This window comes from Rhinolophus ferrumequinum, chromosome 7 (genome assembly GCF_004115265.2).
Source record: "Rhinolophus ferrumequinum isolate MPI-CBG mRhiFer1 chromosome 7, mRhiFer1_v1.p, whole genome shotgun sequence".
Lineage (NCBI taxonomy): Eukaryota > Metazoa > Chordata > Mammalia > Chiroptera > Rhinolophidae > Rhinolophus > Rhinolophus ferrumequinum.
In genome coordinates, this window is record NC_046290.1 from 54,436,029 (window position 1) to 55,012,744 (window position 576,716).

Below are 576,716 nucleotides of genomic sequence, written 5' to 3' on the forward strand. Positions count from 1 at the left end.
AATACCTGCCAGTTATAAAACCACGTTACATGTAAAATCAGTGTGAATAAAGATGATTCTAATCAACTCCTCAAAACAAGGCTATTTCTCACTTCACCGAAAGTAACATTTTCCTCCTACTTCAGTTAACAATGATCTCTCCTCCTATGATTTATTGGTACTCTCCCCAACCTCTCCAAAAGAAAAAAAAGAAAAAAAACTATTTATTTGGCATTGAACACAATATGATAAGATGAATATTGAAGCAAGAAATCCATAACAGAACAGGAGCTCTCTTAGAAACCCTAAAACCAACCTTGCAAATACAGGTGATACCCTCTTAGAAAGTCTCCTCCTTGTAACTGCATAGTCACTGAGCCAGAGTTGACTTCGAGGGGGTGTGACCTGTGCAGTTTACACAGGACTCTGTGCTCAGAAGGACCTCCCACTTGGTTTCATGCTTTTCTGTTGTGTCTTGAAAGTCTTAATTTTTGAACAACGGGTCCTGAATTTTATTTGGCATTGGACCTGTAAATTGTGTTGCCAGTTCTGCATCCAGTGGTTGATCACTTGAGGACATAGACTATATCTTTCCTTTCTTTATAATAATCAGTTGCTTAGATTGTAATTATTGCCAATTAAATATTTTCTGATCGTATGGAAAAATCTCCCTGCCAAAACTTGCTGATCCCATTAAGGAAGATAAAGAGACTATGGGCTGTGTACCACCTCTTTGAATGCAGAACACTTTCACAGTGGTAATGGTTTTCACTATGTAATTAAACGGTCGATGGTGGCCACAGAAAAAGGAGCCTTTTGGGGTAAATGCATATATTACATTATTTTACAAGGTAAGTAAGACAATTTTTTACTATGCTAAAAAATTAATGTTTTAGACTTTGTGCATATTGTTGGTAATAATAATTTACATTAAAAATATAATCACATCAGGAAAAATCCAACTGAGATTTTTTGTCTCATTTTCACTTAAGCCTGAAGGTATTAAAAACACCAGTTGGCAAATGTAAGGTTTGAATAATCAATCAGCAAAGCCTAAATTATTCCTAATGTTTCATGAAAATTGAAAAAAAAAAGAAGAGAAGCTAAAAAGATTTTTACCAGAGACTCAAACTGAGCTTGCATTGCTCAGTGGAAAACCTTAATCAGCTCATTATTGTGTTATGTTATTTTCCTCCATTAGGTAAATGAACAACATTGAAAAATAAAATAATGAGCAAGAACGTGGTTTTAGGTCTGTACCTTAAAAAAATCAACAAAAGATCCACCAGTCTTTTAAAAGCTAGCAAACTCTTATAAAACTGGAGCTTTCAATTAGTATATTTTAATATTTGTACATAGAGGTGGTGAGTATGCATGATGTTCACTGCTGTTTAAGGTACTACCTCAAACAGTGAGGTATGATCTAAGCAGTTTTATTGTGCCATATACATATTGATAAAACACATCTCATTTTTATAATTGAGAGTTGCATAATCAAATGGAAGGAAATACTTAATCATATAGTAATATTGTTGTAATAGTGTATTGACTTCTTAGTGTGGGTAATAATACTCATTTATGTTTACAGAATAAATAAACGTAAATCTTTGATATCTACTGATTACATTTAGCCTGCTTCAGAATCATGTAATTGACGGAAATAGTAACGCATTACATTTTTAATATTGAGGCTACCTATACATAATAGTAAATCCTGTAGGGACAAGTAAGGTGTTACATTAACAATGAAAACGTGCCCTTTCTGATTGAGCAGGTAGTTTCCTATTCAAAATCCAAATTGCCAAATTGTAGGTCAAATTCTCCCTTTGTCACTTCTATCTATTCAAGTTGCATGCTGAGAAATATTACAAGGTAAGTGATCAACAGTAGACAATATAATGATTTCTACCTAGATGTGTACTTTGTCTTAAAAAAAAAAAATCCCACAACATTTATGGCACTGAAAAATGTGAGATTTTCAAGAGTTAGACTGGATGCATTGTTCTTGTTGGTATGTGAATTCAAAGGGGCGGAATTCTGAATTTTTAACAGTATGAGAGTCTTCATATGAAAATGTAAAATGTTTCGAAAAATCGTAGCTTTTGAAATAAGTTAGTAAGCTTCTAAATAAGTAAATTTTAATAAAAGTACAATTATTTTACTCTAAATAAGGAAAGTTTCTAAATAATCTTTAGAAATAAGGTTCCCAAAGAAATACAACATTCTGTTGTAAATAATTATGATTCATAAATACATTAATCTCTTTGGTGGATTATAACTATTGCCTAGTGGGCAGGAGTAATGTCTGTACATTTGTTTGCATATATTTGTTAAATATATATTTGTAAAAGGAATTGTTGCATTGTTATAAATGTGATTAAAACTGTGATAACCGGATGAAATAACTGCACAAATCAGCAAAGGGGGCAATCAAAGCCATTAGCCACATGTGAAAAAGATGCCAACTGAAATTCAGTAAAAATGTTCATTTTGGTCTTCTATGGACATGTTAGTACATGAAATACATTAAATGAAACTTCGTTGCATTTCACTTAGGATTCCCTTCCTTCCTTCCTTCCTTCCTTCCTTCCTTCCTTCCTTCCTTCCTTCCTTCCTTCCTTCCTTCCTTCCTTCCTTCCTTCCTTCCTTCCTTCTTAAAGAATCCTCAGACAAATTCCTCCTACAATATATAGGAACCTGGGAGACTATCTCAGTAAATCTAATCCCCTGAACAACACCTAAGCTATATGTCAAGCATGCTTTCCCATTGTCATACGTCTGCAATTTATATCCTCAGAATATTTTTTTGGAAGTCCATAGGCTGCCTAATTTCAAATTATGTCTGTACTATCTACTGTTAACTTCCAGAAATTGCACAGAAAGTTAGATTCAAAAGAAAGAGGTTGGCTGTATGCCTGCTGTTGTGGAAATCTTGCTATGCTCGAGGAAAGCTGACCCATGCTAAGGCAGAAGTGGAGGCCAGAGCACTAGCCCATGCAAGTCACTGAGGTAGGGCTCTCTTTTTTGCTGGCTCCTGGGCCAGATATTTCACCTTGCAGAGCAAGAAAGGACCAAACCTGAGGGCCTAATTTTTAGAAATGTTATATAAAATTTGAAAACAGCCTTCCCATGAAATGTAACATTTTCTCGTTAAAGTAATGACTGGAGAACAGCTGTTGACTTTAGTTCAGTGAACTTTGAGGTTTTCTCTTATTGCATTTTTCATAATGTACAAGTATTAGTGTAAGGATAAAGTCTTGGGCCTGCACTTAGGTGACCTGAATTTAATTCCCTTTCCAGCATTAACAGGTTCCATGATCTTCATCAAACCTGTCCTCTGTCACACTTCATTACCAATTATGAAATAGAGACAGTGTCTTTTAGAGATTTTGTAATTTTTGTTTTAGCTATTATGTTGAAAAGGAAACAGATCCATTACTTTTATTAGATTATTTCTTGTATTAGATTATTTCTTGTCTTTTTCTTCTAATTCAAGTTCTAATAATTTCTTTTTATCTCAAGATGTACACACACACACACACACACACACACCCCTTTTGTGGCTAAATTGAAAATATTTGTGGCTAACCCTCTAGGCAAAGTTACCTCAGTGTTTATGAACATCTAAGATGTCTTTGTGTAAGTCTCTTCATGCAAGTTTTTTTCAGTCACAGTGAGTTTGTTTGATTTTGTAGTTCATATTCCCTACTCTGTATTTATAGATATATACTGCACACACCCTTTGGTTAAATTTTAGTTGACAGATTATTTTTGCTCACATCAGAGAGTTCATTAGTTTTCTTTGGTTCATAAAAGTCTGCATTTAGTTTGTAGAAAATATTTAAAGAATGTGACCTTTAGAATTAAATTTACTCTGAGCTAAAGGTAGTGTGTCAATAAATCCTTTTCCTGTGGTTACAGGATGATTTTCTTCTATGAAAAAATTGCGTTACTTAATGTAAAGGATTTAATAATTTTAAACTGCATACATTTAATTTCTGTTAATGATAGGAGAGTATGTGAAAGAACCTAGTGTATACGCCATGATTTTTCTTTATTAAACCCAATTTGCATTCAAAATGGTGTGGAGAGTTGGAGAAAAATCTCAGAATCCATATTTTAACAGAAGGCAAATATGGAATGTTTTTAAGCTGCCTTGTTATTGGATTAAAAGTCAAGTCTCCTGACTATATTGTTCTATTTCTATTTAAAAGGGTTCATTGAGATTTCAAGATGGTGTAGTAGATAAATGCTGTGCTCATCTCATCTCAAAACCACATGAATTACAACTACACACAGAACAACGATTGTTGAGAATCGTCCGAAGTCTAGCTGAACCAAAGCCCTACAACTACAGATATACAGAAAAAGCCACCTTGAGACAGGTAGTAGAGGCAGATACACAGAACTGGCTGGTCCCACAAAAACCACACCCTCGTGTGACCATTAAATATTGGGAGGGACCATTAAATATTGGGAGGGGGTCCTGTGGAGGTCCCCCCTGAGGAGTGAGGGGTTGCAGCCCTTCCCCATCCCAAAATTCCAGTGCCATGGAGAGTAGTCCCCATAACTTCTGGCTGTAAATATCAGCAGAGGTTGTGACTGAGTGAGATGGAAGGCGGCTGCACTCCCAGGAAATCCTCTTAAAAGAAACAATGCATAGACATACTTTCTGACAGACTCATTCTCTCTGAGCTCCAGTGCTGGGGCAGCAGTTCAAAGGTGCTAGGACATATGGGGAGGAACTGAGTTGTCTGACCTCAGAGCGAGGGCTGGGGGGACAGCTTTCTCCCAGTGGGAGGAGCTAGTGGAAGCTATTGTTTCTTTATTGAGCTCTCCTGCTCCCTGGGTGCAGATGCCATATCTGAGTCTCCATCAAACTGGCTATCACCTATTGTCTGCCCTGCCCTAGTGATTTCCTGATATCAGGCCCTCCCAAATTTTGGGCACACCCAAACTGCTTCCAGTAGCTTTTCCATTTGAACAGCCTGTCTTGGCTGTTTCTCAAAGGTTCACAAAAACCAAACAAACAGCATCTGGATTTAGTATGTTTCATACCTCTAGCTGAGTAGCCTTAAGCCTGGCACAAGTGACAACTGACCTTGGTTCTATGCTTGGCCTCTCAAGACACCTCCAAGTACAGTGTGGGCAGTGGCCATCTCTAGATTGCTTTGTGGCTTATGCCAGGGGACCCCAGGCAGGGCACAGACTGCACCTAAATTTTGCCTGCAGTGGGTCTCCTCACAGGAGGCCCTAGGGTGGCAGGACCAATGGCAAGCTTCAGACTAGGCTGGAACATCACCTGGCCACCTCCAAGGATGACACACCCAAAGGGAAGACTTGGCAGGCATGAGTGCCCCACTAGAGCAAACCCTATGCAGTAGAGTCAGCCCCTGCACTACAGCTCCTCCACTTGCTGTCACAGCCAGTCCTCACAACCAATCAGCTTGAGGGTCAGTACCTCGCATTGACATGCAAATAGCAACTACAGCTCACACAACCCACACAGGGACATACCTGAAGGGTGCAGCTCAGGTGGCCAGAAAGACTGTGCCATTGAGCCCCACCATACACCTACTATATAAGGCAACTCTACTAAGACTGGGAGACATAGCAGCCCTACATAATGCATAGAAACAAACCTAGTGGGGCAGCCAAAATGGGAAGACAAGATACATTTCCCAAATAAAAGAAGAGAACAAAACACGGACCTACAAAGCTCCAAAAAAAAAAAAAAATTAAATAAAATGGAGACAAGCATCTACCAGATGCAGAGTTCCAAACACTGGTTATAATGATGCTCAATGATCTCAGGAAGAAATTCAACAAAGAGACAGAAAAAATAAAAATGGAGATAGGAAACATGAAAAAAGAACCAGTAATAAAGAATATGATATTGGAAATGAATAATACATTACAAGGCATCAACAATAGATTAGATGAAGCAGAGGCTTGAATCAGCGATTTAGAATATAAGGTAGCAGAAAACACCGAACCAGAACAGCAAAAAGAAAAAAAAAAGGATTAAAAAATTGAGGAGAGTTTAGATAAGGGGCCTCTGGGACAACATCAAGCATACCAACATTTGCATTATAGGGGTACCAGAAGGAGAAGAGAGTGAGCAAGGGATTGAAAACCTATTTGAAGAAATAATGACTGAAACCTTCCCTAATCTGGTGAAGGAAATAGATATAAAATCCCAGGAAGTGCAGAGAGTCCCAAACAAATTAACCAAGAGGCCCACACCATAATTAAAATGCCAAAGGCTAAAGACAGAGAATCCTAAGAGCAGCAAGAGAAAAACAGTTAGTTGCCTACAAGGGAGCTCCCATAAAACCGTCAGATGATTTCTCAACAGAAAATTTGCAGGCCAGAAGGAATTAGCAAGAAATATTCAAAGTGATGAAAAGAAAGGGCCTACAACCAAGATTACTCTACCCAGCAAAGCTATCATTTAGAATTGAACAGATAAAGAGCTTCCCAGACAAGAAAAAGCTAAAGGAGTTCATCATCACCAAATCAGTATTAGAAGGAATCTTAGAGTTTTTAACATAAATAAATAAATAAATAAATAAATAAATAAATAAATAAATAAATTGAATAATCAAATGGCAATGACTACATATCTATCAACAATTACTTTAAATGTAAATGGGTTAAATGCTCCAATCAGAATATAAGGGGCTGAATTGATAAAAAATTTGATATGCTGCCTACAAGAGACTCTCTTCAGATTGAAAGACAACTGCAGACTGAAAGTAAAGGAATGGGAAAAGATGTTTCATGAAAATGGAAGCATAACAAAGGAAAACTGGAGTAGCAATACTTATACCATACAAAATAGACTTTAAAACAAAGACTATAACAAGAGACAAAGAAAGTAATCACACTTATGAGTATTTATCCAAAGAAACCTAAACATTACTTCTAGGAGTCAGACGTGCTCATCCTTATGTTCATTGCAGCATTATTTACAATAGCCAGAATATAAAGGCAACCTAGGTGTCCCTGAATGGATGAATAGACAAAGAAGAGGTGGTATATATATATATAATGGAATATTACTCAGTAGTAAAAAAGAATGAAATCTTGCCATCTGCGACAACATGGAAGGATCTATATTGCATTGTGTTGAGTGTAGTGAGTCAGACATTGAAAGACAAATGTTGTATGATTTCACTTATAAGTGGAACCTAAAGAACAAAATAAACAAACAAATAAACAGAAACAAACTCATAGATACAGATAATATTTTGATGGTTGCCAGATGGGAGGGGGGATGGAGGGGCTGAAAAAGGGGAAGGGATTCAGCAGCAGAAATTGGTTGTTACACAGTAGTTATGGGGATGTAGGGTATAGCATTAGGAACATAGTCAGAATGTATGGTATCAGATGAATGCAAGACCTAGTGGGGGTGATAGATGGGATGGGGGATGGAGGCAGGGTGAAAAGATGAAGGGATTAAGTGATACAAATTCATAGTTATAAAATAGTCATGGGTATGTAAACTAAAGCATAGGGAATATAATCAATAATGTGGTAAAAACTCTGTATAGTGCCAGGTGGGTACTGTTGAATAACTATGAAGTACTCCTGAAACTAACATAATATTGTATGTTAGCTTTATTTTAATAAGAATATTTAAAAAAAAAAAAAAGGAAAATTTAAAAAGGGAGGGAAAGTCAAAGAGGAATAAGAGGTTCAAATTTCCAGGTATAAAACATATAAGGCATGGGGATGTAATGTGCAGAATAGGGAATATAGTCAGTAATATTGTGATAGCATTGTACAGTGTCAGAGGGTTGTTGGACTTACTGTTGTGATCATTTCTTTAGGTATATAAGTGTTGAATAACTATTGTGCACACCTGAAACATATAATATTGTATGTTAGCTATATTTTAATAAAAATATTTAAAAAATAAATAAAATTAAATACTGGATATCCCCTAAAGAAATTAGACTGTTTGGAAGAAAAAGTAAATAAATAAATAAATAAGCAAGAAAAAAAATAAAAGGGCTCAATGGACTCTGTTATTTCAAACTTGGTTTCTTTCTGTAGTAGAATAATCCATTTACTTGGGATTCACAAAGCTTAGTGCAGTGTTGAGACAGTAAGTGCACTCATTTAAGTACATCACTTGCAAGTTAAAAAATAATAAATGTTGGGGCAAAATGTAAACTACTACTACTATTACTACTACTACACACACAAAAGGAATCTATTACCAAAAGCTAGGATGTGGCAATGGGGCAATGCTCATGGAATTCACTGTTTACTATGCGTGTTCCCTGTCGTCCTGAATCAGCTGGTTTGGCAGAATGATGAAATTACCTTTTGAATTGCCAGCCAGGTGGCAATACCTTGCAAAACCGAGGTGAGGTTTTCCAGAAGACTGTATGTGTTCTGAATCAACATCCAATATATAGTTTTATTTCTCCCGTAGCCAGGATTCGTGGGTCCAGAGGTAGAAATGGGAGTGGTACCAATTTTTATTACCTCTAGTGACCCACTAGCAATACTTTCGTTTCTTGTTCCTGTAACTTCATGCTCTTCTGGCCTACAGGTCTTAGTTACAAAGGGAGAAATGCTTCCACCAGGAGACAGAATAATGATTACTTGAACTGGAGTTTAAGACTGCCACCTGGCCACTTTGGGCTTTTTATTTCCTGAATTAACAGGCAAAAAAGGGAGATACTCTGCTGGCTAGGGTAACTGATCCCGACTACCAAGGGGAAATTGGACTACTACTCCAAAACCATCATATTGGTTTTGTTTTTCTGGAGAACTAACACAGATAGGTTTCCAAGACAACTTAAAAACCAATAACAATATGCTGTCATAAGGAATATAATGGGATTCCCCTAGAATTAAGCTCAGTGAAAGCAGAGGTATTTATCTCTTGATCACTGCTCTATCACCTAAAACATTGCCCAGCAAAGAGTAGGCCATCAATAAGTAGTTGTTTAATAAATGAATGAGAAATCTATAGAGTAGTAATCATTTAGTAAATTAAAAAAAGAAAAAAGAAAAAAACTAGTGTAAAGTTTATTAAGAGATTAATCAAACTTGTTAAATACTTAAAGTCTGGATTTGATGATCGTTGATGGTCACTGATAGAGAAATGATCATAGAGGAGTTAGGTATAGAGGCTAGTTTAACAATAATTTAGGACTCAGTTGAGAAATAGAGAAATAGATATGAGTGTAAATAACCTTTTGAAGAGTTTGCCAATAAAATTTCTCTCTTTCACACACATATATACACGTACACACACAGTAACAAGTAGGGCATAACAAATTTTTAAAAGGATTTTAGGAAATTCAGTAGAGAGAGAGAAGACTGTAAGAAAGAACAAGTATTCACGTTTTTGCAAATAATGTTTAAAAGGAAGGACTTTAGAATCCACGTTTAGTCACTAGCTAGTTGTTTGACCTTTGACGAGTTCCTGTACCTTGTTGAGCCTCTGTTTATTCATCCATGGAATAGATATGATGTCTACCTCTAAGAGTTGTAGTTGCAGTTTAAAATGCAGAAGAGTTCTGAGAATATTTTTCAGTAGCTGGTGGATACAGCAGTATTAAAACTTTGACATTCCTTGAGATGTTCTACCCACTTGAATCTGAAGCTATTATAACTGCTTCAAGCAACCGATTTGTCAAAACTGATGATATTTGACTTTTGACACTACGTCAAAAAATGCCATACAGCTTCTACTTTGTGCTGTTGGAACACTGAGCCATCATGTAAGAAGACCAATTACCCTTAAGACACCCACCATGCTTGACAGGCCATGTGTAGGTAGTCCAGCCAACACCCCTACCTAACTAAGCTCAGCCTTCCCACGATCCCGGCCAACGCCCCAGCATGTGAGTGAGGAAGCCATCTTGGAAGGGAATTATCCAGCCCCAGTGTTTCAAAGACGCCCAGCCATTTCCGTCTTCCAAACTATGACCCCCTACGTCATGAAGTAGAGACAGTCCTCACTTGCTGTGCTTTACTCACATTAGCTATCTATCAAATAGGTGATAATAATAAAATGATTGTTGTTTCACAAAACTAGGTTTGGGGTGGTTTGTTATGCAGCAACAGTACCTGGAAAGCAGGTGTCTTGGTAGTTGCTTATATAACCAAAAGCACATGTACTCCAGCTATGGCATGTTATCCTCACAACAAACTTATAATGAATGGGTTCTCATTATTATTCTTATAGAGATATTATTGTTATTATTATTATTATTATTCATATACAGATACAAAGGCACAGATATGTTTAGAATTATCTTTCTGATGTCACAGCATTAATAAATGTAGACTTTGTATTAAAACTCAGTTGTTTTCGCTTTACGATCAACAAGTTTAAGATCTGGAGAATAGAGAAAAGGAGCGATAAAAGGACAGGGAAAAATGTAGGTGGATGTATTGCCTATAGATTTAAAACAAAGTAGCAGAGGCTGCTCTTGGCCAAGTCTAGTACTGCTTTTGAGAATGAAGGGGAGAAAGAATGTAATGATGGGGCTCAGATGGAGCTGGATGGGGATGGCAGGGAGCTGTAATAGCTTGTTTCCTCTGTTCTGAGCGAGGGGTCCTTGCTGGGAGCCATTGATGGGGCTGAGTGACTCAGGGAAGTGACAATGATTTAGATTTAGGCTACCACTGTGGGGCATAAGTGAAGGAGCTGGCCAAGGAGAGGCAAAAAGTTTACGAACAACATTGCTTTAGGAGTCCCTAAGGAATTAGAGATGAAGAATTTGTCATGATAACAATCTGTATTGCATTGTGACTTCTCCCTAGGGTGACATCAATCCAGATACAGGTCTTGAAAAGGTATCTCTGAGGACTGGTTGAAGGTGAAAAATGTGCAGGATCAATGGGCTGTTAGCATGTGGTGAAATGGGGAGAAAGAATCATTTATTCAATCATACAATAAATATTATATCTATCTACTCCTTGCCAGGCACTCAGTAAATATTGTTTGGGGAGTCAAGGATGAAGTAGGGTCTAGATTACTGAAGATGAACTCCCTCAGTTTAGCGAATGAGAATGAAGAGCAATTATATGATAGTAAGGAAGTGTGGATACTCGACAAATGGGAGATTGTGGTGCGAGAGTGGAAACTTGAAGTTTAAAATATCAAAGTATTAATATATCTTGTTGGTGACAAGATCTTAAAATGAAGTAGCTCTCTTTAATGAAGAGAAGAAAATAATAGACATGAGAACTTCAAGGAACTGTGAGGCTACATGTTGTATTTGTCCAATCCTCCTGGATCTTCAATTTGCCTGACATAGGTATGGTGATTGCTAGTCTATACAGAATATTTGTGCCCCCTCAAAATTCGTATGTTGAAACCCTAACTGCTAATGTGGTGGTGGTAGGAGGTGAGGGCTTTGGAAGTACTTAGGTCATGAGAGTGGACGCCTCATGAATGGGATTGTGACCTGATAAGAAGAGACCCAAGGGACCTTGCTTCCTCCCTCTCTGCTCGGTAATGTGAGGATACACGAAGAGATGTCCAGGGTCCTCACCAGACACCAGGTCTGCGAGAGCCTTCACCTTAGACTTCCCGGACTCCACTACTGTGAGAAATCAATGTTGCTAAGACGCCAGTCTATGGTATGTTTATTCAAGCAGCATCAGCTAAGACAGTGATTTTAGCGTTGGCCTATTAGGATGAGTAGGATGCTTCCAGATGAAAAAAGTGAGCATGGAAACGGTTTCAGTAGAGAATCAGAGATATGAAAACCGTTTGAGCCAAACTAGCCCAGCTGTGGCCTTAGAAGTAGTGGCAACAGGAACTATTGGCACAAGGGATAAGAGAGGTTAAGGTCTATCCTTGGTAGAAGATCTCTCTTTCTGAGTGGCAACTTCTCAATATATTTAGTAATATTAGATATTTGAATGAGATCAATCTCTGACCAAATAATTCATTTGATTGTGAATGTAAACACATACGTCATAAAAATATACAATGAGAGTTTGAAAAGTTATGGGCAAGTGTATAATATACCTTTTAATATAATTATGTTCTAAATTCCTATTTTCATGCACACATAGATGGGGAAAGAACTTTTGACTTGTAGCCAAATAATATTAGCAGTGAAACATGAATGCATGTGCTTAATTTAGATCCTGGGAATCATTAGGCAGCTGGACGAAGGTTCTGCTTTTCCCTCTGAACATTGAAGAACATGAACAAACAGCTTTATGAGTTCATAATTCATAGTGCATTGTATCAGCCAGTCTGAAAAATAAAAATGTTGGTAGCAGTTAGCTAGAATCACTCTGTAGAGTGAAATGCCCCCAAAGGCCTTGGCACATAAAAATCCTATTCCTAATTACGACCTCTGTCAAACAGGCTCATCCCGCAAGCCTGAGCCCTATGTGCTGCTCTGGGCTCAGGAGGGCACTGTGCTACTGAGGAAAGGGGGACAGCCACTGGGTTAAGAGCGACCACAGGAGAGCATATGTTAATATCAGATCACGAAGGAGGATTGACTGAAGTGGCTGTTCTCAGGCTGCTGCTCACTGGAGCAATTTAGTAAAATAGGCAGAAGCCATATTTTTGGTGATTTTTGCCTCAATACTGGATACGCCAGGTGCCGAGTCTTTCCGATGTGTGGTCTCCAACATTATTGTTTCTCTTTGTTACTTATATAGTCACTGCTTTAATTCAGCTCATCAGCCCACATCCTGGCTGCTTCATATTGTCCTAACTGATCTCCTCTCTCCCTCCCTCCAGGCACTCTACCCACTTTGTAAAAGAATGTTTCTCAAACACAGGATGATTTCATTCTTTTGCAAGGTGGAGATTGCTGTTTAGCTGAGCACACATTTCGCTCTTTTCCTTTAGCCAGGTGTGGCCACGTGGCTAGATTTTGTCCGAGGAGATATGCTCTGGTTTACGGACTTGAAAAGGAAAGATTATGGCCTCTTCTGCCCCTTTCTCCCTTCCCTGCTGACTGGTATGCAGATATGAGAGGTGGGGTAGGGGTGCGGGGGAGCGCTGGATCAATCATCTGAGGCTACCTGTTAAAGAGAGCAGAGCAACAAGAGGTTTGGGGCTCCAAAAGCGTGATGTTGCCCTACCAGCCCTGGAGTGTTATGCTCAGACCTTTATGTGAGGGAGGAATAAACTTCAATATTGTTGAACACTATTATTCTGGTCTCTTTTGTGGCAGTAAGACCTACATTTCAAGGCCCTCTGTTTAAAAGCCTTCATTGCCTCCCCACTGCTTAAAAATAAGACCATACTAAGGAGGGCATTTAAGGTCCTTCCAAATCTAGGCTCATTCCAGCTTTGCAGCTTAATTCCCTGTCACTTGCCCCATGGATACACTTCTCTAGGCACTTAGTCCTCCCTTTTCACCAAACGTACCCTCATCTGATGCCTTTACATATGCTGTTTCCTCTTCTTATTTAATAAAAAGCTTCACACTCATCCTTCAAGGTCTAAAGTTCCAGCTCTAATGTCACCACCTCTATGCTGCTTTCCTGGACGTCTTACAACAATTTTTCCTGGGTGACTTAATTTTTTTCTTCCTCGGGGGTTCCAGAGTACTCTCTGGTGTGTGTATGGGGGACATTTCCTTATAAGTTTTTGCATTAGAATTTACATGTATCTCTATCTGTAGGGTTTATTCCATTTCATCTTACTTGCCGGAAGTAGGCTACACTCCTGCCCTCCACCCTGTCTTGCCAGAGGCAAAGTGAACAGTGGATAATCAAGGATGAACACAACACTGAGGAATCTTTCTTGAGGAGTGGAACCCTGGATGTAACTAAAGTTCTGTTAGTAAAGAGGAGTGGAATGAAGGTTTTGGAGTTGCTTTAGGTTCTTTTCAACTAAAATTCTTTTGGCAACGACAAGGAGCCCAGAAAACCAAATAGCAGATGCCTTTGGTTACTGATGTTATGCTAGAAAAACAGTCCTTGACAGGCGACAGTCGTTCCTGTGTTTCTAGAACTTTGAAAGATAAAGAGGAAATCTGTAGGCTAGCCCCATAGGGAGGAACTGGGCCAGTGTAATTCCTGAGAACAGGCATGTCTTGTGTCACTGGGTGGATATGGAAATGTCCTCCCGTGTATCTGCCATCAGAGCTGCCCTTTGTCCTGCTGTTCTTGATGACAGGAACAGGGCCACTTGGTTCTGAGTGCAAGAAGTCAAAGCTAGTGCTTTGGTTTAATTTGCTTTATCCCAGTCCCAGCCTTACCAAAAACAAACAAACAAACAAACAAACAAACAAAAAAAACCACACACACAAAAAAACAATAATAATGATTAATCTCCTCAGTCTTCAACATTTGTGAAAGAAGAATCTATTTGTCTTAGCATTTTTAAATTTTCATAGAAAAACACTCCTCTGCTCTAAAGTGCACCCTAACACCTGAGTCCTACGAGAGGGTCTAAGGATCAGACTTTTATCAATTCTAGTTCTATGAAAGCTGGAGATGTCAGGGGAACAATGCACACATCTAAAGATACTACCTGATTTGGAAAATAACCTTTGAAATGAAGACCACCAACACAATTTTTGTCTGAATGAGCTCAGTAGAGAAAGCAGAATGTTTAGGGCTGAATGGGAGATTGTCACATAAGCGCAGTGAGTTCTGACAACGTGAGTTCTGAGGTCAGAGTACATGGGTTGATGGCCGGGTTTCATTCTACAACAGCAGGGTGCTGAAACCTGCTGTGCTTTAAGTTCCTCATATATAACATGAAGATAATATTCCTGCCACCTCACAGACCGTTTTAGGAAGTAAATAAGATAACATATGAGAGCTTCGTTTAGTGCTGGCACACAGTAAGTGTGATAAATATTAAAGCTCTCCATTATTATTTTAAGCTGCATTCATTTGTCAATTAATACTCTTTTTCTTTGACCTCTTACATAGCCTATGACAATGGATTGTTTCAAAAATCCTATCATATTTCCGGGACCGGTGACCTTATAAAAAGAGAATGTCAAGAACTTAATATCTTCTTTTGTGGCATGCTAGGATATGAATTGGGGGACTACAAACCGATGTCTAAGTAATGAGTCCAGATTGTATTTAGGAAAAGAAAAAGGTTCTATCATGTTGGTTCTTGTGAAAATGTGGATTGGACTGGTATATAGTGGAATTTTGTAGGTAGGTTTTTGTAGGTGGTACTGGGTAAAATCATAAATGTGGTGGAGAAGAGGGCCCTTATAATTAAGCCACACAGCATTTTTGGCACATATCTTTATGTTGGCCACCCCTGAGACAGTGAGAGGGTTTGAAGTGGATTTATGCCCAAATTCTTCATGGCATAATTTAAAAGATTTTAAGAAAAATATGCTGCCACAATGAACACACACTCTATGCTTTATGAATGGTCTGTTTAATGCTGTGGTTCGGTACAAGTAGAACAAACTGGTCAAAACCAGTCAAATTCTTGCAGAGTCACAAGGTTGTGCGTTAAATATAACCTTCACTTCTAAATCCACTTTTAACACGTTAATGTGTAGATATTGCAGTGACATACACTGGGTTGTGCACCTTTTGAATGACTCCACCTATGTCACCGTTTGATGTGGAGTGTGAAGGAATCAGTGTGTTCTTCCAGCCTTTGTGGGTCTGACTGCAGGAAATAGCAGCTCAATCTTTGAAGCAAAGGCTTTTCCTCTGCCTCTCAGAGTAAATAGCCTGAGAGAGCTTCCTCACTGCAAGGAAGTCTAGATAAGTGTGTGATAGGAAGGGGGAGGGCTGTCTGCTGTGTCTGTCAGAATGGCACCTGAAGGAAGGCAGCTGGCTCCTGCTGAGTGATAACTCTAAGGTTACTGAGGCAGAGATAAAAAGCTCAGCCGGTCAAAATACATTACAAACGGAAAGATCCCCAACAGGACATTTTAGCATTGCACCACAAGCCTTTCTCTGAACAAAATGACAGTTTTTTTTTTTTTTTTTTTTCCTTTTCTTGAAGAGATGTAAGAAGCATACTTTACTAAGTGGAGCAAGTGTAGAACACACACACACACACACACACACACACACACACACACACACTCCCTAGTAACTGGCTTCACAAGTTGTAGGTGGCTGATTCCTTCCCCAGCAGAACACTTTAAGAGAAGAAATCATTGCAAAGGACCAAAACAGACAGGAAAGAGAATTGCATTGCTTGAAGCAGAATGTTTAACTGCTCCATATGCAGATGTTTGTGGTGGTGGTGCTGGTGGTGCTGTTGAAGTCAGGGAGCTCCAGGAATAAAACACTTAGATGTATAAGGCCCTGGAAAACCTCACTAACTTAATACTGCTGTTGGTGTCTGTCAAACATTTTTAAATTCTTACCTGTTTTTGATAAACATACACTTCTCAGGTACACACTCCCCCTTCTCACCTTGGAGTATTTTCTTTCCCTTCACAGTCCCCGCTCCGCCACCTGGATGGTGTTTCCACACTGAAGATTTTATGGGGCCTTATTTTCTATGGTTTCCCTTACCCCCGAAATTAGCTTCCCTTGCCCACAAAATACAAAATTATATTGTCACTGTGACCAAACCCTTTTTATACAGAACACTCCCTTATACAGCCCTCTTAACCACCGCCCCCATGTGTTCTCCCAACCATTTTTTCAAAGTTTTTAACACTTAGATGTTTCTTGACATAATTTTCCATTGATAAAGCACTGAAATAACTTCTGACATGACTAGCCTTGCCTAAAAGAGTTCTGACAAAATATGTGCTGTAAGAGGGTATCTTAAAGGGAGATACTTATTATTTCCATTTTTAAGGAACAAACAGACCTTGTCTCTCTTGCTAGTTTCTTTCAGATGCCAATCCAACATCTATACATATATATATATATATTTCTTTTCAATCTCCCAGCAATAATCTGTAGTGTAGCAAGAAATCCTGAACAAGAGTTTGTGTTTTGTTTACCTATTGATGATTCAGGTCTGTCTTAATGAGCAAGGCCATCAGGGGGAGCTCTTTGAGTGAGCTTCTGTGGTTTGGAAAAAGACAAGGGCAAGCAGGTAGAGGGCAGCAGATTTGCAGGACTAAGTCCCTGCATGCAGGGGCCACAAAGGCCACCTTCTTGCCAAGCTTGCTGGGTAGGTAAAGAAGTGGCCTACCTAATAGAAGAAAGGAAATGGTCAAAGATTAAAAGGAGGTGAGCCTGGGGCAAGGCTTGACGTGGTTGGGGAGGTGATTTTTGAGTGAGCACTCCTGTTATCTCCGGGCATAGTTTTTAGAATCTAGACCTGGAAACATAGATGAGATGGGTCCCAGCACGAGACTCGCCTCAGGTGTGGGTCAGCACCAGGTGGTGGTCTACTGATGGAGTAAATCATGGAAGTGAGCAAGAAACAAAGGATATTTTTGTTGGCTCCAGTACAGGGTTTGTTGGGCAACAGAGTTGTAGAGCACCTACAATGATACTAATGTAGAAGACTAGATTATTCGTTTCAGAATGATGGAAGAAATATCAGATGCCACAAAATGGAAGAAAAGGAAAAAAGCATATACAAACCCTTCTATAGACCTCTTTGAGCCAGAAAGGAGGGATTTAAAGAGACCAGAGGTTCCAGGGATTTTGCTCATAGTGGGTGAGTAGGATATATTCTGATGTCCTATTAAAATCCTATCACCTAGGATGACTTGGGAAAAGTGTCTTGAATAATCTGCCCACATAAACACCAAACAGTTTTCTATACATCCTGTCACAAAGATATTTGGAGCTTCAAATATGAACATTTCCCATTTCTAATATGTCTACATAATGACTTCTTCCTCACCTAAACCACATTTTCTTTGGTAAAACAAGAGAGAGAAAGAGCAAGAGCAAAATACAAGGTGTAGCTTTTTTTTCTGTCTCAGATTCCTGACCGAGAATTCCACCATAAATGCCACATTTACCTGTAGCTGCACTGTAGTGACACTGTTGACAATCTCCCACAAAGATGGTTTCTAGAGAAGGTTTCTGTGAGACTAAGTGGTAGCCTTCTGTGTGGCGAAGTGACTGGCGGGCAAGTCCATGATGGCTCTGACTGAAAGTTCTGGTTGGCACAGCTCTGGCTCTGTGAATGTTAGAAAGATGCTGCCACAAGGCACACTCCTGCAGCTCCATGAATAGCTCCTTGAAAGCTGCAGCTGTTGCCCCTGGAACAAGCTGAACTAAAGGGATTCTGTGTACAACAGGCTTTTCTAGACTTGTGGGCTGAAGTAAAAGCTGCATGCAACCTTTTTTGTTGTTGTTTTCATATGTTACACTTTACGTTTCTATTTTGACACCCTTGTTGGGTCACATTAATGACTTGTTGCAAAACATGTTTTCTACACAAAAAAGGTAATGAATTTGGAGACTTATGGGTTTAGATGAGTTAGACTTATACAAGTGTTGTTTGATTTTTCAGCCTAAAGAGCTGTTTCTGAATGTTACAAATGAAAAAATTCCCAATCAAAAATGACCCAGGAGAAAGGAGAGGGTGAGAAATGGAGATGTCACAGATGTGGGGAGAGAGAGTGGAGAGGAGAGAGAGAGAGAAATGGACAAACATAGGAAAAGAGACAGAGAGTATAATTAAAGAGAAATTTATGGAAGTACTTTAAAGGTCAAAATGATTTTGTTTTTTTTTTTTTTAGTTTATCTTCGTTTATTTATTAATTCCTACTGCATTAAATATAACTATAAAATTGACAAAAATTTATTTCAGCAAATATAAATAACTTTTTGTATCTTTTCCCTGCAGAATATAATTACTAAGAATTCTCATATATAATTTGAACTGATTAATCTTACATATAGCTACTAAAATAAGAATTAATGCCAATTTCATTTGCAATCTTTAAATAAAAAGGCAAAAATATATATTGTGTCATAATTCATTGTGCTTTAATAAAATTTCCTAAATGCAAGGGCTTTACCTGTCTGTAATTAATTACTCAGGCCCTTCATTTCAATGAGAGGAAAACTGAAACTCAGAGAGGTTTAAGGTACTTTTGTTTATGCATGTGGCTAAATGACACATGGATTATTAACCGATATGTCCCTTCCGCATAGGCCTTCAGACCTCTACTCATAACCTTCTCCTGGTTCTTTAATTTCAAATTAAAGCAGAAAAACCATGGTCTAAGTGTCACACAAAAGTATTTTGGGAAGAGCCCCTCCTGCTTCCTCTACACTTGACACCAAGACCCTCAGAGCTTAGGAGGGGAGCGGTGGAGAGAAGAATGGCTCAGCTCTTGTGCGTTGATCCATGGTGTGCACAGCCCCCATCTTTCCCTTGGTGGTACAGAGGACTGCCATCAAGAGCAGAAGGGATCTGTGATCCACTGTCAGTCCAGAATTCTAGGAGTTGGCAGCCTCACAAATGTGCTTATGTTACACTGTCTTGGGTACGTAGAGTGGAGGTGGCCGAGTCAGGGTGCAGACAGGTCTCAAAAGAACTCCATGTCTTCTCCACTACAGAGAATCTCAGGAGAAGCTGTGTTTGGTCCCATTCATTCATTCAACAAATATCTACAGAGAATAGATGTCTGTAGAGGACTGAGATTCAGCAAGCACAAAAGCCCTTATGGAGCTTATATATTCTAGAGAGTCATCCCAGTCACCCAAAGAAGGGCCCAGTGTCAGCTTGTACAGAGGTCAGCAACTTGAGGGGTCATGGAAAGGGCAGTAGCTTCTGATAGCAAGATGGAGCACCAAATGGCCTGGTGGAGAAAAGGCCTCCATCATGGATGGAAGCAGAGATGACATCAACAGGATAGCATGATTCTATATATCCCACCAGATGCCAGATAAAATGGAGACGTGGGTGTCTCTTATCCCACTTACTCACGTGGTTGCTATAGTCCCTGAAGCTTAGGCTCAAACCCAGGCTGAAAGACTGGCAGGGGAAAATTAGTGAATCTGAGGAGAGATTAGTAATTTCACAAAATAACTTAGAAATCACTGAAGTAACTGAGTTTTCATGGAAATAGAAATGACTAAATTACTTTTTTTTTTTTTGGAGCGGGGCATAAGTGAAATATAAAGAAAGTACTACTTTGTACACTTAATTTTGTGGTCTGTGAAAATTATGCCTGCCACAGGGACAAAAATAAAAATTACAACATCAAAAAACTGAAATGTATTGAGCACCTCTAATATACTTGGGATGCCATATAAATGTATATAAGTAGACACTTTGGTCAATGTTGCTCAAGCAGTAGTTCGCCATAATGAGAAGTGTCTGGACACTGATGGTAACCACTTTGAGCACCTCTTGCAATTGCAGAAGTCAAACGTGACTTGTATTCATCTGTTGTTATCCATATATATTGAGTATTACAATTTTAATACAGTTTTTTCCTTTCTTAAAATGTGTATACATTTCTTTGGCACCCTCTGTACTCATATACAATTGAACCTTGAAAATGCAAGACTTAGGGGTACCAATCCCTGTGCAATCAAAAATCCACATGTAACTTAATTACAGTCCCTCAGTATCCTCAGGGGATTGGTTCCATGACCTCTGTGGATATCAGAATCCATGGATGCTCAAGTTCTTTATATACAATAGTGATGAGCAATGCATACAGTCAGCCTTCTGCACCCCAGGCTCCCAACTGTGGATCTAAAAGACTGTTTTCCATGTGCTGTTGGTTGAATTCATGAATTCAAACTCCTGGATAGAGAGGGCCAACTGTATTTATTGAAAATTGCCTATGATTGGACCCATGCAGTTCAAACCTGTGTTGGTCAAGGGTCAACTGAGTACATATTTCCAGAAGAAAAACTTCCCAGAGGAAAAACTAGCAAGTTGCTCCGAGAGGATGTAGAATTTGAACTCAGGTCTCTCTGATTTCCAAACTTGAGATTTATGTATTGAGAGTTAGCAGGGTGGTGGAGCAGGGGGGGCTCTAGCTTCATTAACTGATGATACTAACGATACTAGTTATTTACCCATATAGGGGCCTTTAATATGTCAATCCAAAGAAGGAATATCTACCAAATGGAAGAATTTGTCACTTGTCAACAGATGCTGCGGATCTCTGCAAGGTGTCTGGTATACCCTAGGGACAGACTGGGAGATTTCGGTTTGCAAATAGAATTTTCAATTTAAAACACCAAACTTAGAATGTGCTAATAATATTCAAGTGTATATATTTCTATTCTTTGAATAATGTCAACGTTTCACCCTGTGAATAACTTAGTCTTTCTTTGGAAACAAGATAGGTAGTAGAGATAAGCCTACAACTCTCAAATGTATTACTATTTTTATTACAATCTAACCCATAATACCGAAACTACTCTGTTGGAATGAATCTAGTCTAATAAATGTTCTCTAAACTAAAGCTGGGCCACAGTTATTGTTTCAGGACTTGATTTTGTGATGAGGCCAATTCATTTTTATTTAGGCAGCATTACAGAAATGCTGAGAACACCAAAGGATATGCCAACAGAAAGAAATAGGACTTGAATAGGGAAACCATTGCTTTTCTTTTTGTGTGATTGTGAGGAGTAAATTTACTCAAACCAGAAGTTAACGTAGGAGACATGTGTTTTTAATATTTTAAGAATCGTTTTAGAATATAAATCAGTGCCTCTCATTAATTTATGGGAGTGTTCTAATAAAAGTTTCTGTAGAATCATTTATCAATTCAAGTTTGCAAAAACACAACACTGCCTTTCGATCCATGTTCTTTTTAGTAATATGCACATAGACCATAAATTATAACACAAGGGCATAAATATCCAGTTTTATTTGAATTATTGAATAAATTTTTGATTTAACTATTCTAATAAACATGGTTTGAAGGAAAAGTAACTTAAATATTTTGTAAATAGAATGAAAAAGTAAATCTTGGCAGATTCGATATTTCAGTAGCTACAAACATTTCCTTCAGGAAGAGTCAGAAATAAGATCCTAGGCACTTATGTGAAGGTGTCAATATAAAAAAAGAACTTTTTCATATGGTGGAAACAATTTGCATCAGCTCTTTATCCTGCTTTTCCTGTCCCAAATTCCACCATTATTAACAAGGCTTCTGAGTTCAGGCAGAAAAGTCGACTTGGTTATGTGGATTCCAAGTTCAAGCCACAGTGAGTAGCCACTTAACAGAAAATTAGTCAATGAAAAACAAAGATTCTAGAATTATTGATTTTCTGGTCAATACACAACTCACATGATACATCTTTACTATACTATTCTAACCATTTTTAAATGCATACATATATAAATAAGAGTAGAGAAAGAAGTCCTCCACACTCATCATCAGGTACAACTTGTGATCCATCGCACCATCAGTGGAGGAGAGATGGAAACAAAAGCTGGAATTTTCATTTTTATGCTTAGGGTATTACTAGGGTGGGACATTTTCAGAATACGATAAATGTATTTCAGAACTCTAAAATACCGATAGTCTCCCATACTGGAAGATTGCCTTTAATAAAAACGATAGACAGGCATTGGACTAGTCAAGCCTTTGTCTCCAGCACATAAGATGCTACTTATAATCAGCAAAAGAGGCCTCTTCTGGGAATCTGATATACACAAAGACACTTCGTGTGGACAGAACTTCATCAGAATTTTAGTTTGTCAAATGAAAAAAAGGCTAGATTTCTGCCTGCACTCATATCCCTTGTCCTGTCTGTTTTGGGCGTGGCACAGATACCCTGGACATAAATTTTATTACTGATATTTTCATGGGTCCTTTTGTTTTGCCTTTAATAGACACTAAATAAATTTCCTAGAGGAGAGAGTGCCTGCAGCACAGGTTTCAAATCATTATTTACTGTGAAAATGCTTAGAGGAAAAAAAAAAGAAATAGAAATACATATGTGACAATGTGCTTAAGACGGAAAAGGATATGGGCCCAAACCAAGAACCAGAATAACTTACTGTGCAGAAATATATTAGAGATAATCAGGTACTCACATTACACTACAGACAGAAAGTCCTTCAAGCTGACAGGTTCTGCTGTAAAATAAGCCTCCTAAAGGATAAACAAAATAAGGATTATAAATGAGTTTTTCACTACATTTAAAGTGCCTTACCAGTTTGATGCCTTGTATTTTCAGAAGATTATTTAAAACATTAAGTAGGTTTAAAAAAAAGAAAAAGAGAGATGAAAGAGCAAGGATTTTCTTTTTTCTTTTTTTCCCCTGGAAAAGACAAGAATAGAATAATTGTAAAAAGACCATAATACTAGTTTTCTGATTTTAGTGAAATACATAGATTCAACTTCAGCAAGAATATAATGCAAACATTAGGGGTAGTTTCATTGGCTATTAGGATTTTTAAAGACTTACTTATGCTATACTATCCTTTCTTGAACATATTTAGATATTGTATGAAGACAACTTGGAGAATTAAACATTTAACCAAATGCATCCCAGAATTGGTGGTCCCTTAATTCCACTTGTCTAAAATTCTTTAAGCTTATTTTGGTTCACTGATGAATAATTGACAGAGAATTGACTATTTAAATCAAGTTATAGAAATTTAATTTACTGATTGCATGAGGTTACACAAGGTTATTTGCCACTGATTAAGCTCCTAATTCTACTCATTAAAAAGTGACTCTGGGTGGTGAACACATAATGCAATTTATAGATGATGTGATACAGAATTGTACACCTGAAATCTATGTAATTTTACTAACAATTGTCACCCCAATAAATTAAAAAAAAAAAAAAAGAAAACAAATATATTGATTATCCAAAAAAAAAAAAAAAGTCACTGGGGAATAAAAAATATAAAGCCATCTATTTATTAAGAATCTGGTTCCTTAAATTGTGTTAGTAGCCATACTTTACTTTCTAAGATATTGTTCACTACTCAGCTTCTCTTCTAGTCAAGAGTATGTTAACTCTTAAGTATTGGAAACTAGACCTCGAGAAGGGATGGTTTTGTGTTTTCTTTGCATTGTTTGGTATTCTTTTTAAAAAGCAGAAATACCTGTGGTTTTCCTTAACTGTAGGGGATCATTCTCAAATTTTTCTTAAATATAGATTTTTTTTTTATTATTATTTCTTTCAAGATCTCATGCTCTTTACACAGAGACAGGCCATTTACTGTGCCTACATATAGCAGATGCTTTGACATTTTGGGCTTGTTACTTACCTTTAAAAAATTAATGCTGTCATACACCTCACAGTAGTCAATTAGTTGTTGAGTAATTTGTGGATCTTTCTTTATATATACATGTGATAAACACCTCACCCATTGGTCACTTACTTTGAATATATGTTATTAGTTAATACTTGTGTATTAAATTAGTTACATTATAAGATATTACAGAATAAACAATGCATTTTTGGTTGGAGACAAATCATCCCTATGATTAATGTACTAGGATGTAACATATTTTCAGCACCATTTGACTTGAAAGAAGTAAAAGCATTGAACTGGGTGGCAGATGTCCTATGATCTAGGCACAATCTAGATATTCTCCCGCAACCTGGGAATATATCTTAGCTTCTTTCACCTTCTCTTCTCTTACAAAGAGGACATATTAATCCATTCTCCCTAGGGTTGCCATAATAGTAAATTGGATGTTTCAGGGGTCATGAATACATGTATTAAATTGGACAGTTTGGGGATCATTTCAGATGTCCCCTCTTTCAGGGCATTTTTCCTGACCTACTTCATTTACCGGTATAAGTGCTTCTGTTCCATGTTCTCTTTGCACTTTGAGCATATTCTTGTTATAGAGTCAAATATAATTGTTTACTTTCTTGTCTAACCCCACTTGTACCCACCAGACTGTGAGTTCCTGAGTCCGTCGTTTCATCTCTGCATTGTAAAAACCTTGAATAGTGCTTAAATTTTGCTCCAAGAATGATTTTTAAAAAGAGGTTGGTTAATCTTAATATTAATGCAGTAGTTTCTACAGTGTTAGTTCTAAAACAATTTAGCTTTTATTTGCATCTCCCATGAAAGTGAAAACACTTTAATATTTTACAGGACCTGAATTACAGCCCAAAGTTATAATTCAGTGTCATAAGTGTTTATATTAGGTTTAATTAAGAAAATCCTCAAGCAAGGAATTAGTGGTGTGAATTTCTGAAAGACAGGCTTAGGTTACAATGAGGGTGTGGGGGGAATCAGATTAAGGGTTTTCGAACCATAAGTGACTGTAGAAAAATCCATTAAAAACAAAAACAGAAACAAAACCAACCAAACAAGCATCAAAGTCTATTCAAACAAAGAAACAAACAAAAAATATGTGGATCTGCATTATGTTTAACATCAAGTGGCAGGTCCCCCACAAGCACCCACTGTTCATGCTGCAAACCCATTTTGAGGCTGTACTCAATAGTTGGGTGCATCTTCCTAGCAGGATGAACAATGAGATGAAATAGAGAAAGACTTATTATTTTATTAGAATATTTTACGGGGAGACGGGCAAAGAGCTTTATTTACCACAGAGAAAAAAAATTTGCACAATTCTCTGTGTAGTATCTTTGCTTTCCTAAAAAGCCTCTCAGGCCCCCAGCACCACACCCTTTCTCTGTCTCTACCACACATGCAAAAGCCACCTATTGACAGGATCCATTCAATCCTGGCGCTAAACTCCGATTGGCCATTAGCATACCATGCAGCTAGCAGACACCACCCCTTTAGAAAGCTGTTCAGTGACCATGTTGCAGCGGTTTCTAAACTTTACTGACTGTGTCTCAAACTAAGAAAAATAATTTATACTGTAATCAAGAATGCATATATACACAGGAATATAATTGAAATAAAAATGTCACATGAAAGAATTTTTACAATGGACTCATTCCTCCCCTCTGCTCCTTTCCACTCCTCTCCTAGTGTATTTAATTTAAAATAAATAAATAAATAAATAAATAAATAAATAAATAAATAAATAAACGTACTTGTCCTAACCCAGCAATTTCTCTTCACTGGAGGTTTGAAAAACATTTTACTATTGTTTAAACATGGCTCTTGTGGACTCAATCCGCAACCCAAGCAGCTTATAAAATTGCTTATACCACTAAAAACAGGTTCTTTTTACGGATGTGACTTAGTCCATTCAGGCTGTTGTAACAAAATACCCCACACTGGGTAACTTATAAACAACAGAAATTAATACATTTCTCACACGTCTGAAAGCTGAGAAGTCCAAGTTCAAGGTACCAGCATGGTCAGGTGACGGCCTGCTTCCTGGTTCATAGCTAGTGCCTTCTCGCTGTTTCTAACTTATTGGAAGGGGCTAGGAGTTTCTCTGGGTCTCTTTCAGAAGAACACTAATCCTATTTGTGAGGGTTCCACCCTATGACCTAAGCACCTCCAAAGGTCCCCACCTGCTATACCATCACCTTTGGGGTTAAGATTTCAATGCATGAATTTGGGGGTGGGGCAGCACAAACACTCAGACCATAGCAGAATACTTCTGTTAAAAAAAAAATATATATATATACACACATATATATATACACATATATATGTATATATGTATATATAAAAAGGAAGATATATATATATATATATATCTTCCTTTGCGATATTCCATTTTTAACCTCTGTTCAATTCCTCTTTCCTGGGCCTAGGTGGAAAATGCCACTGATCTTGAGAAGAGCAGTACTGATTATGTCTGCCAGAGTCTCAGGACTGCTATGGTTCTTTACATTTCTGCTATATTCTAAGAAGTGAAACAATTATAAAATATGTGTAAATCCATATTTAATTTGGCGTTTAAGTCATTTATCACTGAAAACATTCCTCTTTTGTGACATGCATGCAGTCTACTCCTTTGGCCTGATGCTTATCTTATATGTTATCACAAAGCTATTTCCATATTGCCCATGGGGGACATATTGTTTGAATAAACCATCAGTCTCACTGCCACCACTTCTTTTCCATGTGGCAGCAGGTTGAGCTTATGACACAGTTCATCATTATTAACATATTTATGGGTGGGCATATGAATGACACTATGGGAATTTCACATAAATATGAAAGTGTGGTTCGTGCCTTTGAGGATGTTAAAATAAAATCAAATCAGAGGCAGTCACCATATGCAATGCTTAATCTGTAATATGGTGACCATTTGCTGGTGCCACTGTACTATATTTCCACAACATTACTGTTTTCAAATGATTCAATCAACTCCTGCCAAGATATGCAAAACAACTAAATGAGGAGCCTTTTCCAAAAATGTTTTCCTATTTCTGCTACCAAGTTCATCTAATAGAAATAACTCTTGGAGCAAGTGCCACTTGCCTACTGTGGAAAACACTTCATTTGGCATCAGTGTTGAAATATCCAGTATGAATTATAGCCACTAACTGCAACAAAATCAAGGAATCCTGTTTCCCCATTCAAAAATCAATAGAAAACATGCTACTTACACTAGGTGTTCTTTCTGAGTAAAGATAAGTGACAATACATTTTGTTCCAGGGTAGTTCAGATATTTCTCAACTAGCAACATGGTTTAATCCTACATTTACCAGCTCAGGTAAAAGGGTCCTTTGCATCTCAAAAGCTAGAGGCAATATTCTTCAAAAATAAATAACACACTAACACGATTGGTAATATTATTTAAACTAGCCTTTGGGAAGAGAGAGATAGATAGCATTGCCTTTCTGACAGTAAAAATTAATGTTTCTTTATCAAAAATCTTTCCTTAAAATCATATATTCAAACTGAAGTGCTAGATATATTAAAAGTTTAGGTTTATAAATAGAGACTATTTTCCATTCATAAAGTTATCTAAGTAGATATTTTTTAAAACCAATTTCTTCCACATGGTCAGACTTTCCTCCTTGCAATTCCAAATGTTTCTTTTTTTCTTATTTTTACATATTCAATCAGTTATTTTAAAAGCCGCATAGTTGAAAAATTTCTATTTAATAATTATTGTGCTATCACAACGAATTTTTACTATGTATACAAATGTCATGACTCTTTATTTGCCTTATTGAAAATATATATGTATAATTGCTTTTGTTTAGTAAAAGCATATTTGTGTATGTGCAAAAATTAGGTAAGCAATGAAACTCTACTGAACCATTCACATTAAAATACAGATAAGGGGGAACACGCTTGGATATATAGAAAGCCATATAATAAGATGGAATACTGAGAACTGTCAGAGATCCACTGAAGCTCAACTACAGAATCAACATTTAATTATCTTAAATTGTTTTCCTATTTTTTTTTTTTTTTGAATCCTAAGAAAATATCTTAAAAGTGGGAAGTACACAGACAACATTTTACCACAGACTTCCAGAGAGGCAGAAACAGGGTTTATGGAGAAGCCAAGTATTATGATTTGTTTTAAGCAATAGCTTAAGTTACATGGGTAAATACATATTATAGCTTGTGTTATTGCTTCCTACTGACTAGATCTCTTCATTATACACTGAGAATCATGTACTTAAAACACAATAGAAGTAACAGCAACAGCGTCTGATTAACAATGAGCAGTTCCATCCTGGAACACAAGACTTTAAATATGTAGAAGGTAAAGAAATGACTTTGGATTATTAGTATTCAAATAAAATTTCCATAACTAAAAGGAGCAGGAGAAATGCACACATTTTAATGATTTTAGATAGGCTAATTTTGCTGATATCAATGTATATATAGAAGCTATTGTAATTTCTGTCTTTTTCTGTATATGTAACTGTATTCTGTAACTGTCCTATACAAATAAACAAACAAACTAAAACAAATAAACAAAAAAATAAACTAAGCAGGTAGTTAAATAGTGGTGGGCATTCACATTCAGACAATTTGTGTATTCTTACAAATGTGTTTAATTACAACTGCTTCAAAAGTACCCAGATTTTCAAAAGTTTTATTTTAAGTTTGAAGACTAGACAAGGTCATACTGATTTTACAACATCCTACATGATTTGAGTATATATACAAAGAAAAAAAAACAACAACATTGGAATATTACACAGTTTGAAAGTTTGCAAAGGTTATTTGTGTCTTAGTTACTTTTGTACTTACTGACACATCAGACGCCAGCAGTATTATATTTCATAATTTGTTGACTAGCAAAGATACAATCATTAATACCCTAAGTCTTCAAAATTCACACCAATCCTTATGAAGTCATTCAGAAAGAGAAAGTCAACCCTAAAATTGGAATTAGTGACTATGATAAATGCTTTCAATAAGACAGATAAAATGGAGATATTTAAAATTTTAAATATCATAGGTTACAAAATCAGCATCTTATACTTAGTTATTCAATATGGTGAAGATTAGGTGATTCTTTTGTGTATTCTGCTTATGAGGTTTTACTTGTTTTAGTGTGAATTTAAAGAGAAGTTTGCTTCATTTTGATGTCACTGTTAATAGTGACACAAAAGCTACATACTACTCTGCAATAATTATTAACATTTCCATGTGTGGGAATCCCTTTATTGCCATGAATTTGGGGCACCGTAGGACAAATTCATCGTGCCATGTTGGTGAAGAGCATTTAGAGCAGAGAGAAAAATGCACATGCAAGAGAAATCTATTTCAATGTATTTCTAAAAGGTAACAAATATAATTTTCAGAAACTCCTTTTAAAAAATATTTGTTTAAAAAACTATCAATAGAATAACATTTAAATCATCATAAGAAGCCATGAATGATTTTGAAAAGCTAAATCATTACAAAGAATTACTCAAAAATTTAAAAACACTCTGTTAAGAATGAAGAATTGTGCATTAATCTATAAAGGAAAACAACTAGAAATTTGGTGGGATAGTAAGTCTTTAAAGAAGCAAGGGCTACTAGCTAAACAGTAAGTGTGTGTATACTTTTGGCCCTAAGTAATTATTTGAACATCACTTTAAAATTTAGCAAATTAAAAATACTTGAATTCCTAATTTTAAAGTTATCTCAAAAAGACAGTACTGAGGTTACGGCATTTTTTTTTTTTTTTTTGAAAGATGCTGAGAACTACCACCATTTCAGATGCTTTAAATCAACAATTTCATATTAAGGCCTGACATAGGAAGCACGTGGACATAGGACAAATACGTGTCCAGACAGTCCTAATTTTGCTCTTGTTAAAAATACCATTATGATTGACTTTCTCTTTAAATTCTTCACTGCAATTGAAGACCACTCCATATATACATCATTAAGGAATGCTAATAACACATAGACAGACAAGACAGTAACAGTCTAGTGGCTTTTGTTTTGCAGCGCAAATAATAAAAGAAAAAAAAAAAAACTTAGCAGTGTTGCACAGGACCTCAACATTTCGTATACATACCGTATTTTCTTTTCCAGGACGCTTAATTTAAAACTCCAATATTCTGTGTCTAAGCCTTATAAAATAAATAAGTGTAATGCTTATAATTAGATGTTGAGGACTTTTATGGAGGCAGTGTGAGCTTTGACTTGAGGAACATGTCAATGAGATCTCCATTATCAATAACAAATTGTTATGATGATTTCTTATTGTAGCAGGCCCTTTGAAGCAAAAGAATCAATTTTCATCTTGGAAATGGTTTACAAGTTTGTCATTAGTAAATACTTTTCTTCTTACAAATAACTCCACAAGGTGCTTTCCTGGGAAATCACTACCAGTTTCAAATCTTCAGGAAATTTTAGTTTCACAGGAAATGCAGAGATGAACAAAGAAATGGTGAGTATGCTTGGCCAAGCTATGCAGCTATGTGTTAATATCTGTTTGTTAAAAAATTTTAAATAGACAAACAAAGAATTTACTGTTCTATTATGTTATAGCAAAGATAGGCTATTAAATACCATCAAAATGAAGATTGAAATTTCGGTTTAAAGAAGCATAATACAATTTCGTTGTTGTTTATTTAGCAAAATGGTAGTACTGGGTTCTTTATAGAGGAAGTATTTGGAAATTATATAGTTATAGCTTCCTTCAAAAATATAATTGCAGATTTAATCTACTGATATTAATTATGATCAATCTACCGATTTTCAATCATGTTCCATATATATAAACAAACATGATACTTCTTTAAGGCAAATAATAGGGAAAAACTCAACTGGAAAAATATAAACAAATTCAGGCAATATACAATATAAAGAATATAAAATATGACAAAAAGGAAAGAAGATCACATAATCTCTGATTAAAAATAATAAAAGTAAAATGAGAATTATAATATCAATTAGTACCGCATGTTACAGATTCTTCTTCAAAATTCTATTAGAAGCGCGTTAGTGGTAGGCACAAGGAAACAATTAGGATAATGTAGTCACTACAGAAAAAAAAAACACCTTATTGCTAACATTGCAGTATTCCTTTTATGAGAATTGGTTGAGAATTGATTATAAAAGCTCTATCAACTCTTGCTTTATTTGATAACTATGAGATTTTTTTACTCTTGCTATTACAAGAGTGCTACTTTCTTTCCCTAACAAAGTTCAACCAGTGTGAATTATTCACAAAGCCAAGAGAAAAGTAATATACGGTTAATGTGATGCTGCTTAAGAAACTTCAATGATAAAAATAAAATTAAACCATTGGAAAGGCAGGCTTAGACCTCCTTAAAAAGACAGTTAGTGGCCTACCGTAATTTCAGCACTTTTTCATGAAAACCCCATTCAGTTTCCTACAGATCTTGCACAGTTCATTCCATGGCGATAGGGAGAAGGGAAATAGAGAGGGTTGTGGGGTGTGCGGTCTCCTCATTCCTCCTCTGTGCAGCCCAGCAGCTCTGACCGCAGCGTGATCCTCCCATACCAGGACCAAGGAACGATTCTTATGTGCCGTGCATAGATGGGCGGGTCGATGACGTTTTTTCTGTGGGTATCATTGTCAAAATTGCCCTGGAAAACCTAGTAAAGGAGAGCAAAGAATATAAATCATGTAGCTTTCTTCTTCTTGGGAATCATTTTTATTAGTTTCTTTGGAGCATTTTTCCCAAAGGTGAGATTGATCACTAATCATGTTATGTTTTTAAAAATAAATTGCAGCTTCCTTTTATTGATTGTGTTAAAATTGTCAATTAACGTTTCATTTAAAGAGTTAAATAAGATGGACATTTGTTGTCTATGGCAGGAATTCATAGTTCTATTATTTTTAGCTGCCTATTGGGCTTTTTTTGTTTTTAATGCAAGAGATATTTATTTTTGCTTTTGGCACAGACTGATGTTGGTTAGGCAGCTTGTTGAAGGTGCTCTCTTCTAAGAGGTGACTCAGAGATCCAGGATGCTTGCAAATTACAGCCATCTTCTGAAACATGTGGCCTCCACATTCATAAGGGACATAGGGAGAAAGCGTTGCTACATTGTGCGGGATGTTTCAAAGAGCGAGGTATGGAAGCAGCTTACATCATTTCTGGATACACTTCATTGACCTTGACCCCAGCCCAACTGAAAAGGAGGCTGGGAAATGGAGAGGAGCACACGGATATTTGGTGAGCATAACCCTCCCTATCACAGTGTCTTTTTGTTCATTTCTCACATACAGAACAAAATTAATCCATCTTCAAGAGAGACAATCTAATCAATGCTGTTTGTGAACTACATTTTTGTTTCTTTCTTTTTCTTTTTCTTTCTTTTTTTTTTTTTGGCTTCTCTATTAATTTCTGGATCCATACAATACTGCTGTGATCATTGTGGCTTATAATGCCCTGAGATATTGGCATGGCATGACTGTTCTCCGTCATTCTTCTTTTGTTTCAAATCTTTTTTGAGCATTTTTCTCCCAAGAGACCTTTATAATAACTTTGAGAAGTGCCTGCTTCAGAAGGGAAAAATCAAAACATTGAAATCTTGATAGGAATGTCATTAAATTATAAATTACTTTTGGAGAAATTCATGTATTTATAATCTTTAAAGATTTTACCATTTTTTTAACCTATAGATTCTGAACATTTACTATTAAAGTCATTTCTATTTTCAACTTTTTTTACATTTTTTGTTTTAGCTCAACTAGGATAGGAAAATCTCTTCAAGGTTTTCCCTTTTAACTTTGTTAGGCATCTTATAATTGGAAAATAACTGTTTTATTGCTTGAAATCAAAACATGACTAGGTGGCCAAAGGGATACTTGAAAATAAAATTCCCAAGAAGGGAAAAAAAATCCTCCATCATCATCTGACAGAATATTTAACACTTATCTTGGAACTTTCTCATATTAAAGAGAATGTTTTTAAAAATGGCCTTCAAGAATAAGTTGGTTCAGTCCCACAAAAGGTTCCATAGAAAGAAAACAAAATAAAATAAAGATATTCTTCTTTAAAGCATTAGGCAGCATGGCACTGATTAATAGATGCAACAGACAAAATGGGCTAATCTTTTTGCTGGTTTCATGGAAAGATTTTGAGGGCAAAAACAAAGTGCCATTCCCATTTGGTGGGGGAACGATTTTTCAACTTGACACAAAATATATCTCAAAGGCTATTTTTGAATAAATATTTGCTGAAGAAACGAATACTGAACTAGGCCAAGTCTAGAATTCATCATCCTGGCATATCTGAATCCACATTCATTTAATAAGAATTTTATCCTCAGCAATGCTCTTGCTTGATTGGCCAAGAAGGAACAAATTCTGGATTGAAATGTTACTAAATAACAGTGTCTCTGTTAGCAAAAGCTAGCATGAAGAGGACATACCACACAAACACTCACCAAAAGCGTGAGAGAGCTTGTCATTGCAACAGCAGAAAATAGGAGAGTACATTCAATGGTTTCTAACATTCTCTCTGACATGATATTGAATTCAAATGCTTCACTGAGACTGTGGTGTTACAATTTAATATAGAATCTAAAATCCAATTTCATAGCTCTGCTAGAGAACTTAATGTATATCTTTGGAATAATAGAGCTTAAATTCATTAACTTTCATCCCAAGATCTATGACAGTCCAACATATACCACTTGTAGGGAAGGAAATACAGGAAGGAATAATTTTCAAGTCACTGGTCTTCAGCACGTTTCCATAAGGAACTGTCAACCCACAAAGCAGTGGCTGAGTTATTAGTTATCTGTTTATAATGGAGAATACATATAGAGAAACTACATCAGCTTTGAAATTGCATAAAGCTAGGACATTTCTTATTTAATGTGTACAAGTCACAAATATTTGAATACTCATTAAAAAATTAAAAATAGGGTGATTAAAAAAAACAAAATTGTCCATTGAAAAACAGCCAAAATCTACATTCGAATGACCCAAACCACAATCTAAAAGGACTGATAAAAGTATTTTTTTATCTTCAGAGGTCTCTCAGCACAGAACACAAAGCACACATTTGCAAATTCAAGCATGACATCTTGTACTTGCTGTGCAAACATGTGGCACATATGCTGTTTTCTTGTCTCTAGCACTAGGAAGATCCTGCTTAAGAATGCCATTTCAATATTTTACCTGGCAAAGGAATGCAAACTCAGTATTTTTAGTTAACTTTACAATATTTGTAAGAATTCTAGAAGAGTGCTTTCACATACACACTTAAGAGATTTAAGCACCTTGACTGAAATCAAAGTCTGAAAGGGCTGATGGCGAATATTGAATCTCCAGGTAGAAGGGGAAGCATTATATGTGAGAAAGAAACTTTGATTTAGAAGTTTTTAAAAAGAGTATGCATTAATTTCAGTTTCAGGAGACTTAATTAGCTGATGACAGGTTTGCTGATGTACTCAAACATGATAATGCTTAGAGGTCTTTCAGGCTTTGCCCAACATACAGGGCCTTGAGAAAAGGCACTCACGGTACTTTGGTGAGGTTTCCACAATTACAACCTAGGAGAAGATATGAGAAAATGCAGCTGCATCAACATGGCTGAGATCTTGGATTTTGTTTTCTAAAGCCAACTCCTCTGTGATACTAGTTGAAATTAAAATCAGATTCAAGTGATAATTCAAATCTCAAGACAACGAGACTATCAGATAAAACAAAACAATGTTCCTTCATACTTAAAATCTTTTGTAAGATGAGACTTGTCATGGTTCAAGAAAATGGTCTATTCAGACCAGAGTGGATGCCACCGATTGGAGACACCAAGGATCATGGAAAAAGGCAATATTATCCTTCATGACACAGTCGGAGAGTCGGGCAAATCTTAGCTTCTCATGTACTATGACTCTGCCTTTCACAAATATTGAGAAACCTTTTGGGGAATTTTGCATATACTACTTAACTAGCAAGTCATCTGGTTCATGAAGATGTAATTCTTTCTATTTGTCTTACACTTAACTCATTAAAAGTTTTAAAGTGATTCCCATTGTTTTAACCTTTTGGAATTTATGTTCGCGTCATCCAAACAGCGAGTAGTTTTAAGTATGTTTATAGCGTCCCCGAGCTCTGCAAGGCTAATGTAACGAGTCAGTACTTCAGCAAGGTCTCAAGTGAGCCTCTCAGGTCATCCCTATGGTCTTCTGGCCACCGCTTCTAGATTTCATTATTCCTCTTCTAATATGTGGAGACTAGAACCATATGTGGGATTCCAGATATTGTGGAAATAAAAAGGTTGAATAAAGCTTTCTCAGGTTTTTCTCTATCGTCAAACATATTGTTTGCTTTATTGACTACACCTGTACACTAATCTGAAGTCTTTAAGAGATAAAGGACAAAGATAAAAATCCATTTCTCTGGGGCAGCATGTGTGTGTGGGGGGGTGGGGGTGTGGGGGATAAAGAGGTGGAGGGGTGGGGAGTTGGTGACTGCAAAAACTAAGAATTATGTACTTAGCATATATAATTTCAATTATTTATCCTCTCCTCCAGAGTGCTTATAAAGAAATTAGATAAGAACCATTTTTCTAGCTCTGATTCCTGAGAAGGCCTCTTTTTATCTGATTATACACATACACTAGAAGAATCTGAGATTGGAAGTGAAGGCATAGACCTGCTAGCGTCAACTTCCTTTGCTGACATTTCTGACATGGAACTTTCACCCTATCCATGGTAAGCCTCAATATAATAGGGCAGGTATGTATTTAGACACTTTTAAAGTCTGCCTTTTTATTAGGCTGAAATATGTCTCTTTCTTAGTTCCACCTATTTATTCGGCTGTTTTTTTTTCTCTAGCTATCAAAGAAAAAGGCATTTTTTACATATTTAACAATAACTAACACAAAACTTTCAAACACAAATTCAATGCTAGGCTAAACATTCATGGATCCTTAAAAAAATTCCTCAGGTAAGATGATTTTCAAAGTTATGATCTTGATTACGTTCCATTGGCTACCTTCTAGTTTAACTGTGACACGAATCAAGTATTTGTTTGGATATAGTATGTAGTTATTACCTGAATGGCTCAAAAGAGTACACCTTTGCTGTGGATGCAATACTTCTATCAATACAGTCTAAGATTTAAAACTATTATATTACATTTTGGGTCATAATTGGTTAACTTATGGTCAAATAAACTCTGAACTTTTTCATAAAATTTCCCTTAATCCACGCTTTTCCCAATATTTTGCTTATAAAATGGATTTATAGATGTAGAAAATTATATTTATCCCAATTTCATTTCATTTTATTGAATTCATGGCATTTTAAAAATAGCAATTCCTAGTTATGATCTAAAATTACAATCTATTTAAAAACTAGTGGAAATTTAGTGGACATAGGATTTAAGTATCTATTTCATAAAGTAATCATTTATATATTACATGCATATAAAATCTGATTTTTGTGGGTGATCTAAAGGACTTATACTTACTAGTTTATGGTTCGGCATTTTTGTATACTTAGCATCAACGTTACTTGAAGCTTTTTGGACTGTCAAATATTTCAGAGTTATAACTTGAATCAATGCTTTAAGTGATTTAAAGCCTTATGAAAATTGTCACAGAATTAGTATGTACAAATGATGTTAAATGTAATATTTATCTATTTGAATAGGGTTTGTAAGAAATCAGTTATTTCTGATTCTATGACTAGATTATGAATATATTTTAGGCTAATCTGCAATTTAATTTATATCCTATTTTGCTCTATTGTGAAGCTTGTCAAAAATCACAACTTTTCATTAAAAAAGTACAATGAAAATTATTGCCTTACAATGCATAGGAAATTGTCTTTTAAAAAGTTTCAGCTGGTTGTATAAATCTACATACATCACATTTAAAAATTCTTACTGGCAGTTTTGCATGTGCGAAACTTCTGTTAGTGACTGGATATAAAAAACTTGAAACGAAAGTTTGATTCTTTTAGCTGATATAGACTCTAGCTATTATTCAGTGAATTCAATTTTCTAGGAAAATTTACCAGCATCCTGAAACTATTTCATGATTGAATGGCTGGTATATCATTCTTGATGGTTTTCTCTACAATCAATTCCACTAACTGAAAGAAACTCTGTAACAAAATTAGTCTAAATACAAGTACATTCTTTTAGATGTAATAAGGAAAAAAAGAAACCAGTTTCCAGGTAAATTCTAATATTCTAGTAAACTTTCCTTAGAAAATAGTGCATATCGAGAATCACATTCTAAGAGGTACATCCAAAGAAACAAACAAATAAAAAAAAAACAAACGAAAAACCCCAATGCTTTGTTGGAGATAGTAGAGTGTGCTAACAAGAGTCTACATTGATCATCAGTCTGCAAAAATTGGGGTAGGCATCACTATAGGACATCCTAACAATGCTGCAGCAAAAATCCTGAGCGGTAGAGGAACAGGGAGCTGTCACAGTGTCTTCCAACTCCCAGTATCTTGAGCAGAAACATTGCCCTCCAAAAGTGCTGATGAAGTAAGGCCATTGCCAACCAAAACAATTTGTTAGCAGGTGAACATTTCTGCAGGATGTGTCAAATCTAGTCTGCAGATAGTCTGGTGTCTGCAGATACATGTCAATCCAGTGAGCATTGTACAGTTCATACAACCTTATGTAATGTGAGTGTACAGTAAAAGACTCACCTTACCCAAAGGGAAGTCTGACCTTTGCCCTCAGCTCCTGGGAGATATTATCTAATCCCGTGGAAAGCCCTGTATAATAAGAGTGTCTTTGTTCATGTAGGGGGCCTTGGGTCACATCAGATAGTCTAGGCTAACAAGATGATTTATGGTGGAGGCTTTGGGCCAGCTTGACTACTGGAGGGGCTGGAGACTAAGGTCAGCCATGCAGGTGGTCAACCACGTCTACATGACTGAGCTTCAATAAAATCTCTGAGCATCAAGGCTGAGGTGAGTTTCCCAGGTTAACAATATTTCTTGTGCATTGTCTCACATCATTGCTGAGACAGGTAGCACTGTCCAAGACTCCCCTGAGAGAGAACAATAGAAAATTCATGCCTGGAACTCTTCTGGACTCTGCCGCACACCCCTGTTCTCTTGGCTAATTTTTACTTCAATCCTTTCACTGTCATTAACTGCAACTGTGAGTACAACAGTTTTAAATGAGTTCTGCGAATCCTTCTAGTGGGTTATCAAACCTGAGGGGGTCTTAGGAACCTCTGCACTGGTAATTGGTTTCAGAAACGTGTGTGGATTTGGGAACTCCCGAACTTTGTAACAAGCAATTGATGTTGAAGGATTAGAGGTTTCACAGAAGACATTCTGATATTTGTAGCATTGATTAGTCTGAAAAGGGACCTCGACTATCTGAAAGAATCGTGTCCAAAACTTCCTCAATATCAAGTGCCAGGACTGTGACAAAAATTAACTTAATATTTTCTGATTCTTTGAATAAATCCTGACCTGACAACCTATTGAAATTTATTTATTGTAGCCCTAGAGTACACTTTCTAAATCCTCTACTTTTAGTTTCTATTGTTTTACTTGCTCTTATTTTCTGTAAATATTTATTTTCATGGACATAAATTTAATAAATATATCAAACCACTAGTATTACTTGTTCTGTTTCATATTTTAGTAACAAAACAATTCAATGTCTTTATTCTTCTGTATTTCTTTAATATCATTTCTGCAAAGGCTTATACATTCTTTGGGGAATATTACTTTGGCCATCTACTGAGGATTAATTTGAAAGCCCCTGAGAAACTGCAGCAGTCAGGTTTTCTGAAAGCTGTAGAGCATGGTGACATAAATAAATAATGCTGCACCATATTTCATATTGGATGCCAATTTTTCTCTGTGTTTCTTTCAAAGTGTTGTTTTGTTTCATAAGGCCTTTTGAAAATCTGGACTTTGGTTGCTTCAGAAGTTTCTTTCTTCCCAAGCTCCCTCAATGAAATTATATGAGGCTTTCAAATCGCCTATCCAAAGATTTAACTTCAAAGATCCAATTATTGAACATTTTTGTTTGATGGGAACAGACAAAATAAAAACATGGGGACAAGTACCATGTCTTTCTTCCACCAGTGCATGAATCATTTTCAGCCATTAAAATGAATATATGGATTCTCTGAGAAAATGATTTCCACTCCCATTGTTGGTCTCAGGAGATTTCATGTGGCTCTGAAGTTGGCTCTCTTTTGTAATTATGTAAAAAACTCAGTCTTTGGCTTCAGGCAAAGCTACATTTCACTGAACTGATCTGGCTTTGCTTCATGCTCTGAGTGTATATAAATCTCTCATTATATCCCAAAAAATTGTTTACTAAACCGCAAATTTGATGTTCACTTAGAATTCCTGCTGTACTATTTTGTACTCTACGGTTCTTTCTGTTAGACTTTTTTTTCCTCTTCAAAGTGCATCAATGGGAGATTCTAATAATAATTGGCTAAAAGTGCAAATATGTTCTATTTTTTTCTCTGTAACTTGGAGATAAAGGGTCATTTATTACTTTTCGAATAGTCACATGTTCTCTGTCATTTTCCTGTAATTGATGTGCAGGTGGTTGGCTAATACGCAGTTCTTGATTGGGAAAGAAAGTTATGATGTCTTTCTAAAATTCATTCTTTCCTCGGAACTCTGGAGATTGGAATATTGGGAAGGAGGAGGGAATGGCACACCTTTGGGAGTATTTTTGAGAATGTTTAACTTCTGGCTTATCATAGAAGGGCTCAACTGACCCAAAGAGACAGAGATAAAACTCTCCACCGTCATATCAACTTCTCTATCATTGGCTATACTTGTGATTTCCCAGTCCACTGGAAGTAGGACAAGTTGAGCTAAGGTTTTATAAAGATCCAACCCAGCTAGAGGAGAGGGGAAAGGGACTGGGACAGAGTAGTCTCTTCCACTGTGGTTTTCTGGCATAACTTCAGCACCAAGTAGCTGGAGACCTGGCAGCTTATTAGAAAGAGCCAGAAGAGCCTCACTGAGAAATTCACATGACTTTTGTGATTAGGTCTTCACCCTGGAAAACAACCCAGAGAAAAATCAAAGCAAACGACTTTAACTCTGTTGAATGTTATCTTCCATTTCCCGAACTCGCTGGCATTTAGGTGCTCAGTCTAAAAGTCTGTAGGACACACCACCATCTTTAACTTACGATGTAAGTCTCCTTAAGAAACAAGACTATCCTAGGACATATGTCACACAGGGTGACGGCCTATAAAGATCTATGAAACATAAAATAGGCCACTCTAAACGGTGGCTATGTATTAAACTATCTGCTTTCTAGCACTCAGATTTTGACGGTGATAAGAAATATTCCTACAGAAAAAAATAGAACTGGAAGATCATTTGATTTTCAAAGATATCTCCAGGAGGTATTACCAGGAATAGTCAGAGATTATGACCATCTCGTGTTTTCTTTTTAGTCTAACACCAGAAATGCAGAAATGCCTTTCCTGTTTTCTATAAAAGTACAGAGCAGCCTTCCTTTCTATGGATGATCTGAGTGATCATCTCTCAGAATTTCCTAAATCACACCAGGCATTTTATATATCATCAGAGCAATCTACATACAGGCTGATTCTACCCCTTCGTAGTAGATATCTAAATGCTGCGGCAGGAGAGAAATCAGTGTCTGATAATTCCCACCCGACATTAGGAACCTTTGTGTCACTCCATGTCTCTTTGAAGAGTTTCATCTTGTCTTGGTCAGAAATGACTCAGTACAGGGACATATGTATGAGCAAAGCAGTGATTTAAGCGTTCAACCATGTGTCTATGCCAAACTGGTGCTGAGGGGAAAAGAGGGTTAGGAAGTAACAGAAAATAATCCTGGACATGAATGGTGAGGTGGCAAAGAGGAACTCAGCTGAAACAGAGCGTGCGTGTGTGTGTGCGTGTGTACGTGTGTTTATTTGTGTGCCTATGTGTTTGCCTAGGTATAGAAGGAAGGCATTCTCATTTATCCTCTCCCCTTTTGTGTATTCTCAGGAGACCACTTGGTTCAGCTGGAAGATCTGGAAGTTCTTAAATGGAAACAGAGATGTGCGATATAAGATATGGGATATACCTATACAAAAATTTTATTCATTGTTTACCTGAAATTCAAATTTAACAGGGTATCCTGTATTTTATTTGTTAAATCTGGCAACTTTAAGTGAAGAGCATAGGCCCCGAACTGAGCAGGTAAAAACTCTGCTTTAGCCTGAGCTGAATCACAAATTTTGTCTCAATGAGTTGATGGTATATTGACTGTTACAACGTACTTGTTATCAGGAGGGAAACGACAACTTTGTTATTACTTACAGATATTGGTGAACTACTGAAAAGAAGAAATGAAAGTGCAATTTTGCTATGTAAAAGTAACATTATTCTCACTCTTATGAAAAATACCTTCCTTTACTTATTATTAACTATTTAACATTTCATTTATCTGTACAAAATTAATTTTGTTTCTTGCTTTATTGGAAAGCAGGAAATTAATTCCTGTGTTCAGTCTTCTGCAGTTTGGTCATCTGTTCACAGCTGCAGAAATATAGGGAGGAGTGTCCTTTTATGCAGGACATTCAGTGGATTCATCTTTTACTTTATAAATTTATCTTTTAATCGTTTTTTTGTCTCAACTTACACCAGAAGCTTCATCATATTGAGAAATGTGTTGCCTTTTTAATAGGAGCTCCAAGGGACTTAATACAAATGTGTGTCTCAAGAGTGCTCCATACATGTTAATATTAATACATTTTTTCTTTGAGATCCAACAAAGGAAGTACATAAGAATTACTGCCCAATAGATCATTTTAGGGGGTTTGACAGATTCAGAAACCCTGTTATCGTTTCTCACAAACATGGAACTATGACAGGTATCCTTTATTCTTTTACAGACTTAAACTATGAAAAAGTAGAAAAAGACTGAAATATTAATTCATTTTGAAAGTGTTAAAGACTTAATTTCTCAACATCTTGCAGCTGGTGATGTGACGGTGGATAGTAAAACTAGCATGTGTACCATGTAAAACGGATATCCTTGAGGGTTTTTTTACTTTCAAAATATGCTAAACTGTCAAAATATTGGTAGTTTGGTAATGATTTAGAAATAAACTGAGTTCATATGTTTTGCTGTATTCCAGCCAATGGTTAATGCATAGTTTCAACAACCAATACAATGATATGGTTTCTGTCTTAGTCTGATCAAGTACGCATTTTCATAGTAAGAATGATGACTCTCAGATTCACATTAAATAGGACTCTGTAATTTTTCTACTAAAAATGTATATATTTTTAAATTTACGCTGAGCTCTTTGTCAAGTTCATTATTGTCATTTAGTGAATAATAACACACTTAAATTTTAAACAATTTATTAAAGCTTGATAGCTTTGACCATTCTACTGGGGAACGATTACCAATCTATATTTTTTAAGTGTTAAAAGTTTTAATCAGTTCATAGGGTCATAGTTGGGCTAATTTTTGATAGTCCTTCACAGTAGTAATTAATGTAAGTATGCTCCAAACAAAAACTGAGTAATTATTTTCCATTGAGGAATACTGTCATCTTACAATTGTGTCTAATGACAGGTAAGTCAATCATAAAATCATAAATCAATCATAAATTTATTCATTTCGAATGACTGATGGCTGATTAGGAAGACAAACATTAGCCAAAGTTAAGTTTTTCAGCATTTGAGCATTGGGAAATAAGGCTATAAAGTATGTGATAATAAAAAGTATTTTGAAATTTATGAACATTTTACTTTAGTAACACTGTTATGTAACCCATTCCTTGTGTTTTTCACACATATCTTTTTTCATTCATGCAAAATATCTGTTAACTAGTAAAACAATATGTTTTCACATTTTAGATAGTTTATCAAATTTTCTGAAAATAAAAAAGTTGTGGGTTTTTGGAATATAAGATAATTTACACAAAGAATAAACACATATTCATTCCTTATTATTGTATTTCCCTGCATTATTTTCTCTTTTCTCCTTAAACTTATTGAAAATGAAGTTTCTTAGCATCTGTGCTGGGATGTTACTGTCACTAAATATGAGTCACAGCAGCCAGGAGATGTTTTCCCCCCTCCTGTCTCTAATCTAGCCTCAAACTGTTGAGTTTTATGGATTTTGTGCTTGATATTTACTTGTTTTTTCTACTACCATGTTTTCCCAAAACAAGACCTAGCCAGACAATCAACTCTAATGAGTCTTTTGGAGCAAAAATTAATATAAGACCCGGTCTTATATAATGTAATATAAGACCGAGTCTTATTTTACTATAATATAAGACTGGGTCTTATATAATAATATAATATAATATAATAAATACAATATAATATAATATAATATAATATAATATAATATAATATAATATAATATAATATAATAAATATAATAAATATAATAAATATAATATAATATAATATGATATAATACCGGGCCTTATATTATTTTTGCTCCAAAAGATGCATTAGAGTGGATTGTCTAGCTAGGTCTTATTTTCGGGGAAACACAGTACCTGGTGGTATATTCTTAGACAAGCACTCTGATTTTGTTTTCTGATTTAAATAAAGAAGATTTAAAAATCCAAATACCATCTAATATAAAGACTTCATTAGACAAAATTAACCCTATATTTTACATTGCCAATTTTTAATATTACCTAATGTAAAATAACATACAAAGAATGTTCTTTGAAACTTCAAAATCGATCCTTGAAGAAAGACAACTAGCTTTCTATTGCTGTCTACAAAAAAACCCGAATGTCTTCTTAAAATTAATGAGCTCCTTAAGATACAAGGAGCTCTGATTGGCTTCTGATTGTTCCTGTGGCTAGTCTGTCACTCTAGGTTGTCTCTTATTTATAGCATGTAGCTAGCTACCTGATTCTCCAATTATAATTATTTAAAATATTAACCCTCTCCTTGCTCATCTCCATTCTATAAGCTCATTTCCTGCTCTTCTCTTCCTTTCCTGCTCTTCCTTCTTTACCCTAGGTTCCGGAGCAAACATCTTTGGGTAGGCAGGACACTGCTCATATTAGATGTGGACATAGAATACAGTCCTGTTTATTCGCATTTGAACTTGCATGTAGTCTTCTGCCTTGCTTCTGACCCCAATCCCTTACTTCACAACTGATTCTGATAAGAGTCTCCATTATGTTGTTCTTTGTGCATCTTAACAACTGCTATCACACTACTCACTACTCACTGGTGACGATATGCTGCTTTCCAAATCTTTATTTGTTCAATGTAGTTCAACCTTCTTAGTACACTAGGCAGATTTAGAACTGCAGACAACTGTCACTTTGGTGTATCAGTTCTTCACTGGGCTATTTCCTGAGATGTGGCCTTCTTGCTCAGAGGCCTGGGCAAAATTTACAAGGATCTCAATCTTTTTTTGGCAAGAGCAAGAATTATAAACACTAGATAAGGAATTACAGAATTTCCTTGAGTTATTAGTTGGTATACTATATAGATTATAGAAATAACTGAACTTCTTTATTTTTTATATTTTCACTAAATATTTTGTCTCTGCATGTTATTAGAACTCCATTCAGTCTTGATGAACCTATTAGCCCCTAAGACGGCACCATTTTTCAATCCCTAATTCCATGTAGTTTTTATTGCATTAAAAGTAGAATCATGATATTAACTATTATCTCTGTCTACTCCTGAGTAGGGCTCTTTAATATCATTTAAAATTGAAAACGGTGAGCTCATCACTGAACTTTACATTATGCCAAAGTAGAAACATTCTCAGGTGGTATCCTGAGATCGAAAATCCAATCAAACCAACATTTATGTGAATATAGGCAATTTTGTATTCTTTTCACCAACCATATACTAGTCAGTTCCCATACTATTGAATTACAGAAAGAAAGAAAGCAGATAAAATTCTCAATAACAGTGATATCAGATGATGTTTATTTAATTAAACAAGACTATCCTTATTTTTAGACAATTCTGAAACTATATTTTAAGTTTCCAGTTAAATCACTCACCAAATACCTAAGTAAGTACTCTGCTGTAGCTACATATGAATTTCTACCATGTAAGGGCACAACTCACTTGCTATTTTTCATTTTTTTTTGTTTTTCTTGTTTTTAAACCAATTAGTTCTTGGAAATTACTTTCAGAAAAGCATCTTCCTTTCTTTCCCTCCCCGACTTACTTGAAAACAGTAACAACACTCTAAGTGGATGAAACTAACGGTCTCCATGCAAGATGGAGACAATCTGTTCTTGATCCCACTGCTCAGACACATGTGGCTGCTCCACCTTGAAAGACTAATTCACCCCCTTTCATTTTTCATCTGCTACCACCCTCCTCCTACTATCCTCCTCACTGATTGCCACTGAGGAATCCATTTATTTAGCTCCAAAGGGATTCTTCTGATTTTAAATTTCTGACCCTGCTCCAATTTCAAAAGAACAGCATGGCTATTGACTACTGGGCTGACATCTCATTCAGTATGCCTCACTGATGAGCTGGACCTTCTAGGCTTTAAATATTCAAATTTAATTTCAGCTAATGGAGAGTGTCAGCTTCAGTAGGAATGACAGGATGCCCTGTGGGATCTGTAATTACTGTGGAATTTGAATATATCCTCCAATACAGATTATGGAGGCTTTATTAATGAGGATTGTTATGTTGCTTCTCTTTTTCACATCAATGTTGAGAAAAGAAAGGAAGTAGAGAATACCAGGAACTCATTTTTCTATTGGAGAGTCATGGACTTTTATGAAAAGAGCATGAGCTATGTGCTACTTCTTTCCTAGAGTTGTGATCAGATAGTACACTTGGTAGGTTATATTTTGATTCTTCAAAATAAGCTGATGCATAAATTTATTCTGCCTTTCTTGAGCTACTCATTAGATTGGGAGTTCTTGGAGCCACTATGTCATATTGGGATATTCCTCCTATACATCTGGCATAGAGTAGACAATACTGTTTAATGAACACACGATTGAATAAATATAAATGTCATATTCTTCTGGAAAGTTTTCCACCTAATCTGTGTTCTTCACTACTTAAAGCTATTATTTAAATTTAAAATTTGTTTGAAGATAATATGTGTTTATCTTCTGGTGTTCATAAGAGAACTGGCAAGCTTATTAAAATCTAAACTTTCTTTGGAAACATCGATTCATATCGACTTCCATTGACAAATTAGAGGCCAACCAAAGTCCTAAATAATAACAAAATAAATTCCATTCTTACAAAAATACAAAACTACATTTAGTTTCAAAACCTTAATTTTGGTTTTGGTGTCAGTCATCTTTCCCACACTTGTTTATTATTCAAATTAGGGGGGCCTCTGTAAATATTTATGGCTCCAGCTCTCCCCAGAGTCTGAGGCAGAGCCCAGAAATCTATATTTCTTAACAAGCTCCTGCATGAGTGTTACGATCAGACAATTTTGGTAACCACTGAATTACAGAGTTCACCAAGGTGTTGCAGGATACTTCTCGATGAATACGTGTCATTCATCTTTAAAGACAAATTTTCATTTGAAACAGGATTTTGTATTTTCTTTTATAGAAAAGTAAAGTTGCAATTTTTTTGACTTCTGTTTTAAAAAATCTGGATAATTTTTCAGTGAGGGAGACAAAATAGAATATTACCAGCTTCTTCTTTTTTTTCCCAAAGAAGACAGCTCCCATGTTGTGAATTCAGGTTTATTTAAACACCATGACTTTATGACTAATATATTAGATGAAAAGTCCATTTTAATATCTAATTTTTCCATCTAAATGCTCTTCCTGAAATTTATTATTGTTTTACCTTGGGTTATAACCTTAAAAATTAAATACCGAAAGTGTCTGTCAAGTTTTGTAATTTTCCTGTTAACTGCAGTAAAAAACAGCTCCAAAGCTATAAAACAAATGTCACTTTCATGAGAGCAAAGGAACATTTGACTTTCAAATAAAAAATATACCTGAATCCATGTTGTAGAGAAATGTAAAAGTTAGTTAAATGTTAGAAAATATAGACTAGAAAGGGAAAAAATAAGAATGTCTCACTGTAAGGAGACAGTATCATCACATGCTCAATTATGAAAGATTTAATGTGGAATTTTGTCAAAAAACAGAACACTAAAGTAAAAATTCTTATGAAAGCTCTGGGAAGGTAGTGAAAAACTGACATCTCAATGAAGAGAACAAGGTATCTATTTTTCTTCAATTCACTTTCGGTGTGCAAGTACACACACACATATACATATACATATACATTCATGTGTATATATTTAGATTCTCCTATGTTTATATATATATAATTTTTCCTTGGCATTGCTTCCTTAAGGCTTAGTCAATTTTGGCTAATGGAAAACAGAAAGGGTATTCATACATTTTTAGGATTTCATTTACAGCACTTAGAGTAAACCTAAAATATCACTATTATTTTGTTATTGTTTTGCTGAAGTAATCTTGTTTCCAATTTTATATCAGATTCCACACCTACACCCCCAAAATCTATTAGAGCAAGCAGTCAATAAAAACAGAAAGGCACAGCAAAGGAATTAGAAAACCTTGTAAATATTTCCTTTTGAAATGTGCACATATATAAAACATTTCATAAGCACATGTTTTGCCCTGAAATATTCAATTAACTTATTAAATTTATTTGGATGAAAGTTTGTAGTTGATTTTGCACTCGTAAATACTGAAGACATTTTTCCCTTATGGAAAGTAACCATGGAAAAAAAGACACAAATAGTATTAAGAATCAATAGGAGATGTCTTGTTCAACTTTAGAAAAATTAATTGCTAAGTTGTTGAGAGCCTCTCTAAAGAAGAAGAGCACATCTATAAAGGATATATGAAATTATAGGTAAAATGTCTAGTAATAATAGCAATGATAACAACAAAGCACAATAATTATTTGTCCAAAAATATATATATGTACAAATAATTATTGTGCTTTGCTGTTATCATATATATATATGAAACGTATACCAGGGGTGCCCCCAAAATGAATATGCATTTTAAGAAAAAAAAACTGTTAAAATTGTAATATACAATATATACTGATAACAAAAGATGAATACAAGTCACATTTGACTTCTGCAATTACAAAAGATGCTCAAAGTGGTTACCATCAGCGTCCAGACACTTCGGATTATGGAACACACTTGAACAGTGTTGACCATTTCTTAAAATGTGTATACATTTTTTTGGCACCCCCGGTATATAAATGACTATATTCCCAAGCGTTCAAAGAAATTATGCAATATATTTTCTCATTTATTTTATGATATTCCCCTCTCTGTAGGAATGGAGATGTTTGTACACTGCAGTTTCTTCTTCTATATAAAGTATTTCTTTATTATCATAGTAATTGCTGCATTCTTATGTACACTTTATTGGTGTTAGTTATTTCAGTAATATATAGCAAACTTATCTAAGGCTTTTCTTCATTATACCAGATTATATTGTAAAAAGTATATTATAAAAATATCATATTATATTAAAAAAACTGGCTAAATTTGATTTTAAAACTACCACTTATATTCGCTGAGTTTAGCCAAATTGTCATGTTTATAATATTAAAATGGTTTAATTTCTCAGAAATTTTTACATTGGATAGATAGATGACACTCTGATTTATAGTGTAACATGAAATTTCTGGCTTATATCCTTTCCACTGAATGTGTCAAGTTATACTCATAATTTTCCAACTAGCCTAGTGGGAGCATATTTGTTTCTTTACAATAAGACTTATTTTGGGAATGTCAAAATCACAATCATGTGCTATGATAAATGTGGCTCCTAGCACATGGATTTATAGCTATAACCTGTTTTGCTTGTGCTGATGAAGGTAAGCTTCCGGGCTCCACATTAATTTGAAGGTAGACTTGATAAGTTCAAAATGTATGCTACAACTCCAAAGCAATCTTTAAAATAACAACAAAAAGTTATAGCAAATAAATCAACGAAAGAAACAAAATGGAATCATTTAAAATTCAATTAATCCAAAAGAAGGCAAAAATATAGAAAAAAATGGAAGAATAGATATGACAAATAGAAAATAAAGAGCCAGATGATAGATTTAAACCCTAATTACATCAATACTCACATCAAATATAAATACTCCAGTTAAAAAGTAGAGATAGTTGGATTGGAAAAAAGGAAACCCAATTATATGCTGCATAGAAGAAATGCATTTCAAATATAAAGTGAAAGGATGGAAAAGTATATACATCAACGTAGTACTAAAAGAAAGCTCGAGAGCCACTATTAATACAGGGAAAGTAGATTTCAGAGCAAAACATATTACCAGAGATAAAGTCTTTTTCTAATGATAAAGGAGTTATTTGATCAAGAGGACATTACAACCCTAATTGTGCATGCATCTTTTGACAGAGCTTCAAAATACATCAAACAAACACTGATATAACAGCAAGAGAAGTAGAGAAATCCTCAGAATAGTTGAGATTTCTACATTGTTCTCTTCATAATTGATAGTACAAGCAGATTGAAAATCAGTAAAGATACAGAAAACCTGAACAACACTATCAAGTAACTTGGCCAACTTGGCACAAAACTTTTACATACATTTCAGACTAAGATAATGGAATAAAATGCATTAACATGCAAATTTCCATCCTATTAATTCAGGGAAATTTTTCAAATTATTCACATATAATCATTAAATCACATGCTTAATGTAAACTGAGACAAAGGAGTATTTCACCAGTACAATGGTTTAACCATATTTTTCTTTATACCTCTTCTCTAAATCAACCTAAATAAGGATTTCGTTATTATAAATGTGCTTTTCCATGGATATTACACATGGATAAAGGATGAAAATACTTATCTGTTTTAAAATTAACTTCAAGAGATGTATAATTTATGAAGTTTAAAAATCTTCATCTTACAGAACATATTTACATTCTCTATGCAACAGAATGCTTACTGTAAAAGGTGAAAGACAGAAACTGAAATAGTTATTTGCAATAAATGATGGCAGATAATTGTCTACAGCTCAAAAATAAGTTTGAAGACAATTTTACAAAATACTCAATATTCATTAAGTCTAAGATGCCATTGATTATAAAACATGGCATTATGTTATGTTCTTCTAGAAAATAATAAGTGCTCCCAATTAAATTGTGACATTGTAAGATACACCAATTTCTGAGATAGTAAAATGTAAAACGTGTGTATGTTCTGAGATGTTAAATGAATATATTGAGATGCCAAATGGATGTGCTGTAAGATGTTAAAAAGTAAGTAATTGTAGCTTTTATAATTTAACCCTATGACCATGTCTCCTCTAAAACAAATTTTGTGTGAACTGAATTCAGACTGTGTTGACTCATTGAAATAGCCACTGCAGGCTTAGAATTTCTAGGACAGTTTATAAATTTTGCCTTGAACACTTGAAGAAAAAAATATATTCCCAACTCTCTTTTGGTCAATAATACAATAACAGTAAGGGAATAAAAGGGCTACATAAAATGGAAAAAAATCATTAACTCAGAAATATTTAATGTGTATGAAAGTGTTATATTTTTATGCAAATCCTTGAACAAAGAAATTTAGTTTCTATTGAGGTCTACAGAAAGCTAGGATTCTTTGAAAAAAGACTCTAAGCAATGAATTAATTTCAATTTTTTTAGTCCAGCTAAGGCCATATTTTAACATTTGATCCAATTAATTATTGATATTATCCCTGGGCACTTCCATTATCCAGGGTCCCACTGAAATTCAGACCAGTAGATACTGAGAAAAGATGTTTGAAGTGGTAGAAACTTTTAGAAAAACAATTAGTAATTTCATGGAGTAGAACTATATGGTGAATTGATATATATCTATTATTATAATATTAAAACTGATTATATAGGTCAAAAAAATCAAACAAATCTCTAAATTACAACACAATCAAGGAAAAGCAGAGAAACATCCTATATTTAAATTTTGACAAACTGAAAGTCAAAACTTGTCTATTTCTAAATTTCCTAATTGTCAAAATAATCAAGGAGGTACAAAAAGTTTAAAAATCTTTTAGTTAAACTTTGAATTATTTTTCCCCAAAGAACATTTTTTCTAATACCAGTAATGCATTTTAATAATAACAATAATAGTATCAAGTGCTGAAACAATAACTATTTGTATGTACTTTATCATAAATTATCCAAGTTTCCATTAGGTATATAAAACAAGCTCAATCTTATTTAGTTGGATCTTAGGTAATGGATAATATGGAAAATGTTATAATAAAGCAATTTGTTTTTCCATAGGTTGTACCATTACATTCTTTGACTAAAAACTCCTATAGAATGATGCTCTTTAAAGTTTTTTACTTAACAAATTTTTCAACGCATGTACCTGTTATTTTCAATATAAATGTATAAATAGTTCATTGAATCAAACTTGGATCCAATGTAATCCTTTATCTCTGCATGTTATAAACCACCTGGATGACTTACCTTATCTTTTCTTTGTTTTTCGTCCTGGTATACAGTCCAGTGTTCTCCATCATTGCTATAAGCTAGTTTGTAGGAGCCTACGAACTGTACGTGACCAAAATCTTTAGCGCCTTGTGTAATGATGCCAGTCACTTTGGTAGGGACCAGAAGATCTACCTAAAAAAAGGAAAAGACATACTTTAAATGCCACAATAGAGTCCATTATGAATTTGCAAGTCTCTTGAACTCAGGAGATTAAGAATTCTGTATTCTAAAGCCAAAAACTCATTGATTATTTGTATTTTGAAACTAATGACTGAGTCGATTATTCGCTTGTAATTTTATTTTGCCACTGGGTGAACTTAGTGTAACACTTGAACAGCCATTTCGACCATTTTAAAATAAAATGATGGTCATTTCGGTCTATCAGACAATTTTATATTAATGAGATTCACCTAGCTGTGCAGTTTTGTGTAACTGAGATAGTACAGCACTGGTAAGGCTGACCTTCTTGAGACTCATCATTATTTCCCAGAGCTTGTATTATAATTCAATTTGCTGACATTACTGGTCAATTCAATAAGAATAAAGTTATAGCTGTGTCTACATCAAAAACAAAAATGATGTTAGATGTTTCATAATTAAATATTAAATAAAAAGTCAAGCTTGTTTTCATGAATTTTAATCAGTTCAGCAACATATAACAGAGTAATAGTAATCATTATCTAATAAAAATTATCTTTTAGAAAACTACAATCCTAAAACGGTTGAAGAGGAAGTCAAATATTCTTCAAAACTGAAGTATTAAAATATGCGTCCATGACTTGTGATCCATGGGATCTGTGTTCATGATGTGTCCATTCCTGCAAATTATATAGTTAAAGGGCGTAAGACCTATGGTGATTTAGTAAGCATTAAATTCATCAAAATATAATTGAAATACAAAAGATAGGGATTTTTTTTTATCAAAGAAGAATATATAACAGTTACTATTTTAGTATTCTCCCTCTTCGTTCTCTAATTCATGTGTCTGTTCTTATGTCTAATGATGCTCATTTAAAAAAATATATAGAATACTTTGTTTTCCATGTGGACAATTCTTATAAGAACTTTACTTTTTGTTTCATTGGTTTTCCTTGATCTATGGCTTCCTTTCTCCTCTTACAATAGCCACCTACTTCCTCCTACTTCCTACGACTAAGTGCCCTGCTACATCCTTGATCTTATCATCTTTAACTGTCAAGATCCTACGTGTGACCTTGGTGGCTTTCAATCACTATGTCCTTGTGTTTCTATTTCAGGTTCTCCATCCTGTGACATGTACATGGTCACAAACAGACCGTCATAGGTCAGATACAGGCCAGGAATGAGCAGGGAGCTATGAGAATACACCACATAGAGTATCTCTAGTGACATAGATGCTAATCCATAAAGATATGAAAAAAGTTGCCAATGTTTCACAGCCTAGGAATATTTCTTTAAAAACTCACATGGGCTCTTTGCTCACTTTTTGAAATATTCTTTCATCGACGACATTAGGCTCAAATTGGACAACGGATTAAGACAGAAAACTGCTGTTAGTGCTTCATTAAAACATTTTGGAGTTTGACAAAACTATAAAATACTGTACTTTTGTTTTTGCTATTTTCCAGACACGTGTTGTATCTTCTGAAACATCTCCGGTGTCCAGCAGCCATGCAGAATGGCAAATTATAATATCTTGGGAAGGAAACTGTTCCTGCTTCACACTGTGCTAAGTGCTTTCATGTCTGTCCTTACTGAATCCTTTCAACTACCCTACACAATTTTCTCTTCACTTTAGAGATGAGGGGAATAGATGCCTAACATAACTTGATGCATGATCCAAAGATAAACAGTGAGTAAAGGAGGGATCCCAGATTCAAATCCATATCTTTCTGAGTCAAAGTCCCACCATACATATACGTAGATTCTTAGTCAATAATTTCCCCTCCCCCACCTCATTCTCTGTGACTATTTCAGAAAATTTTGAAAAATCTCAAAGTTTTCTTGCCACACTCTTCAAACTTAACAGCAACTCTAATGCCGAGACAAAAATGATCCTGGCTTTACAAGACGAGGCGTGCTAGCAGCCCTGTCTTTTAACATGAATCTCCACTCTGTTCTTCAGCAGTCTGGGCTTAAAAATATAGATTGCTTTTGCTGTCCGAAATCCAAATCTAATTGTGCAGAGACATCTAGCATAGACACCGGTCTTCAAAGTGCTCTTGATGTTGCTGACACTCAATTAATAGGAAAAAAAAAATCACACACAAAAAACAACAAAATAAAAACAACAGTTTTACAGTACTCTGACTCACTGTTTTCCATCAAGGCTGTAAACACATAGGAACTCAAAGTGTCACCAAGAATACGAACACCTCCAGGGCTAGGTTCTTCACCCCGTGAACTTCTATAAGTCCTAGCTGAGATGACGCAATGAGGAGTCTTACAGCATCTATTTTTCAGTGTATTTCTTAGAGTCAGCTGGGTTTCCTGCAGGGTGGAGATGTTTTCTCCTTAAGTTGTGTGTCTTGGCTCTTTCTAACAGATATGTTTTTCTCCCACTCTAACTGCTCCCCTTTCTCCAGTTGTTTTTTTTTTTTTTTTCTTTTTTCTTCCTTTTGATCTAGAAATGTTTTATTTTTTTCCAGTTAAATCAACTTCTTGACTTAAATAGTCAGCAATCTGTTTCAAGCTGGATTTTGTCCTAAAATATGCTACATGAAACTTAGAGTCCCAGGCCTTGCAAACCTTGTTTCAGTAAAAATAATTAGCATCCCACACTTCACATGAGGTTGCTACAATAGGACAGGCACTGATCTCACTCCGAGAGACACTCACGGACATGTCCCCCTCCGTGTGCAGCACGCAGGATGATCCCAGGAAAGTCCATTCCTCTGCACCTATGCCTACCCCTAGCCCAGGACCACACTGCACCCTTGTAGATTTTCTGAGTTAAAGCTGTACTGTAAACATGTTGGACAAGAAGCCTTCTGCTGTCTTAGACCCTCACCTCCCAAGGTTTGGCTCAAGTAGAGTAGGTTATTTAGGGCACTGAGCTGGTGCATGGGTAGATTTTTGGCTTAGTGCACTTCACTTCGTATCTAGATCTGTATCAAATGTGCCTTGCATGTAACAATCCCTCAATAAAGGTTTTACTGGATTGAGCTAGACCTACTTTCTAAGTATATTCTATGAACAAGAATCAACCCATAGCTAAAGATGTCACAATATATCATAGCAGAAATGCTAACTGCCTTTCTCTTGTGTCTATACATAAGATAACATTATTGGTCAAGGAAACACAGTGTCACGGTGGTACCAACCTGCTTTTACTGGGGAAGGCAACTAGTTAAAATTCCTCTCTGACCTGCAGGAATGTGATTGCGAGAGGCAGCATATTCTAGTGGAGCTGGATGGTCTGGGTTCCCAGTCTGGCTCTGCCCTTGCTAGCTATCTGCCCTTGGTCAAAGTTCTTTATCTCTTTACAACTCAACTTCTTCATCTGAAAAATGAGGATAGTAGTTTTCATAGGATTTATGAGGACTAAATGAAATAATATTTAAGTGTGTAAAACGATATAAAGAATATAGTCAGGGCTATACAAGACTTTGAAAACAAACAGTAAATAAATCTGGGGGAAGAATCTAATGTTGGTCTCAGAAGCATAAATATAGAAATAGGAAAATGGGGTGGCCAGATTGTCCTAGAAGCAACCTCTGGATTGTAGTATATTTTGATATATAGAAAGACAGTCATTTCATCTTTACTTAAATAGAGAAAATTTGAGGCAATTGAAATTCCTGTTTATGGGTGAAACGGTTAACTAAAAAGAATATAATTAATTGTGTGGAATGTTGTGCGTTTGAATGTTAAGATCATATTACAATAGGGAAATGGTTCTAAAATAATACTAGAAGAGAAAATTCAATTCCAAATTATAGTGATTTTTCCCCTTTAAGAGTGTAAAAAGAGGGATACATATATAGAGAGGCTTAACATTGCAGAAGGGTTATACAGGAATATAACTTTTTTGTTGTAACACATCCTGTAATGTCTTAGTGAAATATATATATTTTTAGTGTCTAACTTGAAAAAACAGTGTAGAATAACTAAGAGCACTTGCGGAGAAAGGTCAAGATAAAGTATATTTTAGATATACGCATAACACCCTGACAGATGGCTCCCTGGAAGGAGATAGAAAAGAGTATGGAAGTCAGCTGATTTTCATGGACATGTTCTTTAAGGGGTGAGGAAAATGAAACGTGATGCAGATAAATAAGTGTGCCAGGAAAGTAAACAAAGAGACCAAAGGGATTTATCACAGAAAGATGCCACTCAGCTGCGTCTAAAATACTCTAGCTTTTGCTTTTTTGTTGTATTAGTTATTTTGGATTACGTTTTTGAAAACTTCATAGAGATTTGTAATTAAAATTAAAATATTAAACAGAAGTAACTTTGAAGCTAATAACATACTTAGCATTTAAAAATTGAATGATGGGCAAAATATTTGGACATTTTGGTTTTAATAAATCATTTTTACCTCAACATTACATGAAACATTTGTATATAATCTTAGGTACATTTAAGACACATAATTAATTGTACTTGGCATCTGAACAAGATTGTTAGTTATTAGATGTTGGTTACACTGTTAGTCCACATTTGCAGGTAAATTAGTTTCTTCTTTTTAAAAAAAATATTTCACTAGTTATCATTTCACAATAAATGATTTTTTGTCCTAACAAGCTATTTTAAGGATTTACCACAATCATTTATTTACTGTGAAACATTTACTTTTGCCTTTACCCTCAATTTCTATGTTAAAAGTAATACTCTCATGATATCCTCGTCCTTCCCCTTGGCCACCTATCACATCTACGTAGGATAAAATTAAGGTTATTTGGTCAAAGAATATGAAAAAAATAGATTTATTTTACAAACATAAAAGTAATAAACACTCATTGTGAAAATTTCTGATGGTCCAAAGACATAAGAAATCTAGATAAAATAACTTATAATTCTATTATCCAAAGTTAATTCTTGTTGATCTTTTGATATTCACATTTCAGACATTTGCTATTCCCGTATATTGTCATAAAAATAAACTCACGGTATACATGAGGTTTTATAATTTACATTTTGTAACTTACTGTGAAATATTTTTACATATAAATAATAATATTTATGGCTGTGTAACATTCAGGATCATGGATACATAAGTAAATAAGAAAATTACTTATCCGGTACCCCACTGATATTCTTTAAATTTGTTTCCCATTCTTTTCATCAGTAAAAACCTAGAATGAACTTCCATGTATACCTATCTTTGCTCAATGGTGCAACACTGAGCAAAGGAAACCTATAAGCTTCCTTATAGGCATGAAGGACCTACCAATGGAAATGTGATACACATTGTTTCATTTGTCTCCAGAAAGATTATACACTTCCATCTTCAGTATATGATAATTTTTCTCTACATACTCTCCAAATCTATGTTTTATAAAATTTTACATTTTTGACAATTTGAAAAATGGCATTTTTACATTGAATGTGAATAAATGGTGATATTTAAATTTACATGCTTCTGATTTTTCAGTCTTACTAATAATATGTACATATAGTCTCTTTAATGTCCTTTTTCTATTACCTATTGGATTAGAGATTTTCTCGTAGAATTTTAAGAACTATTTGTATAACATTAATATTAATATTGGCTTCTGTTATATGTGTTTCATTTTTTCCTAATTTGCCATCAAATAGTTTTATATTTGACAATGCAAGTTTTTAATTTTCCTATACTCAAATATATTTATCATTCCCTTTGTGATTACACTTTTTTGTATGCCTAAAAAGAACTTCTACTTAATTAGATCAGTTAAAAGTGATTTACATATTCTCCTATAATTTCCTCTGGGTTTTATTTTTAAGTTTCCTTCCTTCCTTCCTTCTTTCCTTCCTTCTTTCTTCCCCCTCTACCTCCTTCCCTCCCTCCCTTCCACATCTAAACCATCTTGGCTTTATGTATTTAGAACATGTGACATAAGGTTCTTTTTTTAAAGAACCTTACTTTTTTTAAAGAAAGTAATTTTCTCAAAACCTTTTGTTGAATAAAATATTTTCCCCCCCTACATGGCTGATAGTTATTAGGTAGGTGGAAAAGTAATTGTGTTTTTTTGCAATTATTTTTAACCTTTTAAACCTCAATTACTTTTGCACCAACTAAATACAATATTTGTTCTTTATTCTTCAAATTATTACTGCTAATCACCATTGTCATCATAAACATATATCAGAATATATATTGGTGAGAGTCTCTTATTCATTTTGGATAGAATCAAGTGTTCCCATTCAAGCTGTAGACTCATTTCTGGGAGACACAGTTATGCTCAAAAGGTTGTCTTGTCGTATATTTTAATACATTGCTTCTGCTTCTTTTGGTGTCTCTCTCTGGAAGGTCAATTCTCCAAAGAATGGATCTTGCGTTCTGATTTTTCCTATTCATATTATTTCTCACTCATTATTTTCATTTTTTATGATTTTTCTTTTGCATTGTCAGAGTTTTGCCATTTTGTCCTTAACATTATGGATTTTATTTTTGATAACGTAATTTCTACTGCTAAATTTTTACATTTCCTTGAAATACATTATTCTTTAAGATAACTCCCTCATCATCTCAGTACTCATCTCATCCTAGTACTCATTAAGAAACTACTTCAATATACATTCTAGTTATCGGTTGTTTCTGTAGACAATTTTCTACTTTCAAGTTTTTCTTCTTGCCTTTAGAATAATGTCTATCCTTTTGTTATTCTGCATATTTAAACGTAAGTTTCATATCACCTTGTTTTATTTTTCTTTACTTGAACAGAGAGAGAACGGTCCTGGTGTTTGCCAGCACACTGGTCATAAGGGTTCCCCATTCGCCCCTCACCATCTATTAGGCAGTTGTGAGAATTTTCATCCTGACCTTGATATCAACACTGCCTCCAGCCTTGTTTACTAATGCCCGGCGGACATTTAAGCAGGACAGCTTGGCTGGTCTGAAGAATGAGCCTCTCCTACTCTTGCTGTTTTTCCTCTGGAAGGATAACTTATTTTCTTAATAATACAAAATCCAAAGCATTCTCTTGTCAAATATAAAATCACAGGGCAGGCAAACTTGGTCTCTGTTGTACATCATGCACCTGACATATACAAGGTGTTTCAATAAATACATATTGAATGTATCAATGAGCGAAGATATAGCCCAAAAGTATCAGATTCCATTTTGCCAGGTTTGTATTATGGGGCAAATGGGTGTGACGGGACATTGGGAGGTAGAGCACTGGCTACTGCATGCAGTTTCTGGTTGCAGTAAAGTGACTACTCTCGTCCGCAGAGCAGGCTCTTGGTCTTGGCATCTGTTCTGCATCAGATGCTGGAATCACCACACTGTAGTTACAGGGGACTCTGCCCAGAGAGCCTGGAAAGTCGTCAGCTGGCATGTATTTGAATGTATAAGTCATGGATGATGGGAAGGGAATCAAAGGCTGCAGCAGTCATGACTCAGAAGTTGAATATAGTAAAAGGATATGATATCCTCATAAGCTCAACATAGAAACACTTAAAATCAAATTTTCTTTCTCAGTTCCAGAGGAACCTTCCAAATGCAGTTTTCAGGGAAACGTTAGAGAAAAGCAACTAGGCTTCATTAAAAGTCCCTGTGTAAAAATAGTTCTAAATGAAAGTCCATCTACAAAGATTTCCTCATTAAATACCAAAGAAGTTTAAAAAACAATACAACCAAAATTATAAATACATTCAGAGTTAATAAAATACTATTAAGAAGACTGAATCTATTGACCTTGTGGTGACTCACTTATCCCATGATATATATAGGGACAATAATGCGACTTTCTGTTCTTTTTTTTTTTTTTTAATGAGCAGATCTTTGTAATATTCTATACAAATTTCATTTTTTTTGCATTGTTTTGAAAACATATTCTCAGTTATAGTTATAAGTAACTAAAGTTGACAGGTAAGCCCTTACCCAATTTTTCCAAATTCTATGTGAGGAAGAAGAAAACATGGTTGAAGAAAAATATAAAACTTAGAAAATTATTTGAAAGGAATCATACTATTCTTGTTAAGTTATTGAAAGTGACTTTCTGCTGAATTCATCAAAAATAAGATCACCCTGGGAGAGTAGAATTAACATAACTCCTTTGTTTATCTTTCAAGCCTGATTTTGATTTGGCTGAGAACTTTGACATATTCCATGAATAAAAATTCAGAGCACTGGTTCATTGAATCACTCTGAAATTGATAGGTCATTATTAATTGGTTAATGGAGATAGTACGTCTTTGATTAGAGCATAATGATATCCATTAAATATTATTCAGATACTTTAATCACAGCAGTGCCAAAGCCCAAATGAAGTAGAAAACAAAGGATATTACTGGTAAATGATTTGCATGTAATTTAGAAAAGAATAGCATAGCTTTTAAGAAGGATTTGAAATAGTTTATTATTTAGCGATTTTTGATAGCACAGTGAGAGGAGAGCCTAGGTGAAAATTGTGTCAGTATCTTTTATAAAGCTCAAGATTCATTGAACTGGCGATCAAAATTGCATGTACTTCAAAATCCAGAATTTGGTTGACTCTTCACTTGTAAAGCTCTTTGAATATATATCTTCAAAGAGAGCTACTTTGCTTAATATAATTTTATCAAAGTCATTCGTATTTTGCATAATCATTACATAGAGACTGACATTTAAAACCACAAAGAATCTATATGCAAATACATGTGTCAATATGTACATTTACATAAATCTTTTTTTTTCTGTGACAAATAAATGAAAATTATGAGAATTCTGAGACTAAAACATCCACAAAGTACACTGCCTTTGTGGCAAATCACATTTCATATCTTAAATATTAAGAGACCCTTGAAAGGTAGGAAAGTGGACAGAATGGAAAACATAATTTTATGCACCATGCTTGCTGGAGGAACTATGCATTTTATATTAATAGAAAACTTTGCCATTCCTACGATTTGCAAATCATCCATTGAGTCTTAGATATCATTTAGTTTCATTAGACCATGGAGCCTGAATTCTAGATTCTTCAGTCTTAACTGGATAGGTGCACATTTTGTGGTGATTGATATTTAGGCTAAAGCAACGAAGAAAAACAACATGCAAAGAAACCTAGATGCAACCTTCCCCCCCCTTGTCCTTACAAAAGGAAGTGGAAAGGGGCCTTTCAGTAACCAGACATGAGGTACATGCTTCAAATTGCTTTGGGAAATTGTACCATCAATGTCAGCAGTTGAAAAATAGCCCAGGTCAGCATGCTGCTCTTAAGTGATTGGAGGGGAAATGGGGGGAGATGGCTCAGCATGAAGAGAAATGTCTGCAGATTACAGGGGTAAGACCCCTTGACACAGAAAGCGGAATGCCCTAAAGGGCGACTTTAAAAAAAAAAAAATCTTTTGTCCAAAGGACAGAGTATACATATAGTATGGATAAAAAGGATACAAATGATTTGCATTCAAATGCATAGTCAGTAACACTGTCAGCATTTTATTTGTATCAGAAGGACAAGTCAGGCTTCCGTGGATCTGGCAGGGCTACCAGATCATCGGTACACCAGTCACCACAAATTATAATTGGCGCCTGAGAGAGCCTCATTAAAAGCCATGGGTATGGACTTCTTCATTGAATATCCATAAGATCAGCATGTTTTATTATTTATATTAATGTTTTTATGGTATAAATATCTTATCTATATTCTTCAGCTGTTATTGATGCTAATTTCCACTTGTTTTGCTCCCAAGTGGAAATAAAGAGCAGCTGTTGTACACTTGAAACTCTAATCAAACTTCTCCATTAGGTCTCAATATTTATTTCCCATTTATTCTCCTTAATATAGTGTCCAAGGTCTTTTGAGCTTATTAAGTGGCAGAATATAAAACTGGGAGCTGGATGCTGATAAAAATCAGGAGACTATCTGATGAAGACATTTTAATTAAGTCCCACAGTACAATATGGCCGGGATATATCTATCTATAATGAAGCCCAAAATAGACATATTCCTAAAAGTTATAATGTTATGGTTTGGATACAGAGTATATAACTTTCAAAAAATAATGTTCTTCTTGGATGCATGTGAACAATAAGATGCTCCTACTTTCCTTCTTTGGAGAAGTGGCACTATATTAAGGGACTCTTGGATATGCTCGTCTCAGAACAAAGGCTCATTTCGTTTGCAATCAGCTCCAAACAATCTCGTATTTTTAAAATCACATTCTTCAACACTAAAACTGTTCATGCACTATATTTTCAATTACTATAAAATAGCTTATAAACCACAGTCCTAAATTAGGTATGGAATTAATAAATCACTTGGAACAAACTCATTATATTAAACTTATTTAATTTCTTTTGCCTATGTATTCAAGATTTTAAAAACTCCCTAAGTTATAGCTCACTTCACTGAAGGGTCATTTGTAGATTTAAATGAATTTCATGTGACACTCCCCTGTGGTTGAACATCTATTCAATAACTGTCTTTGATATTCCATCTGGGACTTTGGGCACAAAGCTGCTGACATTTTAAACATAATTTGCAAAGAAAGAAAAATAAAATAAAAATAAAATAAATAAAATAAGAAGTGAAATAAACAAAAATAGAGATATAATTCTCTTTTATTTGATATTATAAGTATTTAAGGATCCTTATAGCCAAAGATATTTTAATAAAATTCAAATCCTGATTTAAAGAAAATAGGACTCCTGTAGAAATTATTAAAATAACACTAAAAGTATAACTTCAGAAAATTATTTTCAATGGAACCAATCAGCAAGAAAATATAAAAAACAAAAACAGAAATAAACAAATGGTTCATCCTCATAAACAACTCACAAGATCTGTCTCTTGATTATGTGTTTTTTTGGTATGAAAAGAGGTTATTTTGGCATGTCTTTCCCCTCATGGAGAATTCTGGTACATTTGAAAAACTGCTGAAATAATTACTAGTTTAGGAATCAGAATTTGACACATCTGTATGTTAAACAGAATCACTATAGGCTCAACAAATTACTTTTCTAAGTCTCGTTAAGGGGTGGGGGACACTTAGGACAGAGGTCGCACATTTAGTGTACTACTTTTTTAATAACCTGCATTATGAAAAAAAACGTGGTGGCAATGCATAGTCTACTACTCTTTTGTAGAGTAATAGTTTCTCTAAAAAGTAACAGCAACTAACATAAACTGCCACATAGAGATTATATTTTAGGAACAAGAAATGATCACTGTTGCTGGGGACACTTGAAAGCTAAACTGTGAAGAATAATTCTGAAATAACATACTCTTTTTGAAAACTTTCAGGTTACAACAACTAATGTGGTTGTATTTTTAAGATGGAATCAATAATTAAATATATCCAACAACAAAAACCCAGACATTAAAAGAATGTGTCTAACATTTCTTCACTAAGAATTCTTTTACATATAGCATTTTTTTTGTAGATGCATTTATTAAAGACTTTCCCTTCTATATTTATTTGGTACAGAAATTAAAAATGTGAATAGGTGATGAATTTTATGTGCTAATATTGAGATGATCATACCTAATGAACACAATAAACAGCCGTAAAACCAACACTCAACCACCCAGAGAACCGTAAGACTGACAATGCCTACATACTCATCTTCCGTCTTCCTGCTTCTCCCAACCAAGGTTACCCAATACTACAGTTTTCATTATTCCCTTCCATTTTCAAACTCATCTTTATTAGATATGAATGGACCCCTAGATAAAGTATATTTATTTTGACTACTATGTAATATTCCACGTGTGCATATAAAACAATGCATTTACCCATTCCACTGTCACGAGTACTTAATTATTTCCAGCTTTTGCTTTTTAAAATTGGTTCTGAACTTCATGTACTTATATCCTGATATACTTGCTCAATTTCTGTGTGTGTGTGTGTGTGTGTGTGTGTGTGTGTGTGTGATTGTGTAGTTAAGAGTGGAATTTTTTGGTTATTGAGTATATGAATGTGCAATTTTATAAGATACGACCATATAATTTCCAAATGATTTTACCAGTTTACACTCCTACCAGCAAGATGTATACATCCTTCATCTTTAATTTCCTCTCTTGGTGATTAACATTAGCAGATATTTTTAAGTGTTTTTTTTTTTTTTATTTGAACAATGTACACATTCCTGGAATAAATTCTTCTTTATTAGTAAACCTATTTAAGCTTTGATGGATTCCATTTACTAATATTCTGTTGGAGACTCTTATATCTCTGCTCACAAGTGAGTTTTAAATCACTTTTTTTCTTATAATTTTGCCCAGCGTGGGTACCGGGAAACTAAGATTTCATAAAGGAATTTGGAAGCCTTCCTTTCTTTGTTTTCTATGGAATAGTTTGTGTAACATAGGGCGTATATGTTTTCTGAAAGTGGCTAAGTCTTTAATGATGGTAGGTCTTTTCAGGGTTTCTTTTTTTAATCTCTCTTTTGTGTTTGATCCTTCATGACCATACAGGTTGCTATTTTTCTTTAAGAAAATACATTTTGATAATGTATCTTTATCTATATCTATATTTATATCTATCTATATCTATATATATTTAGTAAATATGGCAAAATGTTAACTTTCATTAAATTTGGGTATTACATTGTTTTCTGAACATGACTAAAATATTTTATAATTTAAAAAAGCATACTATATTGTGACCCCCGCCGCACCCCCTAAGAAAGGACTTAAGTAATCTTTGTATTTTTGACTTTGTTTCTTATAAAGTATGTGGTGGTGAGGGAGGGGGTAGCATCTTTTAAAATATCTAATTTTCTCAGTAATACTGATGCTACATAGTTTTGCAGTATCACCTCAAAACACGTTAAATCTTAGAGTGAAAAGTAACATAATTAGGCAACTTCTGAATGTTTTTAAAGAAAGTATGCTTGCCAACAATACTGTAACTCTAGGCCTAACAAAAGTTAGTATACTTAAGTGTTTAGCATTGAAGTTCTCCCTTTTATTTTTTGGCATTTCATATGAATTCTTTTTATTACTGCGGTGATACCACTAACAATGAACATTCATTTTAAAGAATCACTCTGTTCTGTTGGCTGAATTTATTTTGTGTAACATGTTTTCATATTTCTGCATTTTTGCTGCCTTTGGCATAAAATAACTAAGAAAATCATATAAACAAGAAATAATGAAATATGCAATATTTCATAAATTATACTGCAAAAATAAGTTTTTCATAATGACAGATGGCAGGTAAGGAAACTAAATAAAATTACATCATCTCCTACAAATGTTGTCATTTTTCTTATTATAAGATTTACAAAATCTAACCCATGAATCTTAAAGACTTTTGAAAATCATGTATAAGAGTAAGGAAATTTAATAAAAATAATTGAAAAAATATTTATTGCCTTCCCGACATGCGCTGCCATCCTCTTCACCACCTTTTTTTAATACTGTATGATGCTTAGAACAGAACTAGATGGTCAACAAATTTTGTTTTTGTTTTTCATTAGTAAATGGACCAAAATTAATATGTCAATTACTACATCAAAATTAATACATCTATATTTGTATTCATGTGAAATGCAAATGTGAAGGACTCTAAGTGTTTTTTTTCCCAACTATCAATCTCTGCTCTCTTTAGCATCTCTCTTCATTATATGCCACACAATGTATCATACTGTGTTCACAGTACTCAGTTTATGAATATCTGTCTTCTGCTAGATGTTGAGCTCCTTGAATTCTCCAATCATGTTTTATATCTTTGCATCTTCCAAGTTTATTGTAAGGTGTATATATATTAGGTATCCAGGAATATGCTTATTAGATCGGTGGACAGATAAGATGGAAAGAGGTTGGTTAGGAACACAGGTTGGAGTTTGCTTTTAAAATACAGCAGGGACAACTTTCCTTCATAGAAAAGTAGCAAGGAAAAAATGATTTGTAAACATCTAAAAAAAATGAGTGAAGTAAAAGATTTTCCTGAGAGAGAAGTTTAAAGTAAAACATTAAGAATTTCATATTTATACTCCATGGCACTGGGAATTTGGCAGCACTGTGTAGTATGTATAAACTTTGACAGGAAAAGATTAAAATTAGTGAATTACTTTAATGCTTTGTCAGTAATGCAGAATGGGGTAAAGGTCCCTAGATTCAAAGAGTGGTAACGAGAAAAAAAATCCCAGAGACAATCTGACAAGTGAAAGGACAGGGACTTTCCTCTTTTTTTTTTTTTTTGCACTGTACACTCAATTTAATCAGAGGTTAAATCAAGATAAAGAGCGCCAAACTGACAGCCAACGACAGACCTCAGGAATAAGAGTGGGTTACACATCTAGGTCAAGAAGAAGTTAGTAGGATATTGAGTCCAATGTCATTTTGTCAAGTAAGTTTCAGAATGAGGAGGCTAAGGGCAACAGTATGGTTTGAATTTTCTTGTTGGCGCTGGAAATGTAAACTATGCAAATCTGAAGTCAACATTGGCTGCAGAGGTCAGACCAGAGGACAGTAGACATAGGAGCAAGGAAACAAGGCTGTCAGGCCCATTGATCCAAAGTGTCTCAGAAGACAGGATGTTAAGGTTGGCTGATGTCATTTCAGGGACCCAAGAATGACAAAAGACAGCAGAGCTACTGCAGAAAGTTGTAGATTTCAGGGCAGTCTCGCAAGAAGTGCTGTACAGGAAGTAGAGTATGTGTGAAAGAGAAGGTTTCAAAAGCAGACTGCAAGGGGTTTTGGAGATGTCTAGCAGATACCAACAGGTAGAATTCCAAGCATGTAGACCATCTGTATCACAGAACAGAGGCATGGGAATAAGATGATGTCCCCTCAGTGGTTCGATTCTCTTCTCAGGGAATACTGATAAGAAGAGATGGAATATCATACAGGGGATCAACTAGGAGACCAAATAAGAGTGTGGTCTAAAGCTACATATGGAAACAGAGGGGAACAGAGAGCAACAGCAGCAATCTAATGATGCCTGACTCAGAGCTCATATGACAAGGCTTTACACATCTTCTGTCTTAGGATAAGATTTATTCCAAGTTTTGGGACTCTGGGGGATGAACCTGCAAGTACAGACATAGTACCCTCATTATGGGGGGCTGGGAGCATGCAAAAGTAAGAAGCCAGAAAGGTCATTATGTTGATAAATTCCATCCAGATCACTGAAGAGCTGAGGGTCCTGAAAAGTGCTACAGCAGATGTCATCTGCTCCTCTACCTGTTCCTGGCACAAAATGCAACCCCTTCGCACCCAGGCAGCTTCTGTCTAAGAGACTGGATTTGATGATGAAAGGAGAAGGTGAATGAAGTAGGGCTTACCTGCATGCGTAATATATCATAGCACTAAGCAAGGATCACACACACACACACACACACACACACACACACACACACACACCCTAAGCAAGCAAAGTATGGTTTCTACAATTTAAAAATTCCCTTGATTTCCTCCTCAAACATTCCCTTGATTCTAATTTCTTCTACCTCAGACTAGGTAAAAGGATGAATGCAAGAGAATGGAAAAGGCTCTTTCTGCCTTGTGTCTGGAGACATTTTATTGTGCTAATTGTATGCTATATTCCCATGTGTGCTGATTACTCCAGAGAAAAATAATTAGAAATAAATATAATTAAAATATCTAGTGATCAATACAGGCCATTGCATTTGTTCTCTGTTCTGGCATGATTGCTATGGTTTAACAAGTCTTGGTATGACATACCTGTTAGGAAAAATGTAAGTTGTTCTTTTGGCTGGACAAAATATTATTTAAAAACCATCATTTTCTTTCTTCACTCTAGGTTGTAAGAAGTGTGGGTTTTCAGTGATAGGATTTTATTGAATTTAATTGTAGTGTCTGTATGTTGGTGCAATGCCCAGGAAGCTTTGAGGAATGGACTATTTTTGTATACCAAAATAATAAATAAAGGCCATACATGCTCTGCTCTAAAATTTCTTGCTTATTATTGTACCTAAAATAAATTATTGGGTAAAAAAAAAAAAAAAAAAACAACACAAAAACTGTCTTTTACAAATCAGTAAATTGGCCTTGATTTTATGTCTGCTTGAACTCTCTTGCTGATTATTTTAGTATTTTACCTATCTAGTGCTAGGTAAAATTAGTTTTAAATTCATTACCTAAAAATTCGGTGAATTAATTCATGCAATTTTAAATCTGCTTGAATAGGTTTGTATTATTATTTTAAGTACTAAGATTTGATTTGTTTTCAGTCCCCTGTTGTTGGAATTGATGTATTTTTTTAATTGTTAGGGTCAACTAAGGTTTATAGTGAAACATAAAATTTCATATTAAAAAGTATAGGGTTGCAATACAGAAATAAAATAATAATCTAGAAACAAGATTAATGCTTCCTGAGAAACATGAAGGAGAGGCTAAGTGCTCTGATTTAAAAATGAGCATGTAAAATATTTAATACCACTTTCTTTGATCTCAAAAATAAAAATAATTAGCAAACCACTGCATCAATAAAAAAATAAAACAATGGCTTTTATAAAAGAGTGCAGTCATCAAGTGCTCCCCAATACTTGCAAAAATTTTATATTTTGGTAAAATTCCAAATAAGCATGACATGCTTTATATAATAAAGATTCTTCCATCAGATGCTTTATGATATAGAACTAAAACCAGACAATATGGATTTAAATCTTGAATCATTAGCTTCATAACCTTAAATATATTACTTAATCTCCCTTCTAGCCTCTTGTTTAGAAGATTTTCAAGGTTCCTTTCCATTTGAAAATCTCTGTGATTCCCTACATCGCATGTTAATTAATAACAACCACCTCGGTTAAATTTTCTTTTATACTCTGTTCATCCAAACATGAATCCAATATTCATTGAGTATCTACTATGTGCTTGTTCCCCAGGTTACTAAACTCCTCTTGTGGAGCTTTGATGTCAAAGGAGACGCAGACACATGTAAGCATAGATTACAGCACAAAGGTGTGGGCCCCTCGAGGCCCAGCCCAAACAAGGTAACTGCAAGGTGTGGAGAGCCGGCCCAGGTGAGCCTGAATGTTGCAGGATTAGTAGAAGTTAGTGAAGAAAAGAGAGCCAGGAATTCCAATTAGGAGAAATGAACTCGCAAATGTACAGTATCTTGAAAGAGCTTTCTTTCAAGGTTTGGATTAACTTGCGGAGGGCCTTTCTTAGTCACTAGCCATAGTTGGTAAATGAAGAACTTTACAGCTTAAGGAATTTAGACTTTAACTTAAATGTGCTATTTTAAAAGTCAAGGTAGTTAGGTTTTCATCATGTATTCCACTTGAACAAATCCTTCATCCTCTCTGGATTTTAGGTTATTTGTAAAATGCCTACGCCTATCCTTCAGCACTGTTTTTGTTTCTCAATCTTATGTTTATTTCTAAATTTGGGCAGTCCCTAGATATCAATTTTTATATAGACCACCACATTTACAAATGGCTTTATTTCTTCTTGTTGAGTCTCCAATAACATAAAAGTCTATTACCAACACATAATTTGTGAGTCCAGTTGTATTTCAGTAGCATTTTATGCATTTTAAAAAGTAGCATGTAATACTTCATTGTATAAATGTACCACAGTTTCTTTATCCAGTCACACAGCCATAAAGAAGAATTAAATCTTACCATTTGCAACAATATGGATGGACCTAGAGAACATTATACTAAGTGAAATAAGTCAGACAGAGAAAGACAAATACTATATGATCTCACTTATATGCAGAATCTAAAGAATAGAATAAATGAACAAACTAATCAGAAACAGTGTCAGAGACATGGGAAAAACTGAAGGTTGCTAGATGGGGGAGTGGGGATGTGGGAGAAGGTATGAGGATTAGAAAGCACAGTCGGTAACCACAAGATGGCCACGGGGAAAGTCAATTTGGGGAATGTAATCAATAACGTTGTAAAGATTTTGTAGGGTATTTGATGGACACTTGTTTTATTAGGGAGATCACTTCCTGGATGGTGTAGGTACCTGACCACTGCAGTGTACACCTGAAGCTGACGCTGAATAATAATGAATGCCAACTACATAATAATGCCAACTACAATTTAGTATATATATAGTCACAGGTTATGGAATAGTACAGCATACGGAATAGAGTCAGTGGAAATGTAATGGCTGTATGTGATGTCAGAGGAGTAGTGGATTAGGGGAGGGAGGTTATCACTTTGTTAGGGATATAAATGATAAATGCCTAACTATTACAGTGTTTTGTATACATGAAACTAATAAAATTTTTTTTTTTAAAAAGTAGCATGTTTTCATAGAGTCTGATGTAAATTTAAATCTTTTCACTTTGCCAGACTAGCAAGTAGTATTCTGTCTTTAATTTCTGGTAACATTAGTGTGCTGGCTTTTTAATGTTTGCTATTTGTCAAAATATGTAGCCAATTTTTGACCAGGGGAAAAATTTCCTATATCACCTTTTAGGTGTGCTAGAAAAAAGAAACTGCTAAAAATCAATTTTCCATTTCTGGAAAGTGCAGATCCTTTGTGTATCTGTAGCTTATATTTCAAAGTGTTTGTTTCTTACAGCTTAATCTTTTAAATGGTCACTGCAACTTTGCCTCATTATCTATATATATGTCTAGCATATGCAGACTCATCACTTGTGCCAAACCTCCACATTTTTGTTATAGTCTCTGAGGGGGAATAATTACATATTCAACAAAGAGTCTGAAAACAATAATGCAACAAATTCTTTTTTATATTTCTTTGGCTTCAAAAATTTGTTTTACAGATCCTATCAGGGAATATATATCTAGACATCACTATATATCACATATAGTTTATTATATGTAATACAATATTTAACTGGATATCATATATATAGAGAGTTTACTAAATTCTCAAATAACATGTGGTATAATATAACCAATGTCTACTAGAAAGCAAAATGGAAACTGGGCTGAGGTACTAAACTGGAACACAATGAATGTCTCCAGAACTCTCTTAGATACGGTGTGACTACATGAGATACATATGTCTGTAACTTGCTTTTCCCCCCCAGAAATGACTTTTCTTTGTTTAGGTATTACCATTTCAAATTCACACTGAAATTTATCAGAAAACTATCTTTATAGATTCTTTCTCATATTTAAGGAGAAAAATAATGACAGAATGAAGGCAACCAAAATCAACACATTTTTATGTTGACATTTCAAGTGATTTATGTGCTTATCAGACTGCTCGATAAAATAATGCGTAATAACCAAATCCACTGACACATAAAATAACTAGTCATATTTTTCTGACGGTGGCAACTTCCTTTTTAAAGGTAAATGGCATCCACTCAGTTTTATATTTATTAAATTTAAATATATTTTCCTTTGAAATAAAAACCAAACAAAGAACAACAACAACAGAAAAAACAGATCAATTAAAACTATGCTCCCATAAAAGCAAGAGGAAAACAGCCCTTCCTTAACGTCTCCCTCTAGATTTTGTGTCTGCCCCATTTTCACAGAGCTCATCTGTTCTAGCCAGGAAGTACATGGAAGAGCTCTCTGTAGAGTTGGCAGCTGGGATTCAATGGGACATCAGTCATTTCTTGTCTTGTATCCCTAGAAAATTCTGTATCCTTTCTGAGTCTGTTTCCTCTCCTATAAAATGGGTTTCATAGCATTTGTCCTTGACATCCTTATATAGTTGTTCTAAGGGTCAAATGAGGTATGAAAATATTTCTGTAAATATTCTACAAAATGCTATATCAAGATATATTTTTAATAATTTTCCTTTATATTTAGTCTAAAGTATGTTTGTTCCTAAAGAGCAATATCAGCTGAGTTCCTTAGAAATAAAACAACCTCAAATTAAAATCCATCATAAAGATGTAATGAAGAGCAATAGCAGCTATACAATGACCACCAAGGATGACATTTCTTAATCCTAGATCAAGAACAAGTACCACTGTTTGTAGAAGTGGTCAGCTTTTCGGGTTGAGAATCTTTTGAGAGGGAGTCCTTTTAAGTCATGGGAAGATGATGATTTTTAAGGAAAAAAAATCAATTATTAAGGCTGTAATTCACAAATTGCTTTCAGGTTACAAAGTAAACTTCAGATTGCTTACTTTTGCTTCCATTTGGTTTAGGATAATTGACTAAATCCCTAGCACCTGAGGAATATTTCTTCCTTTGGTACTTAAACTCTAGGAACTGAGCTTGTGGTGAAATATAATTCCTTTTACATGTTAACAAATGCTAAGCAAAGAGAAGCAGCAGCTCCTCCCCTACTGCTCTTCCAGATACAAGAAAAGATTAGTGCCACTAGATAAAAATCTGGAACCTCAGTGACTTCCTTATTGCTCTCCCACCAGCCCACCTTCCCACTGCGTGCTTGGATTGCCTCCGTTCCCACTGTCCAAACATGAGGCTTTGCTAACAGCTCTACAAAATGGACATGGCTCCCAGATAGAGGACATATACTGGCCGGAAGAATGTTCAGATTTTGTCCCTTGCTGATGCTGTCTTGAAATATGTTTTGCTCCTTATATTGTGGGAAGGGGAGATGCCATGTCCCTGAAGGGTCTTTTGGGTCTTTACGGAATGTGCTTTAGGATCAGTCCTATGAGTGAAAGGAGACCAAGGACACGGTAGGATACAGAATGATTAAAGAATAAATGGAGCTTGTAAGAGGTATTTGACTAAAATATGGACTTTAGGTGTGACAGGAAGACTTCAGTGTTGTCCCATGATTTCAACCTCTTTGTTCTGCACACTGTTGTATATTCCCCTCTACTGAGTGCAGGCAGGACCTGTGATTTGCTTCTAACCAACAGAATATGGCAAAGATAATGGGGTTTCAGTTCCTTGATCACATTACATATACAAGATTGTCTTAGCAGACTGAAGCTAGAGTTTCTTCTAGCTGCCTTGATAAATTCAGAGACCATGTTGAGAAATCCACATGGCAGGAAACTGTGGGTTGCCTCTAGAAGGAGAACATGACCTCTAACAAGCAAAGGTGTCCTCTAGGACATGAGGGAAACCTCCAGCTGACAGCCAACAAAACAGCTGGGCCCTCATACAGCAGCCAGGAAATGAATTCTGACAACAATCTGAATTGGCTTAGGAACAGATTTTTCCCCAGTCAAGTTTCCAGATATGAATACAGCCCAACAGACACCTCAATCGCTTCTTTCTGAGACTCTGAGCAAAGGGCCCAGCTAAGCTGTAGCTGGACTTCTGACTCACAGAAACTGTGATATAATAGATATGCGTTCTTTAAGTTTGTAGTAATCTGTTACGCAGCAACAGAAAACTAATACGCGTACACCAGATAATAGGAGGAAGTCAGAAAGACGACTTGATGAAATGATTAGAAGTCAAGTAATAGAGAAAATGATGGAGGAAATAAGTTAAGTGAAGGGCACAGGGCAGCATGGGGAATGGATAGCATGAGTGTTCTGCATTCTTTCCAGAGTAAAGATCTATACTTGCGAATGGAATGTGAAGCATTGCTGTATAGCATATCTTTCGAATGCAAAGTCATTTCAACTTATCCTGTATTTTTCAGATTCTGAAGTTTTTCTTTCTATCAAACATTTATGTTGCTTGCTTTTACTGTTATTCCTATATTGCACATTTCATTTTCACAGCTTAGTTTAGAATCTCTATGGCAACTGGCCTACTCCCACTTCCTTTCCTTAACTAGTTGACCTGCAAGGAACTCTATTTTTTTATAACATAAACAGTGAAATTCGACATTGTAAAAGTCTCTTTTATTAAGGGTAAGAGTACAATAATGGAGTTAAATCTTTTCTTAATTAGGAAAAGCAAGATGTGCTTTCTGGTAACCAATCACTCTATCCTACTGTATCTGCCTCATCGATTCACCATCTGCTTCCAAATTTCATCCAACAACATGTTTTTCTTCTTTGATCCCACCTCTTATTTTCTCACTTTTATTTAAGTTCACACGAGCCTTATGAAAGTTCACATGATGATACTCTCCACATTGCGGCCTCCAGGCCATCCATGGCCACTTGCTCTTGGCCATGAGTTCAGCAGTGCAGAGAATATGGTATCTGGACAACTTGATGTTGATGGTACTGGGGAGCACGGGGATGGGATTGTATGTCATCTCACCCACAGTTATAAATCGCATCTCTTAGGTTTTGGCAGGATGTTGACATATTTTGACTATCTGTCACTCTTATCACAGGCAGAATGTGGGTTTTCCTCACTCCGCTCTAGCCCCCTGCTGTCTTGGTGAAAGGCACCTGTCTCTCCAAAGTCTCCCATATCAGAAAGTTTGTGTATTCACATCCCCTGCTTTGGCGAACCTATTTGCCATCCCCATTTAGCAAATTTGTGGGTTCAGGTAATTTCCATTTTATACTCTGCAGTCTATTTGTCTGCCTTTGGAGGTTTCATAAAGCTTGGCAGGTGCAATGCGTAGGGATTCAATAATGCGAGAATTATAGTAGCTAATAAGAGCTATTGTCACAGTGCTACATTTCTAGATGGCAATTCCCAGCATGGACCTATACCAGCTCCTAAAGATAGGCTCTGTGTTACTCCAAGCCAGTACAGAACAGCAAACAAGTGAAAGAATATGATAACTGTGTTCAGAAGTCCACTTTATAAATTCTTTAGATTAAAAAATCTACCATTATTCCACAGACACCAGTAAAGCAAAATATTGTCTTAGCCATTGCCAGGTTGATTTAGACAATATGCGCCATGAGCCTTCATAATTAAGACTAAATGCGCTCTTAATTTTCAAAATTACCTTCATAATATAGTCCTGACAATGATCATTTTAATAAAAGATTCAAAACATTGCCATCTAGACACTGGTTAAAAAAGTGGCAAGAAAGAGATGGAGGCAAGTAAATAAATAGCTGAAAAGGAATTTTTTACAAGCCCCTAAGACTTAAGATATGGTTATACTCAGATTAGTAAATTAATCTCACAGCCAATTCCCATTTTAAGTTACTTGATCAATGAAGACACTGTGATATCTGTACAAATTGCAGATTTTCAAACTAATTATTTAAAACAAAGTACAACCTGGGGAAAATGAAAGATGTTTTACATAAATCTTTTCATTTTTAATGTTACAAAATATTATTCTTGACTAATATATTATATATTACATTCTGAAAGTTATGACCATACAATTATTTTTAAATTAGATCTTTGATTAATTAGTTAATGATTATTTACTTTAGTTCTTTTCTTCTGGATTAGTAAGGTACAAACAAAGTTTTAAAATTTTGGTGCAGACTAAGTATTCACCCAAATCAACCAAGTATCTGTGGAAGCACAAGTTACTATTTTGGAAGATTACATTTACCAAAAAAGGGAAAGCCTTAAATAGTTACTAATGTGAAACATTAGAATGAATAAATCCAGTGAGGAAAGAATAAAAGATGAATTGGTAATGAACTGCACTGTAAACAAAATCTTAATTACTGTAAGGCAATATTTCTTGACTTTGTAAAAGGCATGCCTCCCTTTATTAAACATAAAGATTCACAGCCTTCTGAATGATATTTAAAATTTTTAATAAATTTCATAAGTAAGGCAAAATCAAAGTAATATGACAAAGTGATGTTTTATTTATAAATCACACATACTCTCCTCCAGCCCCCACTAAAATGAGAAACACAAGTGCACACACACACACACACACACACACACACACACAACTGTACTACTTTCTCTTATCTGAATCCTTACTGTTTCATTCTGTAAATTACATCCTACAATTGCATTAAGGGAAGACTGGAGAGCACCTTCAGAGAATAGCTACTGAATCTCTTAGTCTACATACCACAGGACTTTGTTCTTCAATTCTAAAGTAGGGGTATTCAAGAATGTCAAATTCTAAAATAATTCCAATAGGAAACCTGTTTCCTTGAAAAACGAAATGAGGAATGTTTTCTTTGCACATTATTTAGGTTACAGCCTGTTTTAGTAAACATTGTCTTCCATGGAACCTGGAAGGTGATGTGCAAGATGGTGAAAGTCAGACTACTCAGGCTGCCCCAAATTCATTTATTGAGTCTCCCCCTATTTTGCACATATGACCTCTAAGGCAATCCTGAGTTTCTCAGGAACATAATTAGAAAACCACCATCTTAAAATATTTCTGACATATTCTATTACTGCTCATATTGCACCCATTCCTCTTCTGATTCAATTCTTGGCCACTGTTCTCCCTGCAGCTAACCATAATTATGTGCAGTTCCCCTTAAGGGAATGTGATTATAGTGTATTGTAACATGGTTACTTTAAATTAGGACATACTTGGAAATCTTGCAAATTGTATATCTCCACCATTTTTGTATTTTAAGTATTTTATACATCCTTCATGGTACAAACAGTTCTTAGATCACCCCACAAAGCTAGTGGTATTAATTTATAAGATATAAGATTCACACAACCATATTGTTCTTCAATAACTATATCCTTACTTACATCATCAGTAGACCAAATTAAATAGCAGAGATTTTGATTACTTTATCAAGTTACTTTTTTGGAAGAGTATTTGAAACTAATCTTACAGAAATCCACTGGGAACAATTTCACAAGTCTCTTTTCCATCTCAATTATTCTACCATTCCTGGCTATTGTGTACAGGTTTTTATTTAGCAAAAAATAGCTTGTTTTAAAAGTTCAATTTTTCTCTCTATATATATACTCAGGCAACAAATTTAAGTTGCATTAAAAAGAACCTATTTAATAACGTTTCTTCCTTTACTGGCTGACAGAAAGAAAGATCTGAATAAAAGTCTTAAATTTAGAATTTGGTAATTATTATAGATTCTCTTTTTGGCTGGCATTTTATGAGCGAGAAACACTATTTACCAACACCACATTGCTTAGTTTTTTCCAAATTACTTCTTGCCTGAAGAGAAAACCTGGATTTACTAGATGTATTTCCACCTAAATTATGTGCAAAGAAAAACATTTCTCATTTTGTTTTTCAAGGAAATCTGTTTCCCATTGGAATTACTGAAAATTTGGCCAAATTAGACAATATGATTACATGTCAAACTCTTTATTCCACAATTCCTAACTCCTTATTTATCTTCTTTATTTTTTATATCTTATATGTATTTCTCTAAATTGTTGGTAGGTAAAAAATACTGTCTCTTTCATTGCAGGAGCAATTGGGATTACACACAAACACACACACACACAGACACACAGTTTGAGTTGCCTTTTCTCTTTCTTTCAGCAGTAGTTTTACTTATCATACCTGTTTATTGATAAACGACCCATGAAAAAAATAAGCGTTTAAGAATTTAATGACAGTTTTATATGCATTTTTATTTAATTCCTAACAGCAGTGCTTATAGACATTTACGCATTTTTTTATCCTGGAGACAACATTTACCGTGTTTCCCCGAAAATAAGACCTAACCGGAAAATAAACCCTACCATGATTTTTTCAGGATGACATCCCCTGAACATAAGCCTTAATGCATCTTTTGGAGCAAATATTAATATGAGACCCGGTCTTATTTTCAGGGAAACATGGTAGTATTTTAAGAATCTACAATACCCTAGCAAACCCTCCAGCCCTCCTGTCTTCTCCCTGCTCCCTAACACCAGGGGGTTTGAAGAACTCCGGTTGGGAGTCACTACATTTTTATATAAAACCGTTTCAGGGGAGAAAGGTGAGGAGCTAAGGGAAGGATAATATTCCACAATATCTCTTTCTATAGTGTCCTTGTACCGGTATTTGGCATACAAATCATGAACCATTTTTAAAGTTATTTCTACATCAGTCCAAAGAGTAGAATTATCTGGCAATAATCATTAAAATTGCTGAGCTGTTACATGCTAAAAATGAATGTGGATCTAGGAAGTTGAAACTTTAATCCATTTTCATATACTCTTAAAATTTTAATAAAATCCAAACTCTGTAAGACTTATCACATAATCACTTTAGGGATTAAAAATATCATAATCTTGCCTGATGAGTCATTTTAATGGTCAGTGAAATTTGTATGCTATCTGTGATCTTACTTAGAGGGTATGTCTCAATTTCTGCTTTATTACATTCCATTACCATGTTTTATTCATCTGCCTATTTCTCTCCTGCTCAAAATTTCCAACTGAGAACAGAAAATACTTTAACTTTTATGAAGACTCATTCTCCCTCCTAGTCAGTAAGCAAGGCTAGGAGTCTGATTATGTTCTTGACAGATGTATTTTTATCCATAATGAGCTAAGACAATGTGTACCCTAAATTTACCTTGGCTTCTGTAATTGATCAATTAGGAGGCATAAAGTACAGCCACTATGTTCATATTTTCCCCTGACCTGTTTATGAGTAATCTTAAGCTCCTTTCATTTCAGTAGTCAAGTTTAATGATCCTTGGTAAACCTGAAGATATTTTGAGATGAAAAGAGAGCAAGGTGTTTCTAATTAATTTTAGTTGTTCCTACAAGCATGTCAGCCAACATATTATGTAAGTGCCATTGGACAAATGCAAACTTTTCTAGTAATATTGGACACAGAGTGATTGAATTGTAAAATCTCATACTACAGTATTGAACAAGAATTTTCACGATGCCTGTATTTCTGGACAATTTTCCACTTTAGTATTCAAGCAGAAAGAATGTACTCTGACTAAAAGAAAATTCAAGTACCCCTCCTTTCATCTCAATGTGTGGAAGAACACAGAGCAACACGGCTGCCAAACCAGCAGAAAACACCGATGGTGCCAGAAAAGGCACTCGCCATTAGGAAACATGAGTATTTTCCAAATGTGAGCTGGCACTGCAGGTGATATTTGTTCTTTGAGCAAGAAGCAGACATAGTAGCAGTGATGGCAAGGGGCAATATCAGTACGAGACACTGATATTAGCATGGGGCACATTGCAGAGGCTGCGGAGTGTTTCCGGTAGACCGTGATGTATGATGTCATCGGTACATTCGACTGTGGTAACATTACAATAAACGGGCAAGAACAACAAAGGGTCATCAGTGCTATGATGTGGCGGAATGCTCCACATGTTATACGAAAAGCAGCTTTTCAACCTGGGAAGGTCAGGTGAGTCTTCCCAGAATGAGTGATATCTGAAATGAGTTCTGGGCAGAGTGTAATCCACCAGAGAGCACCGCCATCAGTGAGAAGCAAACGTCAGAGATACAGAATCTTGTGCTGCAGCATGGACCCGCTAGAACAGATCTGAATTTTAACCTGGTCTCCAGGTGATTTGTACCCACACTAAAATTTGAGAAGCACTGTTGTAGAAGACAACTTCTGAGTAGTCAAAGTGAACAAGCAGAGAGACAGCCTTCCAGGAAGAGCAAACAAGGCGAAGGGCTGGAGGTAGGAAGAACTTGTCCTGTAGTGGGAACTGGAGGCACATACTCGTTAGTATTGCCAGAAGGCAGAGTTTAACGGGAGATGCCGCTGGAAATGAGCAGGCAAAATGTGCAGGGGTTAGATAATGATAGATAAATAATGCTATACAAAGGAACTGGACTTTCTACAAGACAATGATTGAGAAGATAAGTTTTATATTTTATCAAGATGCCTTTAGCTGCTCTATGGAGAAATTTTGGGCAGATAGCAAGTATTGAAGCAAAGGGATCACTCAGGAGCTTATTGTAATAGTTAAGGGGAAAAAGAATGATGACCTAGACAGTGGCAGTGAAGGTGGAAAGAAGTGCACAAATCTATGGAATATTAATGTGAGAAATTTCAGCAGACTTGGGGATTAACTGAATACAAGAGACTGAGAAAGTATGGGTAAGAGAAAAGAAGAAATCACAGATGCTCTTACATTTCTGGCTTGGGCATTTGGGTAGTTGGTGGACTAATCCCTGAAAATAAAGATTGAATTTGGATAGGAAAGGCTAGTAACTTGTTGAACAGGTTGAGTGAAGTATCTGTAGGATGAGGATATCTAGTAATTGGATAAATTGGCCTACAGCTATACATTCGGGAGTTGTAAACAAAGGGTCTTTCACAAAGGACTAAGAGTGGATTGTACTAACCAGGGAAAGCATGAATTTGAGTGGAAAAGAAGGCAGAAGAAGGAGTATTGGGCAGCAGGAAGAATAGCCCTAAAAACCGACCAGAAAAGATTAGCAAAAGATTCAATGAAAAATAACATATTACTATTTCCACAACTCAAAGGAATTTGTTAACAATGTCAAATGTAAAATCTTTATTGCTGATAGGACCTTGCTGAAAGCAGTTTCAAAGAAGTGATAGGGTCGAAGAGTGAATAGGAGGAGAGAGGAATGTGAAAAAGTGAAGACGATGAATAGTTCGTTGGCTATTAATGGAAAGGTAGAGTGGGGCTATCTTAATGGAGCCCCACATTTGAAAGACGCATCAGGGATACATGCTAAATTTAGATATATGTGAACTCGGTGGGCCCATCTAAGTTGTTTGTTTTGTTTCATTTGCATTTTTTTCTCGAAATAAGAAAAATAGAGACAGCCGCTTTCTTTACAAAATTCTGCTTAATGAGGTTCATTTCTATTTGAGTTCATTCACATTATACAAATATCATAACTGGGCAATTATGGAAATGATAATCATTAACCTGATGACCATTTTGCTATAGGGCCAAGAACAGATGGAGCCAATGAGATCTCCAGACATTCTTTCCAAACTTGGAAGATCCGGACTGCAATATAATGCAATGGCATTTTCACCCCCTGGGACTTACTAAGCTTTTGTTTTGAATAACAAATATATTTAACACACTGAAGTCACCATCTATCTGTGACATGATTGTCTATAGAAATCATCTGAGTGAGCTAACATTATTGTCAGGCAACTAAGGAAAATTCCAGGCATATTCATGTTGTATTTAATGAGGCTAACATTTGAATTAGGGACTTTTGAGAGTAATGACATTGAGAAATGTCAAAAGTAAGAACACTTGTCAAGAATAGATGGCTACACAAACATCAACGTGAGCCTTTATAAAAGTGCAAGTCTTATAAAGGGAAACTTAGATGGCTAGAAACTTGGAAGGTCTCTAGGAATTGATGAAAACTGTGACTGTAACCAAACATATGAAGTATCATAGATGGTGGAAAGGAAGAAATTTCCACTGACCAGGCAGGATGGTCATCAGATACCAGGCGCAGTCCTCTCCTTTCACCACGTTATCCCTGCTCTGGGCCTAAAAGGCAGACCACTGCCTCCAGTTCAGGCACAGGGCCAAATTATTTATTTTCCGGGTAATAATTCATTAAGACAGACATAACTATCCATCCATATTCAACAAAGACAGAAACTGGGCAAGCAACACAGCTAACAGGTGCCCTAGCTGGGACTCAGAGTCCAGTCTGGCAGAGGCCAAGGCTCACACTTAGAACAGCAAGGCTCCTGCCTCCCAGGAACTCATTAAGTACATACTTTTCAGGTTCATCCTTGGGGTTGTGTTGAAATATAATGTTGAACAACCAAACTTCCCATTTCTTCCTCTTGCTTAAAACTAGGGTACATCTTTCTGAGTAACATTCGTATCAGGGTAAAGTTTTCCTACAATTACCTCAGATACAATTCTAAATCAGGAGTCTGGGGACATTATAACAATCACTCTTCTACTCATAAAATCTCATTCTATGTAACATTTTGCTGGTACTTTCCACTCACACGTCAGGTTGCTATTTTTTTTTTTCCAGTTTTGTCTTCTTTGCTTCAATACATTCTCCTCTCCTTCAAAATTATTATTAATTCTTATGGATTACCTTCCAGGACAAATTCTACTTCCTGTAAAAAAATTTTTTTTTGAAGTTTGACACATCTTTTTATATACAAACGACCAATGGTACACATGGAGTTACTTTTTATAAATATTTGCATCCTCCCAATTTTTAATGTTTAGTTGTAGTTGGTTTTACAAACATAAAGTACAATTTCTTTTATATTTTGCCCAGTTTTACAGGTGTTTTTAATGTTAGCAATGGTGTGTACTGTTTTGTGCTTCTCAGTTTACAATGCACCGACATTATCTCAAATAATTATTCTTTTTCATGTATATGCTATCCCTCATTGTATTGCCAATTCTATCATGTTCTTTGTGAGCTGAATAAATCTGGGCTCAGTTAGCACTGTGGGTTTTATAAATGGCTGTCTAACAGGCAGTTCACACTTATGTTCAATCACATTCTCCCATACAGGGGAGAATTTCAGATAGGTGTGAAGCCTAGGGCAGCTGAGGGGTACTTCTGGGAAACAGAGCTGGACTTCATCCAATCAAAAGTAAATCCACCCCAGGAAACAGAGAGCATATAGCAATAGTATCCAGACAGGCTGGGGCATCAGATGTGCGATGGTATACAGCAAGCCCTCATAAAAGTGGCTCCACGGCACATCTCCATATGGAAGGTCTTGTCTACACAATGAGAATTTTGGGGACCTGGAAGAGTCACACCTCTGACTGTAGCATGCCCTGTTACCTACTGCTTTATACACCATGTCCTTTAGGTTCCATATCCTTTGCCATTAATGACATTTCACGTCATCTGTGTCTTTACACTTCTTCAGTCAGCTACATCACCGTCCACTACAAACCCTCAAATCCTAAACCTGCTCTTTCCCTAATCCTCTCTATCTCAGGTCAGCCAAAAACCTAGAAATCATACTTGATTTCCTTTGCCCTCCAGCCCTACATTCATTCTATCAAATCTTGCAAATTCACCTTCAACATTTACACGGACTTTTTCCACTTATCTCCATTGCTATCACCCACGTTCAAAATCTTTTCTTATTTCTCACCTGAATGTTGTACTGTTCTATTAGATGATCCTAAGTGGTCTCACTGCTTCTATTCTTGCCCTTGGATAGACAATTCTCTTCATAGTTGCTAATGTAATCTTTTAAAAACTGACAGCCAGATTACTTCTTCCTTGTTTAAAATCTCCAATGACTTCTCCTCACAAACAGAGTGAAGTGGAGGGACTGGTGGGGCCTGGGCCCCGTCCACCAATCCAGCTCAACCTCAGTGTATCTGACTCGCTCACACTGTTCTACCCACAGTGTTCTTTCTTTTTCTCGAATACATCAAGGTTATGGCTGGCTTAACGCCTTGGCTTTGCCTTTCTCCCCCAAAACGTATTTGCATCCTCTCTTCATTCAAGTATCTATCCTAACCTCAGGTCTTCAGAGAGGTGGCCCCTCTGACTACCCTATTTAAAAGAACAAACCCACTTCCATGCAGACACATGTACACACTCGTACAATTTTTTCTATTTGGCCCTATTTTGGTTTTACTTTATGGCACTTTTCACTACCTGGCATTGTCATTAATTTAAATTCTTTGTTGATTGGCATCTTTTCCACTAGACTATAAGCTCCATGAGGGTGGGGAGCTGGTCTATCTTAGTTTTCCCTCTATTCCCGTTGCTCAGTGTGATGCCTCACACATGGAATGCACTCAGTGAATGTTCGTTAAATAAACTGTAATTATTTATATCCATCTTTTCAGGAAGGATTTGAAAAGGAAGGCCTGACAGGGAGGGTATCTCTAAGAGTCAGCGTGACAGAGAGACGAAAGAGGATATGATTTGGAGTTAGACAGACTTGAACTTGGACTGGCTGAAACAGCTAACTGTGTGATCTTAGGCAAGGTATACTTACCTCTCTAAACTTGTATAGTTGTTTTTTTATTTCTTGTTTTTGACTTGTAATAGCAATGACGACACCTGTACTTCCCAATTTTTGTAAAGATCACAGATAATTGTATGGAATTCCTAGCCTACCGCTGCAATTGGTTAATTCCAACAGGACTGTCACCAGTGGGGCTACAGTCCTGGGGTCAGGACATTGACCTCATTCCAAGTTCCAGTGACAAATATCAATTCACTAAAAACCAACCAAACCCAAAAAATTGTTAGGATTCCAGCAAATGTTCATGTTCACATTAGGTATACAGTCCAATGGGATGGGGAATAATGCCTGCTTAATACTGATTGTACCGAGGCTTTGTTAAACCTTGTATTTAAAAAAATTACATTGATTTTGAGCAGAGTGGAACAACTTCCCATTGGATTGAAAACATTCAATTTGTAACTGTAAACACAGTTTCTCAATTTGCTATTCCCCATGGTCTGAGGCATATTTTTAAATTATAATAACTCTATCCTAAAGTATTAAAAAGCATTATATAATAATCAAAGAAATTCCAAATCTTTACAGATATGATTTAACCTTTTTGTTCCTGACTGAAGAAGCCAAACTTATTAGCCTACAAATAGCTTTCATTTTACATGACTCTAATTGAGTATATACAATCTATTAGGTACATTTCCATTTATATGAAGATTTTACTGTGCACAGATGAAATGTGCACTTCCAGTCTTACTAGAGAGTCCTCCTAATTAAAGAACATATGGCCAGCAGATTTAAAGAATTAAAATGTGTTTTAAATTGCTTCGCAAATATAATTTTTAAATAATAAGAAAATCTTTCTATACTTTCAGGGAAGAAGTTTTAACCTATTATGCTTATTTTATTTCTAGGAACAGAAGCTAAAAAGGTGCATTTTCCATTTTTAGATAATCTCATATACAAGTATAATGTACATTAAGGCAACTTCAAAATTAAATTTCAAACCTTTAATCCTAAAACACAAAGAGATATTATTGATTAAAAAAGTACCTTTCTACTAGGAAATCTGAGTTGAAATAATAAGTGTGGTTTGTGATTTAAAGCAGGGTGATTAAGAGCTGAATGGCTGACAGTTTAGTTTTTAAAAGAATTCTTTAATCATAAAGACTGAAATGATTTAAAATTTATCAAAAGGCTTCAGAAATATTATGCTGCCAAGCATAGAGATTCTTTCTTTGTGGGAGGTGATTGTTAATATGCTATGCTAAATGAAGATATGTTGAGGACTATGACATCATCCTTTATTCATTCATCCTCTCATTCACTTAATACATATATTCCCAAATCCAGTCGTGTGGTAAACATGGTTCTGGGGGCTGGGGTACTGTGGTGAAGAAAGAATGGCGTATGTTAAGTAGATGTTCCTATTCAGGTTTAAAGTAGCTGTTCAACCCAACTTGAATGATGCAAGATATACAAATGTATCTCTCAGAATGCAAAACATTTTGCATATCTAACTTGTTTGGTGAGGAATAACTCTTATGCAGAATTAACAAAATGCTGAAGTACACAGTCAACCAACTAATTTGGCTGAAAAATTAGCCCATCCAATTATATTCCATAATATAGATAGAATTATAGATAAATTGAAAGTTTTTTGTTGTTGTTTGTTTTGTTTTCAATGGGCCATGGTGCACCTTAGAATTACTTATATTGCATTTGGCTTTCCGACCTTCAAAGTCTGGAACCCTAATAATTGGACCAGTTCTATTAATTTACAATGCATGATACTATTTAAATTTTTTCTTTTTAAATCTTGACTTCATTATGCTTAATAGGATTTTCAATGTGCTACTTTCACTCTTCTTCTGGGAGCATGGAACTGCCATATCAGTTGTCTAGAACAGTTACGTCATTTTTAGAAAGCCTTTGATTCATTTGTGACTAAAACTTATAGACTCTCTAATGAAGTGTAGTATGAAATGAAATGCCACTTTAACAAGTAACCCATGGGGGAGGAATAAAAGGAGAACTAACTAACTAACTAACTGACTAACTAACTAAGGGAATTACTTTTCTGTGTCTGTGGGTCAGTTGGCTGTGGGTCCTGGATAACGGAAAAACAGGTAAGTTGCTTTGGATAACCACATAATACCAGGAACGGATGTGACCTGCATTTTGGTCATAATATGATTTGTAGGTAAAGATGGAAGGAGGTTGGACAGAGTGCACAGTGATCTGTGTACCTGAGAGCAGCTTTGTATACTTGTTTCTCCTGGTGATTACAACATAAACTGTTCTTCTTTTATAGATCAATGAAATAGGACACTTCGATGAGCTGAGGAGTGATTTTAGTATGTGGTACACTTGGGACCTAATAGGGTATAGCTACTGGCTGCTTCGTAAGCATGAGTATGTGAGAAGTGGAAAACAATATGAGTGAAGACACATGGACACTGAAGGGCAATATCAGAGCTGAAGAAAAAAGCAGCTGCATCATAATAATATAATGGCACCTTAGAGATGGATAAATGGTACAAGTCATCTGGATCAAAGAGCATTCCCTCTTTGAACAGAGCTCTTTGGCAGAGCTTGAACTGAAATGCTCGAATCTGGTTCTTAGGCTGGTATTTTAGGCTCAGACCCATGCCTGCATTCTAGAATTTATCCATAAGTTTCTTTTCTAGGAATAGCTCTATCATTTTCGAGACTGCACCTAAAAACTTGTACCAATTAAATAAAAGTATTCAATTCCTAAATTGGAAATTAAAAATAAAGACAAGGATATTTTTTATGTAAAAAAATGCATAATTTTCCTAACAAAACTCTTAGTATTGTATGAAGACAATTATTTGGCTAGGATGAAGCAAATAAGAATGTATAATATCAATTTATAGTGAGAAATATCATAAGGGTACGTGGATAGGAACATGGCCGTCTGGTACTGAAATAGTGAGAAAAATAAGGTTTGCGTCAGCATTTAAAACTCATGGAACTTCTATCAAAAAATGAACCAGGCTGGGAAGTAGCTAAGAAAAAAAAGATTTATATGAACAGCAGAAGCACTCTTCAGAAGTAAATATTAAAGTCATGGCAATAGCCCTGAAAATTTTCATTTAGAATTACAGCTTTTCTACAGAACTGCATGTCTTCTATATCGTTGTCATCTCATAAATCTGTTTATAATCATGTGTGTTACAGTTCGTACAGCAAATGTTCTCTAAGTGGTGTGTGATGAGATTTCTAGCCAAAGGAGAATATTTAAGCCAAAGTTCAGTGTAAGTCTAGTTTATCTTCATGTATACCAAAACCCTTGCTAGCTCCAATAATTATAGATAATTTCACTTTTTTCTCTAAAGCCTTATTTTGATCCCAGTGTTGTGAAATGTGTGAAAATTAATGTTCTGAATTTATATCCCACATTGTATTTCATATTTGACGGGTGCTGTAATTCATATAGTTCAAAAAATACCGTGTGTAAAGGCTTTGTATTAAGAGACATAAGAGATCACAGATGATTTAAAAATCATAAGATTATTAGAGCAGAAAAGGTCTCAGATTATTTGTCTAACCTCCTTATTTAAAAAAAACAAAGACACTGAGAACATGCCTAAGATTTTTGTACGTGTTGGTTGGGCTAAGTCTACAACTGAGGTCCCTGAATTCCTATCTACTTTACTTTATAATACACCTCACTAGGCCAGAATCCCTGAACTTCTGAACCTTACTATTTTATAAGGAGGATAAATAAAACTTTTTATGCTTGGCTTAAAGAAAGGTGAAATATAAAGACGCTGTGGACACTCAAAATATTATGCCGGGAACAAAGAAAAAGACAAACACATCAGAAGAGCATTGTGGATTTTACTGCTGGAAAGGTGTGGTACCTGTAATCTTTGCTATATGGACACATGTAATCCATTTGTGGTAAATTATTTGTTTCACTTGGATTGCTGCTCTTCTTGCTGAAGGCTAACCAACTGCTGCTACAGGAGCCAAAGTATGCATCAAAATGAATGGTGCTTGTAGACGGAACCAACAACAGGAGGCTTGATACTATGTTAAACACTTCTCATATAAAAATGAGGAAACGTTACCTCAATGAGATTAATTTGGCTACATAGAATGAACACTTTTGTGAATTCAGACAGATCTTTTTTGTTGAAAAATGGGTTGGGGGAAAGTCTGTGCCCTTCCCACAGTGTTATCTTGTTATTCAAGCCTACTTAAAGTTATTCAAAAACTTTGTTCGCATGGAAACAAGCTGTGTATGAGCCCGAAGAAATTCAGCTTCCGCATAGGTTGGTTATCTGCAGGCAGCTTGGGGAGGGCACTGGATTTGAGCGCTGGGAGAGCCAGGCCTTTTAAATCTTTCTTAGAGGGCTCTATAACCTTGGACCTGGTCCTTAACCATCACGAGTCTCAGTTTCCTCATTTACAAAACAGTGAGGATGATATCTGCCCAACATCTTGTACAGTGTTTTATGAGGCTCAATACACAGAGTGCTCAATAAACCTTCACTCTACTGATGTTCTTACTCTCATATTTGCCCTCACACTCAACCTAGCTCTACTGTCAAGATTAAGAGTATCCTTTTGGTAAATCTAAACTGCTGTACAAATATGAGGTATTATATTATGTGCCATGCTTGTATGTAGGAATTTCAGTATGGTCCATAGAAAGGTTCAGTGAGATTATTATTAGTTTTATGCACTTTAAAGGCAGTTTCACTTTACAAATATGTAAACAACACTCTGTGACTTCACGAGAATCACAATATCCTGAGGTTTTGTTTTTTCTTTTTTTTTTTTTTTTATGAATTTGGAAAGATCTTTCAGAGGCAGCTATATTTCTTCATGTGAAACTGTGTGAGGATCAAAATCTTTTTTCTTTTAAATTCATGGTTTATCTCAACTGTTTAGGAATAGAAACACATTGTGGCATACTAGTGCAAGTTTCAAGTTTTGCTTTTTTTTTTTTACAATTATGCCTTTTAAATGAATATGTAACACGTGTGGGGATTGTATTCATTGCCTATGATATAATGAAGTATGACTTGGAAAAACTGACGACATACACTCGCTGGGAAATATGACATAAATCACAGACAGTACAAAGTGAACTCATTCTGTTGTTTTCTTTTCAGTGGTTACTTATTCTGTCATCTGTTACTACCGCTCATAAATTGTGTCTCTTCCAGAAAAGGTTCTATATAAATCCAGAGGAACAAATAAAACATCCAAAGCAGGCTTGTGTTATTCCGCTTTGAGTCATCATGGATGTCAGTATTGTTTGACCATCAGATGAAAAGTTGTCCATAGGAGGAAAAATATCATTGACTTATTTGTGCATATATTGGCTCTACTCTGCAGATGTTGGCCCTATTGTTCTATTAATATGTCCAATTAAATCCCTCTTCCTCCCTGAAGTCTGGTTACCCAAGTTCATAGTCATCTCTTTTTTTTGAGCCCTGTGGCATGGTTGCCTAAAGTAAGCAGGAGGCGATCAGTATATAGTAGCTTGCATTGTTTTGCATCTTTCTAAGTATAAATTCTGACCCTACATCTAGATGTGAGACTCTTACATCTGATATTTCTATGCAAACTTTGCCTCAATACAGCATCTGCTTTATTAGGCAATCATACAAATCCTTGATGAGATTCATGAAGAGCTGATGGTTAAAAAACCTTCCTGATATTTTAATTCCTGTTTCTTCAAGCAGATTAGTTTCCTTAATGACATGGGGACCGTTTGTTTCTTGGCATCTCGCTGGGTTTAACACGCCGATGATAGGCCAGAGGGGCGTGAAGGACATGTCAATAAATCTCTCTCCAGCTGTCCTGACTTTCACTTTTGCCCTCATACTCAATCTTTGTTCTACTCTCAAGGACCCTAAAGTGCCATCAGCACCTGGCTCCCCTTAATCCTTGTGACATCTTACATCTTCACTTGGAGTAACCATGGAAGCACATACATTTCCCCATTTCAAGAGCCAGTGAGGTCATCTGAGCTAGACTTTCTCTAGTGGTGTTAGAAAGTCATTAACTCTGGAATTACAAAACTTCTAACCCCCAGGGGCACAGGAAAACAATGACCCTGGAGCTGGCTGCAATAATACATTGCAAAGACTCTCACTCCTGTCTTGAAATGTAAGAGGGAAATAACATGGGGGAGCCTAACACAGCTTTCTTGGGTTTGTAAGTAATTTCATTGAAGGATTGGATATGCAAGACCTATTTTCATCCTATTTCCTAGCTACGTGAGTTTGAACAAAAATTCCAAATTGGGCTAACCATGCTCGTTCTAGTTGAACCCTTGGTTCTGTTACTGAGTTGTTAAAAGTTGTGTTTGAATTTAGTTCTAGCTTTCTGGTAAGACTGTTCTGGGAGTCCTGGGGCTGCCCCATAGAGGACTCATTTTGCAAAGTGCTCTGCAACCAAAGGACTCCTTGCCCAAATCAGTGTAAGGAATGCTGCAATTAATGACCCTTCCTGAACATTCATAAGGATTAGTGCATTAAAATGCAAATTTAACTTTGTGCAAAAAAAAAAAAAGCTTTCATTTTATAATCTCTTGTATTTCCTCCAGTATTAGTCTTCCAAAGTTAACGTTTTGTAAAATGCTGTTTTAGTACCTGCAACGTACCTTTTACCGTGATACACATAGAGACGCATTTCTTAGATGCTTAAAACAGATTTTACCCTCTTGTGAGCCTTATATTCAGCTACTAATTTCTTTAATAATTTAGGGGACTTGGATGGATTCAGAATAACTCAAATTTATGTTCACCCAAAGGGAATATGGATTAAGAAGATTGCTTTCTTATGGGCTATTTTTCCAGAGATAGTTGCCTGAATTAAAGAATAAAATGTCAGGTCAAACTCAATTCTTATTACAATCTAGCAATCTAAATGGCAGCTGTTGAGATAAGTCCAGAGGGGGTTACATTTACAAGGGAACAGATTTATTGACCACTTAAAATCAATCCTTCTTTGCATCTCTTCAACTTTTAGAGGAATAATTTTTCCCGGATTAAAGTGGCCATTCTCTTTTAAAGAAATTTTGATCTTCAATACAGTAACTTAGCAATGGAATGTAAGAAGTTGGTTTCACACATACACACACACACACACACACACACACACACACACACACACCCCTTGTAATAATATCTGTCCAATTTCACATATACATGCCAACAGTTTTTACTTTTAGGTTGAATAAAGAAAAAAATATTGCTTGCATTATTAAAAATATTGAAAAGTAAGTCAAGGAAGAAAAAAGTCAAATGAAAAAGAAACGCATTAAAACCAAAGATAAAAAAAATAATAAAATTAGAAAATAACTGAATTTTTAAAATGAACTCAAGAAATGACTGACAAATTACATTTGTATTCCAAGACCTCCTAAATTGTGGAAATTATTTATGTTTTTTTATATCATGTAGCAATGTCTGGGGTAGAATAATAAGTACCCTTTGTAAATATTTCAGTTTATTTCAATCTTACATGAATTTAAGAACTAATAATTATAGGACAGCATGAATTTAATCTAAACCATGGTGATAAATCAAAAAATCTTATCCTTTGGAATAATATAGCTATTATGCAATATTTTGACAAATATTTCTACTAATTCAACAATTTCAAACTGCACAAAATGTTGAACATAGGCTCTTTGCCTGCATATTGCCCCACATACCCTGTAATTACATGCTTACTGTAAATGCAAAAAATGTATTTGACTACTTAAATTGTATTCAAATTTTAAGCTGAAGAGATGTGTTCTTTAGCAAAAAAAACAGTTTGGTGTTAAGGTTCCTATTAACCTGTCTCATTAGGCCTTTCTTCTTTATTGTATACTGTGGACCCGATTACTGACTGACACAGAGCAAAATGACAAATCATCCCATTATCAACCCCATCCTCCAAAACAACCCAACAAATTATTTCAATATTTAAATAACTTGCAAGATTATACTTCAAATGACACAACAGCTCTGCTTAATTTAAACTTACATTTTCTGTAGAGCTGAAATGATTAAATTTGAATAATTAATTGTAATGTTTTCATTTATATGTGGTGCATTAAAATTTTACTTGTTCTGAGCTATTAATGATGGGCTATAACCCAATTTCCAGGATTTAGAGATTATTTCCACACAGATTAGCCTTCATGTTTATACCAGGCAAACGTCCTCAGATGCATGTGAAATCTGTAACTATATTTCACTCCTAATTGGCCTGACTCAGCATGCTATTACTAAGCAGACCCTTCATGGTACAGTATTCACAAAGATATTGCAGTTATTTTCTGGAAAATATCCTCTGTTACTAATTTTCGTTCACTTTTTAAGTAGACTGGAATCCTTTGACAGTACTCCTAATAGACTACTTAAAATCAAACATTACTTAGCATGGCCGAGAAAAATGTTTTAATAAGCTTTCCTTATCAGTGTTTCATTTGCTTTTTCTTTCTGTCCTGTAATACCTGTAATACCTGTAACTCATGCACTTAATAACTTTGTCCTGAGCACTCCCCATATATAAGGCCCTGAGCCAGGCACATTTCAGGTTAGAGATGTGTGAGTTCAGAACCTAGACCCCCTGTAGTATACTCGATTGCAAGGGTGACACGATATAAGGCAGTATGATAAACCTGGAGTAGAACGGAAGTCTGAACAGGGAGTCAGACTCTCTGGTTCCAGTCATGAATCTGCTGCTTTCTAACTATGTGGTGCTTTGAGCTCTAAGTCGCAGAAAAACTCAATCTATAATGGCTTAAATATTTAGTGAATTTTATTATTTCATGTAGCATAAAATCTTAAAATAGGATAGCTCCATGGTTGCGTAATTAAGCAGCTCATCCGTGTCCTCAAAGACACGAGTTCTTCCCATTTTTTTCACTCCATCATCTTCAAAATATTGATTTTATCCCTCCAACTAGCTTCCTTCAATATCCCAAGATGGCTGCTGCATTTACATGTCATGCTACATACGCACACAACAACATTCAACATTTCGTACTCAGCAAATCCACATTTAATTAAAGGAGTTTTTCTTTCCTTTGTAACTATATATAAAAGACTGAGATTTTGCCACCATAAGTTTACTATGTGTCCCTTTGTCACTTCACTCAAACTGGGTTAATCCGATTTTCTCAAAGGAATTGGGACTCAGTAACAGCTTTTTAATTTGGGCTCGATACTTGATGATGTCATAAATTTGGTTCCATGAGAAACCCTACTACCTTGCGACTCAAAGTGTGGTCCCTAGACCAGTAAGGTTGATATCACCTGAGAGCTAGTTAGAAATGCAGAATGTCTGGCCTCACTCTAAGACATACTGACTCAGAATCTGAATTTTAAGAAAATGCCTAGGTATTCATATACACACTAAATTTTGCAAGTCATCACTCTTATAGAATGGAAGATGTCATTCTGACCTCACAAATGTTTTGATTCCAAATATTTCATCAGAATTATGCTAACACTGATGCTTTCAAATGAAAACATTTTCTGAGACAAACTGCTTTGAGCCAATATAATTCTTTAATCAATTTTCTTCTCAGAGAAAATGTTTCCTTCTTTCTTTTTTATTGTCTTTAAATTACTTCATTGGATCAATTCTAAGTAAATTTTACAACAAAGATTCAATTCACTCATCATCTTTTCTTTTTCATATAAATTAGTGTTTAACTTGCTGCCACTAAGTTTTTTTTGTTTGTTTGTTTTTTGTGTTGTTGTTTTTTGGAGGGAAGGCATATTTCTACAAAGTCCAGTTTTCCTGGCTTAAATTTATCTGTTCAAAATTTTGTCAAAAATATTTGATTATTCCATTAATATTTAGTCAAAACAAATTTTCACTATATTCAGTTTTAGTCACAGCCAATTTCATTTTTATTGATTATTTCTAACTGTAATTTCCATTATGAATTAAAAAAAATCCAGCTCCAAATACTTATCTTCAAACCAATTAAATAGCTGCAGCTATCTTGATGTGCTGTCTACTAGGGTCTTAAATTTTTAAAAAGAGTCTTGATATTTAGGTTCAAACAGCTCATGTAAGAATGGCTCATCTGGTTTTAGCTCTGGTCTCCCTTGTGTTCAAACTAGATTACATTAGTTTATGTTTGTACAACATAAAGACATCAGAGAGAACAGTATGTGTTGGTTACTTATAAGAGTATCCACAAATAAAAGATTCTACTGAAATATAATATCCTAAAGGATAAAGTCTATGTCTCATTCATATTTTTTTTTCTGGAACAATCTCTGGTACATCACAAGTGTTCGAAACATTTGTGGAATTAGAGAAATAATGAACATAGTGATCCTCAAACAAGTGCTATAAAAATTCCAAAAAAGAAAACTTGATGCTATCTGGGTTATAAGACACGTTTTCATGTAGTTGGTATTCCTTCTGGAGAGTACAGCTTAACACAGGGAGATGGAAATGCCTAGAGCTTTTTCTGGGACACTGTCAATTATGATTAAGTGTAGAAAGCTTATGAGCTAACAATGCAATGTTAAGTTGGAAAGATAGGAAGGTAGGTAGAAAGGGGAATCACTATTCTGATCAGTGAGATAATTAGTCTGGTAGTCAAGGGCATGTTAAATGAGCATGTAGAGTGGGGGTCAGATGAGGAGAGGGATGTGGTAAAAAACTGGGAATAGTGAAATTAGTGTACAGGATATTGCAGAAGTAATAGGAGCCCAAACCTGCAAAATAGGAACTGGAGTGGAATAAAGGAATAGATGATGAAGACTCTGTAGCAAAGGTGCTACCTACCCTTGACCCTCTTCTCTTTTCATGCTGTACCCTGTCTGAAGTTATTTGCAAATAACTTTTAAATTTTAGTTTGCTGTCTCTCCAACTGCAGACGACATTTTTCTCTCCTCAGACTAACTGCTGGGCATTTCTTCTACCACATTTTACATGAACCTCAGTGTCTGAAGAATAACCCTCCATGTTATTTCCCAAATTAAGATTTCCTTTCTTAGGAACTACATCACGAAATGTAACAATCGCCTTTATATACTACTGGTCATGCAGGACTACCTATTTTATCTTTTAATTCGCTCCTCCATTTTTCTCCCTGTCTATTCCAACTGCTTCTGCTACAATCTGCTATTATCTTCCACCTAGTTGTACAGCATTTTCCTAACTGGTCTTCCCATCCAGTGTCTTCATCCTACAAATCCATCCTTTACACAGCTACCAGAGCAATCATTTTGGTGTGCAAATCTAACCATGCTACTCCTCGATTTAAAATCTATCAATGGTTCCAAAATCTTTCCTTTGAAAATTGTAGTGAGTTATAATGGAAAAGGCAATATAATTTAGAATAAGACACGTGAATTTGAATTTTGATTCTACTATGTATTACTCATGTGGTTTTGACCAAGTTATTTAATTTATCTGGCTCTCAGTTTCGAAAACCTTTCCTTATAAGACTATTCTGAAAATTAAATAGAATTGTGTATCTAAAGTGCTTAGCACAGTATATACCAGGCATTGGATAAACATATATTACATAAGAAAATTACCACTGGAAAAATGACAATAAAATAAAAAAATATATTCTGGGTAAAACTGGCTTTGGCTATTTCTTTAGCCTAATATGGTTAAATACCATCAATTTCCTAATGATGAGCCAATGACGTTAATATTGGGATCCATGTTAATTGTATAGGAAAACACAATACAATTTCACTGTAGAACTATTTGCAGTGAATCTTGGCTCATATCATAATCAAATCATACATAAAGAAACCCTCTTCAGTATACTGGTTATTCGTCTCTGAACAAAGTAAACCCAAGTAACACGTGATGGAAAAATCCTGGTGCCCCATGTAAACACGTTAGGTTGGCTCTACTGCTTTTGGATTAGTGTACAAATAAATACCATTTCTATCAGGGCACGTTACATGATAATTGAGGGTGAAAGAAGTTACAAGATGTTTGGCCACCACAGCGAGAAAAGAGAATTAGGAGTGATGGAGAAGTTAAGGAATTGAATGAAATTAGATTTATCTTTTGATGCTGGGAAGAAAAGAAATACAGGATTATGACTTGAGTTATACTTTCTTCTAGAATTAGGAGAGACCTAGTCTTTTTTTGTAGACAATGAGTAGAAAGAAGTGAGAGATTCAACCTGTAGTATAGAAGTATATAATTGAAGCATCAGAGGAGGTAGTGAGGGTGTAATCAGAGAATTAGATTATATGGCAATACGTGATAAAGGATAACAAAAGAATACTTGATAAAGGTAAGCTTTGATCAAGCTAAGTCTTGATAAAAAGGAAGAGTTCTCTTCTATTGAAATAGGAAAAAAGGAGTAAAGGATTCTTGTAGTTGAAATACACCTGTGACTATTAGTGATATCCAAACTTGTCTGCACATTAGCGTGACCCAGGGGACTTCTATAAAATGGCCACGACAAGCTTCTGATCTAATATATCTGGACAAGAATTGGGCATGGGAATTATTTAAAGCTCTCAGGTGATTTTCATGTGATGCCAGGGCTGAGGTCCATAGAGCTGCTTTAAAGGAGAGGAAACAAAAAGGAAGATAAATGAATTAAGAGAGATCATCTTGATCTCGGTAGCTATGAAGAAAGCACAGTCTTGCAGGATGAGAGAAGTGTTTGTGGAATGGGACAGGGAAACTGTTGAAGGTTGTATAAAAAGGCTTCCACTTATCACACTGCTTCTGTCTACATCAATATGTGGTAAGCAGTAATTAAAGACATTAAGAACACACCCTTCCAGGAAGGGGAGCTTCATGGAGACATGCATCTGCTGTCAAATCCCTAGGGTGATGCTTAGTGATTTAGAAAGGAAAGACGGCACAAGGAATATAATGTTCCTTAGTGGAATATTTTTCTCATGCACCTTACGGGAAAAAACATACAAAAAATAATAACATTAAAAATAACACACAAAAAACAAGAGCATTGTAAAGAATGTATATGTGTGTAGAGTGTATTTTGATATGTATTATGAATTTATAGTTTTATTAAAAAACTTGTAATTAGAGAAACATGACACATAAAATATATAAAATCAATGTGTAATTTACTGGAACTTTTTTTACTACAAAAAATATTTCCAATAATCCTATTCACGTGTGTATATGTATGTGCACATATAGAGTTACACATACACATAAATCAGTCTTTAGATATATATCATATTGCTTACGTATAATTTTAAATTTGAGTAATGTCCATCTGTATTGACCTTCTAAACATGGATTTATATATTTATATTTCTTGAAAAATAACAGAAATCAAAAGCTACTTTATCGCTTTTACCAAGAGGCAGTATTCAACTTTTCCTATGAGTAAGGTGATCTTTATCACACATATTTCCCTGAGAATTGCTTTGGTATCCTGCCGTTAGTTGGAATAGGAAAAAAAAAAAAATCTCAAAATATTATGTTGGGGCATACTAATCACATGCAATAACTTCCTTCATCTCTTTCCTGTAAGAAATATAATATATTCCAACAGTACGATAATCCTGAAAGAACAACAATAAGAAAAATTTCCCCAGTTCTGGGCCACATTAATTAAAGTCTGTGTCTACAAACTCAGAGGCAGGGGCACCCTCCAATGCCACTCTACCCATCTCACTCCCTACTGATTAGAACATTTATGGAGCATTGTGTTCCCTTATGGAGATTACTTTTAAAAGAGCTATTAAACAAACTGCATCAAAAGAAAGACAAATGGGTTTGCTAGATGTACCATACTCTATGAGGTAAAAGTTGGAAACTGGCTAGAAACTCAGGGAGTGTTTTTGGTAAGAAAGGGCAATTTAATAATTTGAATTATTCAGCAATGGATAGTTTCCTGTAACTGGGATTATCTAGGTACAGGCTCAATGAACATACGTCTATAAAGGCTATATTGAAAGGATTGTAAACATCAGGACCGACTCATTGAGTGTAATTTTTGATCTGATGATCTTAAAGTTCTTTTCTAGATCTTTAATGCAATTATTAGGAAAAGCGATGCATGCAGTGGAAAACCAGTTGATGGTATAAAGGTGTTAGTGTTTTTCTTTTTTAAGTATTTAAAAAAATCTTATATGTGACATATTATAATTCCACGCATATTTGCATATCTAAATGTAATAATTACCTTTAAAATACTAATTACATGTCTTACAAAGTTCAAACCATTTATCGTCCTTTTTTTTTTTTTTTTTTACTTTCAATCTTATAACCTCTACCTCATAAGCATTAAAAAAGAGGTTAAATGGCTCTCCTTGGGGAACAGATGCAACAAGAGTTGTTCTAAAAATATCTTATCTACTAAGCAAAGCAATTTTTCCAAGATACAGATGGGATAAGATAAATAACACAAGAGCATGCATATTAGAGTCTCGTTTATTCATATTTTCAGGTCTGTATTTATATATTCATAATATAGAAGGGTTTAAAAGATATTAATTTAAACATATATCTTGAAGCACCTGACAGATTATGTTGCAATTCTGTGGATTTTCAGTTTCTAGGATTTGGTTTTACCATGATCTATGCAGTATTTTTTTGTCTTGTCCAGATTATATCCATAAAGGAACACAAGGATATCGCTTCTCATTTCTGTCACAGCAGACTCAGAGGGGACCTAAGAACTGGCAAGCAGCCAGGTCTATGAGCTGAGGTAGGCTGTACTTCCTGACTCCTGACTGTGCTTTCCTTGAGCTTGTCACACAACCCCAACCATTGCTCTACTTCCCTCAGGTCTTGTCATTTCAATAAACTCCTGTCACAGATTGACTCGAGTCAGTAATCATATTAGTTTTCTAGGGATGCCATCAAAATGTACCATAGACTAGGTGGTATAAACAATAAAAATTTATTTTCCCATAGTCCGGGAGGCTGTAAGTTCAAGATCAAGATGTTAGCAGATGACGACTGAATTTTCCTTGTATCTTCAAATGGGCTTCCCTCTGTGTCTGTCTGTGTCCTAATCTCCTTTTATAAGGACATTGGTCACATTTAATCAGGGCTTACACATATGACCTCATTTCACTTTCATTACCTCTTTTAGAGATTCTACCTCCAAAAACAGTTACATTCTAAAGTACTGGAGATTAGATCTTCAATGTATGAATTTCGGGGGACATAATTCAGCTCATCACAGTAACTTTAAAAAGTAGTAATATACTAAGCTGATTTTTTTATATGAAATACTTGTTTGACACATTTTTTTTTTTAAAGCTTTCATTGGCTGTTTTTACATTAAGGACTTTTGCTAAATTAAAGAAGATAACTTGGATAATAAGTTACACTTTAGCAAACTGCATTTATTTTTCAGGCAGAAGTCTGGAAACTATTTTGGAGTTGTGATTTAGTTGGTAATTCTACCCATACACTACTTATTACCAGACAAGCTCTAAGAGTGACATAAAAGCCTTTCCAAAAACTTAAAATATTACTGAGGAATTTCAATTATAATTTCAGGTTTGCTGGACTTATTAGCATAAGACCTCATTGAATTTTGTCAACATGTCCCCTGAACCATAAAAGGGAGAAGCGCAAAGTAGTATTTGAAAAGCACTCTTGTTCTTGACATATGGAGAAATCAGTGTTTTCTTTTTCTTATGAAAGAACTTCTCATAAAAGAATTCATGTAAGTTTGCTAAATGTCTTTCCTATTTAATTAAAAATAAAGTTTTATCTGAAATGAATTAAATACAAGTACCGTTTAATTAAACGAAAAACCTTTAAGAGGATCACTCCAATAAGATCAATTAACATTCTGTTCCATATTGAGCAAAATTAGAAAGGCAATTCTTGTAATCCACTGGCATAACCTTTAAAATATGCTTGGCCTTTACAACATATCTATATGACATTTCCTTAAAAATCCAAACACTTAAATAAAAAAATTATATATTAAGTTTAATGTTAGTAGTCATTTTAAAATTAAAGCTATTCAAGAAATAGATCTAATGTATCTTGTTTGACAACTGGTACTTCTGATTAACTTGAGAATTCTGCATGAAAAATACATTTCCACAGGCAAGAAAGGAGAATTAAATCTTTTATTAGGGAATTGGAATATTGAGCAAATATAAGAGGAACTTGAGCCTACACATTTCTTTTTAAAAACTGAATAGTTTTCAGCCAAGGTTTTTGAAATATTTGCTTTAAATTTCTGAGTCACACAGCTTGTGTAGGCATAGCAAAATTTGATTAATGCCAATAATAATTTGAAAAGAATGCTGTATTTTCAAGTCCTTATATAAGCCAGCCAGGAAAATGTCAAGGAACTGTTAAAAAAACAACAACATATCGAAGTGACCTTGGCCATTGTTGCTTTGTGATCTAGTGATTATAAATGGGAATTTTAAAGTATGTCCTACACTTTAAGAAATACACTTGATGTTCTTTGCTACCAAATATATGCAGTTGTGTTTTTCCCGTAAAAAAAAATTTTTTTTTGAAATGTGCTCTAAGACAACTAGGTGAATGGTGAGAAGATGTTTGAGTGTCACATTCAACAATGCTCACGTGGGCTATGAGAACCTTCAGAGGGGCCTGGTCTTGGGCATGCTCAATGGGGAAAGCCAAGCTACCAGACAAGGCAGAGCTTCAGAATCCTCAGGTTGGAACAGCATGTTAATTCCTGAGGCCATATTTTCATCTTGTAGGGTATCACCCCAGCAGGTGCATCCAGCAAGGATTGGCGAGGCATTTATCCTCTGGCTCTCTTTACATAATTTGCTTCTCTGATCCACTATTCCAGTGTAGGATGCTTCTCGAGAGAGAGGACCCCTAACTCCTACATTTTCTTTCCTACACTGTTTTTCCATTGCTATTTTGTTGATTCATTTTAACTTATTTCCTGACCAAAACTCAACTTTGCATATGAAAAATCTAATCACTGACCAATAAGAATTAGTAGCTTGTTTTCTTCATCGTTCTTAATTTTTTTTCTTCTGTATTATTTTAAAATTGATCTATAGAAACCTACAAGATATGTATAATTCAAATCTATTAAAATATTAACTAGTTACCATATAATAATGCTTAGGGAAATAAGGTTTAGGGGAATACACAAAGAATCTGGTGTGTCTACAGTTCTGGTACACTCTCCTGGAGCCAGCAGTTACGTCTCGGCCATTGCACTCTGTGGTATCTGGACTCTGACGTGTACTGGGGCTACATTTTAATGTGCTAGCCAGACAAAAGGGTCTGTTCTCTTAACACCACAGCTACCTTTCTGACACAAGAACAAAAGCTCCCTTTCTCCCTGCATGTCCTATCTGGAGGGGAAGCTTTTTAGGGAGAGAAGAGGGACCACTAGCTGGCTCAGAGCCACTCTAATACTTAGCAGAATGCAGGCTGAGATTCCGAACCCACTGGAAAGATTCCAGGCTGTACTGTTAGAAACAAAAGCTGAGTGCAGCTACTGCATGAAATTAGAAGACCAGAACTTTGATAGACAGTTAAAAAGCCTTCAGCATTTAAATTTACTCATTTAAAAAGAGTAATTTGTTATGTATTTTCTAAATAGTTGAATCAATTTTACTAAAATTAGAAGAGCCGCACATCACAGGTGCGTAATTACACTTGCCATTAAACACAAACACAGATGCATGCAACAAAATTAGATGCAATCATTTCATTGAGAAAAGAATGGCACTTGTTTCCCATTTCTCATTTTTGACTGAAAAAAAATTAAACTAAGCTTTGGCTTTTCTCAAAGACCAAAGGATGTGTTGTCCCAGTGTTTTAAATTTTTTCCCCATATTTAGTGGGAGTTAGTGATTGGGTCATTCTAGAAGTAATGGAGAGACATTTTATCAGACCATTGGCTAGGCCTCTTTATTATAGTCATAATAATCATCACCAAGTCTTAATCAACTCCACATGGTACACACTGCAAAGAACAAATGTGCCTTCAACCCATCTGGAATGGCCCTTGCTATATTTTGCCTACTGTATCCACATGAGGAAAAGTCATTGCTTTATATTCCAGGCAGTTATGGTAACAATTTTCATGGATGTCCTCTCATTTCACCTTCACAAAAACCCCCTGGGGTAAGACTGGTGTCATTTTGATGATAGGAAGGCTTAGGATGGTGAATTCATTTGCCCTGCTGATAAAGATAGCAATAAGCAAAGCTAGATTTTGAACCCCAGGCATTGGTACCCTAGGGTTTCATCTCACCAGTCAATTAATCCTCAGTAGACAAGGCCTTCGCTAGCCTCAGTCAGGCTGGCCACGTCACTAACATCAAGTCCCACCTTGTAAGTCCTGGAGGCCTGAGTGAGTGACCCCTTTCACTACCTGAGCTTTTGGAAGACAGATGTTACAATGCTTTATTATTTATTTTTCTGTGATGTTGCTTTGTATGATTGACTGTAAGACCATACTGATGTTTCTTAAATTGTGCTTATGAAATCAGAATACATTATTTAAACCAATATGACCTCAGGAATTATTCAACTGAATTCCATACAAGAATTCTCACTTATATTAGCTACAGTTAAGTATAATTCATTTGAGTATCTGTATAAATAAAGGTTTTTATTCTAGACTTGATGTAACTTTACCAGCAACAGGGAGCCAAGTTCACCCTCGTGTGTTGGTATAATGACTAAATCTCAGCAAAGGTCCTGCTGATTAATTCAGCTTTCTCATGCTAGGATCATAATCTCATTGCCCTTATTTGCAATTGTTATTATAGAAACTTCAGTTTTAATATTAAATATTTTTTCGGCATTTCTTACCTCGAGAATTAAGAAATAAAACCAGTTACAGTTTTTACATGATAATGATTCTTTAGATTATTAATTTAATTAACAATAAATATTTATGAGAATACTTCTTGCAATGGGGTCATCCCTTGGTACAATTATTCCATGAAACATCCTAAATTTAATCTTACTAGTATGCTATCACTTTGTTTAAAATTTTATACAGAGAGTATATGGGGTAATGTACCTAACATTTCATCACATTGTCAGGAACTTCTTTCAGTTTCTCAGATATGCCATTCTTTCTTAATCTCAAGTACTACACATATTGTTCTTTCTGGAACATTTTTTTTTATATACCACCTCCTTCCTCCTACTTGCAGGCACAACTAACTTCTGCTTATATTCTAAGTCTCTGCTCAAATACCTCCTTTTGGTTGAGGTTCAGAGTAGCCTTGCTATAATTATCACCATTATTATTCTATTTATCAGTAACTGTTTAATAAGGGTTTACAACAAACAAGACATTTTGCTGAGTGCTACACCTGTATTATATAATATAAAGCACTGTGGGGACAGAGCCCCAGACAGTTGTTTCCAGGCTCTTGGCCTCACATGGAAAGGTGCTGACTCAGGTAGTAGATGGTCATCAGCTGTGACTAGTTGGCCATCAGGTGTTATTAGTTAGCCATTAGCCACTGATGTAACTGCCGTGGCTAAGCTAGCAAGGGGCGAAGTGTGAATTGTGAATTGCAGAGAGGAGGATTGCAGTTAGCAAGTGAGGTTGGTTGGCAGAGACAAGTGGATGGCGGGTTGCAGATCCTGTGGCTCCTGTTTCCTGTGTCTCCAACCCAGCTGCCAGTGAGATTATAGTGGTATGACTCCCCTATCTATGGCTCTGTTGGTGTTCCTTTTTGTCCTTACTATATCCTGCATTCTTATGTGGGGAGAGAGACTAGAGACCCCGCATGACACCCCACATGACAAGCACAGAATAGCCCTATAAATTAGTGAATGTTATTTTTCTTATGTTGTACATTCTCTACCCTCCGACTCCCAGACACTTAAAGAATTTGATGTTGACTCTTGTTTTGGCTTCACAAGGCTAATGCAGCTGTCAAACGAATCTACATGACAGTGACATATTCCTGTGCCTCATTTTATGATGTAAATCAAGACCTACTATCTGTTTTTATATTTCCCAAATCTCCTACTAAGAAAAGAGAAGCATCACTTTGCTCCCACTCATTGGCCAAGGTAAGTCACGTGGCAAAGCATAAGGTCAGTTGGTGAGCAGGTTTATCCTCTTTCAGAAAAGCGTAGCAGGGAGTAGCAACAGTGAATCTTTTGAACATTAATACAATCTTCCACAGTTCATCTCTTCAATAGGTATAATGCCTCATACAATCTTGGGCTAGATGCAGTACTTGGCCGTCTAACATTTTGTAATTAAATTCATATGTGATAAAACAAACTCTATAATTTAACATGCTGAGATATGTATGTTTTCCATTCTTTACGTATTAATATCGTAATATCACCACAGGTATGGATCTTCTATGATTGAAATTTGAAGGTCATGGATGGAGCTATTTCCTAATTAGCATCAATTGGCCAGTTTAATGCTATTGCTCACGTCCCAATATTCTTTGTGTTTCTTTGCATATTTGGTTAAGGTGCAGAACAAAATAATAAGCTTGACTCATTTGACTTTTACTAGAAAATAATTTATCTGTTGTTTCTAGTTTATTTTGCAGATATTGGACGGTAGGTAAACTTTTCAAAATTATAAAGAAAATACTAAGAAATAAAATAGATTTCTCTAATATGTTTTGCGTTTATTTGATCCATTAAAAAACCCACCTTAGAAATGAATATATTTATGCTCTATATAAACAGATTTTAGTATATTAAAAAATAACTGGAAGAATAGAACTTCTGAAAGAGATTCTATAATTTTTATATTTAAACCTGATTAGCATTTTAATTCATAATATTATTTATAGATAGAATTTTTCAAGTGCTATATTTTTCAGTTGCATCTTTCTCCTAAGACCTGAATAATAGGCAAAATACAGTTTTCTGTTATTGTGTTCCCATAAATAATAGAATTCCTAGAGAGAGCAAAACAACCCCAGAACACTCATTGGATAGACTTTTCTAAAACTTGAGGTCTTTTACGATGGAGTTTTCCTAAATATTTGGCATTCTCTGCCTCTTATTGGTTAGTATAGCCCAGAGGATGGGGAAAAAAAAAAAGTCCATTAATATGAACAGGGAGCTCAAATAACAGCAAAGCATGTTGGGATTCTCTTCCTCACTTTATGATTTCAAAGTAGTTCTTGTCAAGTGGCAGGTTGGGCCATTTTGCACCCAGCCTGTCTTCCAGTTTTACACCTGAGTGGTGGCTCCAAGATGGCTAGGAGGTTTTGGTTTCTCCTTCAGCTCTCTACAAACCTCTCTAAATAATCATTTTGTCATAAATGATGGTGTACTTGCTCTCCAAGTGCAGCTTAAAGGGATGTCTCCTCCCTCTGCCTCCCCCTTCTCCATGACAATTCCAACAAGATGTTCCCCTTTTGCACGGAAGTTCTGGACTGCCCCTGAAGAATTCAGCTGTGGCTAATGAATTCCTATGTTAGCAGCTCCTATTACAAATCAAATATCTGGTTAGACTGCGATAGCTCCCGGAAGGGAGTGATTTTCCAGGAGGAAAGCTGGGCTGATAAAACAATGGATGATATTGCAGGAGGGGTGGGGAAAGGAGGTCTATAGTATTGTTTAGATAGTAAAATAGAACTATGGTGAAAAAAACCCAGGAGTCTAGGCAACTTTTAAAATATATGAAATAATCTGACTCAAAGCCAGGGACACAAAGTAGCCTATGTTTCCCCCTTACTTTTGTCTTTTGATTCAATATAATACAGCCACAAAATGTAGGATCAAAACTGGGTCTAGTACTGCTAATATCTAGAGTTTGTGGTTCAATGCTGAGGAAGAGGCAGGGAAGTGAACTCATGTGGGGCACTTGATGCCCTATTCCAGGTATCTTGAAGAACGTTTTCTATGCATGATCACATTCACTCTTCTAACAGCCGGGTGGAGTGGGCACTGACTACATTTCCCAGAGGAAGAAACTGATGCTTGGTGAGCAGGAGAAATGCCATTCCCAAAGTCAGACAACTAGCTATGGAAGAGGGATCAAGATTTGACAGGTCCTAAAGACTCTGGGTGTCTTTTTATAATATGAATTCACTGAGCCAAAAAACCTTAAGGATCTTAAATGCCACCTAGTGGCAATTTCTATAAACTGTAGACACAATATCCCAAATATCTTTAAGAGTCACTCAGGGGCATTTCTAGCAACTTCATTCCATTCTCATGATGGAAAATATTATACTGAGTTCCTATATATTGAAAGAGACTGACTCCCACAGTTTATCACCTGGCTTTATGTGTGGATCCCAAAGGGTTCATATTATCTCTAGAAATTCACCATGAACAGAAGAGCCAGAATAAAGAACAGCTTCTTCCCTTCCCCCGGGAACAAAATAGTAATTGATAATATTGAAGTGGAGGTCAATTTAAGCATATTTATCTGGGATTTAGTAAACTATTGGCTTTCTAATATCTATTCATCTGGAATACAGGTACAGTGCAAAACAATTACAGATGAGCAATTTATTAAAACCATTATCTATTGACTAAAATCATCACTATGTCAGCAGCATAACTTAGTTCAATTAGAAATTCCAGGGATGTAAAACGAATAAGACGGAGTGAAAATAGGGTTGCTGGATTTAACAAAATAAAATATAGGATTCCTAGTTAAATATTAAATTCAGATAAACAACATTATTTATTTTGTGTGTGTATAGGTATGTCCTCTGCATTATTTGGGGACACCTTATACCAAAACAAACAAAAAAACCCCACAAAAACAACAACAACAAAAATAACCCTCCAAATTCATCATTTATCCAAAATTATTAACTAAGCATTCTGTGTTTTAACAGGAAAACTTAAATGAAAGAAAATGCTGTTTTCAGTTTCACTGATTACTGGCTTATTATGATTAATAAAATAATAGTAACTAATGGTTTTATAGTAATTATTTTGTACGCACATTGCTTATTTTAATTCATTTAGTCCTCAACACAACCTTATAAGGTACTATTATTCCTATTTATAAAATGAGAATATTGGGACACTAATGGACGGGGTCCCTTGTCCAGAGTCACACAACTAGTTAGTGGCAGAGAAGCAGTCTAAACCCAGAGCATTTTGCTGTAGATTCTACCATCCTAACAGATATGAAATACTGTTTCTTATCATGTCAGTTAATTTAAAATTACCTTATATACTACACATATATTGATAATTTTTTAAAATATTATTCAAAGGACTTTTAACATGTACCAAGCACCTACTTTAAACAAGGCCTCTTTATCAAACAAGAACAGTAAACTTAAATTTTCATCTTCACTGAACATATTTTACTCTCTTTAAATTGGAAATGTCTCATGGTGACTGTCAGGAATATAGGTTATTATGCTATACATATTAAAGGACTAATTAACAGAAATCCTTGATACATAATTCCACATACTCGAGCTTTATGCTATATATGTGTATGTAAATATAATATGCTGTAAACACGCGCGCACACACACACACACACACACACACACACACAGTGTATGGTTCCTAACCAGAGACTACTGGAGATACAGAACCCAATACAGATTCTCTTCTTCAAAATTTAGATCTGGTTTTACATGTGTATCTTTGATATACCTTATTTCCTACAGAATTAAGAGAAACTAAAGATTTGTTGTTGGATTCAATATAAGCCTAAAATTTTGAACTCTCTATATATGAAATTCCTTTAAGTTGAAGTATCCTGATACTCTATTCCTGAACTGCAATTGGAGTCATGCTCAAATCATTTTCAAGTCAACATTTGTCTAAGCTAGTTCCACTTAAATGGTTGCCTCTAAATGAGTATGCTTGTCAGTCAAGCTGTAGATTACTAATTCCTTTTCTTTCAAACTTTACTTTGTGCAAGAATCCCAGGATATATATTCAGAAAATGCACATGTCTATGCCCAATCCAGACCTAATAACATTAGAATGCCTGCAGATGGGATTTGGGACTCTGCATTTTCAACCAGCCCATGCCAGCTGACTCTGACGCAGGTCTCCACAATATACTTTAAGAAAGTGACTTTGACACCAACATGCAAAAAGGTACAAGCAGCTGGTGGTGTGCTTTTTTCCCAAGGAGGGCTTTAAAACTGCTTTGCTTCTAGAATTTCCTCTATTTCTCATTACAGAGCTGGAGGCAGCTGTAGAAACATACATATGTATACAGCTAGTGTTATTCTAAGTACACTTAGATCCATTTTCTTGTATATACCGCTCCTCCCACATCATCAGGCATATGCCTAACAGAACAGATGGGTCCTGTGGTACTCATGAAGGGCCATCAAATCCTACAGCTTTGAGGATTAAAACTCTACAGTGCTTCTCATGAGAGAACGTTGGTAGGATGCTGGGAGAGGGGAAAAAGATGACTCAGAGTTTAACTGGAATAATGGTTATCCAATTGCCCTTGTTATTATTTTATTCATTTACCTTATGCTGTCTTAACTACATTTGGTTTTACTAATTATGTGGCATACAAAATGGTAATAATAATCATATACAATTCCATAATGACAATAATACAATTTTGAATGCAATCTATACATTTTTATTTTAAAACTATAGAACAAGTTATAATATAAATAGATACTAATATGACTACAGATAAATATCTCTTGGTTTTTCTCTTATATTGGATAACCATGGATGTAATGCTTTGTATATATTTTTAGCAGCATAAATAAAATAGTGCAAATGGGCACATGAACCAATTCTATTGAATAAGGATGCACACACACAGCCCTGCCTCTTTTAAAGCTTTTTCTATCAAAAGCCACTGAGCATGTACAATAGAAAATGTATGGGACAACAGAAATCATGTTATCAAAGAGACTATAACCTGATTTTCTAAAATGAGGAAAATCTTGAAGGAAGATATCTGTAAAATTATGATATTTTCATAGTTCCAAGTTCCTGTTGCTCAATAGCAGTAAATGCTACAAAATGTCTATTGCTCATGTTTAGGGTCCCATTTTACTGTAAAACAGTAAATATCGTAACAAGAATTCTACATTCAAATTTAATGCATGTCAGTTACAGAAGCCTCTCTTATTGGGATGAAGGGAGAGAACTTTACACCATGAACATAGAGAAGGCAAAGCCAAAGTGTATAAACAGTTGCAGGACAAAGAACTTTACGATTTATATACTTAAAGATAAGTTTTAATGATGATCCTCTGCCATTTTAAGTGAGAGCGAAACAGAGTTTTAAAGAAAATTATCAAGTGTACTTTTCAACAAATGAGAGAAGTTTTTTTTTACCATTTAAATGATGAATAAATATTTGTGTACAGTTGTAAACTTCTCTAGCTAAGCCCTTTAGCTTATAGGAATTGTTTCTTAACAGGCAAAACTGTTTATATGTTACTTTCTTTGCTTAGAGTAGTCAATTTATAGAGCCCATTTTATTCATGGCCTGGGCTGACTATTATTCAGGTGTATCTGGGCTAACTTTAGCTTATGTGCAACATTTTTTTCTGAAGATGAAATGAAAATAATGCTTTGAACTCATTTAGGCAATTTTAAATTCTTGGTTTGTACAGATATAGACACAGAAATGATGAAATTATTTGTGATATTGAGTAGGTCTATCACAAAAATGAAGAATGCAGTGAACTGGAAAAACATATTTCCAAATACACATATTTTGCATATATTTTGCTGTACTGAAAAAATCATGGAAAAAAATCTTAAAAAAAAAAAAAGGATGCTAAGGTTAAAGTCATTCTACTTGATGTCAGAAGCAAAGAGCCATAAAAAATGGCACTCAATAGAAAACAGAGAAACTAGATTTTTGGGTCAAGTTCTGACATTTACAGGATTAAATTATATGACCTCTGTAAATTTTTTTTTCATGTTTTGAGACAGAATGCTTTATACAAATAATTACATGTACCCAGATTATTATAAGGATACAGTGAAAATGATCAGAAAAGCCCTTTGAAAACAAGGTGCTACAGAAGTGCAATATAATTAATACGGAATCTTCTAAAGTGGCTCCTGGGGATGTTAAGGTAGTTATTTTTAGAAAGCACTCGGTGATCAAATATGGTTGAAAATCACCAAACAAAACAAATATCTTCCCTTCAGAATCCTATGTTAATATACATCTGGATCAGTAATAACAGAGAAGAGGATATAGACTTTACTAAACATTTTTCAGCACAATTTTTTTTTCCTTTTTTGAGAATCTAAGGGAAAAAGTGTTTTTCAGAATACATTTTGGGAAATGATGATAAAATTGATCATTTGAGGAGAAAGGGAACTTAATATTTCTTTTAGAGTACTGCCTTTTTAGGATGAAAGAGTTCATAGACTGAGAAAGGGAGGACCTTTTAGAAACAGTCTGTAGGCAGGAGGACTGAATTCTGGTAGTAGAACGATCCAAAGAAAAAAAACATTGGAAAAAATAGAAATTGTGAGTGCCAGGTCCAGGAACCAAGTAAACTAAGATTGAGTTCAGCTATGGCAGCAAGTTGGACCCAGGTGTCCAGAGAAGCTGGTAGTCAAGGTGGGCCTCTGAGAACCAGGGTGGGGCTGAAACTTCCACAAAGATAAAGTGAGCTGATGATAAATAGGCAATTAACCTTTAGAGGGCAGGCTGGAGTTAGAATGCAAGGCCAAAGAGTGGAAAAACCAAACAGCAAAGATGTAGGAAATCTCAGGTGAGAAGAGGGCAGTCAGAAATGCACCAGGACTCACAGGAAGTAGAGGTAGGCCAAATGGAGGGAGCAGCATCAGAGATCTTGACAAACCTGGGCAAGGAGGCTATGCTGAATTAAGAAGTGAAAACTCGGGTTCGCCTTGACACTGAGGCCACAGTCTGTCTTACCCACGAAAATTGATACCTATCTGTCTCTAAAAATACACTAATTCTAGAAATTGATTAATTGAAAGGTATAGGCAGATATGTCCTTAGGCACATCTTAAAAGATTTCAGAGAAGATTCTAACCAAAGGATAATACAGAAATGGTCAGGGTTAAGTGGGCTTGCACTCTCCAGGAGTCATACCATGCCAATAAACTACAACAGCAGTATAAAACAAAGATACTAGAGATTTAAAAGTCACTTCACCGAGGCGTGTTTCCTCCACAGAAATGGTATTCTAATAGTGAAAGAGAAAATGAATGCCGCATATGCTCAAAATAAATTTATTTTATGTTGACATTAGCGAGCAAATAAATACTTCATAAATGAGAGATACCTTAATCATGAATGTTATGAAAATTTAATGACCTACTCATAATAGCATTACTGCCTTTGAAGAAAAATGACAAAGGTCTCTAGGATAAACCGAAGCAGGTGGAGCAGGTGAGCTTGACTATGACCGACAGTGTTGGGTAGAGCAGTGTTCTTTAAAATGTGCTGTGTGCACAAAGGACAAGCCACAGAGGCGTAGAAAGAAAAAAATCATAATTTCCACCCTATTTCCTATTTGTTTTATCTTACCCCCCCAAAAATATAAATTGCACTATCTAAATATTTAATGTGTGTGTTCAATGTTCAGTAACGCTGTAAGGGATATGCAATTTTTATAGTGTGGAACCACAGATTTGGAGGGCAATCTGGAGTCACAGATGTACTACAAGCTCTTCTTCAAGACAGGTATGGCCAGAACTACCGTGTTTCCCGAAAATAAGGCCTATCTGGACAATCAGCAATAATGCGTCTTTTGAAGCAAAAATTAATATAAGACCCGGTCTTATTTTACTATAAGACTGGGAATATAATAATATAATATAATATAATATAATATAATATAATATAATATAATATAATATAATATAATATAATATAATATAATATAATACAATATAATATAATACCAGGTCTTATATAATTATTTTTGCTCCAAAAGATTCATTAGAGATGAATGTCCGGCTAGGTCTTATTTTCGGGGAAACACCGTATGGGTAGGCTGATCAGTACTAAAAGAGCTTCCTAATCTAATAAACATCCCCTGTAAAAAGGCGTCATCTCACTCACTACATGGTCTACAAAATAGTGTGGTAAAAATCGTCATATGAGCTTCCTGGCGTGCGTTCAGTTCCCCTTCCACTGCTGACTAGCCATGCAATCTTTAGCAAACCTCTCAGACTCTGTAGCCTCATGAAACAGACACTTTAGTCATGCAGAAGTCTATTTTGAAGACAATATGAGATCATAGGTTAAAGTTGATTCCCATTTTATCTGAAAGCCTTTACTAATGCTCATCTTATTTGAAACTGTATTCCCGAGTTCTAAATTTTGCCCATTGTCATATTTCAACTCATAATTTTAGAGGAGAATGGTTACCATTCTTATAACTGTATTTCATTAATACAAAGAAAACTAATATGTCACAGATTAAAATTCATTTGCACACAAAGGAATCGGAAGTCATTTAATTCTCATTATCATAAAAACATGAATGGGCCTGCTGTGCACATACTATTGTTGTAAGTCCTGCTGTTTGGTTTTTCAACGGTTTCAAATAGTACTTCTAAGCAGAAGCATCCAACTTCCCACATTCCTGTTTATTGCTTTTGCACTGTTGAATTCATGAGAATTAGGGCATCAATAGTCATATATGCAGACAGACACGTGCCAAATATATCTTTCAGTTCCTTGCATCTGGCATTGTGTTTTGTTATAACAGGTGTCTCAAAAATATTTATTTGAATTTTAAAAATTACAAAACCCTTTAAATAACCTTGGAACAACAAAGCCCCCGTCCAGTTTTTATGTACCATGGAGGCTTACCTTTCCAAAATGGCACTCTGTACTTAATCTAATCTACTGCTTCCGATAGCTGCCACCAGAAACTATTGCTTTGTGTATTTTTCATGATTTGCTATATGTAAATGCTAGTGTATTAGTACATCATAATAGCTTAATATGTCTTATTGCCTTGTCTTAGGGAATTCTTTTTTAAAAAGCTGTTTTTAGAGAGCTATAACTACTAACCCAAAGAAATGACTCAAAATTAGAATGGGTGGAAATGTAGGGCAATATTTTTGATATTAAGTAGATATACTATGCATAATATAAAAGTTAATGTTTTCAAAGGTTAATTATGAGGTTAAATGGCTATATTTGTAACACTAATTATATTATATGATTTCGTTTTTGTTAATTTCACCAGAAATTAGCTGGTGGTCCTGATAATTTTCTGATTACTTTGGACTGGCCCGATCATCATTTAGATATTAGAATCTTAGGGTGGGAGAGTTTTTAAAAGGGGAAGGTTGCCTGGGTAGTTATTATTATTATTATTTTTAGTAATATCCACATTTTAGATGATAAAGAGAAAAACCTGAGTCCCAGAATATTGATGTGATTTGTCAGTCCTCAAAATCAGATTTTTGAACTTCAAATTATGCACTGGCCATATTACACTGATGCTGGCTGCACTTTCCTTTGACCTCTAAGTACTTTCTGTATAAATATCCTACTCAATTTTGCTTTGCTCAATAAGCTTTTATATTTGGATAGTGGAGATTCCCTTCTGTATCATTAAAATTTTAATAAACTTTAGAGATATTTTATAGTCCAAGCCACATATGGACATCCTTTGATTCATTTCATATACTATAAAATACATTAACATTATGAAGGATAGAAGCTGTTTCACAATCATACATAAATTAATATCTATACTTGATCTCTTATAGATCTGCTTTATAACTGTACCCTTCTTTCAGGCTTACTGTTTACTATGTATGAAATTTGGAAGAGTGACTTGGAAATGAGAATATTCCTTCATCTTGACAAACGTTTCCCAGTGGCCTACGGGTCGCTTGATCCTTGAAAATCTTTCCTTTAGCTCTTCTGCTAATAAATTGTTCAGAGGGCAAGAGAAGTTAATGGTTTTAAAGAAGTTATGAATTTTATGGCTAGAATATTCCCTTTTAAAATCAGAAATGGATTAAATTAAATATGGCTTATTTAATTAGAAAACTTAAATTCAATTGCTTTCTTACACATTTCTACAAAATTAGTATTGAAATGAAGCTCTGTAGGGTTAGCTGCAATTTTGACAAAGGTCAACACTAAAATGTGCAGCTTAACAACTCTGTTAATTCTACTAATTTGGAAATACTATGCAGACTACCTTAAATTAGCAAATGTCTCATGAAATAGATCAAAAGGTCATTTCCTAGGTTTCATTCTCCTTCCTGTTAGTCATTTATATTATGCTACCCATTTTAAAATCTGAAAAACTTTTTAGTAGATCATTATGGATGGTAAATTATCCACATTCTATAGTCACCACCAATAAAGCAACGGCACACATAGTATATTCTCTACAAGAGAATTTATGATGTCTTTTATCGTAAGACATTTACAGAGTTTGTTAATCAATCCAAGTTAATTCTTAGAGTGCTCCTTATTTAATAGTATCTACTATACCAAAATATTTCCTCACAATTTATAAGATTATCATCAGTAATGCTCCCATCCTTGATAGAATGTCATTAAACATCCCAATTTCATGTTGAATTTGAATGAGTATGTATAATATGAATACAAATATGAAGGGAATTTACTCAATCTATTGAAAGCCACTGAAAATTGACATAAAAACACACAACCATTCTAATAAGAATATTATTTCAGTAGAAAACATTGCCAAATGACATATGTTCATTTTAAGTTATTAATAACGTTATTATTATCCCAAGGTAAAGAATCTGAAAAATCTAACACTTCCTTGATAAAAAAAAAAAAATGTTTGCCAATGTACATTTATTTAAGTTATCAACAATTCTCATAGTTTGCAACATCTCTAATATCATGTTACTTTACATTTCATAGTTTTATTGGAAACTCTTTATTGGAAGTAGCAAAGAATATGTATGCATATCTTCATTTTTGGTTATAGTTGGTTATAGTTATAGTTGGTAGTTTCAGATTATGCTCTTCTGAGGTTATAAAAACCATCAGATAGAGAAAGAAGGGAGCTACCTTTTACTGGGCACCTACTATGTGCTTCCTTTGTTGTATCATTTGTCTTATTTAATCCACCTTAAAGTCCAACAAAATTTCGGGGTCTTTTGTTTAAATACAGAAGATAATAGTCTGATCATAAAAGATCTCAGTGAATTAAATGTCACCTTATTTAATAACAAGGATTAAAATCTAGCCCTACCATGTGCTAGGAATGTCCAACTGTGAATCCAAAATGACTGGATTATGATCTTTCAACTTAGATGCAGGTTAGATTTTTTGAAAGACAGAACTTGCAATTTAACCAAAAAAAAAAAAAAAAAAAAAAAAAAAATCCCTGTGGTTTGAACAACACATTGTACGGCTTCTAGATCAAAATATTAGAGAACATCAAACACATCAAAGATGTATTTTTTTTTCATAAGTCTAAAAATGCTTCTCATTTAGGGCTGTCTGTTTGACTACACACATTTTTGCCATGTTTATACAGGAATAGCACAATCATTTCACGATTAACAGTAGCTCAAAGAAGCTGCTAGTCAGTTAGGTAAGATCACTTCTAAAAAATAACACAAGAACACTTGCTTGAGAAGCTTCTGAGATTTTGACCTTATTGAAGAGACTGAAAGAAATACTAGAGTGATAATAAGAATAAAATATTGAAGTGATATTTGAATACATAAGAACTTAAAATATATTTTCAGGGTTTCATTTAGAATAATTGTATTTCCACATGTTGTCTATTGAATAGGTTTTGGAAACACCAATTAAAATGAAATAAAATTCTCATTATTAGAGGTATATATGGTTGTATATAAAATAAATCTTTAAAATCATAGCAAGAGATTGATAACAAAGGAAGGGCATTTAAATGACAGACATTGGTTCTCTTCTGAAGAGCTACTTCTCAGAATTGATGTATCTTAGTTTAAAACACAAATAAAATGTATAAATTCAGAAGCCTCAAAATAATGATAAAAATTTACTGAATGTCAACAATTCAAAAACAAAGTCACCTTATAGATTGTCTATAAAAATGTCAATCTTATTTTCAACAAAGACACTAACAACCATAGCCCAGTGTACAGTTGAACAGATGATATCCTGTTGAAGAGAAACCACTGAAAACAGTAATAATTCTGAAGCATTTTCTTGCATGATATTAAAAAACAAAAAATAATTATAAGTAAAGATGTCAATTTATCTTGCCTTACAGATTCTTAATATGTTTTTACACAACAAAAAATAGACATGTACTGGAAGAACTAGTCCTTGAATAGACAGAAAATCTATCACCAACAGAATGAATATATTTCAGCATGCAAGTGATTTTAAGAGAGTTGAAAAGCCATCTTAAAAAAAGTGATGGATGAAGATTTGCATTGAAGAGTACACCCTGATTCATGTAAAAATATTTGTTTATTTTTATCTTTCTAAAGAAATTTGCCATTGGTAATCCCATGTGGATAATTCTAGAGTCTACCAGCCTGTCTGAGTTACTTACAGGGTTTAAAATATTTTGTCATAATCCACATGGCATTGTGATTCACAAATAATATTAGCTAAACTCACTTAATCTGAGATATGACTGGAATATTTCCAATTTAAAAAATATTATATAGCAACAAAGAACAAATTTAATGTTACCATGAAATTCTAACAAATGGAAAGAAGTTTTTCCATGGTTTCTTCAAATTAAGACCTTAAAAACTTCATAAAGTCTATGCATTATCACAGTTTAGTTCCTGTATTATAAAGGCCAGATCTTTAATATGGGATTTTAGATTTCTCTTTCAAATATTATTTTAAAATTTGAGGACTTATCAGTTGTATATGCTGTATTTGCCCATATCCATAAAATGAATTATATTTTGAACTATTCATTAATTCAACAAATATTTATTGAATGCCTACCATGTGTCAGGTGTTGTGACAGGTATTTAATTAGGGACTGCACAAACGTTGAAAAAATCAAAGAGACCTATGTGGTCCCATCTCTGCTGGAGCAAACAATCTAGCACGAAAACACAATTTCTAGTATACTGTGATCATGCTACAGTGAGAGGATTAGAGATGTATACAGTAGTATACAGGAGAGAACTCACGCTGGATTTTGTGTGGGATGGAGCTGGTAGCAAAGCCTACGAGGCCATACAATTTAGTTTGTGAACTCGTTGCAATGATGTTGCTAACCTTTTTTGATATCAGAGGGATTATTCATTATGAATTTGTTCCAACTGGGCAAACAGTTAACCAAGTTTACTATTTGGAAGTGCTGAAAAGGCTGCGTGAAAAAGTTAGAAGACCTGAACTTTTTGTCAACAATTCATGGCTTTTGCATCACAACAATGCACCAGCTCACTGTCTGTGAGAGAGTTTTTAGCCAGTAAACAAACAACTGTATTGGAACACCCTCCCTACTGATCTGATCTGGCCCCCAATGATGTCTTTCTTCACCCGAAGATAAAGAAAATACTTAAAGGAAGACATTTTGATGACATTCAGGACATCAAGTGTAATATGATGACAGCTCTAATGGCCATTCCAGAAAAAGAGTTCCAAAATTGCTTTGAAGGGTGGACTAGGCACTGGTCAGTGCATAGCTTCCCAAAGGGAGTACTTCAAAGGTGACCATAGTGATATTCAGGAATGAGGTATGTAGTACGATTTTAAGAATGAATTCACAAACTTAATTGTCTGACCTCTTAATTAAAATTCTAAGTTCTGGCATACTTGGATGCACCCAGAGGAAAGTGTATCCAAATTCTAGCTAAAGGATTTAACCAAAGGACGGCTGGGGATGCTGTGAGCAGAGGTGCTTTTCCATTCTTTTCCTCTAGGAAGAGGACATTTATGAAGAAATGGGAAGAGAATTATAGTGCTTGGTTGAAGAACGTGAAACAATTTAGAAGAGTCTGGTAAGAGATGAAATGGGACCAAATCATACAAAAATCTTTAGGTTATATTAAAGAATCTGTACTTTATCCTGAAGCTGATAGAAAGCAATTGGATGGTTTTAAAAAGGGCGTAAGAGAATCATATTTGTATTTTGAACAAAAATCACACTGGTTCCAATTTCTGGAAATAGATTTTCAGAGAGTGAGACCAGAAACTGGAAAGTGGGTGAGGAGGCTTTTGCAAAAACTCACGTGAAAGAGGGTGCTAGCATAAATTATGGGAGTGGCAGTGGGGATGATGGTAAGAAGTGAAATGATTTTAGAGTAGCTGAATCCTTTTTTCAGTCATTGAAATAAACAATACTTACTAAAGTATTAGTAATTTAGTGATTGTGTGGAGTTGGTGACAGTGAGGTTGTCAGGAAGATAACAGGAGAGTAAGGGTGGCCTGGAAGACTTTGGGAAGCACCAGCTAGGAGGATGGAAGAAAATAAAGTATGGCATCGTGCAAACCAAATAAAAAGAATGTCTTAAGAGTATGAACTGGGTGTTACTCACTCATGTGTCATCACTATTTATCACGCTATGTAATGCTTCATAGGTGCATCATGAATAAACGTTTCTTAAATGAATGGTTTAATTTAGTAAGCACTGAAAAGACAAAAACATCACACTGGGTGGTTCTGGGAAGAAAACTATATTTCAAAATAAAAAAAAAACTCATAGAATAGTAAAAGAAGAAAGACCTACATAATTATCATTAAAGTATGGTGTCTAATGAAAAAGCTCAATAAAGCTTCAGATCAATAGAGATCTAGATAGGATATTAGGGGAAAGCAAACAAAAAACTGAGTATTTCTCACTGCAAGAATAGGCAAAGTAAGGCCTAGCGAAGAAAAGACTGAGAAGAAACTATTGGAAGAAACTATTCAGGTGATTTGGTGAGAAGTTGCAGATGTGGCAAATCTGGTTTGAAAAGGAGTGACATTTCCTATTTTAATTATTTTCATGATTTCCAGAAATACAATGAATTACCGCAATTTTAAAACTCATGAATAGAGTGCAAATGTCAGTAAGAATAGAACTCATATCTTCCAAATAAAATGACCTCATTTTGAAATTAAGCTGTCTTACTTTTCTTTGTCACAGAGGACATTAACACATTTGTGCATACTAAACTGTACTCCACAAATAAGTGCATTTTAAGAAGATTGTTTTTAAAAAGCACAGCCTGTAACCTTAGTTCATTTGCAAATGATAAACAGTCTCTGCAGTGTCTCTGCTTTCCTTCTATAAGCTAGCTCTCTTATGAGAATGTAATCAAATTGCTCCATTGCTTAGCAACCACAGGGAAAGAGCAATAAGTCATGATTCATGATTCTATGGTAACAATCTGCAGGTCAGTGGCATGATTTCAAGGTGGTTTGGATTCCTGCTGTGACACTTTCAAACCCAATATTGACGCAAGCATTAGAATAGATGAGAGTTAAAATGCAAATGCTCTCATAATCAATCAAATTGACCTATGCATAGTGTGATCTGGTATAGTCTGCTGCATCAATCTGACAGTAGCATCTATAAATCAACATCGGAGTAAAAATAGCGCACAGACATGACTTCATAAGGAATTTCTGTTTTTACCAATTTAGTCGAGCCAAAGAGGGAGGCACATTTAAATTAGTATAAAGGTAGACTCTGATATTCAAGTCACCAATAGGAAATCTTCTAAGGAAGAGGGGCAGTGGGTGGTGAAATAGTTTTTTAAAATGTTACCTGTAACCATTGCGACTGGTCATTGTGGCCGGAGGTCCAGGCATTCACTTTGCCCTGCTTGTCCAGCCGAGCTTTCCTTGGCTCCCAAGTGAACATGTCCATATTGAGAGTTCTGAAGATGCTGGAGGCAGTGATCTGATAGTCTTGTATGTGTCCCGATTTCATCCCCAGAGGCTCAGAACAACCTGAAAGAAAATGAGAAGGGCTCCATGAGAAAAATAATTTATCACTCTGGAAGTTTTTTGTCTTCATTTTGGATAGGCAAGATAAGATGAAGCATAATACTATTGATTCCCCCCAAAGAGACATCATCTATGTTAAAAAAAAAAAAAAAAAAAAAAAAAAGACTATAATCAGAAACAAATCTGGAACAAAATAAAAAAAAAAAAACAAAATAGCCAATTCAGTCTATTTTGTCTGAATATATTTTGGGGAAAAGATGAAAACAAGACAGACAATCGAAAATACTTTTCTGTGATAGATGATTTTGCAAAATAAAACAATACTGAAATGCTCTCTCCTGTCTCATTATGGATAGCCTCATGACTGTTCTTGTTTTCAACAGTTTTATTGTCTCTTTAAAAATGGAACATTCGCTCACAAAGTATATTTGGTTTTCTTTTATTTCTTTCCATAATACTGCAAATGAAAATTCCTTCCTTTTCACAAACTGCTCCAATGGTATGTTCTAAACTGGACGGTTTCATGTTTTCCAAGAAACGCCTGTTAATCTTTATCACTGATTCTTATAGCACCAACATGACTTCTTCTGGAAGGATTCAATGTATACTACTATGTGTCAGCCATTGCAAAGTGTAGGATTTACACTAATAGATAATAGAAGAAAATAAGCTAATTCTAGCAAAAGCCATTACTGGATGAGGATTTTTATACATTCTTATATTTCGATCATACTCAATAACTTCTAATACTAGATATTTTGGGAAGATTCTCAAATCTGCTACTTTCAGATTTGACATGGTGCAAAATTTGAGTTTGTCTGTCCTTGAAAAATCGTGTGTGTGTGTGTGTGTGTGTGTGTGTGTGTGTGTATACACATGATTTCCCAATCTTGAAGAAGTACAAGTATGACAAAATTCCATTCACAAAGCCTGTGATAGGAACATGATTTTGTTCTGATATTTGCCAGTGGTTGAGCCTTCTATATGTAACACTGTTACATTTTGGCCAAGGAACACACACATATGTTTCATCATGGAGAAAGCCAGATAAAAGAGGAAACTTCTCCAATCAATGCCATCTCCTCATACTCTACTGGTCCCCCACTTACTAGCTGTGTGGCCTTGTACCCATTATTTAACCACATTGTGCCTTAGTTTTCTCATCTGTAAAATGGTGATAATAACAGACACTACCTTAAGGAACTGTTTTAAGAAATTAGTTAATAAATATAAAGTATTTAGATATAGTGCCGGCATATAGCTAGCATTCAGTAAATGTTAGCTATTTGTAGTATTTCCATTAAGCTTAATGTTAAGACCCCAAATCGGCAAAGTACTAAAGAATACTTTATGACTGGCTTGCTGCTTCAATAACTAAGCCATTTTAAGTCAAGGCTCTAAGAGAAGTGGTTTAGAACTCTTCATTGATAAATAGTTCTGAACCACAATTAATTGCTTTCTGTCTTCGTCAATCTAGATTTCTTCTTCCTTCTTGAGGCTTCTCCATGTCTGCCTTCACCTCCACCTGCTAGGAAATGCCTATCCTATATAAACATGATAAAAACAGACATGGAGGGTTAGCCAATTTGGTCTTACTACAAGTGTTGCTGGGTTTCAGAGGTAGGAGACATATACTCAAAGTCCCATGATAAAAATAACTCTAAATCCCAAATATAAATTCTAGAGGAGAGAAATTTAATGACAAAGTCACAGATTGTAGAAAGTTCTAAAGTCTTGATAACATGCCATTTATCTTCAGGCAGTGATATGGTAACATACATTGTCTACATTATACGAGTAAATTTCTGACTTTTTCTTCTATTACTACCACCAAACCTGCAAACACACCCTGCCCTGCTACTGGAATCTTTATAAAACTGTTCTTGGCTTGGAGAAGAGATAAAAGGGGAAAAGGAGTAGTTGTTTTTCTCCTTCTATGATATAACAGTATTTTAAATATTGCATAGAAAAGGTATGTCTTTCCTTTGACCATTTCTGCTTAGTCACAGAATTAATTTCATACCCACTCTAATATCAAGTACTTGTCACAGAGGAAGTGCTGAATAATTTATTCAAACAATGAATGAATGATTATTTCTCTAATGACGGTCATGATCCATTTCATTCTAAACATCTTAAGTCATGTCTCTGTCAGAGAATTTAGGGGATTTTCTTTTTGGATTGTGGGAAATAGTTTGGTATATTATGTTACTGTTATTTCTAAGTGTTACAGCTAATCTCTTCCAATTTGCCTCACACCATAAATTTACCTTCTCATCTACATTTCATATGTATAAATTGATAAACTCTTTTACTAAAGTGGATAGCACCTGAACAAAATGAATTATTAACAATAAAATTGATCATTTTTATAGTGATGTGACCCAGGTTTTAAAAGTATCCATAGAGAGGTATTTTGTGTATGCAAGTTCAAAATCTGTTTCTGGGGTTGGGAGATGGATACAACTTCTTTTTGAGAACCTAAAATCTGTTAAGTGTCAGGTGTAACCGCTTGTCAAACTTGAAAGTAAAATATATTCACATCTTAGGGGTATAACAGCACCATGTATTAGAAACTGACCCTCATGAATCAAATGACTGAAAAATTGAAGGAGCTGATGTTAAGCAACTAAAAACCACGGGGCTTGCAGCAAACCTCAACATATTGTGGCTTCTTCTTGATTGCTTTATGATGAATGACTTAGGGATGACACTGGTCTGTGGTGATATAGTGACATGCAATACAAACACTGTACAGCAATAATTCTGCTGAGATTCAATGGTAGTCAATAAGCTGGTTTGAATTACCAAAATAAGGAAAACATCCCTGTTAGGATAACTAATAGTACTAAAACCGTATGTTGGTTGCTTCATAAAAGATACCCATATATAATACAAAATGTGATTCTTAAAATAGATACATTCATCTGGCTAAATGTCTCTAATTCCTTTAACAGTAATGGGTTCCTTTAAATTTTGGTTGTTTTTTAATATTTTTATGTGCTTAAAAATCATTCCTTTTCTCAGCATCACAAACAAACTTAATAAGGGAAACAGATATAAAGCATACATTTTAACCTGTATGCAACCTCTTGAAACAAATAAAAAGCTCTCAGTTCTTTTCTGCAGGGATGTGTCCTCCTATTTTTACCTACATAGTGTTACTGTAAATTTGATAAAAGTTTTTCATATTTAGAGACTATGCTAAAAGGTGGGGCACACATGAATTTTTAGTTTTCTTCAAAACACAGTTGTTTGTGATGAGGGTAAAAGGGATCAAACATATGGTGATGGAAAGAGAAGTGACTCTGGATGGTGAACACACAATGTGATATAGCGATGATGTGTTACAAAATTGTATACCTGAAACTTATGTAACTTTACTAACAATTGTCACCCCAATAAACTTTAATTTAGAAAAAAAAAACACACACAGTTGTTTGAACAAAATAATTTCAGGCCACGGTGGCAAAGATAATTTGTAAATGTTGACTGTAGAATATAATAAAAACCAACAAAAATGTTACAGTGAAAATGCCTACACAAGATTTTCTGTTTAGTTCGGAATCTAGCTATCCTGAAATGGGATCACTGTGAGATCCACACATTAAGCCTTCAACTTTATATCTAATACTGATGATCCCGGAAGACAAGGATTATTTAACTCTGAATCCTTTGATAGATTATCTCTGCATTAGATAACCACTGTTTGTACAATAAGCAGGCTGCTAGAAAATAATGACCCAAGAATGAATTTATAGTAGTAATCTTGGTATTGAAGTATTGTCTCCTTGGGAGGAATAATAAATTAACATGTTTCATAACCCCTGCCCCAAATAAACAAGTTCTTATGGTAGATGGACAAAGATAAAGCTTACTCTTCTATGCCATTTAACATAAATGTAACTGCAATTTATGAAATCAGACAGATTCCAGTTTTTACTGAACTTTTGTCACAAAACCTAAATCAGTTACTATTAAAAACAACGAGATATTTAAATTTGACAAGTTTCCAGTGATAATTTGTTGTATTTTCATTGACCACTGTAGAATGTTTTAGAACTTGGTTATCCAACACACACACACACACACACACACACACACACACACACACACAGTTTCTCACTTAACCATACCCTAAATATTTTGTAGCCGAAATAAATACTATTGGTTGTTGAAAAATTCTTAGTAGGAGAATACATACAAATTTGCTTTTTTAAAAAAAGAAAATAATGGATAAATAATGTGAAACTCACCCGATAGTTCACATCCAAGAAGTTCCATTCTCAAAGTGCAGTGTCTTCGACAAACTTGGGGATAGAGTCTTACATACTGAGCTTTTATGGGGGGTGTGAAGGAGTTAGCATAGGGTGTGTTGTTATCGACATTTCCACGGAAAACCTGTGTAAAAAGATAATACAGAGTTTAAGATTATTAAGACAGCTTCTTCAACTATTTTGAAATGTTAATCCTTTAGCGGACCCAACATATTTCCAAGATTGGATTAAGTAATTTGGGGGTCTGGAGCATTTAGGAAGCACCTTGTGATCAGCAGTGAATATAAAACCTATAGATAAAATGCTAATTAAAGCTATAAAGCACTGTGTCCTGTGGTATAATCTATACTCTGTTATGATGGTCTTGTCAATGTTAAGGCCAGTCCTTCAGAGCCAGGGGGATGCTTCTTTCTTTCTCTCTCTCCCTCTCTCCCTCCCTCCCATCCTTCCTTCTTTTTTTTTTTTTTCTGAGAAATGGTCATGTTAAACCTTTTAACTTAATCTGGGCCTGTCCATTTTGCTACTTAGTATTTATAGGTTCTTTGTTTGTTTGTTTGTTTTGGAACCAGTTTTAACTAGTGCTTCCTGATCACTCAGTCTCTCTAATACTATGATCACACTTTTGATGCTTTAGGGTCTGATTCCTCAGGATTATTTCCTTATTAGTCAGTCCCAGATCATTGGATAAGAGACTAGTAATTCTTTTACCATTATACCTCTAGTGAAAAACGATGGTTCCCTCTGAAAATTAAGTGATCAAATATGTTATTTTTAATTCCTTTAAATCTCATTCTTATTTTACCTTTTATATAACCTGGTAATCAGAAAAGTTTATTTAAATTCATTGAAATCAGTAACTTAAAAAAATCATTCATAAAATTTATTATAGCTTATTCTAATGACTTGCTTTTAAATGGGATGCGCTGCAGTCCTGATATTTCTTTAAATTAAAAATTTTAAGAAAAAATTAATAAAAACTGGGACTATATAAAAAGGCAGGGAACATAAATATTATATCCATTTCCTCTAAAATATTTTATTCTGCCAAATGACAAAATTTTCTTCCAATATCAAAAAATAATAATATTTTTCTTTAAAAATAATAGTTTTGATGCATAGTTATTTGATTAAGGATGGTGCTATTCTGTCAAAACAATAAAATGAAATCGAAAGCTAGCTATTGTTAAAATAAAATTTAATTGTCATACACAGGACTATTCTAACCTTGTGATAAAGTGTTCATAGGATCACCAATTAAAATCTGAGAACGTCTTAAGCTGTAGCCACTGTACATTTACAACTTGGAAAAACTCCTTCCTCCCTTTCCCCCACGAGTCTAACTTTAAGAAATCATAAATTAATTTTCAATCCCAGAAAGCTTCTGTTGAAGACTCAGTAGTTATCTGGTAATCAATCATCATTAATGGGATTTTACTTTTGAATTAAATATGTTAAATATGTTAAGTCAGTCTTACCACATCTTCATTGGTGCCCTTCACTTTATACATTGCCCAGGTCTTTCCATCATTACTATAGGCAATTTTGTAGGATTTAATATACTCTGGGCTTCCAATCCTCTTGGCTCCTTGGGTAATCACACCAGTAACTCTCATTTTTCTTTGTAAATTTATCTGAGGAGAGAAGAGAACGGTAATTCATTGCTTTCAGTATAACAGTATTGACAATATCCATTTTGGGAATGGAACATTTTTATTTATCAGTATAGATTTTAAATACAAAAAGCTAATGATTTTTGTATGTTTTTCAGATGAATATTAAATATGTACCGTTTAGGTTCAAAATCTTTCTCTAATGAAAACATTTTTTAATTAAAGCAATATTTGTGAACAAACTTTCAAAAGGGAAATGTGTCTCAAAAATGTAAGCAAAGAAAACATTGGCTGGTTATGATATGGAGTAAACCAAAAAATGGGAATATCACCTTGTCAAAATGACATTATGATGAAACTTGAATGTCAACGTAATTATTAATGTGCCTCAACTGCTTTAGGCTTCAACAAATTTCCACTTAAGTTAAAACATCAAAATCTCGTTTAGATCTTTGAGTAAAAGAAAAAGTAAAGGCAATTATAATGATAAATAAACAAAACAAGCAGAAATATCTTCAGTTTCTGGACCTTTATACTGTAGTCTCTGCCACTATGGGTTATGGAGAGTTTTTCAACAAGAAGTTGCTTTTCCCTTCATTTCACCATATGGAGACTTTTTAACTGGTATTTTCTCTTCATATTTTCTCCCCATTCCAAATCATCCTACAATAGTTTTCTGCAGGAGTAACAGTCGTTCAATAAAAATTTTAATATTCTTTTCATATTTAAATAGGGAGCTCCTTTTGATACTTAACATATCATAAATAAATGCTCTAATGTAAGAAAAATATTTTATTTATATATTGCAAACAATAAATATTGTTCCATTCAATTTAAAATGGCTTTATGATGTTCACAAAATCTTAAAATTAGCAGAAAGGTACTCTTTCAATGTTCTCGACAAATTGCTATAAAGCTCCCCTCTTCACCAATTACAAATCGGAATATTTAAATATACTATCATATTAATAATTCAGAGATCGTTTTCCAGAGAAAATCAGAAAAATCTTCAGATTCATGTCAGCAATTAGGATTTTTCACTTTCTGATGAGACTCTGAGAGTTAACATTTGAAATGGTAGAGGATGTGCATGAAGAAACTTGCCCCTCAACAATCACTGTTAGAATTAAAAATAATCTCAGATATGGAAATGACTTTCTATTCGTGGCACTAGTTATAAAAATATTATATTAAACTAAAAATTTCTTTATGATAAAAAGCAAAATAAAGTCAAAATACAAATGACAAACTGTGATTGAATTTTTCTAAATTGTATCATAACAAAGAATTGATTAATCGAAGAAATTCGATCTTACATATTAATAGGTGAAACAAAGCAACCCAATAAAAATTAAAAGGGCAAAGGATTTCATTAGTTAACATCAAAGGAAATAGATGTGGATCTTAAACATATGAAAAAAACATTCAATCTTACTCATAATACATATTAAACTAAATCTACCCCAAGATACTATAATTCACCTTTCACATCAGGAAAACGCAAAAATATGTAAATAAATAAATACATACAAAAAAAAAAACAATAATAATTACACAATATTAGCAAAGTGTAAAGAAATAGGCAAGCTTGTACATTCCTGGTGGGAGTATAAATGACAGCTTTTTGAAGGAAAATTTAGTGACATGAAACAAAATGACAAATGTGCATTTTCTTAAACTTAGGAATTTCATTCTAGAAATGCAGCCCACAAGTATAATCATACAGAGACAAATTGATATAGGTACAAAGTTGTTCCCCACTGCGCTATCCATAATAGAACACAATTTCAAAAGATGTAAAATGTCTATCAGTAGGGGTCTAAGTCATTTAATTATGGAAAAGTCCAGAAGATAAAATACTATTCAGTTGTTAAACACAAGAACAAGAATGAGGGAGGGGGCAGGGGGGAGAAGGGAAAGGAAAAGGAAAGGGAGTGAAAGAGAGCTATCTTAGTGTAAGATTTAAAAAATCACTGCTTGTCAAGTTTTGGTTAGGTACCAAAGAACTGGTTCTACAATTATCTGGAAATTATGTGGAAAGGGCACAAAGATTTTAGCAACAGAACTGTGTGTGTTGTATACTTCTGCTTATACTACTGTAAAGGGCAAATAATACACATACATATTTTCTTATATATGATTATAATATCTCTAAAAACAAAAACAAAACAAAAACCTGTTAACAATGGTTTCTTCAACAGGAGGTAAACAGTTGGGGAGAGAAGTGGGAAGAAGAATTTTGAAAAATACTCTTTTGGGTCTTTTGAAATTTGAAATATGTAGATGTCTTACCTGTCCTATATTCAAAATATAAATAAAATTAAAGTAAAAATATTGATAATAAGATGTTATTTAGAATAGGAAAAGCAATGATAAAATATCTAGGAATTAACCTAATGAGCAATTCATATGACCTTATAAGAATATTTTTAATTAAAAGATATAACAGAAGACCAGCATAATTTTAGTAAATAAGAAGCATAATCAATTCGTTGCCTCAATTTTGTTTGCAAATTTTGTTCGGTTTTCATCAAAATCCAGAAGGATACTATTTTATGCCATGATAAATTTATTCTAAGAAACTATAGTTTTTATTTTAAATTATACATTGGAAAAAATAAACTTTCATTAATAAATAGCTAAAGGTATCCTCCTGGAAAAGATGTAAACAATTTGGGGTGTTTTGTCATATACTAAGATGTTACAAGACCATTTTAATGAAAAATAATGTGGAACTAGCATAGAGACCAATAAATATGCATGCGAAATTGAAAGGGAAATCCAGGAAGAGGCCCTGAATATATATTAACACTTGAGACAATATTACAATGCAGTAGGGATAGGGAAAATTATTTAGTAAATGGTATTGGGAAAATTGATTCTCTAGAGAAATGAAGATGGACTGGAATGTACTAAAGACCAAATATGAAAAGTAACAGTACCTAATAGAAGAAAATGTAGAGACATATTTTCATGACCTCAGAGTTAAAGTTCTTTTAAGAAGATCAGAAAAGCACAAATATGAAGGGAAAGCCGAATTAGCTCACCCGGCCACCCGCCAACAAAAAATAAAGCTTTCTGTTTAACCAAGTACATCACAAGTAAATTTAACAGAAAGGTGACAACCTGGGAGAATAGATCTTTTACATGTGCATGGTTTTATAACAGTATGCATTGGTCATTTGGAAAATATAGGCTCACTGAGCTATGCAGACTCTCTAAATGATGACACATTATATAATATCAAAAAGTCATTTTCATTAACATCACCATCAATTTTATCACATAGAAAATCTTTAAGTTTTGGAAGCTGTCAAGTTCACACTGGCAGTTACATTTTTCCCCAAATTCTAATTTTCACTTGAAATTTCAAGTTTTATCACTAGCAATAAATACTGCCAGCTGTTTTCCTTAATGTGGCAGTACTGCTTTATTCCTTTTCAAGAAAATATCTGCCAAGTATCCAGATATGAATAGTCACAGTTTGTCAGTTGTTCTTTGAAGAAAACATTGTGTTCAAAAAGGACTTGTATGAATGGCCACACAATTGTAACTCACACAATCTCCCAAATGCTTTTCCTTGAGGTAATTACCATACTTTAGTACTTTCAAAAGAAGCGCTTTATGTGTAGTTTCCACTTCATCATACAGAATATTAAAGATATAGCAAAGATTGGCATTTAATAAAAGTAATCATTAGTGCTTCATCAAGGATATTCTTAAATGAGCTGGATTTTGTTTTTCTTTCGGTACTACATGTGCATGATGGAGACGAATGTCATGACTGCTAGTGCAGTTTAGTGCTATTGTCTTGCTTTGTGCTGAGCACCATCAGTTTTACTCACTATTGTTTTGAGGCATCAGTGCAAATACTGACAGACTGAAAATGGCCAAGAAAGTCTTCGTACTACTACGGAGTAATGTTGACCTGTGAACCTCCTGAATAAGGATGTGTAAACTGCAGGTTCAGTTGAGAACTGCTGATCTGAAATGTGCAGGTTTGTTTGTTTGTTTGTTTGTTTGTTTGTTTTTACACACACACACATATCTAAAGAGATGAAGAAGCCAATAGAAAACAGAGTGGAAGATAGCAAAAGGCATTTCAGAAAAAAGGAAAGACCAATGCCAAAACTTTCACTATTAATTAAATCAATGCAAATTAAATAAAAAATAGCAATTCACAGCCAATAGAATGGAAAAAAAGAAATATATATATATATATATATATATATATATATATATATATGATAATATCAAGTATTGGTGAAGTATTTCCCTGCTCATGGTGGGAGTATAAACTCACATAATTACTTCAATCTATTAATTGTTCATAAAAGAAGCCATCTATTCCTGAATGTTTTCTCCTGAAAAATATTTGCATAGGTGCTCAATGAGAAATAAACACATACAAATTTATTGTAGAATTTTTTATGCTATTAAAAGAAGAGCACCTTAAGTGAATATCCATATAGGAACAGATATTTAAAATATAAAATGTATATGTGTGTGCATGTATGTCTGTGTGTGCTCTTGCATACATACATATAAGCATACTTTCTAAGAGTCAGAAGTGATGAACTGGATTTATACACGGCTATCTGAAAAAATAGTAATGTGTGAAAAAGAACAGATTGAAGTATATAGAATGCCATTTATGTAAATTTAAAAACACACATGTACAACATAAAATATCATGCATTTTCCAGTCACTTGTCTAAATCAACATGGGGAAAGTAAAATGAAGGTTACACATTAACTCTAGTAGGTTGGATGCCTTTATAAGGAAAGAGAAATGGGAAGGAAGGTAGGAATGAGTAATAATGTCATGAAATAAGGAGGTTCATCCTCAAATCAGTGTTTGAAAATGATATCCTAAGTGAGGGAAGGGGTCATTTGTTCCATTTATTCTTCTGTTCTCCAGGAAAATGACTTAAGTACGGCTATCTAATGTAGTAGTACTGTTACATACAAAAGTACTTTCTGAGATTCATTCCCTAGTATAAAATACAGTGCATAAGCATTTCAAACATACTTATATAATAACACATTTACAATTATTTATGGTTGTAATGTAGGCAAAAGCTAGTACTAAATAAGCAATTAACTTTAAGAGTAGCTCTATGAATAGCTAATTCTTTTTCTCTACCTTAAGCTTATTGCCAGAAGTTGTGATATGCTTAAGTAATGCATTCAAGGATGGATCTGACTGATAGGTGGTATCACTATATTAAAAAAAAAAACAATCCAAACATAAAATGAAAATAAACACAGTTTGCAAAAGGAACTATTTTCTTATTTTACTAAATTGAAAAACAAGCACTCAGTTTTTTAAATTTTGTAATACTTGGAAAGTGGAAGAGGAATAATTTCTTTTTGAAGAAACTCTAGGAAGCATTTGCCAATTGAAAATTGTGAAAATATACACTGAGGCACATTAAAAAATTTAAGAGCTTATTTGAACAAAGATCAATTCAGATGGGACAGTGACAAATTGAGTATTTAGCAGTGCTCTATCCACAGGAGCTAGGGGAGAGACTTTTATAGAGAAGATGTGGAAACAAAGCAAGGGAATTGTTTGATTGGCTATAGCTTAAGTGCTTATATTATATGGGAAAGCCCAGGTGGCTGTTTGTGATTGGTTGTCCTTAGGTGTCAATTTTGTATTCCTGAGGCAGTTACAGGTTTAGGTTGTGGTTTGCTTACGTAGGTTGCAAAGGCATTGAAACCAACTCAGTCTAATGGTATCCTTGTTTAATTAACTTAAGATCAATTAGTAAGAAAAATAAATGTCTGATTCATAAATTATTTTTAGGAAAATCATGTTAAAGAGCAAACACTTAGTGGTTATTTACTTTATGATTATTGAGGAACACCCACAAGCAGTAGTTTGTGAGTTCCTATACAAAAAACACAGATTTGATGATTAGATAGCATATTGCATTACAGTACTATATAAATATGCAGTACTTAAATAGTAATGATAATCCATAGCAATCATGTATACTAATGCTTTCAGAATTTGCATAAAACACGGGCAATTTGTTTTTACTGACTACTAAGTACTAGAGAATAGATTATTGATGTAATATTTTTTTTTAATGATGAGGGCAATGGATTGTTATAAATAATAAAAGTGTCATGTAAAAGATTAGATAATAAGAATCTGCTAAACAATATGAGACTGATACCATTAGAATTGCTAAAAATATAACTTGAAGAATTTGCTATTACTGTGTATTAGATATTCACACATTACTGCTTAAACTAAAAGCACATCTCTTAAGGAAATAATGACCAAAGTACAACCACTTTTCAATTTCAGGAAATGAGTATATCACTTGAACATCAGAGTTGTCCTTCCATTGAATTAAAAACATTATTTTTCATATGACTGTTATACAGAAAATGTGTAATTGGAGAAAAGTAGAGCACCTAAAAATTGTAAGTTGTCATTATTCATGATACTTTCATGAATAACAGAGATTTTATTTTAGGTAATAATATCCTATCTCTGGTGGTGATACTAAAAACATGCATTCAATTAGCTTTTTTTCCTAACACCAAGGGTCTGGAAGTATGAGTATAGACATTTTTTTGAAATTTCCAGATAATTATTTTGCATTAATAGTATTTAAACTTTTAAATTTATAAATGAGATTTTTTTCTATGCACAGTATTGTTCATATTCGACCTTATTTAAGTATGCTTTCACACATGACAGTAAAGACAATCCTCTAGAAGGTAGCTTGCAAAACAAAAAAGCCTCAGGCAAAAAGAATAGGTAACCATCTGTTTTGTGTGATATGAGAAATAACCTGAACCTCTAGGCGGTACTAAATATTTGGATTGTAAAAATGACACTTAAGGGGTTAAGAAAAAGACAGCAATATTATTACCAAAAGCTTCTATTTAAGGACAGTATGCCATCAAATTCAATAACCTAGAAGAAATGGACAAGTTCTTAAATATATATAGCCTTCCTAGACTGAATCGTGAAGAACTAGAAAATCTAAATAGACTGACCAACAGTAAGAAAATAGAAACAATCATTGAAAACTTCCCCAAAAGCAAAAGTCCAGGATCAGATGGCTTCACAAGTGAATTCTACCAAACATTAAAAGATGATTTAATACCTGTCCTTCCCAGAATCTTCCAAAAAATTGAAAAAAAGAGGCAATATTTCCTAACTCATTTTATGAGGCCAAAACCTGGTAAGGATAACAGACACAAAAAAAACTACAGATAAATATTTCTGATGAATACAGATGTAAAAATCCTAAACAAAATACTAGCAAATCAAATACAATAATACATGGAAAAGATTAAACATCATGATCAAGTAGAATTCATTCCAGAGGCACAAGTATAGTTCAACATATGCAAACCGATCAATGTGATACACCACATAAACAAAAGATAAAAATCATCTGATTATATCAATAGATGCAGAAAAAGCATTTGACAAGATACAACATCCATTTATGATTCAAACATTTAACAAAATGGGTTCAGAAGGATAGTACCTCAACATAATAAAGGCCATATTACAAATCCTCAGCTAATATACTTAATGGTGAAAAACTGAAAACTTTTCCTTTGTAATCAGATTATATAAGATCAAGGATACCCCCTGTCACCACTGTTATTCAATACAGTATTGGAAGTCCTAGCCAGAGCAATCAGGCAAGGGAAAGAAATAAAAGGCATTCAAATTGGGAATGAAGAAGTTAAATTGTCACTTTTTGCAGTGACATGATGCTTTATATATAAAACCCTAAAGACGCCACCAAAAAACTATTAGAAACAATAAACAAATACAGTAAAGTTGCAGGATACAAAATCAATGTGCAAAAATCCATTGCATTCCTATATACTAACATGAAATTTCAGAAAAAGAAATTTTTTAAAACAATGCCTTTTGCAATTGCAACAAAAAGAATAAAACGCCCAGGAATAAACTTAACAAAGGATGTGAAGGACCTATACACTTAAAGCTATAAAACATTTTAAAAAGAAACTGAAGTAGACACAAAGAAATGGAAAGATATTCCGTGTTCAGGGATTGGAAGAACCAACATAGTTAAAATGACCATATTACCCAAAGCAGTATACAGATTCATGTAATCCTCATCAAAACACCAATGGCACTTTTTATAGAAATGGAACAAAAAATCATCAGATTTTCTTGGGAGCACAAAAGACCCCAAACAGCCAGTCAAAGCAATCCTGGGGGTGAGGGGGAAGGAATCAATACTGGAAGTATCACACTCCCTGACTTCAATTTATACTAAAAAGCGACAATAATTAAAACAGCATGGTATTGGTAGAAAAACCTACATACAAGCCAATTAAATAGAATTGAGAACCCAGAAATAAACGCCCATATATATGGGTAGATGAATAAACTACTTTTGACAAAGAAGACAGAAATAGGCAATGGAGAAAAAGCCTCTTCAATAAATGGTGTTGGGAAAATTGGGAAGCCACATGCAAAAGAATGAAACTAGACTGTTATCTCTCACAATATACTAGAATTAATTCAAAATGGGTCAAAGACCTTAACATAAGACCAGAAACCATAAATTGCATAGAAGAAAGCATAGGTACTAAACTTAGGGACTTTGGGTTCAGAGCGGATTTTATGAATTTGACCTCAAAGGTCACAGGAGTAAAAGCAAAAATAAATGAGTGGGACTATATCAAACTAAAAAGCTCTGCACAGCAAAAGAAACCAGCAACAAAACAAAGAAGTAACCAACTAAATGGGAGAAGACATTTGCAAACAATGTCTTCAATAAGGGGCTAATATCCAAAATATATAAAAAACTCGTACAACTGAACAACAACAAAAAAAACAAACAATCCAATTAAAAAATGGGCAGAGGACGTGAACAGACACTTCTAAGAAGACATACAAATGGCCAATAGATCAATGAAAAAAATGCTCAACTTCACTAGCTATTAGGGAAATGCAAATCAAAACCACAATGACATAGCATGTCACACCTGTTAGAATGGCAATCAACAAGACAAGTAATAACAAGTGTTGGAGAGGCTGTGAGGAAAAAGGAACCCTCATATACTGCTGATGAGAATGTAAATTGGTATAACCACTATGGAAAACAGTATGGAAGTTCCTCAAAAAATTAAGAATAGAATTACCATATGACCCAGCCATCCCTGTTCTGGGTATCTACCCAAAAAATCTGAAAATATTTATCCGTAAAGATATATGTACTTTGATGTTCATTGCAGCATTATTCAGTGGCCAAGACATGGAAACAAGCTAAGCATCCTTCGATAGATGATTGGATAAAGAAGATGTGGTACATATATACAATGGAATACTATTCGGCCATAAGAAAAGATGAAATACTGCCATTTGCAACAACATGGATGAATCTTGAGATTATCATCTTAAGTGAAATAAGTCAGACAGAAAAAATCACGAACCATAAAACTTCACTCATATGTGGGATGTAAAACTGAAAGCAACAAACGAACAAGACAAAAAAACAAAAATTCATAGACACAGACAACAGTTTAGTGGTTACCAGAGAGAGGATAAGGGAGGTAGAGGGAAGTAGAAGAGGGAAAAGGGGGGTAAATATGTAGTTATGGAAGGAGAACTGACTTTGGGTGGTGAACACGCAATGTGACATATAGATGATGTATTATAGAAATGTACACTTGACATCTATGTAATTTTACTAACCAATGTCAGCCCAATAAATTTAATAAATACAAATTACATGTAATGGAACTCCCCTGTTCTTTCACATTATCTAATTAAAATAAAGTATTTTACGAAACGCATCTTTAACATTTCATGTGAAGACCTGGGTGGTGGAAGCATCATGAATGTGCCTAAGGAGAAAGGCCTTTGAAGTGTTTCAGGATGAAAGGAGTATCTAAGACCAACAGCACATAGCTCGTAGTTTTGATCTGACTGGTCCTAGTTGCTATAATAGAATTTCTCTTAAGCAACCTCCACATCACCAACAACCTAATCAGTGAACACACTTCATTCCCACTCTTAAACACCCGGGCTGATCTACACATCCGGGAACTATGAGCTATTCTCTGTCAGGCCCATTCTCCTTGTTCTCGCCAAGGAAACTGTACACTAACCATGAGTCAGTTGTGTTTGTTCCCTAATCTGTTATTTTCAAGTTGTGTTTGTTATTTTAGTCATGTAATTTAACATTATTGCTGAATGTGACTGGGAAAGGAGAGGGATTTTTTGCTCGTGAAAACATGAAAAAGCTTTAAAAAAATCTTGAAAAGGCAGCTTACTGAAAACAATCAATAACATTAGGGAAGATGATTAATATCTAAGATTCTATGCTTGAATCACTTCATTATGTATAAGCAAAGAAATAAAAACTGAAGTATCAGTGATGTTTTATAGGTGTGGTTCATCCAAGAAATATGAAACAGAATTTAAATGCTTTTTTCCTTTTAAGCAGTTTTTCCTTTTTTTTTTTTTTGTAACTACTTAACTCTGAAGCTCCAGAAAAAGAGGGCTTCTAAACTGTCCTTCACTCTTCTGAATGCTGATCAGGCTTTGACATGTTTCAGTTAACTGTCTTCTTTTTAGAAAGATAGGTGAAGAACACATGTAAATAAACATGTAAAAACTATAATGTCTTTATGACTCTTTGCGCCTGGTAAAATTTCCAAAGTGAAACACCTCATTGACTTACCAGCATGCAACAAAAGGAGTACACCCTCATGGTTGTAATTGTTGGTTGTTCCAAAAGTCCTGGCCTGGCATAACAGATTTCTCTGAATTTCCCCCGTTTCTGAAGGGCTTTCACTATACTGTACTCATCTCCCTTTTATTGTACTTGCAATGGTTAGAGTTTCTTCAGATATTCCAGCATTTACAGTTTCACAATCAGGAATGAATTGAACAGTGGGTATTTTGTACATAAAGTTAGATAGAAAAGTATGTATTAAGGTAGTCTAGAACCCTCAAAAATAGGATGTTGTGGTCTGACGTATAGATTTTAATTCACATACTCTGAATTTTAGATTTCTCTTGTATTTTTCCTGGTTACTGCATATGGCTAGGGAAAGAATTAAAGGAGTCGTTGTTTGTAAAAAGCCTGGCCATGGGAATACATTCAGTAAAAAGATGCAAGAAAGAAAGAAAGGAAGGAGGTAGGGGGTGAAGGAGGAACGGAGGGAGGGAGGGAGAGAGGCAGGACAGAAAAAAGGAAGAAACCATGAACAGATAGAAGTTGGAGAAGAAATAAGAGGGATAAAAAGAGAAAATGAGGTCAGTGTATGAGTAGAAATGTTAACCCCAATAAAAATACATTAGAAATAATGAAAATAAGATCACTTTGCTACTGTATATTTTTCAAAGAAGCCTGAGGTGCTACCAAAAAGAAGACAAAAAAAATCTTGATGTACAAGCACGGGGGTGCTATGAAGGGGAGAGGCTGTGGACTTCCTTATGTTCCTGTGGGTGGCAATGTCGACAGGCCATAGGTCTCAGGTGGAGGTAAAGTGGGCAATAAAAAGGCAAATATCACAAGAATTATTACAAACCTTTTCTACCACAAAAAGAAAAAAAATAGAGAAATATGCACTGTTGAAAAATGTTAAGGAGTTTATCAATTAAAAACATTTTAAAGACAGATATGCATTACTTCTAATACTTGGCCCAGAAACAAGGGGAAGGAATTTTACATTAGGGTCAATACAGTCGCTCTCCTCTTTTCAGTGACCTCACTGAGTAGACTGCAAAGTGAGTGTGACTGAGGACAGTGTTGAGTGCTTCAGAAAAGAAAAAGAAAAGCAGGATATCTAATCACTTTAAGTACAGTCTTAGCTAGAACAGAATTCCCTGATCCTCATATCTCTACCAGCACAGTGAAGGGTCAGCTGGCAGAGGAGGCAGCATCCCCCTGTGCTCTCTAATATTCCTTAATTCACTGTATTATTTGTGTCATGCAAATCAGAACAATATCAAAAGAATAGTTTCCAAGTGTTGCTGTGAAAACACTGTACCTTTCCTCTTATGAGGATATCATTGGTTAGTGGTAGCAAGTGTCCTGAAATTTCAAATGCTGACATGGGATCAATTAAATATCAAGGCAGAAACAAAGGCCACATACTAAAAACTTAAAAGGTACCTTTTGGAAGCAGATCACTGTGATACTCTTCATTTTTATGCACTGAAGAAAAAAGAAGTCTACAAAGCAAACATATGCTCTAGCGCTAAAGGTGGCACATTTTCTAGTATATTATTTTCTAGCATTGTGCAATATGAATGAATTAACCCAAAAGAGAAACAAAAAAGCTTAATTGAAGGAGTTGAACCCTCTGGGACACAGATACAGTGGTTATTACCAAGTAATAACTTAGCTTCCTATATTCTTCTGGCTTTATTTTAATCTAAATAAGTACAATCTTACATCTGTATTCCAAAAATCAAATTAAATACATTTTAGAAACTAAATTGCACTGTCAAATTGGAATATATCAGCATATGCTTCGGAACAATAACAAAACAAACTTACATTTTATGGCTCTTTTTGAGAACTTAACTTCATGATTCACAAATTTTGCATAAATGTATAAACTAAGCAGTGCTTGGTTACTTCTCATTATGAAATTCTTATTCTAGACCGAAAGGCAGCTGCTAGGAATATTATTAATTGGACTAACCAGATTATCTAATTTCAGACATGCTAAAAGTAACTTTTTAATATGACTCCAAAATCAGATATACACTGGGGATATTCCATAGTCTCTTAAAATGCCACCTGATACAAAAGATTCATTGCAGTCTATAGTGAAGTCTCCCTAGAAGAAGCAACTAATATATTTCAATCCTTCCACCTACTTATGTATTTCTATAGTAAGGACTGCTTTGTAATTTGTATTGTATTTCTATGGGAATTATGCATACTACACTTAAATATCTACTTGTTTTTGAATAAAATATGGAAGGTAAGATTCTCTAAGTTGGTTTAACAGTTTGAATCCCTTTAGGGACAAAAAAAAAAAAATCCTAAAAATGGAAGTCAGAATTTTCCACAACAAACTAACATCTGGGACTACACTTGTTGTGTTTGGGACCTTGAAAAACAAAGAGAAGCAAGAGCCAGAAATTGGGAGTCCTGTACTGTGCGTGGTTAGGGTGTGCAGACAGGCCCCACCTTTCTAGGTGCTGACCAGGGATAAGCATCACTAAGACTCCAAAGTGCCTGCTTTCACCAACCGAGAGTAGAAGGAACAACAGAAGTGCTGTTTTCTCAGGCCAGGAGTAGATCGCCGTCCTTAAGAGCAAGATGTTTGTCTTCTGAAAACCCAGGCTGGTCACTTGGTTGTGCCACTATACTTCCTCACATGGCCTTGGGCAAGTTTCTTAACCTTTGTAAGTCAGAATTTCTTCATCCACACGATTGTAATGAGATGCTAGGTAACTCCCAGCATGGTCTGAGTATTAAAGGTGAGGCTGTCCCTTAGGTTCCTAGCATCTTTAAGCATTCAATGACTGTTTGATATCATTACCATTCCTTCCAAGGAAGAGGAAAGTGTAATTGCTCATTTACAAAAGGTCACATGCCTGGATTGAATAGTCACCCAGGGCCAGAGGAGAACAAAATAATCGAGACCATCCAGGAGGAGAGGAATCACTCACTATACTTGGCCATCATGAGGGGTTGGTGAGACTGGACAAAAAAGTAATTCTTCTTTCGCTATGTCTATTCACCTGAAAGTCCTTTTTTATCTACTGCTATAATTTGAAAACATATCTACCCTTGAAGTCTCATTTTTAAATGGCTGTCTTTGCACTTACATGTAACATTTAAAAATTATTATTAGCGCACTAATACATCCTGCCTTAGATCTAAGACTTAACATGATATTTGCAGACTCATATTAGGTATGACATAGTTCAGCTGTAAGTGATAAAAACCCAAATTAACAGTGGCTTAAAGAAAGAACTTAGCTTTTCTTTAGTGTAAATATGTGACTAGGCATAAAGGGCCACTATATCAGGGTCCCCGGCGCTTTCTATCTTGTTGTCACTCTACGTAACGCTAATCTCCCAGTCCAAGATGGCAGCATCTCAGTTCCCGGTGGGAGGATGGAGAAAGGAATGAAATGGGGAGAAGAGCATGTGGGTGCTGTCCCTTAAGGAAGGTTCCCAGAAACCACTATGTGCCACTTTTGCTTATACGCCTTTTGTGAGTCACATGGCTACCCTTAGTGGAATGGGAGTTTAGGAAATATAGCCTAAAAGACTATATTTTTATATAGAAAATATAGAATCTTATACAGAATAAGACTATATCCGAAGTAAAACATGCTTCGGTAATAATCATCTTGCTGTAGAAGCAGGTGAAAAGGATGTTGGGAGACAGTTAAAAGTCTTGGCTACAACTCTCAACGCATATTTCTTGACTGAGTGAGAATGTAAATTTATTAATCACTTGCTATATAGCCAATATGTGACTAAATACCCATAATATAATCCTCACAACAATTCTAAAAGGCCACTCTATTTTTGTTGTCACTTTATATGTAAAGAAGTTGTATTTTAGAGGGTTAAGTGGTTCAAGGTGACGATGTCCAGTTGAATCCAGAAGAACTGATCTTGATAGCCATATTGCTTCAGCACAAAACATAACTGCTTATGCAAATGTGTTTTACTTATATTGGATTTATAGGTACTGTGGCTTATTTACCTTCACATTATTTATTAATTCATTTAATAAATATTTGTTGAGCAAATAAAAACATGTTCTAGGTCCCGAGGATACCAAAATAATTCTGATAGCATACCTGTTCTTATTTACCAAGAGCTTGGGAACAAGAAGCTATCAGAGCCTATATTAGGAGAATCACATCCAGTCTGGGTGTGGCGTGAAGTTAGGGAAGGCTTCCTTGAAAAAGTGGCATCTACAACAGTAGTTGGCACCTGGGAAATGCACAGTGACTATACAGAATGAATGAATGAATTTATTAATTTCAGTGAAGTTGGAGGTCACTTTGGAAGATGTTTTTCTCTAAGCTTGGGGAAGCAGAGAGAGTACACTTCAAAAAGTCCCATGTGACAGGAAGTCACAGTATAAATTCTCCACTTTTCCCCACAGCACACAGTTATGGGTTCAATTGTTCGTTGAATTAAATCTAACAGCTTTGCCCCTCTCAAATGTCCATAGAGTGAAGTAGAAATGTTCCACATAAGATAATTTCAAATATTTTTTTTTTACTTAAGTAAGCTCCACATGGGCACAGAAAACTTGTCTATTGCCCAAATAGCACTCTGCAAAGAGTAGTGGCTCAATAAATACTAGTTCATCTATGGCAGATTTGAAACTAAGGAAAACATTCTAAAAATATTAGATAATGTACTCTTCTTTCAACATTTATGTACATTTTCCAAATGTAGCATAATGCTCCTAAGAAAAGCAAAGTTAAGATCCATTGGCAATATTAAAATGTTTTATTTGTTTTTTTGTTCTGCAAGATAATCATATTTCAGTTTAAGAGCTCTTTGAAAGCTGCTGTTATATAAAAATACTGGCTTAGGTTGGGCTTCTGCTAGGAAAACTGAGACAAAAAAAAATCACATCTACTTCTGAAATTCAGCACTCTATCTCTTAACAGTGCTAATGATAGTAACACTGGAAGGAGGCCTGAGTTTAACAATGTTTTTGTTTAATCTGAGAAATAAAAATATAGCCTATGTATCATGAACTCAGAGGAAAAATACTTCAGAGCTTTTGAAGTATTAAATATATAATAGAAGCAAGAAATTTGGGAGTCCATTTGTGGAAAGAAGGAGACATTTATCATGTTTTAAAGAACCAAAATCACAACAAAATAATCCAATATGTACTAAATACACCAACGATAGGCTGAAATAGCTATTTTAATTAAATATATCAATTCTGGGGAAAGTAGCAGCAGTTGAAGCAATAACATTAAAAACAAATACATAGAGAAAACGTAACCAACGTATGGTACAAAAATAAAATGTCCTGATAAAGGTGTTGATGTAGAGTGGACTTATTAAGACGTTCAATGTGCAGTTCTTTTCTTCCTAAGGGTCCTGCACAATGGTGCTCCCAGGTCAGCTATTTCCTTATACAATGTTTTGATGAAAATGGAAGTTAAAGAAAAAAAAAAAAAAACAATCACCACTATGGGAAGATACTCTATTTTGGAATTCCTATCTGTCCCCTAAATCTCAACTCTACGTGGACACCTCCTCGCCTCACATTCCACTAGGTATGGTCATGTGACTCACAAATGGCCAATGGCATATAAGTTTTAAATGTCACCGGTAGTGGTATACACCTAACCCACTTCCACGCTCTATACAGAGCAGTGAATTCACTCTTCCAATTTTGTGCTGGATACTGTTATTAGGATTTTATCCAACTAAACAAAACATTAATACCCAAAATAAATTCATCTTTTTCCAGGCAGACCAACTCCTTTTCCTGATTTCTATATTTCTGTCGATGGTATCAAAACCATGTTCAAGTTCAAAACCCTGTAATCTAATTTTCTTATTGTTTTCCTCTTCCCCTCTTCTAAAACACAATCCAATCAGTTGTCAATGCTGCACCCTCAAGTTCTCTTACAATTTTATCTTTCTTAAAATTTCAACAGCTGTCAGTCTAATTCAGGTCTTTCTTTGGGCATGTAGCTATAAACGCATGCTAACTGGTGGGCCTTCTCCTGGACTCACTCCTGCATTCAGCACATTTATTCAATGACATTTTACTAAGTACCTTGTAAGCAACCAGGCATTGTGTTGGGTACCCATAATACATACCACTGACATGTCATCTTCATAAGCTGTAGTTCTGACAGTATCAATACTATTCTGAAAACGCCTTAATAACCATAAGTGCCACTTCATCTAACATGATTCATTTCTTATTCTGGTGTCTCCTCACCTTTGCGAATTTTTGTCCTCCTATTCCCTGTGTTATATATACTCAACTTTTCAGTAGAATAAGACCAACCCCTGATACATCTCAAGCTCCCTCCATCTCCCTGTGACTTTTTCCCTTTTATTCCTTCTAGAATAACTTCTTTAATCTCATCTTCAAAAACGGTGAATATGCTAAATTCACCTGTAATAATTGAAATGTATATGGATTTTTGATGATTTTATTATATTCAGGTTGCATAGAAAGTAAGTATTTCTTCCTGAAAGATTCCTAAGACTGGAATGAGGATTTAATAATAAAACATCTAAAGCCTGTCCTTATAGGGATGTGGCTATTTGTGCAATCCTTTTACTATTTAATTATGACAATTCTCGAAGGCCTCATGTTATAGCAAAATTCCTTTGAAAACAATTAAGCATTAATAGATCCAGTTCATGAAGAAATGGGGATTCCACTGAAGGCAGAAATGGGGATTCCACATATTGGCATGTTAATAAAAAAACATCACCGAAGCAGCTTAAGTAGTTAGGTCTTAGATTTGTGAATTCTTGATGCCATCCATTACTTTAAAATGTTTCACACTGATGTCTCATTTTGAATAGCAATGTACTCTTCTCCAACATCTGAACTTATTTAATTAAGTTGCTTCTAATAATGTAAGGGGAACATCCACATTTGAAGTATGTCTCCCTCACTAGACTGCGAGCACTATCAAGCGATTACCACTTTTTCTTAGAATCACCAACATCAAAATTCTCCTGGTGTGATTGCTCATTATGTAGTCCCCTGGGTTCCCAACTCTGCCTACTAATTCTGAAATTCTAAGGATGGGGACCATATTTAAAGAGCTTTCAAAGTAATTTTTATGTAGTGGAACTTTGAGAACCACTACCCCACGGTAGAGATGAACTGCTTGCTCATGGGTAAATGTAAATTTTATAGGATATAGTCGTTACTTTATAAATACTTATGAAAATCTAAGACTCCCCCATACCAACTACCAGTACATACCTCAAACCTCCAGAAAAACACAAAATGTAAAAGGGAACTTCCAACAACTGTTCAAAAAAAGGGTAGTACAGAGGTTATAGATGGTTTAGAGTTGGCCTCTCACACAAGCTACCTGTGTTTAAATCTCAACTGGGCAATTTACTAGTTTAGTGGATTTGGACAATTTATCTTTCTATGCCTGGATTCTCCACCTGAATAATGAGGACCAGAACTATACCAATTACATGGAATTATGGAATAAGTACATGTAAAGCAGTTGAAACAGCACATAGTCCCAGCTGTTAGCTGATCTCAAAGTTAATACATAACAAAATGAGACTCACTTGCAACCTAAATATAGGTGAACACAGTAACTTTTACTAACTACAGAGAGTAGTTAGTAAAGGACAGTAACTTTTATTAAGTACAATCAGTAGTCAGTAAACAACAATAACAAACTCCCCCAAATGGAAATGCTTTCAAATTAATTTCTGTCTCAAGAAAATAAAGCTTTCAGAATCAGGCCTGGTAGCTTGGTACCCACTCACATTTTCAACACAAGGAGGTTTTCAAGGAGGCATTTGGGCAGAACAAATTTGTTCAGTGTCTACAGTGGAAATAAGGGATTCCTTCAGCCCAATCCAAATAGTAATCCCACTAGTTCCCAGAAGAGAAACATGAAGAGACAATCAAACCTTTAGCTCAGATTCAACCCCACCCCCTCCACCTCGCCTGCCTGCATTTCTCACCTCTAGGGACTCAGGACAGGCAGTCAGCAGACCCCTCTGCCCTTTGTAGGAGGTACTGCTGCAGTCCTGTTAGGAGAAATGGTTGTACTGAAAGCAGTAGCTGACTCTAACTCATAAGCAGCCTTCTCCATAGGCAGGTCTCATAAGCAGGTTTAACACCTTTGGTCACAGGAAACTGAGGAGTGCACTTAGCAATACAGGAGAAAAGTTACCATAAGAAACTGAAAAATGATGAGAAATCAGCGTGCTATCTCCTGTAGTCCTAAGTACCAGCAATTGGAATACATAGCGCAGAGGCGACCCAGATGGTCATGTGAAGAGATATGAAGAGGGAACCACATGTGATCAAAGGAGCTTGTAAAACCTGAGATTCTAAACTTTGAATGTTTTGTTTTTTTTCATGACAATAGTGAGTTGCTATTTTCAATCAATTCAGATTATCTCCATTTCACTCCACCAGCACCATAAGCTAAAAATATCACTATGGTTATATTCATGAGACAATGAAAATAAAGCACAGGGCATTTAAAAATCGCAACCTTTGTAAATGCAGAAGTTAAGCTGGCAATGTTTTCCTCATGGCCAAAATAGATAGCAAGTATAATGAAAAAGTCTTTTAGATAGGACGCTTTACTGAATTACCTACTAAGAGTTTAATAGACGTTAAAAATTGTATTAAAGCGATTCCCTGTAACCCTTTATATTTTATATTTTACGAATAATAGTACTAAGGCATAACATTTTCAAATTCTGGTGGTGTGATTATGAAAACAAATTTATAAGAAATGTGCAAGAAGCTATAACAAACATTTCATTTTTAACATTTCAGGAACAAAATGTAAATGGGATAAGAGAAGATGAATATTTTAGTGTTGGTACTCAGAATTTAATTAGCAGACCTCCTGGCAAACACTTTACAAATATTACCCATGCCTGTCTAACGTTGCTTATAAAAGTGTTTTGCAATGATTACGGAGAAAAGTATGGGCCATTCAGATTAGGAGAAAGTTTGATTTTTCTGCTGCCCAGATGGGTGAGGCAGGCCTTACATTGTGGAGAGATGAATCTCATGTGGCACCAATAAGATCGTGCTTAGATGGCACAATCCAAATGTAAGTACCTAATAGCTGAACATAGAGAGTGAACTAAGTTGTTTGGGCATTCTCAGTACCACTTAGCACAGTATGATTACCATGTAAAAATAAGCACGTCTCTCTCCCATCTATTTTATTCAATATTCTCTATTCTTCTGTTAATCAATAATCTATATCTATCTAATATAGTTTTTTTTTCTTATTCAAGGTATGGAAATAGACTTAAATCAGGTGTAATTCCCGTGCTCAAGTTGCTTATAGTATTGGAGGAGAGAGAAAGGTACAAAAGGACTATAAATCTATTTTAGCTGCTAAGATTGAAATATATAGTGGTTAGCGGAGTGAGAAAAAGAGACACTGTAGTCACTTCTATCTTTGGAGATAAAAGCAAGAATTCTAGGAACGACTTTATAGAGAAGGGAATGAAGGAGCGGAATCTGAAGAAGATTGGTAGATGGTCAGTAGATGAACTATGAAGTGTATGTCCTAAGCACAGCAGCAGAAAACAGCCGGATGAATTTGAGGAACAGCAACGAATCCAATGAGGCCTTGGGTGCTGGAAGTCGGAGAAGAAGCAGCTTAAAGGAAAGAAAAGAGATTCCAGATGCTGCTTCATTTAAATTAGGGCACAAATGCTATATGGTTAATCATATATTCCATAGCTCATAGGATCTGAAGTTAAGATCCAAAACACATCCTTTAAAATTAATAAGCAAGCAATATGTACGAAATCAGTATAAATGTGGTAAATGACCAAATAATTAGAGACTAAATATATTATTTCCAGTATAGAGGCGTCAAGTCATTTTTACTTAATGCTAAGTGATTTTTTGTTTTTTAAAATAAAAAGTAACTTTTTTTTAAAAGACACACACTTATGTATGAAAGTTCACTTATGAGAAGGCAATTTAAAGGAAAATAATAATTGTATATCCAGGAATAGTGTTTAAAAAAATTAGAAGAAGCAATATATTAATGTCCAGATGCAATTAGCTTTAGAGAGATATTTAGTACAGATGAGAGTATATCCGGGAATGTAGCTTTTTTCAGGAAAAAACGGGCTAAAATATTTTCTACTTGAATGAATAAGTAGTAAAGCTGGATTAGATTCTATGCATATGTGTATGTATATAGAATACATATAGATATGTAATTCAGGTTCTATAACTGTAAACAACCTGAAAATGAAAAAAGAAACGTACATATTAAATTTGGTGTTTCTAAAAATGGTTTTTGTGTCTCAAGGAGCTCCAGGTATCTATAGGTACCAAAAATGTTTTAACACATATTGTATACAGGCTTTTCAATGAAATGCACAGTGTGATAAAAAAAAAATACAGTGAATGTTTAAATTAAAAAAGAAATTACAGTAAAAGACAGATTGCCATTAATCCCCCTTAAAATACTCCCCCTCGCTTTGAACACACTTATCCCATCGTTCTTGCCACTTTCTGAAGCAGTTCTGGAAGGCCTCTTTCATGAGTGTCTTTAGTTACATGCTGTTGTGGCTGACTCGATGCCCTGAATCGATTCAAAATGTTTACCTTTCATAGTCATTTTGAATTGGGGGAAGATTAAAAAGTCGCACAGTGCCACATCCAGTGAATAAGGTTGATAAAGATACACTGTAATGGTTTTATTTGACAGAAATTGCTGTACCAGAAGCGATGTATGACATGGAGCCTTTCCGTTGTGATCACAAAATATGGTGAATGGTGCTGCTGAGTGCCATTCAATGGAAAGGCAGGGATCTTCAATACAGGAAGCAGTGCACTGAACCTTAATAACAGTGTGTGACAAGTTTCAACTTGTTCAGTGCAGTTAGTCGGGTGTAAGCTACGGTTGAAAGAAAGTGCGTTTTCAACTGTGGCCTAAATCATCCTCCATCATGACAACTCTCTGTGTCACACATAGCTTCTGATACAGCGATTTCTGTCAAATAAAAACATTACGATGTGTCCTCATCCACCTTATTCACTGGATCTGGCACTGTGCGACTTCTGGCTCTTCCTCAAAGTTAAAATGGTTCCGGACATGGAGGCAGCCACAACAGCCCAACTAAAGACACTCACGAAAGAGGACTTCCAGAACTGCTTCAGAAAGTGGCAAGGATGAAAGTGTGTTTGAACTGAGGGGGAGTATTTTAAGGGGAATATTGGCAATGTGTCTTTTACTGTAATGCTTTTTTTTTTATTTGAACATTTATCATATTGTTTGATCACACCTCATAGGTGATTACGCTATTTTTTGCACCATTTTCAAGTCCACTGTTCACAAAGTTTTAAAATGAAACCCCACCATAACTGGAATTTGCATGCTAGAAATGTGAATTTGCAACATAATTTGCACTCACATAATTATTATCTGGGTTCATGTTTTCTACACTTTTATTTTGTTTAAAATGCAAAAGTCTGATGGTCTTGCTTGGGATATTTTAAGTTTTCTAACAATGAAGAATCTAATAGTCACTTAGGAACATTAACTATTGAAAATACTTAAAAATTATGATGAATGAATAATGCTTACTTATATATTGCCGCTAAAACTGGGATGCACTTCTGAGTAAGATATGTAATGTGGTTCTGCCCCACTGTAGTTTAGAGACTTTGTGGGTCACGTATTTCCCACTATCCTTCCTCAGTTTTCTTCACTGTTCTTTCCTCTCCTTCCACCCACGCAGTTATTACTACCTATAGTTTCAACAACAAAGTGCCAAGATCATCAATCAAAAGTTTTTTAAAATTTTATTTATCTATTTTTTAAAATGTCATTCAAACAGTAGAAACTCAGGCTTTATGAGCTAATGAGACATGTTATTACAGTGGAGTCTAAGGACGACCTGAAGTAGGTCTGTGGGACAATCCAGAAGTTTCTATTTTTACCCAGTAACCCATATGATTCCTGGGCACATTACAGTTTGAGAAGTTAGTATTTCTTCCCCTTACAAAGTCTGTGGCATATAGAAAAGGAACACATTAAGATCATATGTACATTTCCTATATGGGTAGAGTAATAGACTATTTAAAACAGAAAGATCAAAACCTGTTTTTCTCAAGTATAAAATACTAGAACTGAAACTACTGGTAAATTCACTTTCAAAGGAAAATTATGGCTTTGCCTAGGTACAGCCATCAAATAGATCATCATGTAATAATACAGCTATGTAATACATAACGTAATGGTGATTTTTCTCCATCCATATTCTATATAGTATGCTAGTTTTTAGTTTAATAAAAGTTAGATTAAAATAGGCTGTCTGTATATAGTAAAATATAATGGTTCAAATAAAATGGTTAGCAAATGATGTAAGACCAGGCCACAAATGTTGTATTATTATGTTTATTCTGTTTACTTTGCTATATCCTAGATTCAGAGTATTTTGAAGGCAAGTGTTGTTGTTTTTCCCAGTGTTTAGTAGAGCACAGGGGAGACTTTTGTTCAGTACATGTTTGTTGAATGGATAAAAAATGATTAGCTGAAAATAAAATCATCACAGAAATTAAAAAAAAAAAAGAAACCCACAATATTTTACTACATGTAGTTACAAAAGAAAAATAAGATAAAATAATTTTCTTTAAAAATAAATAATAAATAGTTACCCTGATTGACCTAAGTCAGTTAGCCAAGCACTCAGAAGGTTTAAATAAGTTTTAACATTTTTAGATGAGATAATCCAAAATATATTTTCATAATTGTGCAAAGTTTCTATTTCTAACACGTCAGTAAGAAAGATAAATTGATATTCCAGCATGCTAATGAACTAATAAGTGTTAAAGGTGGTGGTTATTTATTAGTTAGAAAATATGTGAGGAAATAAAATTCAGAAACACTGGAAAAATAACCTAAGAAGTTTTTGTTTAACAGTATTTGCTGGACTAATTCTTTAAGTCTAGAAACAACTGTGAACATTTTGGTATTGTCAATAATCACATGCTGAGTGTGTAAATTTAAAATGGCAATTTCAATTTTCATTTCATCAAGACAAGAAATAAAATGAAAATGAGTGCTAATTAGTGTATTGTGTCATACACCTGAAAGATTAGGGGAATACTTGCTCATTTTAAGTGAGTTAAAACAAAGTACTCAAAAGTTTCATTTGAAAGGAAGAATGTAAATTAAACAAGTGTCAAAGGAAATTAATAATGCTCAACATGCCTCTTAAAGGAAACTCAAATCTTTTTAGAAAAATAACTTAGAAAGGAAAATGTTATTAAATAATATAACAACATAATATATACTCTGGACACAATCACAAAGCATTTATTGAATAATGATGTGTTTTCAGTTTTCCTCCCATTATATGCAAGATATCTTCATCTAATATAAAACCATTTGTATTTACTTTTACTATTTTTCTCTTAGAGCTCATTATCATCACACTAAAAGCAAAATAAAAATGATAGTTATAATAACACACTGCCCTTAAAAATAAAAGAAGTATTTAATTACTCTACTTAAGTTGATAAAGTTATATTTATCTTCCTATAATCATTGGGATAAAGATAACTTAAAGTTCATCTATACTTTAAAAGGTGTAATGAAGCATAGTATTAAGTAAGTAATAAATGGGGATAAAGTAAAGTGAAATATCAGGGCATGAAACTTTTGTAAGGTGCTTCTCACAGAAAATACTGCAAAAGTATGTTATAGTTTATTGAAACATGAAAGTTACTGAAGCTTACGAACATAATTTGCCAAATAGAAACCTTGATGTGAACTTGTAACATCATCAATTTATTGTTCTGCCATTTCTACTCTGAATCTTAATTTCTAAAGTTTTATCATGACTTCAATCCCACAAACGCACATCGTAGTAGTCAACTAAAGAAATGGTTTCTGGAATGATTTTTAACAAATAAATGCAAGTACTTTTTGTTGTTTTGTGTTTATTTTAAACTTTAATTGGAAATTCATTAGTCTGTGACCAAAATTATTCAGATGTACCATTTCCACTCTCTGAAATTCTTGTTGCACACGTGGCTATAGATTAGAAAAATCATGCGTAATTTAAGAAACAATTCCTGCAAATGCATCCAAATGTAAATTCCTAAAACAAAACATCAGGTAACCACATGGAGCCATATAGATCAAAGAAATATATATAGGATATGTAATAATTTGTGAGATACCTGAACAAAGGACATTTGGCCCTGTTCCTGAAACATGGAATCATGCTATTTGTTGTAAATCCATTTCCCTTCCTATTAACTGCATGTAAAGCTGACCGTATGCATTGCACCTAATAATGTCACATCATAGATTCCCATCTGAAAAATTACCTTGACTCTGAATATGTAGTAAACAGATAAAACAGATCAACCACATTTGTAATCGCTTCCTATTCCAATGGGATACGGCCAAACCTAAGGCACACTAAACTCAAACATGAAATTTGAACACATTCCTCCAGCAACTTATACATAAATCATGATTTTCTTCTTATTGATTTTCTTATATACAAATGATGATGTTCCCCAGATTCTCACCTAGAATCTCTGATCATGCTATTCTCTTGGCTTCTAATCCCTACTGAAAGCCATCTTTCAAGGCCTACCTCAAAAGCTATTTTCCCCATGAAGCTTTCTCATGGTAAGTAATTACTTCTCCCTCTGACCCCATTATATACTGGATTTTCCTTCTCTTTAGCACACATTAATGGCTTGCTAGATGTTATCAATGTGCTCCCCCTACCCCAAGAGATGTATAATCTTTTCACAGAAAACTAGTTTGATCACCCTTTCTGTCCTACTATGTAGTTTACTGTCTCACTTCAACTAAGTGCTCAAAAAGCACTGAATAAAATATAAGGTGCTGGCATTACTACTATCCATCCCATCTTTGGGAAATCACTTAATAACTTAATATTTCGGTATATCGTTGTTTTTCTCCTGTTTTAAAAAATAGCTGACTGATAATAATAAATAAGAGTGTATATATTGAAACACCCTTAGCTATTAAAAGAAGTTGCTGAAGACCCCTGAGATATTACCATAATCCATTCTATATTTTATATTTGTACATGAGGAACCACTTCTGAGACAGAGAAGGAAAAGATAAAATTTTAGTTTTCTAGAATTTTCAAAAGTTGCTGCTAAATGTTCACACGGTACTAATGAACATAACATGTGCAAAAACGTTTTTCTTTCATACACGTCTTGAAATAGTGATAACCCAGGAATTAAAATTTTTTTAACCCTCTTAACACACTTTCCTGTGGAATGTGTATGTTTCCCAAGTTTCAGAGGTTATAGCCAATTTAGACTCTTAACTAAATTATCCTCTCCTCGGTGACCATGAAGAAAAGTCATATTTGGGCTCTCACTGTCTTCTCTCTGAAAGGACTCCAGTCATTCTTTGGCAATAACCTTGTCCCATCCCATCTGTTACCTGAATCCATGGCCATCTGTCATTTTCTGCAGCTGTCCAGGCATTTATAAGCCCCTTCTTATTAAGACGTGCATAGTAGGGATACCATTTCTGGAGTCCAAAAAGAGCTCGGTGAGTAGATGAAGCTGTGATTTGCTGATTTGATATGATTCCACCTTCAATTCCCAGTGGCCCTGAGCATTCTGCAAACAAATCAGAAAAAAAAAAAAAAAGCAACATAAAAAAAAATGTGAATGTATTAGAAATAACCCATATTTGAAATGTAGCTGTTGGATTTAATGAGGGATATTTTTTTAATGGTTTTAATTTGTGCCATCATTCCACATAAGCCCCATGTACTCTACAGATGTTATTGACCACTATGTGAAAGAAAGAATTCTTGTTCCTCATGACACTCTCTTCTTTCTTTCTTTGTGGCACCCAAACACACTTCCCTTCTGCATTACAATTCTGCATTATGTACAGCTATCCTTTGCTGTTGATCACAACAAAAGTAGAATGGCCTGAAAAGACCTATATCATTGTCTATTCTTAGAGATTAGCATGACTCAAAAATCATAAATCCTCAATAAATATCTGTTGATATATTATTTCTTTTCTAGCCTTCCTCTAAGTTTGTATCAACATCATTTTCATACTGACTTAGCATTTCTTACTACTATACATTTTTAACTTAATTTTTTATAACTACTGTCAGTTATGCTTCCACAAGAAGAGCAATGTGTAAATCTGTCAACATTTAAAAATATTATAACTTGAGATATATTCTAAATAATAGAAAATATGTAGACAAATTACAAAGTAAATTTAATTTTTATAAAGTAAGCAGGTAAACTCTCTGACATTATACAAAACAGTATGTATACCACTCAGTAAATCAAGATATTAAAATGTTTATATTTTTAATATTTTAAATTCAAAATTTACAACTCTACATATTGAGATTCTGCACTCACATTTTAACTTTCTTCTTTAAATTTGCAACTTGAAAATTTAAGAGACATTTCCTAATAAAATTTTAAAATACTAAGATTAAAAGCATGAAATACTTTTAAAAAGTTACAAAGATGTTTTCTATTAGTAACCGATTTTTCATTAAGCATTAACATGTTTTTTTTTCTATTTCATGCTCAGTTAATAAGTAGCTCTAAGCACATTACTAACATTTCTCCAATTGCTTTAAAACCTTTAAAAACTTTTTATAAAAAGAATGAAAATATTTGATAAGTAATCATTTTAATCAGTAAACTGACATTAATAAAGTAAAAATTGCCTCCGTGACTGATGATTAACAAATCATTCACTTGATAAGTTAAATTTAGATACTAAGATCTTTTCTAAAACATGTACTTAGAGCTGTTTAGCACTTTATGAACATGTCCTATATCATTTTGAAGTCATTAAATTAAGAAACCATTCGTTTTTAGAATTGCAGTGTTAGGAGTAACAGATAGTAATCTGATTTTCACATTCCATAAAAATCAACATTGACAACTCAAATGCTGCATATTTGGATTCTTGCTTTGCTTTTCATTTTAAACAAGATCTTTCCAGACTTCATAAAAGCACTAAGACACTTTCATGATGACACTTTGATTTTAAACAACTTCAGGAGCCTGACTTTTTAAGAATATTGCCATGCAAGGATTCTCAAGGATCCTTGTCCTTGATTTTTGCAATGTTTGGATGAGAAAATGCAGAGATCGGGGAGGTCATTTATTGGAGGCCAGTCAATGGAATGGCAGAGCTAGAGAGCCAGCTTGGATTAATTAAACTGGATAACATCCGAAGAAAGAACTCTACACCATTTAGTAGTGTACTTCTAAAGACCTTATGCTGAATTGGACATCTTCACAGAATTTGCAACCTTTTTAAAAAGGTGATTAGACCTCAAACCTCATTCTTTAGTACATCTACTTCACCAACCAACTTCCCCTTATGAGCTAACATATCAGCAAACACATTGGCCATGAAATGTTGCATGATCATCTAAGCCAAATACCAATCAGCAATTAAAAAATATATATATTTGCATGTATTTTTTTTCACTCTGCCATGAGGCTCCCAATCTTTGTCATGTCCTCACTAGTCATTTTTTCAAACAAAATACAATTCAAAAATATACATTGACATGCTGTATTTATATAGAGCTTCACAGTCATACAAAGGATTTTCACATCAGCTATCTCACTGCTGTGATGTTCAATTTATGATTCCTGTATTTATTTACTAGGTCCTCAATTCCATTTTTAAAAAATAAACATTTACAACATTCATGGGCATACTGTGTACTACAAACCAATAAAGCCCACCAGAGGAAACATGACTTTGTGGGGATTGTTGAATGAAGCGTGAGTCAGGGAGACATTATCAGCTTACTTCTTTACTGGTTAGTGGTCCTCAAGTTTTCTTATTTTAAAAACTGGGGTTATGATGATACTTAATTCACCAGCTGTGAGGCAATGCAAGGTAAAAAGTGCTCTGCCTTTGTAATTATACATTGTTCAAAAACAATGATCTTGATTCTGTAAGGTCACTAGCATGTTTCTCTTCAGTTTTTAAAAAATTATTATTAGCTTCAGGTGTACAAAACAATGTAATAGTGAGACATTTATAGCCCTCACAAGGTGATAACCCTCCTCCCCCAATCTACTACCCCTCTGACATCACATATAGAGTCAGTGGAACTCTAACAGCTATATATGATGTCTCTTCAGAGTTGAAGCGATGCTAGCCTTTAAAAGCTCCTTAGTGCAGGCTCTGGGTCTTTACTCTGTTTCATCCTGAGATGCTCACGGTGGCTTCTACACAGGAAGAGCACAATAAATATGTGCTGAATATTGGTTTTGGGGTCTTTTTTCCCAAACAGCAAACTCATACGCAAATTCAAGTCTCATACTTTATTTCACAGTAGAAAGTTGTCACGACAGCAGCTTTTCTTCACTAATCATTTGGACCACAATCAAATGGATGTCATCATAATAAAAGGTTCAAAATCCAATTTCCTTTTGCCTGTACTATCCACTTCCCCAATGTCCTATTAAATTCAACAGTTATAAAAACTAATGAAGGAATTGCAATTCAGAATGCAAATAATTATACACCTAAGATTAAGTGACCTTAAGCAGAGAACAATAAGATGGTAAAAGAAAGATAATATGGAGCTATACAATGCTATTATTATCAATAAATGAGGGAAGGATATGAAATAATACTTGATGGAAAACAATATTAGATGAGCATTCTGAAGTTTGAAAAGAGTACCCACACGTATTTCCTCACATAGTCAAAATAAAATTTTAAGGAAAAAAAGGTTATCATGCCTATTTCATAAATGAGGAAACTTGTGAGGAGGGAAATTAAATTTGGAAAAGTGAGTCTGGAATTTAAGCCAAACACTCTGCTGCACAAACAGATAATAATATTAACTGATAAGTTGAAGAATTCAGTAATTCTTCAAAGGTTGACACTGGTTCTTTTTCCTCTGCTGTGATTTTATATGAGAGATGCATAATTACATATAATAGAAAAGGGGATAGGAGATTTAACATGAAGGAAATGCAGAATACCACTAGTGACATTCAGGATATGACAATTTTCACAAACTGAGATATATTAAAAAAGCAGGTGACAGCCTATGGCAATGAATCACAGAAATCAACATTGAGGTATCATGGTATCCCTTTAAAGGTATTTAAAAAATTAACCTGTGATCATTATTGGCTTATATACTGCTTATCTAATATGGCTAGGCTAATTCAGTCCTGAGTAATTTAATGACCTCTTACTACGTACCCATCCAGTCATCCATCCATCCATCCACTCACCCTCCAATTCATTTAACTCAGTTTTGAAAAAATGCGTATTTATTGAAGATTAACTATCTACTAGATACTTTTCTAGGCAGTGGAGATGCAGGGATGAACAAGATAGAAAAAGTCTCAGCTCTCAGAATTCATATTCTAGTAGGGAGACAAACTATAGACAAACAAATAAATAAGAAAATGCCATAAAGAGGTAAGTAAAGAATGAAACATGGGCAAATCGAGTGGTGTGTCAGGTGAACAGAGATGATCTTTCTTTGAGGTGACATTAAATCTGATCTCTGAGTGAAAGGCAGGAGTTGGCTACTCTGCTAGTTTTACTGTACTGGCTTCCTCACAGAGCTTTCACTCCAGTAGAAGAAACACCCAGAGAAACAAAAACATTGTCATATAGTATGTGATGGTGGGTGCACAGGATTCAGTGGGAGACTGGAAGAGAGAATATAACCCAGTCTGGGGTTCAGAGAAGGATTTTCTGGAAAAGAGTGGAAGCTAGGAAAGGGGGACAGACACAGAGACAGGAAACGGCCTGGTATAACTAGGGCAGTAGACGCAGGACCATATTATTAGACCAAGATGGGTTCATGGAGCGACGGTTAAAGATGAGAAGAAGTAGAGAGATGTAGATTATTTTGCTGAAGAGCTTGCTGAGAGAACACAATTTAATCAGTGGAGGGAGTTTTTGAAGGATTCTAACTGTGGTTACATTTTCATTTGATATGGATCATTTCTGCTGTACTGTGGGAGGTAGCTTTAAGAAGGGACAAACTACACCAAATATCACAATTGTCCTGGTGAAAAATGATGCAGGTCTGAAAGAGGAATGGAAGAGTTCAAGGCCTATTTAGAAGGCAAAATGGTTTTGCAGAGCTAGTAATAATTAGACACAGGGTGGAGGAGAGAAATGAAGTGTCTTCAAAGGTGACAGACAGCAAAGATAGAGCTCCCTTTAATTGGCATGGGCTATGTCTCACAAATCGCTCCACTGACTCTAATTTCTCCCTTAAAATCTTATCAAAAATTATCCTTGTTGCTAGAATGAATTTTGGGGGCCTGTTGTTGTCCGACCTGCTAATGCAGAAACTGGCGAACTATAGTCACATCAACCAGGCTTCAGGGACAGGATTGAAAAGTGAAAACCTGCTTCTACACTCAAGCCATACTCAGAACATCCCTGCCCCTCCACTCATCCATGTGTATTATGTGTGTCCAGCTGCCGTACCACGAAACTGCAACCCCTTTGGCTGGGATTACATCCCTCATTAAATCCGGAAGCAAGCCTCAATCTTAGCAGACACTTAATAATTGTAGAGGAAATTAACTTTGAAGTAAATATGAAAAGTAAATAAACAATCAAAATTACAGCTAACATTGTAACATTCTATTTGTGGAATTCATTTCTAAATGAAGAAAATCATTTTACCTATTCCCTCAAGAGTACACTGATACAAAGGCCTTTAGAAATTGTTCAGATGCTGAGTGAAAAGGAAGGGAACTTCTTGAGTAAGAAAAAAAGGAAACTGACAGTCACGTGATTTACTCCTCTTTCAACTAGTTGCCACTCAGAGACCAGGTCTTTCTGGAATTGTCCACAGTTACCCCTAGAGTGGGTCCAGTGGCAAGCTGATCAGTGCCGAATATAGCAGCAGAATATGGCAGTATCATTTCTGATCATTAGATCTGTGTTTGTGCATCTTTGATATTATGCTTGCTTTTGGCAGGTCTAACAATAATCCTATATTAATCAGTCCAATCAACATCGATTACCAGAGGCTTTTCGGCATCATTTATATCGTCAGTTAAAAGAACTGCTTTGTCTGCATTGTCTGAGTGGCCTAGAAATGCCTTCTGACATGAGGCTCCACTCTTCAGAATGAGCAAGAGAGTGATCTCACCAGGAAGGTTGAGCGAGAACAGCTGGGCCAGCTGGGGCCAAGCCTCACGTGCCCTCCCCAGAGCATTCTCCGCTGTCACCAAAGGGAAGTCCTTCTCGCTCTGCAAACATTCTCTGGAGTGTGGTGAAGAGCAGCATCTGTGTTTTATTGATCTCGCAGCTGACAAGCAAGCAGAGCCTCAAGATGTCTCACATTTTGTTGAGTGTGCTGATGAAGGCTTTCAAAATAAGTGAGATGCACGACTGAATCCATAACAGGAAGGTGCTGCTTTCATTTGCTCTATCTCAGTATCCAGAATTGTCAGAATGAAAGGATTTCAAATGAAAGCCATGTTAAAAACAAATTGCCTTTAACCATCTCCAGTCCTCTTTTTCTCTGAGCATCTTGTCTTCTCATGGGGAGCCTGAGTTCTCCCTGGTGCTTAGCCTAGTATGAAAATTGTGCTGAACACAAGCGCTGGCTAGTGGATTACTGATGGTCTCCAATACTGCAGAAATTAATGCTGATTCAAGCATGAACTGTGCCGCTTGGACCACAGCCTTTCATTTATTCCTAATGTTAGTTCTCTTTTAGAGTTGCCTTGAGACCAGGCTCTAAATTGGTGAGGGAGAGAGCAAAGCCACTATTCCTCACAGTGTGGTCCACGGGTCAAAAGGAGCCCTGAAGATGTTTTTCTTGTGAATCTTGTCACCTAAGCCCCCCCACCCCCACATCCCTGTATGTGCTGGTTTCTCTTAGGCTATCATTTTTCTGGTGTTGGGGAGTGGTGTCAGAGGAAAGGGGACAAGGGAGGGAGTGAAGACAGAAGTGTAAGAAAGGCTGATCTCAGGTAGAGGGCTTGGATATCGTGGTTTGGCTGTAAGAGATACTGGATGGCAAAGTTGCTCCCCGGACACAGTGTGAGAATGTGAAGGTGGACACGCACAATGCACCCTTCCGTTCACTCGCTCATTCACACATTTCCATGGAGCACTCCCTGGGGTGTCAGCCTCCTGTCATGGCACTGGGACTGATCACCTTTAAAGGATTTAGAGTGAAAATCCCATTTGGTGATGTGTGTTTCTCTCCACACACAGAGATTGCTGCTTTGCATCAGGGCATAACTTGACATATGGCCAGGATATCCTTGCTTAAGGAAACAGTAATTACAAAATCATCAAAATAGTTTTCAAAATTTAGTTCAGCTTATTTGGATTGCCCATAAAATGCATGTGTACCTCACAGAAAACACTATGTCTTTGCATCAGATGGTCTGCTTAGTCTAGATAAATGTTAATTTTCCTTACAATCTTGAAGTCTGATTCTGTGAATTGTGGCCGCTAAAGAATTTTCCCCATCCTGTTAGAAACTGTATTCTGTTATTTTTCCATATCGGAAAGCTCAGAGGTGTCTAAGATAAATCATGAAAAACAATAATTTGTGCATATTTTTTTCTTTTAGATATTACACTTAAAGGTAGAAACCGGCACCTTTGCATTATGTATGTTTCCAAAGCACTTCACAGAGTGTCTTACAAATCATCAATTCTCAATGTTGTGGGATAAGTACATTAAAAATCATTGCTTAGTTTGGAATTATTTTCCCTTCTTTGCCGAAACTGAATTAATCCTCAGGATGTAGACATGATCACCCTAAGAATTCAACATATTGGGTGGATGTTAAAATCAGAAACACTTTTTGGTATGCTGGAATGCTTGAAATATGTAAGAATTAGCTCTTGGAGGTAGGGCAAATGTGTTTGGGATAAAAATCAGCATTCATAAAATTACAAATTCAATTATCAGCTATCTAGCTATTTACTTGTTAAATGTGGTTATGCATTTCTTCACATTGTGTTATCTCAAGTCAATTATGATATATTACCAGTTTAAATTAATTGTTTTGAATTCAGGGAAAAATGAAACCCATGAATAAGCTAAATTATAATAGGAAATTGTCCATTAATATTTCCCAAAGCGAATTTTTTAGCATATTGATGCAGTGGCGATGTTAGTGTTATTTAAATAGTAGCACCGATGGATCTACTATTCAAAAGCCAAAATTTTGTGAATTGGTAATTCACAAAAGTTAACAAAATCTAATTAGATTACCATCCTATCATAGTAAACGGCATTGCTATAAAACAAAAGAAAGAGTGCATTTTAATTTACTTAAGATGCAGTACTTTAAAAGAGAAAAGTATATAGGCTTTTCAAGTGCTGAATGCACTTTTGCATCCTGGCAAGATTTCAGTAACTTGTATGAGACTTCCACTTAAACTGCCCAATTCATCTTCTACCAACTATAAAGATAACAACATGGTTTGATGAAACATTTGTCTGTAGAGTCAAAAGCTTGCAGTTCAAAAATCTGCCTATGTATTCTTGCCTCCAACAAAAGATCAACCTACACGGCTAAAAGAGGTATAATGCCAAGGTAAATGCTAAAGGTAGGGTTCAGGTGCTTCAAGAAATGTGAGTTGAATACCAAATGCAAATATTCAAACACTGCTGTGCAGAAGACACATTTCCACACTTACAAGTTATTTACATCTTTTAAGTTTTTTTGGTAAATGCGTATCAGCGTAAGTCCTGCAAGGTACTACTTCTGATGCTTTGTTTAAGCAATATCATTGGCATGTCAAACACTCATTTTACTTGAGAAATAAATCATAGTCCTAAATCCAATTATTAGCCATCTAGTCTTTTGTATTTTTTTTTCTTTTTGTTCTGTACAATGCGGTTATACTTTTCTTCTCACAGAAGACTATCTCAGGTCAAGTCTGAAGACTCAGTGTTCCAGAGGTCAAAAGAAATCCAAGAAGTTACAGGAAGTCATTGCAGATAGTAAGGTACGGCATATCGAGCCCTATTTAATGCTAGAACACTTTGGAAAGTCAGTAAAAAAAGGATGAAGGGCAAAATGGAACCTGGAAGTGCATAGTAGATGATTTGTTTATTTGAATTCTAGAGACATCTACATTATGCATTCACTCCTAAAAATATAAGGAAATAAAGAAATATTTGTCATATAGAAGATAAATAGATAATGCTCTCAGAGTCAGAGAAATATTGGAGTTGGGAAAGGGAACTCAAAATTCTTGCAAATAAATTTTTATTCAGCCCTCTAGGTCACAACCTCAGCTCCACTGTTTTTTATCCTTCAAAAGTAATACATATATGTATATATATTTTGCCAACATTTTCAGTACAGAGCTGAGACAGAAGATGAATTCCTAATAATAATACAATTACTAATCAAACATTCCCAGAGAAGAAAGTATCACAAAGGTTTTGCATATAATATTTGCAATGGTGTTGGTAGTTGTGAGAGAGAAAATTCAACATAGATTTTGAAACAACACAAGTGAAAAGCTACTAAAAGAAAGGATGCTGTATAAATTGTACAGAAAGAACATTCTAGAAGAATTTAACAGAGTAACAATTTTATTATAAACCTGTAGAAGCTAAGCCAGCTTTTCATATGTTATCCCTTTTTCATAAGAGATTTATACTAGATGTGTTTTATAACACAATGAAGATAGGTCAGCCTATTAAAATAGGAAATTTAACTTTTGCTTGTTTTAAAATTTATGATATGTAATGATAAATTAGATCCTGTATTATGTGGTTTTCCAGTTAAATGTTCATTTTTGTTGGACAATATTGTTATTCAGGAAGTAAAAGAGGAGAACTTCTACTCCCATTTTCCATGTAAAATATTCTTTAGTAAAAATTAAAACACATACATAAGCAAAATTATTAATCATAAAGAGTTACTGAAAATGGTTCAAAATGTCATGTCACTTGGCATCTCCTTAATAGCATATTCATTATCAGATATTTCTGTCACTAAACCATTCCAATTGTCATAGAAATCTCTGCCTGGGGGAAATATAAACTATACCTTCTTGTAATGAATGAAAAGTAAATGATTCCCCACAGTATGTTGCCAGACTCACTGGAAATAAAAATTACTAATTAAATAATCTCTTTTTAAAATAGGTCTGTGTCTGGCAGGCACTTTCATTGTGGTACAAAATGGGGATCTCTTATGGAAAAGCCTCATATTAACACTTTGATAAACCAGATTACAACTCTGAAAAGCTCCTTTTATAATCAAGTTTTTCTCCCAATTTAATATCCAAGTAATCCTATCTTTAGGTTAAATGAAAATGAAGTTTTAGCTGGCGGCAATTTTCTTGCAATAATCAAAGGAATCTCATTTCCTAAAGTCTATAACTGAGAGTAAAGTAACAAACCATTTCCCCCAAAATTGAATAATACCCAGTTCCCATATCTTCAGCATAACCTTTTCTGTTTCATCATGACTTTTTTTTCCAATCAATGTGAGAAGAATGTTAATATTCATTTTTTTCCCCATATTTCCAAACAAATAAAGGGGATGTACTGGAAAAAAAAAATCATGAAATGCCACTTAGCACCTAGCCGACTTTTCCTGAACTGATTTTGAGGTATAAGAAAACCATGCATAAATACTGGTTTCTTATGAAGCACCATGTAAAAAAATAAAATGAAGAGACAGTTTCAGAAGAAATTTTTTCTCTGCTCCAAAGGCATAGATTCTTCTATTCTTTCACAGACAATCCTGAAGAATAAAAATAAAGTCTGTACATATTTATTGCAGAGAAAAATATGTCAGGCATTTCAGCATCCAAATAACCCCATAAATAAGTTTCACTCCCAATTTTAATTGAGGCAACTGAGACTCAGAGAGCTTAAGTAATTCCCTCAAAGTCACAGAGCCAGGATTTGGCCTCAGGTGTATTTATTACCAAAACGTCATGATAAACACTGTGGTATAGTGTTCTGGGGACATTCTGTTTGCTGCATATGCCTTAGGCAGTGTGAGAAGCGATGAAAAATGACAAGAAAGGCACCATGTTTATAAAGATATAGAGTAGTGACCTCACTGATGTGTTCATCATCACTGTTGTTTCTGTGATGGCTTGTGGACTGTAGATTCAATATTGACTGTTATTCACTCAACATTTAACACATATTTGTTGAACCTCTTCTTTGTGCAAGGCAGAGGCACAACATCTAATCCTTAGTCTTTTAAGATTCAAAGTGATTATACAGCTGGGAGTAGCTTATTAGAAACTAAAGTTCGCATCATTTTATAACTGGAGATCCACGGTAAAGGACTATGGTGGGCTACCTACCTCTAGGATTTCTACATCTTCAATTTTCCTCTCTTGCTGTTTGTTTTTTCTCTGCGATGCAAGAACTGCTTTTATATGTTCACTTATAAAAATGCCAATGAAGGCATCGGGCATTCTTCTCTGTTTAACAAAATGCTTCAGGATAAAAATGTGGAAGCAATTGTTTTCAATGTTAACATCTTCAAACATGAAATTGGCATCGAGGTATCATATTAGCCTAAGTTAGGATACAAAAGTAAAAGTGTATGTATAGTTTCCAAAACTTTTACCATTACTTTATCAAGATATTGGTGTCCTAACCCAGGATTGTTTTGTACTTGTTAATTTTTGTTTCCAACAGTTTTGTATATTAAGTGCACAGTAATCCTTAGAACAAATAAGCAAGCACAATTAAACATTTATGTGCACATAAACTTGGATTTGCTCTTTTCTATCATTTTCACTTTAATGTAGATTCAAGAATCATCATCTGTACTAACAATTAAAGAGTAAACATGAGGAAAATAAGTCAATTGATTATGTTTACTCCACATACCATGCAATCATTTTAAAATTCAGTTTTAACTCCAATTTCTCATAAGCATGACTAATTATTGACATGAATTATTAACTAAAACATGATTTTTGCAAGTTTTAACTTTTTTTAACACTCTCTGGTTAAGGTGGAATACTGAAAAAAAAAAATCATTTCAGCTAGTAATTAAAGCAGTCTTGTAGAAAATTTATTTGGCTGGCCAGCTCCTGGAATTTCAAAACTAAACAGATGTATTATTACTTTCCTGGGAGTAGAAAGGCTGTGACAAGGATGTAAAATAATCACTTTTTAAAAATTATATACTGTTAAAAAGATCAACTTTATAAAATTTTTCTGACATTTTATTTTTAAAAATTCAGTTTAAATTTGAATTAAGTGTATCTAGTGCTTGGTTCATTATGTTTAAATAATTGATAATCTGCTTTCCATTTTTTATGTTAATCAAACTGATGAAGGCAAACACCTCACTTTAAATCTCTCTCTCTGTCTCTCTCAAGAATTCTTACTAAACTCAAAGCAATCTTAGCCACTCAACTGCCTGGGTTTGTCAAATGTCCAAGTTACCCACACTGGGATTATAGGTGTTACAAAGACAAGGAAAAAAATACATTGAAGAAAATATCGATTCTTGAAAAACTTTAAATCTGAAATGGGATTTGGTCAACTAGACATAGGGAAGATGGACTAGAAAGAGTTAAAGAAACAATAAATAAATGGAATAAGCATAGCCATTGGAAACAAAAACTTCTCTGACACAGACAATAGTTTAGTGGTTACCAGAAGGTAAGCGGGGAGGGAAGATGTTAGAAAAGTGTAAAGGGGGTCAAATATATGATAATAGAAGGAGAACTGACTCTGGGTGGTAAACACACAACGTAACATCTAGAAGATGTATTATAGAATTGTACATTTGAACCCTATGTAATTTTATTAAACATTGTCATCCCAATAAATTTAATTTAAAAAATGGTCTCTATTTCAAAAGAAAAAGAAATAAAAACTTTAATTTTGTATTTTCCAAGTGTTCTTTTTTAGATACATATTACTTCTATAATCAAACAAAAAGTGTTTAGGAAAACAAAGGGTCATTCAAAACAAATGATATATCAACAGTTTTTTTTTTTTTTAAATTAAATTTATTGGGGTGACAATGGCTAGTAAATAACATAGGTTTTGAGGGTACAATTCTATAATACATCATCTATATATTGCATTGTGTGCTCACCACCCAGAGTCAGTTCTCCTTCCATCACCATACATTAGACCCCCTATACCCTTTTCTACCACTCTCCCTCCCCCCCTTACTCTCTGGTAACCACTAAACTGTTGTCTGTGTCTATGAGTTTTTGTTTCTTTGCTTGTCTTGTTCCTTTGTTGCTTTCAGTTTTATATCCCACACATAAGTGAAGTCATATGTTTCACATCTTCTTCTCTCTGGTTTATTTTGCTTAGCATGATAATCTCAAAATCCATCCATGTTGTCGCAAATGACAGTATTTCATCTTTTTTATGGTCAAGTAGTATTCCATTGTGTATACATACATCTTCTTTATCCAATCATCTATGGAAGAACACTTTGGTCATTTCAATGTCTTGGCCACCATAAATAATGCTGCAATGAACATCAAAGTGTGTGTGTGTGTGTGTGTGTGTGTATATATATATATATATATATATATATATATATATATCTTTACAGATAAATGTTTTCAGATTTTTTGGGTAGACACCCAGAAGAGGGATAGCTGGGTCATATGGTAATTCTATTCTTAATCTTTTGAGGAACCTCCATACTGTTTTCCATAGCAGCTGTACCAATTTAAATTCCCACCAACAGTGTATGTGGATTCCTTTTTCTCCACAGCCTCTCCAAAACTTGTTATTATTTGTAATGTTGACAATAGCCATTCTAGTTGTGAGATGATGTCTCACTGTAGTTTTGATTTGCATTTCCCTAACAACTAGTGAAGTTGAACATTTTTTCATATATCTGTTGGCTATTTGTATGTCTTCTTGAGAGAAGTGTCTGGTCAGGTCGTCTGCCCATTTTTTAACTGGATCGTTTGTTTTCTTCTGGTTGAGTTGTATGAGTTCTTTATATACGTACACGCATTTTGGATATTAGCCTCTTATCAAGTTTTCTAAGTGGACTATTAGACATGCTATCATCTGTTATAGAGATACTCACTAGAAACTACTTGATAATTATGCCTATTTTCTAATTAAGCGGTGTGTGTGTGTGTGGGTGGGTGGGTGTGTGTATGAAATGCTGTACAATGATCTTACTGGTTTTGAATTATTGTAAACACATCGCCACATTTGGGTAGGGCAAATACATTGTCTTCTACAGATGTGCCTGACATAAATAATGGCAACGTATTCACACTCACCATGGGAAATATAACAGGACAACTTGAATTTATGCATCATTTGTTTTAGTATTAATCCATATTTTCATTCTATGGATTTAAAAATAAGTATGTGGATGGCTTAGCTTAGATGTAAATGCCTACTGGAGGTACATTTCTTTGAATGGCCATGTTGCCTAAATTTCTGTGTTATTTATTGTTAATAGCCTCAGGGAGACAAAGATTCCATTATCATGAACCATTGTGCACATTATCTTATGTATCATTAACACATCAATGACTTTAAGATGTACACAACGTCAGAGATATTGATATGTTTAAATAAAATACATGCATTTTAGAATTGAGGAAATGAGGAAACATATATGACTTATCTTTATTTTTCTCTTAAGGGTGCTTTTCTTCATTTTTTTTTTTCTTCTTAACAATCCCGTTCCCTTATTCCTGGTATTTATTATCAAATGCACTACAATTAGGCAATCCTGCAATAGGTACAATTAAACCAGCACTACAAAATTCCTTCTTACAGGTCATATGAGACACAAAAATTTGAGGCCTTATTATCAGACTGGAAAAATGAAATACTTTTTTTTTTTCTGTGATATTGGCTTGCCCATATCATAAAACAGAATTTCATATATTACTTTGTAATATTTTTCAGACACCACCACCAACACCCTCAGAATATATATTTAAAAATAGTTTTACTTTTTATGACTAGACCAAACACCAGAACAGTTAATAGTTTTGTGGGACTCTTGTAGTGTTCTGTGTAATGAATAAACTTACCTAAACTCCCATGATAAAATACATGTGCATACTCAAAAGGTTAAATGTGTATAAAAAGTTGATATTTTGCTATGCTAGGAAGAAGAGTTAAGAGACACTAAATTAATTAATTGTTTTTCCTTCTCAGGTACAATTATAAGCTGATTACTTTTTCGTATTATAAATAACCTTTTCATTCTATAATCCGCAGTACTACTTATTATTCATTAAATAAGTCACCTCAAGTAAAATATTGTTATAATTGAGAAAGATTAGGAAAATGAAATTCATCGTTCACACAAAGAAGAAAATGAAATTCATCATTCCCTAAAAACACAAGGAACAGTGAAAATTCTATGCGAGACCACATGACCTTAAACAGGAATGAAAAGAGAATGAGAAAAGAAGACAAAAGCCCAAGTAGGACATAGGCCTTCTTTATAGTTGTAGTTCACATATTATTTAGATAATAGCCCTTGTAATGAGGTAAATTAAGTAGGTCTACTTTTCCTGTAATTGAAAAAGCCAGAAAAAAGTACAACAGAGCAATATTTCAAATGTCTTAATATTAATGACAATAGTTGTCTCAGCATCTAGCATAATGCTACCGCCACAGTCATATTGCAAAAAATCTAGGTTGTTAGATGACCAGTCATTTCCATTTTTTATTCCAGTTTGACATCCAGAGATCTGTGCAAACTTATGCTCCCTTAAAGAAAGAAGACAAAGGTAAATGATAGGATTATACCAGTCTGGGAAGTGTATACAGCCAACAATAACCCTAGATACAAGTATATTCTGATTTAAGACCTAAATTCAAAAATCGACTTAATTATGTGTTTAGTGATGATACCTTGATCTTGATGCTCTGAAACTGATGTGGATACCAACTGAAAATATCACTAAGTTAACAGATTGTTTCTGTTTGTTTGTTTTTAGGTAATGAGTAATCAGCATTTACTTTGTATTTGATGCTATGATTCTGGATGATGGACATTTTTTTGGTTAACTTAGACACTAGCTGCATTCTTCTAAAGCGACTGTGTGTATGGTATTGGCAACCCAAATAACTACATGAATTAAAAACCTCTAATAGAAAATAACTGATTTTAAGAAAATCGAAAAGGACCTGGTCCAAGGGAGACTAAATGTGCTCACCTTTAGATAATAGCCCCTGGCCAGGAGGGATGTTCTTCTGTTTATCTCTTCTCCCTTGTCTTTTACATATAGGTTAGTGTCCGTAGGCAACTTAGAATACCTCACCTCACTACAGGGTTACAAACCTCCCAAACCTCTACCGTTGGTGAGAAGCAGCAATGGATTCAGGAAAAACTCAACCCTGCTAATAAAACCTCTGTAAACACAAAGAGAAAAATGTGGCTTAATAGTATCATCTTCTGCTTTTTTATTTACAGTGTTTTTTATACATGGAGCTAGAGAACAATACTCAGCAGAAAGGCCAGGACGCGACATTCAATGAAAATGGCTCATTAGTACCTTTATTTCTAAAAGCCTCATCCATATTATACAGCAGGAAAAGAAAAAAATCTTTTGAAACCAATAAGCCATTAACTCAGGGTTCTGAACCTTTTCTACACTAAAGATCCTTATTATCAATCTGCAAAGCCTAAAGGCCTATCATAACAGCACTTTTACGGAAGCACAATGTAATTATCAAAGAATTTAAAAATGTGTGGTATCGTAATATATGTGCTTATCTATTAACATATTAAATAATAGACATGGTGGCAGGTCCATTATTATTTTGTATTTGTGAAAATATAGATTATATTTTTGGGTATGTGTAATGAGTATAATATGGTATGAAGATACCCGATTTCTATTAATGACAAAATCATTGGTACTGTTAGCACTACTATTTATTGTTGTCTACATTTTTAATTGATGGAAACTATAATTTTCAGGTGGCCATTAGTAAAAATAAACATCTGATTTTTGTTTATTTGTCAAAGGACACAGGCACCTTGAATTCTATCCACCCACCCCTGGAGGGTCTTGTACCCTAGGGAAAAAACTTGGCATTAACTACTTAATTCCTCTTGGAAAGTGTTCATGTTCTATCAAACTGAAAACTATTAACAATGGTAGAATCCAGGAATAATTCTAATGGAAAAGAAAATGGTATTATTTAGTTACTACTCAGTGGATAAGAGGCAATATTTATATACCAAAGAGTCGTTTTATGGATGGTTAAAAAATTGTGAGTCTGCTGGACTATACCGGAGAAAATATAAAGTGAATTTTATTTTGAACAAACCTCCACAAATATTCTTGGATTTCTTGGAGCTAAGAGCTGCAGTTTCAATTTCTTGGTGTTTTGTAGTTAGATAATAGTGCTGAGTATTTATAGGCTTCCTTATATAACTATAGTTCTATCTATTTTTCTTGTCAGAATAGTTTATTTTCTGTCCCTGCTCCTGTTTTCCTTGAATTTTAGTATTGGATTTACTGACTTTGCTCTGGCTCTACTTCTTTTTATAGAACCATATTCCTCAAGTTCAATTTATTTTTAAGTTGATACTTTATGTGTCCATTCCCTTTAGAACTCTAAAAAGAATGTGTATTATTGACCAGATAAAGCTATTAAGGTAACTATTATGAAATTTATTTTTAGGTCCTTGGCCACTTTAATGGCTCTTTGGGGTTTAAGATATGCTCAAAATAGAGTGTACCATAACCTGGGAGGAGGGGTCTGTGGCTATTATTTCTTACTCAGCACCTGCTCAGTCTGGAAGAGTTGCAACCTGGCATTCTCTTCTACACCCACTGCAATTATTTAAGGGCCATTAATGGTTTGAGGCTCCAAATTAAAACGTCTTTCCTTTGGTATCCATTTCCTTGACCAGCTTCTTTTTGAAACATTCTTTTCCTTTCTTTAAATCTTTATTCTCTTTCGATTTCTCTGATTATTCTTTTATTTTATTGTGTACCTTTGCAGATAGAATTTCTTTACCTGCCTTAAATTCTATCTTTAGCAATCTTTTGCTCTTTACTCTTTTTACTCTCTCCCTTGACACTAACATTCAATCTCATCACTTCACCATTCTCATCTGATCTCCAAATCTAAATCTTTATTACCAGTACTCCCCTGAGCTATCATCTGCATTTTAATTACTAGTTATACTACCCAACAGGATGTACCAATTGCACCTACAATTTAATATGCCTATGCAGGAAAGACATCTGTTGTGCCCCCTATCCTTCAGTTGAAGAAGATTGCTTTGAAGATGAAATCCAAAATACGTAAGTGGCTCTCTGCTTATATACTTTATGGGGAGTTTTAAAATATTGGAAGCTATAACTTACAATTCCGTTGATTTGATTAAAAATTGTAGTTAGGGTCATGGCAGTTGGTGTCACCACCCAACTTATCTCCATTGTTGCCAGTACGATAATATTGCAACTATTTGAAACCCCTGGGATTTCAAGATATCATACAAAATTGTGCATATTTAGTAAAAGATCAGGAATCGTCTACATTTTTTCATTCTGCTATTTAAGAAAAGCATTTATCTCTGCTGTTCAGTGGATGTGATAAAAGCAGAAACCACTGTCGTTTGGGCCTACAATTTCCCCATTATAAAATAACCGTTGCAGTCTCACTTCAATATTCAGACACAAAATTTCACTAAAAAAACCAAAAATGTCATGTAAACATGTGTAGAAGATAATTACTGGCCCACGAATTATATTTTAACCATCTTCCAACTATAAAGGCCTAGGATGACTTTGTTCTAGTAGTTTCCTTATAGAAAGGTTTATTGCTATATTATACATACTTTATTTGGGTTCTTACTCCCAACTGCCAACACACCTTTGTTTTATAAGGGTGAGGGATGGGGTGAAGGTTGAAAAGACTAATGTTTTCAGTCTTAAAAAAAACAATATTTTTTTCAATCATATACTACAATTCTAAATTTTATGAGGATGATATTAAATTATCTTGTTCCCAAACTCTCTTGATCTCTGCATACTTCCTCTTTCTTTGTCTTTGAAACAGGAAATAGTAGAGTGAGTTTTAGCCTGGAGATTAATGCAAGACTAAATTTTAATCTCTGGACATACACAGTTTAGCACATAATGGGAATGATATAATTTGAAAATCAAGAAGGTCCTACTGGATGTTTCAGTAATTATTTGCAATCAAATACAAAACTGTCAGGTAATGAGAATCTGATTCAACTTGTCAGAGGTATTTAGGAAGTCCTAAGGGGTCTATTTCAGCGTTTTGCAGATATATTTTTTGTGTGTCTTTTCTTTATGAGGTTATCATTTTAAGGTACAGCAGGTGAACTTTCAAGTGTGATATGCCTGTCCAAAAAACTGTTGGGCAACATTTGGAAAATATACCCAGAGGCATCTGATTGAAGATGGAACTTCTGTGTCAGACACAGAAAATCCAATTTGGTTTTGTCATTGAGTCAATTTTTTGTGTTTATTGTTGCAAAGACTTCACCCTACAGTAATGTTGGAATCATTTCTTCCCTCGAGGGCTATTGAAATAGCTGCACAGTATTGTTTCTGTTTAAAAAATATATTGTCATACCTTAAAAAATAATCTGAGAAATTATAATAATTATCTATACTCAAGTATTCATAGCTATGGTTATTTTCACTTATAATCTGCATATATTTATGGGTAGATTTAAAATATTATGAATCCTGATTTAACATTATACAATTAACCCTGAATATAAAATTTTCATCAATCCAGTTCATTTCTTTATTTTTTTATTATGTTTACAAAAGATGACAGCCAGAGGTTAACTGTCCTTTCCTGTCCTATTGGAATTCTGGATTAATTCCTAATTTATGTATTTAAAGAAAGTAATCTTAAATTCATATTAGGCAATGCTTTCAAAGACAAAAATCATTGCAAAAGCATGCCATTATAAATTTTTAAAACAGAGCAGATTTTTTTTATCTGGAATAAAAATAGGATTAGAGCTAATAATTATTTTCCTCTGTTTCTGTTTGATTTATTGATATATTTACAAAAGTTCAAGTCTATTTTGCTTTAAAAGGACCTGTGGTTGCACAAAAAGATAATTTATGAGATAGATTTTAATATATAAATATTGCTCGGCATCCACTGGTTTTCACCCCACATTGTCAAGGCCTAAAATGAAAATGGTCATCCTAAAAATCTCATCACATGATGACTATTAGCAATTGAACTCATTCACTGAATATTAAGATAAATATAAGATTCTTATGGACAAAGGGTCTGTATGTCCTTTAGCATATCTTCTTTCTCACAAAATTCTTATCACCACACTCCTTTTTAATTTGTATTTATTCATTTTTTTGGGGGGGTGATACTTACTATACATTCTGATCTCAGCTCAAATGTCACTTTCTCAAACCCCCCAAACAGGAGAGACACCCGTCATGGTTCTTTCTTATTTTCATTCATGGCACTGATCATGTTTTATAATTAGATATTATATAATTCTTGTTTTTCTCTCTCACTCATCTGTATACACCATGAGAGTAGGAACTGAATTTATTTTAATTACCATTGTTGCTCCAGCTCTAGAGGGTGGCTACTATTTGATGCGATTTGTTGAATGAATGAATTCATTCATATATGTTCTCAAAACCTCCTACACAGTTATGTAAAGAAAAAAAAATCAATAAATACTTGTGGCTAGTTTATTTGATCATACAACCGAACACATTCATTATGTTATAAAACCAGACTTATCCAATTTTCTTATTAAATATTTATGTGTGCATTAATTCTCCTTATAAATAACTCTTATTTTTAAAACTTTTTATTTTTTATCAGACTCTCTTTATATTTTGTTTTTGAATCTATGTCCTCCTGGATATAGCAGGATAGGAATTCAGTTTTATGTAGTCTAAAACTGCATATAATCTTTGACCATCTATATAGGGTAAGAAAATACTGGAATTATTCATTCCATGGTTAGTTTCTGTTCACCATTCACTAAAATACTAGATCATATAAAGGTGACAGCTTACAATAATTGCAAACATAAAAACATAGATAAAAAATGAAATTAAATATTCGTGGTTCAGAAGTATGTTGTAATTTCATAAACCAAAGAAACTCCTATCTCCTATAATGGTTTTGGTTGGACTAATAATATTTGTTTATAACTTTATATTAATAGCATAGGATTTTCTAAAGTTATGTACTTATAAAACATGATATGCAAGGCATTATAGCTGACTTCTACACAACTTGTCAAGTACATAGTCAGTTACTAAAGATAGGCAGTTGTTTGAGCATATAATAAAAATTTTAAATTTCACACATTTATAAGAAAATAAAAGGTGGGCTACGTTGGCATTTCAAATAACTTAAATGTCCTTGAGTCTGTTTTTCTAATTTATGCAATTATTTATTTACAACATTGACTGATCCAGGTATTTTCCAAGGTACTTTACATATGCTATTAATTTTACTCTGTCCATCAATATAAACCAAACAGTATTATTAATTCCATTTACAGATAAGAATTCTGAGGCTCAGAAAGGGCAACTAATTTGTTCAGGCATACAGTTCCAAAAAAAAAAAAAAGTTTAAACCCTCGTTCTGTTCAAATGCAAAGCCTGTACTCTTTCCTCTTACTCTCTCAAGTGCAAGAGTTCTTCAAGTGTACAGTGTAATAAACAGTGTTTCTTTCATCCTACAAGGGCAGGCTCATCATGTTTCAGAATGCAGGCTCTGCCGCTGCAGTGCCTGAGGTTAAGGCCATTCTCTGCGGTTTACTAGCCATGTGAATCGACGCAAATTATTTCATCACTCAGTAGTTCAGATTTCTCGATAAAACTGAGCCAGAGATAAATAGAACCTACTAAAAGAATGCTAAGAAGATTAAATGAATTAATATTTACAGTCCTTAGGACAGTGCTTGGCATGTGGTAAATTAAAAGTCTTGGACATTAACATCAACATTATCACATGATGATTAGTTGGTGACAAAATATTAAGATATAGGTGAGTGACTGTAGTTATTTAAAAATTTGTCTTTGCAAAAGCAATAACTAAGTGTTCAGCATATAAAAATATATATCACATAATTTATTTATCTATAAAATGCTTTAGCAATTTTCACTCAGCCTGCACTTATACAAGTGTACTTGGCAGCACACACTGATATCAAAAGAAAGAATACATATGTACCTTTACGTATTATCTATTGTATATATTTGTGTATTTACAAATATTAGCTCATTTGTAATGAAGGTTTAAAGAGTTATAGTTGCTTAAAAAGAATGATAAGAAAATGCTTACAGTTTTCAAAATATATTCATGTGTATCATCACCTTTTGTCCTTATTACTTTATAGATACAATGCTTAAAGCAAAGGGTTATAGAATTGTCTAGATTATTTTACTAAATTTTTAAAAACCTGGATAATTTTGATATTTAGAAACATTATCCGCAGTTGAAGATTTTAGTTTTCATTTTTAACACAACCCTCTGAAAGCATCCAAGTCTTCATATTTTTTGGCAGAACAATTTGGAGACATTGCATTATGAGACCTCCCTTGGCTATCTTAATTTCCAGAAATAGTGTCAGAAATGAAAATGAATTTGCGTGCCATTTCTGAAATTTAATCAGGTCACATTTAAACACCCAGGAGGGAACTATATATGGCTATTACGGGACACATAGCCCAATAACTGAAAACAATCCTAGTTATTTTTAGATTAGTTAACTAAAGTGCTATCAATTTTCATTGCACTTACTTCAGTTTAAACATCGTGTTCAGTTAAATGTACATGGTGAAGGATATCTGTTCTTATGAGGATAGGTTTCCACTCCAGTTCATCCTCATTTTCCTTTCAAGCTATTTATGAAAATGGCTGTCTGAACACTTCAGTGTATACTATTTAAAAGTAGCAAGGAAATATAAATTATGACTTTAATTAAAAGAATTGCTGTAATATTATAATAAATACTATGGAAACATTTAAATTATTTTCACATGTCAATGAAAAGAAACTAATTAAAAAAATAATCAAACTTAATCAAATCTCATGTAATCAATAAATGGAAAATAAAACCAAAAAATAACTGAGATCTGCCAAAGTCAATGATAAGTTGTATGAACCTTACCTGAAAATCTAAACTGAAATTCTTTAAATGAGAAGTATTATTGCTTTAAGCTACCTATAAACATAATTACTGTGTTTCCCCGAAAATAAGACCTAGCTGGACAATCAGCTCTAATGATTTTTTTGGAGCAAAAATTAATATAAGACCCAGTTCTTACTATAAGACCGGGTATAATATAATATAATATAATATAATATAATATAATAAACACCAGGTCTTATATTATAGTAAAATAAGGTCCAGTCTTATATTATATTATATTATACTGGGTCTTATATTTATTTTTGCTCCAAAAGATACATTAGAGCCGATTGTCGGGCGAGGTCTTATTTTCAGGGAAACACCGTAGTAAATATAGACATATTTTTTGCCAATTAGTAAGAAACATTTGTTACTAGTGTTTCATATAATTGCATTATTATTGAAAATGTTTAATAAGTGATTTACATAATAACAATTATTACCCCATAATTGGGCATCACGTCATAATAGATAGGGTTGGATATAATGTATCCCTTACAAAGTAAAAGTGCTTAATAGCTATATTAATTAAAGACATACATTATAATAAAAAACTCACATAGATTTTTTATATAATATTTATTAAAGTGGTACCTCAACATAAACATCTTGCATTCATATGTGTCTAGGGATTGATATGGATGAGAAATAAATAAGCGATCTAAGATCAACTATCAAGATGTTTGCTGCAGAAGTGAAAGAAAAACATGATCTTTGCTTACCTCTCTTATTTTAAATCCATTGGTATAACCCCATTGCAAAATAGAATCATAAAAGGTTTTTATCAAGTCAAAGGAAAGTGATTCAACTGGTAATACCATTTACTGTGTACCAATTAATACACCAGATTATAGTTTATTATACTGGCAAATGCAGCCTTAGAATACTGTTTAAAAGTGGAAAATTTGGGCAAAAAATAACTCGATAGTAGTTGAAGACAATGAGAAATCAGATATCTTCCCAATACTTAAAGAACTCAGAGTGCTAAGTTCATTCATTCATTGAAATATTTATTGAGCACTTATTGTTTGCCAGCCCTGTTTTGTTAATTATAATTACAACAGTAAATCTCTCCCGCATGGAGTACATACTCCATTGTATTCGTCAATAAACAATATATAAACGTAAACATATGATGCTAGTGATTACTGCTAAGGAGGAAAACTATAGCAGAGAAGGGATGAGTGAGTGTTTTGGCATGTTGCTTTAGGGAGGTGGAGAGGTCAGGGAAAGCCTCATTGAGGAGATGTCTTTTATGAAAGGACATGAAGGAAGTGCCCGAGTATTCATAACAGATACTACAGAAAAAGGGGAATAGGAAAGGAAATGCTCTAGGGCCAGAATGTACCAGGTGTGTGCCAGGAAAGGCTGGAGCATAAGAAAATGATAATCCCAGGAGATGAAGTGGGAGACGTGAGCGAGTAGGGTAGAAGTACAGCAGGTCCTGCAGGACTCAGGAAACAGGAGGACTGCAGTTCTCACTGCCTGAGATCAGCAGCCAATCGAAGATTCTGAGCTGAGAGGTGATGTATTCTGACTTCGGTTTTCACAGGTTCCCTCTGGCTGTTAGAACAGACTGTGGAAGGAGCATACACAGAAGGAAGGAAGGGCTTCTCTTAAGTAAAACTGTCTAGTGGGAACCTTTGTGTCTTTAAAAAACTCGCTTTTCTCAAGATCCATGCATGTTGTCGCAAATGGCACTATTTCATCTTTTCTTATGGCAGAATAGTATTCCATTGTGTATATATATATATATATATATATATATGCTGAGTGAAATAAGTCAGACAAAGTCGAGAACCATATGATTTCACCAATACATTGGATATAAAACTGAAAACAACCAAAGAACAAGACAAACAAATGAAGAAACAAAAACTCATAGACACAGGCAACAGTTTAGCAATTACCAGAGGGTAACGGGGGAGGCGGGTGGTAGACAAGGGTAAAGGGGATCAAATATATGGTGATGGAAGGAGAACTGACTCTGGGTGGTGAACACACAATGTGATATATAGATGATGTCTTACAGAATTGTACACATGAAATCTATTTAACTTTACTAACAACTGTCACCCTAGTAAACTTTAAAAGAAAACAAAACACTTTTTTCACCTCCTTTGACTTACAATTTTCTCCCTATGACAAATTCCTTCTGTAGTGAGTGTGAGTTTGTGAGTGTAAGTGTGTGTGTGAGTGTGTGTGTCCGTGTACGCACGCGCGTGTGCTTCCTGGGAGCCTCATGGTTAGCATGGAGGCCTGGTATAACTTTCCCTTGTCTCTCCTTTTTATTTTCCATTGTCTTTCTAAAGTTTGCCCGCTAGCATCTGCTCCTCTTTAGCAATTCATCCTTTTCTATTCATCTATATTTCCATTTGTTTCTGCCATTCACCTTCCTGTTTCCCCTTGCAAAATGAGAGGAGGGGAGAAATACAGGTGGGCGAAAGAAGCAGAGAAAGATATATGGTCAGTCAAGTGTTTTCTTCACGTATCTTTAAGTATTAAATGTTCATTGAAATATAATTATTATTTTCAGATTATAAACACACTGTCAGTCTATTTAAAAATCAAAATATGTAGAAGTATGATAATGAAGACACAACTATTATACGATAAATATTGAATTATTTACTTCCTTTGTGGGAAGATTCTATTGATGTTCTTATTTTTTTAAAATATTTTTTCTGTTGTGTTTAATTTTATTGAACTGAGAAACACCAACAATTAAGGATAAGTAATATTTGCCTTCCATGTTTATTATAAATATTTCCCCAGTTTATTGTGTTTTATAGTTTACTATAGTTGTACAGATAATTTATTGTTGTATTCAATTGTATTCCTTTGCAATATCTTCTATTACATATTATTTTGGGGGGCGTTGAGAATGATTTCATCTTAAACTATACCAGTACTTAACTAACTCATCAGTAGAAATAAGAAAGAAGTGGGACAAGGTAGGCAAATCTGAGTGCAGGAGATTAGACTGCAGACAGTGTGGATTTGAACACCAGGATAATAGCAATTCAGTACAGCTGTCCTCTGACCTGCCCAGTGGTTAGTCTCCATCATTCTCCCTCTCTGAAAGATCTTCCAAAACAAAGGCCATCTCAACCATAATTGCAGGCATAGCCGACCTAATGATACCCGTGTGGGACATGATACAAAACCCAGAAGCAAGTTTATCAACCTTACTAAAGAAGCTGGCACATTGGTTATAATCTGTAATGGTATTTCTGAAAGTCCTAACCTCAGTCCGCTTAGAGCAGGCACTGCCTGGAACCTGCAAGTGTTTCTTTGTGTCCTGCCATGAGTGAATGCTCTGAGTTCTCAAAGTGTACACCTAAATCATCACTGTGGCAGAATGCACTTTCTTACTCTGAATTTTAAAAAATTCTAAGAAGCCACAGAAAATAGCAGAACCATATCCCCAGAAACCTAGACAATGCAGAGACTCAGGATCCTTAATTTATTACAACCTTATACAAATCAATCAAATAAAAACAATATCCCATTAGGGACGTATTTTAGAGTGTATTATAAGTGTTCTCTTTTTGGTGGGGCACCAAGATGAACAGAACGTTATGTGGGAGAATGTCAGAGCATATGATGGCTAGGGAGGCACCTAGCTATCACGTGCATGTTCAAAAAGAAGTCTGAATTTAAGTATAAATATTATTTAAATATAAAACCAAGTAAAAAAGAACAAGGAATTTCATTAAATATAAAAAACTGACTGAAAGACATGAGGCTCAAACTGGTGGCAATTAAATTCAAAACCAATTTCAACATATCCTTCCATAATCAATCAGGTTCTTCCTTCTTATGGGTATTTTCAGATGTGGTGATCTCAGCAAATCTCTGAAGGGAGGATGGACAGGCTTGTTACTGTTTTACACGTCTAGTTGACAACCAGATCTTTCATTTTCAGCACGGAGGCAAACAACTGACTGTCCAGTTGCTCCTTGGTCAGTAGGAGGGACAAGGACATGTATGTAACTCTAAGCTCTAGGGCTTCCCTCCTGGGAGATGAAGTTGTCTACAACCTTAGAAACCGGTTCTTAAGCTCACTCAAAGAGCTAGGACTTGACTACCTCACAGAGACACTCATCCTTAGGTAGGATTCTCATGACATGTCCCCTACAGTTCTCCTGAAGCTCTCCTCCTCCTCGTGCTCTCATGGGACCAAGGTGGCCTTGCCAGGCCTAGACATGCTTTATCCAGACATTGTTTTAAACTCTGCAAAAGTTCCAGTACTGCCTTGATTCTGGCACCAGATATCACTTTTTGCTTCATGAAAGTAAAGTAGTCAAAACACTGCCATCAGTGTTTTGTTCTTCATCATGTTAATAAAGTGTTCATTTTCAGACACCTTGGGGGTTGCTTTTTAGCACAACTTGCAGTGCTGACTGGGCAGCCATCTTCAAGACCCATGAATCAAAGTAAAGAAGGATAAAAGAGTTCTGTCTAAGGTAGGAAAAGGATCAGTTGAACCTGAATTTAAGTTAACTTAGTGGATGGTCAGTTAAATGTTTTATAGTAAGCGTTGCTAGATTAGTTGACTGCATGGCTATTGGTCTATTTGGTTGGATGGTCAACCTGCTTACTCAGACTGCCCTTTCCTTCCATCCATCTGTGCCTGCAGCTGCTTCATCAACTCATGCTCAATATCCTTTTCCAATTATTCTTAAGCTTAGAAAATTTTTTCCCAGTCCAAGGTATTTCTTTATATTGAGAATTTCATTATTTTAATAAAAGTTTTTCAGGAATAGGGTAATGAGCATCCCGAAATCTTAATTTTATTTATTTATAACCCAAATAAAATCTTCAAAAATTTTCCATTTTATTTTGTAAATTGCCATTGCCAAAGGGGAAGGAAGAGAAGGAAAGTGAGAAATAAAATTGCTACTATGGCTAAAGAGGAAGGGGGGGGGAGGGAGAGAGGGGGAGAGAGAGAGAGAGAGAGAGAGAGAGAGAGAGAGAGAGAGAGAGAAGGACCTATAGTGTGCTTTCATGTTCATCTTGTTCAACTCTATCTGAAGAGACATCTCTATTTAGAGGAAAGTACTCTGAACTGGGAATCACAAGACCTGATGCTGAATTCCATCTCATCATGCTTGCCACTTACTACTGTGAGAGCTCAGGCACATCACACAGGCTACGTGTCTCAGTTTCTGCATCTGAATTCTCATTTGCATCTGCTTCCTGAATTCCCATAATGTTGTGATGCTCTAACAGTATACTATACATCAAAGCTGCAGCACTATGAAGTGTCTGTAAGTGCTCAACAATTACTACACTCTATCATTATTGTTCTTATTAGCAGGTAAGTATTTGTGCCCAATTCTGGCCACATCTCATGAACATCATCCTGTTACTACCTTTTCCTAGTTTTTTGTTTGTTTTAGGGAAGAAGGGGTGCTTTGTGCTTCTTTGTAAACACTTCAAGTAAATTATTGTCCTATCATTTGATCTATAATCTCAAGACTGTCTTAGGCTTCCAAGAAGACAAATTGTGTGCAAAAGTCTTACTAATGTGTTGGCAACTTAACATGAATCCTGCATTATCTCTCCCTTTTATTTGTGATAGAGGCTATCTAGTTAGGGTACCCTGAATATATTGTCTGAACCAGAGTAACCACTCTGGTGAAAATGTAGGTCATGCACATACTAAAAAGCCAAAAAGGGATTCCTGAGAGAAATGCACTTGGATCTCTGAGGAACTGTTGCCCTCCTTTCAGACCACAGAATGATGAGTCCTGTACCTACCAGGCACTGAGACCTACCCGGAGACAATATATATATATAATAACACATTTCATATTAGTTGTTATATATATATATAACAACTAATATGAAATGTGTTATTTCAATAAATTATGAATTCTGGAAGGAAAGTATATTGATTTCAGACCAGATTCCATAATAAATAGAGAATATACAAATAAAAGTTTTATATATATTTGAAAACTTACTGTATTGACAATTTCTTCCCATGAATTCACCTGGGCACTCACAGGAATAGTTCGCAACAAGGTCTGTACATATTCCACCATTTTTGCAAGGCTCAGCTTCACATTCATTTATGTCTGAGGAAAACAGACAGAACAGAGAAAGAGAATTATTGGTGAAAAACATGATTAGTTACAGAAGATTTTAGACATTCCAAATAAAAGAAAGTCTAAGTAATGCTATTACTTTGTGTGTGTGTGTGTGTGTGTGTGTGTGTGTGTGTATCTTGAGTCCATAATACAGATGCTTCTTAAAATCAACTATTTAGTAACAATTAACAATCAAATTAAATCAAGCACAAACGGAATTGAGAACCCAAATGAAGGACCAACAGAACTAAATCACTCTTCAGTCTGAAAATAAATATGAATAGTATGGGGAAATATTCAGTGTATCCTTAGAATCAAATCAAACAAATTAATCCTGATAGAGGGATGAATTGGTATCACTTACAAGATCTAGAAACCTCCCCTGAAGCAACAACTGCCAATTAACACTGTCTCATTTCATCTTAATTCATTAAAATTCTAACTGACAGAGATGTTTTAGTTTCTAAATAGTTTGCCTTTGATGAATGCGATGAGAAGCAAATTAGACTTAATAGCTAAAGCTCATTACATGCAAAGTGTAATAAATTTAAATGATGATCACTTCCTAATCTCTTTCAAGGGTTTCTAAAGTTAGAATGACTGAAGGGACTTACCTTTGGTATACCATTTTTATACCTGATGCAAAGTCATATGAAATACAAAACATTCAGCAAATTATACTAATTTCCAAGCTGATTGTGGACAACAGAGACACTGGATATGATTTTAAATTAATAAAGTAATAATGACTAATTCAGTCAAATATCAATCATTGATATTTCCAAATCCTTCCCTCTAAGCTTACACAGCACCATGCTGGGTTCTGTGGGAGCTAGTGAAGTAGGCAGGGGAAACACACTGCTCCCCACGGCTTGCTCTTCGTATCATGTACTCCAATGAACTCCTTCTCTGCTTTTATTCCCACAACTCTCTTTTCTCTGAACCTTTTTACAAAACTTAAATGATGTTACTTAGGAATTTTCTACATACATGCCTTTCACACTTTCACCTTGTCAGACTGTGAGCTTTGCAAATGCAGCACCTGCACTGTTCTTTGAACCTCTACAAAAGCCTCACACTATCTGGAAGAGCACTAGTGCCCGATAAATGTTTCCTAATAATTTCTAACAAAAAAATTAGAAAGAGTAGTGCAGCTATAAATATAAATATAAATTATAAATAATTTCAGATGTGTAATGTGCCTTCTGATACACTACCATGTATCAAAAGAAGTCCTGGGTTTTCGTAGTGCTGGAAGCAATATGATCATTAAATTATTCCCTCAAGATCCAACAAGGGCAAAATTATTTTGCCCTTTCTTTTAGTGTCTTTCTTCTAAACATCATCTCCTCCTGGAAACAAAGTTGTCAACCTCAACAAAGTTTACTGAAAAATTTTCACTTAAATTTTCCTAAGCAGGTGATGACTGTCTCTGAAAAAGCCATCCTTTTTGGTTTATGGTTTACTGTCACAGCTTGAGAGTAGAAACAATTCATGACTGTGTTCAGAAAGAATCTAAGTAATTTTGAGTAATTTATAACACCAAATAATAGAATAAAATTAGAATTTCATAGTCTCTAGAAATAGCTGTGTGTTACAAAATACAATAGACTCCCAAATACTTAACAACTAAAACTCTCCATAAATAAAGGGGAAACAAAAGACAGGAAGGAAAGGAAGGAAGGGAGGGAGGAAAGGAGGGATTAAGGAAGGAAGTAATTGATTTTTTTTATCTGAATATTTAGCTCTTTTTAGTCTTAACAAAATTTCACTTGGTCTTTAGATGGTCCTAACATGGAAAATATTTTCATTAATTTAAATTTTGAAAGTGGCACAAGAGTCAATGGCTTTTTTGTTGTTGTTTTTTGTTTTGGAAGCTCAATGTAAGACAATGGCAATGTTTGGCTACTTTGTAACACATCTAATATGTCTTTCCCTTTATCATATCTATTAAAATTTGTTTTAGATAAGAATATGTCAACAGCTGATAAGTTAAATCTTCATTTCTTAGAGAATACGTTGTCGTATTTTGTAAGTTAGACATAAAACGTTATCCTTTTATGTACTGATAAGGGAGAAACTGAGTATTAATGCCTGAAGACCACATAAAGGACACATAATTTGATTTTGGACTTGAAGGAAGTGTTAATTAGGATTAATAAGGACAAGATGGACATGGTGGTGTATTTCCAAGCAGGGAACCAGAATGAGTCACAGCTCTCAAGAGAAATGTTCATGGTATGATGGTGTGTTCAGGTACACGAATAGCACAGTTTGTCTGGTGCAGAGAGAGGGCAGGGGGTGCAGAAGCCCAGGTCTGAGGATGCAAATAGGGAGCAGAATATGAAAAACACTTTGTACCAGCTGAGGGAATTGGTCTTTAACTTTCCACACTGAAGACCAGGAATCGGATGGGAGATTAGTCTCTGTATCCTTGTACTTTAGAAAGGCCTAGAGAAGCCATATGTGGGGTGGCCTTATGAAATGAATAAAGGAAGGCAGGACAGAGACCCACCCACACAAGATCTGATGTTAATAGGTACAACATATATGTTAATTCTCATGGAAGAGGTTCTAAGCATTTCCTCATTTTAAGATTGAAGTAGCTTATGAGTAAAATAAAACCCAGCTCTGCTGCTTTGTAATATTAACAGAAAGGAGTTTTCATAGTCCATGATATGAGAACAATCAAGAGTTAAAATATATATTATTAAGGACAGGCTCTGTTCTTAACTTCCTTCCATCTTCCAAGTCTTTACACAATAAATAGTATTTAACACATGTGAATGTGACTAATCAAGACAAATCAACTTTTAAACTTGTACCTGCTCATCAGGCCAGATCTACAATGGCCAATAAAAGAAATTATAATTAAGAACACAAAATTCTAAAAAACAAAAACAAGTTACACCTTTACCCAGAGTTTAGCAGGAGGTAGAATCAACTGGAATTGCATTGCTGAAGTGAACATGCTTTATAGCCATACTCAATTTGTGATAAAGAATGACCTTCACATTGTCCATTTTTCAATTTTTAACTCAGAGAACTACCTTAAATATAAATTCATAAAATATAAATGTTATATTAAATGAGTTATGGTTTTTAATATAGTAGAAAAAATAATTAAAACATTTCTACATGTGTGTATATGTAATAACACATGGGTGCAGAGAACAGATACAAATTATACAGAAGTGGTTATGTATTAGTATAATGTAGGAATTCTTTCAGCAGTGAAGGCTATTTGCACTGTGATTAAAACTGCAAGCAATCTAAATGGAAACAGACCTCAATTTGAATAAATCATGTTTAATTAAAGTCCAGATATAAATGTTCACAGAACATAATGTAATGAAACGAAAATTAAACATCTTTGTAATAAGTCACATATACTTCTCTTTGTCACTGATCAAGGCATTATCATTTCCAGAAATGTTCACATCTATTCCAAATATACTGGAATATACTAGATTATTTTTATAACTGAAAGAACTTGACATAGTAGTCCCCATGTAAACTAGGAATTTCCAATTTGGTCATATTTATAGGTCATTTATAATAATAATAGCTATCATTTTTTGAGGTCTTTGCTTCTACGATTGCCTCATGAGAACTTTTAAATTAAAGTTTATTGGGTTGACAATGGTTAGTAAAGTTACATAGGTTCCAGGTGTACAATTCTGTAATACATCACCTATATATCACATTGTATGTTCACCACCAAGAGTCAGTTCTCCTTCCATCACCGTATATTGATCCCCCTTACCCTCATCTCCCACCCCTCTCCTCCCTCACCCTCCGGTAACCACTAAACTTGTTTGTGTTTAAGAGTTATTGTTTCTTTGTTTGTCTTGTTCCTTTGTTGTTTTCAGTTTCATATCCCCCATATCAGTGAAATCATATGGTTCTCGACTTTTTCTGTCTGACTTATTTCATTTAGCATAATAATCTCAAGAACTCTTTAAAAACAACAACAACAACAACAAAAAACCAACCCAACAGGCTCATTGAAAATCGGATTTTATAATCAAGATACCCAACTGAGTCCTAATTCCTCATTCTGAACACATACAACTTTGCTTCCCATCTTCTAGTCAGACTAAGACATGGCTTCAAGAACTTAATATGGATTTCCAGATGTAAACTCTTGACACACCTTTTTTTATTGAGGGGAGAGGTGGCAGAGAAGGAAGGAAATGAGGTAAAGACAGACTGGAGAGGAAAAGATGAGAGTAGAGAGATGGTCACAACAGTACGAATTTCTTTGAACCAAAGAGGTACTTCACAAGGATTTCCAGGCCCTTTGCACTGTTATAACAAACTACACAGATTTATTAATTGCACATGCATAACTTAGACTCTTTATCTTTGCCATTACATTAAACTTGGCCCATTTTATGCAGATCTGTAAAGGTGTGTTGGTAGTCTACCCTCTTTGTCTTGGGATTTTGCTCACAGAAATAATTGATTACAAAGTTACCATTTCCTTTTTGTGATGAAGAATATTTAAGATCTACTCTCTTCGTAACATTCAAGTATATGATACAGTATTATTAGCTACAATCACCATACTGGACATTAGATTCCCAAACTTGTTAATTTTATAACTGGAAGTTTGTACCCTTTGACTAATATCTTTTCATTCCCCCTACTCACCCTAACACCTGGTAACCGCCACTCTACTCTACTCTCTGTTTCTCTCAATTTGTCTTTTTTAGATTTCACACGTAAGTGAGATTATACTCACTTTGTCTTCCTTTGTCTGACTTACTTCACTTAGCATAATGTGCTATCATAATACTCTATCCAAGTTGTCAGAAATGGCAGGATTTCCTTCTTTCTCATGGCTGAGCAATATTTCTGTGTGTGTGTGTCTGTGTGTGTGTGTGTGTGTGTGTGTGTGTACTACATCTTCTCTATCCAGTCATTCATTGATGGACACTTCGGTTTTTCCGTATCTTGGCTATTGTAAGCAATGCTATGGAAAACATTACAGTTCTCCAAAAATTAGAAATAGAATTACCTTATGGTCCTTTACATCCATCCCCAAGTACACCCTGGCCCCAGGAGCATCAAAAAGGAACAACCAATTCTTGGGCTGAGGACCCTCATTTTGATATATTAAAAAGATACTATGACAGAACCTTTTTTTTTTTTTCTTTTGCAAAGACATAGTTTCTTGATTCCTTGCTCATTTCCCTCAGGCTGTATTTCTTCCCTGCAATATTGTTATTGACTGTTAATTAGCCAGCAAGAGCTTATTTCAAGAGCCTGCTCTATTTGATCCTTAATAACACATCTTCCCTGGGCTCCCCATTGGTTATTAAATATTCTCCAGACCTCCTGTAGTGATTAACTTTTAAAATTTGACCTTTTATTTTTGTTCTTATCGGAAGCCTATTGCTTTTCAATTTCTCTTCTAAGGATGAACAAATTATGAATTTCTAGGAATTCTGTTCTCCCACTCAGATACTGAATTTGATTAGGTCATAAGCAGAATTATCTAGGGGATTTCCCAGCCTTACAAGGACCAGTTCTACATACTTTTAATCATGTGTGCTTGAAATTCTTTTTTATTTGGCATTCTGCTATATTACTAGTAATTCACTTTAAAGTAGCAAATTAAAATCAGCATTCTTCAATCAGAATGTATCACACACCAACTTTTTATAATATTTAATTGATAAACTTCATTTATGAAGAACCACAGCATTAAGAAACCGAAATCCAAGGGGTATTTATCCATCACCACTTTCTAACAAAGCATACTCTTTGTCCATCTCTATTTTAGCAACATAACATTTATTTTGAGATCTCAATTTAGATGAAAAAACCTTTTGAAATAGAGAATTGAGACAGAACACAATTCTCAAGGGTGTTCCCATATAAAATTATTCCTGTAAGGTTTTATTTGCCTTAATCAGATATTTGGCCAGTAAGACAGCTATTCTAAGATACTTATACAGCAAATCAGGGGAGATACAAGAAGGGTTGGGGGAGGGTTGTTAAACTCAAGTATTTGAGGTCTTGAAAAAAATCATAAATAAAATCTACATGAAAAACATACAGTACAAGCAAAAGAGAGACAATGACTCTGGTGAAAATTTTCACCAAAGAGCAAACCATCTCAAAGGACGTTACCTCAGGGGCACATGGTTGACTAGAGCAGGTGTCCCAGCCTACTTATAAAGGGGTTCTATTAAGGAAAATAGAGTTAAAACAATGTTTCTTTCAAAAGTTAGAACATTTAAAACATATTAATGACAGAAAGGAACAAAAATTGATTCACTTCAGATACTGTATTAGAATAGAGTTCTATGGATAACCTGAACCACCAGAAAGATGAACATTAAGTCTGAAACATTTCTGTAGTTAAAAATGACAAAACTGAAGCTGTCCTATTTACAGGCACCTCATGAGAAGGCAGGGTTCTTTGAAAAAGACAATAATACTGGGGAAAATAGAAGACAGCAGGAAAAGAGGAAGACCAAATATGTGATGGATTGACTCCGTGTAGAAGCCATAGGCATGAGTCTACAGGAGCTGAGCAGGGCTGTTGAGGACAGGACATTTTGGACGTAGAAGCCATAGGCATGAGTCTACAGGAGCTGAGCAGGGCTGTTGAGGACAGGACATTTTGGACATCATTCATAGGGTTGCCAGGAGTTGCAGCTGATTCAACAGCACATAGCAACAATGCAAAGGCCCCACACCAGAGATTCTGATTTAAATGAACTTGGGTGGAATGAAAGAAGTGATATTTTTTATATAGAAGTCCAGGTGATGCTAATTGTAACCAGGGTTGATGGACACTGAGAAGAATCTCTGCATAGGAATCCCCTTCATCCATCCATCCATCCATCCATCCATCCATCCATCCATCCATCCATCCATCCTCCCATCTATCTACCATCCATCCTAGCTCTGTGCAAGGTGCTAAGAATGGAAAGATTAATGTGTGTTGGTCCCTTACAGTACAGTAAATAGGTGCTTACAGTAAAGTAAATAGACAAGGAAATAATCGGAGTGCAAAATGAAAAGAGCTCTAATAGAAAAATAAATGCACAGTTTCTGAAAGGAACGCTATCAATAACTAAATCAGTCTAGCAGCCTATAGAATGCTGAGTTTTAGAGGAGGAGCTAACAGACTGGGGAAACTGCTTCTGAGTTACCTGGAGTTATAAATACCTTACTCTATAAATTATTTTTTGAATTAACATGCATCTCATTATTCTGCAAATCTGAGAGTTACTCATTGTCCCCTAGTTCTTTACTCCAGGTATGTAAGGTCGTGTATTTTCTGGTTTCCTACTTTCACAATGGTATGTTGTTATTTATATATTTTTGCATATTCATAATGTTCTATCTCAAATTAGTCACTCTAGTCTGTCAACTATGTGTTAAATTAGTTCACCTCTCTCTACTTTTAGTGGTCAATATTAATCACCAACTATTTCGGATTTTTCCTGTATTTAGTCATCAGAAGGCAATAACTGGCTAAGTGATATGGGATTATTTCATGAGGGAAACACAGCTAAGTTTCATACGGTTGCCTTCACGCCCTCATTCACTCATTACAATTTTGATGAGCACCTTCTGTGAATCAGGCTCTAAAATATATGATTGACTATGTCAGTGAATAGGGATAGTTCCTGTTCTAAGAGATCTCACCTCCTATAATTCTACTCAGGAGAGAGACAATTATAAAACAATATATAATGAAATATGTTCTATATACCATTATGTACAAAATGTGCTGTGATCACAAAAGACGCACTGGCTTTCCCTAGAGATGTGAGGAAGAGTAATTCTAGGTGATATTACATTGGTACTTAAAGGATTAGCAGAAGTTTTTTTAGATGGGTTACAGTAGGAAGGAACATGAAAGAACTCAATGTTTTCAGAGAGACTTGGGCTCTTTTAAATGTCTTGATGCACACCGGGATTGTGTGTGTGGAACTACTCTAGATGGTGGTTACTAGGTAGTGTGGGACCAGTTTTTTATGGCTTTACAAATCAAGTTGAAGGAGTTTGAACTTTAGTCCTTGGGTACTGGAGAGTTACTAGAGAATTCAAGAAGTGTGAAAGGGAGCATGGAATTGAATAGATCTGCATTTTAGAAGCTCAGTCACACACTCTAGAATTTCATTACCGGTACCATTTTGGAAAAATAATTCAAAAAGTAAAAAGGAAAATGTATGTTGAGTCCTTAACACTTAGACCACATAACATGATGACTATAGCCACGTATTTTTAAACATTCAGCTTGGTTTGTAATGCTACAGACTTCCTAACATGTAGGGTTGCCATATTTAGCCAATAAAACTACATGATGCCATGCAATATGTAGATCAGACTAATACAAATACAGTTTATATGAAATTGAAATGTACCTGGACAGCCTGTATGTTATCTGGGAATTCTATTTGAATTGCCAACTACAATGTGATTTCTCCACATTTTCTTTCTTGTCTTTTATATAAGCACTTTAATTTTCAGCATATGGTCATGTTTTTCATTTTTTTTTATTTTTTATTTTTAGCAGACACCAAGGAAAATTACCTACTGTGAAAATCGTTATTGACAAACGAGTCCTCCTCAGGCTTTTGCTCAAACTAAAATTCATTGCTTGCATTCTGCAAATTGGTTCATAATCTTTAGAGCTTACTTCTACATAGGTTTCAATAATACACGTACGGAAAAATGACACTTCAGGATGATAACTGATGACAACAATTAGCACATTCATCCATTTGTAGATTACCTATTTTGTGCCAAATATTATTCTAAATGTTTTATATATAACATCACACCCTCTGAGCTAGTTACTGTTATCATAACTGTTTTACAGATGAGGGAATCGAGACATTGGAAATGTAAAAAACTTGCCCAGAGTCACACAGGTGGTAAAAACGAGATGAAAGCCCAAATAATTTTTCTCAAGAATCTATGCTATTCACCAGTACACTTTACCACCGCTATGAAATATTAATACTCCCTCTTCCCTTTCACTTCATGCTTGCCTTCAAGGTCCAACTCTATGTGCCGAGGGGAGAAAATATGAGATAATACACGTTCCTTGATCTCAAAATGTTTATAGTGTTCTAGAAATAATAGCACTGCTGCTCTAAGACAGACTCTAGTTCTAAAATCTTAGTTTAGAATACTTTTTTCTTCTATTCCACTCAGTACTTTTTCTTAAAACCTTAAGTGGTTTGGGCTTAATGAGCATCTGTTCTTGTTTTATTCCTGAAATCTACAACTGCTTGTCTATTTAGAAATGGATTTCTTTACCACTTACATTCTTTTATACATGTGTTTTAACTTTACGTTCAGATGAAAGAGATACATTTGTTTTCGTTTCTTTCTTTACAGAGGGCATGGGCATACAACCGAAATTTTTATTTTCCAGCGGTGACAATCCACATTATTTAAAAATCTTTATTCGGAAATAGCATACATACGAAAAGTATGGAAAACAATAAAGTTAAATGAATTATCATTAAAAGTCAAGATGTGCAACCACCACCAACTTCAAACACAGAAGCACTGCCAGGATGTGGAAAGCCTTCACACACCCATTCCACTCAGAACACCCCCTCCAGCTTCACCAAGGTAAGGGATCCGCTCACAGTGGTAACCACAGCCTCCCTCTGCGTACGGCTTATTAGTGTTAATACTTAAGTACGCATTTCTAAACAGTACCATTTATTCTTGCCTATGTTTGGACTTTATAATAATAATTTAAAAAATGATTCAGTATGTGCTCTGTCGATTGTGGCTTCATTCACAATTTTGCTGCAGGGGGCTGCACTGAATTCCTTTTCATTGCTTTATAATATTTCTCAGTAAAATATACTGTCATGCATTTTCCATTTCTATTGTTCTTTTAAATATATGTTAATGTTTTGAGGGTTGTTGCTCTTTTTCTTTATGAGGGGGAACAGTTATATACAGAGAGGGTAGGACAATAATTTTAGGATTATCATCATGTTGCAATATCATTATTGCAAAAATATTTTTTGTTTCTAAATAAAAAACACTTGCTTTTTAAAGACTAATATTTAATCTCTAAAGAATACAAGTTACTCTTTGACTTGTAAACTGCGTGCTAGTTATAATTCATTCTGTTACAGTGCTGGTCAAAGCATTAGATTAGAGATGTGCGATTTGTTCCGTAAGATCAAGTTTCAACCATTAGCTACACATGGTTGAAACTTCTTGTGAATTAAGTTATACTTGGCACATTTAGAGAAATTACCTTAGTAGATACAGCTAAAATAAAACTTTCCTGTGGAAGGCCCAAAACTAAAATCCATAATTTAGTTTTTTCCATCTATTGAACCTTTCTCTAGAAAACTGTACAAACATGCCAAAATATGAAATTTTGCATTCAATTTTAGGGCATTTAGGATCCCCTGAGCCATGCTCGATTCTCTTCCTATTGTTAATGGCAATTTGTGTTGCTCCTGGGAATAAAAGCATCAATGAGCATGGTTGCATATGTCTCGATGCATAAGCATTTTTTCTTTTTTCTGGATATACCTAGGAGTGAAATGGCCGAGCCATTTATATATCTAGTAGATAAGGCCAAAATGGTTTTTAAGGTGGTTTCATCAATTTGCACTCTATCAGCAATTTAAATCATAATATTTTTAAAGATACCAACCACATGAAACGTGTAGCTAACCACTTATTTCACTTCATATACAAGTTGTAAATAGAGGGCTTAACACCAATATGTCTTTTTTAAGATACACTTTACCAAGAGCGGCTTTTAAAGGAATAAATGAAAACTTCAATTCCCCAGGTTGAATTATTTTTCTCTTCAATGACCATGACTTTAAAAAAAATACACAGTAACTTATACTAAAAATGATGCACCATTGAAAGCATGTAAGAAACATCACATTTAAATAACAGGCACTGCTGTAGTTAAATTCTCTATATGCTGAAAATTAATTTCACTTAACTTTAGAATTAATTTCTTAAAAATAACTCTATAAATTAATTCTCACTTACAGACACATGTAGATTCACAAGATAAAATAAAAAAAAACTTCCTATTCCTACATTTCAATATCTTTGAAATTTTATAAGCATAATTAAAAATGATGTCCTAAAATAATGATTTATGTTACACTTCTAAAGCTACTGTGAGGATTAAATGAGGTAATTTATGGAAAAAAAATCTTGTAAACACTAAGGACTGTAAAAAAAATATCTACATTACTGTAATATGGGTTAATCCATATTCATATTGTCTTGTAAAATGTTTCTTGGTTACCCCACTGGATGAAAACATAGGTAAATTTTTAATGAGACTTCTATACACAGAAAGTTCTACTTTGGGGGTTATCACCTGAGTAAATAAATGGGTAGGATTTTCATAAATATTCTACAGATGAGCACCCTTGCCTTGGAGAAGCATGAAAGGCAGTATTTATCCCCATAATTGCAAAACTTGTGGAAATTTTGATCCACTGAATGGGGTAATTCAACAGATACTCTTTAACATATTACATTCTACAATGGTAGTATTTATTTTATTTTTTTTAAATTACAGCATCAAATCTCTATATATTTTGGCTAATAGGTCACTGAGATGTAAAACTGATAGATATAAATTATGGCTAGTAAATATAGAGAACACTCCTTTTTAAAATTCTTAGGTATTTCAGTTCCCATCAAAGTGAAAGAGCTGGGTGGCCAGATTCCTCTCAATTCCAGAGTCTCATCTACATAATTATAGGAGTTTTCCTAGATTCCTGGCAGAGCTGGAGGCAGCAAAACATCTGCCCCACTTAAGGCCACCATGGAAGAATCTGCTTCAAGCATTCAACTCACTACTCAAGTGCCAAAACAGTGCTGCTTACATGCCATTATTTTTCATATTTTATTTTCTCTCCCAAATTTATTGTTAAGTACTCCAAATCGACTATTTCCTTCATTAAAACTGATAACGTTGGGATTCAAGAGAACTTTTGTTCCTGGCCAAGATAGTAACGGGGACCAGAATTGCCCTCCTGCCTAAAATAAGCAAGTAAGTAAAAGAGACAACATAGGTATATGAGACAATAGTTTTCAAACTCCGAACGTTACGAAAGAAAGGACAATAATAATCCAGGCAGGCCCTACAAATGCCCAGGTTTACTACCTTAAGAGGGATTCCAGACCATTGCACAGACAGGAAGAATCCAGGTGGAGCCTGGCAAACTCCCTGCGTTGAAGAGAGCTGAGAGGTTACACAGAGGCAGCCCTGGATCTGCAGCGTCTGCCCAGAACACTGCAGTGCCCACTCAGGTATTTGGCTGAGTATGGATCAGCTCAGGCAAGTGAGGAAAGAACATCTAAATGGCATAAAGGGAGCAATATTTGGAGATCACACCAAGCCAGGAAAACTGCAAGTTAGATTGGAAAATAAACTAATACAGGGGGCATTGGGCAGAGGACACAGAAAGGTCTTGCCTGAATAGCCTGGAATGATTAGTCTTGGACTAAACATCTCATTGGTCCTGCCTGACAATCTTATAAGCAAGATCCAGAAGGACCAAAGTGTTTCCAAGTAACTGAACTGTGTAAGAGAACTAAGCTCAAGAGGATATACAGGACTACAGAGTATCAAGCACGCAATGAGGTAAAATTCATGTCTGGAATACAGTCGCGATTAACAGACATGCAAAAACAAAAAAAAAAAAAAAAAAAGGAGACAAAACATATGTTAGATTTAGCAGACAAGGATATTAAAATGGTTTCTATAACTGTGTTCCATATATTGAGAATGTTAAGTAGAGGCATGGAAAATATAAAAAGAGACTCAAATTGAACTTCCAGAGATGAAAACTATAATGTATGAGATGAAAAATACACTAGAAGGAAATAAAGCCAATTAGACACTACAGAAGAAAAGATCAGTGAATTTTAAAGACATACTAGAAACTATAGAGAATAAAACACACAGACAAAACAATTGGACATTAGTGAGTGATGGCACACAAGTATAAGTAGCCTAACATAGAAGTGACTGGAGTTCCTGAAAAGGAGACGGCAGAAAATATGATGAAAACTATAGCCACAGATCCAGGCAACTCAGCAAATCCCCAGCACCAGAAATATGAAGAAAACTACACAAAGGCATATCATGATTACAAAAAAATATAAAAGTAATTCTGCAGATAAATGTAGTATTTTCAATAAATGATGCTGGAACAAATGAATATCTATATGAGAAAAAAAAAAGAACCTAGATCCATATATAATACTACATACAAACATTAACTCAAAATTGTAGACCTTAAAGTAAAACCTAAAACTATAAAAACAAATAGGAGAAATTATGGGGGAAATTTTTTCTGGGCTCAGTTTAGACAGATTTATTTTTTAGTTACAACCTCAAAAACATGAGTCCGTAAAATTAATAAACTGTACTTTATCTGAATTATAAACTTCTGCCCTTCAAAATCAATTTTAAGAGAATGAAAAGGCAAGTGACAGATTGGGAGGATATATTTATAAATAAAATATCTTGATAAAGCACTTGTATCCAGAATGTATAAAGAATTATTAAAACTCAATGAGAAAAAAAACAAACGACTAAAAAAAATTAGGATAAAGATTTGAACAGACACTTCACAAAAGAATATATATACGTATGTATATACACAGATAAACATATAAAAAGATGTTTGACATCATTTGTCATTAGAGCAATGCAAATTAATACCAAAAAAAGATATCATTACACAACTATTACCATGGCAAAGATTAAAAAGTGACTATACCAAGTGTTGGTGAGGATGGGGGTGAATTAATCTGTCATACACTTTTGGTCAGAATGTAAAATGATACAATCAATTCAGAAAATAGTTTCACAGTTTCTCAAATGCTTAAACATACATCTACCATATGATCCAGTCTTTCAAATCCCAGGTATTTACACAAAAGAAATGAAGCTTATATCCATAAAAGACTTGTGTGAGTATTCATAGCCGCTTTATATGTAATAGCCAAAAATTGGAAACAACCCAAATATCCATCAGTCAGTGAGTGGATAAATAAATTGTGGTATACCCATGCAATTAGTACTACTCAACAATAAAAAAAAAAAAAAAAGAAAAAAAGAATGAACTATTGATACAAGCAACAACATGAAGGGATTTCAGAATAAATATGCTGAGTGAAAGAAACCAGACAAAACAACGTATTTTCTGATTCTATTTAGATAAGTTTCTAGAAATGCAAACAAAGCTGTAGAGACAGAAAGCAGACCGGTGGTCGTCTGAGATGAAGTTGGCAGACAGATTGGAGTGACTACAATGGGGTAGGAAGAAACTTTTGCAGGTGATGGAAATGCTCAGTATTTTGATCAAAATGATGGTTTCATAGGTGCATGCATATGGCAAAATGTATCGCATTGTACATTTTAAAGAAGTGTATTTTATTATATGGCAATTATACCTCAACAAAGACGTTGGAGAAGGTAATAGTGGCAATGTTCTTTTTATAACCCTGTGAATTTATAACGCTACACACACACTCATGTGCGCATATGGCTGTACAATAACAGGTCCACGAAATTCATCAGGAACATCAGCCTTCTCAAACTCACATCAGAAGGTTTATTATTTTTTGAAAATACTTAAACTTCAAAGTGAAAACCATACAGCCCAAATGAAATGAGGCAGGCCTTATTGGAAAGACTGAGTAGTTTAATAAAACATACTAATAGAAGAAGCTGTACTCATAAAAATGACAAAAATACTAATTTTTTTCACGGCAGTTCACCTCCTGCTTTGCAGGTTTTTTTCATCATTCAAGAAAGGCTTTGCAGGAAGCCTTAAATGAAGATGAATGGAAAAAATGTAACATAACTGCAAGATTTTCCATTGCTCACATATTTTTGGTTTCAGATTGGATTTATTTCTGATATGGTTGACTATAAGAAATTTGAAGATTATTAAACTATAACTGGGGTTACTCATACCTTCCCTAATAGCTCTTATTTCCCACAAATTTTTGTGAGGCTCATAAAGTATATTGATATGTATGTTTCCTGCACCTATAGCATCTATTTAAGTGACTATAATTTTCATATAGGAAACACAAAATAATTTTCTCTAGTATAGTACTCTTTACTCTCATATAAGAGGTATGACTATATATATATATGTATATTATATATATATACACATATATATACACACACACATATATATACACATATATATTTATTAAAGGAGAGTTTTATTATTAATTTCTTTTAGTATACTAAGATGGAAATCTCAATTCCATTAATTACTTACCATATAATTTCACATTGTAAAAGTAAGCCTTCAGGGCAACTATTTCCATTATCTCCAATGAACCTGATTAAAATATTTGGCTATTTCCATAACAAGAGCTTTAACAAATGGTCCTGTTCTGTCAGAGAGGAATTGGTATGATTAGAAACTGCATTGCTGTGTTATGCTACTATAAGATTAATGCAGGAAAAAAAAAGTTTAGTTCCTTTTAATAAAATCCAATGCCCTGTGAACTGGACTCAATATCAGTAAATAGTAAGTATAAGTGTAACCCCATCCACTTTGATTGTGTAACTTGGCCCTGAGCATAATGATTTGAGTTTATGCAGCAACTTCTTTCCCTGCACTCATTAAATCTCCTACTGTGTTTCAGAGGTTAAAGGAAGGAATATGTGGTCTCAGTGAAATGAACTACAGTTGTTTCTCCAGAAGTAATATTTTCCCAAAGTAGAATCCATCCACAGGTTCTTAAATATTTACAATATTTTGATAAAGTCATGCAGAGATAGAGAAGGACCAAGATCTATTGATGATCTATTTTACTGAATGTGCAAATACATTTTTGAAATCTGTAAACTTTTCACAGGTAATAACACTAAACTATACTAAATTTACATGTTAAAGAAATATAGAAGTTTTTGTAATGTTGGTAGTTAAATACAATTGATATCATATTTTTTTTCTGACATATATTTTAATTGTGGAGGTATGATAATTTAGTCCATTGCTTTTATTTTACTATTTTTATTATCAATAAAACTCATATTTCTTACCTGAGAAAATGATCTCCAAAAACGACTTCCTCTTAACTCTCTATGCCCTCCTGAATTTTGTTATATAATTATTTTAGTTCTTCTATTAATCTTGAATATTTTTAAACTTGCTTTTTGTTTATCAGCTTTAGACACTAAGGTTGTATATCACCTTCATGTCTCTTTCCTGCCTCTACAACTCTTTTCTTCCCCACTATCAAATGTTATTTATATTTTTACAACATATTCTGTCCTATCGTGGTTAACTATGTCAGTCAATGAAAGATAAAATTAGTGCGTATAACAATCACCAAACTCCCTGGCACATAACACACATATGATATTTATTTCTCCACCATCTGAGTGTCTGTAAGTGGTGCTGGTGTTGGGATATCTCTAGTGGACTCCACCAAACAGCTCTGCTTTGAGCTAACCATCCTTCCAGGCTTAGCTCCTTGCTGACAAGGTTTGGGCTCAAGTCTGCTCCCTGTGTGATTATTCTGAAATCCAAGCTGAGGGAGCAGCTATAATTTGCACCTCTGCGATGGTGAAAACAGAAGGTCAAAGGAGCAAGTGAAACATGCAAGACCTCTTACAGCGCAGGCTCAGAAGTGGCTCACTGTCATTTATCTTCATTCAATTGGCCAACCCAAGTAATAGCTTCAAAACCCAAAGTCGAGGGGTAAGAGAAATATGTTTCTTCTTTACAGGAAAAATTTCAAAGTCATACGACAAAGGGTGAAGATACAGGGAGAAGTAAAGAATTGGGGCGATAATGCCTTCTGTATATTAATTTTTCAATATCTTGTATTTAATTGCAAAAATTGGAAAACAAAGAGCATTTATATACTCTTATTATACAAATAATTATATAATTAGTATTATATAAATAGTATTCACTGTAGAATCAAGTACAAAATGTCATTGTGATTCACCAAAAATGTGTCACACTATGGAGGCTGTTCCAGCATCACAGTCAAATGGATTTCCTTTTGATATAATCTATCAATTGTTCAAAATCATGTTATATTTAGGTGCTTTGTATTTACAAATGTGTTCTCTCTCTCTCTCTCTCTCTCTCTCTCATTTTTCCCACAGACTATCTTGTTGCTTTTCTTGTTGAAATAAGTATAAACTAAGTATAAACTTATTCAGCATATGATCACAGTCTTCCCACGTTTTGATTGAAATGTATCCCGATGCTTCTTGAAGATGTTTTCCTGCCCTCTGATTTCTTATTCTGACTTGGACTGACTTCTTTCCAGGACTGCTGCCAGCTATATCTTAGGATTTCTTTCTCTTTCTCCCCTGGGTTATTCCATTTTTTCTTGGATCCCATGTTTCTTCTTTTTCATATTCTCTTTTCATTTACCATTGAATATCTTCAGGTAATTTTCATGAAAGGCATAAGAAAAACATTATTTTGATATGTTGTCTTAAAAACTGTCCCCATATTTGAATAAAATTTGGCTAGTAATAGAAGTTCAAATGCATGTATTGCAAAGAAATATACAGGCACATTCACTTCTTCATTGACTTCTAATACATGTGGTTGCTGCCTGAGAAGTTTGAAGCCAATATAATTTTTGCTTCTTTAGGGTTACCTTTAGGTTTATGTTTTTTTTTCTTTCTTTCTTCTCTTAGAAGTTTTAGAATTTTGTCTATATCCAGATTTCCTTAAATTTTGTCTGGATATATCTTGCTTTTTATCCATTGAGTTGGAACTCAATGTATTTCATTATGAGACTCATTTGTTATTGACTCCAATTTCTCTATTCTCCCCAAAACTGCAAAATTAGTCCTATGTTGAATTTCTTCAATTTCTTCTCCATGTTTGTTAAACATATATGTCATGATTTTCATTTTATTTTATTTTGATCTAAGTTTAAGTTTTGTAAGATTTCTTTGACTTTATTCTATCACATTAATTTTTTTCCACTCATATTTTTCATATCCATATATTCTTTTGCAAAGTAACATTTTTGTTTTATAAATATCATATTTTATTTGTTTCTAATGAAGATGGTTTAAAAATGTCTCTCTGTTCCATGTATCATACTTGCTTCCTCTTGTATCAGTTATTCTATACGTTCATTTGGAATCTTCTGTTTTATGCTGCTGACTTCAAATGACTAGTGATTCTTGGTTGTCCACTTCCACAAATGAAAAAGTAGACAAATTAACATACTTAACCACTGTGGTCTTTTTATAAGTTTATTTTTACCAAACAGACATCTCTCCTGCATAGACTCTAAGTGTGCAAAGCACAGGTAGGGAGCAAGCGGTGGGTCTACTTCCATCTTGCAGAATAAGGTGGATTTGATTCAGTGATGCCTACTTCCACATTAGGATCCCAAGCTCTCTCCAGGGAAACTTAAAGTTTTTGGATAGCAGTTTTAGCCTTGGAAATCGTGCTTTGTATGTCAGGTCATAGGGAAAGAAGAGAGGTAGGCAACTGGCATCACTATTCTAAAGAGAGTCCTTAAGTAACTAACCCAATTTATGTCCACTCATTTCTCTGTACCAGCTGCCTCCAGCTGACTGCCAGTTGGACTCTTCCAATAGGAGAAGAACAGCCTCTACCTCCATTTCAGACTTGGGATACAGGCTCTTGATCCCTTTCCTATCAACACATTTCTTTCCCATATTTCTTCACCTAGAAAGCTCAAAAATCACTGAGTGCTAACAGTCACTTCTCATTATTTTTATACTGTCAAAAGTTATATTTTTTTTAATTTTATTTACTCTTCACTGTCACTTAAATGAGATTTGAAAATAAAGGTGATAAATATGTTATGTTCAGTTTGCCATCTTGAAAACCTAAATTTAAAATATACATTTATTTCTAATAATATATAATTAGAACCAAGAAGGAGACACTGCATTAGGGCATCTTTTTTTTCCCCAAACAATTTAACAAAAATCTTCACTATGTATTCCAAGGTTGTTAATGAAGAAGCTTTTAAGTCCTGGAAAATCAATCTTCTACCGCAGTCCCTTGACCTAAAAATGGCCCATTGGGGAAGGTGACAGCCCCACACATAAAATCATTTCTTCTGCCAGCTCAGTAAAATTACAGAAGAGCATATTCCCTGAGAGAGCAATAAGCTCAGTCCTAGAAATTGTTTAGGAAAGCTTCAGAAGTTATTCTTTTTTAAAATCTAACATCCACTGGACAAATTTTCCTCCACCATATATTCATTTTGAGACACAAGACCATAGTACTATCAATATAGGTCATAGAGACAGAGAGAGGAAAGGAGAAGTTAAACATGGTCGGGTTTCCTCCTTCCCCAGTGCCATTTGTATCAAAAATTTTATGCCAGCAATTAACCACGATCAGGACTTTTTTCTACATGTTTATGTAGAAGAAGAATACCAGATTCTTAATAAAGCTCTGAGAATATTTACTTCACCATTTTGATTCTATTCAAAGCTGAAGAGCAGTTGACAATAATCTCTAAGTAACCCTTTGGTTCTTTCCTTAAATGAAGTAGATTTACTCATATTATTAATTCTGAAACAGTTTTTCATACATTCCAGATGTGAAATAAGGTGCCCAGTAAATAACATTCTAACTACTATGAAGAACGAAGACGAAAAAAAAGGAGGGCTTATGGGAGGATGAGATGCCCAACTTCAATTAAAATATACAGAGGGTGCCGAAAAAAATGTATACACATTGTAAGATAACATCACTTAAAATGTGTATAAATTCTTTTGGCACCCTCGTTGTGCATATATATATATATGTATACATATATGTATATATATATACACACACACACATATATATACATATACACACCAACACACACACCAACACACACACACACACACAGTTTCTGGTATTATTTACTCAAACTCTGTTTTCTTGAATGTTCACATTCTGCACATATTAAAAACATTACCAAGTCTGATACAGTGTTTTCCCCAAATCAATTTCTTGGGCCTTTCCCATTCTGCCCACATTGAATAATTCAGTGTTTCTGACAGTGACAGAGCTGCCAATCTGTGTGATCTCTGTAATGAAGCCAGTGGAAAGAATAATATAGAGGTGATGAATATTTTTAATTCTGAATTCTTGTTGGCAAATTTGCTTTATTACTGAAATTTCTTCTTATAAAGATGTGTTATAAGTTAAAAATAATAGCATATAGAAAGCTAAATGCATAAGTCACTAAATGCATAAATATGCAGAAGAGGTAATTAAAATAAAAAAAAATACTTCAGTCTTAGAATATTGCATACTTTAGTGACAAATAAAAGTGAATGTTCCAGAAATTTTCTAGACCATGATAGATAGAATTTATTGCTGAACAAAGAAGTGTTGCTATAATGAAGTAGCATGCTGCATATAATTAAAGTATTAAAATAGTATACAGACAAAGCCATTAGGCACAACAAGCTTCATTACATATAACAAAAGATAAAAATAATAATAAAACATTTGTAAAACCAGATGTCCTAGTAAGTAAAAGTAAAAATAAATTGAAATCTGACTGGTTTACAAATCTATCAATTATATTGGACAGAGTTAAGTAACATTTGCCATTTTCATTTCTCTACTTTTACCTAGCATTTCATAAAAATAGGTCACCTTAAGGGTTTTACCAAGTTACTTCTTAACTCTTGAAGTGAATAGTACTCTGATATTTGGAAGAGTAGTACCTGCACTGAAGGAAATTAAAGTGAATATTGGGGAAATAACTTATCCGATTCCCACTAGCAAAACACACAAAAATTCAGCTGCATTGATACATATCTAAACATGTCAGTTTTTTCTCAGAGACATTTCCTGTATTATGCTACAAAATAGAATACTTGGAAGATAAAGAACATTCAGAACATCAACATAAAAATACATTGATTACTGAAACATAATTTTAAAGTTCTTCCAGCATATACAAGTCACATTTACATTGCATAGTTATGTACTGCATAGTATTACCTTATTATAAAGTAAGTTTTGCATGCATTTGCTATTTATCCCTCAATTGCATGGTAAAATTGATAGTTAAAAATAGAAGGAACACATAAATATAAAAATTTTTGGTTTTATGTCCTAAAACCTTTCATCCTAAGATGTGTAGAAAAACTATTACTTTGGGGGAAGTAAAAAAGTATTTGTGATAAATTATCCATTTTCTGTAACAGAGTGTTTATCTTAATGTTTGAAACCTTCAGGTCAAGGGATTTAATTACATTATTCCATGCTTTTGCATTTCAATTTCATACTCAGTATATAGGGTACTGATCTAATAATCATACTCTACTCCCCCAAATATCTACAGTCATGTTTATGTCTCCCAAACTCATTTATTACAAAACATCAAATTATCCCCTGAGAAGCCTACAACAAAGGAACAAACAGGAAAATAAAAAGAAACAATGTACATTTTTATAATATTTTAATGATATTCTCATTGGCTGTACATGCACAACCAAGTGGAAACATTTTAGCCACAGGCATCTCCAGAGATCCACGTTCTGCCATTCTGCAGCACAAATTAGTGGGTAGAAACTTCCATTAACAAAAAAATGTTGAAAGGCAACTAACTATCCATTATAAATGAGGAGAGCATTTGTGAGTTAGTTCATCTTAAATCACTGTATGAAAGCTAAGGCACAGATACTGTCACAAATACTTTTCTTGGGGCTGCATAAATTTCTCTTATTGAGTTTTTATATTGTTTCAATAATCACAAATAGATTACAAATTTGTAGGTTAAAAAAAGGTGCCTTTTGGGTTAGCTAGAAGCAGAGAAAATGGGGTAATATAAATATAATAAAACATTCATTTGTTGGTTGCTCTCACAAATTCAAGCTTACATGAGCCATATGTTGTAAGTATATTTTTTCTTTCAAAACATTTCAATAGTCTCTAATCCTTTCTAACCATAGTCTCCAAAACTCTTCATCATATATCTCTATCAGTAACATTTTAAATGTGGTATGCACTTCCAATATGTGTATACTTAGTGTTTTTAAATTAAATACAAGTATTTCCAAAAAAATACATTATGTACATTATAAAACGTATATTTTATACATTGCAAAGAAAATATATATATATATATATATATATATATATATATATACATTTTTCAAAAAACGAGAAAAAAGTTGCAATAAACATTTTTAAAGCATCTTCCTAATGTGATGGTTTTGTAATACCATTAATATCTTGAAACACGGTATTCACTGTGGGGGAGTTAATAATATTGGTGGATACATAAACATATTGTACATCATGTTGATAATTTCAATTTGGGAAGCCAATATCCTGTTAGATGTGATTAGTTTGACACTGCTTTACCTCATCATGCTTTGTGCTTAGCTTATACTAGGAGAAGGAATGTTAGCTGCCATTTTCTTCTCTTATTACATTATTGGTAATTTCTTTAATCTCACATTTCTTTGCAGATTTATTTTTAAGTCAATTGTGGATTTGGTGCAGATTAACTTAATTATAAATACATGATATTTTGACAAAATCCCACATCCATTTATGATAAACAAACAAACAAACAACAGCAAAAAACAAACAAACAAACAAAAACACCCTCTCAGCAAAGTGGAAATAGAGGGAAGATATCTCAACATACTAAAGGCCATATATGAAAAACTCACAGCTAACATCATAATCAATAGTAAAAAGCTAAAAGTGTTTTCCTTAAGATCAGGAACAAGACAAGGATATCCACTTTCACCATTTTTATTCGTCATAATACTGGCAGTCCTACTTACATGATACTATATATAGAGAACGCTAAAGACTCTACCACAATATCATTAGGACTGATAAATAAATCTAGTAAAGTAGTAGAATATTAATACAAAATTAATATTCAGAAATTGGTTGCATTTTAATATACCAATAATGAACTATGACAGAAATTAAGAAAACAATCCCACTTACAATTGCATCAGAAAAATATAATACCTAGAACACATTTAAGCAAGGAGGTAAAAGACCTATACTTGGAAAACTATAAGACATTTAAGAAAGAAATTGAAGAGATACAAACAAATGGAAGGGTATATTATGAATAGGAAGAATAAACATTGTTAAAATGTACATACTACCCAAAGCAATCCATAGCTTCAGTGGACTCCCTGTTAAAATACCAATGGCATTTTTCACAGAACTAGAATAAAACAACCTTAAAATTTACACAGAACCACAAAAGAACATGAAAAGCCAAACCAATCTTGAGAAAGAAGAACAAAGTTGGAGGTAGGCTACTTGATATAAAACTATACTACAAGGGTATAGTAATCAAAACATCATGGTACTGGCATGAAAACAGATACACAGATCCATGGAACAGAAGAGAGAAGCCAGAAATAAACCCATGCCAAATATGGTAAATTAATCTATGACAAAAGAGGCAAGAATATACAATGAGGTAAAGACAGTCTCTTCAATAAATGGTGTTGGTTTCCCAACACCAAACAGACACATATAAAAGAATTAAACTGGATCACTTTCTTACACCATATACAAGGAGAAACTCAAAATGGATTAAAGACTTAAGTGATGTCTTATAGTTTTCAGTGTATAGGTCCTTCACATTATTTGTTTATTCTTAGGTACTTTATTCTTCTTTCTTTCCATTTCTTTTTCTGAAATTTCATTTTTAGTATATAGGAATGCAATAGATTTTTGTACATTGATTTTGTATCCTGCTACGTTACAGTATTTGTTTATTGTTTCTAATAGTTTTTTGGTGGAGTCTTTAGGGTTTTCTATATAAAGAATCATGTCATCTGCAAAAATGACAATTTGACTTCTTCATTCCCAATTTGGATGCCTTTTATTTATTTCTCTTGCCTGACTGCTCTGGCTAGGACTTCCAATACTATGTTGAATAACAGTGGTGAACAGGGGCATCCCTGTCTTTTTCCTGATCATAGAAGAAAAGTTTTCTGTTTTTCACCATTAAGTATGATATTAGCTGAGGGTTTGTCATACGTGGCCTTTATTATGTTAAGTTACTTTCCTTCTGTACCCATTTTATTAAGCGTTTTAATCATAAAATAATGTATCTTGTCAAATGCTTTTTCTGCATCTATTGATATGATTATACAATTTCAGCCTTTATTTTGTTTATATGGTGTATCACATTGATTGATTTGTGTATGTTTAACAAAAACTGTGAGACATTACTTAAAAATATTTAAGGAGACAAAAAGAAATAGAAAGATATTTTGTGTTCATGGATTGGAAGAATCAACATAGTTAAAATGGCCATATTACCCAAAACAATATACAGATTTAAAGCAATCACCATCAAAATCCCAGTGGCACTTTTAAAAGATATAGAATAAAAAAATCATCAGATTTTTATGGAAACACAAAAGACCCCGTATAGCCAAAGCAATCCTGAGAAAAAAGAACAAGGCCGTAGATATCACACTCCCTGAGTTCAGTTTATACTACAAAGCAACATAATTAACATGGTATAGTATGGGCTGAAAAACAGACACATAGAATTGAAAACCCAGAAATAAATCCACATATATATGGGCAGATAATTTTTGACTAAGGTGCCAAAAACATACAATGGAAAGAAGAAAACCTCTTCAATAAATAGTGCTGGGAAAATTGGAAAGCCACAGGCAAAGGAATGAAACTAGACTGCTATCTGTTATTATACACCAGAATTAATTCAAAATGGATCAAAGACCTAAACATAAGACCTGAAACAATAAATTGCATAGAAGAAAGTGCAGGTACTAAACTTATGGATCCTGGGTTCAGACAGGATTTTACAAATTTGACTCCAAAATCAAGGGAAGTAAAAGCAAAAAATAATATCAAACTAAAAAGCTTCTGCACAGCAAAAGAAGCCATCAACAAAGTGGCAACCAAGCAAATGAGAGAAGATATTTGCAAACAATACCTCCGATAAGGGGCTAATATCCAAAATATATAAAGAACTTGTCCAATTCAAGAACAACAATAAAAACACAAACAATCCAATTAAAAAACAGGCAAAGGACCTGAAAAGACACTTCTCCCAAGAAGGCACACAAATGGCTGACAGATATATGAAAAGATACCCAACTTCACTAGCTATTGGGGAAATGCATATCAAAACCACAATGAGACATCACCTCACACTATTCAGAATGGCTATCATCAATAAATCAACAAACATAGTTGGTAAGGATGTGGAGAAAAGGGAATTCTTCTGCACTGTTGGTGGGAATATAAATTGAAACAGCCACTGTGGAAAACAGTATGGAGTGTCCTCAAAATATTAAGCATAGAATTACCACATGACTAGCAATCTCTTTTATGGATCTACTCAGTTAATCTGAAAACATTTATCTGTAAACATACATGTGCCCCTATGTCCATTGCATCATAATTTATGATAGCCAAGGCATGAAAACAACCTAAGTATCCTTCAATAGATGATTGGATAAAGAAGATATGGTACCATACAGATACACAGTGGAACATTACTCGGCCATAAGAAAAGATGAAAGACTGTCATTTGCAAAAACATGGATGGATCTTGAGATTATTATGCTAAGCGAAATAAGTCAGACAGGACAAGTCAAGAACCATATGATTTCACTCATCTGTGTCATATAAAACTGAAAGCAATAAATGAACAAGACATACAAATAAAAACTCAGACAACAATTTCATGGTTACCAAAGGGTAAGGGGGGAAAAGGGGTGGTAGAGGAGGGTAAAGGTGTTCAAATATATGGTGATGGAAGAAGAACTGACTCTGTGATGAACACAGAATGCAATATACAGATGATGTATTATAGAATTGTACTTGGAACCTATATAATTTTGCTAAACAATGTCACCCCAATAATTCTAATAATTTTTTAAAAGACTTAAATATGAGATTCCAAACCATAAAACTCCTAAAAGAAAACACAGGGAGTAAACATTTTGACATCAATCTTAGTGATATTTTCTTTTGGATATGTCTCCTCAGGCAAGAGTAACAAAAGAAAAAATAAACAAATGGGATTGCCTCAAACTAAGGAGTTTTGTACAGCAAAGAGAACCATCAACAAAACAAAAAGACAACCTACTGAATGGGAGAAGTTATTCGCTAATGACACATCCATTAAGGGGTTAATATCCAAAATATATAAAGAACTCATACAACTTAACAACAACAAAAAACAACAACAACAACAATAACAAAAATTCCAGTTAAAAAATGGGCAGATAATCTGAATAGACATTTCTCCAAAGAGGACATAGAGTTGACCAATAAACATATGAAAAGACGCTTCAACATCAGGGAAATGCAAATTAAAACCATAAAGAGATACTGCCTTGCACTTGTCAGAATGACTTCATCAATAAATCAACAACAAAGAGTTGACAAGGATGTGGAGAAAAGGGAATCCGACTGCACTGTTGGTGGATTTGTTAATTGGTGCAGCCACTATGGAAACCAGTAGAGAGGGTTCCTCAAAAAAAAAAAAAAAAAGAAAGAAAAAAAAGAACAGCCATACAATTCAGCAATTCCACTTCTGGGTATTTATCTGAAGATATCCGAAACACTAATTTGGAAAGACATATGTACCCCTATGTTCACTGCAATATTATTTACAATAGCCAAGATATGAAAGCAACCTAAGTGTCCAATACTAGATGAATGGATAAAGATGTGGTACATATATACAGTGGAATATTACTGGGCCATAAAAAAGATTGAATTGTTGCCATTTGCAATAACATGGATGGACCTAGAGGGTGTTATGCTAAGTGAAATAAGTCAGACAGATAAAGGCAAATACTGTATGATTTTATATATGACATGTAAAATCAAATAAAATAATAATAAATGAACAAATAAAATAGAAATAAACTCATAGATACAGAAAACATTTTGATAGTCGCCAAATGGGATGGGGATTGGGGGCATGGCTTAAAAAGGGAAAAGGATTAAGATGTACAGATTGTCAGTTATAAAATAGTCATGGGAATGTAAAGTGCATCATAGGGAATATTGTCAATAATACTGTAATAACTATGTATAGTGTCAAGTGGGTACTAGAGTTAATGGGGTGATTGCTTAATAAGTTATATAAATGTCTAATCATTATGTTGTACACTGGAAAATAATATAATATTGTATGTCAACTGTAATTGAATAATAAAAAAATGAAAATGAAAAAAAATATATGTAATGACCAAAAAAAGTAGGTAACATAAGCACCCCCAGTGTGCTGAAAGTGTGCTGCTTTGTACAACTCCTATTCTTCACTCAGGGCCTCTGCACGGCTCTCCTGAAAGACAAAGCCTGTACGGTGCCTATCAATCCATGTGGCAAATCGCAATACAATTAATACATGGAAATGTTAACAAGTAAGCATAAAAGCTGTCTGATTTTCTTTTCACCTATCAGAGAACAGTCTTTTGCACTCTTTTAGGGTATATGCATCTCAATATGGAAACAGCAACACTGGAAGTATCTAGAAAAATGAATCTGGGCATGCAACACTTCTTATTCATTTTTGAGCATAAAAACATGCTCTGGACTCCTAGAGAATAACTAACGGTTTAGATTAGTTAGAATTAGATTTTCCTTATTTTAATCCTTTCAAATCTAATAAAGTATTCCCAACTTAAGAAAAGGGGGAAAAAACAACAACAACAACAAAAAACATTTCTTAGACTAGCTTCAGGACAACTGTCCTTTAAAACACTGGGTTTGGTATGACTAATCTGATATATTAGTCAAGCTTATATATTTTAGACAGGTGCTAAGATCACAGGGTGATTGTAAGAGAACGATTCATCCCTACCAAAAAATAAACACTGGGTTCTTCATTAACCAAAGAGTTTCCCAGCATATACGATTTAAACAAAACAGAAAACATTCTTTACCTAATCCTAGATATTTATTTCTACCTATCACTGAATAGAATATTGAAGTTACTTCCATAGTTTTTCTGGTTACTTTTAGGTAATAAAAATATCCTTAGCTTATTTTGAGTTAATAAACAGCCACTTATATTTTACACACTAAAATAAATCCATTTTTATAGCATATAAAAATCCATTATTATATACGACTTGAAAATTTCTTCCCCAGATTATGCCTACCTAAGGCTGGGAAAATTGCAGTGGGAAGGAGCAGGACCTCTCCTAACATTTGCAGGGTCTGGGCAAAATATTTAAAGGTTATAAACAAAGTTAATACACATGTGCCCACATATGAGCATATGCACTAAGTACCTTAGATGACTATAAATTAAGGTATATATATGTGTATGTGTGTGTGAGTATGTGTATACACACACACGTATACACATGCTCCTATGTTTCTAACAGTACGGAAGACCAGTTTGAATTGAGAACTCCCAGGTAACTCAGAGCTCCAGGAAACAAAGTGAGGACCCAGGGAGAAAGGGCTTTCAACCCACCGTTCTCAGTGGATACCCCAGCCTGAACCCCCAGGCTCTGCTGTCCCCACTCGGCAAATAGCTACTCCATGGCTTGTCACTGAGCTGACAGGTATGCACACTAGTGATAACAGTCTATCCATAGCAGGACAGATATGGAGAAGAGGCCTCCAGACGTCCTGAAAGTAACCTAGGTGCCATTTGGACAGAGTATGCTGGGGGTTCTGAGCAGGTTGAACATAGTCTGGGGAGAGGGGGAAAATCTGTCTCCAGGTGGACATGCTCCCTTGTACCCATCAAATTCTTGCCCCTTGGAGAGGGTTGAAGCCAGAGGAAGACCAGAGCAAAGTCTCCAATGTGAGAGACACAAGGGACCCTCTTGGCATTGCCCAAGGCAAGAGCTGGGAAGGAAGTTAGGGTCACAGCAGTTCTCTCATTCCAGGGCATCCTCCACTCTCTAACTCTATTTTGACTTCTCAGTACAGAGTAGATGAGATTCAAGTTTTCAGATGTGCAATTGTGGGCTCATTCTCCCCTGGGGCAATCTTGTCAGTTTTTGAGCACACCACATCACTGGGAATTCCTTTCCTCTAGGGCAGGGGTGTCCAAACTGCGGCCCGTGGGCCAACTGCGGACCGCAATCCATTTTTTATTGGCCTGCAGCAAATTCCAAAAATATATTTAGTTTACTTAAATAAACCAGGTGAGGCAATATGTACTTCACCTCGAGTGAGTGGCCTGGCTGTTTGTGTATTTTTCCGCATATGGCTCTTGGTAAAACGCGTTGAAAAAAGTTTGGACACCCCTGCTCTAGGGGCTCTCTCTGATGGATCACTATGCTCTGTCTCCTGGTTCCCTGTGAACCACCAGTCTGGTGGGACAAGGAGCTTCTCTGGGCTTCCCTCTTAGGCTCCATCCCTCCTAGGACAACACAGCTGCTTGGCTTTGGTTCTCATCTGACTCTTAGGAAATTCATACCCATTCTTTCTCTGCCATATTCTAGAAGCGCAGACCATTCCTCAATTAATTCCTTGCCCTTGCTCTGTATGAGGTGGGGACAGTTTCAGTCATAGCCTCTTGTCTTTGGACCTTCCCAAGCAGGTATTAAATCACCCGTTTATATGTAACTGAACATAACAAACCAATTCAAATAATGGAAGGAAAAATTTAAGTGTTTTATTTATTTCTGATCTCTCAACAATCTCTTTTTTCTTTATCAGTACTGAAAAACTTAATACCAATCATATTTTTTTAAAGGAAATATTTTGGGGAAAAAAGATAGTCTGCTTTTAAAATCCAGCAGGGCTCTTGAGTTTTGTACATGATAACAGCTCAAAAATAAAAGCTGAGCAAAAATTTTGAACCTCAAAGAGTGACTCTACTTTCAAACGACTAAACCAAATCACGTCCAAAGTCCCTGAAAAACAGAACATAACCAGGAGGTTCATTTTAAATATATTCTCTGAACCATTTGAGAATGGCCGGCCATAAACTACCTCAGAAAGATAGCTGGCAATAAATATTTTTCTTCAATTCAATTGCTCTGTAGGGGAAAGAAAAAGACTATGTTATCAGATAAAAATATCTTTACACTCTTTCTGGACTACACTCAAAGAAAAATTGAAATAAGTTATTTTTCTTCTGAGTTTAAAATAGCAATTAAAAATAGAGCCCATTACGAGTTAAACTATCCCCAAGGAAATAAGGCAACTTTAGGTTTGTTTAGTTTTTGATATATAAGATCATCAATGCAAAAATATACTAAATGTCTTAGATGACTTTATAAATTAAAAAAGTGATTGATAGTCTAGGCACTTACCTAAGTAGGCTTAAAAGATATACTGGTAACAATGTATCTAGTGATAACAATCAGCCATCCTGAGTCAATTCAGCTAGTATATAATTCAGGGTAACGTTGGTAGTAATATATGAACGTGGACATTTTCATCTTTTGGAGAAAAATGCACATGGCGAGTTTTAGCAAAACAGCACTTGTGTAGACTTACAGATATACAATGAATTTCTTCCTAAATGAAGACACAGAAAATGATTCTAGAAAATTCTAGCTGTATTGTGACCCAAATAATACCTTATCAATTTCTAAGTGGACTCCATTGCTTTCTCTATTCCAATATGCTGAATCATTTGTACATAGCTCCATAGAAATCTGCAGTAATTACCCTGCCTCTGAAAATGCTGACTTGTACCTCTGGACCAGACCATACGGGATTTATCCTTACTGCTCCACTGTACCGTGTTTTGCTGTTCTCATTACATATGCAGAGCCAATTGGGAAGAATTTGGAATAATTATTTGTTTTACTATATATCCTGCTTATTCCTCAAAGCTGTTGAAACAGCTTGCAGAAAAATCCTTACATATTAAGATGGTTGAAAATAGATATGCAAAACTACATAGTACAGTGGGAGAAATAGGAACCTAGGATAGAATACTTACTGGATTTGAACATTAAGTTTGTCTATGTCAAACAAGCTTTTGCAGTTCTCAGTACCTGATACCTCTGGGGAATCTTTGTACCTCAAAAAAAGAGGAATGCGCTTCCCTGAATTTATATAAAATGTATACATAATACAGTGAGAAGAAATACCCTCACATTCATTCATTCAACAGATATTTATTGTGTACCTACTATGTGACAGCCACATTGCTAGATATCAGGAATACATTGGTATATACAACAGACACATAACTCTGCTAAATAAGGGCAAATAACTTCAACAGGTCTAGTGTATAAGACAAGACAATTGCAGTTATCTCCATGGCTTCTCTCCCCAGGGTTTCTCTAGGTTTATATTTTGGTAGTCAAACACAAGCAAGGGTTTACAGAGCTCTTATCAATCGTTCACTTATTCATTCATTTATCAAATATATTCGAGTATCTACTACATGCAAGGCACCATTTTAGGCTATGATTAAGAATCAAGGATGACTCAGGTAGAAACTGTATGGAATAATGAGAAATACACACGTGTGTGTATGTGTGTGTGTGTGTGTGTGTGTGTGTGTGTGTGTGTGTATGTGAGGCAATGTAGGAAGAAAGAAGAAATAAGTAGCATGCAAGGTAGAAAGTTGGGGCACTCTGTTGCTCCAGGAAGGAGAGCAGTTTTTGCCTCTGGAGGATGCCGGCCTGGCCTTAAAGATCAGAGATACAGGGTGGAAAGCACATTGGCAATGGCAGCATGATGGACAATCAAGGAACGGAAAGGAGGGATGGCAAGTGGCTAACTTGGGCAAAGCATTTGGTGTAGACAGGAAAATAAGGAAATAAAGTAGGGAAGTTCGGGCAGGGCCAGTGCTGGGCAAGAGATGAGGCTAAGCTCATGGAGCTGGTGCCCTTCACTGTACGTGTGCAAAGAACACGTACAGTATCCTAGGCTTTGCAAAGGACACGTACAGCTAGACTTTGCCCTCAGGGATTTTATAATCTAATATGCACAAGGCAAGGCAGATGCAAGATCCTTGCATTTCATTAGTCTCATGTACTTTTCTCTCAGATGATGAATAGAGAGAGCTCTCTAAAGAAAGTGACTACACAACTGGTACACTTCTTGGAAAGGCACATATTCAGAGCCATCTGATTTGTCACAGAACCACCTTCTACTGTGCTTATTATTTAAGCTTTTCAGGACCCAGTTCTCCCACAAGGGCAACTTCTGTGCTGCATTCGTCTCTAAGTGCTGCTGGCTCCTGCTTTACAATATCACTTTTGAAGCATCCACTGCCTAGGCTGCCTGAATGTAGCTCACAAAGGACCTCAGCTCACTCTGAAGAGCTGCAGCACTAAGGCATGCACAACTGGGAAAAGACAGCAGACAGTGGACAGAGCTGGTCAGAAGGTATACGAAGAAAAGCAACTTTTAAGAAAACTCTGCTGGTTTAAACCACACATTCTCCAGATGTACAGAGTATGGCTCCCTGGGGGATAAGCCTGGGAATCTGGAGCTTTTACAAGTTTCCCAGGGGATTCTTACATACATCAGAGCCGAGAACCACTGCTCCAGAGCGGTGGCCGTGGGACTTTTTTTTTTTCTTGCTAAAAGAATTTTGAAAAAACTAGGTATCATTTCACATGTTTTTAAGCTGACATCCACCATTTCTTATTCTAAGTTTAAGTAGTTATAAAAAAAACAATTTCTGGTATATTATAATATTAATATTTCCAAATAAATATTTTATATCACTTTAAAATATATACAATGAATCTTGAAAAACCCATATCCAATAAAATCTAAATACACGAACAAAAAAAAAGAAAACTGTGCTGACTATAAACCACAAATAACGGCACAGAGTCTAGAAGCAAAAGTGGCAAATGGCTCTCTAGATAATCTTGATGGAAAGCATTGCTCATCACTCCTTCATCTCTCAGACAAAGAAGTCACCACTGGCAGGGTGACCAAAAATATAATCACTGCTTCTGGGAGAACTGTAAGTGCTGAATCAGTGCTTGTGAACAAGGTATGTATGAGTAGACGTTCCTCCTTATGTGTATTTGCTTTAACATGTGCATATGTGTAGATGCAAAGGACCCCTGAATTAATCTTCAACCTCACCCCACTCTTGCCTCCTACATATTTATCATTTCTTTGACAATAACTCCCTCACCTCCCCATTTCTCTACCTCACTTGGTTTTCTTCTGTCCTCTGGTCTTTGCCTCAAGATTAAACTCCTCATCTGAGCTTTTGATGTCACCCCCACCCACCTCACTTCCAGGTAGATAATTGAGTTAAACAGTATTAACCAAGTTTTAAAAATTATCTAACAATTATTTATCTATCTTTCTTTATAAACTGCAGGACTCCCCAGAGCCTTCAATAGCTAATGAGAATTGATGATGTCCAAAAGGAGGACAAAATGTATAATGTTCTCAAACTTATTTGGCTATAGTACTCTTGCTATAAGAAGCACTATTTTTCTCCACATTAATTTCATAAGCTATTGAAGGCATATGTCATTTCTTAGAGGTGTTTTTGTTTGCTTGTTTGTGTCATCTACAGAGCCCAATGTCATCGAAGACAAGGGTATTAGTAGATGATATATTGTGGGTTGATGGGTTAACAGGCTAATCATTCAGTTATTCACTTATTTATTTAACAAATATTTATTGAGCACCTACTATGAGCTTTTTAGCCATAGAGAACAGAGCAACATCTAAACAAATTAAGTTCTTGCTCTTATGAGGGTTACTTTCTGGAGGAGAGAAAAACAACAAACAATAAATATGTGTCAGGTAGTGAGGAGCGCTAAACAAAATAAAGGAGAGTAAAAGGGATCTAGAATAAAGAAATGGTGGAGGAAGGTTTTACATAATGCATTTCATTCTAGGTCCCTGGAGAGAGACACAAAAGAATTATCACTTGTGCAGAGATTTAACAAAAAAGAGTGAGCGAGCCTGTGGTTATCTAAGGAGAGAGGCCAGGTAAGGAGCACAAATGCCAATGCCCCAGACGGGAAGCAGGCTTGGAGTGTTTGAAGAGAGCAAAGAGAACAATGTGACCACAGTGGAATCGCCCCTATAGAGTGTGGTTCGGGATCAGGTCAGAAATGCCTGGGAACAGAAAGCATCAGGCTCTTTTGGTCACTACAGGACTTTGGATTCTACTCCAGGTGAACTAGGAAACCGTGGAGGGTTTGGTACACAGAAATTATCTAATATGAGTTGTGTTTTAAAAGCATCACTCTGGCGGCTGTACGGGACAAGTGTAGAGACAGCACAGTCATTCAGAGGAAGTCATAGCAGGTAATGGTGCCTTAGGGAAGAAGTGGAGGTGTAAGAGGTGATCAGCATCCAGACACAGTGTTTAAGTAATCAAAGAGCATACAGGAGACATGAATGTTGATAAGTCTTCTAAGGAGTTTTATTGGAAAGCAGACAGTGAGAATAATAGCATATTCTCTCTTCTCTCTCTCTCTCCTTCTCTCTTCTCTACACCCGCCCCCACACCCCCGCCTCACTTTCCTTCTTATCTCCCTCCTTCTCACTAGTTATTGAGAAGGTGTACAGTCCTAATTACAAAACTTTGCTTTTGAAGACATTTAGATTCTCATCCTCTTTGCTACAAAGTTAGCTCAGATAACATGAGTTTTTATTTCAGTACGTATTTCTTCTACCATGATTAAAGAAAAAGTATTTTGAAAACAAATCATAAAAATAATAATGATAGAATTTCTGTACATACAGAAATTCTAATTGTACATAACACCACATATGTTAAATTACTTGGACATCATCAACCTGGATCTTTAGGCAAAATGCCCAGTTATTTCTATTTTACACAGAAGAAAATCAAGGCTTGGCATAATCATTAGTTCAACTTGATATGACTTGTTATTAGCACAAAAGGCATTGAAGTATGACTGTCTTCTATATTTCAGTTCTCAACCCACTTCGTGCCTTCATTTTTCAAATAAATTATGCTCCTTTTATTTAGAAACAGAAGCAATTCCTTTACTGAACCGCTGAAAGAGTCTTTTTCTTATGGTGGGGGGGAAGAATTCTCATTTAGAAACTTTCTAGTTTAAGATATATCTTATAAAATTATTAAAACCTCCTGAATATCTAAGGATAATTTATTTCCACAGGATATTGCCTTAAATGTCTCTAAACTTATAGACTATGGCATGATTGCAAAATCAATTAGGAATTCTGAGAGAAAAATCAATCAAGCTACATTCTAAAGGCTGATGTAAATATCTACTCAGTGCAATTGTGATTTCCAGATATCCCATTAAAATGTAAATGATGTTCTCGTTTTCAAAATCATTATTGTATTTTAGGATGTAATGACGTTAGTTTTATTTACATATCACTTCTATTGTAATGTTTTCTTTAAAATATACTGTATTTTACTATTAAGATTCAGCTAATGTGAAAGATAAAGTGACACAATATATCTAAATGCAACCAATCATGGTTCCTTTAAAAATATCAGAATTGAAATTCAGTATCTTAAATAACATGATATATATTTAAGGTATAGATTATATATATATATATATATGTGTGTGTGTGTGTGTGTATATATATATATATATTTTATTTGTATATATACACATATATATGTACATATATGTGTGCATTATATACTTTTTATCTTTAAAATTCCAGATGTTATCCTAATGAGGCTGTTAAAAACTAAAAACTAAAGTTAATAAGAAAGTATACTGGAAATTATAACAATATATTATACGGCCCAAGACTGTGACAAGAAGTAAAAAAAAAAAAAAAAAAAAAATAACACTACTGAAATTTATTAGCAAAAAATAAATATTTACAATCCCAGTGTAACCCACTTAAAATGATTTTCCAGATCTGAACGTTGCTCAGCTCCTCCCAAGTCCCCATGACTACCTCAATCTAAGCCACCAATGTCTCCCAGTTGGTCTCAGGTATTCCACTCTTGACCCTAACAGAGCTTATTCTTCACCAGTAGCCAGAGTCATTCTCCAAACAGAAGTTAGTTCAGGTACCCTCCACCTTCCAAAGGTGCCTTCCCAAAATTACAAGAAAATAAAAAGTCCTCTCTATGGCTTGTATGGCCCTACATGATCTGCTCCTAGACTACTGCGTAGGTCTCCTTTCCGCCCCCTGTCCTCATTCTTCGCCATGCTCCAAGCATACTCCGTGTAGGACTCTAAGCTTGCTGTTCCATCTGGTTAACTTGGCTGGCTTCCTGACTTCATTCACATCTCTGCTTAAGTGTCACTTTGAGAAAACATCTTTGGCCATGCTCTAAATTTGCACTCAAATAACTCTTCTCCGTAGTCCCTTTCCTTATAATACTTATCAGTACTTGACAGTATACATTACTATGCTATCTTTTTAAATTTAATTTTCTAGTACAATAATTGTAGATCCACATGCATTTGTAAAAAACAAAAACAAAAACAAAACAAACAGCAATACAAGGAGATCCCATGTATACTTTACCCAGCTACCATTTTGCAAAACTGTGATACAAAAGCATACCTAAACTACTGATATTACTACAACACTTCAGTCTTATTCAGATTTCTCCACTTTTATGTATACTCATTTGTGTGAATGTTAGTAATTCTATACAATTTTTTCACATATGTCAGTTTGTGTATCTATCACCCCAGTCAGTATCCTGAATAGTTCCAACACCACAAGGATACCTCATGTTGTTGTCTTTTATAACCACACTCATCTCCATCTCTTCACTCCCTAATACTTGGAAACCACTAATTTGTCCTCCGTTTTTTAAAAATTTATCATTTCCAAAATTTTATATATTTGGAATCATCTAGTATGTATCCTGTTCAGATTGGCATTTTATACAGTTTAATTTTCTGGATATTTACCTAAGTTGTTATATGTATCAATAGTTCCTTTTCCTTGCTGAGTAGTGAGTATTCCATGGTATGAATGTACCATTATTTGTTAACCATTCCACCTCTAAAGGGACACCTGGGTCAATCCTAGCATTTGGTTATTACCAGTAAATCTTCTGTGAACATCCACACACAAATTTTTTTATGTGAATGTGAGTTTTCGTTTCTCTGGGATCAATGCCCAAGAGTGCAATTGCTGGGCTCTGTGGTAAACATGTGTGTCTCAGTCATTACATCTCTTTTCCCCATTCGAATGGAAATCCTCTGATACAAGGGACTTGGTTATTTGGGTTCAGTGCTGTATTCCAGTCCAGAACAAGGCTTGGCACAGAGTTGGGAGTTAACACACACTGGTTGGATGAGTATGCTTCAGAGTCTTAGAGAGATGGATTCTATTCCCATGAGCACAGATGCTATTGATTTTATAACTGAATGAGGTGAAAAGGCTCCCTGGGAAAGATGGTAGAGAAGAGAAGAAGAGAGATGTGGCCATGGTGCCTGTCCTCCAACCTGCCTGAGGTGTCAGTTGGAGCCCTGAATGAAAGAGCAGTGAGTGTAGGAAGCAGGAAGTCTGAGCAGTTGTGTTCGTAAAGGGATATGCGAGTCTCTGGGAAAAGCCACGTGACAGTCCAACCCTAAATAACACAGTAGAACCTGATGCTATTAAAATGGCTCCACTTTCACTGATGTTCCCTCAGGCCATGTGCAGTCTCAGCTGCCTGGGTGCCCACCAGCGGAGGACACAGTAGCCCGCCCCTTAGCTGTATTTTCAAGGTGGGACCAGCACAGATGCCAGGGAGCTCATACTTGGTCCTAAGCACAGGAAGCAATCTGAAGAACTCGTGAGTAAGCTCTTTAAAAATGTTTGTCTAATGTGGGAATAAATAATTTCCTGATACGACGGGGGAGGATTTCAGGGGAAAATGAGGTCCTATGTGGGCCAATGGTATGGAAAATGGTAGCTAACAGTAACGGGAATTTGGAAATTAATGTTAATCTCACTACAAGCTGGGAGGCCTGGGGAATGTGGATTACATGCAACAAATTTACTTTTTGAACTGTATTTGTGGTGCTGTCTCTATTCCTGGAGGTATCCTTTATAAAATCCTGAATGAATCAGTTTTAGAAGGTCAAGCCTATTAGTATAAATAGACCACCTTCATGAGTCTAACCTTCTGGCAAAATTTGTTTAACATACTTCTGTTCAAAGTTTGTTTTTCCTGACAATCAGATTTCTTTTAATAAGCAACAGGAATGAAAGAAAGTCTAACTATTATTTAAAGAAGCAATTTTCAAATATTTTGAGTTTGTGAGTATCTGAGTATTTTATAGAAAAAGAAAACAAAAACACACAGACTGACTGTATTTGAATAGTGCCTCTGCATAAATATCTATTGCATACATCTGCCAGTACAGAGCTCTTTATGAGGCTCCTGCAAAGGATGAAAACAGGAAAATGAAAATGCTTTGGAAATCTGGCGACTGAAGACAGATTAAGGGATAACACTTTTTAAGAACAGTAAGCTGATATCTTCCTCTGGCCTGATTCTTTCAATCAGCTAAGGGTTCTTGCTGTAAGATGATTTCCATTATATTAAGCAGCGATTGAATGACACAATTCAATAAGGTTGCATGATTATACATTTAGTGGGGGATTACATTTGTGTATCCTAAGCTTGGTTTCTCTTTGAGTATTTCTCCGTTTAGTTTCTTTAGGGCATAGTAATTCCTCACAGTATGGTTCTAGAACACTGATTGCCAGCCTTGGCTGCACATTAGAGTCATCTGGGGAGTGTTTAAAACTCCTAATGCCTAGACCATACCCCAGACCAATTAAACCAGAATCTCTGGGGTGGGAGCCAGGCATCAGTATTTTTCATAGGTCCCTAGGTGGTTTTAATGTGCAGCCGAGGCTGAGAACCAGTGTTCTAGAATCATTAGTGTCAGTTTCACCAGAGGACTTGTTAATAGTCAGACTTGGGTCCAAAATTAAATCTATTAAATCAGAATCTTGATGGATGAACAAGAAGAATCTGAATATTTGTCTGTACTACAGATGATTCATATATACACCAAGTTTGAGAACCTCTGGCTTGTAGAGATAAGGTGTCTCACATTGACCAGCAACAGGAGAATTTGAAATCTCAATTCCCAGTCAGAAAACCTTTTGGGGTTAGAGACAACTCTATTTTGGAAGTCTTCTTAGAGGTCTTTATATTTAGCCTACAGTAGTTATACAGTTCGCAGGTGTCAGTGATAACTGCAGGTAAAGTTTCCACACAGTTTTGAAGTGAATATTTTATTAGGGCAAATTCATCCTCTAGTGAAAAAGCTACAATAAAGAGGCTGTTGAGCTAAAATTAGAAAGAGTAATTAAAAAAATAATAATAATAATTGCCTGTTTGAATTAAGGATGTTAAGAGAGGCTTTTTTTTCTCTTTTAGTTTCAGGTGTACAAAGCAACATAATAGTTAGACAGTTACCGCTCTCACAACGTGAAAACCACCCCACCCCCGACCAATCTACAATCTAGTACCCTTCTGACATCGTATATAGCAGTTACAATACCATTGACTATATTCCCTATTCTGTACTTTACATCCTGTGGCTACGTGTGTGTGTGTGTGTGTGTGTGTGTGTGTATAATTATAGTTGACATTCAATATTATTCTACTTCAGCTTCAGGTGTACGCACAGTGGTCAGGCATCTACACAGTCTATGAAGTGATCCCCCGATAAGTCCAGTGCCCATCTGACACCCTACATAATCTTTACATTATTATTGTATTCCCCGTGCTGTGTTTCATATCCCTGTGATTACATTGTGACTACCAACTTGTCCTTTCTAATGCCTTCACCTTTTCCCCTATCCCTACCCCCTCCCAGCTAGCAACCATCAGTTTTTTTCTCTATATCAAGAAGGAATTCTTATAGAAAAGCATGAAGCTCCAAATTGGGCTACCGCCCACACTACCACTCAATTTTTTTTCCTAAAAAGTTATAATTAAAATGTTTTTAAAGGAAGTGAAATATTAAGGCCCAATGGGCCTCCACATTACATTTAAAAATATTAGTCCATTAGGCATATCTAACCTGTTAAAATATGTAAAGTATGTTCTGAATCCTCTCATCTGATCCTAACAAATATCCTACTTAGAAAAGCAGGACAAAGGATCATTTATTCCAATTTTAATAGACATGCTATTTTTAGAACATAACAGTGTAAAGTCCTCAGTGTTTGTTGAAGTGAATTGAACTGAATTACTGGATGAGAAAACCGAAGCCCAGAACCATTAAGTGCTAACTGACCCTTCGTCAATTGATGAACGTGGAGCTGCATCAAAAACCCAGGTCTCACCCAGAATTATTTCCCCTACCAGCATGCTTCCTGCAGTATAATTTGGACATTAAAGGTCATTTTCAAGCCAGTAGTCCTCAAGCTTGGTGCAACTAAGGATCACATAGATGCTAGTACCACCTACCAGAGAAAACATGTAATTGCCAAGTACATAATTAATTGAATTAGCACTGATTGTCAAAACAGCAAATATCATTGGATAACCCTGAGAAAAATGAAATAATCTAAGTTATAAAAGTAAAACAACACATGCCCCCAATAAACATCTGTTAAATGTATGAATTCATTAATCTATAGTATAAAATTAAGACCAGATTGGTTTAGAAGAGTTAGTATAAAATACAAAGAGGAAAGTTTTTTATTCTGTGTTTTTCTGATCAACTTTCTCAGTTGGAAAAGAGACTACAGAGCACATTATGTTGTGTGAATCTGATAAAACAAACCGACCACTTTTTAAAGCAGTTCTTTTTCTTTCAGGGCTTTATGGGGCCCTAAATCAGCTTTCCTTCCTCAAAGATGAGGAACCAAGAAAATGTGTTCTTAAAAGAATAGAAATCTGCAGAGCTGTGCATAGGTAGAGAGGAATGCACGGAATGCCTTCCTTGGTAAGACGGGCAAAGCATCTGGGAATGAAGAAATGGTCCTTCCCTAAGGCATTAGATTTGTTACTAGGCAACAAATGAAATTTGATTACTTCTAGTCACCCCAAATGCAGTTCCCAGCAGAAAACTGGTTGCTTAAAAATGCTTTTCAAAAGTCTAAACTCTAGACAATTTTGGGGTTCAATTCAACCTATAATTTACATCTTTTAATTATACACACCCACATACATAAATACACACATACATGTATATATGTGGATACATATATGTTTCACATTATTGTATTTTAAGAACATATCTATTTGGTAACTGTATATAAAAAACAATAGTAATCATTATTAGTCTTATAAAGTTATAAACTCATGCTATTTCCATTACCAAAAAAAGTATATGTAATGGCTAAAATGCAAAACACTGACAATAAATGCTGCTGAGGCTATAGAACAACAGGAATTCTAACTCATTGCTGGTAAGTATGCAAAATGGTACAGCTATTGTGGAAGGAAGTTTGGCAAAAAATGCACAAAATAAATGTACTAAAAAAAAAACCCTAAATTTAGCTTTACCAAATGATTCAACAATCACACTCCTAGACATTTACTCAAATGAGCTGAAAACAGGTCCACACAAAAACCCGCACATGAATGTTTACAGCAGCTTTATTCATAATTGCCCAAAATGGAAGCTACTAAAATGTTGTTCAAAAAGTGAATGAATAAACAAACTGGTTCATCCATAAAATGGAACATTACTCAGCAGTGAAAAAAAGTATCAGGTCACAAAAAGATATGGAGGAAACTTAAATGCGTATTGCTAAGTGAAAGAAGTTAATCTGAAAAGTCTACGTATTATATAATTACCGCTACATGCTGTAGGATTCCAAGTATACGACATTCTGGAAAAGGCAAAACTATAGAGATAGTACAAAAAAACCAGCGATTGTCAGGGGTTAAGGGGAGGGAGGAAGGAAGGAATAGGCAGAGTCTAGACTGTTAGGTTGGAGGAACTATTCTGGATGAGGCTATGGTGGATAGAAGATATTATGCATTTTTCAAAACCTATGGAAATCTACAATATAAATAGTGAACCCTAATATAAACTATGGACTTTAGTAATAATGTATTAATATGGTTTTATCAATTATAACAAATATATCATCCTAATGCAAGGTGTTAATAATAGGAAAAACTATTAGGAAGAGAGATATATGGGAACGTTATGCTCAATTTTTCTGTAAGCTGAAAACTGTTCTAAAAACTAAAGTTTTGGACTAATTAGTTTGAAGCTAATTTTTTAAAAAAGTATATGTCAGTAATATTAATGCTGGCATAGGAGACATGTTTTCTAATTTGTAACATATTCACAAAAGTGTTAAACTATACCTATTAACTATGTATTTGTCATTCCTGTATCATGAAACTTAAAATTCTTTAACTATTTAGCTATATTCCAAGAGATATTTAATTCACAATCTATTATACAGAACTAAATTAATAAGCCTCTCCCCTAGCTATGCATGTCTGAAGAATTTGTTTTTCAATTCTTTTCCCAAATGAAATGTTCATATTATATTTATATATCTCTCATTTCCATTGATTTTCAATAGTTTTGATTTGCAAAAGCCATAATAAATATTTTCCCTGTAATGTATTATTATGTAACTGAATGCAGAAGTTGCTACCTTAATCTATGAGATATTAGTTTGAGCTGCTGAAAGTCTTGGGCAGTATTTCTTAAACTTCTCTATGCATGAAAACTGACTGGGGATCATTTTGAAATACAGATTCAGATCTAATTGGTTTGAGGTGGAACCTGAAAATCTGCATTTCTAACAGTTTTGATATGTCACCACACTTTGAGTAGCTAGGTTCTAGAGCATATCTGGGCAACAAAACTATCACCACTGTGAATAATATACCCAATACCTAGCAGTTTGTGCAAGGGATTAAAAGGGCTGCTTTTGCTTTCTCCTAACTGGAAAAGCTCTCAGGCTTCCCGAACTCTGCCTTCCGAATGTATAATCCTTTTTCAATTTCATCTATAAAGAGGATGACTTGGTAACCTTTGTACAGTAAGCAAGCTACCATTTAGTCATAATACTCTCCTAGCTGGTGTGGAAAAAAAGATAACCTATTTCTATGTTCACTTCCTCAATTTATATGTCTTCAACTGCAAGAAAGTTCAGTGACTGGCTCAAGGTCACTTATCCAATAATTGTAAAGGTCAGGTCTCAGATCTGGGTCTCTCATTCCAAATTTAGTCCTCTTTTCTCCATTCTACGTTGTTTCTAATATTGATGCACTTTAGAGAATAGGGATCAGTTTGGTTTGACCACAAAAATCCCAGTTCCGAACTGAAGGCTTAGATTAGGGTTTCCCATGGCAATTTCTTACGAGGGATCATGCACTGTAAAGGGGAGGGTTTCTTCGTGCTTCAAATAAGCCTGAAGTTCAGCACAGTGGATGAATGAGCTCATTTTAGTATGGTGTAAGGTCTGAGAGTGAAGACCATGGAAGATGGGGACACGAATCATTTCTTCTATTTCTCCAAACTTGGTGGTTCTCTTGAAAGAATTCATAGCCAACCAATGAGTGGGAGTCAGAGGCAGGTAGCTAGTTCCCAAATACCACCTATCTAGGGCAACCTCCCTTATCTAGGACAAACACATAATGACTTGATGTCGTCAATGGAACTTCTCAGTTATTGAAGATAACTGAAACTAAACATTTCTTCATAATAAGAAGAAATCAAGGCTCAGAGATGTGACAATAGTTTTGAGTTGTTGTACAGATATTACTAGTTAGAACTTAGATTTAGGATTTTTCAACCTCTGGTTTAAGGACCAACCCCAACTTTACAGTGATATTAGCAACAGGCTAGGGTAGGAGGGTTAATACGAAATATTTAAGTGATCTTAGGGGTCTACAACATGCCTTCCAAACACTGTCCTTCTAAGGATTCCTAACAGTAAGAACCTGCCTTTGTGTACTCTCACCCTCTCCCTCCTGGAGCCCTGCAGCACAGGGGAGGAAAGTTAGAATGATATGACCTCGGGTGCAATTCCTGCCTCTGAACACTCGACAACATCCCATTATGAAAATTCTGGTCTCACTTCAGGGGATGTGGGACGTCCTCTGTGGGTGTGCTGTGTGCACGCAGGTCTGAACTGAGCTCAAATGGGATGGCCAGACTGTCAGCCTCTGGGCACTGCTCTGAAGGGAATCCTATTCCCTTCACGGGATTAAATGAATGTCAATTAAATGAAAGTCAATCAAGATTTTGGGCTCCCATCTCTGTGCTTCCAGGAAGGTTTTGAGATGGCACGTGTGAAGAGAGAAGCCTTGGCACCTCTGGACCCAGCCTAAGGAAAATCAGTATCCCCTCAGTTCTTTGTTGGTGATCTGAGCTCTGAGGTACAATTACAGGCAGTTTAGGTGCTGGTTGTAAGGAGCACAAAGCCGTCCGCACTCTAACAGGCTTCCACAGAAAGTCCACAAACTCCTGGTCATGGTACCGCTTCAGAGAAACATCAATGCCCCTGAAGTCTCAGAGCCAGGGAGCACACTATGTTTTTCACTCGTGGTTGGAAATCTGGTTCTGGCTGACATATCCAGCTTTGTCTATCTCGTTCCTAAAAGCAAGGTCTTAACCACCACTCTAGTATTCAGTCCTCTATCCCCATCTTTCACACACCAGGTGCCACGTCCTTGTTCTCCTCCTTTTGATCAATATCTTATTTCTCCCTCAAGACTCGGCTCACAAGAGGGAGCTGTCAGAGCCTTCCCTGACAGCTCACCGTCCACGGCGGCTGCCCTGCCAGCTGAGCCCCTACAGCACTTAAGGACCCACCTCCCTCATTGGGCATTCATGTTGAGCCACACTTTTAAGAAGAAATCATCACATGTTGACATAAGTTTGCTTAACTTCCCAGGATAAATTTAAATGGGGATAAAAGAGAGACGTGCAAATAACACACCTGTTGAATTTTCAAAGTCCTCCATGCTAAAAATGCCGACAGGTTAAGGAGGAGGAAACGGGCTTATAGATACGGTGGGGTGGGCAGCTTTCTTTTCTTTTCTAGGTGTCATCTCTACACCTGATCAACAGAATTAGGTCTGGGAAGCTCGAAGGATGTAGCTTCAGAGCAAGTGTGAAAGAAAGAGACAGGTATCCATTTAACACAACATTTGTAAATATGGCTGGCCCATATTGAAAAGGGCAACAGAAGTCTGGCAGTGCCCATGCAATGAGGGGATTGGACACAGTCTGGGAGTCCTTGGCTGTGGAGGTGGGGCATTCAGTGGAGGGAGGAGGCAGCAGCCAGCTGGCAGGAATCTCTGCTATTCAAAGATTTTATTAGTCTACTACAAACAACAAAGCGAATGACATGTGTGCTGTGCAATCAATAAGAAGAAGAACACAAGGACCATGGATAACTTACTGTGCTGACAGTGAATCCCATTGAATCCTCGGGGACATTTACAAACATAGCCTATGAATGTGTCCCCTCGGTATGCTTCACTTATTTCACAGGTTCCTCCATTATGGCATGGATTAGGAATGCAGGGGCCTGAAAGACAGAAAAAAGTATTGCTACATAAAGCATACGCTTTAAAGCAGACATTGGATCAACATTTTGCAATTAACTGTTTCGCAGAGAAAAGTGTTCTGAGTATTAGCAGTACAGGAAATGTACTGGTTGCGTGGGCTCTGGGGACCAATGGCTTGTGTTTAAATCCTGGTTTCACCACTTCCTAGACTTGTGGTCTTGGAGGATTCATTTAACTTCTCTGGGCCTCAGTCTCACATTCTGCTAAATGTCAGTAGTAATAGAATCTACATCAAAGGGTGATAACACTCATAAAATGAATTCATACACATAAAACACCCAGAACAGTGTCTGACACATACTGAGCACTCAAAATATGTGTGTGTGTGTGTGTGTGTATGTGTGTATGTATATGTGTGTGTGTATATATATATATATATATATATATATATATATATATATATATTAGTGCTAAGTAACGTATTACTGTTAAGGTGTCAAAATTGGAAAATATCTTCTTCCCGTTTATAAACTAATACTGAATGGCAATTTCTGGAGTCATGAACACTGAAGAGCTTTGGTACCCTGCTGATGAAAGTAGCCTAAACTTGCAAATGAATGTAAGCATATAGGCCAAGTGAAGTGTATAGCCTGGTACAACACTTTCAGAGACTATTCATTAAGAGTCTATGACGGGGCATCCTTCTGGACAACCACAAGTTTTGCCAATCTGTAAGAAGTAGTTCATCAAAAGCTGCAAATATAGAGAAGAGGGGATGGTTGTCATTTTTAAGTTTTGATAAACTTACTTCACCATTGAGATTGGTACCTGTGGCAGCCAATAGAAGTGTGGTGTTGCTTTCTCTGGAAGAGAGACAGCTGCCACCCTGTGATGGTGGAGAGCTGGGCCAGCCTTTCCTGCCCTGGGGCTTCTCTAATGCACATTCTTTATTCTGGGTGAGATTTTACTCTGGCTGAGATTTCTTCAAATGACATGGCAATCGAACGCTTTTCCTATGTAATCTCCCTTCTTTTAGTTTCTCCCTGTAAAGTGACAGGCCATGCCACAGTTGATAGACTCATCCTACCTACTCTTTCTCCCTTTCCCCTTTCTCCACCACAGACATCCCCACCCCACCATAAATCTTTTGCACCTTTAATTCTTTCTTAGAGTTGGCTTTCTTGGAGGATGCTAATTGACTCAGAGAAAATTCCAGGATGGAGATTGTGAAGAAGGGAAGAGACAAGTTGAAGAAAGAAAAACTCTCCCTGGGAGATGAAGAAAGGCCAAGGAAAAAATACAGTATTTTCTAATTTTGTCTTTCTTTTTTAATTGGTGAGACTAGAACACATTTATAAGTGAAAGAAAGAAAAAAAAAAAACACTGAAGAGAAAGTTAAGATATGCCTCTTAGAAAAAGAAAGCAAGAGTAATTAAAATAAGTGTCTGCCTTTATATGAATAGGTGAATTCAGAGTCCTGGAGGGAGATTAGTGAAGACAAAGAGCAAATGGTTTTAAAAGAGACTAGAGGGAAGGTGAAATGGTTGGGCACAAGAATAGTGATTACTTGAGGCAACCAGGTGGGAGCTCCACCAGGCAAGGCTACTGGAAGAGTGCAGTAGTTATTGAATGGCAACTCAAGTTTGGGTCAAAGCCCTTTAAAAACGTATGGAGAGAATAGGAAATCCACCATCATCGTTTTGAGCAGTGTACTAGGATGTCACCAACAGGAACCACTTAGGGGTTGGGCAACGTTGTTCTGCATTGAGGCAAGACTTGATTATTCTGTTCCTTCTTCCAGCAGCTATTTTTGACAGTTTTTTTTCCAGCTGCAGAATCAAATAAAGATACGCATGGAATAAGAAACAATGGGGGAACTCCATAGGATTCGGATCTTCATTTCTTGATAGGGCTGACTTTCAAGAAGTGAAAAGAAATCAATGTGTCTGTGTTTTTCTCCAGATATCTCCATGCCAATTAAAAACAATACGTGTACTTAAGTAAGCAGTTCTGCACTGTGCAGTACATGTCAAATAAATTAACCAACCCCTGCCGTTGAGGTGGTACATTGCCAACGTTTGTTTGAGACAGGAAGAATGTGCAATACCAATGATCAGTTTTGTGGCAATTGGTATCATTTTCTTCTGTCACTAAAAGGTCAAACTGTGCTACAGAACATATCTCTCCTCTTTTGTCTCAGTTTGTACGTCTTTTCTCTCCTCTCAAATAAAGTAACAGTTGATGATGAATTACAATTTATAAATCCTTTTCACATAATCTAATTTATTCCTCATAGCAACTTGATGAGGTAGTTGCCATTACCGTTCTCTTTCACGTTTTTAAAAAACTGAAGGTCAGAAAGATTAATGTTTCTCAAATAAACATTTACACGTGATGCATTAGGTCTTAAATTAAGAATCTGTGATTCCAAAATTGACAGTCCTTGGAGAACCAACTAATTGGGGAGGGGAGAATGAAATAAAAGTGACATCAGAGTTTTGATTCATCAGTTCACTCCAAAATAATAAAAAACATGACAGATTTGTTTTTCATTAACTGGAAACTGATAACCGCTGAAGAAAAAAATAAATCTAAATAATCATGGTTAAAGAATTACAGAATTCCAAACAAATAAGAAGCTTTGGGGATCACCTAGTCCAATTTTTCAATTTTGCAGATGAAAAAGAAAGCCTAATAAGAATTCAGTGATTCCCCACTACCCCCACAAAAGAGCATCTAATATGAGAAAAATTGGGTTTAAGGAATTGTATCTCGGAGGAAAAAATTTATTAAAACAAAAAATGATTAAGCTATCCCTGACCCCTCAAGAGAGTGATGTAATTTATATGAGAAAGAAAGTAAATCTTTTCCATTCTCCCTCCCGCTTCCAGAGTTGGGTGAAAGAGGGATTAAAACAAAAAACAACAACAAAAAACTGAACTAATAAGGCCTCTGCCAGTTCTTGGGAGCAGTTAAAGCCTTAATTCCAAGGAAGGTGGTCAATGCAAGTCACCGAAGGGCACGGGGAGAATATGAGCCTGGTTAGATGATGGTTTCCTCAGACCTAATTCCTCTCTAGAAAAGTAGAACTTGGTTAGAATCTGAGGATGAGTTAGTGGGTCTGCATAATAAAGGGAAGAACTTAGGCATGGATGGTGAGCACCTAGGGGAGAGACCCCAAAAGCAGAGCTGGAAGTAGATTTCAAGAAGACAAGGGTTCGAGCAGTGTGCTGTGAGTCTGGATTATGTGAAGAAAAGTAGCTGGTAAGAAATTGTGCACAAGGATGGTTCAACATACGCAAATCCATCAATGTGATACATCACATAAACAAAATAAAGGACAACAATCATATGATTATATAAATTGATGCAGAAAAAGCATTTGACAAGATACAACATCCATTTATGATTAAAACACTTAATAAAATAGGTATAGAAGGAAAATACCTTAACATAATAAAGGCCATATATGACAAACCCTCAGCTAATCTCATAATTAATGGTGAAAAACTGAAGCCGTTTGCTCTAAGTTCAGGAACACGACAGGGCTGTCCCCTATCACCTCTGCTTTTCAACATAGTGTTGGAAGTCCTTGACAGAGCAATCAGGCAAGAGAAAGAAACAAAAGGCACCCAAATTGGGAAAGAAGAAGTTAAATTGTCACTCTCTGCAGATGACATGATGCTATATATAGAATACCCTAAAGACTCCACCAAAAAGCTATTAGAAACAATCAACAAATACAGTAATGTGGCCGGCTACAAAATCAATGTATAAAAGTCCATTGCATTCTTATATAGTAACAATGAAATCTCAGAAAAAGAAATACAAAAAAAATTCCTTTTGCAATTGCAGCAAAAAGAATAAAATACCTAGGAATAACCTTAACCATGGATGTGAAAAACCTATATGCTGAAAACTATAAGACATTTTTAAAAGAAATTGAAGAAGACACAGAGAAATGGAAAAACATTCCGTACTCTAGGATTGGAAGAATCAACAGAGTTAAAATGGCCATATTACCCAAAGCAATATACAGATTTAATGCAATCCCCATCAAAATCCCAATGGCATTTTTTAAAGAAATAGAAAAAAAAATCATCAGATTTGTTTGGAGCCACAAAAGACCCTGAATAGCCAAAGCAATCTTAAGAAAAAAGAACAATGCTGGAGGTATCACACTCCCTGACTTTAGCTTGTACTACAGGGCAACAATAATCCAAACAGCATAATATTGGCAGAAAACCAGACACGTAGACCAATGGTATAGAATTGAGAACCCAGAAATAAAACCACATAAATGTGGACAGATAATTTTTGACAAAGAAGCAAAAAATATACAATGGAGAAAGGACAGCCGCTTCAATAAATGGTGCTGGGAGAACTGGAAAGCCACGTGCAAAAGAACGAAACTGGACTGCTATCTGTCACCATGTACCAAAATTAATTCAAAATGGATCAAAGACTTTAGCATAAGACCTGATACAATAAACTGCATAGAAGAAAACATGGGTACTAAACTTATGGAACTTGGGTTCAAAGAACATTTTATGAATTTGACTCCAAAGACAAGGGAAGTAAAAGCTAAAATAAATGACTGGGACTATATCAAACTTAAAAGCTTCTGCACAGCAAAAGAAACCATCGACAAAATAAAGAGGCAACCAAGTGAATGGGAGAAGATTTTTGCAAACAGTGCCTCCGATAAGGGGCTAATATCAAAAATATATAAGGAACTCATGCAACTGAACAACAAAAAAACAAACAACCCAATTGAAAAATGGGCAGAGGACCTAAAGAGACATTTCCCCAAAGAGGACATACAAATGGCAAATACACATATAAAAAAAATGTTCAACATCACTAATCATCAGAGAAATGCATATAAAAACCACAATGAGATTTCACCTCACCCCAGTTAGAATGGCTATCATCAACAAGACAATTAGTAACAAGTGTTGGAGAGGCTGTGGAGAAAAAGGAATCTCCATACACTGTTGGTGGGAATGCAGACTGGTGCAGCCGTTATGGAAGGCAGTGCGGAGGTTCCTGAAAAAATTATGAATAGCATTACCATATGACCTAGCAATCCCTCTCCTGGGTATTTACCCAAAAAATTTGAAAACATTTATCCATAAAGACACGTGTGCTCCAATGTCCATTGCAGCTTTACTTACAGTGGCCAAGACATGGAAACGACCAAAATGTCCTTCGATAGATGAATGGATAAAGAAGTTGTGGTATATATACACAATGGAATACTATTCGGCGGTAAGAAAAGATGAAATAGGACCATTTGCGACAACATGGAGGGATCTTGAGATTATAATGTTAAGTGAAATAAGTCAGACAGAAAAAGCAGAGAACTATATGATTTCACTGATATGTGGTATATAAACCAAAAACAACAAAAGAACAAGACAAACAAATGAGAAACAAAAACTCACAGACACAGAAAATAGTTTGGTGGTTACCAGAGTTAGGTAAGGGGGGCTGGGGGTGGTAGATGAGGGTAAAGGGGAATAAATATTTGGTGATGAAAGGAGAACTTATACTGGGTGGTGAAGACACAGTGGAATTTATAGATGATGTAATACAAAATTGTACACCTGAAATCTATGTAACTTTACTAACAATTGTCACCCCAATAAACTTTAATTTAAAAAAAAAAGAAAAAAAGGAAAAGAAAAAAAGAAAGAAATTGTGAGGTCTAAAATTCAATTTATATTACTTACACAGCTGTTATGTGAGTTCTCTCTGCTGCAGTATCTAGGTTTACACTCAAGTTTGCCAGACACACAGACCTGTGTGTGGTGTTTGGGGCAATCAAAGGGAAAGGGCTGCGCTACTCGTCTAGCTCATTCTGGCAGAAGAAAATTGTTGCAGCACATAACATTCGAGGGATTCCAGAATCCAGTGGATACAGGAACCCAAAGATAGAGCTGACAGATGTATTTAAAGCCCTAGACACTCTAGGTATTTCCTGAGGGCATAGGTGAAGCCTGTCCAGCAATCCTGGTGCAGCCTCTGGGATTCCCAAAAGATGTGAATGAGTTAGAGAGTTGGAGCTTGTTTTCTTTACAGTCCTAAGGACATGATGACCTCAGCTGACACCTGGGTCTCAGAAAAAGATTACCGGTTACAGAGATTGTGACTGCTGTTATTTTTCCTTCCCCAAGAAATTCACTCATATTCATGTAAAGGATGAGGATGAGGGAAAGGCTTTAACCTCCCTAGAGAGCCTTGTATGCAATATGAACTATACATAGCATTCTCCACAATATATATGAAGAATAATATATATATATATATATATATATATATATATATATATATATGTTATATTATTCTATATATATATATTTGGTATGTCATTGTGTTAGAGGCAAGAAAACAGCCTTGCTCAGAGAGGATAAGTAACATGTCTAACTGGAAAATCCAAGATTTTAATACACTACCTTACTACAAATCTATGTCCTTTTCATTAAGCCATTCTTCCTGCCATGTTGAAGAGCTGTATGTTAGTCTTGACAGATGCAAACAGAATCAGCATGAATTCACTAAGCACATTCCTACAAATTATAGAGGACTCCAAAACCTTCCTAAATAAAAATATGTCTGAGTATTTTCAGTAGAACGGTCAGAGTACTTTAGATATGATAAATATAGATAGGCTGTGCTATGTTAACAGTACTCTAGTTCAACTATGTTTGAAATCAACTGTCAGTCCTGAGTATTTCCCCAACACTATTTTGTAATAATATATTTTGTATGCATATATTGTTGCTCATACTGTGAGGATAAGAAAGAAATTGACCCTGCTCAACATGCAGGCTTTTTATTCCTTTTTCTTTTGTCCCTAATAATCATACTGTGAACTGATACGATGTACCTTGTACAAACTCAGGTAGTTCTCATGATAGAGTATTGAAATGAGTGGTTACGTGTCACTTTTCTCCATTAGCCCACATATTCTCTGTGGGAAGAATCACAGTGGGCACACAGTAGATGTTTGATACATATGTGTTTTGGATAAGAAAGGGTAAGGCAATAATGAGTGATAAGCATTGTATCTTTTGTCCAAACCCCTTTCAAGTTCAGGTTTATAAGATATAAATATCTTTTGGCTTTGCAAGTAATTAGGATAGTTTCTGTAACTTTTCTACAGCTTTCAAGGTTCAAGTCCTTTAAACTTACAGTTAGGTTCCAATATTTTTGTCTGTAATACAGTTTAAGCTTAAAGAGTATTACATCTGTAATAGTATTACAATTGTAAATACCAAGATCATTAGAATGTATAATATCGCATAATGATTACATGTATCTTAATTCTTCGCCAAATATATAGTCAATAAAAATGTAATATTGCATACTCTTAACAGTGTTTCAGTCTCCTAATTTAACAATCCCTGTGTGCATAAAGACATTCACTTAAAGCAATTAGCAATATGAAATAATCAGAATACAAGTTAGTACATAAAGATAACATAATAAATGCAGCCCAAGGTTTCAACTCACGATATTTACTTGGCAGACAGAAAGTTTTGTTTTTGATGTTAAATAGGAACACTTAAAACATTTAACAGGTTCCTTTCTCCAAGTGATAAGTGAGCTAATCATATGAGAATCAGAGATTTTAGGAAACTCATGTTTTTGTGTTTTCCCCTATCCAATAATCTTCTCTATTTTGATACTGAAAGTATTATTTTAAGGTCTTGGCACACAAATACATAATAATCATTACCTACAGCATATATTGCTGCTTGTCCTGAAAAGACAGTAAAGAAACTGACCCTGACCCTGTTAGACATAAATGTTATTCTTTTTCTTTCTAATTTCAGGTTATATATCATTTATTCATTACACACTTATATGCTGAGCACTCTGCTAGTAATTTATGATAAATGATTTAAATGGAATTAAAATTGTCAGCAAATGAAGGAATAAGCTCATAAGAAAATACTTAGTTATCCAGTTTATGCACCTTATTTTTCTAAAGGTAATTTAAATGGCTATCTTTTATTGAGAATATACTATGCTCAGAATATTTTTTGTTTGTTTATATAATGGTTTCTGGAAAATCAGTTTTAGAATTTCCGTAGTTACATCATATTAACAAACGTTTATGATGTGGCTACATTCTTAACTTTTGTGACCTAAACTTTGGTGTATTTGGGGCATCTCACATCTTTTCTATAACATGTCAACATGTGCAGGTGTGCGCGCGCACGCGCGCACACACACACACACACACACACACAACTTATACATGGCTTTGAAAACAATTTAAACCAGAGCAAAATTTGAAAACAAATAAGTATTACTCAACCACTTAGAGCTTGTAAAAACAAAAATATGATAGACAGGGACAATTTTAATTGCTTTCTATCTCAAAAGTCTCTTTTTATAATTTTGCTTTCTTTTTTTGGTATTACAGGTATACAAAAAAAAGTCCGCAGACTGGTGATTATAAGGTTCGGTTCTAATTAGTATTCATAAAAGTCCAATTATATGGTTAGACCACAGCACTTGGTACTATCACTCTTAACAATGAAAGTATAAGTGGACCATTTCAAGATATAAGAGGCTTCAGGGAGTTTTAAAATCAATAATGCTGTAATACTTTTGTCGGTAATCTTTAAGTAGCCTCTCACACAATGGGGACAGCATATGATCAATATTAATGAACAACTGAATTCAGCAGCATGCTTTCCAGGCATTTTTATGCAAGCTCATATAAGTACGTCAAGAAGATTAATTGTTCACATAAGCAATAGAATGTGCTACTGTTCTGCATCTATCCTCTCACAATTCTACTGGTAGAGAATTAAAGTTATTCCCATATGTGTAACATAGTTAACTTTTTACACATTTAGAGACTATGTCCCAAATCATGAATTCCTTACAGTGTATAAGCAGATTATTAGGAAGTAAATAGGTTAACACTCTCCTGTGATCATGTGTACACAGACTTTATCGATTTTACAAATTATGCCCTGAAAACATTGGCAGTTGGATATTAAAAATGAATGCACCTTTTAGATTATGTAATAAAAAATGCCAGTGGGGCAATTGCAAGAGCAGAGTTTTGCTAATTGTGTTCGCTGTACAATAAAATAGAAATAGTTATGACCCACAAGTTCACTCCAAACTCTGGTCTTAAAAACACATTAAAGTTTTCTTATTATAGTGTTGCTTTTATATTTAATGAGGTTTAAACATTCTGGTAGTTTCCATTTTTGAGCCATCGCAACTCTATTTTAAAACTAGTTGAAAAAGAAGGAATTTTTCTGGGAACATTTCCATGATTGATGCTTTCAAACCATGTTGCTGTACACCAGTTCCTCCTCCTCCTGTTTTGTACTCCCTTTCTCTTTTAAATATAAAGTGCAAATTCAGCCATTTGAGGGGGAAATGGTCTGTGAGTTATATGTATATATATTTTGAGAGGTAAGCTATAAATAAATCTAAAACATTCTATTTTAAGGAAGAATCAGCAAATTTAACAAACTGTTCTTTAAATAGATTATGAAAATTGAAACCTGGGGCTAAACATAGGTTTTCGTTGTTGTTGTTTGTTTGCTTTATACCTGCTGATAAACTTTTTCTAAAGAATTAACACTAGATTCTCTACATACAATTGTCTACAAGAAGGCACTGAGACCACAATTGGCTAGAAAGATGTTTTAGAGTCCCTGTATTAGTTTCCCAGGGTTGCTGTAACAAATAACCAAAAACTTGGTGGCGTCAAAGAACAGAAATTTATTCTCTCACAGTTCTGGAGACCAAAGTCTGAAATCAAGGTGTCCGCAGGGCTATACTCCTTCTGAAGGCTCTAGGGAGAAATTTTCCTTTGTCGCTTCAGCTTCTGGTATGTCTTGGCATTCCTTGGCTTGTAACACCAGAATTCCCATTTCTCCCTCCATTCTCACATGTCTTCTTTCCTGTGTTTCTGTGTTCTCTCCTTTTCTTACAAGCAAATCAGCCATTGGATTTAGGACCCATCTTATTATTGGATGATTTCATCTCAAGATCTTTATTTACTTCTGCAAAGCCTCTGTGATGGGCTGAACTGAACCGTGTTCCCCAAAATGTGTATGCTGAAGCCCTCACTTCCAGTATCTCAGAAAGTGACCATATTTGGAGATAGGACCTTTAACGAGATAATTAGGTTAAATGTGCTCATATGGGTGGGCCTTAATTCAACCCATTTCTCTTAAAAGGAGAGAGAATTTGGACACACAAAAGAGACATCAGTGATGTGCACAAACAGAGAAAAGGCCATGTGAGGACAAAGAAAGAAGCTGACTATCTACAACCCAAGAAGAAAGGCTCAGGAGAAGCCATCTGCTGACACCTTGATAACTGAGCAAATACATTTTTGCTGTTTAAGCAACTCAGGCTGTGATATTTTGTTATGGCAAAGGCATTTTTATGCAAGCTCATATAAGCAAACAAACACACAAACACTTATTTCCAAATTATGTCACATTCTGAGATTCCTGGTAGACATGCATTTTGGAGAGGTGCTATTCAAACCACTATATTCTCAAGTAGTTGTTTTCTTATAGCAATGGAGTTGATTAAGGAAACCAGAGTCCTCATTTATTGTTACAGTTGGCTGACAAAGCACTCATGTATATCAATGATTAACACCTTAGTTAAACATAATTTCACTCGGCTCTCATCACAGAGTGGTAAATATATTTTGATGGTTTTGGAGATCAAAAGAGCAGTTGAAATTTGGAGCCATGCCTAGGAAGAGTGCTGAAATGCCCTCTTAGGTGGAATCCAAGAGGCTCTGGCACTAAAAGATAAAAGGAAATACTGAAGAAAGAATAAGAATGTAGATTTCTTGGGGTTGACATTTATTCACTTAAAACTTTTGTTTAGAGTTGAGCTTGCCAATGGCAGTATGTTTTTTAGGTAGTCAGCCAACATTTTGAGAAAGTCTTTATATGTATTATTTCTATAAACACATGCAATCATTTCTGTCACAATAGTTGGCATGTTTTTTTTTCCCAATAATTATAAAGTGTGATCAAACAATATGGTGAATGTTTAAATTAAATATATATATATATGTATATATATATATATACATATATATATATATTACAGTAAAAGACACATTGCCGTTAACCCCCTCTCAAATTCTCCCCCTTGTTTCAAACACACTCATCCCATCGTTCTTGCCACTTTCTGAAGCAGTTCTGGAAGGCCTCTTCCGTGAGTGTCTTTAGTTGTGCTGTCGTGGCTGCCTTGATATCCTGAATCGATTCAAAATGTTTACCTTTCATGGTTGTTGTGATTTTGGGGAGGAGCCAGAAGTTGCACGGTGCCAGATCATGGTCACTGTGGCATCACCATAAACTAATTTTAACATTTTGTGTGTTTCTTTTAGCACTTTTTTGCAGTTTGAAACAAAATTCGTGTGTTGTTCATGACACATGATTCATGGCACGCTTTAAAACACACCTCCTCTCAGCCATAGCTCACACCCAACTGACTGCACCGAGCAAGTTGAAACGTGTGACACCGTTACTAAGGTTCAAAGTGCCACTTCCCATATTGAAGATCCTTGCCTTTCCGTCGGATTGTACTCGGCAGCAGTGCTCACCATATTTTTGGATCACACCTCGTAAATATATTATTAAACGTTAGCATAATTAAGGAAAAAAAACAATAAGAAATTCAGCAAAAAGATCTATCAGTTTACAAAGTGGTAACTATTGCTTTCGCTGCATCTTATTATGAAGCACAGTTCCCCACTCTCTCCCTGTCCATTCATCTTGCACACGACTGCCAAAACGAGCTTCCTAAACCACCACTTGCATAATGGGAATTCTCAGCTGTGAATATTTTATTACCCAAATAAAATTTGTGTCATTACTCTGAGTCACAATGCATATACATTTTTTAATCCTCCAAAATGTGCTATTTTGAGGCATCTTTGCTAACCTACAATATTTGCTGACTGACGGATTGCGTGATGCTGCTGTTAACAGCACAATACGCAGTGCACACAAGAGAAAAATACAATGTTGCCCTTTGATTTTTTTTTCTCTTCTAAGACAAAGGAAACTAAATCTGACAGAATATGCCTATGAACATTAAGGATAGTACTAGAGGCCTTGTGTAAATTAATACATGCCATATGAATTGAAGTAATTGTTTATTCTTCGAGTTAGTAATATAAGGCCCAAGTGAACCTTGAAATCTTGGTGTACTTTGTGCACAAATGTGATAAACACTTCTAAAATCTAAGAGAAACATGACTGTTGAAAATATGAACCATCGTGATAATCAATGTTATACTTTTATTTCTTCAGGTGGCCACTAAAATAAAGGTATTAATTTCCCTGTGAAAATTTCTGTGAAACTTCAGAAACGATAAATGCAATTCATGCTAACTGCTAAAACTGACTGTGGGGACAGAGCCCCAGAGAGCAGATTCCAGGCTCTCGGCCTCACCTGGGGGGGGGTGCTGACCCGGGTAGTAGATGGCGATCGGTTGTGGCTAGTTGGCCATCAGCTGTAGCCAGTTACACAATTGGCCCCTGATTTCGCTGCTGCGGCTGTGCTGGTTGGTGAGTCGAGGGGGTCGAGGAGAGTTGGTCGGTTGGCAGAAAAGCAGACAGCAGGTCACACATCGTGTGAATCCAGCCTCCAGTGAGACTATAGTGGTGTGACTCCCCTACCTATGGCTCCATGGGTGTTCCTTTTTGGCCTAGCCACACCCTGCTTTCTTATGTGGGGAGCAGGAGCAGAGACCCCGCAGGCCACCCTGCATGACACTGACATTCAATCATTTTTTGATCAATCTAAGAAACATATTTTTCTGTTTCTAGTTTTTAGAAAACCAGCTCTGGTTAGCTCTATGAAATAATAACAATTTCTCTCTAACTCCTTAAACAGCCCTCTTTAATCAGGGAACTGTTTGCAAATAGAACTCTGCAAATCACTTGTTTGAGAGGAGCATCTGTCAGAACTCACATGCCATGCATTGCAAAATACAATTCAAGCCTGAGAATACACATCAGCAGGTGGTGCAAAGTAGTAAGATAATACAAGTTTGTCATTAGCTACACTGTTTGTTTCCTCTTCTACACCTCAATAGGATAGGGTATAAATTAAATACAGAGCAGAGACCAGGGTTTTCTATGTGTGTTATAATAAGCAAACCTCTGAGTTCAAGTTTCAGAATTATCAAGCAATCTCATTGTTTCACATGGAGTCTCTAAACAGCTACAAAATTTCCATGTTCTCCATCAATCTTTCTCTGACAGCCCTTCACCTTTTTCAGGCTCCTACTGAACTTGCCACCTGTACTGCATGATTGGCACCTCACTGTACACTGCTTCCTTCTCTAATTATTCTATGGGTCTCTTTTATCTCCTTGATAAAATTATAAATTTTATAATTTATACGGTACACAAGAGCCTCTACTCATCATATTTTTGTACCCTCATAGACCATGATAAAGCGCTGGATACTTTGATGTTGCTTCATAAATGTATGATGAGTGACTGAAAATTATTATTAATTTTAGGAATAAGAGCATATAATCCAAACTACCAATCAGAGTTTAAAAAAACAACAACAAGAAAGACTCATGTTTAATGGTTAGATGCATTTTCATCTGTAGCCCTTTCTCATCCACACTTAACAGGTATCAACAACCCAATTTTAAGCCTGGAGTCAAGTCCAATTTTCTTTGTTGAATGCTATGGCAATTTGTAAAATATCAGATAGTGGATAAACTGAAAATTACAAATAGGTGTTTAAAATAGGTGCACTGTTTCTACAGAACTATATACAGCCCTTTTTCTTGAAATATGGCCTAGTGGTTTTGATTTTGAAGGCAGTGACAGGTGGTGGGGGAAAGGAATGCTATTTTTACTTTTTGAATCTGCTCTCTGTGACGACCATCTCCATCATAAGGCAGCAAAATCCCTGTAGGTGTTTCAGCTGCATTCAGATAGGAAGAGTGCCTACCCAGACTTCACAGCTGAGAACACTGGCAGCACAGCTGGACTGGCGCATTTCTATTTGGATTGCCTCCTCAGGTCTCTATGTGGCTTCTTTGTGGCAGACTTGGGAAAGCATGAAACAAAGCGGGCATGGATTCTGGCCAGCTGGCCATCTGTTCCCTCACCCACTGTGATAATTTGGTCATGTAGAATTTTGTTAAGTGAGCATTAAGTAATGACCATGTCAAACCGAGTACATAATGAATGCTTCTTAATCACTGATGAAAGCTTAGGGGATGCTTGCTCAAACACAGAAAAGGTCACCAACACAAACCAAGAAGTAAAAAAAAAAAAAAAAAAAAGAGCAGTGAAATAGATGCAAAACAGCAACAATGGTCTTCTGGTTTTACTTTTGATCATTTTTGTCTGTGTCAAATACAAGATGTAGGCCTCATAAGGAAGCTAGGTAATATAATCACAGTTTCTACTGTCCCATTATGCATGTATCAATTTATATTGGCAAACTAAGAAAGAATTTTAAAACTAAGAAAATATGTGATGGGCTTTATCACCCTCACCTGAATTGAAAGAACTTATGGTATAGTCATTAACATCAAGCTTTTCCAAACAATTCCCCAAAATATCACCCAGCAGTCACTGATTGGTCAAAACACTTTCTGTGTGTTTTTTTTAAAGATCATTGAGGCATCCTATTTTGAGGAATCAGCTTTTCTATCATAAACAACAATTGCTCAACTTTTTAATCCCCTGAGTGGATTATGTAATAATACATTCAATAAACTATAGTCTCCTACTAACTGGAATTCCAAAGTCCATACATTTGTACTAATCTTTTATGGCTAATGTGAACCTTCACTGTTCACAAAAATGGACAAAATACTTCACTTGGATAAGTTATCATCCTTTTACCTAAAGAAGATAATTTCTATTCCTAGGATTCTGCTCATATGATCCCCAGTTCCGGATGCCTTTCTTCATCTTACTGTCTCTCCCAAATTTCCCTTTCCTCCCCAGACTACCACAAGTTTCATACCTTCTAGTGACTCCTCCCCCTATCATTTATTCTCAGTCTCTTCAACAAATTTTCTATTACTTTCTATTACAGACATTGTTCTTTTATCCATCCATTCATTCACATGCTCATCCATTTCATATTTCGAGCTCCTATTGTGTTCCAGACACAGTGCTAAGTACTAGAGTTACAATAGTAAGCAAAACAGATACTTTTTCTACTCTCACGTAACTTCAGTCAAGTGGAAGGACTGATGCCAACCAAATAATAACATAAAAAATGTAATTGTTTAATGAATGAAGAGGGAAAGGTATACTGTATTCTAGGAACCTATTAATAGGAGGTTGCTTGAGAAAATGACATATAAGCTAGGAGCTAAAACTAAGGAAAAGCAACGGTTAAAAAGGAGATGAGTTTTCCATTCATAGGTTCATGGAAAGAGAAGCTGGGCAAGAATAGGGTCTTCACGAAGGTCAGTGTAGCTGGAGTAAAGAGAGCAAAGATAGAGAGATAGTCAGGGGCCAGATCAGGCAGATCATCAAAGTTTTTATATATACCTATGCACACATTTACATATATATATATATATATATATATATATATATATATATATATGTAAAACCTTTGACAGTCTGTCTGATATATATATATATGTGTGTGTGTGTATATGTGTATATATATATATGTTATGTATATATATATGTTACGTGTAAATATATATGTGTGTGTGTGTATATATATAAATATATATAAATATATATATATATATATATATGTCTATGTATAAAAATGGCCTTATGGGATATATCGACATGTTTAAGCCACAGGATAATAGGACTGCAATTTCACTTTTAAAAATAATTCTGTGGGCTGTGTGTTTACAGCACTTTGAAAAGGATCAGTATAGATGAAAGTAGACCAGTTAAGAATCATGACTCTAGTCTAAGTGAAGTATGCTAGGATGCATGGATAGAGTGGTAGGCTGGTAGACATAGAGGGAAGGAGACAGATTTGAGAGAGAAGGGTTAAGAAAGACTGACTATTGGTTTCTAGACTTCACATCTCAATGGATGAATGCTGCTGGCACCATTCCCTAAGATATAAATACTGGCAGAGGGCCTAGATTGAAAAGGAAGATCATGAATCAGCTTTTGAATCTGTTATTTCAAGAGGAGGTATCAAGAAGGCAGAAGAGAACATGGCCTGGAGATATAAATATTAGAGCCCTTGAGTGTAGGTGGAAATTAATGGGTATGGAGGTAGTTGCCTACTAAAGACTAAAGATAACACAGAGAATCCAGGACCAAGACTCAAGAAATGTCATCACTTAATGGCGAGATAGGAAATGCATTGGTGGAGAAAGCAGCGGCTAGAGAGGTTGAGGTTGGAAAAAAAATAGCAGGAAAGTGTAATAATTATAGGATTTAACATATTGCTTCATATTATTAATGAACTGTTTAACATGCATGTATTTTATCATCCTGTATAGATTTTAAAGTCCCAAAACATAGGATTCCTGTTTTATATTTCTTTTATAATTCACTGTTTCTTATATACCTGCTAGCACACAATAAATACTTGCTGGATGGATAAATAACTTCATGAACTAAATATACTGGTGATGTACATTAGGGAAATGTTCTCCTTTAAGTGACATTATTTTATACCAAAAGGACATTTTGTTTTATCCTTTGCTTTATCTAGGGAGTCACTTTCATATAACTAAAGGAAAAGCCAAGTTGGAGAAAGTGCCATTTTTTTGCTTCCAGAGGGAGGCTCATTTGGTCTAGGAGTAACACATTTTCCAGCAACCTCAATTCTTTCAGAGTCTATGAGAGGAAAAGGAAAAACAGAGTGAATAAAAACAGTGGTATGAAAATAAAGACAGAAAAAGTACGTTCAGACAATATACACATGTTTTCGGATTTACTTAAAGCCTTTCATCTGTTTTTGTTTTTCCACAATCTGTCTCTCTGGTGCTACCCTCAATGCTTCGCTGCCATTTTACTAATGTTAGAAGTCCTTTTGTTTGACGACACGTCTTACATTGCTTCATGTAAGATAATTCTGACTAGAGAAACTAATTTAAACTGCTTTATCATTAGGATGAGAAAACCTCCATGAAAGTTTGCCCACTTGGGATAAGCAATGTTGGTGGAAAAAACAAAAAGCCATTTAGAAATAACAACCTACTTTATGTAAAGCACTTATCTGTATGCTTCCTAGTAGACAAGAAAATGTAGTAGGTAGTTAAAACTTTGAGAAATGAGGAAATCCACTTAAAAATGTGTATAACAATTTATTATCATTGCAAACACAATTTAAAATGTTGAGAGATTAAACATAATTCATATTCTAACCCATGAGAGAAAGTATTAAATGTACGCAGCATAGATTTGCATTACCATAAAAATCTTTATTTCTACTTTTCCATCATTATTCATGTAAATTTGTAAATTCAATGTCACATTAATCACATGAATATATATAGATGGGCAATTTTTAGATGGTATTATGTTAATCAATGTATTCCATACAAAAGAAATATGTAGTGGTAAAAGTTGGGTTTTTTTTTTTAATTGACTATAGTTCACAAAATGGCAAGGCTTCCTTTAAAAGTTATTAAATGTTCAAGCCCTCCTTAACTTGATGAAAATAACTAAAACAATAAATATTATACTTTAATATCACTGAGCCTTTGGACTCTGACACAGTATTTAATACTACATAGAATATGGTCATACAGTCATTAAAAGTAGAGGCAATAATCCAGATTTAACTGCACTGTGATTTAATATTTATAGTGTTTGCATGATCCAAATAAAGTATGCTGATTAAAATGATCAGGATGTCACCATCTGGATGGACAAAAAAGCTGAGGTTCACATATTTAGTACAAAATGCCTCAGGATATTTCTGCCTGTTACATTCTTACTTTCAATATAATTTTCATTGGATGAAATATTACAGAACAGAGACATTATATGCAGCATAGAAGGCTTTAGCTAATAAACGAATACTTTAAATAATTAGAGAAGTTATTATCAACATGCTATTTAAATATAGTAGGTCTGAAATTTAAAAATAGTAGGCCATTTTTTAAGATCGCCTTATAAAGTATATAAGATTTTCGGAGTAACTAATAATTTACTAGAAGAGACAGAATGTGTGGCTACTACTTTGTCAATATAGTAGAGATTTCAGTGTGATTTTTTTCCCTGCAAAATGCCTTTCAACATAAATTATGAGTCTAATTGAAGTAGGTCACAAACAATGAAGTAAAGAGATTTATAATCATAAATCTAAATTCTAAAAATTAGTTGTAAATGTATAGACATGGTGATTTCCCAAAGAAGCTGCTAAACAATGTCCTCACATCACTGTACAAGACACAATGGGCTCGGAAGACCAAGATGGTGGAATAGGTAAATGATAAGTTTACCTCATCCCGTGAGCACGTTAAAATTACAACTAAATTATACAACAGTTAACCTGGAGAACCATCTGAAGTCTGGCTGAACAGAAGTTTTATAACTAAGGATATAAAGAAGAAGCCACATCAAGACTGGTAGGAGGGGCAGAGATGCAGAACGGGCCAGCCCCAAACCTCCATGTGGTGGTTGAGAATCAGGAGGGATACCATGGCCACAGAGGTTCCCCCTGGAGGACTGAGGGACCACAGCCCCACACCAGGCTCCCCAGCCCAGAGTACTGGTGCCAGGAAGAGGAGCCCTCATAACATCTGTGAAACACAGTGGGGATTCTGACCATCTGGGTGGGACAGAAAGCAGTGGGAAATGCAGATGTCCTCTTAAAGGGTCCACAAACAGCCTCACTCATTCTCAACTACTCACCCTGGGTTCTGGAGGAGGAACAGTGACTCGGGGGATGTCACAGACATACAAGGAGAGACTGAGTTGTGTGGTTATAGGGCGAGGACTGGAAGTACAGTTGCCATTTTCCATGTGTGGGGTCCTTCTCCTATGCAGCTGGCAGGTGCGTGCCATCTTTCCTGTGTTGAGCCCCAACCTCCATGCCCATGGCCAAATCTGAATCTGAAATGGTCTGATGAGCTCCACCTGCTTTACCCTGGTGACTCACTGAGATTCCCACCTCACCCAACTCACATTCTACAGGAGGCTATATCAGCAGCTGAACCTTATGACAGCTGGAAGATGGCAGCAGGCCTGGAGTGTCATGGCTTTTCTTGGAGCTACCCCAAATTGGGTTCTGGTGGCAGCTGTCCTCAGTTCACACAGTGGACTCTCCAACACACCTTCAGGTCCAGCAAAGGCAACGACAAACCATGGATCACTCTATAGCTTGTAGCAGATAGTCCTTGGCCAGTCACAGGCAGTGGCTTATCTTGGCCTGCACCAGAGACCCTCCCAAGACCCTCCCAGAACCAACATACTTGAATGTTGGCTTCAGAGCACAGCAGAGCACTGACCAATTAGTCCCACAAGAGGCACACCAAAAGGGGATCTCAGCAGGCACCTCAGCTGGCACAAATGCTGCCCCATGTGGTAAACCCCCCACACACACAGCAGCCCATAAACTATGGATGTGGCCAAATGCCACAGCCAGTCAGTCTGAAGGTCAATCCCATGCACTGACAATCCAATAATCATCAAGGTTCAACTATAACAGGAGGTTATACACAAAAGACACTCCTGGAGCACCTTGTGCAGGTGACCAGGAAGAATTTGCGACTGGGCTCCACAGGGCACCTACTACATCAGGCCACCCAGCAAGATGGGGAGATGTAGCAGATTTACTTAATACATAGACACAAACAAAGAGAGGCAGCCAAAATGAGGAAACAAAGAAACACATCCCAAATGAAAGAATGGGAGAAAAAGCCTGAAAAAGAACTAAACAAAATAAAGGCAAGCAACCTAGCAGAGACAGAGTTCAAAACACTAGTTATAAGGCTGCTTAAGGAACTTAGTGAGAACTTCAACAAAGAGATAGCTAGTATAAAAAAGGGCATAGAAACCACAAAAAAAAGAACAAGTTGGAAGTAAAGAATACAATAATTAAAATGAATAATACACTAGAAGGAATCATCAGCAGACTAGGTGAAGCAGAGGATAGAATCAGCGATTTGGAAGGTAAGAGGGCTGAAAACACCTGATCAGAACAGCAAAAAGAAAAAAAGAATCCAAAAAAAGAGGACAGTTTAAGAGACCTTTGGGACAACATCAAGTCTGACGACATTCGTATCATACGGGTATCAGAAAGAAAAGAGAGTGGGCAAGGAATTGAAAACCTATTTGAAGAAATAACAACTTAAAACTTTCCTAACCTGGTGAAGGAAATAGACATACAAGCCCTGGACATACAAAGCGTTCCAAACAAGATGAACCCAAAGAGACCTACACCAAGACATATTATAATTAAAATGCCAAAGGTTAAAGACAAAAAGAGCATCCTAAAAGTAGCAAGAGAAAACCAACTAGTTACTTATAAGGGGGCTCCCATAACATTGTCAGCTGATTTCTCAACAGAAATTTTGCAGGTCAGAAGGGACTGGCACAAAATAATCAAAGTAATGAAAAGCAAGGGTCTACAAACAAGATTAATCTACTCAGCAAAGCTATCATTTAGAATCAAAGGACAGATAAAAAGCTTCCCAGACAAGAAAAAGCTAAAGGACTTTATTACCACCAAAATAGTATTACAATGCACGTTAGAGGGAATTCTTTAAGACAAAAAATAAACAACATAAAATAAAATAAAATGGCAATAACTACGTATATATCAACAATTACTTTCGATCTAAATGGATTCAATGCTCCAATCAAAAACATACAGTGGTTGACTGGATAAGAAAAACCAATACATATGCTGCCTACAGGAGACTCACTTCAGATTGAAAGACACAAAGATTGAAAGTAAAGGGATGGAAAAAGTTATTTTTATAAAAATGGAAACAAACAAACAAAAAGACTGGGTAACAACACTTACACCAGACAAAATAGACTTTAAAACATCGGCTATAACAAGAGACAAAGAAGGACCCAGTAATCCCATTCCTGGGTATGTGTCTGAAGAAATCCAAAATGCTACTTTGAAGTGATACATGCATCCGTATGTTCATTGCAGCATTTTTACAACGGCCAAGATGTGGAGGCAGCCTGGGTGTTCCTGTCAATGGATAAATGAATAAAAAGGAGATGGTACATATATACAACGAAATATTGCTTGGCCATGGAAGGGGATGGGTTCTTGCCATCTGCAGTGGCTTGGATGGACCTGGACAGTATTGTGCTGAGTGGAGTATGTCAGGAAGAAAACGACAGATGCAATGTGATACTGGTTATATGTGGAATCAAAGAACAAAATAAACAGACAAAACAGGAAGAAACTCATAGATACAGAAAATATTTTGATGGTTGCAAGATCGGAAGGTGGTTGAGAGGATTGGTGAAAAGGGGGAAGGGATGAAGAAGTACAAATTGGTCGTCACAAAAGTGTCATGAGGATGTGAAATAAAGTATGGGGAGTATAGTCAATAATGTTGTAAAAACTATGTATGGTGTCACATGGGTACTAGATTTATTGGGGCGATGGATGGGACAGTTGTGAGACATGGTGAAAAATATGAAGGGATGAAGGAATACCGATTGGTAGTTACAAAATAGTCATGGGGATATAAAGTAAAGCATAGGTAACATAGTGAATAATATGTTAATACCTATGTATGGTGCCAGGTGGGTACTAGACTACTCAGGGGGGTCATTTCTTAAATTATATAACTATCTAACTACTGTGCAGTACACCTGAAATTAATATAAACTAATATTGAATGCCAACAGTAATTGATAAATTGAAAAAAGGGGAGAGGGAGTAAAGGGAAATAAAAGGTCCGAATTTCCAGGTATAAAACAAATAAGTCATGGGAATGTAATGTACAGCACAGGGAATACAGCCATTAATATTGTGATAGTATTTTATAGTGTCAGATGGTTGCTGGACTTATCATGCTGATCCCATCTTCAGGTATATAAACGTTGAATAACTAAGGTGTACACCTGAAACTAGTTTAATGTTGTATGCTAGCTATATTTTTTAATAAAAATCTTTTTACAAAGACACAACGGTATTTTGATAGGAAGGAAGTGTTGAATCCTAAGGCGAGGTTGGCAAGCAGCAAACGTGTCTAATTTGCATATAGGTAGAGGGAACAGCCAGTTTATATATATATATATATATATATATATATAATGGATAACCATATTGTTCTGGATACGGAATAGGGTTGGCTGCCATAACTATAGTAGGAAGTTTATTACATTTGCTTTAATATCTGTCTGAGTAAAACAATTTGACCATGCTTTATGTTACAGAACTTGAGGTCTCCACATTTTGTTTGGTGTACGTGCTAGAGGGGGGCGTGGAATGTCAAGGAGAATCTCAGCTTTTTCCATAGGAGCTATCTTAGTCTACTCTGGCGCCTGAAAATTGCACTTGTTGATTCAGACATGTGTGCTCTTCCGGCCTCTCAATTTTCCAAAGAGGATGACATTCCTCTCTCTGTCCGTGCTGCCCCTTGGAGCATAAGGGTATATATGCTTTCCCCCTGCATCCATCTCATTAGAAAATGCTATCAGCTCTACCTTCAAAATTCTGGGTGGCTATAAAGCCAGGAAACATGGATGAATACTCAAAGTAAACGACCTATTTATATCACACTACAAAACAATGAAATAATTTGGGTGTCCATGGCCCCTTTTGCTGTACTGAAACATGCCAGTCAGTTTTTCACTTCAGGAACTTTGCACTGTCCGTCTCCTCTACCTAAGAAGCTCTTCTGCTGACTTCTTCACCTCTATCAGACCTTTGCTCGAAACCATCATATCAAACCTTTCCTCAAACTAATGTTACCATTTCCTACTCAAAGCTACAAACCATACCCTCAGCCCCAATATTCCTATTTCTCCCTTCTGTGATCTTGTTTTCTCAATAGCAATTACCACCTTCTTATATTAATTAATTAACTAATTAATTAATTCATTTTGTATTGAGTTAATTGTCAGAGATGCCCTGCTAGAATGTAAGCTCCATGAGGACATGGAACCTTGCTTTGTTCACTGGTATATCCCAAGTACCTGGGAATAATGTACTCATACATCTTTGTTGACACAATATACTTCTTTATTTAGATGGCTAAGTTTTCCAAGCACTTGCCAGGGAATGCAACATTAAACTTACTAAATACTGATCAATACTACTAAATACTTACCCCTGCATTGTGTCAGAGTAGCAGTTATCCATGTCCATGAGATTATTTTTATAAATATGAAGTGCTTTTTATAGGATTATATTTTGCTCTTATCCCCTTGAGCTACACAAAAAATCTTTAGAAAAAGCACCCTGCTTAAGGAGTTTTATTATCCAGGACCCAAGTAGTACCATGTCTGAACTACAGGTCAAGAATAGTTTTGTTTTTCATGATCAACAAATCTAGTTATTCTTATGATCATTTGAATTTATAATGTCACTCAGTCTTCAGAAACTCATTAAACAGCTGCTATATGTCAGGTTGTGGGTCCAGTGAACAATATCAAGATACAGTCAATGGCCTTCAGAAACTTATATGTTGATGAAGATTTCAGACAAGTAAATAGAAAAAATTCAACGTAATTTTTCTGACAAGTACAGAAGTTCTGGGAGAGTTGTAGGAAGAATACCTATTCCAATATTGGGGACTGAAGTATGACATCCTGGAATGATTACCATCTAAAGCTGTAGTGTACAGGATGAATAGAAGTTGGCTAAATAGGAAGGTAGGTTATAGCTCTCCAGGCAGAGGAGAGCTATATCATCTATGAATATTCAAAGTAAAGCATGGCTAATTTGCAGGACTGAAACAAATGCAATATGATTGCAACCATCAATGCAAGAAAGAAACTTGTAGGAGACAAAGTCAGAGAGATTAGCTGAGAGTGATTATGGCAAGCCTCACAAGACAGATTAGGGATTTAGAATTTTTCTTGAAGGTGATGGGAATTTATTTAGGAGTTTTAAGGGAAGAATGATTGATTAGATGCACATAAACTTGTTGTGTAGGATTAGCTATTTGATGGAGTTACTGGAGGATGGTTTCTATTTCCAAAGTATATGTCTGTCTCATTAGCAGAAAGGCTAGTGGGAGGCAGTGTGAAAGGAAACGAAGCAGAAGCATTTTAAATAGCATCTGGTAAGACATAGGAGATATCGGAGCAGGCAATCAGAGGATTTGCAGACAGTGTTCATGTTCAGCTGGTGTTGAAGACTATGAAGCTGTAATGGCACCACTTTCTGAATTGTGTGACATTTCTTCTGCTGTGATTAGCAGAGAAGGATAACGGTACCATCAAGCCAAAATTAGAACTTTTCTAGCTGTATGCAGCTCAGCAATGACAAGGCAAAGAAAATGAACATGTGTCCAAGTGAGTGGTTTTGATGATGGACCTGTGGTCATGAAAAAAAGTGGTACTGTATTGAAGTCACACACTAAATGCATATACATGATTTGGATATATATTTATAAAATATTAGAGACGTGTTAAAGGTTAACAACATACTGAGCCATTCTTCTTGACATGATCAGAATGAGTAAAGAAGAATTAGCAAGAAAGTAACCTTTGATGTAACACTATGTCATTGAAGGTTACTGATGTCTTGTTTGCCCACCACCTAAAATCACCCAACAACAACTAGCAGTAAGTACCATACTTTTAGAAACACTGTGTTAAGAAAAAGAAAGTGTCTGGGAAGATGATGAGCATGTCATGAAACCTGTGTGCCATGGAATGGGGTCCTTCAATTTCAAGATAAAGGTGAGCAGCGGACATTTGGATCTGATCAGGTAAGCAGAGCTGTATGAGAACATGGGTGACTGAAGATTGCTAGCCAAAGAGGTTTCTAGTTTTAGTAGTCACCAAACATGTTAAGGTTTCTAAGATGGTATGAGATTGCCTGGCTCTAAGATTTTCAGAATAATTAACAGTGTCCTGCTTGATGGAAAGACGCAGACTTCTATGTAAACAGCAAATTGCAACTTGAATTGTTTTACTTCTGAGGACGTCTTTGTTCTGGTGGGTAGTGATGAGCTGGTCCAGTGTGTTAGGACCTTTTATATTCTGAAAATAGCAGCAGCCCTTAAGGAAGACGTTTGAAGTCAAATTCATGGTTCACATCTATCATACAGAGCTATGCTATACGTGTGCAAATCCTTTATGCACAGACCTAAGCCAGATTTCATCTTAATTTGAATGCATTACTATTTTCCCTTTGTCCTGTTTTCATTTTGCAGTCACATGTAACCGAACAGTCATCCTTAACCCTTTATAACCACTTTTGGAAAGAGATACTGCAGACCACTTATACTGCAAGCTCGTATACTGAATGTTCAAACATCAGTGAAGGGAAGACAATAGGCCCCAAAATGTGATGTGGCCCAAAGTGAGAACATCCTAAGTAGGTGGTTTTTTTTGGCCTGTTTGTAATGAACTGATCTCTTATACTTGAGGAGATCTATGCCATTACCTGGAAGCATGAGTTTGCAATGAGATATGCAAACAATGGGGTAGATTTCAGAGCAAGAAAGTAAAACATGGGGACTGAGATGCAGGAGCAAGTTTTGAGATGGAATGGGCTAATGACAAGAAAATAATGTGAAAGATTCAACTTTATATTCCTTTTCTTCCTGAATTAGAGGAACAGTCACGCCAAGCACCAATTTTATTTTTTTTTATTTTTGTGTGTGTCATTTTACTTCTTCCAAGCAGCCTCAAATCTCCAGAGAAATCTTTGCACTAGGAAGCTTCTGTGTCAGTGGGCTTGAGGGACTTTAATGGCGGGCAGGAAAAGGTAATACAGGCTTCCTCCTCTCAGACCTGGGCTCAGTCTAGACCTCCGTTAGCTGCGGCATATGGAGGAGCCCTGGAAATTTATCCCATGACCAACTACAAAGTGAACAAGGATTGACAGCCAAGCTGAGAGCAACTAAAGCATATGTTGTGTCATGACTGAGGAGAACAAGCCCTTCCTAAACCTGTAGATTTGGGGATTTCTAATAGTAAATTCTGTCAGAAGCCTGAAAGATTAGGGAAACCCACATGGTGGCAATCAGCATTACATTCAGGGATTAATTTTCTTGAATGAGTTTATTTAGAATATGAATTATAAATGTCGGATGATTTGTATCAGAGTTTAAAGCTGCCTCTATAAAACCATTCTGGAAAAAAGGCAGAGTATTAATTAATCAATCCATTTAATGAGTTCAAATGTTCTCAGGGAATAATCATGGCTATAAAGATCTTCAGCACACATAAGCAATGATGAATATTTGTTTTTAAGAAACCAAACTGGACATAAATATTAATATTTATGAGTAACTGAAAAATACAGCATGCCACCTCCCAGCTCTAAAAAAAAAAAAAGTCACAAGTTTCAAAACAAGAATCATAATATAATAAAGAATAGTGACATCATCTCAAACATGTAAATATTTTAATGGATATTTGATGAAATTCCAAGTTTAGAAATAGAAGTATATTTTTATATAAGTCATCCAAATTATTAAACTTTTTACACAGTTTTGTGACATACTTATTTTAACAAAACTGAAGTGATTATTCATATAACTATTCTAATGGAAATGAAATTCATTTTAAAAGAGACAGAAATAAAATTCTTAAGTCCAAATTAGGCTGATGTTAGTAGCAGATGGCACTATTAATCATGTAGACATTGACAGTAAGAAAACAACTTCCTTGGACAGTGTTGGCATAATGGGATGGAAACTGGAAAAACTGTCTTATATGGAGAAAGACAAAGTGACAAATCTTTCAGTTCCATATGATTTCCATTCAAATTCATTCTCACAGGAAAAAAATAAGATTTTTTGTCAAGCATAAGGCACTCAGACATGGAGTGGAGTAAAGGTGGATGCTTTATAACATTTTAATAGAATGTATTTGTTTGGATAATAAAAATACATAATTGCTTGTATCTTAAATTTCAAAGAAATAATCTGGAAAATGAATACTAATTCCCAAATAAAATCACTTGAGTCTTGTGTAGAAAGCAGCTAAACAATTGGTTTTCAATCCATTTCTCTCCTTTGATCAGGGGTATGATCCAAGAGAAAGACAGAAGGTAGATGTTTCAGTGCTTTGTAAATATGTTGATAACGAAATCTGCTAGCAAATATTTGCTTAGGAGGAGAAACCTTATCTATGAATGTTTTTAGCAGGATGTCTCTAGATTATGATTGTTGCGGTAATTAAATCTACAACCTATAAATTTTTATGGCACAGCTCTATGGCAAATGTCATATAAGCTATACAAACACATAAAGATAATTTATTACCTGAACACTTCGCCACAGATGTGACAATCCATGTACCATAGTTAGAAACCTCATCTGTTTTTCTGGGTCAGAGAACATGTATCCAATGCAGGAAAGAAAGACCTGGGGAGCTATCCTCAACACCCTAAAACTCTCCTTGCTTTACCTGTGCCTTTTGACTTCTTATATCCTTGAAATCATTAATAAGCTTTGATATCGGTTAAGATCTCTGATTTGTGTAACCCTGATTTGAAAATCTAATCATTGAATTAGCTGAACTTTATTCAGTCAACCTTTCTAAAAATGTTGTACAAACTAAAAATGAAATGCCGGAAATAGTCAAACTCCCAGGAGTTGAAGAATGGTTAAGGAACTTTCAGCATAACTATGAAGTAGAATAGAATATTGCCAATTAAATTAAAAATATAAAAGCAACTTAGTTATATGCAAACATCTAAAGGAACTTTATTAAATGCAAATGTAAGAGCACAGTTTATGCTACAGTTCAGTGTAATGTGGTGTACACACAATGATAAGCACTGTGAAAGTAAATAGATTTTTTTTTTAATAGAGGGTTATAATGGAGAATTTTGTTGTAAAGGGTTTGAGGAAGGGCAATTTCAATGTAGCCAAGAAAACCACTCTTCAAGTCCTTGTAACTGTCAGATTATGATCATTAAGATTTCACAAATATTCCAGTTCTCTTCTTACACCTATGTTAGGATTGTAATTCTCCATTTTTTTTCAATTAGGTAGTTGTCACGTGAATTTCTTTGGCCAATAACGTGAGACATAATGTGCATAATTTCTGACAGATATTTGAAGAAGTAATGAGTGGTTTCCCATTTTGGCTTCATGTAGCTTTGGTGACTATAGAAGCAACTACTGAAATACAGCCTTTGTTAGCCTGGCTCCCTGAATGTCTACAACGAGCAGAGATCCCTTGTTCACCCAGACTGGACATGTGCATTAAGCCACGGAGATATAGCTTGTTCCTGAGGCATACGTTCATCTTGAGTGACTGAGAAAGCAAAGGGTAATGGGAGTCAATGTCTTCGTTGTGTAACATTTTGTAAACTATAAATAGCTAAGCAAAGTTTGTGCATGCACAGATGTTTTTAGTACTACAGGATGTCAGTTGGGAGTACACAGTAGGAGATGGACTTAGTATGGCCGAGCAAGAAGCACATGATTGTAGGAGGCAATGTTGAAGAAGAGAGTGGAATTAAAGGTAACCTGGATGCTTTGTGCCTGACAAAGAGAGACGCCACTGGGCAATAGGCAATGCCACTGAGAGTGAGGACACGTGAGGGCAGAGCGCAAAAAGTTAAGAATACGGATTTTTGCACATAGCCAGATGTGTCTGGCTGATGTCTGGAAATAGAAATCCAAAATTCAGGAGAGAGACCAGGGTTATAGAGAAGAGGGAGAAAAGAAATCAGCCATACATATATTAATACTATAAATTGGTTACCCCTCTAGGTCTTTTACATAAACTCTCAATAATAATTAAATGTCACTATCTCACTGAGAGAACTGAGTCACTAAGAGGTTTAGTTATCCAGATATGTGAATATTATCCATAAAGGAACTAGTAGACTCCTGGGGGAGATCACAAAAAAGAGGGGCAAGGAGAGAGTAAAGACTATATTCAAGAGAAAGGCAAAGGGAGCAGGACAGTAACAGGACAAACATTTTAAAAGTTAACTGAGAATACAGTGTCACTGAGGTCCAGGGGGAAATGTCAGAAGTAGTGGATGCTGCAGAGGAAACTAACTCGATCCATAATCTTCAAACTACTGAATTTTGCTTTTAATGACTAACTTGTCAGAGGCAAACACTGAAAAGTGCCCAGCTTTTAATATATTAATATTTTGCAAAACATAAGCTGAACAAATCTCAAAGATAAAGTGTTTTATGAGCATTACATCTCATGTTTGCCTAAATTAGAATCTAGGGAATTAAGTAAATAATACCACTAGGAATATTTTTTATTTCTTCAGATAAAAAATCTTTAGCAAAGATGACCAAACAGATGTTGAATGAACCCCTTAACGGGCCTAAATCATATAGGTAAATTAATTCCGCAAATTGCTCTCAAAAGGAATTTGAATCTCAGTGCCCATTAGGTGTGCCAACAGCACACATTTCCGGTGGTTCATAATGCTTAATGAGACGCGTGGGAACTTCTGAAATCAATATATATTCAAAGTGATCTTCAGGGAAATCCTGAATTGGAATACACTCTAATAATTTAATTGATAGGTCACATAGGTGAGTGACTATTATAAAATATATAAAATAATGGAAGTTTTACTCTTACAAATGTCAGTTAAGAACTTTAGGTCAAGGGCTCAGTGCATTTCTAGACTTATAACAAGACAATACTCTTTACTTATAAAGAGTGTCAACATTTCTCTAAGGGAAAAAAAAAGCTACACCTTTTATATAACTTAAGAGAAGATACTTGAATGTATATCCCCTGAAACTAGCAATACAAAACACAATCAATTTTAAAATATAAATAATTTTAACTTTGTCTGTCTTAATTATTTCCTTTATTTTCACCAAAATGTAGGTAGAAGGAAACTGAATTTTTCAATAAAGATAATTAACATATTTTTATAACCAAATTCCATGTTTTTGATGTTGAGCCCATTCTTCAATTGAATTCTGCCCTTTCCTTCAATTCTATTTAAAAATTGCATGTATCTCTATTAAACACCTAGATTTAGTCATTATCCAATTATTTCCATTTCTAGGTATACATGTAACCAGTCCCGCGCCCCCCCCAGCCCCCGTCTGCTTGAATTCCAATTAACTTGGAAATTCAGCAGGCCCCTTATGACTTCAGCATTAGTATCGTTCAAAGAGCGTTATCCTCTTCTTTGAAATAATATATTAGTGATCTCAAAATAGTTCTTCAAATTCTCTCTTTTCTATTGTGACCATTTACAAGCATAAGTTAATTTGGTCTAAGGCCAACTATCAAAAAAATGGTTGCATGACTAAAAGAGAAATGTTAATTTTGTATAATTTTTAAATTCAATGTGTCCTATAAGCAGCCTTGATAGTAAGAATAATAACTTTCTACATAGTCATGTATATTGTATGTTTGAACCTACCTGTTTCCCACTTTTTTCCAGGAAGGATAGTGCCCAAAAATATGTGAAACAAGCTAGAAACATTCAAATAATCAACAAAATTAGGATGGGCAGTAATCTGACAAGAAGCAAGATAAACAATAATGTCAGATGCGGCATTACAAAAGACTGCATCTCTTTCACGGAGGTAATATGAAATGTGTAATAGCCATACTATTTAAAATCTTATAAAGAAGCTGTATTCACTCGAAGAACCTGAGGAACTTGACTTTCTAATGACAGATGGGGAACACTGAGGTTATTCTCAACTTCTATCACTCACGGGGTAGAGCAGTTGGCAGTGCTATAACACTCAACAACAGAACTACTTGTATTTATTGAGAATCCAGTTCACTGGGTAGATAAAGTTGAAGAAATCCCATTAAAATATTTCTTGACACATTTTTCACAGTAATCTACTGATATTTTCGGCTCTATTCCTTGATACTCCGTATGATGATTTCCCAGGGGTCCTTTCCACATCACAGTGAGACACTTGGCTCATCTTAGCTGAATCTAGAAAGAGCTGAGACGTGTATCTAAGCACATTCTAATGCATCGTTTATTGCCATCCCTTTCAAAGGACATTTTCTAGGTGTAAAAGATATATAGGCATACCAACAAGATTTACATGTTAAAATTATCATCAAAGTAAAATTTAAAATAGTAATAGCTTAAGTTTCTAAATTCATCTCAGTAAAGTTAAGCTTTGACTCCCAAGTTGCTAAAATAAATTTGAGCAAAAGACTATTCTCATTTACCGCAGTAAACAGTTGTGTTCTATTCAAAACACATCACTCATATTCAACTATTTTTTTTTCTGCCAATAAATGATAAAACTGAAATGGAAATAAGGGAATGCAATAGAAGGATGAGTCACAGTCCAGAGTGAACTCCCAGTCCAGCTGGAGAAACAATTCTAACGTACATCCAGTACATAAGAAAGGAACTCAAATCCTTTGAAGGATAGAAATTATTGCCTCCCCAACCTCTTTCTATTCCTTCTTTCATACTGAACAAGACTTCTTTGAAAGGCAGTACTGAAGATCCTGTGATCTCACAGAGAAAGGACCTCTTCTCTTCCCCAGTCATGCTAATCTCAATTATCTGTCGCAGAGAACTTTCCTAATAGATACACAAACTGGTATTTGGGGAAAGAGAAATCAATGAGAGATGTAAGACTTGAGATGAGTATGAAAAGATGGACAGGTTTTGGAGATATAAAGGGCAAGAAAAGCATCCTCTAGACAAACAAATGTGAATTAAAGCTTTGAAGTCAGAATGAGTACAGCGGATATGACTTGGAATAGAGGAGAGTGTTCTGCCTCCCGGGGAGGAGAAACATGGCTGTAATGGGTCATAAAAACCAGGCACAGGTTTCAGGAAATAAAATGAAATAATGCCTTAAGGGAACCGTTTTTATCGGTTCCTTAATTTCCAGAATAAGGGTAAAATTATGAATCAATAGTTTTATCTCTCAGCCTCATACCACCCACCCAGGTGTCAAGGAGTACAGAGTAATTGGATAATGTGAACAAAGATGACAAAAAACAATCACAGAAAACAAGTCAAGTTACTGAAAAATATGCCAATCTCTTTCTTTTATTGTTCTGTAAATTCTCAGAAATCTTCAAAGTTAGACAACTTGCTTGAGCACTCTGCCTAAAGAATATCAAACTAAAGGTTGGCACACCATTGGAACTCAATATAGATCAGATTCTCAGTGGTTTTCCTATAATCTTATAAATAAAACTGGCATTCTTTTCTTTGTAAGGTATGAAAACGTTAAATCACTATATTATGCACCCGACACTAATATAACCAATATAAGATTGTACACTATACTTAAATAAGATAAAAAACATTGTACAACTTAACGTGTTCAGCTAGGTAAAAGTACAAAATGCTAAAATTCTGGGAAAAAATTCCTATCTAGTTTCTATTCATTCTAATTTTAGCTTTGTTTATATTAATAGCTTAGTACTTGCACAGTTCCTCTCAACATATTTAAACACTAAGTTATGGAATTAAATCATTTCAGAGGGCTTCAGTCTGAGACAGGTATCATAAAGTCCTTTGAAGAACATCTAAAGCCTCAGCGTAAACCATTGGTTGATAGTACAGTGTTTTTTATTATTATCTTTTTTTTTTAAGGATTGCTTTACTCATCTTTTTTCAAGAGCTCCTAGTAAGCTTTCAAAACAATCAGCAATGCTCTAACATATTATTTAAATGAGATAAGAAATCCTGGGTATATTCTCATTTAGATCTATGTCTAGAGAAGCAGAATATTAGTTGAATAAATATGGAACATGTCTTTAAATCTTGCTGAATTCTAGCAGTTGAAAATATGCTTTCGGTAAATATCTTTGAAAAAAGCATTCCAAGGATACTATACCCAGATATCTATATCTATCTATCTATCTATTTATCTATCTATCTATCTATCTATCTATCTGTCTGTCTGTCTGTCTATCTATCTATCTTTCTAAATACTTTATTAAAAGGCGTAACAAAATCTACTATTCATGCAACTTTGTAAATAAAATTACTCGTAAATGTCTGTGAACTTAATGAGATATAATCGATAACAATGCAATAAGGAGGAATTGTGTGAACAATAAATAAATAAATAAATAAATAAATAAATAAATAAATAAGCAGGCCCTTTCTTACTTCTCTTGGAGTCCCAACTCAGAAAGCCCAGTGACCCTGCAGGCTTCCCACCCCAGTGTGCAGGGCGCTGCATGCAGTAGGGCCTTCCTGCCCGGAGCCTAACCCCTCTTTTACCTACATTGTGATTGTTGTCAGGTTTGAAGCTTCTGAAAATCACCGCTGTGGTTTCCACCCAATAATTACTAACAACAGCTAAATTATTGACATTGTTAGGATATCACACAAAAAGAATTACTAAGCAAAATGTACTGCAACCAAAGCAGAAAAGCAAAGATCAATGTTATGGCCTTTTTTTCTGCCAAGGGATATAAGAAATTTTAAAGCATCTTTAAGATTCTTATCAAATTATTAGTGTTATCTATCTATCTATTTATCTATCTATCTATCTATCTATCTATCTATCTATCTATCTATCTATCTATCTGGCTATCTGGAAATATATCGCCCCTCTCTTTATATTATCTTGCCAGGAAGTATTGTGAATGTTCTTGGGTTGATAATGCTGTAAAATCAGCATAAATTCAGTATGGCTTAATTTATTCATTAATTCAATCATACAAAAATATTTATCAAGCATTCACCATCTAGCAAACAACCATTCTAGCCCCTGGAGTTTCAACAGTGAATAAAATAGAACAACAACAAAAAAATACAAGCCCTTGGGGAGTTTACACTTAACCTGGACAGAGAGTAAACAAGGTATATACATAGAATGTGCAGACTTTGCTAATATTAAAAAATAAAGCAGAGTCAGGACCCTGACAAGATGAAGAAGGTGTGACCTTTTTAGAAATAGTCTTTCCAAGAAGACATCTTTGGGTCAAGACACGAAGGCTGTAATGCAGTAGTCATGCAGATACCCATAGGAGATGCTCTCAGACCTGTGAGTGCAAAGCCCCGCGTAAGACAGGAATGTGCCCAAGGGTGTGTTTCATAGAAAAGGAAAAACAGAGTGGCAGTGGTAGGAAATGAAGCTGAGGAGGTAATGAAGAGGGTGCAAATTATATCCAGTTTCCATCCTAAGTCTGCTTGAGGGTTAGAAGAGAGCTACTAGAGGGCTTGGGGCAGAACAGTGAGGGATGTCAGGGCCTTGTAAGAGAATCACCCTGGCCTCTCTGTTGAGAACGGACTGTTGAGAACGGACTGCAGAGCGGCTAGCAACACAGCAAGGAGACCAGTTAGGAGGCTACTGCATAATAAACCAAGTGGGAGAAAATGCTGCCTTGGACCAGGGTGGTGGCAGAGGTGATGGCAAGAAGTGATTAGCTTTTGGAAATATTTTCAAGAAAGGCTGAAAGATTTGGTGAGGATGGGATGTAGTGGGTGTCATCAAAGTTGATCATGAAGGTTTTAGTTTGAGCCACTGCGATGAAGAAAACTGTAAGAGCAACTGGACGAAGGTGGAATATTTTTCAAAAATGCAAATATTCAGTACGAATGAAGGTAGCAGGGGATTTTCATTTCCTCTTTTATTCTTTTCAGAATGTCTACATAGTCTATAAATTACTATAGTAATCAGACAGTCATTTAAAATAATAAGCAGAATTTTGCACGTTACTATGTACAGCTTTATAATATACGCATAACAAAACATTTGAATAACTGTAACTTTTACAATGCAAAATAATGTATGCTGTCTAAAATTATAAGTGAATTTAAAAAGCAGAGTATGATGCAGTAGAATAAGCACAAGTTTTTTCCCAGAGAAATCTGAATTGGATCCTGCTTCAGTTATTTATTATGAAACCTTTGGGCATATTTCTTCTTGCTTTAAAATTCAGTGTTCTCCTCTTTAAATAGGAATATCTATATTTTATTAGCTGCATTGCTTTATTGTGAAATTATATAAAATATTGTACATAGAACACTCAGTATATTGCCTGACTAATATTCATAATCAAAATAATAATAATAATAATACGATAAAAAACATTGATGATAATGAAAGTAAAAACAATAACTTAGATTCCCTGCAATTACAGGATAGGTATCATGTAGTAAGCACTTTACATGTATCATGATGTTAGATACTTACAGAAAACCTCTAAGATAGGCACTATTATTATCCCATTTTATGGATGAGGAAAATTAAATTGTAACAGGAAAATACAGGCAAAAAACAGCTATTTATCCGAAGATAAAAGCATCTAAAGTGAGAGGTTCCGGGCTGCAGGTCCATGGGGTTTTATCCTACCATGCTTCCCTGAAAATAAGATCTAGCCAATCAGCTCTAATGTGTCTTTTGGAGCAAAAATTAATATAAGACCTGGTCTTATATAATACCATAAAATTTCTATAAACATTAAATCAAAATTTTATTTATACCTTACAATGATTTTCAATATTGTGATGGGGTAATTTTCAAAGACTTGAATTTTTAATTCTGTAGCAACATATATGCAAAGATTAAGTCACTTCTTTTTTGCAAAGCTTAAAAGCTTGACTAAATTTGAATGGCCATTCTCTAACATTTTAAACATAAAATTATTGTGTTTTGGCAATAGGTTCATGATAAAAAACTATTTTATCTCTAATAATATCAACCTTATGTAACGTAAGCAGTGATGTTATTTAATACTTTTAGGAATCTTCTGGACAATGAAATTTAACATGACTGTCACTTTTTGAAATGTGGGAGAAGAGGATTATAGTTACGCACCTAAGAAAAATAGAGCTGAGTAAATTTCGTATCAGTTTCTGTAGGAACAGATCATTAAAGCAGAAAGAAAAGTTTAATTTAATAAAGATATTGTGAATACACAGTTTTGGAAAGCATGAAAAATGTGTTTATACACATGAGAAAAAATAAAGGATATAGTGAAGTTGAGATTTTACACTGCAAATAACACATAGACTTTACTATTACTGATAAGTGGACCCAGTTTATTTCTTCACAGACAGATTTCCAGGGTCTCATAGGAATTTTAATATGAACGATACCAAAGTACAGGAGATAAACTAAGAAGACAAAAGTGACAAAGAGCTGTTATAATGGTTACTTCCTGTTGGCTTCACTGATAATCAACCTAGTATGCATTTCACTTTCTTTTCCTAAGGAGTATCCATGGTTATATATACAGGCCCCTTGGCCACACTACTCCTGACCTTGAGAGAAAGCTAAAATCAACCTCCATCTCTATAGGAGGTTGCTTCAGGGGTGGCAGGAGGGATCTAAGCCTGTCCAATTAGAGTGGTCTCAGGACTCTTGCTTTGAAGGCCGGGGAACAATGTCTTTTCTTTGTCCTCTCTGGACATGAATAAAGATAAATACAGCTCTAGCAGCTGTTGGCAGATATATCACCACCACCATGGAAACCAGTTTGAAAATGAAGATAAATTATACACCGCAGATGACAGAGGAGAAAAATTGGGGAAAGAAAAACAAAAACCAGATTTTTAGTGACATCACTGAGCTCCTTATTCTCAAATCTGTGAGCTAGTAAAATCCCTTCTTATTTAAGCAACATTAAATTGACTTTTCTATTACAACTAAAATAATCATGTCATCATACATAATAACTATTTTTAATGCATTGCTGGATATTAATATACAATACTAAAAAAACAATAACTTCAAGCTGTACTATGAGGAATTTCAGTTAGTTTACATACTTCTTGACAATAAGATCTTAAAATTTTTAATTATTTCAAGTCCATTTGTATATTTTCAGTTCAAGATGGCAGAATATGTAACTATATCTACATTCATAGATATATAAGTAAAAATATACAGACATTATTTTCCCTCTTTTGTTACTTTAATTCTTAAACTTGTCTGAAGAGAAAGATATGGAGTATATAACCTCCCAAATTCCCTACTGGTACCATGAAAATGTGAATTTTATCTTAGTAAAAATATGAAAAAAATTACTACTTACATATAACAGGAATTTAAAAACAACTGCTATTCTCACTGTTCACAATCGCTATCACACACCTTTCAATAAGGAAGTTTGTTTTTTAAAAAAAAAAGTGAGCACTATTTGTTTTTTTCACTAATATCTTTTCATTAAACTGACCAAAGCTAAATCTTTAGAAGCAAAGATTTCTTCCCTATTCCACAGAGAATATACACATGACTCCTTTCTGTCTTTTCGAGCTTGTAGCAATAAACTTTCTGGGTTTGATGTATTAGGTTTTAATACTCAAGCCTGCTTAATATGTATTTATGAACAAGAATATATTCTATAAAATAATTAGTAAATTTGCTCCAGACACTAGAGGGAAAAATATACATTTCCATATAAAAATGGAGAAAATTTGTAACAAATGTAAGGTGAACAAAAACAAAGATGTGAAGCTTTATTTTCAGACCCTAAGGAAATAAAGTGCTAATATCAGAATGTAAAAGCAACTTTTGCTCATTAGAGAATAATATGGTAAGGCATCATTCCTTTTCAAAATGCATGAGCTTTAGAATAATTGAGCAGTCAGCCATGAAGAATAAAACTCCACAAGAAAAAAGGAAAGCTATCTAAAAGAAATCTGTAGCATAGTTGAGAAACATCACAAAATTCATTGTAAACAGAAGTAATGTTTTTGTAGCACTAAAACTGAATATTTTAAAAGTTAGAGAAGATCTAATCACTGTGTCCTGTGTTTATGTGTTTAGCTTACAGATATATAATGCATTTGTTTTAAACTATATATATGTATATATATATACACATACACATATATACATATATATGTATACATATATACCAAATATATAGTTTGTTTATAAAACTGTAAATACATTTATATATATATATATATATATATAAAACTATACACACACACACACACACACCCCTATATCTTCAAATCTTTATTATTGCTAGCCAGTATCCCATTATATACGTATAGATAGTGTTTTTAGATGAACTTTTGCAATGGCCAAACCGAATATTTAAAGGTTAAACATATTAAATTATTTAGAAGGAACTGGTGAAAACAGTGAAGATCTAGTGTGCTGAATCACCATTTTCTTCATCTCTGATGGGCATCACAGAGGTCACAACGAGTCTGTTATAAACTATTATATCCATGGGGTAACCGCTATCATTATCAGTTAGATCAGATGTTAATAGGCCATAAGTACAGTTTTACATTTAAGTAAATTATGAAATTTTAACTTTATAAACATAGGAAAAACACTGTGTCTTTTATAGTTTAGCGTTTTAATATGGTGTTTCCCGAAAATAACACCTAGCCGGACCATCAGCTCTAATGTGTTTTTTGAAGCAAAAATTAATATAAGACCCGGTCTTATATTACTTCAATATAAGACCGGGTCTTACATAATAATATAATATAATATAATATAATATAATATAATATAATATAATATAATATAATATAATATAATATAATATAATACTGGGTCTTATATAAGACTGGGTCTTATATTAATTTTTCTCCAAAAGACTCATTAATGCTGATGGTCCAGGTAGGTCTTATTTTCGGGGAAACACGGTATAGCTGCTTGTTGAAAACATTTTATCTTTTACTTTTATCTGAAAATTCTATTTTTCTAATCATAATTTTTGTTATGTGTTAATTCAGTATTAATAGCTACTTTTATATAAACCCAAACTCAGTCCCTTTCTTTGATATTAAAAAAAAAATAGAAAGCAATAAAAAAATCTCCCCTTCGGCAAGAGAAAGAAACAAAATAAAGATTTGTTTTTAGGTAGTATGAACAAAAACAGTAAGTTGTGGTTTTGACTGATTTTAGCCACGTATTACTTGCATAGCTACAAGATCTCCACTGTGTCATTTTCAGACTGATTTTGATCCCATTCAATAGCATCTTTCATTTCTGGCCTTGTTTTAATTCTTATAGTGATTTCATCAATTTGATAAATAAGTGGTATTTCTAGAGAGGTAAAATAATAGTTAACAAGACCACATAAATTAAGAGGAATGAGAAAATTTTATATGAAAATAGGCTCAATTTGATATATCTTATATTTAATAAATTAAATTCTATATACGAGGTCTGACAATTATGTTCACGAACTTGCTGCAATGTTGCTAACCTTTTTGATATCAGAGGTATTATTCATCATGAGTTTCTACTAACTGAAGAAAGAGCTAACCAAGTTTACCATTTGGAAGTGCTGAAAAGGCTGCATGAAAAAGTTGGATGAAAATGACCTCAACTTTTCGCCAACAACTCATGGCTCTTGCATCATGACAATGCACCAGCTCAAATGGCACTGTCTGTGAGGGAGTTTTTTAGCCGGTAAAAAAATAACTGTATTGGAACACCCTCCCTACTCATGTGATCTGGCCCCCAATGACTTCTTTCTTTATCTGAAGATAAAGAAAATACTGAAAGGAAGACATTTTGATGACAGTCAGGACATCAAGGGTAATATGGCAACAGCTCTAATGGTCATTCCAGAAAGAATTCCAAAATTGCATTGAAGGGTGGACTAGGCACTAGTGTTGATGCACAGCTTCCCAAGGGGAGTACTTTAAAGCACCACAGTGATATTCAGAAATGAGGTATGCAAAACTTTTTGCAGGATTAGTTCATGAACTTAATTGTCTGACCCCGTAGCTTAGTTCACTGTAGTTAATTTTCTAATGTAAATGTCTTAATTTTCTAAATGACATGGACAAAAGTATTGGTATAATCAGTTTATGAAGCCTCTCACTATTATGCAATTTAAATGAATAATAAAAGAAAATTGGATTTGTGCAACATGGGAGAAGCAGCTATTGACTTAATGTTACTAGAGTGTCATTTTATGAAATTTAACCTTAATGTGATCACCTTTCAAAGGCTGTAAACTGATTTGATTTCAAAGTTGTAAACTAATATGCATTTCACACCTTCAGATAAACACACACACACACACACACACACACACACACTCACTCACTCACTCACTGTTAATATTTGCAAATCTTTGTTTTTGAAGGCATATTTATTAAACCAAAGTCTGATGAATACAGTCATACAATTCTCAGTAAGATAAACATACTTGGATTACATTTATTACCTCTAAAAGTGACTCATTTGGAGGTAGAATATCTGCTGTGGTAGCTTTAAAAATATGAATCCACATCACAGAAAAGGCGGTGTGAGAAGTGCTGGGAGAAATGGAAAGCCACATGCAAAAGATTGAAACTAGACTGCTATCTGTCACCGTATATCACAATTAACTCAGAATGGATCAAAGACCTAAGCATAAAACCTGAAACAATAAACTACATAGAATAAAACATAGGTGTTAAACTTATGGACCCTGGGTTCAAAGAGGATTTTATGAATTTGACCTCAAAGGCAAGGGAAGTAAAAGCTAAAGTAAATGAATGGGACTATATCAAACTTAAAAGCTTCTGCACAGCAAAAGAAACCATCGACAAAATAAAGAGGCAACCAACTGAATGGGAGAAGATTTTTGTAAACAATGCCTCTGATAAGGGGCTAATATCCAAAATATACAAGGAACTCATACAACTCAACAACAACAAAACAAAACAATCCAATTAAAAAATGGGCAGAGGACCTGAAGAGACATTTCTCCAAAGAGGACATACAAATGGCAAATAGACATATGAAAAAATGCTCAACATCACTAATCATCAGAGAAATGCAAATAAAAACCACAATGAGATATCACCTCACCCCAGTCAGAATGGCTATCATCAACAAGACAAATAGTAACAAGTGTTGGAGAGGCTGTGGAGAAAAAGGAACCCTCATACACTGTTGGTGGGAATGCAGACTGGTGCAGCCTCTATGGAAGGCAGTGTGGAGGTTCCTCAAAAAATTAAGAAGAGAATTACCATATGACCCAGGAATTCCTCTCCTGGATATATACCCCCAAAATCTGAAAGTATTTATCCATAAGATATATGTGCTCTGATGTTCATTGCAGCTTTATTAACGGTGACCAGGATATGGAAACCAAAGTATCCTTTGATAGATGATTGGATAAAGAAGATGTGGTATATATACACAGAGGAATACTACTCTGCCATAAGAAAAGATGAAATAGTGCCATTTGTGACAACATGGATGGATCTGGAGATTATTATGCTAAGCAAAATAAATCAGACAGAAAAAGTTGAGAACCATATTAGTTCACTAATATGTGGGATATAAAACTGAAAGCAACAAAGGAACAAGACAAACAAACAAAAACTCATAGACACAGACAGTAGTTTAGTGGTTACCAGAGGGCAAGAGGGGAAGGGGGATAGAAGAGGGTAAAGGGGATCAAATATATGGTGATGGAAGGAGGAGTGACTCTGGGTGGTGAACACACAATGTGACATATAGATGATGTATTACAGAATTATACACTTGAAACCTATATAATTTTACTAACCATTGTCACCACAATAAATTTTAATTAAAAAAATATGAATCTCATTAGTTTGTAATTAGATCTTGGTATAGTTACCGTGTTTCCCCGAAAATAAGACCTAGCCGGACCATGAGGTCTAATGCGACTTTTGGAGCAAAAATTAATATAAGACCGAGTGTTATTTTAATATAAGACTGGGTCTTTGATATGATATGATATGATATGATTTGATATGATATGATATAATACCGGGTCTTATGTTAATTTTTGCTCCAAAAGATGCATTAGAGCTGATGGTCCGGCTCGGTCTTATTTTCAACGAAACATAGTATAACCTAGTTTGAAGGCATTTCTTGTATAGTTCATGGCTGTTTTTTTTTGTACTCAATGAAATAAGATGTTTAAATATCTGAACATAAGATTCAACTGAGATAAATAAAAGAAGCTTTTGGTAGTTATAGAAACAGGTGTTAGGTAAAACTGCCCTAATAACTCAGATGCTACAAAGCATGTTCCTTTAGGCAAATACATCCCATCAGAACATTCAGAGATAAACAAGTGGATGCTCCATATTCAATAAGGGGACATATCTCCACAAGGAGACAAGGAGACGCAGATGTAACTTATTACGTACCCCTTCTACAAATCAACACAAAAAAGCCCTTATTAAGTACTTGCTTTTTGCATGGCAATTTAGAGGTTCAAATGAGAATAATTAGGCATGTTTGAAAAAATAAAGACAAAATGAAGTGAAAAACTATTCTAAACAGGATCATATGGGAACAGAGCGGAAGGATCACTTATTTGTTTTAATGATAGCAGCCATAATAATTCTAAATGTAAAGCAAATCAAATATGCTCTATTATAAAGAGAATAGGCCAAATTATTTGGTAGCATTCTAATACAATTAAAACAACTATCTAATATCTCATTATTTTTCTGTTATACTGTCTGTCTTCTTCATTTATTTCACATCATGTTATTCAATATAGAAATCCATTATTTTCTTTAAAACTAGTTCTGAACAATGATAATTTGTCATGACTACTGAATTATAATTAACACATACTGTGTACTTTGGGGATAAAAACAACCTAGATTTGTTATATAACATCCATAAATTTAAAATGATAAATATGTAGTATCATTCAATAGTAATAGCTACTAGAGACCTACACCTTTATATAAATCCTGCATAGAATTTGCTTTAAAAATAATCATTTTTAAATTCATAAGTTACTAATAACTAGTAATAAAGAGCCCATGACCATATGATAGTAAAAGATACCCCCATTAATTTTATTATTTCTTCTACTATTGAACTTTGAGGAGGAGCAGATCTATTACAACTATTAAAATTACTTAAAGAAATTAAAGTATGTATTTGAAGAAGTTACTGTCTAATTATGCTGTGAATTGAAGGAAGAATAGGAATCTGATAAAACTATCATGTGGTAACATATAAAAGTTTAATTCAGGTATAATTTTTGTGGCAAACAAAACATTGTATTTGATTCATAATTTAAATAGAATGGAGAAAAAAACAGCAAAGAAAAATCAATTAAAGGAGGACTTCAAAATGATTCTGTGGTTGGAAAAGATCACTCTAGTTAAATTATGCTTATGGAAGGAGATGAGAGTAAAAACAGAACATTAATCATATATTAAATAAATATATTAGGGATGAACATTTTAAATAAAATGGCGTATTTCCCTGAAAATAAGACCGGGTCTTAGATTAATTTTTGCTCCAAAAGACACATTAGGGTATATTTTCAGGGGATGTCTTATTTTTTCATGTATAACAATCTACATTTATTCAAATACAGTCATGTCATCTTCTTCTGGGACATTGTCATAACATATTAAATGCATCCGTCTGGCTGACGATCTTAACTGGGGGTTATTTTGGGGGTAGGTCTTATTTTGGGGAAACACGGTATGTATTTTGATAAATATTACTGAAAAGACACAAACAGAATAATAAATATTCAATTAAGAAAAATAATTGTGGAAAAATTTGAGGCGAGGGGTACCAAAACAGACTAAAAAAATTATAATCTACTTTCCACAACTATTCAACTATTCAATACCTTATGAAACCATGTCTTTACAAATCTCATAATATTTTGTCAAAGGTTTTAATACAACTATATAGTAATACTCTTTATTATCTACTTTGATAAAATTAAAATGAAAACATTTAACTTCCTTTGACAGTTTTTATGTAAAAGGGACGTCTGCTTTACTAAATGACAAATTCTCTCAATATGAATACAATCTGCATGTGAAATTATTTAGTTAAAATATTCCTTAAGAGTACATTTGTTCTATTCTAAAAGTTTGTGCTAAAATGCAACCAAACATCTGATCATACCTGAAAGCAAAAATAATTTTAAAACATAATTTATACTCTATGATGTTCTGATCACTGTAGAGTAAAATAAACATTTGAAGAAGAAAATGTCCAGTTATATTTACCAAAAGACATTCTTAGTAAGCAAAGAAATTATCAAAATGACTTTAGAATAAGAAAATTACACTAAGAAAGTTATATTGTACTTAAATATCATTTGCATTAGGTTAAAATTAGTCTTCATGATACAAAAATATTTTGCAATGACGTCAAAATTACTTGGCAAGCAAAATAGCAAGTGTGGGGCAAGAGTATGAAAGAAATGAGACTGGGTTAGTAAAGCATGGGTGCGCTCAAGGTTTGATACTCACACAAAGAGAAAATTCAATTAAGGTTGAGAAATATAGAGTCTGAGTAACCCTACACACACTAAAGCCTCAAGTCAGGGCTGAAAACAGTCAGAAACTAGGCAGAGGAGACTCATAACAACAGATGAGTTTGCTAATCAATCATGTGATTAGGATGCTCCTAAAAAACAGGCAACACAATACTGACTGGAATAAGAGGAAATGATAGGGAATCCTTATTATCCATATCAGGTAATAAATTATCTAATGATATTATGAAAATGAAACATTGAGAGTTTATCAAATTCTGTGATTCCATTAACAAGGCAGTTATAATGAAAATGATGCAATATGTCATCCTTGGAGAGTATCAAGATATTTGTAAGACGTCTATTTTGTTTTCTTCCATTGAATTTTAGATCTTTTGAACTTACTCTTATAGGTAAAAATCCCTGCACAGTTTTGGAGGGAGGTATTAAATCAAGAAGCCTCCTGCCAGTTGAAATATGTTAAGTGTGTGACTCTAAATGACCCTACTTTGTACCTGAGTTCCAATAACTGAAGGGATGAGATTCAACCCTTCCTATAAAATCAAGCTCCATTTTGTCCATTAGTTTCAGTAACCATTTCCTGTTCATGTCTTTCAGGCCTAATGCCTTTCCTCAAATACTTGCCTAAAAAGGAAGCTATGTAGTGCTGAGGTCCCTTCTTTTCTCTTTAGACCAGACTTTAACGCGTACATCTCAGGTTTGACCCCTGTTTCCTGATGTTGCTGCTCTGTTAGCTTGAACCTTTTATTAACTGCTCATTAGATCGGCTGTAGTGCCTTCTTATTCCTTACAAATGTGTCTGATCTTTAGGCTCCTGACATTTCGCTTTGACCCATCCCACTGTCCTAGAACCATACTGGAAATGCCATGCTTTCTCTACCATTTGCATTCTTCATAATACTTAGTTCAGACCTGAGCCGGTGCTTAATAAATGAGTAGCTGGATGAGGAAGACAGTCATGATGCCAGGTTTAGTATCATTAAGTTATTACTGTAAGAATTGTGTTTTTAAATAGAGCAAGTGTTTGAACTTGGATTAATGAATACTTGGGAACAACATAATTTTCATCCTTTAACTTAAATGAACATCATGCTCACTGTTGGTTATATACTTGATAATGCAGTAGTCTGTCATGCAAGGTCATAGTTCTGAGAGTATATTTTATAATTTTCCTGTTTTTTTATTCTCCCCATTTTATTATTTTTCTGAATTTTTTGATATTCGTTTTTTCTTCTAATTTTATTGTTTCAGCATTTTATTCAAAGTTTTAATTTTCTAATTTTCCTTATTCTTTAATGTGGATGTGATATTTTGTGTTCCGTTTACCTCTTTGATAGCTAATTTTCAATTACTTTCTCTTTTTATTTAAAACTCTAACATCATTTAGTCTGGGACAGCATGATGGGTCCACGACTATTTTTTTAAAAAGTAAATAAATAAAACTGTGCCAGTTTTCTGGTTGAAACCTTAAAATATACACTTCAATGCATTGTGTCTCCATTATTAAGGGCATGAAATTAAATAGGAATAATGTTTACAAAATAGGAACTTTACCTGCTGAAGTTGGTTCTTCCTCATCTGACGCTGTAGTGGGAGTCGGGTGAAGTGGACAAAGAGAGAAAGAGAGAGATTGAGATTGAACATGAATATATTTCACATTTCCAAACAGTGACTATAAGTTCTTGACTTTTAATTTTGTATATATTAGAACTACTGGTATGTCATTAAATAATTAGATAATGACAGATTAATGGGTATTTACATTAAATTAACATTTATGTACTCACACTTTAAAATATGTATTAGAAAAGACTATTCAGTTGTCTACATTTGATTTTTCTTTCTTTTTGCAAAAAAAGATTGACCTTATTTAGCTTGAGTATAAATTACTATAATTTTTATAACTAATATTGTTTAAAATATAAATGGTATATAACATATAAACACCCCGCCATTAACACTTTGTAGTGATTTTCTATTAACAAAGAGGAATTAAAAGTCTTTGTTTATAGTCAAAATATTATTCCATGAGGTACAAATTATAAATAAGATAGGGGTTATTAAACATTAGAGTGACTCACAATCATTTTGGATGTTGGTTAAGCACCAATAGTCTAGTTCTCTCTCCTTTTCCACCCCTCCCATCTCTCTCTCTCTCTCTCTCTCTCTCTCTCTCTCTCTCTCTCTCTCTCTCTCTCTCTCTCTCTCTCTCTCTCTCTCTCTCTCACACACACACACACACACACACACACACTCCCTCACATGTGCCACACACTTAGGATTCAGTAGTGGTTGATTCTGTTGTGAGACCACAGGAACCTGCATTTTAAAAGTATCCCCAGTGGTTTTGACACAAGTGTTCTATGGCCCACATGTGGATAAACATGGATATTATAAAAGGAGAGGCCACACTATGAAAATACAACTTGATGCTAAAGCACTGGTTCACAACCCTGAATCCCTATTAGAATGCCAAACTCTGAGCCCCACTTCAAACTAGTTAAGTCGGAATCTCTTTCGGTAGTAGTAGTTTGTGGCTATGATGGAGACATGACTAAATAATATCAATATAAGGTAAGATGAACTGTAACTCAAAGTGTGCATCATTTTGATTTCTGTTTTTCAAGGGAAGAACTTTTGACAGCAGCAACAGTCTCGGTAATAATTGACTCCTGGGTACATGTGGGGGGTGGAGCACAGTAGTTACAATAGTGAGAAAAAAAAAGTTTATCTGAAGCAGCATCCCAGTTTTGCCTCGTAGAATCCACCTCTTCACTTTTATACTAATAGACACTCTCTGAGGAGGTATTTCTGCTCGGTGCATAAGTGTAGCTTACCCAGAATATGAGTATTACTGTTGACTTATATGACATTTGATTCATAAAATTTAAAATAAAAATTGACTCAGCTGAATCGCTTATGAAGGAGCTTTGTTCCCAGGTGATTCGTTAATCAAGGTATCACTGTGTCACCAGGGAGCAGTCTCCACTCTTTTCCGTTCAAGTTATATATGCAGAGTACACATCAGACAAGCTTACTTTGTGTCCTGACAGTATTTTCCTCTCACACTGTTTGGCTCGTCTCCTTGGCACGTAAAGAAATGGAGAGAGCAAACACAATTGGCATGCATGACATGGAGAACATAAATATTTAAAAAGCTGTAAGCTTCTTTATCATGTCCAAAATATATCATCACATGTTCAAAGAGGAAAACTGTCGGTAGCTTCCAGGAATTCCCTTTTAGGAAAATAACACAGGGGCTTGTAGAAGTGCTGACTTAGATGAGTCATTGTGAGTAAGAGTCTGGAGATTCAAAAGGAAAAAGAAAACAAAAAAAACCTCACACTTAGGGCTAGTCACTTTATGTTTGTGAACTCAATTTATAACGCAACCGATGAGATGAAAATTACTCTTATTTGACAGATGAAGACAGAGATGTTCAGAGTGACTGAGCAATGTGTCTAAGGTCAGTTTGAATTTGAGTTCATGTCAGTGTGACTTTCAAACCAACTCTTTGCACTATTCCTTACTGTGTCACAAAGTGCTGATTCAGTATCCACTAAGAGAAAAAGGGAGAAAGGGAGAAAGGTCATGGAACCCAGACAGGCAAGGGCTCTGATAATGTTAGCTGAACTTAAGCATACGGGAAAAAATGGATATAGGGGCTGGGAGAGAAACACCTGTAAGAAAGCAAGTTCTCCCTTGGAACTTCTTGAAGTCCCCTACACCAGGGATAGACATAGGCCGGTAACATCCTGACTAGGTAGCTAAACCACGCATCCTAAGTATGTGATGCCTAAGGAAAAAAGATTACAAGAGCTAAGATTTTATTCCTCCATTATCTGTGGATAAGCAAGGAATTTTAGGAAAGAACTAGCAGCACTGAAGAGAATTCTAAATTTATAGGAGTCCTAGCAATTAGAATGTCTTAAAACCAAAGCCTCTGGGCAAGAAATGCCCTAGCCTACACCAGAGCCTGTAATACCTGAAGGCATCTTTGTAAGAAGTTAACAATATTAGAGGCATCAGGTACACAGGTCTGCACAGTATTCTATTTCTATGCCACATCTCCATAGTTGTGATTCCTCATGATATGTAACCAATAGTCACACATTATAATACACACACAAAAGCACACCTGCGAGGGCTAGTATTGGTATTAACTCAGTGTTTCAGTTTCTCTGGTAAAGATGGCTTTGTAGGCTAACTGCATTACCAGAAAAGCATCATGAACTATTAGCAGGTGGCAGCTAGAGCCCCAGAAATACAAATAAGCCTTAAAATGGTCATCAGTGGCCTACGGTACTTAGTGACATTTAAGTGAAATAAGTATCACAGAGGGTAATGTCATGCTACCCGAATGATTCTTCACACTTTCTATTTACTTCTTAGAAATCCTGAAATCAGCAAATCGAAATATTATGCGCGCACACACACACACACACACCTCACATGCAAGTTCCTCTAAAGCTGTAAGTTAAAAACACATGCACCAAGCAGGAAAAATTAAACAAACTAACACAGGATTCTGTATTGCACTGTCTGATTCTGTATTACACTGTCACAATGTAGAGGGATGTACTGAAATTTTGATGATGGTAAGGAAACAGGCAGTAAACATATATACCTGATATACAGAATTTAGCTAAGGGTGGTCCTCTCGTTGCCCATAACAGAATGACCCTGGGTGTGTGTTAAAATGCTCCAGACCCACTGAATTTGAATTTTGGGTGTCAGCCCGGTATCTGCCTTTTTGAAAAGCTCAGCAGGTAACTGTCATGAACACTAAATTTGAGAATTATGACTGTGTCCATCAAAGTTTGTTGCAGTGGGAAAGAGCCCTGGGTCCAGTTGTAGGAATTGCTGCAGTAAATTAGCAGGTTTACAGGAAACACTCTACAGTGTGTACAGTGGTTGCTTCACCGCTTTTCAATCCTCTTTCTCTTATAACGTCTTCAGGTTTATTGGGGTATCAAATCAATGCCTTGGAGAAAGATGACTCCTTTTGTGGAGTCATTTAGAGATGAAATCTGTATCTCAGAGCTATGTAAATCTTTCCCCTTTTCCTGGTCACAGTTATTGGTCTATGTAGGTATATGACTCATTTGGGGACAATGACATGAAAGAACAGGTTTGTGTGTGTTTGGGTGAGGACAGGATCTTGGAAAGGAGGGTTCCTTATTCTGAGAAAGTGTCTGGAAATAAACCGTTCTCTTTCTCCTTAGCAATGGACAAGGAAGTCTGTGGCCCCAGAAGTAAGTTGGCAGACATCCTGGACCCGTGATGGGAGCCAGCTTCAGGAAGAAGCCATTCCTGTGCAAAGGCAGCGTGGAAACACAGAAAGCAGTTAGGTTATCAGTGATGTTGTTCAACCACTGAATCAGATTCTGACCTAACTCTGGGCTCCTGGTTCTAAGGAAAAATACTTCCACTTTACTGTTTACCTAGTTTTAGTTTAGCTTTTTCTTATTGGCAATGAAATGCCATCCTGCTATAACCATACCCACTTTTGTTGTCCCCATTTAAATATATTAGAATGCACGAGGAATTCATCATCTCTGCGGCAGGTGAGACCTGAACACAGCCTTGGGCTGAGTTTTCCCGAGGTCAGCTGGATGTTTAGTACCCACGATCGCATTTTGATACAATAAGCCTATTCCTCTGATTCTGCAGTAGGCATTGTTTTGCAGGGCAGTCTGGCAGTATACATGTTCATGAACCGGGTTGGTACTTGAGAAAAGGAGAGAAGGCATCCTGTAGACTTGTCTTCCCTTCCTGTCCCTTTCTTTCCTTTCCCTCCCCTTCCCTTTCCTCCCTTTCTTCTTTGTTCCATAGGATCAATTGTCAAGTACAATAACTACCCAAACCCAATGGGCTGTGTATTACCTTGATACACATACAATATTAAAAAACACATAATTCTTCATCAGACAGACTCTAGTCTCTTTATGTTGTCTCAACAACTCTTATATCTCCTGTTTTTGTCTGTCTTATCCTTGGTGTTTTAATTAAACTTTAATAACTTGGAAATTCCATCCACTCAAAATAATTCTACCCAGTGTGGCTCACCATCAAATAGGAAAAGCTCATTGTGAAATATATAAAATACACTTCTGAGCATTAATATCTACTTTACATATGGATGTTACTCAATTCATATTGACTTATGGATCATTTTGTTTGCAGTATTATCAATCTAGTTAATTGTGCACTGAATATGTATTGCAAGTATACAATTATCTGTGCAATTCATTATTTCCATTAGCAAAGGAAAAATAAATGTTTATTCTTGTATTCTGACAATATTTTAGAATGTTTTTATTCAACTGCAGTCATGCAAAATAACAATAATGATATTTATGCATGATTATTCATAACTGCCCAGATGTTAAATGCTATAAACGTGTGTGTGTGTGTGTGTGTGTGTGTGTGTGTGTGATTACTAAGGCAAAGAAGAGTAAATTATCATTTCTAATTTGTGAACTCACTCATTTAAGTAGGTTGTGGAGCTGCCTCTGAAAGTATTCAAAGATGTATTTAGAGAGAGGTTTAGGTTTATATGGTCTTTGTTTTATTATTTGTTTGTTTGTTCTTGGTCAATGACCCGATGGGGTCATGCCTCAAGACTTAAAAAATTGCTATTACCAACTTCTTCCTTGTGAAAGTATGAAGAGGAGTGTCAGTTGATCCTGGCCAAAGACTTCAGACAGCATATTCCACATTTTCAGAACTGCAGAATATTTGGGTCACAGTGAGGAGCAACAGACAATGTATTTGCATAGAAAATGTGCAGAGAATTACAAAGTCTTCTCTATTCTACCAGTCTTTTACATGCATTTTGATTCCTGTGCTAGATTTGGAGGACGGCATCTATTTGAGTATAGTTAATATATGCAATACATAAAATATAATTATGTACACATGTAGTTAGTATATAAGCATAGATTTATTTGTATGTTTAGTAGTCTCTCCCATTAGACTAGGACTTTCATAAGGGCAGGGATGTACTTTGTTGGTCACCATCATATCTACAGGTTTTAGAATAGTTGCTAAACACTGTAAGGCTCAAGAAATAGTTGTCAAAAGAAAGAAAATATGGATTCATATTTAATGCAGTCCTCTGTGTTACTCAATAAAATTCAGCTGCTTCATTACGCTATATTACTTGACTTGCCAAAAAGAAAGGCCTTACCTTCATCTATGTTTAGTTATATAAACTGATATGCAATTACATATGTAGTAATTTATATAACTATATGTAGCCATATAAATCATATTTTCTTTCTTGGGGCAGGAGAGAAAATAAATAATAGTTAAAGAGACAATGATTGCTTTAATGACCATTTGATCAGCTCAAGAAACAAACCTGTGATTTTAAACGAAACTAACTCAATAATTATCAAATGATAGCTTATTAATTAAATAGATTCATTAAAATAGAACCACGAAATGCTTTCTATGTTTAGTAGCAATATAGCTCATGGGTTTTACAAGCTACTTCTACAATGAATCATGTTAACAACAATTAGTAATGCAGTTGGGATTTTCTCATTTTAGAAAGATGTACAAATGGGAAAATAATAAAGAAAGAATGGAGGCTTTGTTTTTTGTGTGTGTTTTTTTCTTTTTTTGCCAATGATTTAAAAAAATACATAATTTATAAAATTAAGCTAGAGTATTGGGTAGCTGGGAAATAATATGATTCAAGTAACCTACATTCACATCCCAGCTAATTATTAGAGACATTGGGGACATGACTGGGACACATCTTCCTACAGAAAGGAAACACTAAAGATTTTTAAGCTAGGTGGTTTGACATTACAAAGGCCTCATAATTTAATATTTCATGTATCTATTCAATTGCCCTCAAATGTCTTTTGTTTATTCGATGCACCTTCCTTCCCCATCCAAATTCATCCCATCCTTGTGGACTGAATTCAAGTCTCACCACCGTCAGTTCCTTAGTATTTATTTCAGTCTCCAGAGTTATGAAGTTATCCCCTTCCAACTCCCACTGGCTTTTAGCCCGTAACTTAAAGCCATTTCTAAAGAAAATAGCAAATATATTTTCCAGTCTTGTTCCCAAGCTGGACATTATCCATTATTCTTCTTTGGAGGGCAATGGTTATGTTTTGATTTTGTATAGTGCATATAATTGGTGCTGAGTAAATACTTTTGAAAAAGTTATCCAATTTTATAGATGAGAAAATAAAGTCCAGTAAGTGAATTTAATGACTTTCTACATGATTGTAAGTCACGTAAAGTGAGGACTGGAAATTAAACATAAGGTATCCTAAGAAATTCCAGAGATATATGGAAAGAAGAAATTTGTAAGGGACAGAGTAGATTAGAAGTTAATATAAATGACTGCACAGATGTATCAATTTTCATAAAATTAATTCATATTCTTTTTGAAAATACAGGGAAAGTGGGACTAGTTCTGCATGAGAAGGCTGTTTGGTGTGACTACGGGAGCCACAAAGCTTAGGTTACCTGTTCACCGTGTGTGAATTTCAGACACCTAAGTTATTTTGTTTTACCATCAGGTTCATGTTCTATCGATTTCTGCTTTATTTACGTGGGGAGGTTGCTCACATCAACTTCAGTTCATTTCCATAAATCTGAACTAATGAGCTAATCTAAAAGGCAAATCTGTGAAAAGCAAAAGAACAAGCAACGGAAAAGTAATGGATAAATTAATAATATTGGCACAAATCTCAGTGACCGCATCCCCTTCAGTAAACACAGAAAATATTAATATCAGAAGAGATCTTGTGATTAAGGGTGTTGACAAAACAAAACAAAAACAAAAGACTTTGTTAGAATTCATTAAGGTTTGCATTAAAAATAGAAGTCTGTTTATTAAGTCATCTAAATTGCCAACTAAAACCTCACTGCAAACTGAATTTTGAAGTAAAATTATTGAAACATCAGACTACATATACCTATATAGTATATAATAATTAAATATTTGTAATATAATAAAAAAGATAATTACACAATACATACTGTTCTATAGCTTGCTTTTTTCATTAATTCACTGCATATATTTTTCTATATCAATATAATCCGTGAATATGAACAGTAAGTACTGAATAACATTTTAAATTATGGACCTACCATAATTTATATAACTGTCTCTACTGAGTGATATTTGCATAGATTCAGGGGTTTCTCCTCTATAAATAACATTTTAAAGCTTAATCAGATTCCATTTTAATAGTGGTAGAAACATGAAATAAAAATAAATGACCAAATAATTTCATTAAATAAATAGGAGCCCATAATCCTAAACACAATAGAAAATACCCACTTTTTGTAAATAAGGTTTTTAATGATCCTCTTTTCTATGCCATCAGCCTATCTTTAGTCATATGTTTCTTAAGTATATTGGACAATTTATATTTATATCTTCTTCCTATGAAAGTTACTCTCTTGCAAGTTACCATTAATGGAGATCAAGTAAAGCTTCCAGTGTCCCATTTCCACGTAGCACGAGACACAAAGAGATGACAGAGCTCTGAGCATGTACGCATGCGGCCTTAGGTAACAGATTTCCCTGCCCGTCACCCACTACCCGACTAGGATTATAGGGTTGAACACTGAATATTCTGCACCTCCTGGGGTATAAGTAATATACAACTTTAATGTTTTTCAAAAATAAATGAAGACTAACTGAAGACAGAAATTTACTTTATTACAAAATCTCGTCATCTAATGCACATGTACGTGTGTGTGCAAAAGCAAGTACTTAATATGTTAGTTATTTTAAACATGAATTTTTTTTACTACTTTTGACATCTGTGAAGCCTTTTAGTAAAATATCATTCCTTTTTCACTACTTATATTCCAAAGAGGAATTCAGAAATTTTATGATGGCTTTGAAATGATGGCCAAGATATATATCTACATATCTGGCTTAATTAAAATATCTTTTGAAACTCAAGATGAAGGTAAAAAACAAAACAAAACAGTGGGTATATCTAAATTGAAGAGAGCTGAGATATCTCTCATGGATCTTTTACTCTTTCGTCAGGGGAATTATTATTATTTTTTTTTCATGTAGTTTGAATTCATTCCAAGGACACTAACTATAAGAGATAAAGAACAGCCTCTGCTTGCCTATAGGAACTAGACTAATCTAATGTGTCACTGACTTATTCAGCAATGAGACAATGACTGCTATAGAGGATTTTTTTTTCCTGCCTGTTAAAACAGAAGTTAAAATTAAACGCTTTCTTTTCAGAATCATTAGGACCTTTTTTTAAAAAGAAAAGAGTCAGTGTATCCACATTCAGGTGTTAATCAAATGACATTGACAATATAATTTCCCTATCTGCAAAACTTGTCTCCCTGGGCTAAATTTTTCCATAATTGGAAGGTCTCCAAAGAACTTAACTGATTAAAAAAAAAAAAAAAAAAAAAAGGGAAAGGTCTTACATTAAAACAATGAAACCAAACAAAGGTTCAGGGCTATTCAGGGAGGGCTTAAGCCCCATTCTTCTTATTTTTGAGGTTATTTTCAAGTTGTGACTATATGCTATTAACTTCTACTCTTCCAAACCATCAAGAAATGGTTTAGGAAACAGCTTGTTCAGCAAATAGGATATAAGCAACTTTGAAAAACAAAATGTTAAATCCAAACCAAACTCAAAGGTCACTTAGTCTAACGTGCCAAACAAAAATATAAATATTGCTTCAAAACTTCTAATGGCAGGGAATAAATAATCTCACAGAAAAATATGTCAGCACACTCTCCTGGAGTTAGCCTCTGGAAGCCAGTGGAATAACGTGGCTCCTTCTTGATGGCCTTCTTTGATGGTTATTCAAATATTTGAAGACAGTTATCACATCTCCCATAATTCTCTTCTTCACTGAGATACAAAATCTCCACTTAATTCCATATATCATGCCATACACACCAGTTATCATTTTTGTTTACTTCCTCTTGAAAAATTAAAATCTGTCAAGGTCTTTTAATATACCAGAAAGAATGAGATATTATAACAACATGAACTAGATCCCTAGATAAGATCTAACTAGCATAAAATACAATGGCATTATTACCTGCCTTCTTTAGGCTGCAATATCACAACTAACAATCCAACATTGTATTAGCTACTAAAAGAATAAATAATTAATTTCCTTTCCCTCCTTCCTCCAGCCCCACCTTATGTAAGACCAATTCTGAGAGCACGGAGGGAGGAGTAAATCTTAGTTCCTTCTTATCTCAGGGAAAGATTGAGCAGGAAAAAAGATGAAGGGGCTGTGGGATGATAAAATCATGCTTGGGGTGGAGGTTTAAGATAGAATATGACTGGCTTGCGAGCAATGTTAAGAGTATTCTGGCAATAGGAAAAACTGCAAATTTTTGAAACCAAGCAAAGCCTTAAAGATATTCTTCCAAGCTCTCACTTTCTCTCTAGCAAAGAATATAGTTTGCATGTATTTCATATCTAGTTGGTTAGGTCTACAGACAGGAAAACCATTTTTCTTTATTGAAACAGTTTCCTTAGTATTCAAGATTAGGTATCCATTCACATGAATATAAATATTTTGTGTCTTCATGGGATTTTCTACATGTCAACTGACATTTCTAGTCATAGAAGCGTTCCTGGAAATTTTTTTTAAACTTTATAGTGGCTTCTTCCAACAAATAATTTCTGCTTAGAAATTCTAGGTTAGAAATTAGCACTAATTTCAGTCAATAAGCCATACTCAGCCTTTTCTAAATCAACTAACCTATCAGAACAAGGATTGTTGAAAACAATCACAATAATTAATGAGCTGAAAAATAGATCATCTTGGAGGCAGAATAAAAATGTAACAGAAAAAAAATGAATACAATTTAATCCTCAAAAAAAACCCCTGAAGTAGTACTTAAAAATTACCTAAAATATAGTTCCATTAAGAGTTCTGTTGTTTTATTTTTATAATGTGTGTGTGCTTTCATAATGCACTATCAAAAGAGGTTTAGAATCATGTTCCTAGGACATTTTTAATAACTCTGAAAATTATATTATGGGAATAGTTCAAGGACGACTAAAGGCCTGTACAATATAGGCCCAAACTACAAACTACTGGGCTGGCTCCCAAACATCCCTAAAAACACCAAATTATTAGTGGTTACTAATGCTAATTCTTCCAGAATGTTCCCAAGTTTCTCATCTCTGTGCTTTTTATCATCCGGCATTTTGCTTAAATATCCCCATTTAATAACTTTACTGGTGAACGACACTTCCATCCCAGCCCATCTCAAAAGCCATCTCAGCTATCAAATCTGAAGCCTAGGACAAGAAGTGACCATTCCGTCTCTTGATACTTATGTCACTTTGTTCTCCTCTTATGATGATTGTTTTTTGCATTGTGTAATGACTACTGATGGGTGTGTTTTGTGATCCTTTTCCAAATGTAAGTATCTCAAGGGGAGGTCCTTAATCCTGGGCTCATGGACAAAGGGGAGATTTGCCTCTGGGGGTCAGGAGGGCTTCCCAGAGACACTCAATAATATTCATGAAATGGAAGATCCTAGTGTCCTTTTCTATCCCCTCTGTGATTCCATATTTATGCAAAGCCACAAAGAGTTTATTGTTGATCTATCCCGGCTAAGCACCTAATATTAATATGTTGTCATAAATTCTAACTTGGTATTTATTATACCTTTACAGGGTTCCCATTTTGCAATCTTACAAAGAAAAATCAGTTCATAAGTTATTTGCTGTAAACATAAGGAAAGCTCTAGTCATGAAAGGTAAATTCCTAATTATGTAAACATTACTTACATTACTCATAATTTTCAAATAATAAAACATAAGGTTTTCTTTTCCCCATACAAAGTAATATAATATGTCAAATTATATGTTGAAGGAAAGAAATTTTTGAAAAATTAAAAGCTGACAGCAAAATTGTCACCAGTTTACATATTCAAGCACCAGCAGAAACAAATCCTGGCATAAAAATAATAGGGCGGTATTTATTGGACATTTCAATAATGATTGAAATGATGAAATAATATTCAGGGACTTAGAATCTTAATTTCCACATGTACCTTTTGAATTGTCTATAAGGTTTACTTATTTTATATAGCCTATATATCTGTTATATATTTCCAGACGTTGTTGTAAGAGCCTTACATATATTCATTTACTTAACTTGAACAAAATCCCTTTGAAGTTGGTACTATTATTGCCCCAGTTTTACAGATGAGGAACTAGGGCATCACGGGATCAAGCGACTTGGCCATAGTAATAGAGGCAGTAAACGGAAGAGCCAGGATTTGAATTCAGTGTGGCTGAGTCCTTAACCACAACACCACGATGCGATCCTTTAGACTGAGAATATGTTCCTACAGAATTCCAAGAAAGCATAGTCAGTATAAGATGAACACTGGGACTAAAGGTATTATTATCATTATCATTATCATTATTGTTGTTGTTGTTTTTACTCTAGGCTCTCTCATTGTTTCAAAGCCTATATCCCTATATGTGTAATAGGCGCAGTTTCATTTGAACTAAACACCGGACTGTGTAAAAAACATGGGATAAAACTTCAGGTTCAACACCTTGTTCTGCCTGACTTTGAGCAGGAATCTGTGACCCTGTTCTTTACATTCATCACAGAATCACTTTCAAATTGAGCACTGAGATTGGTATTAGCTCAGCTATTTATTTCAAGGTTATTACAAGAATAATATATACATTTGCATTTTAATGAATAGAGTACCGTAAAAATACAAGACACGATTAAATGGAAAAGAGTGAAGGAACAACATGTCTCTAGCATTATGGCCATTGATAAATTGCATTAAAAAAAATCTATTTGTCCACCCCCTTCAAAGTTCATTACGTGATGGCCTGAGAACCTCACCACAGAAGTTTAGGGTCAGGAAATCATTGTGGAGAATAATATAGCCCCACCTCCACAGCTGAATAACTAATGGAAGCTGACCTTAGAGAACAGAGCATGTTCTGAGATGCACCCTGATTTATCCATCATCTGTGGAACCAAAGCCATTGATTGAAAGAGACCTGAGTCGACATCAACAACATCTGTCTTTGTGAAAATGTTTGGTAGTTGCTGTGCTGATGAGTAACAGTAATATGTTCTATACTCAATTGCTCTCTATGATTTGGGTGAAGCATTTAGGGTCTGGTTTCTCATTTAAAATTTTACCAGATAAGGACACTGTGGGGATTTATCAATATGCTATGTAAAGAAGGTGCTCATTCTTATTTGAAATTTGCTATATTTTCCAGGGATTAGTACTTAAGAAAACACTTTTATCTAAGTTCTTTTGCTGAGGACTGAAATTGTGTTCTCCCTACTTTACTTTCTAAGCTTTGATGAAAATAAAATAAAAATAACAACAAATATTGATTGTTGTCCACTGGAAATCATTATTTGGTGAATTTTACATTTTCAAAGGGAAAATTAAATATATTCTGAAATGAATTCTGTCCAAATTCTCTCTTATGTGTTGCCACCGTTCTTTAAGTGATAGGGATTACAGAATTTGCCTTTACATAAGTACTTTGATATGTTGGACATTAAATTGTTTTAGAGCACAAAGTTACCTTGAGGTGTCAACCAGTTGTCCTATGGCATCAGGGATGGCGGCCAAATAAGTCTTCACACACAGTGACATCTATTTGAAGCTCCTTGGGAAAAGATTCATGCCTTCTGTTTCATCTTAGTAAATCTATGTTTTGACTCTAGTAATTCCTCATAACAAATAGCATGATTCTAAGATATAGCAAGTGCCAGTAAGATTTGTTGATTAGTTTATCTAATTTATTAATATTAAATTTACAGTAATTAATAATAGTTCTAAGAAATAAAATTTAACCAAAGTACTTATTTTCAATAAATTCTTAATGCTTCATCTCTTTCTCTTCATTCTATCTTCTGTGTAATTAATGGTAAAAGGACAGATGACAGCAAATGCTCCATCATTTATCCAATAGCTTTTCACTTTCTATTATAGTGATACTAAACATTTTTCTACTTCCTACCTTTCTTTAACCTTCTTAGGCTTTCTTTATCCAGTTATCCTAATTCTGCCTCATACTATAGATACTCTAGAACCATTATTTAAGGTTTCTTTGATTAAATGCCTAGTCTTTCTCTCATTAGTCTTAATTTTAGAAGATAGCATTTTCCTCATAGTTTTTATCAACCAAAATAGACTTTATATATGCCGGTTTATAGTTTGTCCTTTTAAAATGATTTATGGTCTTATATAACAATTGAATAAGAATAAAAGAGGACATAGTCTCATATGTTATTTTTAAAATTTGATGAGATAATCTCTTTCGCTCTCCAAGTATACGTTTTTCCTCCTATTATAAAAATCAAATAACTATAACACCAAATCTATGTTACCATAATGAAGTAGATCTAAGCCTATTAAGCTTTATTTTCATTATAAATTCATTATGATAAACTACTTAGCCTTTTGATCCAATCCTCATGATATTAAAGTTTCTCGAATAACTCTCATCCCAACCATTTACTTTTAAGAATTTAGTCTAAGGAGACAGTGGTGAATGTACACAAAATTCAATTATAAGAGTGCTTATCAAAATTTATAATAGAGGAAATTTGCACAGAACTTAAAAATCCCAAAAATAAGGGCTGTTTGAATAAATGATGGTAAATGTTGGAATGTTAGCCTGATATTTTAAATAATGTCAGGAAAGAATTTTTAATGAATTGAAATATATAGTGATTATGAAAGAATATGTACTATGTATAATATAAATTTTAAGCATATACATGCATATGTTTAAACATAAACGTAGGTACACAATTTCATATGGAAGGATCAACTTAAATTCTTATCACATTTTATATGACTGTATGACCCCATAGAAAGATACAAAGATAGATCTATAGATAAATGATAGAAATAAGAATGAAAGTATAAATAACTTAAGATTATAATTTTTATTTTACTTTATATTTCCTAAATTTTCTTTTTATTACTTTTGTAATAAAGAAAACAAATTCTATGTAAAATATTTATAAATTCCTAATATAGATGGCTATACCCAAGACACATCATTCACTTTTCTTCCTGTTAATGACATTGAGCAACTCAAATTAAAAATAATTATTTTATCATTTTCTTATTTCTATTGTAATCATAGAAGAAAATTTTGCTCAATCTCAGAAACATATCAATTTCCCTGAAGTGGTAAAATATTAGCACCATTTGTAATTGCTTAAAAACTGTTATTTTTAAATAAACTGCTCTGTTCAGGTTAAAATGGCTTTATGTGTAATTAATTCAATTAAAAGGATACAAACATTATCTATTATTGTTAGAATAAAAAATAGATTCATGCTGTAAATCAATGAAGAAGGTAAAACCAAGTAACACTATGGAAGGTTTTAAAGGTTGTTGGACATGTTTAAACTATTTTATAAGTCATTAATGAGTCACCTGTAGACCTCTTTTCCATAAAAGTGCTCAACTTGGAAAATTTTTCTAGAGATGAATGCTAAATTTGCCAGTTAGCTTTTAAGTTTAAAATAGTAATTTTCCTTTTCATAAATGTGTAGAAGTGTACATTTTGGCAGTGCCACAACTGACTTCATGTCACTTCATTTGGAATCTACATAAAAGGACAATTTATTGTCACTTTCCCTTTTCACTTTCCTAGTTTTTCAATGTGTTTTCTAAAATGAACAGAAAATACCCAGTTTTTCCTCTTTAAGAGAGTTTACTTTTCCCTCCCTTACTAAAAATTAAATTGTATTCATAGCTAATAACATAAAAATAAAAATCTACAAACATATCTATATGTTTATCAACTTTTTGCATTACCAGTAAAAACTATTTTCAAATCAAGTAAGAGGAAAAGTAATGCTCCATGTTAGATTGTAAAATTTGCAACAAATTCTTCACTTCTTACCTCCTCACCTTTGCAATATGAAGTAGCAGATCACCCCATCAAAAGTGTTGTTAGCTAATGTGACACAAGCTGAGATTTAAAAAATGTCTTGATTTTTTTTTTACTGTTCTTGGGACCTTTCCACCACCACTATACAGGGAAGCTTGATCTAGCAGACACAAGTCATTTTAGCTGAATCATCTTCTACTGCCCAGCACCAGTCAACCAGAACACATACTTAACTTACTCTCAGAATTGTGAGGTAAATGTTTGTTTAAATCATTCATGATGATTTGTTAAACAGAAAAAATGTAATGATATACATCCACTATCACTTCATTTATGAAAGTATCCATCCCCCATCAACAGAAAGGGTACACTCTCAGGAAAAAAAGACAATGACTAAAATGGTATACATCAATTTTTTTAATGTGTTATATTGTCTTATCTTACAAATAAAAGCTTTCCAACAAATTGTCTCTTATCTTTCTTCTGAACAAGAGAGGATTTCTCTACTTGATATTTCCTAAGTTTCTTTGATATTGCATATTTTTGGTCTGAAGTTACTATATAATTGTTAGGGCTTGAAATTGCAAGCTAATACATTCTAATCATTGTCATTAACAGTAAAGTAGAAATGTTTTTAAATTAATAAGTTCATAGTTTATAAGTTACGGTATAGAAATCTTTACATATATAAAACAAAATTACTTTTCTCTAATGTATGCAAAATAAATGGCAAAACTTTTCCCTTAACTCTATCCTCATAAGCGTACAATCCTATTTGTTTGTATGAACACATATTTAATCCTTCTTATTATCAGAAAGCAAGTAAATATAACTGTGAAAATAAATCCCTTTGACTCCAGTTGACTGAGAAATTTCTTCGCAATTTTCCATGGCTAGCAGCTTTTCAGAAAGTATTTTAGTCCATTAAGAATAGCTTTCATTATGATAATGCCTAGAAGTATGGATTCAATCATGAGTTAGTCTTTCTTAGCCCAAGAAACAATCTTAAAGGGGAAAGAAACTGATAACTACCCATAATTTCATCTAATAGATGAATAGTTTAAAGGAAATCTATCAAATCTCTCATTTGGTAACAAAAATTTGGAAATCTTAAATAGCCTCACTCTAGCCAAAGGTCTACTTAAAGTTCATTAACATTCAGATATTTCACAATCACTAACAAGAAGTCTTTTAGACAGTCAGCCTCTATTACACTACTTGATATTCTGACACTGATCATCTCCTGAAAGATAAACATGAATATGTGTATATATGGGGCAAGACGTATGGAGAAAATTGTTATTTTTTAATTCTTATGAGACACTTTACGTTTATGGTTTAAATGTAACCGATTTCCATAAAGAAATGAGAGCAACAGGACAGATTAGCAGTGATGAGATTTGAGTCCACAAATTTAAAATAACCTAAATTTATGTAGAAAAGGGATACCAACTACCAAATGGAAATAAGTTTGGATGGCATACGATTAATAGGAGAGAATAGGAGAAGCTAGAAGAGCATGTTCTATCTTCATGTTTACTAATTTTTTCTAAATTAAAAAACCTGGTCAGAAACCAATGTAACTACAGAGAGAATAAAGAGGAAGAATTATAAATGAAATGATCTGCTGACTTTGTCATCTTGTACTAACTACTCTGAATACCACAGGCACTTTGAATTTTTTTCTCCAAAGTGATGTTGAATTTTACTTTACTACTAAATTCCAATGTTTATGTCCTTTGTTTTCAGACTGATAGTTTTAACAGGTTAAATTTATGATAAATATTGAAATATCTGTATGAGTCATCTCACAGTTTATTCTTAGTAAAACACAAGCTTAAGTTTACATCATTTTTTTCTGAATCATAATGACATTACAATTCCATCTTAAAAGAGAAACCTCCCTTGTCCAAATAGTTCTTTCCGTTACTGTGCTCTCTCCCTATCCCGATACAAAGAAGTTATCTCAGTAACATTCTGTTCAAATGCCAACTTTCAAGCTTTGCTAATATTCCTTATCAAAAACATACCTCCTCTTATTCTACCTCATACTTTATACCAAAAGTGTGATGGTTTATTGTCTAATTCCCCATTTGATTGGAATATCCACGAAGACAGAGCCTATTTTTTTAATGGTTATGTCCTCAACGCCAAGAAGAGTGTCTGGGATATAGCATATACTCAATAATGGATGGATGAATAAACAAATCAATTGATGGCTGTTCGGTATAGCCATTTTTAAAGACTTTCTAACGAGCAGTTTTATTTTCACAGCAAAATAGAGAAAGGTATACAGATTTCCCACACCTTCCCTGATCCCTGGCATGCATAGCCTTCCCCATTATCAACACTCCTCACTAGAATGGTACATTTGTTACAACTGATAAACCTATACTGATACATCAGAGTTATCTAAAGTCCATAGTTTGTATTAGGGCTCACTCTAGGTGCCGTACATTGTGTGGATCTAGACAATGTATAATGGCATGTATCCATCATTACAATATTATACAGAGTATTTTCACGGCCCTAAAATCCTCTGTTTTCTGCCTATGGTGTTTTGAATTTCAAATTCGACTTGTTCATTACTAGTATATAAGAAGACAACTTTTGTATATTAACCTTGCATCCTACAACCTTGGATGCAAGGTGCTTAAACTAAGTGCTTATTAGTTCCAGGAGATTTTTGGTTCTTTCAGAATTCTTTCCACATAGATGATCATGTCATCTGCAAACAGACTGTTCTATTTCTTCCTTCACAATCTGTAAACTTGTCTCATTTCTGATCCAAGTGGGAAAGCTTTGAGTTTCTCACCATTAAGTAGGATTTTAGCCGTAGGTGTTTTGTAGACATTCTTTAACACCTTGAGGAAGTTCCCCTGTATTCTTAGCCACTTTTTAAAACCTTTCCCTCATTCATCCATGTACCACAATCTACCTTTGTTTCCACAACTCCAACAAAACCGACTTTGGCAAGAGCATCCATAGGTCACATGTAATCAATGTAAATGTTTATCTTGGTCAACTTTGACACAGTGTTTTACACTGTTCATCATTTATTCCTTGAAACACTATTCACCGTTAACTTTTGGGGTGACACACTTTCCTGGTTTCACTCTCTTTTTTTCTCATAAGAGTTTATTTGAGTCAAAACTGACAACAATTTCTGGAAAGCAGTATCTAAACTGCCGCCACCCTGGTTTCTCTTCTATTTCCCTGACCACTCCTTCTTAGACTCATCTATAGATTTACTTTCTCTACCTATTGTTTAATTATTGATGAACCAGTTTCCAGTTTCCATTTCTTGGTCCTCTCATCTTTTCAGAAGTTTTTCTGCTTCTAGGCAGATTGATTCATTCCCTGAATATCAATAACTGTATAATTATGACCTACAAAACCATGTCTAACTTCTTAATTAATGTCTAGAAAATACTTCAAATTCAGTATGTGAAATATTTAACTCATTTTCTTCCTCCCAGTCCACTATATCCAATGTGCACTATCTCAGTTAATGGCACGCAGTTGCTCAGGTAAGAGACTGAGAGTGTTTCGTCTTTACTGCTCTGTTTCCAAACTCTTTTTACTCAATAATGCCATAAGTCACCAATCATTATCTACTGTATCCTTTAAATACTATTGATTCTCTACTCTCCATTTCCTTTGTTACTACACTGACGCAGGCCATGCTTATCATGTCTGACCTGGTCCTCTGTGGTAGCCTTCAAATTATCTCCCTGCCTTAATCTGTTCTATTTTCCATATTCCAAAGACAACGATCTTCTAAAAGTGCAGATCCTTTCCTTTGCTCTCAGTATAAAGTCCAAATTCCTTAAAACATAATGCAAGACTGCAGAATCTGCCACCATCACCGTCTCCGGACTCATTGCTGGTCACCATGGCTCTCTCTTATAAGCTCCCGTCACACTGAATTTCTTTCAGCTCATGAATTATGACTTTCCTTATCACCTGGCTTTTCTAAAAATTATTTCCTGTCTTGAATACTTTTAGAGTTCTGTCTACTAAATTGAAATTATCTTTTAGAATTATGACAAGATATTTTTTTCAGTTAGGCATTTATTTCCTGACAACTAGCTTAAGATAAGACACCTGCTTTATATTCTTACAGCTCCACGTACTTCTCCTATCACAACACTCATCATATTTATCTATTTATTTACTTATTTGCTTTCCTAACTAGACAGCAATTTCTGTAAATTTGCTTATCATTGCATCCCACCATTTAGGTAACTATTACTCAATAAGTATTCAATAAATACTTTAGAATCAATTAAAACTAAGACTTTATTTTATTTTTTTAAATTCATCACGTACTTAGTTCTCTTTGGTTGCACTAATATACTATGTATTTGAGTTGTAAAGTTTATATCTGTTATTAGTTTACTGGATTACACTGATAGGATACAGAGGAGAATTATGCCTTGGAACTTGGGAAATTTTATATTTCCCCAATCTTTCATATATACACTCTAGAATACTCACTGGTAATAAAAATTTCTATATGAAATAACTGTGTCAACATTTTGTTCCAAATTACAAAGTGTTATCCAGGAATGTGAGGAGGAAATTGGTAAGCAATTTGGGGCTCTGTGACATGGTGATCTGTCTATAAGTCCCCTAGAGAAGGCGGCAGTGCCCAGTGTACATCTTTGAAAACACTGGTTAATCTGGTTGATGTCTTTAAATCTGAAGATATGAAGTGCTTGGTTTTTGTTTGTTTGTTTGTTTGTTTGCTAAGAGAGATATTTTCCTATTCCCTTGTGTGGATATCAGAAGTGAGTCTTAATGACATGAAGAGGCTGAGAACACTGAATGTGGAGATACATTTTGATTTGAGAACTTTAATCAAAAACGTGTTTTGTTTTCCTTATAGAACAGATATAGTCCACTTTTTCTTCTTCTTGGTATGATGTGAAAAAATACAGACATCTGTTCAACAGTCTTAATCAAGGTATTAAGGGGGTGGTAAGGGGGATGTGTGTGGGAGAAAGAGAGAGGGAAACAGGGAGGGAGACAGAAAGTGACAGAGAGAGGTAAAAGATGGATATAGGAGTATACAGACAGATCAATAATTAAGTCAAAGGAAAGCAATATTGTCCAGCGAATGAAGTTCACAAATCTGAGCAAGTCAATATCTCCAAGCTTCCACACATAATATAGGAATGTAAGTGATGTGAGGATTGATTGCAAATGTGGTAAAGTATTTTGTGCTTATCTGACATTAGGTGCTTTGAGAGCAAAGAACAGAAGTACAAAATTGGATGAGAATCTCTTTTGAAATAAGTAGAACTGACAAATTATGACTACTACAAAGTAATGAGGTTTGAGGTAAAAATCAAGTAGCAATTTTTATATCTTAGAACAGTGTCTTGAAATTCTCCTTTCCAGACGTACTACGATGGAGAAATTATATGTTTGATTGTAGAGTAAACAGAGTAAAACTATTTTTTTTTAAAAAATTGGAATCAAAACACAAGTTTTTCTAAATATCGACAAGATTATTTTCTTCCTTTGGAAACTAAAAATAAAGATATATAGAACTTCATATAATCACAAAATTTATACATAGTTTGAAAGGTTAGAAGAAAACTTAGACACAGCTCCATCACTGGGGAGACTGTGGAAGTAAAAACACAGCAAAGGTGACAGATCAAACTTTTGTCTTTTAAGGTATTACATTAAAATATCTATAGCTTATGGTTTGTTTTTTTGGTTTGTTTTGTTTTTTGTACAAAATTCTACTATACTCTGTGTTTTCTGCACTGGTATTACCTAACAGCAGGGAAACAACAAAAATGTCCCAGCATAGTAGACTTTTTAACCTGAAAGGCAGGATGGTCATTAATGATCTAAAGTTTCGTTTACTTAGTACCAATAATTAGTTTTAAAAATATGGGGGAAAAACACAAAAAAACAAAAACTAAGGTAGATTATATATTAAAAGTGTTGCTACTGTGTTCATTCAATAAATGTTCAGCATTCCCTAATTGTGTTCAAGAAAATATAGAGCTAAGAAATAGGTAATAGAAAGGCAGATAACATCTCACTCTAAAAGCTATTTAACCTCAAACTGTATTTAATTTTCCACTTATTTTCTCACCTTTTAATAAAATTTTTTCACAACATACAAAAGTTGTATTTAAGAAACTATGGACATTTTAAACTGTTAGGGCACTTGTCTTCCACTATTTTAATCTTATAAAACCAATACATTAAATCAGAATTGGCATAACCAATACGCTATGCTAATTGGTAAAGCAAATATAAACTGAACACATTTCTTCCAAGAACTCCTAAACATACCTCATGGAAGAATGAGGTTGCTTGAAATATATCATAAAAATATCTAGCTTATGACACCATAAATACCCCATTTCTGAATATCAGAGGTATTTCAAATATATAATAATAAATCTAAATAAAACTTAATTCTCTAAGCATTTGATTTCCCAACATCTCATATAAATACATGAACGATTACAGTGTGTTTAGTTTTCAAAGTGTTTCTGTCAATAGTAGCATTCTTCTGATAAAAACGATGATTACAGAATTGTTTAAAAATATTATGGCCCAAAGTATCCAAGTATTTATTTAAAAATTCCATGAAGATACTGGTTTTGTAATTATTTAAATATATTTGCCTCTTCAATTATAGATTTGGCTCTTACAAAGTAGCAACAAAACATTATATACTACAAATCTAAGGCAATGCCAGTTTGGGGTTAGTGGGCCCTGTTAGGAATATTTATGATTATAATTTTCTTCAGATATATATCCTGATCCTTAATATAAGGACATGATTTTATATGAAATTCTGAAACTCACTGTACATATTTGGAGACTGGGTCAAAGTGGTTAAAACTGTTTTATATCTATGGCACTGTATCAAACCCCCTAAAACAGCAGTGAGTTAATAAAAGCTTTAAAAGAGAAATATCTTTGAAATGAATTAAATGAACAAGGTACGTTTCAGCAATAATATAATTAACTTTTTAGATATAATGCATGCATACTAATATAATATAAAAAATACAAGAAAAAGGCATTTAAAAATAAAGCACACTAAATCCAATAACTATCGGCAAAAATGGGAGTTAATAGTTTTAATTAATTATTCTTTCATTGATTTAACCGATAGTTATCAGGATCCTGCTAAGCATTAAAGTACTTACTATGGAGACTAGTACTTTTCTCCTTCAAAACTATTTTTCAAAAGTCAGAAATCTCCAAGTTTTCCAAAGTTTATTCTAGTTGACAGAACTTTAATCAACAACGTGTTTGGTTTTCCTTATAGAACAGATATAGTCCACTTTTTCTTCTTCTTGGTATGATGTGAAAAAATACAGACATCTGTTCAACAGTCTTAATCATGGTATTACCTTTAATCAGATAGAAAGTCTCTATACGAGTTTACATAGTGCTAAATTATTTAAAGTAAGGCTATTTCCTTAATGGGGTAGTTTTTGGAAATTATGGAAGTTAACCTAAATCCATAATTATACATGACAGTGAAGTACTTCACAGATGAAAAAACACTTTGAAATGTGAGCAATGACTAATCAGTATTCACAAAGCAGGTTTTTGCGAAGACTTAGAAGAACAATGCAGTTCAAATATTGTCTTCTTTCATGTATTTATAGTTTTAGAAAAGTAACAATTTGTACAGCTACAAAATACTGATGGATTATTAGTCACTAAAATAAGTTCTATTTTATTAAGAGTGACTGTTTAATTTAAATAAATTGACTTAGGAATTATTTTTCAGTGAGAATAAAAATTTTAATGTATATTAATATTAAAGAGATAAGAAATTGATTATATTCTAGTAGTACTTGTGGTGCCCTTAAAGTATAATGCTAATCACTAAAACATACTTTTAAGTTATTTACTGAAAACACTACTAATAAAAAGAGAATTTAAATATAAAATAGAAATTATAAAATCGAGCGTTCTACAGAGTAAACTAATTAGCAACATACAGCAATCTTCTACAGAATATCCATAATGCACCACAGCCAAATTTGTCTGTCACTCATGAAAAAACAGAGAATTACTATTGAAATGTTTAAATTTCACACTTACCAACCTCCACAACACTAGAACAGTTGGGATCTGTGAAGCCATCTGGACACTCACAGGTAAAAGAATCTTCAGACAATCCTGACAAACAGATACCTCCATTTTCACATGGATTGGGGTCACAAATATCACCTGAGGAATAAAGAAACAGATATTAACTTTTTTTTGGTCTTCGGCACTAAAATGTACTATTTTACATACTTCACTCATCTTCCTTTGGTAGCCACCAAACCGTTTAGATTTACAAATAAGGTATGCAAGACCCATTTCAAACCATATCCTTTTAGGAGAGATGGTATGTAACACAGTAAAAATTAAATTTTAAAATTCAAACAATGCATGCTGAATTGCATACTGAAATCTATTAACTCAATTTGAGGTTCTTGAATTACTTGTAAATGAAATAGTGTCTAATGTGTTAAAGATTAACTGAAATATCTGTAGTAGACTGATTTATTAATTACTCCAACAAATAATCTTTCTGTACCCACACACTGCTCTATAACTTTGCAATTCTTCTCATTAAAGGAGTGGGTTTATTTCTGGATCCCTAGAACCTGGGCTTGTCTATGTGACTGGCCAATAAGATATTAGCATACTTGAAGCCAGCAGAAATTGACAAAAGTACTTGAATATTTCTATTTCCTCTCTTGGAACACTGCTAGGTCATGAGAATAAATTCATATTAGCTTGCTTGGGAGAGGTGAGAGAAACATGGAAGGATAAGAGAGAAACTACTACCCAGAAATAAGTTGTGCCATAACAAACACCTTCATATATGTGGTCTTGACTTTGATGGAATCTGAAAAGGCACTGAGAGAGCAGAGTGGCTACAGGAGGCTAGAAAAATGGCTATCCATGTTATGTAGAGAAAAGCACTTGGTAAAGCTTTCACCTGTGGAAATTTCAGTGATGAAAATTTACTTAATAAACTTTTATATACGAGTAATGAGATTTCTGGGCACAAAGTTAAAGTGTCAGCTGGCTCTTAATAGCTTCATTTGATAAGGTACTACAAGAAAGAGATGTGCTAAATAAAGAATCAATGAGTTTGAAAGTAAAGAAATATAAAATGTGATAGAAATGTGATAGGAAATAAAACTTTCTCAATTCTAGTCTCTCAAACCAGTGAAAGATCAAATCCAGAGCTTTGTCAGAAAGACATAAATATCAAATTAAGAATGTGGTTATAAGAACTTTTGTGAAGATGTTTCAAATAATTCAGGTGCAGCCTGAAAGAGCCTTTCAGCTAAATAAAAGTGCTTTTAGAAATCTTAAAGGTATTATCCCTGAGCAGCCTGACAAACGCAAAGTATCATTGATTAAGTCTTGAGTGAAAAGCAGGCTTCAGACAGTTATGGGTGTGGCTTTAATGCATAGAAAGGATGTGGATCAGATTCAGAAAAGCCTATACAGTTTTTAAAGCAGCTTTGTAGGTGAAAGTACCACCTCCTGGATTAAGAGAATGAGGCTTTTCAAAAGTTGAAAAAGCATCTGCGTCCCAACTCCCTACTACTTTGTATTTCTTAAGAACTTTATTCCCTTATTGGAGCTTTCCCATGAATTATTTCATCTCTTTTCTAGGTTACTTGACCGCGTTTCCCCAAAAATAAGACCTAGCTGGACCATCCTCTCTAATGTGTCTTTTGGAGCAAAAATTAATATAAGACCCAGTGTTATAGTAATTATATTATATTATATTATACCAGGTCTCATATTATATTTAAATTATTATATTTTATTATATTATATTTAATTTACTATATTTATTATATTATATTTAATATATTATACTAGAATAAGACCAGGTCTTTATATAATATAATATAATATAATACTGGATATTATATTAATTTTTGCTCCAAAAGACACATTAGAGCTGATGGTCTGGCTAGGTCTTACTTTCGGGGAAACATGGTACTATTTTAGAAAAATAAAAATGGAGGTTAAGATTTTTATAAAATTTATAAAGCAAGTCATTAGCTATACTAGATAATAAAAATACTGCATTAGAAATGGAGCAGATATTAGAAAAGGGAGTAATGAAATAAGGGAATAAATGAATGAACAAATATGTTTTGGAAATACCACAGGATTTAGTATGGCTGTGCCATGGAGTATTTGGTTGGGAATGGCTGGGAAAGTGAAAATATGTCAGATAAGGGAAGATTAAAAAGTAACATTGTGATTTATAAGATGAAGAGCCAATGAATGTTTTTAACATGTATTTTAAAGTTTTGACATGGTCATATTTATATTTTAAGAAGACTATCGTGGTAGCATTCTACTGAGTACATTTGAATGGAGACATTGATAACTGGTAAAGATACCACAATACACTTTCTATCTCTTTATATATCTAACTAGCTAGCCACTTAGTCATCCCTCCTTTTCCATCCATTTGTCCATCTATCCTTGTGTTCCTTGAATTCCTATTTTGTAGTAGTCACTTAAGTAAGTTGGACATTCAGAACTAAAGAGAGTCTTTGCCATGAAGTAGAGAGCCTTCTATGGGAGATAAAAAGAAATTTTAAAAAACAGCAATAACAATTATAGCACATAATGATATGAGCTGTGATTAAAATACACTATCCAAAGTGTAGGGTCAACAGAGTCTTCTGAAAGGATTCATTGGGGTCAGGTGATGTAGAAGACAAGGGGGGTACACGCCCAACATTGCAGACAAAGGGAATAACATACACAAAGGGAAACGATAATGGCTTATCCAGGAACTTCAAGTAGGCCACTATCATTGTAGCATAGATATCTATGAGAAATAGAGAGGAATGAGCTCAGAAGGTAGCATGGTCATACAAATAAAGGCCTAATATGCTGGGCCAAATTTTTTGAAGTTCATATTTAGCTTTGTAAAATCCTAAGAGAACTTTATGCATGGGGAAGTATGTGGTCACATTTGTGTTTTGGAATGACGACTTGGGCAGCATTGTGTTGGACCAAATGGAGGAGTCAAGGCTGAGAACAAAAGGAGTAAGCATTAATCTTTGATGTAGTCTCAGCAAAAGGTGATGAGGACCTTGTTAACACTCCTTAGAGGTAGCTATGGACAGGGAAAGCAATGGAGGCACCATTTAATCCCAACCCAGTTCATAAATACTAGATAATGAAACAGGAAATGAAAGCCCTCCCAAATCACTACTTCTTCTCCCCCTCTCCCCAGATAATTAATCTGGAAGCAAAGGCATTATTGTTGACATTTTTTAAGACTCAATCACCAGTTTAAAAGTGAGATCATGCCTCTCTGCCTTTGGTGTGAGCAAAGCAGCACAGCTTTATACAGTCAGACTAGCAATACTGTTATCTACTAACTACACGGCATAAGGATGAGTATCAATGCCCCCCGATTGTTTGATGAGATGTCAATCATAATTCTGTGTATTGTCAATACTACAAAAAGAGGAGTTCTACATTTCCCAGACCAAGATCTGTTGTTGTAGTTATGTTATCAGATCAAGACAGGTCGATGTTTCTGTTGCTTTATTTATACTGACGGAAACATTGCTTACAGGAGAAAGGCAAGGCAGGAGCAGAATCCGAAAGGTTCCCAAGCATACAGGCTATATTTATATATTTATCCAAAATCAAGAAACTCGCATGCTGATCCCTCTCACTCCTACAGCCAAGTTCCTACAGTTTATTAATTAACTCATGTGAGCTTACCCTCTAGACATACCCAGGGCCACAAGAGGGCAGAATGTCTGGTTCCTTTGATTATCCCATCATTATGGGGGGTTGTGCTGGCCTAAGAAACCTTTCTTGGTACTATTCTGCCCTTACTAGGTGATAATACTTAATCTAACTGACTTTCTACCAGGTGTGTATGCCAGTTATGCGATGCTTCCGTGCTCAAAATGAGAAAAGAAGGTCTCTTTACCTCTGATTGTAGCTTGTAAATGACAGCCGCTTTTTAGCTGACGTGTTTATTTTTCTCTTGTCCTTGTCCTTTCTGTTCTTTTTTGCTTATGTATACTTATTTCAAATATATTATAGGCTTGTGAAAATTCATTTATAGTTTATCCCCATTATTGATGTTTACTCAGTACATTTTGGAAAAGGTAGAAAAAAGGTAATAGATTTGACCAAAATGTACAAGGTAGAATCACGACGATATGGTGAGCAAAGTAATGTGTGGGTTGAGGAAGAGCAAGAAATCTGGTTTGATTTCTAGAACTCCTGTCTGGATGAATGAGTGGATTTAGTTTTAAAGGAATTACTATGCTTAAGATGTTTGTGGGATATCCAAAATGAAAATATCCCATAAATCTACTGAATAAGCAGATATAAAATTGGAGAATTTTTGCTAAAGCATGAATTGTTAAGTATGGACATGGCAACTATATTTCAGTGAGAGTCTTCAAAGGGAGAGGAGAGGAGAGAGCAGAGGACAGGGGAGGGGAGGGGAGAAGTGAGGAGGTGAGGGAAGGGGAATAGTAAGGAAAGAAGAGGACAGGAGAGGTCCTTGGGCATACAAATAAGTGAGGAAGAAGGAAGATTTTTCAAGAGAAAAAGAAGGAAATCAGTGGTAGGCCCTTTCCATTCCAGTATAAATACACAGTTTATTCACTTATGGTTTAGTATGTCAAGGTCTGCCTGAGTTTAATAAAGGCTCCCACAATATCAACAGAAAACAAACTTATGGCCTTGGATACAGTAGAGGGTAGACAATAGGAGCCTATAAACACAATTAGGGTTATTACAGGTTGTGTTTGAAATTCCTTTCTCCATACCTAATTATTAATAGAGCCCCTGTACATCAGATGAGTTTTCCATGAAGTACAAACTAAGACAAAGGTAGTATAAGAAGCTTATTGAGAAGCAATGCCTGTAAAAACTAAAATGAGGAGGAAGCAGAAATGGACAGTTAAAGCCTTCACCTTATGATGCAGATCTGACATCTGTGAAAAGAAGTGGGGGGGGGGGGGCGGGGTAGAAGGAAAATTGAGCAAGTGAGCCTCAGTCTGTAATGCAGACTTGACAACGTTTTAGCCAATCCACAGGGGGAGCCCTAGAGTAAAGATTACTCTTAAGAGGGATCCCCAAAAGGCAAAAATGACCAGGCACTAGTGCCCTTACTGTGTTCAATCATTGGCTGGACATGGCCCAGGTACAGTTAGGCTCTAAAGTTCAAGTGCGATCCTGAAAGTGCTGCAGAAGGAAGCTGGAAGCTAAGTGCATTCTTTGCAGCTGGACAGCTTGCTCTTTCTTAAAGGTAAATTGGAACCATGCACCTCCATAGATGCCTCAGTTCCCTTTCACTCTGAAAACTGTCCTGGTTTGGATAAGTTACACATCCATTATTTTCTCTACACATTCATTATGGTACAGATGAAGGCTGATACCTTAAGTAGAAATAAACCCTCTTTGGCTGGAATTCCAAGTACAATTAAAATGCACTGTAGGGACTTCTAATTCCCTATCATTTCAATTAATCTGAGAAAACATCAGCTCAAGTAACAATACTGATTAAAATGAAACATGCTCTTGGACTTCAAATCAATGTTTTTTGTCTGTTTGTTTGTTTCCCAGAGGACATGCTGGCAGAGTCTTTTAAAACTACGATGGCAAGTAGTACAAGAAGGCAGGCTCAATAAAGGAAAATAGGACAATATACGATTTCATGATCCTTTATTCCACTGTCAGCAGGCTCCTAAAATACACCTCTGCATATTATAATCTGTGCAGCGTTATACCTTGATGCTTCTTGGCTGGCTGGCTTCACCTGCTTTAGATTAGGACAGATGTGTTTAATTTGAATCTAACTATGTTTTATGATTCCATCTGCAGTTTATGGCAGACTCAGACAAATTAAGCTGATGCCGATTTGCCTTTTGGAAATAGAACGAAGCAATAATTTTTCCCAGGGGCAAGAAAGAAATCATTGCAGGCTAAATTTAACTTCCTGTTTGCATGCTTCCCCCCCGCCCCCCACTCTCCAGTTTTGCGTGGACTGGGACCATCCTGGCTGTGTTCAGTGTCCACTTCACTCTTCTCACTGTCACACCACTTGTTGCCAGTCACCTCCTGTTCGAGGTGATTCGGGGTCTTATTTTGCTTCATTATCCATTTGCAATCCATGATCTTCTAGCCTAGATATTAGCAAAGTGGGTGGGCACTTATAAAACATAGTGTAGCACTGCAGAAGACAATGAAAAAAAAACAATCTAAAAACTTAAAATTTCTACCTTTATGCCTGTGGTTGTGTTTTTTTTTTGTTTTGTTTTGTTTTTTTTCTGTGAGCTCAATATACAACTATGCAACTTTAACGTCAGGTAAAGGAGAAAATTCTATCTTGGCACTATTCTGGGAATCCAGGGGACAGAATGGTGAATTTCTCTCATTGACATTTAAACTCTCAATGGTCTACATGTTCAGTTTTCTTGATATGTTAATACCTACGTCCAGTTCTCAGATCAGAGAATCACTGATCCATTCATCATGTATTGATACTCCAGGAAGCACATTAAACATGAGGGATACGGCCTAGGCTAAAACACATAAGGTTCTCGCACTCTCCTTACAAATTTTATTATAGTGGAGGGGATGCATAATGAAAATCTGACAAATAAATAAGCAAGGTATTGCCCATTGTAATAAAAGCTTTTGGGGACTGGGAGCGAAAGAGATCAGGACAATGAAAAAGGCAGCAAATAAAACTGGTTACTTAAGATAGACATTCGAGGAAGGCTTGTCTGAGGAGGAGCCAGTTGAGCTGAAACCTGAAAGATGAACATGAGGCAGTCACATGAAAACCTAAGGAAAAGCCTCGTAATGAAAGGGAACAGCAAATGTGTGCTGCTAGTGATAGGTGAGAGAATGATGAATTCCAGAAATGGAAAGTAGGCTAGTGTATCTGGAACACAGTCACAAATGTCACTAAATTGTTTTTGTTGGCAACACAATTTTGGTAGGAACAAATTTATAATTTAAGGCCCCTGTCCTGATATTCAAGGAAATTTCTGCTAAGCTTATTCTCAAAATGTATCAAATATCTATGGAAAATACAGTATATTTATACGTTAATGTGCTTATGTAGTTCTATATTGACATGTTTATTAATTAATATATTTACATAGTACTGCTAACATATTCATATATTTACACAGTAATGCAAATATATAAATAATTTATTTGGATGAATGCATGCTGCTTCATTTTAGGTCCCTTTAAGAATGCTAGAAGCCATCTAGAATATGTCTGTGCCCTCATCCCTGCTCTCTCTCCATTTCTGCAAAAAACTGTATATAGATGTAAATTTTTTTAAAAAGGTGGTAACATCACCCAAGCATGTTATTTCACTAACACAAGATATTATTTAATTCCGCATGTGAAGGATATTACAATACCTAATTATATATGGAAACGTAAAACACAAAGACCATTTAAATTCATGTTCCACAACCATGACAAGGCAGGTCTGTGTGTTTAACTTCAGTTTACCGCTCTCCCATTGAACTTGGCAGCTATACTCATATCATTTAAAAACTGAAAGAAAGTAAAATCTTCGTCTTCACTTGTACAAGTTAGAAATTGAACCAACCTGTAAGCAGAGTAGTTGGCAAAATGACCCAATTCTTGTACACAAGTGAGCAATAACTATATTTAAAATGAGACAAAGTTCATGAGAATTATCATATTCAACCTGGTGAAATTCACAGAAAATGTTAGCACCCTTGTGACTTATTGTCAGTGAAATTGTGCAGAACAAAATAAATGTCACTTTTCGAATGAACAATAGGCCTCTTAATTTACCTTGTGCCTCTTCAGAGACCATTTCTGTCGAACACTGAAATTTTATTTGTTGTACATTCTAATGAGTTTGATGCATAGATTCTGATTTGAAAGCCTTCTTTCACAAATTAAAACTGGAGTGTCGTTAAATTTTTTAAAAAGGTTTGATTTCATTGTTACCTTCATTTGTGGTTTAAAAATCAATTCTAGCTGATATTTGAGACAATCCTGCAATTAGGAGGAGTATATAAGGAAATAAAATAAAGTATCGGAAAGTTTATCTGCAGTGATAGGATCTGTCATTTTATTGGAAAACCACTGAATACACTTGTAATAAAAGACCATCCAATTCTACACGTTGGTGTTCGAAGGGCTCCCAAAGGACCATATTCAGCCATGGAAGACACAAATCTAATGAATGAACAAATTTCTTAGACTCACTCAGAGCCACATTAATGCTAATTTAAAGCAGGATGTCTCTCAGCTGTTAGCCAGTGGTTTAGCCAACTATTTCTAAAGACATATTTCTTTTTAGATAACTTTTTTTTTTTTTAATGACAAGGGAATCCTGGACTACAGAGAACAAGAAGAAAATCAGCAACGATTGTTGAGTGTTAACTATTTGAATTTTATATCCTTTAACACACAGCTTCAACAAAGGCTAACTGCATGAAAAGACAAAAATATTTTGGGCTCTACATTTTGATAGAAAATCTTTTGGCATATTTTGTATTTTAAAACACTCTAGAGAGTTCCTTAAAATAACAACATCTAGAGTTTTTAGAATTGAAAGGGATATTAGAGATGATCTAACCCAGTGGTTCTCAAGCTTTGCTGTATATTAGAATCACAGGGGAGCTTTTCAAGTTCCTGATGCCCGATCTAATTAAATCAGAATCACTAGGGGTGGATCCAGCTCACCACAATTTCTTAAAGCTCATTTGAAGATTTCAATTTATTGAAGAAAATGGACAGGAGAAAGTGAAGAAGAAAGGAAGGAAGAAGGAAGAATGGAGGAAGGAAGTTTGAATTTTCCTGCCTTCAATTGAGAGTAAGGCAAATAAAGGTATTTATTTGACTAGCTTTCTTAGTACATTATGGAGTATCAAAATATAACTTGCAGGAAGCTAGAATTGATAAATTAAAAATAAAGGCACCCAGCATGTCAGGGAGAATAGAACAGATACCACTTAATATTAACATATTGAATTCCTATAAAACAAGTAGCTGAAATTTTATAAATTACCAGAAAATTCAACCATATAGTAGAGTTCCCAAGTACACTTTTACTAGAGTTCCAACTATGAAGAATATCCATCTAGTCATCCAGTTAATAATTCATTGAAGCCCATCTATGTGTCATTAAAAGTGACAACTGCTGCACATATTATGGAGCCTACACTAGATGTTACCTATTCTCTAAAGTCTAATAAAAGACACAAGTAAATTGGCTGGTAGTTATCACTGCATGTTACCATCTAACAAAAAGGAAATACCTGGTAAAAGGGAGCACAAGAGGGAAGCACCAAACTCAGAACTGTGAGTTAAGAAGCCTTCTCAAAGCAAGTGACCTCCAATTCAAGACCAGGGGATTAGTGGAACCAGCCAGGCAATGAGGTGGGACAAGAGATCCAAGACAGAGGGTGAAGCATGGGCAGGTGTACAGAGCAGAGCCAGTGCGTGTATTTAAGAAACATGATGAAACTCACGTTCGCTAGAGAGAAAAGCGTACACAGAAATGGCAAATGAGTGAGACCGAAGAGGAGGCAGTCGCCAGCATATGCAGTACCTTTAAGACATTCATAAGGAGTCCCAGCATTCCTGAGCATACAGGACAGCCATTTGAGGGTGTTAAGCAGGAGAGAGACAGGATTTGGACAATTAGGTAATTCAACTTGGCTCCAGTGTGAAGAATGGATCACAAGGAGGCAAAGTCTAAATGTAACTGACCAGTTAGGAAGTGGCAAAGGTTATTCTGGCACAAGGGAATGCTGGCTTGGATTAGAACACTAACAATGGAAATAGGGAGAAGTGGACTCCAAAAGATATACTGAGAGACAAATTTACAAGTTCAGTGTGATGGCTGGAAGAGAAGAGAAGAACTAAGGATCAAACCCACGAATCAAAATTCAACAAAAAGCTCTTTCTTTCATTTTGAAAGAAAACATGGCCTAAGGAACAATTTTAGAGGTGGTGGTGAAATGGAGTGATAAATTCTATTTTGGAAATGCCTGGACTGAAGTGTCTATAGATATCCACATGCAGATATTCAGTGAGAAATTGATTTTATGCATATGAATCTGGGAAGAAAGATTCAGGTTGGAGATAGAGAAATTAGCAGAGAGGTTTTGCTTTTTGTTTTGCTTCTTTTTTTTTTTTTTAATCATGGAATCAAAACAAAAATTCTTAGAAGAGTGTTTGAAAGGTGGACTAGAAACTGACACATATTCCTACATTGCAATCACTCTTAACTTTGGAACCCTCTCAACTTACCAAATTCTCCCCTGCACCAAAGATAAGTACGTGGCACATAGACAGTGTTATCCAAATAAAAATCAGGTAGGAGACAAGAGATGGAAATGTGTTTAAAATGGCATAAACCCGATAGAGTTTTGGTATTAATGGGAAGCAGCTACTAAAAGAAGGCGTTAAAAATACAGTATGGAGGGAATACTCAGAAGGGCTTGAGAGTACATGTGGAAGGATCACCTCGGCATGAGAAGGAGGACCATTGTAACAGGAAGTTTGGGCCTGTATGCCTGTATGTCTGTAGATGTTGTTATGTGAATTGAAGGACTTTTCTTCTGTATAATAGGCTACTGAAAATATGATGGGATTGGAGGCCTGTGAAGAGTAAAGGTAAATTTACTTGAAGTAAATAGACGGTTGCTGCCGGGAAAAGAACAGAAAAATGATGGAGGGAAAGCATAAGTGCCCAGCTGAGCTTGGAGACAAGAACTGATAGTGGCAACATGTACCCGACCATGTATTTAGTTAGAGGTCAACAGCTGGGGCACGTGCAGGAAGTAGAAGTCAGGATTCAGGTGTGTTGTTTTATCAGATAGGCTGGTGAAGGTCAACAGAGCAAAGAGTGATACCTGACCACTTCAGATTTTTTGAAAAACGCCTAAGATAGCTTATTGAATTTTATGCTCTAAGATTATATATTTTTATAATTATGAAAAAATTATAAGCTCAGTAAATTGTTCTTTCAGAGAATATTGCAGTTCTTCAGTTGACAGGAAAGGACAAACTAAAAGATGGAATTTGGCTGCTTTATATAAATAATGCAGTACATCATGATAGTAACAGTCTATCAATCCTTGTCAAGAACACAAACTCACAGTGACTTTATAAAAACAATCAGGTGATACAAAGAAGATAAAATTCAGTGCCATGTCCAACTGTGGAAGTTTCACATTGCCTTCCCATTTAGGTCTTACATGTGAATTCCGTCTTTTCAAAATGCAAAGCTACTCAGCTACAATATAAAAATAACCTCCAAAAAAAAAAGAAAAAAAACCTAGTCAAAACCAAGTCAGCTAACTTGATCACTTATTAAGTATAGTGACCAAAGGAAAGGACATTTTGTTAAGCCCTACCTAATCTTTTATGACAACATTTCAAGCAGAAAGGATATGTCATGTTAAAATTACGGAAAAAAATTACAAAGTCTAATTTTGTGTTTTATTGGGAATCTTGTTTAAAAATTGTCATAATTGAAGACTGCAGAAGAATGACAGTTTCAAACTGCAGCCTATAAAAACTGAAGGAATATCTTTTACTGAATTAAGTGTGGCCTCAATTACTTATTTCCAGGATTTTTAAAGTAGTCAATCATCTCATTGCATAATATGTTTATAAACTGTGCCACACTGAATCTGACTGTATATCATTATCCATTTGGTGGGTAGAGGAAAAAAAAAAAATCACCAAAATTAAAACTAGTCTTCTTCCAACTAAAAAAAACACAGTAGACTCCTACATAATTTATGGAATGAAAGTCATACTTTAAAAGTCAGATTTAGATCTTGATTAAATTTTGTAAAAAGTGAATGATTTTATATTCACTTTCTGCAGCAATATTTTCACATGGAAGCTACATTGTATAAAATCGTTGCTGAATGCTCTAATTTCGATAATCTGTAAAATTTCAGAATTTATACCTTTTTATCCACAGCCAAAATAGTCTTTGGGAGCAGACAGAAATCACTTTGATGGGCCACTCTCTGAAGACATGCTTACTGATAAACATGACAAAAAATGAACTCTTTAATTCTTTTAACAAACATAATCTATTATTCAGATTTAATGGCTACATGGCCAATGTGTTTTCTTAATGCAAGGGAATTCCTGACAAAAAAAAAAGTCAGTTAAGCAATTAACTCAGTGGAAGTCAGAAAATATGGGTGTTTTTGCCATTTTCTTGGTTTTCAACAGGTATCAGATTATTGCTGTAAGAACTCCAATTTGCATCTTTATAGGGAACAACCTGATTGTAAGGAGGAAAGCAAAGTGCCCTCTCTTTAGAAGTTCCAGACACCTTAATGGAACTTCATTTACAATATGAGTGCTTTTATACTGAAAAGACCAGGGAAATACTTAGGAAGTGGGACTATGTTACCCCTCTGGCCTACCAAGTAAAAATGTGACTTGCTAAAAGGAAACCATTAAGCACTAAAAAGGAAACTCTGAGAACTTGAACACATTAAAAAACCCGTTGCCTCTATTCTATCTACAGTCTCCATTCTGCACTGGGTCACAAACTCTGAGGCTTTACCGGGTATTGACTTTCTGTGTCCCTCTTGTTCTCATTTTTGGGATCATCTGATACACATCAGCTCCTTCCCAGTCCCTAAACCAGCCTTGATTTGAAAGGCGAGTGTTTTGTGAAGCTCTAACCCTATGCTCTGACCCAATTATCTTTGCTACGACTGAGGCTCTGACATTATTATTATTATCATTTTACTCTTTTTGCATTGAATTATTGTCTATGCAATTTTGTCAGTGACTTTCAAAAAAGGATGGTATGAGTGCAGCTTAGAATAGCCTGGAGTATAGGGCTTCAAAGTACACAAAGTTTTGGGAAACTCACGAATCCAAGTACGAATAGCTCCATTCTCACATAACTATCTTTATGACATAACTCTCCTTCGAACTGAAATCATGCAATCTGTTCCTGAAAAATTTTCTGATACAAATTACCTGCTTACTCAAATTTTCAAAATTCATGTATTCTTGGATTCTTCTATTCTATTACTTAACCAAATGGAAGACTTCATTATTTTGTAGTAATATTAGTTAATATTTTGTGTACCTTAACTATGTGCTAAATATTATTCTAAGTGCTTTATTATCTTAATCTTTATAATCTTTATATGAGAAACATAGGGATATAAACTATTATAGAGATATCGTTATGCTGATATTAATAAGCTTCATTTTACATATGAAAAAAAAAAACCCTGAAATTTACTGAAGTGCAGCATTTACCCAAAAGCATAGAATAACAATGGTAAAGTGAGATTCACACATAGGAAGCATGGCTTCAGAAATAAGAAGCTAGGCGTATTGGGATGCTTTCCCATTCTCCTCCACCTTCTTTCTTCACTTCTTCATATTCTTCATCTTCAAGTTCTTTTTATTCTCTGACCAGTGGCCAATTACTTAGCATTATTGTGTGTTGCCAACCTTCATATCCTTTTGATAACTTCACCCTCTTGGGTTTATCCTCCATCATTTGCATATGTGATCCTCCCTTTGCTTAAAGGAGAACAATTCTGGGTTCCAGTCTGCAAATAACATAGCTATGTATCAACTTTGGTATCAACTTTCTCATACTAGTGTGGGCAATGCTTATTATTTCAAAAAGCAATGGCAGACATTTGATATCAGGTCAGATACTGGAATATACCATGTCGCAAAAAATATGCTATGTTGTAATACTGATTCCTTGATGATATATTTATTCTCTATTATATAAATTATTAATTAAATAGGTGTTTAGGGCCTGAATATTATAAAATAAATCTATCCATTACTCCCAGTCTTACTTGGAAAAGTATGTGGATGATTACAGCACATAAATCCTTGTATGAGTCAAAGATAGCAAATCCTAGAATAAGATCTGGTCTATAGTAGGTTCAATATATATCTGGGGAAATAATTTATGCATATATTTGAATAAACTTATATATATGCTCTCTTATCAAAATATACAATGACAAAAACCATGTAAAAATAACAAAACATCTGCAATAGAAATATAGCTTTCAGAAGCTTGAGATAGCAAATCTCTGTAATAATTTGGCTAGAAAGAGTACATTGTCCCTCCTACTGAACGGTAGCTGTAGATCAATGAGTCACTGAAATAGAGCTATTTGTAGGGAGTATTGAACAACTTCTGGACTAAGTGTCTTATGACTACATTTTTTCCAATATGAGCAACACTTTAAGCAACAGAGTTAGTTGTGCATTTTCTCTGTGTAAACACCAGTAATCTCTAAATCCATGTTATGTTTACAAAGATAAAATTACAGAAAACTTACATAGGAGAATAACACAGCTCATAACTGAAAACTTATGTGTATGATCATACAGATTTAATATAACATGGTGAGCATTTCAGACATTGATACCACTATTATTCTAATGATGTGATCTGTACGCACACAAAGGCGCTTTGAACACAAAGCTTTTTCCCTTAGGTCTTAAGGTAACATCTCTGTTTTTCTGTATATCCACTATGATCCAAGCACTTTTATTGCTATCTTGGAGATTATTTTTTGGATTTTATACCAAAAGCAAAGACAACAAAAATAAAAATACACAAGTAGGACTACGTTAATTTAAAAGTTTCTGCATAGCAATGGAAACCATCAACAAAATGAAAATGCAACATAAGAATGGGAGAAAACATTTGCAAATTACATATCTGATAAGGGGCTAATATTCAAAATATATAAATAACTCATAAAACTCAATAGCAAAAACAACAACAATCCAATTAAAAATGGGCAGATGAACTGAACAGACATTTTTCCAAAGAGGACATACAAAGGCCAGTGGGTACATGAAAAGGTGCTCCACATCAGTAATCATCACGGAAATCAAAACCACAATGAGGTATCACCTCACACCTGTTAGAATGGCTATCATCAAAAGACAAGAGATAGCAAATGTTGGCGAGGATGTGGAGAAAAGGGAAGGCTTTTGCACTGTTGGTGGGAATGTAAAATGGAACAGTTATTATAGACAACAGCATGGTGTTCCCTTAATTATTAAAAATAAACTACCATATGATCCAGCAATCCCAATTCTGAGTATAGATCCAAAGGAAATGAAAACAGGATCTAAAAGAGAGATCTTCATCTCATGTTCATTGCAGTGTTATTCACAATAGCCATGATATGAAAACAACTTAGTGTCTATTGATGGATGAGCAGATAAAGAGATGAGGTAGATATATTTGGATTTTATTCAACTATGAAAAAAGATATCCTGTCATTTGCAACAACATGGATGAAATTTGAGGGCATTATGCTCAATAAAATAAGTCAGACAGAGAAATACTATTACTGTATGATATCACTCATACGAAGAATCTAAAAAAGCTGAACGCATATCAACATAGATTAGAATGGTGGCTACCAGGGGCTGGGGGTGGGGGAAATGGGGAGATGTTGGTCAAAGAGTACAAACTGCCAGTTATAAGCTGAACAAGTTCTGGGGATCTAATGTAAAACACAGTAATTATAGTTAATAATACCATATTATATACTTGAAAGTGGCTAAGAGAGTAGATCTTAAATATTCTCATCACAAAAAATAAAAATAAAAGGCAATGATGTGACATAATGCAGGTGTTAGCTAAAGCTATGATGGTTATCATTTTGCAATATATACGTGTATCAAATAAACATTTGCATGTTAAACTTACACAATGTTATATATGTCGATTATACCTCAATAAAGCTGAAAAATATAAACAAAAAGTGTATTGAATATTCACTGTAAAAAGTTCAGATATTACAATAAATACAGTTCTCTATAATCCCATGCCTCGGCTCTACTCATTCCTGATTTGAATTGCATCTCTGTTTAGCTCTACTCATTTTAATCAAATATTTTTAACTATAAAAGAAAAAAAGACACAAGCTTTTTTAAAAAAAGTTATTATGTGGATTTTAAATACCCTCTTCATTCTTGAACCCTACAGGTAGCCACTGTTAACTTCCCCCCTTTTTTTTTGGTATTTATACATAAATACTTGGTTTTATATTTGTTTTACACAAATTGACAGAAATGGCACAGTGTTCCATAACTCATTTGTTTTTCTTTACAATATATTTCAGAGATTGTGGGCTCAAAGACACTTCATTTTGCTTAGCCAGTATATGGTATCTAAATATCTAACTACATCAGAATTTATATGTTGTTCTATATCACAGGACATTTAAGAGGTTTCACATTTTTCCTATTATAAACTATTATGAATTGATCACTCCTGTACAAGCATCTTTATGAACTTTTACTTGTACTGGGGATATAACCTTAGAAGTGGCCATGGCCTTCAAAAAGTCTTGCAAAACTGTCATCCCAAATTAGAATACCACTAACAGTGTTTCACTCTTCTTTATGGTTGGTAACATTGCACCAGGCCTGTTTCCAAATTAATTTATTGTTGTAAGCAATATGTCCATATTATTTCTGTTCCTCCTTAACAGGAGCAGTTTACAGCATTGATTCCAACAAGTAACACTCTGATTCTCTTCACCTGGGAAGAATGAATAAAACCTGACCTGCTGAACTGCATAACTAATCCAAAAGATATACAAATTTGGAGATTCTTAAAGCTTTAATTCTATTCTGAATGTGGGCTGCAAAATGAGTGTGATTATTGTTGGCAAATTTCCCAGACATACGGTTAGGAAGCTTAAGAGACATATCGGTAGGTACTGAAGTATCCAGAGGACTTGATGCCCTCCTTTCCCCATCTCCCCTACCTTGAGCATGGAATAACTCTTTACCAGAGAATGTGTCATCATAGAGTCAATACACAAAAGCTGCTGGATCTTATCAAAACCCTTTATTAAATGGGGGAGGTAAAAACATACTCTATGATCTCTCTCTCTAGAGAGAGGGTAAAAAAGATCTAGAAAGATATATGCAAAGAGCTCAAGAGTGGCTAACTCTAGATAGAGAGGTTATGGGAGTGTTTAAATATTCTTCATTGTGTTTATTTTACAATGTTTTCTAGAATTATATGTGCTACTTTTTTGTAATAAGATAAAAACTTAATTAGAAAAACTCACAACATTTAAAAATCCAATTAGCAGCTGGGCAGAAGTAGAAAAGGTAACTACCAATGTTGCATTAAAAGAAACAGAGGTTAGTGAGCATTATGACGGGCCATGAATATTTAATGTTTACGTAATGCAGGGAATACTAAAAAAGTGATCTTCAGGAATCCAGCCTGTTCTCATCACAGACACATAGACACTCTCAAGGCTTATTGTAGCTGTTAAACTCATGAGTCTGAGGATATATAGATATTTGTCAGTAAATATGCTGATATTGTTTGCTTACCTTATGTGATGTTCTTTGTCAAATTACAACATCTCTTTGATAGAATTAATGTATAATTCAATTCCAGTTCATTTTTTATTTTGATTCATATGTATCTTGACATTTTAAAATTTTTATTTGTTTTATTAAATTTTCAAAATTAATAATGATGTTATCACTGAAATTGCAAAAGCTAACTATTAAGCCCTAATTATAAACCAAACATCGTTCTAAGCACTTTATAGATATTATCTCATACTAACTTCACAATAACTATATGACATGGATCCTACCATTATCACCATTTTGGTGATAAAAGACAGTTAATAAAAAGTAAGATTAAATAACTCAAGATTCCCCATCTAGTAAGTTATGTCATCTATATTCAATTCCGTGAAATCTGATTTCTTATTCTCTGACCTAGAACCTGATAGAGGAATGAAGTAATATCCATGGAGTAGGCAGAAAGAACATATTATAGAAATGTAAGTAATGGTCTGGATCACTTACATGGCCCAATCATAAAAAAAAGTGTCAGTCATTCATCCATTCCTTGATTTATTAAAAATTAATTTATTGTGCTCCTTCTAGACCCAAGGCACAGGTTCAATTAGTGTGAGAGTTAAACTACAAACTGATGACACAGTCCCGGTCTACCTAATTTATTCTTCAAATTTTATCTAGACAGCTCAAAATCTACCTTTTCTGAGTCTTTCTAAAAGAAGAGAAATAGAAAAAAATTGACTATATTTGAAAATATCACATTATTAATATGAACTTTAATGTGGAATTATAATGCCCCTTTAACTGTCACTTAAAATAAAACAGGGACTTCATTCATTACAGAATGAAAACTAATGCTGGTGTTCAAGGATCCCTCATGAATGATTTATGTGCCTTTGATTTTCCCCGTGAAGCCACTAGTTACTCATATGTTGTAAGCTTATAAGCTACTGAAATTTAGTTTACCTCTGGAAAGAGAATCTATTTTACGTTTATTTCAAATCCCTAATCAGGTTTTTCACTTTAATAAAATTATGCTTCATGCTTTTTAAAGTAATTACTTAATTACTAAATCAGCTACATTCGAATACCATGGGGAATATAATTCAATTATAGTAACATTACTGGCAAGATAAAATCTAGAAGCATTTCCAGGGTCAATATAGAAACTCTTCAGGCAGCATGACATAATTCACAGCAGTCAAGGGAATCACACCACATCCTCAAGTGGGAAATGATTGAGATTTGGATAGTCTGCTACCACTATTTTCTCAGAAGATATTCTTGGAGCTTCTCTTCTTCTGCATTTAATTTTTTGAAATTTAGATTTTTTTCTCCAACAAAAAGGAAGAAAATCTGAAACTACCTATAAGTCATATTGTATAAGGCATGGAGTTAAAAGCTCAAAAGGCATCCAAGGTTGTGGCTATTATAATCCTTCATGGATGGCTTCAGAGTGGCCCTAGGCTCTCTCTCTGTTTCTCTATAGTTCTCTGGACTTTGCTCGTCTCTAGTGAGTTAACGTGTTGTTAGGTAGACCGGAAGGTCCCTGGTAAAATAAACAAAGGCAGCCATATCCTGAAACTCCAGGTTCTGAAATGGCTCATTCACTCCAGGAATATAATGGCTCCTTGAGGTTAATAAGTTATCTCATAAATCTCTTTTGGCTGGACAAACGGGGCCGATCTGATAGAACTGGGTTATTTCGTTAATCCCTTCAGGATGAGCAAATAGAGCAAACCTGATAGACAAATTACATTAGAAGGCGCTGGCTCCCTTCTTCGAGCGGGCAAGAGAAGATATAAGAGCCATTTGCCTTAGACATTGGGCACCCCAGTAGGGACCCCCTCTCGCTCTAGATCTGTGACTCTTTATTTTTTATAAACTATCCTCTATTGCAACTCCTCACCTCTCCCTGGTCCTTGCTTCCATTCTTCATTTTCGTGAGATCCCGATCCCGGCACTCACAGAAATTTCCCACATCACTAGTATCTGGTTAGGTATTAAAGGGTTTTTCATATAGTGTCCAAAAGACCACGCAGTGATCGGATTTGAAACCACACACTACAATATCCAGAAAAGTCTTTGATAAGCACTCTTTATTAACAGCAAGAGTATTTCTTTCCCAGAGGATTTGGGAATTTTCCCCGCTACTTATTGTGTATGTACATCAATTTCCTGTCTTTAGGGGAATGTCTTGTGTTGATGGCCTTAGGCCTGAGTTCCTGAATCTATCACTCAGCAAAAAAGGAGGAATCTTCCTTTAAAACAATCAGGCCCACTTGTGGGGCAGGCAGAACAATATGAACCTGCTAATTATTAACTCAGCCAGACTTCTGGGTTCAGAGCTAGCTTTTCTCCAGACTTGGGCAAGTTCCTAAATGTCATCGTGCTATGGTTTCCACATGTATCCAGTGGGAATAATAATGGTACCTACCTGATAAGGTTGTGGTGAGAATTAAATGACTTAATATCCATAAAGCACTTAGAAAAACATCTAGCACATAATAAATAGTACTTAAGGGTTAAATAAACAGACCCATAATGTATTTGAATAGTGAGAGAGAGAACATTACCACAGTGCCATGAAATTTCTCAACCACATATTTTTTGTTTTAGTCACCTATTAATGCAAACTCCAGGTCTTGCCTTTCTTTCATTTCTATTTTTACTTCATCAAGTTTTTTTTGTCAAATGTGTAAAACAATTAATTATCACAAAAGTCTTGCACTGATTTTTGATTTCTTACCTTAACCACTAATCTTAAATAGTTCATTTAGTAGCACAGGAAGGAAATCAGAAGGATCCATAGAAAATATTGTAATATAGTAATCACTCTCAATTATGTGTAACTTATAATTTGTTGGTTTCATTTATAAATTGAATTCCCACTGAATATTTTTTCTCTGATTCTCAACTGAATTGGTTTTAGTGTGTAATATCTGTTAGATATGAAAAGAACATTCTGGAAGTTCTTTAGTTTTATTCCTAAAGCTATCTAAAGAATCGTAGAGGTGATGATCTAGAATACTTGTAGCTCAAGTAAGTGACTAAAGAAGCATCATTATTCACAGACAGTGGATATAAGAAAACTGTAACAACTAAGCAAATATATTAACTAAGTCCCTAAAGGGAGGTAGTGAATGATTTTGACAAATGCATGCTCACAACAGAGCTCTGATAAGTAAAATGCAAAAGTAAATCTTAAACATGACATTTTTCTTGTCAAGTGGGACTATTAATACTAGCTAAGGGCTTCATTATGGCAAGAGTAAACTACTTTTTATTCATTGGATTTATATATTTGCTTCGGGGAGGTTTCCTAGTTTGCATTTTTCATGCATGCATATTTGGTAACTTTTTCCCTGGGCTTGGTAGGATCTCACTTTCTTATTGCCCTATTGTCTTGTAAAGCCAGCCAGGAGTCATCCACTCTTTTTCCGTTTTAAACACCTGTTTGGGCCTTCAGGGGGTGGTCCTGTACCATCTCATCCTATTGTATGTCATCTCTTTTGTTGGCTCCTCATTCCTATGCATCTAAATCTGTATGTAGAACTTCTGGTTCACTTAAAGTGATACAGAGAATCTCCAAATTGGAAAAAAATATATATATATGATACAATCCAGTTTTAGGTGACAGAAGTATGAAGGTCAGATGCTTTTAGAAAATGTTTACATTTTTGCTTAAGAATTTTCAACACAAATTTAAGATGTGTTTTTAGAATTTTCAGCTCTGGTTGTTAATTCTCCCCATTTACTTAATTTCAAACTGTGCTTTAATTGCTTTTCTGTAACTTTTTAATTCTTTCCTTCCTAATATGTCAACACTAATTTATTTGCTTTCTGATCTGTTTATTTTGTTTACCAATGTCTTTATTTCCTCCTTGGCATTATTTTGCTGATATACCTCTTGACTTTATGTTCGAGGTAAGTAATATTGGTTTTACATAGCCCATTCTAAAAACAAATAAACTGAATCAGGCAGCTTTTTAAGCATTTAAGCTTTTAAAACATATTACCTATAATAATCACAATGTTATCCTCTAACCTTGCTTAGTCCATCAACACCAGTAGTTTATAAAATATTACCTATTATATAAAGTAAACCATTTTTAAAATTAAAAAGCTGTCATTTTTCATAATTAATATTTTAATTATTATTTGCTATTTTATTATATAAAGAATTGAGTTTATTTGTAAAAAATGTTACCTTCACCTTCATATATGTAGCTACTAAAGTTAAGAGTTTGAAATATCTCTTATATGTGTACTTCTTAACATTTCATTAAACATAGTTCAGTATAACTGTCATCATTTTTCATTCATTCATCCATTCAACATGAATATTCTTAAGCACCTACCTGTGCCTTACTTAGTGAAATAATTTATAACGTCACATGTATAATTTCTACTATTTATAGGGAGGCTTGTGATATATTTTCTTTCTTTGAAAACACTGAGTTGATCAAAAATAATATGAAAACATTATTTTAATGTAGAAATCAGTTTCAAGGCATGAAATTGAACCCCTTACTTTGGAAGTTAATTCACATCATAATACAGTTATTGGATATAAAGTATGCCCTCTTTTTAGGGCTAGCCCCCTGAAGTACTCTCTCTGAAAACTCAACCTTTTAATGTCTCCCATCAATGCGACTAAAATTCCAATAATAGCTATTTCTGCGTAGCATATTTTCACCCAAATAACTCAAAGCAGTTATACAAATGGTTCCCGCGCAGTGGCCTGTATCAATCAACTCATCTAGGTGGTTGGCTCAATATTATATATAAAAAGCTGTATGCAAATCGACATAAAAGGGACTATCTGAGAATAGTCTTAAGGATGGGTAAGAGTTTATAAAACTGGAGTAGACAGAAAGGGAAAGGATTTTAAGCATCAAGTACAAAAGAGTGGAAACTCAACAGTGTGTGTGTCCCTCTTATGTGCTTTCACAGTGTATTTCATTTATTCATTCATTTACTTCACTGCCTGTTACTAGAGTCATGCACTTGAAAATCTGGATTGAATCTATTTGTGTTCTAGCATCAACCTTTGTATGAAAAAGGAACACAAAAATTATCTGGACTTCTACAGAATCAGGTGGGTAAACTTACTTCCTCAAAGTCACAAGTCTGTGCAGTACTAGCCGAAAATACTGATCTCATTTTCATTCTTTCAACATAAATCGGCATACTGAGGGCCCACCATGTGCCCATATCATGCCAGATATGAGGGACAAGAAATACTGCCTGGCCGTTCCTGGCATTGAGGAAAAGAGCCATTAACATATCTATGAGTCCACCATGACTTCTTAGATTCTAAAATTATCTCAAAGAGAACAAAATTCTTTGGGGAATGAAAGGGAACCTTGCAGACTGTCAGTGCATACCCACTTGTCTTGCTCAAGTGCCTTCGCGTAAGTAAATACAGCTCTGCTAACACCACTCCTGGAGCAGCAGGGATTCCCCATCCTTCCCCAGGTGGTCTCTTTAACATCTCTGATAGAAAGTGGCTAATAACTTCCTACTAAGCTTTCCTGCTCTTCTGGAGAGCATGGTAAGTATAGTATTACATAATTCAAGGGCTATAGGCTGTTGGAGCCAGATCCACCTCTTTCACATCCCGGCTCTCCTACTTCTAGCATTGTAACCTAGGAAAAACCCTCTCTGCCTCAGTTTCTTTTTTATTCTTAAATGGGGAGGCTTAAACTGCATAACAGAATAATGCCTGTAAAGTAACTGGCACAATGGCTGGTGCATAACAGATATTCCAGGGCTATAAATTCCCTTCCTCCTTTGTGTAAAATAAAAATCATTCCAATCCTCCTGGAGAATCAAGGTTATTGACTCCAACTTCCTCTAGTGAGAATAATTTACATATATGTGGAGTAATCACATCAAAACACTGTCTTAACTATTAGTCAACACTATCAATAAAAAGAAAACCCATACTCTTCTTAAAGGAGTTCCTTCTGCATCCCACTGACAGGCTCAAAATTGTTTCCTTATATTTTCCTTAGGAATCCTGCCACATAGATCAGCATACAGGCTGTGATCTGCATGCTACATATGCATTCTTTATTTGTATGCACGGTGTTTACAGAGATTACCATCACTTTGGGCTGCAAAACCTACAACGGCTGATGCTTTATGAACAGAGTATGCTCTACTGTGCATATCTTCAAACTGGCCCGTTTTTTATGTGTAGTCAAAGCTACTATTTGCAGAGCACTTTGCTGTTCCTAACACTGCCTCTTCAGTTCTAATTTGGATGGATGCTTTGGTCTGAAAAGTGTTTTGCCTTTCCCTGTGGCTCTCCATTGTTCTACTTGTTATTCTTGTGACCCACTGCCCACAGCGAAATCACAGGCTGAAGCTTCTTTCTGATATTTTCCCTGCCCTCTCTGCTCACATCTCCTCTTTTTCAGCTCCCATTCCAAAACTGTTTGAATACTCTATTGCTGTGCATTCTCCCTAGAGACCCAGGAACTCTGTAGAAAAAGCAGCCTTCCTTTATTGCCAGTGGACTGCTACAGGCCAGAACTGAATCCCCCGGGATCTCTTTCCTACTCAAGATTGATGGTGTCCAGTTTTCCCAGAAGAAGGAAAACGACACATTTCCACTGGTTTATGGTGCTTGACCCTTTGGCCACATTGCTTTTCATTCTTCCCACGTGACCTGCATCACTGGAGGGCAATGGCTGAGTGAGGGGGAAGACAAAGTATAATGTTTGTTTTTGTCTTCACTCTCTACAAAAGAAAAGAGATTTTTTTTTTTTTTTTTTTTTTTTTGTAGTGTCCAGGACTCACGTCCCTCTGCTCTTCTCATTCCTTCACCTTTACTGGATAGTAAGGGGTGCCATTTAGAAACGTAATAAGGGTAAAAATAGTAATTCACAATATTCTTACCAGACACTGTAGACATAAATGCCCAAATAGAGTGTGGTATGTACAAAGACATGACGCTGGGGTCCACAGACCTACGTCTATCCAATGTCAGCTACACCAAGTATGAGATGTATAACCTGCACCAATTCATTAAATTCTTTAGGGTTCCGTTTTATCTCCTTGAAATTGAAATCCCTAAATAAGATAATGATCACCCAGCAGGCATCCATTCAATGGCGGCTGCTATTTTACTAGTACACTCCTAATGGCCCTGCTTCTCGACAGTGTTTTCTGTTCATTGTATGAGATTTTCTCACAACTTGTCTGTATAAGTTTTTCTTAATACACTGTATTATTATAGCTATTAAATGATGATACTGTCTTCCTTCACTGGTGAGCTGTTAACCCGCATCTATATTTTTTCCTATTACTGTTTCCCACCATGTCTGTCAGCACTGCATGGTGGTTAAAAATGTGAGCCCTGGGAGTCTTTCCTCATTACAGATGAGTTTTGGGAAAATCACTTAAAATGTGTGCTTTGGTGATCTTTTCTGTAAAGGAGAAAAATCTAAGGACCTAACTCACAGCGTCATTGTGAGAAATCAGTGAGTTAATGTTTGCTAAGCCTTTAGAACAGTGGCTGGCATACAATAAGTGTTCAATAAACGACTCTTATCGTCGTTAACTAGTGACTTCCCAGAAACTATTTAAGGAATTAAGTATACTTTCTGAAGTGTAATATGTTACTTTTTTTCTTATCAGTTTATTCTCATTCAATTCTGTTTCTTATCTTTACTGTGATCAAAAGAATTCAAATCTGGCTTTCAGGAATTTTGGTATTTTATACATAGGCTACCCTCTATATCAGTGTAAAGTAGAAAATAATCTGACTACAAATGGATGGCATCTACCCTTCTGACATAATTTCTTCCCAAAACACATTATTCATTTGTCTTTTGAATGTCTTTGTGACCCACAGTCCCTTTCAGTAATGGGCAGTCCACTATAAAGCATTTAAGTTCTCAATTAAATATGAGTCTTATATTCATCTTATCCAAATGCCATAATCCACATAAAACACTCAGCAAAATATCTAATCAGTGCTTAAAAATGCTAGCTATTAACATGATTTGTGGGCGACATCTGTGATCACAGTATGGAAATGGCAAATGCACACTTGGTCTCTTTCTGCTTGGACAGTTGTGTGTACACACTTGACTCCAGTTTGTTCTCTTCTCATTATGACAATCAACTCTCTCTAATCCTGGCTCTGCTAATAGTAAACTGTAACCTCAGGCAGTGTAAGTATTTTTTTTCTTCTTCAAATTATGAACTACTTTAAGAAAACAGAGAAGTATGGAGATTAATATAATGAAAACCAATGTATTTACCACGTAACTTTGCCAAATTTTAGCATTTTTTGTTTCTTTTTTTTTTTTAATAAAGCATTGAAGACAGTGGTACTTCTGTGCTCATACATCCTCAATTACATTCCTCTTCCTCATTCTGCAGAGGAAACCACTAGTATAATTTTAATATTTATCATTCTAATATACTATTTACATTTTTATTACATTAAGTATGAATAGACACAAATCTAGAGTTTTATTTTACTCTTTCAACTTTATATATTATACTGAAAGCATCCATCCACATTTTTTCTTAAAACTGTGTTTTTGAAATTTATCCATGTTTACCCACAAAACTCCAATTTGTACATATTGTTTATTGTATAAATACACCATAATTTATTTATTTGATACGAGGTCAGACAACTAAGTTCGCGAACTCATCCTAGAAAAAGTGCTACACACCTCATCGCTGAGTATCGCTATGGTCACCTTTGATGTACTCCCCTTGGGGAACATATGCACCTATGTCAGCGTCTAGTCCACCCTTCAAAGCAATTCTGGAACTCTTCTTCTGGAATGGCCTTCAGAGTTGTCAACATATTACCCTTGATGTCCTGAATGTCATCAAAATGTCTTCCTTTCAATACTTCCTGTATCTTCAGGTAAAGAAAAGTCATTAGGGGCCAGATCAGATGAGTAGGGAGGGTGTTCCAATACAGTTATTTGGCTAACAACTCCCTCTCAGACAGTGCCATGTGAGCTGGTGCATTGTTGTGAGGCAAGAGCCATGACTTGTTGATAAAAAGTTCAGGTCGTCTTAACTTTTTCACGCAGCCTTTTCAGCACTTCCAAATAGTAAACTTGGTTAACTGTTTGTCCAGTTGATACAAATTTATAATGAATAAACCCTCTTATATCAAAAAAGGTTAGCAACATCATTGCAACAAGTTCAAGAACTTAATTATCAGACCTCATAGATATTTGGGACTTTTCCTATTCGTTTGTTTTTGCTATTACATTTTAGTATGTTTCTCCTTATACACTGTATAAAAATGTCTTTAGGATATATACCTAGAGGTAGAGTTGCTGGGTCAAATGATACGAATTTAGTAAACTATTTTCACATCGTTCATCAAAGCAGTGGCATCTACTTATATTCCAACCATCAGGGTGTTAGTCTCTACTGCTCCATATTCTTGCCAACACTTAATGCTTTCAGACGTTTTATTCTCTGCAAACTGATAGTTATAATATCATATCATTTTATTGTTTTAGTTTGTATTCCCCTGATTACTGCTCAGTTTTCTATTTAAACTGAGGACATTGGCATCTGTAGTTAAGTATATTCAGTGATATTTAATGACTGAGTCTCCATTATGTATTTTTCAGTCTGTTTGATACACTTTTTGAAAAACTAGTACATATTGATTATATTTTTTCAATTGATTTGTTTCTGGGATTACTTATTCCAATGTCAAGTAGGAAAGGTAAAACAATACAAATACACTGTGTCTGTTTCCCTTTCTCTCTCTCTCTCTCTCTTTCTCTCTCTCTCTCTCTCTCTCTCTTTTGCTTTCTTACCAACATGTCACTGTGAAAGAGGATAAGCTGGTAAAACACTGCATTGGGCTGGTATGTTCAGTAATAATTGATAAGAGTGAAAATGGAGTAAAAGAAACATATTAAATAACTGACTAAAAATATCCACTAAGCAAGGCTCTATAGCTTTTTCCCAATTATGCCAACTTGTGTGGGTACTTAAGCAATGACTGCTGATGATACAATAACTATGACATCATGGTGATAATCATTAAAATAATTATAAAATGAGTTAATTATCCACGTATATGTTCTAAGAGTTAGAAACTACTTTGATTATGGTTGATTGCTATCTTTTTAAATAAACAATTTTATTCACCCTAACTCCACTTTTATTCTATAAGAACGAACTAAGATAACTGGTTGTGCAGATTTATCTTTAAGGACTCCTATTTTCAAGTTAAATATGACCCCAGGTTTTCCTTCAAATACCATTTTAAACTAAACCAGGTTACAAGCTTAAAAACCTATCAAAACTGTGTCATTTACTTTAAAAGGAAAATCTTGATTATTTATAATTTAAAAACAACAACAAAAAAAAAACAAACACACAAACACACACACACACACACAAATTCCTGGCCATACTGAACTATTATTTGCATATTCACAAATCTTTCTCAGTCTCTCATCATCATGTAGTAATATGGAACCTTATCTCTTTAGGAAAATCTTTTGCTTATATTCCTAGTTTCCTAGAATATATTCTAGGTTTTTTTTGCTTTTTGTTTTTCCTTCTCTGGCCATTTTTTCTTTTGTAACTTTGACAACTGGTTATCTCAATTCACACATCTCTATGGCACCCCAAGTTTATCATACTCAAAATTGAACATCCCTCTAATTCCCCCCCAAAACCTAGTTCTTCAGAGAAGAGCATGGCCACTCATCCAGTTGCACAAGACAGGACCGGGCACAGGAGCATTTTCCTTCCTCATCCTCAGCATTAAATCTACTATGATCACCAAGTACTTTTCATATTCGATTGCCTAGAACACCCAGGGACCTACTCCCTTCCCTCAACCTCTACTCCCAATGTCATCATCACTTCTGCACTTTTGACACTCTCTTTGCCAAGAATCCCTATCCCCACCCCTTCTTCTCTTAACTATGGACTGATCTTCCCAAGTATGAGCTGCCTTCCCTGCCCTCCTCCCACACCTGCCCACCTCCCCACCAAAACCCCCCATGGCATGCCTCATATGGTACTGCTACCAAATCCATGCACCCATTCTGTTTACTGGTCCTTCCCCACTGGGCCACAGAATCTCTGAAGAAGAAGATTCATCACTGTATCGCCAGCACCTAGAATGGTACACAGTGCCATCATCATGTGCAAGATCTATTTGCTAAAAGATTTGATTAGAATAAATCTAACGAGATAGACATTACTGAGGAAAGTAGTCTTGGGATTACTTGGTTGCTTTTGACTAAGAAATATTTTTGAATGATATAACAATAATTTTAACTTCCAGAAGTTTTTAAATAGTTTTGTTCTGACATCCCAATTAAGAACAATGCAATGAAACAAGTCTTGAGGAATTCAGATCAAAGAACATAATTAGAGATAGATGCCACAGTTTATTGTTTTAATGCCACCTTTGTTTCCAGTACAACAAAAAAATTCTGTCCCATTCTTTCCTGAAAGACATATTTTTTTTGATTTGTAGCTAAGTATCAGTTGCCATCCAGAAGACAAAGGGAAAAATCTATAAAAACTATTATTTTCAGTGACATTCTGTGTACCAGAGAAAGCACTGTGATGGGTTGAAATTTAATTTAACAAACAAACCAAACAACTGTCACAAGAAGTCAATATCTACAAGAATGTTTCTAAAGGCACGTGTAAGTGAATCTGTGTTAAACAGCATTATGGTGAGAGAGTATAGTAAACTATATCCATAAATCTGTATAATAGTGAATTTGAACATTTCTGAATAAACAGGCTCTTTTTAAATGTCAAAAAAATCATGAAATCTCACATAATCTGAGTTGCAATTTTAAGGTTCATTGATTAAGAAAAAGCTTAATGACAAAATGCTACCATTAAGTAAACTAAATTTAAATGTTTTAAACCCAATAGTGCCCAAATGTCTTCCAAACATAATAGTGTGTATGTGTGTGTGAACTATATTTAGCCTTCAAATGCTACTTTGCCTATATATACATTTGTTAATCTGAAGTTAATTGAGAGCTACTGATACCTTATGTATAAGAAGCATTACTGGTTAGTAAAGAGGGACCATATCTTGGGAGCTTTGCATCTCTCATACCTGGTGCAGTGCCTGACATATAGTAGGTTTTCAATAAATGCCCAGTTGAATGAACAAAAACACTTTATCTTTACAGTATTAAAAAAAAGTAATGTTGTTCATATTACTTGAGACAGAATATATTCAAAAAGAAAACCATAATGGCAAGATAATCTTAGATTAGACTGAGGCTTATAGGTTGTTGAAGAAGGCTCTACACGCAAATACTAAGATGTTTACACCCACTTGGTATGCATTACTGCACTTTCAATGATAGCCACTGCTTTTGCCATGGATTTCATGAAGGGAAGTGATGGACTGTGGAAGGCCTCAGATAGAAAGTCTTTACAGAAAGTTTCAGGGTGACTGTTCTGTCAGTGGCATGAGAGATCCAGTGGTACTGATTAATTTCAGTGCCAGTACTTTATATGGAAATGGAGAGACACACAGAGCTCAAAATTGAAAATATACATGGAGTTCTTTTTACCTACTTGAACATAATTGCTGGCGGCAAAAGTCTCAACCTATATAATTTCATGGGAATTTTTTCCATGGATTTACCTAACATGAAACTCTTGTCCTGTATCATCAAATTCTTGCTTTAGCTTTAGGCTTACTGTGAACTCTACAGCCAGACTGCATAAATATTCTTGAGCTTTGCTTTTTGTGCCAAGCTCTCCCGAGAATTGTACAGGCAGTAGATTGCAGTTTAGTATACTAAAAATATTTTTAATTCTGTGATATCACGTATTCTCACAAAACTTGATGTGTGTTTTTGCTTGCTGCACTCCTTCCATTCTACATTTTCAGCGGGAAGGGACAGTAAGGAGTAATAGTATGGCCCTGATTTAAAAAAAAAAAAGACGTAGATATCATAAGAAAGAACATTTATTAATGGAAAACAGAATAAATAAAATACCCTTTAAAGTATAAAAAAGATGACTCGATAATAAATCTTGCAGTCCAGGCCCATATGTGGCACTGAAGGTCTTATTAAGTCTAAACATAAAGAGTTCAGCAGACAGCCACACTAAGGATCAAAACGATTACTTAGCATCTTCTCTCGGTGTTCTGATAAACTTAAGCCAGAGATCTACAACATTATACACTTAGTTAGATTCTTTATATAGGTACTTTTAATTGCCTTTTTTGTATATTTTATAGCTTATGAGGTTAAATAGGGCAATAGAATTCATGAAATAATGTAGAATGCATTTGTTCTTTTGAAGATTTCAGATACAATGCTTTCTCCAGTCATGATTTTTTTCTCCTGCCTTCATAAAACAGAGGCCAGCACCTCAGGTTAGAATCAATTAGGCTGATTCCTCAGCTGTTCAGCCTTCAGGGTTCCCAGCGGGCAGCCTTTGCATGGTGCCTGCTCCTCCACTGGGCTGTTGGGCTGGACTTCCGGAACTCTGCCCACCCACCCTTTAGAGTTGACACAGATGGCAAATGGAGGACTATGGATCCTACTTCATGATTTAGATAACATTTTATTTGGTACTCCTCTGAAAACAACCCCCTACCTAAGATATCTGTGACCACAGACTAACCCTGTAATGAGAGAGGAAGGAAGCCACGTAATAAGAGACCCAGAGACTTGCTTGGGGATGATTTGCATAATATTGTTGAATGATGTAATATATGCATATTTTTATAGATTGTAGAGTTCTACTGATTTAAGCCTGTATTTATCAACTTTCCTATTTCTATAAGATATATGTAGTAATCTGCTTTCCAAAAAAACCCAATGTGCTATTTTGACCCTTTATACAAGAATGAGAGCTCAGTTTTGTATGTAATATGTATGGCACGTGAGATTACTTTAAAAGGAAAACTTTTTATTAAGTATGTAAGATGTTGGCATATGACTGCCAAAGGTGTGGATGTTCTCTCTGGCATTGTTTTAGATCAGCTTTAGCAGAATTGAGTTGAACAAAAAGTGAAGAAAACAACAATACTTCTTTTCAGATTCTGAATATTTGATATCTTGAATTTGGAGATCAAATCACCATCTAAATATCTGTCAAAATGATTTCCAATGCTGTTTGGAATTCAGGTTAAATTTTTTAATTAATCAATATAACTACACGAGCTTAATGAACAATGGAGTGATATTAATATGAAAGAATGTCTGTGCCCTGAAAGGACACAGTCACAGGGCTGATTTTTCCATGGACACGTGGGAAAACCACGTGAACCCTTTGAAGCTGAAAACACTGCTTCATGCAACTGTTAATTCTTAGTCCTCATCCTAATTGACGAGTCAGCAGCATTTTACACAGTTGGGCACTGTCTTCTCTGTAAACTAGTTTCTTTACTTAGCTTCCAATACACTTTTCCCCCTGGGTCCCCTCTTACTTTGCTGCCGATTCCTTCTTTGTAGGCTCTACCTCTTTCTCCCTAACTCTTCATTTTAGGGTTCTCCAGGGCAGTTCTTGGACTTCTTTTCTTTTCTATGTACACTCTCCCTTTGCGATTACATCTTGTCTGCTGGCTTTAAATACCACCTATAGACTGATGACTCTTAACATTTTTAACTCCAGCCTGCTATATCCGCTTAAACTCCAGGCTTATAATTACAAACTCACTTGGATGACTAATGGGCATCTTAAATTTAACATTTCCAAGTTCCTGATCAGCTCCCTCAAGCCTACTTTTACTGCTGTCTTTCTCATCTCAGTTAATTGTCAACTTCATTTGTCCAGTTGCTCAGGCCAAAAGCCTCAGAGGCAGTTGTGACTCATTGCTTTCTCTCATACCCACATCCTCTCTGTCAGCAGTTCCTGTTGGCTTCATCTTCAAATTACATCTAGAATTTGGCCATGTCTCACCCTTCCACTGCTAACGCTCGAGTTCAAGCCAAAATCTTTTGCCTGGATTATTGCAATAACCTCCTAACTGGTTTCTTTACTTTCCCCCTTGCCCCTTTCAGTATTTTCTCACATGTCAGCAAAAGTGATTTTGTCAAAACATGTCAGATCATGTTACCCCTCTGTTCAAAATTCTCACTGTATGAACAATATTCGAAAATTTTAACTGCCCTGATGGTTCAAATGGATGTCAGCATCAATCTGATAAGATTAGACCAGTACCTACTAAAATGATTGCAATATTCAATTCCAACATAGGCGTGTTGGGGGAGGAGGTCCCCTGCACCAACAAGCAATGCTTGGACACCAGCTAGGTCACCAGCTAGGACACCAGCTATAATTCAACTCAATTCTGACACTATCTATGTGGAGACAGCATCAGATCACACACGTTAAGGGCTCCCCCCCAATACACACTTCAGATGACAGTCACAAGTCCAGGTTGTCACCTATACTTTGATTGGCGACAGATAAGTGATTCCAGCTACCCCCTCCTTAGGTTTGATTGGTTTGCTACAGCAGCTTACAGAACAGAGAAACATTTTACTTACATGAACAGTTTATTATAGAATGATATAACTCAGCAACAGCCAGGTGGAAGAGATGCATAGGGAAAGTTATGGGGAAAGCGTGTAGAGCTTTCCTGCCTTTTCTGAGCACACCACTCTCTCCCAAATTTTCATGTGTTCACTAACCCAGAACCTCTCTGAAACCTTTCCTTTTGGGTTTTTGTGGAGGCTTCATCACATAGGCAGGATTAATTAAATCACTGGCCACTGGCAATTCATTCAACTTCCATGCTCTCTCCGCTCCCTAGAGGCCTAGGAATGAACTGAACATTCTAACCCTCTAATCACAGGGTTGGTTTCTCTGGCAACCTTCCCCCCTTCTTTAGGTTACCTAGGGTTTTCCAAAAGCCACTTCATTAGCCTAACAAAAAACACTTTTATTTCTCTTATCACAGGAAATTCCAATTATTTTGGGAGCTCTGGACCAGACATAGGACTAAGACCAAATATATATTTCTGATTGTAAATCACAATATGACACCTACCAACTAAATCTTAAGCATACTCCAATGGCTTACCAGCTTCCTGTTCCTCTCTGACCTCATCTCCCAATCTTTCCTCCATTGCTCAGTTTGCTCAGTCAAGAGGCCCTCTTGCTATCAGATATTTCAGTCACACATTTATCTCTCAGGATCTTTGTATCAAAAACACTTCCCTCTGTTTGGAATGCTGTTGTTCCAAGTACTAGAAGGCCTTGTATTTACTTTATTTAGATCTTATGCTCTATCACTCAGATATTACCTTCTCAGAAAGACCTCCCCTGATTACTCACTTTAAATTGTAAGTCTCCTTGCTCCCCAAACCTGGCACTTCCATTCATTCATAATATTTATTAGCAACTATACTACAAATTTTAAATACTTTGTTTCTCTTTTCCACTAAAACAAATTCTCACAAAGGTAGGGTCTTTTTCTGTTTCACTGCTATACCCATGAAAAGGTTCAAAATGAGTCACCCGAAGATGTGCCTCTGTGGTATGTAGATTATTTTGAGCTAAAGGAAACTGAGACCCTGTGGCCTCAAGAAAAATTTCTGCTACCTCAACACCCTTAACTACCCAGAGGAATTTAAATGAGGGCCTCGCCCATCATAAGAGATTATCAGAGATAACCTTTTTGACCTATTTTTATGGCAAGGCAAACTACTAATTACTGAACATCTGCTCTTCTTATCCCCCTTCAATGACCTTCCTTCCCTCTGAAGCCCCAACGTGCCGTACCTCATCCTTAGCTCAGAATGCCACATATACCTCATTTTAACTTTCTGTCCCGGCACCTCTCATGTAAGTGAGGTCTACCATTCTCTGACGTATGTGGGGAAATTCCTATATGTACTTACATATGGAATTCAATTTTGTTAGTTTCACTTGCTAATCTGTCTCATGTCTTAATTTTTAGACCACCTGAAAGAACCTTGAAGGATGGAAGAAACTTGCTTCCTTCCCATACCCATTACTTAGAACAGGGTGTACATATAACAGGTTCTCTAGAATATTATTTATTTTTTAATTAAAGTTGGTTAAATGAATAAATAAAATGTACAATGTAGAGCTAAGAAATTCAGATCAAGTCTTGAGGATTGTGACTAATACATCACTGCTGTATCCTGGAAGGCCACATTTTAACAACTGTGAAAATAAATAAAGGAAACCTTATTTAAAGTGGAGTCAGGAAGCCCTGTAGGGGATCTCTTACGCTCTACCACTCGTCATATCTTGGCAAACCATAACAAAAAGAAACATCTTTTGCACTTGCCAGCAAGAGGAAGGACAATTTTTTCTCCTTGCCTAGTAACAACCCAGCCAATGAGAGCGGCCACAACTCACCAATGAGAAGTCATCACTACCCCTCACTCTTACCCTTCTCCAATGGACTTTCCTTCAAAATCACCACTCCCAGCTTCCTTCTTTCCTCTATAACAGCAAGCACCTCTCATTTGTTCTCCAGACTTCCCTATGACTGTCATAGCTTGCTTGTCCCAAGTTGCAATTCTCTGCTATTACGGAATAAACTGAAATTTGCTTTTATAATTTGTTAATTATTTTATTTGAAGTTGACATGATGTCTTTCTTTCTGTTTGGGGGAGGAACACATTTTCCTCTACCCTCAAAGGTTCTTCTGGCTGGTCTAATAATCAGTCGTGAGACACATTAGCAAGAGAAAATAACCAAATGTAATGCATAATGTTTACGGGAACCCTGCATAGATGAGAGAATCGGAGACCCCACAAGTATAAGAGGTTCAGATAGAAAGGGATCGTGGGTATATAAGACATCCTGAGCTAGGGACGAGGTAAGGTGCAATGGGGGTTTCAAAAGGTCATTGCAGAATGATAAGGAAAACAGACTTTTAGCAAACAGAAGTTTGTCCTGCCCTATAGTTAGGTCAAAACAAGTTATTTCTGATAATCTCCTATGGGCAACTGCTCTAATTCAAATTCCTCTAGGTAGTTGGGGGGTGGGGGAGAAGGAAGAAGTTTCGCTTGAGCCTGAAGCTAAAGTTGCCTTTAGCTCAAAACAAGCTGCATACCACAGAGGCCTATCTTGAGGTGACTCAGTTCTGGGCCCATACATAGGCAAACTGCTAAATTCAACAATTTACATCCTCTAGATTTCTAAATGGAGCTGGGCATATAAAAACAAGCAAACAAACAAAATAATAAATAGAATATGCTCCACAATATAAGTTTGGCTTTTGGTTGTAATGTTATACACTTAATGATCTATTACTTTATCTAAGTAAATTTGCTTAAACTTAGCCATTATCACAATAAAGTGTTTCTTTAAATTTTTCTCCCCTTAAATTAACAGCTTAATTATGTAAACAAATTGCTGCTTGAGTTTTCCACACTATGTTTTCTTTCCAGACATACTCTTTTCCACCTCCTCAATGGTAGAGGATGTTAACTCCTAGTTCCCTGTTCTTTTACGTTTTTTTCTTTATAAGTTCTTTCTGGTCATCACTGACACATTCGCAGATTGTCAAATACACTTCATCCACTCTGATTCATTCAATCACTTCCTCACTCCTTGCAAATTGTCATCTCTCCCCAGTTATTCACCTAAAAAGGAACCACGGATCACTTGGTTGTGAATCTAGTGAGTATTCTTCAGTCCTTACCTTACCTGACTTATTGTCAGTAACTGACATGGTGGACAGCCTCTGATTCTGAGGATACTTTCCTTTTGATAGCATTCACTCCCTTTTATCCTTCCGTCCCCCTGACTAATCTCTCCAGGTGTTCTCTCTGATGTTATTTCTCTACCAGAAACAAATAGGTTTACTGAAGTTATTAATAATAACCTCAGACACCTCCAACTTTTAAGTTAAGAAACTGCTTATGCACTAGAATGTATTGAGGAAATGAAAAGCTGAAGACATAAATTTTATATTCTTCCAGAGAAGCATCCTATCTACTGTAAGCAATGCCATTTTAATATCCCAGGGCCTAATAAGAAGAATTAAAAACAAACTCTTCCTGCCTTCTAAAGTAATATATTGTGGAAGACATATTAGTGGGCCTCTTAGATCCTTCTTCAGGAACAAAACATTCATTTTCCCATAGCTGGGAGTGCTGTCTCCTGAAAGCTCAAAAATTAGTTCCTCCCCAGTAGCTGTCCTGGCCAAGGGCACTGCCTCATTGGAGATTGCACCTCCTCTCTGAGGACAGCTCATACCCATTGACTGGTCAGTGCTGGAATACTATTTAAAAAGAAACAATAGGCACGGAATAGAGTCACTTGTGCTAAGCCCCACAGCAGCAAACCAAGGCTTAAATTCAGTTTCAGCTTCTCCCAGGAATATGAACTTTAACCAGTCAATCGGAAATTACCTGATCAGTACTAGTGAGGTCATCTGCACGATGGACCCCAGCCTTCCCCTAAAGGAAGGTGACCTTGTCTGAAACAATCCGCACTTTGTTAGAAACTTTCTTTTTCCACCCCGTTTTGCCTAGAAAAGCTTTTCCTTTTGTACAGCTCCTCGGGGCTCCTTTCTGCTTGCTAGATGGGATACTGTCCAATTCATGAATCATTAAATAAAATCAATTACATCTTCGCATTTACTCAGCTGGATTTTGTTTTTAACAGTACAAAAGCACCGACCTGGCTTCAATGCCAGACAACTTGGAAGGGCCATTCCAGCTTCAGAGCTGCCCGTGGTAATGGTCTGAGACCTCTTTTATAACCTCATCATGGTCTACTTCTTCTGCCCACCTCTGTTTCCCTTACCCCCTGCTTTGCTCTTCCTACGTGCAAATCTCCATTTCAGTGTCTGGTTCTGGGTGGTCCCACCTGAACATACATCATCTCTAATATGTAAGACATTGAATATCTATGCTATTTCAAGTAGCTCGGTTTCAATCTTTGAACAGACTGCTTACTAAACACTTGCTTCGTTCTGACTACAATATTTAAGCTAAAATATTCTCCACAATGGAACATTATAACCAGGAGAGTGTGCTCACACTATAACCTGCCTCATAACACAATTTAAAATTTCAATATATGGCACCAAAAAAAAATAAAAGCAAGGTAATATCTGCCCAAGAGTGAGATATCTGACATTTATAAGCATACACATTACTCAGTAGCAGCTTATACAATTGAACAGAACTAAAGAGAGAAAAGAACTCACAGCTTTATATGAGCTAAATCAATTAAGAGTTACTGTCTTTCCTTATTAAATTTATTTTCATTATCTGCACAAGAAGTTTAGCCAAATGATATTGAGACACTTAATTATATTTTAACATATTCACACACACACACACACACACACACACACACACACAATTGGCTTGCTCAAATATAGTTAAAGAATACTTAAAGGAATAATCTCACTTTTTAAGACAGGATATCAGACTGAATTTTTGAAAATCTAGCTAACTGCCCTTTTCAAAAGGTACATTTAAAGAAAAACAACCCTCAAAGACAGAAAATAATATGATGGAATATATGTACCAAAGACATTCTATTTAAAGTAATATAAATATCAAACCAAACAGAATTTTAAAGAAAAATCTATACCAGGATTATAACATAAGTGACAATCAACCGTGAAGTTAGAACAATATATATATATATATATATATATATATATATATATATATATATATATATATATATATATGAATATACATAGCCTGGGTATATGGAAAACAATAACTGAGAAACTATATAGCATAACATGTAGAGAAATTTAATTATATTTTATAGCTCCCTGCTCACATATAAATGCATATATCATTGGTATACCCAGATTTAGTTAAAAAAAAAAAAAACTCAGAAAAAGTACTAAAACTATCCTGTCCAATGCAGTAGCACTAGCCACAGTGATTATGTAAATGAAAATCAATTAAAGTTAAAAATAAAATTATGAATTCAGTTCTTCAATCACACTAGTCACATTTTCAGTACTCAATTAGCCATGAGGTTATTGAGTGACTACCTTATTATTTACATTGAATATAGAACATTTCCATCATCACAGAAAGTTCTACTGCAATGTTCTACTTGATTTCTTCTAGACTAGAAATCAAACTTTTAACAAAGAAATAAACAGGGATTGGGGGTAGTCACTGAGGATAGAGTTGCTTTTCAATGTTACCTGAATTTTTTTTTTAAAGAACTGTATTTGTGGATTAACAGTGTAGTTAAAATTACGTTTGAAAAAGAATTACCACCCCTCACAGAACAGATAACTTTAATAAAGAATTCTATGCATGCTAATTTCTTGGATATTTATATAAATTTTATCTACGTCATATGTCACAGCTGGAAGAAAATATATGCATACATGACCAGTTAAGTATCTTACTAAAATATCATTGTTACCAGAAAACAGAATCAGAAACTTTGTGTTCTGATACCTAGGTGTTTTGGGCTGAATTGTGTCCCCCCTAAAATGTCCCCCCTTATCCCCAGTACCTCATAATGTGACTGGATTTGGAGATAGGGCCTTTAGAAAGAAAAATAAGTTACAATGAGGTCACAAGGGTGGGCTCTAATCCAATGACGAGGGTTCTTATAAGATGAGGAAATTTGGACACAGAAATGTACAGAGAAAAGACCGTTTGAAGACACGGAGAAGATGGCCATCTACCAGCCTCAGAGGAAACCAACACTGCTGACACCTTGATCATGGATTTCTACCCTCCAGAACTGAGAAAATAAAGTTCTGATGTTTAAACCACCCAATCTATGGTACTACATTATGTCGGCCCTAACAAACTCATATATCAGGCTTTATATCTTTGTGTTGCACCACGCTCTCTTTCATACCTGTCTACCAGCAATGATTGTGAATATCAAGGTGCTGATCACATTTTTTTTTTTGGGGGGGGGACACTCAAAATTATAGCATTGAAAACGTAGAGCTTGTTTTCAGAATAAAATATCAAACGGCACTCAGAATTTCAGAATCTCTCAGGCTGAATAGAATGTAGTGTTCTGGAGCCAGGAAAGCATTCGCCCTTTATTAGTGCTTTTTTGTTTAATTTTCTCAGCTGTGTGCAGAAGAAACAAGACAAGAGCATGGCACAGACTTGTGCAACATACTTTCAAGCCAACAGCAATGACATAAACTGTCCATGGCACGAGATGCTCTGTTTATTTTAATGGCTGAAGATAAAAAGATACAGAATGATGCTACAACTGCATCCTCAGTATTTTAAAATATTTTTTAAAAATATCCTGCCATTAAAATAATTGGCTCTCATACTACATACTCTGAATGATTTTACAGACTGAAGAATATGTCAGATACTAGAAATGTATGGATACATGAGTAAACCACAGGTTATTGCTAACAACACAATTACAACTGTTGTCATATTTACTTAACAAACACATAGCACCTTACAGAGTTAATTAACTTAATTTTTAATTTTCCTAGTAACCTTAAATTGAGGAACCTGAGTTACAGGGAGGTTGAATGATTTTCTCAAGATTACTCAAGCTGAGCCACGGTCACAACCCAGGTTCTCTAGCTCTAGAGTCTGTGCTCTTAACTACTGTGTTAGTTTCATTGCAAGCACCTCTGCTAACTGTTGCTTTCAAGCACAGATTTACCCATGTATTTGGAAAAATGTACCATGCCCATTTCAATTCCATGTGTCACAGTTAAATCTTTACATAACGGCAAATTTTTAAAGCTGGCAAATCTATAGCCTTCAGGGATACAATTTCAGGTGGGAGTGTGGTAAAATAATCAAGGACGTTATTACCATTCAAATGAAGATAATGTTTCCTTTGCCAAAAGTGGGAAAGGAGGGCAGGGAAGGCTATGGTAAGAAAGCGGATCCAGAGATACCTATCTGGGCCAGAGCTTTTTAGATCAGGTGATGGTTACATGAATTTTTTCTTTTGAATAATTTATTCATTCCAATATGTAGTTGTTTTTATTTACTATTCTGTCTGTATGAAACTTTTCCCAACAAATACTTATATAGGCATACAGGAACATCTTCTTATGGATTTGCTGGAAATAGAAAAACATTGTATATCCCCTCTGTTAAGTGTTTATATAAAATACATAAAGTATGACAGTATTCAAATTGTAAGTCAAAATTGCATACTTTAAAATTTCCTTTTAAAATTACATGTACTATAATGACCATGATGTAAATCATCATCCATATGGAAATGCTGTGAAAAATTTGAACTAGCCATATATACTCCACAAATATTCCTAAGAAATAAAATGTTTAGAAGCTAACTTATTATCAGAGTTTAGTCTTTTGGCAGATGCATCCATCCATCCATCCACACATACATATATACATACAAGTACATGGAGATCTCACTCAAGTACTACACCAATTAAAGGGATTTCTATATTAAAAACAAAACAAAACAACAACAAGTCAAACAAACAAACAAAAAACAGAAAAACCTGCAAACCAGAACCCATTCATATTACCTGAAGGCATTTTAAAGATCCATGTGGATTTTTCAGTTACAAAATATATTAGCCAGCATTTATTGGCTAATCTTTATTGAGTGCCTACTAAATTTCAGATGCTGTGGTCACACATTATGTGCATTACCTCCCTAAAACCTAACAATCAATTAAGCAGCATTATCATCCTCATCTTATGGAATCCAGATGTTAATAACCTGCCCAGGTTACTGCTGGTACATAGTGACTCTAGGATCTAGACTGAAGAAGCCCCACTTTCAAGGTATCATGTCACTACACAGAAGCAATGACAAAATTGAAGTGTGCCAGTAAATTGAATGCAATATACATTAGAGTACAATGTATTTTAATATTTACATATTGCAGTAAAGTTTACGTTTATCTGGAACATTTATCTACTTCTCATAGATGTTGCACAGGGAATTCAATACAAGAATTGTGTCCAGAACACAAAAAAGCAGAAGACTCAAAGAGTCATGAGAAAATGGAAAATTTTAGAAGTTTTTGTCTTCCTATGCCACACATAATAACATAGAGGAAAGTAATGGAAAATATTGCTACATATACAACCATTAAAAATAACAACTCTGTAAGTGTGAATATGTAGGTGTGTCTATTTTAACCCATATATTTGATTAGTATGTCATTTGAAAGAAGGATGTTACCCCACACTAAAATAATGTTAGATCTCATTCATGCTCTGAGAACGTGAACCACCAAAAGAAATCATCTAAAACACTTTAGAAATTGGTATTTACGCATAATAAATTTAACAATCATTACTAAAGCAACAGGAAGGTCTGTCATTATAACAGTGGGATATTAAAGCATACCTATCATAAAGAGTAACTAAATTAAATTAAGACTAAATATTCTTTTGACTATTCCACAAAGATTTCATGTGTAAAGTGGGTTAAAAAAGCTGACCTACTAACTTTTCCTAAATTTAATGACTAACTTGTGAAAGCTATAATCAGAATTAATTGCTTCATTTAAAAAATAAAAAAGTAACAATTATTAATTTACTTCAATGAATTTAAATATATTACTCTTTAAAGACACAACTACAAAATTTTCCTAAATTACAACACAGTAAGGCAGACTGATATTCGCTGCCATTGTTATTACACAAAAACTTGGGTTGAATTATTCCTCTATTTCTTAACTGCTATCCAAACACCATTTATGTACTACATTAGAGTAGAAACAGTTTGGATGCCCCAAGACTTCGTTTCCATGTAACATAGACTCAGGTTGTCAGTAGTCATACAGGGAGGGAACACTTGTTATTATAGGCATGGAGTAGAGATTAATGAATCTTTACTTCAGAGTTGGATTTGACCATTTTGTATCTGGGCCATATTTGTAGTTACTTTAGCTCTTCTAGTTTCGGTTTCCTCATTTGTAAAATGAAGATAATCACAGTTACTGCCTCACTCAATATGTTATAAGGTTATATTCATATCACACAAAAAAAGCAACAACCTTTGTATTGGACACCCAGTAGGCAATTTGTACGTGTCAGTTATTTTCTTTTTTTTTTTTCTTCCAACTCTAAGAAGTGTTAGGTAGTTACAGAAAAGATATTAAACTCCTTCCTTGCCTCAGGGCATTCTTCTTCCTTTCGAGCTCTACACACTTGGAGCTCCAGGCAGTGAAGTTCAGACTAGCTAAGTAGGCAACTTATTACTATTGTATCAATGTTTCCCTTTAGTGATTTTTATGGGTAAAAACTAGTCCAGGATAAGTCTGTTCTATTCCGCATTTCCCACAGGATCGAGGAGAGTGGCATCTACTCAATGAACATTAAATACAGAGTTTGAAACTAAAATGAAACTCTACCTGTATCTGAAGAGCACAAGATGTTTATTTTGAGAAACTTAATGTGCTTTGAAACTGCTAAAACAAATAATATAAGTTAATTATCTATGCCACCTAAATTTGAAACAGAAGTGAAGTTTAGTTTGATGCTTTACATGAAGGCACCTAAAGGAAACTTGTCACCACCATGTGGTGCCTGCCGTCTCTAACTCACTCAAACAGGGAAACTGGCTACATGACTCCTCAGAAACTGCTCTTGCTGACTTCATATATCATCTCTGTATCGGGAAAGCAATGGCCACACCCTCATTCTCCACTCAGATTAAGTGTAATTGACCTTTTCAACCATCTTGAAACCACTCTCGTCTCATGGCCGCCACTATCCATTGTTTCCTCTCGCGTTTCCCTGAAATCTGACTCTGTCTTCTCGGTTGAGGTGCCCTACAGTTCAGCCCTGTGGCTGTGGCTGCTTCTTCACGCATCTACCCTATCCGCTCTAGGACACCTAATACAGCCTCATTTGCAAGCTGCCTATTGATCACTATGACACCAAAATCTCCAGCAGAGAGGAGACCAGCAGATGAAATATTTTACAAATGTCTGAAAAACCTATGAGCTTGTGCTGAGAAATTTAATACTATAAAGCACAACTTACTTCAGAATATTCTGTCAAAAAGTTGCAGAGGAGGTAGGGGGAATTGGCCTCTGGAATTCCCTAACAGGTAGTGAACAGACAGACAGGCACAATCCTCATCACGCACGGTAGGACTCCACTGGTCCATGTTGTTGAACTAAGTGATGGTAGTGTACATACATATTTTAAAAGCATGTGGGCTAATACCAGAAGAAGGAGCTAAAACAGATGATACCTAGAGCAGCAAGATCAGACTGAGCGGCAGGGGATTGCTATTTCTTCTATTATGCATTATTAATTGCATATATTTTTTCATATATATGGAAAACAAGTTAATATGAGTATAATACTCTTTTAAGATGCTGTCTCCTTGAAATCCCCATTCCTATACATCCCTGTAAAAATTTATATTATCATTAATGCTAGCCCAATAATTCTACCTCCTTAAATTGATTTTTTTTCCTAGAGCAGAAAAATCTTGTCTCTATCTTTTGAATCTATCCTCCATTCTCCCAAAATAAATGTAACCAAATTTATATAGAATTGTTTCATTTTTATGACTATAATTATTTTTGCTGTTCCAAGTAGCCTCAATTGGTTATATTTCTTTTTTTGTACAAAACTCAGTTTTTCTTAAGAGTTACTAGCTGCTTTTTTTCTGTTCATATGGTTAGTAATATTTGGATGTATGCCTCTATTTCAATTACATCTCAGAATATATAGGAAGTGAACATGTATGATCAGTAACTGCCTTGACCTCAAAGCACGTATATTTGTGTTTCTCTATAGAGAAATCATTACTAACCAATACATTTGGAACATTCTGTACATCACAACATATTGGAAATTTATGTTAGTACATATATGAGTGTGTGAGTGTATATATATATATATATATATATATATATATATATATATATATAGTCTACCCTTTTTGAATTTACCAACCTTTGCAGTATATTAGTTTTCTACTGTTGCCACAAAGTTAATGCTCAAAATAACACAAATTCATTACCCTAGAGTCCTACAGTTTAGAAGTTTGACATCGTTCTCACTGGATTAAAATCAGCATGTCAGCAGGATTGCAATCCCTTCTGGAGGTTAAAAGGAAGGATTCGTTTTTATTCCTTTTCCAATTTCTATAGGCTGTCTGCTTCCCCCTCTCTCCTTGGCACACTTCCTCTATCTTCAAAGTCAACAACAATGCATCCGTCTGACTATTCTTCTGTAGTGATAGCTTCCTCTCTTCTGAACTGAGCTAGGAATGTTTCTCTGATTTTTAATGGCCCATGGATATTCCAGGATAGTTTCCTCATCACAAGATCCTGAACTTCAATCACATCTGCAAAGTGCCAGCGAAAGTAATATATTCACAGGTGCTTTGGTTTAGAAAGGATGTAGACATCTTTGGGAGGCCATTATTCTGCCAACTGTACCCACTATTACCAATCTTATCAATAAAAGCTCTTCGCAATGGACATGTTACATGACCTAAAGAAATTATTTTATTTCCTGAGATAAATGTCTATAATATAAAATTTACTATGATTAATAGGAAATAAAATGCATATTCTAACAAATACAGAGAGAAATCCATCCTTAAAAGTATTTAATTAATAATAAATATAAATAATAACTCAATGCCACAATGCATGTACTTATAAAGTAATATTATGCGTTACCGAAAACAAAAGTACATTCTCAGGTAAACTGTTGTACATCCATTCATAAATAAGGAAACAGCCAAAAGTTATATCATACTTATACATTATTAGATTACAATATTTCTCTGCCATAGAACAGTGGTAGCACTGAAACTAGAACTAGAATCCAGGTATGCTGACTCCACGCCAGTCATACGTGCACACAGGCACATGTGCACACACAGACACAGAGGTCTCATAAAATATTTTAGAAATTTTACAAGATCATATGGGATCAGAAGTAAGAAAACGTCAAATGCAAACATATGAAGTAAAACGAATCCAACAGTATGAACTATAAAAGATAGTTATGACAGGACAAATGTTAGACTTGCCAATCTAAAATAATCCTGTTAAATCAAGTCATATGTAATACAGTATGTTCTTACTCTTTGTAAGCCTTAGTATTTGCCTGCTGTAGTGAGCCAAATACAAAAATAGAACGGTCGGATCTTTCCCTGCTAAAATGTGTCAGCCTCTATCTTGTCATATAAATCACAATTATGATTATTTTAACAAAAGCCTGTCACACTTGTAGTAAAGAATGAAACTATGACTGTCAAGCAAGGTTCAGGCCACTGTGACTTATGACTTTGAGAAGCAATTGTTAATCAAATAAAAAATTCTACATTTAAAAAAAAGCAACAATACCAAACTCTTCCTTTTGTAATGATCTTTGCTGATCCTTTCAGGTGTCTCAGTAATTCTTCAGCACTGATTGGTCCAAAGCAGAAAAAGAGGATACAAACAAGATGAAAAACAAACAGGAATTCTAAGTGTTTCTTTAGCACGGGTCCAGATGTGTATGTTTTTGTCTGATTTTTTTTTCTGATTAGAGATTCCACAGTTTTCATATTAGCAAAGCACCATCAGACACAGGAAGTTAAGGTACATTATATGCTGAGTTGAAATAATTGCAGAGGTCAGCATTACAATAATTTTAAAAATTGGTACAAATATTTTTTATTAAATTTACTACTCTGTCATAAGAAAAGATGAAATACTGCCATTTGTGACAACATGGATGGATCTTAAGTTTATTATGCTAAGTGAAGTAAGTCAGACAGAATATTTTCTTTATATAAAGAGTATTAACTATATAGAGAATATATTTGTATAATAGATGTCTCAAAAATCAGTCTTTTAGTGCAATCATAAATCTGGTGACTTCCTAGGAGATTTCATATTAATTACAGAGTCTTGATTTTATTCTTTTATCAGTTCCAATTTAATGTTTTACTAAGTTTTGTCTGCAGCCTTCATTAGCACATTAATAATTATATGATTACTTTAAAAAAACTGATGGTTTTTTCAGGTTCCTATTTTTAAAGGAACCCTTTCATAATGTAGGTTCTATATGGATTTATCCTCTTCATTTCTCAAAAAGGTCATTTTCCAAAGTCTTCCCTGTGTTATCTATATTATATGTCTTCTATCTTACCTGCTGGGGATTTTGAGCCCATGGGGACAATAGTAAAACAAGTTCAATCTAAGCAGAAGGTGGGCAATCCCCAAAATTTACAGAGAAGACAGGTCCTTTCGCAGAAACCCAATGAACAGCATTTATTTTTACTCAGGGTAAAAATATTTCACTCAGTGCCTCCTATGTCCTTTGAACTGTGCTATCACAATGGTCACGGTCTAGTTAAGAAGCTCCTAATGGAGCCATCTCAGAGAGATGGGGGCGTCTTCTCTTTACAGATTCCCTCCACCTGCACTCTGGGTCTCAACCCTTGCCATACCTGCCAGACTTTTATTTCTGCAGCCATCACCTCCACCACCTTTAATTATTCTCTGATCATAAACTTTTCCTGCTGAGCTTTCATTAGTGCTCAGGTCTTTCTTAACCTTAAAAATGAAGTACTTTACTTAGAACTCATAGCTCATTAATTTGTCTGTTGGTATCTTCAAAACGGAGGTCTCTATAGCCTCTACTTTAGTGCCTCTCAGGCCTTTAAATCATTTAATCATCCTTTAATGCACTGTATTCAATGAATAGGCTAGGCATTGTGCTTATTAGAGCTATCTCCGCCATACCGTGTTTCCCCGAAAATAAGACCGGGTCTTATATTAATTTTTGCTCCAAAAGACGCATTAGGGCTTATGTTCTGGGGATGTCATCCTGCAAAATCATGCTAGGGCTTATTTTCCGGTTAGGTCTTATTTTCGGGGAAACATAGTTTGTGGTATACGTCCCAGTGTCTCTAAAAAAACAAGTGGAAAATACTGATTCTTTCCTTTGAAGCAATTCTCTGATTGAATCATGAAGATTTCTTTCAGGAGTGTGGCCTGCTGGGCAGGTTGTGCACTGTACAACTCCAGGGGAGCCACATATAAGGATGCGCATGGTGTCAGCTGCAGTTTAATAATGTAGCGTCCCTGGTCTCCTTAATCTTCTGGCTATGTCATGTAAATTCATGGATACTTCATGGACTGGTCTATCTGTGTCAGCAAGCTGTGTCTCCCTCACTATCCACATGTCATTTAGCACCCATCTTTGGGTCACTGACTATAACCTGTGTGTAACATCAGTTACACCTGGACCTGTGCACAGAAACTGTGCTCTGTCCGGGTTGCCATTTTCCAACTTCTCCAGTATCTACTCTCTGCTCTCTTTCTTAGCTGTTTAGCCAGGATCCTCCTCACCCTTATTTCTTTGAATTATTTACAACATCTAGGGAATGGCAGTATATTTGAAATATGCTTTCTGCCCCTTTTATCCTGACTTCACAGTCATTGCATCTGACTTGCCTGCAAGACACTGAGAGAACTAACTTGAGAGCTGTGCTGACCCAACCTGCCTTACGGACACGATGCTCACAACTTTTGAAGTACTCCAGACTTCTTTGTTTTCTTCATTTTCTGAACTGCTAATCTGCTAACATTCTGAACTACACACATGGACTAGTAATTTAATGCATTCCAATTTTATTTGTTCTGGTCTGTTCTCTCCAATTAATTTAGTGATCAACATTGATATGAGCACATAACAAACCCTCAATATTTTATTTTTTACAGCTTATTGAATACATTTCATTCTTAAATTTCATAGAAAAATAGTTATATTTAAAATTTGAATAGGTATAGTTAAACTATGTTTAATAGTTACAGTTACAGTACAGTAAAACATACAATAACAATTTTAAATTGTCTATTCTTCCAACTCTTAACTCCTACTTCCCTGAGGCAACCACTTGAACAGGTGTGTGTTTGTGTTCCTGTGTGCATGTGCATGAGTGTGTGTGCTTGTGTATATGTGTATGTCTAAGTGTTCAGGATAAAGTGGATTATGCCATATATACTTTTTGCAACTAGCTTTCTCACTGAACTATATATCTTGGGCATCTTTTTATGACAACTTATATACATCTATTACTTTATTTTTAATGGGTACAGAGTCATGTATTCATTGGCGTAGACAAACCATAATGTATTTAAACAATCTGTGACTCTAAATGCTTTTAGAAAAATCTGCTATAATAGCAAATATGTGAAGACACATAGAAGTAAATGATCCAATAAACAACATAGCTCAACCTTGATGTTTTCATCATTGAGTAAGAGGAATGTTAAATAGGTAAAAACTAAATTGATAACAGAGAATCTGGTTTTAACATAATGCAACAAGCCTGAGTACATTTTTGGTATATATCAATGGACTGACAAGAATGTCAAACTTAGGGTTTTCAACTCAGTCACCTAGGGTGCACCAAAATTGTGTTAGTTGAAATATGGAGCTTTCTTAACGTTTTACAGAACCTCTGGGGCATTTCTGTCATTTAACTGCCATGCCTGACAGACCACAAAATACTGGATGCCAGTTTGCATTTCACAGTTGTGAATAACCAGCCTCTATTCCACTCTTCTTGCTTAGTGGGGTTGACACAAGAATGCTAGAGAAAACACGTTCTCATTTTATGTATCCTAAATGACAGTTGGAAGCCAAACTTTAGAAAATACTGTTCTAAAGATCAATTAAGTGTGCAAGGTAAAATTATATTTTGAATATCATATTAGGGATCTGATGACTGATACATATTGTCTTGGGATAAGCTTCATTGAAACCCATTAACTAGTTTTATATCTTTATGACTAAACCTTCAAAAAGTTATCTCAGTATTAACAAATCTAAGCAGCCAAAAACTACATCCATTGGATACAAGTGAAGGACTACTAGGGATGACAAAAATTACCATCTTTTAAAATACAAAAATAAAGCCCAATTTTGTATGTGGTAACTCATTTTACAAATGTGTCAGAAGCAAGGAGCTCTCTCATTAAGAATAATAAATAAAAAAGGATCATCAATATAATCCTGAGATGGGAAAACATTTTAATGTAGCTAAAAATCAATGTAAGGCTCTTAGGAGTTCAAAACACTGCACTCGATAGTGACTTGGGATATTTTGGATATTCCAAATATTTTGGAGAAACAAACCAAACAGCTCTTAGTATTTAAGAAGGTGAATAAAATTAAGCAGTCAAACAAAATAAATCTAGAATTAACAAATCTAAGAATTAAGCAATAATTAAGTCATTCTGACTTGATCATTCTTTAAGGATAGAAAAGGTACATTTAAATGCTTTAATAATTTATTTTAAATTCTAATAATTTCCCCATGGGTACATACATGAACAATTATATTCACTACCTCCTACCTCCTGTAAGGTACAACTGTTTCTTTAGACCACCCTGCAACAATTTTCTGTGTCTACTTGGTATATAATTTGTTCTCCAAAATTCAGCTCTTAACAGTTGTTGTGTTATCACTCCCAAAGGCTCATATTTGTTCTGCTGCCTTTGGTCCCAGGAGTCTTTTTAGATATGGGATGTAATCCACTAGCTAATTGAAGCAAGGTTTCTCTAACACTATCAACAGAGTTTGCTTTGGTCCTATGTTGTACAATTCCAGGCTGTGAGTTCTACCACTCATTAGCCAAAAAAATGACTTCAGGATACACTTGTGGACATGTTTACTTTCATCTCATGTCTGTGAAATTCTCTGACCTGTGAAATATGAACATATTCCTTTTCAGATTTATTTAAGGAACAGAATCTCCTTTTTTTGTGACAAGAGTTGTCATTTTCTTACTTTCTACTTTTACAGACAAAAACATCAAAGCAAGATCCAGAAACTGTCCTAGGAACAGTCACCAGGCACAAGAAGCGCTCTCTTCTCCTTACATTTCTTTCCCCGTTGGCAGACAAGTGTTAGAATCAACTGCCATGTAAAAAGGTCGTTGAATTTGGCTGAGCATGGGGTTGAAATATAGGAGGAAGACTAATCATAACAGCAACCAGCCTGAGGATGCTTTTGGGATTAAGTGTGCATACAGGCTCCTAACCCCAGCTCCACTACTTACCAGCCATATGACTTTAGACAAACCATTTTACCTCCTTGTGCCTTAGTTTCCCTATCTGAAAAATGAAAGTAATAATATTACTGGTTCAGAGGAGCTTTATCAAAAACATACGAACAGATTCGTGAAAAATGCTTTATACAATATTTACTACACAATGAGTACTCAATAAGAGTTAATTACTATTTTAGTATTCTTCAATTAGCATCAACTAAGTATCCATGTCTTGTGTATAACAAATATATCTCTTGTGTAATTAGTGCAAGACATAATTGACATAATCATAACAAATATATCATCTACATAGGTAAGTACAATTAAAGAACAAAAAATTGCAGGAACACATTGTAAAAATGAAAGATTAACAAATCATTCCAAAGTGAGTGATAGTAGAGAAGTCGTGGAATAAATGAATTCAGTCTGTGTCTGAAGTTAAATGATGTCTGTGGATTAATAGAAAATTGGAAGATATTCTAAGCAGAGAGACCAATAAAAATCAATTTTAAAAAGTCACAGAAAAGAAAATTAACATTGTTGGGTAAGATCAGTGCTGGAAGTAATTTGGGTAAGGGAAAATAAAGAGGTCCCACAAAAAACACAGGGGTCATTTGTAGGAATGTTATATAAGCTACAATTTAAAAAAAAAAAAAAGCTGTTTAGCCTTATCCATTTATACACTGAGCAACAAAATCACTACAGGTTCTTGAAGAGGAAAATAACTTGTCAAAATTTATGTTTTAGAAAGGTTATGCCAGAAGGTGTAGGCTGCATGTTCTGGGTTGAAGAAACACCGGAAGCACAAGTTGGCAGTTGAAGCTTTGAGAGCAAATGAACTCTCTCTGAGGGAGTTATTAGTGGGGAAAAAAAAAAGCAGAGGGCAAGGCCGAACTTGACGCAAGTTTACAATTAGCTAGAGCCTGTACAGGAGAGAGATATAAAAAATATAGGAGGGAAAGTGAGAAGGTGCCGTATATAAAAAAGTTTAATCTCTAGTGCACAAAGCAGTGAAGAGGTGGAGGAGAATATGAGTTAGAATGGAGGAAAGAGAAAAATTGGGCTTTGAAAGGAGTGGCTAAGGAAGAAAGTAAAACCAGAAAGGTAGTTTGAGGCCAGAACTTTGTAGGATTCTTGCATTATGCTTTTATCCACTAAAAGATTTGAAGCAATCATAATTGTATCAATATTTTCAAACAATAATTCTGGACAGCAGTGTAAGGAAATACTGGAGGATAGAGGAGCCTGAAAGCAGGGAGACAATTTAGGAATCACCTATAATCCTCAATGTGAGAAAAGGGGATAAATGGGTGAAGAAGGGGAAGAATTTAAGACAATTGGGACATACAATCGATATGACCTAGTGGCCTCTTAGCTTTCTGGCCTACATTCCCAATAAATGATCCAGTTTGGGTGGATAGAGGAGAGATTACAAAGTGTGTTTTGGTAAGGCTGAGTGTGAAGGGTCTGTAGGATATTCCGTTTGGCAGGAATGAACATGTGTCTAGAATTTGGAAGAGAGCAGCAATGGCTATTTGCACACAGGACTGCAAACCTTAGGGTAATTAGTGCATATCAATATAGCCAGTGTTTCTTATGCTAGTTTCTTAAATGAAGTCTTCTCCTGACCATCTGCAGAACAGTCTAAACTAGTGACACTTTAATTGTAATTGGTTTTGATATGATGGGTACATGCCCTCTACTGTATTTTAGTTTAATTCAATTCCATTGAGAAGAATATCTCCTTGGCCTACTTTGGCACTTTTTATCTTTCATGTAGAAAGATAAATTTGGAACTTTTTTGGCTAATGAGTTTTTTTCTTTTAATATTGAAATAAGACAAAAATAAATTATTAAGGATTCAGATTTTATAACACAGAAGTATTTGATATTGTATCAGGACAAGGTGATTCATAATATTAGCTAAAAGTCTAAAAACACATCTTTTAAAAATGGTATTTATATAAAGAGATCAATCTATTGGTCTGATATATAGTTGATAGTGATTTTTTAAAAATGAAATTATTACTTCTTTTTCTAGTCATATATAACATTTTTCAAATAAAGATTCCTCAGGTGATTCAATACTACATTTTGATCATACAACCGGGCAAAATTCTATCATCAGTCACTCAGTTGCTTCATTTTGGATCCATGAGACTTGGTTGGAGATATTTTACGTAGCGTGAGTGATTTCTATGGGACATACAAAAGGAGATACTACACGCGTATTCACATTTTTATCAAATACATTTATTTTCATAGTTTATGTAAAGGTATAGGACTTAATATAATGGGCTTACATTTCCTTTCATGAGCTATACAAGTGGAGATACATACTGAGAACAGGATTGTTAACTTAGCTCAAACTCATGTCATGATTATGTTGAAGATTAATATCTCCAATAGATTTTCACCATTTACCCTCTCCTGTCCATTTGTATGAAACCTTTAAAAAAAATTGTCGCTGTTTGGCTGTTTTTCAAGCCAACAGTTTTGTATTTATTCAGTAGTGCTAACTGTTTCTCCTCAGCCCTTTAAGCCCTCACGCACTCCATGCTATCATTGCTTCTCCTCAGTTCCAGAGCCGTCTTACACATTTGAAATAGAAAACCTCTGTTGAGAGAAAGAGTTTCATAAAAAACGCACAACTGAATTCTGACACTGAGACCACACACTTTAAAATGACACTATAAAAATCATTCTCTTGACAAGGAAAATAACTGAACCTTGCAATCTAGACATTCTTTAAGAAAATACTTCTTAGCTCAGAGTAGCACTTAATAAACAGTTATCATTATGCAGGATGCTAATGATGTTGCTGAGGTCGTATTAGAAATCTTCACATAAATGGTAATTTACCCAAGGAATGAGAAAAAAAACAAATATATTTTTAAATGTCCAGGAGATTACATTAGAGCAATGTAAAGTGTCAGACCCTGCAGTCATTATGTAAAAATCATGTATTCTAAGAATAGTATGCTGATTTCCTTTATGTTAAGACTAAAAATTTAAATTATTTAAAGAATTTAAAGAAATGATTAATTCTATTGCACTGCAAAAGACAGGCAAATGTTGGGAAACAGATTAGTTATCTAAGCACTGCAGTGAGTGACACAGCCATCTAAGGAGCGAATTCTAAATCTTCTGAGGTGACAATTTTCTTTATTCTTCTACAAATATTTTCTGTGTCCTCAGGTCTTGTTCACTCAAGCTCTCTGTCTTTTAAGATCAAACTTTAAAAAGCAGATGCACACACACGCACACACACACACGCATGCATAATTTTTCTAATGTACTTTGATGGAGTTATAACTTGCAAACAGTAAAGTACAGAGATCATGAGTGTACAGCTCCGTGGTTATATCGGTGTGTGTAACATGCTATTGATTTGGCTCCAACTTCTGGTGACCTTATGAATGAATGATTTCCACATGTCCTGTCCTCAACAGCCCTTCTCAGCTCCTGTAGACTCAAGCCTATGGCTTCTCACATGGAGCTAATCCATCTCATATTTGGTCTTTCTCTTTTCCTGCTGCCTTCCCAGTGTTTTCCCAGTGTTACTTACTGTCTTTTCCAAAGAACCCTGCCTTCTCATGATGCGCCTAAAGTAGAACAACTTCAGGCTTACCATCTTTGCCTCCAGCGATGTTTCGGACTTAATTTGCTCTAGAACCCACTTGTTCATCTTTCTGGAGGTCTAGGGTATCTATAGAGCTCTCCTCCAACATATTTCAAATGAATCAATTTTTTTTTTCCTATCAGCTTTCTTCACTGCCCCACTTTCACATCTGTATGTAGTAACTCAGAATACAACGGTGTGGATGAGCTTAGCCTTGATCATCAATGATACATCTTTGTTCTTGGGGATCTTTCCTAATTCTTCCATTGCTGCTCTTGTGAGTCTCAGCCTTCTCTTGACTTCTTGGCTGCAGTCTCCATTTGAATTGATGACTGGACCAAAATAAGCTAAATCCTTACCAACTTCAATGTCATCATTGACTATGCTAAAGTTGTATATTTCTTCTGCAGTCATGATTTTTGTCTTCTTGATGTTCGAACGTAGTCTTAACTTTGGCACTTTTTTCTTTCACTTTCAGCGGAAGTTGTTTCAAATCATTGCTGGTGTCATCTGCATATCTCAAGATGTTAATATGTTTTCCACCAATTTTCACTCTTTCTTCTGAGTCCAGTCTAGTTTTTTGTATTATATGTTCTGCATATAGAGTAAACAAATAGGGAGATACAATATACCTGTCTGACACCTTTGGTTGCCTGCAAAAAACCATTCTATCTCTCTATATTCCATCCTGGCTTCCTGCCCACAATACAGATTATACACAAGGACAATCAAGTCCTAAGGCACTCCCATTTCTTGTAGAGCAGCCCATATCTTTTCATGATCTGTGTAGTCAAAGGCTTTACTGTAGTCTACAAAATTAGCTAACCTTCTGAAATTCTCTAGAGCACTCCAGTATCCTGCAGACCTCGCAATTATATGTCAAATATGTCAAGTGCCTCTTCCTTACCTAAATCCAGTTTATACTGGTATACACCCTTATGACCTTCCAGATTAAAATATAAGTCATTTTCCACATTTGTGGGTACTCCCTTGTGCTCTGTCCAGTGAACAATATTCCCAAAGAAAAATATTCTTTTGACCACCATCATCATAGATTAGTTTTGCCTGTCCCTGAATTTCATGTAAATGGAATGCATTCTTTTGAGGCTGATTTCTTTCACACAATTTTATATCTGTGAGATTCATCCATGCGTATTGTACATGAAATTCTTTTTCCTCATTGCTGTAGAGTATTCCTGGACTGAATATACCGGTTTATTTATCCTGTCCACTGTTGGTGGACATTTTTTTCTTCAGTTTTTTAAAATTCATAAATGATGTCACTGTAAAATTCTTTTGCTAGCCATGTATTTTGTATTGCTTGGTGTTAGGTTATGTTAGTTAGTCAGTTAACATACATTAGCTTCAGTAGATAATGACAAGTAACTTCCAAGACATGGTGCCAATGTGCCAACCCACCACGCAATGTACTTTCTACTGAACATTTTAAAACTTTTCATGGGATGAATCTTTTTGTTATTAGGTTACACATTTTGTCAACTATACAAAATAATCCATCAAAGTGCTCTTATTTTAATTAAGGTGACTCCTCAATAAATGAATGATACAAATATAAACAGCAATTTTAGCATATCGGATAAAGAGAAGAAAATCCATAATTTAAAGTAATTTTCAACTATAATATTGGAATATCTTCAATAAATATATTTTTAAAGAAAAATATAATTTTAACATGTCTCAGAAATATTTTGAGTAGCATTTTGTACTTGCCATAAATTTATGTAAATTAACTGATAATAAAGTCTGTCTTTTTATGATAGGGCCCACAATTTTGAAAATACATTCATATATTAAAATGTATTACTAAAATTAAATAAGGGAACATTAGAATTCCCTGTCACTAAATGCAAATTAGCAATACCAAATAGTTATCATGGCACTGCCAGTCAGGTTATAATATATAACATACCAATTTAAATTCAAATGGACCATTGCAATTCCACTTTATATTAAGGGGAAAAAACCCCATAAATCATTCTACAATTATAGATGCAGATAGTTTTATATACAGGTAAATATTGTTTCTTTAACATTTTATGAAGACTGTTGATGTAACAATATTTCAATACAGTAAGAAAAGTGGTTACCAGAGGGTAAAGGGAGAGCGGGGTGGAAGAAGAGGGTAAAGAGGTTCAAATATAGGGTGATGGAAGGAGAACTGACTCTGGGTGGTGAACACACAATGGGATTTATAGATGATGTATTACAGAAATTTACACTTGAAACCTATGTAATTTAACTAACCAATGTCACCCCAATAAATGTAATAAAATTAAAAAAAGAGAGAGAGAGACCATAGCTTTGCTAAAGTCTGGGTCACACACCACGATGTTAGACCTACTTCTAAAGTAAAGAACAGGAGCAAGACTGCAATCATGGAAAACGAAGACAGAATTCCATAGCTACCATATATTAGTGATATTAACCTTAGTCAAGTGAAGAGTAGCAGAATATGCTACCACAAAATATGACTGTACGAGTTCAGGACATGCCCCTCCAAAATATGCCACTTTGTTATATTAATTATTCTGAGCTATAGGAACTTGAAAAAGAACAAATTCAGTGAGAGAGTTTCTTTAAACTCCCCTTAGCTGTCTTTTCTTTAAACTCCCCTTAGCTGCCTAAAGACAGATATTTCAAAAGGAACTCAATCGTTATAAATCCCCTCCCCCGGGGAGTTTCATCAACCAGATAAGATTGCCCTTATCACAGAAGAGGAGACTAGAAGTTGATACCACATACAGACAGTCAGGAACTATCACACATCCCATCTAATCTTCTAAGGACCTATTCATCGTTCCTAAAAATCATTCACTATCCCCTAAGAGGCCTATATTCTCCCCGACCCCTTCCCATTAGAATGGTCTTTAAGCCTGAATTCTAAAGCCACCTCTGTGAGTTCTTTTTTCTCCCATGTATACATGAGGTATACATATTAGTAAACTTCTGTTTGTTTTTTGCTTGTTAATCTGTCTTTTATTACAGGGGTCTCAAATAATATCTCAAAAAGGTTAAGGATAATTACTTTTCCTCCTTACACTAGGCATTTAATGTTTCTGATATTCCATTTCCCTTTTTTCTACAAAGTAATAATATCTACCTAGAAGGGTATTTTAAGCATTAAGTAGATGGTGATTCCAAAGAGACAGGTAGACTTCATGGTAGGTTTCAGTAGTTCTCAAATTACACATGAGTAACCTGGAAAGTTTTTAAACATCCCAATGTCTGAGCCACACCTTAGACCAATTAAATCAGAATCTCTGGGGTAGGACCTAGACCAGTATTTTTTAAAGCTCATGAGTTATTCCACATTTATAACTAAACTGTAGATACTTAGAAAAGATCTATATTCTAAAGGTATAACATAGAGCAGGTGCCAATTAGTGGGGTCTGGTAATTGAGAAAGGAATGGAAGACCACAGTGGGAACCAGAAGGGAGTCCACATTAGGACAGAGCAATCTGAGATGCATACATCATGGGGAAGGGGGCAGGGCAGTGACTCCAATGATAGATCCCTGCCATCATAACTGTGACTTGCTCTGCTAGGTCTTTACAGTGTCAGAAACATCTGCTTTATCTCATGCCCAATTTGCTTTACTCCTTTTCCATTTTAATTTAGCGTTTGACTTTCACATAATAAATGCATGCAAAGGAAAGTCTATTTTAGGCTACAGAGAATCTTTTATTAATACAGATGTACAGAAATATGTGTTAAAAGGTTTCTTAGATTTCATAAATTTCACCACGTTAAAATTATTAGGCCAATTTACCTTTGCAGGAAAGAACATCAATCTTCCTCCCAAAACACTTTTAAGATAAAATGGCTTCATTTAATCTTTTTTCACTACCTCTCTCCTGTTCTATAAGGCGGAAAATTCTAAATATAAAAATAAATTTTTCTGTACTGTCCCAAATAACACATTACAGAATATAAATTTTTGAAAAGTCTCCATGACATTCAACTTTAAAATATATTCCTAATTTAATGAATATGTATGCTTATTCAATGTTTTAAATGAATAAGTCTCAGGAATCAAAGAAATTTCAAGAAAATTATTATGCTAGCTCCATTATTTCAAGTTGTTCAAACAACTTAATTTAAAATATAAGTATATTTTGAATTTTATTTTTTGTGGTAGTTGCAGAAACTGAATAACAAGACTGTGATGTGATGTTACTAAATGTTCACACTACATGAATGCTTTTCTATTACAATTTTCCATTTTATTTACCCTTGGTTTAATAGAATTTATGGCTATGACTAGAAGGATAAAAGGTGAACTGATCTATTTCCAGCGAATGTGATTATCTAATACCAATGATCCAAATGACAATACTCATTATGTTTCTCAATGATTGGAACAATTGCCAGTACTCAACTCTGCACTTTGCTGCTTAGCTTATGTATAAGTGATTTGAAATTTTGAATGTGAGCTACCTCAAAACCATAATTATGAACGTTTTATAATCATATCAGTTTTGAACTGCAGCGATCTGGATAAATCATGAAGCTCATTCAACTTCTAGTTCTTCAGATTAAGAAACTGAGATTTAGATAACTAAAATCATAACAAATCACTTGTAGAGCTAAGATTAGCACTAGGTCTCATGATTACCAATCTAGACTTTTCATTTGTTTATTTTCTGTCATACCAGGACGTCTCCTTAATTAATGCTACATTTTTAAAAAGATAAAACACTTCATTGATTTCAGTGTATCTGTGATATGAAGTATATCAAGCCGCTAATTAAAGAAATGTAATGTAACTAATACATCTGGAAAAGTTGCCTACATATCACTTTCTTGTAATTGAATCTCTTTTTAAGTTGAGTAGATAAAGTATAATGATTGAAATAATTATTTTAAGGATATTTTTTAAAAAATACATTGCTATCTGAAATGCATTACTTAAAAATGTGGAGAGGGGTGGCCGGTTGGCTCAGTTGGTTAGAGCACAGTGCTCATAACACCAACACTACCAGTTCGATTCCCACGTGGGCCAGTGAGCTGTGTCCTCCACAACTAGAGTGAAAACAATGGCTTGACTTGGAGCTGACGGGTCCTGGAAAAAACACACTGTTCCCCAATATTCCCCAATTAAAAAAAAAAACAAGCAAAACATTTTAAATGTGGAACAGCAGCACAGGCATCACTAAAAGCTGTGAGAAAGGCAGAAACTAAGGCCTGGTCCAAAATTGAATTCATTATAGTGTCTGCATTTTAACTAGAGTCCTAGGAACTTATATATCCCCTGAAGTTTGAGAAGTATGGCAGCCAGTTCTGACTCCACCCAGGAAAAGTCACAGTAAATAAAACCTAGTCAGTGGCAGGAATTTCAAAGGACGAGAAATGGAAGTTGAGAGCTGTGGACTTTATGAAGATCTCATAGCTAATCTGAGGTTGAATTAGAATTGAGGCATAGTAAATCTCTCAGTACTGTATCATTTAGTTTGTGCTAATGAAATACTGACTGCTTCTGAACAGATCCAGACCTCCTTATTGATAGTAGAAGCCTCAGAGTGCACAAGTGCTCTGATCAAGCAATCTTACATCAAATATAAGAGAAAAAAATAAACTTCCACCAAAGTTTCTTCCACACAGGGATGCCAGTGGAAGAAAAGCTAAGGAGGTGCATACAGGCCACTGCACCATTTCTGGTGAGCATGAGGTTTTACTAAAGTTTTTACTGGAGGATCCTTATCAATTAAGAAAGGAATTCCCTTCATTCCACTTTGCTGAGAATTTTTGTCACAAATTATTACTGAATATTATTAAATTATTTTCTGCAACTATTTTTCTATACGGTTTTAAAATAATTTTCATGTTTTTTTTTCAATTACAGTTGACATACGATATTATATTACTTTCAGTTATACAATGTAGTGATTAGACATTTATATAACTTATGAAGTAATCACCTGGTTAAGTCTAGTACCAATCTGACACCACTTATAGTTATTACACTATTATTGGCTATATTCCCTAAGCTGTGCTTTACATCCCTGTGACTATTTTCCTAATTGGTAATTTGTACTTAATCCCTTCACCTTTTTCACCCATCCCTTCAACACTCCTCCCTATCTAGCAATCATTAATTTTTTTTCTCTGTATCTATGAGTTTGTTCCTGTGTTTTTTGTTCATTTATTTTGTTTTTCAGATTCCACATATAAATGAAATCATAAGGTATTTAGATGATTATTTTTTCCTTTTTAACATGTTAAAGTGGTGAACAAATTTTAAAAGTTTGATCCATATTATATTTATAGGATAAATTCAGTTTGGTTATGATGTTTTATCATTTTTCCCACAAAGCTTTAATTTTTGCTAAAATTTTTCTTAGAATTTTTGCATTTATTTTTATGAGTAAGACTGACCTGTGATTTTTTTTTTCTTCTCCAACCCTTATTGTCAGGTTTGGGTATCAAAACTATATAAGTCTTATGAAATAAGATGAAGCATTATTTGTTTCTCTTTTAGAATGGTTACTCTAAAAGCTGTACATTTCCTGTTCATTATTTTTAACAGTTTGAAGGGTATTCAGATTTTCTACCTCTCTTCCAGTAGATTTGGGCAAATGTAGTTTTCTAGGAATTTATTCATTTTATTTCTCTAATTAACGTTTTATTCTCTGTAGCGTCTACAACTCTTTCCTCCTAATGTTTATTAGGGCCTTGCCACACCTTACTTTAGGAATTTGAAAAACTACAGCTGTTGACCTTTTTGGTCCTATGACATATACATTTTTTATATTTTAACAATTTGTACTCTTATCTTTATTATCTCCTAAATTCTAATTTGCTTAGATTTATTCTTTTTTTTTAACCGAACTTCTTAAATATGCTTACATAAGTTTCCTGGATTTATTCTTTTTTTAACCCTAAATTCATAAATATAATGCTTACGTAATTTTCACCCTTTTCTTCTTTCCAAATAACTCCAATGGCTACACATTTCCCTCTAATTATTGCTTTAATGCATCCCCCAAGTGGTCATGTAATGTTTTTATTTTCATGCATTTCAAAGTACTTTATCTTTTATACTATTATTTCGACTCATGAGTTTTTCAATGTTTTTAAAAAATGTTACCATTTGCAACGATATGGATGGATCTAGAGAACATTATGCTAAGTGAAAGAAGTTAGACAGAGAAAGACAAATACCATATGATCTCACTTATATGTGGAATCTAAAGAATAGAATAAATGAACGAACTAATCAGAAACAGTCTCAGAGATATAGAGGAAAAACTCAGGGTTGCTAGATGGGAGGGGGTGGTGATGAGGGAGAAGGTGAAGGGATTAGAAAGTACAGTCGGTAACCACAAGATTGCCACGGGGATACAAAAGTCACTTTGGGGAATATAATCAATAATGTTCTAAAGATTTTGTAGGGTACCTAATGGACACGTGTCTTATTAGAGAGACCACTTCAGAGATGGTGTAGACGCCTGACCACTGCAGTGTACACCTGAAGCTGAATAATAATGTCAACTATAAATTAATGTGTGTGTGTGTGTGTGTGTGTAGTCACAAGATGTGGAGTACAGCATAAGGAATAGAGTCAGTGGAACTGTAACAACTATATACGATGTCAGAGGGGTGGTAGATTGGGGGTGGGGGATTATCACTTTGTAAGGGATGTAAATGTCTAACTATTACATTGTTTTGTACACCTGAAACTAATAATAAAAAAGAAAAATAATTTCAAACACATGGAGTTTTGTAGATTTCTCAGATTATTGATTTTTAGCTAGTTATGTTCTGAGAATACAGTTTCATGATGTCAGTTCTCTGAAATACATGAGACTTGCTTTATAATCTAGAATGCTGACAATTTTGGATGTTTTGTGTATTCTTAAAAATAATATGTATTCTCCATTTGTTGGTGGCAGTGCTCTGTATGTATCCTTAGATCAAGTTTGTTGTTGATATTTTCTAAACACTTACTGACATTTTTTGGTTGACTTGTTCTATCAATTACTGGAAAATGAAGTTTAAAATCTGCCTGGATAGTTGATTTGTCGGTTTATCCTTGTTTAATTTTGGCTTCACATATTTTGATCACTTAGTAGTTGATTGCAAGACCAGAACTCATATGTTACTAAAGATTTAAACTTTTTATTGACATGTAAAAACCCTCAATCTCTAGTCATAGTTGTTTCCTTTAGGTTTTTTTTTCTTCTTCTATTTTATCTAATTATAAAAAACACTTCATTTGGTATTTGCCAACTATATATTTTTTCCCACTTTGAACATGTTTGTCTCATATTTTGGGTGTATCTCCTGTTAATATTTCGCTTTATTTTTTCATTTGACAATCTGTTTTTGAGCCAGAGAATCCATTCATATTGACTGAGATGAATGATATGTTTGGACTCAATTTTACCATCTTACCTTGCGCTTTTCATGTGTCCTGTTTTGCTGATGAGTATTGTTTCCTCCCTTATATTGAGCAAGATTCTCCACACCTTCAACCTTGTTCCATTCATTTCCCTGTATGGAATGTGTGTGTGTGTGTGTGTGTGTGTATATATATATATTCATCTTTTAAATTGTTATTGTTTAGTTGTTGATTAGTTTAGTTGACTAGAAATTTGAAAATGCATATTTTACCCAATGTTAGGTTAATCAATATCTTTGTCCTTTTCCAGAACATCACAATGATCTTTAAACCTTTACCTATGATCAGCCACCTCTCAACTTAAATGGAATTGCTTTCCAAGGCTTTGCTTGTAACTTAACTTTTCTAACCTGAAATAGATAGCATATTTTTGTAATGATTTTATATAATCAACATTTTATTAGATTTTCTCCATGTTTATGCTTTTATTTGCTCACTATTCCTTCCTGCAGACTTTTCTAAAATGATAATTATGTTCCTTATTCTGGAAGTACATAATTTAGAAATTCCTCTAGTATACAGCTGTTGATGCTGAATTCTCTCATTTCGTTTTTCTGAAAATATCTTCCTTTGCTTTCGTTTTTGAATGGTAAAGTTTACAGGATATAATTTTAGGTTGCAAGAACTCTTAGCTAATAATATAATTCATTATCTTCTGACTTGAATTTTTGTCATTAAAAGTTTTCCAGTTTAATCCATTTATTTAAAAATAATTTTAGTTATTATGTTTTTCATTTCTGTAAGTTCAGTTTAGTTCTGTTTCAAATATAACTGGCTAATTTTTATAGTCACTTGTGCTTTTGTCATACATTTAACTCCACCATTTTAGGTTTATTTCTTTAACGAGATTAAATATATTTATTTTATATTCTGCATATGATAATTTAATTATGTACAGTCTTTGCAAACTTGATTCTGCATTTTTTAAACTTTTTTCATACTGACTTACTTCTCTATCTATTGTTTGTTTATTTTTTAATTCATGTTCTTTGGAACATTTTTTCAGTGGAAGCACCTAAAATTGTATACTTAATATTACTTTTTGCTACAAAGAAGTTTTGTATTCAGTTCAGTAACAAACTAGGGACACCAACACTTCCCAAGACTACTTTATATTAAAGTTTAGGTTCAGAGTTTTGGGAGCCATACAGTTAGTGTGAATGGCAGATACAATGACCAATGATGGATGGCCCATGATTAAGAATTCTCCGGGAGACATGTTGTTTTTCTCATTTTACCTTTCTACTCACTGGCAAGATTAAGAAAGCTGCGTTTCTTTGTACTTCTCCCATTGAGATTACAGCCCTAATTCATCTAAGTTTTCCCTAATTCATCTAAGTTTTTTTATGGGGATAGGATGGGAAGCTCTTTTCGGAACATGGGAGCAATCCAAGAACGCTGGGAAGTAGTCTACATCTATTTGCTAAATGAATGCTTCTTAAAGAGATTTTATTCCCAGTATGAAATTTCCACTTCAATAACATTTACTAATGTGTAGAAGTAAAATTTCCTTTTGCTTCATTAGAGTGAGAAAGGAACAAACCAACAATATTTTCTTTCAAAGAATGGGTAACATGGAATATTTTCTGAAACATAATTGTAGACACACGTCAAATGCAATTAAACATTTGAGCCTCTCTCAGGAATCCTCTCTTATAGAATTAGATGTTCTATGTATAGAACTGACTTCTTAAAGCTGTGCCTTAAAATGGAATCAATCCAAGCATATAAGAATTTGTGAAAATTTATGCCATGGTGATACTGGCTGTATAGAAACTCCTTCCCTGCACTACCACCCGCTTCTCCATCTCTATGCTGCAAGTTTCTCTAGAAAGATGTGGTTATTACCATAATAGAATGAGGTTTAATGCCCACAAGGGAATAAGACTTTCGATATCCACACTGAATGTAATTCATCTAAAAGCAAATGCTTGAGGTGATTTTTGATCTCTGAAGCTTGAATCAAATATTTCTGAAATAGACAGGTGATTCCTGTATGCCTAGTCTCCTCATATATATTATAAATGGCTCTACAGAAATATAAAGTTCACCCCACTATCTCCTTATCATACCTCTGCTTCAGTGCAGAAAATGACACATTTTTTCAGCTCAAAGAACACCAGGATTTAGCTGAGGTGAAATACCTCATATCATTCTACCGGTAAAAGAAATGCAGTATCCTCAATGAAGTGAAATTCAAGTAACTGTAGGTGGTTCATACTGTCTCTCACTGCATCTGTAAGATTATTTAGTTGGAAAAAAAAAGAAGAGGCAGATACTGATAAAGTTTCCTACAAACACTTGAAATTTTCCTCAGGGAACTTTCGGCTTTAATGTCTGTGTGACCCTTCAGATAGATCACCTTTTAAAAGAACCACAGTTCTTTGCCACACAACCCTCAGTTGCCCCAATGCTACAAAGCAGTCATCACCGAACCTCTCTCACCACTTATAAAACTTCACTATCTGCATACTAAATGATTTTATACTAAGTCCCTATTCTGTATGTTTCCTTCTTACAATGAATACAAAACAGTGCATCTTCTTTGAGAGCAGGAAAATTACTATTCAGTTTTTTTTGTGTGTTTGTTTTTCAGTAAGAAGAGAGAGAAAGGCATGAAAAGGAAAATGGCCATCAATTTTTATCTTCCATGGCTACTACTTTATTGGAAAACCTAAATGTTGTATCTGTTAGTTGAATGTTATCAACATCCTATAGTACAAGGAACACACGAAAAGCGAAGTAAAAGTTGAACAATTTCCACTGAATGAAGAGTGATGTTTTTCTGTAATACTAAGATTTCTCCTGAATGTTCAAGATAAACTCTTTAACTCTATTTCCTAATGTTGTAAATGTAAGATATATGCTCTTTAGATGTCGTACGATGAAGAATACATCTGTTCCTGTTACACAGTGTTTGATATGAAAGGCTCCCAGGAGCCTCTGGATAGCTCATCTGATTGCATTATATGAAACGGTGCCACATTATTAATTTATGTAAGTTTCTTAGAAGTTAGAATACTGATTATACCACCTGTTGTGTATACTGCTTGTCACTATTTCTGTGTTTGATATTCTGTTGCTACTTCAAAATTCATAAATTATTATAGACTTTATTTTGCTTCTTTATTCTACTGTATAAATTATTTGCCAATTTCTTCTAGTAATTGAAACTTATCACCATGTTCATAATAATAATTATTTTTACAACAATAAGAAATATAATGATAAGCTTATAACAATTAGCATTTTCCATAACATTTTCACATATGCTATTCACAACAATATTGTCAAATAAGAAGCAAGGTCCTATTGTCACCTTTGCACAAGAGGAAAAAAAGAAACAACATGATCAGGTGACATGCCTGTAACTACACAATTTATAATTTTTAATATACATTACTTAGAGATTTTTAGAGGAAATTCCATTTCAGAGTATGCAAAATTACCCTCAAATTGATTGACAACACAAAATTAAAATATCTAAATATCTAGATATCTAATTACCTAACGCTGTTTGTTAGAAAGTGAGTACATAATTTTCCAGAGATATATTTTATACAAGATTAAGTTCTAATATTGCCTGCAAATAACTAATTCATCCCAAACAGATATGAAACACGAGTAAGTCTGGCGAGCAGAGAGACTAAGATTCTGACAAAACTACCAGTTTCTCTTGGAGTAACGAGTTGCTTTGCTTTTCAGTGCAAAAAGGAAGAGGTTTAGGTTAAAACTAGTCTGTGATGCTTGGACTCAGAAATGTAGAAGAGTACATCCTGCTTTTGTTTACATGACAGTAAGCAAGCAAGACAGGTAAGGGTAAAGGCAGGGGTATAGGTTGTAGTGTACACACTACACTGAATTGCCAACTGAATTTAAGTACCCAAATAATTTATACAATAAAGCCTTAAGATAGTTAATGTCAATGTTTAAATTTGTACAATCTATATTGTGTGTGTGCAAATTCTTTTTTCCTTAACGTCAGAAAACTCTTTTTATGTAAACAAAAATGGAATTAAGTCTGTACAATTGTTATGATAGAACTAGTATAGTTATAGCTCTCAAATTTATACACGATAGCTTATTTTTAAATCAAATAAAGATATGTATTCTGTATGTTGTCATGTCCATTCCCAGCAGGACACACGGATAAAGACAACTTTCAAAAATATTGTCCATATTAACAGGATGCTTCCTTACATTCAGCTATCTTCCTTTACTTGTCTGTAATGAGCAGGGTCAATAAAAGTATCATCCAGAGAAAGGTACAGACTTATAAAAAATGTGGTCAACATTTACAATACAGAGAGCAATAAAATTCCCTACTTCTTCTTCTTCTTCTTCTTCTTTTTTTTTTTTTAAATACTTATAATCCAGCCTCTCAGCTCTGCTTATCTTTTAAGTAGATAGGGTTACTGAGGAGGCTCTCACAGGGCTGCATCACGCCTGAGGTCAAGTTCACGGTTCCAGGGTGGCAGAGCTGCCTTCAGCTAAAAACCTACAGAGTACACTTAAAGGGTGCTGTGCTGAGTGGAGTATGTCGGACAGAAAGACAGATGCAATGGGATTTCGTTTTTATGTGGAATCTAAAGTACAAAATAAACACAAAACAGAAGCAAACTCATAGAAAAAAAAGTGAATGTACCATCTAATTAAAGGGCTTAAATCCCAGTAGGAGTGCTGCTGCTTTGTCTATGGAATAGCCTTCTTCTTTCTTTTCCTCTGCTGGAATAAACTGACCCTTGCTTTACTTAAAAAAAAAAAAAAAATGTACTCTTGGTTCTATGTTGCTAGAGTATTGTGAGGCAAAGAAAAATGAATCAGGAAGGGGTTAGCATTCCAGCCCTAACAGCAGAATTTCAGTTGTTTTATTTCATTTTGTTTCATCACTGATATATATATCATCAAAACATTTCTTTTTAATGAGAGCAGTTAAATACATGTTTCTCAATATATTATCATTCTTTAACAATTTGGTTTTACCTGGGTATGAAGGTTACTCATTTATATATTTTTGATCCTACCCCCACACGCATATTGAGACATGGAACAATGGATTCTGAGTCAATACTTGATGAATAAAGAAGTAAACTTATCATATTACTTCAAAGAACTATTAAATTATTTACCTCCAGAGTTTGGGGCAAATTGACAAATATGTTATACGCTGGATACACCAGCCCATTAGAAAACGCACCAAAAGCCTCTCCAGCCAATCTGTGATCTATCTGACTGATAGAAGAGGAAATCTAGTACCAAACTCATCTAGGAAAATAAAGTGAACAGAGTACTGCAATGATTTATTTCCTAACTCAGGTTAAAGTTGAAAGCCATTACAGAAACTTCAAGATAAAGTACTGATTGTAGAATTTTAGTTCTCAGTGCAAGATTTCATAAGTTCAAAGGGCTGTTTTCCTTGTGGACTTAACAGGACCCCTCTCCTTACAAGCACATGAAAGACATGCCAGGATCTCAGTTGGTAGAATCGTAGGTTCTGTGAAAGGAGGGTCCAGAACCAGTGTTGCTATATTAGCATTACAGGTGTTTGTCACTGATTCAATCAAAAATTTAATGGCAGTGGTACAGCTTCAGTAAGTAAACTCATGGTTTCTCAAAAAATTATGTTGCACACACAGAGCTTCTTATGTTAAAGATCACCTCGAAACTCCCACAGCATATTGCAGAATGGGGGAGAAACCTGACAGTCTACTCCTTTCTTATTGCATTGTGACATAATCTGGCTATTTTAAATGTGTGCCTACACATTCATAAATAGATGCTATATTGGTAAGGAAGAGAAAATGAAGAATAAAAACTAATTTGAATGAAAAATAAGATCTCAAATAAAAAATACATGCATTAACATTATATTTGCTTAATTTCAAAGGAACAAGCTAATAATATGACTAGATGGACACAATAAGAGAAAATCTGTGCAAGTTCTCATCCTTTTATAAAAAAAAAAAAAACAACTCATGAGACAAGTATATTTTTAAATCAGACCACTAACTATTATTTCTGTAGGGACTTTTGAAGATAAATTATTATATTCACTTGGAAACCATGAAAATTCAATAGTGAAATAATTATAAACATTAGAATATCACTACATATTACTTGTGTATACAAATTGAAATTTATGTATAATAAATTAGATAATAAAAATAAAATTCATAACTTCCTAGGGAAGAACAAAAGGCACGTTTTATGGGTATAAAATTAACATTTCACTGAAAAACATTTTAGAAAAGTAGTCCCAAGAAACAAAATTTCTTTGTCAAAAAATAAATTGGGGATTGCAGATATTTTTAGAGCATAAAATTCTCTCATGATAAAATTTTGTTTTTCATTTTGTTTTTTAGTATTGGAAGCATACACTCTTCATTAATAAACAGGACCACAAGGCCTTAAGTTAAATAATCAAGTGTAACACTAATCGCCATAAATATTATACCAATATATTTTATTTGCTACTATAACATACTCAACAGGGAAAAGATATTGACACAAACTTCTTCAAAAACTAACCGACAAAAACCAGTACTTACTAGATTTGGAGTTAATATTTGGAAGAATTTCTGAATGCTTCCTGATGGAAGATAAAGAAACCAAAAGATGTAACAGAGGATGTAACCTTTTAGGTGCTCGAGGAAATGGAGCAAGGGCCAAGATTTAAAATGTGCAATGACTGTACAATATGTTTCTACCTGCCCAGGAGAACAGAAGTAGGTATCAGTAGACATTGAATTTCTTTCATCCTGAATCTTTTCATGTAAGAGTGATGCCCCCTGCGCAGGGGCTATGTGGGGAAAATGAAATATTTTATTCTGCAAATGCTACAACTAAAAAAATAAAAGGAGGGAAGATTTTTCTTAAAGTACAAGAAACCAAGTTCTACTACCTTCTTCAATTTAAACTTAATCCAAGCATCCTCATTCAGAATCTGTTGCTAATGTGTCCTGAGATTCCTTGTGCCTTTTCAGTCTTTGGCTCTCAGTGTCCTTCCTACTTGCTCTTTCAGAGATACAAACCTATTGATCAGTTTCACAGGTACGTAATGAATGCATTTTATGAGCTGGGAAAAAATGGTGAACACAAACCTGGTTCTTGCATTCATTGAGTTTAAAGTATCATTATCATGAAATCCTGTTATTTTTCACCCTTAGAGGTTTACAAAATTTCTTTTTATTTTTTAATTTATCTTTTGCCTTGGGTATCACCTTCTATATGTCTTCCTAAAATCATCTCTTCTTTTAAATCCTTCCTCAGTAGACACTGGTTGTGGTTTTTTTGTTTGTTTGTTTGTTTGTTTTTTTCATTTTTTAACATTCTAACCATTGAAGAATATTGGTAATTCTCACTTGATTCTCTGTTACACCAAAATTGAGGAGAGCTCTTATAATTTCCTAGTAAATGGAGTCTACAAGTGGACCTTCCTCTTTGCAATACCAGCAGGATATTAGTCCTGGGAGGTGGACAGGATAAGGAGCTGAAGGTGAGAGAGGCACTGTGGGAGAAGAGTGCCTTCCAGTAAAGTCCATTTTGTAATCACAGCCTGGCCCTTAGTAGTTATTAACTATACACAACGTGCAGCCCTCCACGGGTGGCTTCCACTTAAAAAGGATTTCCACATAATAAGCATCTCTCTGGCCTAACAAACTCAAATAATCATTTCATTTACTGACATACGGTTTTCTAGTACAGGATGTTGGTTAGCAGTTTGGACTCATTCTAAAGATTTGAATCTTTTCCTATAACTTGCTATATGGTTGGGACCAAAACAGTTTGTCTTCTCTGAACTTCAGCTTCTTCAGACAAATGACAACAATAACACTATCTACATTGGAGGATGTTGTGAGGATGAATAAGGTTCACATAAATATCTAAATGCAGTTTCTAACTCGTAATTCCCCAGTAACTGTCAGCCCTTATCATTGTGGCATGACTTATTTCCAATGATTTTTTTATAGCGGGAGGTGATCTGTGTGGAAGGTGATTTGTGTGGGGCGCATTTTCCCTCCAGAATCCATTAAACTGGACATTTTTATACATATTTGTATGTAACAAATAGTATATATTTGTATACAACAAATAGAAACTATTTTATAGTATACAAATTAACTAGCACGTACAAAATTACTAAACTGCAAGAACAGGAACAGCAACAGAGCAACGAGCACTCAAGATGTTGAACCACCACAATCTGAAGCTATTAAAAGGGAAGTATGGCCCAGTCGTCTACTCAAAGCATGCACAATCGAATGGAGACCACACTTGGTAAATAATTGGATAATTATAATACAAGTAGCATTAATTGTTATAAACAAGAAAAGGGTGCATACCTTGGGAAGGAAGTGGAGAACAGAAGGAGGGGTTAGGGAATATTTGAATTGACTCGATATAAGAAATAAAAACTTAATAAATGAGAAAACAGAGGAACTGGGAATGCAGCTTTTGAGATAGTGAGGTTAGCATGTTCAAATGCACAGAAGTGTAAAAAAGCTTCATATGTTTGGTCTACAGTTGAACAGAAGGGTAAAAAATGAAACTGGAAAAGCAAATGGGGATCAGATCATGAAAAGACTCACAAGTGATGGCTAGAACTGAGATTTCCTCCCGTGCACTATGGTTTCTCACTGAACGATTTCAGGCAGAGGGGCTAGCTGCAGTGTAAAGATAATTTATGGGACAGTATGGAGAACGGATTAGAGGAGATTGAAACATGACACAAAATTAATGGGAATTACAATAATCCAGGGAAGAATAATGAGAGCCTGAACCAACGCGCTGAGAGTGCTGATAGAAAGGAGGTAAAATATAAGTGATTGTTTAAGAAAGGGCATCAGTCAGGCTCAGTAACTATGACTGGGAGGCGAGAGAGGATGGGGAAGGCAGTTCATAAAGAATCCTTGGATGCAGATTTGGTCCACAGAGTAAATGGTGGTGTCTTTAACTTAGATATTATTTAGTCCGTAATACAGTTGATAGAATGCTAAATAGCACTACAAAAATAACAAAATGCTGTAATTTTATTTCTCTTACATAATGTAAACGTAGTTCCAAAACATGATGCCAAGAACATATCTCCCCTGTTCTTCTTTAATGTGAGATCGTATCTTACAACTCCAAGATAATTTTTTTAAAAATTGCTTTAAAATTAAGGGATTGCTTCACTGTCACTTACCCAGTATGTAGCAGAGCTGGAAATCCAACCTAATTCTTGCCTAGACTGAGGTAGGTTTTTTAATCATAGGGACTCCATACAGTTGCACAGGTTGTTCATAGCACAAGAGTGCCAGGAAAGTGACTAGGTGAGGGCTGAACTCCAAACTTACCCCTGCCCACTGACCCAAACCCGAGTATGAAACTTTGAAGAGGTGCCATTTCCTAACTCATAGAGAAGTCCTTCTGATAACCACGCTGTGAAATCTCAAAGCTTTATATTTTCAGAGGAGTGAATTGTTAGAATTTGCACAAAGGTACCTAAGCCACCTTTGTCCTGAAGTGGTTATCTTTGCCCACTGTATTCTAAGAACTTCCTCTATCTATGTAAACATTTATCTGAATTGGCAAACAGCAACTGGAAACTACCCCAAAACTGGAAGAAAGGAAGGGGATGGGAGTAACTCTGAATTTATATGTGAAAGACTACTGAGTTGGAAATTTTCTGCACTAATAATAAAAACTATAGTTATTCTACTGTGATTAAAATTAACTACAATATACATACATACACACACACACACACACACACACACACACACACACTGCACTTTTAGGGCACAATTGTTCTGAAACTAGAGCAAGAAAACACCCACACCAAGGGCATGGCTCTAGAGCACATACATATAGAATGTGATCAGGTATAACAAAGAACAAAAACCCTTTTTCTGGCACCATATATATTTTATTTTACATTACCTACAAATTTATAACTAAATTACTATATTCAGGCTGACCTTCAATATTTTCCATAACTGCTTTCGGTCATAGTAAATGATGAATCGCAATCAGAAAAGTGATTTCTCCTATAATGATGCAAATACTTCATTTTTATTATAGAGCTATAATCTCCAATTCCATGCTGAACAAGAAATCATAATCATATGTAAGATTACGCAAAAACTATGAGATTGCCCTTTTTCTGTACCATAATAAAATGAGAGGTTATCAATCATCAACTTTATAAGAACGTGAATTTGCTTTTCTATTTGTGACATGGTTCCATGCTTTTCTGAAGTTTCACAACTATTGTTAAATGCTGCTTTACATACAATCATTAAAAAATGGACAGAAACATATTTAGAAAGGTAAATCTAGACTCATGTAAATTAAAATTTATTTTCCTTCCTAATATTATTTAGGCTAGAATCTCCATAACCAACTGCCACTGGAAGTTATACTAATTCTTGGGGGAACAAGAACTAAGGAGACATTTCCTTAAGAAGCCCATTTCTGACTAAATATGGCTGGCCATGTAACTTGCTTTGAACAATGGAACGCAAGCAGGTGTAACATAAGCAGAAACTATAAAAATGTGCTTGTGCTGCTTGGTTGGCTTCAAGAACTGCCATTTGCCATGAGAAGACCATTCCATGAAAGAGAAAATCACATGAAGTAAACAGGAATTCAAGTTGTAGCCTGTGGTCAAGCCCATAAAACCTATAGCAGGTAGAGGAGACACCCAGCTGGGACCAGTCTACATCTGAACACCAGGTGATCTGCAGATATGTCAGCAAAAAGTCAGTTTCTTTGTTTAAGCTGCTGAGTTTGTGTCTGTTATGCAGCATGAGCTTGGCAATAGCTGACTGTTACAATAGCCACATAACCTTGAACAACATATTTAACTTCTCTGGATCTCACTTTGCTCATTTGTACAAAAGAAAAATGGTTGGTCCATGATGATAATTACTAAGTTCGATGGTTACGAAAATCAAATGAGATTAAATATGTAAAACCACTAGCACAGTGCCTTAAATATCTTACTTCACATAAGCAGTTTAACAGGCAGATTGGACCTGGCTCTGCTCCAAGGTGACACTATTGAAGCATTAATTTTATACAAATACCTTCCTGTTCTCTAATTTTTCCTGGTTATGCAGTTGTTGAAGGCAGTCAAAGTTGATTAATTTATCCTGCCAACTGTTGTAGCTGCAGAAGCAGCTTAGAAAGGAAGTGCAAAGAACGGGAGGGCTGTTCCCAGACTGACCTAGGAGATTTTTCTTTTCCTCTTTCTTGCTTCCTACCTACCTCACCCCTTTTAATAGAGAAAATTGACATTTAATTTGCTTTCAAAGTATAAAGCATTTTTTTCTGTGATAAAATGTGAGTTTGAAGAGCCATACTTAAAATTATATAAAAATATTCTTAAATCGAATTAATCCTCCCCAGTCAAAGACTGTACATACCTGAGCAATCTTAACACAAGCCTTTAACCTTGTCTCCACAGTTAGCGTTCCATGCTGAGTTCCAACTCTTCCAGTTTGTTCACACTCTGCTCCCTATCATCAATATCCTTTCACTTCCTCTATCACCTATACAAATCCAGAGTTCCTTTATTCATTGTGTCTAAAATGGATTCCCTGTTTGAGTCAGGTTTTTCTTCTTCCACATTATTTTGTTATTTATTTGATACTCATTTCATACAATGCACTGCTGCTAACTCTATGGGTTCTGTCTCGTTTTCCAAGGCAAGAAGAGCACCTCACTCTTCCTCATATTACCCGCAGTGTCCAGCCCAGGGATCAACACTACGTAATAGGTACTCAAAATTCAGCTCTAATTTCCGCCACCCTTTACTTTCAGTAGATTATCCTCCCAGATGACAACAACCATAACTCACGCAGTTTTTCTCTTCTCCATTCTTATCACACATATATATTCATCAGCTATTGTCACAATGCTGCACAAAAAAAATGAAACCAAAATTCAGTGGCTTAAAATAATAGGGTTTTCCCTTTCCTTCTGGGATTGTAGGTTAATTGTGACTAGGCTGGGTAAAGTCCCTGACCGTAGGGTCTGGACTGTAAGCTGCAGATTAGGTTCAGGTTGATTTTGGTGTCATCGAGTTCTCCTTGGACCAGCAGCTATCAGAACTATCAGAGCATGTTTCTCTCATGGTGGATCAAGTTTCAGCTTGCCCTGTCTTGGGGGCTTATCTAGGAACCAGTACACTGTCAGTTCCACCCTTTGGCTCCATAAGTCTCATGACAAAGGCCAAATAATTGGAATGGGGAAACTGTAAATTCCTTTCACTTTCCGGCATTGCAAGGTCACATGACATGAGGGATCTAACCCACCAAAACCTTTTTCTAGGAAAAGAAATGACTAGGTTTCTTTTACAAGTGAAGGCAGCTCCCCTTTTTACAAGGTTAAGGCAGGTCTGGCTACATGGGCATGTGACCTGTGAAGTGACACAGGTCTCCACACTTTGAAGCAAGCACCCCTCAATTGGATTAATGTTCTTCTATCGTTGTCCTAAAAGTCTTAATCATTTCTGCACAATTTTGCATTGGACCCCACAAATTATGCAGCTGGATCTGCATCTCTCTAATCTTCCATTCCCGTCTTTTCTCCCTTGTTCTTCTATGTGCTGGGAACTGTGGTAGGGGCTGGGGAGACAGTAAAAGTGACAGACTAGGACCCACCCTTCCTTTCCATACTGTACAAGAGGCCACTTATTATCATATACATTTATCTTTTATTTTCCACATAGCTCAATATTTTATACGTAGCATGCACTCAAGATGTTTCAGCAAACACTGGATAAATTCCTACTATGTACAATATTCTAGACAGGGGTTAGTGAAGACAACAAAAAACACAAAAATCCTTGCTCTGATGGACTTCATATTCTATTTAAACAGCTATTTAGCAACCGTGCTTGCTTACAAAAAAATTACTATAATCAAAACAGAATTGAGTATTATAGAAACCAAGGAAAAGTAAAAAAAAAGAAAACCAGATTAACAGAAAAAAACAAGTGTTCTCAATATTTCTGTAAGGTTTTGTTATATATCTGTATGTTTTTTTTCCAAGTAAGTTTGAACAGCTGTTATTTTCAGGTAATATTCATATAGGTCAGAAGCTATACACAATCACCTCCAATCCTTTTGAGACTAGACCCTAAAAAAAAAATTTTATAATCAGAGTAAACTAATATAATCTGAATTAGGATCAACCAGAAAAATCGATCCCATTTTAACTAATTACGTTTTTAAAGTGTTTTAACTTTCTATTGGATGAAAGAATTTTGAAAAGGTCCTTCTTTTTGATACTGGCAAACAGTCATGTTTCATATGAAAAACCCAACTGAGTATCTAAATATAATATCCTTTCTATGCATCCATGTGTCCCTCTGTCTTGAGGAATTTCATGCACATATAAAGCTTATTTTAACACAGGTTCTTTCTCCCAAAAGCCCAATATGCATCAAGTGCATTATCAATGCATGCTGTTTTCCTTACACTATCCTCGAATGTTTAATATAAATGCAGTTGTCCCTCATTAACTGCAGAGGACTGGTTCTAGAACCCCCCTTGAATACCCAAACCCTCGGATGCTCAAGTTCCTTACATAAAATGGCATAGTATTTGCATGTAACCTACATATATCCTCCCATATACTTAAAATCAACTTTAGGTTACTTATAATACCTATACAACGTAAATGCTATGTAAGTAGTTTTTATACTGTGTTGTTTAGAGAATAATAAGAAAAAAAGTCTGCACATATCTAGTGTAGATGCAACCATCGCAGGCCTAACTACGTAGTACACGTCAGCAGCAACGTTATGGTTTCCCCCCAAACATTTTTGATCCATGGTTGATTGGATGTGAAACCTGCAGATATAGACGACAAATTGTAACAGCCTTTCTCCCCATTTTTAAATGAGGATGGTTTACAATCACTATGTGCCTTCTTGAGGCCCTGGGGGTGAACTAATTTGTTCCTTTTGAAAGAAGCTTTATCAGTAAAATTTATGGACCACCGTTACTCGGTGTCCTAGAACTAAATAAGCATTTCTTTCATCTAGTTTTTGAACACAGACCAGTAAGTCAATCTTTGTATGATCAATTACCTATCTTTCATGATTTTTCAGTATTATATTTCAGTTTTAAGTTCAAATACTGACTTAGAATCAAGCTGTTGGCCAGAATGTTATTCCTAATTTTTCACTGTTTTCCCCTTATTTCAGAGATGTTCAAACTTCTAGAACTGAAAACAAACTTAGAAATCATCTATCCATACATTTGTCATCAAGTTTCCTTTCAAATTTTGATAGCACTTTTTATAATAAAATAGTATTTTCGTTGAACTTCTCAGCTAAGTCGCCAGGCGTTCTTTTTATAAACCTCCCCTATTAAAAAAATCTTACTGTTCTAAAGCAAGGTGTTGATAGTAAAGTCAGACTGAAATCCATTTCTTAATTCTCTGTCCAAATTCTTTCCACTTTCTCATAAATTAATTTTAATGTTTGTTATCGGGTTTTTCTACATTTTCATGACTCAGACTCATGGTAAATATACGTCTTAAAATTTTCAGTGACTAAATGCAAATATTTGCCTGTCTTCTATTTTCTTTAGATAGGAATTAAAAGGGTATTGAGAAGTCATTTAAATTTGGCCCATTTATAATGTGTACCTTCTTTGCCTGCTAAGACTTTTTTCCTACGAAGACAACTTTCATCTAACAAAATTCAGCACTTGGAAATTACTTGTTTTTCTTTTATTTAACACTAGCTGAGTTCTCAGTAAACTAACAGTTTAAAAAAAAAAAGTGTGCTTGGCATAACGTTTATTCTTGGCTATGTTCCTGAACTGCTATAACAATGGATCAGGTCTTTTAGTCCTTTTAACCTGAAATAAAAATAGTTTCTTGATATTCATGTCATGTCGTTAATGAATTGTCTTTTCTTTTTTTTAGAGAAAAAATAAACTTGTCTAGTTTATCTATTTTAAGATGGACCAATTCATCTGTACTGGGGCAGGAAGTATACTCGAATTACTTTAATTTTAGAAAACTGTGAGAATCACCAAATGATGTAATATTTCCTACTAAAATGGAGCTTTTTCTTACTTTAGGACTTCAGAAAACCAGCCTAAACCAAACACCCATTAAGGTCTATTCCATTTCTACTGCATGGGTGGCTGTAAATTTATTTATACTTACATGTCCCTGGGAGATGCGGAATCAAGACTGCTCTCCGTGGGCTCCTGTTTCACTCTAACTCTATTCTGTAGTAGGACCCTTTGGCTTGGAATAGAACCTGGGAAAGCAGTAGTAGGATCTTCTCTCCTATGTGAAGTGAAGATCAGGGTAAATAGGGTTGGTCCTAAAGGGCCAGGCCTTCCGCTTCCATTACCAAAGAGTCACTCCGCAGCCAAGGTCAGTAAGAGTTTCTTCACAAGGAGGTCTCATCGGGATTCTGACATGAAACTGCTATATCTTTAATATTTATGAAAAGAAAATACTCTTTAGAGAAATGTTCCTCCAAAAAAATTAATTCCATTTTTTGAAAGAAAAAAAAATGTAGCCCATCTATCTCAGCAAGCTGCTACTTGTGGTAGCAGGGGCTCTGTAAAGATGCATGAGGAGCTATTTGGGAAAAAAGGTAACCTAGTGCAGATCCAGAGTTAGGAAAAATCCCAAATTCCCATAAAAACACGTGCCAGTCAATTTTGAGTGTGAAGATTCACTTTTATATATTTTGTTAAAATTGGCACACTGTAGATATTCCATTTCATATGGTTTGTTATTATAAGCAAATAAATCACAGACTTTTGAAAACTGATATGTATGACTGAGTGATGTCCTACACCTCCACTGACCAACGGTGGCCACCAGCTCCATGTGGCTACTGAGCACTTCAAATGTGGCTAGTGTGACTGCAGGATGAAATTTTTCCTTTTTTGATAATTTTATAAATTTTAATTAAATAAAATTCTAATAATGCAACTATCAGAGAAAATTTCAATATGTTAGCGACGGTTTGGATGTATGATAGTCTGCTTTTTCAAACGTAAATTTTATGAACTCTAAATTCAGAAAGCATCTCTGATGAAAATTTAGCATCTATGTTGATATGCATTATTAACATAAAATACACATTAGACTATAAATATGTAGAATAAAACACAGGATGTAATTAATATACATCAATACTGTTAAGTTTTTAAGTGAGAATATTTTTTGACCTATTGTATTAAGTATAATAAAATATATTATTTTCTCAGCTTTTTAAAGCTATAATTATAAGGTATTTAAAATTATAAGGTATTTAAAGTATACAGCATGGTAATTTGATATACCTATACATTTGAGCCCCACCCTCATCAAGTCTGTCATCTTATGTATTTACCTTCTGTTTTCTTTTGGTGAAAACATTTCAGCTCTACTCTCTTAGTAAATTTCAATTATATTATACAATACAATGTTGTTGACTGTAGTTGCCATTAAGATATATTATTAAAATTAATTTAACCTATACTTTTATGCTTTTTAATGTAACTACCAGAAAATTTTAAATTACACATGTGGTTCTTGTTACTTTTCTATTAGAGCAGTCTTAGAAAATAATAAATCATTTACTGTGTCAAATGCTAGGGCTCTTGATTTAAACAGTTTATGTTGCTTCAAAATCATAACACTATTTTCAAAAAAAACAGTCATATCACTTATACTTAAAGCAAACCAGTGGTGCTATTCTAAGTACTCTTGCAATTCCTTACAAAGCATTTTAAGAGGATTATGTATTTTCACATAAACATTTGAATGACCAAGTTGTTATTCTCTCATCTTTTCCGGTGGCTCACTTTCTTGGCTCACATGGATAAAATTCTACACGCTTACAGTATAAATCTATTTGATAATATCCTCCATTTCACCACAGAGGAAATACCTAACCACTTAAATCCTGTAATTACAATATTGGGTGACACCCGCCACTGACACTAATTATCTTGCCATAGAAAGACAGAACCCTGATTAGAGACCTCTGAAACACATGTTCTGCCAAAGAACTATCCTCTTCAGTTCACCAACTTACAAAAAGAAAGAAGAATTACTCAAATATTCTTTTCAAAATATCTATTATTCTTGGGGTAGTTTTCAGTGGAAAAAAATAAACAGCAACACTAAAAAGACATACCAAAAAAGCCAGGTGCTTTTCCAATCTAAAGCTATCACTTTGGTTCAGTTTAATAATTGAATTAAAGTAGAATGATGGTTCTCCAATTATAATGTTGCCAAATGCTGACTTGGAGTCATTGTGAAACAAGATATCTATAATCTGAGCATCTCCAACAGATGGTCCACTTTTTAAAAAAAGATCATAACATGATTAATTACTCCCTAATTAGGTAGGACTCACGGTGGTACAGAAAAATAAAATATGTTTATGTTCCATTTTTAATTTCTATGGCTAGATGAATAAGGCCCGGAAAAAATATCTTTGTGAATCAATAAAGTATGTATATTTACATATAGACATATAAAATTAATCAAACATTTTGCAAAACTTTCAAAATATGAAATGCAGTCAAATGCAAGTACAAAGAAAAAAGATCAATTCCAAGCTAGTACAGGCTGGTTTAAAACCTCTAAAAATAGTTTCAGATCGAATAACCTCAAATGCATGAAAGAATCTCACTCAGCAAATCCCTATGCAACCACAGCAATGTTTCCTAAACTACAGAAGCAGATGACTTAAGAAAATTGCTTAATGGTATAAATTCAAAAAGCACAATGTGTGTTCTGTGGTTTTAAAAACGGGTGCTTGTACAAATTTTATTTACTCTATTAAGTGCACCCACTTAATTCTATCATTTTTCTCTTAAATCTTTATTTCAGGGTCACCAAACTTTTTCTATAAAAGTCCAGATAATGAAAATTTTAGGCTTGAGGGTTATATTGTCTCTGTCAATATTACCCAACCGTGCTGTTTTAGAACAAAAGCTGCTAGAGACAATACATAAACCAACGGTCTTGGCTGTGTTCCAGTAAAACTTTATTTACAAAATCAGGCTGCGGGGGCTGATGTGGCTCAAGGCTATAGTTGACTGATCCCTGTTCTATGTCTCTGAACTATCGATCTTGGTAATTTAATTTTGCATATTATGTATTTTCATGTCTATTCTCGTTAAATACATGAGCATGGTGGCCATTTTTTATTTTACCTGCTTGACTTCCATTCCTTGTTGTCTGTTAATAGCTCCATGATGTTCCTCGGGAAACCTTCCTCCCCAACAGTGCCCCTGTTTTAAGTGGCTGTTAGGGTAACTCAGAGATGATGAGATGAAGAAACCAGGACATCAGCACCAGTGATGCTTTATTGTGGCCTTTTGTGAAACTCTTCAGAGACAAAGCTCATTCTCTTTCTACTAGGCTTGAAACTAATAAACTGTATGTCTAGAACCACTGATAACTGCTGTGCTTCTGTATGGAAGAGCCTGTCTGAGAACGAAACCAACACAGAACCCAGAGATGGAGTGAGACTGAGTCCTGAGGGCATTTCCTAAACCCTGATTCCCACTGTGTGAAGCAAGAACATTTCAATTACAAGAGACCAGGGATTCTCTTTTTTTTTTGCCTGAGCTGCTTTTAAATTTGTTTTCTGTCTTTTGCACCCAAAAAGTACTAACAAAAATACATTGAGAAATTATAATATCTTAAAGCTTCTAAGTCTTAACTCTGGGACTTCAGCTGCACAAATGAGTTTGGCTTCTTCATTTATATACATCTAGAAGGACAGAGATTGTAACATAGCATCCCTTTGTCCACAGTTCTATCCTAAGCAGTGGTAATTCACAGGACTGGAAGGAAAATAGTAAAACTGTGAATCTATTCGGATCTCATGAAATACAAAGTTCTATTTTTATCTGTCCTTTTATTGGAAAAGTTATTCATCTCACATTGCTCTAAAAAAATTTACAGATCTTGTATCACGAAGCAGAGGACAAAAACTGAATATGTATAAGAGCAAAGAAATGCTGTGCTCCATTTGGGAATAGATATTTGACATTTGCAGTAACATTTGCCTTTATAATAATGCACTGTGCCCACATGATTAATTATAGTAACTAAAACTAAGTGCAGGTGACTTTTCTATTGATCTTCCTTACCTAAATATACATAACTATATTTTGGCTTTTTCCCTATGATCTCAGATACAATCCATTTACTTCTAAAGATGGAGTTGGATTAAAATTGATTTTGGAGAAAATTTCTAGTCACATTAAGGTCTAAAGTTTAATAGGAATAATTGTTTAATTTGATTTCACATATCACATTAGGTAGTCTATCTTATAATCATCTTCACATTCACCTTCTCTCCCAATATTTAACTGCAGATTTCTTAAAGGTAGCTTTGTATAGCACTAGTTTTAGCCCTTGCAGGTTTATCATAGTTTCTTCCATTTAGAAAATAGTCAATATCTAGTTAATTGAATTACTTTTCTTTATGAGATACATTCAGATTGTTTGCCCACATCAATATTATAAAGACTTGGAAGGTAGACACTACAATTTTGAATGGACGAGATAAAGAGGCTCATCTCCTGCCAGTATGCTTTTATCTCCTTGACGTTTCCCAGAGAAAGACCCTGATGGTAGGTTTAAGCCCAGGTATAGGAATCGATGGTGAAGGAGTTAGGAAATGATTCACAGAAGGAAGGGCAGCCAGTAGAGTGATGACTAAGCTACTGCAGAAGGTGACTTGGGCTTAATTCCATAGGGGGAACTCTGGAAAATGTGGAAAACACTTCAGATATTTATACCACTTGAAGCATGGGAGCTGGGATATTTATACACCAACTTCCTGTAGTCATTGCTTGAGGACTAATACACAGGGGTGTTAATTAACTGTCATTTCCACTCTAACTGTTCCAGAAAAAGCCTTCAGGCATAGAAATGGTCCAGCAGCTGGACATCATCCTGAGCACCCTAAAATCCACGGCCTGGGGATATGGGTGGGGAACTGAAAGTGTCTATTATACCCACTGTCGTGCGGGGAGTCATGCAGAGACCCTGCTAGCTGCGCCATTTGTTGTGCGAGGCGGCCTGCAGTGTCTCTGCTCCCGCTCCCCACATAAGAACGCAGGATATGGTGAGGCCAAAAAGGAACACCCACGGAGCCATAGATAGGGGAATCATACCACTATATTCTCGATGGCAGCTGGGTTGGAGACACAGGAAGCAGGAGCCACACTATCCGCAACCTGCCGTCCACTTCTCTGCAATCTGCAACCCGCAGTCCGCCGTGCTAACTGCAATCCACGTCTGCCAGCCACCACCTTCTTGCTAGCCCCCATTTTCTGCTAGCGCAGCCACAGCAGTTATATTAGTGGCAATGGCTCACTGGTTACAGCTGACGGCCAACTAGCCACAGCTGATGGCCATCCAATCACAGCTGATGGCCATTTACTACCTGAGCCAGCACCTTTCCACCTGAGGCCGAGAGCCTGGAAACTGCGCTCCTGGCTCTGTCCCCACACCCACCTAGTCTTTTCTTTTCCATTTTTCCCACACAATACTCTACAAAACAAAAACAAAAACAAAACAAAAAACTACTTTATAAAACTTTCTTATTCAATAAACTTTTAATGATTCTCTTTGGTTTTAACAAATCTAAAATCTCTCACCTGATTCTCTTTTTTTTTTGTTATGTTCCTCTGTGGCAAAACAAAGGAAAACCAAAACGGGAAAGAAAACAAAAACTATTCATACAAAAAATAATTGTGAATTTGAGATGCATGGCTAGCTAGTTGGATTAAAGATGCATAAATTAAAGCATATTGATGATTTTCCAATGTGTTAAGTTTTTGTCTATAGCTCTGGTAGCCAGAAAACTCGCCAACACACAGAACATTTTCAACATCTATTGAAGATATAAGTATCCTAATGTTTTCAAAATTTTAAAATACCACTTCAATTCTTACAAAATTCAAATTTCTAGCTAGTGCTTATTTAGCAATGTTACACTTCAAATATCTTTCATGTTCACTACGTAAAAATATTTCATTCCTCTTAGATTATGGAAATTAAAACATTTTAGCTAATGATTATTTTAACAAATAAAAATAACATCATTCCTACTTACGATGTTTGTTACAGCCCTGTCCATTCTTCTAATGACTCTTCCACATTATACCTCAAAATTTCATAAAAAATATAGCTCCTTTTTTTTTTCCTTTTCTCTGTACTGTGTAACATACCAGCCTTTTTAAGAGCTGAATAATATTCTTGTTAAGCTCTATGGCCCAATTTAGAAACATGTTCTACTACCGTTATTTACAAAGGATAACAGCTTGCTTTCTCAAACATGAGTCTCGGGGCAACAATGCATCAGATATTTCCGCAGCCTTGTGTTGTGGGAAAATCATGGTCTAAAGGAGTTTAATTAGTTACAGCCCTTCCACCTTTATTCCCTGGCCCTGCTCCACCTGCAGCAGCTTGTGTTTTCTTCCTAGAGCTACAGGTTAGGGAGGTTTGTACCGTGTTTCCCCCCCGCCCCCCCCCCCCCCCCCCAAAAAAAAGACCTAACCAGAAAATAAGCCCTAGCCTGATTTTTCAGGATGACATCCCCTGAACATAAGCCCTAATGCATCTTTTGGAGCAAACCTTAATATAAGACCTGGTTTTATTTTCGGGGAAACATGGTAATGAACTGATCTAGTTAGTAGATCAACCAACTAGCCCCCTTATCCTAAGAGGTAATTAACAGGAATACACTTAATCTTATCTGCTGACTCAAAAGGTGCACAACTAATTATTGAAAAAAAGAAAAACAACTAATGTTTCATGACTTACATTTTAAAATATATTTTGGTAATAAAAGTAATTCAGGATCATTTTGAAAAATAAGAAAAAAACATTTTTTATGGAGAAAAATTCCATTTTCAAAGGAATCATGTTCATACATGTTTCCAGTCATTTTTCTATGTATATGCAAAAAATAGAATAAAATTACACATTATGCTGTTAAATGACTTCCTTTTCTCTCTTGTATACTATCAATCCACTTCCATGTCAATAAATAACAGCTCACATCATTTTTTTCACTGCATATTATTTTATAGCATGGATATACTATTCATTTGAATTCTTATTTTCAATTTTTATGCTACATGCTATATTATGGATTTGTATATGCACATACAACTTAGCAAATTCTTTTGATTAACTTAAAAATATATGTAGAATAAACTCTGTGTCAGGCCCTGTTCCAAAAACATTACTGATATTAACTTATTTAATCCTCATAACCGTTCTGTGAGATAGCTATTATTATGGCTTCAGTTTTACAGATGAGAAAACTGAGGCACAGAAAGGCTAAGTGCAAACTTAATGTCACACAAGTAGTAAGTGGAAGACCCTGGTGTCTAACTCAGGCAGCATAGCTCCAGGATTTGTGTTCCCCACTATCATAAGTTATCTTATGTATTTACCTTACTTTGCCTTGTATAATGCACACATTTTTGCCCACATTTGTGAGGGGAAAAATAAGGATACGCATTCTACACAGGTAGTACCGTACTAATTCTGTATCTATATAAATGTTTTCAATTCTTTTATTTATGCTTATGAGTTAAAATTGTAACTCCAGAAATCAATAACAATATCTATATGCAAAATAATACCCAGAAATGCAATAATCAGTTTTGCTGAACTCATGACAAACTTGCAACGTTGAAGAATTCTTGGCCCTCTATGATGTGTAAATACCATAAGCTTGTTACCGGTACATAAAATTTCTTGTACCTTGTATCTGTCTTGTGTTCTGTAATTATTTGTTACATAAAATTTCTTATACCATAATATGTTAAAAATAAATGAATACATATATATATATATATATATAGAGAGAGAGAGAGAGAGAGAGAGAGAGAGAGCGAGAGAGAGAGAAAGAGAGAGAGAGAGCGAGAGAGAGAGAGAGACAGACAGAGAGACAGAGAGAGAGCTTCCAAATCTGAGCAGATGGCCCATTTATCTCTAACAATATTAAACATAAAATATTTTAGTACTGTGAAATTACAGACAATTTTTAAGGATAATTTTAACAAAGTATAGAAGCTTTAGAAAATATAATTTCACATCAAAATTAAGAAAAAGGAACAAACCTTTGGGTGAAAATTGTAATCCAGTTCACCACCACTACTACGTCTTTTAAAGGAATTGATAAACATATTTTAAACACATTCTCTAAATTCATTTTTAATTCTGGTAAAATTAATTTAAATGTTTTAAAAACCTTAACCATCACATGAAAAATCATATGAGAAACTATTTTCAAAATTCAGGATGCCAAGGCAAGAATTGTGATAAGGAGGGAATGGCTGGGATTATGTAAGTATGAGAGAAGTTCTTGTATCAGTGTATTAGTTTCCTATTGCTGCTGTAACAAATTATCACAAATTTAATGGTTTAGGACAACATAAAATTATTTTTTCATAGCTTGGATGACAGAACAGTGAACGGGCCTCAGGGATTAAAATCACGATACCCGCCGGGCTGCATTCCTTTCTGGAGGGCCTAGAGGAGAATCTGTTGTCTTGTCTTTTTCAGCTGCTAGAGGCTACCTGCATTCCTTGACGCATGTGGCTCCCTTCCCTCTTCAAAGCCAGCAATGGACAGTTGAGTCTTTTTCACAATCATTACTCTGACTCTGCCTCAGTCATCACATAGCCTTCTCTGACTCCCCTGCCTCCCTTTTCACTTTAAGGACCCTTGTAATTACTTTGGACCTATAGCATAATCCAGGATAATCCAGGATAATCTCAAAATCCTTAATTTACATTTGCAACATTTCTTTTTCATAGGGATTAGAACTTGGACCTCTTTGGAGGACCATTTTTCTGCCTACCATATCAGATAAATACAGTGCCGGTATCTAACCAATCATCCTCATTTTCTTCTAATGTTCGTGATATCAATAATTCTGCGAGTAATTCTTCAAATTTCATTTACTTAGCTTTTGGGGCCTTGAGAGAACAATCTTCCTGATATCTGTTCCCACTGCTAGTTGTAGACTCCCCCTCCCCTACCTCCCAGTATTCCCATCAAGTTCTCACATTTCTGTGAATAAAATGGAAATATAGAATCACTAGCTACACTGGCAGACTATTCACCCATTTCCTTTTTTTCCCTTTTTTTTTTTTTTCCATTTCCTTTTCTACAGGGCTGCTGAATCAGTAGTGGTAGCAGAATTCACCACAAGGAAGCAGAATTCACACAGAAAACCCAGACTAACCACAAGAATCCTCCACATAGCCAAGGGACTTTCGGCTCAAGCAATAATTAGGTTCAGTATACGCTGCAACCTCATCATTTTGGTGTTTAGCGGGCCATTCCTGTGAATGCATTACAAATGGAGATTGCATTCTGGAAATACACCTGGTCTTAGCTAACAGTTTAATGCATCTTCTCTTCTCTTTAGACTCTAAGTAGGGCAGTTTTCTATAAAGATATATAAGCCAAAAGACACAGCAAAGTGTCGTTCATAACTGTGAATATCTACAATGGTGTGATAGAAGCAGGTGACACAGACATTCTCTGAAAGAGCATGACATCCCCTTTTGAAATTGCTTTCACATAATCAGGCTATGCTAGATTGAAAAAAACATAAATGGTGGTGGTTTTTGCTCATTTGAGATTATATACGATTTTTAGAAGTAAAATAGCTTTCAGTATCAAGCTAGTAAACTAGTTAAAGATGAAGCTGAGTAAACAGTTTGGGGATAGAAGCTAACTGTAGCATGAGAAAGACGGTGCCCATTTTTTTCCTATGGCTTTAGAAGCAGTTTCAAAAGCAGTTTACTATACCATCTGAACAACCATGATATCACTAAAAAAAAAAAGGGAGGGGGAATAGACCTCCTGGAGCGATCACTTTGAAGGAGAACACTCATGTACGTATGGGAATTTGGGTTTGTTTATTAAAAACTGCCATTTTAATATGATTGCTATTCTACCCCCTACAAATTAACATTTACATTTTATAGCTTGTGCTTTCAGTCTAAGATGACTTAAACATGAAAGATAAAAATTTTTAAGTCAACCACTTGATTGATTAAAATATCACCAGGCATGTCTGCCTCTATAGCATTATTATAAAATGTGCAAGGCAGCTGTACTCAACACAGCAAGAATTTGGATAAATATCCTCTCTAGTGCTCACCTTTTACCCAAAATTTAAGCACTGAATTAGATAAATGATTTATGATAACACATTGCTAATGATGAAACATGAAAATATAAATTGCATTTCTAAAATATGAAATTTTATTTCTGAAATAAATAACAAACCCAAGACTTACACTCTCCCATATGGCCCTCTAGTTATATAGCTCATGCATACCTAGGTTGCAATTTTAAACAGGTTGGACATCCCCTAAAAACATGGAAATCTGAACAATAAAACTGCCAGCTGATGGTTACATTATGAAATCCTTACATTATGAAATCCTGATGGTTACATTATAAACTAAGATTGACTTTTCAGGACAGTAAGAGTTGCTTTGGAACTAAGGGAATATATTATATCCAAAGAAAGAATAAGTCAGTCGGAAGTGCTTTGGTGGGAGAACAGGATGGGGAAAAAGAGGATAGTCAGCAGGTAGAGAACGCAGACCTAAGAGGTAGAGGCTAACTTAGTGATTGCCCATCCAAGCACTGACCACTGACTGGGAAAATGGGGGCCGTGGCACAGACTGTGATACAGGTGCGTCCCTGTTGTGGTCAGACCATTTCGGCCTCAAAACATTCAGATTGTTCAACCCACTCCTCTCTTTTAATTCCATGATCAAGAAGTGAATGAACTGACCAGAAGTCTCATGTGTATTTTTTGTATCCTCAGTGATTATAATGACCATAATGGAACTAAAATTTCATGTTCTGATGCAAAACTCTAAATTATATATCCCTGTGAGTTCACACCTAGGAGTTGAACTTGTTTTCAGTGCACTGACCAAACCATGTTTCTAGGATTGAAAGACTATATTACGACTACCATGTAACCTGATTACCAACTAGAAACAACTCAAGGACAATCGGTAGGGGGAGTTGAAGATTAATAATTGAGTGCTTAATGCAAGGGGTAGATGATAGAAGCTAAATAGAAAAGTAAGGGAAAACAAGAGGAGGGTTAATAGAGGGAAAAAGGAGAGATTTCATGAGGTCAAAGAACAGGGGTTGTGAGGATAACTAAGTAATTCAGAATCTAATTGCTTTCCAACAGTTTGCACCATACAGAAATGTGTGAGAAAATATAGGAACAACTATTTGCACAGCCTTCCCTGAATTCAATTAATTCAGTCAGAACCCAGCTAATTCACTTCAAGACTGAAGTTTGGCAATTAAAGGTCAAGGTATGTGAAGCCTGGGAATAAATTCAATATCCTCAGAAATATCTCTTAATATAAAATGAATAGATAAATCGAATGTCCTTTATTTGTCATTTCCTATTAGATTCGTAAAGAAGGAATAAATAATGCCATCACTTATGTAGGTTATAAGCTCCAGAATGGTAATTATTTAAATAAGACCCTAGGTAAACATTGAAAGAAAAATAGATCTAAGCACATTTCAAAGTAGTACTTGGTATAGAGGTAAGAAATCTTACCACACATTGGCATGGCCAAAAGTGGTCCTTCAGAAGATTTTTAATTCATTTCACAGTAATCATATGGTATATGGTATGTCTCACTGAGGTGAGACAGTGAATATAAATATACTGCTAATAATGGCCTTTCAAGAAAGAAGGATACAATCCCTTTTCCAATAACCCAATCTAGTGTTTAGTTATCTTATACAACAGCAAAAATAATTTACTTGAGGAGTGGCTAACAGTTATATAGCAAGATTCTTCTAGGAATATTTTTTTCCTAAAATGTTCTAGGCATCATATTAACCTATTAAATGGTTTTGAATGTGCTGGAAAATGCCAGCAATGAGTAGCACAAAAGCATGTATCTTGCCTCTTCATATAGCTTTCGTCTACTTTCCTAAGTCAATTCTGGAACACAAGTAGTAATACTAAAAAAACAACAACAAAATAAAACAGACAATTGATGGTTTACATTTACCCTGTTTAAAAGAAAATCTCATTGGACTTGGTTCAGGTGTGAACCAAAAGAGATTTAGTCAAAGTGAAAACTTTCTGGTACTAACACCCTGCTGGGATAATGTCGTACACACACACACACACACACACACACACACACACACACACACACACACACACACACATTTTAAGCTTTAAAGCAGGATGAAGCCTCTGCACATCCTCCCGCCTTGTGAGGCTGATTATTCCATAAAAAGCTAGACATAACTATAACTATCAATATCTTCAAAAACAGAAGAGGCGTTTATCAAAGTGGTTACAGTACAATCTTTATTACTAGAGAATAAAGTGATCATAGATATTCTAAACCTCTCTGATTTCATTAACTACTTCCAATGTTTTAGAGGTTTTCTTTCAGCTTTCAACAGGTCTCATGCTAATAATCTCGGTTTGTTTTTCTGGAAACTTGTGTTTTTATATATTTATTTTCATTTTAAAAACCTTCATTATTTGAAATGTTGATATATTTCTAACAATACTGTTTATCACATTATAAAAATATTAGTAAGATGGTTTTCTGAGAATTCAAATTGCCTGCCAAGTCTATCCTATGTGCAAAGTGCTCTTGTAAGCACTGTGAAGCATACTAATGTGTTAAATGATCTTTACTCTTTAAACTTAATTCCTGTTTTAAAACAAGGAAAAGCAGGAGTAATGAGATAATCAATGTAGAATGCTTTCTATTTTATAAAACCCTACAAAAAGGAGTTTTTATTTATTGTTAAATATGGGTCTATACAGATACATAAATGAACAGATGTAAGATCTTAATCTATTGGAAGACATAATATTAATACAGACATTACCCTCAAAGTAATCTATAAACTTAATGGAATATTAATCAAAATCCCAGCAAGCTTTTTTGAAGAAATTGACAAGTCAATTCCAAAACTTACACAAAAGATATACAATAGAATAAATTTAGAAGAATTACATTACCTAAGTTCAAGCTTTATTTTAAAATTAATCAAGACACCCTGGTATTGGTATAAAGATAGGGAAACAGATTAAACACATAGAATAAATACAGCTAAGGAACTAAGTCAATTCAATGCAGAAAGTAGTCTTTCTAATAAATGGTGCTAAAATAATTAATCACCTTATGTAAAAAAATAAACTTAACCTGCACCTTGTGATATATATAAAAATTCAAGAAGGATCATAAACCTAAATGTAAAACCAGAAATAAGAGAGTTCTAAAAGGAAAAAATAAGACACTATATTTATGACATTGGACTATACAAAGACTTTATAGGATATCAAAAGCACTTACTATAAAAGAAAAATATCAGTAAAAGCACTTCATAAAAATTAGAAAGTTCTACATCAAAAGACACCACTAAGAAAAAGCATATCAAGAAACAGACTAGGAAATATATCTGCAATACATATACGGCAACGTACTCATAACCAAGATATTTACAGAACTACAAATCAACTTTAAAATACCCAAATAACAAAAAAGTAACATTTGCAAAAGATTGGGCATTTCACAAAAGAAGAGATATAGTCAACAAACTCTTTATAATGTCCTTATAACATATGGTCATTAGGAGACACAAATTAAAAATACAATGAGATACCAGTTCATATCCACTAGAGTAGCTACAATCAAAAGACTAATAATGACAAATTTTGGTGAGGACAGAAACAGAACCCCTCTTACATAGCTGTTGGGAAAGCAAAATTATACAATCATTTTGGACATCTGTTGAGAAGTTTTTCATCAAGCTAACGTATATCTTCCTATGACTCAGAAATTCATTTTCCAGAAATTCATTTACTCAAGAGAAACAAAATTATATGGTCTGTTAAAAAAAAAAAAAAACACAACACTTCTATAAAATTTTTCAGATTATACTTACTCATAATAGCTGAAAATTGGCAATAGCTCAATTATCCATCAACTAGAGAACAGATAAACAAATTATAATATATTTATATGACATACTACTCAGAATAAAAAAAAAAGAATGAACTTATGAGATGTGTAATAACAAGGATAAATACCAAAGCAAATCCATTAGGTTGAGTGAATGATGCCAGACTAACACACGCACACAAGCACACACACACACACACACACACACACGCACACACACTCTATCACAACAGTGATATGAAGTCCAAAAATAAACAAAATTAATTTACGGTGACAGAAATAAAATAAAAAATTAAATTAAAAAACAAACAAACATGTTGGAGAGAGGAGAGGTAGGGATGGGATTTGACTGAAAGTAGAAAGGGAGAATTTTCTAGGATTATGGAAATGTTCTATATTTTGTTTTAGGTAGTGATTAGATGGGCATATACAACTTTGAAAACTCATTGAACTAAACATTTAAGATCGTGTTTTTCGTGCACATCAATAATGCCTCTAAAATTTATAGTATCATTTTGTCATTGTAGATATGTCAGAGATTTTCATAAACCCAAAAGAACCAATATTGACCATTTCAAAATAATAGTCTAATAACCAAAATTGGAAGGTATAAATACTTTGGTTACACAAGAGTTTCCTATATGTTGTTTCACAGATGAAGTCTGAGTAACAACATCCTACAATAACAAACTTATGTAGATATGTAACAAAATGAACTTAATGTAGAATAAATATAAACTGACTTCCCAAATGAGCAGTAATACTAAAAGAACCAAGTTTTAATTATAAACAAATTAATAGGTTTCCTGAAGAGATTTCCATTTTAATTTCTGGATTATCAGCTTAAAAGCACATAATATCTTTGTGCTTTACTTGCACACCTTTGTTATTACTCCAACAAAAAAACAACAACAGTATTTAAGTTCTTGGAGTTCAACCAAATTATTAATTCATTTTGCTTTAATTTACTTTTGTAGGAGTCAGGGAACCACTGAGCCATCTGAATAAACTCTCAATTGTTGAATTTGTTCTTCCTTATAGTCCATGACTTTCTACAATTTCTTCAATCAAAAAAAATGGTTGATCCAAGCTACACTGCATAAGTATGATTTTGTCTTATTAATTGTTATGGAGTGAGGATCTGGTCAAGATAGCTGAGTAGGTAAGTGCTGTGTGTCCCTCCTCTCATGACCATATCAAAATTACAGCTAAATTACAGAGCAACCATCATTGAGAATCATCTGAATTCTAACTGAACCAAAGCCCTATAACTAAGGACATACAGAAGCAGCTACCGCGAGACTGGAATGGGGGCACAGAGATGAAGAACAGACTGGTTCTACACCCACGTGTGACCCTTAAAAATTGTGAAGGATAACTCAAATGTGGAGATGCCCTCCCAGAGGAGCAAGGGGTCCCATCTACACACCAGGCTCCCCAGTCCAAGGACTCAGTATCAGGGAGAGAAGTCCCTATAGTTTCTGTCTGTGAAAACCAACAGAGATTGCGGCTGAGTGAGACAGAGGGCTGCTGAAGTCCCAGAAATCCCTTTCAAAGGGCCAACACATAGACTTACTCGCTGATGGACTCACTTGCTCTGAGGTCCAGAACTAGAGCAGCAGCTCCAAAAGCACCAGGGACATACAAGGAGAAAGTGAATTATCTGGCTTTAGGCAAGGACTGCAGGGGCAGCTTTCTCCCAGATGGAGGAGCAGGCAGAGCCATTGTTTCTTTATTGAGTCTTCCCCCTTCCTGGTGTGGAGATCCAGGTAGCCACCATATCTGAGTCTCCATTAACCTGGATAACACTTTCATTTGCCCTGATTCCCTGAGACCACACCCAACTTTCGGGTCCACAAAGGCAGCTTTCAGTGGCTTTTCCTTATAAATGGCTTATCTTGGTTCATGCTGCAGACTTTCCTAAAAGTTTCACAAAAGGTTCACTAAACCCAAATAAGCAATATCTGGCTTTGGCATATCTCATACCTCTTGCTGAAGAGCAACAAGCCCGGCACAAGTGACAGCCAGCCTGAATTGGTGGCATGGCTTCCTGAGGCACGTCCAAGCCCAGTGCAGGTGGTGGTTATCTGTGGATTGCTTTATGGCTCATGCCAGGTGGCCCAGGGCAGGGCACAGGTTGTGGCTGAACTTGGCCTGAGGTGGGCCCCTCCCAAGAGGCCCTGTGGCTGTCATGCCAAGTGGCCAGTTTTGGACTCAGTGGAAGCATCATCTGGCTGCTTCTGGGGAAGACACACAAAAAGGGCAGACTGGACAGGAACCAGCGCCCTGTTTAAGTAAATCTTAGTCCGTAGGGTCAGCCCTTGCACAACAGTTCCTCCTCTATAGTCACAGCCAGTCCTCACAACCAATTAGTCCAAGGTTCAATCCCTCCCAATGATGTGCCAACAGCAACCAAGGCTCAACTACAACAGAAGGGCACACCTTGAGTACCCAGCTTCCTGATGCAGTACCAGGAAGACTGCACCACTGAGCACCACAGCACACCTACTACACATGGGAGACATAGCATCTCTGCCTATTACATAGGAACAAACACAGGTATCCAGCCCAAACGGGGAGACAAAGAAACATGTTCCAAATTAAAGAACAGAGCTCCAGAAAAAGAACTAAACAAAATGGAAATAAAGCAATCTACTAAACACAGAGTTCAAAACACTAGTTATAAGGATGCTCAGTGACCTCAGGGAGAACTTCAACAAAGAGATAGGAAACATAAAAATAGAGATAGAAAACATAAAAAAGAACCAATCAGAAATAAAGAATGTGATAACTGAAATGAAGAATACTTTAGAGGGAGTCAACAGAATAGATGAAGCAGAGAATGGAATCAGCAAGCTAGAAGATAAGGCAGCAGGAAACATCCAATCAGAACAGAAAAAAGAATCCAAAAAGACAAGGATGGTTTAAAGGGCCTCTGGGACAATATCAAGCGTACCAACATTTGCATCATAGAGGTACCAGAAGAAGAGATAGAACAAGGACTTGAAAACCTATTTGAAGAAATAATGATGGAATACTTCCCTATCCTGGTGAAGGGAGCAGACATACAAGCCCAGGAAGTACAGAGAGTCCCAAACAACATGGACCCAAAGAGGCCTACACCAACACACATCATAAATAAAAGGCAAAATGTTAAAGAAAAAAAAGAATCTTAAAAGTAGCAGAGAAAAGCAGTTAGTTACCTACAAAGGCGCTCCAATAAGACTATGTGCTGATTTCTCAACAGAAACTTTGCATGCCAGAGGGATTAGCATGAAATATTCAAATTGATGAAAAGTAAGGATCTACACCCAAACTGTTACTCTATCCAGCAAAGCTATTATTTAGAACTGAAGGACAGAAAAGAGCTTCCCAGACAAGAAAACATAATGCGGTTCATCAACAACAAACCACCATTACAAGGAATCTTAAAGGGACTTCTTTAAAACAAACAAACAGATCAAAATATGAATAATAAAATGGCAATAACTATGTATCTATCAAAAATTACTTTCAATGTAAATGGATTAAATGTTCTAATCAAAAGATAGTGTGGTTGAATAAGAAAACAAGACCCTTACATATGCTGCTTACAAGGGACTCACTTCAGATTGGAAGATACACACAGATGAAAGTAAAGGGATAGGAAAAAGATATTTCATGAAAATAGAAATAGGAAAAAAAGAAGCTTGGGTAGCAATACTCATTTCAGATAAAATAAACTTTAAAATAAAGGCTATAATAAGAGAAAAACAAGAATCCAGTAATTCCATTGTGGGTATTTATCTGAAGAAACCCAAAACACTACTTCGAGAGGGCCTGTGCATCCATATGTTCCTTGAATCATTGTTTACAGTGGCCAAGATTTGGAGGCAGCCTGGATGTCTATTGATAGAGAATGGATAAAGAGAAGGTGGTGCATATATATAGTGGAATATTGCTCAGCCACAGAAGGGAATCAGTTCTTGCTATCTGCAGTGGCATGGATGGACGAGGAGGATACTGTACTGAGTGGAGTGTCAGACAGAGAAAGACAGATGCAATGTGATTTCACTTATATGTGGAATGTAAAGAACAAAACAAACAAAACAGAAACAAACTCATAGATACAGAGAACATTTTGATGCCTGCCAGGTGGGAAGGGGTTCCGAGTGGATGAAAAGGGGAAGAGATTAAGAAGTACAAATTGGTTGTTAAAAAGTAGTTATGAGTATGTAGGGTATAGTATAAGGAATACAGTCAATAATATTGCAATAACTATGTATTGTGTCATATGGGTACTAGATTTATCGGGGTGATAGATGGAAGGGGGGTTGGGGAACAGGGTGAAAAAGGTGAAGGCATTAAGTACAAATTAGTAGTTATAAAATAGTCATTGAGATGTAAAATAAAGCATAGAGAATATAGTCAATAATATGGTAATAACTATGCATAGTGCCAGGTGGGTACTAGACTAGTCAGGGTGATCACTTGTTAAATTATATAAATGTCTAACCACTACGCTATACACCTGAAATTAATATAAAATAATATTTAATATCAACTGTAATTTAAAAATTTAAAAAGAGATGAAAAAGGTGAAGGGGAATAAGAGGTCCAAATTTCCAGGTATAAAACAAATAAGCTATGGGCACGTAACGTGCATCATAGGGTACAGTGTCAGATGGTTGCTGGACTTATCATGGTGATCACTTCTTCAGTACATAATTGTTGAATAACTATTATGAACACTTGAAACTAATATAATATTTTATGTTAGCTATATTTTAATAGAAATCTTTTTTAAAAATGTTTTTAAAGTGTTATGGAGTGATCATTTACATTCCCAATGTTGTGAAATGACCTAAATATTAAAATGTTTATAATGCAGTTACATAATAAAATGGATACTTTCAAATTGATATACCAAGGTAAATGAGCTCAAGAAGTCACCCTTAAAGTTTGTAAGCTCCAACTGCCTGGGCTCAGATTCTAGGCTTTGCTCATAGTAATTGCCTTCAAAAACAATTAATCCTGGAAGAGTTCTTCATACCTCTCTTATTCCAAAGTCAATTGACTTAATTTATAACATATTCCCAATTAAAGTTAAATCAGCAACCCCAAACCTCCAACCCTAGATTGGTTTATTATGCAGCTGTTATCAGCAATAACATTTTAAATATTTCAATGCATTCTTAAATTCTGGGGAATACAAAGCAAAATAAATAAACCTCTTAAAAATAATCAAGAATGTTAGTTCAAGATCTATGCCACTTCCCAAAGGACATACAGAAATTATTTTTAGCAATAATTTTGCTTTTATTTTTAATTCCTACTTGTAAATTTGACTTTCAAATACACTTTATTTTTGAAGCAATCACCATATGAATTCTATCACTAACTAAAGAGGTCATTTAAAGTATTCTTCTATTGAAATCCTTTATATAAAGCATTAGAAATTTACATATATATTATATGTGTGTGTATATATATATACATATATACATACGTGTATACACACACACACATATATGTATGTGTGTCTGTGTGTGTGTGTGTGTATACATTTTTTTTTTAACTAGAGGGAAATCCCAATAATGTGATTACATTTCAGTGTTGGAATATAAGTTAAATTTTTTGTTGAGCGGTATCATCAAGAAATTATTCATTCAAACATAAGTTATAGTATACTACATATAATTTTGAAATTAAGCTTTATGGAAACAAAATAAAGCATGTTTCTCTACAAGCAATACTAGCTAAAATACTTTAAATAGTGTCAGTGCTACTCCATTTAAGGAAATTTGTATTAGTCTCATTTTTGTGAACTGGCATTGGGACCAGAAGTTGACATTTTGGGTTGCATGAACATAGCAGGAGAGAAGATGACCCTGATTTATTTAGAGGTGGCAATTTTGTCAGGTGGGGTGAGAGAATGATTTAACTTCTTAACTTTCTATATTTGCATGAACAGAAAATAATTTTCTAAGTGAGCCACTCCAGATCTCAAAGTGTTGAAAAGGGTAGACAAAATCATGGACATTTGAGGACATCAGATTTTGAACATGCCCATTTAAACATGTGTGAGCTGTGCATAGTCTGATTATCGCCAGTTAAGTTCTCACAATGTCGTTACTACCTACACATCAAATTTGTCATTTAAGTGTACTTATGTTCCTTTTCCAAATAACGGTAATCAAAAGTTTTCATGGCATCTGGATAGGTTTAGTAAAACATACAAAGATAAATAAATAAAGGGAATATCATGTAAAAATTGGGAATTGTCACAGATTCCAGTACCAGTTGATTCTATAAAGGTTTAGATAACAAAGCAAAAATCTGAAGCTACCACTGACACAAGTTATGTAGTGGTTTTCAAGTTCCAAATTCATTCCCTATGTATTGCACTATTTTCATTTTGATCATCACAACAAGCCAAATAGACAAACAGCATAGAGGTTATTATCTCTATTTTGCCAAAGAAAGAAACTAAGACTCAGGGATTGGAGTTTGCTCAAAGTCACAAGGCGAGTACTTGGTAGAGCCAAGATTAAGTCGTGCACACTGCTAATACAGATGAAGAGTTACACAGACCTATACCTACATGAGATTGTGTGCATAATCGTGGACTTCTGGCCTCATGATCTTTATGCCTTGGTATTATGCCCATTAAATATATTATGTCATATGGCAAAAGGATCTTGGTAGATGCAATTAAGATTGCTAATGAGCTGACCTTAAAATAGGAGATAATCCTGAATCTGCATATTACAATTGTTCCTTTATGGGGACACTCATATCATACTTAAAAGAGTGTTTTAAATTGTCACTTGATTTAGAAATAATCCAGACCTAATGTAACTGTTTGATAAATTTCAACAGTTTTAACCATGTAAATCTCATGTGGATTCCTGCTTGCTTTGGAAATTAGTTGATTTTAGTCATAAATGTTGCTACTTTGGAAATATAGTTTATTCCGATCCTTAAAACGTGTTTGTGTATCTGTATCTTGTGTTTAACCTAAATATGTTCTCTTAGTGAAACATTTTTTGTTTTGTTCTGTTTCGCTTGTCCTAAAGCACGGGAAAAGGGGGGGGTGATATAAAAGTCACTTCTTTAAAATGCAAACAGAATTATTTTCTTTTAAAATCTTTAACCTAACATGAACTTAATTTTTATCGATGTTTTTCAGATAAAATATTTAAATAATTTTGAATTGCTTAAAGGCAAGAAATAGTTTTCTGAACACTAAGCGCTGACCACAGAGACCACCAGTCATGAATAAGCAGATTATAAAAAGCTTTTCCTTACATATAATATGTATAATGGAGACCACTAACGCAAAATGTGAACTAAAAATAACCCAAAATATTTTAGAAGTTTCTATTATAGACTATAAATCAGGACACAACTTACAGTTTATATTCAGAGTAGAGAGTAAGTGCAACTAGGTGGGAAGAATATAAAGGAAGCAAGGACCTCCGAGAGTGAGTTAGGAGACATTGAAGGATATTCTGTCACAGATGATGTTACACACTTATGTCCCCCTACCCCCATGACCGCTCAGTCCGTATGTTGAAACCTAATCCTCAATGTAATGGTATTGGGAGGTGGAGCCTTTGGAAGGTGATTAGGTCATGAGGGTGGTAGCCTCATGAATGAGACTAGTGCCCTTTTAAGCATCAGAGAGCTCCCTTGCCTTATGGACCATGTGAAGACACAGCAAAACGATGTGCCTAAGACCCGGAAGCAGGTTCTCACCAGACACTGAATCTGCCAGCACTTTGATCTTGGACTTCCCAGCCTCCAGTACTATGAGAAACAGATTTCTATTATTTTATAAACCACTCAGTCTATGGCGTTTTTGTTATTACAGCGCTAAAGGACTAAGACAAACACCCCCAAAATAAAACGAAGCTAGAAACATAACCAAACTATATTTAACATAAATTCAAGGATCGCTAAGCTTTGTTGATCAGCCAATTTGTCAGAGCGATCCACGTTGCCATTCCCTCCTTATACCATTCTCCTTTGGAATGTGTTCCAGGGTACCTGTCACCTTTACAGTTATAGCTACAACCACAATTAAGAAAATAATACCTAAAGTTTATGGAGGGGTATATCTTTTAATCATTATAATGGCTCTATGAGATTGCTACTCTTTATCCATACTTTACAGGTGAGGAAACAGGCTAGGCAGGTACACTACAAACGGCTTCAGAGCTGGTGACTGTTTTATCCAAGATTCAACTCCCAGTCTGATACCATTCTCTTAACATATTATATTAATATACCTGCAAGGTATAGCTCAGTTAAAGGGCTGAAGTCTTCTTGATAAACATTGCAGTAAAATAATAGATAAATGAGAAAAATGATTGATTTGTATTCAGTTCATTTACCAATAGTACTTTTTAATCATAATGTGTGCCAAGCTCTGCGCTACTGGAGATTCTACACCATCATCGTCGCCGTCATCATCATATCCATCTTGGGCCACAAACATTGTTCTAAGCACTTAACCTGTATTAAACACTCACAACATTATTATCATCCCTACTTTACTTCTTATTTTTTTCAAAAACCAAGGTTAGTCATCTATTGCAGTTGAAAACCCTGATTCCTGAGCCTGGAAGCTTTATTTTGCTTTATGTTTAGTTTTTTTGTTTCTTTTTTTTTTTTTTACTTCATAATTATCACATGCATTACTATAAGATGTTTTGTTTTGTATAAATATGCAACTTTGCAAACATTTTGATGCAATATACTATATACACTAATAAATCAGAAGATAAACTTAAAGTATACTATTATATCAGCAATAATAAATTATCAAAAATGGAAAAGGGTAACAGTGAGTGTTCTATTAATTATGGAAGACCCTAGAAATAGTATTCACAAATGTACCCAACAAACAGATCAGGCTGCTTAGTAGGTGAGTTATTCTAAAATTTAAGATACAGAAAACTCTTATAATATTTATAAGTGCTCCAGGGAAGAGAGCTTCCCAATTAATTCTAGAAATCTAGTATTTCCTCAATAAAGTACAAAGATAGCTCCATTATGAAAATAGATACAACCATCTCAACTAAAATATTAGCAAACCATATTTGGATATATTTCTAAACAATTATACACCATAATTCAAACATATAACATAGTTACAATAATTAAAACTATGTGATACTGTCACACTGATAGAGAAGCAGCCTAGTGAGTAAATCTCTGAACTGATGCAAATATGATATCATAGAATTTAGCATATGACAAACACTTAACATAGCTAACCATTTGGTAGGAAAAAACAAAGAGCAATATTTATGCATTTAAATATAATGTCAAAAGCAGAAATTATAAAGAAAATATGAATATGTTTTACAAAATAAATTTGTTTTAACACTATATAACAAACTTAATAAATAAAATATAAAGACAAATGAAAGTGGAGACAACATAATTGCAAAATATACCTCAGTTGCCAAATACTTTTGAACAGGGAGGTTGACCTGAGCACCCAACATGTAAATTATATCCACTCTTGAAATCCCTACTCTCTCCTTGTAACCTACTAGACAATTTCCTTTGTTTCTTCTCTATTCCCCTTCATTAGAATGTAAGCTTTCTGTAAGCAAGGACTTTCATCTGTTTTGTTCATTGTTGTAATTCCAATACCCAGAACAGGCTTTGACATCTATCTCTGCTCAATAAAAGGTTGCTGAATAAATAAACTATACAACTATGTGGTATAAGCCATTTTATGGTTTAAAATGTTACTTTGAGATATTTGTTTACTGAAACAAGTCTCTATAGACACCAAAATGTCACCATTATAATGTTTCTTCAATGAGTATATACTTATAGCTTCAAAAATAATTCAAACTTTAAAACAAGGATAAAGAATGAATTGCTCCTCAAAAAAATTGCCAAAGGTTCTTTCTTATCAACTACAGGCATATTACAAGATTTTGTCATTTTAATTCTACACAATTAATTTGTTTTTGCATACTGTTTTTTATAAAGACATAGTTTTCTGAGCTTTCGAACTAGGAGTGGAAATCATACGATTACTGGGGTCACAAGCACACAAATTGTTTAAGAACCACTGAAGCATTTAAGAAAGGTAGAAGCATAGTTGTCCTATGGGGAATAAACAGCAGTTTGCCATTTCATACAGATTGTCATTACACAAACTACTCTAAACAGAGCTGTTTTGGAGGCTCCTGAACAGACACAGCTCCCAGGTGCTGTCTTTCCCCTCTGCCAAGTACATCTGGGTTCAGCAGGTGTGACTGTGTGTTGGGAGGAGGGAAAGAAGTTATGGTTGGAGGAAAGTTATTGCTGGTGGGGCTTATGGGAGTGATTACCAGGCACTGGGGAAATTAGCTGATTAAAGGGTTACCTGCAGTTTCCCCATCTGACAATTAAAAATGCCAAGCACTTTGAATTTGCTGCACATACTTTTTTTGTCAACCCTTGATAATAAAATGACAGTCTAAAGCTTACTGCCTATCTTCCATATACAATCACACTGTTTTGCTACAATTTGATAATTGAAGGTAAAACCTGAATCTTGCTTTCAAGGTGTTTATAAATTAGACAGCTATGGAAACAAGTAGGTCATTTATTTAGTCAGCTCTTAGCGTATGTCACTACTAAAGCATTAAAGCTTTCTGAAAGTGTATCACTTGTGCCATAAATCACACGTCAGTGCATCAAGTAGATAAGAATGTATTAAACAAGTTAATGGGTCTATCAAAGGAACACTTTTTTTTAACCAGAGAAAGATTTATATACCTACCAGCATAGTTGTTTTCATTCATGTGTTTCATGTACTGACACATGCAAAAGTTCAGTCAACAAATATTAATTGAGTGCCTATCATATTTAAGGCACCATGTTTAAAGCTGAATACATATTAGGGGACAAAACAGACGTCCACATGGAGCTCACAATACATTGGAAACAAGAAAGAAAATAAGCTAATAAGCAAGTGATTATGTAACTATAATTTTTGAAAAATGCTATAATTTAAAAAAATGGATAGAGAATAATGACAGGGGTAGATGGTGTGCCCAAGTGTGTGTGCTGGAGTATTGATTACTTGGAGAAGGTGATCAGAGAGATCCTCTGGGGTTGTGTGGTTTAAACCGAGAAGGGAGCCAAGGGCTGAAAATGGCAACATACGGAAGGAAATAGCTAAAAATAAATACAGAAATAGAAAAAAGAAAAATAGAGAAAGATGATAGTTTCAAGAAGATAATAAATACTTAAAGACCCAAAAAGGAATGAATGTAAAATAAAAAGTAAAAAGGTAGGGATAGGAATGTGTGCACTACATTATATACGTGATATACAAATAACAATAAATGGCATGATAACATAATTTGCAGGAAATGAAGTTAAGTCATTCTGAGATTCTGTGGACAGAGCATGCATTACATAATAGTAACAATAATTATCATAAATACAGAATTTTTAAAAAATGAAAAGAAAATTCCAAGGAAGGCACATTCAAAATAAAATTATGAAAAAGAGACATAGATAATTTGGAGACATAGTATTATTTGGAAAAAGACGTTCCGATAGAAAAACATAACTAGCAAAATAATGGATTAAACACTAAAAATTTATTTGCAAAATTAAAAGGTACAGATTAAAGTGTGTGGCATCATTTTAAGGAAACATATCCCTGGAATTCTTTGTTGAGTTTTTGGCAAGCCTGTTGAATAAATATGCAGGCTACTTGGACAGATTCCAAATGAAACAACTAAAATGATGAAAGGAATAGCTTACAAGCACAGATTAAAGGAAAAAAAATATGTATGGCTTTAGCATGTCAGATACTAAAGAAGAAACATTATGGTTTACAAATATTTGAAACATGTAGATTTGAGGAAAAATAATTGTGTACTAGGTTGCACAATTATGAGGATGTTGGAACTCAAAAATAAATACTCCTCTAGTAATGTTTTTTTTTCCAGTAAGAACCATCTGTGCAACTGATTCAAACATGGGCAAGGATTAAGGCCATAAGACAGACGATAACATTCCCTATAACCTAAACTATGCAGACCCCAAAATACACAGTCTCATCTCAACAGGACAAAGGAGGTCAGGGCACAACTGCAAAAACTTCCTAGACCCCAGCTGAGCTTTAAATTAAGAAGGGACCCTTCTGTGGATTGGGGCTTTTCTCTGTAGCTGTGCTGTAGTGAAAAGAGTCCTGGACTTGGGTCTATAAGACCTAGTTTTGAGTGTGGATCACTTATTCTATTCTCAGTGTATATCCCCAACTGTCAGTGGGGAAAATGCTAACCCCTGAGGTAGTTTAAAAAGAGCTGTTGTATATGCAAACATATTTTATGTGCTTGAAAGTGAGACATATCAATTATTATAATGAGCTCAATGTGTCAAAAACTGTAGAATGAGGACCGTCAAAGAGTAAGATGCCTAGGAGAAGACTATTATATCTCTGTTCCTGCTCTAGAAGACATGAGCTCTCCTCTAAGTCACTGTTTACCCTGAAGCCCTCTTAACTGAATACTGTGTTTTCTCCCATATCTTCTAGACCTCAGATGTGGCACAAGTCCCTCTTGCTCCTCAATGCGACTTCCTGAACATCTTCCCGCCCAGTTTTAATTTGATGTCGTACGTGTATATCTCTATTTCCCAAAACTAATCCCTTATTGTATTATATCCTGATCTCTGTATATCATATGCCCTCATTCCTTGAAGATTTCTGTTCCTGGTTCACTGTCATTTTCTCCAATATTTATCCTGGTATAATTTTTAGAGATTTCATTACTCACATAGATGATTTTCCCAAAATCTGGCCATTCATGCCTTGACACTTTCTTCCAATGATCTTATCGTCTCCCCTCCATCAACCATAACTTCTATGGTCATACTCCCCAAATTGTTGTTATCAATAATTATAATGACAGTATAATTACTTCAATGCCTCCATAATCTTACTCCTTATACCATCATATTCTATTTTTATTGTTCATTTCCTTTAGGACCCTGACTCAGCCTTTCAGCTGCTCCAGTATTTCCAATGGATCCTACTACCTTTGGACAGCACTCTACTTTTCTTAGTGATAGGATGGAAAAGGGACTTTGGAAACTACCTTATTTTGGGACTTAATGAAACAAAAATGGTGAAAGTATTTGAGCTGAGAAATTCATATGTGGTTGAATACCTCTTGAAATGGATAACTACAGAGACAAGTTTTTAAAAGAAGAGAGACAAGAAGGACTGAAAATTAGAGCAGTGGGTTCAGTGGGAAAGTAGGGCGAGGAGAAGTAGAAAGACAGAAGATTCTGGTAAGTCCAAGAAATTTAAAGTACTAGTACCTGAGCAACTCAGGTGATATCAAAGTCTAATAAATAGCATTTCCAATAGGTTCCTAAAAACGAAGATGAAAATCATTCATGTTGGGAACTTCCATGAAATTTAATACCAGACTGTTACAAGAGTCACAAATTTTAAAGACAAAAACGACGTTTTGAAGCCACTGAGGAAGATCAGGATGTCATGATGGTTCGCAATGGCTCCAAAGAGGAAGGAAGGTATTATACGCTGATGGTAAGAAAGTGTTAATGTTGGACTGAGAAGCAGTTTGGAATACTTTCAAAAGAGCAAGTAGTAATATACCAATTTCTCCTTCTCATTTTGTCCATCCAAGAACTGAGAAAAAGCAGAACTATAATTGCCTCAAGGTAAGTGGTATACCAGAAAAGAGTAAAAAAATAAGTTGGCATCAGAACATATAGAGTCAAGTTCAAACTCTATCACTGGTTGCTTGAATTAGAGGTCATGCTGAATTACAGGTCATGTGACTTTTTTGAACCTCAGTTTCCTTTTCTGTTAAATGAGTTAATGTCTTCTTTATTTAACCTCAAAGGCCAAGGGAAGTAAAAGTAAAAATAAATAAATGAAACTATATGAAACTAAAAAGCTTCTGTATAGCAAAAGAAGCCATCACTATAACAAAGAGGCAACCAACCAAATGGGAGAAGATATTTGCAAACAATGCTTCCAACAAGGGGCTAATATCCAAAAAATATAAAAAACTCTTAACTCAACGACAAAAAAATAAACAACCCAACTTAAAAAGTGGGTGGGGGACCTGAACAGACCCTTCTCCCAAGAAGACATACAAATGACCAACAAATACTATATGAAAAAATGCTCAACTTCACTAGCTATTAGAGAAATGCAAATCAAAACCTCAATGAGATATCACCTCAAACCTGTTTGAATACCTATCATCAACAAGACAAATAATAATAAGTGTTGGAGAGGCTGGGAAGAAAAAGGAACCCTCATACATTACTGGTGGGAATGCAAATTGGTACAGCCACATTGTAAAACAGTATGGAGGTTCCTCAAAAAACTAAGAATAGAATTACCATATGACTCAGCAATCCTTTTTCTGGGTATCTACCCCTAAAAATCTGAAAGCCAACCTTTACTTCTGAAAGCGAAAAGAGATATGACACTGTACCAACTTAAATTTGAAAATAGAAAAAAAAATATTGTCCCAAAAGAATAAATATAATTTATCCCTTCCAAAATATCTACTAGTTAAATAGTAATTAGATCTGATGTGTGTGTTTTACAAATAAGAAAATCATTTTAACAAAATATCTCCATAATATACAGGATGTGTCACACAGTATGATTTAGCAGTTAAGAAAGCAGGCTCTAGATTTAAACTGGATTCTCATTCTAACAAGCTACTTCGTAGTTGTGTGATCGTGGGAAATTATTTAGCTACTCTGTATCATCATTTCCTCATTCATATGTAAATAATAATAGTAGCTACCTCAGAATTGTTGTGAGAATCAAAGATGGTACTTAAAACAGTGGAACACATAGCATGTAATCAATAAATACTAGACTTATTAACTGTACTTAAGAAAGGTATCAGAATCAATGCCCCTTCTTAATTTGTCTAGCAAGATGCTTAAACTGACATGGTGGCAGTTCCCAAGTAAAGAGAAGAAAGGAAAAAAACAAACTGATACATGAAAAGCTATTTTTCTAGGTCAAAAATAAAGTTAGCTTAAAGAATTTAAAGCTATAAAAAATTGTCAAAACCTTGTATCTAACAAAGAAATCGATCACTTAGAAGTAGCCATTCTTTTCATTGATGATGGATAATGAACATAAAAAGCACTTTATATCATGTCTGTGCATTAATATTATATGTGTATTTTAAACAATGCTCTTGTGGGAGCATTGAGAAGTATTAAGTTGGTGCAAAGGAATTGTGGTATAAAAGGTTGAAAATAATTGCAAAAAACCACAATTGCTTTTGCACCAACCTAATATTTTCAAAGTAGGCTCATCTACAACACGGAGTGTAAAAAAGTGAGAAACAAAACTTTTAAAGTTTCTGAAACTACTTTTTGACTTATTTTTTATATGAAACACTTACTACTGTTTAAAATTATTGGGTATTTCTTAAGGAACACTGATTTGGAACAAGGGAAGGGGTGAATATCTCCAATCATTTCAATAAATATTGAGTGTCTGTTTGGGTTTTGCTGTTGTTATTTAATTGTATGGTTTGTTTTATAGGACACTATTCTAAGTCCTGAAGAAAGCACACAATATGAAACAAGAACTTGGTGTGTAAACATTAAAGCATTTTGAATGGTGATTTGCTTTTTGTTTGCCTCTTGATAACATTTCAAAAAAGTTAGTGTTTACAATCAAAAGTTAAGCTATAGAAAGAAAAATGGTAAATAAGAAAACAGGAAAAATAATGTGGATAAAATTGGAGTTCAATGCACATTTGGAGAGAAAATGTGAGGACAGACGTCATCAAAAAAATATGAGCACAGACAGAAGACTCCTGCCTACAGTTGAGAGACTGCTCGGCATTACCAGGAGGGATTTGTCAACTCATTTTAAATAAAAATATTCTGCAATGTTCCCATTTGACTGTTCCAGTCTTTTCTGCTCAAGAGTCATAAGCCCATTTTTTACCTTGACTGTCTTCACATAATCTCCAGTATAAGAAAAATGCAAATGGTTATCCTGACTTTAGTACAAGAAAAGATTTAAGAGGATTATTTTGCATTCGCAAAATAAATGACTTTATTAAACACCAAGCACAGACCTTAAAGAATGTATAGTGGCTTAACCCCATTTAGAGATTACCTCCAAATCAAGCACAATGCCATCTAACAAGAGATTAAAACCTGGGCCTTCCCATTTATGGAGTGTTATCCTATATTAAATTATTTTTAAAGAGATCAATCAGTTTGATACAGACCTGTTTCACAAAATAGGAAAAGTAAAGCTAAGACATAGAGTCAATCTTTCTCCATAGTAACAATCACATTCAAGAGTGCTTTAGTACTTATAAAGCCTACACTTAAATTCTTGTACTTAAATCCCCCTTTCTACTTCATGCACTATTAAATCTTCGGTTGAACAAATCCTACTCAGTTACTTTCAACATAATAAGAATGCACATTTTAAAACAAAATAATAGCATACTTTCTTCTAAAATATAACCAAATAATCGTAGGACATCTTATCTGCATTCTAAGGTCTACTTCTCTTCAAAATTGAATAACATGTCTTGTGATACCTTCATTACTTTAGGGGGAAATATCTATATCTATATCTATATCTAGATATCTATATGTATATATATCTATATCATAGATATCTATATGTATATATCTATATCATAGATATATAGATATAGATATATACATATAGATACCTAGATATAGATATCTAGATATCTATATCTATAGATATAGATAAAGATATATACATATATGTATATATATAAGTGTAAACTTTATTTTCCCATCATGCAAGAGAAAAATGTTATTATATATATACACACATATATGTACATATATACATATATATATAACATTTTAAATAAAGTTTTCAAACAAGCAAATTCTTCAGATATCTGTCTCTTTCACCATTAAACAAGTTTTCAAGCTTAACCAGTTTTGACAAAGTCTCTTCAGTGATGCATACATTTTACTGCCTTTGCACCCTACAATGTTGAACATACTGCAGTGAGTCTGTGTCAAGGACGCAAGACCAATATTGGCATCAATTATTATAACATTCTTTCACTCAGTAATGCCTTTCAGCCTTTAAACTTAGTCCTCCTCCCCCGCTTCCCCAATAAATGTCCCTGGTTATTTACGCTGTATCTCTGGTTTTGCATATACTTCCTCAGTCTCCTGTTTGTCTGATGGCTGCTGACTAAGCCAGACCTGTTACCTCATATGCATTTCATTTTCTGCATCTAGTTTACAGAGAACCCAGGAACTTAAAAACCAAGAGAAATAGACTTTCTATATGATATGAGGCCTAAATGTAACATCTATTTTAGGTGATCAGGTGTTTTTGATGTTTTCTTCTAGGTTCTCAGTTATGTGCTACAGGCAAAGCAAGAGACTTCTCTACAAGTAGAGGAGAAGTAAATTACTGCCCACTTGATAGTTTTAGGCAGGTCACTGTGATCAAATCAAGGCGTAAAATCCTGAGTTGCTCCATAATTCAGATCCTTATTTATTTCCGTTTATATTTTCAACCTCAGGATTTAGTAGTAAAGGCTTCACATTCTCATCTTTTTTGCCTCACAAGAAAATAAATTGCAAATTCCACAGTTTTGGAGATTTGCAACCTTTTAAGAATGATGATAGAATTTTATAGTGAATGCTCTGCCCTAGTTGCTATGCAGCAAGGAAATAAATGTTGAGGGTGTGGCCAGGGAGAACAGAGAAAGATAGAGAGGGAGAGAAAGAGATAATTTTTTTTTTTTTTAGGACACTGACACAGAAAGGATGCCACTGGAGAGAGACTGTTTTTGGTATGATGTCCAGGATTGTATAAAAAACTGAGAGAACTTGTAGAAATGGTATACTGGTGAATCTGTAACATGGTTTTAAGGGCTATATCAGCAGATGGTAGAACCTATTTGCAAGGAAAGGTTATCAGTTAAGGATCAATTAGAAACAAATACGTCAAGTTACTGACAGCTACTGATACACAATAGACACATACATAAGGATTGATAAAGTGCTGAAATGTGTAAAAACAAAACTTTATTTATCATGTCATTTTGCCTCTTTTGGCCACATGGCTTACATTATTTAGAAACTTATAAGCTCCAGGACACATGCAGTTCACAATCGTGATACAAAAGGCTATGCAGTCATCTCTTACCAGTACTACAGATGTGCATAACTATATAGTTGAGATATATATGTGTGTGTATATATATATATATATACATATATATATGTATATATATGTATATATATATATACATATACATACATCTCCATGTAAATCAATATAACATAATTTCCATTTATAAATGTACAGTTGGTATGAAGAATAAGCTTAAAAGTATGCCAAACATTTCAGCAATAGTTTTTCTACTGCAAACACCTCATATTCTATGTTCATTTCCCTTGAAGGTACTCAGGAGATTCCTGAAAAATAAGGTTCAACCTAGATATGCACTTTTTTTGTCTGTGGCAATTAGAGCTGTTCCCGTTAAAATTCTATGGTACAAGCGGTAGGTACTCCCTCTCTTTTTCAGGGGAGCCTTGAAAACTAACTAATAATACCATTTTCACACAGAGTAGAAAGTCACTTTATGTGGATTTGCAGATTAGCATATACTAGTTTGCTTTTTTTTTTTCCCCCCCATCTTTCCTTTAAAAGATCTCCACTGATTGTCCTGATACCTGCTGGCAAGGGCAGAGTTGATTCCAGTCTATTTTACCTTCAGCAACTCCCTCAAATCAGAGATGTTAGAGGTATTTTCAGTGACAATTAAGTGGTAATTCATTCAGTTTAAGTATTTATAGTACTTAATTTCTAGCATTATCACATAAGTATGAAAAAATTTTCACTACTTACTTCACATGAGAAATCATTTGACTCTTTGTATATAAATGCATGTCTGATTTGATTAACCAAAACATATTGTAATTATTATATGGGCAGTGAGTTAGGAAAAAAAAGAAAACTAAAACAAAAACATGCTACACATCTTTATTAAAACGTAGATAAAAATTGAATAATAGGAATGGCTTGGCTTTGATTCTCTATTATGTTTTTTTTTCATAATAATGTCAGTTTGCAAACTACTTAAGACATAAACTCTACTATATAAAGAGTAAATTTATTAGCTATGACAGAACCCAGGCCATTAATGACTCATGTGCAAAATTTGCTAATTGTTTCTCAGTACCTACACATTCTGATTTACTTTGCACTGTTTTTTGTTTTATTTTGTTTTGTCTTGTTTTTGCAAGGATATAATAAATCTACTACATCATAAATCACACTCAATGCTATTGCATCTGCAAGTGTGTTCAGTAAACAACAAATATTAGAATTAGTTTCTTATGCTTTAGGAAACACACAAGTTAAGCAAATTTTTAACCTGTATACAAATGATAATGTATACCGTCCATCCCGTTATTTAAACCTTTCAAAAGATGAAAAGTTTTAAAAATAAATTACCTAATTAAAAATTTTACCTTAATATCAGTGAAATTAAGAATGTGGATTATAAATTTAGATTCTCAAAACCGTCAACCTTATATTTCGTAATGATTTTGAGTAACCAAGCTATTTTATTGTAGTCATGTATACTTCAATCTTTTACTTTATACTGCTATAATTTTGTGAGAAGAAAAAGTCATACGTATGTATGTATCTAGTGATGAAAGCATATTTTATTAACATACTTATTAAAAATACCTTAGATCCTAAATACATGTTTGATACAAACATTAACCTCAAGATATCTGAGAAGTATACAAGAGTTTTAATTTAGAGAAGAGTTTAGGAATGGTATACGTTTTCCTGGTGTTGAAGATCTTTGTTACGTTAAGACCATAGAAGGAAGAATAAACCATTTCAAATTTTAACCATTAATTTGTATTATTATAAATATTTTCCACAAACCATATAAATTTAAAACAAAATATATTTCAATTCTAAGGAAACATTTCAAGAATAATCATGCTAAGTGAAGTAAGTCAGTCAGAGAAAGACAAATACCGTATGATCTCACTTACATGTGGAATCTAAAGAACTGAATAAATGAGCAAAGTAAACAGAAATAGTCTCAGAGATACAGAGGAAAAACTTATGTTTGCCAGAAGGGAGGGTGGTGGGGATGAGGAAGAAGGGGAAGGGATTAGAAAGCATAAATTGGTAACTACAATATTGTCACGGGGATATGAAAGACAGTTTGGAGAATATAACCAATAATGTAAAGATTTTGTAAGGTATCAGATGGGCACATGTCTCATTAGGGAGACCACTTCACAGACGGTGTAGATGCCTGACCACTGCAGCGTACACCTGAAGCTGAAGCTGAATAATATTGTATGTCAACTATAATTTAATGTATATATAGTCACGGGATCTGGAGTACAGAATAGGGAATAGAATCGATGGAATTGTAATAGATATATACGATGTCAGAGGGGCAATAGATTGGGGAAGGGTGGTTTATCACTTTGTGAGGAATTAAATGTCTAACTAGCACATTGTCTTGTACACTGGAAGCAAACAACCAAAAAAGAATAATCGGAAAAAAGTTTCAGGACCAGAGTAAAAAAACAAAAAAAAAGTGTGTTGTACCACGACAGTGTATGACATGGCCAAGATTTGGCATTAGTGTCAAATAGTCACAGCAGGATACTTTATATTCACTTTATTACTTTTAATTCAATATTTCAAATTTTTAAAAAATGTTTCACCAGGAACCTGAAGTTAGCACTTATTTTTAAAGTAGAAAATTAATGGTCACATAAATTTGTGTAACGTTTTTTAGAAACTTAAAAACCTGCTTTTCAGCATCAATATTGCTACACTAATCAGAGAAGCATCGTGCTGCTATTTCAAGTGAGATTTTTCAGGTACTAATTTATTTTCACGTAGAATTAACTGAAAATTGCCATTCACTAAAAAAAAAAAAAAATACGCAAATGCCAATGATTCTGATTCATAGTATTTAGGACATGTCTAGACAGTTTTAGACAGTGCCATTTGCTCAAAGACTTCAGGCACGAACTGCAGGCACAGGGACATATTGCATAAGATGTCACGTGCTTGCTGCAACTGTATGCATGTTATTGGATTTTTTAGAGCAACCCATAATGATGAATAATTTAAGAGTTAATAAAATATTCAATCTGACTGATCCATTGGTTTAATTTTAAAATAAAAACGACTAATAAAAGGAATTACAGGTCCTTATCAAATCCCAGGCATTAATTAATGCATGGAAATTGCAACCCACACAGGGAAACACCAATTTTTAAAAGACTTACATTAGATAAACGATGTGTGTGAGGGTGTGGGTGTGCGTAAGTGAAAGTCTGTGTTAACACTGGTTTCAATAAGTTTGCTCAAAGTTTAATTGTTTGGAGCTGTCATGCAAGCTGCACTCTGCCTTCTGCAGGGCTGAGAGAGAATAAATTAGAAAGGTGCAAGTTTAACAAAAATGCCTCCTGTAAAATGGTCTGTGTCTTTCTAAAGCCCTTTTTCCCTTTACCCATGGGGTGGGGGAGAGAGAGACAGAGAGATCTACTGAAGAATATGGAGTACATAGTTGCCGGAGCATCGTCTGGCAGCCTGAATGGGGAGGCTAGGCAACCTCAGCATGGTTTATTTGAGTGGAGGAGTAAGCTGTGCCCTAGGCATAGGTATCTTGAGGAAGCTGAGGTCCTAGCTGCAGAGAGCCAGGACTCATCTCTCCAGAGCTCCTGCAACCAGACCCAGCAATGATAGCACCCCTACACACGCTGAACGCTGAACGCACCATCTCCTCCTCCACCCCGCCGCCCTCCACCTTGGGGCGGGGACAGATGGTGGTGGTGGCGGTACCACAGTGTAGGTGCCTGGGAGTGGGTGAGTGTGTGTTTTCCTGTTTGGGGTGGGAACAGAGGCTGGGAAGGGAGGAAGAGAGGGGACGGCCTGCAGTTCTCCCCTCCCCGTTCTAGCTAAGGAATCAAAGTGCAGAAAAAATCCGGATGGAAAATAAGAGAAAGGAAAAATATCAGTGGTGGGAGCGCTGTTTTTTTTCATATCGCTGTGGAACTCAGCCGAGCAACTACAGAGTCATTACCATTCCTTAACCTTCAGTGGTGTGGGCTGCCTCTGCCTGATCACTAGAAGGGCACTTTGTAAACGCAGACGAGATACACACCTACACACAAGCCTACAAGCTGGGGAAAATAGCCACACTCTGGGGGAGGGCGGGGGGGGGCCGAGGGGGGGCGGGGGGGGCGAGGGGGGGCTGGGGGGGCGTGGGAGGGAGGCCTAGCAAAGGAGAGGCCATGGATCCCTATGGCAGAGCAGTAAGGGCATGTGGCCAGGAACACCAGGCTTCTTGGGCGAACAGTAGCCAAAGAGTACACAATTTTCCCGTGAAACAAACAGATGGATGGGTGTATGCATGGATGGTGCAGAATATTCATGCACTGTCTAATCTCAAATGGATTCTAGTCAACGCATTTTTTAACTCAACTACCCATTTCTAGAGGCACAGCATTTTAAGTCCTGTAGTGCCCTCAGCTCTCCACTTGAAGCAGCCTGCGGAACCTTTAGAAGAGCAGAAGGAGTGCAGACCCCCTTGTGCGATCTCCCCAGAGCCCCTGCCCTTTTCTGGTGCCAACTTCAACCACCACCAGCGCAGAGACGGGGCCAGCACCAGGGATCGTACTGACAACACCCTTCCCAAAGGACCTGGAAGTCGTCTGTGGAACTCGGCAGGACAGTCGCTAAAGTCCTCTATTTTTTGACAGGCTGGTTTCTTTCACACAAGTCATGGAAAGCAGCACCAGACCAGCTCTTACAACTTTTCCGCTCTTGGGTGGGGGTGTGAGAGTTGTCTCGCACCGCACCATTCCCTATTTCCAAGAGTTACACTTATACCCTAACGGAGTGCTGAGAAAAGCTTGAGGCCCCTTGGGTTAGAGGAGAGACAAATTCCCAGGGCTCTTCTGTAATCGATGCTGTGAGTCCCGGAGGGGGGAGCGGAAGAAAGCCCAACCAACTTGTCAGACCCGTCTCCATCTCACCCACCGCCAAAACTCCCAGCGCCTGGTTTGGATTTGCGAACCTCGCAGCCAGCCCCTGGAGCGGAAGCACCGCACCCTGGGGCAGACAGTTCTGCGGCTCTCCAGCATCTTCGCGTTTCAACTAACGGTAGATGACGCCTCAGCTTGCTTCCTTGGCTCCAGCCCCCACCGGGTGCCGGGTGCCGGTAGCGGGCTTCCCCAGCACTGCCCAGGGAGGGTTCCAGCTTCGACCTGGTTGTCCAGTGAGCTGCAGAATCTCTAGTTCCCAAGAACACGGTTCCCTCCCGCCACCCCTCTGTCCACATCTTTCCTTGATCTCACCCCAGTACCCCAAACCCCATTCCCCCTCTTAGCCCCTCTCACTCGCTCTTGACTTCTCGAGCACTTTTGGGGGAACCCAGGGCGTGCCATCTCCTCCGTGCCTCCCGCAGCGCTCGCTAGCCCTGGCCGCCCTGGGGACTACCTCCAGCCCCTTGCAAGGTGTTTCCCAGGGGACTCCCTGACTGTCCCGCACCCTGCGGCCCGCCCCGCCGCCTCACCTTTGCAGAATTGGGGGACACTGAGGCTGAGCCCGACCAAGAGCCAAGTGGCCACCGAGTGCTTCATGATCCCTTCTCCCGGACGTGACCCGGACTGGTCAGGGGTCGAAGCGGAGGGCAGTGTCTCTAAGGTGGCACCTCAGGATAACGGCAGACCCCGCCCAACAGTGAATGCAGAAAGACGTCTTCTTCCCGCAGCGCTTCCTTAAACAAATTCTTGAAGAGGGTGAGAAAGAGTGGTGACTAAAGAGAGGAATCTCTGTTCTCCTTTTGCCTGCGCTCCGGCGCCAGGAGGTGGGCGAGCTCCAGGGCGCCGCTGGCGGCTCAGCCTCTGCTGCGAGTGGGTCCTGGCTGAGGCTGGGCGGGCAGGGCGGGGCGCGGGCGCCCGGCAGCTCTGGGGCACCCGCGCTGGAGGACCGCAGGCTACACTGGGCTAGCCGCTAGCGCCCCTCTCTCCTCCGAGGCTGCCGGGCTTCTGACTTAGAGAACAATGAAGCGTGAGCCGGCAGGGAGGGAGCCGGCGGCGGCGAGTGCACTGTGTACAAACAGAGGCAGCGTGCGTGTGAGCCGAAGCCTCACAGGCGCTCTCCCCCAGCGCCTGCCTCCCCCTCCCCAAGTCCTCCCTCTACTCCCTCCCTCCCTCCCTGCCTCCCTCCCACAGTCTCTCTCTCTCTCTCTCTCTCTCTCTCTCTCTCTCTCTCTCTCTCTCTCTCTCTCTCTCTCTCTCTCTCTCTCTCTCAGAAGTGGCTCCTTCTGCTGGAAGAGAAAAGGGAGACATCTGCAGCCACACCCTGGCACCTGCCACCACCTTCTGAAGTTCCTACATTCCTTCATTACCTGTACCTTTTCAATACGTGCCAGAGACACTGGAGTTAAGGGAAGCCCGTTTGGTATGTGATATTCTCTTAGTTTCCTGCATTGGCTTTATAAATAACCACGTTAAGGATTCCCCTGAAGTCCCGTTCTCACTATAGCCAGAAAAAGAAGTTAGATTTTGAAAAGTGGCTCGCTCTTGGGGCACGAAGCTGTGTGACAGACAGAAGTCTGCAAAGTGAATTGTCCTGGGTTCTCAGGAAATGCACCCTAGTCAGCTGCCAAAGGGTAATCAGCTAAGACAGGGCTACTCTACTCTTCTGTCTGCACCTTAGTTAACTTTGGGCTGGGGAGAGAGGGTTGTGGGCTCATCTGCTCACTGGGGCAAAAAGGCGAAGACACAGGGGAAGCGACTAGGAGACACGGTTCTCATTAAATAGGACATCTGTTTCAGATGAGAAATAGTGGGGTGGGCTTGCGGGCCCTGCAAGAAAACAGAAGGCAAAGAGAGATTCTTGCAGCATCACTGAAGTGGATCAAATTACCCTGCTACCCACCAAAAACAATATAAATGGACTGGTTTTTGCAGTGAAAGTGGCTGAACCAAAATACAGCCCGTGGCTTACAATAGTGCTTTCTCCTCTGTTTTTCCGTTGGAATGATTGCTTAGTGTACATGGTTTCAATTTCCGCAGTTACAGGTACCAAAATGAAACAGTTTCTTTTTTTTTTTTTTCCTTCTAGAGAGGGAGGGAGAAAGAGAGACAGAAACACAGACAGAAAAATTGAAGGAAACATCCTTGAAGGCAAGGATACCTAAGAGAGGGTGCTTGGTTGTGCGATTTCATCTACTTTTGCTTCTTTGAGTCTTTTAAACTTAATTTCTACTTTCCTTTTGGAATTTGAAGTGGAATCAAGGATGCAAGGGCAATGGAAAAGTAATACTGCTTTTGAGAAGTTAAAGTATTGTACCATTGACAAACAAAAGAAAAAAACAGCAACAACAAAAATTATTTCGAAACCAGGTGTGTTCAGATCTCATGTTTGCTGGGACGGTAAGAGAACATTTTTTTTTTTTAAATGACTTTGTTAAGGGAAAGAGGGAGAACCATTTTATTTACTGTCTATTTTCATGCTCAAAGCCACAGATATTAAAATAAGACATCATTGCCCAGAGATGTAGTAAAGAAGTTTTAAACAATCAAATTCCAACTTTCTGGCACATCATTATTACTTAATTTTAAAAGTGTGCTTTCAGTCATGTTGTGGCATGTCTACCATAAAGTACTTCTTTATTTTATTGAAATGAGATGTTTAGTATTAGTTTTAAGGTATTATTTCTAAAGGATGGTACTCAATCTCGAAATGTAAAATCAAAAACCAGTGTCTCTGTGATGAGATATTATTTTCCTGTTTAATTCCCTGTTTATTTCCATTTTTCTGGTAATATATGACCTTAAAAGCATGTTAGGAAGTTGAACAATTTTTTTGGAACAGTGTATGTTACTAAATTTTATCTTTGTTTTAATTTAAAGTCTTAAAAAAAAAAAAACTACATTAAAATGCATATTATATCACCAAACACCTGGAGTTGTAAATATAAATGCCATCCTGTATTACCTGGTAGATGACTTGTAAAATGTTGCCAGTTTACTACCTCTACTCCCTGAAGTCCCATTTCCAATATAAATTTGATAGACCCATAGCTCCCGGTTCTTAGCTACTTCTCCCCCCCCCCCTTTATTGATAATGATCTTGTACCAATAAGCCTTTCATTTTGAAGGATTCAGGCACTTTACCTAATTTACATTTATAGGACTAATTTCACTCTAATTCACATATAGCCTCTTCAGAAGTATAATATACAAAATGTTTGTTACAAAACCAAAAGAAATAGATTTATTTTAAAACAAAGTAAAAGGATGAAATTCTGTTATGAATCTTTTACCTCACATAAAGTGCTAATGGACCTTTACCAATTACATATGATCCAGCCTACAGTTTTAAAGCTTGTCCAAATATGTATCTAATGGTGCCAAAAATTAATTTATACATCACTTGAAGACAGCACTTCTTAAAAGTGTAGGCTTACTTTTTATTTAATGTAGGATTACTTTCTCCAAGAATGTAAATAGGTTTCCGGGGAAAAGAAATTCTTCCATGGTTAAATAATTTTGGGAAACATTGCATATCAAAGCAGCATCTTAAAGCTTCATGGTGAATGTTAGCATATGAAAACTTTGAAAGGACCTACAAAAGTGTTTAAGAAACTTTTCCCAAAGTGTTTAATCCAGAATTTGGAAAACGTTTCTTTTTTCACTAGGATAAGCATATATTAACACCTATTAACATTTTGTAGGTTTTGTCCTACAAGAGAAAGAACTTGGAAAATGTTGCCAGAAAATAAAGCAGAATGAGGTATCAGCAAAACAAACAAAAACAGGATTATGGAAAATATACTGGTTTTCAAGAATTATCCTTTTTGGCTCAAGGTTTGGATTCTGGAGTAGAACATACCTAAATTGGAATACTGCCCCTATCATTATAACTCTTTTAACACATGCAAGCCAATTCATTGCCAAACCTCAGTATTCTCATCGATGACATAGATTTATTAAGAGTTCTAAATTCATTGTGATAGGCTAGCGTGGTCACAGAAGGGCCTAGCCAGGGACTGGGTACACAGTGACAGTGATGATGATGATGATGATGATGATGAGATGGTGGAGGAGGAAGGGGAGGAAATGAACAAGAAGATAGTAATCACAGATGGAATTCCAAAATAATTTTTCTCAATAGCTGATCTCTCTATTCCCCATCCACCACTCCCATTAAATCATCTGGAAAAATTTAAACTCACCTTCTAATATATCAAGGAGCAAACAACATTAAATACAGTGTTGCTTAATATTTCTGTAATTGTTGATTTTTATAAATAAACTAGATATAAAAAGAGTCAGATTATGTGATCAAATTATACTCAATTCTATTAATTTTTATCATTTTGCATTTAAAGACTACATTTTGCACTTCAAGAACCTTGTTTTCTTTAAGTTCCAAAATGCCCCTGGAATAAAATTTTGATTTCAGCCTTGTGAGATCCAAAACAGAAAACCCATCAAGCCCACCTGGACTGCCGATCTACAGAACTGTCAGCTAACAAATTGGTGTTGTCTTAAACTATGAAATTTGTGGTAAGTTGTTAAGCAGAAAGAGAAAACTAATAAAGTAGGTCACTATTATTATCCCCTTTTTAGAGAGAAAGAGTAAGGCATAGATTGGTTAGGAAAATTGCCCTCAGTCAGTCTCAAGTTAGTAAGCGGTGAAGCCAGTGATTGAACCTAAACAGTTTGAATCCAGAGCCCGCTACACTCTACTGGCAACGATTAGGGAGGGTCAACCATGTGCTAAGCACTAAGGTATTTTTACATTTTACATATTGCTTTTTACATATTACTAAATCATCCCAACAAGCTTTATAGGTAAATTAGGTTATTATTATTTCCATTTAACAGCTGACAAAACCAAGGATTAAAATATTGAAGTAATCTGTCCAGGATTAAGGCAGCAGTGAGGGATGGAGCCAGGATTGGAGCCAGGATATGGGCCCTGCTTCAGTTCCGGGAGTGATTTTCATACCCCTTATGTTGTAGCTTTGATTTAGACAATCCTCTAACTTATTTTATGTATATATACATGTATATTTTCAATTGAAGTAACTATAATTGTGATTGTCATTTTTTTAGTACAGTCTGCATTTTCTCTGACCTTCTTGATTTATCATTTTAGAGTATACTTTGCTTAGATGTAGAGTTCCAAGCACATTGTAAAATTATCTAATATATTTGAGTGATACACAGCACTTTTTTCATCATGCTCCATAAACACCAAGCTGGTTCTCTCCTCCAACCCTGTGTTCATACTGTTATGCTCATCTGAAACGACCTCTTACATCTTCTGCTAGCTGAATCCCTATATCTCCATGAGACCTCTCCAGCACAACAGAACCATGATTAGAATTAACACTTTTTATTTTTCTCTAATTCTTTCATTGGTGTTAACCTTATCTTTGCAAATATTTGTAAACGGCTCTTGCCACATAGGTAACTGCATGCCTTAGAGATAGCTGAGTGTTAATGTGTTAAACTTCTGCAGTTTTCCCGCTATGAACATTAAGGAAAGTTAATTTTTAAGATGACACATTTTATACCAAATTCCTAGTTCCCAGTATTTTCCTGCTTGTTTCCCTGACAGATGCTCGTTCCAGAAAATATGCACGGTCATTACATAAGAGTAAGCCTTTTCCTTCAGAGTCTGACGCTGGTAAGAAAAATCTCTTGTGCCTCTAATTCCTTCCCTCGTTTTCCACCCAACTCATTTCAATGATTTAGTTTTTAGCTCCCTAAACTATTTTGAATAATCAATACTGCACATAATAAAAGTTCAAAGGTACAAGTGGTACAGAGAAATAAAAGTTTCCTTCTTAGTGACATCCTCTCCTTACACAGGGTTGCCTGCCCTGGGCCAATCGCTGGCAGTTAGTAGCTATTGCTGTGTGACCTGAAAAGGTGTATATATACATACACACTGTAAACAAACACACACACATATGTATATACGTGTGTTTGTTTATGGTGTGTACATACATACATATGTATGTATACACACACATACATATGTATATGATTATATATATACATATACATATGTGTGTATACAGTGTAAATATGTATGTAATTTTAAGAAAATTACTAAATTATATAAACATTACACATTTAGTTTTTCCACAAAAGTTTGAACATTTCTGAAATTGTATCAAGGGCAGCATAGTGTTTGTGCAATGTGAATCTCTTTTAATAGACATTTAAGTTGTTTACAACCTTTGGGCATTGCAAATAATGTTGCATGGGACACACGTTTTGCACGTGTGCAAAATTAACTCTTTAGAATAGATTGCTTGAAACGGCATTGTTGGTTGAGGGTATGTCCATTTAAAATTGTGGTAGATATTGCCATATTGCTATTTATAAAAGATGTATGAATTCATCCTTCCACCTACAATGTATCAGAGAGCTTGTCTCCCTACATTGTGGCCAATATATGTTTATAATTTTTGGTCTTGTCAATCTTGTAGATGAAACCGGCATCGCATGAATATCTCCTATTATTAATGGATTCTAGCAACTTACTTTTTACATACTTAAAAATAATTTATATTTCCTTTATATTACTTTTATGTTATGACATTTCATATCTTTTGCTCTTTTTTCTACTGGATTGCTGACCTTTTTCTTTATTGGTAGGAATTCTGTATATACTAAAGAAATTAGACCATTGTGCTTCACATTTATGTCAAAATATTTGTGCAGCTAATTTACAGCTGTTTTGATTTTGCTGTGCTAAAATGTTTTGTATTTGGAGTGATGAAATTTATTCATCTTTGCTTTATGGTTTCTAGGGATTTTTTTGTTTTGTGTTGCTTTGCTAAGATAGACTCTTACTATTCTAAATAATAGTATATAAGAATAGTAAGAGCCTATCTTACTTATAGTAAGAGAAAAGTTTATAAACATATTCTCATATATTTTCTTATAGTATTTTTATTTGTATTATGGGTTTCATGTGTCCATTTACAATTTGTATCCTTATTATTGCTGTTTACAAATGTTTTTAGTAACTGCTAGGATAAAATACTCTCATCTACTTCTTTTAAAAACAATACTCCCTGGCGAATGTTGGACATTTATGTTTTCCCCCATGTGAACTTTAGAATGAGCTTGTCTAGTTGAAATAGTAATAAATATATTCATAATATTAGTATTCCTATCTACACATTCAAGTTTTCATGTATGTCCTCTTGTTGGTTTCTACTTATATATTTTGTCTTTTCATGTACCCATCTAAATGCAGTGTTTTCCTATTATATTTTGTGTCTGGCTGTTTTATGTTTATAAGGCTATTTGTGTTTGTGTGTGTGTGTGTGCTCACACGCGGGCTAATGTTACATCTAGTCACTTCATCAAAGTCTTTTACTGTTTATATTAGTTTCTCAGTTGATTCTTTTGGTTTTTCTAGATATACAATTATATTATCTGAAAATATTAGTTTTGCCTCCTCTTTCCAAATTTTCAACTGCTTTTCCCCATCAAATTGTTATAACTGCTGCCAAATAAATACTAAATAAATGAACACACTTGTATTGTTTCTGACTCTAATAGGACCAGTCTAGTCATCTGTTGTGGACATAGCACATGTCCTCTGGCTCCCTGAGTCCCGTCCAGGAATTACAGTAATTTTCTATATACCAGCGTTTGTTCAAAAAATAACTTTAAGGAGTGAAGCTATTACTGTCAGTGTAGAAAGGAAATGAGTGCTCATAAATGCACAGAATAGGAGATAAAAACACATTTTCTTTAGCAGGAAAGACAGAGACACCTGTGAGGATTCATCAGGAGTGGATGCTAGAAGCTTTGAGGTTGCATTTGACAGAAAACTGAATCTCAGTGTCTTCTGACTTAAAATAATAAAATTTTCTTTTGCATCCATCATAGCCATAGCTATTTAAATGTGTGATTAACTGGGGAAGTGATGATATTATACCAGTTCAAAGGACAATATTGGACTATTTCCCACTTTGTCTAGTTTTCAGTGACATTTCCCTCTTTTTCTCCAATTATAGCGTTGCTGAAAATTGAGTCAGAGATTTATTTATTTCAAATATATAAGACTGTTGGTTGGACACATCGAGTATAGTAGTTGACCAAAGATAAATGAAACATGGAGAAAAATGTTTCAGCTATCCCAAAACAAATGACAAAGATTATGAATACACAAGATCCTCTTTGATTTTCCCGGTTCCAAAATGGTCTTCAACTTGAAAACTTTGTCAATAAAAAATAGTTTGCCTTTCATAATCACTCTCATTTTAAAAATTTGAAAAATGCAAATGGATTATATTTTAATGTATGGTATTTTGGCAAGTGCAATTTAAAATATGGTTTGTTTCTTCAGCCATAAGCAGAATAACATTTAATTAAATGTTTAATGTTGACATTGATTTTCTTACTTCTGTCTATAAATAAAATACTACTAGCACATTTTCCTTTACATAGTAATTTTTAATATTTCACTAAAGTAAAATATTATGCATGCCTTATAACACAGTTATGATTTGTCTGAAAGTATTATTGTATTAGCATAATTTGAAATATTTGATTAATGTTTTAAACTCACACTTTTTCCATAGAAACCAATACAAAACCATAGTGCCTGTATTTAAAATTGGAAGGATGAAAGAAATGGCATGGTCCTCACCTAGAAGGAAATTATAATATCTTGACCTTATGCTTTAGAGAGTGACCAAAACAAATATAAAAATTTAAACCAAGAGATTTTTAGTAAAGTTTTCAAAATATAATGACAGCATGCCTTCTTTGCTTTATTTGATGATCCTGGGGATGATTTATAGGGAAGCTTTCATTTTCAAAAAAAAATAAATTATAAAACATGTAAATAAGACTGTGAAGCAAAATTGCACCATTGCTTCAATACATCCTTAGAGAATTCAGTTTGATTTCAATAATCGTTTTTTAAAGCATATATACGGATGCAATTTGATTTGTAATGCAATTAGTGATCTGAAGTATAATGAAATGGGCATTTTGAAGTGGAAAGTTGCAGCTCATATAGTAAAACCCATTGCAATGTGAGCCTTCACTCACCCAACCAACCAACCAAGTTGAAAAAAAAGTTTATTTAGCTGAATTATTATTCACCATTTTATTGTAAGATATACATTCCTGAATGTTCCCTGCAAAATAAAGTTGACAAAAAATTAACATGAATTTGAAAGCACGGATTATTAATATAAATTTATTATTTTTTAAATGATTAATTTCGAGAATCCTTTAACTGGCAAATTGGACATGAGTAAGTTAAAAGTGCATCCAAATGGAAGATAGGTACCATTGCCAAAAAGTTTTAAAATTGCATTTGTCGACTTTTAGAAATAAAATTAACAGTGAGATTGATATGTAAACTATTTTGTAGTCCTATCTAGGAGGAAAAGAGTCATCATAGTATGTAGGCTGAGGGGTAGAACTGTTTCCATTGCTGCCTACCATGATCTGACTCAGCTGAAAACACCCCTGTATTATTTTAATATTTTCCTTTCCTCTATTAAATAATGTGTCACTCTGGGCTATGACGCAGGCTGGTGATTCAGTTCTGTGCAAGACACTGCCTGGGGACCTTGAGCGATAACTAAAAATACCAGAGAGTTTTCTCCTTCGAAGAGCCTTAGTTTTGATAACAAGTGCATAGGCTACTGATCCACAGCATTTAGCCAGTGCACTTTAAATAAAGGGAGTTGCTACGCCCTTTAGTTTTTAAATTTTTTAACCACAGTAAAATCTTTTATTGCTTTGTCTGCTTTGTATTCTACTGTACGTATGTTTTTATTATTATTATTATATTTCTTTTAGCTTTTTAATTTTTATTTTTTTCCAATGCAGAAGAATAATTTTATGTGTCCTCCGAATTGCTTACATTCCTAACAAGGGAGATGGACAGCTCTTTTGCTTCTAATTAGTTCTGTAAAATCCCTTTTAATGCTATAAAACAGGTCTCTTTTTTCAGTCCCAGATGGCACCCCTGCCCTAAAAGGCAGTCCCGTGGAGGAAGTTCATAGCAGGGAGTTTAAATCATTGTTTCTGGCAGCTCTGGGACTGCTAGCTAAGGATTCGTTCCCACGGGAGCAATAAGCACCAACTCACAGACAGTTCAGGGCAATGACAGGAGTATTGGTGCTTCCTAATTTCTAGTACCATTCAGTCCTTAATACACGAATCCATGAATTAAAGATACCTTTCTGACAGTGACCAAGCCTTCATTCAGTCTATAGTACCGGGTGAAAAGAAAATTGGAAGTCATCATAATTCGTTTTGTTTTATTTACTTTACTAGTGTCATTGTTTAGCACTTCCAAAACACATCTAAATAACTCAGTGGTATGAACGGCTGGTAGCATTCCCGCCCAACTGAAATGCCAGAGGTGTGCAAGTGGGAGAAACCTATAGAAGCATATCATAAGGTGGCTAGTCTCTGTCTCCTGCAGGACGCTAAGTATCTGAAGCTGAGAAGGAAGATATATCTGTTCGTGTAAATCTTTACAAAGGATAATGACTCAGTCCCTAAGTCCATTTAAACAATTTTGTGGCGAAGACATCTAACAATGGGAGACAATTTCTAGGTTGATTTTTGTATTTTCTTTAAAAACAGGCAAAGTATTAGATTGGTGCAAAAGTAATTGTGGTTTAAAGGTTAAAAAAAAAATTTTGCAAAAACCACAATTACTTTTGCACCAACCTAATAGAAAAAGGAAGGTGGGGCTGGTAAGAGGATGGGGGAGAATGCACTGACGTCTTCCCAGGAAGGACAATGAGAAGTATTCCTCTCTAAGGTTAAGGATATCCTAATGGATAAATGCTGATACCTGGATAACTGGAGCCCAGAGTACACACTGTATTGGGAGAAGTGAGCCGGGGAGGCGGGCTGGCACGGTCCTGCGAGGGCTGGAAATGGAATGCTCAGCTGAGTTGGGAAGACAACTACCTGGATAGCATATTATAGGAAGCAGAAGCCTCAGTATCCAGGACACTTCTTCAACCATAAGAGAACTTAAGAAAATCAGAAGTGGGGCTTGCCTGCATTCCACTTGCATTTTGAATATTTAAGATTGTATGAATTATTTAGTGCTTATTAAACTTCCTTCTATGAAATAAATCTCTATTGCAACTGTTTACAAAAAGGAGTGTTGGTTGTCCAATATAAATGTTTTCCTAAACTTTATTTCATCGTTGCTATATCAAGAAAAGTGTGATTCTCTTAGGAAAAAAATGGTCAAATGTACTATGAGGATATCTCTTAGCATGAACAAGGAGATATTTTTCATCAACAAGCTACCTCACAAAATTAGACCAACATAATGGATCTAAACATTGTGTCTTATTTTCCTTTTTTGGTTCATCACCTAATAAGTTTTATCAATTAAAATTTCCGATCAGTCTATGTCTTCAATCTGCTGAGATAAAGGCACGAGAAGCACTGCCTGCTCCTCTGCCACTGTGTACTATTTTCCTCTTCTTTTACTCGGGGCTCTATTTAAGTTTCCTCAGGCAGTTTGCATTGATTCTCACCCTCAGTTAATCTCCCTTGCCAGTAGTGGAATCTACTCATGGAACATCCAGTCATTCATTTTCTCTTTCATGCATTCCGAAAAATACTTATTTATCAAATGCTATGTTTCAGATATTATACTAAACACCAGATATTATACTTTAAACCACCGAATTTAAAGCCTATGAAGTGCTAAGATAAATGCTTTTATTTTTCATTAGTGCTGGTGTACAGCCCAAATATTCTAGTAACTTCTTAGTCTTGACTAAATTTACCAGCACATAGCCCCATACTCCACATATACATGTACACCCATACTATTGGTCTGCCAAGAGTACACATCTACTTGAATTCAACAGATATGGGAACCCATTTAGTTCCACGCACAGCAGAAAGAACAGTTTCATAAGGAAACCAGAGCTCAGGTTAACCCTGGTAAACCTCTGTGAACATCTAGCTAATCTATTATTTAAAATGAAAATTCATACTAAATGCCTACTGTCCTGAGGCAAGCCACATTCAGGAGTGAAGTGGACCTAGTAGAAAACAATAAGGGGTGGTAACAAATTATGAGGTGCATGGCAGATCTAAAGGGTACGGCAGCTACCCACTACAGCCACTTGTTTCCTTGTGGGATTATGGGCCCAGTAGGGCCAGACCCCGAATTTTCAACACCTGAAATTTCCCAGTTTTTAACATGCAGGCAGGTGTAAGTCAACATTTATGCAAATCAAGTAAAGTGAGCATACTTTTTTGAAAACTTAAAAAAAAATCCATTTGAAAAATAGACTAAAATAAATTAAAAACAGATAAGCAACTTAATTAGCTTTGCTATCAAACCATACAAAAACAAAATTTTAGGTCAGTATTTTAGTCTAATTTTTGGAGTAGTAAAAAAATTAGTGAAAACAATGAAAGAGGTTAGAGACAAATTTTCTTATCTACACAAAAATGAAAAAAAATTCTGTACATTAAAAAAACTCATAAAAGTAATTAAAAGGTAAATATCAAAGCAGGAAGAATACTTCCCAGTGATGATTGACTCTTATATACCACTATTGGGACTATTAATTGCATCTACCTTCTAAGAAGCAATTTAGCAATATAGATGAGGGACCTTAAAACAAAACAAAACAAAACAAACAAAACAACAACAACAACAAAAATATATATATATAAACTTTGACCTAGTAAAATTATTTCTAAGCATGTATCCTACGGAGTTCATTTAATATAGTTTTACATATGATTATAATTCATGTACAAGTGTGGTTATTCTCGAATATTTATTATATCAAGTGTAAGATGTATTACATTTATTATATCAAATATTCAAAACAAGTTAAATGTCCAGCATTAACTAAAGGTTAAATAATCTTAACCAATTCAATAAAAATGTTTATTTTTGTGCTCTTCATAACATGATGGTTTTAATTAATTTTTAAGACTTAAGGTAAATATTCATGTTTAATCTAGATCTTTTTAAATGCTAGAAAAATTCACCCATACTCCACCACTACTGCTTAATGACTGCTAATATTTTAGAACATATCTTTCCAGAATATATCTAAATGTATGTGAAGAGCATATATATGTATATATTACACTTCTCTCCCTTCTCCCTCCCTTTCTATCTTCATCCTCTTTTCTCTCTCATTCATTATACATTAAACAATGTATCATTTATATAGTTTTGGTTCACTACATATTTAAAGGTTATTTTTAAATGGTTATATAACAATCCTTTGTATGACAAATACAACACAATCATCCAACCCAATATTGATTGATATTTAGGTTGTCTGCAGTTTTTGTTGTCGTTGATTATGTTGCTATCATAGAAAATCCTCTAACAAACAGTCTGGTAAGTATGTCTTTATAAACTCTAGCAATCATTTCTGTAGGAAAGATTTTTAGTTGAAATGTTGCTGGGTGAAACACATGCTTATTTTAAATTCTGATAGGTACTCATATTTTCCAGGAAATTTGTACCAAGTTAATCCACCAGCAGTGTACCAGAGTACCTATTTTCCCCAACAATACTAGGTAATGAGCAGACTGTTTGAGTTACGCAAAAGTGATAGTCAAAAAAATCTCATTATTTTGTGTTACCCTACTAGTGAGGTTAAGCATCTCCATTTGTTTTTTTTTTACCTATAATTTTTGTCTTAGCTGAATTACCTATTTATATTCTCTGCCCATGTCTTATTATGAGACTTAGTTTTATTCACATAATTTCATAGAAGGTTTAAATTAATACAATGCAGACATAATGTTTTCTTAAATGTTTCTCATCATTCAGTTTTTTTCTTTTAATTTTGTTGAACAGAAGTTCTAAATATTTTATGCAGTTTATCAGTCTTTTCATTTATGTTTACTATTATATCATCATGGGCATAAAATGAAGTGAGAAAATGCAGACTATTAAATTTTACTCCTGATCCTTGTATATTTTATATAATGATATACATATGTATATACATTTTGATTATCAAATATGTATATATTAAAAGGAAACAATATATGTATACATGCTTTCTTTTGCACACATTCACTATTTAAAACCACTTAAAAGAACCTATATTATATTCATATTTAGAAGAAACACTGAAACATATTTTCTGCTTTAGAAGTAAACTGACAATTGTCCAGACATTATCATTTTGTCACATGCCCTTGCATCTTTCCAACCCAAACAAATCTTCTGAAAGCCTCTTACCTACTATAGGAGATTGACAATGCCCGTTTATCTGAAAAATACTTTAATTTTTTTGCTACATTCTCCAGCTGTGCATTTTAGCACTTAATCATGTTTCCTTCATATGAAATAAGAGAGGAATGTAGTCAATTTTTCCTTTTTGCTTGCACTGAGTGCTAGGAATAGATCCAGATATTATGGGACCTGAGGTTTGTACAACGTAGTTGGCCCTCATCATGTAAGATTTGTATTATTATTTTATCTATACAAAAATGAAAAAAAAATACAAAGCTATAAATAAAAAAATAAGATACATAAGTGAACATTCGTTTAGAGTGACAAAGATTATTTTTAAATCTTAAAAACTGAGATATAGCTCAATATTTTGAGCATCACAAGATAAAATATTTTAATTATTAATAGACTGGCACATGCCTGATATTCTGTCACTTTTTTGGACATATTTTTGAACAAATTATTTATTTAAGAATAATTTTTAAATATGATTTTCTATAGAAAATAGAAAAACAATTTGATCTGTTCTCTAGCATCATTAATTAAAAAAACTTAAATTAATAATTTAATTAAGTTTTGTAATATATCACAACTCCTAGTCAGTAATGTCTGAAACTTTCAGAATCAGTATTAAGGTTCATAAAACTTAATCAACTTTCTTTTATAAACAAGGTATAACACTTCAGGGAGTGTTCCACAGATGGATTTCTGGCTCTATATTTGTTAAAACATGTTTCTCTTCTACTTGATCCATGTACAGTTGGTGCTCATTACCTCCATAAGGTCTAGTCCTATATTTTGCTGTCACAGCCCTGGGTTATTCAGGCTAGTAAGTGGTGGTAATATTCATGGAGTCATTGTTACACTACTACAGTGAGCAGTTACTTGCTATAGGTAAAAGTGACTGCAAATCATGTAAATATATGCCACTAAACCCAAAGTGAATGTACCCTTAACTCAAAATTTTCAGTCAGATCCTCAAAATTCCCACGGTCTCTCCAATGCCACCTCTCATAAAGGAAGGTGTTGACAAAGGTAGAGTTGGAAAGAAACAATGGTCAAAAACCTTCGTTTTTCAAACTTTTCAAAATAATATGATCAGATGAGCATATTGCGAGGTCCCTCTCTGGGCTTTGGAAGGAGCTGGTATAATATAAATGAGAGTCTCTGAAACTTAATTTTCTCTAGAATGGAGATAAATCTGACTCTATTGAGAACTGTGATCACAGGAACAAAAAGACAAAGAAACAATGGAGACAGCGGTCTACCAGAAACAAAAGAGAATAATAGGAAATCCTCATATATCAATAATCACCCTAGATGTAAACGGATTGAACTCACCAAAAAAAAAAAAAAAAAAAAAAAAAAAAAAGGCATAGAGTAGCAGATAAACCCAACTATATGTCACCTGCAAGAGACACATCTCAACTACAAGGACAAATACAGACTCAAAGTAAAAGGGTGGAAATTGACACTCCAAGCAAATGGTATTCAGAGAAAACTAGGTGTAGTCATACTTAGATGAAACGACTTCAGGATAAAAAAGGTAACAAGAGACAAAGATGGACATTTCATAATGATAAAGGGGAATACACAACAAGAAGATATAACAGTCATCAATACTTATGCCCCCAATCAGGGAGCACCAAAATATACAAAGCAACTACTAACAGAACTAAAGTGAGAAATTGACCAAAACACAATTACAGTAGGGGAACTAAATACATCATTGACAGCTATGGATAGATCATCCGACAGAGAACTGGGATCACCCTATAAAATTGTTCTTTTCTTCCTCAGAAGAAATGAGCCAGTTGCTCAGTCATTTGTGGAGTAACCTGCATTTTTCTGTTACCATTTTGGAAAGGAAAAGTAGAAAAGGGACAAACTGATGCTAGAAATTCTGGTTCATGGTGGCCATCATATAAACCAACAAAACTGCTTAACAGAGGTAAACAAATGAAAGTCTTATTAAAATAGATGGAATCTTTATCCTTTTATTAATCAAAATTCTGTTTCTAATAGTTAACCAATGTTAAAGGGCTAATTACAGGTAAATATTTGATTGATTAATAATGGTACTCCCAGCAATGGAATACAAGTGAATGTTAATACTATATAATAGAAAAATATTAATATATTTACGAAAATAATGATTCAGTGACCCAAAAAGCAATTTTCAAAATTATATACAATATTATGCAATTTTGTAAAAATATGTTCATAGTTACATAGAAAACATTTTGGAAAGTTTTCACTGAAGTATTAGCCAAGGTTGTCTCTAAGGCATATCATTATGGATATTTTGAAATGTAACTTAAAAATATTTTAAAATAAAATGTTACACACTACATATATAGCTTTTGAACTATGTTGTAAAATTATAAAACAATTTTTAGTTAAAAAAACGATAAAATGTGTGATGCCCAGTATGTAATCTACACAATAATTATAAAGGTTTCATCTAATAGAAATGCAGTTTAGTTCATCAAAACATCCTGTTATTCAGAGCTTATTTTTATACCAGTTACTTGACTCTAGCATCAGCCATATAGCATTTCTGAACATTTTGATAAGCCCATGGGTTTCCTACTTTGTGGAGCTAAATAGTGATGAAGCAGATGATAATCTGAGCCTTGCCTGCTATATTGTGAAAATCCCTCTGTGCTTGTAAGAAAGCTGTCATCTCACCTCGACCAAAAGCATGTGTCAAGAGTGGATACAGGAAACTTGTAAAATACAGAATAACATGTATTAACTAATTATGTATACAAATTGTAATTATTTACATGATTATAAATAATATATTTATGATAACATATTAACAAATTATTTATGTGAATTACTCACTTATTTTAATATAAATTATACACCAAGGTTTCCAGTAAAATATTTTTCTATTTTCAAAGAAAAGGAAAAGCAACACACTTTGCAATTAAAAGACAAGTAAATAAAATATTAATAACATACCCCACATAGAATGGGGCTAGTATAATTCTCTGGTTACATATTTTATAATTTATACTATGTGTGATTGTTTAGGAACATGATACTACTAATCATTGAGATACTGTAGCTAGTGTAGCCTTGCAGACTTCTGTAGTTCAGTTTATCTTCTCTTTAATATGGATTAGTGGGCTCTTAGAGCTATCAGCCATGCTGTGAAAAGGCCTTCTTTTGTTACTTCCCTTTGTCATTAAATTCATGTTTCCAACCCATCAGCTAATTTTCAATTGAGTTCCTATTTTGTTAAAAGCAAGACTGAGGAAAAGGGAAAGTAATATATGGATCACACCTATCCTTTAAAAGCTCATAGTCTGTGTGCAGATGGACGATCTTAATATTTGGAGAAAATTAGGAGAATTTATAATATGTAGTTCAACAATAAACACTGAGGGTCTTGTTGTCATTTTGTTGCTTGTTTATGTGTTTTTTAACCAAGAGTAAAACATAACTGTTTCAGTGTCCAGAGATGAGAAAGGGGATAGGGCAGTGACTAACAAACTGTTTGTGTCTATACTATGGTTGGAAGTGTGGTCTGCATATGGAGAGAAGTGAGAAGGAAACACCAAGTTCTGGAAGACTCAGAAATGAGCCTATTGCTGAAAATGTTTGGTGCAAACTGAGCTATTAAAGACTCAAAAATTTATTTGCACAATGTATCAGTTAGCACCGGTGTCTCTAACTTGCAGGTAACCAAAAACTCAACCCAAATGGGAATTTCTTGTTTATGTGATTAAAAGCCAGCGATCTCTCACAACCCAGGCATGACTGGATTCAGGGAATCAAAGATGGTTTACAAGTACGGACTTTTCCCCTTCTCTTGGTTCTGCCTGAGGCTGTGTTGGCTGCAGTTTGACAAGCATACTCCATGTGGTGGAAAGATGGCTACTGAAGTTTCAGCTTCATATCACAGTTATAGTATATTCAAATAACATCTCATATTTCATCAATTTGAACAAAATTCCAAATCTTATGGTCAATGCTCTAAATCTAGAAGTGTGTCCATCCCTGAACCAATCTCTGTTGAAGGGAAAATGAAATGTACTGTGTGGCTGAGTTCTGGATTACATACACACGCATGTAATGGGGGATGGAACCAGCTCCACCAAGGCACATGGACTGAAAGTGGGTGTGGGCCCCTCCCCAAAAGGAAAATCAAAGAAGGTGAAGTGGTTTTTAGACGATCTATAAAACAGCTGGCTTCCATTTCATAGGGCAAAATAGCTATCAGTTGGGACATTGTGGAGCTCCATCTTTAGTACTTCTATAATTCATATAGTGGTATATTTTGTATGATCATATACAGAAATGTTAACAAGGTGCTCAAAGTATTTAAGAATGGGATTTCAGTGCTTTGAAGAGTGTTAGGCAATAAGCACAAATGTAAAATGATTTTTTTTTTAATCTGTAGGGAAATTTAACAGTAAATATCAAAATTTTTACCACTATTTCACAATTTTACCTAATAAATTCACATCTTGAAATTTATTTTAAGGGAAATTTAGTCAAGCACAGGTAGATAAATACATACTTATTGCATATTGTTAATAATATCAAAACTGGGAAAATCATTAAATGATGAATAATAAAGAATAAATTTCTTATATCCATGTAGTCAAATGCTTTGGAGGCACTGAATATTATAATTTGTATCTGTTTATATGAAATAGACACAAAATAAATCAGGTTAAAAAAAGTATACATAATATGATATTTATATATATAAATGCTTAGAGAAAGTTTGGAAGGACAGGCATATGTATTTAAAAATTGGTTATATCTATATTATGGGGTTGAAGGCCGTTTTTCTTTCTGCTTAGTTGTATTTTCTATTTTGTAAAATAAAGAAAAATTGTAAGTCAAAAACTAATGATAGGGAGAGGGACTGGAAAATTTCTTCACTTTTTATTTATAAATTAAAAGAAAATTTTAATGGTATAAATTTGATGTTAGAACAGTTTGAGTAATTCAGTCTTATTTAAAATATATGAGAAATATGGTATTTCAGTCTCAAAAAGGAAAAATGATTTGGCCTATATGTGTTTGCTTGTGTATGTATGTGTATACACATATATTTATATGTATATTATATGAGTACAATCCCCCTTTTTTAATTTTCAGATTTTATATTGTTAGTTTTAATTAAATGTCAGCTTTTTCTTCCAATGACCAAATCACTGACTTACATAAAATGCGTAAAATGAATCACCACCATTGTATTTCAGAAATATAACTATATGTGATCCAAAGGACCTTCCAATTGCCAAATAAGAAGGGAATCACTAACACCTTCAGTCACACATCGCTCATTTTGAAATCTAACACTTGCTATCATCATAAGAAGACTCTGAAATATCTATCTCAGGGTAGTGCCAATATCTTGCAGAGTAAAATCTTCATCACGTTTCCAAATAATTATAATAATCGATATAAAAAAATCAATACAACTTTCTAAATCCAGATAATCTTGTTTTAAAAGGGACATATAACTTAAAGAGTTGTGTGAGAATCACAGAACTTCTAATCTAGAATGAGTCTTAGAGAACATCCAGTTCAAATTTTGTATTTTACAAATATGAAAACCTAGATAACATGACTCAGAATGAGTCACTGGGAATACCACAGCTCAGACGGAAAACTGAAGATCAGTTCACCTGACTCACAGTTCTTTGCTTTTGCTGTCATGCTATGTTGCTAAAGCAACCACAAATGAGCCCAGAACTTGTTGGATTTTCCTCAATGTGGGTCTGGCAACATAATAACTTGGCTTACGGTATCAAGGAAAGAGTGCAGACTTTGAGTCAAACAAGTTGACCTTTCTCACAATTTGTTAACTATGTAAATGTGGGCATGTGGGTTAAGTTCTCTGGGCCTCCCCATCTGTTTTCCTCATCTGTTAAATGGGATGAATAATATTTATGTAAAAGTGTTTGTGAGGCTTGTACGTTTTGAAGGTAGTATGTATGAAGAGACCAGTATAACCAGGCTTTGTTTAGACTGTCCTATTTATTCTCTTTAAATTTTGTTATGCTATCTTGCTCAGGGTTAAAAGTGATCAATCTCTCATGTTCTTAGGAATACTAATAAAGTGCTTGCTTTCAGTATGCTACTTTAGATGTCCAGGATACAAGATGCTGATTCTTAATTTTCCATTTACTGTATTTAGTCATCACCTTTATTTTATTTAAGAGAATTTGATTTTTTTGTTATAATGGGAAGGGAAATTTTATTGGCCAATATAAGAAGTGGGATGATAAAGGAATTCTGTCAACCATGTTTTGGTCTGAATTTCCAGAATATATACCCGACCTTTTTCAATCTAGAAAGTGTGCTTATATGGCATTTATTTCATTATGTTTCCCAATCATTTAAAGAAGCTTAATATTTTTTTAGCTAATGCCAGATGGTTTATCTAAAGTGGATATTTCACTACCATTAAAAATACACATATAATATCCTTTTACCATCAGAGGGGATTTTAAAATATTAGTATATATCTCAGATTATAAACTATTCCTTTAGAAGAAGCTATTTTGAGACATTAAGACATCCGCTTGAACAGTAACAGATTAGCATATAACGGTGATATATATCCTATTAGAATTAAGGAACTAGGCCAAATTTCAGACACCTTAAAAGTATATTCCCAAAGCAAACGGCCTATCCACCAGTCCAAGGAACCATAATAAACTTCCATCATAAAGGTTTTCAAACCGTTAGAATAATCTCTGGCCCCAACATTTTTCTTTCCACATGGAAAAAGAAAAAAGTACCGTGTAGAATGGAGAGAGCTATGAGTTCCATTGTGAATAGATCATTTTAGACAGTTCTTGTGAGAAATATTGAATAGAAGCTACCAAGAAACAGATTTCAGCCCTGTAAAAGGAAGAAAATCTTAATATTCAGAGCTATTCAAAGCTGCCAAGGAGATGGTAAGTTCTTTGTCACATAGCTCTTCATGAAACAACTGATGCATTTAAACATGCTCCATCACTTCGTAAATATGAAAATGCCCTTATTCAGATTATTCCAAGGCAAACATGACAAAGTATATTTTTTGAAAATGATACTGAGATAAGAAGTTTGAAATCTTCTTTACTACGAGATTAAAACTAATTTCCAACATTAAAATATAATGCTATTCGACGTGCTAAAAAGACAAGAGATAAAAAATGTTGGTGAAAAAGAAGACATGGATTATGAGTATCATAGCAGAAGTGTCAATAAATGTAGTGACAGATGAGCAAAAAAATAAAATGTTGGTGAGGATGTGGAGAAGAGGGAACCCTAGTGCATTACTGGTTGGAATGTACTAGCAGATTAGTACAGCCACTTGGAAAATTGTATAGAGTTTCTTCAAAAAATTAATAACAGAGCTACTTTATGATCCAGCAGTCCCACTTTGGGTTATATATCCAAAGGAAATGAAATCACAATCTGGAAGCGATATCTGCACACCCATGTTCATTGCAGCATTATTCACAGACGCCAAGACATGAAAATAAGCTGTCAGTCAATGGATGAATGGATAAAGAAACATACTATGCTGGGAAGAAGTGTAGTCAAACCTACTTAAAGATGAGAGGCCAACTGGAGGAAAACCTGAGTACCCCAGCTGAGAGGTGGCCCCTTCTTCAAGACATGGCATTGAAGCCATTTGGACCAGCCCAGCCACCTGTCAGCTGGATGCAGCCACATAAGTGAGCCCAGGCAAAACGAGCAGAGGAACTTCCCAGTTAACTCACAGAATTATAAGAAGTACTAAATTGTTCTTGTTTCAAGCTGCTAAGATGTACGGTGGTTTGTCATATAGCAATAGATAACTGATACATTTCTTTAGTCTTATTATATCCCATAATTGGATGTAATAAGTTATAGCAGTTAAAAATCAATCCAGAACTTAATTTTTAAAGTGACATTATAAACCTGTAACTCTACTAAGATGTACAATAACAAAAGTGAAAGAAAAGCTGTCCATCAGCCAAATGGAATGTGAACAGTTTTATTACTTGTAGAAGGTATATATTTAGTCAGTATTTTTTAATGAACAAAACATATAATGAGGTATACCATCATGCTGTTAGACAATTATATAGGATGTCTACAATGGAAAAGGAAAGTGAAGGGTGGAGTCAATTATCCTGTTAAAGCAGATATTTCAAAGCTTCCGCAATTTAAGGAAAAAGAAGAGACTTAGAATGAGTCAAGATTTCAATCGTCATATATTGCATTAATTCTCTGATTCTTTAACAGCTGGAAAATAATTGCTTATGTTAAGGCAGAGGATTCTATATTGATAAAATTTATAACTCCACATTTTGAAGATTCTAGGTTCTTTCTGATTTGGTCCAGCAAATGTTGATTTCTACTTATTCTTGTTTTCAATGTATCATAGAAACCTATTAATATTTAATCAATGTTTTCGAGGTACATTGATTCTCACAATTTATTTCTTCCTAAAGTGAATGTTCTCTTCTCATGGATATTAACAGAACATGATAGAACGACTTTCACTTTCGATTTGCCAAACATTTTGAAGGCTGCTCCATGGAGGCACCATTTAGACTGAATATCTCTAAGGCCTAGGTGCATTCTCATTTATCACTGTGTTCCTGGGGCTAACATTTTGCAGTTCTGTGGCAGAGGCGGTTATTCAATAAATGTTGTCCTGTTGAATAAATGATCAGAGGATAATGGTTAAATCTAAATAATTATAATCCATATTCTTGGTAACTGTATGATTCTGAACTGAAGTGATCTGCCCTCTCCTATAGCTTTCCTCTAACATAACAAGAAAAATATTGACATGCACAGTTTGCCCAGGAAAAGTGAAATATATGATTGCCATTGAATAAAAACCAGTGAGTGAAAATTATTTTCAAAACATATGTATTGATTTTATAAAAATTGTGACATATAATTATGTTACTGGAGGACAATCACAGTACAAGATGGGAGAAAAGTACTTCTAAATTATAATACGAATACTACAGTGGAAACATCTCTGTAAAAAGTCTGGAACGGATTAAAAGAAAACCAAATGTTATTCCAACACTGCTGCAGTTTCCATGGTCATGCTCCCTGTCTGAGGATTACTGGGCTATTAGTCCTCCATTGGATGGTCCATGTGCCTAAATCCTTTCTCTCCAGGAGGAGAGAATACAGCTGCATCCCAGACAGAAAGAAAAAGAAACTCTCTATTGCCCATTATCTTCCACTGTCCTTTGGCTTTGAAAATTATTTCCCCTCTGGATAGATTTTAATTTTTTTTTTTTCCCAGAGCATATTGATTCACAAAAGCACTTCATGGTTTACTTGTAGAAAATGCACTTAGTACTAATAGCATGCTTATTCCTTGCCCCTAATGTTATAAAAACCGATCATTTTTCTACATTTAAAGACAGAAATATTTTTATTTTGGAATAGATTATCTCTTTTATCTCCTATGTGTTTATATTTGATTTGAGACCTAACATCTTTTAATATTTGTCATTTAAAATACTTTAGCCTGCAAAATTAAAAAATAAAAAATAAACTAAAAGAACAGTAATACTAATAAACATGACTACCGTGTTTCCCCAAAAATGAGACCTGGCCGGACAATCAGCTCTAATGCATCTTTTGGAGCCAAAATTAATATAATATTATATTTATTACATTATATTATATTAAAGACACGGTCTGATACTAAAGTAAGACCAGGTCTTATATTAATTTTGGCTCCAAAAGACGCATTAGAGCTGATTATCCGGCTAGGTCTCATTTTCGGGGAAACGAGGTAAGTATAATTCACAATTGTAACAAAGTACATGAAAATTATCTTCAGGTGTTTGGACATAAGCTAATTGAAATATGCAATCAAAGTATCCTCAATATTATACAAACTGTGTCAATTTAGATTATTATCAAATATGATAACAGAAAAATATACAACAGTTAAACATTAAATAGGAGTGAGTTACGCTGTTACATGATTAATTTCTCTGTTTGTGAGAGGTAACATTTTTATGTAACAAATCTGAAGAGTTGGGCATTCAAACACATAAAACAAAGCAAAGGTATTCTGAATTGCTATTTTCTGAAGTAATACTTTCCAAGGTTCCTCGGGCGTAACACTATAACTGATGACACAGTATGCACTCCTTAACCAAAATGACTAGAAAAGAAATCCAGAAGTATAATTACAGCTGTTCTTCCCTCTTCCTTTCTTAGTCATTCCATTCTAAAGCAATCAGGTGAACAGAGTAACAATAGCATTCATGTGGAGGGGAAGGCTGACAGAGGAGTCAGCCCAACCCAGGTAGGTAAAAAAGGTGTCCCGCTGGGAGACTGCCTGCTTACACTGAAATGTTTCAGAAAAAGTTATTTGCACTAGCAACTTTTCTGTGAATTTGAGATTTTTTAAAAAATAAAATAATGCAAAAGAACATAATTACAGAAGTTTGTGTTTGGTTAATAGCAAAAACAAAACAAAACAAAACAAACAAAAAAAAACAAACATTTAAAAAATCAATCAGGTTCAAAAGTTTCAAATAATTATCTAAACTGTTGGTTGGATATGCCCAAAAAAACTTCTCGTCAAAGTGCTTTTGCTTTTCCGAAGAAGCCTAAGTTTTCAGATTTTGTGAAGATAGCAGAATACATTATTAACCCTGGATTTCTATGTATCACTAAGCATTAAGATAGATAAACAACTCAATGAATACTGACTGACAGAAAATTATATAAACTATTAACTTTCAATATGTAATGAAATCAAATAACACAACGGAGAAACTCAGTATGGCACAATCTTTGGTAGACCAAAGCTAATCACAACATTAAGCTTAGAAATCTATTCCTTTTAGACAGTCTTATTTTCTCTTTGTATTTTGTATGTAGAAATAAAAAAAAAAAAGTTAGAATGATTAAGGAGTTAAGAGAAATGGGATAAACTAGTCCACTGTATATAGTATGAGTTGACAGTCTTCAATGACTTGAACTACAGAAGTTAACAATTAGCATGGATAATCTCGTGTTGACTTGGAAGTATTATAGACACAAGCATCATTCTTCTATCTCAGCATTTATTTGTGTAAATACAGTTTTACAATCTTTCTAAAAATAGAGCAGTTTCTCAAGAGTCTGACCACTTAAACCATCCTTTTGTTTATGAAACTATTTATGGCTCTTATCATATTTTTCAAAGAGTTAAAATGGTTTTGCATGTGAACATTGGTAGAAAGCTTCATTATCTCATTTTAAAAAGTGCTTTTAGCTTTATGAACTGTTTACACATTTTTGACCTTAGAATAAAAAGAGATAAATTTAAATGTGTGCTAAAGCATTTAATAGACACTATGGATTTGAATAGCATTCATATATGTGGAATAGAGGGAATGGGGTAGATTTTAGATGTCTGTTTCCATTTTCTGTAATTCCTTGCTTACTAAGTATGGTAGATTAGATTATTTTTGTGGCAATTATTCAATGCCTCTTCCCCACACTTTCACGGGTCAGTATATGTTTCTACCCCAAAGATGGGTTGCTTTATATGACTTTCTTTGGCCCATGGGGGGGTTTAGTGGATATGATGCAAGTAAGTAAAGGTTTGAAAACTGTTTTGAGGTTGGGCTTGCTTTTTTGTCTTCTGCCTTCTGCCATGAGAACATGCCACAGATAGTGGCTGGCCCAAGAAAGATGAGAGTCTTGTAAAGCAGGTAGGAATAAGCATGCCCTTTCTTTAGAAGTAGTGATAAAATTAAAATAAAGTTCTTATCCAGTAAGTACAATAGTGTAGAAGGATTACAGGGAGAAAGAAAAAGAAATTCTACAATGGCAAAGAGAACAAAGGCACCTTTAAGAACTAAAGATCATAGAAAATATCAATTTGTGTTTGGGCATACCTATCCACGTATCAGTTAACTATGTTTTTATAGGTTGAATCTTTCTACAGGATAGAAAGGATTTAACAAGCTTGTGATTAAGATATTTACTGAATCAAATGAATCCTTGATGTGCCTGGATAGGTCTATTAGTGTTGGTTAAAAAGCAGGGAACGTGCAAATAAACAATGTAGCAGTGCCCCTTAAGTTAACAGATTGCTAACAACAGACTTTAAAATGATATGCATTATTACAGTAAATGTGAACATATAATTAAAATTTTTATTTGTTTTAAACTTCCATTTTGGACTATTTTACTTCTTAAAATTTATAACTGCGTCTAAGAACTCAATAGGCAAATAATTGAGCTTTTGTCCATGTACAAATACCAAATTATTGTTGTTAGGGAGGGGATATGTGTGTACGATGTTTTATTTGGCCATCTTGCTACTGTCACTGTGCTAAAATTCTTTTTACAACTTGTATTATGGGCTCTGAAAAATTCATATTGCTGTATCAGGATAGATACTATAATGTCATCTAATAGGCTGTTTTATTCTGAGCACTTGCAGTAAAACATTACCACATAATCTAATACAACATTACATGATATAGTCTAATACATTACAACATCAAAGTATAAAATATTATATTGAAACTTATATCTTTTATTTCTTTATATATCTAACAGTCTTAACAATGTTAATGCTGATGTAGTTGTTTACATAAACCATATAATTATTTGAACTCTCCAATTTTCTTTTGAAAACCTAACTAAACTGCAAATGGAATGAGATACATATTGATTCTAAATGGTAAAAATCTGCTTTGAAAATTGTGTTTTGATATCATCCAAAGGACTCAAATGATTATGCATCTTATTAAAATTTAATATGAATACCGAATTATACCATTATAAATTACCACTTAAATGAGTCAGGATTGGATTTATTAATTTGATATGTAGGGTTTGGGGCAATATTTTTATTTCAACAATTATTGAGGGATAGTATATTAGATTTCAATAAATATAATCTTTATAATATGATCTTTATAATGTATTTCATGTCCTCAGTTTTTCATGTGTTTCCTCTGTTTGCAGGTTTTTCTCCAACTTTTTAAGAGTTTTCTGTTTATCATTCATTTTGCTTTTTTGATAAAATTTTAAACATATTCAATTGTCTTGATGTAGAAGACTGACAGATTAACAAATAAAAATTCTTATTAATTAAATATACAAATACATAATTCAAGTTAAAGTTTTTATTGATTTTGTGATGGCTTTAAATTTTTATTATTTTACCAAATAGTTATTGACTGCCTTTTGTTCACTAGATATATATTAGGCAGTAGAACAAAATGGTGAGCAAAAATATGTAACATTTATACTTTCATGGAACTTAAGATCTAGGTAAGGACGGATAACCTAAAAATCACAAAAATAAATGGAAACTTGTGCCTTGTGATTAGTGCCACAAAGGAGAAGTACATGGTAAAATGAGAACTCCTTGATTTATTTAGGAAAGTCAGAGAACTCTTCAATGAGAAGATGAATGAGCTGCAGTCTAAAGAAAAAGTAGGTGCTAACAAGTCACAATAGCAGAGGATGTAGTACGACCATAGGAGACCATACGTGAAGTGGTCCTAAGCAGAAGAAATTACTGGGATATACATTTTGGAAGTGAAAGAGTAGCTCCTACTTTTGCATGTAAGCATCTAAAGACAATGAGAATAACAACATTTTCAACCAAAATCCAATAAAAAAAGGCAAGAAGGTGATAATTTCAGGTTATAATTTGGTGCTATGCTAGATTTGTTGGCTATAGCTGGTAATTTTCTGTAAGGTCAGAAATCCAGAGCATGGGAAGTACCTCAAGTCAGAAAACCACTTGGCTCATTTCTTAGAGGCATTTCTCTGATTCTGGCTGTATATGGTAAAGAGAATCTTTGAAGTATATAGTGGTATACCAATTTTTTATTGACAAAACAATACTGCATAACAAACTACCCCCAACATGCAGTGGCTAAAAACAACTCTGAAGTCTCTTATGATCTTGACTGGGTTCTTTTACATGTTTGTCAGATGGTAAAAGTAGCCTCAGCTGAGACAACCGAGGGTGATTCAGCTCTGCATCAATGGCCTTATCCTCCAGCAGGTTAGCAGAAGAGCAATAGAGGAAGTGAGAATGCACAATTGCTTTCCCAAGCCTCCCTTTTTGCAAATTTGCTACTTTTCTATTGTCTAAAGCAAGTTACATGGCCAGGACCAGAGTCAGTGTAGAAGGACATTAACAAAAGGCATGAATGAAATGAATGAAAACGTGTGCCTTGTGATAAGTGCCACAAAGGAGAGGTGTAAAAATTGGGGCCATGTATTCAAACTATCAACCACAGGTAGCATCTGCAACAATTGTGGTATCGGCAAAACCGGAGTGCTGTGCATTTGGAGAGTTTTCTAATAGGCTTCAGAGCCTGACAAAGAAACCCAAAGGTCAGTGTGGTTGGAATGCAGAAAGCCAAGGCAAGCAAGGAGGAAGGTGGTGCTAGAGAGGACAAGCAAGGCGGAAGGTGGTGCTAGAGAGGCTGGCCCTCTGGAGGACCTTATTTCTGAATTCAATGAGATTTTTTTCCGAATGAGTGAATGTATAAAATAAACAATAAACGTTCCCATTAGGAATAATTACGTGACACATTTACAGAGAAACCAAAATTAGTTTCTTTGGGATGCAATTTTCTGAGTAACACTGAAATTTAAGCAATAATTTTAATGCAACAAAAATAATAAAAAGCTCGTTCCAACACTATAATTCTAATACTAGAAATTGTAGAACACTATAATTCTGCAATAACATATATTTAAATAATAACTTTCTTCTTGATTCTTCCATGTTTTTAAATTAAAAATACTTTCTCTACTCATTTTGGTAAAAAAGTCGATTTGCTTTTTTTTGAGAGAATTAAATTGCATCCATTGTTACTTTTGTGTTTAAGATAAAGTATGTCTTTTACATGGCTTATTCCTCTTTAAATTTTCCTAACGTGTATTATCCCAATTTAATATTTCTTTGGATTCTTAACCTTTACAATGTTTACTTTTTATCTGATTTCAAGAAATTTTTGAAGCGTAATACACGTGCAGAAAATGCACAAAACATATGAGGACAGCCCACTTCTCAAACTGAACACAACATTGTAAGGAACACCTAAATCAGGAAACAGATTATTACCAGCACCTCAGATACTACTCATCCATTTGCTGCCAAGTACTACTTTTCCCACCCCAAAGACAGCCTCTGTTCTGATTTCAATCACTATTAACTAGTTTTGCCTTTACATAAGTAGAATTACATAGTCTGATTTATCTTGTCAACTTTGTGTTTGGGAGCTTAATTCATGTTGCATGTAGTAGTATTTTATTGATTTGAATTTCAGCATAGAATCCTATACATGAATACACTAATTTATGTATTATACTATTGATGAATATTAGATTATTTCCAGTTTTGTGGCTTGATAAAATGGTGCCTGACTGGTAATCGTGTACATACATGCCTTCTAGTACATACATGTGCATATTTCAAATAGCTATATACCTATGACTATATACTTAAGAGAAACGGGTTTACGCCTACCAGTATGTACTTAACAAAACTGGAGGATATACTAGGAGTATTAGGAAGCTACAAGAATATTATGTTCACCTTTCATAAACGATGCCAAATAGTTTCTTCTGAGGGTTTGTACTTATTTTCACTTCCTGCAGCAATATATGAGCTTTTTATTGCTCCAGATACTCTAAAAAACTGGTACTGTAAGACTTTATATCAGCCATTAATTAATTTTATTGATTGTAATACATAGGTAGGTAGTTGTATGTAATTGTGGTTTTACTTTGTAATTCTTGTCAAATAAAAAGGCTAACTGGTATTTTATTTATTTATTTATTTATTGGTCATTTGAATATCCTCTTTTTTGTAGTATATCTTTTAAGTCATATTTTGCTTTTAGATTGTCCACTTTCTAGTGACTATTTTTTTTTGTATTGTTTGTCTTTTACTATGGATTTATAGGACTTTTTCATCTTTCTTTTTTTAATTAAATTTATTGGGATGACAGTGATTAAAAAAATATATAGGTTTCAAGTGTACATTTCTATAATACATCCTCTATATATTGCATTGTGTTTTCACCACCAAAAGTCAAATCTCCTTCCATCACCATATACTCGTATTTAACCCCCTTTACCTTCTTTTACCTCCACGCCCTTACCCTCTGGTAATCACTAAACTGTTGTCTGTGCCTATGAGTTTTTGTTTGATTCTGTTGTTCATTTGTTGCTTTCAGTTTTAGATCCCACATATGAGTGAAATCATATGGTTCTCAACTTTTTATATCTGACTTATTTCTCTTAACATAATAATCCCAAGATCTTTTTTTATAGGAGTTTTTTAAAAATGTATTGTGGATATGAGTCCTTCATTGAGTATTTGCATTTTGAATATTTTTCCCAGTGGTTGCTTTTGCATTCTCTTATTGGAGTCTTTTGATGAGCAGAAGGTCTTAATTTTAATGAAGCCCAATTTTTCAATTTTTTATGTTCGGTACTTAGTGTGTCCTTTTAAAACCATTGTTACTTATCTGAACATCCTGAAGATACTCAACGTTTCTCTTCTAGAAGTTTAATAATTTATCACTCATATTTACATTTAGATTTTATTTGGAATATATTGAATTTTCTATGTATACAATCAAATTTTCTGCAAATAAAGAAAAATTTATTCATTCCTTTCAATATTAATAATTTGTCTTGCTTTACTATTCTTGCTAGGGCCTCTGGGAAAATATTAAAAGTGGAAGTGATGGTAATTCTTTTTCATTCCCAGTCTCAACATGAAAACTTTCCATTTCAAACCTATTCCTAATTTGCTTAGAAAAAGACATATAATCATGAATGGTTGCTGAATTTTTTCAAATGTTTTTCTTCACATATTTAAGATTAACATTATTTTCTCTTTTATTGTTATGATAATGTGAATTGCCATTAAAATTTTCATACTGGTTTTTTTTAAATTTTAAACAAAGTTTGCTTTTCTGAAATAAACTGATTCTATGTTATCCTTTGAAAAAATAGATCACTGTATCTGTATAATGGTTTCCAGAGAAACAGAATGTCTATAGCATTCTCCATAAGTCATGAATTTTACTAAAAATGTTTTCCCAGACTTTCGTGTCTAAACATCAGTAATACTCACTTGCTCTTAGCACCAAGGAAAGTATAACAGTTAATGAACCCAAGACTTCATTGTGTGTTTTAAAATCTCTATCCATTACTACCATGGCAAAGAATACTAACATGACCTATTCACATTTCCACACACCTTCTAATCTTGGTACTCTTTAAGAAATAATGGCAGTCTATAGCGATCATATACTTGTTTCTTTGCCCTGATATTCTAAGCTGGCTCCACATTCCCGAATGAAACTATTCAATTATTTCCTGTGATGTGTATTCCTTTTCATTAAGACAGATATTCTCTACATCCATTATTTCTTATTATACTTACTGTATACCCAAACATTATCCCAGCCTACCACTTATTAAAGTAAAACAAACAAAAACCTACTTCTTATCCTTTAAACAATTGATTTGTTTTTCTTTAAAATCTTGTACAAAACTCACTCCACAAGTTACCCAATTTTCCTCTGGTTCATAATTGAAGAAAAGAAAAAGGTATTTATCTTATTATATCATATTCTTAAGACAATGAAATTTAAAATAGAAATTGTGGGCCTTATGCCTAAACTAGAATAAATGGAAACTGATTATTCCAAGCACATTTCACAGTAAATCTGCACAATTCAGTTCATTTAAAAATATATATCGATAACAACTATTTTCTAAGCGCTGAAAGAATAAAAGATGAAAAATAAATGTCCTCTGCCCAAGTTTATTATCTAGATGATGATATAGGTATAAACAACTAATATAAAAGCATATTAATAGCTGTAAACTATTAAAAGTATAAAGATAAAGGGATATAATAAAATCAAAAAATGAATAATAATTCTGATAATTTTGATAGCGAAAGTTTTTACATAAATTATTCAGAACTGCTGCTAAAACTGTATTTCTGTATTAGCCAAGTAGATGACCTCAGTCTTTATTTTCATTTTTTTTCTTTTTGGCTCTTGTGAGGACTATGCAGTCCTAACCTTTTTATTATTTTTTGTTAATTTTCAGAAGGAAATTAACACATGTATTAAATTTCTAATCCATTAGCTGTATTCCCAATTTCTAAAAATAGCAAACAGTTCATGATTTTTTAGAAGTCAGAAATTATCTTTGAGCAGATGCATTTTTCCCCTCACATCTTTCAAATTTGTTTAAGGTACTTTGAAATTAACAGGTGCTCTTATTTCTCAACATGTCAGTGAAGAAAAGGAAAGTAACGGAAGTTTTGTTGTTTTCTTTTATCTTGACTGTACCTATTATAAGAACCTATCTTTCTATAAAAGGATTTAAAACTATCTTGATTTCAGAATTTGTTATATTCTTTATTCATATACATTGACTTATTTTTAGTTTTAAGAGGATAAAAAAAACCTTATTTCCATAGAAAATGAAAGAGTGTCAGAAAAGACAGGGCTGCAATTGATTCTTTCCTTTAGATGTAGAAGGAAAAAAAAAAAACAGATGAATCTACATAGGCAAGACAGAACTGACGGGGAAAAGATAATCTATCATGTGCCAGGCATTATTGTAGATATGTATTTCATTTAATTTGTACTGTGATCCTTTTCAAACAAGTGTAATGCCTACGTTTTAGTTCACACTTCCCTCTTGATGCAGAAGGCGGCCTTTTATCCATATGAGAACATACTACCGTTTTATTGTCAGACTTGGAGAACTTCCATTTGTCTGTCATTGCAAAGGTCTTCGTCTTCCAGGTTGTTGAAAAGAGTTATTCTTATATTGTTTCTTAGTAGCCCTGGCCCTTTAGTAGTGGATGACTAAAATGTGGGCCTATTGTTTTCACTATTACATTAATAGTTACTGTCAGACTGCACCTTGTAGTGATATCAATGTCAACATCAATGCCAATACCGACAAAAGAACCACACCAGTATCAACACCAACAGGAGTGTACATAACAATGCCATCCCTGTCACGAATGCCGACACCGATACTATTAACAACATCAATCCCAGTACCAATACCAACCTTGGCACCAATGCCAACATCAATACTAATACCAATATCAACACCAGTACCAATGCCAACACCAATACCAATACAACACCAACACTATATGAGCATTAACACCACTACAAACGGGAAGACCAATGCCAATATCACCAATATGAATAGTGACAATACCAATGTCTCTACTTTATTTCACATCAAGGGCAATGGTAGTGCATTCTGTCTGCATTAAATTCTCACAACAAATATATATTGCAATTATTACTACTATCCTTATTTTTAAATGATGAAAAAGGCTTAGAGAGGCCAAGTAACCCTCTCAATGTCTTTAAGTTAACAAAATGGCAGAGTCAGAACTGGTTCTCAAACCTGTCTGATTGCAACAAATATAACACAGTGTAATCTTTTTCATACTAGTTCTGAATGTTTCAAGAACAGCATATTCTCCGTTTTTCTTCCTTACAGGCTTTACTATTAAAATTATACAGATGTAAGCCACCTTTCAGCTTAAAGAAATAAATGAACATATTCATTAGATTTAATTTGAATTTTCCAGTCAAATTTCAGAAGTATTTAGTGCTGATGGATCTTTTAACAATATGTATAATTGCTCATCTTGTCCCTCATTAAGTTCATCATTATTATTGTTGTTGTTATTATTATTATTATTATTATTATTATTATTAGTTTCAGGTGTACAAATTGCCATGGGGTTATGAACCTCATTAAGGTTTCAGTGGGTGTCAGTTCTTCAGCCATAGTTGAAGAATTGATTAAAATATTTTTGAAGAAACCGTTTTCTACTTAGATTCATAGCTCTGGAATTTAGGATTATAAGTGCCTTTTTGCTAATCTGCCAACACAACCAGCTATTAGTCTGGAAACCCTTCCATTATTCCTGATTCCTAGTCACCACAGTGATGAAAGCATCATACTGTTTCATTTTGGCAAATTTCTGTTCACATTGTTTAGCACAGTAAACAGAGTTGATTTGTCTTTCCAATTCATCTTAGAGCTTGTAGGCTTTTAAGTGTTCAAAATCTTTTAAGTTCAAAATCCCTACTTTGAGAGAAATATCCAGGTGTCCTTGTAGCAACCACTACTTTTAACAAGTTCTCTGAAGCCAATAGACCACGTTAATGGTGTAAGACTCACTTCTTTCCTTTACCTTGTATTATAATGTAACAAAGGAGGAAAAACCTAGGACTTCTTGAACGAACACAAATTGATGTGATCAAATCAAGGTGAGAATCTCATGGCTTTGTTTATTTCAAAGCAATCTCAAATAATCACTTGCTCCAGTGAGGTCAGCTCCCAGCATGGTCCCTGCTTCCATTATCTAATTAATCATCATATTTTTCCTGTCTCTATTTCAATTGTCTATGACAATTGAGAGTAATCCATGTTTTCAGTTATTTTCCAACTTTAACAAAGAAATAAACAAACAAATAGACTCTTTCTGAATTTGCTCTCCTTTCTGATTGGTTTCCTATTTCTCTCTTTGCTTTTACAGTCCAACTGCTTAAAAGAGTTGTTTATTCTACCTCCACTTTTCAAATAACTCCCATTCATTGCTCAAACTTCTCAACCAGAATATGGCTTCACATTCCCCATGCCCTACTTTACTATTTGTTTTTTCCCTTAGTACTTCTCATTTGCAATCTACTAGATAATCTATTCATTTTCATATTTATTAGTTAATATTTATCTCTTCTCGTTAGATAGAAGTTTTACATAGACAAGGATCTTCTTCCCTCCCACAGATATTGTAATCCCAAGTATCTAGAATAGTGACTGACACAAATTGGCCCTCATCTAATAGCTGTTGAGTGAATGAATGGCCCAGTATCTCATCTGTTTCCTTCTATTCATGAAAACTTTTAAAATCATATTTGATAATATATTACTATTTAATCTATTTTCTCTTCTTCTCAAATCCTTTCACGTAATAAAGGTTACTAAAATATCAAATACTATTGTGGTGATTACAAGTAAAATATTGAGTACAAGATGGAAAAGTTTGTTTAGAGTATGATAGTTAATAAAGGTTCTCCCACAGTGGTAGAAACTGTGATGGGCAAGATTAAGAGTAGGATTGATGAATGGGTTCTATAGAGGGGAAGCATTTCAGGTAACTGAATGTGGAGAAGTGGAAACGAGTGAGGCATTCATGAAGGCAGCAAGGAGACAGGATTAGAGGGCAAATGTTGGAAAAAGTAAGGATAATGTTAGATAGCTGAGGAGTAGTAGAATATGGGAGCTATGGGGTTTGACTAAAACACTTTGATTTTAAAACAAAAAAGAAATATTCAAATAAGCTCTTGGTCAGGGAAGTGAAATGAAAAAAGACATGTTTTAGAAAGATTAAGTATTAATGTCACTTGCTATCTGTAACTTGAAATGTGTGAGGTACTAATGGAAAGCCCAATTAATAAATAATTTTTAGTAACTACTTGATGCCAGGCTCTGTCCTGAGTACTTCACATATTTCATTTCATTTAGCAAAAAAGAAATAATGCAATAGAATTTTTTTAATGCAAAGTATATTAGCCTTCCATTCTAACAAGTAAAATTAGGACTTATTTCATAATATATTACATTTGTAGATATGGTCTCTTGATTTCTCAGATATATTTCAGTATTTTATGAAATTGCTTCAACTGTACTGATAACTATACTGAATTACACCTGTTTTTTCTTTATACCACCCATAATACTACTCAATTGTCCTGCATTTGAAGGCATTTAATATGTTTCCTACATAAATCATTTAGTTTACATTATACATGTATGCACACACATACACACATACATATATATGTAAATATAAGAAATATATCTATTTCAGTATATTACATTTTAAAAAGGAATCAACAGCATAAAGCTTCAAGATTGAATTAGTAAAAATCAGCCAATTTTAATGTAATAGTCCACAGATCCATTTTAGACTACTAATAGATGTTTAATTGGATTATGTTAGCACGTATCAGTACTTTCTGCATAAGAAGAATTCAATAGTGACAGTGGTAGGAGAGAGTAGATGACACTGTATCGATTGATCATTAGTTGATTGGCTTCTCCTAGTCATTTTCTACGTTCTTTTAAAATATTTGGGAGAATAGTGTCTTAGTCATATCAGCTGCTTCATCATAATTTTTGGCTGTTTTTCTAAGAAATATAACTTTAGCCTCGATTAGAATTTTTATTCAAAAAATAAGTATGTATTTTTCTCTAGGTTTTCGAAGAACAGCACAAGAGGTGTGAGTTAAATATAAAGAAAATATTCCTGACACTGTAAGCTGCTAAAAATTGGAATAAGTTATAACGAGGTAAAGTTAGTGTACTTTAAAAATAAGATGAGTTATTGTCTTAATAACATAAAACAAAAATATGTAAGAAATGTCATTTAAGATCAGACCAGTGTCTATTAAGCTACTCTACATAAATACCTAGATTGTAGTATTTCCCAATGTTTACCTTAAAAAATGTAAGTCAAGTATTCTTACTTTCACTTAATATAGTCTTTGGGGAGTGAATTTAAATTAACTTTAACATATTTATCTCTTTATACAGTAAAACCTATTTTGGTATATAAGAGAGGAAATTTTTAAAATATTTTTTTCTACCTATGCCATTCAGGCTTAGGAGGACTCAACCATTAATGTATTAATGCATTCAATCATTCATCTTAGAAATGTAACTTAAAATATTGTTAATTAGAGTTTATAACATAGAAGAAACTGAGATAGGCACTGTATGAACATAATATGAATGGGACCTTTGCAGTCTGATCTCTGTATTTATCAGTTAAAAATTGCCTTCAGTTGTGAGTCCAGAGACTCACAAAGCAGTAGCTTAACAAGACGGAATTGTTTTTCAAAAGAATCTACAAAAACACACTGTGAAGTCTGGGAATGGGCAGTTCAGACTAGTACAGCAGGTCCTAAGAACTCAGAATACTTTCATTCTTCCACTCAGCCTTCTGTAGAATGTACTTATTGTCTCATGGTCACAACAGGGCAGCTGAGACTCCACCCTTCATATTTGTATTCCAGGAAGGGACAAGGGAAAAGACAAAGGGCAAAAATCACCTTCCAGACATCAGCCTCTTTTAAAGAATCCTTACCTAAAGCATACCCAAGAAATTGGGCCGGGACTTAATCACATGTCCACTCGTACTGCTGCAAAGTGGCTGGGAAATATCATTACTAACTTGGGAATATTTCCTCCACAGAGAAATCAGAATCCTGTTAGTACAGAAGCAAACAAGAACGAATATTAGATAAGCAATGAAATGTCCATACTACATCCTTTATATATGCACCCCGTGTTTACTCACTGGACTATTTCATTACTCCCATATTAATTATCTATTTTCATATTTCCTTACTTTTGATTGCTCTTTGTTATTCCATTGCTAGAAACACATCTCAGCACCTTCTCTATAAAATCCTTTTCATCTTCTTCCTCAAAATGTATTATTCTCTCTTCTAGTCTCCTAAAGATTTTCTTATTATACTGTACTTATGCTGAGTAATTTAAATTATCATAGTTTTACATATTGTATCCCGCCACGATATTTTTTAATGATTAGAAATCTGGGACCTGCTCTATTTATCTGTGTGTCACATATTAGTGCCTTATATATAACAGTTATTCAATACGTTTACTGAATTAAACATATAGCTCTCACTTTAAATAGACCTAAACTTTAGTAAGAGAGATAAACAGCTTTCATAAATAACATAATAAAAGGAAGAAATTGGAAATGGCCTGACAGAGATCCATAGAAAGTACAGTGGAAGTTATCTCTGAGGGATTTGTTAAAAGTTGACACCAAATATATATATTCCCTATTTCCTTTATAATTTTGGACTTAAATTTGTCACTGATATGGCCATTTCTGATTTTAGATTTGTCTTCTCAACTATCCTATTTGTCCACCTTTTCTTCAATCTGCTTCAATTTATTACCTCTCCTCTATTCATAAATAGGTACTATGCTCTCTTATAGTAAAATAAGAAATCGTTTTTCTCTTTATCTTAATTTTCCCTGAGCCACATACATTTTATAATCTTATGTTTACTGGTTATTTTCTTTTTGCCTTCCATATGTCTGCTGGTTATTTTCTCTTTGCCTTCCATATCTAGTCTTTATCTTTCTCCACAATGACTGTATTACATTGATAGATTCCAGAGGCTTTGGATGTCCTTCAGGTCTGGCCAAGAGGAAACTGAGGGAAAAGGGGAATGAAAGTGAAGTATTAATTCTTCCAACTCCCTCCCTGAGAGGTCAGTTTAGGCTGGCATCCCTAGACCAAAAGTCATTGCTCTTTTCACAACAGTCTGGGTTCCTATAACTATTCTAACCTTCCTAGTCCTTAGAATTTAGGATTGGTGACAGTTTACCTGTGGTTCCCCCAAGCCTGTTGCCGCCATAGTAATTATTCCATTTATAAATACACTCTTTTAAATCCTGATGGGAACATACTCTACCCATTTTCTCTCCATAAATTCCTTCCTTAACGCTTTGTAATCTGGATTATGTCTTTTCTCTTCTTTTAAGGAAAGTCATTTACGGCTACTTGACAATCAAAGTAGACATATCTCCAAAGACCCATTCCAATCCAAGTACTCTTCTTTTAGAGAAATGGTGCTCAGTAGGAGAACACCTGTGAGAAAGGAGGGAGATTAAAACCTTGCATCAGAAACAGGTCATAAGATATGGTTCATGATCAGTGAAAGATTAAGCCTATGTATTATTTATCAGAGGAAAGCAAAGCAATGTGGTCAAGTGATCTGAAATAATTTAAAGCTTTCACACTAAGCAATTTGAGTTGGATGCCAAGTACTTCCATATAAAAGCATACCATTTTTTTTATTGTGCTTTGCTTTGTTTTGACTTACAGATGTTGCATTTTTTACAAATTGAAGGTTTGTGGGAACCCTGCAGTGAGCAAGTCTATTGGTGCCATTTTTCTAACAGCCTCTGTTCACTTTGTGTCTCTGTGCCACATTTGGGTAATTCTCACAATATTTCAAAGTTTTTCACTATTACTATATTTGCTATGGTGACCTGTGATCCATGATCGTCAATGTTACTATTGTAATTGTTCTGGTGTGCCATGAATTGCACCCATGGAAGATGGTGAACTTAATCAATAAATATTGTGTGTGTTTTGACTGCTCCACTGGAGTGGCCATTCCCCCATCTCTCTCCCTCTCCTCAGGCCTCCCTATTTTTTGAGGCACAAAAATACTGAAATTAGGCCAATTAATAACACTACAATAGTTTATGAGTGTTCATGTGAAATAAAGAGTGGCACATCTCTCCCTTTAAATCATAAGCTAGAAATGATTAAACTTATTGAAGAAGGCATGTCAAAAGCTAAAACATGCTGAAAGGTAGGCCTCTTGCCCTGATCAGCTAGTGAAGTTAGGAATGCAAAGGAAAAGTTCTTGAAGGAAACTGAATGTGCTACTCCAGTGTCCACACGAATACTAAGAAAGTAAAATAGCCTTATTTGCTGATAGGGAGAAAGTTTTAATGGTCTGTATAGAAGGTTAAACCAGCTGTAAAATTCCTTTAAACCAAATTCTAATCCAGAGCAAGACCCTAACTTTTCTCAAGGCTATGAAGGATGAGAGAGGTGAGGAAGCTGCAGAACTTGTAAAGTTTGAAGCTAGCAGAGGTTGGTTCATGAGGTTAAAGAAATCTCTATAAAAGAACAAGATGAAGCAGCAAGAACTGATTAGAAGCTGCAGCAAGTTATCCAGAAGCTCTAGCTATGATAATTAATGAAGGTGACTACGCTAAACAACAAATTTTCAATGTGGACAAAACATCCTTACATTGGAAGAAGATGCTGTTAGGGCTTTCATAGCTAGAGAGAAGTCAATGCCTGGCTTCAAAGCTTCAAAAGACAGGCTGACTCTCTTGTTAGGGGCTAATGAAGCTGGTGTCTCTAAGTTGAAGCCAATGCTCATTTACCATTCTAAAATCCTAGGATGCTCAAGAATTATGCTAAATCTACTCTGTCTGTGCGCTAATAAAGGAAACAACAAGCCTGGATGACATCTGTTTACGACATGGTTTACTGGATGTTTTAAGCCCACTCTTGTGACCTACTGCTCAGAAGAAAAGATTCCTTTCAAAATATGCTCATTGAAAATGCACCTGGTCATCCAAGAGCTCTGATAGATATGTACCATGAATTAATGTTGTTTTCATGCCTACTAACAACATCCATTATGTAGCCCATGGATCAAGCAGTCATTTCAACTTTCAAGTCTATTTAAGAAATACATTTCATAAGGCTATAGCTGCCATAGACAATGATTCTTCTGATGGATCTGGACAAAGTAAATTGAAAACCTTCTGGAAAGGATTCACCATTGTAGATGCCATTAAGAACATTTGTGATTCATGGGAAGAGGTCAACATATCCAAACTAGTGAGAAGTTGATACCAATCCTCACGGATGACTTTGAGGGGTTCAAGACTTCAGTGGAGGAAGTAATTACAGATGTGATGAAAACAGCAAGACAACTAGAATTTGAAGGGGAGCTTGAAGATGTGACTAAACTTCTGTAATCTCATGATAAAACTAACAGATGAGAAAAGCTTCTTGTGGATGAGCAAAGAAAGTGGTTTATTGAGATGGAAACTATTCCAGGTGGGAAGATGCTGTGAAGATTGTTAAAATGATAACAAAGGATTTAGGATATTACATGACTTAGTTGATAAGATATTGGCAGGGTATAAGAGGCTTGAATCCAATTTTGAAGGAAGTTCTAATGTGGGAAAAATTATATCAAACAGGAATGCATGCTACAGAGAAATCATTCATAAAAGGAAGAATCAATCAATGCAGCAAACTTCATTGTTGTCTTATTTTAAGAAATTGCCAAAGCCACCCCCAATTTTAGCAACCACCACCCTGATCAGTCAGCAGCCATCAACATACAGGTAAGATCCTTGAACAGCAAAAAGATCAGAACTTGTTGAAGGCTCAGATGATGGATTAACATTTTTTAGCAATAAAACATTTTTAAATTAAGGTATGTACATTGTTTTTTGAGACATAATGTCACTGCACACTTCACAAACCACAGTATAGTACAAGCATAACTATATATGTACTGGTAAACCAAAAATTCATGTGACTTGCTATACTGCAATATTCGCTGTATTTCAGTGGTCTGGATCCGAACTTGTGATATCTCCCAGGTATACCTCTATCATATAAGAGCATATTCTTTGAAAATAAGCACTTGGCTATACTATAGATTACCTAGAAGAATCAAAGGATAAATTAGTGACTTTATTAAAAATATATCATTCGTTCTTATTAACTTTAAGTAACATTTACCCTAGAGCCCTGACACAATTTAAAATTATAGGTAAATTATATATTGTACCTGAAAATGTAAAATAGCTAAATATCTTAGATAACATTATGTAAGTGAGTTTTGTTAGTTTTAATTCTATTACATTTTTAAATTCTATTGAATTTTCTTATTTAATTAACACACTAATAACCAAAACAAAAAAATATATATCGACTTGTGGTTAATTTTATGGCATATTATTTGATGGTACTGGATATCATGACTAAATTAACTAGATAACTTAAATTTAAAAACATTTAGCCAAATTGTTCTATATCTATAATTAGGCTTTTAAAATAACAGTAAGGATAATACAAAACTAAATTAGAATCTTTAGCTTACTCTGTTTTTACTGTATGGTCAATGGAAAACATTGGTAGGAGATAAGATAAAGACTTATTAACATTTTAAAATTCTTTTGTCGAAGTATCCCCCAGACAATAGTTTCAGACTAATGGACAACAGTTTGCCTCTCACTATTTTGACCTGGTCTCCTTTCGCTTTTTCTCTCCTTTGAGAACCACACATGAGGAAAGTAACTTACGAACAACACCTGGAAATATACACACCCAATGTTAGTAGTAGTTACCTTTGGGCGGTAGGATTTCAGATGGTTTTATTATTTTTCTTTTTGTTCATTTGAATTTCTAATTTTTATCCACAATGAATATGTGTTTCTTGTCAAGTTAAAAAAAATAATCCAAGACCCCAAAATGGCAATTTAAAAAATTTCTTCTCAAAATAGTATATATATATATTAAACAAGTCAGAACTAGACCTGAGCTTTCTCTTCCTGTTAAAGTCAATGTTTCAGTTTCATTGCTTTTAGAATATACTTGAACTTAACTTGATTCAATTTAGAACGCACTGCTGAGTACCTATTATGTGCCCTGCATTCCCTGCTAAGCCCTGAACAAGAATGAGGAGATTCAGTCTCTACCTTAAGGGCAGCCACAAAGGTATCACAAACTATAGTACAAAGTCAGCGGGGAATAAAGTCTATGCTAGAGTTGTATCAATTAAAGCACCAAAGAGGCTACTATCACTTTTTACTTTTTGGAAGTGAAGGATTTTTAACAGGATAGTTCTATTGTTGGGAATCTTAAAGGATAATTACATTTTTAGCATATAAAAGACAGATCAGCATAGAAAAGTGAGAATTTTTAATTTGCAGCAAAGAATATTGAGGTGATAGTACATTTAGTGCCCTTCATACATGAAAATCACTCTTATGTGGAAGAGGACATGTATGCATTCTATGTTGCTTTAGTCAGCAGGACTAGGGCATTTTTGGGTTTTTTTTCTTTTTTGTTTTTGTTTTTGTTCTTACCCATTTCTAATTATGTCTATAATTTATATCATTGCCTTAATAAGATACAAAGATTTTGAATACAATTTTGTTAATGAAGAAAATATGAGACAATGTATTTCAATATCACTTTTGACTTGGTTTCTAGGAATTCATTTTGCCTTCAAACTAAAGGTTGCTTTTATATATACATATAAATTAAACTAAGCTGCCTTAGTTTAATGTTTACTAAGTGTGTGCATTTTTGCTGTTAATTTTATGTGCAAAATAACATGTTTATTGTCTGTAGCATCATGGACTGTAAATAGAGGAGGAAAATGAGAAAATTGTAAGTAGTAAAATCTACTGAACAATTTATGTCAATAAATGTAAAGACAGTCTCGCAGATTGTTCTTTTTCTGAGAAAGTTTAGTACAGTGAGAAATCAACCACAAAAGCTTAATCTTGTGTTATGATGTTCATAAACAGATACATGTTTAAAGACCATAAAATATCTCTAAGGTCTGAGTTATGAATTCAAGCTTGATTCTGGAATCTGATTAACTTTTGTGATTTGTAAGCTTCCATTTGTGCCTCTTAAGTCTGAAAACAACAGAGTCTACATGGAAGTAAAAAGAACCCACAAAGAGGAAGCTGGCCCCTTAGGAACAAAGTGGCCAATGAAAATGGAACTTATTCAGTATGCTTTGGTGTTTGTCTATTGCTACAAAGATTTCACAGTCTATAATGTATTAGGCTGGTGCAAAAGTAATTGCGGTTTTTGCAATTATTTTTAACCTTTTAAACTGCAATTTCTTTTGCACTAATCTAATAGTATATATAAAATGAAATAATATAGCTCATGGAGAAGAAAGTGGTGTGTTCAAAATCAATTATAAAAAACATAATAATTGAACTTGAATATGTTAGAATTCTAATAGAATGCAGTGCTTTGAATTTTCTGATTAATTGAAGATCAACTTTTATGTTTCTCAAATGTCTTAAACTATGATTAGAAAATGCCCTAGTAAAATGGGCAGAGCATCATTAAATTTGCTGTTAGCTAATGTAATTGGAGTAACTATGATTAAATACCCTGAATATTCAAACATGTTTGTATCCATAAATTTTGGCAAAGAAATACCATATGTGGGTACTGTTCTAGTTACTGAAAAGATGAGATAAAGAATAAATAGTAGGTGGAAGGATAGTACCACAGTCGTAGAGAGCATCGGTGATAAGACTGAATTCATCCAACAATTATTTATGGGCTGCTGTATACCCTCCATTGTTCTGGGTGCTGAGGACAAAGAAACAATATGAACAAAAGAAACAGAACAAACTACCTTCATAAAACTTATTGCCGAGGAAAGGATCAGAGGGCATCGCATTAAAGGACATAATTTGATGGTGAGAGGATGAAAAATGTCTCTTCGAACCACTTCCATTTTCTCAGTGAAATAGGAATGAAGACAAGCAGTAGATAGCGTGGTAGGAGAAGACTGTTGGTAGTTTGAAGACATGGAGGAGAATGTGAGGTACTCATCTAGGAGAGGACAGTAGAATTGATCGGAAGTACTAAAGACCGTATAAAGTCTGTGATCATAAATTGACTTGCGTGTGCTCGTGTGCATTTCTCTAAGCAGATGTGAAATACACAGTTTAAAGTATAGTGGGATTGTCCTCAGCAAATACAATAGAGGAAGAAAAAGAAAGGTTTGAAGTGTTTAAGCACAGGAATAATAATAATGACTTGTGTGGAACTGAAGTCAAAAAAGGAAGAGGCTAAGGAAAAGTCGTGGTTGAAGGAGAATGAAAAGATGGTAGGATCAATGAATTAGAGGTTTGGATGGAGCCAGATATGGCAGTCAGGATACTAGAGAGAGTGAACTGAAAGATACAAGATTATACATGGAGAGTTGAATGCTTATAAATGAGAGTACAGAACGGGTGTGATTGTTAGTAAAAAGTTCTAGAGCCTGATCGTGGGAATGAGCTGACAGAAGAAAGGAGAATAAGATCATTAGAAATGAGAAAGTCAAAGTGACCAAACATCAGAATTTTGCAAAAATCAATTACAGAGAAATTGAAATAATCACAAAGTATTTGCCCAGATCCTAGACCATACTTTGAGAGCATTGATGTCATCTAAATCTCTAATAGTCACATAATTTTGCTCATTATTCTTTTTCATTAAAATCAAAGCACAGAAAACCATTTTAACATACTAGACATTCATTGTATTAATATACATGCATATACATATGTCTGTATCCCAAATAATACTAGGTGGTCTTTTTTGTGAGCCAAGTCTAATGTCAGCATGGAAATACATGCAAAAAATAATAATAACAATTCTAACTCTGAAAAACGTAAAGATTATACTATCTCTTTAATCCAGATTTTCTTTAAGGATATTATATAGAAAGAAGTATAGCACACAACCCTCATTAAAACTTTTGAAAAGTTCTCTTAATAACTTGTTTGTTCATTCAGTTTTTTTTCTAACTTCTTTCCTCTTCTATGCTAGTTCACTTCTCTTTATTTTATCACCTAACACGCTTTGCTGTTTGGTCTCCCTGCTGAAGCCATAAGGCAATCTGAAGCTCCTGGTATATCTGCCATTTGTATCTTCCCCCATTATGCAGCACAGATCACACATTTTCTTTAAAAGTCATGAGTGGAAAAATAAAGTATACATACTTATATATTTAGTATCTATCATATGTGTTTATGTATATATAATATGCATAAATATTTGTTTATATGTGTCAGAGAATGAGAGAGTTTATTCAAAGACATGAGATGGAGTGATTTACCACAATTGTTGAGAATCAGAACTGTGGGGGAGGAAAGGTTTATTAAATGATAGATCATCACTGGTTGCATATTCAGGTAAATGTGGGAACGTGGCTGTAAATAAATGAATGAGGAATCAAGTTTGACATTTGCATTATGAAATATGAAGCCCATTTTCAATAATTTCAGTGATCACCTAAATATCATTCAGAAATGTTAGCTGACCTAAATTTCCATTTGGCTAATGACTTTCTTTGCAAAGCATATGACAAGCTGTCACTGCCATAATTCTAGTAATACATCAATAAATTCCACCCTTTCTGAATTTTTGTATATTTATACCTACAGCAAAGGATAAAATCCCCAGGTAGAATAGAAATTGACACAATCTCTTATAGAACTAAAAGAGAATATTAGTGTTTAAAACATTCATATCTTTGAATGCAATGCAAAACACAGGACTGTATACATCTGTTAAGTAAAGGACATTTAACTGTATCCTAGGGTAAAAATCCCCATTTATCATTTTTGGGTATAAACAAAATAACTTTCAGAAGTCAATAACAAAGGTTTTTTGTTATTGTTGTTTTATAAAAAGTACCCGCAAAGCCGAGGATTTTATTAGGCAAGGCATTACATTTTTTTTCCTACACAAAGTTAAACCCCTGATAAATAATACTAATATATTTTTCCCTACCTGCTCAGGTTTCTCAATTAGAAATGACAAACAGGAAACAGGCAGAGAGGAGAAAAAAATCATGAAGGCTATATTTCAATTTTTAACTCCACAACTACAAATTATAATTCTTATTAATTTATGTACTTGAATAGTTATTAGCTCATAATTAGGTGTTCCGATCATTGAATGACATGATGTCATTTTAAATTGATCTTTTAAATGGTTTTGCATCTGCATGGAAAAATCAGTGCTGAACAGGTGAGGGTCTATTGCTGTAGGCAAAGATTATTTGATTGCAAAAATAAGAAGCAACACAAGGGAGCTCAAACAGAAAAGGGGGGATGCTCGGCAGGTGCATAGCATATCATCCAGAAGTATTAAAGAAGCTAAAGCTGAGTCTCCCTAGGGCCTAGAGTTAGTCAATGGCCATTCATTGTCATTCATTTATTTCATATTCTCTCTGTCTCTCTCTCTCCCTCACTCTCTCGCTTCTGCAGCCCAATCTAAGGCTACACAGTCTCTCATCTCTGCTTAGCATACACCTCTGCTTCTTTTATTTTCCCTTCTTAAACCAACTATTTTAGCTTCACTGGCAAATGACCCGCATATGGCTTGCACTAGTGGAGGCTTTTACACATTTTTTTAGTTCAAGAGACCAACGAAGTCAAACCAGATACTTCTGAGTTGCAAATTCAGCAACTCGCATCAGGGGAGTACCCTAGAACCAATGAATTGTAACTGGGAGAGGGGGACACAGACAAGGGGCAGCACAGAGTGGTCACACTGGGAGCACACTCTCAGAATGGCCAAGGGCTAGTGATACAGATGGTTAACCTTCCCATCCATTTGCTCTTTTGGAAAGGTCTAGAGAGTTCCTTATCCCATGTACCCTTCCACAGTTGCCTGTAGAACTCCCAAGAAATCCTATTCAAAAAGCAATTCCTTTTATGGGGGAAAGCACATTCTCTTAGAAATTCAAATGCCTTAGAAGATTACATGTGATAAAACAAAAGTGAAACAATGATAGTGTGAATGAACTCAGTAATCTGCTTATAATAAATTATAACTGCAAGGAACCTAAGATATCATCTAATCTCACTCTTTGTTTTATAGGAGAGGGAAATAAGTTGCAGAGGTTTAAAGGTTTGTCCAATTCCATGTGGTTGGTTCTTCTGTAAAAGTCAAAGTTAGAGTCCAGTTTTATTAACTCCAACTCCAGTACTATTTCTACTGAACTGAAGTGTTTCCTTTTTAACTATGCATTTTGACCAGTGTACCAAGGAAAACAAAGTTTTCTTGTATTGGAAATGTCTCTATTAGTTTTCTATTGCTACTGTAACAAATTACAACAAATGTTGTGGCTTAAAAATCAAATTTATTATCTTACAGTTCTGGAAGTCATAAGTCTGACAGGGCCTCACTGGGCTAAAATCAAGGTGTCTGCAGGGCTGTGCTCCTTTCTGGAGGCTGTAGGGAAGAATCCATTTCCTTGACTGTTACAACTTCAAGAAGCTGCCCACAAACTGCCTAACAGCCCTTTTCATTTTCAAAGCCTGCGATGGCAGATTAAATCCTTTCACATCAAAAGACTCCAGTCTCTGCTTCTATCTTTACATCTCCCTCTCATCCTCTCCCATTTTTAAAAACAGTTGTGATCACATTGAGCCTGCTCAGATAATTCAGAAAAATCTCTCTATTTTAATGTCAGCTGGTTAGTAACCTTAATTCCATCTGCAACATTAATTCCCTTTTCTATACACCCAAACATCTTCACAGTTTCTGGGGATTAGGACTTGAAAACATTTGGGAAGGTTTATTGCCCTGCCTCAAAGGAGATGATTCTAAATGGGTTATAGACATGGAAGACATTTATCAGAGAACGGGTGGGTTGTCTGGAAAATCGTTTCATTGGTCTCTGCAGCACTAGTTATTCTGGCTTCTCTTCCAACCTTCTGAATTTTCTCTATCACTTCAGGCTCACATCCTTCTACTGTACCTTGTAAATACAGGCACTTCTCAAGACTCAATTTCTGGCCGTATATGAAGCTAAGTCTTTTCAGAAGGCCCTCTTACACCCTTATCCAGTCAGCCATCAAATCCTATTTATGTTACTTCTCATTACTAACAATTTCTTTTTCAACCCACTGAATCTATTTCTTTCTAGTTATTTGTGGGGAAAAAATTAATATCTTTATTTGTACATGTGGAAAAACAGAGATAATTGCTTTGCTGACTTCATATAACCTAAAGCAACAAGACAGTGACATGGCTGAGAATAGAGTGCAGTTTTTCAACTTTCAATTCACGTTTCCTACAAAGCATAACTCAACAACAAGGGAAAAAAATCTCATATGAATTAAACATTTTTCTTTGAATTGAAATAAGTTTTTCTTCCCAGCATCAACAGGATATTCTGTGAACTGAAAAGAAAGGCTCTGTGCTGAAGCTGTGTCATGCTAACACTTCAACTGGCATATTAACTTCTTGTTGAAGAGCTATTTCACTTGAATAGAACTCAAGCACTTACAATGGTAGGAAGATTTTATGTAACCCACATATTTCTATTAATGAAAATTCTACTACCTTGAAGATATGAAAAGGCAAGACCTCTGCCTTGAAAAAAAAAGTGCTCTCTGGGAAACATAGTCACAAGCAGTTAGCAGAGACTGCACTGGCTTTTATACTTTACCAGGCCACAGAAAAGGTGCAGTAATGGGATTAGAAAATTCACAAACTGTGTCATTTACACATAATATTGACTATTAAATGAACATATGATTAGATTTAAAATATATCAATACTTTTCTCTTACACGTTGAAGATTATCCTGAAAAGAATTTAAATTTCAATAAAGAATATAAGATTGATAGAAAATGGCCAATATTTTAGGTAAAACTCAATGAATGTGATAATTTTCTTGTTCATAAGGATAATAAGAGTTTCAGCACTTTTAAAACAAGAAACATATGTATAGCCAGCTATTGACTTTGGAAAGACCCTATTAATGTATCATTTGTCCACTGAGAAGAGGTGAGGGTTTTTTTTTTTTTTTTTTTTTTTTTTTTTTTTGGCCCTGAAAGGACCCACAGTTTTTAAGGGTTGCCTTTTAGTACATAGAATAGCATGCACTTACTCATATGTCCGTAAGACTAAGATAATCCACAAATTACTAAGATCACAGTAATTTCCAAATACTGTGGACAGAGGCAAACATTGGGGAGTGAAGAAAGCCAACAGGGATAAAACTTATCTGCAACATGGTGCTGAAGGAGAGCTCTATACATATCCTGAAATGCCAGAAAGACGAACAAGTGGGTCCTACAGGAAATTAAGCCTGAAACATTACTGGAGGTAAAAATGACAAAACTGAAGCTATCCTACTTCAGGCACATCATGAGAAGACAGGGGTCTTTGAAAAAGCCAATAATGCTGAGAAGAACAGAAGGCAGCAGGAGAAGCGGAAGACACAATATGAGATAGACTGACTCCGTGAAAGAAGCCACAGGCTTGAGTCTACAGGTGCTGAGCTGGCTGTTGAGGACAAGACAATGTAGATATCACTTATTCACCGAGTCACCAGGAGTTAGAATCAACTCAACGACATGTCACACATACATATAAGGGGGATATACTTGCAGAACATTCTTGGAATACATTTCCTTCACACATCATACGATGATCACATTTTAAATTGCTTTAAATGAATTACGATAATTCCTGAGCTCTATTTTGGCATTTCAACAGATGGCTAAGCTCTGGTTGAATTATGAAGACTAAGTCGAGTTATTCACATTTTCTGTTAACAGGGATAAATATTTTGAAATTGGTATACTCAATTGAACTTCACCTTTAATTCACAGCAATGTATTGAGTGTCTTATTCTAGTCACTCTGCCAGGTCCAAGGGAGCTAAAGAGCCATAAGATGCTGTCGGGTAGATAACATATGCACAAATAACTATTAAAAATGGAAACTTAGTTATAGACATATACATCCCAAGCCTTAAAAACAACAACAACAAAAAACAAACCTTGTAGGAACTATCTTACAACAAGAAGAGTTGAACAAGAGCATTTCCATAATATGGAACTTCATTTGAATACTCTTGAAGACAGAAAAAAGCAGTGTAAATGGAGAACCATAAGCAATTTGGTGCAGTTAGATCATAAAGTTCCAGAAGAAAAGAGTGAAGATATGTTGGCAGAGATAGAAAGGGTCCAGGTCAAAGTAAGTTAGTTGTTCCCTGAAAGGTCATTGGAACATCATTCTATAGAAACCAGAGAGCCGCCAAAGAGTTTTTTAAGAGATGGTTTCTATTTCAAACATGGCTCCCTAGCAATGATATGGAGAACAGATTTGAGAGCACAAGGTTAGAAGCAGGAAAAGCAGGTAGTTAAGAGAATGTTGAAATAATCCAGGGAAGGAATGTTTTTGAACCTCAACAAGGACACTAATACTAGTGATGAGGTCGTGAAAAAAAAAAAAACAATTAAAGAAATGTTTAGGAAACAAAACTTCCAAGACAAAGGGCAATTTTCAGTACTCACTGGCTGTGGGAGAGACAGAGGAATCAAGAATAATGATTCTTAGGTTTTTCACTTGAGTGAGTGGATAGATGGTGTAGCAACAACTTGACTAGAGAATAAAAGATGACATGGAAGAGGAGGAGGATGACGAGAGAGACGAAGAGAGGGAGAAGGGATTTTCACTGATCATTGCGCTTGCAGCAAACTGGCTTCCTTTCCATTAGTGGAGGCTGGATGATAATGGAGTGACATCAGAAGGTGTTCATAATCTGGAGAATTTTAATATAGAACGTGTATTCTCAGCTATATTAGCTATTCACTAGTTTCATTTCACTCTGAAATACAATAGTATTTTACTAGAATTTCTTCTATTTTTAAAGTAGTCCTTGTATATAAAAATAAGTTAAGCCTTTCCAATTTCAGAGAAAATAAATAGTGTGTTAAACTGATTTTTGAGACATTCCATCATTCTGTCCCAGGGTTAACCTTGGGAAATTTACCAAGTATCCCAAGATTTATTAATGAGTTAAGGATTTATCAGACTTAATTAATTTAATCCACGGAATAATGGCTGAAATAAACAGATAGCTCAAGCTATCCATCTGGTTCATGTTTACTTTCAGATTAATGTTTATGCTTCTTAGATTTAGTCATTACCTCATCACTAACATGCAGTTTATAAAAACCAATCAAATGAAACCAAACAAATAATCAAAAAATCATCTAACCATAGGGTTACCTCATAATGCAATAACTTCCATTTCATCTCTAAGTAGCAATAACTGAATGGTGTATTAGACTGCAAAAAGGATTTCAAAGCCTAACTACACAGAAATAAGAAAGAACTTTTTCTATTAACTGACTCTGGAACTATATACACGATTATGTATTTTTCCTTTGTTAAAATCAATGTTTAAAGGACAGAAATAGTATATCACATGATGCTATAAATATCTGATGACACAAAATTTCCAGCAACACTAAATTACCTATAGAGATCTCACATTTCTGTGCCTCCAAACACTAAAGTTTTCTTCCTATACATTTATAACAGTATATCCTATAGAATTATATTGCAGTATAACATATAAGAAGTCATTTATACCATAACTTGTTTTGCTAATAATTTATATTTATTATGATATAGTTTATTTTCACTAAACAGAATTATCTACAGGGCTAGCACAAAGGTAGCCACAAAGGATCAAAGGCATTTTAAACTTCCAGGTTATGGCTTTTAATTATTCCTAAATTATTATTGCTGAAATGTACTAGATGATACCCAAGTGACCTAAAAGAGTTGATATGCTTCCCTAAACACTTAAAATAGTACTATACTTTGACACTAGGGAAAATCGGACATTTATGTTTAGTCAATTACAACAAAGTGTATTCTATCTGTTGCGTATTTTTGCTAAATATTCTTTGAATAATACTTATATCTTGAAGGAATCAGTGACATCCAATGGAAATCATTACACTACTTAACCTAAAAGGATTTAAATACTCGATGACTAATTAAAGACATGGTTTATCTATACAACTGCATCTCGTCAAGACAGTTCAGTGAAAGGCAAGACTGGTATTTTTAACTTCTTGGTATGCTCCAAGTTAGACAGCTCACGAGTACCAGATTGGCATTTGAAACTGAGTCTAAACACAGTTGTGATTATTTCCAGTTTTCTTTGTAAAGTGGGTCGTGATTGTTTTTTTGGTCAGACCTTGTTTTGTAACCATTGTCTTTGTACATTTTCTTAAATAATTGTCTTAAACATTTTTTTTTCTGCACTGGTTTTAACATGTACTCCACAACTATTTGAGAGCTAACTGAACTAAGATGTATTCCCCAAGGAATGGAAAATAATCACTTTAATACTACAATGAGAAGAAATAATGATTCCAGAACACCAACCAGCAAGCCCAGTGAATGAGTGCCTTACGAAAAATTCGGCAGAATCACTCTGAAGAATTTTTAACATGAGAAATAACATACACTTGTTAATTTCCTAGTCACCAAAGGTCTGCATTAAAAAAGATCTGTTATAGTTGAGGGATTTTTTTAAGGTTATGATATTGCCCATCAAACATCAAACCATGAGATGCACAAGACTGAGAAAAATTCAGTAACTTTCATGTTTACATTCTTTAGTGGGACTCTGGGAAGAACTGAATGTACTTGACACTGTACTAAGGTTAGTTTCTGCTGCTGTAGGCATTTTGCTGAATACTGTTTTTACCTTTATGGGAATCCAGTCATAAACAGTGCCAGGGAATGGTGAAATAATTACATGAACTTATTTGGTCTTATTTGCAATGAAAATTCAAAAAATGTGGACCCCTTATAATTAGAATGAATGCTTTCTTTTTCTTTGTATACGTTTAAATAATTGAATGTATTTGTTTTTAGAGTGGAATAAATTTGTAGAAAAAGCATTTTTTGGTTTATGACTAAAAATTGATTTTACTTGAAACTAAGTTATTAGATTTGAAAGATAGTGAGTTGTGGAATTCCAGTTTACTATTTCTTTATAGAAGTGTATCTACATTTCGAAAAGAAAATCAATGCAATTGAGTCTTGGAATTTTAACACTTTTAAAGCCAAAAATGTATTATGTTTCATAATCTAGGGTTTCATATATGAATCTACAATAATTGCTTAGTATATACAAATGCACAGCAAAAGGACAAGCTATTTGTAATGGAAATATAATTTATAATTTATTATTGGGAGACAACATAAAATATGAAAACACACCTCATCAAATTAAATTTTTAATGTATTTATATTATTAGAAAAAATACTATCGGGTACTTTTTGCTTTATGCATCCCATGGCCATAAACTTGATTTTGATAGAGACACAAATGGTCTTAGATGCGGTTAGAATTTTGCACTTAATAAACTGCTTACAAAAACTGTATTTGGCTATTCAAACCTTTTCTAAGTCAGGTACTCATAAGTTGAAATGAAGATGTTATATTAAATAGCATTGTTCATGTCTCAAAGGACTATCCTCTGTGTCCCTTGTGTCTCTCACATAGTAGGATTTTTATAAATACCAAATGAATGAACTAATTCACATACAAGTGTCCTGAAGAATTTACAATTTATAATCCTAGTGTACATTATTATCTCATTAGCTGTTCCAAGTGCTTTACCACATTATGCATTTGATATAAAACCAGAATTCTGAAAGTTCTTTTACATAATACATTCAGTCATTTTTGATCTATGATTTAGATAACATGCAATTTTACAAAGCAGAATGCTTAATCCCTGCCATGTACAGCTAGCCATAGGTTTTGACAGTCATGAAGTGTTCTCCATATATGAGGTCAAACAATTAAGTTTGCAAACTCATCCTAGAAAAAGTGCTACATACCTCATTGATGAATATCACTATGGTCACCTTCAAAGGACTCCCCTTGGGAAGCTATGCACCAACGCCAATGCCTAGTCCACCCTTTAAATCAATTCTGGAACTCTTTTTCTGGAATGGCCATTAGAGCTGTCGTCGTATTACCCTCGATGTCCTGAATGTCATCAAAATGTCTTCCTTTCAATATTTCCTGTATCTTCAGGTAAAGAAAGAAATCACCAAGGGCCAGATCAGGGAAGTAGGAAGGGTGTTCCAATATAGTTATTTGCTTACTGGCTAAAAAGTCCCTCACAGGCAGTGATGTGTGAGCTGGTCCATTGTCATGATGCAGAGCCATGAATTGTTGGTGAAAAGTTGAGGTCATGTAACTTTTTCATGCAGCCTTTTCAGCACTTCCAAATAGTAAACTTGACTAACTGTTTGTCCAGTTGGTACAAAGTCATAGTGAATAATCCCTCTGATATTAAAAACGATTAGCAACATCGCTGCAACAAGTTCTCGAACATAACTGTCAGACCTCATATACATCAAGAGATCTTAATTTATGTTAATGGCTCATTTTCCCAAAGATGGACATTATTTTCTATCAACCAAAATAATTCCTAAATAGGCTAGGTGCTTACCAGGTAACACAGTAATGGAAAATATGTTCTTTGACAGATTTAGGGTTTCCAAGACTCATGCTCCTGGCAATGAGAAATCCTCAATATAAACACAAAGTAAAATTCATTAAAAATCATGCATGATATAAACTGAAGTATTATCATGCTTGACTTGATTTACCAGCATTTTAGTAAGAGAGTACATTACATTTAATATTTTGACCATTTCATTACTATTAAATTCCTCATGGGGTTTTGTTTCTCACAAAACATGGTCATTTTAACTGTAGCACAGTGAAATGCAGTCACTCAAGGTGAGGACAATAGAGACTGAACAATTTTTGACATAACTGTAAATAACAGTAACATGGAAGTTAGAAAGAAAGCTAAGAAAGTGTCAACCTCAAACTCTATGTCAACATGAGAGTAAATTAACCTCCTTAGCCTCTCTTTTATTACTTGTCAAGAAAGAGCGTCAGTAAAGATACTTCTAATGTCCATTTATACTCTAAATATCCCTTGTGCATAACGTATTTATTATTATTACCATTATTACTGACATTTCCAATGTTATTGACCAAAAGCTTTTAGGATGTAAAGGCCCCATCAGAACTTGTTCTAGCAGAAGGCACAACTTTATCCCCTGTTCTGATGGATATCTCATCTTCTAGAAAGAAATTCAGTGACTATGGATATTGATTTTTGATTATAACTTTTTTCTCATTGAGTCATGACACAGCAAAACAACACACGGTGAATGAAAAATATATCAGAATATATTTCCCACAACTCAATATTTTTACTATATTTTAGACTTTCTTTACAATACTAAAAATTCATTATTTACATTTTAACCTAACATCTTTGTAAATATCATTCAACTTATAAATTACATTGCAAAGATTTGAAAACTATGACAAAATAAGATTTATTCAAGATTGTTTAAGAACGTAATTGCTCAGCTTGAGTAGTATGAGATAACTGAGATGGACAGATGTCTATTGAGAATATGCTTTCTCATTTATTTCATCATTCATTAAGGGTTTCTCCTAAAATATTTTCAGTAAGTTAAATTTTAAACGTTTTGTGTTAAAACAAAACCTAACTGGATAGCACTGTCCTCGCAGAAATGCCAAGTTTAAGTCACAAAGAAAATGTCTTTCCATATCCAAAAACTTTGTTGTTAACCTAGCACTTTAATACATTGGCATACAATCAGAATCACTGTTTATTTTCTGCTCTTAACACTTTAGGATATTCTAAAAAAATTTTGCTTCAGGGTTTCAGTAAAGGAAAGACTGAGGCATCTGTGCTTTAAAATTTTATGTTCGGAAATTTCATTTTGATATATTTATGCCTTTATAAGTTAACTATCAAACTTTAATTTTCCATGATGATGCCTGGAAATACATATTCTGGGGATACCAAAAAAATGTATACAAGTGGACACTTTGGTCAGCGTTGCTCAAGCAGTAGTGCACCATAATCAGAAGTGTCTGGATGTTGATAGTAACCACTTTGAGCACCTCTTGTAATTGCAGAAGTCAAACATAAATTGTATTCATCTTTTGTTGTTGATATATATTTAATATTACAATTTTAATACAGTTATCCTTTCTTAAAATGTGTATACATTTTTTTGGGACCCTCTGTATTTACTGTTATAAGTTGGTATCTGGTGGTATGTTCTACATGTTAAAATCTGCCATGCTACTAAAATAAAGAAAGTTAAGTTAGAACACAATGAATGGGTAAATAATTACTTCTAATTTGTTTTCTAAAAATTTTGTACTTTTAAAAACAATTTGTATACCTTTGAAACAACTTGGAATAGAAATTGTGTTAGATTTCCTATAATGAGTGATCCAATGGTTCTCAAACATTTTAGCAGCAAATTTCTTTTACAAAAAATTAATAAAGCCTATAAAATAGAGTTAGAACATAATTTTAATAGCGTTGTCTTTTATGCCATGTATGTGTGTATGTTTGAGTAAAGGCCCCGACAGTTATTAACCACAAAACTGGGTAATTCAGTTCCCAAGACTTAGATTCTGCATTTGAAAATGATACAAATAATAGCCTACCTCATGGAGTAGCTGTGAGACAAAGCTTTTGCAGTCTTAAGCATTTACCACTCAGAAAGTAATAGTAATAATTACAAATGAAATAGGTGAGTAGCTCCGGTGAAGCACAGGTTGGAGCAGCTAAAGTTCCACTCTCCTAGCTTTACCCCCGTTCCCTTCTGAACACCATTAATGGTTCAGAAGATTAATTTCAAATTCTTTCTCCTCCTCATCCCACATTAAATTGAGGTTTTTATCAATGATCCAGAAAACAGTGGTTTAGATCAATGATAAGCATTTTCCTTATGATATGCTAGATTCTTCCCTACTGTCTCATTGAGACATACAACCAAGATTATTTCCTGTTTACAGGGGCTCATGCCATTAGAGTAGCTTTAGGATTACAGTACAGTTAGGAGCTAACCCTTAAAATGACTCCTGCCTCACCCATAGTGGCTAGTAATGGTGAACAGTATTTTAAACCTAATTCCTCGTAAGTACTAAGGAAAGGGTGACATTTGCAATTTCTTGGACTTCATGGAGCATGAGACAGTCCAGAATCGTCTGCTAACATTTTGCAATCTTAAGGGGTATCCCAAGTGTCATGACATCAAGAAAAGAATACTAGTTTGGGACAGATGATAAGTCTGTGTTCCTTATTACCTGAAAAGATTTCTCCCTATTATTTCATAAAAGTCACAATCAGAATGATTTCCAGGGTTAAGGGTCCCACATGTTAAATCACAGGGAAGGTTTCATTGTGCCAACCTGGGCATTACAGTAGGCAAATGCAAAATACTGTGTCTAGTATAATGGATGAAAATTATAGATGGGCAATTCAGGCTGCCCTATGCTGGGAAATTTTGGGGGGAAAGCTTGATTCCCATATGCATCTGCGGTCGACAGGTTAGAAAGAAGGTTCTTCTTCTTAGGTGACAGGCGCAAGTGAGTTATGTGCTTCTCATCATCCAAAAAGTCTCATCTGGACTTAATCACATCCTTTTCACTGCAATATATGCTACTGCCATCCCAGGAACCTCAAAAATCTCATGTAATTTTGGCCCGAGGTTCAAATTCCTGGAATTTGCAATTGATATCAGTTCTAGATTCAGCTATTTGGATATACCTAATTTTTTTCTCCAGAGACCCGTGAAAAATGAGCTATCTTTCTCCTACACCCCAACAGATAATTGAGAGACAGGAACAGAGAAACTACACAAGCACTTGCATTTTGGGGAAAAACAGAACAGTATTGCAGTCCCTGGTCCATGACAATTCAGAAATCCAGGGAGACCCATGTTTCCGGGTCTATCTATTTTAGGAACACAGACTGTTTGTTTGTTTGTTTGTTTTTATTTAATTAGGGCCTGCTTCTGCTCACTGGAAATCACTCTTCCAGTCCATTGTTTCCCATGGCTTTCAGCCCAAACTTCTGGATGTCCTCTCATTTCCACTCTCCTTGGCCACTTCTGAAGATGGCATTGGAAAACAGAACTTCTGAGGATTTTCCTAGTCTAGTTCCCGCTCCAAGATAGATAGGGGCCCAGAAGTCGTTTTCCCTTTTGAATTGCCTCAGTCCCTTTTCATCATGCAGATGGTGCTTTTGTTAGCATAATTCTCTTTAAAACATGTGGTTTACAATGAATTTTGTTGTATGAATTTGATTTACAAAAACCATACCCATAATTCTCTCTTCTTCGATTAGGCACGCCAGGCTGCTGTGAAAGATCCTTAAGACTCCTAGGAACCCCCTCCCCTCTTTTTTTTCCTATTTGAAAGGGCTCTAATAAACACAATCTGAATACTTTTAGATGTTTTAAGAAGGGGGTCTTACAGCTGTACAGCTGTAAGGGGGTTTTACAGCTTGAGTTAGTCATTTCCCCATATGTTGTTTATTTTAAGAATCTTTTATTAGTTGCAGAAACTAGGTATGAAAGTCTTATTTTCCAATCCAGCTTCAGACAAGTTCGGCAGCACTATTTCTGGGGTTTGGCTAGCTGTTTACTGGAGTAAAGAGGGGATCTAGCGACGAGTATCTCATGCCCAACAGGCTAACTCTGATCTTGTTCACATAGCAATGTCACAGTTTCACAAGAAAATGGAAAGGTGGAAAGGAACAAGGCCTCATAATTGGTGCGTGGTAACTTCCACCACATTCTAATGGCCAATTCAGATTCAAGGGAGAAACAGACTGCCTCTTTATGAAGTAAAGAATGGTGAACATTTTTGCAATCCTCCATAGGAATGGTAACATGAGTTACTGGTTGACCTTCATGTAGCATAGGGTAAACTGAAATTGGTTGCTACCGTTTTCGGTTCTTTGTGAGTATCCCATACGCTGGAAGAACAAGAAATAAGCAGCAGTTGGATAACGTTTGTCTGTTCCTACTATCTATTAAGATTTCCCTCCATTATCTCATTTAGTCTGAAAATCAGGATCATTTCCTTGGGGCAAGGAACATAGGGCAGAGTTCATATGGCATCCTGGGCATTAGAAATCACAAATGAAAAATATCATGCACAGCACAATAGTTAAAAATAGACTTTCACAAGACACTAATCACTGTGACGTTTAGATTGCTGGAGTCAAAGAGATTTCAGAGAGGAAAAATAAAGAGATCTTCAACAAAGGATCATAATCAGAATGGCTTCAGATTTTTCAATTGCCATAGTGGAAACTAGAAAATAATAGAACAATGCTTTCAAAATTTTGAAGGGGAACATTTGTAACCTAGAAATCTGCAGTCACACAGACTACCAACCAAATGAAAGGACAAGAACTTTAAACATTTTTTTCTCACATACGCTTTCTTAGAAAATTACTCAAGGTCATAATCTACCAAAGGGGAGAGTAAGAGAAAGAGAGAAAGGAGGGGAGAGGAGAAGAGGAAAGGGGGGCAGGGGAAGGAAAGGAGCTATTACACTCTGGGAAAGCAAGCTCCCACACAGAAAAGAGGTGAAGGAAAACTGTTCATGATGGTGAAGGGGCATCCGGGATCACTGCAGTGTAGCCTATGTATAAAGGTAAACTAGTTTAGTTTGGAGAAGGTTAAGTCATTTGTAGACAAAAAAAGTGAAGGGCTCATTACCCGTAACCTAATGTAAGTCAATGGAATTATCACACTTATGGATGATGATGTATATCTGAAATCGAACCACAAGACAGTAAATAGTCTATATTACTAACTCAAAAACCAATAAAAAATCAACATACATAACTTTCACTAAAATGATAAAATTATGTCAAATTGTGACTGTCTTGGGAAACTGCGTTTATCACCTGAGTACCTGAGTCCCTGCTCTGCTCTGCAGTTGTTCCTACTGCTTAAGTTCATTTAAATGACAAGACCACTTTATGGGCCTCAGTCTTCTCATCTGAGGTTCTATAACATTTTACCGAGTAACATTTGTAATTCATGCTTATTATAATTTATATTAAAACTTAACGACTTTGAATAATTTTCTGTTCTATGTAACACAACTTTTTGTTCTGTTTGGCTATGAAGTCAACCAGACAGCACGTAGAACAGTGCCTGGCATTGACTGGGCACCAAACAACAGGTTTGTAGCATGAATGACTCAATGGAAATTGTCTCAATTATTAGTAGAACAAAATGCTAGGAGTCTGACATTGTAGGCAGACTTTAACGGTGGTTAATCTGTTAACATGCGACTGTGCTTTCATTGGAACTACAGCATATGTCACAGCGCTTACCCTGTTTGAACAGTCTGAGAAATAAGATTCTCACTCAGTCAGAGCTGTTATTTGTATGCCTTGTTCCCTCTCTCAGTGGCTGCAGCAATCCATACTTCATCTGGAACTTATGTGTGATTCAATGCTAGCTATCATTACTCCAATTAGCATCCTTAACTCCAGAGAATGAGGGACAAGATGCCTCATGTTGTTACAATGTACAAACTGAAATTTTCGGATTCTTGACATCAATTTGTCAAGAGAAAATCTTTATTAGAGTTTGAAATCATTTTCTTATGTATTTGTAATAGATGTCTGTTTCTGATTCAATTTGAAAAAAAATGTATCCCCACCAGAATTTGACAGTATGGAGGCTTGAGTAACATCAAAAAACTATTTTTAACTGAATAGTGACTTAAAAATATATTGTAGCAAATATATCAAAAAACTAATTAAATGTGACTGCTTTGCTGTGGGTGACATTTGTGTTGATAATTAATTTTTCATTTCATAGAACACATAATTTTGCAAAAAGTTCTGAAACCTACATTCAAAAGTTATGGTTTGAGGTGGAAATCACCTAAAATTGAACAATATAATTAATGCTATAGTTAAGAAAAAAGTGTATATTTGATCTTAAACCATCTCAGGTTTTCCACATATTTTAGAAGACAAGAAATTCATATTATAAATTTTCCCAAGCCAATATTAAAGTAGAAGAAAAAAGTATACGTATGTTATTTCATTTATTCAACAGCTACTTACAGTTAAGTACAAGTACTGTATTCAGTGTTTGGAATTTTAAAATACGAATTATACACTGACTTTTTTGAGTCCTGATGTCTTCATGTATATATACTTAAACTAATATCAGTAACAGTTTAAACTTTTTTATTCAGTCATGCAAATCTAAACTTCATGTCCAAGATAGTTCAAGCAAACCTTGATCGTGGGCAAAGCTTTTGAATGACACACTAGTGCATTATTCCTACCTAGCTTGATAAAATTTGAATTCATCCTATAATCCACCTATTTTCCAGCAGGTCATTCCATCCATATTTCTTAGGTTCCCACTGTGTGCTAAGAACTATTCTAGGCATTGGAGATATAGCAGTGAGCAAAATCTGATACAAGTCACCATCTTCATCTAACCTAGTTTGCTATGAGCAGAATCAATAAAGGAATTAAGTTGGGAGCATAGGGCTTCCCTGGCTGGGTCAACTCGTGCATGGCCCAGCACTAAGGGGGCACATGGATGAATGGTCAATGGTTTACTCATGACCTCCAGCTATCAGTAAGCTCCACCTATCAGTAAGCTCCAGCTATCAGTAAGCTGCAGGTCATGAGTAAATGATTGCTATGATTATTAAACCAAATTCTTCCCATTTCACATCCTCGCTGTGTCACTCATTCCCTAACTCTCTAAATGGATGACTAAATGTGAATCCCTGAATCTAAAGCAGTACTGGTCATCCCCAGCTTTGCCCCACTTAAGTCTCTTTTATAATTGTAAGCCCTTGTTTATTTCCTTTGTAGAACTTCTCACAATCTACACTTATCTTGAATTCCTAGTTAATCTCCATCTCCTCCCTAGAAGGCAAACGCTGTGAAGGTACAATCATCTGTCTTGTTCACTGTTGCCATGCACAGTCCCTAGTGTATAAAAGGGTCTCAGAAAATAATGAATGAAGCGAGCTATGAAACATTTAAGAGACACACAGAACACAGGGTAAAAAATCTGCAGGTAGTGAATGGAGAACTGAGCTGACGTACAGAGAATATGTGAGTCAGGTTAATGCTAAAGCATTGGAAAGGAAGATTATAATCTCTTGCTCTTAACATAGACAAATATTTTGAACCCAGAACACTATTTCTGTGTAAAACCTAACCCAATTATATATCCTATACTTAACTTCTGTGAGATTCTGCCTGCTTTCTTGTCCTGTATATATCTCTAGAATAATGTTCTTCTCCTTAGCTAACCTGGATGAATCTCTCTCTGAGTCAAATAATTAACTGGAAATACCTTATTTGATTCATGAGTTGCTACCTTAGAGACATGTGTCACAGTATCTGTGACATAGGATAACTTTTTAAAATCCTCTCCTCAGAGAACTAACATATTTTTCTTAATGGTATTAAACCAGTAAGAAAATTATTACAGTTTATATGGAAAGATTTACCTTAGTCTAATAGTTCAAAATTAATTCAGACTATGTTGATTATCTTGTTTCTGATCTGGAGACATTAGAATCTTTCCTGATGGTAATTTATATCACAATCATAAAACCATAATATTCAAGTTGGTTTCCAGTCATCAGCAAGAAGAAGCAATTTACTGAAATATAAAATGCTTTTTTGGCTACCCTGAGCTCAGCTGAGTTACTCTCACCTGACAGCCAGTTCCACTTATGAGGTTTAAACTCTGAGGAATTTGGAGGTTTATTATCTTAGAGATTACCTATTATCTCGGTGGCCACACAAAGCTAAAGATTTCTCCATTTTAAAGATAACACGTTCTAGTTTTTGTATTTAGGTACTAGAAATAGAGTATTTTCTCAAGTGCTTTACATTTTAATGGAACTTCTTAGCATCAACTATATGGCGAGCTAAACATTCCATTCATAAAACATTGACAGTATTTTTGGATTTATATAAACTTTAGGGAAATTTGCCATGAGTTTATTTCTAATGTACTTTTGGAGGGACTGTGAGACCTGTGACTTGCATATAATTTCAGAAATTAATTTTTGTAAGTAAGTAGTGTAGGTAAATACATTTGGGTTAGTATTTTCATTTCTAAGACTTATCCACCTTTCAAAAGTAATTGAAAAGAACGCATTTGACTAAACAGTTTTATCTCTGGAGATCTGGTGTAATGAGGGAAATAAATTGGTGAGCAAGTTGTTGGACATGATGATTTCAGTTAGGGGCAGATATGGCAGCTGTAACCAGGTAAATGAGACTTCTTTCTGAAACGTGATTTCAAGTTATCAGCGGAATGTCACTGAACATGGAGTTTCCGAGAAATGCACAGTATCACACGATTGTAAGTAGACTTTCTACCATACAGACATAGTAGAAGTAAATAACTTAAAGCGCATATGTTATAGAAAGAATGGTTGTATCCCCCTTGAATTCATATATTGAAGTCCTAACCCCCAATGTGATTATATAGGAGACAGGGCCTTTGTGAGGTAATTAAGTTCAGATAAGATCGTGAGGGGGTGTGTCCCCATGAAGGAATTATTGTCCCTATAAGAAGAGGAAGAGAGATTAGAGCTCTCTTTCTCTCTACAAGGAGAAGACACAGTGACAAGGCAAGCTAGGAAGAGAACTCTAACCAAGAACCAAATCTGCCAGTATCTTGATTTTGGATTTCTAAGCTTTCAGAACTGTGAAAAGTAAATGCCTTTTTTTGTTTGTTTGTTTCACCTCATTATTATTGGAAAAAATACTTGGTGTGATTTCAGTCTTTTTAAATTTATTAAGACTTACTTTATGGGTTAACATATGATTTATCCTGGAGAATGTTCCATGTGCACTTAGGAAACATGTGTATTCTGCTGTTACCTATTCTTTTTCCATTTTTCTCATTGAAATATAACATATATAACATTATTTTAGTTTCAGATGTACAACATATAATGATTTCATATATATAAATTGTATATATTATGAAATGTTTACTATAATTATTCTAGTCAATATCCATCATAACAAATAGTTACAAGTTTTTCTTTGATAAGAACTTTTAAGATCTACTCTCTCAGCAGATTTTAAATATAAAAGACAATGTTATTAAATGTCTATTGTTTAAGCTTCCCAGTTTAAGGTATTTTGTTAGAGCAGCCCAAGCTGATTCAGATAGAGTATATCACAGTAAACTATTATAAACTATTAAGAAGTGATGAAGTTTATCTTTTTTGATTCTTCTTTTCTAATATCAGCTCCACTGAGATTTCTACATATTCTCCATAGGTGATCTCACCCAGGTCTACAGTTTAAAGACTGTGTATTTACGATTCTCAAATCTCTTATCTCTAACCTTAATTTCTAAACTCAGAATCTACCCCCAACTCCACAATCCTGTTCAAAGCTGCTCTCTTGACTTATATACATAATAGGCATTTGAAACTTAATATATTCAAATCAGAATTTTTCCTATAAAAATTCTACTCCTTTAAGGACTCTATGTCTTCTTGTTAATTCGCATTGCTATAATGTTCTGAGTTATTCAAAGTGAAAATCTAGGCATCTTCCTTCATTTCTCTTGCCCTCACTTCCCAGATCCAAGTTGGGTAAATTCCATTTCTAAAACATGTCCTAAATCCATTCACTTCTCCTCATATCACTACTTTTATCCAATCTCTCTCTTGGGAATTATGCATCCATCTTTTCTCCCTACCTTTCTTCTTGTCCTTCTAAACCTATTTTCCAAAGTTTAAAAAAACGCAATGATATATAATATTTATTAAGTACTTATTAAGTGCCAGACACTGTCCCAAAGTAATTAAAAATGTAAATTTATTGAATTTTACAGGGAACCTATGAGTGAGGGTATTATTATCCCCACCAGATGAGGAAACTTAAGGCCTAGATGTTTGAAATACATTGCTCCATGTCACATAGCTGATAGAGGCCAGGATTCAACCTAAAGATGTCTAGCAGTAGAACATGAGCTAATAACCACTATCCATCTGACTTCCTGAAAGCCAGACCATCTCAGTCCTCTAACAGTGCCTCATCCGTCGTCCCCACTTCCCCCTTCCTTTTTTTCCTTTTTAAACTTAGATAAAACTCTAAGTTCCTTATACTTATCCTCAATGCTTTAATTTTATCTGCCCACTGCTCATCTTTCTGTATTAATTTCCTAAGGTTGCCATAACAAATCACCCAAAACTGGGAATTAAAACAACAGAAATTTATTCTCTAGCAGTTCTGGAAGCCAGAAGTCCAAAATCAAGATGTCAGCAGGTTTGTACTCCCTCTGGAGGCTTCTCTGGGGGAATTTTTTGCTTCTTCCAGCTTCTGGTGGCCTGATATATGTATATATTGTAATATAAATTACACACACACACACACACACACGAGGTCTGACAATGAAGTTGCAAATTCATCTTAGAAAAAGTGCTACATACCTCATTGCTGAATATGGGTGGACTACAGTCACCTTCAAAGTACTCCCCTTGGAAAGCTATGCACCAATGCCAGTGCCTAGTCCACGCCTTCAAAGCAATTTTGGAACTCTTTTTCTGGAATGGCCATCAGAGCTGTCGTCGTATTACCCTTGATTTCCTGAATGTCATCAAAATATATTCCTTTTAATATTTCCTTTATCTTCGGGTAAAGAAAGAAGTCACTGGAGGCCAGAATGGGTGAGTAGGGAGGGTGCTCCAATACAGTTATTTCATTACTGACTAAAAACTCCCTCACAGACAGTGCTGTGTGAGCTGGTGCATTGTCGAGATGCATGAGCCGTGAATTGTTGGTGAAAAGTTGAGGTCGTCTAATCTTTTCATGCAGCCTTTTTAGCACTTCCAAATAGTAAACTTGGTTAACTATTTGTCCAGCTGATACAAATCCATAATGAATAATCGCTCTGATATCAAAAAAGGTTAGCAACATCGTTGCGAAAAGTTTGTGAACTTAATTGTCAGACCTTTGTGTGTGTGTGTGTGTGTGTGTGTGTGTGTGTGTGTGTGTACATACATCATTTCACAACATATACATATATCAAATCAAACCAAGAGTTTTTTGGTTCACTTGGCTTGTAGTCTCATCCCTCCAGTCTCTGTCTCTGTCTCTGTTGCCTTCTCTTCTGTCTCTTATAAGAACTTCTCATTGGATTTAGAGTCTACCCAGGTAATCCAGGTAATCCAGGATAATCTCAGCCCAAGATTCATTTTGTATCTGCAAATATTCTTTTTTCCAAATAAGGTAGCATTCACAAGTTTTAAGACTTTGGATATACCTTTTGGGGGGCTACTATTTAACTCATTATACTCTCCAAACTCATATTGTACTTTTAACCTTCTCCACCATTAGGCTCCAGTCACATTGGCTTTATTTCCATTCTTAGGAAATAAATAAGTTCCCTCTACCTCAGAACCTTTGCACTAGTCATACCCTCTGCTTAGAATGATTCTTCATAGAAATTAAAGACTGCCTGCTTCTCATCATTCAGATCCCAGATAAAGTGTCATTTCCTCAGGGTGGAGTCTCTTCCCACCCAACTGTAAGTAACTAGCCTGCCACACTCTCATATCACTGTATTTAATTCTCTACAAAACCATTCACCTTTATGTGATATATTTATTTACTTATTCTTATTTGTTTATTCATTCGTTTTTTAAAAAACTCATTGCTCCTTACTCTTATGAACAAAAGTTTAATAAAAATTATGACTTTCCTTGTTTTGCTTTCTTTGTGATCCCAGGACATTCAAATTGTAATTTTTGAATGAATTAGTAAATAGGTTACCAAATTTTGTATTTTATGTGGAAGGGCAGAATTGTGTTCTTCTTTTCAGGAGTAGAGTAACAGCATAATATCCAGTGTGTTAACTAGGTGTGGGAATCTAGTGAGGTAGCTTTCTGATCTCTGAGAAGTGGTTTGAAGAATGCTTTACCTTTGTGAGAGTGCAGGTTACTCAGGGAATGATGACCTACTCTCTGCAACAGAGTATATGCACTGATGGAGAAATGAAAGCAGAGTCCAGCGTCAAAGATTTTTCCACCCTCTATTCTTTATCTTTCTCAGATGGACAAGGGACAAGCAGAGGTAGTAAAAGGGGACTTAATAATGAGAACAGAGAAGAAATGTTCGTGACTCAGTTAAGTCAGTATTTACACTATTATGTATAAATTAAATGTCTTGTTGTTTTTTTTTTAAGCAGACTGTTTCAGAACTGTTGTGATCCTATAGCTCCTCTCCCAAACCCCATTCTTCCAGTCACGATAGCAAAACTGGGGCAGCTGCATGCTGCTGAGAGTGTATCTCTTCCTCACGGTGCATAGTACAGTGATTTGTTCAGAGCAAATAGCCCTAAAACAGTGTGCTCATTGTCTCCAAACAGCTGACAAAAGAGATAATTCATAAGTATGTATATTAACATAAACAAATTATCAGTTTTCTGGGAAATTGGCATCCTTATCCATCCCAAAGAGGTTAGAACCAGGGCTACGGTTAGGGATGTGGTGAGAAAATTGGTAGGAGCTGATAATTATAGCCATTAAAAATATGTATATTTTAAAAAGCCCTTAAGTTTATATTTGATAAAATATGGTTGATCATTTTGCTGAGCAGATAGGGGAAAAAAATTCTATTAATTGCAGCTCTCACATCTGCGGGGGTATGACTGTGGATACAGGCATATGTTTCATCAAGATATTTATGGAAACACTAAGAAATAAAGAATTAATAAGATGAATATGATATTATAGCCTTGGCAACAAAACTACGCTCTTGACAAATAGATGGAAGGCTCAAAAGAGAAAACATAAGCAGAATGGAAGGACCACTGCAGTATTCTGGGGAGTGTCAGTGACAGTGTCAAGAAAATTTTAACTTATGATTATCTAAAGATTGTTGACTCATTTTGGAACTGTTTACACGTTCAGAAAAAAAGAAAAAAGAAGAGGTTTGACCATTCTAAGAAAAGCTATGAAAGAAAAAAGAATGAAACTGAAAATTTCAGATGTTTGGTGAACATCAGTAAATAAGTAATACTATATACCAATTAATTTTATACTACTTTCATAATCAAAAAATATCATGAGGAACTAAAGATAAGAAGTGCTCCATATTTGGATGAACTCAAAATGGCTTTCTTTATACACTTACAACTAAACAAGAGTAATTAAGTGGTAACAATTTCTATTACTTCCACATTTCTTTTGCTTTAATTGGTTTTATATTGCCATAAATTTTTGTTTTGTTTTGTTTTTGTATGCAACTGTTTTAAATGTAGCTTGAAAGTACAATAACCAGGAGCCCCAACTGGTTTAAAAAAGTTTGCAGAAAGACTGAAATAAGGAATGATTCTGTACTTCTTCATCACTTAGAATCAGGTCTTCCTAGTTTTTGTATTTGATGCTTTGGACATCTTGGGACCTTTTTCTTTTTTCTTTTTTTTTTTTTTTATTAGTTTCAGGTGCACAAGACAAAGTAATACTAAGACGTTTATCATTTATATCCCTCACACTGTGTGAACCCCCTGCCCCCTATCCACTATCCCTCTACAGCATTAGGAATAGAGACAGTGGAAATCTTGTGACCTTTTTGACTCCAGAGGAACTGCTCTATCCCAGGTTAGTCACCTGCTAGAGAGAGTACTCACAAGCACACCTTTCATATGCAAATAAGTCCAGAGCCCATCCCCCAAAACACCTCCTTTATTGAGGTCTGAAACACAGGACCATTATTCCCCTGTTCTATCACCCCCAGGGCCAAGTACCAGACAGCTAAGGATACCTCCTATGTCCCCAGGCCTGCAACAATTATTCAAACTAGGTAATCCTAAATCTACTTACCCTTCCTTGTTGATTCATTCCCAAGGAAACCTCAATGTCTTTTGCCCACATTTTTACTTTTCAACTTTTTCTTCTACCTCCTGACTGACGCTGGTGCTTCTGGTGTGGCCCCTGTGGTGTGGTGTGCCCCCTCCTCTTGGGAAATGTGACTAACACAGTCTCTTCTTATGGCAGTTGTTCTGTTGGTCTCACCATACCTGAATAATAATAAAGTCTACATTTTAAAACAGTACAGGACACCTTATTCATGTTATTTTTTATTGGAAAACGCTGTTTGTTTATTTTTAAATTGTTGTTAATTATATGTAGAAATGTGTCCTTGTTTAATTGATGTTGTGAAAATATTTGGTTGTCTTAGACTAGGATGGAGAACGTCATACTATATCTAATTAAAATTAGTGGTTTTCTTCCAACTTAAAGGCTTGTTCTACTAAGGAGGAAAGCTTTTCTAGAAGAAATTAAAGTCATCAGGAAAAGACAGGTGTACTTAACATTTTGAAATATTAGAAAAGTTTCATTCATTCATTTGATAGATAGATATACATATAGATATATAGATAAATAAAATACTTAGTGCCAGGAACAGACCTAGGCATGGCCTAATAATGTATAAATTCTGTGTATAACAGGACACTGGATTTCAATTATTATCCCAGAAACAAAGAAATGAAACAAAAACAATGTGTTAAGGTAAATATTTGAACATTTTTATCTCAGTACTAGAGTGAGAACTTATTTTTTACTTTCATCTAAGTAGACTATATGTGGAAATTTCAGCAGTTGCGGGCATCAGAGTCCTGGAGAAGCCTGTGACCTCTCTGGGAGGGCCAACAATTCAGTGCTATAAGAGAGGAGGTCAGCATTACCTGAGGGCAGACTAACTTGGGATAATGCAAAACCAAACAAGGACTTCACAATTTGATCTAAGGGTTTAAGTAGAAAAAGTTAAAGTGTAAAATTTCAAATAATATTAGCTCTAGTAAACAGTCACTGGAGAAAATAGTTATATGGATTTAAATTCTAAACGTTTTTGGAAAAAGTTATATAAAAGAAAAATCTTAGCATCTCTCTGTTCTTTTAAAATTTGAACAAATACATCTTCAGCAAGAAGAAATTCCCTCTCCAACTCCTTAGCTGCTTTTGAAATATTTATGCACATAAAAACAAATGTTTCCATAGGAAGTAATGGGACATGTCATTTTCATTTTGTAATCATATACTGACTGTAAGTCATACAGTTTTCTCTGCTTTAGGAAAATGACAATATCCACAGAATGGCTAAGAGCAGACACAGTCTTCAAACAGTATAGACTTGATAGCTGAATGTCTTAAATACACTCGCACATTTGAATTATAGTAATTATATTAAGGACATAGTATATAATATATACACATACGCCACAGTGGAATATTATTCAGCCATAAAAAAGAAGGGATTCCTGCCATTTGTGACAATATGGATGGATTTTTGTGGGCCATATGCTAAGTGAAATAAGTTATAGAAAGACATGTACTGTATGATCTGACCTACATATAGAATCTAAAAAAAACAAAACAAAAAAACCCCACAAGACCTCATAGATACAGAGAACAGATTAGTGGTTGCCAGAGGTAGGGGGTGTGTATGGGGAAAATGAGTTACGGGGTCAAAAGATACAAACTTCCCGTTATAAGATAGATGAGTCCTGGGATGTAATGTACAGCAATGATCACTCTATTTAACAATACTGTACCGTATATTTGAAAGTTGCTAAGGGAGTAGATCTTACAAGTTCTTATCACAAGGAAAAAAATATGTGATGTGATGGATATTATCTGATCTCATTGTGGTAATGACTTTGCAAAATTATTTTGCAAAATGATTTATCAAATCATTATGTTGTACACCTAAAACTAATACAATGGTATATGCCAATTGTATCTCAATAAAACTTCAGGAATAAAAAGCTAAGGCACTTACTTATAAAAACTGGCCCAAGTTCTATGTTGTGTATTAGAACTTCATTAATATATTTTTAGTTACAAAACACATAAATATAAATATGTAGAATGGAGGTAATATGTATCTTGAAGAGGCAACGGATCTCTATTAGTACACATTACAGGGATGGTATAACTTTATTACTGTAAACTGATTATTCTTTAAATTTATAAATTTTTTTTCCTTTCCCTCCTTCCTTCTTTCCTTTCCTCTTGACTTCCAATCTTTTTTCTCTCCTCTCTCCCTCCATCTTTCCACTCCTCCATCTTTTCCTTCCTCTTTCTGTCCTTCCCTCACTCCCTCTTTTGCTCCCTCCTTTTCTCCCTCCCTTCTTTATACCTTCCCTTCCTCCCCCCGCCCCCATCTCTACTCCTTTGGTCAGACAGTCTTGCCATTAAATATTTCTTTGGTGCTACACACTGCTCTGGGCCATAAAGATCCTGTGATGAACGAGACTGGTATAGTCTGTATCCTTATGGACCGTACAGGTTTGCAGTGAGGAATGGAGATAAGCATTAGAAAGTAAATAAAATACAGTTGGTCAATTATTAAAGTAGAGGAGGATGTTTAGGAACTATGGTTCTAAAAGCCTTTTCCTCAGGGCCAATCATTTAACAGATAGAGACAAAAATCAAACACAGCTAAATTAATTTCGTTGATTCTGAGATTAAATTTTCATGCTAAATAATTTAATATAACTTTGAAATAGTCATTTCCACAGAAGATTAGACTTTTCTAGGATTATCTTAAAGATATATTCAAATTTTGATTTACATTAAAATTAAGACTTTTAAAAAACAACACTAACTGCATGTTTCAGATTGTAAGATAATCTTATATCTGTTTTACTTTTGAAAATACACTTAAAGTATCAATGAAGAAATAATGCATGATTTACAAAATCCAGCTTTTACAAAAGAAATCTTTTCAGAAATATATTCTGTTGCATAATTCAAAAATACTTTAGACGTTGGCTTGGAACATCAAAATAATCATATGGAAAATAATCCTCATTATGCTGTTGAGTTATAGATATTATCATGATTGGAAAACTAAAGGACAAGTGATTTTTCTCAGCACAGCAAGTAAGTCATATTTTCATCATATACTTAGCCTATCATCTCTATGTAATCAATCCCTGGGGCATTTGAATTGGTTTGGTTCAGTTGAAATTGAATTGTTTGAAATGAATGTTATTTGAAGATATTACATTTCATAGTCTGAGGAACTTGGGAAATGAAAGAAAACTGAAGTTCAGTCTCTTAGGAGAAAATTGAGACGTGACTTTAACCTACTAAATAGAGAATTTAGATACATACTGACTTCCTACCACTGATTTTATGGTCGCTTATTTTTCAGTCATTTTGTTTGTTTGTTTGTTTGTTTAATTTTTAAAATATTTCTGATTTTTGCTTTGGGGTTTGATTGGGGGTTAAAATTTCAATTATTTTATTTTGCGATTTGAACTGAGAAAGAATAAGTAGCACTGAAGGTGAAAAGAGTGGCTATTTAATAATGTTAATTTTAAAAAGCACTCATAATTCTTGCATAATATGCCACTGGTTAAACAAATGAAAGGTCTGTGCTTGTTTGACTATCTGCATATCAGTCCCATACTGGTAATACTGTATTCTGCACTATCTCTGCGATTTGGAAACCTGGGCATCGTTTCAATGCTTCACGTTAAGAGCTGGAAGGAAAATTATGTCAATATGACTCATCCTCAACTTGTAGTCATTTTATTTTAGTAGTATTTGTGTTTTCCTCTTAAGCTTGAGGGGGGAAAAGGGTACATGTAACTGAGGATTTGAGACAACTTAGAAACCATCACTTAAAAAAAAAACAAACAACAACAACAAAGCCCTCCATCCAGAACAGAGATCACCTATATTTTGCCAGCTTTTTAACTCTGGGGGGAATATTGTTGACATTCTCAGTCTGCCACAGTTCATCAGAACATGGTATGTCTTTAGCAAAGGCAGATGTCTACCTGACCTTCTGCACTACATGCTGATGCCCACTTTACATGTCTTCTGCCAACCACTTGATGTTCACACAGAAGTCAATGATCACTGTCAATGCTGTGCCAAAATTTCCTTTATGCAAAAACACAACTAGAGTTTTTGAGATCAATATAATGGCTTCTAGTTATCACCATGACTAACTATTCTTTAGTTACTGAATGAAACAAGTTTTTTTTTTTTAAGTACTGTTCCTTTTAATGCTGCTCTTGCTCCAAAAGAAACAAATATATTATTGAAATAATGCTAGAAGAGTAGGCTGACTGTCTTACTGAGTCAGTCAATATATTTTCATTGAGAGCCTCTGTTTACAGAAGTTCTGAAGGAAACTGGGATAAGAAACAATTGCAAGAGAAAAATAAAACAAAATAATAAAATATAACTAGAATCTTTTCCTAAAAATGTGATAATATACCTTTCTCAATTAAAAAAGTCATGATGGCAGCTGTCATTCTTACCTGAGAAATCATGTATTCTCTAATGACTTAAAGAAGTGTCAAGATTTGAATTCCTATGTTGCTAAAATATGAAAGATTTCGTTAAGGGGAGTTAATTCCTTATAAATTAAGTCTGTTTACCGTTTCTAAATTATAAACAAATATTTCTCATTTGCTTTTTAAACACTACAGATTCGACATTTTATTTTTATTTTTTTTAGTATTTCATGGTTACCGTATATGCTGTATCCTAAAAGAAGACTGTGAACTATTTTCCCTGCTTTGTTCATCTTGAAAAATTAGTAAACTGTCACCTTAATGTCGATCAGATTCCTTTAAGTCACTGAATTTTTCCTGTAAAGATTATATATGACTGAGTAGATTTCAAATGTAGGATTTGGAAATCCGAACTTATCAGAAGCAGTCTTTCAGAAACTTACAGGGCTGTGAATCCTTTAAAATATATTTTTTGAAATTTTTTGGGAAAATATATCACATTGGTTTTGAATAGTCTAGTTTTTTATGGCATAAGAGGTAAAAAATAGAGATAAATGTAGGTATGGAAAGACAGATAGAAGTAGAGGTCCTTTCTCTACCAATGTATGTGTACAGACAGATTGAAAACAAGTCCAGGAGTCACTGATGTCTGCCACCTTTATAGCTAATTTTTGAGGAAAAGGATTCTAAAACCCACTTCACCATCAGGATCCATCAACCTCACCATCCCACTCCCTCAGCACCTGCCTTTTAAAAAAAAATAATAATTTAACTGCTCTTGCGGTGTTCTCTTGAAGTCTCAGCATACTCTTCTATTCTAGGGAAAGTTGGCTATAGAGTGCTGTATCAGCTAAAGGTGATTTGAATTCTTTGTAAGCAAAAAGCTTATTTAGCATCAAACCAGACACTCAAAATCTTATCTGTAGAGGTTACTTCATTAAGGTTGCTGTCTTGAGGACTGCTGAACAAAAAATTCAGTTGCTTTAATTAAGCCCATTTGCACAACAGTTAGAAGAAATGGGGTTTCTTTTCTGTGAGGCTGATGAAGTGTTTTTCTCTTCCTTGTCATGTTTCTATGTACTGATGATAAACTTCAGTTATAAATCATTTTCCTGTGTTTCTTGCTTGGGATCTTAGCACACTGTCACTGTGGACTGATAGGAAGTTGTTATATGTTGAAAAATATTTTATAAGTTAGAACTACTTTAGCAAGCTTAAATTCCAGTATTTGGAATTCATCCTTGCCATATGGAGCTACATTGTAAAATATATTTATTTACATCACTGGATGTACATAATTTCAGAAACCGGTCTGCCCCTTCTGTTTGGGTTTTAAAATACTGAGAGAAACATCGCTTATCGCTTTCTACGTTACAATCCAAAGTTCATTTTAGGTTTCATTCTCACCTATATCTTAATATATACATATCACATGCATACTTCCTATATACATACATATATATCCCTATATACATATATATCGCAATATACATATATATGAGTATATATAAGAAGAAATTCAGAAAATATATAAAATAAATACAATGCATGAATTCACTGGTTTAAAACACATGAAATGCAAAACACATCTAAAGCCAAATTCAAAACAAGTCAAGATACTCAGAAAACTTAAAAACCATAATATTCGTCTTCTTTTCTTAACCCACAAAGAATTAAGGAACAACTGCGGTATTCAGAGTACTTTTTTTCTTTACAAAAAGCTTTATAAAAGGCCAAGACACACAGATGAAAATGTTTGATTTCTATTTAAATGGTTGTCCTGTGGGGAGTAAAGTGTTCTCCAAAGCCAAAACTCTAGAAATCTGTCAGCATTAGAAAACTATGAGTCGACTCCAGAAACGTAAAGCTCCTGAAGGTTGCGAGTCTCCTAGAAGTAGAGGAAATGTTTCTCTTCTGAACACCTTCTTAAAAATCTTTTGTTCTCCTTTTTCTCCTTCAAATCCCATAATTTGGGGCCCTTAGCCACCTTCAGAATATGTTTGCTCATGTGCCAATCACCTGCCCTAACCCTCATAGGAATGACAGAATTCATACACTAGGTACCTTAAAACCTTTCTTTTTAGTGTTGCTTAGAAAGTACATATATTTAGATGGTTGTCATTTCAAATGCTCTGAGAACCATATAGGTCTTCAAACAATGACTAGAAGTCTACTTTAAAATGGTTAGATTAAAAATAAAGCAACTGGATGAAAAAATGCAAAAGGAGAGTAATGAATTATGATTCAGAAAAAAAAAAGTAAAGCAGAACTGAAAAGTCATAGACTTGTTCTTTGAGGAAAACTAATAAAATGGTCATTATCACTAGGAAACATATTTAAGAAAGTAAAAAATAAAATTATAAAATAATTAGACATGTCAAAGCAAATACAACAGTTGTAGAGAAGATTTTGTTTTTGTTTTTAAAGAGATTAATGCATATTTAGATTTAACTCCTGGGACTGATGAGCTTTGTTAGTTTTATATTTATCGTATAAATATAGGTCAAAAACAACAAGTCTGAAATCAACGGGTGGTAGGAGAATCAGACCTGTTGCAGGAGAGTCACTAGAGAGGAAAGTACAGACCAACGCATGGGCAATGACCTTCCCAAGGGAAGATGATGCCAACCAAGTGCCCTGTTTGATATATCAGCCAGGAAAGGAAACTGCTTTCTTGGGTATACACTTTGGTAGGGGGCTGGACAATTAACCGGCGATTCCAACGCAGTGTGATAAGCATTACATTGATCAGGAGGGGGATGCGTAGTGGGGAGAGCGCTGGGGTGGGGAGCCATGTACAGAGAGCTATCAGAACGGATCTGCTCAGATGAGTAGGATGGATGCCTGGTGATGGCATAGGAGCCGAGGGAAAATGGGAGATAAGACGAGAAGTTAAGCAGAGCCAAGAGAATGAAGTACCATCACAAAAATAGTCACCTGCCTTACTTTTTCTCTGGTTCTCTTGAAGCAATCTTCCTGAGTGTCTTTTATCTCTTACAGAATGGTATGGGCTATTACAATGCTCACCACAGTTACTCAGTGGGAGACCTGAAATTTAAACCTAAGCAATCTCACTCCATCGGTCACACTCATTAAGTCACTATACTCTGATGTCTCTCTAAAATGATGTGTAAGAATACTGAGAAAGATCTAGAATAATTCGTGGGATTGGCACCAACTAACCATTACTTTGAGTCCCCTTCAGAGCATATTTGAATAGAGAGTTTTACTATGTTTAAACAACAGTACCTAGAAGAATTCTTGGCACTGATTAGTACTAAATATATATTCGTTGTATGACTAAATATATGTTTTAAAAAGAAATATATCACAGTTGATGGCTGTCAAGCAAATTTATCTTTAACACTAAGACTCGGTTTTGATTTTTTATGCAGTTATTGAGGAACTCCTAGGAAAATCAAAATAGCAAAAGATGAAAATCTGACTTTTTGATCTCTAGCTCTCTCAATTTTCTTTTTCTACTTAATTCTCTTAACCTTTCAATCTGGAAGTCTGGGTTTCTTCTCTATTGGTTAGTTAATACCATGCACACAAACTATCCCAGATTTTTACTTACTCAGTACCTTTCGATATCCTTTTAGAGTCATCAGAATCAAAATGTCTGGGTTTAAACCTTAGCTCTACTATTGAGAACTGGGTGTTAATCTGACTGGTGACGGAGTGGTATACTGAAGGGCAAATTCACTGGAAGGCAAGAAGGCATACAATTAGAAGTAGATATATTTTGGAAACAAACTTCAGGGAGTCTCTCTTATTTCTACACATCTTGTAAGCAGAGACTTACTGTCCTTTTATATTCCAGAGTATCTTTCAATGATGCTTATATAGTAAACAGCCTTGGAATATAGAGTGAGTGTCTTCCTTGGGAGAAAAGTAAAATAAAGTAAAAGAAATTCAGTAAAATAAATTAAAATAAAAAATCCCTCTCCAGATCAAAAGGCAGGCAGGTTATTTTATTATCCATTATAAAACATCAGGTTCTCTAGTTCAGTGTTTTCTCAGTGGTAGCACAGACCTACTGTGTGCACATCATAAAACTGGATCCTTTTGTGTTGCCCATGTGGGACTTTGGGACAAAAGAATTGACACAAACATGAAACTCATGCTGCTTACTGTGCGATAAATAGTAAAGTCCTTTGTCTATGACCCAGGAATCTTGTGTCTTCTGCCAGCACCCATGAAACTCTGGCAGGCTAACTTGTTAGCTTGCAAGCAGGATAAAATCTTAGAGCCTTCACAGTTATTCACAGGTCCCTCACTAAAATTCTAAAACCACTCTATTCATCAATATCTTAATTTGTAAAATAAAGAAGAATGTAGAAATAGTCACACTAAAGGTTATTGAGAGAATTAAATGAGATGATGAATTTAAATGACCTAATCTAATGCCTACCATATAGTAATACTAAATAAAGATTAGCTAGCATTACTTAACACTTATACATCATGAACCAATAGTGCTATAATTAGGGCTATAAAATTATACCCTCTTCCTATCAAAACAAAACATAAAACTCCCTTCCTTCCCCAACAATTTCTGTTTTTTGGATAACTGCTAAACTCTTTAAGTTCTTCCAAAAGCACTTTCTCTATGCCATCTTGAATTTTCCTATTTATTTCACTTCAGATTAATAAACATTTATTGAACAGTTTTGGGAATACTCAGTTACAGAGTTTATGACACTGAGTAGGGAATATAGCAAACTATTCACACCCATGACATCCCTTAAATCAATTTTCGAATAATTGTATTCAAAAAGTCGATGCAAAACATGTATTCACCCTTGAAAAGTGCAGGAACCAGGTACACCTTGAACTGCACATACATATTCAATAACTGATTTGCAACAAGAATGTCTTTATGCCTCCCAGGCTATAGGTCCAATCAGGTCACCCTAATATAAATTTCCAAGTATTGCTGGCTTGTTTTTCACATAATTTGGAGAAATCAATGTCTACTTCAAAATCTTGTCCAGTTGTTTTTTGAGAGTCTCTAGAAGGTGTCTGAGGGAAATCAGAAAGAAGTCTGCTCTCGTTCTGAATTCCTCTGCAGAACTGCTCTGCAAAACCTGAAATCTATGTAATTTTACTAACAATTGTCACCCCAATAAATTAAAAATAAATTAATAAAAAAAAATGATAACTATAATCTGGAAGGACATTGAAGATTCAAATCAGAATGAGGTAACATGCAAATTAACTACAAGGGATAGGGCATGCCAGTGGCTGGTGTTGGTCACTGCCTTTCCTCTAGTGACAATACCTCACCTCCCCTGGCAGGCTCACTGACCCCAGAGCTGCCAAAGCTGTACAGATAGATGCCTGGGGCACAGAGCCAGTTAGATATGGTATGCTAAAGCTGGTGCAGCCACAGGAGGAAATGAGAACAAGGCCTGTAAGGAAAAAGTTTATTATACTCACAGATCCCAGAGAAGGGAGTCAACACACGCCAGTCAGGGCTACAGGGCATGATGCTAGCAGAAGGCAGGAGTAGGAGCAAGGGCCACACTTAGGGCATGGCCTTTATTGTGGTTTCCGTAAGAAAAGTCAAGCAAGGCAGGTTAAACAGTTAAGTTGGCTAATTTGAATAATTCCCTCAGGATAGAGCTACAGATGATCTCTAGTTGCCTGGTACCTGGCACTGGGATGATTAAGGCAAAGGAATAGTGCCTCCAGCGGTGCAGAGGCCATATGGCTCTGGATTGGTTAGTTTACATATCAAAGGCATGCGCCCAGCTGAGCCCTTTGCTATCTTTAAGAATTGGTTAGCCCCAGGAGGGAAGGTCTCTACCCAGCAGAAACATTTTTTAAGATGACAAACATCCTAATACACAGGGGGGAAAATACAGTGGGAAAAGGGCCATTTTACAACTCTGGAACGTATGTCAACACATGGGCTCTGAATTAGCACTGCTGGTGCCAAAACTTCAAAATGTCCCTTCTGAAAAAAATATTTATTTACTTTCTGTCCTATTCCTTCTCCCTGTGATGGGCCAAGCTTAAGCCTTGGAGTGTGGCTGAAGGAAGGCACTGCATTATTTATCCTTTTCCTTCTTCTGTGACATATTACCCACATCACAAAATTTTGAAAGCTGTATTTCCAACATCCAACTCATCTCAAACAATTAGATACAGATATTTAGAGCACAGCAGTTTCTTAAATTCTAATGTCTATTAATTGGTTGTTAAATTGGAGACAGAGAGGGTTACCTTCCTTTTATTTTTCTAATTAATTGATTAAGAACCCAACTCTTTCATCAGAACCCAAGAACTGTCCAAGTGTCCGAATCACTTAAACAATTCAAAAGTGGCCATACCAACTTCTACAGATAAACAAAGGCCTTGAGTTCTGATCAATCCACTCTTAATATGTTTTGATGCCAAAATGTGTTGCTGTTGAGCTTTTGGTGGAGTTATAATTAGGCCCTTGAACACTGTGCTGGATTTCCACTGGTCCAGGGACTTCCTCCATTCCAACCAAACCTGTAGCTCTCAATACAGACATTTTTAGTTCCCACAAACAGTAATCTATAAGGACATCAACTGGTTCCAGAAACATCCCCTACAAAAATATCTAGAATATGAATTGACTCCCTGTATTATTTATTCCATCTCATCACCCTTCATCAACCACCTGATCTAGGATTTTAAAGATTTTCATGTTGGACCCTCAGAATACAAAAGGTTTAATTACATCTCTTTCTTCCGAAACTTTCTAAGGGAGGGTATCTCTATAACGTATCAAATAGATATTTCTTACATTTTGTATGGCTTCTTCAGTTCTTTTCTGTAGAAGAGTTAGTCTGCTTTAAGCTAATTCACCACAGCTAAAAGTAAAAAAGTCATATTTTCATCTAATCTCATCCATGGCTTCAACTTCCTTTTTAAAAATTATCTCATTGAATATTAGGATTATATCTAATAAATTATCATTCATTATTCAATCATTATAATTATTTGTTCTCTTTCTAATTATATATTCCAATGCTACTTCCTCATGCATCCTTAAAAGCTGTGCACGACAACAGAATTCTGTGTCTTTTTATGGATAGATGTAACCCAATTTTATGGCTGGCCCATAATCCTTTTCTAATCTGCCCTTACTTTCTGAAAATTAAGTTTCCCCAGGTTTAAAAAGGGTAAGTGTACCACCCTAGAATCCTCCATCTCTGGGAGTCATCCAGGCAAGCTCAATAGATAATAGATAATAGTTTAATTTTAAAACTACAGGCTCTAAATTTTAAGGAATTATCTTGAGAAATAATCAAGAGTAACAAAGTGCATATGAAATATAGTTATAACATATCAAATAAATGGAAAAAGTTACTTAATGTTCAATACATTTGAACACTAAATGTTTGACTTACAGGGAGATAACAGGTTAGAAATATTAGGTTTTGTGATAATATTGAGCATTAAAAAAAAACACAAAACCTCAAGGAGTGTGGGATTCTAACAGAATTTCCCAGGGTTATTTACATGTATACATTCATGATCTCTCTTGCATTTCCTTTAATTTTTAAAATTTAAAACACTTTTCAATATTACAAAAAAACAAAGTAGCTTAAATGATACATGGATATTCTTGATCATGTCATGTAATTTCTTAATTGGCCTTATTGTTAAGCCATATTTAGGCCAGGAGCAGAAACCCTATCTTAAAAGCCATCCTGTTTGATCCTGTCTTGCTTTATCTCCTAGGGGCCTGGGCCATCTGGACAGCAAATTAGGGCCAGAGTGTGGAGCAGGAGGGCTTGGTCATGCCCTGAAACCCTTTGCCAAGGCAAACCCCCTGAAGCATTGAAGGAGGAACAGCCACGTTTACAGCCTCCTGTAAAACTCCATACCCCTCTTTGCTCGGGAGATTATGATCTTTTCCCTGTGCTCTAGCCTGACCTCCTGCAGCTCAAACAGGCCAAACAAATTCTAATGGACCAGTCTTGGTCTCCCGTGACTCACTCCTCCAGCCTTGCCTAACACATATGACATAGACTTTTTTTCAGATAGTTTTCTAACTTATTTTAGATGGTTTTGCCAATTTTAAAAGCTGATTTTTTAAACAGGTGATGGAATCTGTTATATAGCAACTTGAGGTATAGTTTTAAGACAACTGAAATAACTAGAGTAACAATTTTTTAATTTGATATTTTTATTTCTTAGCTAGTGATTCAGAAAGAAATAAAAGTCCACTAAAACAATACATTCGTCAGTGGGAAAACTGCTGACAAATGGAGCAGCACCAAAAAATTTACTGAGTCATAAACAAGCAGGTATTTGAAGCAAATATATGCTTGAGATCACACAAAAATAATTTAATAATTTGTATATAAATCTTCCTCCAATCCCTCATCTGGTTCACAATTTGCAATTAGCAAATTCTTCGAATAAATTCAACTCCTACGGATTTGTCTAAACTCCTCTTGATTCTGTTTCCTAAGTATATCACCTTAAGCATTTCTGACATTGAGTAAAGTGAAATTCAATGTTTAACAACACTGCAATTTCTTTTCAAAAATATTTTCAAACAAAAATATGAGACAGTGATGGTAAATTACTTGCCCTGTGTAAATGTGCTAAAGTTATCGTGAAAAGTCTATGATACCTATTATCAGCATTTTAATAATTAGGAAGATAAATGAAAACATGCTAATACAGGCCTATCTCAGAGATACTGCAATTCAGTTCCAGGTCACAGGAATAAAAAGAGTATCACAATAAAACAAGTTGAAATCTTTTTGCTGGTTGAGAGTTTTGCCTTCAGTTTGTAAAATATACATCTGTGAAGCACAATAAAGTGAAGCACAATAAAACAGGGATGGCTATAGTGAACAATTTTTTTTAATGAAGAACACAAATCTTTGAATATTTTAACATCCTAATGTTAAAATTATGACTCACTTATTGTGCATATTGTACCATAGATTCTATTCTAATATTTAAATTATTTTAAATTGAAATGCACATGTACACCATTATATTAAACTTTTTAAAGTACTGTCTGATTTGTTCTTTTTCTTTACTGTAATGCACTCTTTGAAATTTCATTTATATTACTAAAACAGTTATTGACTATGGTTAAGCATAGCTCTGGGAACCATATTTCAAAAGGATTTTAGGTAATCTAAACATCTCACAAAGGGGAAAAAAAATCTATTGGGGGGATGAAAGTCTAGAACCTCTGTCACAGTAAGAATCATAAACAGGGCTGTGTGGCATGGAAAAGAAATGTTCAGGGCTATCACATGAAACAAGAATTGTACGCCTCTGCATGGCCCCATTAAAGAAAATATAGAATGAATCACGGCATACCACTGAGAAATATAATTAATTTTACATAAAAAAATGTTCTAAAGATCAGAGTTGTCTAATTTATTTAAAGACAAAATGAGTCTCTGAGAATTCAAGCACCAGACGTGTGAGGGAGATGAGAGTAGACATATGAAAAAAGTTTAATAGTCTTGAATGTCCATTCCGACACTTACAATCTTTTATGGACAGTGATAAATCTCTGAACTATTAAATATATAGTTTTAATTACTATCAAGGTGGTTATAGAATAAATCATCATTTACACTAGTAATGAAGAAAGGGTCACAATGTACCATGTTTTTAACTCTAAAAAATGTTAAAGCTTATTTAATCCAACTTTCTCATTTAATAGATGTGGAAACCAAAGACTAAATATATAAAGCAACAACTTGCTAAAGATTAATACTATGTAATTAGATCCCATCCATAGACAATAGAACGCTTAGTAGAGTGATTAAGAACGTGGGTATTGGTTTGAAAGAAGACCCACAATATTACATACAAGTTTTGAGATCTTGAGTAAATTATTCAATTTTTCTAAACCTTAGTTTGCATTTATGTAAAATTAGAATTGGAAAAAAAAAGCTTATACGAAACTTCATAATATGTAGGGTAGATAAATAAGAAATAGTGGAGAAACATATTAAAGGGGGGGGTTTCTTCACTTTCTATTTATTACATTCTCTTAGAAATATATGATCTTAGAAATAGTTTAAGCTTCTGGATTTACATTTATATAATGTACTAATCTTATTTACTAATTTAATCATCTAATTTACTTTAAATTCTTCTTTACACTTCAGGAAAAGATTTTCTTGTTGTTATTTTTTGTATTTTAGTTATGTCTAATAATAAATATATCCAAGATTTGCACATTGCATGTATGTGTAATCATGTTAAAAGCAAATAAAATAAAAATGCATTCTAGAGAATTTTAATCACACCAAAAGTGATTTTGAATAAACAGTATGCTTGCAAATGCAGTATTAATGGTTTCTCTAAAAGCTCAGGAAAGCCTATAACTCAGTTAAAACATTTGATATTGAACTAAAATTATATTTCAGATAAAATTTGCTTAACTAGACTAATTGTACCATGTTTTCCTGAAAATAAGACCTAGCCAGACAATCAGCTCTAATGCATCTTGGAACAAAAATTAATATAAGACCTGGTCTTATATGATATTATGTTAGATAAGACATGGTCTTACATTATAGTAAAATAAGACTGAGTCTTTTGTTAACTTTTGCTCCAAAAGACTCATTAGAGTTGATTTTCCGGCTGGGTCTTATTTTCGGGAAAACAGGGTAGATGGCTTCAATTTTTGATAGTAAATCCCATGTATACTTTTTTGGTAAACTAAAAATATCACAACAAAACTAAGACATGAATTTTGGATCACTTGTGAATAATAATTTGTTTTAAAATATTTAACGGTTCAAACATGCCTGAATACCAATGCAGTACATGATTTAACCTAATATTACATCAATATTTTTGACTTCTTATGGAATCATTAACCTTTCAAAGCAGAGCTATATCTAATGTCTTCCTGGAAGACAACTTAAAGTTCATCCATGATTTGGATTTATTATGAATTGGTTATATGTTTGTACATGGAAAAGTTATGATACTTCATGCCAATAAAAAACACGCATTGGTCTTCTCTAACACAACCAGGAGCATTATAACTCCTGAAGTACTCCGAACAATACTTTCTGTCCTATTGCATTTATTAGAAATATTTATTCCTCTAAAATGTCTTACCCATTATGCTTTTTTAAAAGAGCAAAGAAAAATATTGTACTCTCCAAAGTTATTTATGTCCTTGAAAAGGATATTTCCCTGTCACTAAAAAGAGCCTACCAATGTGATTCAGTACAGTGTGCCAACATCAGGAACTTGGTATTTCTTTAATTCATTTGATCTGCCTTTACTTTTGCTAATGCAAGTAGCTTTGTGAAAATGAAAGTTATTTTAAGAACTGCTTTTAGTAAAGGAATGCTTATATTTTTCAACTATATTAAAGAAATGTATTAACATACACAGTGGTTTAAAGTGACAAAATAGCTACTGATTTAGCAGGGCATTTTCTAAAGATTTAACAGCATTTTTAATCAAAAACTACACAAACATTTACCCTGAGTTTCTACAATAGACAGAGGCACCCGTCTTATTAACAGTCTTAACAGACAACGCCGTTCTGGATGAAAATGACTATAGCTAAGACAAAAAACATAAGCAGCTCTGTTACATAACCATTCCTCAACTCAACTTGAGATAACATTTCAAATAATCTTTAAATACATTTGCGTATGGAAATTAAGGTAGAAAATTTCAAATAGGTGGGCATAGAGAGCTACAATAAATCATCTGTGTCACAATTAGTACATTATATCCTACTTAGGTGATGAGAGTCACACATTTCTGTGGCTGATTTGGATGACCCCAGATACTTGTGCGCATTTCCTTCTTCTGGCATCATAAAATATAATCTGATGGTTCACTTTTATTTTCACTTAAAGTAGGATGTTTAGTGTATTCTGTAGTTGAGTTCTGTATTCATTGTGACATTTAATCATTTTATTAATTATTTCATTATTAATTTATTCATTCTGACATCTAATAACCAATAATACTAAATAAATCCACACATATTTCATTAACATTCTAAGACATGTAACACATCAAAAACTAAGCTGAATATAAAAAGTGAATTACTATTAGTTTATAAATAGGAGCTCTTGCTTTTGTTCCACTAAGAAAAAAATTATAGATTTGAAGTCATAGAAAATGGTATATAACATATGTAATAGAATCTATGGTCAGGGAAGAAACCAAAAGGGCATTAATAATTTTTTTAGAAATGGGCACCAGAGGAAAACTGTGGCTTAGGTAGTTAAGAGATCAGATATCTCAATGGGAGAAATACAGAGTAGAGAAAAGGGATACTTGAGTCCTCAGAAGGTCAGGAGAATTCACTGAGCACCCAGCTCAGTCCAGGGGATAAAAGAAAGATAGTAACAGAAAGAGAATCCAGCCTTTTGTTTTTATTTATTATAAAACATTTCAAAACTAGATAAAATAAGTGAGAATATACTAAGGACATATATTCCTACCACTCAACTTCCATATATATTTTAAAAAATTTTTATTAAGTTTATTGGGGTGACACTCATTTGTAAAATTATATAGATTTCAAGCATAAATTTCTATAGTACCTCATCTATATATTGCATTGTGTGTTTTTCACCCAGAGTTAATTCCTCTTTCATCACTGTATGTTTGACTCCCTTTACCTTCAACTTCAATATCTGTTACCATTTTTCTAATCTTTGTTTTCAAGGGCTTGTTTCTTTGCTTGGTTCAGGGGAATTTAAAGCTAAAGTTAGACATCATATCATTTCCCTCTTAACTATTTCAGTGTGCTCTCTGATGAAGGGGAAAAAAATACTATTTACATACTACCATGCCATTGTCACAACATAATTAACAGTTCATTAATTTTTTTCTTTTCATAAACCTAATCCATATTCATATTTGATTAAGTTGTCTTTTTGCTGATGGTTTGTTCAAATCAAGATCCAGAAAGATCTACTCATTTGTTTGGTATAGGTCATCTCTTCTATTCTAGAATATCCTCCCTCACTCTCTTCAATGTCATTGATTTATTAAAGAAACTCAGTCATTTTTGGTCCAATTCTATAGAATGTTCCACACTCTGGACTTGTTTTTTTATGTCCTCATAGTGTTAACTTATGATTCTAAGTCCTGTTTGTCGTTGTGCTAGTATGATTTTGAAACTTGGTTTCATTCAAGTTCAGTAATCAAGGATAAATATTTATAGGTGAATCTGTACATTTTTTACTGCATTATATCATGAGATATATATGTGTAGTTGTCCCACTTTTAGGGATGCAAATACTAATCAGTGGATTCAAATGGTGACAGCCTTATTTATCCATTACAAAGTTCTCCATCGATCATTCATTTATTGGGTTCTGTTTTCACTAACAATCATTACCTAGATGGCTTATTTCACTCAGGAAGTGTTAAAAATGGTGATTCTAACTCTATCATTCTTTTTATATTTAATACCTGGAATTCTTCTATATAATTCTTATACTTTCATTTGTCATCTAATTTATCATCTTGAAATAAAATACTCACAGGAATATAAAAAAGCTGAATGAGTAGAGACAAATGTGTAGACGGCCTCATTTGGTTACTGATTTGGTTGATAAAAACGCCTATAGCTTGATATGTACCCTAGGAAAGAATTAAATGTATGTATTTATATTTAAATGTGCGCATGCGCGCGCGCACACACACACACACACACACACACACACTTATTTTTAACTAAAAGACTCACCCTTGGGAATCTGTGAGGACTTAAATGCCAAGGTTTAAAGCTATGGGCAAGATCACTGGTCTTGTTTTATTGCTCTGCCAGTGTAAGGAAATGGAAAAACCTGTCTCCTTTTCTGCGTATTTTGTAGATTCTGCTCTGGATATTAAATGTGCCTCTCTTTCTATATCTCAAGTTCAAATGTCCCAAAGATGAGTGTCTAGGCAGTTAGTCACCATTCTCAGAGCTTTTATGCTGGACCATTTGTCCATGGTGATTGGATCTATGGGGCCAATCTGACAATTCACTTGTAAGAAATCACTTATAAATAGACTGCATGTAATAACATGAATCAAAATGAAAACATCTTGCTAGTGAATGAAAGAGAGCAGACCAGTAGTTGACTGGAGGTGAGGAAGCGGGTACAGGAGGGAAAAATTACAATGGGCACAAGGAAACCTTAGTAGATGATTAATGTTTACTCTCTTGATAGGTCACTAACTTGATGGCTTTACAGTTATATTCATATGTTGAAATTTATTATATAGTACACTTCAAATATGTGAAGTTTATTGTAAGTCATTTATATCTTAATAAAGCTGTTTTAAAAATAGGTTATAAATGTGGAAACAAACCTGAAGACAAGATTGCCCTTCCAGGGGCTTATAAGGAAGTAAGTTCTACTGGAATGACAGGAAAAAGGGAAGGATTTGGAGTATAGAATGCTACATTAAGAAATCAGTCTAAGATTAGGTATCGCAATGGGAGAATTTAGAAGCCTTATAGCATTTGCCTACTCATCCAATTTATTTTAAAAAAAGAATATATGTATACATATATGTATACACATATGTACATACATATGTATATATACACACACACATATTCTTTTTTAAACTAAATATATTTATGTATATATAAATATATATATATTATACACACACAAATATGTGAAAAAGAAAAAAAACTCCAAATGCTTATTATAATCAAGCCCAATATTAAAATATTTACCTACATGATATACGAGGTCTGGCAATTAAGTTTGTGAACTTGTAACAATGTTGCTAACCTTTTTTGATATCAGAGGGATTATTTATTATGAATTTGTATTAACTGGACAAACAGTTAACCAAGCGTACTATTTGGAAGTGATGAAAAGGCTGCGTGAAAAAGTTAGACGTCCTGTACTTTTCACCAACAACTGACAACAATGAATCAGCTCACATGGCACTGTCTGTGTGGGAGTTTTTAGCCAATAAACAAATAACTATATTGGAACACCATCCCTACTCACCTGATCTGGCCCCCAGTGACTTCTTCCTTTACCCAAAGATAAGGAAAATATTGAAAGGAAGACATTTTGATGACATTCAGTACATCAAGGGTAATACAACGACAGATCTGAAGGCCATTCCAGAAAAAGAGTTCCAGAATTGCTTTGAAGGACTAGGCAATGAGGTCAGTGCACAGCTTCAGAAAGGGAATATTTCAAAAGTGACCATAGTGATATTTAGCAATGAGGTATGTAGCACTTTTTCTAGGATGAGTTCACAATCTTAATTGTCAGACCTCGTTATTTACATGGCAGTTAATGACAAAAGAAGAGAATTGTGAAGCACAAAAAAAAATAAACAAACAAAAGGAGATATGAAACAGAAAATAATGGACAGATAAAGGAGTATTTGGGAGAAGGAAAAATTGGAGAGAGGAAAATAAACAAAAGAAAAATACAGGCATGGAGAAAAGGCCAACCAGGAAGTTTTAGTAGCTTTTTCATTCCACACATATTGTTCATCTGGTCTAACAATGATAATTCCTGAATTATCAATAAACTTCCTAGCAGCTTAAAATAGTTCTTTCTGCACTAAGATTCTCTTAATTTATTTTCAATTACATATTTTAATTTACATTTAGCACAATTCTAAAAGTTTTGCATCTTATGAAGGATTGACTCACATTTCTGAAATATATCTTAAAAAGGAATATTTTAGAGTTAAATAAATATATTTCGTGTTATCAAGTACTTCATCAAGGCCAGTATGTCAGCTTATAAGAACCAAAAGTCATTATCTGGTTATGTTAGAAGACAAAGTTGACTCATTTACTGTTTTTTTTCTGGTTTTTTTTTTCCAAATTAAAAAAACTGATCCGTTACCTAACCAATTTAAAGATATTCTTACAATTTCTTATCTTAAACCCTGAGAATCTACTTGTTACAATTAAATTTAAGGTTTCTTGTAATTAGTAATACTAATGGGACATTACTAACTAAAAGTGAATGAGGTTCTACAAACATTACTGTTGAACCAGGAATTTACAAAATTATTCTGAGATCAAAGATTGTGTCTAGGACTAGATATTCCCTATTTGTTAAGGAGAATGTGCAGAGATCAAAAGTTATTTTCATTTATGGAATTCTTAAACTCAAAATGTTGCATGAAGCTGTAGAAAATTTAGGGACAACACACTGGCATGATGGAACAATTAAATTCAGAAGTTAAAAAAAATAATGTTTAGTGTGTGCAAAAAATCGGATGTGTGGATATCAGACCCTCACAATAAAACACTCATAAATCATCATGTCCAAAGGTGACAGAGGGCCAAACAAGATGGCAGGTCAGTGGTTCACAGATACGGAGAAGCAGCAACAAGGAGATCTTGCAATTGACTACTTTAATATCAGAGAGAAAACCTCATATAAGATTTCAATTTTGTTTGGATCTAGCAGACTCCAAAGAGAGTTCATGATTCATTAGATGTGATAGTGAGATGTTTATAGTGATAGTTTGATGATAGAATTTGGCATACTCTATAAAGCAGACATAGAAGTCTATTAGTATGGAGGTAGACATGATCTTGAATAAAGACTGCTCTTAAGACAAACTAATGTTCATTAGAATAGGCTTATTTAAACAACATAGCATTTTTTATATAGTGCTTTTATGATGTGGTTGAATAGTGAATATTCACTGATAATTTTTTAAAAGTCTCCTACACTTTTGATGTTATCTAAAATCCCTCTTTCATGTTACAGATGAAGAAGCTGGAGCATAGTGGGTGTAAGTAACAAAACTAAAATCATATTAATTAATAGTAGATTCAAGTTTAAAACTATTTGTTAGGGATATTAATACCAGCAATTATGCCCCAATCTTTTGGTAGTAGGAGACATGTAAATGAAGAAACCCTAGATGCAGTAATACCTCTCACATCCATTCAAGGTACAGAGGTACACTGATTCCAAAATAGTAGTATAATTTAGGTGTCTTTATACTAGGAATATGGAGTAAGATTTTGTTGCTAGAACTCTACTAACTCCTACTACTTTTTAGGGTTTCTTGCAGAGCATGATATGTGCAGGAGAGATGATCGGATAAAGAAGATGTGATACATATATACACTGGAATACAACTCAGCCATAAGAAAAAATGAAATATTTGCAACAACATGGATGGATCTTGAGAATATCATGCTAAATGAAATAAGTCAGACAGAAAAAGTTGAGGACCTTATGATTTCACTCATATGTGGGATATAAAACTGAAAATACAAACAAACAAGACAGACAAAAACTTATAAACACAGACAACAGTATATTGGTTACCAAAGAGAAAGTGGGGTACAGAGGTGGTAGTAGAGGGAAAAGGGGGTCGAGTATATGGTGACAGAAGAAGATTAGACTTTGGGTGGTAAACACACAATGCCATATACAGATAATGTATTACAGAATTTTATACTTGAAACCTATATAATTTTATTAACTGATGTTACCCCAATCAATTTAATAAAATTAAATGAAAAAAAAACACAACTATAAATGCAAGATGTCTCCCATATGTAATACTAAAGAAAAAGGTTGACACTATGTTTAGAAATATTTTTTACAGTATTCCATTTTTTTCTCTAAAAATCATATCCACATTGTGAAACCAATATATTTCTAGTCCAGATTAATGTAGAAGCCGAGACAACTCAAGTTGGCTTTCAATTTTCAACAGAGAAAAATGCCAGAGTATCATGATTTCAACTAACACTTGCTCTATCTTCTACTATAATATCTAAAGCTAAGTTGTTCTTATAAACCTTTGTGATGTAGAGTATTTAACAAGATCATAAATGGAATGTTTAAAGTTACCATGGCAGTGAATTTAAACAAGCAGTTATATAGCTCTCTGTCTTTACCTTTAGTTTCCCCTGACAATCATTCTTCCTAAAATTAATTCATAGTATTCATCTAAAGTTTCCTCCACTTGACATCAAGTTGTCTTGAGGATTGAAAAGATTTTATTCTTACACAAGTTGTACTGAAATTGATTTCATTTGCGCTTACATTCAATTTTGACGTTATTGACCTGGACCTGAATTCTCTTAACAAACACTGAGTAGACAAATTCTTATGTAACATTACCTTGATTAACTTGATCTTTCAGCAAAGTATCGCACAAATTGAAACCACATCCACTGTATAATTTACTTGAATTTTGAGTTGGTTATTCTCGTGCTGTTTACTGGCAAAAATGGTTAGAAGGTTGTTCTTCTTATTCCCAAAAGAAAAGATCAGATCTCTCAAATGAACCCTTTTTAATTCATTAAATATTGTACCAGCAAAACAATTCAAGTTATCAACAAAAGAGAGTGAAAGGAATATTTATATTTTACTTATGGAATTATTCCTCTTTAAAAAAAAACAAAAACCTATGAATGGATACTCAGGAAGATCCGACAAAAAGGTGGGGGGCGTTGGGTTTTGCCAGTAAAGGGAGGGATAGATGCTAGCCTTTTTTTTTGCTCCGCCACTTTCCTTGGGGCTAAAATTCTCCTTTTCATTATAAATAGAAAGGGAATTTTATTTTGCTTAAAAACGCTTGGCTTTTTGAAATTTATTTTAGCACCTTGAACTGGAAAACTCCAATTTTAACACTTTGCTTTCTAGTTGTCTTCAATTTATTTGAGGATTTTATAAGCTAAGGAGATAGGTTATTGATCTAAGCACATGCTAATTCCTGTTTCCCATAGAGTAAGATGAATGTGGATTTCATGGTCCTATACTACTGCTAAGTGGCTTTATCTATCTCACTTCTTTTAATAAAAAATAGAAAAATAAGTTATCTAAGATCATTTATTTCAAGACCTTTGTTGCAGTATATAAAAGATTAGAATATCTTAGCACAGAAATTTAATTTTTTCCTGTCTTAGATGCATTGGAAAAAAATTAAGTATTACCTACCCTTAAAGTGGAAGCAAATTTTCTGTTTGGTTTACACTGTGGAATCAATAGCCATCAAACTCCATTTTGAAAAAATGACGGACATGAATTTTTGACTGGGGAAAAAGTGAAAAGACTATCCCTTTGTAAATGAAATGTCTAGTGGTTGAATTTATCAAATGATGACCATGAAGAACATTATTTGAAGGCTCAGGAGTCAAATGGGAATTAAATTATCACTACAATGACCATATAATCAAGATATATGGCCACTTCAATTATTACCCTGCCTAGCCTTCATTTGAATAGGTTGACTTTGCTGGTCCATAAGAACTGTGCCATCTGTTCTCCCAGCAGCAGCAGGTGAGGAATGACTTCATCAGAAGCCAGCATCTCTCCAGTCAACCATCAAATGCTACACATGTGTCTGCTATATGTATCTCTACCACATGTTACAAAACACAGCTATGAAAGCCATTCACTTTGTGGTAATTTGTTACCGCAGCCCTAGAAAACTGATACAACGGCTTAAAAATATTATCTTTTGTAAATCCATGGGTTGAATAAGCTGTTTGGCAATTTGTTCTTGGCGTCTTTCATGAGGTTATAGTCAGACTGGCTGGGGCTGTACTGACCTGAACTTTGACTGGGCTACACTTCAGAATGGCTCACTAACATGGCTGATCATTAATGCTCTCTATTGCCTGAGATCTCTGCTACAGCTACAGACTGGAGCCTCTCAACACAGCTTCAGCCTCTCACAGCATGGCAGCTAAATTCCAGGAGGGAGCATCTCAATAGAATCCCAAGAGTGAGCATTCCCAGAGGCCTCAGCGGATGCTGCAATGCTCCCTAGGACCTGGCCTCGGTAGTCCCAGACATCATTTCCATTGTATTCTGTTGCCCAGGGAAACGAATAGCAGTCCAGATGCAAAGATAAGTGAATTAGCCTTTACCTCTCAATGAGAGAAGAAACAAAATATTTAGCGCCAGCTATAATCTAATACACCAAGTTACACTTTTTAATTATAGACAATATGGAGTAATTCCCAAATTTGAGTCTAGCCAATTTTGTTTTATAATATTCTACACTATACAAGGTGTTCCAAGAACATAGTTTCTTGATTTTTTTCCTACACAAGCGTTATGCTAAAATGTTTTTTCCAAGTGTAAAATATAGTCTGCAGTCTTTCACTTCTGCCAAATTCTTATAGAAATCTTAGGACATTGTTTGCATTCCTGCTTTTCCATTAGCATTTTCCTTCTTTTTCTTAGTTTTTGAATACTCCACACTACATCTATTTTCTGAATTTGTTTTGCTATTTTTATTCTAGACTACCCGTATCTTCAATGTGTGTGTGCTGGTGAGGGGAGCGCACTTTTGACACAGAACTTGTTTAGATACAGCAACTGGGTGAGGAGCTACAATATTCCATTGCTGTGGCTGGCATCAACCTTTTGTTGTCTTACTCATGATTTCTTCTGATTATGTAACATTATAGTGACATACTTATGATGCTGGTACCACCATCATTAGTGAATTTATCACTTCCTTGGTGAAGACAGTGTCTTCTAGGAACATAGTGAAGTAATAGGTTTCCAGGCTACATACAATTTTATTCTAACATGACCACATCCCAGCGGCTTATGATGAGGCAGGGGGAAAAAGGGATGTAGAAAAGGAAGGAGAAAAATACAGAGTAATAAGAACTATAAAATGAATAGAAAATATGTAATGTATAGGTATAATTGAAGTTTTTACTTTAGATTGGACGATGATGTAAGGTCTCTGTGATAAAACGGCATTTAATCTGAAAACTGAATGAAGTAAAGGAACCAATCACTTAGAGTTAATAGTAGAAAGTTTTAAAAAGAAGAAAATTCTTAATCTATATATTGAGCTCATAGCTCTTTCTTAATTGTTAAATTTAATATTTCTAATTCCTTCTGGATTTTTCCACAATGACCTCAAATATAACCAATGAAAATCTGAATCTATAATACCTCCTCTCCCTCCCCATAATCTTGCTTACTGTATTTGTCCTAGGTCGCCCATAACAAATTACCACAAACAAAAGAAAGTGCTTCTGTCACAGTTACGGAGGCTAGAAGTCAGAAGTCAAGCTGTTGTCAGAGTTGGTTCCTCTGGAGGGTCTGAGAATCTGTACCATGCCTTTTTCCTAGTTTCTGGTGGTTGCCAGCAATCCTGGCTGTTCCTTTCCTTGTAGCTACATCACCCCAATCTCGGCCCCCATCTTCACGTGCCCTTCTTTCCTCTGCGTACTGTCCTTTTCTTTGAGGACATCCGTCTTGGATTAAGGCCTCCTTTTAATTTGATTATATCTACAAAGACCTATTTCAAAAATAAGTTCACATTCACAGATCCCTAAGGTTAAGACTTGAACATATCTTTTTGGTTGACACAATTCAACCCACAATACTTGCCATCCTATATTCCCTATATTCCCATTATTAATGATGGAATACTCATAGTAGTCACTCATTCTCCACAGTCAGTCACCAAGTATTTTCAATTGAGCATCTTTAGTATTTCTTGAATGTATTCAGTTCTATCTATATCATTTCATACTATTTTAATTTAGACACTCATTATTTTTAGAGCCTTCTAATAGGGACTTCCAAAATGTCTCTCTGCTTCCAATATTGTCTTTTCCCACCCATCAATTCTCTCTAAAATCATTCTATAGCCAGACTATTTTAAAATTCAAAAATATCAAATTTACCTGAATGAAATCAATCTCTTACTGAAAACCATTCAAGGCTTCTCTTTGCCATCAGTTAAAAGCACACAAACTAAACCAAATAAAACAAACAAAAAATAATAAAAATAAGATGTGAAATATGTTTTAGGGTAATAATTAAATTCTGCCTTTAAAGTTAGAAAGATCTTCATTCAACACTAGTTCTAACGCACACTACAGTGGAGGTGGTTACTTACTCTTTAAATCTTATATTTCTCACTTGTGAAATGGGGTAAAATAATTGACTAAGAAGAATTATAGGACTGTTATGAAGGATAACTTAGCAGAATTTCTGACACACAGTGAAAGCCTAATACACAGAATTTCCATCTGCTAGCTCTCTGGGGACTTCTCTAACCCGATCCTATGCCAGTCTCGCCTTTCTCTTTGCCTGGTGTGCTCATTCAGCAGAATGTCTTGATGTCTTACATTGTACTATTTACTCCCTAGCATCTTGGCTTTTGAACGTAAATTTAAAAACTGTTTAACTTCCCACCTTTTGTGGGTTAATTTCTTCACACAGGTTTATCTGTTGGACACCGGTATCAGCTTACCAGGAAGCTGGGTTTGACTTCTTAGTCTTAATTAGAGTCTCTCCTTTGTGCAACACTTCTGTCCCAGCATTTATCAATGTCAACTGCAGTTGCTATTCTCCATTTCCATCTTTTTCAATATGTTATCAGCTCTTTGAAAGCAAGGACCACATCTTACGCTTCTGTCTATCACCAGTACCTAGCCCAGTGTTCCATGTTCTTGGAATAAGTAAAATGGTGAAAAAATGTCTCTTGAGAGTACCTATTTATCTACCCCTGGAATAAGAATAAATTTATGTTACTTGTCTTAAGCTCCATGAGAATACTGAAATCATCTATTGAGTTTATTACTGTGTCCTAATTTTAAAATAGAGGTTGACATATAGTGAATGCTCAAAAAATACTTGACGATTGTTAAATGTGTAAGATAACTGCTTCATTCAAATTAGCAAAAATTGAAAGGTATTTATCAGTACATTTCACTATGGTTCTAAACAGTAATCAATTGTGATCCAAACCTAGAAAGCAAGATACAGAGCTCTGCTGGGAAATAAATGTCTATTACCTGGCATAATATAAAAACACTTGTTTGGCATCCAGGAACCCTGCCTCCAAGGGGCTATATAACTGTGCACTTGGGACCAGTTATTTCAGTTTCCCTTTTTGGGGATTGAGGGTCTTAGATCATCATCTCTAAGGTCTCTTCTATGTCTGAATTCCTTACTTTTTAGACACACAAGTTTATCAAGGTAATCTACGATTTCCATGGCATTTCTAATGCAGATATAAAAGTGAGGAGAATTGACCTATATAGCCCTTGGGTTAAAAATAAATCCTGCCCTGACAATTTGCTATAGAAATACTCTGTGTCTTAATTGGAGAAACATTTTTCATCTGGAATGATGGAATTCTATACGTTTCTTTGTTGTTGAACAGGCTCTTTGTAGTTATGGATTAAAACTAAATATGCCAGTAAAATATATTATTATTATTGTTCTTGTTGTTATTATAAAATAGTAACATTTCAGCACTGGAAGAGATGTGAAGGTAAATAGTTCAATCCTTACATTTTGAAGATAGAAGAGGAGAGGTACAGAAACACAGTTATATACAAGGCTGTCCAGACAGCAGTCCGTGGGATTTGGCCTCCATAATTGTGTGAGCCAATTCCTGTAATAAATCTTTTCACTTATATACGTGCGCACGCGCGCGCGCGCACACACACACATTCTAACACACTTTCTGTTTCTCTGGAGAAACAGGTGTCTAATATATATCTTCAGACTTTGAGACCCTAAGTAGAAAACCCAGGCTCACCATGCCTGAACTTCTGACTTAGAAAATTATGAGCTAATGGGTATTTTAAGCTACTACCGTGTTTCCCTAAAAATAAGACCTATCTGGACTATCAGCTCTAATGCATCTTTTGGAGCAAAAATTAATATAAGACCCTGTATTATATTATATTGTATTGTATTGTATTATATTATATTATATTATATCATATTATATTATATAAGACCCGGTCTTATAGTAGAATAAGACCGGGTCTTATATTAATTTTTGCTCCAAAAGATGCATTAGAGCTGATGGCCCAGCTAGGTCTTATTTTCAGGGAAACATGGTATATGTGTATTTACTTGTTAAATAGCAATGGAAAACAAATACAGAACTCATAAATGTATGTTAAATTAATAACATTATATTTTATCACTACAGTCCTTCCAAAATAACTGATATTTTTATAGTGCCATGAATGCTGATTTTATATTAAATTTAAAAATAAATGTCTCTACTTCCTGAGGCATGTAATTTTTGTTTCTGATCAAAGGTATAATTTTTTAATTTCACAGAATTAAAAATAGTTATTGAGAATAAAAGAGATCCATTCAGTACTATGTACATTATTTTTTAGAATTATTATGTTTATGTTTTCATTAAAACTTTTGCTAGTTGATGAACTGTTTGAGCCTTAAAATTTAACTTGCAAAGATGGGCTTATATTTTAGCCTTTTTCACAATCCTGAGGTCAAACGTATTCTTTTTTCCTATTTGGTCATACCACTGATTACTAATGACAGCTGTTCCATTTTTACTTTGGGTGATCACAATTTGAAAATGATTGAGCGTGGCAAATTAGAGAGCATATGCATAATAGGTTTTCACCTAGCACCTATGTGTAAATTCTCATCTATTCCGCACAGTCTCAGTAACAGGCAAGTGTTACATTTTAATCACACTTTCTGAAACAAGCTTTTCCCTTTTCTGTTGAAAAATAAATTACCTGTCCTTCCTATCTGCATATCCTATCATAAGGACTAAGTGATAGCTTACTGTTTGATGTTAATTTGATGTGAAAACCATCACTCTTTGATAATTTTTAAAAAAATTTTTACAACTCTACAAGAAACTTTTAGCTTATTACCCCGTTTTAGAAATATTTCATGTTAACAGCTAAATACAAAGATCAGTAAGAGAATAGATTTAAATGAAAAAGCCAAGATGAAATGTAAAGGAGATAGCTGAATTTTATTCATCACTTTCCAGAGAGTTAAAAATATATAGTCATTTTTTCTATTGTGCTTCTGCTTACCATTTATTTGTTGAAAAACATAATGATACTAGTAATATAAAACATAAAAGGATTCATGTTAGAGATGCAAAACTCAGGGGTAGTGTGTGGATTATGTTTCTTAAATAAATTGATACTACTGTTTTATCCAGTTACTATTTCTGATAAACTATTGTTCATAGTTCTCTTGGTTGACTGCCTGTGAGAACAATGTAAGTGTATTTCCTTGCGTAACTATTATCACTCAGTGGAAAAATCTCCTTTTTCACATTAAAAACGTAGTAAAATGGCAGAACACACAGCTAAAAGGAGGCAGTATTTTTTTTTCCTGAGAGTTGATTAAGAATAAAAGTAGCAGAAGGCTCAATTAGAAGAATATTTTTTTGCTTGATTGCACTATAAGCTGAAGTGGTTTTTACCTGTGAGGGGGTAAATGTTACAAAAAGTAGAAAAAGAAAGGTCAGAGGTCTTATTGTCAACTATAGCAATAAATTATATTAAGATAAGCATTATGTGCACTTACTTGTTTGACTCCTTGCCTAACCAGTATTTTTCCTTCCTTCATTTTCCCCGGAACACTGCTTTCCTCTCTTCTTATATGTCCTTTCTCTGTGTCTTCTAGTAAACTCTTTCAAATGCTTTTTGGAATAGGTGAAAGTAAATACAATCTTTACTTTTCCTGGGCAAGCAATAACAACTAATAAGGAGGCACTTTAATTATCAGGCTAAACAAATACACAAATTTTAAATGTTTTAGTATGTATTTTTGCTACATGGGGTTGTTGATGAGCTATCCATCTGCGAGACACATTAAAAACACTCAGCAATTTGTTATAAAGTAGAAGAAATTATATTTGCTTTTTCAAGATCAGGTGTTTGGGGATATTATTTTTGTGTGTGTTTGCTTTTGGTTTTGGCCATAAACTGAAAAACTTTTAAAATTTTCAGTGGGAAATAACACCAATTCTATTGGAAAAGTTAAATTATAAAAATTAAACATATTCAAAGAAAGTGTAAAAATCATGCTATAAACAAAGATATCAAGTCAAAAAAAATCGAAGTTACACTGAATAAATATTTGGGTGGTGAGACTCCTAACTTTCAGTTTCTTTATTCCTAACCTAAAAGGGCTGGGGCAAGATATTGAATTTTATCACATTCTGAAATTCCATGACTTTACTAATCAGTTTATTCTGCTGACAATACACTGAAAAAGTTAACTTCTTTAACTCATTCTTTATGTCTTAAAGAAATTCTTCAATGTAAATTTGTTATGGTGTCTCTGTAACAATAAAAATGATATACAATAAAAATAAATAAAATGAAGTTAAAAGGGATATTACAAAAGAATAATATCTGGGATGCACGTATAGCTATGCCAAAAATTGTTTAGAATACCTAAAGTCAATAATAAAAGAGTTAAAAAAAAAAAAAACAAAAGTATCTGGAAGTTCAAGGTTCCAGAATGACTCCTAGAAGCTCAGACAGTCTGGCTGAATTTATATGAAGCAGAAACTACATAAAGTTATAAGAGCCATTACAGGGGGAATTCTATTAATCTGTGAGCTGAGAAAAGCCTTAAAAGACAAAACTATAATGTGGACTAGGGAGGTTGAGGGAGTGAAGATGAGTTTTTAGTGGAAAGAATGGAACAGGGATATTAGGGAAGCTAAGTAAAACTGAAATAGATATGGCTACAGGTCAGAATGTTTCTTTCATGAGAAGGTGAAAAACTGCTTATAGGCTCCTTGCTAGGCAAATCCTAGGGTCACATTCCTTGTGTGCTCTCTCACAGGATTTTTATTTATTTTATATTTTGGGGGTGACAATGTTTAGTAAAATTACATGGGTTCCAAGTGTACAATTCTGTAATACATCATCTATATCTCACATTGTGTGCTCATCACCCAGAGTCAGTTCTCCTAACATCACCATATAGTTGACCTACTTTTCCCTCTTCTACCACCCTGGCACCTTAACCTCTGGTAACCACTAAAGTGTTGTTTGTGTCTATGAGTTTGTTTCTTCCTTTGTTCATTTGTTGCTTTCAGTTTTATATATGAGTGAAGTCATATGGTTCTCGACTTTTTCTGCCCGACTTATTTTGTTTAGCATGAGGCTTTTGAGTGCCTTTTGTCTCAGAGAATTTATAGTGGATGAATAATACCATAACTTAAGGTTTTTTTTAACAAAAAGGAATCATATTTGAGGAAAACAATGGCTTTTCCATGAAAAGTAATATAAACATTAGATCATCTCATTAAAAAGAAAAAAAAAAGCAAACAAAAAAAAGTTTTTAAAGTGCTTCCCATAATGCCAAGCTACAGTATTTGAGGGAAAAGGGAGGTAGAATTTTTAAGAGTCTATTTTGAGAAACCACCAATGGCGAGTGCTTGAGTTAGAAATTTGGAGAAAACTTACTTTATCTAATTAATATACTCAAAACTCTGCTAAAATTCCGTTTTCAAGAGTGTTTACTGGATGATGCCCTTTCCTCAACCACAACTTCTGGCAGAAATATCTATCCTTAATTTCGATCTTATTCATATCCTCTATTAGCACTTCTCAGAAATATAATTATTTTCATATGGCTATATCTCTTACAAAATCATGTGCTATTTGAGAGGGAGTGGTCATATCTTACTTATATATCTTTGTCCTCATTGCCTGAGCCTTTTATGCTAGTCACATTACAGGCACTTAGTAGTTAATGAGTTAATAAATGATTACCAGTACAAAAAAGTATTTGCTGTCCTAAATATGAGTAAGACTTACACCAATTTATATGTAAGAACTTAGTGTCATAGGACATTCTGTCTAATTTCTGACTAAACATTTATTTGGTTTGAGATAAAATTCTAACTTCCAGAAACCTTGGATGCTTATCAAAACTCCATGGAATCTTTAGAGATGCAGTTATCACCTAATTGATAAATCTAAATTCTTGCCCAATCTGTTTTTCATTGCTTAATACACATAGAGATAACTATGTGAATCTCAAAAGCTATATTTATTATGGACTTCCCAAATGCCTATTTCCAACAGCATACTCTAATTTTGCCCTATGGTTTATTTAAAAAATTAACTAACATATTTTCATAATGCTTTAAAAAGGCCCATCATATTTAAATTAGTGTTTTATTAATTATAACAAACTCTTTAAATTTTAGATAATATAATTTTAATGTCTCTCAGCTGATTAAAATTTAATTCTCTTCTCTAAAATGACTGGCATTATGTGTGAAAGGGTGTATGAATGTTTATCAAACTAAAAGTCAAAGAATTAAAAACTAGGCTGTTACTCTATGTAAATTTATAGCCAGGGTTACATGAAAGGTCAACCATGCATTAATGTGCGTTGGCAGTTATTCCTGGAAGCTATGCAATTTTTTACTCCTGATGAAATTTTATTTATCATGAATTGTATTTATCATGAAAGCCAAGAAAAAGTTCTTGAGAAAATCAGAAACTGTAAGACCAAGAATAGCCAGAATGTTGTAACTGGCGATGGCATTCCGGCACATAGGAATCAGACAGCCATATTTGCAGAGCCTCGTTTTGCCACATAGTAGTTAAGTTAGGTTATTTAACCTTCTGAGACTCAGTATCTTGATCTGCAAAGTTAAAGCTGCAGGACTTGCAGGATTGTTGCAAACATTAAATGATCCCAACATAAATTACCCTCAATAAATGTTAGATGCTATTATTACTTTACTGCCTAGCTTTCTTTTATTTCTGTATTCTTTTCTACTTTTCCAATTCTGTTTTTTATTTTATTTTTTTACATTTTTTCATGCTTTCTTTCCTTCAACTTCCTTGCATTTCATGGATCCTGTTACCACTGCCACTCCTCCCCAAATAGAATTTGAAAATACCAGAGGTGTCAAAAAAATGTATACAAGCGGACACTTCGGTCAACGTTGCTCAAGCAGTAGCTCGCTGTAATCAAAAGTGTCTGGATGCTGATGGTAGCCACTTTGAGCATCTCTTGTAACTGCAGAAATCAAAACGTGACTGGTATTCACCTTTTGTTATTGATATATATTGAGTACTACAATTTTAATACAGTTTTCCTTTCTTAAAATGTGTATACATTTTTTTGGCACCCTCTGCATTTACTCCACGTAAGATACAAAACTAAAAAAGAGACCTAATCTTGTATTTCCAATACGCTTGTCACAAGACTTTTCTCTCTTCCTCTCTCTCCTCCCTCACCCCCATCCTTCCCTCCTCTTTCCCCCTTTCCACCCCTTAGGAAACTAGGTTGCTAAATGAGGGGACAAATGTAAAACTAATGAAAATATCAAAGAGTATACAATACATATCCAAAAGTGAATAGTTAGATATTGAAAGATGTATTGAACAAAAGATTTAAGGAGTTTAAGAATTGTCTTCAGATTGTAGACAATTCTAATATAAACGTGAATTAGAATTGTCTACAAATTGTAGCATGTTTGTATTACAGGAAATAACGGCCAAACCTATGCCAGAAACACAAATAGGCTCAATAGTTTTAAAGAATGAATTCATAGATTGAAGGTTTACACAAGGAAGAAAGCTTTTATTTGTGGGAAGTGGGATCACTAAAACCAGAATTTTAGCCTTGTCATTTTAGCCCTGTTATTCTACTCTTTAAATACTTCCATGGTTTTTTGTTTCCTCCTTATTCAAATCATAGCTATGTCCAATGAAGAGAGCAGATTATTCTGTCTGTCATTCCCTATCTGTACTTCACGTTCATGGCTAGCTTCAAAAGTTAAGAGGACATATTTAAGAAACAAATTATTTCAAATTACATAAGAAAGATGTTTTCAAACTGCATCTTTATCCTTTATTCTACATTACAGAAATTGCTGGCATTTCTTCCCAGCCACATAACAGCTACAAGAAATTAATCAAAACTTCCCAGGGTAAAGTTATGGGAAAGTTCCAGAACCACTGTGCCAACTGAATTTTGAGACATTTTATTCGACTTTTGGGATGGCTGTTCTCAGGAAACTCCAGTGAGATTAAAACAGTAGTTTTCACTCATCTAATCTAATCAAAATTACATCTTAGAAAAGTGCTTTGCTAATCTTCATTATCTGAAGCTATAATATAAAACTTTCCCGTGACGTAGGACACTAATTTTTCCTGTATTCATTACAACTTAGTTGGTTAATGACAGTCTATACATTTTGGAGACAAATTTTTTTGTTGTCTAACCATCTCATTACCAGCATTATGATGAAACTGGAAAAAATTAAAACACAAACTATCATAAACTCAAAATTACTAAATGACAGATTTATGTAAACATTTCCTTAAGAGAATTTAAACTGGTGTGAGGACAGTTAGTGCTCTGAAGAAAGCATGTAGTTGGCTTTTCATCTAAATATAGTATTTCATAACTTGACTTCATAAAAGTCAGCACATCAGAGCAATAATAGACACTTTAACTTGCTCTGTTATTTTAACACTTTTAGGCACCTACAGTCATTCATCTGATCAAATGTAAAAGGTGAAAAAATGAAAAACCATTGGCCTTTTAAACCTTTAACTGTAAATCTGAGGTACAAGCAAAGTCCATAGCAGTTTTGTTAGGATTACAGGTAATTCTTGAGAAGTTCAAAAGACGTCACTGTGGAAAATAAGTGAGCGCTCATATTTTATTGAATTTACTGTGATGCAGTAAAATATTTATTTCTATAAATTCCTGAAAGAAAGCTGGAGTCCCTCTCACAAAAAGTTTTAGGGATTAAAATCTGGACCTTTTGAAGAACACAATCATGATTTGAAACTGTATATTTATGGGAGAAGAAAATGATAAAAAGTTAAGTACTATATATTTATGACCTTGTTGTAAACTGACATTTGTGTGAGATGTTATCTCCATTTTTCAGATGAGGTACTTGAGGAAAGAGAAATGGTACAGGTAATTTATCCAAAGTAACAGAGCTAAGAAAACATGGGACAGAGTCTAAAATCAAGAAAGAAAGGAAGATAAAGAGGCTGTGAAAGAGAAGCTCATCAAGGTCATTTAAAGCTATGAATGTTAACAAATAAACCCAACAGTTCCCTGCCCCCCGGCCCCCAAAAAACACCCAACATTTTCATTAAAGAGGCAATCAGAAATTTCAAATCTTTGATATAGACCATTTTTCTCTAAGTATAGATTGAAATTTGTCATCAAAAAGTTTTAGAAGTAAAAACTGGATTTTTTTTTTCTTTGTGAGGGTCAATAGCAGTAAGAAACCAGCCCAAGGCACACACTAGACACAAGGCATATGGGAGCCCAGTGCTCTCCAGACACTGGCACCGTAATACCTGCCCTACTATACCAGGTCATCCAAGGTAGGTGTCACCAAAGAGAATGCCCTGCTTCCAGGGTGAGCTCCCCACTGCCACCACGCCTCTCCAAGTCCTCAGCCGGGGCTAATTTCCAGCCCTAGACAGAACCTGTTCAATTTCTTACTCAGCAGAGGTGGCCATGACATGAGCACCTGTATTGGTAGCAGCAAAAAGGAATTCCAGGCATAGCCAAGATTGGAAGCACTGAAATTCATGCTCTGTAACCAGACCCAACTGCTGCTCTAGCTTCCGTAGGCAGTACTTCTAGTGGAGCAGCAACCTTGGGGCTCCCAGATCCCAGGAGCAGCTGAAGGTGATTTATGTGTCACCTAAGATATATGGTAACTGACTCATTCTTTCATTCAACAGACAGCAATTCTTCACCCTCTCCAGCAGCTCTACAATTTTTAGAAAATACTGGTGTCAGTTGGCTTTCTTTCCCACGTCCAACCAAATTCTAAATGAAAATTTAAAGCAAAATCTTTAATATCTATCCTTTATAAAAACTGGGGATATTTACTCAGTGAGTTTTTCCAGTTCTCCATATACAGGGCATACTAAAGAAAATTCAGTTTTACCTTAGTTCTGACGCATCTGTGTAGTGAGTCTTCAGATTCTGCAGCTTTTGATTTTAGTCAATCAAGCTTTTCACACATCCAGTAGTTCCATCATTTTCTTATTTCCAATAATATAGAGATGCCTATTGATTTAGCTTTCAAAATAGTAATACTGCATCATTATCATTTACTATATAATGTAGAAATCCCAAAACTTAAGTCATGTTTTACCAGAAATGAGCTAAATAACTCCACTTCTTTAAATTTATCTTTTTAAATCCCAAAACTCTAGCACCATGCTTTTACTCTGCAGAAAGTCAACCTGCTCTGGAAAGACCATTCACCAAATTCTACTGATCTCCAGTAGCAGTGCTGCATAGATACTATACATGCTGTAATTCTGTGGAATCATAAAAGACCCGGAATAGCCAACGCAATCTTGAGAAAGAGCAAAGATAGAGGTATCACACTTCTTGATTTCAAACTATTTTATAAGACTATAGTAATCAAACAGTATGATACTAGCATAGAAACATCCATACAGATCAATGGAACAAAACAGAAAGCCCAGAAATAAATCCATACATATAAGGTCAATTAATTTATGATAAAGGAGAAAAGGATATACCATGGGGAAAGGATAGTCTCTTCAATAAATGATGCAGAGAAAACTACACAGCCATATGCAAAAGAATGAAACCAGATCCCTATGTTACACCACACACAAAAACCAACTCAATATGGACTTAAGTGTAAGACCTGAAACCGTAAAACTGGAAAGGAACATAGAGATAAGTTCCTTGACATTGGTCTTAGCATTTTTTTATTTGACACCAAAAGCAAAGGCAACAAAAGGAAAAATAAACTAGTGGAACTACATCAAAATAAAAAGCTTCTGTACAGCAAAGAGAATAATGAACAAAATGAAATGGCAACCTATGGAATGAAAGAAAATAATTGCAAATCATATATCTGATAAGGGATTAATATACAAAATATATAGAGAACCCATACAACTCAGTAGAAAAACCCAAAAAATTAGATTAAAAAATAGGCAGAGGAACTGAATAGACATTTTTCCAAAGAAAACATACAAATAGCCAACAGGCACATGAAAAGATATTCAACATCACTAATCATCAGGGAAGCACAACTCAAAACCAGGAAATATTACCTTGTACCTGGTGGAATGACTTTCATCAAAACAAACAAACAAAGGTAACAGATGTTGACTGATGATGATGTGGAGAAAAGAGAAGCCCTGTGCATTCTTGGTGGGAATGTAAATTGGTACTACGGAAAACAGTTTGGGGGTTCCTCAAAAAATTAAGAATAGAACTACCATATGATCCAGCAAATCCATGTCTGGGCATTTATCCAGAGAAAACAAAAATGGGGTATCAAGGAGATATCTGCACTCTCGTGTTCATTACAGCATTATTCACAATAGCTAATATATGGAATATATATATGGAATGGATGAACATAAAGAAGATGTGAGATATATATATATCTCACCGGTATAAAATACCGGTATATTACTCAGCTATCAGAAAGAAGGAAATCCTGCCTTTGAGCCAACATAGATAGCCCTTGAAGGTGTTATGCTAAATGAAATAAGCCAGGCAGAGAAAGATAAATACTGGAATGGTATCACTTATATGTAGAATCTACTAAAAAGCTAAACTAATAGAAACAGAGAGTAAAAACTATGCTTTCCAGGGGCTTGGAGGTGAGAGAAATAGGGAGAAATTGATAAAGAGAGTATAAACTTTCAGCTATAAGATGAATAAGCTCTGAAGATCCAATGTAAAACATGGTAACTATAGTTGATAACTCTGCACTATATAATTGACATTTGCTGAGAGTAGAACTTAAATGTTCTCATACACAAGAAAAGATTAAAAATGCATTTCTGTTTAATTTGGTGACACTGGGTATATTAATTTTCTATTGCCACTTAGCAAATTGCCACACAGTTAGAGGCTGAAAAATCCACACACTTATCTCAGTTTTTGTGCACCGAGTCAGGCATGAGTTAGCTGGGTCTTTTGCTCCTTCTCAGAAAGCTGCAATCAAGATTTTGACTGGATTGTGGTCCGTCTGAGGCTCAACTTGGGAAGAATCTGTTTTCAAGCTCATTCAGGTTGTAGACAGAATTGATTTCTTTGCAGCTATATATCTGAGGGCTCTAGCTCCTTGCTGGCTATTGACTTTGGCCCTTTAAGGTCCTAGAACCTGCCCGTAGGGCCCCGACATGGGGTCTTCTTCCTAGTCCATTCCTAATATGGCTGCTTGCTTCTTCAAAGCCAGTAGGAGACCTCTGACTCATGTCTGCTGAAACAGTGTCTTATGTAAAAAAATTAAAAATAAAAATAAATATATATGCATATGTATATATATGTAATTTTTGCCACATTCCATTGTCTAGAAGACATCCCAGGTCCTCCTGAACTCTAGTTGAAGGGATAATGCAAGAAAATGACTCACTGGATGTTACAATAGGTGTGTCTGCCATACTGGCCTAAGAGCATCTTCCCGATATCATGATTAAATGACATGGTATAAGCACCTGAAAACTAAGCACATACGTATTATTGAATGCATTTCCCCATTTTACTTGTGTGATTTTGTGTGTGTATGTATGAAAGTCTGTGTGCTTAAATGGTGCAAGACATATTAAAGGACTTTTGTTCTCAACAATATTTTTTATCTATTTGAAGACAAGTACTACTAACTCATTTACTGCATTTTGTTACGAGTAATATTCCACTTACTTTACAATTCTACTTTTTCTTCACTTCTATTCCTTTCTAAGTATTATGGAATAGTAATAAACTTAAAATTTGCTCAATTTTGCATTTATTCATATCCTGAGGTCTCTTTTTGTAGCAAAACATATTTTTGATCTTCATAGTGGCTTCATCTATAATCTTTCTTGTTTTCCTACAGAGAGAGAGAGAGAGAGAGAGAGAGAGAGAGAGAGAACAAGCTCTAGTGCTAGCAACTGCAATATTCAGAATAACAAAGATAGGCATTGAAAGACTTGGCTAGATTGACATCAATAGCAAAAACAAAGTATTTATAAAGCCTGCTTAGCTACAATTTTCCAATGGTAATTTCTACTCTCTGACTCATTTTTTTTTTAGCATACACATTTAATGAAAACGTTATGGAACAAAACCCCAAAACAATCTGAAGCCAAAGCACACTCAAGTATTGCTTAGCATGATAACAAATGTTGTGAGAACAATTCCCTGTGACTGGGATTTAAATGGGACAAGCCATGACTTCAAAGTAGCTGTGGGTATAGAATTTGGTCCACCAGGTAAACAAAGCGGCTGTTTTGTCTTTGTGCAACACAGAAAGCCACACCCTTGTCTAACTGCCTGGCTTAATCACCCTCCCTTTTCAGTAAAGCTATATGCATGTTTGTATTTGGAAGCTGTTTCCCTGTGGAAATTATCATGATGGACCAGGCAGCTGAGGTAATGATTTAACCAGGGTTACTGAACATTTCACTGCATGCATTAGTAAGAAGATTATATAGTTAATCAATCCACACATACTTCCTGGGTTCTTATTAAATGCAAGACACAGAGTAGCAAGCCAGCCTATAATCAAATGAGATAATGCAAATGATAACACACTATAAACTGTAAATCTCTGTTAACTTGTGAGTTATGATTACTTGAAATAATAAATTATTAATTATATTATTTTTCAGTATGCACCCCATGTGATAAAATAGGTTTTTATCGATTCTGTTGGAAGTGACTGAGAATTATCTGGATTAAAGTACATTCTGGTTAAAACCAAGCCTACTGGGAACTAGGTCAAAAGGTTAATAGAAAGCAGGTCAGATTCTTAGGACGGTGCCCCTAAGACTCTACTATACATATTCACTTTATAAGTAGCAAGATAACGAATCTTTACTCCCCACTGAATAAATGGACCAACTTGGGGAGAGACCAGCATATCTGTGGGTGCCCAAGATTCCAGGCAAAAGTAATTTATTAAACAGTTCTCTACATTGAAGGTGTTTTCCTGCTATGCAAAGTGCAATTGATCTCAGGATCATCACGTGATCAACACATTGACCTCTGATTATGAATATATAGCTTGGCTTAACATGGGCGTATTTTATACAGAGACATGGAAAAATGATTTTTACACATTTCACTGATTATTAAAGGGAAGCTATGATTTAGCCTAAGTCAGCTTCCCCGCCTTGGGCTCTAGTCTTTTTTCTTATTTTCTGTTTCTTTATCATTTACTGAGTAGCTTCTGTTATTCTTCACTTCTCTTCCACAAATAGAGCCCTGAACTCAAAGTAGCATTTTTAAGATACAGCACTAATCCTACTTACTTATTAAGTGGGCTTTGAATTATTAGAATTCAATGTTATCTCTTTTTGACTTGTCAAGTTTGGTGTTGCCTTCAGTTGGAGGGCATATATAGGGAACCTCTATTTCATTTTATTTATTTCTCTCTCTCTTTTTTTTTTCCTTCTTTACAACAGTAACAAGTTTCCTTGTTAGCAACAGTAATATCAGAACACAGACAACCAACAGCTCTCAAACCGGATGGCTTCCGGTGCTACCTTCAGGTTTTTAAGTGAAGGACAGTGAGACGTCGCAAACCATTATATATCCTCCCAATTTGCATTTGATGTTAGTGCAGTATTTCTAAGAATATTCCCCAAACTGCAAGTTGCTAAATAGATGCATTTCCCTGACATTCTTTTTCAATTCATAGGAAGTTTTGAGTTTAAAGGCCTCAAAAATACTCTCCTTGCAGTAAAGGCACGGGCTTCTAGTCTCACCAGTTAGAATTGCATACATATAGAAAAGTTAATATGTTTTAACTTTGGTTTCAAATTTAATTTTCACCTTCTTTATAATGTCTCCAAGCTAACAATCAAAATACCATTTTTAAGCACATTATTATTTTTTTAATGTAGAAAGGTCTGGAGCCTAATTAAAACCTTGTGACTTTTAAAGGAACCAAGCACATTTTAGCCTAAAGCAGATTCAACCCTTTAAGAAACAGCCTTGTAAAACCCAATAATTCAGCTGTCTAGAGGTCACTTGCCCAATATTTAAACATAGGAGCTTAAAATATAATGTAGTTTTGGTTTGAGAGTGTCCTACCACATGTGATTCCATAGTTACCTGCCATTTGTCTCAGAGTATACTGATGTTGTTTTGCAATTTCTTGATCAAGAGTAGTAGATGTTAGATGTCATAGGAAGAAAGCCACCAGGCAAGAAAACGGAAGTTATCACCTAAATTTTAGAAAGAAATGAGCTTTCCCAGGTCATTCTATTTACAAATAAAAATGTACTATAATGTTTTATTTTGAAGAGTTCTTCCACAGTGCAGTGAAAAAAAAAGATAGATAGATAGATAGATAGATAGATAGATAGATAGATAGATAACAGTCTTTAATTAGAAACACTTGTTTTAAATCAGTTTTTTAAGCTAAACTGTGTGTAATAAAATAAAATTTAAAAATCTAACATAAGAGAAGTGTAAATGAAGACATTTTTTCTCTCTCAGTTAAAAGTCAAATAAGCAGATGCAGGGTTTATAGGTTGCACTACAGTATGAAGGATTGAAACAACCTTACTGTTCCATGGTATGAACTTAACCTTGGATCAAAGACAATAGCATCTGAATTTCAAGCAGCAGAGTAGAAGGAACAGGAAGGCAAGAATATGGGTGTATGCTCACTGTCTCTTGTGAATGGTTTCTGGAAGTCAATGATAACACTTTGATTTTTTTATGACTCATTGTCCAGACCATAGTATTTGGGCATATCTAGCTGCAAGAGAATCGTGGAATATTATCTTCAAGATAAAATTTAAGGGATTCTATTCCTATGGAAAAAGAAAATAAGTAACAGCATAGGAATACCTGACACGGCTGAGTATGATAAGAAGATAAATAAAGAGTGAAACTTGAAGAACAAAGTACCCAAACATAAAGGGGCCCACCAAAATATTGAGATTTACCTCAAGCAGCTCTACTTGGTCCCAAAGTAGATATATAGGAGAAAAACTCTCCATCATGTTTCCCATGGGGGTAGAGGAGGTGGGAAAGGGAACATTTTTAAATACTCCAGAGTATTCTGTTTTTCTTAATAAACCCGGCAATCAGGGGAAACTAAAGCTTAACCTTCTAGGGTATTATCAGAGCCTCAATGATCTGTGGAAATACCCAATTCTAGCCCACTCTAGTCATCCCCCACTAACCTGGGAGGAAAACTGAGAAACACATGAGAAGTTCATAGTCTAGAGGGACATAAAAGACTGAAACTTAATTGTAAGACCGTAGAATGCCTGACCTTGCCCTCCACTTCACCACGACCCTATTACTAAAGGTTTATTTGCAGCCGTTCTTTATAAGTTCCTCAAATTGGGCTATTAAAAAATAAATAATAAACAAATAAACAAGTAATTTTTAAAAAGTATACCAAAAGGTACTAAACACAATTTGAAGAAACAGCAACCATCAGAACAGATAAGGCAGAGATGTTGGAATTACAAGATTGAGTATTTAAAACAAGTATGATTAGGATAAAGGCTCTAGGGATCAAGCAGACAGCATGCAAGGACAAATGGGCAATGTAAGCTGAGATAGAATGTCTAAGAAAGAATCAAAAATAAATGCTAGAGATAAACACACTCACACACACACAAAACAAACAAACAAAAAAACATTGTACTAGAAATGAAGAATGCCTTTGAAGGGCTTATTAGGAGACTGGAGACAAATGAGGAAAGAATCTCTGAGCTAGAGGATATATCAATAAAATTCTTGAAAACTAAAGAGCAAAGAGAACAAAGACTGAAAAAGAAAGAACAGAATATTTAAAAACTGTGGAAGACTAGAAAAACAAGAGCAAATTAAATTCAAACTAAGCAGGAGAAAATAATAAGAATTAGAGCAGAAATCAATAAAATCGAAAATAAGAAATCAATAATTAAATAAACAAAAAAAGGTGGTTCTTTGAAAAGATCAATAAAATTAATAAGCCTCTAACGAGGTTAAGTAGAAAAGACAGAGGATACACTAACATCAGAAATAAGAGAGGGGACATCGCTCAGATCCCACAGACTTTAAAAGGTTAAGAAGGGAATATTACAAACAATTCTATTGCTACAGACTTAATAACCTAGACAAAATGAATCAATTCCTTGAAAGACACGATTTGCCAAAAATCACAGAAGGAAAAAAAAAAGTCTTAATAGGCCTATAACTTTTTACAAATTGAATCTTAATTAATAATCTTCCAAAACAGAAAGCACTGGATTCAGATGGTTTCACTGGTGAATTCGACAAAAAATATTACAAAGAAAATATACCAATTCTCTACAGAGATACAGGCAGAGGGAATATTTCTTAATTCATTCCATGAGGCTACCACTCCTTTAATACCCTACACAGACAAATACATAACAAGAAAACTAAAGACCAGTATCTTTCATTAATATAGATGCAAAAGTCCTTAACAAAATATTAGCAACTTGAATCCAAGAGTATGCAAGAAGAATTAAGCATCATGGCAAGTGGAATTTACCTGAGGTATGTGCAGGGCCAGTTCAACATCCAAAAATTCATTAATGCAATCTATCACTCAACAGAATAAAGAAAAATCATATGATCATATCAACAGATGCAGAAAAAACATTTTACAAAGTCCAATACTCCTTCATAATAAAAACTCTCAGTAGACTAGAAACAGAGGGGAATTTTCTTAACTTAATAAAGAATATCTACAGAAAACTTACAGCTAACATCAGACCTAATGTTGAGACACTCAAAGCTTTCCCAGTAATATCAGGTACAAGGCAAAGATATCTACTCGCACCAGTCCTTTTCAACATTATAGTGGAATTCCTTGTTAATGCAGCAAGGCAAAAATGCAATTAGAACAAGGCTGCAGGATATAAGGGATACAAAGTCAATTGCTTTCCTATGTATCGGCAAAAAACAGTGCAATTTGAAATTACAAACACAATATCATTTACATTAGCAACCCCAAAATTGAAATGATTAGGTTTAAACCTAAGAAAATATGTGCAAATCTACATGAGGAAAATGAAATAAAAATAAATAAACTAAATCAATGGAGATATTTTTCTTTCCATGTTCCTGGGTAGGAAAATTCAACATTGTCAAGATGTAAATTCTTCCCAACTTGATGTATAGTTTCAATGCAATCCAAGTCAAAATCCCAGATAGCTATTTTTATGGATTTCAACAAACTAATTCTAGTTTATAAGGCAAGGCAAGATTTAGAATAGCCAACAAAATATTGAAGAACAAAGTCTGACACAACCCAACTTTAAGACTAACTATAAAGCTACAATAATCAAGACAGTGTGGAATTTGCAAAAGACTAGACAAATATATCAATGGAACAGAATAGAGAACCCAGAAATATGTATATGTGTGTGTGTGTGTGTGTGTGTATATATATATATATATATATATATATATATATATATATATATATAGTCAACTGACCTTTGGCAAGGAGCAAAGACAATAAAATAGAGCGATAGACTTTTCCACAAATGGTGCTCGAACTAATTATCCACAATGAAAAAACATATAGGCACAGACATTATATTATTCACAGAAATCAACTCTAAATGGATCACAGACCTAAATCAAAAATGCAAATCTATAAAACTTCTAGAAGATAACAGATGTCCTAGATGACCTTGGGTATGGGCACGACTTTTAAGATATACTACCAAAGGCATAATATATAAAAGAAGTGATTGATAAACTGGACTTTATTAAAATTAAAAATGTATGCTCAGCAAAATACAATTTCAATAGAATGAGAAGACAAGCCACAGACTACATAAACTATTTGCAAAAGACAAATCTGATAAAGGAATATTATCCAAAATATAAAGAGAACTGTTATAAATTGATAATAAGAAAACAAAGAATCTGATTAAACAATGGGCGAAAGACATGAACAGATAGCTCACCAGAAAAGTTTTACCATGGCAACTAAGATTGAAAACGCACTTGGCACCATATGTTATTAAGGAACTACAAATTAGTACAAGGTACTATTACACACCTATCGGAATGGACAAAATCCATTCCAACACAAATGCTGGTGAGGATGTAGAACAACAGGAACTTTCATTCACTGCTGGTGGGAATGCAAAAAGGTTCAGCCACGTTGGGGACAGTTTAGCAGTTTCCTACTCTTATATGATGTACCTTGGTATTGATCCAAGTAAGTTGAAAAGGTATGTCTACATGGATGTTTATAGCAGCTTTATTTATAGTTACCAAAATATGGAAGCAACCGAGATGTTCTTCAGTAGGTAAATGGATAACTATACTGTGGTGCATGTAGGCAAATGGGATGTTATCCAGCACTAAAAATGAGTTATCAAGCCATGAAAAGATGTGGAGGAAGCAAATCCACGTTAGTAAGTAACAGAAACTAATCTGAAAAGATTACATACTGTATGACTCCAACTATATGACATACTAGAAGAGGCAAAATTATGGAGACAGTAAAAAGATCAGTGGTTGTTACTGGTTGGAGGTGAGCGGGGATGAATAGCCAGAGCACAAAGTATTTTAGGGTAGTGAAAGTACTCTTTATGGCATTATAATGATAGATACATATCATTATACAATTTTTCTAACTTACAGAATGTACAACACCAAGAGTGAACCCTATTGCTAACCATGGACTTTGGGTGATTATGATACGTCAATGTAAGGTCTTCAGTTGTAACTAACGTACATTATGGTGGGGGTTGTTGATAGGGGGGAGACTTTGCATTTGTGGGGAGCAATGAATATATCCAAAATCTCTGTAGCTCCCCCTCAATTTTGTTGTGAACATTAAACTAATAAAAAAAAAAAGTCTGACTGAAGAAAAATTATAATCAAGTGATATATAATACATGGTATCTGTGTTCTTACAGAATTGGTGATCTAATCATAGAAATGCATCTTAAGCCATGAGAAGTTAAATAACAAATTTAACCACAATTTACATGCTACGAGTATATCATGCTTAATGAGTCTAGAAAGAACTATGACTTCAGAACAAGGAAAACTCTGAATGAGCTGGAGTTGCCCATGAAGATTCATTGGAAAATAGGAGACTGAATTTCATATAGTTAAAAGGACAAGAGAATGAGGAGCCTGGATAAGGCTATAAACAACATTTATCCCTTTTTTGCAATAGTGGCTGCCTTTGTCCTGAGATTAGATACAAGTTTGTCACTCTGGAAATGATGTTAGAGCTGATTTCTCAGGGTAAATCTCAGGGATGACACTCAAAAATCATTCATCATTTTTTGCTTAGTGTTGACAATCTTTATAATATTATAGTACTGTATTTTAAAATAATTTTGATGAACAATTTATGGATTTCATGAGAAAATACCATCCTAAAGAAAGTTCTATATTAAATAAAACTTACCTGCTCCTTCCTAGTTCAAAGTGGGCAGGTCACTGATACAATATAAACATCACAACATCATATTCTTTCAAATTGAAAAATGTTGAATGAATCAATAAATTAAAAAACATAATAAGTAAAAAAAACAATATGTATATCTGTAGTAGACTGTGAATTCCTTGGCGTACTCAGTCTTACTTACCGAGGCTTACATGAAACCTAGCACATAGATGACACTCAAAAATCTTTTTCTGTCTTGAATTTAAAATAATTCTAATTTAAGTACATTCACATATTAAACATAATCATTGTTATACATTTTTCATGATGATCCTTAAATAACAAAATCACAACTATTACACTGTATATATCTCACTTAAAACATAGTATATAAATAGACCCCTATTCATACATATTTAAATCTTAAAGGTCTTCATGTATGCAGATTCTAAAATGTGGTCAAAGATAACTGTTACATATTGTTTATATTTAATAGTTGGTGGCAGAACTAATTTTAATTGCACTAACCTTTGTACATATAAATTTATAAATTTCAGTATATTTTGATTATGGAATTGGACTTAATATCCTTTTGAACTAAGTTCTCTGAATGACAGATTTTTCTCAATATATATTATTTCATCTAACTGTATTTTCAAACTTCATAAGTTACCATTTCTTTTAAATAACCAGGCAAATGATTTTTTTTTAATGGCAGGTTAGCACATTGCTAACAAATTGTTCAATTTAAAAGGCAGTTGTAAAGATGTTATCAAGATTTTGAGACAATTCTGTATTAACACTAATTTATACTTATTTTGACAGCTTTTCAGTAACATGATGTTGTAATAAAATTAATGTAAATCATGTTTCAAGGTTATTGAAAAAGTCCCAAGCCTTACTCTTGAGTAACAGACATTTCTTTTCTTTTTTTTTTTAATTAAAGTTTATTGGGGTGACAATTATTAGTAAAGTTACATAGATTTCAATTGTACTATTCTGTATTACATCATCTATTGCTGTTATCAGTAAGGCACATAGCTGAGCTACAAAGACTATGACACAGGTGTGACATAGGGCCACGTTACATTCATTCATCCACCAACTGGGTCATGCCTCAGTCTTCTTGTTCCTTTGGCTTGTCACCATTTGGTGACTTCCACATAGAGAATGATGAACCATCTCTAAAATCTCTCACTGAAATACTCTACACTATGAGCACATTGTTTCACCCTTTCAGTTCACTTGCTAACGCATACCCTTCCCCATGTTATAACTGTATATATAACATTTTGAGGCTGCTAGTCTGTGAATCCCACCACTTTTGGTCAGTCAATTCCCTCCTTCATTTAGTTCCCTTCTCATCCAACCTACATTTCATGATTTATGATAATCATACTCTTGCAAATGCCTTCTACGCTCTACTTTTTTCATCCTTGGACTCATGAAAAGAATAATTCTGGGAAAAACAAAATAAAACAAATCCAATCCCAAATAAAACAAAACCCCACAAACTGGGAAGATTGATATCAATACGAATGCACAATCACTTCCTAAATATTAGTCAAGTGTTCTCCCATCTTCTTCTCTACCATCACTACCAACTTCTCTTTCCTAGCTATACACGAGATTCTAACCTTTGTGATATCCCTGCCCGCTATCTGATCTGTAAACTGTAAATCACTTCCCATCACTCCCACGCTTAAAAGACTGTAAATGGCTTTCAGTTGCCCTTAAGTAGCATCCTAATCCCCATAAGGAGGTTTAAGTATTCTACATTACAGAGCCTTTTAATCTGCCTTACATTCTCCTCTTAGGCTGTCTTCCTCTTCAGCACACTTAATCCACAATGACTTTCCACTTCTTCAAACACATCTTGCACTTTCTCAACTCGGGCCTTTATTCATTCCTACAGTCAGGCTGCTGCAAAGCCACTCCTCACTTTCGGGTAGGACTTCCCTCTTGTCCAAATGTAAAGTAGATTCTCCATTTTACCTCTCAATTCACCTTGTCCTCATTAGTTTGTACCATGTGTAACTGTATTTGTATTTTTTTGTACTTACTCTGCTTCTCCCAGTAGACTCTCTGTTCCAGGCAGCAGGAAGCATCATCATATGCACATTGCATAGCACAGTCCCTGGAACACAAACGCTGCTTCTTAAGTATTGGTCAAATGAATGAACAAATTAATGGATGAATGAAGTGTGCTGTTAGTTGGCAAATATAGTAATTTGCGAACATTACACTTTAAATACAAGTACACAAGCTGAGAAAGAATACATTAGAACTTTTTAAATCACCAAAGGATTAACGTGTTTCAGAAAAAAGAAAAATCTATTGTTATGAGATTTACTTCTAATACAGTGAAATACACTTTTACTTTTCCAACACAGATTTAATGGTGCAATCATCAATTTTTGTATTTTTAATAACCAGGCAGAAAGTGAATATATCATACGGTTCTAATCCAACTTTATTATAGAAGCAGAAACTGAGGGCCACAGAATTTAAATGAATCACTAACTGCCACACAACAAGCAAGTGGCAGAACTGCTACAGGCATCTAAATGTAAATCTAAAATCTTTCTGTGTGTAAACTGTAACGTAAAAATCCTCCAAAAGTTGGACAGCTTGTACCTAGCTGGTTATTCAATATATGATGACAGAGGGCTTTAATAAGGTCCTAAGTTACTGAGTTAGCTTAGTTCATATGTTCTAATGGTAGCTAAAAAATACTTTCCAGTGAAATGGAACCCGGTGTCTCTTTTCTATAATTGGTTTTCACTGAGACTGAGACTTTTGTATTACTCAGTTTTCTTCCTTAGCACTCCTCATTGTCTTCCTGTATAATTAATACTTGTTTACTAAAATGTACCCTGATATTTAAGGCCTTTTAAACCTTCTTTTGCTATTACTTTAAATTTAGTTAAATTGCATTTAAGTGTTTATTAAAGGCTAGAGATAGGATCGGATTCGCCAATTTAACTGTTGCCTCAAGACCTCCAGAAACGGATTTATAGAGGAACTATAAGGAGACAGCCAGCTTTTTAAGTTTAATCTCTAACCACCCAGAGTAATAAAATAAGCAGAATTCATTATAATTACATCCCTTTCTCAATTAGGTATGTGTATGTGTGTGTGTATCTGTGTGTGTATTTTATATATATATATATATTTTATATTTATATTATATATTTTATGTATTTTATATATATTATATATCTATTATATATATGTATAATATATATACATGTATATAATATATAGCCTTAAAAAAATATATATACACACAAATATAACATGTAGCCTTAAATATATATATATATTTAATAGATAGATAGATATATATCCCAGTTTAATAGTTGTTAATACATCTGGACTGTAAGTTTGTTTTTTTTATTTTGGGTTTTTTTTTTTTTTTTTTTTTGGCCTGTTTCCTTCACACTACATTTTCCCAAATTTCTCCTGTGCTTGTCTCACTGTTTCTTCTAGGACACATCTTTCAGTTAACTCACAAGGATATTGGGACTTCAACAGAATAACTGTCAGAGAACTGTTTCCAACTAGGCAGGTTCATTCAATTAAAATAAAGTGAGCTGTATTTCACTGGTATAGGTAATGTTCTAGAGTTCCAAGGCAGAGATAATTGCATCCACAGGTCAAGCTGCTTTTATTTATTGGTTTTATTAAATTGTATTGCTTATTACCATGAACAAGTCTATAACCCACACTCCATCTGTTGTCTTATTTTTCTTTGTTTCTAAAGAATAATATGCTTCTACATCCATTTCTAACTTTTCATTCATAGGTTGTTTTGTATGTCTTCTCCTTTTAGTTTATATTGTGATTCTCTTTCCACTTTGTGAAATCTTTTATATAGAAATCCCTGAGAGCATTACCAAGACCTATTCAGAGCTCTTGTCTCTGAATGTAAAACGGGTACAAACACAGTTCCCACGACAATTAGCCTGGCTCCTTTCTTCTGCATGCAGATCACATTGCAATTTTCTTGATCTACAAGTGATTTGAATTTCAAAATGTAGAAGTCAAACACTAAAACCTTGATTTCTTTAGGGATAACAATACAGGCCCTACCCAATCTACAAATTATTGTGAAGCTCAACTTACCTATTCATTGGAAAGCAATTTGTAATAAAATATATATAATAACATGTGCAATCATTATGTCATTATTCATGTCAACATAAAAAAACATCCAAACCTGTAGATAACTGATATGTTTATTTGAGCCAAACTGATGACATATGAAGGGGAGAAGATCTCAAGTGCTCTGGAGAATAACAGTTTTGAAGCTTCTTTTATGCATTTGAAATTAAGAAGGGAATGTAAGGGAGATTACATGGAGGTGGGAGAAAGTGAGGTAGGGAATGGATTATAGGATAATTAACAAGATTATGTGCTCTCTAGGGTGGTTATAGTTTATCTCAAAGTGTGGTAATGTAGAAGCCCAGGAACAATAGACAGGGCTTACTGAAGGCCTTTTACTGAGAAGTTATATGCCTGGGGCATGACTAACCACCATGACCTGCCCTGTTAGAAATTTTATGATCTGATCACCCTGTGAGGTGACTTCCCATAGAACACCTTTTTTGTCCGCATTCACTAAGTTACAGGCAGAAAGCAGTGCAGATGTGGGTTGTTCTCCAATGATAAATCTCCAGAGTGTTTTAGTGATTCTGCAGTTTTCCTGAGTTTCCATTCTACTCAAAAAAAAAAAAAATAATAATAATAATAATGGCAGTATAGAGCTAACAAATGAAGGTGAATGTTTTATTTTAATTTCTACTTTGTCAAATAAAAATTATATATATTTTTTAAAAAGTCAGATTTTTGTAAACAATACAAAACTTCAGTATATAAGTTAAAAATATGGAGCATTTTAATTTCCCAGCAGGTCAATTTTCATCTGTATACTTTAAAACTGTCTCTGTCTGCTTTTCATGCTTTTCATATCATTGTCGATAGCTTTAATATTGTTAGGACACAAGAGCCCATAGAGGCCAAGCCTCATTTGAGTGGTCAACCCTCATGCAGCAGATCATCCACTGAGGGCGTAGCCAAGTCTCACAACTAGTCAGTCTAGGAGTCAATCCCATCTACTGACAAGCCAAAAACAATTAAAGCTCAACTTTAATAGGACAATATAAACAACACAAGGGTCACCTTTGGAGCACACACAGAGGAGAATAGGGAAGTGGTACAAGTCAAATATAAAGGACACATACTAACTACATAAGATCACCCAGCAAAGACCAAGAACCCTAGGGGATCTACCTAATATATCAAAGCAAACACAGAGAGTCAGCCAGAATGCGGAAACAAAAAAAAACATGTCCCAAATAAAAGAACAGAAGAAACCTCCAGAACCAAATGAAATAAAGGTAACCAACTTATCAGAGGCAGAGTTCCAAATACTGATGATAAGAATGTTTAAGGAGTTTAGTGACGACATAAAGAAGGATAGAGAAATCATAATGAACAACCAGTTACAACTAAAGAATAACATAAATGAAATAAAGAACACACTTGAAGGAATTATCAGGTTAAATGAGGCAGAGGATCAAAATCAGCAACTTAGAAGACAAGTTAGCAGAGATCACTCAAGTGGAATAACAAAAAGAAAAAAAGAATAAAAAACAATGAAAATGGTTTAAGAGACTCTGGGATAACATCAAGTGTAACAACATTTGCATCATAGGAATACTAGAAGGTGAAGAAAGGGAGCAAGAGATCCAGAACATATTTAAAGTAATAATTACCGAAAACTTTCCTAACCTGGTGAAGGAAACCGACATATAAGCCCAGGAAGTGCAAAGAATTCCAACCAGGATGAATGCAAACAGGTCCACACCAAGACACATTATAGTTAAAATGGCAAAAGTTAAAGACAAAGAAAGAATCCTAAAAGCAGCAAGAGAAAGATAGCAGGTTACATACAAGAGAACTCCTACAAGACTATCAAATATGAGTTTTCTACAGAAACTTTGAAGGCCTGAAGGGAGTGGCAGGAGGTATTCAAAGTGATGAAAACAAAGTCCTACAACCTAGATTGCTTTATTCAGCAAGGCTATCATTTAAAATTGAAGGAGAGATAAAGAGCTTCCCAGAAAAGAATAAGCTAAAGGAATTCATTACCACCAAGCCAGCATTGCAGGAAATATTAAAAGGGCTTCTGTAAGCAGAAGGAAGATGAAAACAATCTAACTACAAATAACAAAATGGCAATAACTATGTACCCATCAATAATCCCTTTAAATGTAAATGGAAGATATGTTCCAGTCAAAAGACATAAGGTGGCTGAGTGGATAAGAAAACAAGACACTTGCATATGCTGTATACAAGAGGCTCACCTCAGATCAACAGACACACACAGGCTGAAGTGAAGGGTTGGAGTAAGATATTTCATGCAAATGGAAATGAGAAAAAACCTGGACGTATATCTGACAAAATATACTTAAAAAAGAAGACTATATTAAAAGATAAAGATGGGCACTACATAATAATAAAGGGATCGATCCAACAAGAGCACATAATCATAGTAAACATCTATGCACCCCACATAAGAGCACCGAAATATATAAAACAGATATTGACTGACATAAAGACAGATATCAATAGTAACGATATTATATGGGGACTTCAACACACCCCTGACAAGCGACAGGTCTTCCAGATGGAAAATAAATATGGAAACAGTGGCCTTAAATGACACATTGACTAGTTGAATTTAATCGATATTTTCAGAGCATTTCACGCCAAAGCTGCAAAATACACGTTTTTCCTAAGGGCACATGGAACATTTTCCAAGATAGACCACAGGGTAGACCACAAAACAAGTCTCAATAAATTTAAGCAAATTGAAATCATACCAATTGTCTTCTCTGAGCACAGTGCTATGAAATTAGAAATCAATTACAGGAAAAAAACTGGAAGATACACAAATATATGGAAGCTGAATAACATGTTACTAAATAATGAATGGGTAAAAAATGAGATCAAGGAAGAAATCAAAAGATATTTCAAGACAAATGAAAATGAAAACACGACGACCCCAAATCTATGGGATATAGCAAAAGCAGTCTTAAGAGGGAAATTCATAGCAATGCAGGCCTACCTAAAGAAACAAGAAAAATCACAAATCAAGAGTTTATTCTTACACTTAAGGGATCTTGGAAAAGAACAGCAAAATAAGCCCCAGGGGAGTACAAGGAAGGAGATAATAAAGATCAGAGCGGAGATCAGATAAATGAGAGACCAAAAAAAATCAGATAAAAAAAGATCAGATAAATGAGAGACCAAAAAAAAAAAAAATACAAAAGATCAATGAATCCAAGAGCTGGTTTTCAAAGAAGATAAACAAAATCAATGAACCTTTAGCCCGACTCATCAAAAAAAAAAAAAGAAAAAAAAAAGGAGAGAGAGAGAGAGAGAGAGAGGACCCAAATTAATAAGAAATCAGAAATGAAAGAGGAGAAGTGACAACAGACAGCACAGAAATACAAAAAATATTAAGAAATTACTATGTGCAACTATATGCCAACAATTAGACAATCTGCAAGAAATGGACAATTTTCTAGAAGCATGCAACCTTCCAAGGCTAAATCAAGAAACAGAAAACCTGAACAGACTGATTACTGCCAGGGAAATTGAATCAGTAATCAACAGGCTTCCAACAAACAAAAGCCCTGGACCAGATGGTTTTACAGGTGAATTTTACAAAACATTCAAAAAAGAATTATCACCCATTCTCCTCAAACTATTCCAAAAAATCCAGAAGGAAGGCTCCCAAACACTTTTTATGAGGCCACTATCACCCTGATCTCAAAATCAGACAAAGACATTACAAAAAAAGAAAACTAAAAAAATTAAGGTAAATTTCTTTCAAATATGTAAATTACATAATGTCTGAAGCTTTGTTTTAAATGTTCCATTTGATTTTCCAAATATATTGGGGATTAAGGTATTTTGAGGAAAAGAAAAGAACCCTTTGAGCCTTGAAGGGAGCAGCTAATGAATCAATTTGTTTATTGGCTTCATAGATTTCTGACCCAACATTGTAATATCAGTTAAATTCAAAAGATATTTATTTCATTAAAGGTGGTGAATGTTGCCAAATAGGGATCCGCTGTTCTGATGAGAAACTACTGATGATTTTTAGCATAAGTAGCTGAGGTGTAACCTAACATTGTGTTTCTTCTGATATGACAGCTGTTCTCAACCTTGGCTGCACATTAGAGCTTCCGAAGGAGCTTTGAAAACAAACAAACAAAACAATACACACACACACACACACACACACACACACACACACAAAGAGAAATAAAAAACAACAAAGAATGATCAGTCCACACCTCAGACCATTACATCAGATCCCTGGAGGCAGAACTTATGCTTGTTGCGGGGGCTCATTGTTAATCTTCCCAGGTGATTCTAGTATGCAGCCAAATTTGAATATGATTGAGCCTATGCAGATAACTTACATTTATAGAAGAGAATTCAGGCCATAAAGAAGAGCTTTTCAAATTTGAATGTTTATACAAATCACCTAAGGATCTTATTAAAATGAAGATTCTAATTGTGGTCTGTGGAATGGCCCAAGATTCTGCATTTATAATAAGCAGTCAGGCTGTCACTATCTGGAATCCATGCTGGTGAATCCCACCCATACTTTGATTAGCACTGGGATAGGGACATATCAAATGATGCCATGAAGCAGCAAAGTGTGAGAGTTTTCATAGGAAAATTCTTTTAACCGTTTGTAGATCCTTATGGTAATAAATGGATTTTTTTTTTACTGTCATTGTGTTGTTGGATAAACTTTTTTATTGCAATAAAATATCATAACATAAAATTTAACGTTTTAACTATTTTTAAGTGTAGAGTCCAGTTGCATTAAGTACATTCCTATTTTTGTGCAACCATAGCCACTGTCCATCTTTAGAAGGTGTTCACCATCCCAAACTGAAACTCTGTCCCCATTAAACATTAAATCCTCACCTCTCTCTTCCACTAGTTCTTATTAACCGTTATGTTACTTTATGTCTTTATGAATTTGACTATTCCACGTACCTCGTATAAGCAGAACTGTACAATATTTGCCCTTTTGTATTTGGCTTATTTCACTTAGCATGATGGCTTCAAGTTTCATCCATGTAGTAGCATGTGTCAGAATTTCATTTCTTTTTAAGGCTGAATAATATTCCATTGTTATGTATATACCAAATATTGTTCATCCACTCATCTGCTGATACACATTTGGGTTGTTTTTACTTTGGGGCTCTTGTGCATAATGCTGCTGAGAACATTGGTTTTAAATGAATCTTTTAATAAACAACAGAAATATTTGATAATTAGTATTAAACGATTCACAGGAATTAGTGTTAATTTGTAAGGTATGATAATGGCATTGCCATTAATAAAAGTGTCCTTATTTTTAGAAATTCATAGGAGTGAAATGGCATTATGTCTGAAATTAACTCCTAAAACATTTTAGCAACAAATAACCGAGGAAAAAGTGATGAATAAAGGAAATGTGGGAAATCTCGATAATTGGTGAGTCTAAGTTTTGGGTATATTGGGTTGGTACATTATGTCCCTTTTTGTTTATTTTAAAACATTTAAATATTTAAAAAGTTACAGTCAGTCCTCATTATTTGCAGATTCTGTGTTTGTAAATTTGCCCACTTGCTAAAATATATTTGTAACACTAAAATCAATACCAATGAAACTTTTGTAGTCATTTGCTAACATGCACAGAATGTTGAAAAATGTGAGTCTCCCAACAGCATACTTTCCCAGCCGAGGTAGAACAAGTTGACACTCCGTCATCTTGATTCAGCTCTCATACAGTAAACAAATATCCTTTTCACTGTCTACTTAGTGCCATGGTTTCCACATGTTTGTGCTTTTTGATGGTGATTTTGCTGTTTCAAATCCTCCAAAGGGCAGTGTTGGCTAGTGTTCCTAAGCAGAAGGAGGATGGTGGTGTGCCTTACAGAAAAAATATCTATGTTAGATAAGCTTTGTTCAGGCATGAGTTATAAATAGTGCTGTTATGAATGAATTCAATTAAGCAACAATATATATCAAAAAAGGTGTTTTTAAACAGAAACACACATAAAACTAGGTTAAGTATTGGTCTACTGGAGAAACATATGAGAGGCTTGTAGGGCCCAACCCTGTTTTTTGCCTTGGAGCAATCATTCTGTATTTGCTGATTTAGTGTTTGTGGCAAACATAGAACACAACTACTGCAAACAATGAGAAGTGACCGTATTTATTAAGTGCCTACTCAAAAACTTTCATACTCTCTGAGGAGTCAAACCATAATGTAAAATGGTGCATGATTTATTATGATATAGGTGGCATCACTAATAGGAGTTAAAGGTGACAAAAGTCAAATGGCATGGGGTATATGAGGATCCCTGACCACGAACCAGGGGACAGCTATTTACTAGTATCCCACCATCACTCTACATATACAATCAATCACCATTTCCTCTGAAAACCATCCGATAAGTAATTTGTCTCTACAACCCATCCTTTGTCCTATCATCACTTCTGTATTTCTTGAATAATTTCCTAATCATTCTCCCTATACCCTACATTGTCTTTCTCACATCTATTCTTTTGGCAAAGGATACCATGATGTATTACTTAAAATGCTACCCTGATTAACATCATTCCATGACTCCAAAGGATTCTAGCAAGGATTTTTAACCCCAGTCCAAGAATGGTGTTCAGGGGATTAGGACCCTATGAAACTGTGTACAAATTTTAAAATATTTCTAAGTAATTCCCACTCCTCGCCTTGGAGAAGATATACAACTTTTATCGTATTCTGCAAAGAGTCTTGATCACATACTCTTACGAAATATAAAATCCAAGGTCCTTAACAAAGCCTAGAAGTCTTGGTTTCCATAATCTCATGCCTGCTACCCTTCCCGCCTCGTCTCTCACCACTCCCTACGTACGCTGCAGCAAACTTCAACTGCTCATGGACCCCGACACATGCCACAGCTGTGCTCATAATAACCACAGTGACTGAAATGCAGTTTTGATTGCACATTCCTACTGTGTCTGGTTAAGTTCTTATCATCCTTAATCGATATTTCAAAATGCATTAGATGGGTTAAAATAAGTAACAAAAAGATCACTGTATCTGAGCCCAATGAGAGAGAGTACAGAGTTGTGAAATGACATCAGTGTATCAGAGACGTAGTCAGGAGCCAGATATGTGGTGTTTGGTAATCTGGGCTAAGACGTTTGGATTGTATTCCTGTGTGATGAAAAGCCATTAGAGAGTTGTAATAAGGGATTCCAACATGAACTAACTTTTATATTTAAAGACATCATTCTTATGTATAGAGAAAAGTCTGGGTAAAGTAAAGGGCTGAAGTAAGGAGATAGGTTAGGAGGATATTGCAATAATACATCCAAAATGATGGAAACTTGGCAAGGATGGTAGCAGTAAAGATGGAAAGAAATAGAACTTCTGGATTTAGACTAGGATATGTATTGGAAGTCAAGTTAGCAGGGAATACTGGTGGACTATTTGTGGGAAAAATGGAACCAGTAGTTTTTGACCCCAGGAATTGGATGAATGATTGTGCCATTTACTGGGGGAGGGAGGGCAAAAGAGGAAAGGAAGCATGACTTCCAATATTCTTTTTTGGAAAACTGACTGGATGGTCGTATGCATAGGTATGTAATCCTAAGAAAAACAGGTTTTCTATGTGCTAGACTGTATTTAAACATGTTGTGTTTTAGTACTTACGAATATCTAGTTCCAGAAATCTATCTGTAATTCTAAGGAAGTTTTGTTTTCAATAAAACATTAGGAAGACTTCCTTTAAAAGCAATATTCTTACTCTGATGGTGTTTATGAAATAACTCCATGCACATGATAAACTATGCAGAGATGAAGTCTTCCAAGCTCATCTGGAGAAAGATTCACATTTAATTAGAATTAGGCATACAATACTTCAGACTTCTTTTCTTGTTGGGCTTTTCATGATTATCGATGGTAGGGATTTATATACAACTTGAATCATTACAATTAATTCATTTTTAAATAACTGACCTTCTAATAAAATAATAAATGAACAAATCCTTTACAAAATCCTTTAGAGATTATAGGCTGTAATTTTCAAAGCTTGATAATTGAGGGAGGATTAATGGCTGTAATTTTAATCCTGAATAAAGATGACAGAATTTGATCTTTTGATCTTACTACACAAAGTAATATTTCTTTCTTTCTTTTTGTTTTGTTTTTTTGTAAATGTGGAACAAATACTTTGATTTTCCTTTAGTTAAACAACTATGCGTTACAATTCACATTCGGCTACTTCATAAGGGGACTTCTTTTCTCAATTTTTTCTTTTTTTCTTCTACTTTTTGGGTTAAAATTGACACATTTTGTGTCATGCCGACAACACTTTCACTCCTTTCTTAGCAGTCATGCATGAAATCAAGATTTCTTATTGCCATTTGTAATTGGAAGTCTACTAGAATCTCAAACTTCACGTAGTTCATACCATTTTCACTCCCATGTGCTTTCATTCACTCATTTGCTTAAATTTAAACTTGCTTAAACTCATTCATTTAAAAGTTTGGATTGTATTCTCATTTCCATTTGCCATTATCTGCATCGCTGTGGCTGAGGATTACTTCTCCCAAAACTGTAGGAACCTACTATGAGGCCAAAAGTGCTGTAGTGTTCTATTTCCCACAGTTTTCTCACAGCATGAAGCCTCAGACTCTCTCTGTCAGGTACCTTAATACGACATCCATAGTGGCAGCCTTCCTTTTCCTAGTTCACTTCCAGACTTCCCTATTCTTGTTCTTTAAACTTCACAGGGAAACTACTTGCAGTCAAATCATAATGCTTCAGGAGACTCCAAGCCAAAATGCTCTCCTACAAACCCACTCTTAGAGTCTTTCCCACGTCAGTCAATTACACCTCCAATTCTACCAGCTCCAACACATCATTCCTGACTTTTGTTTGTTTGTTTGTTTGTTTGTTTTCATTCCTCATATTAACTTCACCAGAAAATATTGTAGGATTTATTTCAAATACATAGAGAATTTGACCAGTCATTTTCATCCTTAGTGCTATTAGTCTGCTCAGATGGCCATAACAAAGTACCGTAGACTGAGCAGTTTAAACAAACGCTTCTTTTCTCACAATTGTGGAGGCAAGACGTCCGAGATCAAATGCTCTAGGTTTGGTTTTGTCTGAGGTCTCTCCCCTTGGCTGCCTCCTACTTGTGTCATCATATGGCCTCTTTTCCATGCACACACATCCCTGGTGTCTCTTAGTGTACCCTCACCTCCTGTTCTTATAAGGACACCAGACATGTTAGATAAGGACCCACCCTAATGGCCTCTTTTTAACTTAATTGCCTCTTTAAAGTTCCTATTTCCAAATCAAGTCATATTTCAAGGTACTGGGAGTCAGGTTTTCAACATATGACTTTTGGAGGAACGCAATTCAGCCCATAAGAGTGATCCTACTCCTATGGACCCCAGTTTGGTCCAAGCCATTCTTTTTCAGCCTGAAAAGCAATACCCTCCTCCTTGTCCTATTGCTACCATTTTCTTTCTTGCAATAAATCCTTAACGGAACAGCCAGAATTACCTCATTCAAACAGCTCAAAACCCATGGATGGCTTCCCATTTGTCTTAGAATAAAATCCTACGATGAGCATAATCTATATTACCCCAGCTCCTTTTCTCTCTGGCATAACCTTTAATTCCTCTCCTCTCTGTCACACTCATGCAGCCACACTGACCTCCTTGCTGTTACCTGAGCAAGTTTGGCTCGTTCCAGCCTTAGGGCCTCGACATGTTCTCTTTACCTGAAATTATATCCCTTGTAACATCTGCATAGTGACCTCTATTCCCCGCTTCAGTTCTTTACTGAAACCTCAGCTCACAATTGCCTTTCCTCAGCACCATATATAACATTTCAACCCATTCCTGATACTTTATATCCTACTTCCTTACTATTTTTCAGTTTTCTGAGCAATTATCATCTTTTAGATATTGCCTATTTTACATATTATTTTGTTTTATTTTGTTTCCCTCACTAAAATATACAATTCAGGGCTGGGATTTTTGTCTGTTTTATTCACTCCTGAAATCCAAACCCGAGAACCACATCTGAAACATAGAAGGTGTTCAAAAATGTTCAATGAATGAATGGTTTTCCTTAGCATACCAGTAAAATAATCATTGTTATAAGAATATGGTATATTATTATCTGAAGGTTCCAAAGCCTTTTGTTCATGTCTTCGTCATGGCTCTTATAACAGTTCCTGTCCTCAAATATGTGATAGATAAACAATGGATATTTCATTATAATCCAATGTCAAAAGTGAATTTCAACTATTGTCTTGTATACAACAGATGAAAATATGGGAAACTAAATGAGTGGACTGAAGGGCAGCGCACCCAGACTGGCAGTTTCAGCAAGGTTTTCCAGAGTGACATTACCGATTTAATATTTAAGGGAAAACACCTTCACTCACTAACAATGATTCATTGATTATTATGAATGTACCAATTGCTCATTTAAAAGCTGGGGTAGAAAGATCAATAAGACCCAGGCTGTACTTAGGAGGGCTGTATAGAGCATGGGGAGCTTTTCTTTAACCTGTTTTGAACTTCTAATTTCCAGCTTTGTGGGGCTATGAGTAAGAAGCAACAGAAGGAGAAGGGTGAGGACGAGAGAGGTGAAAGAAGATGATGAAAACAGGAAGAGGGAGGGGGAAGACAAGGAGGAGGAGGAGAAGGAGGAGGAGGAAAAGGAGGAGGAGGAGGAAAAGGAGGAGGAGGAAGAGAAGGAGGAGGAAGAAAAGGAGGAGGAGGAGGAGAAGGGAGGGAGGAGGAGGATCAATCACTCAAATATTTGTAGAACTAAATTTCTAAGCAAACAGAAACAGAAAGCTATGGGTCTCTTCATAGTTAAACAAGGAATGTCTTTTCATGACTGAAGAGATGGGAGAGAGGAGAGCTTTCTCTAAAGGCAGCCCTGAAATGTCAAAGCCTCCTTCAAAGGCCCTTATGGCGTCTTACCTTTGTTCTAGCTTTGACAAAATTGATATCCAGCTCGTTAAAGGTGTCACAGTACAGGTGATTAAGCAACCATAACAAGGCTTCTGCTAGTCCTGCAATTGGGTGGAGAATACATTCAGTACAAGGAGTTTTCAAACTGAGGTCAATTCTTCCATATTTACAAACATAGATTCCTTAACACATGGTTTGCTACCATAGTGAGAATCCTGAACTTGATTTTCTTTCTGGGAATGTGTGCTTGTGTGTGGGGAAGAGGGGACTCTGGCAGAAAGTATGATTATTCCAATCCCAGTGTTTCCTCATAGGCACATAATAATTGCTGTTAGCAATGTACTTTTCTAAAGTTCAAAGCTATAGCATAAGCAAAACTAATGTTCATAGATATCAGTCTTTACAGCCAGTGAAACTGAAACAAACATTCTTAAGTCGCTCCTTAGAGATGCGCACAATTAATTGAAGACAGATAATTGCATGTGTAATGGATTTTTGTACTCTAAGTACCTGTTTACAAATCAAATTATTCAATTTGGAGTCTCAAGTGTGTGCTGTCTATGCTCAATTAACCCTTTATGGCTATGCATAAACACCTAATTTGTAAAAATGAGAACTTTAATATTTTTAAGATCATTTAAATTAGAATACAAATTTACACAACAAAGTGTGAAGTAAAAATCTGTAATCATATCGAAAGTTACAATATGTAACATACCTAGTATTGCTCAAAGTCATTTGCTGTTATTGTTTGAGGCTTACATGTTAATTTGCAAAACTTGTATTTAAGCAAGTTCTTTATGCAAGTGACATATATTCGAAGAGATATTAAAACATGTCTGATAAGAATTTGACAAGGCCATTTTCCAAAGACATTTGAGAGTGGCAATGAAGTTTCTCTCAAGAGCAGCAACCAAGTGTGCAAAGTAGGTATATAATTCACTCATTTGACAGTTATTGGAAAGCATTGTAAAGTACCACGGAAAGTGTACAGGAAAAGAAGATATGATCCCCACATTTGACACAGGATTAGGTGAATCTGATCTGTAACTCTAAATGCTGTAGGAGGCATAGGCATGACCTCAAATGTTGGAGTCACACAAGTTACAACCAACTCCATACCTCAGGCAATCATTTTTTTGTTTGTTTTAAGTAAAGTTCATTGGGGTGACAACTGTTAGTAAAGTTACATAGGTTTCAGGTTTACAATTTTGTAACACATCATCTATATATCTCATTGTGTGTTCACCATCCAGAGTCAGTTCTCCTTCCATCACCATATATTGGATCCATTTTACCCTCATCTACCACCCGCCTCCCCCCTTCAGACAATCTTTACATCACCACTTTTAACCTAATTTTCTCAGCTATAAAAGTGGACCAATATAGTACCATGCTCAGGTAGTAATGTGAGAACAATAAAGTGTTTGCGTATTCTAAAAACTCATAGAAAAACAAAAAATACATTTTATTGTTCTCTAAGTTAAGGGAAAAAATTTTTTAGCTTGCCATGACTTAATTTCTATCATCTTTACAGATGGGTAAATCAAAACTCATAAATGGATAATGGATGCCACAGGTAAAGTAAAATTTTTTTGCAGGTACAGCACAAAGAATCAGGGATACGATTATGATTCTTTTGGTGAAGTTGGACTATTCCCTTGAATGTTGTGTGAACATATGGCTAAATAAATGACAGAATAATATGGTAAGAAGGCAAATTGTACAATGTATGGCAATGGATAAAAAGTACGTTTCTTACTGTTCTATAGATTTGAGGCTTAGTTTGATAGCAAAAACCTTATATAGGAAAATATGGTAAACACCGAGAAAAGTAATTTGAGAGTTTTCTTTTAATTACCATCTATTTGTCACTAGGCTCTCTAACTTGAAAAACAAAAACAAAAACATTTGAAATGATTCTTCTCTCTAGATGAAAACAGGAAAATCATCATATCGAACTTAGGATGAAGACAGAACTTACACTTTTTTTTATATTGTCTTTTAAAATGGTTCTGTTTGTTAGAATTTAGTTTGCCTTTTAGAGGTAGTAAATAAAAATAAAGATATATTCCTGGCATAGGTAGGCCTTGGTGTAGGAGACTTGATAGAAGGTTGTTATTTCTTGAACGTTACTGATATTAGCATTCACTTTGGTGACTGAATATTGAATTTTTGAATTGGGTGAAGTTTGCTAGTAATCTCTATTTATTTTCCTTGGCCTCTAAAATATAATTGCATTATATACGAGGCTTATAGGCTCAGGAAAAACAAGGCTTTCAAATGTGATCTCTCTTTGTCCCCCCCATTCCCTCCTCCCTCGGCCCCCTGATCTTTCCCCTTCGTTCATTTGTTCCTTCCCTCCTTCTTTCCTTCCTTCCTTCCTTCCTTCCTTCCTTCCTTCCTTCCTTCCTTCCTTCCTTCCTTCTTTCCTTCCTCCCTCCTTTCCTTTTTCCCTTCCACTCTCCCTTCCCTCCCTCCCTACTTCCTTCTCTCCTTTTGTTTGTGTTTCCCAAGAAGGATAAGCAGCATTCCCTATTTATATTCTGTTCCCTTAAAAGGAAGAAGGCCTTGAAAAAAATCAGATGACTTATTCCCATGATGACTTGACTATACATGTTTAATATCTACTATAAATTAAATTTAAATAGAAAAGACTGGTTCTGTTATTATAAAATAACCATGGAACTTCCAAACTCTAATTGTATTGTGTCCCTCTTTTTGTGATTAGGTTGAGACTATATATTAAAAAATAACCATACATTCATTTCATGCTTTGCACCAGTCTTTGAGAATGATGGTTCCTATGGTAATTGCACATTTCCAGCAGTGATCCTAAGTGTGAGGCTTCTGTGGCCCTTACGAACCACAGCCTTTTCTAACTGATAGACAGCCTTTGAGTATGCTTTTATTGTAGCCACTTTCTCCATGTTCAGCCATCCATCTCTTTTCCATGAATGCACTGGGGCTGTCAGTTGAATTGAATTTATTATATAGTCACCACTGGAAAGGAATATGCCTGTAATTCCATCAGATGTAAAGGGATTTATGAAAATATTACAAATGTATCAAGTATTCATCACTGGAAAGATGATATCATATTACAATAGCTTTACAAAATAGTAGGCTATGGATTCACTTGTGTCTAAAACAGTGGGGAAAAAAGGAAAAAAAAAACCACCAAAACTCATTTACCACATATGTCTCATATAGCACCCATTGCATCCCTTTACATTGTAACTCACTTTTTCCTTGTTATTTTTTGGAAGACAAATGTTACTTAGAAAATGGTGGCAATGTAGAGGAAAAGAATACATTTGAGAAAAATGAGAAATAAAACCAGCCAGTAACTGTCTTAAAAATATTTTGAGGAAAAAAAATGGATACATGTAGGATATAGTGGCAGAGCCAACATTTCTTTTAAAAAGTGGATCAATTTCCCAGAGACAGAAAAATATGACTTGTTTCCAAAGGTGTCAAGGCAACATTCATATCATTAACAAATAGACAAGAGAATTTACAGAAGCAGCAGAATAATGGTACGTGTCTGTGTTTTCTAAAATAGGATGGCATCATAGAATTTGACTGTTCTGATTTTTATTTCCTTGAACAAAATATGATATTGAAATATCCTTATCTTTTACCTTTTCTACCACTTCTTCTGGTGAATACATAAAGAAACAATGTTTTTCAACCAATCTAAAGAAAGAAAATGTCATCAAGATATCTAACCGACAGATGTCAACTTATTTACCAAATGGAATACATATTTTCCATATTCTCAAAAAGAAATAAAATTGGCATTTTGCATATTTATCTGCCATTTATAATTATGTATCAGAATTTCTTAGTTCTATGGTTTATTTGTAGCAAGACAATGACAATCTTTTTTGTTTCCCATAATGTGGAAGTGATGGCTAATTTAAGTGAAAGTATTTTCAGTACACAGTAATAGTGTATGTGCTTTGTATTTCTACAGCCACTGATGGCTTTGAATGGCCTGGTATACTGTCCGTAGCTCTCAACAGATTCCCTTTTGGCAAGTTATACATTTGCATCAGGCTGACTCTGGAATTCATACTATCTGTGGAAGATTCTTTCACCTTGATCCCATCATCATGGTCTAACAGACTGAGCTAACCACTAACCAGTCTCATAATAAAAGTAAATTACTGACCATCTATTTAGTTCCAAATCATTTACATGCTGTCTGTTATAAAACGAGAGCTTGTATGAATTGAGTATCTGCTTTACACCATGTACTTGGTGTCTTGATCATTTGATTTTATATTTTAGTTCTCTCTTCTTAGTTTTTTGGTAACAGAAGCTTTTAACATAAACATGGATTATTAATTGCAAAATTCCTGTAAATTTTGCTAAATTACAAGAATTCAAACACAGTATAAGTATACGTATGGAGACTCCCTGGGGGACAGTGGTGAAGTGGTAGGCGCAGAGTATAGCAAAGAAGACCTGAGACATACAGATTCCTGGGTTCACTGCATCACGTCTATATACTCAGTTGTACCCATCGAACAACAACCATCTGGAAAGGAAGCACCTGTCCTATTCATCTTTGTATTCCTAAAACACACAAAATAATGCATTGCAAGTAGTGGCAGAGCGAAGGCTTGGTATTTGCTGACTGAATCAGAGAAATTTTAATTTTACAGAAGTTTTAGGGGCCCTATTTGGAAAGACTTTCGTGGAACTTCAGTTTTCTCAGTAAAGCTTCTTAGAAGTTTATTTATTTGACATCTACCTTCCTGATTACATATACAGTAAGACAACTGTAACCTAAATTTATCAGACGAATCAGGAATAGAACATTTTGGTTGATCAATTCTTTTAATGTGCAAAATTGCTACATATTAATGATTTTGCACACATTAGCTATACAACAGAATACATTTAATATTAAAATTATAATATGAAAGGTACAATTGCATTGACGGAATTACAATTTAAGTTCTTTGAGTGCTTGATGGGTTATCATTATAAGCATTAATTATCCTGTTATAATTCAAGCAGCCAAAAACATTTACTGAGCGCCCATTATATAACAGACAGCATGTAAAGGATTTGAAACTAAACAGATGGTCTGTAATTTACTTTTGTTATTATTGAGTAAAACAAAAAATATATATATATTAATATCATTTTATAGAAGTATTTAATCTTTATTTTTTGTATATACTGGTATTTACTATCTTCCTCCAGGATATCTTAGGGAATTTTACATCTTTCATTTTTGTAATTGTATTTTTCACTTTTTTCTTATAAATAATTTAATTTGCCTTTTATTGATTTGTTTACTTGGAGAAGAATTTATATTAAAATATGTACCTCGTTTTCTAAATAGTGCTTTCAAATGTATAAGATTCTTGTTACTGACCTTTATTCATTGATTTTAGAATAATTGGTTATGAGAATAAAAATTGATTATGAGACCTCAAATTGATTATGAGAATAAAAGCATTATTCATCAACCAATGTTTTAGGTAATGATGCTATTTTTGTATTTTTATTTTATATCGTTGAACCACATGATTTACAGAACAAACAATGCTTAAGATTTTCATGAGAGATGTATGCGTTGTGCTTAACAAAGAAAAATTGAAAGAGGTGGGCTCATTAAGATAAAAATATTTTGAGAAAAGAAATAATAGTAATGCTTTGCTCCATGACAGAACCTAATGGGTTTACAATGATCACAATCTTTTGTATTAATCTACTCTCTCCAAGTCATTCTTATCCTGTCCTGCTAATATAAAAATGCCACCATTCTTAACATAATTTCCTTTAAAGAGGTTATATATCTATTATTTCATAATATTTAGAAAACAGCACAGTCCTTTAGTGTATCAATAAATATTTTTGAAGAACAATCCTTTCTTTTATATTCCAGAGAAGAACTAAAGGTCAATTGTACCCTAAAATGTTTCTTTGAGTCATAAAATAACCTGATAACCTTGAAGCTTGTAACAGGGAAAAATAAAATGAACATGAAGATCTTTAATGCATGACTATCTTCATCACCAATGAGTTTTCGGAATTTTTTGCTTATAGTTACATCCTAATCCACTGTTTCGTATACTTGAAAAGTATAGTTATCACTTTTAAAGGAAAAAAAAATCATAAACTCCCAGTAGTAACATAAAATATTTCAATTACAATGGTACTTAAAAATGGTAGAAAAATAAAAACAAATATAAATCCCTTATGCTTATAGCACTTGTAAAATCATAAAGCCAAACAATTTTATAAGTTAAATGTAATCCATAAAAACAATAAAATTCAAATTAACAATATCAATTTTGTTTGACAAATGGTGTTTTGCTGAAACTAAATTGCCTTCCATGATGTCAATACTAGCTTCTTAGGCATAGGCTCTTCCAAATTGATATAAAATTTTCAACTTCAAACTATACTAAGATTTTTATGTGTAGAACAGTGACACCGTTTACTGTTCTCTTGGTGTGAACTGTGTTATTGCATCTACCCCTCATTAGCTTGTGACAAATTAGTACTCCTGCCAACTCAATCATATAATAACACAAATGTCGCCATTCAAATATGGTAATATTTGGTTTTACATATCCGAATGATTCAAAATAATTTTTTAGGGACATATTATTGAGTACTCAGGGGTCTCCAAGAATATTGTTGGAAAGTCTCATAGAGCCTCAGAACTCATTGGAACAATATTAAATCAGTTATAAGCAAAATACAGAAAAAAGTACTTTAAAAAATTATCACCTATCACACTAAATACATGTTAGCAGACAATGTCACACAAAATAGAATCAAATATAAAAACAAAATAGAAAATTCTCTAAACATAAATTTAGAGTATCAAAACAAAACAAATTTAGAAAAATGTATAAAAGAACAAACAAACTGAATTTATAAAAATTAAGACTATGAAATAGCAGTACAATGCAGGTTTGTTTGTTTATTTTTCCCTTATAGAAAGAAAAAAAAGTGTTCATTTCATGGATAATGCTAGAAGGAGTAGAGTCAAATTGAAGGTAGGGTGGGGTTAGGACCAAATGCTGAATAACTAGAACTCAAAAAGTATCCTACTTCTAATTAATTCAGAATCCCAAACAAATTAAAGTGGGAAGAAAAGCTCAATTATGTTCAAAATTCTTTTGTGGAGATTTAGCTTTGCTTGGCAGCCAAGTCTTTGTCCTTTGATGTGAACTGACTTCTATCTAAACTTCAGATGATTTTCATTCTTTTGTTTTGTTTTCTTATTTTTAGCATCATGAAGCAGAATGTTTTCCCCATTTTTGCTAACAGAATAGGAACTGCCTTGTAGAAGAGAAGAAAGGGTCTTATCTGTGTGATCATCCTGCAGAGAAGTTTGACTACAGTGGAAAGAGAGCCTGCACGGTGTTCAGCAGGAGGTTTCTCTGTAGTAGCCGGCACTGCCATTTTTCTTCTGTGGCTATGGAAATGCTAACTCAGTTGTGGTTTAATACAGAATTTTTGTAGTAATATTAGCATTACTATCGTTCAATCAGATTCTTTTAAAAATCATTTTCTCCAAATGTGAATATTAGGTTGACATTTGGATTGATATTACAATTTAAAGCAAATTCAATTTTCAAACATTTCACTGGACAAATTTAGTTCCAAACTGTATTTTAATTGAGGTAAAAGGTAAAGTAATAATGGGAACTTCTGAGTTACTCATATGTATCTACCTGAGATTTGCTCAATGTGCAAACTTTTAAAACTAGATTCTTTGTTTACCTGTTCCAATAAATTTCCCATTTGTAATAATAAAAAACAAAAATCATAATAATGCAATTTAACTGTCATTTTTATATTTCTTCCTTATGTGTTTGCTTAAATATATTTTATCTATATATAATCTATGTCATTTGTATATTCCTGATTCTCACAAACAATATATCATAAGCAATTTCTATTTTGTTAATATACCATTTTACTCAGAACTAACTTGTCTCACTAAATTATATTATAAAAGATTATCAGATAAGCCAAACAATATTAAAAAACTAAACAGAAGCCCCAAATCTAACCACCTGAATACTGCCATTGTCAACATTTTCTTTACAGATTTTAGACTTTAATATAAGTCCTAAAAATATATATCCGTGTAGGCATATTTATAAGAAATTCCATTGGTTCCCCCCAAATATCCCCAGAACCTCACTGACACATGCCCATGGTTTCCTCTTGAAAGCATCCATGATCCTCTGCCTGAGAACTTTCTTTCCCAGGGTGTAATCCTTGTCCAATAATGATGGTAATTAAAAGATGAAGAGTTCAGATCCTTTGCAATCCAGGTGGGATGATTCTAAGACATTGTGGTAGCCTATTTCTGTGAGACAATGGAGCTCACAAGTCTTTTCTTGCCCAATATTTTTTCTTTCCTCTATTTTTCTTTATAGATGTGCATTGTGGTCTGAAAACTTCCTTCTAACTCCTCTCCCTGCCCCCCGCCCTTATTCTTCACAGGTGTTTCCCCAATAAATCTCTTATATATCTCATCCTTTTTTGACTGCTTTTCAAAAAACAGAAAACAAACAAACAAACAAACAAATTAAGCACAAACATAGTGCCAGGAGCAGTTAGAGAAAACAGGAGGTAAGATGGAGTTTGGGGATTGGCCAACAGATCATCAAGTGGGCAAAGATGATCCCATCAGCATAGCAAGAAAACCACTAAACTAATAGCCATAGCTGCCACCAGGGAACTTTGGATTCCAGATAAAAAAAGGAGTCACCATCTTGGTCAAAGTAATTGATGCTCACAAACAAGACATGGTAGAGTTGCTTTTAGACAAACAGAGCAGGTAGAAATATATATGGAACCTGGGTCAACCATATGTGTTCCTCAGGACCCTCATGCCTAATGTAACTGGGAATGGACATTTGTAACAACTATGTTCCAAGAAGCCATGATTACCAAAAGCTTAGGCCCTCAGGAATGAAGGTCTCGGTAACAACTCAAGATTAATCATTAAAACCTGCCAAAGTGATAGCCGAGGGTACGAGAATTTTAGAATGGATAATGGAGGAGAGGATGAGTATGACTTATGACCCTGAGGCCAACAGAGGAGTGACTGCTGTAGCTAGTATCAGCAATCTCTCTGTTCTAAATTCCCCCTCATGAAGGGAGGGCCATGGTCACCATGGTGGAACTATACTTTCAACCTACACTGCGAATTAGATCTGTGCAGTGCAATGGATGGAACGTAGAAAATACACTGTTAAGATCTTATGCTGCAGGGATCATAGTTGACTTACAACTGCCACCTTTGGTGGTACGCCACTTGGTCTGAAACTTTTAGTACTGTCCTGTTGTTTGAGACTCTTCCTGTTGAGTCCTCCTTCCTTCCCCTCTCCTTTCACAGGTGTCATACCTGCATTGTATTCTAAATGCTCTCCCTGCCTATTCTTCCTTCTTTTATCCCTTACAGAAACTTCCTCAATAAATGTATTACCCATCTAAACTCAACTTGGTGTTTGCTTCTCAGAGTCCTCAAACTAACACAGGAATGTTCCACACTCTCTCCCAGAGGTGCCCTGGTGGAACGGATCCAAGGTGGCCACAGTAATTATTAACCTGTACATTAATATACCCTGTTTTGAATACTTTCCATTCCACTTTCACATCCCTATTCCTGTACCAGTCCCTCCTGATACTAAATTGATGTGATGGTTTTACAACAAATCCACCCAGTTTGTGATACTCATTTTAAGAGGTGGAGCCTAATTCCTCTCCCCTTAAGTATGAGCTGGAATTCATCATCCAGGGCTAATGATAACAGAAATGATGGCATATTCTGGGACCAGTCAGCAAGAGAAGTAAGGTCTCCAGACAAGAGCTATGGATTTGAGCCCTTTTGGAAGCAGACCCTCTGTCTCCGTTAAGTTCTCAGATGATAGGCGGACATCTAGACTGCAACCTCATGAGATATCCAGAATCAGAATTGCTCAATTTTGTACTCCCAACTACAAAAAACTGTGAGATAATAAATATTCATTGTTTTGAGATGTTATGTTTTTAGGTAATTTATTATATGACAGATAACTCATATGCTCTTAAATTTATTATATATACTTAAATCCTTTCCTCAGGATCAGCTTCTGGAAGAATACACACACACTAACATACGTATATCTACAAAATGTATAATATTCTGATTATATCTCGATTTCTCATAATATAAACATGAGTCATTTAATAATAAGGGTTTACGTTTTACCATTAACATATTTTGAATGATTTTCAAAAATATCTCTTTACCATCATTAGTCACTCCATAATATCCTATTATATGAACATCTCATAATGTGTTTAAGCAGCCCTCTTTTTCTTGGAGAGAAACTGAAGATGGTTCTCATTGATAGGCTCTTGTTGTCTACTTATTAAAAATGAAAGAAAGTACTAGTTGATAAGCATTGATTGAAAATGTAAAACATTTAAATCACTCATGCCTTATTCTGTGACATAATTCATAGTTATACTCATTTTTCAACTATAATTAGAGCAAAGGACAGATGGTAAAGGTTTAAAATGATGTGTTTATTAAAATCATGTAGGCTGCCAAATAATTTCTCACCATCACAACTGACTGTTCATTAACTGCTCTATTGAGACAGGATCGATGAAATTTGAAGGTGGCTAGACAGAATAATAAGTAACTCTAATGTTTAAATAAAAAGTATACATATACTATCAAAGGGGCAGCAAACAATGGTATGGTCAATCATTACTTACAGTTTTAGTTTTGTCTTAAATATGATAAAACTTTCTAAAAAGTAGATCTATTCATTAGTTTTCTATAAAAAGTAATATTTGGGTATATGCAAGTTTTTCATATTAGGTATGACTCTTCTGCTTGAAAGTAGATACACTACAAATACTCTTAAGCACAAAAACATTTTAGAATGATATTAATGGAGCAGTTCATGGAAACACAGGAAAGGAACTCACTAGACATCAAAGACAACTGAAAACAAGGACTCCAGTGCCATGGATTTAGTTATTTCTTGATTAATTTTGTCTAAATGCAGGTAAGCTTGCTCTATCTTTTTAGTCTATAATATTTCTAAGTAAGTAAAACAAAACAACAACAATAACAATAGTTATTGAGTATGTACTAAGCGCTAGGCACTCTCTATATAGTTTGTCCTATGTAATCCTCACAGCAACCCAAAAAGATAAGTACTTTTATTATCACTAATTTACACACACGAAAACTGAGACACAGAGGTAAATAACTAACCTGTGGTTACACATTTAGAATGTGATAAAGATAAGAATGGAACATATCCAGTCTTATTCAGGAGGCTTCCCTTATCACTACTTTGCACACTGCAGCTCAGAATCTCCAAAAGAGACTAACTTGACTTCCTGAATACCAAGTTCAAGTTCATATGAAATGTTCTCCTTGCCCCAGCATGAATCATATCTCCCACACCTAATTCAATCAACTGTGGCTACAGGATTTGATCACACTGAGTTCAAATGGTATTTCTTCTTGAAACAATAAAAAAAGTGTGTGATGGGTTACAGAGGAGAGTATAAAACTAAAGAAAAAAAATTGAACTTTTGTTATTAGGTTGGTGCAAAAGTAACTGCGGTTTAAAAGTTAAAAAATAATTGCAAAAACCATAATTACTTTTGCACCAACCTAACAGTTTCTAAAGAGTAAATAAGGGTAACTTTTTTTTTGGTTTCCAATCGATAATTAAATAGTACACAAAAAGAGCACAATGATCAAGAAAGAAGTGTAACTTCTGATACAAGAAATACAATAACAGCAGATTCAATTTTACAAGGTTAATTTTTAAAATGACTATCTTAAAATCAGGAGATATTTTTTTGCTATGACTCCATTGTAGGGTTAAAGGGCACAATTCTGTATAATATTAAACATCCCTGAGAGTTACATTTGATGCCAGGTAGAGTGCTTGCAAAAGGGTTAAAGGTGAATTTATGGCTTGGTAGAGTTGGTCAAGTTTCAGGAAGGGATACAGTGTGAGGTGAGTAAAGCATATCCTTTATATATCCACCTATATAAATACCTGTCCTGAATGAGAATTTCTTAAGTGGTGAGAGTTTCATGCCAAGACAGCCATATGCTTCCCATTAATATGAGAGAGAGAGAGAGAGAGAATATATATATATATATATATATATATATATATATATATATATATATATATATATACATTTGCTGTTGTTGTTAGCATAGGTTAGGATTATATTTTGGCACAAATGGAAAAAAAAGTGGTGATCAACAAAGTTGGCTATGACATGGAAAACTGAAAATTGATCTAGATCGCCTGTTTGCTTGGTTTGGAATTTTTTCCTAATGATGGCTAAGTTTATCCACTATATTTTTCAAAAGAAACACTTCATACTAGATGATCCTGAGATAATGAATTTAAGACACGTAATGAAAGAAATGTGAGCCATACATTTTATATCTAGTCAAAATAAACTTTTAATTTGTATACTTCATATAATCTGAATTGAATATGCAAAGATAGTCCCATAACTCCTTTTTGAAAAAAATCTACAAACTTGGAAAACAAAAAAATGGAGAGACATTAATATAGAAAGGGATCATGAACATTAAGTCTATTTTTATCTCCAGAGGGTGCTAAAAAAATGTATACACACTTTAAGAAAGGAAAAAAATTGTATTAAAATTGTAATACTCAATATATACCCAGAACAAAAGATGAACACAAGTCATGTGTATACATCGTTTTGGCACCTCCATAGTTACCTAAGAGTAAATGATGGCTAGCAACACTATGCTCTGCCATAAATGTGTATATGCTAAATTTGTTAGAATTGGAGGAAGAATGAGGAGCATATATAGGTATTAATAAGGGCATACAAGGAATAATAAGGGTATTACTTCAACTCAGATCCTGGGGAAAGAGAGTGATGTAGAAAGAAGAAATTACTAGCTCATTTCAATATACTAGCTTGTATTAAAGAGCCATAATAATAGAGATAAAAGAAGAGGTTAAGAGTATTGTATTAAATTTTAGTCTCAAATAATTGGAATAAAAACCCTTCCTAAAACACAAAATAAACACACACACACACACACACACACACACACAAACACACGCGCGCACACACACACACACACACCTCAAATAGAGAGAAAATAAAACAATATGATTTAACTGACCAAGCATGAATTGGATTTGGTCAATATGATATAATTGGTCAACATGATATAATTGACCAAGCATTTAAATTGGATTAACTCACTGAATGAAGGAAAAAAAAAAAGATCTGATTGGTGATTGGCTAACAAAGCTAGTTTAACATTTTGCTCTTTATATATTATATTATTTATTAATATTTATAGACCCTATAACATAGCAATAACTGTTTTAAAGCAGAACACAAACTATGCAAGCACAAACAAGAACAAATCAATGACAGGATATATTCTTTCAACCCAAGATGGAGCAAGTGAACAAACATTAGTAAGCTTATGGAAGATCAAAACATGTAATCAATGAAGTAGATTTTTAGGTATGTAACTAATCCTGAATATAAATAATACAGCTTATTTTTAAATATGGTTCATGACAATGAACCATATTTTAAACTACAGTAACAGCTTTGTATTGTGTCAATTTAGCTAAGCTGGAACTACAGTTCCCTTCTTTGGATGGTTCTGGGTCAGAATTCACCACAAGAACAATATTGCAAGATGTGGAATGTGAACCCAAATAGCAGCCATATTTTCACTCTGAAAGAACTTGTACATCAAGTACATTGGCTGGCAAGTACTGGCTCACTTTGGTAGAGTAAAGATAGCAGCTGGGTCATTAACTCTTTCAATTCACACTAGAGTTAGGCCACCTCTTTCAGTTTTGCTAATTCCTGGACCAGTTTGGGTACAGGTCTTAGGCAAAGTGCATTACCATTTCTGCAGTTCACCTGCATCATCAAATTTGGAGGCATGGAAGCAGTGAGACTGATGCAGGTTCTAGAGAGAGACTGGTGTGGGTTCCAGGTCATTCTTAATGTTCCAGTTCATCCTCCAGGTTTTAGTTTGTATCTACTACATTCCCCTACTTCAATTCCATCTTCCCTTCCAGGTTTCAGGTCACCACTGGACTCAGTGACCCAGACTTCCATCGACTTCTTAACCAGTTAACACGATTACTTAAATTCTAATCTCTAAAACAAATCCCTTATTTCATTCCTAAAGGTTCTAAGGCAGATTTTGTTTTCTAAAAATGATCTTAACAATATTTCCCTTCCCAGAGGTTGTTTCAGAATTTTTTTACTGAATTCAACCTCCCTCTGTTCTTAAAACTGGAAGAGGCTTTGCAGTTGCCTAAGCTAATAAAGTAGGATGGGAGTGTTTACTGAGACTTCTGAGGTTAAGTTATACAAAGTGATAGAGCTTTGCTAACTCTCTTCTAAGATGGTTAACCTTGAAAGTCAGCTACCATGCTGTGAGAAAGCCCACACAGTGAGGTTCACATGAGAAGAAACAAGACCCCCAATCCCTCAGTTCAACTTCAGTTCTCAGCCACATCCTACACCAACTTGGTAACCATGTTGGTGAATCATCTTGGAAGTAGATCTTCCAGTTCTCAACTGAGCAATCCTAGCTTATGATGAATGGAACAGACATGAGCTTTCCCCCACTGAGCTCTGACAAATTGGAGATTTCCTGAGAAAAATAAATTACTTTAGTTGTTTGAAGCCACTACATTTTAGGGTAGCTTATTACCCATCAATAGCATTTGAACCAGCCTACAATTCTCTTTTATCTGTTTTATGCTGTGGTTGAATAATCATATAATTCCAGTAAGTATTAGATCTTTCTGCCCCTTTCTAAAAGATATATTAATAGGAAAACAAACAAACAAACAAACAAAAAAAACCCTAAGATGTTCAATAGCAAAAGATGTTGTGGTCTGGTGGCAAGGCATGTTAATCATTTTATACCTTACTTCTCTTCTTCCACCCTGTTATGATTGGGTCCTTTTAGTACACCTGAGAGGCTGGTCGGGATTTGACAGTCTTATTCCTTCTCTGAAATCCATTTGCATGCAGGAAATGTCAGCCAACACTTGATTCTTATCAAGTGCCTTATAGTGGTAGTCTCTTAAGTAGACAAACTGGTTGTAAAAATTTTCATGTCACCCAATTATTAGTCCAAGGGGTTTCTGTCATGTCTCTCAGTAACAGCTCTGCAGGAATTAGAAGCCCTTTTGTGAGAACCAGATTTAGCAACTAAAGATCTAACAATTGACACACATATTTCAACTCAGAATATGTAGGCAAAAATATAAGGACATATCTCATAATTTATATGTTGATTGTCTTCAAATAAATACAAAGGCTATAAGGCTAAATACACAAATGGTTCAGTGGTCAAAATCATTGTGTTCTTTTATAATGTTTTTACCATCTATTTTAAGCAGGTAGCACTTTAGATAATATGAGCTATGAGAATAAACACACACACACACACACACACAGAACACAGTCACATAAAATTCATTTCCAGAAAAACTTGGGAATCTCCATAATTGATTGTTAAAGTAGATCATCTCAATTTTGAAGACCTCAAGAAGGGTTAAATCTTTCCACGTTTTTCACTCTCTTCCCACAGTTGATTTTCCACTATCTATTTGAACTTCCCTTAAACAAGTCCCTACTGGCATATTAGCATTTTTAGTCTTAAACAGTATCGTATTAACAATACTGTTTTTAAACTAAAACACATTATTTATACTGTTTTCATTCCTTATGCTAAGTCACTAGAAAAAAAAAATAGCTTTTTCCAAACTAGGGTTTGTGACTCACAGAAATCTTGCTGGGATAATTAGGTTAGTCAATACTTGATTCATCTCAACTCACAAGACTTTAATTTTTTTTCCTCCTTATTTTTTTTTCCTCTTAGTAAGGAATAAAAAAATTCTGAGAAGCCTTTCTGCTCAGATCCTGAAAAAAATTTCCCCTACTAGTACAGGACTAAGTTGACTCACTGTTAATTTAAAGCAGGTCCTGGGCATATTGCCTTGAGTTGAAGGTTGTGGTTAGAAGTCATACCATGGATATTTTCTAAATGGTTTCACTGTATATTATAGAACGCATTCAGCATTTTGTGGAAACTGTGGCCAAGAGGCAAAAAACACTGCCACGAACTTCAGATTCTAACTATTCATTTGTTTCTCTTTGTGTTTATGCATATACATGATAGGTACTTATGATAAACATTTTTATAGGCTCTCTCTCTGGAAGGGAAAGGTTCACAAATTTTTCCCCTTATGGAAGAAATGGAACTAAATTATTGAAGGATTTTTTTTGTGTCAGGCCGTGTGCTAGGTGGTAGAGGAAAGAATGGAATGTAAAAAAAAATAGGACAGGCTCTTGAGAAATTCACAACCAAATGAGGGAGAAAGATACATACTATAGTACCCTATGAGATTTGTTCAAATAGAGATAAGAACATATTCCTATGGAAGAAAGAAAAAACAGAAAACTTAGGGAGCTATCTCAGGGAAGAAAAAGGAGTTATTCCAATTTTAAGACAAAAAAAAATACACTGAAATATAAAACCAATACAGAAAAAATTAATAAGGGTAGTGGCTGAAGTTAGGTTGTAGCACATGGATACATAACTAGAACACAAACTGACCTTATATCCACTTTGGAATTTAAATAATTAAGTCCAATGATTTTCCTGATTTGTGTCTTATGCATTAAATTTTCAACATCTTCTTAAGAAATAGGTCTTTAGGTTTATTTATTTCAACAGCTGCACACACCTCTTTATTTTCCTATTGTTCAGTTCTGTGGTTCCCTATACATCAAACTTAGTTCTGTCAAGTTTCATTTTCTCTACTTATGCAGCTGTACTATATAACTTTAATTGACATAGTTTATAGGTATAAGAATAAATCAGCTATGTTCCCCTTCCAGACTCTTAAATGTACTGTTTACCACAATGAACACACCTATATCTGGTCAACAACCCCCATGCTTGCATCATCCGGAGAAAGAATAGTGAGAAGTAAACCTCACCTCAGTTGCAGTAAATCAGGATATAGAATCCAGAAAACATCCCTCAAAGGGACCAATATTAATATTCTGACACATACTTAGAAATTAACATGAAACAGGAAAACTGATTTGGGTTATACATTTTACTAAAGAGCAATTTTACCAATAGTTGGCAGAAGGTAAGTTGACAAAGTTCATCAATAAGTAACAGCACGTTGTTGTGAATTAGCTTTCCCAACAGCTCTATGAATCTTTATTCAGGATCTTTAGTCACTATGTTTGTACACACTACAAAATTCTAATGGTAGGGATATATTTTAGGATTGGGATCTTAGTTAACATAGTAGCACAACTGATTGGACATATTCACATGATTGGCTTTGTCAGAAATGTATCTGGAGACTTACCAGACCAATTGCCTCATTGTCATTAGCAATAATCCAGGTGACAGTCTGTCAGTAAAATATTTTCCCAGCATGTGTTGGTATCATCAGCTGCTCCAGTGGGGACTATTTTACTGTAGGGAGTGGAAATGTTTATCTTTCTTTTTATAAACAGAAAAGTAAACTGTATGTTCCTAATATACATCTCCAGTAACCAGGAATTTTAAGACTATGAGAAAAGACAATGGAGTGTAGGGTTATAGCATGAATATTTATGAAAAAAATTGCATGGATAAGTCAGAGCTGAATCATTCAATTATGCAAATGAGAAAGTGTGGATAATAATATCATACAGAAAACAGGTATAGTATAAAGAATATGAGGCCCCATGTTTTGAAAGAATTAGTCTAACAAATAAATTACAATTACTAATTACACAGTTTATTCAGTTTATTCACATTCTGGGTTTAGTAATTCTAATCACGTAGATATTTACAATCGCCCTTTTATATTTGAAAATAACTTTAAACTTCATTTCCTTCACAAGCTTCTTGGTATCTCATTTCTCCAGTAATAGGAACTACTTTGCTTGTCTTATTTATCATGATCCAGAGAAAGTCATTGACCTTCTCAAGACTGCTAACGGGGAGATATGACTTGTTTAATCTAGGGCTTCAATTCCCTCCATTTCCTGCACCACTCTTCTGCATGCTTTTCTTCCTGTAAAAACTGGGTTCATTCCAGATTTCACTGGATCCATTCTTATGGATATTTAGTTACTTAGAGTAGGTAAGATGTAATCAATATAAATTGAGTTAACCTGAAATGTTGCTGGAAACATTATACATATCTCAATTTTCTGTAGTTAATAAATCAGCAGGTAAACAGGGTAATGCTAAATGAGACTAGCTGATGAACAGTTGTTCATGTGTGTGCAATATACATGTATGCTAAATACAAGTACGTTAAATATACATGTATGCTAAAACATGGAGAGCAATCACTTTGACTTTCTAGTATATTATGAGATTTTAAAGTCTATGGTCTTGAAATTCTTTGATTTTACTTTATTCTCAGTCTGCCTTTAATCTTACTACATTAACCTCTAACATGTACCACACAGGCAGCTCGGTGAACATACTGCAAGTTGATTTTGTCATCGTATGCAACAGTAAGGGCCGATCGACACCAGCTTGCTCCTAAGGATATAAACCTGGCCTTTTATCGAAATGACTTCACATGGTGTTTAAAGGTGTCCAAAAGTGAGTATTTTTGAGGCCAGCCTTTTGGAAATAGCCTGATTTGCTTATTCTATAACTGCTGATTCCATTTAGATACAATCATGAGCTAAAGCATGGCTATTGTGCTGCTCAGCAGTCTAGCTTTACAAAATCAAGCTGTCTTCTTCCTACATCCTTGAATAAATGGAATGATCATGACTTGTGAACTGAGTTTCAGTAATCCTGTGCGGGTAATGACACTTTAAACAAAAGCTCATGATTTTTGAAATGTAAGTCACATCTTTAATAGGAAAGCCACAAGTAAATTAGTTACTAGATGCATTTAGCACAGGGGATTAAGAAATGAAAATTTGTTTCAAAAATTGTAAATTTCAGCTTTATTTTCGAATGCATTATGTTTCAAATTTGGTTTTTTTTAGATATAGAATAATCTATATTTTGCATATTCATATTAATGTTATTGTATGATTTTTATGAAAAAAATCAAGTTTCCATATAGCATGTACCTAAGGAAAAGAACTTTTCATGTTTTTTTGCACAGAAGACTGCCTCAGAAATGTTCTTCTTCTTTTTTTTTTTTAATAGTATCAAGAGTAATAAAAAGTCTAATGTTCAGCTTGAAATTCTACTTTGGAAATATAGTTAACGTTGTCTTGATATTCTTTACTATTGATCTAGACTATATTTTATTTCATTAATTCAACTAATTGTAGCTAAAATTCCTATCCATGTTGTGGATATGAGTTCCAGTCCCAGGGAACCTACCAGATCTTTGAGCGCTAATGATGAGTAGAGGAAGCTTATAAGGAGGCCAAGAGTCTGTAATGTGCCCCCACCTCTCCTGGTTGCTGACTGTATCTACTTTGTCTGTTACCTGATGATCTGCCATGATAAAATCTATATACATTTGCTTTTTTCTGAAAGGATTTCATGGACTGATTTACTCAGAAGTATCCCACAAGGGGACTGATACATGCTTAGGTGTTAATGTGACAGGCATATGCTTTCATCTGTTCGGAGTCCAAAAAAGTGTATTATAAACCTTTTCTTGCATATCTCTGCTATTTAATATCCTTGATAATAAGAGGCTGGCTATTACTGGGGCCTAACAGTGATTCCAAATAATGCTGTAAGTAATCTTTACTTTAATCAAGTATTTATTATTAACTTGATTTTAGTACATATCACAGTGTAATGTTTCTTGCCTGAAAAAATCTTGTGACTGAGTGTAATTACATGACATATCAACACCAAGACCAAAAGTTCCTTAAGAAGGAGAAGAGAAAAAAAATGCACACAGACACACACACACACACACACACACGGTGTGTTGGCCTAGATTGACCCAACAGCTCAGAAAATAATATCCAGGGAATTACATGTAAGAAAAAAAATCTTCTGAACAGAAAAACACATGAAATGTGTGAGTTAAGTATGTCTCGGTTTACCAAAACAGAAGAAAATCCCGGTAAAAGACTTAAGTCTCAAGTTATATCTTTCCTAGAGAAAAAGTTTGCTCATTATTCACATATATTTCTCAACTAAAGAAAACACACTCTTCTTATAGTTCCCTTTTAAAGCAGAATCTCTACTTACGAAAAAACTAAAGCCAGACCTTAGCTTTGCCACAATTGAACAGATAATTACAGCTAAACTTGTCCATGATTTACCATAAAATACTTAATTATACTTCCAGCGTTTTACGGGGCAATATTTTCTACTCAGCTATTAAAATAGAAACTTTTCATAAACTTGAAGTCTAATTGTGTTTCAAAGTACACATTTTATTTTTAATAAACAATAATGCATGAATGTATGCCTTGTATAATCTTAATTACTACTGATAGGCCAAAGTCTCCTATAACCCTAAATTCAGTCCCATTCTCAAAACTAAATTTAGATTTAAAAATATTAATTATAAGCTTGAACGAAAGCAAAGTAGTAAGGTCGAGAAAAATACAGTCCTTGGAACTAGTAGATAAGTGTGAGATCAAAGCCTTGTGTTTATATTACTGGCTGTGTGTTCTAGGGCAAATCTCTTAGATTCTCTGAGCATCAGTGTCCTTAAACGTAAAATGCAGAATAGTTATGTATGTTTAGAGATAATGTGTGTGATGTATTTTATGTAGTAGTTGCTAAATAAAAAAAATGTTAAATTATTAAAGAAACCATAAATACAAAAGTATTGGAAAACCAAAGACGTAGTGAACAATCACAGATTCTGATCTGAAGGCAAAGAAACACAGGCTTAGTAAGATTATTTCAACATTCTCAACCAAGAAATTAGAGATGAGTTTTCCTGAGGACATATCTACAGAATGAATTCCAGAGGTGGTAAATTACAGTCCTCCAAGATACATGCACATTCACTCTGACGCAGAACCTCTGGAACAAAATACCGAATGGTATGAAAAACAAAATGTTTTTGTACCCAAGACTGAACAAAGTAAAGCAAAACAAAACAAAACCTTTCTTCCAGTTTTCAAAGTGTTAACTTTGAGTCATTAACAAAATAGGACTTCTGGCTTTAATTTACGATTCTAGGGGAAAAAAAATCAGAATTTTAAATGACATGGATTTAGTAAACTCAAACCAATCCTGTATTGACTACTTCATTCTCAAAATATTTTTGCTAAGGTAAAATTTTTAATAAAAGCACATCCCAAATGATGTTTAAAGAAGGTCATATAAACCTCCTAGAATGTAGAATGCTAAGCCTGTAGCTCAAGTGTCTTAAAACCATGAGTACCCTTATGGGCCATGTTGTATGACATTCAATGAGCGCACCATCTGAGAACTGACATTTCTTATAGTACCAAGTATGTGAATATTCCTTTTACATGTGTAATATTAGAGACATTTTAAACCAATCACTTCAACTTTGAAGCTTGTATGCTTGCGAATTGAAAGAATACAAGCTCTAGAAATATCCTGACAGGAGGCCAGGGTTAGAACACAGGAGAGGAGTCATTTGCTGTCTATATAAAATAACAGATGGAGATATGAGGACTTAGGTGGAGAATCCTGTACCTTCCAAATGTAATATGGTAACTTTTGTAAAATCAAATTGAGAAACAGGCACGCTTTCAATTCTCAAGAGAAAAAAGGAGGCCTAAGTATGAGATGAATAAATGTGTCAAAGGGAAGAACACATGGGTACTGGATAATAGATTCTGACTCCTTTGAAATAAAATAATTTGTTAATTTCTAAGAAATTAAAACAATAAGAAAGAATAACTAACAACCTGGTAGAAAGTAGCTGGAGTGAAAAGCCAACATTTAGCATGATTTGGATATTATGTAGGTTTTTTTAATGTACGATCTAATTTTAATCCCATTTGTGCAACAAGAATTACATTTTTCTATTTTCATGAAATGCATCTGAAACTAGAATAAAGTATAAAATGTATTAAATGAGCAGCACGATCATTTCTTAAGGAACTGTTCATAATACTGTGCCACCGGCTCACTTGCTTGCTTGAATCTTCATATTGTACATATTCCTTTAGTGTAGGAACTGAAACAAAATGAAGAATTAGAAAAAAAACTTTTTAAAAGCCAATCAATTGTATTCTCATTCTGTTCAGTCCACTTAAGAGATTTAATGATGGGCGTCCTACCAAAATCTTACATAATCAGAGACAGGAAAGCTTCAAAATGTTTATCAGTTTAAGTGTTAATTTGAACAAATATTTCAATGTGCTTTATGAAATTGTATTATAATAATGAAAAGCACATGCACTCCCAAGATAGAACTTAAAACCAAATGCGGATTTTAACTTAATATTTTCTTCTTTTACTCACAGACTCCAGGAGTTCAGCAAAAATAGTTTTTCTCAACTTTATGCTAATATATTTATGAGTCTATTTTAAATCCAAAAAGATAAAAAGTATGAAAGTAATACTTATAATAGAAGAATCAGGAAGCTTATTAAATATTTATGGAGGTCTTGTAATACTAGGTAAGTATTTTAAGGTTTAAGTAAACATGATGCCTTCCTCTATTTTTATCAGTGCTATTTTATGTTGAATAAGAAAGAATCTATACACGCATAGGCTCCTTTATCTAGGTTTTTCCCACATACCCCAGCTATTTTAGAAAGCTGTTTTTCCCTATTAACTGGATTTTAATTATTATATATTAGTCACAATATTTTAAAAACTATTTTATGAAAACAACAAGGTTTGTGTAGAAACCACTGCATTGACCACTGAGATCTATAGGATATTGATATTTTTTGGCACTCTTTAAGGAACATACTGAAATCCCTCCAAGCCCTCTAATAACTCATCATCCAGACTATTAGCAGCTTTTTTTTTTTCCCACTGTTGTTTGTATTTTCAGAAAAGATTAGGAGTGGCATGATGTTGCAGATACAGTGTGAGCCAAAAGTAGTGATCTGCTAGTTGGAAGCACAAACAAAGCTTTTTTTTTTTCCCCTTTTTGGTTGGTTATCTCCCATATTAGCATAGACTACTTCCCATCACTGTTATTTATTTCTTATTTACTGACTTTGGAGGAGGAAGCAATTCTATGCACTGTCTTGATAGCCAGAAGGAACAGCTGGCATTTGCTATTCTTGGAAGAGGTGCCAAAGATAGGAATACATGGGTAACTGGTGGTGTAAACGACTTTGAAATCTGTCTCAGCAGCTGTCACTGCAATGGGCACAGTACAAATACCCTGAATGTTGCTCTTCCCTGCCAAGGCTTTCTGCACTTTTGGCAGCATATCCTCAACAGTTCTGAATGTTGTGTGTCTGCCTGCAAGGTAGCAGGGCTGTATGGGTCAATGAATAGAAAGATACTGGATCTTTCATTTCATGGCATGTTTGCCAAAGGAAAACAAAGGGAAGGTGTTGTATCTTTGTTTCACTGACTTCATGTATGTCTTTCAATTTGATTTTGTCTTATGGTTAAGTAAATTTTAAGAAATCTATTGATGGTTTTGAGAATTCTGTGGTCCGTAAGAAAAGATGATTTGGAACAGGGAAGCTAACTCATAGGTATGAGGTCTGCCTGATGGCTCAGTTATTTAAAGGTACTTTCACATAGACAGTTCTCGTTTCTTCTTTATCTACAATATATCAAAAATAGATTTTGTGAATGTCAAAAACCATCAAGTGTGAGAATATGAAACACTGAATGGATCAAATTATATTGTAAGGAAAAGGTAGATAATAATAATCCCATTACATAAACAAAATATTAAATTTAAATATATCAGGGTGTATTTAGTGTGCCAAAGTGGTAACTGCTATAACAAATACTTTACCTACATAACACTTTAAGTGGAAGATAACACGAATTGGTCAAAATACAGGCTGAAACTTTTTAACATGCATCTGGACTTGAAGCTAATCACTTAGTAAAAAAGCCTTGTTGAAAGCCTGACTCTCTAATGGGCTTTCCCACACCTCTCTCAATGTATTCTTACCAGTAGCTGGTGGAAGCCTGAGTAAGATGCTGTAGTGTACATATACAGGCCTTTAAACTGAAAAAGGACATATTTTTAAGTGATATAAGTTGTTAAGGGACATATTAAATGAAAATAATACTACCTGGACTTTGAGCAGCACAATGTTCACGGAAATATCAATGACGGAATTACAAAAAAACAAAACAAAACAAAACAAAATGCTTGGGTTAAATTGTATGGAGCGAGATAAAGAGGGAATATAGCCCATTCATTCATATGTTGATAACTGTTTAGTTTCCATTATATTCTGGTGTATGCAGACATACTACAGCTTACTTTAGAAAATTTAAAATAATAATTTGTATTTGTCTTAATATTTTTAAATTTATTTTAACATTTAAAATTAATGTTTCTGGGTTAATTGAACTGTCACCTGGTGAGAATACTTTAGAAAGAGACTGACAATCATGACCATCACATATGGCAAACATGTAACCAGATGAATAACAATCCTACAAAAATTCTCTTGGTGAGTTTTCTTATAAAAGAAATTATTTTTTTCTGATAATATTATATATGTGACTTAAAGATCATTGCTATTTCCCTAAAAAAAAGGCAGTGGAATTCTTTCTCCACTAAATGTAAAATTATTTTCAAATGCCATAAGGGTCTATATATTTACACCCTTATGGCATCGGAAGCCCTAGGAAATGGTACATCCATAATTTAGTATCATGTAAAACTTGCATTGGCTTGAAGAGAGTTTATAAACAGGGTGACCAATTAGCAGGGTTTGGGGCACTACTCAGATAAATGAGATAATGAAGTTGGAAAACAGAATAGGGGAAGTAGGAATAATGAGAATAGACAAAGGTCAAACATATTACAGAGGAGGAACTTGGCAACTGTATGGTTTGTACTGCACAGGGTTTTTGCTGTGTACTTTGTGTACTAACTCTGTCTTGGATTAATTATCTTTTCCCATCCTTTTGTTCCCTTTTCTGTTTTCATTTATTCTTTGACACTGTTGTCTTAGATGCATATATCTTTTTAGTTTGGGGGAAATTAGTTTTAAAAAAGTAGAACAATAGAAAACGCAATATACTAAACAAATATATTCCTGTCACACAGAACTAATCTTTAAAAATTTGTTTTTACTTTTAATCTTCTTAAAATAAATAAATAAACATAAAATAAAACTAAAGTTTGCATTATTTACCACCCTCCTAGTTGCAATTATCATTGTGAGTTTGGTGTATATAATTCACGTATCTATATATGCACCTGTAATATTTGATATTTCTAATGTACATTAAAATATATACAAATATAATAATCTACATCCTGTTTTTTCACTCAACATTTAATACCAAACTAAATTATAACCTTGATGACTATGACCCAGCAATTAGGATTCTTGGTATTTAAACCAAAGAAGGTGAAAACTTATACCCACACAAAAACCTAAACACACATTTATAGCAGATTTATTCAGAATTGCCAAAAGTTGGGAGCAACCAAGATGTCTTTCAGTGGGTGAACAGATAAACTCTGGTACATATATACATGGAATATTACTTGGTACTAAAAATAAATGAGCTATCAAGCATAAAAAGACATGGAGAAAACTTAAATGCATATTACTAAGCGAAAGAAGCCAATTTGAACAGGCTACATATTGTAAGATTTCATAACATTCTGGAAAAGGAAAAACTGAGCAGATAGCAAAAAGAACAGTACTCGCCAGGGGCTGGGGGCAGGAAACGATGAATCGGTGGAAAACAGAGAATATTTAGGACAGGGAAACTATTCTGTATGATATTATAATGATGGATACATGTCATTATGCATTTGTCCAAATCCATACTATGTATAACACCAAGAGTGAACCCTACAATAAACTATACACATTGAATGATAAAAATGCGTCAATGTAGATTCATCAGTTGTAACATATGTACCACTCTGGAGGAGGCTGTTTACAATGGGGGAGGCTATGCATGTGTAGGGGCAGAAAGTATGGGAAATCTCTGGACCTTTTGCTCAATACTGCTGTTAACCTAAAACTGCTTTAAAAAAATAGTCTGTTAACAACAAAACACACACACACACACACACACACACACACACACTCACACAACTATGCCAAGGTTTTGAGTCTCAATTACTGAGAGGGTGGTACAATCAGCAGAAATATGGCAGAAAAACAAGAGTAGAGGGAGAAGTTTGGAAGAGGAGCTGTGTTAAAAGTTCACTTTGGGGCCTGTTGAAATTGATTTTAACAAGACATCATGGTGGAAAGGCATTTAAAGCAGGATGAAATATGGAACTCGATTTTCAGAAATGTATGGAAGTATTCTCAATAGAAGTGACTATTGAAGCCATTTGGGATTCTGTATTTTAAAACCACTTCCTTAACTTCAAAGTTCTCTAGGCCATTCATTTCCTAGACTTATGACTGAAGGAAAAAAACATCAAAGTATGTAAAATCTCCTTTATATATGTAGGACATTTTTATGTGTTTTAATAGAAAGTTAAGTCTCCCTAAACTGAGACTAAAATGTTTAAATTCTTATATTCAGTTTGAACATTCAGAGACATTACCGATTTTATGTGCTATCAATGTACCAATAAATAGTTGCTCTAAAGTATATATTAAAACAAATGACATCTTCAAAATAGGTAATAGGCACTGCTTTAAGGATATTATGTTTTTCAAGTCTGTTTTTAACAGGGTGATTTCTTTTCTTTGTTGCATATGTGTAATTGTTTTCAATTTTGTAGCTTTGTACCAGACTTCAATTAAAATTTTATTCACAATCGGGCACATCATTTTAAGTTACTTATTTAATCCGAATTGAAGTGTGTGCCCGAAAAGGCCTTTCCAAATAATTAGAAAGTGTCTTTAGTTTAACCTAGATCAAGTGCTTATATTTTAAAACTCATGTGAATAGGCATCCTAGCAATTACCTGAAATCTGTCCCTGAGCTTTTGACATTAAACAATTAAGCTCTATTTCTTGACTTTCAATTAGTATATTCACTATCTCACTCTGTATTTGATAAGTTGATTAATGAATCACCAGAGCAATTTCAATACTGTCAAAATAATGGAGAATTCATGATATTTGTTCTTACTAACTAAATTTAAAATATTAATTCAGGCTCTGAGGCAAAGTTTAGTACTGGGGATCACGAAGAAAGACGTGGAATGAAAGAGAGAAGGGTAGGTGTCTCCAGAAAAGTTCTATAGATCAGTTAGGGAGGAATAATAGATGTGGGCTGTCCCAGAGAATTCATTGTACTGCACACATTTTTATTGTTCTTTTAGCTTCATGAAACATTGTATTTTTGACTACTGAAATATTATAAAAATATTTGGTTCAGACACGTTCCCTTCAATTTTTCCAAATGCAATGAACTACTTTCATCATCCTGTTTGGACGCTGGATACTACCTCCCATTCTTCTAGGAACCAATTACTCCTTCTGAAACATTTGTTTGCTGTATGTTGACATGGGTTAGATACCAGAAATCACAGAATTTCAAAAGATTAACTGAGACAGGAGGAAAAAAAATCTTTAAAGAGCCTTGGAGACAAACATAGAAACAACCCATATGAAAAAAACTGAACCACTGATGAAAATTTTTTCCTTCGCTGTTTTACAGAGGCAAATAAAATATGGACATAATTTTGCCCCAATTTTTTTTCTTTTGTAGTTGTACGAAACTATTTTTATATAGGCTTACATGTGGTATGAGGTGAAAGGTCAAAAACAATTTGTGTAGCAAATGTTTTATCATGAAGTCACATTTACTGATAAAAAACATGACAGGATATAGTGCCCCTGACTGTTTTGGGGACAAATGAAGTTTTTAGAGCATAAACTTCAGAACGTCCCTTAGAACTAAAATGTTTAAAACACTAATGAATGTGAAAAAGAATTTCAAAAAACTCTCAAGTAACTACTGGTTAGTGCCTCTCTTTGGGTGCCTTGGAAATACGGGCAAGTCAATTTCTATAGCCCACTATATTATCACTATGGTCATTAGGCAACCTTCTCCACTACTCAAGTATCTTAAGCTACCCTTCTATGTCTCAGGGCTATTACAACCTAGCCTTTCAAAGTACCACTCTTCACTCTCGCTACCTCTCCAACCTTCTGGAAGCCAATTATTTTTAAGCGGAAACCACTTTTCCTTCAACTTTTTCCATGAATACATTTGCGCTGCACCATTTTTCTCCTATTCATCCCTCAGCCAACTCCCAACTTCTAGTTGTACTTGTTCACTATTGGCTAAACTTACTCATTGTCTCTGTTATCAAACTTTGTTCTCTTCCCCGAGTTGTCATTTCTGCCATGATGAATCTCTCCACCCCCTTTCTCTGCTGCAAACCAGGGAACTTCTTATTGTAAACGAGCAAATTTTCTCCACTATACTTCCGACCCTAGAACAACATTTCTGTTCCAGAGATATTCTTTCCATTGTCTAGTTTATCAAAGTTCTTGTTGAAACCCACAGTCTCTTCCAAAATAGCACTTTTCCACAGAGACTGCCTCAAGGGAGGCTTTACCTTTTTTATAGTCTGTGACTTTCCAAAAGAGAAGGCAAATGAGCCTCATCCCTGTTCACCCACTCCAGATCACTGTTCTGTTTTCTCAGTTACTCAAAGAATTCAATGTTTTCAAGTCCAAGGTTGCATCACGGAGTCAGACTCTATACTTTAGAGTGTGAGTATCACAGTTTCTCTACATCTGCATCACCATTTCCCTCAACGTCTGCAGCATCCCTCTAATCCCCTCAATGACTATAGCACTTGGGTCTTCATTTCTTATTATCTGGTATAGAACTTGGGTCTTTCTTCCTTATCACTTGTTACCGTATTGTTTGTATATCATCCACATTAATGGCAAATTGTTCATTTTCATGTCCAAGTTCTTTGACTAAATTTCCTCATCATTCTTTCAAAAAGACTCAGATAGGAAGATCTAATTTTATATCTCCCATTGTTACATATCAATAAAATCTATTTTAACTATTAAAACCACTGATTCCTAAAATTTTTAGAATGTTCCTAACCTCTTAAATATCTGTCTTTTCATTGGTTGGTCAGCTCCCGCACTCGGTCACATGTATTTTCTTAATGCACTTTCATGTCATAATAATATGACAACCAAGTCCTCAGTACTCTCAGCTGCTCTTTTGTTTATTTCTTGTTTTCTTCCAATTGCATTCCCCCCAGTGGTTGCTTCAAATCTTTTCTGACAGCACCTAAGTGTGGAATCAGGAGCCCTGGATTCTCCATTTTTCTTATTCTTTTTTCGGAGAATAATCTCATAGGTGATTTGAGGTCATGCTTTCATCAGCCCCAACAATCAGAATCCCCTCTGCCCAATATCTGTGCTTCGTCACTTAATCATTTCTTATTTCCTCTCCAAAGAGAAGGTGACACTCCTCTGCCTTCCACGGTCTTGCTATATGCCTTCTCCCCACCCCCCTTTTTTCCCTGTATGCTCTCATGTGACCTTTTTCAGGATAAACTTGGTGTAGGTATAAAAACAATGGGCTCTGGTATGAGGCTGCCTGAATTCAAATCCTCATGCTTCCATTTATTACCCACAAGAAGAGTTGTATAACCTATATTTGTACCGGTCTCCTCATCTGTAATAAGGAAATGATGATACTTCTCTCATAGGGTTTTTTAGATAAATGAGATAATATATTTAAAATGCTTATATCAATGTTGCACATAGTGTTTTTCTATTTTTATAAAAAATACTTTTCCTACTTACAACACCTCCAATTTTTGTGCTTTACCAGCTCCTTTACTACAATGTACTAAAATAGTTAGCTTACTCACATTTTAAAATCAAATTCTCCATAACTGGCAAATGTAATTGAAATGAAATGACTTGTCATAAAATATCTGATTTAACAAGACTCATGCAGTTCCTTTTTTGCATTTAGCATCACACATGCAGAATGTTATGTTTTCAGTTCAATATACAGAAAGTATAGTGTTAAAAATATTTTAATTGATGCAATGACTATTTTATCTAAATATTAATAGTCATAATGGGTAGAAATTGTTGTGAAGTCGACTTCTTGATACTTTGATATTAAGATACTATTAAAGAGAATTCACATATATTAAATATATCTGTAAACATTTATACCTGACTTATTTATTTATTTATTTTTTTACCCCCCACCTCCTATACATGACTTTTAAAAATGCCTTTTACTTTTTGTTCTTGGAAGAAGGGAAACGTCTTCCTTTTCACTGTTCAAATGTTATATTCCCCTGTTCTGTCTTGTATAAAACACATCCTTTCTTGATTCCTAATCAAAGCATATGAGATTGTCTGTTACCAACCAGGCAGATGTCAACTACGCTCTAGGTTTCTCAGCTGCTGTTGGTATCTGTCTACGATGTTCTGAAGAGACCTTATAGTGATTTCAGAGTTAGAGGATTCTGTTGGGCAGCCAAGTCACTTTGAGGAATACTTTGAAGTTTGGTTTCCGTGAACATCATGTTTATATCCTTCAAAGGTAATGAACACATGTACATGTGCACATCTGAACATTAGATATGCAAAGCAATACATGTATGTAAATGTAAAGAGCACTGGAAAGCAAAAAGTTTCCCTACTGTGAAACTTTGCAATGACTTATAAACAATAGACTAAAGCCTTAAAAGGTCGTTTGCAATTCATATTGAAGCCTATATCTCTGTTGTAGGCATTTTAAAAGGTTGTGTTCATCAGAGTAGAAAAAGAAATTGCCTTAATCTAAATATGCTCTTGCCATAACTGTCTGAGACAAAAATATGAAATTGGATTATCTTCCATTCAGTATGTTCTGTCTTTGACCATTATTTACAACCCTAGTGGCATTGTTTCAAAAGTACATAGGGAATCTATGTTTAAATAATCAAGAATCACAAAAACAATATATTATGACACAAAAACATCATGGTGAATAATTTTAATGTCTAATGAGGTTTGCCCTTAAACTCTTTACTTACATCCAACCTAACTAAAAAAACCAAAACAAACAAACAAACAAACAAAAAAAAACAAAACCAAAACCAAAAAAAGCTCCTTTCAGCAAAGTTTTGGCCTGAATGTACATTAAAGAAGTTTCCCTTAAGAAGTAAATAATAAAACTCAATAGTGGAGAATGCGTATTTTTTCTAATTTCACATTTAATTTTAATGAAATGCTACAGTGGATTGCGTTCAAATGTAATAAAAACTTGCAACTAATTATAGAATAAAACACATGTCAAATTTAATTGTCTTCAGTAATTCAGTTTCATTAATTTATAATTTAATTAGACTTCAAAACTTGGGGAAACTCTTATTCCCCCCGTGGAACAACTCTAAAATGGTATGTTCTCATATAATTAATTGCCTGATCACAGATCTTTTTTTTTAATGTCAGAAAATATATAAATAACGTAAATATTTAAGAAAATATTTTTTATGACTTGGGCAATAGTGCCTTACCCAACATTATAATCTTATCAACATAATTGCTAAAAATTCCTTTAAAGTGCAGTCTAAAGGGCACTGGCATTTTATCCAGTGCATTATATAATATCTGCTTATTTTGAACTTGGTTTTTGAACTTATTTTGAACTTATGCTATTTTTTTAGCTTGTCGAACTTCCTTTCTTTACATAGTTTAAAATATTAATGAGTGTTCAACACCCAAAGTCAATTCTCCTTCCATCACAATGCAATACGAATATGTATTAATAGATGATGTATTATAGAATTGTGTACCTGAAACCTATGTAATTTTACTAATAAATGTCACCCCAATGATTTAATAAAATTTATTAAAATACTAATGATGTGCTTTAGTTTTGGAGGTATAATAAAAGAAAAAAATATCTTTCTGGCTTATTTATTTCCTCAGAGGATTGCACAGTGTGCCACAGGGACTAAAATATTTGGATAATGATGGTGATAATCCATGGCATTCTATAGACCTTCTAGCACTGGGTACTTCTGCGTACTTGATCACTTCTAATAGTGTAGCGCTGAATGTGATTCCTGCATTGCCCAAGTGCGGAGAACATATAATGGAAATAATCAGGCAACCTACTCTAAAATCATTCTAGTGTTTAATAGCACTTTTACAAACAGGTTTTGTCAATAAGGAGAAAAATGCTGCAACATATTCTGTGAATTCACTGACAAAAACAAAACAATGTACCGGTTATAGTAGTTTCTGAATTTTTTCATATGGACATACCTCAAGCAGATGAGGCAAATACTATTCTCCCGTCATTTTTTCTTCCTAAATAGTTTTGTGTGGTACTTAAGTTGTCATTTAACAATAAAGCTATTGTTTCTGCTATGTGGGGCACAGGTAAAGAAGGTGTGCATAAAATAACTGGCGGTGGAGAGGATATCCTTGATGCTAGCTGCAAAGGGACTTCTTTGTTAGCCTTCAACTTTTTTTTTTTCCCCCTGCAACTTTGTTAAGGAGGAAAGAGGGCTCCCTATTTCCCGTCCTTTTTCCTTTTTGCATTTTGGCATAACTCCATCCTAATAAACACCCCACACTGTGTTCTTTGTGCAACATTAGAGAGCCTTCATGGATGTTGGATCAGTGAGGATTTTTCTGCTGCTTCAGGAACAGGCCCTGCTATAGAGAATAATTCCATGACTACGGCTGATTATAGTTGATTAGCGAAGGACCTCCCATCGGAAAGTGGTTGCCTTGATGATAGGAATGCAGGAATTTCAGGGAAGACATGTGATTTACTAAAAATGCACCCCTTTCTCCTGATTAAATTTTGGAATCCTTGAACAGGGAAATCCCTTTCATAATATAATTTTAAAAGGTTTTAAAATGGAAACAGCTCTGGTAACAGATTCTTCCTAAATTTATATTAAATGTAAATATGTAAAAATCATAGAAAGAGAGTCAAGGAGAGCCAAGTGGCCTTGATTTTTCTAATATTAAAGAATGGGAAGTAAGAAGGAATAACAAGGATGAAATTGAAGCCAGTCTATATCTATATTTAATATATATATATACATATATATATGTATATATATATATATATATATGCGTGGACTTTAAAGATCTGTCATTTATTTTTCTTTTATGCTGCTTCATTGTGAATGTATAGCAACTGGTTGATTTTTTTCCTTTATGATGAACCCCTTTTAGGCTTTCTTTTCTTTAGCCAGACCTTAATAGCAACTTAACAGCCAGTTGAAAACACCAATTTGAAATCATACTGTTACATAGGCAGCAACCCAGTTACTATACTGATGTGTAAACCCATAGATTAGAAACTATTAAAATTAGGTGTTGCCCTGATGACCAATGATTGATCAAAGGTAATCAAGGAGGAAAATGAAATCTTGGAATGATGAGAGAATCTTTTTAAAATAGTAGAAGACATATCTTGCAGATATATATATATATATATATTTGTGATATAGTATTGTAATAATAGGCTTTTTTCCTTATTTTCAGTCCTTCCTTTTTTCTCTTCTTTCCTTCTTCCCTCTCTCCTTTCTTCCCTCCCCTTTTCTCACTTTCTCTCCCATTTATTTTTCTTCGAAAAAACATTGCCATACTCTACCATAATTTCCTTTCTCTACAGCATAGGGAAGTATTAAATGGCAACTCAAAAAAAAAACCCACAAAATTGTTTTCTTTGATGTATGTTGATGGTTTCTGTTTTCTTTCTGACAGAAACACGCCAAGAGCGGGTATCAAAATAACCCAGGCAGTAGACATTGATCTGCAATTTTGATGGTTAATTAGTGGATCACGTGTCAACAAGAAGTGTGTAATTATTATGACGTTTGAAAAGTAAGTCCCTTGCTATGTTCCTTATTTATTATTTAAGCTACAGCACATAGATCTAATGAGTGCGATGTGTAGAGAGTTACATTTCTAAGCATAATAATTAGGAATCAGATGCAATTATTCTTGATGCTTCATGGAGTTGTGCTGAGAGTATGTGTTTAGCCAGTGATGCTCTGCTGAGTGACTTTTATTTGGGACACAACAATTTACGTTATTAAAATATTTTAGATTATGGTCCCTTTTGCATTAAATTATTGACAATAATGATGGCTACTGTCATCAAAATAATCTGCAAGTGACAATAATTTTAATACTTCTCTCCTGGGTTAAAGTTGGCATTAGTGTGTCAACTTGTGGTTGTGTATAACTTTCTGGTTTCTTTGTTATATATGTTCTTTGGAAAATATTAAACGTTTAGACTGGAGGAATACTATGGTATTCATTTGTTACATAGCGAATTTATTTCTGTAATTTATAGCTGAGAGAAGAAATTTTAGTCTTTCCTTTTCCTTTCTCCACCCAGTGTTTTCTGCTTCATGTCCATAAATAAAAACAGAATGTGTAAGCCAGTGGATGATATTAAAAGAGTAAATGTTTATACAGGTAGCCCTTTATATCTGTGGGTTCTGTATCTGTGGATTTAACTAACCAGGGATTGAAAATATTCGGAAAAAAAAAAGCTACCCTGTTTCTGACATGTACTGTGTAGTTAAGCCTATGATGGCTGCGTCTGTACAGAACATGTACAGACTTATTTTTCTTGTCATTATTCACTAAACAACATCATCTAACAACATAGCATTTCCGTTGTATTAGTTATTATATGTAATCTAGAGGTGATTTAAAGTATGCGGGAGGATGTGTACAGGTTATATGCAAATACTATGCCATTTTATATAAGGGATTTGAGAATCTGAGAATTTTGGTGTCCACTGGGGGTTCTGGAAGCAAAACCCTGTGGATACTGAGGGAAGACTACATTTTAAAACAAAAACTAATTCCTCTCTAAAAGAAAATACCTATAGGGGATCTAGGGAGCAATTTTCTTCTATTTGATTAGGAACCTCATGATCAGTCCCGAAGAATAAATAAAAATGTGTTTGAAGGATGTGTTGCTTTCCATGTCAACTAACCATAATTAAATGGTCTTATAATTGGGAAATAATCTGACCTCAATATTTTTTGTCTGCTATTACAAAATTATTTTTCTAGAAGATATTTACAAATTAAATAGACATAGAAATGAGACTTTGGATTAAAAATAAAGTACTTTTAAAAAAGTTTCAAATCTAATAAAAAAACAAAATTTCATATTTTTTACAATTTTTACTTATTTTTTTAAACCTCTTCCTACCAACTGAACCATTTGGGTCACTGGTGAAGGAGCTATGTATAAACCAATCTGGAAGTAATGTAAATCATGGTTAAGAATATTCATAAAGTGACTGTTCATAGTAAGTAGAATTGATCTTTGGCCTGTAGCTGGAAGAAGAAAGGACTACTTCCTAGAAAGAAAAAAAAAAAAAGCAGATGACAGGCCTGGTTTGACCAATAGTGTTAAGAATGAAAGATGGAAGATGAGAGAGAACTTAGGAGATATATAATATTAAAGTTTTGCTTTGTTTTGTTTAGTTTTCCTTCATTTTAAAAATGCAAAATCAGACATGTCCATTAGGGAAGACAAGTGCGGACGGAGAGAGAGCATTACATTCACTCAAGTTGGAACTTATCAAGAAGAGCTTTGAAATACAGCCAGGCTAACTAACTATGCATTGCTAATAATTTTTAGCATTTTTTATGAATTTTTAGTCATTCTCTTTTTCTCTTACTATCTCATTTTCTCCATTTATCACATAGATATATGTGGTTATATATACTTCTATACAGTCACATATGTATATTATGTGTGTAATACATATAAAATATGTGGCCATACATATGTATTTTTTGTGTTATATTATGTATATTATACATGTAACATATGTATTAAAATTAATTTGGTTTCAAATTCTCAACTCCTCATACATAATATATTTCATCTCTCTCTTTTAGAATACTTTTGATGTTAAATTTCTATATAAAATGGTTTGATGTTGCTGACACTTAACAGAGAATGTTTTCTAATATGAAGATTAGTTAGAATACTGGATTCCAAGTCAAGTTTATCTCTTACTATATGATTTTATAAGCATGCATTCTATTAAATAAATGTATTTAAAATATATTACCCATGTTTTAGAACATAAATGACTAAAAAATGTTTTAAAATTTTGAACCTAATTGTATGTGTGTGTGTATGTGTGTGTGTGTGTGCGTATGTGTGTACATTAAGACAGACAAGGATGAAATTTAGAAAAAGTAAAAACGAAAATACAAGTGGATGAAGAGGAAGACACAGTCTGACTTATAAATCCTATATGGTAATTGGAAGAAGAGAAACATAATAATTTCTCAAACTTAAAAATAGTTTCAGTTCCAAGTATGCTAAAAGTTTCTTATGAATTTATGGTTTCTAACACAGAAGATCAATTTTTGATTTGCATGAACAATTTGAATGATCTGCTTGAGGGACAGTTTGACTAATATAAAAAAAGTGTCCTGAAAACTTAATTTAAAAAAATTCAATGAGCTCTCTGAAGTGGTTAATGGGGCATGACAATGTAAGTTTGAGAATCTGAATACATGTACCAGTCTTTTTCATGTAATTTCCAACTCACTGATTCCTAGTAAAGAGAATAAAGTTTGGGAATTTTTAGAGTATTTTATAATGGAAATTTTAAATTAAAATCTGACATTCGCTTTTGGTGAAGTTGAATACATTTACAGTGTCGATTAATATATGTCCAGACATTCTTTAAACTATAAATACTGAATGAGTTCCCATAACTAAACAATTTCTATAGATATAAACTTACATCATTCAAAACGTTTAAATTTTTTTCTTTCTTCTACACCTAGTCAAAGATGTGATGTTGGGCAATCATCAAAATTAAAATGTTTATCAATTATGAGACCCACATATTAAATATTTTACTTAAGAATTTACTTACAGTTTATACCTAAAGTCTGCATAGTTACCATGAGTAATCCTACATGATACGGAAATAGAGATATTAGATTGCTTTCAGTGGCAAGCATGAAGATATCTTAAATACATTAAATGCTCAAATTTAACATTTTAATAGTTTTTGATGTTATCTAATGTCCACAGGATTTATGAGTCTTAGGCCAAGACATTCTAATAAGATTTAATGCTAGAAATCTAAGCT

General features: G+C 34.7%; 1 protein-coding gene across 1 annotated transcript; it reads right to left on the reverse strand.

The window, feature by feature from the left end:
* Positions 1-28,715: 28,715 nt before the first annotated feature.
* On the reverse strand, positions 28,716-409,738 carry EDIL3 (EGF like repeats and discoidin domains 3). Its single transcript, XM_033111163.1, has 11 exons — positions 409,163-409,738; positions 294,218-294,346; positions 270,768-270,797; positions 224,874-225,002; positions 179,518-179,631; positions 150,853-151,034; positions 124,564-124,719; positions 123,068-123,212; positions 118,630-118,814; positions 51,505-51,660; positions 28,716-31,715 (listed from the first exon to the last, which is right to left on the reverse strand). The coding sequence occupies exons 1-11, from the start codon at positions 409,227-409,229 to the stop codon at positions 31,566-31,568; spliced, it is 1,443 nt and encodes a 480-aa protein (XP_032967054.1). The 5' UTR covers positions 409,230-409,738; the 3' UTR covers positions 28,716-31,565.
* Positions 409,739-576,716: the final 166,978 nt, after the last annotated feature.

Bases quoted from the DNA above. Each gene is read 5' to 3' on its own strand.
- EDIL3 (XM_033111163.1), bottom strand. From the start codon at position 409,229: ATGAAGCACTCGGTGGCCACTTGGCTCTTGGTCGGGCTCAGCCTCAGT. The intron at 225,003-270,767 runs GTAAAGTTCCTA...TCTGTCTTTCAG, and splicing joins GGAAGAACCAACTTCAGCAG to GCCCCTGCATTCCTAATCCA. The intron at 179,632-224,873 runs GTAAGTTATCCA...TGTTTTCCTCAG, and splicing joins TGGGATTCACTGTCAGCACA to ACATAAATGAATGTGAAGCT.